Raw genomic sequence first — 526915 nt, 5'->3', positions numbered from 1 at the left:
TGGAGCGCTGCCGTGCTCCCCAGGCCCGCCGGCGTGGCGGGCTGCGTGAGGCGGGCGGGAGGAGAGGGGCGCGCCCGTGCCCTCGGGGTGGCGGTTCGGGGGGCCTTGCCGGGTCTCGGCGGGTCCCGGGTGCCCCCGCACGCCGCGGCAGGGCAGGGGGCTCCGTGCGGGTAGTACCGTGCAAGTGCCCGTTTTGAGCATGCAGAATGGCACCTGGCCGGAGGAGCCGCCTCACATCCCGAGCACCAGCTGGGTCCCAGCCCCTACTTTGGGGGCGTGCATGGGGCTCCCTCACAGGCCTACCTCTGACAGGCAGCGACCTCCTCTTGTACCATCTGGGGCTTCCTCGGAAGTACTTTTCTGTAGGCCCCTAAATTTGAAAAATGAGGTGTTTTATCTTGGCGAGCTATAGGTAGCCTCTGTGCAGACCCCATGCAACTGACGGTAGGTCATCTGAGCATACTTGGGTCTTTCATGACTTTGTCTCTTGGTCAGCTTTAGTCAGTCAGGCCTGTCTGGTTAGTGACATATGTCTGATCCTGTTGTGTGCCAGCTCTTCCGAAATCTCAGGTGGAAACGTGGTAAGCCGTTGGTCAATTTCCACTTTTAATTAATTGGGGATTTGTTGTACCTATGAGGAGTGGTGGCAGGGGCCCGGTAAAAATACAGGGCAGTTGAATTGTTCCAATGATTGAAATTTGTAGGCAGTGCCTGAAAGTGGGAGACACTCTAGAAAGTATTTGAATTTCTTGTGTGCCTGATGAAGCACGTATTACCGATATGATGATTTGTTTGAATTCACTGTCACCAAATTGAAATAGTGAATAATGTTTTTTAGATTAGCTCTTAAAGGTCCACTGTAATCTAGACTAGCTATCATGCTTAGCATCTAATACCCCACTTCTGGTAAACATAAATAATACTACATTTTCGCGGCCTGTCGTGATTTGCCTTCCCCGGTTAGGTCTTCACCTCAGCTATTCAGTCATAGCATTCCTTTTCCAGAATGAAGTCATGCACACTCTTCACACTGGTGCAGTTTTTAGATTTAGATGTTGCTGGATCAAGGGCTAAGTGATAAATGAGAAGTTATTTCCTATATGTGGTTTAAATACCACATATTCAATTAGGTGCATGCATTCATACTGTGTATTGAAGAGTGAATCTTCTATTTTCCATTCAGTTGGATTTCTGTGTAGAAGGTAAGCTAGTTAAAAGCTGATATGGCACATATACAGTATCAGCTTAAGTATGGCAGCCTGGAATGTACCACATAATAATGTGCCCTGCTGAGAATCCAGTTCTGAGCTTCATGCTGTGATGGCAAGATTTCTACAGGTAATCAACAGGTAGTCCAATTCAGGACTCAGATTCTCTCTGCTGTTGTTACAGACAATGCATCTTTCTTTGCATCTTTAGTACAGAGTTCTTAAGCATAGCTTCTCTGATTGCTGTTTCTTTTGAGAGATGCAGTGTTGCATCCCAGGTCCTGTAAAATTCTGGGATCACTGGGGTATGATGCTTACCCTGTTTCACAGCTTGCTGCGTTCAGTGTTTACAATGTGCTGCTCTGAAAGGCTTGTTAGAGAAAGTAAAACAGATGCACATATGTGGCAAGAGTTCAAAGGTAACTCACTCTTTGCTTTGGCTGATATGGGAAATAAATAAAATAATGAATTACCCCACTGCCACATTCTTGCCAGTTTTACCACACTGTGTTCTGAGGTCAGAGCTCTCTAAAAGTCTAATTTTTTTAAAAAAAAAAAAAGCCCGGGATCTTTCTTCTTTAGAATATTTGTTACGTGCAGCCAAGTTTTTCTTTCTCGGCTGCTTCTCCAATTGAACAGGCTGTCTCTTCTAAGAAAGCATTGTTTCCTCTCTCTGCCTGGGTATCTTTTCATCTTGCTGAAACTTGAGGTGGGATGGAGCCTGTGTATTATAATGCTTTGTTATAAAAGTAAAGTAGTTAGGCTAACTGTAGTCCTTTTCTGAAGTCTATGAATCATAGATTGGTTGGGAAATTAATGGTGTTTCTACTCTATCTTCTAGCAGCCTGATTAATTTTTCCACCGTAATTGATTAATTTAACATTTGTTTTCATACTTGAGGAGCTAAGTAGCAGTAGAAGCTTTTGCACTTTTTCTACCATGGAAATGCATTTCGCAATGGTAATAGCTGATGGGTAAACAAGCAACCTGGTAAATAGTTGAGCAAAGCTAATAGAAAGCAAACTCATAACTGAGACTATAGTCATGCAACTTATACAGAAGCTTATTTTTGTGCTCCTAAGTAATATAAACTCTGCAATATAAAATCAGCTGTGTTTTTACATGTCTCACAGTATGAGGCCTGGTCACTCTGAAAAGCTCTTAAGTATATAAAATTGGACAGAGATGGGATTTTAGTTAGCTAAATCTAATATTTTGATTAGCAACTCAAAACATCTGAGAAATGTATGTCTTCAAGCTGAGGAGACACTGAATCATCTGCTTGGAGACAGATGCTGTTATATATGAACTATTGTACTGGGTCACTCTGCTCAAGCTAGGCATTCCTTCTGCTGTGTTTGCGTGTTAAAGAAAAGCTGTGAGCCACGCTCAGTTCTTTCAAGGAACAAATGTAGATTTGTACTCTCGGGACGATGCTGGCCCTCAGAAGTATCAGAAGCATCTGTGGTCCTGACTTGGGGACTGAAAATAGACTTTAATGAATCTCTTTTTTTCTTTTTTTTTTAAACTGGCTAGATACAGGCAGGTAACTCTTTCCAAGTACTTACCTCCGAAGTTTGGGAGAGAGAGGGGGGGTTAAGAACTGTGTTACTGAGTTTATTGCTAGGGATTGGATCATATTGAGGTGCAGAAAGAGAAGAAAAAGTATTTAGGTTTCCTTTTTAGGTTACTTACATTTTTGATGGCATATAGGTAAAACAAGCGGGCACAATGTAAATGGCTTCTGGACTTCTTGAACAGTTGCAGTGTATACGGAGGTATACATAGGTTTTTAATACTGTTCTTAATACAAGATGTTCTGACCCTCTATCTAAATCTTAAGTATGCATTCTACTGTAATAAAGTAAATCAGATTATTGGGTTAGTTTTTGATATTTTCCTCAAAAAGCTTGTAAGGCTTTCTTTACTATTAGTCAGTTTAATTATTGACACTGCTTGGGACATTCTTTACTGTTGGTATTGACACGTAAAATTATTCAGGTAAATCAAAGCCAAACCTAACTGCAAGGAGTTAGAGAAGAATCTCGCCAATGGTAAACTGGCGAATTTCACCCTCTTGAAGTGTTGATGGTCCTCTGCATTGTGGTGCTGAAATAGTCGTACCAGACGTTGTTCTTATTCCTGTTCCCTCCCTTGCTTTTCAATTGTATACCATGACTCAAAGAGCTGTCTTCCCCAGCTGATAAAAGCTTATCACCCTAACCATTGTTTTTATTCCCCTAAATAATATTATGAGATTGTGGTTGGGGTAAGAAAGAAAACTGGTAAAGATAAACTTTTAAAACAAAAGGTGAAGAAGGATGAGGCATTTATGAAGCAAATGCACCCGAAATCCTTTTAAACAGTTCTGTAATGTGAGTAACTTGTACTTATTGTCCTTTCAAGGAAGATCGTCTAATATTGTCTGAATGGGATTCAGTTAACTCACTAAGCAGACGTACGCAAGACACTTAACTGTAAGGAGTAGTCTAGGCTGCAGTGAAAAACAGTAAGTGGAAATGCTGCTTTTGCAAAGTTTCCATTCTTTCTGCTATTTGTCTGTTGGTGCTAGTAAAGAGTTAGGCAGGCTGAAAAGCTGATTAAAAAATAAATGAATAAAACTCAAGCTCATTTTGGGGCTTTTCCCCAGGTGCTCACTTTTTTTATAATACCACCACCCCCCCCCCCAAATTAAGAAGTATCTGGATGTTTATGTCACTGAGAACTTTTGGAACTCTCACAGGTCTGCAAGTTGATCAGTTCTCACTTGAGCGTGTCTGTGTGGTTTTGGTTTTAAGACTAGAACTGAGGACTAGAGTACTGACAGCATTGGAAAGCACACGAGACAGTTCTGCAGCTTTGCCAACTGAACAGAATATTTAGGGACTCAGCAGTCACAGTTCACAAAATGATTTGGGGTTTAGATTAGTAAACTGTACTTAAACAATATTTACTTAACTTTAGCTGCAATTTCACTTCCAAAATCGTCTGCAAAGGTGGAGTCTTCTGTAGAAAAAAGCATAATGACATTATCTGTTAAAATGTGCCTAGATGAAATTCTGAAATGAAGAGTCCTTGCTGATAAATATTGTTTATGTCAGAAAACAGGGTTTCAGCACTGAAAAAAGTATACTCCTCAGTTAGAAAACAACCCTTATTTTTTAAGGAATCTTTTTGGTTTTCTTGCCTGGCTTTCAGACCATCAACTCCAAAAGCAATCTCAAATCCAAAGTGCAGGACATAGATGCCTTATAGGACTAAAGTTAGGCATGCTGGACTGAGAGTCACAGCATCCTGCAATCTGAGTGGATCTGAGATGCTAAATCAAACCAATAGCAAAAACTGGTGAGAGGTGCATTTTGAGGACTCTTCCTCTTTGCCTGCCGTGATACAGAACTGTTATTTAGTGATGTGGAGTATATGACTAGAAACTACATTGGTGTGAAATGGTTATTTAGAGGATGCCTTAATGGATTTAAGCATTTAAGCTCGTTGACTGCAATTTTGACTTCTTAAAATATGTCTAAAAAGCATATATATCACCACTGTATACTAATAGTACTTAGCAATGGATATAGCTCAGGCCAGGATGCCTAAGTGGGTTCCTATTGAGTTGCAAGAGGACAAAATGACCTTTAAGTGTTAGTTGTAGCCTTCCATTTTACCTTTACCAAATACTTGTGCTTCTTGAGGTTGATGGAAAGCAAAGGGATGTTGCTGAGCAGTGCAACATTTATAGGACCTGCAGTACTTTGAGACTGTAATTTTAGATCCTTGCATCCACAATATCTAGTTCTTGCACATTTATTTCATATAATCTAACATACATTTCTTCTTAGACCCATCATTTTGTGTGTCAGTTACTGCTTTGGTAAGGGCAGCCTTTTTTACCTTCCCCATTTTTGTGACCATAACACCGTATCTGTTGGATCAAAGACCAACTACTTATTTCCATTTCAATTCCAAGGACTTCCTGGACTTTGCTTTATTCTTTTGTATCATTTCCTATTCAGGTGATTACTTGTCTTGCATCTTTCCCTAATACTCTCTGTTCCCACACATTATAATTTGAAAGCATCATCATTCTCTTACTTTTCCCTTGCTGCAAAGGAATTGCTGCTGCAATGCCACTCTCCTCTTTCACATCCTTTTCTCAAAAAGAACTTGCTAGTGAGTTAGGTCAACATGACCGTATCGGTTTTGTCCCTTTTTTAAATGTACATTTGCTACAGCTTACTAGATTCTTGCCTGTTAGGGATGAGGCCCATTCTGAATCTTACAGTACAGTCTGAGTACTACCATAGCATAAATAATAATTATGTTATCTAGTAAGTTTCTGCAGTGTTTCTGCAGAAAGAAATGCTTATGTCACCTCTTTGCTAGGTAGCTGGGTTGTGTGCTGGAGTAGTAACAAGAATAGTTGATGGTGATTTTAATTGTCCTTTAAGAAAGCACAGCCATTGGGGGAATACTACTAATACATAATGAAACTTTAAGAAAACTGGTAATCATAATTTTCTACAAGCAGCAGCACAAGCTCCAGACTGCTCCATGTGTTTTTTTTCCAAAAGAAGTGTTAATTTCTAAACAAATCTTGCTATTCTTACATACCTTTAAGTCTTTAATGATCCTATTTACTATTTATTGCGTATTTTACATTTTGATTTCGCATATCTCTTCATTTTACTCTCCGATACACCTTCCAGAGTACAATGCTGCAATGTTTGGAATTATTTAAACTTCAGGGAAAAGATGTTCTTGGAGTCCTCTTATCTTTCCACTTGGTGCCTATTTTTTAAATGGCTGTGAAGTAGCAGACTATTCTGCTGGCACGAAAGGTTTGATAGTGATTCAGAAACAGTAGCAAACTGAAATAGCCCAAAGTGAGAACAGAGTTTTAAGGTCACTGTAAAGCTGCAAAGCTAGGGCAGAAGGAGAAATGTGAGGAATTTCCAATTTGACAACTCCTGTGAAAGGACTAAAAAAAAAAATGGAGGTCGTTTTGGGTCTAATTAAACTGAAATCTTGGTAGGTAGAGGGCATGTTTTCCATAGCCCGGTGACCATGACTCTGTACTGCAAGCATGATCCTTAAAAGGCTGTTTCAGACACAGGGCACACAATATGACCTGATCTTTGTATTCTTGTATGCTAAACCATCATAGCACTGATCCAAAAAGGAACAGCATCTACTTCAGGGCTACCCATGGTCCTGGTGCACCACAGTCCTCTGCCATCTGTGGTGACCTGGAAAGAAACTGTAGGAAGAAGAGGAATAGCAGCACTGTAGCAGGGGAGAGAGAGCTGGTGGGAAATGGTGATGACCTCTGAATTGCCTTCCAGTAAATATCCACTTGGCTGTGAGGAGGACAATTTCATTTAAAACTAGAGATACAGACAGCTGCTTCTATATAGGAGAGCATCTTTTTTCACAAAGAACACCTTTTCGGGTAAATTTCACTTCACTTTTGAGTACAGAGCACCAAGGCAGGAGAATGAGGTGGTACTTAAACAAGAGTAATCAGAAGTGTGGTACAAAATACTTTTATAATTGGACATGATATGTCTCCTGTCATTGCTGCAAAACCCTGCCTGAACACATGCTGTTATCTAATTTGCATTAGAAGAAGCTGAAGGAATATTAAAAGAATTCCTAATATTATTTTTCTGTTTGCAAGGGTGCTCACATGGCTCCATCCTTGGTAAAATGGCCTGAACAACAGCAGCTCTTAAGATAGGCATGTGTGTTTAAGCATCCAAAACTGTCTGAAAGTGCATATGCCTCAGGTGGTCGTATTAGAGGGGATGACCACCATCAGCCAGATTAAACAGTAACAGAGTGAGTTTGGAAACAAGGCTGGTGCCAATTTAGAAAGAAGTATAAGGGACAAGTGAAACTTTGTTAACAGTAGGGAGAACAGTGGGAACAGAGCGCGGTCAAAGCCAGAGGAGTTGGGTTTGACACTGTTGTATGTTCGTCCACTGGCGTCAAAACCTCTGTCTGGGCCAGGCAGAGCGTCCTCCCGATCTGACTCTGCCAGCAGCTTGCATCCAGCTCAGGCAGTGACAATGCAGGGTGCAACATGCAGGGACTCAGAACTGGGCGTGCGTATGTGACCTTGTGTGGTGCTTTCTCCCCAGTGTTTGCATTGGCGAGTTGTAAGGCACAGCACAGGTACACTTTAAGCACCCACATCATTACAGAAGGTATGTGTGAGAGGGGGACTGTGTGTATAACCGTGGGTGGGTGGGTGGGTGCACAACTTCGTGTGCATGGTTAGAACTTTGGGGGACTAGTGAAGAAAGGTAATTTAGAAATTTGTTAGGTGTTTATTAGCATTTTGTCTATTAACAGTTTCTTATCTGTTGTATTGCCAATATTGAATCTGAATGTATAGTTCACTGATTGCCAGTTAATTATGTGCTATTAATAGATCAATAAACCAGTTTGATTGTCATTCAGTTTAAGCTAAGTGGACTGTGCAGTTTTTCCCTGTCACACCATTAGGTTGTAATTGTAGATATTAGGTGAGGTGTAATGTCATTGTGACTTAGAGAAGTTGTCTGCCAGTGGGAGGAGAGACAACTGTTGACAATGAAAACATAATCTCACTATTAATATAGTGGGATAGGACCCTTTTGTGAAGATTTTTGGGCAGAACAGTGACTGGTTCTAGAAATCTGCAGGCTCTGATGATATTAAACTCAAGTGTGACAGCAGGCATGCTGTTAGAACATGCTGAAATTATATTGGTCAGAGATGCTATTCCAGCAGTGACTAACTAAGCTCCTATTACTAGTCCTCACTAGTTCCCTACTGGAAGACACTGGCTTCCTCTGATCTGTCTTCCTAACATAAAATGGCTTCCAAACACTGTTCCCAAAGTTATTCAGGTTTGAACAAACACTGAATTTTGATGCTAAGCCCTGATGTTGAGTAGGGAATGAATAAAGTCTTGAGTAACTTGAGTAACCTCATGACTGACTCTACTTTGTGCAGGAGTTTTGGACAAGATAACTTCCTGAGGTCCCTTCCAACGTGAACTTTCCTATGGTCCTATATCTTGACATGCAGTTTTGCTAGTACAGGGAATATGTGGTGATATTTTGGCTGTCTGTCTATGCCCACAGCAATATTTAAATGCAGTCACACCAGTTCTTAAAGCAATAGCTCTGCTTCTGTAGGTAAAATCCAGCTGCCTTTGGTTGCATAACTACTTAGATGTTTCTGCCTTTCTTATTGATAGGAGGTAAGAGTACTCTAAAGATGACTTTTTCTGCCTGCTTTAGAGGTCCTGAGGCATGGTTTTGCCTATGCACTCTGTTTCATTAGAGGCTAGAGACGATGATGAAGTAACTCAGACATGATTAAAGGCATGAGTTTTTAATCAATTGATGGCCCATGGAAGAGGTGAGGAAGGGAAGAAAGATTAAGTTCCTGATTTTCTTTCCATTTGGTTAGGGTAAGTTTAATCAATGACTTAATAGAATCACAAACACAAGACTGGGAAGGACTGAGTCTGGTCCCTTGCTTTGTGATTGAAGATGGGTTCTTTGTATAGGCCTACATTATGCCTATACAAAGATAACTTCAAAGCCTCACTACTTAGGTGAGTCTTCTAATTTTCAGCTTAAATTTATTCATAGGAAGTTTATACCTATCTGCCCTTGTGTGCTGATGTTATCTTTTAGCTTAAATAGTTTTAACATTGCCCGTATTTGTAGAGAGCAGTCAGGAAATTTATGGTAAATTTTCAATTCAGTTCCAGTTTTGGTTCAGCTGTAGCTGAAAGTATCTTTGACTGTATTTCAGGCCTGTAATGATTTGGCAAGTGGTTTAATAACCCAAAAGCAGTTTGATAAAACCTGAACTACTTTGAGCTTCATGATATCAGAAGATACAACACTTACAATTGGAGAAATTATAGAACCCATGCCTGCAGTATGGATTTTTACAGCTAATTGGTTTGAGCCACTGTCTCTGGGTTGGAATCTGAGTGCCTCCTAGCACTCTGCTTCAATGTTTTTCCTGCTCTCTGAGCTTCCCACAGGGGTTAAGGAATTGGAAAGCATCAGTGTCACTGCTACATTTGGAAAGCAGTACGGCTGCTGTGACAGGGAAGGGTAAACTGCCCTAAGTTCCTCACCACTGCAAGGAATTATTTTTTTTGCACCCAGCAAATTATTTTAAAATTATTTGCTTTTGCACCCAGCAGCCCACGGGTACAGAAGCATGTAAATGCATGTATGTACAGTAATGCAATAAGATGGATGCAGAGAAGACAAGTGGGACTGTCTTGGTGCAGTTAGAGCACTGCTGTCCGCAGCAGCACATGGTTCTCTACCACAGAACAAAATGAATTAAAGATTTGGTCAGTGAAGTTCTGTGAGGAGCTGTTTCTTAGAACTCAACTTAGGCAGGTGCAAAAAATATCTTTCTGCTGATCAGGTATGCACCAGTAACTGCAAAATGGATGCAGACCGATCATCACAAGGTCATGGAGCAGAGTGAGAGTTCATTCTTCACATATGAGTCACTTGGCAAGAGAAAGGGGAGGGAAAGGAAGAGATGTTATGCTGTCTGGAAGATTTTTTGTAGGTAAAACAGCTGAATGCTAGTTTTCACTAAGACCATTCCTTAGAATTGGTAATTGAAAACACAGCCCAGATTTAAAAAAAAAAAATAAAATAATTCCAGCTGCATTTTGAGAAGAAAAAAAGTTTTAACTGCTTTGAAATTCAGGTTTGACTTGAGATCTGTTCTCTAAACACACTCTTTTTTTACCCTGTATCAGTAGGCTAACTAAGCCCATGATTTTAAGGGTATGTTATGTGGTCTTTTGGGAGCATATACAAGATCAATCTGTGTAGACTCCATGCCAGTCAGACATCACCACTGTGGGGTATCTGGTGTGCAGCTGTTTTGTGTCTGTCTCATGAGAGCATTTTGTACTCTTACATTTTTTCCCTAATTCTCAGTATCAAATAATTATCTTCATATGATCCACATTTCCACTGGAGTACACTTCTCACAAAGCCAAGACATTTCATGAAAATATTAATAAGGCTGTTGCTTACATGAATCCATGAGGAGTTCCTCTGTTAGCCCAGTTTGCCATATAGTTCTTGTTTTAGCACAATCTTTATTATTTTTCTTTGAATAGTTCATTATCCACATTACAATTCATTCACATCTTCTCCATCTTATCATTTCTCAAGTGATACTGAAACAAGTGCTTCAACATCACTTAGGTTTATTTAATCAAATATTTGATAAAGTACTGTCCTTTGCTCTGCGTAGTTGGTTATCGTATACAAGAACCAGTGGGTTAGTAAGTCAATTTGTATTTCTGTCCGCGTTTTATTTCAATTGTTTTCAACGTAGATCTTGAATTATATGCGTATAGTAGAGAAGTTCATTTTTGCACACATTTAATGCTAATTTCTGTTTTTTAACTAAGCATATAAGACACAAAGAATCACAAAATAATTTATTTATACAACTTGTTTGGATACCAAAAGAAATAAGCTTATCTGAGTATGGAAGGGATTAATATGAAAAAAATGAGGTATGATGTAAAAACAAGCGGACCGCAGAGAAGGACTGTGTCAACCAAAATTGCCAGACATTTATTTATTTATTCATTTAGCAAAGTTTGGAGAGGGGAAAAAAAAAAAAAAGAAACACTTGTGTGTTGCAAGAGGATTAGGGGAAGTGACTGCTGAAATCAGAGTATAAAAGCTTTGCAAGGTCAGTCCCTGGAGCAGTTAGTGAGTAAAATAGGAGTGAAAATAACACAAAGTAATCAAAAAAGTAGGCTACAGTACTAAATGTGTTTGCTGAGTTTCTGAATCTCTAGGATGTCATTCCTGGGCTATACAGCTCTGCTCTTATGTTGGATGTCTTGTACTGCAGAAAGAGGTAAGCTTTAATGTGAGAAAAAAAAAAAAAAAGCTTTTTTAAAGTGTATGTGAAGATGGTTACTTAAACGACATGTAAATAAATGTTTGCTTTGTGGCCTATTTTAATGACCTTCTGACAACAATAATTAAGATTTCTTCTGGCAGTATTTAGCACCTTTAGTATTTAGTATTCTGTCGTAGGTATTATTTCACCTATTTATTTGGATAACTACTGCTGTTATTAATCTGTTGCACAACTTTTTAAATGGTTGCTATTCCTTTAATCTAGAGCCAGAGAACTCATTTGTTATTAATTATGGTTTTTAATTATACTAACAGCTAAAACCTGTAAACACCTGGTAGATTAAATTAGAAAATATTCAATAAATGTGCATTTCTTTCAGTCTGGAATAATCTGTGCGATAATCTGAGAAAGAGGAATGATTACTAAATTGACTGAAAAGCTTACCAAATATCTGTTGAATGACAAACTGGTTTTAATCCATTAAATGAGATAAATGTGTACAGGTATGCTTTTGTACATGTTTAAAGAGGTAGCTAGTATTCTGAGTATCTTTTCAGAAGCCTCTGATATTTTCTGCTTCTCTGTTCAATTTATTTTTCTTGATGTTGTGTTTGTATTGTTTAATGTATGTTTAGTAATTCTTTTGCTTTCTGTCTGGGTTTCTTTACCTAGGCTGTTGCAAAAAGAGTGCTATGTGTTTTTGAGCTAGTGTGTCTTTGCTCAGTTCAGGTTTTTAATTTTAGGTGAAGATTATGTAGACTTTATTAATCAAAACAATCTGATGGATTTTACTTTGAAAAACTGAAAAATCAGGACATTAATGAAGTGTATTATCTTTTTGATATATACGTATAATAAATACTGCTCCAAAACAACTAGTAAAGTCTAATTTGCTTGCAAAGTAGTCCAGAATAGTCCTGGAATTTGAAAAGAAGGTTTGCCTGAATTTGCACTTCCTTTTCACAATGCTTCCTTTAGATCAGAGAGATTGCAAAGGAATGTGAATGTAGCAATATTTGATTTATCCAGGACAATTATTACCATGGGTCATGCAGGGCTCTTAGTTCAAGCTTCATATCGAAAGTCCATGATGTGAGTTGTTCGAGAGCCGGGTTTTTGCGCAAGGGCTGAAAAATACTTCTAGCTGAATTCGTAGTTTGCGCTTGACTTTATGGAAGTTGCTACCAGCATAATGACTGATGGCAAGAAAGCAGCTTGAGCTATTTCTAACTGAGGTCAAGTCACATATAAATACTAAATGATTAAGTCCAGCTTTCCTGGTCTCTCATTAAGGGATTTGAAGGTATGCATTTAGTGCCTGCTTTCTACTATAAAAATAAAACCCTCCCAATTTTGGTGAGTACACGTGGTGAGTGCATGATGTAATTAATATATTTTTAAAGTACATCCTGTCAGCAGATTTCTTCTTCTCAAGCTACTAATAAACTGCATTAAAAAAAAAAATAATTAGCTGTAGTCAGAAATACATATACATACTGTGACACTTGGTGGTAACACATAGTTTGACATCAGGGCAGGAGTGGTAAAGAACAATCAGAGTTGAAATAAAAAACAGAAAGAAGCATGTCTTAGTAATGATGAAGAGACTATCAGGAGATTATTTTTTGTGCTTTTTTTAATGTAAACAAGGAGGAGTTAAGAGGCCCCATTCTGCACAACAGACAATACAAATATAATACAACTCCGAAGTAAGGGAGGGATAGAGCAGAGAAGCTCTCCCTGTACTAAATAGCCTATTTTTTAAATCATAGAATTCGGAGTGTGCTTTCTCAGCTTGCAAAGTGAAAGCACTAATCTTAACAAGCTCTCATGAAAAAGAGGTAGAATTAGAAAAATTCCTTTTCTCAACATTGCAAAGAAATTTTGGGGGGTAAACTAACCATTTTTAACGCATTTGAAAGACAGAACTAGCTAGGGGAATATTTTTCATTTTGCTTATCCCTGTATTTTGCAAAAACGTTGTTAAAAAGTGAATGTGTCTTAATCTTGCTAAGAAAAGTATGTCCCTACTACCTTTTTTGATAGTAGGGTAGTACCCTCTAGTGGATAGAAGCAATAATTTTTACTCAGATGTAATCATTCATAGGAGGGAGCATACTTATTAAAGTAGTTGGGAAAAAACGTGAATGTGTGGGCATACTCTTCCTTTAGCACTCAGCAGCATCGTCAAAGCTTGTCTCCTCCTTCTGGCTACTAAAGCCAGCCAAAATGAAGTTGTTATATCTCACAATTAGCATTCTTTTCTTTATCTTTTCAAAATGCCATAGTTACACTTAAAATTATACAGGTTTTTTTTTTCTTGTAACAAATCTTTTTCCTGATTTTGAAACAATTTTCTAAAATTATGCCTCTAATTTGGTAGGTATTCCACTGACTGAAATAAAAACAGTGCGTGTTCAAGGGTATGTTTTTGTACCACTAAAGTAAAATTCACTTTGGTCGTGGTTTAACCGCATCCGGCAACTAAGCACCACCCAGCTGCTCGCTTGCTCCCCCCACAATGGGATGGGGGAGAGAATCAGAAGAGTAAAAGTGGGAAAACTTGCGGGTTGAGATAAAGACAGTTTAATAGGTAAAGCCAAAGCTGCGCATGCAAGCAAAGCAAAAGAAGGAATTCATTCACTACTTCCCATTGTCAGGCAGGTGTTCAGCCATCTCCAGGAAAGCATCACATGTAACGGTTACTTGGGAAGACAAACGCCATCACTCCGAACGTCCCCCCTTTCCTTCTTCTTCCCCCAGCTTTATACACTGAGCATGATGTCATATGGTGTGGAATAGCGCTTTGGTCATTGGGGTCAGCTGTCCCAGCTGTGTTCCCTCCCAACTTCTTGTGTATCCCCAGCCTGCTTGCTGGTGGGACAGTGTGAGAAACAGAAAAGGCCTTGACTCTCTGTAAGCACTGCTCAGCAGTAACGAAACCGTCCCTGTGTTATCAACAGTGTTTTCAGCACAAATCCCAAACATAGCCCCATACTAGCTGCTATGAAGAAAATTAACTCTATCCCAGCCAAAACCAGCACAACTTTCCACACTTTGATGTGGAAGAATGAGTATTAAATCTGCTCACTTTGTATTAGAAATCACAGCTACTTAATCTGTGTTTGTGATCTCCAGAGTTTAGTTCAGCAAGCCATAACTCCACATCCCTCACGTGAGGAAAGATCCTAAATATTTTTCCTGTAGTCCCACTTTCAGGCAGCACTTGGACAATCTGTAGGAAACCTTCAGTGAGAGTATTGCTGCTTTCTCAAACCTGTGGCCTTACATCTAAACTGGTGAGAGGACTTTTGTGCCAGCTCTCTACTGAGTCTACTCACCAAGAAATTTCCTTCCCTGATGGACATTTCTTCTCCCATTTATTTTCTATACGGAGTTCTCATTTCTTTTCCAAGGCTTCATTTCTCAGAGGTTGTTTTTTTTATTCTTGATGAATTCTCACCTTTCATATTCAGACGTAAAACAGACTTCATTGCATCTAATTAGCTAGACTGTCCAGATTCTGTTACTCTGGGTAAAGCTTCAACCTTTAAAATAAGTGCATTTCAGTCACCCAAGCACAGAGAATTAGTCACTGAAATTCGGTCAATTATTATAAACAAAAAAAACCCCACATTTCTTAACAAAGATAATTTAGTGTTTCATTAACAGCTTCCCAACCTTAGTTTCTTTCCCCTTTAGTCTGATTTTTTTCATTCTCAAGCTGTCGAGGAACTTCCTAGTAAAATTAATTCAGGCTCATTTCTTGTAATTCATATGGGCTTAGCTGTACATTTCATGGACGCTTGAAGAAGGCCCAGGAAGGAGCTTTTGGGGAAGGACTGTATAATATTGAGCTAATAAGAAATATCAGACAACACCATCCACCCCCTAAATTGAGTCAAAATGCTTTGAAGATAACAAAGGTCAAAGTGAATACCCAGAATTAATTACATCGTGTAATAAGTAACTTGTTATAAGAAGTAATCTCATGGACAGGAGGAAGTAAGTTTTGGAATATCAGGTGATCTCAGCCTGGAGAGGAAGTTTAGGCAATGTAAAGGTGAGGGGAGATTTGACAGAACTTGATCAAATCATAGAATCATCATGGTTGGAAAAGACCCTTAAGATCATCAAGTCCAACTGTTAACCTAGCACTGCCAAGTCCATCTATACCATGTCCTCGAGCACCACATCTATCCGTTCTTTAAATACCTCCAGGGATGGAGACTCAACCACTTCCCCGGGTAGCCTGTTCCAATGCTTGACCACCCTTTCGGTGAAGAAGTTTTTCCTAATGTCTAACCTAAACCTCCCCTGGCGCAGCTTGAGGCCATTTCCTCTCGTCCTATCACTCGTTACTAGGGAGAAGAAACCAACCCCCACCTCGCTACAACCTCCTTTCAGGTAGCTGTAGAGAGCAATAAGGTCTCCCCTCAGCCTCCTCTTCTCCAGACTGAACAACCCCAGTTCCCTCAGCCGCTCCTCCTAAGACTTGTGCTCCAGACCCTTCACCAACTTCGTTGCCCTCTTCTGGACATGCTCCAGCACTTCAATGTCCTTCTTGTAGTGAGGGGCCCAAAACTGAACACAGTACTCGAGGTGCAGCCTCACCAGTGCCGAGTACAGGGGCACTATCGCCTCCCTGGTCCTGCTGGCCACACTATTCTTGATACAGGCCAGGATGCAATGGCACGTGAACTTAATGTCGGTAAGGATGGTGGTGGCTGCAGAAGAAAATAGTTTGAAAGGAAACTCTTACAGAGTGCACAGAGTTCTCTGTAGTAATGGAAGGACAGGCATGGAGGAGCTCCTGCAGATGGAAGGGTAAGAGATGTCTGTGGTTAGAACCAGGGCACTAGTCTCATCTCAGTCTTTGTAACTAAAATCTGTGTCATGAATTATGACTGTCCCATGTGGTTTCTTGGCACTTGCTTGACTATTCTATGTCCTTTTAAATGTCTGTTTGTATTCCTACAAAATGTGGATTCTTGGCAGTTTCTTATTTTGTGATAATTAAGTAGAAAACATATGCTTATTTGATCACAAATGTCCCCAGGGTTTCTTGCTGCATTTTCTGTTGTAAAATTATTATGGCATTTGTAGCATGTGCTTCAGTCACCAATATTTTTATTTACAATTTTTAGCTTGTAAAGAACCTCCTCCTAGGAGGGTTAAAGAAGTGCCTACTGAAATATGGGACAAACCTCCCTATCCACATGGTACTCAAGTAACATACAGATGTCGGCCTGGATATATAAAACTTGGACGAATAGTGTTTGAATGTGCTGATGGAGCATGGCAGCAACAACTCCCAGCAGCAGAATGCAGACGTAAGTATTTATGGAAAATATGTGCAAACATTTCACCTGACAGATCACATTCCTTGCCAGTGATGTCAATGTGAAATTTCCACCTGTAACTTACTTATTTCAGCATCCTTTAAAATATCATTCTAAAAAGTATGTATGCACGAGGAAACATTTTTGGAAGCGCCTTTTCTCCAGATCAAAGGATTATTTTTTTTCTTTACAGGAGAAGATCTAACTCTAGGCCAGTCTTATTAACCTGGTTTAAGTTATTAAGTTATTAGGTTATTAAGTTATTAGGAGCTTGCTTCCAAAATTTTAGAAAAAGTCTAATGCAGATGAAATTTACAGTCTAAGCAGAATGAAGCACTAAACTAGCTTCTGAATGCGAGTCAAGAGACAGTATTGTCTTCTTTTCAATTTATTCAACTAGTTCTATGAAAGAGATAATTTCTTGGAAGTGGGAAATTATTTTTCCCTGCCTTCCCTTTTAATCTGTGAAGGAAAATTCATGATTAGGATGAGAGCTGCTATTTATTATCTCTAGTACACTGTGTTAAGATTTTCGAAGTATCTCACACCCTCATACAGAATTCATTAGTGAAGAAATTGAAGTTTATTATTGTTAGTCAGCAGATACTTCTTTTCTGTAATAAATTAGTTTTAAACACAAATAAATTTTAGACACACGAGCTTTTTTTCTTACATATCTAACATATAAAAGTTTTACTAGTAGAATATAAATGTTTGGTTTGATAATATAAAATTAAGTCCCAGGTGCCATTCAAACAGAGATGAATAAAAATCATGAGTAAAAATGAATTAATAAAGTTGTTACTAGTTCCTTTTACATTTTTTATTTAGTCACCTTCTCAGTTTTTATGTGTATTTGTATAACTACTCAGTGAACACAGGTCTTTCAAATTATACAAAATTTGGTGTTGCTTTTTAGTAACATATTTTAGTAAATACTGGCACCCAGTGGATAGATACTAACACTGGCAAGGTGCAGGTGGAAGGAGAAAAGGGATGGTCTGCCACAGGTTAAGTGATCACATTCCCTTTCCGGGATAGACCACACTAGACAGCAAAATTGATCATGAGGTTGTCCATTTTCTCTGATTCACACTGGAGCAGGTTTAGGGCCTACTCAAACACCTCTTCCTTGGAAAAAACAAGGATATTGATACACTTCAAGAAATGAAATTGCCTAGGTCGACAGGGACCAGGAAAGATTTCTTCTGAGGTTGCCTAATAGTAAAACCTATTAAGCTATGCAGTTTATTTTGCATTCCATATTATAACATCAAAAGTGGATGAATGAGAGAGATGCTGTGTTCATCTTTGCAATTCTTTTGGGAATCCAGGGCAAATAATTAGGGCCAGACCACAAGAAAAGTCCTGTGGAGAACTTTGACCAGAAAGGACTGAGGACCAAAAGACTCCTGTGGCCTTAGATAATCCCTCGTTACTCAGCATGATCCCCATCAGATTGAGGAAATTTCATTTCCAATCATGGATGGATTCTGTAGTGGGAGCTTGGGACCAGCTTAAATCACAAGTTGTATGAAAAGCTACATCCTGCCATTAAATTTGTCATAAAACTTAAGATGAGCTCAGCCTCTTTAAAGGAATAAAACCTGCTATTTTGTTATTTAATTTAAAAAAAAAAAATCAGTAGATCCTTACTCCAATATGTTCTTACTGAAGACGGTTAAAAAAGGGGGGGGGGGTTCATCAAGCTAATACTGAGCATTTTTGAATTTTTGAAAGGCCCATACTTGCTACTAATTACTAGAAAAGTTCTATCTATCTTTCACACTTTCACATTCCTATGTATGTTGTAAATAATTTTTTTCTTCTTCTTTTTTATTTTACCAGATAAGCCCTGTGGACATCCTGGAGATATTGAGTTTGGTTCCTTTGAACTTACCAGTGGAAGTGAATTTGTATTTGGTGCCAGAGTTGAGTACAGATGTAATGATGGGTAATACTTACTTAATTCAATATATGGGAGTTAACATAAGGTGTTAATGTTAAAAGAAGTGTCAGTTATAGATTTGTTGTCTGTAATGCAGCTGCAACTTACTAATATTTAATGCTTGGTTATTATTTAAATTGCTGCAATTACAGTAATACTAAAGATAACTCCCATGTTTGGTGCTATTGGAGTAACTGAACTCATGCACCTGAAGCTGTCATACAAAGCGTCTAAAATAGACTGCAGCTAACTTGAAATCATGGCTGTCTGAGTAGAAAACAAAAACAGTGATCCGTCTGTAAAGCTGCCTCATGACTCCGCCACCCAGCCAGTTCAGATGGAAATGCAGCTTTGTATGCTGGAATCAGTGCTCTCAGTAAACAGTCATGATGCAGTTATGATGTCAGCAAAGTCATTAGGCCATACAACAGAGTCTTCTATTCAGAACCACAACTCATCAGTCCTGCTTAAATAATTTTTGTGCATTATGAAGTAAAATGTATTGTAAAAAAATATTTGAAGGAAGACATTTCTGGTAGATTCACTAACATGTCTTCACTGACTGCTTGGAAGAAATTCTTCTCTCTTCCTCCTCTGTTCATCTTTTCCAATGAAAACTGCAGCAAGCAAATATATAGTATTGTGCTTAGTTAAGTATGCCTATGACTGGATTCTTTCCTCTTGAAATGCAAATCAGCTATAAGCATGGTACAGTGGTTTAGCCATGCTTTTGCAGTCTTTGTATTGCTGGAATCTAGTCTGAGTTCCACAAAAAGAGTTCCAAAATCAATAATCCCTTAAATTTAGATAGTTCTTCACTGGCATTTCAGACTAGCTGTACTTCCCTGGACTACATTTCAGACAAAGCAGAAGCCATGGCATTTTGGCCATGTTACCCTCAAACCTAAGATAATACTAGCTCATCAAAGCATGGGATACATATGGTTTGGATTAAGTCCTATTTTGATGCTGTCCCATGGCTTTCAGTCATACTAGAGCACAGGCAACAGTAGTTTTACTCTGCTTGCTATTGATTGTGTAAATTACCCCTAGGTTATTTGTTATGTAGCCAAAGCTTGCTATGTGTGTAATGAAGAAGCCACCTTACTGATTACTTCCTTCTTTTTGGTTTTTTTCATATTTTTTGCCATATGCAATTAAAAGAAACAAACTAGGGAAGATGCAGGCCAAAAAACTACTTGGTTTTGTCATGTTTTGGTTAGTCTGTGCTAGAACATATGAAACCTACTTTCTTTGCTTCAAAAACAGCAGCACTGCTGTTTCTGTCACATAATGAGACTGTATTTTAGCATTGTTTACTTTTTATTCGGTAAGATACCAGATGCTCAGCCAAAGAAATTACCGTGAGTGTCAGGCAGATGGATGGAGCAATGATGTCCCTCACTGTGAAGGTAAATGGAGTTTGACATTTAATTCCTTATCAAACTGTCTTTTTAGCTGTCTGATACTATCTAGAACTAGTCTGTGATCTCTCTACTAGTATTAATTCACATATGTTTAAAGTCAAGTTATGCAGCAGTGAAACTCTTACAATGACCGCTCAGCCATTTTAGTCCAATAAGCGCTCAAGCTTTTGTTAAAAAGCATTCACAAAACAGAGTCTTTTCACCCCCAGACTGGCTTAAAGCTCTGCCTCACCTAAAGGCCCTGATAGAGTAGATGTCTGCAAAGCATGGTTACAAAAGACAGCTGGGATGAGGCATTTTGGATATATGTGAAAGCATGTGTGTTTTTAGCTAGTTTCCTCCTCCACCCTTGTGAATATCCTAGCCATTAAGATTTTGTTATAAGTTCTTCTCCCTATTAGCATACTGTGGAAGAACTTCAGTGAGTAAGAATGAGAGCAAGAGAGACCCCAGACCTCAAGACTTAATAGACTGGATGGCACAGATGATACTTCCCTGATGTTGGAAACCTTTTCACCAGTTTCAAACCTGTATGATTATGAAAATAAGCTTCCCTTCTTCCCAAAGATATTTTTGACTGGTCTGTTTTAACATGTCTGCAGCATTGAAATTTCTCTTTAAGCTAAGCATCTAATATCAGGAAAGAGTCTTTAAGTAAAGAATCACAAATAAAAGTAGATATCTTTCTCTTGTCTAGAGTTTGTTGTCTGTGTTTTGACATTTCCTTGGTCTCAGATATTACATGTTTAGTTTACTGGATTTTGAGTGTCCTCAATTTTAGGCATAAAGGTCTCTATCTGCACAGTATAGAGCCGTGGTTTCCAACATTTTTTGTCACCTGTCACCAAGATACTGCAATTTTAAAGTCGTCATAAGATTTTTATTTCACGATTGAGAAGTTTTCATTAGGCTGAAATATGATTGCCTATGAAAGAAAGTGTTTGTATAGTGTCCTAATTGTGAGGAACCTAGACGATAGAATGTGAGCTCATAGAAAAGGCAGATGGCTTATAAGACAGAGAATGTTGTCAGAGAGAAGTGGGAGCTATGGCAGGCAAAATGCCAGCCACTTTCGTACATGCTCAGTGATATCTATGTGAACATTCAAGAATGAACTTTGGTAGTCATTTCCCCCTTAATAAGAAATATCTGATAAAATACGTTATTTCTTCCTTTTTCTGCAGTTCCAAAGTTAGGACATACAAGAGGTCTAAATTCATGGCTGATGTTGTGTTTGTTTACTTCAGTAATATAACTGTTCTGATATCCTTAACTAGGAATTTTAGTCAGTAACTGAACGGTTGTAATCAGTCTATAACACAGCACTTTTCCAGATATTTGTCTATAGCAAATTCAGTTTGACATAGCTCTGAAGTAAATTAACCTATTTTTACGAAGTTTAATAGCCCTATGTGTCAGGAGGTTCGTCTAACCCCCCCATAGAATTCACAGGATCACAGGATAATTTAGATTGGGCAAGACCTCGGGAGGTCATCCAGTTCAGTGAGTGCTCTGTCTTTAGCCTTCAAGGGCAGAGAAGAGGATGATGACACTCGGTCTACAAGTTTCCTCCTACATCAGTCTGTCTTTTTGCTTAGGGTTTTGTATTATATCTGTTGCAAATGGTATCTGAATACATGACAAGAGTGTACATTTTTAAAAGTGTAAGGAAATTACAGTGAGTTTTCTGTATTGTAACTTTTTTGTGTGTCAATTTATTTTACAGAATAGACCTCAGAATGGCTGTTTTTTTTCTTTTGTTTTGTTTTGTTTTCCAGTGGCAAAGTGTTTACCTGTACAAGCACCAGAAAATGGAAGATTAATTATGAGTGGTGCATTTGAGCTAGGCCAAGAATATTCCTTTGGCCAGGTTGTAAATTTTGAATGTAATGCGAAATACAAGCTTGTTGGATCTAAAGAAATAATTTGCTCTTCTGATGGAAAATGGAATAGTGATGTGCCTCAGTGCCAAGGTAAAAAGGACACTATTTATTACCTGTAATTAAGAAGCTTTATTGTCACAGACTTCTAAGGACTGGTTACCATATGGGAAACTACAAAGCTTTCACTTTATTCCACAGCAATTAAGCATAGTTTGTCTGTAAACAATCTCCATTGCATATATGCAGAAGAAGTAGGATAAGAAAGAGAAATCAGAGAATATTGGATGCTAATATAGTCATAATGGACCATCTGTTTGTTCCACATTTTCACTACAAGCTGTATGTTTTGCCAGGCTGCAGTCAACTTCTTTGAAACTAGCTTTGGTATATCTACATAAGATTCAATCACTTCAGTGTTGATTTAACCAAAGTAATTACAAACAATTTTGAATCTATGTATGTGAACCAAGTTTAAAAAACAATGATGATTTTAATTCACTCATGTTCTTAGGGTGTATAAAATACAAATAAATCGTGATGGATTTTTCTTTCTTCAGACTAATGTGTTTTGACAAGTTAGAAGGTTAATTCTTGTTTAGTTTTTACAGAACCACAGAATAGGTGAGGTTGGAAGGGATCTCTGAAGGTCCCTCAAAGCAGTCAGCTAGGGCAAGTTGCTCAAGACCGTGTTCAGTCAGCTTTTGAACATCTCCAAGGATGGAGACTCCACAGCCTCTGTGGGTAACCCATTCCAGTGGTTGACCACTCTTAAGTAAAAATGTTTTTTTTTATGTTTAAGGGGTATTTCCTGTATTTCAGTTTGTGCACATTGCTTCTCGTCACTGGGTGCAAATGAGAAGGATCTGGCTCCATCATCTTTACTTCTGCTGCCCCACCACAGTCAGGAATTTATACATGTAGACATTAATAAGATCCTCCCTCCCCCTAAGCCCCCTTTTCTCTAGGGTCTCTAAGCCTCTCTTTATCTGTCAGTTTTTCCAGTTCCTTAATTATCTTCATTTCCCTTCACTGGACCTGCTCCAGTATGTCCATGTCTTTCCTGTATTGGGGAGCTCAGACCTGGACACAGCACTCCAGATGTGGTCTGACCAGTGCTGAGTAGAGAGGAAGGATCACCTCTTTTGACCTGCCAGCAGCACTCTTCCCAAGGGAGCACAGGACACTGTTTTCTTTGTTTGCTGCAAAGGCACATTGCTGGCCACTGTTCAATTTGTCCATTAGGACTGCCATTTTTTTTTCTGCAAAACTACTTTTCAGCCAGTCAACCCTACCCTGCCCCGCCCACAGCTTGTACTTGTGGATGGGGTTATTCCTCCCATTTTGCAAATAGAGATTGTATGGGATTGGATTGTCAGTACATAAGAATGAATCCCAGGAAGTTTGTGGTAACAATCACTGTTAAATATTCAATCCGTCAAGTTTCTTAGATTATTTATATGTTATCTGATCAGGAAGTGTGTGTTTGGAAGAGCAGAGTACATATGTCAGGATGTCAGATACGTGTATGTTTTTTTCACAATTTCAGCACTGCATTTTGCTGCTTTGAAACCCCTACTTATGATAATTTGAACAGCATAAAGTGGGATTAAACACATGCGCTTGTAACATTTGCAGAATATAGTGAATTTTATTAAACAATGACAGTTTCACTGAACTATATTTCATCCTAAATAGAAAGTAAATCCAGCAAAGGAATCCAGGAGAACTCTTTGGTGTCCTGCTCTGTGGCCTGGGAAACAAAGCCTTGAATATTTTCTGGCTTTATGAATGCAGTTTTTGGAAGCTGCAGGATCTCAGTGGTTTTATTGGGTTTGGCAAGGAGCTGGGGATGCTGAGGTTCTTTTAGAGGTAGTGAAGCATTTCAGTGTCAGTTTTCCACACAGTTTAATTCTTTTTTCCTTTTGATGCCACAATTTAACTAATTGTCCACTGGTTATGAGAGAGCTTTAGGTTTGCTGGAAATTACAAGGAAATGAAATTATCTGAAAAATGGAAAATCCTAAATTTCAGCTAGCCTAGTTGCTTATTTTAGAATGTCTCCTGCCTTATATACTGATTCTGATATCCATTAAAATCCAAAGCAAGTTCCTGAAATCTGTCTCATGAACTAATTTGCTATTGATGCTGTGCTACACCACACTTTCTACCTGGCACCCACAATCTGGTCATTGAAGAGTTCTCAAATAAGTTTCAAACAGTTTCCAAATGCAAATGTTTTTGTGAAGTCAAATGAAAAAAACCCTACCTTTTATTCCAATAAGCATTTATTCTCAGCAAATAAAAATGAACAAAAATATATGGATTTTGTCTTTCTCAATTTCAGAGATTACCTGTGATGTGCCAAAAATTCCGCATGGATATGTACGTTTTCCAAAGGGGTCTTACAAGGAATATGAAAAACTACAGTTTGCATGTGATGAAGGATACAGATACGGTGAAAGAGCAGATTCACAATGTACTGAATCAGGATGGAGTCCAACCCCCTTTTGCACTGGTTAGCCTTGCCTAAAATTATTTTGCACATTTGTCGTGTTTGGAAGTAATTTCAGAGATTAGTAATGACAAAAGTTAGTTTATTCATAAAGAAATAAATCTATTCACATCTGACCAATATCCATGAAGATTTGGAAGGATTAAGTGTTAAAGGACCAAACAACTGGATAAGAGTTTTCCATGGAGAGCAGTAGCAAAAACAGTTCAGTCTTTTGTTACTTGAGTGTACTTAAACAGGCTCACGAAGCAACAGTTGCTCCAGTGTACTACATAAATGAGATTGATGCTAAAATACTTCATGCAGCATCAGTAGCTGTTGATAGTTTTTTGGGTTTTTTTATATGATTCTGAATTAGTGGGGAGAACACAGGAAAAAGATTTCTTGGGTTAGAAAAAAATCCTAATTTGGACAAATAGGAAGGATAAAGCTGAATCTCTTTACCTTCTACAATATATGATGAAAATGTTTTATCTAAGGCATGGAAAAATCAGACACTAAAAAGAATATTTATGCAAGTAGGGAAAAAAAAGTATTAATACCTGAAACATTCAAACTACAGAAGGTATCTGAAATTTTTAATGGCATAGGAAAATTAACATTTGAAACCAACTTCTTAGAGAAGTGGTATGGTTTTTGAAGTCCTACTGTCTTCACATCAAGACTTGATACCTTTTTAAGTGTGTTTTACGTGAACATGACTGGTACAAGTCAGTAGCTGTGCTGTATGTTGGAAGACTAGGTAAAGAAATATTTGATACCATATGAATTGCAGCAGTATGAATAAAATTGGAGAAGGCTAATAGTCTTAGCTTGATGACCTACTTATGAATCACAAACAGTTGTCTGAGGGAGAGATACAAGTTAATGCATCTTCGGGTCTTTAGTGTTCAGTAGTTGAGATGCTGTGTCACCATAGCCAAGACTCTTCTACTTGTAATCATAGGACTAACCACTCAGTAAAATACCACTCAGCATCTCACCCTGTATGAACATTTGAGACAATAGAAGTTTGCTTGACCTACTGAACTGACCTCTGCATTTTGTCTGAGTGTCCTGATGAGTCTTACTGTAGTTTGAGCAGACTGAGCACCTGGTTGGTAGTCATTATATCCAATGTTGAAATTTCCAGAATACTGGTTCTGATCAACCAGTTCCAGCCAAAGAGGAACAATTCAAACCTGATCCCTATTTGACTGATGGAACTTCAGTAAGAAATTGTTGTTGTACTGTGCAACCTTTCAGAAATGACTGGAAATTACAAAGGTATCTTTCGAAGTATCTTTCAAATTAAAATTCTGACTTAAGTTAGTAAGTTGCCTTTCAAGAGTTCTTCTGAAATAGTAAGATAGTGTTGTAGGTAGAACAATCTGAAGTTGACATGGCCATTTCAAAAGGAGTTCGAGCAAATGTGAAGTAGTCCAATTTCAGAAGGATAAGTAGTCCATTGATGGCCATAAGTGTCTAACCTGAAAATTACAATGGAATTGTAGTGCTGGATTATACATAAAGCTGAAAATAATAGTACTTTCTACACAGCCATTATGTCAAGAATTGTGTACAACATAGATGTGAAGTTCACTAACCCTAAGAACCATGGACATGAAGTGATGTATAAACAGAGACCAAAGTAACATGGTATGCATGAATCCTGCCACTGTCTGTGACCCTTAGTCTAGGATGAAGACAGCAATTTGTTTCATGTCATCAGAACTGTAATTGCACAACCGCATTATCCATAGTGTTCAAACTTCTCATCAGAAATTGTCTGAGAATCTCTACAAATTACTACATTTACAATGCTGAAACTCCCTCTTGCTTTCTAACTCCCAAATGCCTTCTGAGCAGTTAAATGACAAATCCATAATTTCTGAGACTAGTCCTATTTGACATCAGCCCTCTGGGTCATGGATTTTACTTTAGTTTCATTCAACTACAGCACTTGGAAAAAAAGTTGGCAACAGGGCAACATTATCGGATGTTATGTACCATCCACCTTCTTGGGATCTCTTCGAGAAAGACTCCTTTAGAAATAAAGAGTAGTCAGTAGTAGTCAGTAGTCAGTCTTAGTGCCCACTCTTGTGGCACTCAGTGCCCAGTTCTTGACCTTTCTGCCTCGAGATTAGTAGTGATACTGATTAATATGCATTGTCTATGGTTTAGCAACATACAAGTGCCAAACAAAACATTCTTCCAGACACTGGTATACTGGGCTCTGATACTTGGGGCATATTCAAATAGTGGTTCTGGATCCTACATGACTTACCGCTGAACCTAGATGATTCAGCAATACATGCATACAGCTGATTCGCCCACCTTCACTCCACAACAGGACCAACCTGTAGTTACCTTATAGTCATCCACTCCCAGCCCTGAGTGCGTTGGTGATATTTCCTAAACTGGAAGTCCAATACAAAAAAACGCAATAGACAGGCTCCAGTTTATAAATAATATATTTGCCTGGCTTCTTCAAGCGTAAAGATATCATGAGCTTTTTAGAATAGCATTCTTGTCCTTTCTCAGTTGTTGAAATACTTCCAGTGTCAGTGCAATACCCTAATCTTAATCACACAGCCTTTGAATGATCAGTTCCTAGTTAAGTATAGTTATTTCCCCATTTAGGACCTGCCAGTGAACCTGCCCTCCTTTGGGACAGTGTCCATAAACCAGACCAGGAGAGCTGTGAGCCCAGTATAGGTCATTTTGAGCTCTAGCTGTGGAATGACCTACTGAAAAGATTAGTCAAATTCAGTTTGATCACCTCTAGTTCTTGCTCCAACCATTCTCTTTGCAATTAAGTTTTAATCTTCTAATTAGCATGACATCAGTAACAGAAACATTTTTTTAACAATTTTATGCATTTCTCTTTTTATTTAGAAGCTGTATGCTCTCCTCCAAGAATTTCCAATGGGAACTTTAGACTTCAAAAAGACACCTACACAGTAGGTGATACAATCACAGTACAGTGTAATCCTGGATATCATTTTAAAACATTGACTGGCAAAAGCACAGCTGAATGCACCAAGAATGGCTGGGTGCCTGATCCAGTTTGTGTCCGTAAGTAGCTCTCATGAATGAAGACACACTATGTAGAGTTGTTGGAAATATCTCAGTGAAAAAGAGGTCAAGAGAAAAACTTAAGAAGCGTGAGAAATTAGAGTTGCTTATTCATTGTGTTTCTTTGTGATATAAAGCTTAATTTGATGGTTTAGAAAAATCATCTGTAAAAACAATGGTATAATCTACATTTACATTATGTTTATAAACACAGGTATTATCTATTACTGTATTTGTGAAAATATGTGTTAAAAAGTGCTATAGTCAGCTCTCTGTCAGGAAGGTTTGTGGTCCATCTGAGGAGTAGCATGCCAGTCGAGATAAGAGGACACAGTGAGTGTTGAAGTATCCAAAACAAAACAAAACATAGGTGATGGCTGGAAGGTATCTTTCATCGTAGTTATCACAGCTTTAGATTTTTACTTGCCGTTGTATGTTGGTATATTATCAACAATCACAGTTTTATTCTACCTATTATAACCTGTCAAATAACAAAACAAGATATTCTTGATTGTTTATGAGTTCTTTCTTGGCTTAAACTTCCTATAACAACAATGATAGTTTTGCCCAGTAGGCACAGCATTAACAACTAAATAAATAAATTAGCAATTAATTTCATAATCTAGCACTCTTTGATCTTTGGTCACTGAAAACAAAAGAAAAACTTAGAAAACAGGATGTGAGAGAAACCCTGATGAAATCAGTCTTGTAAATGAACCTTCGGATGATTTGAACTATTCCTGAAACTTTTAGTATCTGGATTAATCTTTTCTCTATGTATGTGTGGGTTCTAAAATTCAGGTATCATTCTGAGACCTCCTCACTCATTATTGGATGGTCTGCCCAGTGGGTGATCTCCCCTGCCCAAGCACGTAGGCTCTGGGTCAGAGCACTTCAGGAGGAACCTACCTGCCATGGCCAAGTAGGACACCCTGAGTAAACTTGAATGAAAGCTTCTGGGAATCTCCTCCTTCTATCTTGACTTGTCCCTGAAAAGGGTCAGTTCTTTTGAGGAACTATGAGAACAAAAGAAAAACACTATTGTTTTAAAATAAAATGAGAAGAGCTAGGAAGACCTTTAGGTGCAGAATCCAAAAAGTTACAAATGAAAATGGTGACAGGAGTCATCTCAATTTTAAGAGTCCACAATTCAGTGTCTGTATCTGAGCTAGCTGTCTGGGCTCCCATCGTGGTCAGTATAGTAAAGTTAGTCAAGACACTCTACAAAAGCAGTGTCATCTCAGTGTAAACACTTGCATTTGGTCTCATGAATCAGCCTTTGGAGTCCACTGAGAATATTGACTGGATTTCTGTTGGTTGCAATGGAAACGGGGGGAACCAGCATAGGTATGGGTAATGACAAAGGCACCAGAAGCAGAGTGCAATTGTTCCTGTACTCCTTAGGATCTGCTATGGTGTGCAGTCCTGATTCTGCCAGTTTCCGAAAACACTCAAATGATGAAGCTGAATCTGAATTAATTGTGTCCTGAGCTTTTTTTTCATGCATGTGTTGATACTGTTGCTGTTAAATTCTATTTCAAGAGAAACCCTGTGACTACCCAGCTATAGAAAATGGCAGGTTAACTGATACACTGGAGTACTACAAGAACTATTACTTTCCAATGATGTTTGGGCAGCAAGTTGATTACTACTGCAAAAATGGTTATTCAACCCCGAATGGAGACTTCTGGGTTCGAATTGTCTGTTCTGAAAGGGGCTGGTCTCCAGAGCCAAAATGCCTCAGTAAGTACATTTCCACTCTATGTTAAATTCTGTTATAATTATCAAAGGTCTGTGCAGCAGAAATTGTGCTGATGGTGTACAAGACAGAACAAAGAAAAGTTAAAGTAGAACTGCTTTAGTTGACCCCTGGAACTGCACCCAAACTGTCATCCTATCTGCAGAGCTCAAACTGCCAGTTGGTAGGTGACACTCTGAAGTAAGGCTGAAATGATGCTTTTGGATTTTGGAGATTCTTCACTCCTGAAACTATCCACAAGATTAAGAAATACGTAGGATATGTTTCTCTTCTCTGGCTTCTGGGTCACATGCATGCATCTACTTTCATCTGCGCACACAGCTGCACATACAAACAGAGAGTTTCTACTCTATGTAAATCTATTCTTCCTTCCATGGCTTGGGCACTTTGTCTAGAGGTTCCTCTATGAGATCCATTGCCTGGTCCCTTTGGATAACATTTGGAGCTGAAAAGGTGGCGCACACTTGCAATAAGCTGAAAGTGAGCATGGCATTAGCAAGAGATCCAGATACACTGACTTAATGATTGAACTATAGAAAACAAATTTTAAGCAGTGAGCTGAGGCCTCCTCTCCTAACATACATCTTCAGTCACAGGAAAGTTTGTACCTACCGGTAGGGCTTGGAAGTGGATTACAAAAGGTTGATCTTTCCCTGTTGCCCTTAGTGGGGTGATGCTCAGTGCAGGAAATGAGTGGAGTCCTGCCTGGAGGAAAGGACCAGTTACTCAAGTAACACAGCTATAGCATTCCTTCAGCTATCTTCATTGTGTCTGGGCTCTTGAGGGCACAGGATGCTGTGGAGCCAGCATACTTAGCTGTCGCTAAAATCTCTAGAGCTGGTTTGAGAGTCTGATACATTTGCACAGAGATGATAAAATCTCCTGGAGGCAAATGCTGAAAATCACTCAGGGCAGACATCGACATTTTAGAGACGTAGCAGACCAAACCAGAACTGGTGCACATGATGCTAGATGCACTGAAGTTAGCCAACCTTGCTTATGAACACTAGGTAAGCGATATTGTTTACGAGACCACTTCTTAGCACTTTATGTAGTGACTTGCACTCCTGTTCCTGTGATTTGTTAATCTTAGGGCAGTGAAACAAAACATGCTTTCATTCAGGTTTGAACACGAATGTCTTTTTGGGGATAGAAGGATACAGAAAGGTGCTAGGAGGCCCGTTTTTAGTTACTGTCCTACTAAGAATTAATTTACCTTAGTTCTTGCTGTATGGATTACTGTGGTTAAATGTACTTACCTTCCTTCTTTAGAAAAATGTCCTATCAGATGGCTGGCAAATGGTCAGTTCTCAAATATGCAGAAGAATGTTTACATGGAAGGTGAAAGAGTTAAATATGTCTGCAACAATGACTATCGTACTGAACATGAAGATGGGGTAGTCACATGCACAAAGGATGACTGGTCACCTCCTCCAAGATGTATCCGTAAAAGTGAGTATGCTTGTATTGTGTTGAGATTTCTAGCTAAAACCAGTAAATCCATCATCATATCACCTGCATTAATCCATCACCACTGCTTAGTGACTTTAAGTCTAGGTGCTCTACAACTGAAACACAATGCTGTGATTCTTTCAACTGGCTCATGCGGCTCTCATGTCCCTGAATGCTGCTGAGGTCAGTTGCTATACAAACGTGCAGAAAAAAGTCCACACGTGGCTCATTCAGATCTCCTAGAATGTAAGCTCTGGAATGGGAGTCATAATCCCTTTGTCTTCAGTGGTGAAATCTTGTTATAACATAGCTGTGCAGTAATGTAATAAATAGTAATCATTCCCCTTGCACAGCCTGTCTGTAATTTCTTGTCTCCTTTCAGCCTCTCGCTGTGCCACCTGATCCCTGTTTCTCTTGCTTCCTTTCCAATTGGCATCATACTGGAAGCGGGGAGGAACAGAAAGGTTATCTCTCCTAACTCTCTTTCCAGCTTTTGTTCCTGACTTGCATCAAGCCTGAAATTGCTAGAATGTCTCACAGGAACTTTAAATACTTTAGATAATGATTTCATATGGACAAAAGAAAGAGTTCACCCTAACTTTTCTTACACTGTAAAAATGTTTTTTTAGGAAACAGTTCCACCCTGACAGAGACACCGACCATACAATGTTTTGGACCACCACCCACTGAGATTTTGACACAGCAATGAGCAATCAAAATAAAATTTTATGATTCTTAGTGTTAGGCATTCATGGGCATTACTGGTATAAACACCAGAAAATTTGATGTGAAATTTAAACTTTTGAAGTTGTTGCATGAAAGCATCATTAACTCTGCACCCAGCGTTCAAATACATCCTCTAGTGTTCCTCAAGGTGTTTTATTTTCATATCTTTATTTACTTGACTCTTTAATGCACAAATATTGCTATTTGTTGTACTGTTAATTTCTTAAAATGAAGCAACTCCTTTGCAGAATAATTTATTAGTAAAGAATTTAGCATACTACAGAAGTTTTCTTTCAGAATACAAGACCATAACATCCAACCAAGATGACCGACTTCCATCCATTTAGACTGGCTTAAACAATGTATTTCAAGTGATGTGAAATCAGTTACAATGTTGGGTCTGTCCCATTAGTGGTTTAGTGTGCAAGAAGGCATCCTTTGGTGCAAATTTGCTTTAGTGCTGCAGTATGTGCACTCTGAACGATTTCTCTTTGGTAGAACTGAGGTGGTACCTGCACACTGTGGTGATCTCTGGCGTGCCCCGCTTGCAATATGGACAGAAGGTCCTCTTTATGCATGCACAGTGCAGTGTACACCCAACATGAATTTCATTTCTAGTGAAGATCAGATGTGGACATACAGTTTTGGAAGCTTACAGGATTGCTGCAAATCAAACCCCTGCCCATCCCTGTTTGTGCTGCACAAATTGGTAACTGTGAACTTTGACTTTTCACTTTCCAGTTGTTCCCCAGGAAGAGAGCTCAATGCAGAAGCAAAAATTCATGTAGTCTTGAAAATGTTCTATTTCCTACTTCTGTTTCATAGAATCCTAGAATCAGAATATCGCAAGTTGGAAGGGACCCCATTTGTCCTCTTTCTTCTGTGTATTATAAGCATGTAGTTTAGTAGTGTTTTACTTGGAAGAAATTCTGTCTCTCTCTTTCAGAAAGATGCCAGAATATCCATTTTGAAAATGGTTATTTCACCTTGGGAAAGAAAACATTTCGTTTACAGGAGAAGGTCACCTATAGTTGTCATACTGGCTTTGTAACTCCAGAAGGAGAAGAAAGAGGAGTGACACAGTGTCAAGAGAATGGCTGGACTCCACCTCCAAAGTGCATCAGTGAGTAGCATAAAGGCTTCAGAGCTCCCTATCATTGTCACTGGCGCAGACATGATGTCCTGTATACTCAGATTTTTGTCATCTAGATTGGTAGAGTTTTCTTACTGGGCAGAGGGAGGCCCAAATAGAGGACTGATCCTCCAGAGATTAACCTTTCTGGGGCTCCAAGAAATAGAGAGAGAAAACATAAAGGAAGTAAGTAAGGTGGGAAAATATCTACTGTCTTCTAGGTGAGCTATCTTTTTGGACCTCTAGCATGAAGTAGATGGTAATCACTGACCTCTCCAGTGATTCTTACCTGATACAAGGTACATATGCCCAAATTTACTCCCAATTCTCCTGCCTTTCACACTTATGAGGGAAGATTTATGAAGAAATGCCTGTGAACCAAGGATTCTGCCAAGAACTTTCTTTAAATATGACCAAACTAGAGAAAAATGGGATTCATTATTTGGAAAGATGTATCACTATGCATAAAAAGCACTATGCATATGTCTGCCCTGGTGTTGAAAAGTATATTTGTGAAAAACACCAGAGTGCTTTTTCCTGAAAGTACCTCCATACTGTTGTTGCCTTTTTCCTCTTAGGAGTTCCTTCCTCACCTGAACAGGGGTGTAGGATAGTAAAAGAAGAGATTTAATCTTCCAGTGTTACGATACTGAGGCTTTACCTGATGTTTTATCTTGTCCTTTTGTTTCAGACTGCCTTCACCTAGGATTTTGCGGCTTTTTTCTGACCCCCTCACAAATGACCATGGGGAACAGGAGTACAAACTGTTTGCTATGACACCAATAATAATAATATGTAGTAGAAGGAAAGGAATTGAATCTAAGGAAGAAATATTTATGCTAGATATTACTTTTGTACAAATATTTCTGAAGATTAATGCAATAGATATTATGTGAATATGTTACATACGATATTCTACATTCATATTTTGGCAATGTAGAATTTTTAATGTTTCAAATGCTGTAGATCAGTAGACGAGCACACGCTAAAACAGCTGCAGAAATGATAGTTTCCAAAGGGCAGTGTTTCTGGATCACAAAATGCACTAACTTTGTTTTATTCTACAGAATCATGTAAAACACCTCATTTGGACATTTTGAATTACCACACAAGTAAAACTATGTTCATGCCTGAAGATACAATTGAATATGCATGTTTGGAGGGATATAAAACTGCAAATAACATGCCAACTGGTACCGCAAGGTGTGGCATAAATGGTGAATGGAGTCCAACGCCCCAGTGTCTTGGTGAATATTGTTGTGTTTGCTGATCAGTGTAACTGTATACATTTTGTGAAGCTTTTTTCTTTAAGGCTTTGTTTTTGTTGTAATCATTAGTATTTCATGTACTTTTTGTAGGCTGTACACTATATGTTAAAATATTTTGTCTTTGTAGCAATAGAATGTGAAATGCTGACATTGCCCAATGGAGATGTTTCTCCCAAGGAGGGTAAATACTGCAATGGAAACGTTGTGAAATTTACCTGTGCCAACAATTACTTGAGAGTGGGACCTGCCTCTTCTCAGTGCTATTACTTTGGGTGGTTTCCATCACCACCAGTGTGTAAAGGTAATTCTTCTTACTTTATTGTAGTAGGAAATATATGAAAATGCCTGGGTCCTGAAGACTTCTGTGACACCTTATATAAGCCAGTCTTGCTCGCAAGAACAATTATCCCATCTTCGTCTCTGAAAGGGCAGGAACTCATCCTCTTCAGATCATTTCATAGTGTTTTGCTATTTTATGTGAAAGATTCTGAATAGTTGAACTTTCAGTGTTGAACTTTCTCTTAGCTTTAGTTATGCCAATTGGAGTTCTGCAATAACTGAAAGTGAGCTGGTAAGTGGCTTGCACAGAATTTCACTCGGGTTATTGACTGTAATGTATGAAAACTTATTTATTATTCAAAAAGGCATAAATAATGTGCAATATGGCAGCCAGGAGTGATTAGTTTGAGTAATGTCCTCTCTTGCTGTATCCTAAATGTCCTAAGTTTTGCCACTGCCTAATGTTGATACCCATCAGATATTGTACCCTATGTTCTTTTTCTGATTACATGCTATTGAAGAAAAAAAAATGGTTTGGAGATGACACAGAGCTGGACCTAGGCAAAAGACATTCAGTGAAGGGTTTTCTCTATGAAATTACTCAACTTCATCTGCTGGGATGAACAAACTCATGCAGAAGGGAAGATATATGCCCCTATTCTTCTCATCCTTTTTAAGACAGAGCACAACTTGGTGGCATCTGAAAAGAGTTTATTTTGCTGGTGCTATGCCCTTTCATGAGGCAGCTTGAGAGGATGAAGAGATCTCATATTTCTCATCTCCCTTCCTTCCCACTCAGTCAATTTCCTTGTTGTCTTCCGTGCTCTCATCCTCCTTTTTGCTCACTCGCTTTTGCATTTAGAAACAAATATATTTCATGTAGTTGGCTCTCTAGCTCAGGAACATTTTAAGCTCCCTTAAGAGGAGTTCCATTCACTCCATCAGAAGTGAATTCCTTTAATATACAGTGTGTATCACTTGCTGGGTGATTTTTATAACATAGGTTATTATTACTTGCAGAATTTTCACTTTTTTTTTTTTAAAGAATACTGAAGTTGTCATCCATGTAACACTTTTTTGTCTCTTAAAACTGGGTTGGTTTTATCAACCAGTTCTTTTATCATAGCAGGAAATTGACAGTGTGTGGAAGTAAGAGAGAAGAGTTAGCCAGGGTCATACATATCTGTTTGTGATCTCCAGCCCAAAACAAATCTAGATATTGAAAGGCATAAACCAATGACTTGTTTAACTTGTTCTACTGATTTTTCTTAGCTTTAAACAACAAATATAATTTATTTTGTGTTGCATTTAACATATAACTGTGCTGAAAGTACTGAGTTCAGAGCATAGATTTGATCTCTTGATTTCAGTAAATGTCAGAGGCTGTGGACCTCCACCTGAGATTACCAATGGAAGTATTGCTGGTGGCTTTGTGGAACAGTATCGTCATGGGGACAGAAAGCTATATGAATGCAACATTGACTTTAAATTGGTTGGATCAAAGGAAATAGAATGTGTTGATGGACAATGGTCATCTCCTCCCTCTTGCATTGGTAATCTATATTTTTTTGGTGTTATGCTCACCCTTCCACCACCCCTTTGGGTCCTAAAGTCAATGGCTCCAGTCTGGTGTGTTTTGGAGGGAAGTTGCAGCACATTATCAGTATCTCAAGTCACTCACTGGGAGGAATAAGATGTTGATGCTGATGATTTCCTCTTCCTCCTTACAGGATCTGCTTGGGGTAATTTTTAGGTTTGCTACCATGCTTTTATGCCTTGCCCTTTTTTCACTGGTGTACAAGTTGTGAATTAGATATGTTAAGTGTGTTTTAAATATGTTAGATACTTGTTCTTTGTTCTTTGTATAACCCCTAAACCCAGTTTTGATCAGCTCCAGGTCTAAGCTGGCCTTTTGTGACCTATTCATAGCCTTGGGGTGCCAGGCTATGCCCTGTCACTTACCATCCCATGCCTCTACTCTGCCACACCCAACCTTTGTCCCCACTTCTCAAGGACCCTGTTATCGTACCAGCCCTGTATTCACCTGCATCATTATATTAGAGTCACAATTGCTCACTCTACAGAGACTAAAAACTTGTTACTACGATGTATATAAAACTATGGTTGTGCCACACAGAGGTATCCAAAAGTAAAATAAATAGCTATAGCCTGGTCACTAGAAAAATTGCTGTTACAGCTAAAACAAGTAAAACCAAGCCTCCAGGCAGGTCAGGACAGGTTCTGACAAAGTAAGCATGATAAGCCTCCATCCTGAGGCCTTGCAAGCTTGGTACAAACTCTGTGGCCTCTTTATAGCAATGGCAATACTGTATGTTACTGGGGCACAGGGCTACAAACACGATGACTATGAATGCATTATGTATGTCGCTGTCTTGCCTAGGCTAGAGTCAGACATGTCCAACAGTTTTTTATAGTCCTGATATTGAAATGGTGAATAGTTCTGCAGTCAAGTCTCCTACCTAAGCAAAAGCACCCACTTTTTGTGCATGTCATTAGGTAATGTACCTCAAACCTGAGAGTATGAATGTCAATGATAGGAGTTAAAAAATACTTGTGCAAAACTACTATTTGTTTGATAAGACAGTGTCTCAGAACTGAAGTAGAATTCAATATTCAAGCTGAAAATATGTAAATACGGAAAATAATTTGGGGCGTTCTTATGGCGCAGGCTCATCTAAGAGCAGAACCAATAAATGGTGGGTCTTTATGGACTGGTTTACTCTGTCCCCATACATATACATTCTGACATGTCTCCCATGAATAGCACTGATGGTTTAAAGAAGTACAGCGTAGAGCTTGCATCTTTTCAATCCTTGATCCGGTGAGAATAGTTTCAGTGCACAGGCTTGAAAGAAGAGTGGTCCAAACATGAGTGCAGGGTTGTTCAAATTCAATTTTTGAGTTTACATGGGTCTTCCCTCTCCCACATTAAGAACAGGCCATATGCCCTTATTCCCCTTACATGCCTTTTTCCTCCTTCAGAAAAACTGCTTACACACTGCACTCATGTGGGCAAGCTGTTACCCTTTGCTGTCACTACCACTGCAACAGTGACAGCCCAAAGCAGGAACTGCTGTTATCACACAGAGGTGACAGCGCTGCAGCCCTCTAAGTGATGCTACAGTGGTTTTCAGTTCTTGTAATAATACTATTTGAAAGTACACATTACAAATGTATAGGTGTATAATCAAATATAATTTTGACTGATCAGAATCAGGGATCCAGGTGAGCTGGATTGATCCCACTCAGGGATCCAGATGAGTTGGATTAATTCAAGGTTTTCTTACAGTTTGGAGTTTATGTGCCAATGAAAAACAGTTTGGGAAAATTAATGTTAGCTGAAACTACTTGTGGAGCATGCTGTGGAGTTACCACAGTGATGGAAGGGAAAAGACAGGAGAGGGATTTCGTAAACCGACTAAAACATATACATACTCCAGCTGTGTTGAAGTTTAGTTGCCACAATTAATGGGAGTGAGTTTGACTCACCAAATGCAAATACAGTTACTTTTATTTAAGTTCTTTCAGCTATTCATATATGACTCCAATATTATTGTGGAATGCTTCTGCTCTTCTCAACAGAATACAAAATGCCGTGTGGATCGCCTTCCTCTATTCCGAACGTTGTTCTTCATCAGGAAGACCAGACCCAGTTTTCGCATGGTGATGAAGTAATTTGTGGATGTCAACAAGGCTCTGACAATTCTAAGGAAATGAAAATAAAATGTCTTAGTGGGGAATGGAAGCCTTTACCTCTTTGTGCCGGTAATCTATTTCCATAATATTTCCATAATATTTCAGATGTGAGTGTAACATAGTTCTATTCAAAATTTCAAGGACTTCAGCAATCAATATGTAGCCAGAGATTCTATAGTTTCATGCATCTCTGCTAAGTTTTTTTTATTTACTCCTCTTTTAAATGTGAACATGTCCTTCATCCTAGAAAGACTCTGCACCTACAACTTTGTAAGCACTCTGAGTAGGTTTGGGGAAGGAAACAGACACTTGCGCAGCAGGTAAAATGAAGTATGGGGGTACATCTTTGATGTATGGTGTCTTTTACCCATTTTCCGGTGTTCCTCCCTGGTAACGACCCTTCAGAAGCCTTGGGACATACCTGCAATAAAGTAGCATGCCTGTTGTGTTAAGTACTTGTAGTTTTATGTCTCTATATACTACTTCGCTTTTTTAAAATCCTACTGGGAATTAAAAATAATATTAATAGCTACAATGTGCTAGACTTATCCCATCCTTATCATTTTTATGTGGATTAGTCCTTTTCATTTCTGATCAGTAGTTTTCTCTTTTTTCTGATCTTCCCATTGAGTTTTGCAGTGCATAAATTGAATGAAAGTAATGTCTTTTAAAAATATAGAAAATAAAGCCTTTTCCTAAGAAAAAGAAAAAAATTACATTGGAGTCAGTAATTTCAGAAAAAAGTGATACTGAACAAGGAGTCTTGTCTGGGGTAAATTACTCCAGCACTTCATTTATCTTTGACAGAATACAGTTTCTGATATATCCAGTTCTTGGTTCCCCCTTTCTTCAGCAGTGATTTTATATTCATCAGTGATTTGAGTACACTGTACCTTTATTTACAATTACGCTGAGGACCGAGTCTGGCACAAAACACAGTCTGCTTAGCTTTCCCAAGCAGCTTGTGTTGACTCTCAGAATCACCAGCCAAGGATACAAGACCTGGTTATGACTTACATACACTTCCACAGGAGATTGATACCTGATACATATTCAGTGTGGAGTAGTACTTCCTTTATGCTCCTGTTTCTACAAGCAAAATAATGTTTCTCTTCTTGCTCATCTTGCTACCTTTTTATAGTTTTAGGGAGGAAAAGAATGCTTAGTTTTTATATTATTTACTGCACTCAGCAGAAGGGATCCTGTCAACATAAAAATAATTGCTTTGTGAGTGGGAACAGTCTCTGCTTTAGACAGCTGAAACAAAAAAATATTTCTGTAATCTAGGAATCTTAGGAGTTACTTCAAACGAGAGTAAATAAAAAACCACTTTCACATGGACATGCGTTAGGAAACTGATGACTTTGTCATTGGTGAATGCGTATGTATGTATTATCTGAGCTGAATCTATTTTTTAGCTCTTTTTGTTGATTTTTTTCAGATCCGTCTCCTCAGTGCGTACCTCCCATGGGTGTTAAGCTTGTGGACAATGATCATCTTTCCAAGCAAAAAAAGGAGACTGGGTTCCATGGAGTTATACATTATACATGTACATCAGCTGACAAAAGTATTAAAAAGGCAACTTGTGTGTCTGGAAAATGGTTACCAGAGATTGAATGTACAAGTAAGTTTTTAGATTGCATACAATTTCTTCTTTTTAGGTAGGAATGATAAATGCTCATTATTAAAGCTTCTTAGCATTGCTGTGTCACTGGTCTGAAATAGAAATGCTTACATGCTTATATATATGCTTACTTGCTTATATGCTAAAGGATAGTCATGAATAATTATGGGAATCATTTGAACAGTTAACTAGGTTTAGATACACACTATTTTAGTGAGGCAGTCTTAATAATCTCTACTCTGACAATTGGAACAGTTGTCACTGTCACTTCTGATGTGTGAAAAGATGCAATGATAAATTTAAGCTTGGTTCTTCAAAAGGGCTTTACTCTGGTGCAAATGAGAGTAGGACATAGCTAAAGCTCCAGACAAATTTCCTTTATTTCCTGTAAACATTCAAAGCCTTTCTATTCCTGATTTTTCTTTTTTCTTCCTTCTATTTTTTCCAATTGCTTCCTACTGAAACACCAAGAAATAAAGCTGTGTTGGCCAACTCAAAAGCACAGACCTAGAAGCGACTGCCCTTATCTAATGCACACCAAAGGCTGGAGGCCTGCAGAACTGCCTTTATGTATAGCAGAGCAGGATATTGCCTGTAGAAGGCATGATTATAAAGCAATAATCACCTCGTTGCCTGCTTTGGTTATGCCAGATTCATGGGAAATGATGCATGGAAGTGGGAGAAGTACACAGAGTGGCAATCACTTGAGGGAGCATTCCCTTTCAAAACCAAGTGTCCCTACCTTCCCAGTTTTCTGGAACCACTAGAAGCAACACACCGAGCTCTTGAGGTCTGCTCCTTCCTTAGATCTACCTCATTCCCTCCCTTTTTCTTTCCTTTGGCAGGAGCAGCCCTTCATTCCTTGAGTGGCAAAACTGAAGTTTCTTTCTTTCTTTCCTTTTGTGATTCTCGTTTAGCTCTGTCATGAGCTCAGTCTGAAGAAAAAAACAACAACAAAACAAAATAAGAACCCCAGAAGCTGGTACGGTTTTCCTAAAGTAGTTCACCATAGAGAGAGGAATGGCGAAAACACATTAGGAGTGTGAGCTGTACGTAAGGGAAAGGAGGGACTACAAGAAGCTCCGCCTTGGATTGGTGTAGGCAACTGTGACTGTCTTTTCTATGAGTTTGAAAGCATATGAGCATCTGAAGGCAGCCCTGGTGCTTCTGAAGCAGAACGAAATGACCATGATATTAATTAAAGCTTGAGATAGCTACTGAGCAATTATCTAATGCCAGTGTTTTCTTGGTTGTTTCTGTTGCAATCTGTGATGAACTGCTACGCTTTATCTTGTGTTCTATTATAACATGAGTATGTGTCCTTAGCTGAGAAGAGTACATGCCCACCTCCACCTCAGGTGCCTGGTGCTCAACAGATAACAGTTGGAAGAAATTACAAGAATGGGAGTAAAATAGCTTTTTCATGTCTGAAGAGTTTCCAGCTCATCGGTGCAAATGAAATAACATGTATAGAAGGGAAATGGCAATCACCACCTCACTGTGTGGGTCAGTAGTGGCATATTTTTTTCTGTTTATTTTATTATGAATTTATGTGTTATGCATTTACAGTAGTCATTAGTGGGAGGATGATACTATTTATGTTAAGATTACCATGAACAGGTAACTGCAGAAAAGCAATAGAACTTAAGTTGCTAAGGAAAGTGCAGTTAAGCAACTGCTGGAAAGTAAGTATTTTTATTTATACAGACTTATGTAAGATGGCATATAAAACTTTCAGGTCATCCACCAGGAGCTGTGTGTTTATTTGTTTGTTAGGTATATTGCAGAATGGAGTCTCAGTTTTGACTAGGGGTCTTTAATAGTATCCTGGTGAAAAAATCAGTATTATTGATTATTTAGTTGCAGTAGTAGCAGTCTTTGGGTTTTTTCATTGTTATTCCTTCTTGATTTTCCTCCTTTTCTTTTTGTGGCTTCTTCCCGTAATAGGAGTGTAGATGATATGGCATAACTCAGGCCATCTATACTAAGAAATGCTGAGCAATCCATAATCCAATTGTTAAAATATTACTGATGCAGGTGATATCTTGTAAGCAGAAGTTCACTAAGTGGTAGAATAAAGTATTTTCAGAAATGACTAGGAAATAGATGAGCACAGGACAAATGAGGTGCCAGCTGGAGACTGATGTGCACAACGTGCCAACCACGTCTGTATTTTTAAGCTGCAAAATTCTGATGCCACATGGTTTCTCTTCTTTTGCATTGCCTGTCAGTCTCCATTTCTGCTGATAAGCGGCAGACATAGAGAAGAATAACCAGAAAATGTTTGAGCTGTTCATCAAACAACTTTTACTGAAATAAAATTCCCAGTCCCAGTTACTGAACAGGAACTTTGACTGTAATTAGATCTTTTGTATTGTGGAATTCATTGCAAACATGTGCTTTTAACTTGATGTGTCAACTAATAAAAACTAATTTACTAATAACTAAAAATACATATAAAATATAATTTAAGTCCACCCACTCAACAGTAGTATAGGAGAAGAAGGCATTGGGACAGCCCTGACTCAGGAGGGCTTCATAGAGATTTAATTCCTTGTATGTATCAGGACGTACTTTACAATACCTTGTAAGTTCTGTTCTCTTTTTCATTTTCAACATGCCATCACAAAACCCCTCAGGATATTGGTACAACTTTATTAATGGTGGAAAAATTTAACAGCTAACATTCCAGAAACTCACTTTCAGTATCCCAAAACAATATAATGTCTCTTCTGTTTCTCTGCCTATGAAATTTTCCCTGTTCTTGATACTGAGCTGTAACTGTGTCTTCTTGGTATGACCTGGAAAATGGTTTTCATTTTTCAAAGGAAAAGAGAGAAACCCCGTGTAGGAGGGAAAGGAGAGAGAAGTTTTGGGTTGTGCATCTTAGATATTTCTTCATCTTCCTTTCAGGCTGTTTAATTTGTGTTTGCAGCATTATATTGGTTTTTCTTTTCAGTTTTAGATGGCATATGTCATTGGAATATTAATTGTCTTGCATTCTTATTTATCTGTGTTTTCTGTATTTTATAGAAAGACCATGTTTGCCACCAAAACCTATAGAATGTGCTGATGTTCCCAGGCTGGAAAATCAAAATTTAAAAATTAAAAAAGAAGGGAAAACAATGTATCTGGCTGGTGCTAGATTGAAGTATGTTTCTCGTTCTGGATACATGTTAGATGGACCATCGGAGATAACTTGTTCTATGGGAAACTGGACTGCAGCTCCTACATGCTTGGGTAATATAAAAAAATACTTTTTTTGAAGTGCATTTAGCAATGAAGTTGAAAGAATTTTAAACTGGAAGTTGACTAGTAAGAGCCAGTAACTCCATATTTTGCTGTGGAATCCTGTCATCCCTCATGGATGTCTTCAGAGCAATCCTAGTTGGATGCAAGGCTGACTTTTTGAATGCAGTTCAGTTTTAAAACATTCCTTTGTATTCTTGCAATCTTTGTTCAGTTCCTGTCTCTGCCAGGTGAGTCCTGGGTGCCGCCTCGTAATCCAAGGATCTGTTTTCTACAGAGTCCACTAGTGACTAGGAGTTGCTTTGGTGCTTCAGTGATGGAAACCACTTTGGTGTAGTAAGGGACAGAAGCCTTTATTAAAATTTTCTGGCCTGGTTAGAAACAGGATCAAAATATTTCAGTGACTGCAGTCCATGCCTATTTAGGGGAGTGACTTATTCAATCTTCTGTATGCTACCTTTTCTATAAAAGCCCCTGTCAGCGCATGACTATGCTGATGCTAGAAAAAGCTCTCTAAAGCATCTGTTTGGTGGAAACTCATTCTATGGGTATCACATTAGCACAAGCATCAGCTTTCTGTATCTTTTCAGAAATGCAATGTGGAAGCATTCCAAAAGTTGCCAATGCTCAGATTGAAGGCAGAAAGAAGGAAACTTATGAGCCTGGTGAAACAATTCGCTACCAGTGTGATGCAGGGTTCCTGACTGTTGGTCTCCCCGAGATTATTTGCAGAGAAGGCAATTGGACAGCACCGCCCTTCTGCGAAGGTATAGGTTCTGCTTCTAAAGTAGTCTATGATCCTTCTTAGTCTTTCATGTTGTTAATTCAAATGATGTCAACTCAGGCATGCAGGTGAGTCAGGCCAATAGAGCCAAGAGGTGACTTGCTTTGAATGGGCTGCCATGACACCGAATTTTGTGGCTCTTGAGAAACAAGCAGCAGGGCAGATCAGCAAAGAAATTGTTTCCCCTGTGGGCTGAAGCTAGTAGCTGAAGCTTAGCTCTCTGCCGAAATCAAGCAGGCAGAGGGTTCTGGAGGAAGGGATGCTGGCTGCAAAGGAGGACATAGCTGCTAGGGTAGTGTATCTTATTTTCACATCACTAAGGATGTCAGTTTCTGAAAGCTGCCTGCAAATAGTAAAGAAATCACTTCACTTTCCAGCCCTTTGGCACACAATGCACCAATCTGCACCTTGGGCTGATCTCTGCAACTCTTTTTCTCTTTTTAGTCACTCTAGGCAAAAATAATAGCGTCTGGTGTAGCGTTGCAGAATAAAGACCATACTGGTCTTCCTTTTCTACCTGTAGAAAATGATCTGCATTACACAAACCGTTTTCGCTCATCAGGCATAATGGTGCTCCGAAATGCAATATTCTGTGATTGTCATATTGCTGCACCACTGTTCTTAAATGCCCCTCTCTTTTCAGATGTTACCTGTGGAGCCGCACCTGAAATTCCCAATGCTTATATTATAAGCACTCAACAGGAGAGGTATCAGCCCGGTGCCAGAGTGCAGTATGAATGTGAAAGCAATTTTCAAATGATGGGTGGAAATCATGTCACTTGTACAAATGGAGAATGGTCACAAGCACCAACTTGCAAAGGTAGGAATCCATGCTTTTATCTTGCCTGTTAGCATGGAGGGGACTGTTTGTTTACCTAAATAGTCTAAGGACTTTACTTCGGCTTTCTTTGTGTACCCCAGCTTTCTACTTGCTATTGCTTCCTTGCACAGCACTTCAATTTAGCTTGATGCTTCTTGAAATACTGGGGGTATTTTCATCAATGGCAAAAACGTCTTGAAGCAGCAGGGCCTAAAATGTGCTGCTCTGACATTCTCCGGTCTGATACTGGTATTTCCCCAGAGTCAGCCATTTCAGCAGCCTTCAGTAGAAGGACATGTAAGGGCTCCTCTGTTCTGTTCCAACCTGTCAGGGAGTATCTGAATGGAAGAAGCAGTAGCGGAGAGAAAGAGCTGTTTTTCTCCAGGGGTCCACTCGGACTCCTAGCAGAGTCAGATCTAAACCACGTAAGATCTGCTAGGGCTATGGAAGTGGGAAGAGCGTTCCTGTGACGAGGAACTGTCAGGAGCTGTGCTCCTGTCCCCCTGCCCAAATCTGTGGCTGCAGGGCAAACAAGCGCTACTTGGCTTTCACAAAGCTCCGTGGAGCTGACTGTGCTTACCTGCCCCTGAGCAGTGCAGGCTGACGAGCTCCTCCAGCACTGCCGGTCCTCCAGAGGTCTGCGATTCAGCAGAGCACCAGCTTGGCTGCTCCCCCTCTGATTTCCAGGTATGCCAGGGCTCCCTGGGGAGGGACACGGGCACGCAGGAAGGCTGCTGTGGCCTCTTGTGCCGTACGGTGTAGCTACAGAAACGCAGGCTTTTTCTAGAAGCTCTCGGTGACCCTGCCATCTCCTGGGAGTCCCAGAAAGTGTTCTGCTGCCACTGTCACACCTCATTGCTTTCTCCAGGGTGAACTCTCAAAGCTGTGACCCACCTGAGGCAGAAAATCTGGACAGAGATTGTAACAAGGTTGATTCCTTTAACTCTCGGTTGTGTAGGGGAAAACCCCAACGACTGCAACCGTGACTGCAGCAGTGTCTCTTTTCAGATGCGACGTGTGAACCTCCTCCAGAAATTGCTGGTGGTAAAGTTCAAGGTGTTAAGAAGTCAAGGTATTTGCCTGGGGAGAGTGCTCACTATCAGTGCTGGCGAGGTTTTGAGATGACTGGGGCTTCCACCGTAGCATGTCAGAACGGGGTCTGGACAGAGCTGCCAAAGTGCAAAGGTAATTTCTCTCTCTCTTCATACAGTCGCCTGTCAGTGAGACTGTCACGAAGCTGACTCGGTGGCGTTTACTTCTGCAAATTTCAGCCTCATGACTGTGCACAAGTGCAACGTATCTGGCACACTCGGGGAAAAAGCCATTTTCCCCAGTGTCTATTCAGACGAGTTTAGCAGCTGAGTGACCCAGGTGGCTTCACTCGAGACGGCCCTGGAAAACCACCCTGAGGCTGAGAGCAGTTGCCGGCCAGGTCTAATTTTGAGCCACCACCCTTGGACTTCTGAGAATGTACTTTCTGTGCCTGCCTGATGAGAAGAGAGTGAGACATTTTGCCATCTACGTTGGAGAACAGAGCCCACAGCTTCCCTGCTAGTTGGCATCCAGATGATAGTGCAGCCGATGCATTGCTATATTGAATGCCGTGGAGTCGAATCAACTGTTAAATCAACTGAGGGTAGAATTTGATGTGTGAGCCAGTCCCTAGGTCCTGTGTTGGTGCCTCCTAGGATTTCATGAGCGCACTGAATAATCTCATTTGTTTTCATTAGACATCATACAGACATTTTCAGGACCTGAACCAGTGCAGCAGCGTTTGACTCAAACACCACCCAGCTGGGAGCTGAAAGGGCTGCAAAAACAGCAGATGAATTCAGACCGGGCTCCATATTGTGGCTCCCGAACACAGTGCCAAGTGCAAAGAGTGTCACTGCTGGTACCAAGGGATCTGGGTCTTCTCTGAAGATTTCCCAGTGCAAGGTCCGTTGGAAGGCCGGACTTGGCAGCAGTGTGGTGCTTGAATAGGTATAAAAATCCGTGAGGCAACAGTGCATCAAGACTGACATGGGTGAGCTCCCAAGCGGCCGTAAGGGGCCCACGGAGCCCAAGGGCTATCCCATGAGTGATTGCAGTGGTGCAGTTCAGTGACAATCCTTATTGTTTGCAATTGGATCCACTTTCCTCGCGGCTCAGGCAGTACAGGGAGGAGGTGGCTGTCAGGCTCTTCTGTGGAAAGACCTGTGCCGAACGCTACGCCATTACGCAGGACAAGAGGGAGTCCTGCAGACAGCTGCAGGCACTTCAGCCGTGGGCAGACGGGGTGAACTGGTACTTGGGAGTCCCAGCACTGGAGAAAGGAGAAACTGTTGCTCTTTTTCACCTGCCAGGTATTTGGTTTTCTCTCTGCTTTCCTCCAGGTCTCTCAGAGCAGTGCCAACGTACTGTCCGGTAGTATTTGTGCTCAGGCCTCCGTTGCAATTAAACTCGCATGGCTTTCCCTCTGATTGGGAATTTTCTTCCAGGGAAAGGTGGCAAATGTGGCCCGCCTCCAGTTATTGAAAATGGGGACCTTCTTTCCTTCCCCATGCAAGAATATCCACAAGGTACAACTCTGGAATACAAATGCCCAAGTCTCTACGTCCTGGAAGGATCTCAGTATATCACCTGTGCTGACGGGCAGTGGACAGCCCCCCCAGTTTGCCTAGGTAGGTTGAAGCACATGCTGAGCGGCCAAAGGCCGTGTGATTGCTCCCGTTGTCTTTTTCTCAGATCCTGAGGGCATCACTTGTGCAGCAGCACTTGTGCTGGGGCTGCGATGCTGGCAGGGCAGAACAACGACGAGTCCTCCTTTTGTCCAGAAGGAGTTTCTCCTTGACCTTAGCCTGTGTAGTCCCCTCTGCTGCCTGCTGTCTCTCGCCACCACAGCGGGTTTGGGAGGAGGGGAGTTTGGCGGAACCCCCCTGTGTGAGGGGATCACCATGACTGTGCAGGGCTCCCGAGCTGGGGACGCTGCTACGGTCAGCAGGCTGTGAGTGGGGAGGATGGGTCTGAGTGGGTGGCAGCGCTGGGGAACTCTGAGGGTGTGTCTGTGGCATGGTCATGAGGAAATGAATTCAGAGAAGTGCTGGGCAGAAGGGAAGGAGGCACCTCAAAAAAGACACAGGGAAGTTCATTGGTGCCTGGTGACTTCCCCCACCTGTGCTTCGATCTTGCCCCGTGTGACTGGCAGAGTGAAAAGGCTTCTCCATAGCTCTGCATGGGGTCTCAGCCATGGTCTTGTTTCTGTTTAGCTTGGATTGTGAACGTCTTTCCTGTCACAAGTAACAGAGGGTCAGAGCAAATAGCTGGAAGCGTTTTGTGATGCAAAGAACTTCTGTAGGCTCTAGGGGGAGCAAAGTTACCTGTGGTGCATCTGTATGAAGTGATAACGCTCTTCTCTTGCCTTTTTCAAGTGGCCTGTACAGCATCTGAAGAAGACATGGACAGAAACAATATTGAGCTGAAATGGCTTGCAAGAAATAAGCTGTATTCCAGATCGGGTGACTTTATTGAATTTCGGTGTAAAAAAGGATATTTGCAGGCCCCAGGATCTTCCCCATTCAGAGCACAGTGTGTGGAGGGGACCTTAGAATATCCATGGTGCAAGCCAGGAAGTAAGTCATCTCCACTCCCGCCACTGCTTAGCCGCTGTGTTGTTGCATTTTTAGTGCTGAAGCCGAGGAGAAAGCCCTTAGCTTTCCTGGGGAAGTGCCTGGGGAGGTAGTAGTCGCGCACCAGGGCGTGGAAGCATCCCGTAAGCTGCAGGCGGCGAGGGGCAGTGCCCCCAAGAAGCCATTGACCGGCCTACCTGAGCTGGAAAGACTGCTGGGGAAAGGGCTCTCGGGGGCTCTCAGCTGGTACTAACAGTTTCAGAGCATCAGTTGTTCAGCGTGAGGTCTACGGGCAAATAATGAAAGCACTTTTTGCAGAGAACTGTACAGTGCATGAGAGGATGATGGAAACGAACAATATTCAACTACAGCCATCAAGACGGTCAAGCACTTCCACCTATCGCTCTGGGGATTTTATCTTCTTTGAATGCAAATGGTTTTACCAAAAAGTTTCACACCGTGAGGCATTTAGAGCAGAGTGCCTGGATGGGATCATTAAGTATCCTACATGTGAACGTAAGTGCGTGGCGCCGAGGACATGGGGGGGGGGGGGCTGTAGGAGGCAGCTTTTCTGAAATTGCCTGTCTGCTGCTCTGAGGAAACAGTGCGGCATGTCAGGCTTGGTCTTCACGCCTTTCCCCCTTTTTCCTCTTTATGCTGCAGGGATTTTTGGCTAAATGGAAATGGGATGAAGGAGCCCAGCTGCGGAAATGACAGATCCCTCAGCAGACCCAATGATTTGAGCTCAATTTTTCCTGGTGTTTCCCGTTTTGTTGTGCTTTGTTTGCAGCTTAGCCAATGTTCGGTCTTGGAATTTGTGCATTTTTTTTCTTTTTATTATTGGATGATTGTGTTTACATTTTATCCACATTCTTTCCATTTTTGTAAATGTATTTACATTTTGTAAATGTGTTTACATTTTATCCATCTGAATGGTTGTGCTTACATTTTATCCATTCTATATTGATCTCACTGTTATTTTTATTAACAATTGTGTCCTGAAATAGGCTGGCTTTGGTGGCATACTGAGACAAGAATTAAAGCCCGCAGGTAATTTGATTATCAGCAAGTAGAGTGTGTTTGGCCTTGTCTGCTCCTAGCTGCTTCTCCGTGCGCTTGCCTGGAAACTCCCCTGAGGTCATGGCAGAGGTGAGTGTCCTGACTGCTTGATCAGGATGAGCGAGTGGAGTCTCCTTTAAATGACTCAAGGAAGTCTCTAGGTCACAGACACAGTTCTTAGGGAGGACTTGAGCCTCCCTGACGTTTGCTGGAAGAGCAAGATGTTGGGCTGCACGTAATTGGGGTTTCTTGATGGAGGTGGGGATGACTTCTTGGTCCAGGTCTTGGATGGGCAAATCTATGCAGCGCACAGCTCCATCTGCACTTCACTGACAAAGAAGAACTGTCTGGGCTTGTGGAAATGAATGGCAGCCCTGGATGTGTGTCATGTCCCACCTGTGGGGAGGGGGGGAGTGACTTAGATTGGCAAATCCCCTTGGTGTGGATTAAGGTGAAATAAACTGAAGGTCCGTACATAAACATCAACCTTAATGGGAGATTTCTATAGAACAAATATTATGTAAACATTGGCCCTGTAACTCTTATATCTACCTAAGCTATGTGCCTTTATGGGAAATCAAGGTAAGCCTTGTGTTACTCGATGACTTTGGGGGAGGGGGGAGAGAGGGGGGAGAGAGATCACCAATCCTGGATCCGGTGTCAGACCTGCCAACGGGGGTTTTCACTGTAGAGAGCCTCCATACACTCGCACGTGCCCTTATTTATTGGCCCCAGTTCCTGGACTTCTGGAACCTTCTTTCATCCCAGTTCCAGGAGTGGTTGAGACACCCATCAAATCAAAAGAATTGTCCAATCAAGAGAAGTGGCCCCTCCTCGTGATTTAACCCTCTCTCAACTCCTGGAACCTGCTTACAGGGTGTCTGGGCTCACAGTACAGGTGTTTGGGGCTTGTCCCTTACACCACCCCATGGCTCAAACACTCCAAAGTAAGTCCTCTTCAACAGTGGTGATCTGAACATATCATATTGAAGACGAGACACAAGAGAATAAGTGGTTGATCAGGCACCTTATTATAGCAAAGCCGATAGCTAGGCCAATTAATATTAACAAAAGCATCACTAGAGCCTCCACTATCCAATCCCACCATCCCACAAGTCCAAAGTTTTTAGGCAGAGTTGAGATCCACGAGACAGTTCCAATCCACCCTCCATTCATTCAGTAATGTTGACTGGAACAGGTCTCCCATCTTGGCCACGATTTCCCACATCCTCCGATGTGCTTCCTCCATCATGGTTGTGGCATTGTGTATGGTAACACAGCATTCTCCAGCTGTACGGTTCAGAACTCCACATACACCTTGTTCTTTGACTGAGAGCATATCCAGAGCTAGGCAGTTCTGTAAGGCCATCTTTGGCACCTGTTGAACCTGCAAATTTAGTTCTCCAAGAGCATGAGAGTCCAATTACTCAAACTCTGTACTTGCCAGGTCAAATTTTCTAATACAAACTGGTGTTTTTGTAGGGGTACACCTGGAGCGAAATAGGCCTCAAATGCAAGGGCCACTTTCATTCCCTAGGTATAGTAATCGGGTGCTAGGATCCCCCCCTTACCCACTTGGGTGCAGTTTGAGATGTCTGACCATCTCATTTCCTCTGGTTATATTCAAGGTTGTTAAAGTCAAATGTTCTGGAGGGGCACACTGACAGAACACTGACGGTACAGTGTAAACCTGCCATTTTTGTGCTCATGCAGGCGTGAATACATTTTCCCATCTCAGCACGCCCAGAAGGTACCCTGAGGGGCTGGATATTTAGCAGTGGAGCGTGTTGATGGGTCATAGGGTTCGGTTATTGCAACTCCCCCTTCCCACACAAAATTCTACTTTGTCTCGTGAGTAAGCATGACTCCACATTTTATCACGGTGGGATAAAATGGGATCTCCAGGTTTAAACCCTGTTACCGGAAAGCCCCAACAAGTGCACATATCCCAAATAAAGGTTCGCAGTTCTGGGATATACCGTTTCTGTGGGGTCCCATATTAGCAATTTACAACTAACCATCCGCGAACAGTTCATTAGGAGGGTATCCTTATGGGGTAGGGGATTTATTTCTCATGCATCAATTATACTATCTGGATTGGACAAAAAATGCTCATCTAAAGTGACACTTGCAAGGGACATCAAGGGTCACAAGAAGATATTCTATGACTACACTAGCACTAAAACAATAAAAAAGAAAAATGTGGCCTGTCACTGAATGGGGTAGGTGATTTAGTGACAGCAGCCCCACATGAAGCTGAAGTACTTGATGCATTCTTTACCTCAATATTCATCAACAAGATGCTGGCTTCATTTTTGTAAGCCACCCTATCCTGTCCTCTGCTCACAGATGAATGTCCAGCATTATGTGTACATCCAGAGGAAGTGGGGGAGCTAAAGGATCTCAGAGACTTGGCCGTGCTCATTGAGAGCTACTGCAGCCATTTTGCTGTGGCACTGCCCTTGATGCAGTGCTGGGGGTGTAACGCTCATAGGGAAAGCACCTGTGAGCCCCATAGTAAGCAAAAAAATTTCCATTCTTTGAAATTTGTTCCCACTTAGTGTTGTTTCTTTCTGTATCTAGTGAGGATACATGTCAAATCAACAGAGGTTAAAAAAAAAAAAGGCTATTTAAGTTATCCCTTCTTAGAATCATAGAATCGTTAAGGTTGGAAAAGATCCTTAAGATCATCGAGTCCAACCGTTAACCTAGCACTGCCAAGTCCATCACTATACCATGTCCTCGAGCACCACGTCTACCCGTCCTTTAAATACCTCCAGGGATGGAGACTCAACCACTTCCCTGGGCAGCCTGTTCCAGTGCTTGACCACCCTTTCAGTGAAGAAGTTTTCCCTAATATCTAACCTAAACTTCTTCTGTGGTAATAGAATTAAGAATTAGATTACCAAATCATAATCCAAGCAATTTCTGTCTCTTGATATATTTACCTTAGTGCATAATAGAATTCCTTCCTTCTTAGGAAAACAGGCAAAATACACTCACTTTTTACTGTATCTTTTAATAAGTGAAGATAGCATGAGTTTTGATAATGGAATGAAATATTAATGGCTTGATTAAAAAGACAGTATGGATTTAATAACATTTATTTATTGTCCATAGTGATTTTTTTTTTAACTCTTCATTATTTGTCTTGTGAAGCAACAAACAGCTTGTGAAGCTCTTTCCCTCTTGGCATGCTTGCTCAGTAACAATAGCAATCAGAGTACAGAGCTGCTCTTCACAGACAATTATATAGCTTTTCCCTTGGTGGTTTGTTGAGGTTTGGGGGCTGCAATAGAAAGGCACTTTATGTTAGAAATATAAGTATCTAGTTCTATTATATTTGTATTTCTGTTTGCATCTTATAGAATACACATCCTCAGCAACCTAACTAGTAGGTCTCTCCATTAGCCAGCATTTTATCTGACTATTATTTTCCTTAATTTCACAGAAATGTAGATATTCATATTTCACTGTTGAAGCGGGTGTATATTCTTTCAAGGAGAAGATAGTAATATTTATTTCCGTTATCAAAAGGAGGTGGCAGTCCCCATTTCCCAGGTGGTGGAAGCACATCTATTTTCAAGAAAATCAGCATCACTCAAATGATCTCAAATTTATACCCAAATAGCAGCTGTAATTTTTTTATGACCAGGATAAATGAGGAAAGGCTTTTGCATTTTTAGAGGTAATATTTCCATCTGGTAATTTGATGAAGGATTTGATCTTTTCTTTATTGTTATTTCGCCGGCTGTCTGACTGGCTCACTGATGCCAGCAAGGAGCTCTTTGCTTTGTGATCACCTTGACTTGGTTATTTTATCCAGGACCAGAGAAGGTAAATTACATGTTTTTCAGCATGTTTCAAGTATGTTTGAAATATACAAGTATATTTCCAGCATCACTGAAATAATTTCATTAACATGTACAGATGGATGCCATATAGCGCTGCAGATGCTATTGTGCTTTATGCTTCGTTGCAGACATGGCACATTTAGATTGATTCACTTGCATTTCATTCACATTGAAAAAAAGAGTGTTTCCTTAGTTCTTTTCTGATCAGAACTGGAATCCCAAATATTTCTTTCCTTTTTCTCCTTTAGTTTTGAGGTAGAAACACTTTGGTATACACATCTAAGACCAGAAAAGAGAAGACTGCAGTTCTTACTTTAAGACTCAGGAGGAAGCATGTCATATTTCTGAGCACGATGATGGACAAACACCTCAAGGCTGTGAACTACTATCTATCCAGAACTCCCTTTAAAAGCAGTGGAACTGTTTGCTAGGGTCACATGCCATATCCACATTTAATATCATTCAGCTTTGAAATATCATTGTGAGTGCAGGAAGATCAGGGAGGTGGCAGTCTGTTTCCAGGATGTTTCCATACAAGGTGTGCTGATAGCTCCAAATCACAAAGTGAGAGCATATTTTCAGATGTGTTTACAAGAAAAGCTGAAAAAGCACAATGTGTTTTAGTGCACTAAATGTTATTAGATACATTAGCGTTTACATAAAATGAAGTTTATTTTTTTCAGTAAATAAAACTGGATTCTTCATAGTCTGTTTATAAAACTGGAAGGTAAATCTGCATTCTGGTGTCTGTGACCAGTTTCCATGCCTACCAGTTTTTCTCTGTGACCTAGTAAGGCTCAGATCTTGCTGACAACCACCTTCTTTTTCCAGAAAAAAGGTACCTTTGCTTTCTAGATCCTGTAATGATGCCCTAGATAACTGCACTACACATTATAACTGAAAGGATACAGGCAGATATTTTGTCCTATGCCTGAAAAAAAAATCTTCCTTGAACTTCACTGAACTACCAATTATCAATTCCAGTTATCAATTCTAATAACATGCTCTTGCAACAAAGAAGGTGAATGGTGTCCTGGGCTGCATTAGAAGTGTTGCCACCAGGTCGAGGAAGATCCTTCCCCTCTACTCAGCACTGATAGGGCCACAACTGGAGTACCGTATTTGGTTCTGGGCTCCCTGGTATAAGAGACATACGGGGCTACTGGAGGGAGTTCAACAAAACACCGTTAAGATGATTAAGAGACAGGAGCATCTCTCAACCGTGGAAAAGCCAAGAGAGCTGGGACTGTTTAGCCTAAAGAAGAGGGCAGCTGAAGGAGGCTGGTTAGCCTAAAGAAGAGAAGCTCAGGGGGCATCTCATCAATGTATATAAATACCCGAAGGGAGGGTGCAGAGAAGACAGAGCCAGGCTTTTTTCAGTGCTGCCCAGTGCCAGGACAAGAGGCAATGGACACAGACTGAAACAGAGGAGATTCCTTCTGAATGTCAGGAAAAACATTTTTACTGTGAGGGTGACTGAGCACTGGCACAGGTTACCCAGGAACGTGGTGGAGTCTCTGTCCTTGGAGATATTCAAAAGCAGTCTGGACATGGTCCTGGACAGCCTGGTCTATATGACCCTGCCTGAGCAGGAGAGCTGATGACCTCCAGAGGTCCGTTCTATGGTTCAGTGAATGCCTGTGCTCAGGGACAGAATGGTACAGCCTATCCCTTGCCTACCCGAATATAATCTTTCTCAGACAAGACACTTTCTCAGAGTGGCTTTCTCAGACAAGCATGGCATTATGATTGTGTAAGCATTACAAGAGTTAGTGAACTAAACCATATTCTGCCTCAGTCTTCTGAACAGCCTAAATAAATTGTTTGCAGTAACTACTCTACGCGAAAGCCAACTACCAAACTATTTGTCTGATCAGTGTTTCCCAATGCCCTTTTTATTGCATTATAAAACAAAATACAGTCTCTAGAGTGAAAACAAATCAAAGGCTGTACATTCATATTTAGGTGATGTGGTACACTTCTTCCCTACTTTACAGGCAATTAGTAGTCGTCTGGTAACAACAAAACATGGGTTCCACCAATAACTAGGTTCATAACTATTCCTGCATTTTCCTCTAACGACAAAGGACGATCCTGGGAACCTTCCACAGGACATTTCTGAAAATGATCAGAAAGCAGGTGTGAATAAGCATAGCCTTTGTTTACACGACTGAGCCATTTGTAGCACTTTGGCTGCTCATATCAGTTAATTGATTGCAAATATGTTAATCAAAGATCCGTGTAATCATGGGTTCATTTGCTGCTGAAACTTATACTGACTGAGATTACCAGCAAGTTTCTGCTGGACTCTCACTTGCTGTCTGCACAACGGTAACAAAGCGCTATTTCTCTTTTCTGTGAGATTATGTTGTGGTTTAACCCCAGCCAGCAACTAAGCACCACCCAGCCGCTCGCTTGCTCCCCTGCGGTGGGATGGGGGAGAGAATGGGTTGAGATAAAGACAGTTTAATAGGTAAAGCAAAAGCTGTGCACGCAAGCAAAGCAAAACAAGGAATTCATTCACTACATCACACCGGCAGGCAGGTGTTCAGCCATCTCCAGGAAAGCAGGGCTCCATCACACCTAACGGTTACTTGGGAAGACAAACGCCATCACTCTGAACGTCTGCCCCCTTCCTTCTTCTTCCTCCAGCTTTATATGCTGGGCATGATGTCACATGGTGTGGAATAGCCCTTTGGCCAGTCTGGGTCAGCTGTCCTGGCTGCGCCCCCTCCCAGCTTCTTGTGCACCGGGCAGAGCATGGGAAGCTGAAACGTCCTTGACTGGTGTAAGCACTACTTAGCAATAACTAAAACATCAGTGTGTTATTGGCATTATTTTCATCCTTAATCCAAAACACAGCACTATGCCAGCTACTAGGAAGAAAATTAACTCTATCCTAGCTGAAACCAGGACATAAAGCAACTCCCTGTCATTTACTAATATCATAAGACCTCTCTTGGGCACAAATATGTTTTATGCATTTTATAGATTAGAAACCAAAGCACAAATCTGAGATATTTTGTCAAGGTCATGCTGTCTGTATCCAAGCCAAGAACTGCATCAGGGTCACCGTAACCAGAACCCTGTCCTCATTGGGTGTTTGGAAAAAAGTAATTGCTTTTGGAAATCAAGTTCTTCCTGAAATCCTGCATCCTGAAACTGATATTTCTCAGTAATCTGAGCAATGCCATAAATTTACCATTTCCCTTAATTCTGCTTTTCATGTAAAAGAATCAACTTCCTTATTCATTTCTTACACATACAAACACAAAATAAATACTGAACTGTGTCACTGAATAAAGTCAAGGACTGAACTTTTAACTCACTTGTGATAGGGCAACTGCTCATCTGAACACTATTCTCTCAGTGAGAAAAATGCATCCTTACTTACCAGAAAGTTTAAGGTCAGAACCAAAGAAAGTAATTCTGTTGTATCATTTAGCTAGAGGCGGGGAAAAAAAAAGGCGGTAATGATGTATTTGACTTTTACGTTTCTTTTTCTATAATGTAGTGTTTCTACCCTAAAAACTTAGCAGGGATATTACATTTTCTGATGTGCTGTCACTGGTATTTTCAAGAACAGTAGCAGCTGCTTCCTGAAATACCTCACAACAAAAAGGAGCTGCAATAAGGTGGCAGTGGGGCCGTGCTCTGCTCTCCCACCAAGACAGCAAGACTCACTTTAAAAGTGTGAGGATTCCCAGCAAGGTCCCTTCAGTGCAGCTATACAGGAGATGCCAAAAGGAGTCTGTGCATTTGTACAACTTGGATTTTTTTTTTTTTTTTTAACTTGGAGTTTGCAGTAAAAGTGATTCAGTTGATCACTGTATTCAATTTACCAGTGTATTATCACTGACACTGTATTCATAATATTGGTTAATCTTGTTCATGCCATACGTTGTCAAGATTTCTTCTCATTCTGTTGCTGACATTACACACAGTTTTCTACACTTGTATTTCCACCAGACCTCCAGCTCTGGTCTCTGGCTATAGCCGGAGGAGGATGTCTCTGCTGACAACATTAGAGGGCAGATGATGCATTTGTAAGGCTGCTAAAAAGAATGCAAAAAATAAATGCACTACAGTAGCTTATTGCTTCACGTCAAAAGTGCTGGCAGTATTTTTCCTATTATATGAATGAGGTTTAGCAACAAGAAGCTTCACCAAAGTTTGGAAAAAAACCAAAACATTTTCTTTTATTTTCAAAATGAATATTTAAATACGCTGGCCACAGTCCAGATGGCTAAAGGGAACGTCTGCTCCTCTGACAAGATGGCAAGGGCAGCAAATGCAATGAATTAGAATTCTAGAATTGTTTAGGTTGGAAAAGACCTTTAAGATCAACAGGTCCAACCATTAACCCAGCACTGCCAAGGCCACCACTAAACCATGTCCCTAAGCACCACATCTACCCATCTTTTAAATACCTTCAGGGATGGGGACTCAACCACTTCCCTGGGCAGCCTGTTCCAGTGCTTAACTACCCTAGACACAGAATTCCTAGACACAGAAACAATCCTGCACTAGAAGGCCTATTTGCTCATTGATTCTGGCTCCGAGAAGACTCAAGTGCCCTCACAGATCAAAGCTGAGCTATGCAGTCTGCCATGTGACAGCCTACACTAACATTATGATCCACTGTCTTCAAACACTGCAGGTTACAGAATAACATGAAAATCGTCAAGGGAAGGTGATGTTATTCATCATGTTTGCCTTCGCTTACTTGGCTTTCCACTTTAGCTATTTGCCATAGGTGGAAAAAGAATACAAAGCAACGTGACACTGCTAAACTCGGTTTAAGTAGACTTCTAAACGCACACACACACGTGCTTTGCATAATTTGTTCCAATACCTGTTGCTTCAAATCTTCATCAGTGTTTTCTATGCATCTTCCAACAGTATTTGCTGACAAAAGAATGTATTTTACTTTGTCACCATATTGTCTTCTGTGTATTATTTCAAGCATTTTTACTGTAGCAGGAAGAACAAGTGTTTCCCCAATGGTATGTGCACTTGGATAAGTGCACTCTGCACTGGGTTAAAAACTGACTGGACAGCCAAGCCCAGAGAGTGGTGGTTAACGGAGTCAAATCCAGTTGGCAGCTGGTCACGAGTGGTGTTCCCCAGGGCTCAGTGTTGGGGCCAGTCCTGTTCAATATCTTCACTGATGATCTGGATGAGGGGATTGAGTGCACCCTCAGTAAGTTTGCAGACGACATCAAGTTGGGTGGAAGTGTTGATCTGCTGGAGGGTAGGAAGGCCCTACAGAGGGACCTGGACAGGCTGGATCATTGGGCCGGGGCCAACTGTATGAGATTCAACAAGGCTCAGTGCCGGGTCCTGCACTTGGGTCACAACAACCCCATGCAACGCTACAGGCTTGGGGAGGAGTGGATGGAGAGCTGCGTGGCAGAAAAAGACCTGGGGGTGCTGGTTGACAGCCACCTGAACATGAGCCAGTAGTGTGCTCAGGTGGCCAAGAAGGCCAATGGCATCCTGGCTTGTATCAGGAATAGTGTGGCCAGCAGGACCAGGGAGGTGATCGTCCCCCTGTACTCAGCACTGGTGAGGCCACACCTCCAGTACCGTGTTCAGTTTGGGGCCCCTCACTACAAGAAGGACATCGAGGTGCTGGAGCATGTCCAAAGAAGGGCAACGAAGTTGGTGAAGGGTCTAGAGCACAAGTCTTAGGAGGAGCAGCTGAGGGAAGTGAGGTTGTTCAGTCTGGAGAAGAGGAGGCTGAGGGGAGACCTTATTGCTCTCTGCAGCTACCTGAAAGGAGGTTGTAAGGAGGTGGGGGTCGGTCTCTTCTCCCAAGTAACAAGCAATAGGATGAGAGGAAACGGCCTCAAGCTGCGCGGGGGGAAGTTTAGGTTAGACATTAGGAAAAACTTCTTCACCGAAAGGGTAGTCAGGCATTGGAAGAGGCTGCCCAGGGAGGTGGTTGAGTCTCCATCCCTGGAGGTATTTAAAAGAAGGGTAAATGTGGTGCTTGAGGATGTGGTTTAGTGATGGACTTGACAGTGCTAGGTTAATGGTTGGACTCAACAGTGCTAGGTTAATGGTTGGACTCGATGATCCTAAGGGTCTTTTCCAACCTTCAGGATTCTATGATTCTGTGTGTCTTTTTGCCTTTCATTATCAAGTGAGAAGCCTCGAAAGAGGCTTCTAAAGATTTATCATTAAGTTTAGTGAAATTTTGTAAAGTACTGGATTGAGTATAACATGACTTAAAGCATCACTGAAAAAACTGTAGAGGTTTGTCTTCATGTTCTGGATGCTTATTTTTTAAATGTCCTGCTAGCATTAGCTAATATCTAAGGCACAATATACTAAGAGCAAGGTTCATTGTTAACAATAGCAGATTTAAATCCATATTTCAAATAGTCTGCTTCACAATTTCAAATGTTTTGATTGACTTCCTGTCAGATGTGATTAGAGACATTGTTTTTAACTCATAATGTGGCTGATGAAGAGCTCTTACTTGGAGTAGAAGTGTCGGCTCCACTATTTTCTTGTTGTTTGCTTGTGTGTTATCTTCTGTCTGCAGTTTCTTTGCAAGGAATCTCTTTAAGCCACCTCTCCATTTTGTGAGGGTTAGTTTGGTTAAAACTAAGTATAATCCACAATTGTACTTAACTGGGCATGCATAAACTGCAATGCATTGCAATATGCTGAAAGCAAATGAGTGAGGGTGCCACTGTGAACAGCTCTGCATTATGGAGCACCTGCTCTGCCTCCCAGGACACATTGGTACCATATGTGACATGGAACCCTCTGACATAAGGACCAAGTGAAATCACCGCTGTCAAATCTGAATATTAAATATCAGTAAAACTTAACATCATCTTTTTTTGGGGGGCCAAAAAAAAAATATAAATAGGAGTTCTAATATTTTCTCCCCGTGCCCTGATGGGTCATCTTCCAAACCCTTTGGGGTGCATGCACCCCACTTTGGAGCCCACTGTTCTAGAGGACCTTCAGCATTGATTTATCTGGTCTTGAGCTGAAGGGCTCACTCTTCTCCAGGTCCCTGTAACAAAAGACCTGTCTGTGTTCAGGAAGTCAGCTCACCTTTGCTCTGTTCACATCTTATTCTAAGAAAATATGTCAAGTTATTTGGTTATAGGGCTGCCAAAACAAAGATTTAGCTGTTCCAAAATCTCCCTTATCATCCAGCAAAAGGAACAACAGAAGCAGTATTTCTTGCTTCATTTTCTTAGAGAGAAATCATCCCTTATTAATAACCCACATGAATATTGAAAGAGGCTCCTTTAACTGTATACAAATACAGCATGATGGTTTAGTTGATTTTCATGACCTCAGTGGAATCAGATGAGATTAAAGAAAAAACCCTCTTAGATGAAGGCACCAAAGGCCAATGAAAAAATCAACCCTGCTGCACAGTGCCAGGTGGGCTGCACACACTCGCTTTCAAAAAAAATCTTAGAAAAGTGAAAAAGAAAAAAACCCCTGCATATCATCTACAAAGTCCAATAGGCAAGAGGCAGCAAAACCACTCCCTCAACCTTCCCCTGCACAGCAAGACATCAATGACACACAAATGTGTTAGCTGTTCCCATACATCAGCTGCAATGTGGTTTCATCAGATCAACTACCAAAAAATCAAGAAGGTCCTGGGAACATCAAGACACCATCACAAACTTCCCTAGAAAATATAAGGATGGAAGGTCCAATTCTAGGGCCTGGACCAAGAAGTCATCCCCACCTCCATCAAGAAACCCCAATTACTTGCAGCCCAACATCTTGCTCTTCCAGCAAACGTCAGGGAGGCTCAAGTCCTCCCTAAGAACTGTGTCTGTGACCTAGAGACTTCCTTGAGTCATTTAAAGGAGACTCCACTCGCTCATCCTGATCAAGCAGTCAGGACACTCACCTCTGCCATGACCCCAGGGGAGTTTCCAGGCAAGCGCACGGAGAAGCAGCTAGGAGCAGACAAGGCCAAACACACTCTACTTGCTGATAATCAAATTACCTGCAGGCTTTAATTCTTGTCTCAGTATGCCACCAAAGCCAGCCTATTTCAGGACACAATTGTTAATAAAAATAACAGTGAGATCAATATAGAATGGATAAAATGTAAGCACAACCATTCAGATGGATAAAAAGTAAAAAAATGTAAATACATTTACAAAAATGGAAAGAATGTGGATAAAATGTAAACACAATCATCCAATAATAAAAAGAAAAAAAATGCACAAATTCCAAGACCGAACATTGGCTAAGCTGCAAACAAAGCACAACAAAACGGGAAACACCAGGAAAAATTGAGCTCAAATCATTGGGTCTGCTGAGGGATCTGTCATTTCCGCAGCTGGGCTCCTTCATCCCATTTCCATTTAGCCAAAAATCCCTGCAGCATAAAGAGGAAAAAGGGGGAAAGGCGTGAAGACCAAGCCTGACATGCCGCACTGTTTCCTCAGAGCAGCAGACAGGCAATTTCAGAAAAGCTGCCTCCTACACCCCCCCCCCCCCCCCCCCATGTCCTCGGCGCCACGCACTTACGTTCACATGTAGGATACTTAATGATCCCATCCAGGCACTCTGCTCTAAATGCCTCACGGTGTGAAACTTTTTGGTAAAACCATTTGCATTCAAAGAAGATAAAATCCCCAGAGCGATAGGTGGAAGTGCTTGACCGTCTTGATGGCTGTAGTTGAATATTGTTCGTTTCCATCATCCTCTCATGCACTGTACAGTTCTCTGCAAAAAGTGCTTTCATTATTTGCCCGTAGACCTCACGCTGAACAACTGATGCTCTGAAACTGTTAGTACCAGCTGAGAGCCCCCGAGAGCCCTTTCCCCAGCAGTCTTTCCAGCTCAGGTAGGCCGGTCAATGGCTTCTTGGGGGCACTGCCCCTCGCCGCCTGCAGCTTACGGGATGCTTCCACGCCCTGGTGCGCGACTACTACCTCCCCAGGCACTTCCCCAGGAAAGCTAAGGGCTTTCTCCTCGGCTTCAGCACTAAAAATGCAACAACACAGCGGCTAAGCAGTGGCGGGAGTGGAGATGACTTACTTCCTGGCTTGCACCATGGATATTCTAAGGTCCCCTCCACACACTGTGCTCTGAATGGGGAAGATCCTGGGGCCTGCAAATATCCTTTTACACCGAAATTCAATAAAGTCACCCGATCTGGAATACAGCTTATTTCTTGCAAGCCATTTCAGCTCAATATTGTTTCTGTCCATGTCTTCTTCAGATGCTGTACAGGCCACTTGAAAAAGGCAAGAGAAGAGCGTTATCACTTCATACAGATGCACCACAGGTAACTTTGCTCCCCCTAGAGCCTACAGAAGTTCTTTGCATCACAAAACGCTTCCAGCTATTTGCTCTGACCCTCTGTTACTTGTGACAGGAAAGACGTTCACAATCCAAGCTAAACAGAAACAAGACCATGGCTGAGACCCCATGCAGAGCTATGGAGAAGCCTTTTCACTCTGCCAGTCACACGGGGCAAGATCGAAGCACAGGTGGGGGAAGTCACCAGGCACCAATGAACTTCCCTGTGTCTTTTTTGAGGTGCCTCCTTCCCTTCTGCCCAGCACTTCTCTGAATTCATTTCCTCATGACCATGCCACAGACACACCCTCAGAGTTCCCCAGCGCTGCCACCCACTCAGACCCATCCTCCCCACTCACAGCCTGCTGACCGTAGCAGCGTCCCCAGCTCGGGAGCCCTGCACAGTCATGGTGATCCCCTCACACAGGGGGGTTCCGCCAAACTCCCCTCCTCCCAAACCCGCTGTGGTGGCGAGAGACAGCAGGCAGCAGAGGGGACTACACAGGCTAAGGTCAAGGAGAAACTCCTTCTGGACAAAAGGAGGACTCGTCGTTGTTCTGCCCTGCCAGCATCGCAGCCCCAGCACAAGTGCTGCTGCACAAGTGATGCCCTCAGGATCTGAGAAAAAGACAACGGGAGCAATCACACGGCCTTTGGCCGCTCAGCATGTGCTTCAACCTACCTAGGCAAACTGGGGGGGCTGTCCACTGCCCGTCAGCACAGGTGATATACTGAGATCCTTCCAGGACGTAGAGACTTGGGCATTTGTATTCCAGAGTTGTACCTTGTGGATATTCTTGCATGGGGAAGGAAAGAAGGTCCCCATTTTCAATAACTGGAGGCGGGCCACATTTGCCACCTTTCCCTGGAAGAAAATTCCCAATCAGAGGGAAAGCCATGCGAGTTTAATTGCAACGGAGGCCTGAGCACAAATACTACTGGACAGTACGTTGGCACTGCTCTGAGAGACCTGGAGGAAAGCAGAGAGAAAACCAAATACCTGGCAGGTGAAAAAGAGCAACAGTTTCTCCTTTCTCCAGTGCTGGGACTCCCAAGTACCAGTTCACCCCGTCTGCCCACGGCTGAAGTGCCTGCAGCTGTCTGCAGGACTCCCTCTTGTCCTGCGTAATGGCGTAGCGTTCGGCACAGGTCTTTCCACAGAAGAGCCTGACAGCCACCTCCTCCCTGTACTGCCTGAGCCGCGAGGAAAGTGGATCCAATTGCAAACAATAAGGATTGTCACTGAACTGCACCACTGCAATCACTCATGGGATAGCCCTTGGGCTCCGTGGGCCCCTTACGGCCGCTTGGGAGCTCACCCATGTCAGTCTTGATGCACTGTTGCCTCACGGATTTTTATACCTATTCAAGCACCACACTGCTGCCAAGTCCGGCCTTCCAACGGACCTTGCACTGGGAAATCTTCAGAGAAGACCCAGATCCCTTGGTACCAGCAGTGACACTCTTTGCACTTGGCACTGTGTTCGGGAGCCACAATATGGAGCCCGGTCTGAATTCATCTGCTGTTTTTGCAGCCCTTTCAGCTCCCAGCTGGGTGGTGTTTGAGTCAAACGCTGCTGCACTGGTTCAGGTCCTGAAAATGTCTGTATGATGTCTAATGAAAACAAATGAGATTATTCAGTGCGCTCATGAAATCCTAGGAGGCACCAACACAGGACCTAGGGACTGGCTCACACATCAAATTCTACCCTCAGTTGATTTAACAGTTGATTCGACTCCACGGCATTCAATATAGCAATGCATCGGCTGCACTATCTGGATGCCAACTAGCAGGGAAGCTGTGGGCTCTGTTCTCCAACGTAGATGGCAAAATGTCTCACTCTCTTCTCATCAGGCAGGCACAGAAAGTACATTCTCAGAAGTCCAAGGGTGGTGGCTCAAAATTAGACCTGGCCGGCAACTGCTCTCAGCCTCAGGGTGGTTTTCCAGGGCCGTCTCGAGTGAAGCCACCTGGGTCACTCAGCTGCTAAACTCGTCTGAATAGACACTGGGGAAAATGGCTTTTTCCCCGAGTGTGCCAGATACGTTGCACTTGTGCACAGTCATGAGGCTGAAATTTGCAGAAGTAAACGCCACCGAGTCAGCTTCGTGACAGTCTCACTGACAGGCGACTGTATGAAGAGAGAGAGAAATTACCTTTGCACTTTGGCAGCTCTGTCCAGACCCCGTTCTGACATGCTACGGTGGAAGCCCCAGTCATCTCAAAACCTCGCCAGCACTGATAGTGAGCACTCTCCCCAGGCAAATACCTTGACTTCTTAACACCTTGAACTTTACCACCAGCAATTTCTGGAGGAGGTTCACACGTCGCATCTGAAAAGAGACACTGCTGCAGTCACGGTTGCAGTCGTTGGGGTTTTCCCCTACACAACCGAGAGTTAAAGGAATCAACCTTGTTACAATCTCTGTCCAGATTTTCTGCCTCAGGTGGGTCACAGCTTTGAGAGTTCACCCTGGAGAAAGCAATGAGGTGTGACAGTGGCAGCAGAACACTTTCTGGGACTCCCAGGAGATGGCAGGGTCACCGAGAGCTTCTAGAAAAAGCCTGCGTTTCTGTAGCTACACCGTACGGCACAAGAGGCCACAGCAGCCTTCCTGCGTGCCCGTGTCCCTCCCCAGGGAGCCCTGGCATACCTGGAAATCAGAGGGGAGCAGCCAAGCTGGTGCTCTGCTGAATCGCAGACCTCTGGAGGACCGGCAGTGCTGGAGGAGCTCGTCAGCCTGCACTGCTCAGGGGCAGGTAAGCACAGTCAGCTCCACGGAGCTTTGTGAAAGCCAAGTAGCGCTTGTTTGCCCTGCAGCCACAGATTTGGGCAGGGGGACAGGAGCACAGCTCCTGACAGTTCCTCGTCACAGGAACGCTCTTCCCACTTCCATAGCCCTAGCAGATCTTACGTGGTTTAGATCTGACTCTGCTAGGAGTCCGAGTGGACCCCTGGAGAAAAACAGCTCTTTCTCTCCGCTACTGCTTCTTCCATTCAGATACTCCCTGACAGGTTGGAACAGAACAGAGGAGCCCTTACATGTCCTTCTACTGAAGGCTGCTGAAATGGCTGACTCTGGGGAAATACCAGTATCAGACCGGAGAATGTCAGAGCAGCACATTTTAGGCCCTGCTGCTTCAAGACGTTTTTGCCATTGATGAAAATACCCCCAGTATTTCAAGAAGCATCAAGCTAAATTGAAGTGCTGTGCAAGGAAGCAATAGCAAGTAGAAAGCTGGGGTACACAAAGAAAGCCGAAGTAAAGTCCTTAGACTATTTAGGTAAACAAACAGTCCCCTCCATGCTAACAGGCAAGATAAAAGCATGGATTCCTACCTTTGCAAGTTGGTGCTTGTGACCATTCTCCATTTGTACAAGTGACATGATTTCCACCCATCATTTGAAAATTGCTTTCACATTCATACTGCACTCTGGCACCGGGCTGATACCTCTCCTGTTGAGTGCTTATAATATAAGCATTGGGAATTTCAGGTGCGGCTCCACAGGTAACATCTGAAAAGAGAGGGGCATTTAAGAACAGTGGTGCAGCAATATGACAATCACAGAATATTGCATTTCGGAGCACCATTATGCCTGATGAGCGAAAACGGTTTGTGTAATGCAGATCATTTTCTACAGGTAGAAAAGGAAGACCAGTATGGTCTTTATTCTGCAACGCTACACCAGACGCTATTATTTTTGCCTAGAGTGACTAAAAAGAGAAAAAGAGTTGCAGAGATCAGCCCAAGGTGCAGATTGGTGCATTGTGTGCCAAAGGGCTGGAAAGTGAAGTGATTTCTTTACTATTTGCAGGCAGCTTTCAGAAACTGACATCCTTAGTGATGTGAAAATAAGATACACTACCCTAGCAGCTATGTCCTCCTTTGCAGCCAGCATCCCTTCCTCCAGAACCCTCTGCCTGCTTGATTTCGGCAGAGAGCTAAGCTTCAGCTACTAGCTTCAGCCCACAGGGGAAACAATTTCTTTGCTGATCTGCCCTGCTGCTTGTTTCTCAAGAGCCACAAAATTCGGTGTCATGGCAGCCCATTCAAAGCAAGTCACCTCTTGGCTCTATTGGCCTGACTCACCTGCATGCCTGAGTTGACATCATTTGAATTAACAACATGAAAGACTAAGAAGGATCATAGACTACTTTAGAAGCAGAACCTATACCTTCGCAGAAGGGCGGTGCTGTCCAATTGCCTTCTCTGCAAATAATCTCGGGGAGACCAACAGTCAGGAACCCTGCATCACACTGGTAGCGAATTGTTTCACCAGGCTCATAAGTTTCCTTCTTTCTGCCTTCAATCTGAGCATTGGCAACTTTTGGAATGCTTCCACATTGCATTTCTGAAAAGATACAGAAAGCTGATGCTTGTGCTAATGTGATACCCATAGAATGAGTTTCCACCAAACAGATGCTTTAGAGAGCTTTTTCTAGCATCAGCATAGTCATGCGCTGACAGGGGCTTTTATAGAAAAGGTAGCATACAGAAGATTGAATAAGTCACTCCCCTAAATAGGCATGGACTGCAGTCACTGAAATATTTTGATCCTGTTTCTAACCAGGCCAGAAAATTTTAATAAAGGCTTCTGTCCCTTACTACACCAAAGTGGTTTCCATCACTGAAGCACCAAAGCAACTCCTAGTCACTAGTGGACTCTGTAGAAAACAGATCCTTGGATTATGAGGCGGCACCCAGGACTCACCTGGCAGAGACAGGAACTGAACAAAGATTGCAAGAATACAAAGGAATGTTTTAAAACTGAACTGCATTCAAAAAGTCAGCCTTGCATCCAACTAGGATTGCTCTGAAGACATCCATGAGGGATGACAGGATTCCACAGCAAAATATGGAGTTACTGGCTCTTACTAGTCAACTTCCAGTTTAAAATTCTTTCAACTTCATTGCTAAATGCACTTCAAAAAAAGTATTTTTTTATATTACCCAAGCATGTAGGAGCTGCAGTCCAGTTTCCCATAGAACAAGTTATCTCCGATGGTCCATCTAACATGTATCCAGAACGAGAAACATACTTCAATCTAGCACCAGCCAGATACATTGTTTTCCCTTCTTTTTTAATTTTTAAATTTTGATTTTCCAGCCTGGGAACATCAGCACATTCTATAGGTTTTGGTGGCAAACATGGTCTTTCTATAAAATACAGAAAACACAGATAAATAAGAATGCAAGACAATTAATATTCCAATGACATATGCCATCTAAAACTGAAAAGAAAAAAAAATATAATGCTGCAAACACAAATTAAACAGCCTGAAAGGAAGATGAAGAAATATCTAAGATGCACAACCCAAAACTTCTCTCTCCTTTCCCTCCTACACGGGGTTTCTCTCTTTTCCTTTGAAAAATGAAAACCATTTTCCAGGTCATACCAAGAAGACACAGTTACAGCTCAGTATCAAGAACAGGGAAAATTTCATAGGCAGAGAAACAGAAGAGACATTATATTGTTTTGGGATACTGAAAGTGAGTTTCTGGAATGTTAGCTGTTAAATTTTTCCACCATTAATAAAGTTGTACCAATATCCTGAGGGGTTTTGTGATGGCATGTTGAAAATGAAAAAGAGAACAGAACTTACAAGGTATTGTAAAGTACGTCCTGATACATACAAGGAATTAAATCTCTATGAAGCCCTCCTGAGTCAGGGCTGTCCCAATGCCTTCTTCTCCTATACTACTGTTGAGTGGGTGGACTTAAATTATATTTTATATGTATTTTTAGTTATTAGTAAATTAGTTTTTATTAGTTGACACATCAAGTTAAAAGCACATGTTTGCAATGAATTCCACAATACAAAAGATCTAATTACAGTCAAAGTTCCTGTTCAGTAACTGGGACTGGGAATTTTATTTCAGTAAAAGTTGTTTGATGAACAGCTCAAACATTTTCTGGTTATTCTTCTCTATGTCTGCCGCTTATCAGCAGAAATGGAGACTGACAGGCAATGCAAAAGAAGAGAAACCATGTGGCATCAGAATTTTGCAGCTTAAAAATACAGACGTGGTTGGCACGTTGTGCACATCAGTCTCCAGCTGGCACCTCATTTGTCCTGTGCTCATCTATTTCCTAGTCATTTCTGAAAATACTTTATTCTACCACTTAGTGAACTTCTGCTTACAAGATATCACCTGCATCAGTAATATTTTAACAATTGGATTATGGATTGCTCAGCATTTCTTAGTATAGATGGCCTGAGTTATGCCATATCATCTACACTCCTATTACGGGAAGAAGCCACAAAAAGAAAAGGAGGAAAATCAAGAAGGAATAACAATGAAAAAACCCAAAGACTGCTACTACTGCAACTAAATAATCAATAATACTGATTTTTTCACCAGGATACTATTAAAGACCCCTAGTCAAAACTGAGACTCCATTCTGCAATATACCTAACAAACAAATAAACACACAGCTCCTGGTGGATGACCTGAAAGTTTTATATGCCATCTTACATAAGTCTGTATAAATAAAAATACTTACTTTCCAGCAGTTGCTTAACTGCACTTTCCTTAGCAACTTAAGTTCTATTGCTTTTCTGCAGTTACCTGTTCATGGTAATCTTAACATAAATAGTATCATCCTCCCACTAATGACTACTGTAAATGCATAACACATAAATTCATAATAAAATAAACAGAAAAAAATATGCCACTACTGACCCACACAGTGAGGTGGTGATTGCCATTTCCCTTCTATACATGTTATTTCATTTGCACCGATGAGCTGGAAACTCTTCAGACATGAAAAAGCTATTTTACTCCCATTCTTGTAATTTCTTCCAACTGTTATCTGTTGAGCACCAGGCACCTGAGGTGGAGGTGGGCATGTACTCTTCTCAGCTAAGGACACATACTCATGTTATAATAGAACACAAGATAAAGCGTAGCAGTTCATCACAGATTGCAACAGAAACAACCAAGAAAACACTGGCATTAGATAATTGCTCAGTAGCTATCTCAAGCTTTAATTAATATCATGGTCATTTCGTTCTGCTTCAGAAGCACCAGGGCTGCCTTCAGATGCTCATATGCTTTCAAACTCATAGAAAAGACAGTCACAGTTGCCTACACCAATCCAAGGCGGAGCTTCTTGTAGTCCCTCCTTTCCCTTACGTACAGCTCACACTCTTAATGTGTTTTCGCCATTCCTCTCTCTATGGTGAACTACTTTAGGAAAACCGTACCAGCTTCTGGGGTTCTTATTTTGTTTTGTTGTTGTTTTTTTCTTCAGACTGAGCTCATGACAGAGCTAAACGAGAATCACAAAAGGAAAGAAAGAAAGAAACTTCAGTTTTGCCACTCAAGGAATGAAGGGCTGCTCCTGCCAAAGGAAAGAAAAAGGGAGGGAATGAGGTAGATCTAAGGAAGGAGCAGACCTCAAGAGCTCGGTGTGTTGCTTCTAGTGGTTCCAGAAAACTGGGAAGGTAGGGACACTTGGTTTTGAAAGGGAATGCTCCCTCAAGTGATTGCCACTCTGTGTACTTCTCCCACTTCCATGCATCATTTCCCATGAATCTGGCATAACCAAAGCAGGCAACGAGGTGATTATTGCTTTATAATCATGCCTTCTACAGGCAATATCCTGCTCTGCTATACATAAAGGCAGTTCTGCAGGCCTCCAGCCTTTGGTGTGCATTAGATAAGGGCAGTCGCTTCTAGGTCTGTGCTTTTGAGTTGGCCAACACAGCTTTATTTCTTGGTGTTTCAGTAGGAAGCAATTGGAAAAAATAGAAGGAAGAAAAAGAAAAATCAGGAATAGAAAGGCTTTGAATGTTTACAGGAAATAAAGGAAATTTGTCTGGAGCTTTAGCTATGTCCTACTCTCATTTGCACCAGAGTAAAGCCCTTTTGAAGAACCAAGCTTAAATTTATCATTGCATCTTTTCACACATCAGAAGTGACAGTGACAACTGTTCCAATTGTCAGAGTAGAGATTATTAAGACTGCCTCACTAAAATAGTGTGTATCTAAACCTAGTTAACTGTTCAAATGATTCCCATAATTATTCATGACTATCCTTTAGCATATAAGCAAGTAAGCATATATATAAGCATGTAAGCATTTCTATTTCAGACCAGTGACACAGCAATGCTAAGAAGCTTTAATAATGAGCATTTATCATTCCTACCTAAAAAGAAGAAATTGTATGCAATCTAAAAACTTACTTGTACATTCAATCTCTGGTAACCATTTTCCAGACACACAAGTTGCCTTTTTAATACTTTTGTCAGCTGATGTACATGTATAATGTATAACTCCATGGAACCCAGTCTCCTTTTTTTGCTTGGAAAGATGATCATTGTCCACAAGCTTAACACCCATGGGAGGTACGCACTGAGGAGACGGATCTGAAAAAATCAACAAAAAGAGCTAAAAAATAGATTCAGCTCAGATAATACATACATACGCATTCACCAATGACAAAGTCATCAGTTTCCTAACGCATGTCCATGTGAAAGTGGTTTTTTATTTACTCTCGTTTGAAGTAACTCCTAAGATTCCTAGATTACAGAAATATTTTTTTGTTTCAGCTGTCTAAAGCAGAGACTGTTCCCACTCACAAAGCAATTATTTTTATGTTGACAGGATCCCTTCTGCTGAGTGCAGTAAATAATATAAAAACTAAGCATTCTTTTCCTCCCTAAAACTATAAAAAGGTAGCAAGATGAGCAAGAAGAGAAACATTATTTTGCTTGTAGAAACAGGAGCATAAAGGAAGTACTACTCCACACTGAATATGTATCAGGTATCAATCTCCTGTGGAAGTGTATGTAAGTCATAACCAGGTCTTGTATCCTTGGCTGATGCTTGTGCTAATGTGATACCCATAGAATGAGTTTCCACCAAACAGATGCTTTAGAGAGCTTTTTCTAGCATCAGCATAGTCATGCGCTGACAGGGGCTTTTATAGAAAAGGTAGCATACAGAAGATTGAATAAGTCACTCCCCTAAATAGGCATGGACTGCAGTCACTGAAATATTTTGATCCTGTTTCTAACCAGGCCAGAAAATTTTAATAAAGGCTTCTGTCCCTTACTACACCAAAGTGGTTTCCATCACTGAAGCACCAAAGCAACTCCTAGTCACTAGTGGACTCTGTAGAAAACAGATCCTTGGATTATGAGGCGGCACCCAGGACTCACCTGGCAGAGACAGGAACTGAACAAAGATTGCAAGAATACGAAGGAATGTTTTAAAACTGAACTGCATTCAAAAAGTCAGCCTTGCATCCAGCTAGGATTGCTTAACAATTGGATTACGGATTCCCCAGCATTTCTTTAGAATAGATAACCTGAGTTATACCATATCATTTACACTCCTAGGACAGGAAGAAGCCACAAAAAGAAAAGGAGGAAAATCAAGAGGGAATAAAAATGAAAAAAAAAAACCCAAATATTTATTCCTGTTGAGTAAATTTACAAACATAATTTACACCCATAATTTGAAAATTGCTTTCACATTCATACTGCACACTGGCAGCAGGCAGATACATCTCCTGTTGAGTTATAGAAGTCAAGGTAAAACGTCTTCATAAAACATCTGTTTTGAAGAAATTTTTTCTGAAACACTTTTCCGAACTCAGGTGGCACCTGTATTCAACTTACCAACTCAGACGTCTTTATCCTAGCGAACCATGAAAGAGTCCTTTCACAAGAAATGGAGAGAAACAGGTAACTGCAGGACTTATTTTTCTACTCGAATACAAAACTCAGTCTACAATGGATCAGATGAACTGTGCATCTGAAATGCAAATTTTTCTTTTGGTTTAAGTAAAAAAGAAGGGAGAGATTCTCCCACATCATGCACCTTTAATTTTGGTGACTTCCCTTCTGCGCTAGATTCACACACACCCTTACCATCAGCAAGTGTATCTGTGGTGGGAAAACCAATTGCCCATTGAATAAACAGTCTCTGATAGTACAGGCAGATGCAGTTCATGTACGTGAACAACTGCAAAATTACACACAAGGAGTATCTGACAGATCAAAATTAGTCAAGTGTGGTGCGTATTTACCAGCGATACATGAAGGAAGCTTGATATGCCCATTAAAACACTTCTTGATAGGAGAGGCTGAGAGTTTAAATCCTGTCATACACATAAATTTCTGCCAACGACCACTTTGAATCAAAAACGTGCGTCTTTGTCCATTGGAGAGAAATACGTTTTGGGCTTCCAGTTGCTGTTTTGTAATGGTACATGGTGCTAGGGGAAACAAGAAAAATTAAAAATGGTGGAGCATGAGTCTTTGGTGGCTTTCAGCATGTGAAGCACCTCCTCAGCAAATAGTGCAAAAACAGCTTGGTTCTCACTCAGCAGTGATTTTTAAAAGTGAAATACAGACAACTTAAACACTTGATCTCTATCACAATTAATTCAGGATGTTCAGTTTTAGGTAGTTTATCAATGATATGGAACAACTTCCAAGCATATTCTTATTCACATGTATAAAAGACAACTTTACAGACTTTGCAAACAGCAGTGATAGTCTCAAGAGGTACTGATTTCAGGAGACCGTCGTCCTTGAAATAATTAATCAATGAAATCACTGGGAGTAAGTCTCATTTTATCCCTGTTGTGTTTCCATTACCTAGGATTAAAAATTAATTTTATAAGCCTCCTAACAAAGAGCTCTAAGGAGGAAACTGAAGACAGCAAAGCAGCTTGCCACAGCAACGCTCCTCCTGCATGTGGGGGACAGTTAGGAAACTACATGAAAGTATGTCTTAACAAATGTAGTCACTGGGGGAAAGAGGCTGACATCATTGTCAGTACCTGTGTATTGTTGCACAAGTTCTTGGAAGTGTAGACAAAATGTTTATCTGCTTGTAACCTTCCAGAAAACTCCAGAATTCTCACAATAAAAAAACATGATTGAGTGGAAATGATTTTGGGACCCTAAAGCCCAAGATCCACAAGTCAAGAAGTATTGAATCCAGGCGTTAATTTTGGTCCATTACAGACTTGGTAATCAAGCAACAAATGTAAACCTAATTCTGAAACTCCTACTTTAAGAATTATTAGAATTGTCTACCAGTACAAAGTCAGCCAGCAACAGAAGTTACACTTACCCAAGCATTGTGGTGGTCCAGGTACCCAGATTTTTTCATGGCATGTTACCCATTCTGATCCTGATAAAGTGTATCCAGGGTTGCACAAATACTGCACTCTGTCACTTTCCTTATATCGTGATTTATGCTCACTAACAATTTCTCCAAAGTCAATGAGAGGTGGGTCTTCACAAGCTGCTCCTGCAGAAGCTGTGCACAGGTTCTTGTTATTTGACTGCACGCTGCCATTTTCTTCTCATCCTGATTTATCCCCACTAGCAATTTCTTCAACACCAATGATGGGTGGGTGTTTACATGCTATTCCAGCAGAAACCATGCACAAGTGCTTGCTAATTGACAGATACGGGACAGTACTGACAGCTGCAAATAATGGCACTACACAGGTGTTAAATAATATTCCAATGAATAGACTGTAATAATAAACATCACTATCCCCTTGCTCTAAGAAATTGTCATCGTCTTTACTATTTTCACAGTCTTTGCATTGAAAAAAAGTTACTAAACTAAAAACAATTTAATTGAAAATATGAATAACATTCTGAATTTCTCAGAGTACGGTTTCTGTTTTCCAGAATTATACTGGAATAAAGTTTTACACATGCAGTCACGATTCTCAATTTTCTTTAATTCTACAAATAAATCCATTTGTCCCAGATTCCGAAAATTAGTTCCGCCATTTTAAAATGAAAGAAGCTGGATCATTTTTTGAAAGTATAAGGTAGATACAAGAAAGCACTTTTAAAGGCAGAAGGAGGAGAAGAATCTTGATATGGTGAATAGATCTAAATGGATCAATCATGAAGTTTAAAACTAGTTATTTTAATAAAGGTGTACATTCAGTGAAGACCTCCTTCAGGCAGAATGTTTTTTTGTATCATACAACTTATTGAAATAACAATTTTTTATTTTTAAAGAGTTGTATAATGGTTTAAAATCAAATCAGTATTCCGCATTTTTAATAGTATGTATTCAGAACAATAGTAGCTAAATTGAAATACAAAGGAATTTAGAGGGATTAATGTATTTTAAGTGAGTTATAGCTTGTAATAAGTTAGGTTCTTTATGAGAGTCATTAAGTTCAGGCACAAGGCAAAGAAGCAAGCTCATACAAGAAAATACAAAGCAAATATTCTCAAATAAATAGTTCTAAATTATAACTCTCATTCCAAACTTCTGAAAGGAGTTCTATTAAAAGTAAATGGTATAGTTTAAGTTTTGGGGGGTTTTTTTCAGTTCATTTTTCTTGATTGTCACCAGCTGTGTCAGTTAAAAGCATAGATTTCCATTACCTTTGCATGTAGTACAGCCCATCCACAGCAGAAACACTATCGTGTGGCTCAACAGTGTCATTTCCAAGCTTTGGAAGTTAATGATGTCCTCTGCAACAGAGTTGCTATTTTCTGTCCTCCAAATTGCATGTACTTGTAGTCACTCCCATGATTCCGGAGGCTGTCCTTGCAATCTCCTCCCATAATTTTCTTGCAACACAGCAGTCAATCTGTACAGATAAATTATGCAATTGTTGCAAAAAGGCTTCAATACTTTTTTCACAAAACTTTTCAGACTGAACTTGACACAGAAGCATTATGACACCCATAACCAAAAACTCACAGTGTGTTTATAACCCAGAATATAGTGCACTCAGCTTTTCAAATTTGAAATTTTTAAAACCACCTTATATGTGGAGCCCATAATTTATTATTAGTCTGCTTAAAATCTTAACAGCCTAATAAAAATACTAACTTACTTTTAGTCCACTTCCAACACTGCTAACATTCATAGTCCAAATTAATGCAAGAAAGCCTCGGTAATGTAAGCTTTTTTTTTTTTTAAATAAAAAGTAATTTACAGAAAAAAACTGTCCTAGTACTAACCACTTTCTCTGGTGTTACAGTCATCCTTCCCCTGCTTCTCTGGTTGATAGCACCAGTCTTTCTCAAGGAGGCTAGCAAGACAGGAGGGGAATGCTACAGTGAACCATTAGTGTACAAAAGTTTTTGTTGGGAAGAGTTCAATGCAAGTAGCAGGGGTCCCTTCCTCCTAAGTACTGAGGTCTCCTTGTGTTTACATGTATGTATTTTCTTAGTACGGCCCACCTTTTTGGATCCCAGTTATTCAGTGTCTCTCTTTGCAAAAGTTGTGTTTACCTGGACAAGCCCAAGTTGCACTTCTGCTGGGGCCGCTGCTTGACCACTGTGGTTTGTTTTTACAGTCTTTGACCTCTGTTCATCCTCACGTCATCCCACATTTTCCTTTCCCACACCACATTTTAGTCTGGAGTCATAGATAGCTCAATAACTGCTTGTTACCAGTATGAATTAGAGCTAAAATAAAACACATTTAAGCAGCCAATGGGGTGATTGCTAAACAACTGCTATCACAGCTAAACAAGCTAAAATCAGCTTAAGACAAGCCCAGAGATCCTGCGTTATCAAGTCAATGCAGAGCTTGTGCTCTTTGATCAGCAATGGCAAAAATTATATTTATTGGGCTACACCAGCAGGACAACTTTGACTGAACCGAGCTCCATTCTCACGTGACAATACTAAGATTATTTTCAAGATCATTTTCTGTGGAGTTTCTTACACAATCTCTTTTTTTAAGACATTCTCATTTTTTCATTTTTTTCTTCCAATGCACTTCCTGCTAGTGAAATATCATGAAATATTTCTTACTGCTAGTGAAACATTGTGAAATATTTTTGTTGCTGTTGTGAAATACAGGATTAACTAATATAGCAATCGACTTTGAGGTGTTTTTTTTCCCTTCAAAAACATGCATGGCATTGTTTTGTTTACTGAATGATAACATCCGTCTGAGGATCAACAGATATTACTATTACTAAATACACTAAACTAATTCATCACCATTGATATACTACTTCATACAGCTGGCAGAACTTCAAAACACCTTGCAGAAAGGCCTTTTTCTAAAAGTCCACAAAGTCTCAATGACAAATGTCCAACATTAACACCTATATTAACCATTTTTTTTTAAGGAACTAAGCACATTCCTTCAAGAAAATCAAGAACATAAACATGTGACTGATATTTCTAGAGGCATGTAGCATTTATTTGTATTTTAGATTCTTACATACTAGTCCAACCTGACCCTAAGCACTAACTGTCGTTTATGAAGTCCTGGCAGGCTTGCAATATAAAACAACGAACCCCACAAACAGTATATAACAAAGCTTTCTGGATTTCACTCTGAGTCCAGTCTTTCTGGCTCACTTCTTCCTCACCTTCTAATCCTCCAGTGCTTCAGAAAGACTGGTCTCTCACTCAGGAATTTTTCCTTTTAGTATAGCACTAAGAACGACAAAGAAGGTGAACTAAAAGAAAATTAATTTCCACCTTATTTACCACCATTCCTGCCCCTTTTTATAGGTCATTAACTTTTGGTTTCATTTGTAACTCAGTTACTGGAAAACACCGAGTTACCGTTTCTAAATAGCAATTAATGATGAGGCAGCTGTTTGCAGTAGGTCAGCTCCAAAATGGTTACATAATTTTTATTACACCACATGGAGATTTATTTATCTCTCTCTTTCTTTTTATAAAAAAGAGAAAAGAAACTGTTCTTTGTATTTGAGATCATGTTTCCTTACATTCACCTGAGAAAATACAGTCACTGTTTAAAAGACCTGATCTCCGCACCAGAGTAGAAAAGGACTATACTCACTGTGTACAATCACTTTGGCTTTGCCATAATATAGGAGGATGCCCAGCAAGCCCAGCCTTCTGCACTAGTGCCACGGGCTGAAGCCTGCCTGAAAGCATTGCTCAGATAAGTGAGAACCTGACTGCTCGTGCCCAGCTCCGACTAGATGACTTTGATATGAGCTGGGTAACAAAGCAGCAGGAGACAAACTTTGCTCTTTCAGATATGCCAACTTCATACATTTTGTTACACACTGGTGGTGGGAGACCAGAGGTAATTTTTTTCCTAGTAGCTGGTATAATGCTGTATTTTGGATTTAGGCTGAGAATAATGTTGATAACACCCTGATCTTTTAGTTGTTGCTATGTAGTGCTTACACCAGTCAAGGACTTTCCAGCTTCCCATGCTCTGCCCAGTGCACAAGGACCTGGGAGGGAGCACGGCCAGCACAGCTGACCCAGACTGGCCACAGGGCTATTCCATACCACGTCGTGCTCAGTATGGGAGGGTTGGCTGGGGGGCAGCGATCACTGCTCGGAGACTGCCTAGGAGTCAGCTGTTGGGTGGTGAGCTGTTCCATGACTTTTTTTTCCTGGGTTTTGTTCCTCTCTCTCTTTTTTGTTGTTTTCCTTTTCACTACAATTTATTATCATTATTATCATTATTTTATATCAATTATTAAACCGTTCTTATCTCAGTCCATGAGTTTTCTTTCTTTTACTCTTCTGATTCTCTCCCCCATCCCACTGGGGCAGGGTGGTGGGGGGGAGGGTGAGTGAGCAGCTGTGTGGTGCTTAGCTGCTGGCTGGGGTTAAACCACAACACAACCTTTAACTGGACTCACATGCAGATAAATTCAAGTAGCTTGGGTCTACATGATTAGAGAAGCCACTAGCAGGTTATGCTGACAATCTAATTCATAGCAAAAACAATAGCTGCTCAGGACAAGGGAAGGGGAACTCCATACACAAGTGTCCAGTCCTGTGTAGAAGACTGAGCCCACTGTGTGTAGGGGCAGCCAGAAGCCAGCACCCAACACATCTACTGATTGGCCCGCGAGGCCCATTCTCCTGGGACCATGGTGTTGGTTTAACATAGATCAGAAGAGCAGGGCCTTTCATTTGTCGGTGTCATAGAACAGAAAATTTGCAGTAGAAATTACTGTCCTCTTGCTCTACCAAACCTGCTGGGTTTTTTATATGCCACTGAGTGGTGCGGTACTGCTCTTGTATCCACTCTACCCAAAGTTCCCCAAGACAACTACCTGCCTCTTCAGATATCAGATCTGTTATTGGAGGCCTGTGATATCTGGAAAGACTTTAAAACCCAGTGACTTCATGTCAGGACTTCAGAAAGTAAATCACCAGTTATTAAAACATAGGAAATTGCTCTTAATTCTACTTCCAACAAATGGTCCGGAGACTTTTAATCTCCCTCCATTTTCCCCAGTTCTGCTCTTTAAAGAGAAGGGTCTTTTTACATTTACCAAATGTTCTTATGCTTCATCCAGAGCTCCTCAAAGGCAACAGGTCTGGGCAACAGGCCCACCAGCTTCACTACATGAAACACTTTAAAGCCAACATAAGTTGTTGAAACTTCATTGGGACACAGGTTCACATTGGTTAAAACATGCCAGTCTGAATCAGCACAAATCAAAACTTTGCCTGTTACAGGAATTTCCCTGTTCTGTGAGCTTATATCCGAACAAGTCAGTTTCCTCAATTATGTGCCATGGAAGCAAGAACTTCACTGGAAAACAGAAATTACAATCTATAAATAAATCTGAATGCCTTTTCAGCTGATGTTTGCAAAAAACACAAAAGTGCAAGGTTGTTATGCAAGAGGAAAGGCCTCTCTGTCATGACAGAACAACAGTTTTATACTGAAAGAGGGTGGATTTAGACTGAATATAAGGAAGAAATTTTTTACAATGAGGGTGTTGAGACACTGGAACAGCTTGCCCAGAGAAGCTGGGCTGCCCCATCCCTGGAAACATTCAAGCTCAGGTTGGACGGGGCTTTCAGCAACCTGGTCTAGTGAAAGGTATCCCTGTCCATGGAAGGGGGGTTGGATGAGATGATCTTTAAAGGTCCCTTCCAACCCAAACCATTCTATGATTGTATGATAGCAAATAAAAGGCTGATCTGGAACAAACTTGCACAGGCCAAACTTGGTGCAGAAACGTTATCATATCATCTACCTGCTCCCAAGCCAGCACTATCATCATGAAATGACAGAGCTGAGATCTATTGCCATTCTGATGCTATTGGGAAGGCTCTGCTACACAAGGAAAGGCACTAACAGAAACGTAATTATTTTTATCATGCTTCACACACCCAAAAAAACCCCATTCTTTTCTAAATGTTTCTTAAGAAGAGACAGCTGGGAGGAGACCTTATTTGTGGTTTTGGCTTCCGAATGGGAGAGCACAGAGAAGATGGAGCCATACTGTTCTTGGAGATGCACAGTGATAGGATGAAAGACAACAGACACAAGTCTGCAGCAAAAGAAGTTCCAGTTAGATATTAGGAAAAAAGATTCCCCATGAGGGTAGACAGACATTGGAACAGGTTGCCCAGAAATGTTAGAAAATACCTCCTTGGAGGTATTAAAAACTCAGCCAGACAGGATCCTGAGCAACCTGATTCTTATTCTGCAATTCTATGCCTAACTATGCAGAAAGCCAGCAAAACTTCAGGACTATTAAAGGGTTAAATTGAGGTCTTTGTTATGTTGATGGTTATTTCAAAAGTTATTCTAGGACAACTGTTTGGTAAGTCTAAGCAAATAATGTCAAAGATAAAAATTCTTTCTCTGCTTCCAGATACACTTCGGAGGTCAGAAACACTCCTGGGCTTGTATGTCACTGAGCCTGATTTGTACTATGTATTCCACAGACACTAAGCACAGCGTTTTGACAGATGCACTTTCAGCATGCCACCCACACTAGCACAACAGCATGCCTGAGCTGCATGCCTGCCTGCAGCAGCTTCTCTGCTGCCACAGCAGTGTCTGTAGCTGATCTATGTCTTCCCGCACTGCCCAGCCATGTTTGCATGAGCATATCCTGGGAAAATTAAGGTAGTGGAAAGGAGTCACTAACAAAGTTTCCTTACCTTCCCAAAAGCAACTTGATCTCTTCCTGTGTCTTCATGAACTTCTGTAAGGATTCTGTGTTCAGTTGGTTTTGTAACATTCACATTGTAAATCTTTCTTTTTCAGGATTTCACACAGTTCTGAGATTTTTCAGATTTTGAAACTCAAGCTGTAGCTCTCATTTTTTTTTCCACTTAATTCTGTTGTGCTAATTAACAGAAACAATATAGCCCCAGATTTCAAATTGCAAGCAACAAGTTTCTTTTCAAATAATTCATTAAAAAAAAAAAAAAATCGAGAAGGGGAAAATGAAAGAAATCCACATTCTCTTTACCAGAGAAAATACCTGGATGCTGTCCTGAATGTGCTGAAAAAACCCAAACCAAAACAAACAAAAAACCAATGAACAAGAGAAATACACTGGCAGAGGCTGGTGTTAGGAAGCAACTGGGAAGATGCTGATGCCACTGCGCCTGGAATGGACACCAACCCAGTGATATGTGGATGCCCCATCTGTTTGTCTCAGGTGTTCCTCCCTGCTAGCCAGAGAACATGCCATTCCTCCCTGCCCTGAATGGGTCTTCCAGACCATGGAAACAGGTTTGATCTCTGTGGTATGGTCAAGACTACAGATTGATCTAAGCTATGGTGATCAAGCGCAGAGCTGCTTGACTGGTATCCCTGGAGAGTATCAATTATATCATGTGCAGACCTTATTATCCTTTTTCTTGTTTATTGATCCTCTTTTCACCATGCTTGTACTTCCCTTTCTCCACCCCAGTCTCCTTCCAAATAAACAACCTGCCCCAAATTACTTTTCCTCCATTTGTTCCAGTTTGGTTACATCTGTATTTAAATTTGGTTTTTCTGATACTGATACCTAAGTAATGTTGAATTTCTATGTATTTTGGCCTCAGCACAGATAGTTTCTGGATGCATAGCAAGCCTAGATGGCAGCTATTAAGGTAACAATGCTCGATACACCAAAACTTATGGTTAAAAACTTATCACCAATCATTTTGTTTTACTGAATTCTTAGATTATTTCTTAATTGAGAAAGCCTCATCAATTGATGTTACAATCGTTGTTCATAATATGACCTACAAATAACACCTATAGTGAACATCTAGTTCAGATCTACATGTCACACCTCAGAAGTTCATTATATTAAGTTGCTAAATTTCATTGTTATTTGTCTTCATTTTTAAATACCGCTTTAGAAAGCAATGACTTAATATTTTGAAAGCATTTTGGAACGCTATTGTAAATAGCATGTAAATGCTATTTTTATCAACCTTTTTTCCCATCAAATGGTTGACTGGGTTTTGATTAAATAAGCAGAATTTGTCTTTCTTGAATGCTTTTATTTCTTTGTTGTTTTATTTATTCAACGTAGCACTCACAAAAGCCTTGGAAAACCATACAGAACAGCACACGTGCAATGGTATCACAGAAAGATGGAGTATAGAGATAAAATACAGAAGAGACCCTTACAGTGACTTTTTTATTAAAACATACCAAAATAGATGCAAGGCAAACGTTGTCTATATTCCTGAATTTTCTTCATATCTTCACACAAGTTCAAAGGCAGAGCCCCAAGAATACCAATGTTTAAGTGTCATAGGAAATCATACAAAGGAGTTGGACTAGATATTTTAATAGTTTAAACGCTCTCAATTAGCAAAGCAAAGATGCTTGCTTGACTTCAAGAATAATAATTAACTACTGAGCAGAATTTGCATATTTTTAGGTTTTAAATGGTTTCATAGATCCATTAAACACTTTTTTTAATACTTGCTTTTTTTTCTTGTCCCTCAAGCCTTGTCCTTTGGAGGATTCTTACCTGTGAAAGGAGACATGGGTGCTGTTAAGATGTACAAAAAAAATAGGCTTCTATTTTCTTTCTGTAAAATTAGAGTTTAACATCATTTAACATCAAGACATCGAAGGCCATGAAATTAAATCTCAATTTAGCTATATTCTGTAGTCACAAAAGCAGTCATGCCATCAAAACCACCAGTATCCTCACAAAGGGCCCTACTTGCTCAGCATCTTCTTGTCATGGCATTTTGCTCAAGTCCTCCAGATTGTGATGCATCCTCAAGGTTATCACTAAGTTACAGAACTCCTTCATCCTAAATTTTCCACATGTATGCCAACATTGCATTCTTCTGCTGCATTCCCAGTCCTCATACCACAAAGTACTCTCACTTCCCTCCCACTTCAGCTCAGATCCAACAATGCCACTGAACACTCATTTCTCAAAGCTGACTGTAGTGATCTTGAAAATATGAGGCCATCGTAATTCAGCTGTTAATACCAGATAAAGAACATGTACATACCTTTCCTATAGACTTTCCTGAAGTCCATACTTATTTTCCTCTTTCAATACATCTTGGATACGTCAGCTGTCCTCTCTTACACTGCACTTGAAATAAAGTTGTACCAGATTCTATTCCAAAATGGTTCTGTTTACAGTAAAATCCAACATAATCCCCATGGTAAAAGTAAACTTGATTCTTATAGAACCCTTGCAGCAGCACATTATTTTTCTCCATTTCATTTTTTGACAAAGTACATGGCTCTAAGGAAGAGAGACTTAATCAGTGTTAATAAATCGATTATTTTTGAAATAGCATCATTTTGACTAGTCTACACTAAAACTGTAGATTATTTCCCATTCTTTTAACATATAACACATGAAATCACTGTATTTTTGGATACTGCAGGCATGTCATATTTAAGAAAAAAAAAAAGCCAGACAACCTTACATTTGCTTCTATTAAAATTTTCATCTTTAACTGAAAAAACTGAAGTTGAGATCTTCAAGTCCTAGTTCACAATATTCATTTTACACGTTTTAAGTATCTGAATTTAGAGAGAGTTAGGGTTGTTCAGCCTGGAGAAGAGAAGGCTCTGGGGAGACCTTATTGCAGCCTTTCAGTACTTAAAGGGGGCTTACAAGAAAGATGGGGACAGACATTTTAGTAGGACCTGTAGTGATAGGACAAGGGGCAATGTTATTAAACTAAGAGAGGGCAGATTCAGACTAGATAGAAGGAAGAGATTTTTTTTTATGATGAGGGTGGTGAAACACTGGCACAGGTTGCCCGGAGAGGTGGTAGATGCCCCATCCCCGGAAACATTCAAGGCCAGGTTGGATGGGGCTCTGAGCAACCTGATGTCATTGAAGATGTCCCTGCTTATTGCAGGAGGGTTGGACTAGATGACCTTTAAAGGTCCCTTCCAAACTATTCTATGATTCTATGAATTATAGAGAGAAATAAGTGCTTATTTATCTTATCACACCTATCTATACAAACAAATCTGCCAAAGCAAATTCTATGAATTAGAGAGGAATAAGTGTTTATCTATCTTATCACACCTACCTATACAAAGTGGTGGTGAAGTCCACTGTCCTTCAGAACAGTAGATTCTCTCAGATCCTTGCAAAAAATGATAGTCAGAGCAACTATACTGAACTGAAGAACCACTGTCATACTGAGTCAGGGGTGGGAGAGTAAGAGCTCCATTCGCAATAGAAGGTGGAGAGTCACATTTTTCTGTAGGAGCTGGCATAACATTAAAACATTTGAGAAACATTGAGCTTAAGAAATTAACAAATCAGCAGCTTTAAATGCCTGTCAACACTAGATATCTATCAACTCTCAGTGTATTCTCTTACTATTTCGTTATGTCTCAGATCTGAATGCAATCTCCTGTTTAATTCTAACCATAAGAAAACCCATCTGTGTGTTTCATTGTTTACAGCTGTCTTTCTATGGAGCTTTCAGTTCCCGGGGCTTGGAGAAGAGCTCCTCCCTCCGTTCTACAGCCTTCGCCATCAAAGGAAGGTGTATTGTTTTTCTATGCTTGGATATATTTAACAATATAGCTCTCTTGTGCAAGGATATCTGTGCATGTCTGTATTGTTGAACCCTAAACATCTATTACTTGCAACAGATTCGAGGCCTGCACTGCCAAAGCAAATTGTTTCTAAATAGGTCGGAGATTGATTAATTAAAAAGGCAATAAAAAAAAAAAAAGTATTGTTTTACCTTGCATAATGCATTTTGGATATTTCAGTCTGCCACGGTTACAGTGTGCCCTCCCAGGAGAAGGAATAGTAGTCTGGAGAAAGTTGTATCCCTGTTTACATTCAAACTCTATGAGATCACCATGTAGGAAAATTAATTCTTCCTGTTTCCATTTCAACTCTATGTTGTTGCTGTTCATATCAGTTACATTAAGAGTGCATGGTTCTAAGAAATAAAAGCATACTTCAATAAAAAGAAACCTGTAGTGATTTCTTAGCTCCCTTTTGTAGGAGTCAAGAAAGAAAAATCTAAATCAGTAGTTCTAAAATATTTTTGAATTTTGCAAGAAAAAGAACTATAGATGCATAAAAAAAAAGAATGTAAATATAAGAAATGGGCTGAACTAACAGAAATAACATGCAAAAAAAAGCCTGACCTGGGAACAGTAAATCACAGAAAACACACAATTCCAACAAAATCTGGTTTCTACAAGTATTTGTAAACATAATGGCAGCCTGGGTTTACCACTGAAGAAAAGAATGTCTTTACTGTAACTTGAAAGGACTTTTTATAATGAAAATAGTCATCCATCAAAATTAACCTGTCAGATTTGGCTGACAGGTTTAATAAGCCCTTTGAAGATAGTAGTAATTAATACACAGTAACTTTAAACTGTTAAACTAAGGAAGTGTTTTGACCATTCCCTTTTCTTTACTTTTTTTCTTTGTTTTGTCACTGTTAAAAGAATTTAGAGATCTTCCAAAAAATCTTTTGGAAGTTTCGTGATCTTCTTTGGGCTTTTTCAGATTATTTAAGGTCAATATTGGTTTGGTTGCTTTCTCACAGGTTTCTTAAATTTAGTGCCAAGATCACATCTGGTAGCCTAGCTTTCCATTAGACAGTTAATCTCATTAACTTTTGAAACCACTGTTCAACTTCAATAAAGCCTGACAGAGGGAAAATTACAAAAATAAATTTCTACAAGTTCCACAAAAATCATTGCCTGATAGAGGCCCTTATTAAGGCTTTGCTGAGGGAAAGGCATGGAGAAATCAGTTATTACACATTCTGATGACAGCACCATAACAACAAATTGGTATGGATATTTTCCTGAAACTAACTACATTATGTGCTCTTTCTGGTCTGATTACATGAGGGTTGAAAAGAAATCTCAGAAAACATGGAAAGGACAATGTGGTTATTTGGATGCTTAGGACACAAATAACACTCATAAGAAATGAGTTTTGATTATTTCACAGGATTTGTTAAATTTGAGAATTCAGATCCAAGAATGCTGATGTGGACCTTCCATCCAGATAAGGTACATTTTATTAATTTAGAAATAAGTAATTAAAACTGAACTGGTTATTTATTTGCATTTTCACAGTAGATTACAAATTTAAAGTGAGTCAACTTAACAAAGAATGCTAGTAAAATAGAATTATTTCATTCCAGGAAGGAAGGAAAGAGAAACAAACAACTCTTGCAGATCATCAGAAGTAGCGTTCCTCCTAGTATTGGTAAATTCCTAACGGGAGTTCTATACGTTGTTTTGAACGGCATACATAAAAGCAACATGGAAAAATTAGAAAGTCTAGAATGAAATGATAGGTATAAAGACACATAACAAAAACAAAGGCTGAAGGTTTAAAAATTAAAGCCCAAGAAGTTATTGTATTCTTTGTTAATCATATCTAAAAGCCATTTTGGCAATGGCTGCAGTAATTCCTTCTAAACATCTATTGAAGGACAGGAAGAAATTCATTGAATGGAGACTATGGGATAAAGAAATTAGAGATTCCTCCTAGGGAACAGGGATAACTATGTTCTAGAACAGCTCACTCAGGAAAACAGAGGAATCTATTTAATTGGGTGTTTGTAAGCACAGGCCAGAGGACACCTAGCAGGAGTGGCCTAGGTATATTTGATTTTTGGTTCATCCTTGTATTTCTGGAATCTTTATTAACTCAAATGAAAGAGAAAAAGTGGTCATGAAAGAATTATCTAGAGGTTCTTTCCAGTTTTACCTTTCTATATTACGTACGACAAAATGTTATTTTTCTTACAAGACTTACCTAAGCAAGTTGGTTGTTCTGTCCAGTTTCCTTGTTCACAGTAAACAGTACTAGGTCCTTCCAAAAAATGGTAACGTTGACAACCATATTCTACTGAGGAACCATTTTTGTAACTTGTCAATAATGGACCAAGTACACCACCATTTTTAATCACAGGTGGAGAGGTACAGTCTTGCTGCATTTCTAATACAAGGTAGGGAGATAGGTAATTAGATCTTTAAAACAATGCTAACACTGGTGAAAGTATCAGACTAATAATAGACTGAGAAAAAAATTTACATACAAATAAAATGTAAACCAATATAATTTCTTTTTCAAATTTTATTTTCAGGAACTCTGCACTTGTCCTGCTGAATTGCAGACAGGCATTCTATTTCCCTCTACGCTCCTCATCTATGTCCGCTCTTGACTCTTGCTAGTTTGTACTCTATATAGATTATTTCGTGTTCTGTGATGAGGTGGTCTTTATTTGTTGCTTGAAATGTTTAGCCCATGTATGGTTCAAAATAAACCTCACTGGAACTATTAATCGAAGTATCAGCCAAATACTCATGAATTTACGCGTTCAGACAATATTAACAGAAGGGGTACAAAATGGCTGAAGGTAAAGGCTAATGTATGAAATAAAATTACAAATACAGCACAGGCTTATAGGTGTTTATAATCACTAGAAACAAGCAACAATGGCCTTTCATTCATTCAGACTACTACATTGACATCTGTAGCATATGCAAACATTTTCAAGAGTAAGGAACTGTACTATAGGAAAAGAGTAGCCATAAAATGCCTATAATACCATTGGAGAGTACTGAAGTCCCTTTTAAATAGAAAAGCAACGTTCACCTACTTATATCTTCATTGTGATATGTTTTGCTTGCCCTTATTGCTGCATCTGCCTCAAGTGATGGTGGTGTCTCAGATTCCCATTTATCCATAGTTCCTATAACCATAGCAGAAACTTAGAACCAGTTTTCTCAGAAATAACTCATTTTCAAATACCAAAACAGACAGACACTGATACATTGTAAAATGTAATAAAACCAATATTCCAGGAGAGAACTACACAACACGGTCAGTTGAATTCACCTAGCTCATGCTTTCTCTTTAATCTGTGAACAATGGATTGTCTGCAAATTATGCAGCACTTTGCCTCGTAAGCATTTTAAGAGAGGAAGACAAACAGTTTTGCAGATATGGAAACTGAGGCTCTCCAGAAAATTAAGGCATCATTTGAAGAATTGTTTCTGTTCAGTTGTCAGTCTTCACAAAAGTACTAACCAATACAAATAGGGGGTGATGTCCATTTTCCTTTTTCACACTGGATTTCCTCAGATCCTCTTATTTGAAAGGTACTTTGACACTGTATACGAACTTTGTCTCCATTATGATATGTTCTTCTAACTGTGATGATGTGGGCATGAGGAGGAAGCGGTGGAGGGGGACATTTATTTTTTATATCTGAAAATAAAAAATGCATATTTTTTTCTCACTAATCAAAACCAGGTGCACAATTAATTTTACTATACAGCTTGCAAGCCTATCACTCAAAAGACATTTGTGGCTGATCCAGAGTAAGTAATTACTTCCATTTTCTTAACAAAATGGGAGACCAGAACAAAAAAGGGATTTTACATTCCACAAATGTAAAATGGAGGTATTATTCTATTGTACTTCTATAAACAAATTTGTAATTTCTCCACATAGACTTAATAAGATGCTCTCTAAAGGACTTCAAGAAATAGAGATTTCCCATACCCTCCATTGATACAATACTTAAAGCAGCTTATGTATTAATTCTAATGCTACAGAAGCAGCAATAATCATAGCCTATTTCCTATCTCCAATTTAAGTTTGCAATTACTATATCCTCAAAATTAGATTTAGGCCATGTTTTCATTCTCCTGAGCACCCCACCTTCTCTGCACTCACTCTAGAAAAATTCCTGCTGTGTCAACAGAATAAATACAGGGCTGGGGTCCTAACACATGCCATTTAACTGAGAGATTCTAATGCATTTTAAACGCTCCCATATCTTCTAGGAAAGAAAGATGAAGTTCACCTTTGTACTCAATCACATAGTCTTCTACAAGACTAGCTATAAAGGAATTACAAAACACTAATTTTACTGAAAATTGTGCTTAACACATCTATATTTTTTAAAGGCTAAATACATTTTTTTTTAATCTCAAGCACCCCCCCCCCCCCAATGATCATTAAATTTGCTCTAGAAAACATACTTCACGGGAAAATTCCTATACAAATATATCAGAAATGAATACTATAGATTTAGCTTAAACCAATAAAAATGATTGATTGTCCATCCTCTGTCATCAACACCTGGCATGCCTTGTCTATAAAGCAGGGAATTTGTTACCATGAGGCAGTGAGATCTCCTAAAACTCAGAAGAAGTCACGAGAAAGAGGACAATATCCAGATAAGACAATGACCCACAACTATCAAGGTATGTTGAACAATATTATAAATTTTCAGCTAGCCTAAATGTTGATTTGTACTGTTTTCTGCTGTGTACAGAATCTCCATTATCCCCCCAATGACTGGGGAAGTAATAGTAACTGCTAAATGTGTGTTTCTGTCCACAGGATGACCTTTCTAGTTAATTCTGTTAAAAACATGTACAGTTTGGTGAGGCTGTAAAACTCTGGAAAGTACCACAATCCCCAAGTTCAGGAGAAACTTATTACAAGTTTTATTTTTAATGCCCCTCAAGAAGCATGTTCCTACCTCACACGGCAGGATTAAACATGCTTGATTAAACCCTCATGTAATCTGAACATGGTTTAACTTGAGCTTCGGGGGCTGAACAACTTCCCTGTAATTGTTGATTCATGCTTCTCCAGGATACGACATCAGCAAGAGACAGTATCTGCTCTATTGTTAAGAGTCCACTGAAAACTAATTCCAATTATCATTGCCTCCCTCCCTGCTACCTTGGCTCCATGCCTTTCAGCTAACACTTGATTTCTATTTAGGCTGTAAACTGGTACAAAAAGCATATTTTTATTTTGTATTCATAAATCATTTCATGAAAGAAGGTGCTATTCTTTCCCTAAGAATTTGACATAGTACATCTATAAAAATAAGGTACCTTCACACACTGGAGGGTCTGGATGCCATCCGAAATAATAACATTGTATTAGATCAAATTCACTGACAGAATAATTTTCCTCACAGAAAAAGTGGACTACATCTCCCTCTTCATAGATTTTCTTCACAGGATAGAAACCTCCATGTGCTATTGCACTCAAAGAGGAGCAAGCCATTTCTAGGAAGAAAACACACAGCAGTGAAAACCAGTTGAGGAAGGTTCCCACCCCCTTGACAGATTATAAAACAATCCTTTTTACAAATCATTGTTCATTTGTAGAATAGATCACATTTCAAATAGATTTTTTTTTTTCCAGCCCATTACATACTAGTGCAGTTTGGAGTAAGGGACCACCCATGCGTTAGACACACTGCTTCTTCTGTAGTGTTTCCTCCTGCAGTACGATATCCCTCATCACATTTGTATAACAGTGTTTCATTCAATTGAAGCTCTTGTTGGGTTGTAAAGTAGCTGCCATGATGTAAATTGGGTACTTGACAAAACTCTTAAATAAATAAAGCATATGCATAATATTAATTGCTCTTTTCATTTCAAATTATTTATCTAAAATTTTCCTTAGAAGCACCTTAAAAGTGGTCATACCCAAGGCAAAATCTTTGCAAATAATGAATAATTAAAAATGCAGCAGTTCACACAAGTTTTCCAGTTGCCATTTCGAAAGAAAGTTTGGATGGCAATGGATTTATTTGAAACAATGCGATTTCATCTACAATGATTCCTTCTACGTATAACTTTATCTAGACAAATTAACAAAACTAGCAGCACTTGAAATCTGACAACTTCTTGCCATGAGGTACAACTGAGAACCTGCTTTGGGAGCACTCAAATGATAACCTGACATAGGCAGTTTGGCCCTACAAGTACAGCAGAATTGCATACATATAAGACAGATTATAAAGGAGAAAAATGCAGCATCCTACCAAATTTTTTAGTACAGGCTGGTTGGGAGGACCATCCTTCTGGCCGACATTGTACTAGATCTTCAGTACCACCACTTGGAGTGTGGTAGCCTGGATTACATTTGTATTGCAGTTTCTCATGCATTTTGAAGTACATTTCTGTACCATAAAAAAAGCCATTTTCCAAAAGAGGCTTGTTACATTTTTCTAAATGAAAGGAGACAGCTTGGTTAGAAAGAATTAATGGAATATTTTTGTTGTCTGAGAAACAAAAGAAGCTATCCTGATCTAATCTTGTTTTCTTGGCCTACTGAAGACACTACACCAATCATCAAACAATACATCAAACAGATGGTAATAACATGGAACACGACAACCAAGGAATCTAGAGCTAGGGATGCTCTAGAGGATATACATCTGAGGGGGAAACTATCTGTCAGTTTTCCCAAAATAAGGAAGCTAGGCAACTGTCTTGGTGTTATTATAAAAACATACGTGGTAAAAGTGTAAATGTACATATTGTAAAAACATTTCATACATAAGTAGTTTGTACACGTAAAAGGATTGATTTCACCTTGTTGTCCTAACTTGTACATTTTATCCATCTTGTTATGCATCTTCTGTTCCTGTATGTTCAAGGAAATCCAGCTAGAAAAGCTTCCTGCTAGAAGCAATAATGAGATTAATAAAGCTAACTCACTGTAGCATTGTGGCACTGGAGACCATCCTTTTGCTGTACAAGTTATTCTTCCATCTTGAGTCCCAGTTTCAGTTGTATAACCAACCATACAAGAATAGGAAAGTTTTTTTCCCTTACGCATAGGGAAATAGTAACTTTTGAAATTATAATAGTACTGGGCAATCTTTCCATTTTCTATGTGTGGCAAATCACAAGGTTTATCTGCAAAAAGATAAATATATTTCTCACTAAAAATCTCAGCCCAGATATGAACATTTTTGCATTAATTTAATATCAGTTGGGTTGATTCAGGCAAGAAAAAATTGCATTCATTCACCGTAAAACAAGGTGAATGAAATTCTGAATACTTACAAGCGTGAAGGATCTTGTAAGACTCACTGAAATGAAGATATATTACAATTGTATCAGCTTTTGTTCTTTAGGTTCACAGGAGTATCAGCTGTAGAATGAAACTTTCTAATGTGAACTGGGCAAAACTGATGCAGGACACATTTATTTGACTCTTTATTTACCCCAGAAGATGTAAGCATAAGCACCCTTTGCTGCATAAACATACTGATGCCTGCTCTAAAATCCAGTGGTAACAGTGTCAAGATTAGCTATGCCATAGCTCCTCATTCAGCAAACATTATCAGAACAGTATGACAAACTGCCAGGAGGCAATATAGGTGTTAAGCTTGCTGAAGAAAGGGGATCTAAGAACAGAGTCAACAGAAAGGAAAGAAGAAATGGAAGTTAAGGAAAGAACAAGCAGAACTGGAATTAAAAAAAACCTCAAACCAGTAATAGGAGAAAATGTTTAAATGTCATATTCAGCATAACTCCTTTAAGTTATTAAAAAACCCAAAAGAAATACGTAGGTTTAGATTTCTTATAAAATTATCCTTTGGGTCTCAAAAAATTCTCTCCTTGGCATTACAAGGCAATTTAACCTGAAGAATCAAGTTTTAAAAACTGAATCACCACCTATGAATCTCATTATAATTGGGCAGAAATTTCCCACAAGTTGGCACTGCTGCATTCATCCTACATATATTAGAACCAAAATAATAAACTATTGCTCCTTCACACAGTGTCACTAGAATTGACTGCATTTACTACAATTTTCTGCAAATTTAGTATTTTCACTAAATAGGAAGTGCCACGATATTTTTTTAATAATTCCCATCCTCACGCAACCACTGTTACCACATCTAAATTAAAAAAAAAAAAAAAAACAAACAAAAAACCAAACACCACAAACCTGAGAGTGATTGAAGATTTTTAAGTAATTAAAAGACAGAAACAGTTGCTACCTACATACCTTTTGTTTGACTTTCCAGAGGATATCAGTGTAATTTCAACTGCTTTGCATAAGGATAAAACTCTAGTGAAGACAGAGGTAGTTGCAACAAATATGTTGGAGTTAAATATACATTAGCAGATAAAAAATGAAATGCAAAAAAAGGGACACTTTTTCAATTAATGGAGGTGTACCCTCATATACAGTCCACAGCTTTGTGAACTTGCAGTTCAAGTGGTACGTAAACTATATAAACCCAGGAATTTTAAGCAATACTGAAAATAGGGATAGGAAATGCAGAACCACCCCAGTCTAGCTTCTGCAGGTTCCATTTAACTCCCACTCTTTTGCTTCGTAGAAAGCCAAAACACTTTAATCACCAAGATACTTCAATATATAAAATGTTTTAATTGTACAAAATTTAACTTGTATAAGTGCCTCAAAACCACACAGTTGAATCACGATCATCAGCCATCTCACAACAAAGTTATATTTAAAAAGCAGCATTTACTCTTGGTAAAGATATAAAAGACTTAAGTTACCTTAGACTGTGTGTTCTAGATTCAATGTACATTTATTAACAATGGAATTCAGCATATTTACCTTCTGCAAAGAGTTTGCCTGAATACATCGTAACTAGGAAGAAAACACAGCTTTTAAATCTCATCTTCATTACTGTCTCCATCAACAGTTTCCACCACTTGTGAAAACTCCCCAAGTATTACTTTTGTAAATAATTAACTGGATTTTCAAAGGTATTCACAATGCCTTAGTGCCCATGGTATTTTGCAACAAGTTATTTCACCAAAACCACTGTTGTCACTTATTTTAGTTCTCCAAATACCCTAACAGTAGACTTGCAGAATTCAACTTCCATTTAGCATACGTTACAGTAGTAAAGAGGACAGAATTTATCATTTTACAGTGAAGCCAGGCAACACGCTTATGGAACAACTTTAACTAATTGAACACTGTTACCCTCGAAACCTCCCGAGTTCCAAGTTTAAAGGGCATTCTGTTATCAGATTATTTACCTTGGCTGTAATGAGAGGAAATAGAAAATTCCCCCCTCCTCCAGCCTATTCCCATATAACCAGTCAGTTGCATTCTATATATTATTCATTCTGGAGGCTCTTACCTTAGGAAGATAGCCACTACTATTATCTATCTGTTGATTTCTGTTGTATACAGCTAGCCCCTTTTGATTTTTTTTTTTAAAACAAAAAAAATTTAAAAAAATAGAACCTCATTTACAGTGCATTATCACCTAACAGACTAATGGCTGTAAGTTGATTTAGCATCGTGTTCCACCCTTGGGAGGCATAGTCTTTAAATTTGGGGGTGGGAGGGTATAATTTTAGTTTTTGTTTTCTTGGCCTTGCTCTAAGAAAACACAATTCCAAGGCACAAGAGAACAGAATTTCAGGGATATGCTGTGATGAACACCATCTCTTCAGTTCGATGAGATGCATGGTTGTATATACTGATCACTTGATAGGAAGAAAGCACTCACAAATCACCTCCTTTAAAATATCAGGTCAGAATTTCTAAATTCACCCTTACAACATCCCATTGTTCTATCATAATCTTGTAGTGTTTAAAAAAATGGGAATTATAAAAATAAAAATTTCCTACAGTCGCACATGATCTCTCAAAACTTTACTAGAAAGTAAACTCCAGCTCCCCAAAAACAGTAGCCAGTTTTGAAATCCACAGACTATGTATGCCTCCCTTCCTACCTGTACCTCTCCAGATCAGACAAGCCAGCACAACTGCCCCACACAAACAACTGTTTTTAACAGCATTCTACAATATTTAATCAGTGAGGAGTACCATGCTAGTTATAAGATTCACAGATGTGTAATAACAATAATAATAATACATTACTGCACTAGTGAAATTTCCAGGGCTTATGATTTTATTGCACAATTGCTTTTGGTAGTAGTACAAAATATGACTTCAAAAGCTGTATACAACAAAAAAGTTACAGAAATGTTAATTGCAATTTGAAAAAAAAACATTTTCAAGGGTAGCTTGACACTTGTTTGTTTTCTTTCAGAATCATTTAGCTATTACATACATGCTGTACAAATTCATTTTCATATACATTATTTACATTTCAGTAGCAGGCAATACCAAGTGTATCCATCACCATCAGAATTGCTTGCAGAGGATCAACAATTTCTTGCATGTTATCTTTCTTCAAAACCCAGTCTGGTTTAATTCTGTGAAAATATTAGTGGCTTGTCATTAAAATATTATATTGCCACAGGAAAGACAGCAGACTAATTTTTAAGCTCTTACCTTGAAACTGTTTTTATTCTTAGAGGAACAAAGGAAGTTCCACTTAAAGTGTTTGTTTTCTGCTTCACAAGTGTTCTCTCTGCATCCATTTTGTGTTTACGAGCTGTAAGTTTATATAGGCTTTGAATGCAAGTAATAGCTCTCGGTATGCTTCGGATTTCCTGAGAAAAGGTGAAAATAGTACACAGTTAATACTACAAGTTCAAAAGCAACTTAACAAATCAAGAAGTCTGTTTTATTCAACAAAAACTTAATGTTTATACTTCAAGCTGAACTTCTCACAAGTACAGTGAAACCATTTCAAAGCCAGCACACCTACAAGTCGTCAGTGGTCCAATGATTTCAGATTTTACTAATTTCTCATTAAAACCAATTTTTACATGTGTCATGTAAATGCCTTCAGTGATCGGTAGAGAGAGACAAATCAGTGTTTATGTCTGTCTTCATAGCAATGAGAGAATAATGCAATCGTCAGAGGTGACTGGATAACTTAAGTACTTATATCTGATGGATAAAAACCTAGTGCATTTATAGCATAGAACCCAGACTACCCTGATAACCTTACTGGGGATTCTAGCAATAGGCATGAACAAAGGAAATCTCTTTCCAAACAGGCTATGTCTCTGTTACAATAGAGTATGTCAGCACAAAGTCATGGACAATTGTATCACCAGTTGTTACTGACAATAAAGATCTTAACTTTACCTGAAAAGCAACAGTAAGCTTTCAGAAATTGAATACAAGTTAGTTAAGTGGCAACTAAACTATATTTAATGCTAAGCAATTGATAGAAAGTCATCAAAACCCTGTGGAAAGTAGGGATTGCAATATCACAATCTTGCAAGGATTGCAGGATCAGAACCTCAATGCCTTATTGAATAGCTCTGGGTGACCAGGACATACAAAGCACAAAATGAGTGTTTCCACCATCTTCGAAATGCATTTTTTTTAATCGGAGTTTAGTCATAATTAATATTACAGCCATAAAAGGTATGGTAGCAAAGGAAAGAAAAAAAAAGTTACAAACAACACCAAAACCTGCAAGAAAAGCATGTTAAATCAAATTATTAAACCCAAAACATTTAAGTCTTACCAAAGATCTTTTCGAGTCCTTTGAAAGGATGGCCAACAAACAACAGGTCTTTGTGAAAATGCTTCCTCCTTTCTCTGAAATTTTGTCCCCAGCTTTCCCTCTGTACATTTGCAGTAGGTCTAGTAACGTATCTATAGAATTTTCTACTTCATAAACTGCTTGAGTAGTTCTTTCATACTGTTACACAAGAAAGAGACAAGAGAGTTAATATAGGCAGATCTTTAAAATACCTTTCAGGTTAGAGGAAAAAGCAAAATCCATATAAAATAAATATGTATATAATGTAAATATATATGTATATAAATATGTAAATAGATTTGTAGGCTGATCTGGCATCCAAGTGATAAAAATCACTTCTGTATGTTACACCATCGTAACAGGTTACAAAAAGCCACCCTTTGGGCTCCCCCCCGCCTTCTTTAGAAACCCGTAAAATCTGATTTTACATTTAAAATAGAAGAATAAATTAGAATAAGTTTAGAGAAATTTAAAAATAAGTTTAGCCTAAATGTTGAATTTTTTTTCCTGAAATAAAGATAGAAGAATTTGAATGTAAATGCCTGTAGGATGGCTATGAGATCAAAAAAATATGTTTAGCAAATATTTTAAATTTCAAAAGTTAAAAAACCTCTAGAACAATCAATCCATAGCCAATAACTACAGTACTGAAGCAGCTTTAAGTATTTATGAAAATAATCCGTTCTGTAAGAAATCAAAAAGTGTAAATGTAGTCTATTCTATGACATGAATTTGGAAAAGTAGCCTGTCTTCTGTAACATATAAATTTCTACCTCAAGAAAAACTTCATAGCTTATCCTAGCTACTACAGTTTTGCATTTCTACACAATTTTACGCATTTGTACACAGTTTCATGGAATACATCTTGCAGTGTATAATCAGTTAAAAGTAAAATTATTACTTTAAGCCCATGAAATGATTTTCTTTTGCCAAAAGGAAAATTAAATCATAATTATTACAAAGTAGATAATTGGTTTCAAAATAACAGTTAAAATTCAGAAGTTTTTTTTATTCAAAACTATTGATTTTGTTGTTTCAAGTTTATCCAGAAATTTTGTGGATAAATAAATACCATAATAAAGCAGCCTACAGCTTACAAATCTGCAAAACAGAATATTAAAGTTACCTTTGAAACATTAAGTAGAACCTGAACTGAATATCTGATCACATCCATGCATGGAACACTCCGGTTGCAACTTCGGATCAGAACAAAAATAGTGGAGATTGCTCTGCTCTTGGCCATATTTTCACAACAGAGCGGGGACAGCCTGGTAGCCACCTCTATGATAATTAAAAAAAAAAAAAAAAAATTCTGAAGGTCAAGCAATTTAATTGCAAACCAGGGTTTTCTCTTATTTTTAAGTAGAAGTGCAAAGAAGTAAGAATCACAATTATTGACTTAAACAAGTATTTTTAAATTAATAGTTTTAATATTCCAGACTAAAAATTAAGCAGACAAAACAATCCACAGAGAACATACCCTGATAGCCAGTATAATTGACTTACGTAAGGCACAGTATTACTGGGACTGCCAGGAAATTAGAGCAATCACACAGGATTTCCTTTCTTTACATAATCATTCTAATATTGTTCTTATATCAATAATTTAATTTTAGTCTGAAAATATCCCACCATTATACTCTCTAACACGTTCACATTTTACAATCATAGAGAAAGATGAACTATCATTATGAACTCTTCTCAGCTGAAGAATTCCATTTTCTATCATCCTGGAAATCTATCAGTTACAATAAAACAAAAATACTGACCAAGATGCTTTAATGCTGTAAGAATATAAGAGATATGTTTGTATTTTAGAAGATATTCAATAGCAATTGCAGTTCTGTTGCACAATTTGTTTTCTTCTCTGCTCTTTTCGTTAGCCTTTTCTAAACTGCGCCTTAAAGCTTTAGTTTTTGCTGTGTCATTACTCTTTCTCCAAGAATATCCTCTCCACAATGCCTACAGAAAAGGAATTTCAAAGAGAAAAAAAGTTGTAAACAAGAGACAATAGAACTTCCATTACCATTCCAAATCAATTTTACACAAGTCTGACAAATTATTTAATTACCTTGGTTATTAATTTTTAAGTAATTACCATGCAGTGTTTAATCTTCCAAATACTGGATTTTCAAGACAAAAGACCAAAACAAATACGCATATACACTCCACACACACTCCCACAATAAGTCATCTCAACCACTATCTTAACCACTATTACTTCATGATCTGTTTGCATTTAGCTTTGATGTCTAAACTGAAGCTGACTTGGCTTGCAATTTAACTGATAAATTCACCAACCAAAGTAAACATCTTTCCTTTCCCCAAAAACCCATGAGAAAAAAAAATTTTTTTTTTTTAAAAATTGTCATTTTCTTACAAGAGGTATTTACCTGAAATTTTATTACTCCAACTGCAAATTTCCTCCTACGTCTGCAGGCAAGGAATCTTCGTACATTTCGCTGGATTACGGCAGCTGCATCATTTCTGTGATTTAGCCAGCCTCGAATCACACGTTGCAATTGAATGATTCTTTGATAATCTCTTAGAAATCTCTTCTGTTGCATTTTTGCTCGGAACCATCTCTGTTTAAAATTAAAGTACCTTTCTATTTATTTACTTAAGACTTTTCCCATCCTAAACAAGCGATAAAAACTGAAGAACTATTTTAACATGAACTTTGACAGATACAGGCACTATAAACATCACTGGTGCTCGTATAACCACCATGACACAGCTCTGATTGGCCTTAGGGTAGCTGAAATGGAAGACTAAAATGAACTCTTAACAAGGAGCAGTTAGGGAAGCATTCCGTATAAAACAGAATAGAATATTTTATTTTCAGTTGGAAGGGACCTACAATGATCATCTAGTCTAACTGCCTGACCAATTCAGGGCTTACCAAAAGATAAAGCATGTTATTAAGCGCATTGTCCAAATGCCTCTGAAACACCGACAGGCTTGGGGCATCAACCACCTCTCTAGGAAGCTTGTTCCAGTGTTTGACCACCCTCTTGGTAAAGAAATGCTTCCTAATGTCCAGTCTAAACCTCCTCTGGTGCAGCTTTGAACTATTCCAATGTGTCCTATCACTGGACACCAGGGAGAAGAGATCAGCACCTCCCTCTCCACTTCCCCTTCTCTGGAAGCTGTAGAGAGCAATGAGGTCGCCCCTCAGCCTCCTTTTCTGCAAACTAGATAAACCCAAAGTCCTTAGCTGCTCCTTGTAAGACATTCCTTCCAGCCCTTTCACCAGCTTTGTTGCCCTCCTCTGGACGCATTCGAGGACCTTCACATCCTTCTTAAATTGTGGGGCCCAGAACTGCACACAGCACTCAAGGTGAGGCCACACCAACACTGAATACAGCAGGATAATCACCTCTTTTGACTGGTTGATTATACAGTGTTTGATGCCCCCCAGAATATAGTTTGCCCTCCAGGCTGCCAGGGCACACTGCTGACTTATATTTGAGCCTGCTGTTGACGAGCACATCCAGATCCCTTTCTGCAGGGCTGTTCTCCAGCCACTCCTCTCCCAATTTATACTTGTGCCTAGCATTACTCCATCCTAGGCATTTTCTTTCTCTTGGCTGGCTTTTAAGGACAACCACAATTCCACTTTTCTCCTTTCCCAGCGTTGTTTCTCCCTCTCTGTATACACAGAAGTGAGACAGGGTACTGTATGCCAAATCTGAGCAAAAAAAGCCTCTTCCACCCATTTGCTCTTGGCTTAAGGGGAAAATATAACTTATGGGGAGAGATAACAGATTTGTATATCTGGAGGAGGAGTAGGGCAAAGTTTGCCGTAACATCCTTGACTACAGAACAGCTATTTCGGGGTTCTTGTTTCAGCCTCTCCATTTGTCTAATGCAGATCTTCCGTTATTGGGACTAAGCTAATGGTCAGTTTGGAGACCTGAAGATAATTTTTACTATTAGTCAGTACTACAATACAGACCTGATTTTTGATCTTGCTTTTAGAGAAGTAAAACACATTTATATAAAAATGCTGCAACTTAGACAGGTTCTGGTACCACTGGCAGGTTAGAGACATCCAACCAAATAAATCACTGTGTCCCAGGGGACTGTGTGTGTAAGGAGATGCTCTTCATTTCATGAGACTTACAGGTTGTCGTGTCTGCTCTTTCCTACTTCTGGTAGGTTGTAAAGAAATAGGCTAAGACAGCACTCAGATTCTTTTAGCAAGCTTGAGGGTCTGAAGGAAACAAACTTTCCCATCCATCCTCAGCTTTCAAGTACTTAAACCTCCAGAGCTTGCTGAGATCCACTCTATTATGCTTAGGCTGGGTATAAGCAGCATTATTTAATAAATCATAGTCTCCATAATTTAGCTTTATTTTTGCATGTGAAGGAACTACAGTGGCTACAGCTAGTTGACAGCTAGTGCTACAACTTAGCTGACAGAAAAGAAATTAGACCATGTTAAACAATATCATTTATCCTCTAATTAGACTAACCTGTATTATAAGGACAGATGAGATCTGTTTTTGTGCAAGTTTTAAGATGAGGTGAATCCTATACGCCCTTTGAATTTTAATTGCAGAGATATGATGATATGCAGCTGCTGTAAAATAAAGTAGTCTCTTCTTTTGTTTCTGTTCTGAAAACTGTAGAAGGAAAACAAAACAAGGAACATCATTAATTTTCATACTCAGAGGTAGCTGATCATCTATGCAAAGTACGCAGCTATATACTATTAGATGCTGAAGAATCGCCTCAGAAGTCATTACCTCAGAACTAAAGCTACCTTTCTTCAGTACTAGGTCTCTAATCTAAACAAAAAATAGAGAGAAGTGATTGTAAGCAGCAACATTAATATATAGCAGAGAACAGTTTCATTGTAAGCGTGTGTGTGCAGAAGTATCAGTGATAGGTAAGCCACAAAGATCTCGGAAGCTAAAAAACACCTGACAATGAAAACCTGTTTTAGTACTAAAGGAGTGCGAGACAAGGGTCAAACCGTGCTCTGATCTATTCTGACCCACCCAATTCTCAAAGCAGTCAACATGAATTTGAGTTCAACAACAAGTGATCAGGTTTTCCTTTTCTTGCCAGACAGAATTAATGCTAAAACAGCTCTAGAGGTACTTTACATCAAAAGTATAGTTTTAATTTGAAGTATACCAACCTTTTTTCTGACTAAATAACCCCGTATAAATGCTTGCAGTTTAATGACAGCTCTTCTAGTTTTGTTGTATTTCATAAATTGAAGCTTGCCTTCCTGCCAAGCCCTCAGATGTTTTTGGATAATTACAGCAGCAGCTTTTTGTTGAACAAGTTTCCTTCTTGCCTTGAAACCTCTGTATGCTTTTTGGATCAAACACGCAGCTTGAAGCTTCTGAAAAAGATTGTAAAGAATGCATTAATAATTAAACTTTTGTTCATTCCTGTCACAATCAATATACATTTATATTTTAGTTCTAGATTTTTTTTTTACTTCATAAGAAAAAAAACCAAAAATAAAATAGGAAATACAAGCAAACTCATGCAGTACTAGTTTATATAAAAATGCACTTTCACAATTTGGAAGGTCTTTTCCCTTACCTAAATGGGGTCAAAATAATCGCAATTTAACTTAACCCTCTGTAAGCAATAAAGCCAGCAGAAAATTTTACATTTTGTCTTGTTATCAGTATAGACAGGGGTAATTCAACAAATGGAACTGTTCAAAAACAAGAGTCAACCTCATTTCTCAAAGCAAAAAGGAAATTTAATATTTTGAAGATTGAACAGTTTTGATTTGAACAATCTTTGTTCTGGCCCCACCTTTTTTCTTTTCCACACTTCTGCATATTGATGACATAAAAAAAAAAAATCACTCAAATACATTGAAAACTTTTAATACGACCATGACAGAGTGCAAATGAAAACATACCTTTCTTAAAAGTCTTCTAGCCCTGTACTGTCTATATGCCAACTGAATCATAACTGCAGCATTCTTAGTTGCCAGAAACTGATGTTGAACCATTCGTGCAGTAAGGGTTGCTCTCCATCTTCTTTGAATGGTAATTGCACAGAATTTCATTTTCAAAAACCTAACATGAAAATGTGGTTTAGACTTTTCTCCAAAAGTTGAGAACGCTTGCATTTTTTAAGTAAGAAAACAATGAAAGTTTACAAAATTACTAAGATAGATATTGTGAGAGCAGAGCTGTTATCAACCAAATTCTGGAACACTAGAACAAGGGGATAGCTAGCAATAATCGGCAGAAAGACTGGTTTAAAATAGAAGATATTTTCTGTTTTCCCACAGTAGGTACTTCCAGAACTTACTGCCAAAGGAGGTTGGGGAGGGAGACAACAGTATAAAAGCCATTAGACAAATTGACATATAACAGGTCTATAAAAGGATAATAAAGAGAATAGGCAAGGATGTAAGTGCTAGCACCCATAATCTAACAAGCATAGATGCTGAGGGAGGACCTTAGAAAGTGGTCAGGTTTATGTACTATCCCCAAACAGCATCTTCTACTGCTACTAGAAGAGGTCATAGTTCTGAATGAGAGGAGCTATCAGGCTGATCTAGTAGAGCATTTATTGTAACACTATCTCACAGCAAAATAAACACAAACTAGTTTAACTATTCCATTATGCATTATAACCAAATAGCTTTTCATCCTATTAGTTTTATGCTGGAATTTTAACAATACCCAGAACATCCTTCCTGTAAAAAAAAAAAAAAGATAAGTGAAAAAAAGACTAAGGCCTACTCTTTCTAGATCCCCAATATGCAAAATTTAAATTTGTGAGGTAGCTTCCAGTCCAGAAAGAATATTTAAACATTAAAAAAAAAAAATCTTGTCCCAAAGAATAATCCCACCTGCATCAACAGGTTTATGTTTGTGCATGTCACATACATGCTGCAGAGTCAGAGCCTGAGAATTGATAGGCATTTGCCAGAGTGCAAAGCAGTACTAAATAATTACATAATAAAAGCTTTAAAAAGTAGAGACATTTATATCAAATTCAGTATTACCGTGTCCGCTGCTGTTTTGTTTTGAAGTGACTCTGAATAACACGTATAGCTTTTACCACAGATGTGTATTCCTTTCGTGCTCTGCAGCCTCGAAGCCAGGCTTGAATTACTTGTGCTGCTCTCATTTTGTTAACCCATTGCCTGGCTTTATATCCTCTATATGATGCCTATTAAATATATAAAAAGAAAAAAAAATTCAAAACCTGATTTTTTTGTTTGTTTGTTTAATGGAATGAACAAAATTAAAAGCAAAAAAGTCATGTTAGCATGAAAGGCTTTTAGGATTCCTATCTCTACAGTATTACAAGTATCTAATTTCTCATGTCTAGGAAATGTTTCCTAAAGCAAGTGAAACACATTCAGGGAAATACCACAAATACCACTCTCTTTAATGCCTGTAAAAATAATTATGTCACGAAGAAACAAATACAAGAAATATTAAAAAAAAAAACACCAACCAACAAAAAACACCTTCTGGGATTACCTGAATTCTAATGGCAGCTCTTTTCATTTGATGGTATCTTTGTTGTTCAATATTTCGCATCTGATGGGCTCTGTAGTATTGCTGTATTAATACAGCAGAAAACTTGCACTGAAGGTATTTCTGTCTCTGAATGAATCCACGGAAAAATGCCTTAAAAGAGAAAGACAATATTGGAATATTTCACCACTTGCATGGTATTGACTGGGAAGATGTTTGCATATTTTTAAGTACAGCTGTACTCACTGGCTTGTTAGAAAAACAACAATGTAAGTAAATATATTTCTGATTTCCTAATTAATTCTTTTTTTCTACCCTTCAGGCAAAGTAATCATACTTACATTGTTCAGGATACAGAAGTTAAACATTCAGAAAATAACTAAGAAGCTGCGACTTCCCCCCTAAAAAAATGGAGGTGAGGAACGCACAACTGTTTTCTTATCTGTTAAGCAGAGCATGTACTCTCCAACAAGATAGTAATAGCAACCTAAGAAATTATCATGAGTCATTATTTATTTCCCTTTCTTCCCTGATTTGGGTGGAAAAAAAATCATTTAATTCCAATAATACCCTGAAGAGAAACCCCTTCCCTTAGGCTAAAATAACTAAGGCCACCACAGGAAGTCACTTAAAGCTTTTCCCAGAAGAAAAGGAAATTTAAAAAGTATACTCCCACTACATACAAATCATAATTAATATAAATAAGAAGGAAATATACCTTCTTCCCTCGTCCACAAGAAAAAAAAGAAAATTGAGAAAGAGTAACTAGTCTTCTAAGCTTCTTTGAACTCACGCTGGATGGATATTTAGCTTGCTACACGGAGATGAAGAACAATTCTCATTACTTCTTGCTGAGGACACTTTTATTGCATCAATGATGGAAGGAAAAAACATCAAACTAAATACTTCCCACTTCTTAGAGTACCTCTGAGAAATCACACAGTTTCACACTAAGTTTCATGTGGCACTCAAGGTACCAACTGAAATGTACAATAAGAAAGCAATTTCTCTCTTTACATTCCTCTTCAAGATGCTAGCTAGACACTCAAATTAGACTAGGGCTATTTAATAAATCTAAAAGAACTAACATGATGGATTTACTCACGCTTTCCTAAATATGAGTCTTAAAGAATGCAGCAGTCATGCCTTTTTTGCCAGTTACTTCACTTTATACCCAATACCAGTGCCCACTCATTTCAACATGTCAAGACAGCTTTTGCTCACGTTCCAATCAAAAAAAACCACTCATTAAGCTACTAATATTTATATAGGCAAAAGCCAGTTAAGACAAAAATATTCTTAAAAGAATCACAGAAACACACACAAGTATCAGGACTCATTTGAAGCAGTAAAATTCTAGGGCATAAACAAGAAGATAAAGGGAATGTTACTTTTTAAGATGAGTACCTCAGCAAGGAAACACAAAAGAGAGCTGAACTGAGACTCATTTCTGTGCACTGTGGTAGTAAGCTTTATACACCTACCATGTAGCATACTTCAGAAATCAATTCTACTTTAACATATAGCTTTAAACTGTTGTTTGCAAGAGCAGTAATCTTAAAAAAACTCACAAAAGAGGAAAAAAAAAAAAACAACCCACACCCAAAACCCACTAGTATACATTCAAAAGTACCTGGATTTTTATTGTGCTTTCCTTAATTTTGTGAAACCTCTTCTTTTCAATGAATCCTCTGACTCTAGCCTGCACAATGATAATGTTCCTCCGGGTTTGTAAGTAAGTCATTCTTTGGTATTTCACAGCCAAGTGGGATCGGTAGCATTGTTGTAAGACAACTGCTGCTTTTTTATAGCTTGCATACTGTGATTTAGTTTTGTGCATTAAGTAATAGGCTTGTAATGTAATAGCTGCTGTTCTAATTTGAATAAATTTTCTACGCTGCACAGCCATCTGAAGAACAGACTGAATCTTTCTTGCAGCTCGCATGCGTCTTGCTATTTTTCTTGCCTTCATACCACGGACAGCAGACTGAATAATTACAACTGCTTGTCTTTGAGCAGAACACTCCGCTTTCTGTAAACGAGCCCTGTGACATGCTCTGTACCACCTCTGAATAGCAACTGCTGAACTCTGAATCAATTTATAGCGAGTCCTTGTTCTTCGGCATCGGAACATAGACTGGATCATTATTGCTGCTGCTTTCTTTTCAAGAAAACGTCTTCTCTCTACACGCATTTGTAAGAATGATTGTATGCACCGTGCAGCAACATTGGTTTTATACAACTGCCTAGCTTTTTTAGCACGAAAAGAGGACTGAAGGCAAATGACAGCCTTTCTTATTTTTGCATAGTTTTCCATATCAGCTTCTTTTGCCATTTTGGCTCTGAACCTTTGCTGTATAACTCTGACAGCCCAGCACAACTGTTTGTAATATCTATGTTGTATGCACATGCGATAACTAGACTGTATTACAATTGCTGAATCATGCATGATTTTCAGCTTCTGTCGTTCCTTCATGCCTCTATATGATGCTTGAATAACAAGAGCAGAATTCTTCATTGTCAGATACTTCTTTCGCTGATTCTTTCCTTTGATGTAGGACCGATAGCAGTTCTGTATAACAACAGCTGCAATTCTCATATTTTGATAGGACCTCCTATTCCTGTGCATTTTGTAGGCTGACTGTATTGTACTAGCAGCTAAATGCATGTGCTGAATACTCTTCCGCACTCTGATACCTCTGTACACAGCCTGTATATGAATAGTGGCTCTGCGAAGAGAAAGATACTCCAAAGTATGCTGTCTTGACAGAATCAAAGCTCGGTATCTTCTCTGAAAGACAAGAGTAGCTGCTTTAAGAGACAGATATCTTTGACGTTCTCTAAAAGCTTTAAAATTTTTCTGTACAACAATAGCAGCACAGTGCATTTCTCGATGTTTTTTTGCTCGCATGTCTCGAAAAGCCTTCTGTATACAAGTTGCTGCTTTCTTTAATGAAGAGTAATGCCGTACTGCAATTTTCTTTAGGTTATTGGCTCTGTATCTCTTCTGTATTAGCTGGGTTGCCCACTGAACTTTTCTGTAATGGCAGTACTGCCTATACATTCGGTAGTTTCTCTGTATTCTAAGTGCTGCCTCATGTCTTTTCTTCAAAAAGCATCTTGTTTTCATTCCTCTATAGGCAGCCTGGAGAACTAAAACAGAATTGTACAGTTTTAAGTATATTTCTCTCACACGCTTCCCTTCCCTGTAAGCACGGTAACGCTGCTGTATGACTACTGAAGCAAGCCTGACAGCTTGATAAGAAATGTAAATTTTACGCATTCTTAAGGTTGCTTGAATAACTGTAGCAGCTTGATGCATCTGCTGCATTTTTTTTCTTACAACAAAGCCTCTATAGACGGACTGTATGATAATAGCAGCTTTAAGTAAAGAGAGATACTTTTGACGTTGAATTTTTGCTAGTTTTGTTGCTCTGTATTTTCTCTGAATTACAACAGCAGCTGTCTTCATGGAAAGAAAATCTTTTCTTATGAGAAAAGTTCTAAATCTCCTTTGAATAAGCTCAGCTGATTCACTCCTAGTTCTTATAAATCTTCTTGTTTTCATACCACGGAACCCGGCCTGGATACGAAGTATAGCACTTTTCATAATCCTATAGTTGTGAACTTGTGCATCTCGCTCCTTACAAGCACGGAACCACTGCTGAATCCGCCTAGTTACCAGCAACAATTTTCTGAAATCCCTCTGTTGTTTGTGCATTCGATAATAAGACTGTATTATTGCTGCTGACTGATGCATAGTTTTTAAGTCTTGTCGGACCTTCATGCCTCTATAGGCAGCCTGAAGGATAACGATAGCCTTCTTTAGCTCCAAGTACTTTTTATGTTGTACTTTGCCTAAACAAAATGCTCTATATTGTCTTTGAATTATAATTGCTGCCATTCTCATTGCCTGATATTTTACGTTCATGCGATGCATCTTAAATGTGGCTTGAATAGAAATAGCTGCTTGATGCATACAGCGAATTTGTTGTCTAACTCTTACACCTCTATAAATTGCCTGCATTTTCACTGTGGCTTTTTTCAAAGACAAATATTTCTGCTTTTGACATTTAGCATGAATAATTGCACGATAATGCCTTTGAACTACTATAGCTGCAGATCTAAGTCTTTCATAGTCCTTTCTGATCAGGTAAGATTTGAAGGCAGCTTGTATAGTTGTAGCAGCGTTGTTTAGTTTGCTCAATTGTTTCCTCACAGTCATCCCACGGTAAGCAGATTGCAAGACTAACACAGCTGCCTTTGTTTTTAGATAAATTGCACATTGTTTTTTTTTCATACAGTAAGCTCTGAAGTATTTCTGAATCACTAGAGTGGCTTGTCTTAGTTTCTTATATCTGAGTCGATTTACATGCATTCTGTAACAGGACTGAATAATTGTTGCAAGATTATGTTTCTTCTGAATTGTTTTTCTCACAGTTTTCCCCCTCCATACTGCCTGAAGACGCACTACAGAGTTACGCAGCTGAACATATTCTTGCCGTTGTTTCTGGCCTATAACTCTGGCTCTGTAATGCCTTTGGACAGTCAGCACAGCATGGTTCATAAGCCTGAATTTTTTCAGGGCCATGAATTTTCTGAAGGCAGACTGTATCTTAGTAGCAGCAACACACTGTCTTTGAATCTGCTTTCGTACCTTCCAGCCACGAAAAGCTGCTTGTAAAGAAAGCACTGCCGCTCTTGCTGTTAAGAAGTTCAGTCTTTGCCTGTTACCAGTCTTACAAGTTCTGTACCACCTCTGAATCACAATGGAGGCCTGAACCATTGCCTTATATTTCATTCTCGCAGCATGAGCTCTAAAAGCAGTCTGAATTTTAATAGCAGCCCTATATTCAAGGTTAAGCTTTTTGCGTGCCTTATAACCCCTGTAGGCTGCCTGTAAGCACACAGCTGCTTTTTTAACTTGTAAGAACTCCCACCTCTGACACAGTTGTTTTTTGTATGCACGATAATGTTTTTGAATGACGACAGCAGCACTACAGATGCTTAAATAACGTTGCCTGTCCCTTCTCATTCTGTAGCGTGCCTGGAGAAATACTGCAGTCTCCCTCCACCTTTGTATTTGTTTCCTGACAAGATAGCCTCGAACTACAGCTTGAATTCTTGTGCAAGCTCCCTTCAGTTTCCTATAATCTTCTTTAAGTTGAAGAGCATATCTATGAGACCGATATCTTCGCTGGACATAAAGTGTTGCCTCCCTTAATGCACAATAATGCTTATGTGCTCGCCTCATCTTTACAAAAGCTTGAATCTTCACTGTTGCATCTTTCAAGTTTTTAAATCTCTTCCGGACAATATAAGCACGGAAACTTGACTGGATTTTTATCACAGATCTCAATATGCGAGCCTCTTTCCTAGCTTCCATTCCTCTGTAGGCAGACTGTAGGACAACAGCAGCCAGACACATCCTCTGGAAAGAAGCAGCTGCTTTTTTAGAAGTGACATGTGCCCTATACCAGGTTTGAATTACAGAAGCAGCATTTTTAATCTCTTTGTATCTTTTTACTTGCTGGTATTTTCTCACATGTGACTGCAATGTAGTAACAGATTTTTTTAATCGTAGAAATCTTAGTTTCTCTTTTTTCATTCTCCACAGTGATTGAACAACACAAACTGCCTTTGTTTGCCTGTACAGTTTACGTGCCTTCATTCCTCTAAAAGCAGATTGGAGAACTATCACTGCTGCACGCTTTTGCGAATAGTCTTCTCTTTCAATTTTTCCTAGTTTATAAGCTCTGTAATACTGCTGAATTGTCACTATTTTTGCCCTGTGTTCCTGGTAAACACGTCTAGCCAGCTGACACCTGTACCAAGCCTGAATCTTGATAACACTTTGCTTAATACGTAGATACCGCTTCAGATCTCTGTGCATCCTATACCAAGACTGAATGACAAGGGCAGCACTCTTCCTTTTAGCCAGTTTTGAAGATTGCCATTTTCGGAAATAAGTCTGAAGCACTAAAGTTGCTTTAATTTTCTGTTGAATTTTGTATTTTCTCCATCTTCTGAATGCAGACTGAACAGTAAGTGCTGAAGACTTCAAGATTTCATATCTTCGCCGATCTTTTTTTGCCAACTTAGAGGCACGCAGATGACTCTGAATTGTAACAGTAGCCCAAACAATTCGTTTATATGCAGCAACAGACTTCACCATCCTTATCCTTGCTTGTACAAAGATAACATAATATCTTAGCTGTAAATATCTTTTCCTAGCCGAGTATCTTCTCCAATAAGCCTGCAGGAAAAAGGAGAAAATTGAGTATTTTCTTCGTGGTATCTAGAGTTAAGCCTAAATTTGAGAACTACTGACCTCAGACTTTTTAAGATTTCTTTATTCCTACTTAATCCCTAGGAAGATAAGCCCAGATATCTATGTAAAAAAAAAAAAAAAAAAAAAGAGCCAAGTGCTTGAATCACTTTAAGCATTTTAAATTCTGGGAAGAAGCTAAATTTGCCTGGCAACAAAAGATTCCCTTTTAAATTATTTGATACATCAGTGATTCTTTAATCTCCATTCCAAGAAAAGTCTTAAGAATGTAATATTTAGCTTTGGGTAACAGTGGGGAAAGTATCTTGAGAAACTGAATTAACTGCCCAACTACAAATTGGTAACTAATGTCTGCCATTTTGAACATGCCCACCACAGGTGTCATAACACTAGGAGAGTATTTTTTTTTTTTAAAGCTTCTTCAGTAATGTTCAGCAGCTGCAAAGAGGCAAGCCAACAAATCTGATCAGTCTTTATGTTGACTGATTTAAGGTGCAGTGTTTTAACATTTATGGTATACCAAAATAGTCACTAACTGTCAATTTGACAGACAAATGACCCTGAGGAGCAAGGCTTTTTTTACAGGTTTCAGAAGGCAACCTTGCTCTGTAATCTCACTTTAGATCATATTACCTGAATGACTGTGGCAGATTTATTTCTGGCTTCCTCTAGTTTTGTCTTTTTCAGATTTAAAAAAATCATCCTGGCTAAGTATCTTCTCCAATGCTTCTGGATGAACACTGCTGCATTCACTTTCTTCAGGATGCATCGACGAGACAAGAAGTTTATTGCAGATTTTTGAATTATCCGAGCAGCTCTGTCTCTTTCCTACACAGGGTGAATTTCCACTGAACAGTTAGGATTGGAATTCTCACTCAAACTTGTGATGTATTAAAATAGCTATCTAAAGAAATCTCAAAAATTAGGCTTGTTGATGAAAAACACCTAAATAAATAGAACATCTACACCTTCTACACCACAGATTCTTAGAATTTTTCAGCTGAACACCGTTCCAACATCGAATAATATGCATCTCGGTTAGACACAGTGGTGGCATTTATCAACCTTAATGGTGTCATAGTTTTAAAACCATCACAAGATCTGGTATAACTACCAGAAAAGCAAGAAACAAAATATCAGAACACATATGACCCAACTCAAAATGCTGGTGAAGCTTAGCTCCTGAACAAAAATATTAAATCCATGCAGAAGTTTAATTAATCTTTTCATCTTGTAGACATTAATAGGAATTGAAAATTAACTACTCTTTTTGTTTTAAGGAAGCAATGCAACAATTTTATATTTGAAATATTGGGAAAAGGGCTTAAGGGGTAACCTGCTCTAGTCAGAACACAAAAGAACAGTAGCCTTTAAACAAATGTAATTATTTCAGAATAGTCTTAAGCAGAAGTGTAGATTACACAAAAAAGAACATATATTTTGATAATTAAAATGGTACTCATTAATTTAAATGCCAATATTACTCTAATAAACCTGTATATTCCAAACAGTGAACTTATATTCTTTATTTAGTATTTCTCAAAGTCAAAACTATGAATATTGCACAGGCAAAGAGTACCCGAGAAAGTTTCAGCTCCCTTTTCAGCCTGTAATTCCTCCAAGCAGACTGAATTAATCGAGCAGCTCGAGTTTCTTTCCGAAGATCTAGAAGCCGCGAACACAGAAATGATACGTAGGTAATAACAACCTATATAAACACAGAACACAGCAAGTTAAGGGCTATATGGAAGAGAAGGACATGTTCACACGAGCACAGAACAGGTTTACATCAACTTTAAAGGCATCTTACCTTCTCATCAGGAATTGTATTTGACATGTCTGAGTGATGAATCATTGCTGGTATTCCACCTAGGTCAGAAACTGCAGCATTGATCAGCTGGAAGTTTTTCCTTTCATTGTCCAAGAGTTCCTTGCATAGGACTGAGACAGTTACAGCTTTGCAAAGAGAAAATGTTTGTCAAATCAAATTGTGCCTAGAAGAAATAGATTTAACATGAATTTCTGTGTATCAAATAACTCACTTTGGTCAAATATTCCTTCCACAACATTTAGAGAAGTATCAGATTCTGAAGAGGATGAGAAGGTAGAGTTTAGTCCCACTGTACGAGTTCTTGAGCATTCTACTGTTTGAGTTGTACGTTGGCACACCGCTTCCAAAGGCACGTAACATGGATGATAATGATGAATCAAATAACATAATACTCTACCATCTGAGAAACACACTGTGAAATTTTCCACCTGTTAAATAAAATACAGTAAGATAAAAGTTCCCTGAATTTTTGTTACCAGATAATTGGTATAAACTGGATATAGAATTTATCTTGTACCTTTGAAAGTGACCAAGTGCAATTTTTTTTTTTTTTTTAACAAAAATTTATGAAACTAGTGCTTCCTTTGAACATTCACTGTACAGTAACATACTGCTGTGAGAACCCAGAAACAAAGATGTGCGAATCACTATACAGTGAATCTCCGAGGGAAACATTTAAGAAACCAAAAAGAAAGCAATCTTTCTACAGAAGGATTCCCAAGAAACTTCTATAGATAAGTTTACACTAGGTATTCAGTGAAGAAATAAGGTCTCAACTTGCATCAGTCTTAAGCACTCTGTCTTGCCCTTCAGAAAAAATAACAGGTGTGACTGTATTCTGACCAGAGACAAGTCTCTGAACAGGGCTTCTCTTCTTGGAAGGAACAAACAACATGTCCTTTCTAAACAAACATCTCTGAGGAAAGGAATTCCCCTTACCCCAAACATTAGTTTAATTCTCACAGTTCCTATAATGGTGAAAATTTTATGCACAAATACTTTTAGGATGAATGCTCATTAAAAAAACCCAACCACTTATTCCAGTAAAAAATGTTAGTCTTATACATAAAAATGCCTTTTAAAAGTATAACTGGAAGGGGAGATCCTTTTGCTCAAATTTGTTTAAAAGGAGAGCTGCGGCTAAATCCACAGACAGTCAGTTATTTCAAATCAGATTTAAACAAAGTCCAGGATATTTAAAACTAATTACCATTGGCTGCTACTACATATTTGCTAGTTTGAAGAATTCTGCTCTATAAAGAATAAGCATTCTTATAACAGCAAAGGATGTATTTACTGAAACGTACACAAAACTATTTACCTTGATATTGTAAAATCCACAAACAGCATTTACCCATGCCATCAGCAGCTTCACATTTTCACTGTAACTGTCAAGTGAGGAGTTACTACTATTATCTTCTTGTACTCTACAAGAGTTTGGAAAAGTCTTGAGAGCACCCAGTTGCGTTTTTCTTTTGTGTGCATTCTTTAAAAACTCAATTTCTTCTTTTAACTGTTCCACATTAAGAAAAACATCCACCTATTAGGAAGGAAAAAAGAAATATTTTATGTCATCAACAGTCTGACATGTCATGCATTATAGCAACTGGATGCAGAGGGTTTAGATACAGCATTTTAAAGAGAAACTACTCTCACTACTTAGCAGTACCTGCCACACTGAATCAGTAGTGGATAACCTGGACTTGCCAGCATAGATAGCAGTGTTCACTACCAACTGCTTCAGATAACCTAAACCCACATTCCCACTGTTCTAGGTAAAATAGTTACTTCATTAGTCAATAGTTCGGGGAAACAGGGAAATTCCCTGAAACAGCCTCTGTAATTTCGCCATACTTTCAGAGGAAACTACTGAATTCAGAGTCTCGCCTGCATTTCTACTGAGTCCATGTACCACTCCTCCTCATTTAAGGGATTCTGAGAGGACCTGAGCTGGTGTGAGAAGATTTAGAGAACAAGTAGCATACCCACAAGGCTTGGATAAAGTCACTGCTCACTGAAATTATTTCTTTAATCAAAGGCAATGCAACTGTGACACATGCATATAGAACTAACTGCAGGAAGGTAACTACTCAATACTCTAACAGTACTTAAGTAAGATAATAGTTACATTTGATTTTTATTACGTTCTTCTGGCTCTCTGATAGTTCTGTGGCTATAGCCTTTGAAATTCTTGCTTTGGTGAAATTCCACCTCAATTTGTATTATTTTACCTTTCATACTTTATGTTCCTTCCAACTGGATTTGTCAGCTGGATCCTTATTTTCAAAAGACTATCCAACTCAATTTAACTCCTGAAACAGTCTTAAGAAAACTATTTTTGCTTCCTCTACCAATATATTCCAGTGGCTTTGAAATGCCATTGCAGTAATGCCTAAGAAAACTTCAATCTTATTTAAAGAATGTTTCTTCAAATTGACTGTCTTAGACAAATGGAAAAAAGTAGAACTATAGCGTCAGAGCTTACTCTAGAATTGTCTATCAGCATAACCTCAAAATGTCCTTTTCTGTTAGTAAGAGCTTACCAGCATTTTGAGACCAACATTATTTTACTTTTAATTATCAATTCTGTTGGCATATAGCATAAACTCAAAAGTTAAGTTTTTTCCAATAACCTTTATGAATGTATATAAAAAAAAGCACAGATAAAACATTATCTAAACTGTATCGTTAGGGAACAGTTAGCAGATTTAGGTAAAGTTTGCATGGCACTTTGAATCTACAAAGCAGATCATTTTACAGTTGAAAACTTGATTAGTAGAGGCTTTCACAGAAAACAAATATTCCTGAAAGACTGGTGTTTTCATTATCACCCATTTGTAACTAGTAGCAAACAAACAAAATAAGTAATTGAATAGTACCTGGAAGGCAAAGACAATTTTCCACAGGAGTGCTAACGTTCGTTCTCTGTGTCTATCCACAATATCCCTGGAGTCAATTGAAGCACCTATCAAATAAAACAAGGAATTAAAGTGTGTACTAGTCCTCGAATGCACTTAGAATAACCCAGATTTCTAGGCCTTACCACTTTCATCTTTCAAGTGAATTCCTCGCTCTTTAAGGACGTTAAGAACAATGTCAACATTATGCATCTTCTGTAGACGACTTATTGCAGGAACTCTCAGTTGCTTTGAAAGATTCCAGTTTTTGGTGAGAAGTTCCATTGTTCGCCTAACAAATGGAATTTCACAGTTTAATACCTTAGCTGAGCTCATATTAAGTATTATATAAAAGAAAACAAATAGTTCAAAATAATTCTGTATCAACGCACACAAGACGAATGCCACATTGTAAGTCCACAGCCAGATTCGTTACAGCAAAATCAAATTCATCAAGTGGAGTTTGAATGTGACTGACAGGTAGTCCTAAGAAACCAAGATGGCGGGAAAGATCACCTTCACCACTCAGGAAGTCCCGTGAAAATGCAAGCAGAAGGTCTTTGCTAGCCTAAAAGAAAAAGAAGAAAGAAAGGAGAAAAAAAAAAAAAAAAAAAAGGGGAAGACAATCTTAACACTGCAATATTCATCAAGCAGAATACAATTTTCATCCCTTGTCCCCCAAATTGCATTCCATATTCCCTTGCCTAATACTTAAAATGATAATTTTTTAAAAAAATTATTTTTAGCCAGTTCACACAGCTTTAATTTTCCTTGTACCTGCCTACCACGTCACTGAAAGCACCACCAAATTCAAGAATACTTTTTTCTCAGTTTGTCTGTATAATACAAACCCAAGCAAATTGATTTTATTTGAACATATTTGTTAATCAAAGCCTTTGTATGACAGATGTTGCATAGTCTTTCTTATCACAGCAAAATAACAGAAAAAAAAAAAAAAAACAGAAAAGACCAAACTGACTTACAGTTTAAGATCAGCTGCAGTATGCTAGAGTGATATTTAAAAACAATGTAGAAGCTTAACTTTAGAGAGGGAAGCCAGATAACACAGGATAACGGAGTCCTTCCTACAGGACCAGCACCTCAAAATTTTCTTGGGAATTCCTTTACATGACCATGAGATGTGTTGAGAATGTTCATGCAAAAGGCTGAACAGCCAAGACTTGTTAAAGAAAAGTACACAATCAGATAAAAAAAAATTTCTATATTGAGTCTTAGGACAGTCTTGGAGGGAGACATCAAATCACAGCTCTCTTACCTTGAACTCTGCATCCTTACAGAAGAGGCAAGGGTCATGGTCAATCATTCTGGACCGTTTGGCACAATCCAGAAAGCAAACTAACAGCAGCAATTTTTTCAGTGTGAATTTTGACAGAGCTTCTTCATGACCTAAAAAGACAGAACCCATTAAGCGATAGTTCAAAAGTTAAGTGCTACAAATAAACTGTTTTTGGAAGTAGTAGTAGTTACCTTCTCGGTAAAGGTGAGGCACAGTGGGATGTCTGTATTCAGCTGCAATGTCAGGGTTCCAAAGCAAGCGATTAAGGATAAATATTGCTAAACCCATAACATCACTATTACTCTCCAAAGCTATCAGTTCTCCATAAACAGTCTAATATGAAAGGAGGGGAAAAAGCAGAACTGTTAAAAATTACCTTAAATACTACGAGGTTTTTTTGAATAACATACATTACTGAAATTCTGAATTAGTAAATGGTAATTAGTCTCTAAAAATCAATCAGTTTTACAAATCACTCACTGAAGGATAAAACCAAAGAAAATTTCAGAAGATCCAGTCTCATATCAAAACATGTATGATCATCTGCATCTGAGGAATCAATCAGGAACTTCCTTAAGACAACTGCATTTTTCTCCAGTTTACTAAAGAGTGAAATTGATAGGAAACTGCTTTTGTGTTATTGGTCAGGGAGTTAAGTTCCACTTTCCTTGATTAAATATTTTCCTTGTTAATAAGGTAAGCACTTTTTTAAAGCAAGTCTGTTGTAATAATTTAAAAGAGATATAAACATGCTACAACTGAACTGAACCTACCTGAATTAGTAAAAGAGAAAATACAAAGAAACCTGAAACATCCCCTACTAAAACAAATTGCTAGATGTCCTTTAAACTTTGATTATAGACCATAAATTCTGCACTTACCTCCAGACCTATACGCAGCCACAAAGGGTTGTAAGATAAAAGCCAGTTAAGGACTTTCTGCCTCTGTCCTGCAAGACAACATCTTGTAATATTACATCCAGCAAACACTGCATATTATAGCAAAAATTTCTGTCAAACGCTTTTAGATTAAATCAACTTAGTGTGTGAATAATCCTTTTTTCACTTACAAGAAAAGAGAGGATGCAAAGTTTTAGTATTCTTACCTACATCTTTCCAGAGGTGTCTGTCTCTACGAACTAGCAAACGTCTAGTTTCAATCTCAACCTCCAGCTTCTTAATAGCTTTAACCATTGTTTCAGATGTAAACAAATGGCAAGCATCACGTCGTAACTTATTCAGCTTACGATGAGCCGTATAAGCTTTTAGAGATGCTTCATCTTTCGTTGGTGCTTTAGGAACACTGGTTTTATGATGGTTCTCTTCTTCCAAGATAAGAGCAGCTGCATTTACTGTTTAAACACACACAAGAAGTATGTATTTACATCTCAAAAGTAGCTTTGCCCACCTCATTTATTTTTTTCCTTTCTAAAGTTCACATTTTGCTATTTTCCTTCTGCTAATCATTTTATCCCTCAGGAAGCTTATCAGCTGTTGTATTAAACATATATTGTCAACTACATGTATATTAGTCAAACATTTAATATAAAAATGTTTATTTCATAAGCAAGCAGTGCTAGGAATTCAGTTTTAAGATCAATTGTACCATCTTCAGTTTTTTTAGATTGAAGCTAAAGATAGAGGAAAAAGTTTTTCAGCAGGTGGGGATTCCCCACTCAATACCCACTGAGGAGTGCTGCAGCCACATGTTAACAGTGTGTATTTCTTGTTACAGAGCACACTCCCCATTCAGGTGTGTGGTGTGCTGTGCTTGGTGTGAGCAAGTGTGCCATCCACACTTCACAAGGGGAAAATATGACTCTGAAAAGGGTTAGATTGTTATAAAATTCTGCTGGGATGGACAGCACTGCCTCCAATGTAAGAACTGCTTTTGGTTTAGCATATTCCATATTGTCTAGCATAACCGCCATTGAAACACATTACCAAATATTTGGTTTATGATTATCACAGTATTAAGTCAAAGGCTGGAAAGGGAAACACAGGTGATACATAAAAATTAAAAACCAAAAATCTACTCCCACCAAAGAGCTTAATATTACACAAACTAAAGTGACAAATTGGGACTGGTGTTAAGCTAGTACTACTTACTATTCATTAATATTAATAAAGTACCTTATATAATGTTTAAGAACATTAAAAGACAAAGTGAAAATTCTTGTACTCTTACCTTGTGAGGTGTTTGTTTTCACACTGAAGTCATCAGGGGTAAGTACAAAATTTAACCACCAGGTGAAACCTCGTTGCTGCTTCTCCTTCCAGCGTTCATCATAAAACATGTTTTTAGCAGCAAAAGGCATTGGGTGCCTAGGGATGACTATTTAAAACAAACAAACAAACAAACAACATAAGTGTCTGCAGTTCTTGAAATGTTTGATAACCAATATACATTTAATTGTGGAAAGGATTAACATTTGACACTCCATTTAGCATTATAGCAGAAAAAAGCAGATTATTAGAATCTTCAGTGACTTGCAGATCAGCCACCATTAAATAAATTTCAGCCACAAAACATGGATTAAGTTATTAAAGCACTAGAACAAAGACAAGATTTCTAGAACCCAGGCCTTTTGCAATGCACATCTTGGGGCAAAACCAAGTTGCGCTGGATTACATCCAGGAAGAACCATTTGAGAGATGCATTTTTCTGATCAGATCAACTTAGTATTATTAGCTCTGCAAAATCAGTCTCTTTTTGGCAAGAAGTTTTCTCTTCCTAAATATTCTGTTGTTGTATTAAAATGTCATCAGATATAGAAAGGGCATTTCACTGATAACCATTGGACAGCTGGGAACATATCTGTAATGTAGCTTTTACACTTACAGGCAAAACTGGAAGAAAGTAACATTTACCTTCAGTTGGCCACGTGTTGCAACCAATTTTCTTATGAGAAGTCAAAATGGAACATGAAAGGTTACATATATTTTTCTACTAGATATTGATTCATTGTAGGTACAATCTTCTATTTCATCTCAACTCTAACCAGTTGGGTCTTACCAATCACTACCAGTACAGCAATTGTGACATTCAGTTCAGCGTATACTGTTTTACTAAATACCAGAAGTCTGCCTACCTGTTTTCAGTGGTTTCACAAACGTCAGGTGAGACTGAGCCAATCCAGGGATAGGTTTACTAATTCTGTTGGTAGTTTTAGATGCTTTCTGAAGTGAAGAACCTGCAAGCATTAACGCACAAATATCAACAACAAATACGTCAGTGAAAGTTAACTTATTAAGGTTCATATCACTTATAAAGCATGGAACTAGAGTAACTCCCCGTGAACCCATACAAAATACCAATAACCTCATGCTGAAGGAAAAAGTTAAGCAAACCAGTTTGACTACAATTAAAAGGGAAAAATAGTTAAGAGTAAACAAGTGCTGTTGTATTTCACAGTTCTTCCATGCACTAAGGAAATGTACTGTTTGCAATTCATTATCATTTGGCTAGAAACACTAAGCTAATTGGTAAAAACATTCATTAGAACATGGGAAAGTGTGTATTATATAAGCACCTGGGGTAAGAGGTATGACTTTTTAGGGCTTGACTCGCCTCTTCCCAGTTAGATTGTATGCTACATTGATACTTATTTCAGAGCAGCCTGACTTGTGTTAGTTTAAGCATCAAGGCACTAGCTAATAAGTATTATCCACCACATAGTGGTAGAAGGACTTAAATAAAACACAAGGAAAAAATGCAGATCTAAGCTTTCTGAACTCTCAACATGTAAAAATACAAACTTTGAGCGTAATCATTTTGTTACATTGACACCAAACGAAGGATTAAAAAAGTATGCTGTTGCAGATGGACTATAGTTGCTTCCTGACACCCCTGACAAGATGGTACTACAGAAACAAAAAAAGATAGAGATCATAAATTACAAGTTGCACTCTCCTGCTCAGCTGAAGTAGCATTTTTCATAAAACATTCACTTCTAGAGAAGTGAAGAAGTCATTCAACTCTCTCATGCACTTCTAATAAATTTTAAATAAATTCTGATAATTTTTAATAAAGTTGGATCTCAAATGGATTAAATTAATGATAGGCCTTTCAAAGTTAACTTTTAGTAGTGAAATATTTTTCTTTGTGAAGTCTAGAGACAACGCCTATGCTATTAAAAGTATAGCAGGCTATATTTCTCAAGAAAAACTGTCAAGAAGAACGTAACTCAAAGCTGTCATCATTTTTGTGTTTTACAACTAGGATTAAGAGACAGCAAAGTCATTCTGGGCTCACAGAATACTTCCTTGTCCAGCCACCTATCCTTACCCTAATGGATGAACAGAAATAACCTGGTAGTTAACACAGCTTTTCCTGCTGCACACTAGCACTGTTAGTGTGTTATGTTTTTATGTAGACTATCTTAAAAAGCCTTAAATCAAAGTGTGTTACTGAAAGCCCCAAATCAAATCTAGATCACAGAACAGATCATTTGAACTGAAGAAAGCAGCATATGTTATTTTGACCTGAAAACCACGATGAATTTTTCCCTGTTAGTTACATTGCAGGGACTCCATGAAGATTCTGCAAATTAAATGTTTCTTTCAGTTACAGACCCTCCTTCTTTTTCTATTCCAGAGCATATTTGGGAATGGAATACTTAGAGAACCCAAAATACATTGAAATACAAGAAGTTGGCTTCTTCTGATCTTCAAGCAAGAAAGTATTGGCAAACTATAAAGGCAGGCAGGTCTACACAAGGCTGACAACAAGCTAATTACAGACGGTAAAAAGCAGGCAGTGTGAACAAGACTTGGGAACTACATATTTGAAAACACATGACAACAGCAACGGAGTCAAATATTCATAATGGTGAGTGTATATATGACAGAAATCTTGTGCAATAAGTTTCTAGAATTACGTAACAAGGGCTCTGCTCCAGAACTGCCAGATAGTCTTCCTGTTACTGTCATTAACAAGCTTTACAAAAGAATAAAGTAAATTTGAAGCCAATTACAGAACCAAAAAACTCTGACCTAGTTTTCCAATTTTTAAAATGCAGGTAATATCTAACAAATTGCAAAGGCCCACATTTTAGAGATATGAAATATTCCTGACTGTTGGTAGACAGTTCAGTTTGCTATACAAATTTCATAATCAAAGGCATCTTTCAGAAAGCGGTAAATGAAGGAAGTACTGCTCACCAGCTTGCTTTCTCCGCCCTACTCTCCCTCGGTTTGCAGGTTTGAAGGCTGATGGTCTCATAGTAGTATGTGTTTCATTGTCCATGCTAAATGTAAGAGTTCTTTTTCTTTCCACTTCCTCCACATACACCGGAGCTGTAATTCTACTATTTTCTGCATATATTTCACTTTTCCTCTTACGACCCAAAGCAGTTGATCCAGTAGGAGATGAATTTACTTTGTCATTGTGATACTTATTTTCAGCTGAAATGGGACCTATACCTGGAAGGCGTTTAGATATTTCTGCTTTTGTATGTACAGGCACCACATCAGCACATTCCATTATTGCTTTACTAAGGCATTTTTTAGATTTTGGCTGGAGGGTTTCCATTCTTTTCTCTTCAGCAGCTTCAGGCTTATTTTTGATGACAGTGGCAGAAAGAACTGGACGCTTTTTTGGTTGGTCTCTCTGAGAAGAATTGTAAGTCTGAAGTTCCTCTGTAGAAGGAAAACTGAAGTGATTTTCTTTGGGCTTGTCATAATGAAGTACCTGTGATTCTACATTATGCATCTCTAAGACTTCATTTAAGTTGCGTTCTATAGGAACATGTGTTTTTGTCTCTGTGTCTCCATTTCTTTTCCATTTTGAGGGTAGGAATTTCTTCACAACATAAGTCTCCGTAGTAGATGATATTAAAGCTGCCTCAAGTTTGGGAGTCTTTGATTGCTTATCTGACAAGCTGTCTTTCACAAATTGATCAGGTGACAGAATTGGAACAGGCTGCTCTATCATATCTATATCCATTTGATAACTGTCATTTACAAAAGAATCTGGACTTAAAATTCTCCTTGTACTTAAAACAGGCACAGATGCTGAGTGTTCTGGAGTGCAAACTGGTGAGAGTGTACAATTAAGAATTACTTCATTGTTTGAAATTGGCAGTTGTGCTAATCCAGTAGAACTGTATGCACTTTCAGATTTTAATTCATTGTGCCCATCAACAAATTTGTTGACATTACAGCTGTCTATTTCAGGCAGTAAGTCCTCATTTACAGTGGCAGCAATATCTGAGAATGTAGTAGATCTTCTCATTGAAAGTGGTGTGCAAACAGTATTACGATGTTCCTCTAACATTGGTTCAATAGGAGATATAAGCAATTTATTTTCCGAGCCAACAAGAGAGTCATTTCCTGGGGATATACTATTTTGCATTGTGTTCTGATTTTCACATGGCTGAAGTGGGCTTCTAATTCTATCCACCTTCTGGGAAACTTGAAAGGTTTTATTAACATTTTTAACTTTCAAATTACTTTTTTTAACTTTGATTGAAACAGACGTTTCTGAAGAGTTTTTCTTTTTTATAGTATCCCAAAGACTCTTCTGAAAAAGAACCATAAATAAAAGTTAGTATGCTGACTTTCTACATACTTTTATGTGTAAAAATGAACATTACTAATGTATTCATTCAAAGTCTAAAAATACTATAAAAAGAACGCCTAGTCCAAAATTCACCAGAAGTTACTTCCCAGGCTCAAAACTAGCTTTTTTTGGTCATGTTTTAGTTTTATTCTCTAAGCTGTAATGCACCAGTATGTACTTTCCAACCCAGCTGAAAAAATTTTGAAGACAATGAGCATTCCCCAAAGACAGCATCTTTTATCAATTTTGATTTCTCCTTCATTGAATTTTCTACTAATAAAAACAATATCTGTGTCAGCTGTGCCAAAGTAATAGAATTAAGACACATAATAAACACATATTTACCTTTTTCTTCAGAGGCTGCTCAGCCACACCCAGGAGCACAGCTTGATGCTTTACAATGCCATTAATAACAAAAGTTACCAGTTCTCGGACTTTTCCTTCTTCTAGTGGTGTCCATGTTACAGAAACAAAGATTCTTTGTCCTGACTATTGGAGAAAAAGAAATATTTAATATCTAGCACTTAGGTACACTTATGCAACATGAAAGACAGAGTAATCAAATCGAATGAGAAACAGTATACAGAAGTAACATATATTCCAACAACATGAAATGATAAACAATTGTTAAATGTTGAAACGTCAAATTTTCCCTTCCGACACGTAAATTTAAGCAACCCCTACCAAAAATGTTGTCTTACTAAAAGGGCATATACCTCTTAATGAAACAATATGGAAAGCAAGCAAGAACACATATAAATATAACACATAGTAGAAAGGACAAGATTTGAATAAAGGTAAGTAAAAGAAATGACATGATTTTTTGCACATATTAACCAAATAAGTCCTCTAAAGTAAATTTTGAGAGAATTATATTTGGATTAACCATCAGAGGTTAATTTTCAGGACTTTAGCTGGACCTAAATACAGGCGTCAAATTTTTTAGTCAAATGACCTGCAAAGATGACATTTGACACACAAGTTCATTGAATAAAAATGAAGGCAATGCAAATAAACAAGAAAGTCGCGGGAGCTACGTATGATCTATGTAAAGATTCTTCATGCACAGTGACCTCTACCGAATCATTTCGGTGCTCTGCTGATATCAATACTAACAGACCAAGGAATGGTTATACCACAGACAAAAATACAAAAGAGAGTGTGAAAATGACCAATCCCATGAGCATTTGAATTCGGAGTTCCACCTCCTTGGGCAGATGCATTTAATGAAAACATACAACCTAATTTCAGTATGTGCTTATACAGTAAAGCTGGTCAACAACAGTTAGTGTTCACTAATTACTAGAGGAAGTTGCTATTCAAATACTTCACAGTGAGAGTCCAGCCTGTTTTTATAAGCACGTTGTTGCAAGAGATCTCCAGATTTTCTTCCTCTCGCACAAAAACTCTGGAGATTCTAGATGACCATAGATACACGTTTGTCTAAACTGTCCTTTTAAAAATCGGCATTGATTGGATTAACCATAGTTTATATTTCTTTGGGAATTGTAAAGATTTCTTCCTAGATTAAGCCTGCTTTGCTCTCTATTGTATTATTAATTAACGTGCAGAAAGTGAATTAGTACCCTCTTCACAACAAGCTCCCTCAGCCTTTTTCCTAAACTAAACAGATGTCCTCCAACTTTTGAGAGGTCACTTTTTAAGCACCTCTTATTCTTCTGCCTCTGTCTTCAAAACCACATTCCCAGAGAACAATTAATTATTCTTTTTTGCACCTTACTGCAAAAAACCCCTCTGCTGAGCCAGGATTTACTGCCTTCGCAGCCTGTGACACAGTCCCCAGGCCCCGAGAGGTCTAATACCGCCATCTAAAGCTCCAGCTCTTCCCCTTTAACGCCAGCCCCGGGACATGAACACAGCGCCCGCAAACACCACCCACAGCGGGGGTGCAGCTTTCGGGGTACCAGCTACCCAAGACCGCAGTGCTACGCGGCCAGGTGACGCGTGACTTCTCCCGGGGGAGGGTTGCGCTGCGAGCCGGTAACACTCCTGGCGCCGGCGGAGGGGCTTCCCCTGCCACCGCAAAGCAAGCGGCTCAGGCGGGGAGCTGCCCGGCCCCCCCTTCGCCCCCAGCCCTTGGAACCACCCAGCACCCTCGCCCGCAGCGCACGGCTGAGGGCCCCCTCGCGTGTCACACGCTCACACGCACCCACCCACCGGTACCTGCACAGAAAAGCGGCGATGCTCAATGCTGAAGCCCCTGGCAGAAGCCGGAAAGCGGTCGACGACCACCTCGGCGTCCTCCGCGTTGGGGTTGTCGATGCCCAGGAGGCGCGTGCGGGAGGCGCCGACGCGCAGGCTGCCGAAGCTGAGGAAGGGCGGCCGGGAGAAGTGGCTCAGAACCAGCACGGCGGGGGCTTCCTCCGTGTCCTCCTCACCCCCCCGCGCGGCCCAGCGCCGCCGCCTAGGGCTAGCGGCGGAGCTCAGCTCCCACACCGCCGCTCCAGGGAGGAAACCCGCGGCCATGCCCGGGGCAGAAGCCCGGAGCGGGACCAGCTCCAGACCTCCACACAGCCAGCGCTCCGTCACCGCACCAACCGCCGCGCCTCCCTCCGCCCGTTCAAAACCGGCGCCCCCGCCAATCCCCGCGCGGGCCCGCCCCGCCCCCTCGCTTCTCCGCCAATTAGCGCTGGGCGTTTTATTTAAACGGCCCGACCTCGCCGCGGCTGGAGAGAGGCGCCACCGCCCGGCCGGGGCCCCGGGGCCCCGGCGCCCCGGCCCCGGCCCTCGCCCTCTCCGTCCACCGTGCGTGAGGCTTCCAAGTGTCCGGCGCGGAGCTGGTAACGGGAGGTGGCCTTAGGCTTAGCATTGGATAGCTTGAGTGATGCTTCAAAATTAAAAAACAAAACAATGGATTTAGCAAACCTTCATGCTAAAAAGCTACCCATATTAAAACAAACAAAGAGAAAAAAAAATCAAGTGAAGCCAAGTATTTTTCTAAATAAATTTAATTTACAAAATATTTTAAAATAAAATGTAGAATGAGTTGCACACAAATTTGATGAAAATGTTTGCCTCATCTGTTTATCTTTCATGAGCTTTAAAACCGAAAGACATACAGAATAGTGTGTTTCCACGCTGTTTAAAAAAAGAAAAAGGGGCAGAAGTTGAAACTCAGCACAAGCACCCCTGCAAGAAATCCTGTGAAGCAAGCAATGTTAAGACAAAAGAACTTTACTTTTCCATAACAAACAAAATTACACATAGGACTGAGTACTTCTACATTTACAGTACACTTCCTAACTTTTCCTTACAGCAAAGAATTTCCCCTAAAAAGACAACTTTACTTAAAGACTTCCAGCTAAAATATCAACCTATACAGATCACATTTAAAACACATTATCTCATATACCGGTGACAAAATATTGAGTTTATTTCACCTTATTCTTTCATATAAAAGGACCAACATTTAAATATGATCAAAATGGTTAGGGGAGATTCAAAAAATTTTGCCATCGTCACCTTTAATCCATCATAGCCTTTTAAACCAAAACATTTCTTATGAACCATGAAAAAGATTCTTACGGGCTTAAGCAAAGTGACTGCCCTGCATTGTATTCTGCCCGTGTCATTCTTCAACCCATACCATGACACAACCAAACCACTGTGAGACGATACTGTAAAAAACGATCACATGTGACAGCAGTCACAAGGACCTACAGATAAATGCACTCTATTCCCCTTAAGCTTCAGTCATACGGAGAACCTGCAATCTGGATCAGTTATGCATGTATGCTCAATAGAGAAAAGTGTCACATCCATCTTATTGTTCTCAGGGAAAAAAAAAAACCTATTCATCTGCAACAGCCTTCTCAGAATTCATTCATAACTCTACATTCATGAACTTCTACACAGAAATTATTTTAAATTTAAAAACTTGAGGGTCATTTATTCCTTAGCAGGCCATACCACATTTCATGTTCGATCAAGCACGTTACGAGGCGATTTCTTTGAAGCATTATTCAGAGTTCTGGATGCTGCGTTTGTTACTAGGGAAATAAGCTTAGCTCTTTGATGATACGAAGTAAATCTTTTGTCATTGTGTTCTGGCATGACCCATCTTTAAAAATAACTACCTGAATTATAATCCAGACTAAAGTAGCACTATATTTTTAAGGAAACCACAGCCTTACAGAAGATAAATCATCACCATTACAATTACTGATGTTCAGCATAAAGAGAACCCATGAGAGCCATACCTCTACAGGAAAAGTGTCAGTGCTCAAAGAGGAAATTCCAATATAAATAAATAAACTGAAGATAACATCCACTTAAAGAATAAAAGGCAGTAACCCAGTCAGCAACAAGAAATTTGTTCAGCAAAAAAATACAGAATTAAGTGTTTAAACAGAATGAGTGCAGTAAGTTCTCAGAACCACGTAGCAGTTTAGAGTACCAACACGGACTCCACTCTTCTCCCCAAAGGTCAGCATGTGGAAAAGACCAACTTTTTGCAATGTGCCACTGATCATTCTTCAGAGATATTTTTAAGACAGACCTGCTTCCTCCTTCTTTGGCAACAAACGGTCAACTGAGTCAATGACTGCGAGAGAGAACATAGCCTTTATTGCAAAAGCGCCCTCCAGATCAACAGGACATGCACTCTTGGATGAGTACATACACATATTTAAATGGAGGTACCAGACACCTAAGGAGTTTCGACCCACGCAGCTGTGAGGTGCAGGTCTCTGCCCTTCAACTCCAGTCCTCTTGAGAGGAACTGTACCCCATCAAGCAGAGATCAGCTACTTCCACCTACCAAATGAAGTACCAGTCCATGAAAATTTACTTTGCTCATATATGAATTTTAAATAGATGTAAAGCTGTAAGAATTATAGCTCATGATATTAAAAAAATAAAAACTATGTATCTAGCACATAAGCTTTCCTATTTTCTTTCACTGTCAACTGGCAATGATCCAGCCTGACCAGCAGGTAAAAACACTAACTAGTAGGGTTATCTGCAAACAAAAGAACGCCAAAGAACTAGTAGGTCATTTTCTCCAGGAATGACTATTAATTCTGGTCACCCAAACAGCAAAGAGAGCGCTCGTTTCTCTGAAAAACGAGTCCTTTTGTAGTCTGTTTCTTGTTGGGCACCCAAAAACATGAAGCCCTTTGGAAGATATTGACCTCAATGTTTTCTGAATAATCAACTGAACTAGAGAAAAAACCATTATTCAGAATATATATAAAAGGCACAATCATGAAAGAATTTTTAAAAGGACATTATCAAGTAAATATGCTCCAAATTCCATTTTAGTATTTTACCAGAGTGCCTTCCGAACAGACTGGATTTTAAAAGAAAAAATTAATTATCAACTATTTTTAAGCCACTGTTTTCTCAAAATCCTACAATACTTTTTTCTACTGTAGGACAGAAAAGAAAAGAAATAACTGAGTGAGGCTTTTTAGTCTGAGAACTGCACTGACACTGCTGATGTCGGGTTAATTTTAACAGTACAAATGCTGAAAATCATGTTTCACGTCCACGTGCGGTGATATGAATATGATACATACATGTCGACTTGAAACCTACACATAAACCAGTAGTTTTCAAGCCATGGGAGTGTAAAGATGACAGAAACAGTTTTATTTTGAAAGGAGATGAAGGTGGAGTTAGAAAGCAGGAAGGGTAGTACTTGATAGTGTCCTTTCAGAAGGTGGCATTCAATGGCCTCGTTATTGCTGCATATTTGCTAATATTCAGCTTCTTGCCAGATGTATTTACAGCATGTCAGTCTGAACATTCCCAGAGCACAGCTCTAAATTTTACTTTAGAGATACAAACATAGAACAGTTAAACATACGTAGTCCTGTTTTAGAAACCGAACTTTTAAAGTTTAGGACTTCTATTGTGCTTCTTTGGCTAAGTCCTTTTTAAATATCGATAACACTTAGAATTCTATAACTCTGCCACTATTTAACAGCTAACAGAAATCTTTGGTGTGTTTAGGTTAAGAATCCATTAGGGTACAAGCTTCAAAATATTAACATTCAGGCAGCTCTGGCCCCTCTCCTGCAAACTGCTCAACTCTGAAGTAGACGGGGATTAACGGAATCTAACACCCAAGTATTTGAATAGGATTTGAAATGATCTGTGCCACTTAGACTTTATAGAACTGCAATGATAAAAGAGCTTTTCACCACAGATCACTTGTGCTCAGGTCATCGGATAAATTTAACAGTTACAATAATACAAATACATCCAGTTTCCCATTTTAAAGTTTCTTTAAGATAATAATTTAAGAATAGGGAAAACTGGGGAAAATTTTGCCTTAATATGTAATTCTTGTGAGGAATAATAAAGATTATAAAATTACTTCAGATACTTTCTTTGGCATAATATTCACCAAACAAATGCAGAATAATTATTTTTAAAGTAGGCTTAAAATAGAAAGCTTGATGAGGTTAAATTATACTAGATTTCATGGTGAATTACACTAGACTTGTAGTTCAAGATGGCTCTTTTGGAAAAAACCCTTGTCTAGTAAACAAAAAGCTAAAGATAATTAGACATAAAATACTCTCAAGAGTTTGACTTTGTTTTATAAACACAGTACAATAAAGTGAGAAACAAAACAATTTCATTAGCAACTCAAAAGAGATTTATAATTACTCATTATTTCTTTCTTTTAAATAGAAGTTGAGTAATGTTCTGGAAATAATAGCCTTGAAATTTCTTCTCTGTCACAGAAAACCTGAAAATGGGCATGCTAATGTGGGACTCTGGTATAATTTATGCTCTAACAAGGATAAACCATACCAATCCTTTATGACTGTTCATAGATCAAAATGACCTTGCAAATACTCCCTTTTCTTTCAAAGTTAGAGTGTGGGGCACACTTTAGAAGACAAACAAGATTGAAAAAGCAAGAAAAAAATGCATATTAAAATTATATAGGAGTAACTGTAGAAAATTAGACAATACCATTGTCTAGATGTTTCCACATAATTCAATATTAGAGATCAAGGAAGAATTAAGAGGCCAAATTTAGGCAGCCTAATTATACTGAGAGGGTGCATCAAACACCCTGTTTAGTGTCTTCATGAAATATCTGAACCACTTTTCAGAAGAATCTAGGTCCTGTGTCCACTGGCTACGCTCCAGAGTCCAGCAGACTTTAAAACCCTCCTAAAATGCCTGATGGTTCAAGTAAAATTATATTTTAATTTCTATGTGAAACATAATTCAAAGCTCGTGTTTTATATCCCTGCCTGCCCTTACAACTCTTAATGAATTTGATATAGTCCTTATTCTTCCAGAAGGCTTTCTATTACACTTAAAACATTAATTCAAAGCGAGATGCAGAAAGGCAAACAATTTTTTTTTAAATTAATAGCCAGATATGTAATTATATTTTTCAGCCACTATCCTTAAAAGATATTTCAGAGCATAATTTTTAAAAGACCATCTATAAGATTTTTAAAAACTCTTAAAATCACAAGAAACACTCTTTCAGTATGCATCAAAATGTGCCTAAATGTTCAAATATTATGTAAACAAACCTGTTTTTCCAAAACTATGCAGAAGACTCATGAGTCCAAATAAAATACAAAATATAAATCTTAATTGCCATATCAGCCTTCTGTAGGCTAATGGCTTAGTAAATTAGGTGGAATGTTATGGTCTGATTATGAATGTTCATTGTTTGAAATATTCTGTACAGTAGGAGCTGTATCTAGCCCCAGTAAAGTTCCAAGATATGACTGGTCTCTAGGATCCAACATGTGCTCAGGCCTTACAGGATGAACAATATTTGCAGGTTGTGGAGTAAGAGTATATTTCTCTAGAAATGATAGATCTGTTGCTCGTTGATAATCTGTCTGCTCAGGTTGTGGAGGAAGAATACCATGTGACTGAGTAGTATGCTGTACTAGATCAGCTTGCGGATCAGACATCTGAACTGGTACCAGAGTCACAGGCACACATACTTCTGTAGATACATTCTGTAGCAAAGTTTTGGCTTCTGATTGATATGCTTTGGACTGTTCCACATACTGTTTAGCCTCAGTCTGGTAAACTTTGTCATCAGAGGTGTACTGCACTGGTAAGGAGACTAGCTTTTCCTCTGAAGAAGATGTCAATGCCTCTTCTGCAGCCTTTGATCCATGAACATGATCAATATGATACTTCAGCTTGTCTTTTCGTTTAAATGTGGCATTGCAGTGTTGGCAATTAAAAGGTCGAGCATCTGAATGAATAACCATGTGTTTTGTTAATGTCTTCTTAATTCTAAAAGACTGATTACATATTTGACATTTATAGGGTTTCTCGCCTGTAAAGACAGAGAAGAATTAATTATTCTGAGTAACACCACATCACACATAAATATGGCAATACATACATGGATTATGGCATAGAGACCTAGTACAAAACAATTTTATTGAAAACAAAGAGCATATGTTTAGCATCCGTTTTGGAATCAAGGCAGCCATTAGAAGTTTGTTCAAAAGTTGTATTAGCATACCCTTCTCCTTACATACAATTCTCTCAATACTTGGGATTTGTTAGGTACACACAAAGACAATCAGAATATAAACCAAACAAAAAAGAACAGTCTTTAAACTGTTATGATACTGGTATTAAATGAGCTCAATTTGTATTTCTATACATTTCAAAAGGACAATGATTTCCCTAAACATAAGGCACGAAAGCCAAAGTCAGACACATAAGGACATAAACCTTTCCAAAGGGATTTCAAATCCTTGTTTAGTTTACCACTTGAAATGTAGTATTCTCTGGACCACAAAAATGATTAGAAGGTCTGGGTAAATTTGGCAAGAACATACACCAGTAAACTAAAGGAAGAGGTATAGAGAGAATACCACAAACCTGTGTTGAGGATTATCAATATTTCAACTGATACATTCAGAAGGTAGTATTCAGGAATGACTAACACATGAGAAAGAATAAAAAGTCTTGCTGCTTCCTGCTACTCTTGCCCTGAATGCTCAACAACCATAATGAATTAAATAATTCCATCAATGTTGATGCATAAAAATACATTCCTACATGTTTTGTGGTTTTGTTGCAGTTCATTTTATTTTACCTGAATGTGTCCTAAAATGCATTTCCAAACTTGATTTCCCTTTAAAAACTTTCTTACAGACTTCACACTGGTGAAATGTTGCTTTGTATCTTTAAAGAAGAAAAGACATTTCATGTTAGATAATTTTTTTAAACCAACTAACAATAAAGCTATGTGCACAGTCCTTTCTGAAATCTTTAACTGCAAAACAGCTGAATATCAAATTTTCCAAATATCCTCACTCATGCCCATATTTCCTGGCACCTGCACACCAATAAGGTCAATTAAGATTCTTTTCGATATTCAAGCTTATTCTCTGCTGAGATTGGCACTTAGTATTCAAAGAGCAAAAGCTACTAAAACTTCTTTTCTGACCTCAAAAATATCCTTAAGTAACAGTTTTTGTCCTACATCTACAAGAGGCTTTCGTTTCAGCAGAATTACGCCATAAATAGTACTAGGAATGGTTTAGGCTACCAGCTACCGAGAAAAAACAGAGAATAACCAGATAATGTACTGTACTTTCAACATAGACACGTCTATAATAGTTTCTACACAATGCTAATGAGTACAAGCAGTTAAAACGTATCATTTGAAAAAACAACTAGGTCTCTGTTTATTTGAAAATCTCTGAAAGGCTTATTTTTGGAGCTCAAGAATTTAAAAACCCTATTGCATTTTCAATTTATAGACATAATTCAAGTTTCAAAGTTTTTACCTACTTTCAGAGCCACTAATCTGCTACCAGCTTCTAAAATATCTAAGTGTGGCATAGCTCTCACAGCGCTTAAATGATGTCTAATAATTCAGTCTTAACTAGTCTGCAATGACAGTATTACAGGAAACCATCAATTTAGAAAAACATTGAGACAGCTAATCGACAGATTAAAATTTGATCCTTTTTATGTTTTTATTTTATTTACTCACTTATGCTACAAAGAAAACATCTTGCTTAAATTGTGAAGGCAATTTTCTGACATCCACTTCAAACCATTATAATATCTCTATAAAGACTAAGGTAACGGGCACAACAAACACACAGACTACTACAATTCTGCACGAATATGCAAGTCCCAACAAAATCTGTTACAGCACAGAAGTATTTACGCAGTTATAAAAACCCCACACTTACTTCTGCCAAACTTTTTCTCCTAGATGAACACTTTTATAATGAACAGTAAGGTGATCTCTACGGCCAAAACATTTTCCACATTCCTCACACTGATGTGCTTTTTCACCTACAAGGGCAAAATTCAATAAATTTTGGTTAAATCTTCTGCAACTTATTAAATGTCTAAGAGCTGTAATTGTAAGACATACAGTAGACCCATGTTCACAAAGTCTGCCAATCGAGCTCTTCCATACCTTAATCAGAGAAGGATTCTCTGAGTAAGAAGAAAATTCAGAAGTGAGTGAGTTCTCTGAGTAAGAACAAAACTCAGGAAGTAAGTTGGTTCTATCAGAGTAAGGCTTTTTACCACTTGTTACATACGACTATTACTGACCATTTGTAATTTCTACAAAGAAATTCATGTTCATGAGTTAAGAGACACTTCCCCAAACACCCACTGCATGAGAGGTACAAATGAATGACTAGGAATCTACTCTCTTCATTATAACCCGAAATGTGATATCTTCAATAATTCAGGGGCTTTAAAAGAGAAGCTTGTTTAAACTTACCAATTATTTCCAACTACTCATTTTTAGAACCTAAAATTACATCACAGTATTTATCTTTTTAATTATCCTGATTTACATAGTTACCTTTTTCTTTTATGCTGCTGCTTAAAAGTATCTTGATTCTTTTTAGTCATCTTGAGATCTTCCACAAAGTGGCAGAATATTTCTTCTCATGTAAGTAGAAGGAGTGTGGACAGTCAAAGAATGTAACTTTCTAGAGGGGGGAAAAGCAAATAGAGTAGAAAAGAGGATTTTTTTTTTTTTACTTGAGTTTTCAAAGATTTCTTTATTTTATAGCAGACACTATGATTTCAAACACAAAAAAAGAAGCTGTCCTTCAAAATAAAGGCTCAGGAAGTTTAGACTCTGATCACTTTCATATTTTCATGCTGCCTAGAACGTATTTTGCCTCCTAGAAGGCCACATTCTTTTTGGATCCTGTTCTGAAAAAGGAAAAGTCCCTAGTGAATCTTTGCTCTTCCTATACATTTGATAAACTTTCTGCTCCCACTGCAAAAGAAAGATTTTATTTCTTCCTCCTGATCATCCCCATCTGGCTGTTCTCAGGGTTTACTCCCACCACCTTCCTTCCTTCCTTCTTTCCTTCCCTCCTGCCCATAACAGAGACTTCAGAAACACCTCTTTGATGTTTTTACATTAAAGTGATCAGTGTACAAACTTTGTCAGAGACTGTGACAGCTTCTTCTGTGTTGTGGTAATAATGTTTCACACAATTGCTATTAAAAAAAAGAAATCTGAACTCATGAAAAAATCCTCCTTTTTCACTTTTGCTTTTTTTTACTATTATTTTTAAAGCAATTCACTGTTACATGTTTTTGACTGTCCCTCGGTTTTCTATGTTAACATGGAGGAAACACTTGGCTTTTACACCTTGAAAACATGTAAGATTAACCCTACTTTAGTGGACCTTTAAAAATAGTCAGAGGAACTTTTATCAGGCCTAAAACATTGCATGTACTGAAAAAAAAATCCATCATTAATTTTTTATTTGGTCTTATTTCAACATAGTAATTTCAAAGCCAATTTTCAAAGAAAATGCCTACCTGAGTGTATTTTTTTGTGTTTTGTCAGATGGTCGTGCCTAATGAATGTCTTCCCACATTCTTCACATTCGTATCTCTTGTCATCGTGGTGGACTCTTAGATGAAGCCTGTGTATTTATAGTCATAAATATAACCATAAAATGCAATTTTGTTAACATAATCTGTACTACTAATTCAATGCAAAATACCAGAAAAGAGCGTCTTTAATGCTTCACACAAATATCAGGAAGTAACTTTCAGCTGAGGTTATGCTTAAACTGCTTTTAGAAAGCAAGAGAGGACAGAGCTAAATTCTCATATCTGACGTTAATTTAGCAGTATATTTTAGTCCTCTGCTTATTTTCTCTTTGAATAACAAAGATGCAAAAGCTTTAGATGTGAAAGAAAGCCAACTTTGATGCAAGATTTGCATGGGATTCTGTCTGTGTTTAAACCACTAACGTCTTATATTAAAAATTAACTGACTTCTCACAGGTTAGTAATATATTTTCAATATTTAAGCATGCTTAAAGCATTTACTAATACTCTCAGACTTGGAATAAATCAAAACCTATACATTACAAAGAATTATGTTGATAGCATGAATGCATTTATATCACCAAATAAGCGAGACAGTTTAGCAGGTTATTTAATAAAAATCCATACCTGTAAGAGCTTCCATGACGAAAACTCTGCCCACAAATACTGCAAAGATGAGGCTTCTCTCCACTGTGAATTCTCAGATGTTCTTTCAAAGTTGTTCTGTTTAAAAAAAGGCAGTAAAATTTGATTTTAAGCAATGTCACTGCCACTTTAAAGTGAAACAGACTATCAATTTCTCAATTTCTTTAACTCTGATGGATCACAATATATCCAAATAACTGCATCAATTTATTCAGATACGCATACATATACATACATTCAAAGGCAACCTATCTACTATTTATTGAACCAGCTGGGTCTAGAAACGATATAAGCAAAGAAATAAAACATTGTCGCAACATACATTTGGACAACATACATTAAAGAAAACATCAAGTTTGACACTATTTTCTATGTAATAATTTCCTTGTTACTATATGTATAAAGACAGAGCTTTAAAGTCAGACTTGAAGGAAATCTAGATCATGGATGTTAATTTAACTTAACTCAGCACAGAGCATATGTAAATACATATATATTTATACACACATACATACGTATACATATGCAAGTCTACCTATACTATTGCCCTTCCAATGTTAAAAAAAAAAGTGCATGCAGGTGAAAATTCCTCTGAAGCAAAGGAATCAGACAATAAAATTTACTGTATACACAGCTGGTAAGTGTGTGAACAAAACAAAAGAGAAAATTCTTTGATCTCCTTCCAGTACTTATTATAATTATTATTTTTCAAAGTTATTTTTTATGCTTTACACAAAAATTTTATCTTTTCTAATGAGAGCAACAACATTTAAATATTCAACTGCCTTATATAACATAAATGAAACTTGCAGTGTGTAAACATATTGACTTTTAAACAAATTCTTCTTGCAGTTCAAAGTGAGCTTTACAGAGTTAAAAGACTATCTGTGCTTTATAGCTTGTTTGTTTACTATTTCATTATTGCACTAGTGCATTTTCTTTTAACACATGCATACCCTATCGACCAAACTACTAGAAAATACACACCACCACCAAAACCCATTAGGGACAAATCTTCCTCTTACAATACTTCCAGGGGTCTTTGCCAGTCATTGGAAAAAAAAACTTAAACATCAGGAAAACATACTGCAGCACACAAACTCAGATCTTTTCATATTCCCCAAATAGGACATAATTAGAATCTTAGTCACAGTTACTTAGATGAAGCTGTATTCTGTCAAAATAAAAAAAAATTATAAGGCTTACTGTTTCAGAACCCAAATATAAATCACCATTTGGAAAACTTAAAAGATCTCCTTTATAGAGCAGTGCAAGGCACCTGCACTGAAGCCATGTTAACAACCATTTAAAATTCACATTTTTTTCCCCTCATATGTGTAGGACAGAAATTGGAGGGAAGGAAGAATCTTATTTCTACAACTTTTCTATGCTTTTTTTCTATATACTAGAATTTATGAGCCTACTTTTAGAGCTTCCACTTTTCAAAGGCTAAATTAACATTTTTTTCCTCCATTTAGAGATGCAGCAGAAAAGGTTGTATACTATTATTCTATCTTCCATGAAACCATGTTTGTAGAAGACCAATTTCTTCTTAGTCATTCTCACCAGTGTTCCTCATCTTCCCGTCCTCATCAGTATATTTACCAAAATACCTATGGCAGAAAACTCTTTCCCCAACAAACGCAAGATGTTCTTGCACAACGCCGGAACCTTAAGTGAAGTGAATTAGAGGTAAGACTTTCTTAATATAGTTCCACCTCCTAACTAATTACCTACAGTTGTAACCCTTAATTTTAGAGGTCATCAGAAAAATCCCATGCTACCTGTGTCTCTTACACTACCTTTTAATACACTAGCCCTCTGAAACGGTTTCATTTATGTTAAAAACTCAAAGCTAAAACATTCAGAATCAAACAAAGCATGCTAAATAGTTCTCTGTTCTGCTGAAGTTCAAGTAGTCACGCAACTCCTTACCGTTCCCTAACAGATTTTCCACAGATGAAACATGTCCATTTTCTCTTTCCTCCATGAGTACATTCTATATGGCGTTTCAGATTTCCTGTATCATTAAATTGGCGGCCACAAATATCACAAGGAAAAGGCCCTATAAGGAAACGGATGCACACAGTATTATTAACTGTCAGTTAAACCAAACAAGATGCACAGACTGGTTACTTGTGAAAACCCTCATCAATTTACAAAGCAAACATTTTGCCTAACATATGATTAATGTTTAGTACAGTCAGCATACTTTAATTAGACTTTGTGCACCTTCTGCTTGGATATTTCTAATACTCGGTGTTTTAGCAAGTTTCATGATTGCAAAGCAAAAATTTAGAATTAATAGTCAAAAGTAATTAAGCCCACTTAGACTGTTTGAAAAACCAAATTCCCATTGTATCACCAATCTAGTTCCTACATGGCAGAAATAATTAGTAGTAATAAAAAAGTCTTTGGAATACTTCATGAGGAAAGAAAAAGGTCTTTGCAAAACTTCAGGAAGAATCTGACTCCATAGTTGAGAACCAATTTCATACAAAAAAGTTTTAAAACAAGGTTAACCTTAATTCTTTTTCCCCTCCCCCTGATTTTTAATTTATTTATTTGGGTACAATACAACGCCTCAAAAAGACAGCTGAACAGAAAGGTAAAAAAAACACCACCAAAAAAAAAAAAACAACAAAAAACCTCCCCCACAAAACTGTAAAAGAGAGAACTGGAAAAGGAGGTGGAGTGGAAAGCAGACTGATCAGGACATACAATGGCGGAGGAAGGTTTTACTTTAAATCTATTGTTTACATGTCGGAAGGAGGTTTCTATACCGAGATGGAATTTTTCTTGATGTTTCAGTCTTGCAAATCGGGATTTAAAGTGCTCTTCACAGTAGGTACACTTAAAGGGTTTATCCTGAGAGTGAAGGATCATATGCTCTTCTAAATGAGGTCTTCGAGTGAAAGATTTCTTACAAATCTAAAATGATAATACATTTTGTCAAAGATACATCATTTATAACCAATTTTTTTCCTATTCATAAACTCCAACAGTTTAGTTCATCTGCTCTCTACAGCAATATAAGATTAAACATGTATTCTTCAAAAGCATACTCTATCCCAACTTATAAAGTCTTGCAGTCAACATCAAAAAAATCTGTGTTCTACATAAGCCCTAATGGATTGCACTATATAAATTAGAATGCCGACCCATGGCAGCCTAAATCAAACTACTGGCAACTCCTGCATACAGTTACATGTTCCACCCCCGCTTCTTTCTACTGACTCCAGCCCTTAACAGACTCTTTTCCTAGGGTGTTTCAACACAGTAACTCAGCAGAAAATAACACAATGGAAAAAAAGCAAATAGGTTTGGTTTGGTTTTGGATGTTGAAATAGCTCTGTCGGACTGTGGTTAAAGCTGTGGTAGTATAAGCTACTGTAGAACTAGAGTCATAACTGTTCCTTTATTTCCTCTGGGAAATTCTCTGACAGCATGTATTAAAGAGAAAATGCCAATACCAACAAAGAAATATAACTCAAAATATATTTTAGAGATACAGAACTTCTGCAGTGTTAAAATTAAGTGAGCTTTTTAGTACTGTTTTCAGATTAATCAAAACCTAAATGTACAAGAATTATTAGTAGTCATTAAAGTAAGCATGCAGTGCAATTACAGAATTGAAGCCACAGCTCAAATTTAGGCATTTAAACTAGGTATTACAATTTAACATCAGGGTCCTATGCTTTAAAATAAATCAACACGGTGCTCACTCATTTCACTGCGAAACTGTTGCCACTGTTTATAATGGCTGAATTTAGTACTAACTAACTCCCATACATTAAATTGTGCAAACAGTTTCTCAGAGCACACCTCAAAAACACTCTTTCAGTCTCAGAAAATCAGAAGCGACAGCTTTATTTGTTTAAAAACTCATTAATGTTAAATATAAGTGTAAGAAAATCCCATACCTATAAAAAAATATAACAGCCTTCTTGCTTTTCTTTACTATTAATACTCTACTGTTTCTGTGAATTTGCTCATATTCCTCATGGATTAAGGTACGGTCATCAAATCCTGGTGTTCACACATGGACTACAGCATAAACCAACAACCTGAAGAAATCCTGCAACTTACATCTGTGGCACCTCAGCCCTCAGAACATACTAAACAACCTGACAACAAAGTCACAGCTCCGAAGGGTTCTGCTCGTTCTCCAACTGCTATAAAAGCTAAAATTCTACCCCTGCTTTCAATTCGAGTCCATTTTCAATGCACATGAGCAGTACAAGATCAGCCACTCACTTTTTAAATATTTCTACTTGACATAAACTTACAATTTTCAAGCAAAAAAAAGAAAAAAACAACAAACCACAAAATGGAGTTTACCAAATCATTCACCTGATAAGAGTACTTTACGAGAAATTAATATCAACAATGTTGCATGACTGATTCCCACTATTAAAATGTTTCTTATCTAGTAACAAACAGAATCTGTAATATGCTCACACAATATAACTTCATCTGGAAGATAACGCCCTTTGGTCAACCACATAATACCTCCAACCATGGTACCATCACCAGCAGAATGAACACTACAAATTCCTACAGCTGGTATCTCCCAACCTCTTACTATATGGTTATAAGTGAAAGCTCACAAACAAAGCAATATTAGTAATTATGTCATAGCACCTAATATTACAGACATACAGGGGCATATAGCAGTTTGCATAAACAAAACAGCTGGCCTGTGGGGAAAAAAAAAAGTAAACTGATTCCCTGAAAAAAAACAAACAAACAACAAAACCCAACATTTCAACCCTTAAAACATTATTTGGCTGCAGACAGATAGAGAATGTAAGTTCTACAAACTCCTTTTTACAGTAGATATAGTTTCACACCTATACATCTCCTGGGGAAAATCAAGGAAAGGACTCTATGACTTTACAATTAGAGATAAAATTAGTACAAATTCACAACTCTGTTGATATGCATATACAGCTAAATGGGAAAGTGTTTCATATTTAACATATATTTTCCTCACTATTGAGAAAGCCTTCCAAAAACATATACTTTATGGTCAGTGTTTCATGTGCATGGGAAAGCAAATACTCTACTCTGTTTTTAAAGTATTCATAACACTGTGCTGGTTTTGGCTGAAGAAAGTTAACTTTCTTCATAGCAGCTAGTATGGGGCTACGTTTTGCATTTGTGCTGAAAACAGTGTTGATAATACAGGGATGTTTTTGTTATTGCTGAGCAGTGCTTACACACAGTCAAGGCCTTTTCTGCTTCCCACCCCACCAGTGAGCAGGCTGAGGGTGCACAAGAAGCTGGGAGGAGACACAGCTGGGACAGCTGACCCCAGCTGACCAAAGGGTTATTCCACACCATATGACATCATGCTCAGCATGTAAAGCTGGGGGAAGAAGAAGGAAAGAGGGGACGTTTGGAGTGATGGCATTTGTCTTCCCAAGTAACCGTTATGCACAGGATGGAGCCCTGCTTTCCTAGAGACAGCTGAACACCTGCCTGCCAATGGGAAGGAGTGAATTAATCCCTTCTTTTGCTTTGCTTGTGTGTGCGGCTTTTGCTTTACCTATTTAAACTGTCTTTATCTCAACCCATGAGTTTTCTCTACTTTTACTCTTCCAATTCCCTACCCCATCCCACCAGGGGCGACTGAGCAAGCGGATATGTGGTGCTTAGCTGCTGGCTGGGGTTAAAACACAACAGTCCTTTTCGTGCCCAACGTGGGGCTCGAAGGGTTCGAGATAATGGCAGATTTGATTGGAATGTGCTAGACTGAATTTAGAGCTGTTATTGCTTTTCAGCTAGTAATCATCAGACTTCTGTGCTTGCTATGGGGCTTGCTTGCCTTAGTGTATATTAGAGTCTAGTGCCCGTTAGTACCTGCTTTTTACTTTTGCTGCTTGCTGTACTGCTTATCGTCTTACTCTGCTGTGCCTGGGAACATTTTGATAACAGCAATGGCCATGCGCCTGGGCTGGCAGATGGCCAGGGCATCGCTGCTGTTTCTGTGCTGCTGTACTGGACAGGCTGGAACTCCAGTGTGAACTCGAGTCGAAGGGATTGTGACCTGTGGATGAGTCCGCGCAGGAGCAGAACACCCTGAAGCATCTGTGGCCGTGCATAAGTCCACACCAGAGCAGGTATATCTCAAAGCGTTCGTGGCCATGGTTATGTCTGTGCCACAGCAGGTAGACCTCTGAAGGGATTATGGCCCAAGGGTAAGTCCACGCTGCAGAAGGTATGCCTCAAAGCATCTGTGGCTGTGGATAAGTCCATGCTGCAGCAGGTACACCTTGAAGCATCAGTAGCTGTGCATGAGGTCATGCTGGAGTACTTCAAAGTGTGTGGCCATGTATAAGTGCATGACAGAGCCGGTACACCCCCGGGGGGATTGCAGCCATGGGTAAGGCCATGTTGGAGCAGGTTTACTTCTGAAGGGACTGTGGCTGGGGGTAAGGCCATGCTGGAGCGGGTATATATCTGAAGGCATTGTGGCCCACGGAGAGGGCCACGCTGGAACAGGCGCACCTCAAAGCGACTGTGGCTGTGGGTAAGTCTATGCTGCAGTAGGTATACCCCTGGAGAGACTGTGGCTCATAGTTAAGGCTCCACTTGGAGCAGCTAAACGCCTAAGGGACTGCAGTCTGTAGATAAATCCAAGCTGGAGCAGGGGGAAGGGGAAGAGTTCATTGCAGTGTTAAACCCGATGATCTGGTCCAAAGGGACCAGGGTTAGAGACTGTAATGGAAATACCTTTAAATTGTTGTAACCCAGGATCTGAGTTGCATGTTATGGGAATTACTATAGCAGGAACCCCTTGCTGCTAGCCAGGCTAGGACCAAGGGGAGGAGTTCATTGCAATGTTAAACCCTATAACCTGTCCCAAAGGGACCAGAGGTGGAGATTGTAATGGATACACCTTTAAATTGTTGTAACCTGGGATTTGAGTTGCATGTTATAGGAACTACTACAGCAGGAACCACCTGAACCAATGGAGGAGAAACCTTACAAGAAGCAGTGCAAGTGCAGCAGTGACCCAACCTCAGCTGGCTTTGGTACGCAGTAATTCCACACAACACACAACTGCTCCTGTCCTAAGTGATCACCGTAACAGATGGAGCCCTAGGTAATGAACTAAATGAACTCAATGGGCATTTTGTGGACATTTTACAGGGCTGGTCCATAGACTGGGGGAATGATATCTGTGTATTATATCAAAGGAATGGGAAGGGGGGTGGGGGGTGGTTAATGACAATGTAGTAGATAGTATGAGACCTGAGCATGATGTAAACAGTATGGAATAAGGGGTGGAGAATGTGCTGGTTTTGGCTGGGACAGAGTTAACTTTCTTCATAGCAGCTAGTATGGGGCTACGTTTTGCATTTGTGCTGAAAACAGTGTTGATAATACAGGGATGTTTTTGTTATTGCTGAGCAGTGCTTACACACAGTCAAGGCCTTTTCTGCTTCCCACCCCACCAGTGAGCAGGCTGGGAGTGCACAAGGAGTTGGGAGGGGACACAGCTGGGACAGCTGACCCCAGCTGACCAGAGGGCTATTCCACACCATATGACATCATGCTCAGCATGTAAAGCTGGGGGAAGAAGAAGGAAGGGGGGGACATTTGGAGTGATGGCGTTTTGTCTTCCCAAGTAACTGTTATGCACATGATGGAGCCCTGCTTTCCTGGAGACAGCTGAACACCTGCCTGCCAATGGGAAGGAGTGAATTAATCCCTTCTTTTGCTTTGCTTGTGTGTGCAGCTTTTGCTTTACCTATTAAACTGTCTTTATCTCAACCCATGAGTTTTCTCTACTTTTACTCTACCGATTCACTCCCCCATCCCACCAGGGGTGAGTGAACAGTGAGCTGTGTGGTGCTTAGTTGCCAGCTGGGGTTAAACCACAACAAACACTCAAGTCTAATCATCTGCAAATTGATGTATTTTAACAATGGTAATAACTGATCACACTAAAAAACAATGCCTTCGGCTATTTTAGAATTCAGTTTGGTATTAACTACCCAGTCACAAGCTGTACATACAGATAAAATTCAGTCTTTAAATCAGCACACAAAGAGGAAATTTATACCATCACTTACAAAACTTACTGAGATTTCACAGAAACACATACCATATTTTCACTTAAGTATTCAAGTCACAAAACAGTATCTATATGAAAAAAACAAAAGTACTGAAGTATTACTTACATCACATTTCCAACCTTCACTTTTTGTCTTCTTGATAGAAAGGAATTCTTGTACATTCTCTGGATGAAACCTAGGAGGAAGACAGAAGCTGAAAGTAGCTATAACTTTCTAAGATGAAGATCACCCAAATACTAAATATCCATTTCTAAACTTTATGTGTCATGAAATTTCATCACCAAATCACCAGAACAAAATACTGATAATTTACAATTCTAAAGGCACAAGTAACTGGAAAGCAGTGTTGACTATAGACTCCTGTAGAATCTCATATGACAACTGGTAAGACAGAGGACAGTTTCAATTATAATGCTTTATGGATATTTACAAAGACAGATAAAAAAGCAATATGTAAATAATACCTTATAATTAGACCTGTCATGAAGAAATTATTCACCTAAAAGAATCTGCATGGAAATGGTTTGTCCATCTATTATCATCAACAGTATAGCATCAACATCTAAAATCAAAGAAGGTTTTTTACTCTTCCTCCAAATTAAAAACAACACAGGTAATTATTAAGACTTTTGTGTTCTGACTGACCATGCTAGCTAATCTGAGTATTCTAAAATTTATAGTAAAAACCTATGGTAGAACTCCCACAGAACTGCTATTGCTATTTAGTCAGTCCCTATGCACTCCTTATGGTAGGTTAGTTGACACTGCCAATCCCCATGTCCTTTGAAAAGATACTTATTTGAAAAAACAGTTATAGAAATAATGCAGAACATGCGGTGTGCATACGTATTTTCACTTTTGAACTGAAAAAAAACAATTTTTCAGAAATGTGAGACAAATTTTCTCATACTTGCCTCTTCACATGCTTTGCTAAGGTCTTTTTGCTTGCATGCAGCTTATTGCAGTAGGGACATTTGTGTTCCTTTTTATGAAAGTCAGTATCATTAGTGTGTTTCTTTCTGTGCACTGTCAGGTTGGACTTCGTTGAATAGCGCTGATGACATATATCACACTCAAAAGGCTTCTCACCCGTATGTACACGTGTATGGCTCTCATATTTGCCTATACAACAACAACAACAATCTGTTAGTATAAACTGTAACAGGTATCACCTACAATATATACATTTGGGGTTTGTTTTATAATCTCTCTCAAATGTGGTCAAGATCTAAGTACCTTCCACACACATCTAAAGATTTCTACTGGTTTACACCACTGAAAACTGCACGGTGATCACATATGCATTTGATCCAATGTTCCTCCACACACTTCCACCTTAACTATTTTTAAGATAAAGAGTAAAAATAAAAGGGCACTGTATTACTGTTAAATCTGCACAAGGGTTACAAGTCCCTCTTGTTCAACCCTACAGCGTACTGTTCTTAAGTACTGAAAGTTATACTACTACTCTTTCATTACACCGATTGTGAAGTACCTTTTCAGAACAGGGAACAGCCTTGCAACAAACTAGTATTTTTAAAGTACTTTCAAATAACAAAACACTGAATGAATGATACAGACCCTTGCAAATTATCTATATTTGGGACCCAAGATATTACCATAACCAAAAACACTACTCTTTGTTTCTTCCACACTGGTTGTATTCTCTCTTCTGTTTGCCAGTTTTTTCTGAGGATAAAATTCAGTCCTACATTGAGGATCTACCTACCTAAAGTCAATAGCAGGCTCTCTACTTTGTACTAGCTTATGAAGAAATACTTTATGTATCACTTGTTTTAATGCTATTTCTCATGTATTTTTTGAACACAAAACTACAATTCTAAGTCATGAAACTACAAAGAGAAAAGGGCTTCCAATGTGTGCAAACCCAAAATGTACCATTACAACACTAAATACTCACAAGCTGTATATTTCTGCACAGTAGACTTTTAATATTAATAACAAAGCTCTCAAATTCAGAAAATTTCCTATGTTGCTTTTAATTTTAAGATATGGCATTACCAGCACAGTTAAATCCCACAGTTTTAATGTTAAATAGCTTCTGTGATATAATATGTGACCTTGGAAAATTCATTTCACCTCAGCAAGCTAAGCACACTGCGAGTAGGAATTAACACACACGCCAGCCCCACCCCATTTTCATAAACTCCTAAAATTTCAAACTGATGAAAGACACAATGTGTCTATGATAAGAACACCAAAAAATGCCTAACACTATGAAGAACTATATCTTTCCTAATTCCCATGATTGAAAGGAAGTCAATACCTTACATGACCATAATTCAACATTTATTCCAGCTGAAAGAACATCAAAATTCTGGAGTACAGTAGTACTTTATTTTTAATGTGGGAAAGGAGGACAGGAAAGCTGGAATTTTTACTCTTCTCATATCCCGAGTGACTATACACCTAGATTTGACTGTAACATAAACAATCCTAACAGACTAGATTAAGCTGACCAAGTATTACTTGGTGTTAACTACAGACCAGAAAAATCAAGCTAGAAGTCAGAGTGCCTAGGTCCCAAGCATCTACACATCACGTAGAACAGAAGAATTTCAGGCTGTTTGACAATGGTGTTGATTTACTTCAGCAATAATGACAGCTTTGTTACTTAAAATTAATTTGGCAGAAAATATGGCACAAGTTTCAAGCAATTTATCGTTTAATATCTTGGTGTATTTCCCTCCTTTTTCAATGCTGCTTTTACATACCATGCTAACAACCAGAATTCAGAGCAGTGAAAGAGAAATACATTTAGCATTTGCAGATTTTTCAAATAATGCACTCGGTTCATTTACTGAAACTGCTTAGCACCACAGACATCACAACTTAATACATTCAGAAAAATTAGCAGCATGCTGGATCAGTGAGATGATCCAGAAATTCTGATCTTCACTCTCTAGGACAGAGAAAAAGCTCAGTTTATTTCCCATACAAATAGCACCACCATATGGTAAAAAGGAAAGAGATCAACCTAACTTGCTCTTACCTATTCGATCAAATTTTTTGTCACACTTGGGACACTGCAGTAGTTTTTTGCTACTGCCTTGAATGATCACCGGAGCTAAGCCTTCAGGAATATTTCCCACTGAATCAACTGCCTCGGAACCCTCTTCAGTATCATTCTGTTCTTTTTCACTTTGGTCTTCAGACTCTGAATCTTCACCTGACATTTCCTCTTCCTGTCCCTCTTCATCAGCATTGCATTCACTTTCACTGTCTTCAAATTCGCTTCTATCAGATGTTTCCTTGTCAGAACTGACTTTTTCCAAATTGCTGTCGGATGCATCACCGCTTTCATTGTCGCTGTTATCAAATTTAGCTGGACATTTACGGTTTCTTGTAGAACGTCTAGTGGAAAAGTCGGCCTTCTCAACCATTTTTAACCCATGTTTTCTTTCCAAGGAAAGGGATCTGTGGGCTTTAGCCAAATGATTTTCTAAGGACTTCTTGTAACAGAAACTTCGACCACAAAAAGTGCACTGATGACTATTTAATAGTTTACCTGTCAGTTCGTTGAGTGTTTCTGCAGGTGTAGGTGCATCAGTTACCACATCAGTCTGTACATTAGAAACACTTTCATTATTTAGTAACTTCACTGCATCTATGATATCTAAAAATTTTGCTGCTTCCAGCACTAATGGAATTTCATTTTTATATACAAAAAACTCAGAGGTGTAGAGAAACTCAAGCAAATGCTGAAAGACAGAATGAGTTACATGATCTAGCGTGACAACATCGGTGCTTGGATTTTTGCTCAAACAGGCATGAAAATAACTACTCCCAACAGCCACTACAACTTTGTGAGCACTAAATTCTTTTCCTTCCACAATTATGAGTAAATCACAAAATGATGGATGTTTCTGTCTATCGTCATTTAAGTATTTAAGTAGATTTTTGTTATACTGCAATGAGCTTAGGAGCTTTCTTTGTTCTGATGATGGTGAAAGTTCTTGGGAAGATTCAAGCTGATCTGCAGGAGCTACTTCTGCAGACTTTGAGACAATTTCTTGTGCACAGTCTACTACAAGAATCTGTTCTGCAGTATCTTTCTCATGGCCAAGATGAACCTTTTCGCTTAGATTTGCGGCGAGCCGTCTCCTTTTCTTCATTGCAAAAGTGCAACGTTAAAATCAGGAGCTTCATAGGTGATTGGCAAAAAATTCTCGTGAAGACTTGGCTCCCCTCCAGACCTTGGGAAAATACGTAACAGTAATTTCATAATCTGCAGAAGAATTACGATAAAAAATTACTCTTAGCACTTAACCGTAACTTCCTTTTTTATTGATGCTTTGTGTATTTCACTCTTAGTTCTTCCTGCCCTGCGTACATTAAGCTTTTATTAAATTACTGAAGTCTCATCCCTTCCCATTCCAGACCACAGCATAACACTACTCGGAGCAAGTGCACCGACACCGCCTATTATTAGACCTAAAGAGACGGCTGAGGCTGGTTTTGCTCGTCTCCTAGACGCATATAGCCTGTGAAATACTCCGGGAGGGGCGTACGCTGTTGTTATTATTATTCCACCGAAGCACATTCGCTTTCCGTTTAACCCCAACACGGCAAGCCAACCCTTCTGTTTTTCCCGCCGGGCGCCCGTCCCCTCGGCCAGCCTGAAGACCCGCCCAGCGCCTGCCAGGGCGGCGGGGCTGCCCGGGCCGCCCGGCGCGGCCCTCTCCCCGCGCCCGCCACCGCCAAGTGTCAGGTCCGCGGCCGGGCTCCCGCCTCCCTCGGCCCGGCCCGCGGACGGTGCCTTTGTCCCTGCACCAGCAGGTCCGCCGCGGAGCCGAGGGCCGGCCCGAGGGGGGCCCTGCGGCATCGAGCTCGGGGGCAGAGAGGGCGCCCCGGATCCGCCCCCCCGCCCCGTGCCGAGCGGCACATAAAATGGCCGCCCCCACCGCCCACCCCCCCCCACTGGCCCGGCGCGGCGGCCTCACGCACCTGCGCGGCGCCGGGCGCTCGCCGGGGCCCGCTCGGCCGCTAAACGCCGCTGCACCCCGCGCCCGCAACCGCTTCCGCCGCTTCCGGGTCCCGGCGCCGCGCGCAGCCTCGCTCCCTGCGCCGGCGGCGGGGGGGGGGGGGGCGGGCCGGACGGCGCTGAGCATGCGCCAGCGCGCCGGCGCAGCGGCGCCCCCTGTCGGCGGGGCGGGCCGGGGTCTCACCGCGGGGGGCGAGCGGGCCGCCCCGCCCCGCCCCGGCCCGGCCCCTCGGCACGGCCCTGGCCCCCTCCCGCCCCTCGGCTGTCGGGTCGCTGCCGGCGGGGGCCTGCGGGGTGGCGCCGGGAAATCGCCGTGAGCGGGAACCGTAGCGCGGCTGCGAGGGGGGAGCCGCTCGTGTCCGTGGGGGGCGTTTCTGAGCGCCCGTGTAGAGGTTCGGGGCGGCAGCGAGACGAGCCGGTCCGGCGGGGCCGCCGCCAGCGGCGGGACGCGCCGAGGGCCCCGCGCCGCTGCGAAACGGCTGCGCGAGCGTGCGCGGCTGAATCCGCCCCGGTGCTTAAAAATACCGAGTAAAAGCAAGGAATCCTGTGCTTACACAGCAGTCCATTACAAATTTCCAAGCTGCCGACAGTTTTCCTCAATAATATTATTTTGCGTTTGCCTTTTACTTGAGTATTTTGAAGGACTTCACGTACGGCCTTGGGACATTTCCAATTTTCGTGCTTCCCGGATGGCAAAAAGACCGCAGGCCCCGGGGTGCCCCACGGCTCGGGCGAGTATCCGCTTGGGGGTGCAGTTCATCAGCGTACCACAAGACGCTCGTCTTTCTGTTAATTACATTTTTAGCTTTCCGAAGATAACTAATTGCTAGTGACAACGTGACATTGAAAACGAGTTTGTTTTTCTGGGAGCCTTAAAGAAGAACTGTTACGTTAATGCAGGATTAAACTTTATTCCACGGCATGTGTTCTGTGCGTATGATTTGTAAATTGATGCTGGTGGCCACTTAGCATAATAAACACTGCGTGACTTCCAGGTGTTGCATTTTTCAATAATACTGAAAATTCTCAAAACATTCATTACCTCCTGATTGTTGCTATACCGCCTGTACTCACAGCTCTCTTATGCATTTTAATTGAAGTCTACAATTATTTAGCTTAATTTTTTTCACTGTAGTAGTACATTAAAATCAAATTATATTTTAATATTCAATTATTTCAAATAATATTTTAAATAGTATCAGTTCTTTCATTCAGTTAGTACTTCTGAGGTGAAACGATAGCATCAATAAGTGATAATAGAGCAATCAACATTACTATGTTTTTCTTGCGCTGAAGGCAAAAATCTACTTACCTTTGGGGATCTGCTCTTTTAGGATGTTGCTTGTGCTTGCCCAACTTTCATTTTTACATATTCATAGTTAAGCTGCACATAAACTGTAAAAATAAGTCTCTCTATTTTGATTTTGCATGGAAAAAAGAAGTTTTGAGCACAACACAGTAAGTTTTAAGATGAGCTTTACATTTCGCTCTAATCTGAATAGCAAGTTGATAAAAACATCATTTAGGCAGGTATCTGGCTTCTTGGGTCTCACTGCTTCCACAGCAAATATCTTCAGGTTGGAAGTATAAAGCTACGTGCTTTATGAGTTTTCGTGAGTGAAATATGTAAGGAAAACGCAACCTTGATAAGGACTGTTTTGCCAGCGAGCGTAACCAAGCTAGGAGACTGTTCTGTGGAACAGGCCTGAGACTTGCTTAGTTGTCACTGTACTGTAATGGGATTCAGGTATTTTTCAGCCTGTAACTACTAGATTGCCATGGACCAGAATTTTCCATACCTGTTTCCTGGCATGGAAAAATTCACGCAGGTATTCAACATACCTAATTTTTTTTCTGAGATTTTATTTTTCTGCATATACCTGGGAGACGCTTCAAATGTAGAAAGTTGAATTGCTAGTAGAAGCTATTTATTCCCATTTAAAAACAAACGTAGTGCTTGTCCTTAGATGTAAATAAGTGAAGAATTACGGCCAAACAAAAATATTCTGGGCACAATTACTTTCATCGGCAGAACTCAAAGTTGGCATCCAGTCTCCCCACAAAGAAAGTAGAAGCTGCACCTCTGCATTACAGCATGGACTTTGTCCCAGTCATAATTTTTTTCCCATTGCACTTTAAGAAGTAAATTCAATGTCTTTGACCATGCCATTTATTTCTTCTGTGTTGTTGGGTTTGGGCTTTTTTTTTTCTAGATAACTGCCTGATTTTTTTATTTATTTGTTGCTGATATTATTTACTCTGCGTTGAGTACTGTATGGGTTCTTGGCAGTCTACAAAGCATCTACATCTAGCCTAATTGCCAGAGTCCACAAGTTCAGCAGGCATTTTGACTTAGCACAAGCCTAGGTAACACTTTTTCTCTTTTGCTGTTTTATGTTACATGAAGGATTTAGTTCAAAGAAAAATTATACAATGCTAAGTGATCCATTACCATGGCTGGCATTGCTACAATAATTACTCTCTGGAAACAAAATGTCCTTGAACTCTCAGATCATTATAGTTCTTTCAGCTTTAGTGCTTTTACAGTTAAAGTGGTACAGGCAAAATTTAACTATATTAATCCTTTTTGTTCCAGTGCTTATTCATGCTAAATTTTCTTGCCAGTTAATAGAATATCTGTCACATAAAAAAAAGAGGGCTTTTACATTAATTAGAGTCAGCATCAATCAAAGAAGCACTTGCTCACCTATGTGAGACTTTACATAATTTGCAAATGCAGCTGTTTAGATTTGTCCAAGAAAACAATGTATTTGTCAAGTAAATATTCTCAAAATGTTGGAAATTAAGAAGTAGCTTTGTGCAAGAGGGTTTGGTGTTGGAGAAGGTGGTTTCATCTTGAAATACTTATTTTCCAGCTCAAAATCTTCACTTCTGAGATACAGTAAAACTAGAAATGACAGATATTTGCATCAAATAATACAACTTAAACAATAAACTGATAGGGAATCAACTCTGATGTTAAGCACTTAGCTGCCAAACAAACAGAAATAAAATTACATAAAAACAGCAAAGACCTGGCTGAGTAATTCCAGTTTATTACCAATATATTATTTAACAGCTGTTCACTGTGAGTACCCAGTTTTAAATCTAGTAGCATAAACATTCACATCCCCTTCTAAACAGCCACCTTCACTTTGGCCACAACATATATCTAAGGTAAATGTCTGTTTCTCTAGGAATTTTAGAGCTAATTTGCCATGGGTTCACAGTGTATGACACTGCTGAAACACAACCCACACTGTCATTCATACATTTTGTATCCCAGATGTGTCAGTGATGGGTGGGTCCTAGGGAGGAACCCACAAAGCCTATACTTCCTCTAGTCCGAGATTTTTCTGTATTTTATTGCCAGTCACCACATACACACAAATGTTTTAAATTAGACTGTGAAGTGAAAGGGTTATAAGATTGTCTAGAGACTCCAACAAGTTTTCTAGCCAACAGTGCTGAATAAAGTCCATTGCTGGAACCATTGCCAAGAAATTCTTTCAAACAGGCCATGAAAAGACCACCCCAGTCTCTCAATTCAGGTCTCTCTGGGGCACTAATCAACTGGAGGCTTGTCGTACTATTATGGATGCTTGGCATGTGAATCCTGTTGATCAGGCTTCTCCTCTTGTCTCCTCTCTCAAGTGCAGCAAGTGAAATGTGTAGAGAAGGAGGTCAGATCCACTCTTACTGCATCAGCCTCCCTCACTCCATCCAAGAAGCTTAACGCAGGGAAGGGTGGGCACCGTACCTCTGCTTGGGCTGTGTTCTCTTGAGTGTGCTATCGGCGGGTGTGGGTAGAATAACAACGATCTTGGCCATTGCCGTCTCTTTCTGGGGGTTTAATGCAGCGTGGAAGTTGCAGAGCGCTGTATGGCTACAGACCTCACAAAGCAGATTTCCTCCTGGAACGCTGTTCCAGTGCAGCCCCGAGGTGAAATTAGCAGGGGCCAGGAATAAGAAACTCACTGCTGTCACAATAATACAGAAGTTTTGTTAAGTCTGAACTCAGCACTAGGCTCGCTCTACAGGTAGATTCATAGATGTGCTGCGTTCCCTTTGCACTTTGAAAAATATAGTAGCTGGAGAAGTCCTTGGGTAGAGAGAAATTGCCCATGTACATTCCTGCCAGTGCTTGTTGCGCTGTCATCCATACCTGCTCCACCTGATCCGCTAGTGCTTGGCAGCTCAGGGGAAAGGAGGGAGAGTGACAGGAAAGCTGAATGAAAGAAAATAACAGTGGAAGAAATACCTGGTCTTCCCTTCTGCTGATGTAAATCTCAAGCAGCGTTACAAAAATCACTGTAAATTAAAACCGTACCCCCTGCCTGAAGCTGTGCAAAGAAGAAATGAGGACTTACATCAATTTTCTGTTGTTTTGGACCATGCTTTCAACAGAACAAATTAAACATTTTGCAATAATACACTGCTAGCATCAAAGAGGTATTTTCCTGTAAGCAAGGCAAGAACTGGGGAGAAACATAATCTCTGTTATTAGTTCAGATGGTATATGTGACCATCTGAACTAAAACCGGACCAGCTTTGGGCACATGACCTCAAGAAGGCTTCACATGCCTAAAATTATCTTTATTTTTCCAGCCATATCAGCTTTATTAATAAAAGGTATTGCCTCTCCCAATAAACCTTGCCTTGTTTATAGCCTTAGACCATCATGACTGCAACAATATTATCAAATTTCCAGTAAAACAAGCAAAAACAGACTTTCCTGTACAGAAATAATCTTGGCTCTCAAAAATCCTCGTATTATGAAAATGTATGGGGTAAACAGCTTGAAAAGGTTTCTCTGTGTCTTACACTGCTGCATTTCCATTGCACTGCATGACAAGAGACATGTAAAAGCTGCCGGAGCGCCCTGTGTGCTGAGGCCCTATTACGATACAACAAGCATTTCCATAATGAAGGGTAGCAGAGAGCTGATGTCACTGTCACTTTTTTCAGTCAACCAGAAACCAATTATCCCTGGCTGACAGGCCCAATTAAATCATGGGGTAGAGGGAAATGCCAGCTATCCTCCCCTAGGGTTAGGTAATTGGGGTTTTATTATGGTCAGACCTGGTGCTGTTTGTTGGGCCACAGGATACAAGTAAGAGACATTCTGGTCTCTCTCCCTCCATACTTTCCATAAGCATTCATGGTTTTGTACCCGTATGAAAAGTAGTTGCATTTTGCATAAAAATTCTAATCTTTTAATATATATTCTCTGTCACAGTAGGAACCTGAAGGTCATTCTATCTCTTCAAGTTTATAGAAAATATGACGTTAGGAGTTCTGACATAAAAGGCCTCAGGTGAAGGCTTTGTACTGATTTATACTTAAGATCCCAGGTCTTTTATCTAGTGCTATTGCAAGGATATAGAAAGTTTTCAACTCTTATTACTTTGAAACTTGAGAGCATGTTTGTCGTAGTATTAGACTGATGTACTGAGAGGTTAACTAGTTTACTGTATGGATTGTTTGGAGCTGAAGAAATGAAGCACTGAGTGTGCCACGGTCCATTCTTGTTCAGGTTAGCACTGAGTCATGGCCCTCCAAGGTCTTAAGGAATGCATTGCTTGTGATGACACAAGGAAGAAGTACTGAACTAGCTAGATCATTTCAAATTACCAAGTTTAAAAGCTTCTTTAATATTATAAGCAGTCCAGCTATGTTAACACAAAGTTCCATATGAGCTAAATGCCATGCATCTGTTATCCAGCCTAGCTTGTTTAGGGTATGGCGCAATGCAACCAGATTATTTATGCCTGGACATAAACACCTTCTTGAATTACGTATGAAACAGAACTGTGTTGCTGGAGAGAGCCATCTCTTGGATCTTTCCACAATGCAGCTCTGTCAGATGCCTCTCTGTCCCATTGACCCGCAATTCCTTTGCCAAGTCAGAAAAGACCTCTGCTATACTTACAGCACCTCTGTTCACGCTGTCAGAGCCAAATGATGGCTGCTTGAGCTGGATGTGACAGACACTCGCATTTGAGCCATAGAGTCGCGCACTTGCAGAATGCTTACATTGCCCAGTAAAAAGTAGAATTTGGTGCACAGGTTAAGATACAGTGTATATGCATATAGAAACATTTGTGTACCATGTGCTCAGTAATTTTTATTTAAGAGAAGAAAAACATTCGCTGCTGAAGACATTTTCAGAAATAAAGTATAACGCATAGAAGTTTCTGAATGGGGTAAAAAATTAGAAGGCCAACAATGGTATTTTGTTGGAAGGTTAGTGCATGAAGCTGACAAATTACCAGCAGCTTTTAAACCTTTGTGTCCTCGAATAATATCCACTATGCAATTATAAGGACAGCTAGAAGCAGTCAGATAGGCCTACCAGCTCAGTGTTTATCAAGGCTTTCCAGAGCTCTTTTCCTTCCCTTTGTGACAAACCTTCACATGGTTACAGTTGTCAGGCAATCAAAATTCATCTCTCTGCTAGAGAGGCAAGATGCTTCAAGGTGTAGGAGGAGCTTAAAATGCTATTCTGTACTCTTCTTAATCACTATCCATATAATTTGTAGATGCTATTTGTTTTGAATTATAAAGTTAAAGGTATACATAATCTACGACACATTTTTTCCCCAAAGACACCCGATTGTAAAAACTGAAGGGTGTTTTAGGGTTATATGAGCATTTTTATCTGTCATTGTTCATTTGCCTGAACTCAATTTACATATTCTATGATGTTTACTTACAGTTCAGTTTACTTACAGTTCAGGATGAAAGGCTGCAGTTACGAAGCTTACATTTTGTATAACTGCTCACTGTAAGAAAGAAACACTCCATAATGAAAGCATTGTATCTCTTTCTGAAGCATCACTATAGTGTAAGTGAGAATTTCAGGACCATCTTTTATTTTAGGTGACATTCATTATCTGATTTCTTAATTATATTTGAATAGTAATTACAGCATTTTCCCAAGAAAATATAATTAGATTTTGATATCAAGAGGCAGATTACAAGTAAATTAATTATGTTTTGAGGCCACTATTAAAAACCTGGAGCAAGACAAACTTGCTTCCAGTCAGAAAAGCAGGAGTTAGAACATGCACTGTGCAAGCACACAGCACAGAAGAAAAATGTTTAACTAAAAAAACCCCAGAAATACAGAATTAATTCTGCTTTGCTAGTGATCCAATATGCATAAATAGCCAGCAAAGAATCTTGTACAAGAAATCTCTACAGGAAAGTTATTTAAAAAAAATCATACTAACCAAAATAAAAAGCATAACAACACCTAAATGAGTACTGAGCTAGTAAAATGTCAATATAAATGCCATCCCAGGATAACATCTTCTTGTGGTCATTCCAAAATGTAACACTACGAAATAGTCCTGTAACAGTCACCTTGTAACAATGACCTTCCCAAATTAAAAAATGAACAAAACCAATTTGCTGCCTGGGGTGTCACTGGAGCTAAACCCATTTCAATAGATTTCAGTACAACGTTATGATCAGTTGTACGTCTCTCGGTGTGGCTAGTTGTTATTCCAAGATTAATGTTATTTCATTTTAGAAAGAAGCATGCTTTTCCAGTAAAAATAGCTGAAGGGAAGAACCAGTGCTTAAATTAATTTTCCTTTATTAGGAAAAATTGATAGAGCACTGTAACACTTCTAAACAAAAGGCTAGTGGCTTTCTTTCTGGAGGAGTTATGCTCGCTCATATCCTTTTTTGTAGTTGAATTTTGTGCCACACGTCTGTTTGCTAACAGTAGAGCAGCTTCGCCAGTCTCAGCCACAATAACCATGTGTGCTCTAAGAACTATTGGGTTCGGTGGTGAAAGGGCTGACAGTTGCTTGGGTGCCTTCACATACTAAAGATCTACTATTGCTTTTCCTCTTATGAGCGTTTTTTGAATTCTGCTTACACTAGTGCATTTTATTTGAATTAAGATAGGGAGAAGAGACTTCAGAGTAAATCTGGGAGTGAGAATGCTTTCCTCTCCTCTGAAAATATTTTCCTTTTGCCAAACCAAACCACAGATTGAAATCTTTACTATTTGTTTATTACCTTGAAAATATTTGATATAAGAAGTAGCTTGGATTAGTTGAAAGGTTTGGTTGGAGGAAGCTTAATTTAGGTTTCAAACTTTTGAAAACACTTTAAAATTATTTTACTTGTCCAAAGGAAAAAAAAAAAAAAAGCAAGAAGGTGATACCTTTTGAAATTGTCAAAACATTTTTTTCCAGCAATTTTTAAATAAAAGAGATAAAAAAAAATGCACAACAAAACAAAAAAACACAAAACCCCACCCTCTTCCTTCTAAAAGGCTCCAAAAATTCCTTGCCAGCTGCACTTCAAAGACTGAGTGGTTAAAAGAGACCACCATCTAACTTTGTATTCCTGCTCAGTTTTTGGAAAACAGCTCTCACATTTACAGTGGCATACAGTCCAAAGCAATTGAACTTACTTTTGCTCATGATAAATGTGAGTGGATAAATTTGTCTCCTATTATTGCTGGAGAACGTGTCAGATTTGCATCAAATTTGGCCAGATACAAAAATTTTTCTTCCTGTCTTGAGTTACAAGTACAACACTATTTTCAGAATCGGTGTGGCTTCTGACACATAGAAGGATATGGTCCTAAAGAAATGCCAAATTGTTAGAGTCATACTAAGTGACCACAACCAGTGCAGTCTACTACACTAGTTATTTCCATAGCTTCTAATGCAATGAATAGCGAATACAGTAAGTTCTGCATGTCCAGGCTTCAGAATCAATTGGCTGATTGCGATTACCATGTCAAAATGAAATTTGGTGTAATTATTTATTTTGGGATTATTGGTTTCCCACCTTATTTAAAAAGAGTATTATATAAAGACATGTTATATTGATCTACTTCATTCAATTAATACTGAAGTCTGACTTTGCTGCTGCAGGAGTGGAGGGGTTCAAGGTTAACATGGCTCATGTTTGATCCATTCTTCAGTAGTCAGATGCTGCCAGAGACTGTTTAATTCACTCTGATTAATCTTATTTAAGAAAAGAGTGAGCTGTGTGAGCTGTGTCTTTAGACTACAGTTCATTTCTACCATTTAGCAACATTCAGGACTACATTTTCAAAAGAGCTCAGCATTTGCTATTCTTCAGGCATGTGAGCTGTTCCCATAGGTTAGCTGAGGACCTGACGCAAAAGTACTTCAAAAGTCCTATGGGGATATAGAGTTTCTCCTTGCTCTGCCACACCAGTGGTTAACATCCTTAATTCTGAGTGCAGCTGAAAGCTAAGAGGAAATCTTACCCTGCTGGCACAAGGAGTTCCTGCAAGATGTACAGGTGTTGAGATGGTGGCTGCTGTGAGGACTTCTTGTTTGGTACTGCGAGGACTTCTTGTTTGCTACTGTGAACACACCTTTTCCCATAGGTGCTTCTATACGGGAAAAAACAGCTTGCTTATAGTCAAGGTATTGAAGATGCAGTTTCTGATAGCAAAATGCTGTTTCTCTGATAGTGGTAACTACCTTAGAAGTGCTGGCTTAGAAATTCTTGTACCCCAGAAACTCAGGGGCTCAGATTTAGAAGTCTGAGTCCCACAAAACTATGTTTGGTGAATGTCAGTGCTAAATTCCAATTCTGGGTGCTAAGACAAGACTTCTCAGCAGCTGCCCATGCACAACAATCATGTTCACTCAGGCTTTCACTGTATTGGAAGAAGTTACTATAAAAATGCCTTATTTTACTTAAAAAACAAAAAAGTCAAAAAGTCTTGATACCCAGTTAAATAGAAAGCACTGTGTGAAATTCATCCTATGCAAAGACCTCAGTGTGCCTGCACACAAAATTTAAGATGCAGTTCAGCAACTGAATTCAGCAACAAACCACCTGGTGATTTAAGGGGCCCTCTGGATACTAACAGAATATAAATCAATTACAGCATTATCGTCCACACTTTTCCCCTCTCACATCCAACATGATGCTTAGAAATCAAGCTGTGCCATCTCCATCTAGGGGACGTTTTTCTTTCACTGGCATGGGAACATGGTGACATCATGTCAACATGTATGTTATCTTCACTGAGGTCAGTATCACCACCAGTGATTAAAATAGGTGTGAAATATTCTGAATCAACACAAGTTTGGAAGCCAGAATATTTCATTTTACCTTGTGAACAATATAATTCAAACTGACAATCTTTCAGGATTTAGTTTGGTACAAAACTGTGGCCTTTAAGAAATGCATTGGCATTAAGATGAATGCTGTCTTAACCAATACTTAGCAGGAACTTGATATCCCTTTGGGGCACTTACTGTTACCTATTGTTCCCATAACATTATCTAATACTTTAGCACAGAGGCCAAGATTTTCAGGAGAAATTTAGTACTTGCCAGGATCCACACTGAGACACTTCAGAGAGGCCTGCAGGGAATTTTTGCTTTGCACTTTCTGGAAGTCACATCCTTCAACTGGAAACCTACAAATCAAAGAGCTCCAATTTGTCAGATGCTTTTCAAAACCTTGTCACAGTCAATACAATGACTGAATAAAGAAAAGGAAAAAAAATTATAAGGGATATTAGACATCAGGAAAAATTAAGAAGCTTCTCTATTTGCCCATTATAAATATTACTTGTTGATAAGTACTGTGTTTTGCAATTCCATTACAAATTGCAGTACCTCAGAATGATTTATCACTGAAAACAAATGTCGCTTGCCTCACCTGCAAGCACAGTGAGGCAGAACTGGCGAAAAAATTCGTTTCCTGGCCCCCAGCCCAGTGCTCGGCCTGTGAAACCAGCTAGGTTGTCAGCTTTCTCAACACAGGGTATTTCCGAAGACCAGAATTCGAATAACAGTTCTAGAACCATCTTATCCTTCCCAGCCTCTCCATACGACTGTAATTGTCCTGCCCTGTCCCTGGAACAATCACAGTATTTACCGAAAGTACAATGTTTACATATATAGTGTGTGTTAAAATCAAGCAACCTTGGTTACTAATCCTGCCTTCCTGATTCTTGCTCTTTCTCCTCCTCTACACAGTTGCCTGCTGGAGTTGTGTCTAAATTCCTTCTGAAATCACTTAGTAGTGATCAGGTGAAAGGATGCAACATACTAGCTTAAATCTCTTCCAAATACCTTTGAAACTGTTGCTTGCCTATACAAGTACCTCCTCTGAAACAGATGGGGTTTTCAATTTAGTTCCAATGCTTACAGTTTTAGGACTTTCTGGTTTGGTGTATGAATTATCCCATTCTGAAGGAAAGAAAAAAGAGAATTAGAACAGGATTTGTAAGTCTGTTAACATGTCTGTTCTGCTGTAGTGGAAAGCATAGCGATAAAAAGTACATTTACAACCCGTTCAGCACTTAATATATCAGTGCTTTTGTAAAAACACAGTATATTTGCCTCATTTTGCCAAGCACTGCTGTAACCTTGACATTCACAGGAAGATTATAGGTACAGACAGAAACTTCCTGATTAGATGGTTCATTAGCAGCAAGGTACAGAATACTAATAGCAAATTTTCATCTGCATTGACAAGGCCTGACCTAGCATTCATCTGACAGTGGAATTGCTTCCCTGGTGATATCAACCACACACAATACGGTAAAAACATGTTATTTCACAAAAATTCATCAAAGATGAGGATAAGTGAATCGCATGCTATTGAGTTCTGCAGGTCCCAGGGGAATCCTGTTTTGCCTAAGTGTAAAATACTCAGGAGAGACTTCATATGAAAAACCAAACAGCTTAAACTCCTTGACAGAAATGAAATAATTTGAACAGTGTGTACCTTAACTAGTACCTGACCATGAGGAAGTACAAGGTGCTAGCAAACACTGCTTGAAATTCAGGTGGTTGCAAATACAGTTGGAAGCAGAGGCTGGGTTATCACTCACACCATTTCTATCATGTCCAAAATTAGATATATCTGAGTGAATCAACTTGACATTTCTGTAATCGCTGGTTAAATTTTAGGTTAGCAGGTAGAAAACCCTCATTACTTAGCAAGAAAATGGCTACATGGAGAAGCAGTAAAGTAGTCATAATTTCAAAGATTGTATTACGTTTAAGGAAGCAATAGGCTTGGCAGATCTTGCAAAATATTTTTACATTTTCATATACAGCCCTTCAGTTTCATAAAACCATTTATAATCTGCAAATTGGCAGAACTGGAAGCTCATGCTCTACCTGGTCTTCTGGAAGAAAATGTTCTGCTTTGAAGTGCTACTCAGGCTAAGGAAGGAATAAAAAAAGCAAAGCAAGAATTCAAGGGGAAAAAATATTTGAACACCCTAATAACAAAGAAAAAGAAGCTCCAAAGTAATATTTGCAGACTAACATAAGTAGTTAAATATAATCATAAAACATTTACTTGTGGAAAAGCATGGACCAAGGGAATTTCCAATTGTCTCTTGTAGGCACTTTGCAAGTGTTGTGAGAAATCAATGCACATAGTTGTTCTTGTTGCAAGGTGCCTAATTAAAATACAAATAGATCTATAGCAGTCTTGTTAAGGAGGTAAACAACTTCCTGTTACAATACAACACTCTATCCACAGCACTGTTTAGCCAGCCTACATTCACATTGGTTTGTCTGTTGTCTGTTGGTTTGTCCATTCATATTTACCCAAAGAGCTACAAGCTAAAAAACATATGCTATCTATGAGCTGTTTCATAAAGAGGGTACAGACACCATAAACAGGAAGATGATCTGGTCAGGTCCATTGTTTCAGCAAACTCCATCGTCTTGAGTTTTCAATAAATACTTAAGAATGTATTTTAATGCCCAAAACATAATGTCAGACCTGAGTGACTTCATGCTCTTGTGCTCCATAGTTTTTCATAAAATGAAATTCTCCCAGTGGTGAACAATGGCACACATCTATGATGAAATTCAGCAAGAACTTAAGAGCAGATATAAACAAGGAGCACTGCTGAATGCTAGCAACAAAAGCCAAAGACCCTAGGAAAAAACAAGCACTGTTTTATAAAGCGGAAGCTATTCTGCATTAGGTATACAAAACCGCAGACTGAGCTAATATAGGCTGGAGCTTTTGCAGAAAATCTAATGCTATATTCAGAGAATCACAGGATCGTATGGGTGGGAAGGGACCTCCAGAGGTCTCTAGTCCAATCACCTGCTCAAAGCAGGTCCAGTTTGAGCAGGTTGCCCAGGACCTTGTCCAGCTGAATTTTGCATATCCAAAACCTCTTTAGGCAATATTATCTTTAGCTCAGTCACTCTTCCACTCTTGCATGAAATCACCCACCTGCTCCTGACTAATTACCAGTATTTTATTTGCTAGTGAACAAAAAGGATTTAATAAAAGCTTCAGGTTAGTCAGCAACAAGCACGTCGTAAACTCACATCTTCCACTCTTAAGGGAATTTTACACTTTAGATGAATTATTTAATTATCCTAATTTCCGTTCATTTTATAGTTTAGATTAAAACTACCGTAATATTTTACAGACTGGAAAAGAAAGACCAGTTACTTAAGAAAATCACCTATAATTGAATTTGACCTAGAAGGCACAGGGTGGCATCAATAAAAATTGCACTTTAAATTGGAGCAACATCGAACAATCAGAAAACAACATGCCAAGCAGTGAGAGGCAGAAGATACACAATTAATTAGTACTGCTGTCATCTGAAAGTTGAAAACCATGCATATATCAGGCAACAAAAGATGTTAGATAATGAAGTTTGTTGGCCAGAGCTGCAGTAAAATATTTTAGAAGACGTGACACTGACTAGTATAGTCTGATACCACACCACAGCCTAATTATTGCAAAGAAGCAATCAGAACAGAAAAGGGCAGCACTTAAGTGAAAGAAAATGGCAACACAAACCCTTTTTCCCCTGAGAAAATGGCATAGCCTCTGACTTATATGACTACAGAATCTCATCAAAGCTAAGCTGTACTGAGAAATTATGGAAATTACATTTAGATGTTATGTTTCACTGTGTACAAATGAAGTTCATGAAGGACCAGCACTGCAAAAATTTGAACACTCTCCTGTAGGCAACTGCAAGGAACTAGGGCAGTGATAAGTTAATTTAGTTTGCTCCCCATTAAATTCTGGGATATGAATAGCTCATGGAGAAGAAACTTTTGAAATAGGTGTTGCGAAATGCAGAGCTAAGTTTCAAACAGGGTGAAAAAGCAGCTTTTTTGGCTATCCTGAAAGCAATTACATTTTAATAACTTTTCAAAAGACCTAGGATTTGTTCATACACTTGCTATATGGCTTGTAATAACCACAGAGTTACTTGGCAGATTATTTAATTCAAATGTCAACACATGCATTTACACACTATAGGTATGTTCTCGGATCAGTGGCATATCTTCATGTCTGAGGACTGATAAGTTTGCTTAGAGCACAGATTTTTTGTATATACTTGTGTAACTTTCAGAAAAATCTAGAATCAATCCTGGATTGATTCTATGTTTTTCTATGATTGATTCTAACTTTCAGAAAAATATCCAGGTTTGATAGATGTGACTACTTCCTTGCAGTGCTTACCATATATTCCTCAGAGTTGAAAACTTCATCTTTTCTTATCAAGAATTTTGGCTCTATTTCTGAATAGCCAAAGGATTTATTTTTTTAAATTGACTGGTATATTGAATCTGTAGGTCTTCAGACCAAATATATTCTAGCAATTGTTGGAAGTATGCCTTCTTCCTTAAACTTCTAGATTAGTACACAGTGTTTCCTTAGTAAAGATGAAATTAATTTAATCAGCAGTTATAACCACTGTAAGACAACATATCAAATTCCTGTTAATGGAGACTAATTCCACAAAAACAATTTAAAAATTGTTCAAAATTATAATGGAAAATGTTGTTCTTCTAAGTAAGTTATATAGTAACAAACTTAAATAATAATGCACTTAAAGCAGGCAATCAGCACTGACCTCCACTGCATAATTTAGCCCAACAGAAGAATTTCCAGACGGCAGAATAGTATTTTCATGTTGTAATGCTTACATATTTTACTAGATAATTTCAAACAGAAACTAAATAGACAGATGGCAAGGAGAAGAAAACATCCAAACAACTATAAATGTACATATAAAACAAAGCTGATTACTAAAAGAGCTGAAAAATACAATTAGCCATTTAATTATATTTAACTTTATAGTTATCTAACTACTTTCCGCTAGGAACCCAGTTCATCATCCTATTCATAACTTACGACATTTGACCAGGAAATCCAGGCTGGGTTGCCATCGGAGAGACCAGGGGTCTTTGAAGCCCCCTGAAGAATGGCGCGTGGAGCGAGGGGGCTCAGAGGAGCTGGAGGCTCCTGGGTCAGGGCTCAGGCTGTGGGAGGGTGGAGGCCTCCCGAGAAACAGAGGCGATAGAGCTGCCGGTGCCAGGAGAAGCAAAAGAGGGTCTGAAAAGATGTGCCACAAGGTTAGCAGTGGGCGAGTGCAGTTGCACACCAATGAAGTGGGAAAGAAGGAAGGGCCTTGCAGCAGGAGAAATTTTAAATTATTCAGTGCACTGAGCTGAAAGAGTGGGTGTGAAAGTACCTACCCATTATAAACAACTTCCTTAAATTCATGTTGGCATCAACAGTCTGCTCCCTACTCACCTGAGGCCTTAAGCATATGCTTAGTTCAGTTAAGTGTACATGTCAAGTTAAATGCATTATCAAAGGCTTCCTAAACTGGGGACCAAGATTCTACTGAATCAGGAAGGACAAAATACAGTACCAAATTTATTAATTATTAGCTGTTTTACAGTAGTATAACATAGCAATGGCCAAGCAGATTTTTCAGGGTTGGTCCTGGGCTTTGGAACACCTGGTCTCTGCACTGCAGCAAGGAGAGCAAGTGGGAAGCGCTGAGGGCCAAGGGCCAGAAAGGCTGGTAGAAGTGAAGATGGTGGAAAGGGGAGATTCACTGCCAAAAAGGCAGCTTATCTCTTTCTTGGCCTCAGAGCCTGAAAGATACTACAGCAATCATTGTTATGGTATAGTTTACCCATAGTAAACATACATACTTAACAATGCATGGGTTTGTAAGGTGCCAAAAGGCCAAAGTTTGTACTGGGATGGTAGTATCTGAACATGGCTGCTGGGCCTGTCACTGCCTTCCTTCCCTTCCCCTCCTGCTAGACCAGGCCAAGGCTTTAATATCTGTGAACACAGACGTAATCAACAGATGAGGCATTGGACACAGAGACAACTTTGGGCAGAAACAGGGTGTTGCCTGTGCCATGCAGCAGTGAAGAGCCACAGTGCTGCACTGCTGTGGCAGCTGGGGAAGGCTCCTTTGAGTACAGGCAGACTCACTGCACTTGCACCAGCCACAGTTGTCTAACACCAACTCCGGCTTGGAAGAAATGGATTCCATCCCCTGTCCCCATCCTCTTCTCTTATCAATCTTGCTATGTCATCTCCTGAATCTGTAAGTGACAGGTTCCTCTATGAGCAGTTCAAAATTACAACACAATCCGATGAAGCTCAAAGGACCTGTGCCAGCTCCCAATTATTATGCTCCTTTTAGTGATAGCAAAAGTAAATAAATCCAGTGTAAATAAAAACCCAAAAGATTGTGGAAGAGAACCTGCTAATATCAAACTACAAAATAAGAGTGAGAATGGGGATGCTTCATGTTTTTACTTCATGTGCTAATGAGGTAAGATACAGAAGAAAAAATACAGAAAACGAAGTGTTTATTAGCTGACTTGCATTTTTATGCAAGAAAGCACAAAGTGTTTATACTATGAATCAGAAGGAATGTGATGTAATGGAGGTTTATTAGAAGATAATGAGTGATATATTTTGAAAGATTAAAAGAGCGCTGTGCCTTATCTGCTGTGCGGTGTCAGCCAGGCACAGCACACCGTTCACAACACAGTTCTGCAGCAGAAAGCTGGGGAAAGACTCCAGTCCAGCTCGCAGACAAATCTGCACCAGGTTTGAAAAATCACTCGGACCTGCCAAAGTAAAACCTTAACAAGCACAACTGCCTTTTGAATCAAAGTCTGTAGGTTTGCAGTGAACAGGCTGATGAGGGGCACAGGCAAAGATGGGTTGTAGGGGACTGTATGCCTTGGGTATTACCTTAGTTTCAGAGATGAGGAGCAAGCAGTGAGGATCAGCACCAGCCCTTTGGACAACAGACAACAAGGCGGAGGATGTCCTATCAAGATGAATATGGCTCATTCAAGAATTAACTCTCTACTCATCTTCTACCTCAGTTTTTTGCTGCTCATCCATTTAAAAAGTAAGATTTGCTCTTTTTCTTATTGTTCTGACATGTCCTCTGGGTAGATGGCTAGACGTGCACTTCTAGGAGGAAGCTTGTGTTGTCAGAAGGCTTTAAAAATTTGATGCAGATGCCAAAAAGATTTGGTCCATGAAACTAAGTTGTATGAACTCATTGCATGATAGCTTTCCTGATCATCATGCTTAAACTTTTTTTTTAATGAAGAATGAAAGCATTTTTAATACATTGCTTCACATATTGAAAGTACAGCAATAAAATGTTCTGTTAAAACTGTACCTATAAAGTCTGCACTTTGATACCATTCATCTAGTAAATTTAAACATATCTGATTAAAATTTAGACTAATTTATCCTTTGCTACAGCTTTCATGTTGTGTATTTTAGTAGCACCCATTGCCTTTTTATATAAGCTTTTCTAATTACAACCTCTAGACAAAGCAGTTGTTTAATAACTGTGATATATTTGGTGTTCTAAATATCTCCGTTATGAGGGAGTATAAAAGTCCAACTATTTTTATAGAGAAAATATTCTCAGCAAACTTCCACATAAACAGAAGTATACAAGATATTGGAAGTCACAATGGGTTTCCTTGATAATTTTATCAGATGGTTGGGAGTAAATACAAGCCAAGGAGGCTAAATGGCCTCAGCTGGTGAGGCTGATATATGTTTATGAAAAGCAGTAGCTCTTGAACATGTTTAAAATGAAGACAGGCAGGATGTGTGTCTGTCTGAGGAGGCTGTTTGATTTGCGTCTGTTGAATGTGAATCGCAATAAGACAAAGCTTTGAGCAGCTGCCATTAAACAAGAAGACTTGGCATTAGCGTACAGTGTTGTGTAATCTGGGTCACCTTCTGTTGCTGCATCACTCAAATTGTTACTTGGACAGTTTACAGCCCAACATAAATTAAAGGCTGAAAAGCAAACAGATGCAGTTGGATCAACCAGCACTGAAAAAAACTCAAACACTTTAAGATATAGGACAAAATACAGAATGTCATAGAAACATTGTTTTATCCTCATAGTTTTCTTCCTTGGGGATGTAATGATGTGAATCAGGGAAGCCAAAATGTTCTTTCTAAATTAACTCATAACAGGACATACCCTGAAAAAAGAGAATGGATCTTGCACTTTTAAAAAGCAGTTTTTAAAGTCTGTGTACTGTAGGATGAACAACCAGAAAATCTGAGACAGAGTCTGCTATCTAATTAAGAGAGAGTAACAGGAATGGTGTTAGTTACGAAAATTTCATTTTTATATGAGGCAGGCAAATTAGAACAAAATATAAAAGCTTTGGGAAAGGGAATAAAATCTTAAGTGCTTATACAATTAAAAGGGTCACATTAAAAAAAACATGCACAAAGAAAGCATTGCTAAAATGTAAACAAGAAAAAAGCCCCACAAGAGTCAGTTAAAAAAGAAGATAAACACAAGTTTTGGCTTTGACCTTGCATGAGCTTTGCTCAATGCAGGATGCCAAAGGAGGGGAAAGTAGTTGTACATCATTTTGTGCCTTTTCCTTAGCACAGTTGCCTGGGAAGACATTTCAGATGTGGCATGAATTTTCTCTGGGTTATGGCTATATGGCCAGTCTCAAGCAAGAGGCTTTTCAGTCTTGGAGGAGTCTCCTTCTCAGGTAGCTTTGTGGCTGTTGCAAACTGATGTGATACAAATTGATATACCAGGATGGAGCAGCTGCAGTGGCAGCCAGAATCAGGCTCAGGACCATATCTGTATCTATTGATGCAGTGTATTTAATGATCTTGATAGGTATTTTCTCTCAAGAAAGTTTGTACGCCATTTGAAACTGCTAACAATTTCTGTTAATAAAAACATAACTGTGAACAGATAAAACAGAAGTAGAAGCAGAAGAATTGACTGCAATTACTTCCTTACCTAAAAATTAAAGCTGTGAAAGACCAAGATAGAAAAGCTGAGGGTCAAACAGAACAGAAATAACTTCTGATATTTTTAAAAGTTTTATCAGCCATTATATTTTTAAAACCAGCTTACTGGACTTGTCTTCGCCCAAAGGATTCTAGTCTTAGGTCTTGCTTAAAGTCTTCCTTACAATTATTTGTTCTAAACAACTTGGGAAATAAACAGTATTTAGAAGCCAAACCTTCCTAAAAATATACCCGCATATAACTTTTTTCAGCTTATTCATTTTCCTGAGGTGAACAGTGCTGATAAAAAAAGAACAGGTATAGTTCCATCCCTGCAAAGTTACATTTCCAAAACGATTGTGGGCTTAGTGCTCTCTTGGCACAGAAAAAAGGAGCCTGTTGGAGAGCCCTTGATGCCTCTTTGTTTATACACTGGCCTGCCTTGGGGCAAGAGCATCCATCAGGTTGCTCTGATGTTTGCTGCTGTCATATCCCTGAGGCGAAGGGATGCTGCTGGTGAAGGTGTGGTGGCTACACCCACCCAGGGGCAGGATTCCTCTTCTGGCAGGCAACGTTTACCCTAGTTCACCTTCTGTCTTCTTGACATCACTACAGAGATCATCACCACAACTATGCTACAACACAGCAAGCCTGTGGAAAGATGTGGGCAAATTGTTAGAACCTAGCCCCAAACTCATGTGTTACACATCTTTTGGGGCTCTGCAAAACACATTCCACAGGCTGTTTCCTTCCCACACTGGCTTACCAATGGAGCTATGAATCAGTTAAAAGAAAACTGTACCTTCTTTTCTTAATTATCCTGTACCTATTTCTCTGTTGGAAATTTCTGTTTTGCTGACACTGGTAGATTTTATTTTATTGGGGCAAAATTAAATCAGATCAAATATACTAGTTATCTTTCCATTGCCAGTCATTACTTTATATACCAAAGAATTTCTCCAACCCATAGGTGCTTAAGTCTTATAGATGTAATAATAACTTGTATGTAGTCGTATATATCTTTTTTATAATTACCCGCATTTTTTTTTAATACTGTCTCCAAAACACAAAACATGAAGATGTCAGACTACACAGAACCAATTATTTTTTTCTAGGGACTCTCTATAAACAGAGAGGGTTTGAGGCTTTTTCTAAAATTGCAGTCATATGAGACCATGCCAGTGAAGTAGTCTTCCCCATTCCCTTAATGTGAAGATAGTGGTACAGATTTGCAAATTCATTTATGCCCTGTGCCCATGGTTATGAGTATTGTCTGAAAGCCCTCAATACAAGTTGGTTTTATATAGTGTTTTTTGAACATAATTTGTTTCCACAAATTATACCAAATGAACTACTTACATAAGATTAATCTGGGGGACATCCAGAGATGGTCAGCTCTGTATGAGGAGGGACCATGAATCATTACGTACAATAGTTGACAGGAAGCATGTCCCAAATCCAGAACATTGATAACTAATTGCTGCCATATTATTGCTTAACAGGAATTGCCAGTGTGTAATTCTGGGCAGCGAGTTGCTTAAGAAACAGAGGAAGAGAAATTATGAGAAATACAGGTATATTTAGGCATTGGTTTTGGAAGTGATTCTGTCTAGGGTTAAGTGCAAGTTCAGAATCTTATCTTAATCGAACATTCAACAACTCTTTTTTTTTCATTTTTTTAAACAAGCTTTACAATGGATTATTGATCACTAATGCAGAATTATCTTCTTTTCCATTTGGCAAAAATACAGTAAAAATATTTTAATTTCAAAAGTATTTTTCTCCATTTTAATGACTTCATGCTATGACCTTTCAGCAGAGCTGAAAAAATTATTATTTACTTCATAATAATTCCCCCAAGTGTTCATAAATTAAGAATGGAATTTAATTTGGGATTGCTGTTAATGTAAGCAAAACATCTGAGCTTTACTTGCACCCCTTTTCTACCCCTCTGAGATGTTGGCACTATGCAAGTTTTCCCCATGGACAAGATCTTTTAATTTCCTGCAACTATTCCCATTACTCACGGAACTTCTAATTACTGCTTAATTACTGTGTTAGGAATAAAGCTCTACTTATAAAGACATTTGTGGTTTTGCTCATACTGCTTATCACTCATGCACACACAGATGATGCAAGTAGCTTTCCAGCAAAGTATTGTTAGGATGCACATTTGATGAGTTCATAGCAGATTCGGTACTTCAGCCGATCCTCATTAGCCTGTTGTGGAGCACGGTGCGTGTCAGAGCTGCATCAGCAACGTCTGAGCACAAGCACCAGGAGCCCTACAGCTTTCCCTCTGTCCTAGCTGTCATATGTTGCATCTATATCTTATAAAAAATGAAATATCTTTCAGATGTTTGCCATCATGAGTTTAAAGCAACAGCTTCTTGACCCAATTATAAGGGTGATGGTTTGGTTTTTTTTTTTCCTTTTCATTTATATATTTTATTATAGATAACATCTCCATCTCTGGAATCAAACAAAATCCTAAATGTAAAGTAGCAACCCTATAATTTTTAAACAAGGACATAACTTCTGATAGATGGATCCATTTGCATAAAAGTGACATTAAAAACATCCCAACCACACCTGTATTTGAGCCTTTCAATTCAAATTCTTACAAGGCATCCTTAAGGTGCTACACCTACCATTCCAATAACAGAGCAAGACTACCACGTTACAGACTACCTCTGTGCTGTGTGCTTTGTAAAATGGGAGCTGTCAACACTGAGAACCTCTGGATGTTAAACATTTCCCCGCATCCTAAAACACTGAATGAATAAGGAATAGAAAGGGAATTCTGGAGCAGGAACACTGATCAAACTCTATGAGCGGGTGTTTTTTGTGACTAATGACCTATTAGGAAAGAGTCTGATGGGAAAGAAGGAAGGTTGGGCAAAAGGGCATTTATCACTCATGCTCAACTAGCTGCACAGACCTCGCACATGGTCTTGAAACACTGATATGTTGTGCAGCATCAGTGATAATGTACTGGAGAAACCAATGCTGGAATGTTAAAGCCTGTCATACAAGCAGAGGATGTTTTCATATATACATAACCTTTCAAAGGTACCTCCACCCAAAGTCTACAACTATATCTAGCTATCCACAAATGGTCTTTTTTCCCCCCCGCCGCGTTACTTTTGATGAACCTAGAACACACAGGGAGTCCTGTCCCAGTGCAACTCTCTACACCTTTTCCTCTTTGCAGGAGGAGACTCAGGAAAAAAATAGCACTGTTTAGAGAATGCTCAAAATCTTGATGGCCAGATTGAGTACTTCCTTACTGAAAAGCTATATGGAAAGGCAAATATTTTGCTGTTAGGTGTTGACAGGAAAATGACATGTAAGACACGGGAGAGTAATCAATCCACTATTCAGTACTGGCTATATCCAGCTTTGAGTGCTGTTGTGAGCAAGAAAGAGGCAATTAGGAAAATGCTGAAAAGGGACAGCAGAAATAGGAAGACATTTAGAAAGATGTGCACTATGAGAAAGGGTCACAGCAAGAGAAGCCTGAGGGAGCACATGATTACAGTCTTACCTACACAAAAGAGAATGGCAATCAAGGAAGACGATGAGATTGGTTGCTCCCTGTGACCTTTGGAAGGGCAGGCTCTGCAAAATAACAGATTCCACATGCAGCAGGGAAGATTTGAGTGAACTTTCCCAATTGAAGGATAATTAAATCTCTATATCAGAACTTTTTAATGAATGGGTTAGATAAATATCTGCCAGAGATTGTCTAAACTGCTGTTTCACAGCTGGTGTTACACAGATGAAGGGCAGTCAGCCCCACCTTGGGGGTGATTTGTGAGGATCTCAGGTGATGGAGCCCCAGAGAAGCACAGGTCCTTACTTGTCCCAAGGGCTGTGGTGGCACTAAGGCTCCAGGGCAGCTCAAGCACAGCTGCTGGACTGGGCAAGCAGATGGCTCCCTGCCCTCCTGCACCACAACTGGGGATTATCTGCTATTCAAAACAAAGGCAGCCCTGTACCCAATGCCGTTTGTTGCAATAACGACAAAATTGTTGCCTAAATTTCAGTTAGAAAATAGTTTACTCTCATTCTTTGAGGCAGCAAGTACCCACTCTTAATTTTTTGGTACCCTAGGCTTTAAATAAGCACTTCAGCTATTGAAGGCACTCATTACGATGGGGATAGATAGTCCCCCCCATGCTAGAAACCATGTAGTTTGATTTCCAAATTTTGGAGTCAAATCGCTTATTTTTTTTTATTGCAATTTGAGTATACTTAATATATTGGCAGTACGATGCAAGGAAATATCATTAATAAATGGATTAATCGTATAATCTTCATAGTCAAAAAACTTGAAAGGAATGGAAAGCATGGATTGCCTGCTGAACCTAAATTTTACATCCAGCTTCTCACTCCATATAAAAAGGCGATGCAAGACTGGAACTCTACTGCACCAAAGCAAATAAAGAGAGTTTCCCAGGAATTTCCTGATAAGTGTTTTTTCTGGACATGCTACAACAACTAATGATTAACAGTGTTCTAGGAGACTTCATCTAAGGCAAGTTTACCATTTTATTTTTATGACAATAAAAATCACTTATTTATAAAACACTAAGATAAAAAAAAAAGTATATATATATATCCTGCCAAATACCAAGCAATAAAAGGATATACGTTAGTCCATTTTCCTTAACTCCTGATACGCAGTGCATTCCCTCTAATAAATAAGAGAAACAGAAGTCTAAGTGCCTTTGATCCTGCCTACAGGGGTTTGCAGCCAAAGACCTCTCAAGGATACTTCTACTTTTTGTGTCTTTATAATTCACATCTCAGCATTAATAAAATCATTTAGACAATGCCTCAGTCTCTAGGCAACCTTGATTATTCCCTTTGCTCTTTGTGGTGGCCCAAAAAGGAAAAAAGGTCCTGGTATCTACATTTTCTAAGGGAAGCCTTTAAACCTAATTGACTCATCTAGAGTCACAGGCAGCAGGCAGCAAGTAGACAGATGATGCATATTATTTTCTAGATTGATATTACAGATTAATTTGTTGGTTTTAGAGACTGACATATTTCATCAGTTTTCACTGCACTTTTCTGTTTTCTCAGCCATTCACAGTGTCCCAATGTATGAAAGCCCTCTCGCACCAGCAAATAGCAAGAAACCCCCTAACCCAGATAAACCTTTTTCCAATGAGATACTTGTGTTTACTTTATATTGATTATATTTCATTCACCCATAAAATGGGTCAACAGAAAATTGCTTCCGTCTTTTGACAAATACTCCAATTGACAATGCTTCTCCACGGGCAGCCTGACACGCGGTGACACACACACCACGCAGCTGCCACTGGAGCTCTAAAGGACTCCTCCAGGCTGAGCAAAACACGCTCCTCTCCAGGCATCAACAAACCAAGGCTGCAGTTGCTGCTGCAACTTCGGGGTTAGGGCAGCTTCTGCTTGCCTGAAATCTTATCAGCGGGGACAGAAATCAAAATATTTCTAGGGCTAAATATTTCTGTGGGTAGAAAAGGGGCATGGGCTGCTAACCCGCTGCACACAGTGTCCCTGCTCCAGCAACTAAGGATCAGGACACCTGCCTGGTGCATCCTTCTGTGCTGGGAAGTGCTGTGCTTGAATAGTTGTGGCCTGGGTGGATGCCTGGGGGACAAACTCCTTGCTTCTTTTTACTGCTCTTGCTTGCCTGCCCAAGGCTGAGCATACTGGAATTCTGCTCTCTTAACCTTTCCTTGAATAATGAGACAGACAAAGCATTTTTAATTGCATTAATCAGAGTCTGCAGACAGGATGCATTCCTTCAAAGTGCCCTCTATCACAATGATGGAGATCAAAATTGTGGATAAACAAACTAACCTGCACAGCCCAACCTAAGGACTCAGCCATGGACACAATGGCCTGACATTTCCTTTGCTGACAGTTTCTGAGAGGTACCACTATGTTCCTGTACTGTGGGACTACCAAAGGCTGACTGCCCTCTGAAGTAGTTAAGCTCAGGGCTGCTCTAATTCACATTCAGACTGCCAGGGGAGCTATAGGAGTAGATGAAAGGCAGCATACATTGGTCACACTCTTCCCTTGACAGTCCATGTTCTTCCTTGTTGGGGTTTCTAAGAGGGATGGTACAGAGCACTTCATTAGCTCTTTGTTCGACAAGAAGGGCCCTAACTCTGAATTTGACTATGACACATTTCTTCCTTTCTTTGAATGTGAGCTAGAGGACTTTGAAAACAACGTAATTTGACAGGAAGCCAAAGCAAGGACTTAAAAAGATAGACGGTCATCAGTCTGCAAGGATCCAAGCAACTGCAATTTAAGTAACCTGCGCTGACAGATTACTCACAGCAGGGAATCCAAAACTCTCACTGTAATAATGTAGCCTTGAAAAAACATCTGTATACAGCAGTAGCTTCAGATGTGTTTTGCTAAGCTTTGTGGCAATTTGTAGGTAAGTACTTAAAAAGCAGCTGTGGTACTGCTCCTGCTATGGCTAACCATCCGTGAATCTGAAGATAGTCAAGTGTCCACACAGCTGAAAGAGGCGATCAGGCTCTGTTATCAGCAAAAAGTCTGCAGTATAACTCACCAACCTCCTGACAGCTGAAAAGAAGCCCCTGAGAGTATGTCTGAACTAATATGCATCGCCTTGCTGCTGCTTAGACATCAGCCACCTCTGGTGTAGAAACGGTGTAGTTGTGTCAGCACCGTGCTGAATCCAAGCTTGTGCTGAGAGGCAGAGCATGTTAGATCAGGCACTGTGCCATGCTAATACAGCTAAATGGCACCTGGATCAGAGCTGGCTCAAGGCATGCAAAAAGGAGTTCTGTCTGCACCCATCTACCTATACCTGGTTATTTATACAGGCATCTTTCCGGAGTCTCTCTCAAATGCAAGCAGGCACTGCTAAATATACCACAGCAATCTGCTGTTGATCCCATTTTGGTGGGGTGGAAGAGTAAACTGGAGCTGAGAATTATATACAGAGTTCTGGAAATGTTAATTATGGGCCACACGAGATGCAATTCAATTGCAATGGCCAAGACCCGGCCACATGCTGTATAGTTCATCTTTGAGTCTGCTGACTCCAAGAGCTGCAAGAAGGGCAAAAACACTGCTGAGGGCTGACACAGTGTAAAGAAACTCTAACTGTACTTGCTCTTCTCCAGCAGCCCCTTACCTTCCTTTGATAGCCTCGTGGATAAGGTACAGAGAGAGAAGGCACCAATCTTGTAAGATAAGCAAACAGAGGCTTCATAACAAAAGAAATACACAATGACAGTAAGAGAAGAAGCCAGAGAATGACACTGGTATATCAAAGATTACATCAGAGCTGTTGAATGGGGTGAAAATGTGTAAGGCCCCTGTAGGCTCCTCCTGTTCAATCTAAAAAGCAGAAGTTAAAAGAATGTTGAAAGTAAAGCTCCACTTTGATTCCTATCTTAAAATGTAGCAAAATATGAAAAATGTGTTTGTGGGAGTGATAATCCGAGCCTCTTTGATCACTATCTGTGTATGTATTTGGAGCAGCATATATCATGACAGCAGAAAGCAAATAAGTGCCTCTACAATGCAGCTGCACAAAGAAAGTATCTGGCCAACATTTTGTAGGAACCACCAATTCAGACTTTCTAGCTAAACCCATCCCTTCTCTCACGTTAAACACAGCTGACATTTCGTAATTCTTTATTCACTACTAATGATACTGAACATTTTGCAAGCCTCAGTCCATGTAAAAACACCCTTTGCTTGATATAACAAGAACTATCTGTTCTGTTCTCTCTTGAGTATGTCTTAAATGTCTGATCCAATTTAGTCTAACATCTACCCATTTTGGAGCTAATGGAAAAGTGTAAGAAGAGTAAAGCGACTAAAAACAATTGCTATTTTCACATTCAAAAGGCTGTTTCCAAAGAACATTGAATTTCCTGAAGAACAAGTAGACAATTCAGAACTTCCACCACTGTCCGTGGTAGTGAAGTGACAAGACTGAGAGGTGTGTGGAGCAAAACTTTCATGGGATTAAACAGGAGAAGGAAGGATTGGCACTGAACACCTTTGAAGAATCTGGATAAAAATTTTTCCAGCAAACAGACTGACCTAATGATCTGATAAGTGATGGAAAGAAGTAAGAAAAGAAGAAGATTCAGTTCTGTGCACACAGCAGAACAAAACCAGATCTACTTCTACTACATCACTTCTACTATAGCCTAAAAGACATAAACACTCCTTCAGATACTGCGTTTTGTTTGAGGAAGTGCCCATAGATCAAATGAGCATAGATTCATGGGCACTTTCTGTTCGCACAGATCTCTGTAAGCATTCTCACCGCCCAGTGATATTCCACAAGTAGCATTCAGCAGAGTTGATTTCAGCTTTATTCATTCTGGTTTAACTTTGTAAGTCCACTCATTGCAGTGAAGATGCTGCTGTGCTATGTCCAGTCAGGACCAGTGTGGCTTTGCTTTACCTAAGAAGTCTGTGATATTGTAATCAAGAGTGGTTTCTTTTCAAGTATATGGAGAATGATGCCTTTTGAGATACTGGAGATGCATCAGAAATAAGACTACATTCTTTAATCTTAATTAAAGAATTTGACTGGCTGGCAATAATGACCTCTGGTCATTATATCCCAGCTCTTAAATTAAACTTTGAGGGAACTGCATTCTTCATTACTGCTAAAAGCAAATGGAGACTGTTATTACACTTCACAGGGATTTTTGTGTAACATAAGCAGCAATCAGAAATGTGTTTGCATCCTGAATTGCATAATTTCTTTTTTGGGCTAGCATAGAAATATGTTGTTCTAGAGGAAACCCAGACAACAACTTGCCAATGCTATTTAAATGTCAGTTTCAGACATGCTGTGTCAACTTTTCTACAGACAGGGGAACCCCTTCCTTACTTTTATTAACATAACTGCAAACATCCAGAGAGCCGAGAGACTGATTTGCCTGTCTTCGTTTAACCCTGCACATCTTTCATACCATGGTTCTGAATCAGCCTGAATAATTCTGGGTCTTCATGGGTGACTGCTTCTTTTCTGCAATCACTGATGAGCACCAGCACTTCCATTAACCACAGGCATGTGGTTATGCATGTTACAGTAAACTTGGCTTCCCAAAAATAAGGAATTTTTATGAAATCATTATGGAAACTTCTGAGAAGTAGACATATCATAGGTAATAGGTGCTGAGCTTTCTGCTCTAGTGATGCAGTTTTGAGCAAGAGGGTTGGACTAGATGATCTCCAGAAGTCCCTTCCAACCCCACCTATTCCACGTGAACCATTATGTGAACCATTTTCAGTTTAGCTGAGCCCATTACTACACAGTGCTGGTAAAGCAGTCATTTCAGGGAGTATATCAGAAGTGCTGTCCAACCAATTCTGGAACATTTATTACCATTCAGTAATAAAAAGATCATTAGAGTTTGTGGGAAGCTAGTTAGTGACGGGAAAAATTGGAAAGTGGAAAGTATGAGGAAAAAGACTGCAAAGTATATTTCAGACTCCGTTTGAAAAAAAAAAAAAAAAAGGACAGAAAAATCAGTTACTAGCTTCATTTAAAAAAAAAAAATAATCTAAAATCTCCACTGTGTTACCACTCTAGTGCAGACTTGGTGACTACCTCTTCAGGACTCCCTGCAGAGCAGTAGGAATGTGAACATGGTCTTGAATAAGACCCCATGCTCAGAAACATATCCTGACATCAAAGCTGAAAACAGTCTCGACATAGGGCAAACTCCTATGTGCAGAACAGAGCTTGAATGTTATAATGAATGTTCAGCTGCCACAGGAACATCTGCAAAACTTGTCACTTGCCTTAAAAAAATTCTAGTGTTTTTAAAATCTTGACCTAGATGAGAGGTCAAGTGATTCAGCCTTTCATACCACAGTCATGCCCTATTCCAGCTATTACATGCCTCATTTCTTTTAGTCTTCTCTAATTAGTTCTGCTTCTCAAGTGAAGTCTTGGAATCTAACATTTTTCTGTGCTAATAGTGAAGGCTTTGCTTTCATGTTCAAGGTCAGTCCAGCATTTCACCTTGTAAAACTCATTTGTCCTCCTAGCACTTACACCTATATATTGAGTTTAAGTTTAAACATCAGCTTAGACTCTCAAAGACTTTTACTGACTTTAAAGTTATTGTTAAAGGTGTGATCATGCCCAAAGCCAGCAGAGTCATGCAAGCATGGAGGAACAGACTTCTTTTGGACTTCTTTCTCTTCCTTACAAACGTGCAGAGAAATTTTTTTCCATAAAAATACTTTCAGCTTTTTCCTCATAAGGTGCGTTGCATGTTTTACAAAACATAAGCAGATTGAACCTCATAGCCTGCAAGTAGGCAGCATCTCAATTTTACAGGTGAGAATGCTGAGCTGGAGAAGAGTGAGGTGAATACCTTGCTTGCAGTGAGAGAGCTGTGAATACAATCCAAATGATCTCCCTGGTCAAACCACTAAATTCAGATCTTGTGTTGCTCACTTCATATGTTATACACACATATAAATATGTATATATTGGGGGGAGGGGACACACACACTTTTCCAGATTTTTGTTGAGCCCGAGAGATCCATAATATGGCAAGTATTTTTTTTTTTTTTTAAGATAAAACAATTAAGTGTTTATTCATTCTTACAAATGTAGGCAGTCCTTGTATCTGTGATTTCCATTGCTAACTGTAAGGATTTCCATTTTATATCACTCCTTTTATTTGATAACTCTTAGCCTTCTTTTGTGAAGGGATCAATATACTCTTTGTAGTCACTAACTTGCCAACCTATAGACTTTCCTTTGCGAAGATTGGTGAGATTCAGTGATTACTAGAGGCACATGATGGCTGAGGTGTGAACAGTAATGGGAGGAGGCATCTGAGCCCCAGGCAAGAAGCACACTCTTCTCCAGCTGATGCTCAATTCAAAATGGCAGACTATTTTCAGGTTAACAAAATTTAACTGGGCATGGGGGAAAAGTCAGCACTCAGCAACGTATAACTTAGACTACAATCAGTTTAAACAGCTTAGAGCATTGCTGCTGCAGCTATGGATAAAATTTGCAGCTCATCTAGAAAAGTCACCAAGGTTTGATGCTTTTAGATTTAATGCTGTCATGAATTGCAAATAGACATAATACAGGAATAGGATAATGGTAGAATAGCAAGCATTTCTGTGGTTATTTTCAGTTATTTCATAGGCAACAATTAAGAAAATCTGTTAACTATACTTTCTTAAAATAAAATAAATTATAATAAATATGTAAATGCAATATACAGAAAATCCTTAGCCTTTTCATTTTTCAACAGTTAACACCTAATTCTTATATCTGAAAATACTACCCCTGAAGTATTTTGAGGAGTTTATGGTACATTATTCCCTGGAAACTATTTAGGAATTTATTTTTCTTAAAACTCTTCAGTGGGATTTATAAAGTCATTTAGAAGTCACTAACAGCGGCGTTTTTATTTTTCCAGAATTGCGATAATATTGACTACTGTCCATCTAAACCCTCTTATAGCTGATTATCCTGATGTTCAGAAACAGGGCAGAAATAGTAAGAAAGCCCTTCATTCTCCCCATCTCTAAGGCTGAGGAGGAAAGCACAGCACACATGCACAAAGAGCAAATTCACAGACTCACAGCAAGACCAGTGCTTAATTTTAAATCCTGAAAACTGCTCTAAAGGTGAGCAGCACCTCACTCTGCATGACCCTTCAGTAGAGCAGTAGTACTGCCATACAGAGCGTTGGTGCCAGAATTTAGCCCCATATGAGCCCCATCTGTCCCTTATTTACCCTTGTGAGAATGTGTCTCCTTTCTAAGGATATTTCAGAAAAAAATACACTGAGAAGCTGAATTAAGTATGCACCTTAATTCTGCACCGACATGGAAGCAGGATACTCAGCACCTTGCAGTGCTGAACTCTGAATGAGATTAGATCGTGCTCTAGACTGTTGCCACAATCATGGTGTGCCACAAGCAGAGGTTGTAGCTCATGACACCCAAGAAAGTGTCCTGGAATTACGTCAAGTGGGAAAACCCCTCACCTTCCTGTAGGTGGGCAACGGAATATCTTTCCATGCTGGCGTATACTGTTTAGAAAGAGAAAAAGATATTTTTGAATCCCTGTTCTTTGACTTTCTCAAAAGTGTGCTTGTTACAAATTAATATGCCAGAAGCTTAAATCAGAATGGTGTCCTGTTGATAGGGTATTAGGGACTGGAACATGGTCTAGAAGACGGGACAAGAGTTAGGGAGGAAAGGCATCCTTGCAAATTGCTTTTTTAAGTCCTTCTTTAACTCCAAGTTGTCACCCAGATATGTTCATAGTGCAGTAATTTAAATATCTCCACTTTATTCTCTTTCTCTTGCTCAGTGCATGATGACAATGGTTTTATCGTTGAAATATTTTCTCTACGGAGCACTCTGAGTACTGACAGCTCTTTTCTCTTTCCCTCCTTCATACTGTCACCCTTCTATATTTGCCTTGACACTGTCTTCACATTGTCTTGACATTGTTCTGACAGTTATGAAAACTCAATCACTGCAGCAAACAGCCATGACAATGTGGAGAAGAAAAAGGAAAAGTGTTATGAAAATTGTTAAGGAACTGTGAAGAATTACAGACTACTGAAAACAAGATCTTGCTTTTTCAAAACCATATTCCTAGTGAGTTTTTAATAAAAACTGCTTTATAAAAACTTCAGCTAAGGCTGGCAAAAGCCGTCTGAACAAAATCGGTTGGCAGTTATGGATTCTGTAACTGAAATTCCAATGTTCCTAAGTGACAACCCTCTTAATACTGTGAGTTCAGGTCCTTCACGAGAGCTAATTCAGCTCACCTCCTGGGGAGCAGAGCACGCTGGATTACTGTGAAATGCTGACTCCAGGAACTCTGCAGCTACACTTTCTCCTAAGCATGCCATTCAAACTGGGATCCCTTTTGGGGGCAGCCAGGAAAGAAAGGTGGCAGAGGAGAAAGAATATCACAACAGGTTAGCTGGCACATTACTTCCTTTTGCTAATAATAAAATAGAGTTTTGTTTTGTTAGTTCACAACTTAGAAGGGAGTAGCCTAGAAAGAGGGCATCACGCCCCTAGCAATCAATCTAACAAGTGCCAAGTATTGTGGTAACAGGCAAAAAACCCAGCATGAGTGGGTAAGTTTAGTAACTGTTAGGTGTCCTCTGGTTAAATTAAACTTCCAAGCAACTTCTTAACTGTTTTGGGATAGTAGGGACAGACTGAAGTGCTTAAAGACCATGCGTGTACTTGACAAGTTAAGCTTTGTGATTCAAAAATTTGACAAAATTACTGCTGATTTGAGTAGGAATTCTGATCATCAGGAACTCTGTGGGGGGGTTGGGTAGTTTCTTTTGTTTAGGGTTGTTTGGTTTGGGTTGGGGTTTTTTTTCCCCCAGAAAAGAAAACCCTGCACATATACAGTTTTGATACTAATCCAAATTCTTGGTACTTACAATAATACCTAGGTAATAGACAAATTACTTTAAAAAACTACTTTGTATTATGTTTGCATGCATACAACCCATATCTTACCTGAAAAATGTAATGAAAGCTTATCCATCACAGAGCAGAACAGAGCTCATGAGCAGGGCAGGCTACATTGCTCTGTAGGTGATGTGTAGTGTTCCCTGCAGATCAGACAAGCACTAGTTCTCCAGAAGGAGCACAGCTGTCCCTCTCCTGCTCCATTACTGCAGCTTGCTTTCTTCTCCCTAAGTTAATCAGGGAAGGAAAACAGTCTGAAGCTTGTTCCTTTTGCTGCAGAGCCCCAGGCCTTTCTCAGAGACCCTAGGGACAGCAGGGCTGGTGGCTGGGCACTGAACCTCTCCTCACAGAGCACAGGCTCTTCACCAACATCTCCCAAACTGCAGGGCTAGCCTGACAAATGATATGGCATAGAGCTATAAGAAACCTTAGCCATCCCCCTTCCACTCCCATTAGCTCCCTAAGAAGCTGAGGAGGGGCAAGGGGCTGGAGGTGCTAATTTGTAATCTGCTGACAGACCTGCACTGGGCGGCTGGCTCTGCATATCCACCCTGACAGGAATCTGACCCATATTGCTGGGGAACTAAACATTCTGCTTTCTCAGGTGTAATCCATGAATGCAATACATGGAAAATACAGGCATTTCTGCATGTATCTCTAGCATGTATATTTAAGATTGCAGGGTGAAGAAAATGTTAGTAAAAGCTTCTTGCAACATCAGAACTTACAGAAATAAACCTCTCAGTCAACGAATGTAATTTGTTGATGACAAGAATGAATCAACATATCTAATAATAAACACATGATGCTAAGAATAAACTGAGCATGCACATATACAAATTGATGCTCATCTGGTTAATTTTGTGGCTAATTTCATATGTTCAATCATGATGACTAAAGCACAGGTAAGACAAAAACAGAACAGAGGCAAAATTATCAGAAAGAATATGCTTCCATTTATCCAGAGAAAATGAAGCTTTAACTGCATCTGCCTGAGATCACTTGATGAAGCATAGTTAAGAAAAATGGCACAAAGGAGAGGGCTCCACTTTGTAAGTGCAACCACTTTTGAACTATAGATTATAATCCATAATCTAAATGGTGATACTCCAACTGCCCTGGCAAACTGAATGAGAAGCATTTTGGCTCTTCCTTCCTACACTGTTATGCCTACAAGCTCCCTTGATTATTAATGGAATATTTGTTACAGTAGGCTACCACGGTCAAATCAATACCAAAGTGTCTTGAAAAGACACCACAGCTGAACCTCTAATTAAGTAAGATATTTTGTTCCTATTAAATGAGACACTGTTTGAGGAGTACAGTAACAGTGCCTTGTTCTGTTCAAGGCTATCTATAATTAATAATCCCAACGATCAAAGGAAATGTGATCCTAAGAGAAAATTGCTTTTGAGATCCCCAGGTATTAAGTACTGAGAATTACTCCTCAATGTGTTCTGCAGTCTCTCAGCACTGTATATTGTATGATGCCGTTTGGGATAAAACAAGCCCCATCATAGAGCTCTCTGCAAAAAAGTGTTTCCAGTGAGACAGTCACTAGATATTTATCACATGTTCAATATTGCCATCAAATCTTACTTAATTTTTTCCTGGCCAGACCTTTACTATAACACAGATCTCATTTATTTATATAGCATAATTTAATATAAAGCAGGGTCAGAATACTGCCCTATAACGTACTCTGTACTGGTGAGTCTGGACTGGTATCATTGTGAGGAAGGTCCCTTTCCCCCAAAATCGGGTATTCTTTCTGTGTTTTCATCATTGTATGGCACCAAAGTTTCGTCAGATAGAGAAAACTTCTCAATGTCAAGCTGTGGAGGCCTTAGTTCTCTCCGCCTGCTTGCTAATCTTATCTTCCACTCCCCAGCCACTGCACCACCAACATCCCAAGCTCTTCCTGTGTCTGAAGAGCAGAATTTTGTGACACAAAACTCCACTGTCACTGCAGGGATCGCTAAAGCTTATATCCAGGGGAATAGCAGGGCAGAGCATTTTTATTGTCCTCCAGATCATTTTGTGGAGTGTGAACATTTCAACACAGCTCTGGAGGCATCTGTGTTACCTGTCAAGCTGGTGCCAGGAGTGACCTTTTGTCCTGGGGCTACAATTACTGCAGGCTTATTTACCAGCCACACAAAGTTACTGTATCTTCCCATTGCTGCACTGTAAATCCAAGTCTGCTTTGGATCAGGCCTCAGAGGAAAAAAAGAAGAATGCATGGAAAAAATGTAAGGCAGAAAAGTGAGAGCTAGGAAAGGAAGGAGAGACAAGGAATCAGATCTACCTTTTACATAAATTAAATAAACAGAGGAAATCAAGGAGAATATTAACAGGGAAATAAAATAATTAAAAAAAAAAAACTCCAAGAAATGACATTACTATACTGATTGCCACTGGATAGTGTTTATTTGTTCATAGTTTTGAATTTTTTATCATTTTACTGGCAAAAATCTTACTGCTCTAATTTTGATGACAGCTTACTGGATACCTCTTCATTTATAGCAGATATTTAATGCCCTAGTGGCAGGTGTTTTTATTATAAAACACACCACTACATTAGGCTTTTAGAAACAATTTGCCTTTTAGTGATATTCCTCTAATAGGAGAAGCTTATTACTTAGCGTGTTCCCCAAGGAAGGCTCCTGGGCATACCCTGATGCTGGTGAATATTCTGGTTTCGCTTCACTTCTACAATGAAGCATCTTACAAAGGTTTCAGAGAAATGCATCCCTAATTATAGAGTGGGTTTTCAATACCTACTCCTGCTCTTCCTTTGGGTCAGTCACTCTTCCTCAAAGGACACATACACACTGGAGACTGGGATTGGTGCTGCGAGACCAAGAGATTCCCTGTGAGATCTCTGACTCTACATGGCTCATGCTAGTACAGCTGGTGTAATTCCCCTGAGCTATAGGATGCTTGCACAATGCTTTGAGCATGGAAAGTTCTTTGAAAGCACTAACACTTCAGTGTAACACTTAAAAAAAAAAAAATCATGTCCTTCTTCCCCATGTCTGGCACACGTAGGTTTGCAGCTTGAGATTTGCTTATCTTAAGCTAAGAAAACCAGTTCAATTTGAAAGGCACAGCCAGGGAGCAGAAAGTGTGGGCTGCTCTGCAAGGGAAGGGAAGCTGGGAGCTGAGGATGACAGCAGAGCAGTCAGGGCAGTGGCTGTACCTTGAAGAGATCAGTCCTACTGAGCAAGGCAGGCAGAGCAGGTGATGGCAGCCAGGGTAAGCCACAGTCCAGTGATTGCCAGACAAGTCTATAGTGATGCTGCAGTCAGTAAGTCAGGATCAGCGTCAGTTCTGGGGCACAGTAGCCAGGGTCAAGCTGTGGTCCAGCGATCACAAGGCAGGTCCATAGTGAGGTCAAGTCAGGAGGTCAAGCCTGGGTCAGGGTCCAGGACTGGATCAATGGAGTACATGGCCAGGCAGATACCAAGGGTATCTTAAAAGTAGACCTTAAAAGTAGCTTCAAAGCAAAGGAGGGGCTGGTCCCTGCTGAGGCTTCCTAAAGCCATGGAGCTGTGCTATCAGTGTTGGCCCTGAGCCCTGGCAGCCAAATCCCCAGGAGAAGGGAAATGCTCTGGGCCTGACAGGCAACAAGTTTCAATAAAATTCTGTACTGGACTTGTGGGCAACCACAAAAAAACAAAGATGAGCTTATGATCCATCACCTCAAGTGAACTTTGGGATAAAAGGCCAGTCTGACATCCTGCTTTTCTGTGAGGAAAGGCTCCTGATACTTTGAGTTAGAACAGAAATATTAGTGTCGTAGAGACATAAGCTGCCTTAGAAACAACTTTGGCTATGGCTATACTGCTAAATGATCTGGCACTTCTGGGGATGACGTATCACATTACCCAACTAGTCTTTGTTAAAGTTTTCAAAAATCAGGCATAAAAAGGAGTTTGTGAATAAATTATAGCTCAAAGGTTTTCTTCTGTTATTGTTATGTAGGAGACGAGGAAGGAAAATTGTCACCTCAGTAGAGCATCTGGACTAGTGTGACACATACAGCCTTGAACCCTCTGAGAAAGTCATCAAGTGACTCAGTCAGCCAGACAAGTGCTATGACATAAAAATATGCCAGGGCTGATGAGAGCAGGAGGTCTACCAGCCCTGTCTGGCCTCGCACTGTCATGAGCTCAGTGTACTTTGCTGTGAACACCACTACACAGACTAGTCATCGTGTGCTGCTGCAAAGTGAAAGGCAGCCAAATGAGTTGCATAAATAACCACGTGATAGAGCCAGCTCCTTACCTAAACAGGATGGTAAATGTCAAGCTGAGGACTTGCTTTGTAAATACGAGTAGAGTAAGAATTCTGGTTTTCCTAGCAACCTCCAAAAATTCATTAATATCTCTCATAGAAATAGTTTCTGTTGTCCCGCAAACTCAGTTTAATCCAAGTTCTCATATGACAGAGAAGACAATGTGACTTGCAGCTGCCATTCTCTTGGCTTTTATTTAACTTTCATTCTTTCATTTGATTACACTGCATTGCTGTCAGGTGCAATCAAGTTCTGGGGTGTCATCAAGTGAGAGCTTGGCCAGTCCCCTCTAGGACTGTACTATGGACAAAAAGAGGGTGGTGGCTCTTAGGGAAAGGTGGAGCTGGTGGAACAACATCTCTGCACATTACATAATGTGTTGGGGGGTGGACATAGAGTTTTGCCATTAATCAGCAAACAGTTCTTGAAATCAGGGGAGAGGAAACTGTGGTGGTCTGTGGGCTGAGACTAGTAATTTCATATCATGTAGCTTAGAGACTTACTAGGATCTGCTTCTGATCTTACTCTGGAAATACAAATATTGTAAAACCATGAAACAAATTCATTCTTCCTCTGTTACAAGTCAGTAGACTTTTTAGGATGTTTGTGTCAGAGCCATGACCATGGTGGAGCTTCACTGTTACATGAAACTAGTGTTCAAAAGACTACCCCTCTGCAAAAGTCCACATTATAACATCCTTCTATTGGGCCTGTGACTGATTTTTATCTGTATGAGGTCAGTGAGGGCAACTTGTGCAGATCATGATCACATCATTGTTCTTCACCAATCTCAATGTTATGATCTTGGCCCTGTTGGCAGCTGCTCTCAGCACAGGGGTTCAGCAGGAGAGCAGATGGAAACTCTGGTTGCTCCAGTTCCCTCTGTTAGACTCTAGCCTGGCCCAAAATACAGGAGCTGTGACTTTTCCCAAGCAGTCTCTAAATCCCAACTGGTAATTATCTCGTGCAGAGCTAATTGTAGGTGATTTCTATTGAAAAGAATTTAGTAAATAACAGAAAGGGCTGGAATGTGAACTTCTCTACAAAGTTCACACTGGAAAAGAATGACCTTGCTTTCTCTGTACTTACTGTGCATTGTAGCCACACTGAAGCTATCTCCTGATTTCTGTGGCATTTAAGTCACAGTGCACTGTATTTCCAGCAACATAATGCTGAACTGCCACAGGAGTGATTACTTCTTTAAAGTCTGGGGAGACAGGAGAAGCAGCAGCATCATTTTGATATGAGAGTGCTGTTACATAGTATGAAACTGGAATTGTGTGAGAAAAGGACTGTGCATTCAGCAAGCCTGGAGCGACAGCATGCACTCCGGTGCATGGATATTAGTGTGATGCTAGTCTAAAGTTGAAGCTGATCTTGCTGTTCTGCTGCATTTTGTTGGCTTCAGCAACATTTAGTTCTCAGCTGTGTTACTGAGAATCTACTGGAGGCAATCTCAACATCTACACACATTGGTACACAGCTTTGCACCTAGAAACTTTAAAATATTCATTTCCTTACAGACTTCAAAGCAGAGCATAGTAACCCAGCTAGGGAAAGGAATAGATCTATAAAAACCCTCGTGTGTTTTGACATGGTTTTTGCCCCTGTTCCAGTATGTTAAAAAACATCATTTTCTTAATGTGCATTTTGTTGCTAGAGGTTTGGCTGTGCAGAAGGGATATGGTGCATCTGATATAATATTCCTTGATGGAATCTTCTGGTCATGCAAATGCTATAAAAACAAGTGCTTGTGGAGACTGTGTTGAAACAGGAGTCAACAAAACCCGGCTGTGAACATATGCCTGTGTGATACACCTGACAATAACATTTTCCCTATGATTTACTAGTGTAGTACATTTGGTCAGTAAGCACATACTTGAAGCCAAAATTTCAGTGTGACTTACAGAGGGAAAATCTAATTTTCTGAAGTCTGTGACGAGCAAAGTGGAGGTGAAAATATCCCTCACCAGAAGATAAATTCTTGGCCCATGTTACAGGTTGGTATGATGCATTTCTAACAATCAGGGCTTTAAGTCTACCCAATTTTGACTCACAGAAAGAAATTACACCTGTGTCAGTGTTACAGACATTTGAGGCTGTATTTTAAAATCACAGCATCTTTATGCACTACTGTACATCGGAATCACTGCTGTATGCTGTTTCCTTATTAAGAAAACGAAAGAGGCAATAAAATGGAGGGTAGAACCACAGATAAGGGAGACTGAAGAGGATGCCTTCTAATGGCTTTCAAAAGCAAACAACACACGGACACAGAATTTAGACCTGAAGTCAATTTTGTACGCAATTTTTAGCCCCTCTACTCCAAGCTCAGTATATCAATGATTTAGCAGCAAATGGCAGCATTTCCAACTGCTTTTTCTTTCCCATGTTGGTAGTTGAGCACAGTGGTAGCACGGCTGCTTGCATGTTCTGACCTAAATGAAATCTCAGTGGTGCAAGCCAGTGGTAGCTGGTCTGTGCAAGGGACAGCATCCCCCAGCTCACCTGAGCCCCCAGGTCCTTGCTGAAGCTGAATTCAGCAGGAGCCAGGAGCTCAACGGGAGTCGGGAGCCTCTGTCTTACACAAAGTGCCACAAACTCTTTCCAGACTCCAGAGAAGCTGTGAGACCTTGTGTCTCTCAAAGCAAGATTTGGCCTCTTCAAGAGGCAGCAGCTCCTTTGCTCCCTATTTTCTACTGTTTGGAATTCAGACAGAACCAGGAGCAACTGGATTTCACCCAAACTCACAAACTGACAGTTTTATGCTGTGTTACTCCCTCTGTGTTCCTGAAAATCCCCCCATTGATGCAAAGAAGTGAGGCCATGCTTTTGTCTTTCTGCAGCCCTTTTTGGCTTTGGCACCATTTCCCTAGTTATTTTGGCATGTGTCTGCTTCCAAGGTGTACATTTTAGCCTTCCTCCTTAGCACAGCTGTGCATATAGGTGGTATCTTTCCAACTGCAAGCATTGCTTTAATTTTTCCACTTTCCCAGCACCACTTGCACCCCTCACTGGGTTCATATATCAGGTTTCAAAACACCGGATTATACTTCCATTATTACCTAAATAAAATTGTTTCAGATTTTGAGCACAATAAATTGTGCGCAAAAAATGTTCATTGCCTCTGAAGAGCTGATAGAAAGGCAAGCTTGAAGCTGGCCCCCTAGTTCCCACCACTGTGTATCATCGTGGTTGTTGCTCACCTGCCTATTTATCTCCTATGTCCCTGTGTGGAGGAATCCTGTTCTGTATTATTAAGAATAAATTCAGTTGTGTGAATTCAACTAAAAAGAAATGTCATCACTTCTAAAGGGAGAAGAAACACTTCATTACACTCATGTCTTTACTCTTCTGCAGAGTTAGAAGATAAGAATGTGGAGACATATCATGAAACTATTAAAGAGGAAAGTTACATTCAGATAGAGTGTGTACAGTAGCGGGGATTGCACAGCAGAAATCAGTTCAGTTTCTACATCAGTGTCTGCATCATTTTCTGTAATGGATATCAGCTGCCTTCTGGGCCTGATCAGCTACTGTCCTGCATCTTATACAAATAAAAATGTCTGTGCATAGTAAAAGCACGACAATCACTATGCACTATCAACTTAATCTGCAGTGCTGAAGTGCTAAACGTAAAGGTAAAGAAGTAGTGGATGAACTCTTTTATTCACTTTAGAAACCAGCCTGTTTGCATTGCTAGTAGCACCATGCCTCGATGGCCAATTGAACCAAAAATCCTCCAAATTCTATCTAAAGCAGCTGTGTGTCTGCGCACGCCAAGCGAGTGCCTTTGAACTAGCACACCTCACCGCAGCGTGATGAAACGGTCACTGCATGGCTGCTTTGTAGGAAAACCTGTCAAATTGTTGCTGTGTTTAGTGTCACCAGTCGGCGCAGCTGTAAGGACTGCTGCTGCTGAAGTGCTCATAGGGTAAGGAACTCTGGGACAGCACAAAGGTAAAAAGACAGCAAAGGAAAATGACAGCCAACAATAACGGCCTTCCTTCTTGGGGAGCCGCACCAAATTAGTGTGAGCTTGCACAAATGTTCGGAGAATAGTGAAATGGAGACATTGATTTAATAACCAGTTCTCTAATTTGAATCACAGATAGCTTTAATCTTAAAGTGTTTCCTAAACAACATTTTAAAATTTTAATGCTATTCAGTTGTTACTCTTATGCTAATATACAATACTTCTGCTTCAGAAAATAAGTAGTTGATTTACTTTCCTTGTTTTTGCTGATGCAAATGTACTTGAAAACAAAATGGGCTTTTTTGATAGAAATGGAATATTTGTGTAACCGCCTATTTTCTTTTCTGCCTGTGTGCAGTGGTGGTTACTATGGTAATAAATGTGATTCAAGATTTAAAGCCTGAAAGTGGTTTCTATAACAACATGCTAGGATGTTTCGGACACACAATTGAAGTTAAAGATTCAGGATTAACCCTTTATGACCATAATATTTGTGGACACAACGAGTGCTTGCTTTGGCAAAAGTTTGTTCATGCCTTCCCAAGGTACACTTTTTCATTGACCAGATTGAATAATAATTCCAGCTGTGGATAGAGCAGGTCAGGTCCTGGGGCTAGTGCTTCTGTCCCAGGTGAAGCTTGCAAAGGAGAAATGGCACCACAGTAACTACAAGCTGCTCATTACATTAAATAATTAAGATAGTAGACAAATGTTTTGGGAGATGGGCAGGGAAGGGGTAAACTACCATTAGTGCAACGTTTAGGAAGTTTGAGACTTTAGTCTGGCAATCACAACTGTGTGGAAAAACTGAAATTATCTATTCACAGAGAATCTCAATGGAAAAGGTATTTTGAGGGCTAAGATAGTCCCTTACCTGGCTTTGTTTTCTCCAGAATGGCATGGTTTCATGTCCTTTTCTTCCCCATCTGTCAAATGCTGGTCCACGAACGGCATCTCTGCCTTTCAGTCCACAGTGAAGGTATCTGATCCCAATCTCTGTCACTTTTGATTATGCATCTGTGCTCATCTCTTCCCTAGTTCTTCAGGATACATCAAGATTGAATATATATGCACACCCACAACTTTCTAAGGCTGTCTTTGCAAGGAAGTTATTGTCATAGTGATGAACTGTATTTTCTGTGTCATGGTGCACTGCAGATAAACTGATATATGCCTGGTTATACCAAAGCCAAGCACTCTTCAATACAGCACTAAATGCCTCGGGCAATATTTTAATATTTCCAGTTAAATGCTAATTATTTCAAGATCTCACTAAAGTCACAGAGCTTGATATTTTAGTAACACAGATTCGCACACTTGTTTTAAAATCCCAGAGGCGAGTTTTAAACAAGGAATGAACACAAGCATGGAAGGTTCTTGCTTCTAACTCCAGACACTGGGCTATCTAAACCCTTGCTACCGTCATGTTATCCCATGACTTCTTTAGTGAGCTTATTTGATCATAATGTAAGCCTTCAGCTGTGAACAAATGTTATATGCCATTGTTGAGTCAACAGAAGACAGACTGAAGTAATAGCACTAAGAGAAGCAATGGTTCCTTCTGTTATCTCAATGAAATTTTATCTTTCTAGTGCCTGACCACAACCAAGATGTCAATTATATAAGCTATTTTAGCAAATTAAAACCAACAAAAGCCCCCACCCAACATACATTTTCTGGGTTGTTGTTGGTTTTTTGTTTGTTTTTTTGTTTTGTTTTGTTTTGTTTTAAAAAAAGAGAACACTTTTTTTGGCTGTTGTAATTTGATCATTTTTTTCTTAGGAGTATTTTTCAAGTTTCATTTCTCAATTCATAGACCAGCATATTGGTTTTTTGCTATCCATTTCTTTCCAAAATGTATGAGTTAATAAAAAGTCAGATTTTGCTGTGAACTGCTTTATCTGTATTAGCTGGTGTAGCTTCCTAGTTTTAATTCAAACATGTGAAGTAATAACTCTTTGTTAAAAATAAAAAAAAGCAAAAAATGAAAGAAGTCCTCAAAGCACAGTAAACTCATCAGTGTTGATGACTATATGGGTATTGAGAAGTTCTCTATCTTCTCATAGATATTTTTTTTTTTTCCTAGCAAATGGACTGGCTCTGTTAAGAAGGTCAGAAAATCTCTGCAGCATATGTAAAAGACCCTGAAGCTGTTAGTGTTGAGAGCTTCTGTGAAGCTTAGAGTCCTTCTTCAGGGGAAGAAGGCACATTTGAAAAATAGCATTGCAAATTACAAGGAGCCTCCAGGCATGATGAGATGATTAGCAAAGTGAAGGCATGACCACAGTCAAGTGAGCTCCAGTTTATAACAATGCGATTAGCAGTGATTGAACTTTGATTTTAAATTCTGCTGCTGATCATGATATTTCACCAACTTGTAGGGAGAGTCGTGACCAGAAAGAACAAGTCTTTGCTGAAAAACATTCCTGCCACAAGCAACCCAACACAGTTTGCTAGGTTTTGTTTGCGGACTTTGCATGACTAAGATTGCTAATCAGATTCTCAGAATGGGGGATCATAAATTTAATTTATTTTTTTATTTTATCAACTTAAGATAGCAGAGTATTTTGTAAAGCACACATTAACTTTCTAGCTCTCTGATTCAAAACAAAAAAATCCAACCAAATTGTCAGGAAAGATATAAGGATGAGCTCTTCAAAATTACCTGCTTTACTGAGGAACACTAGTTTCCTTATCAGGAGCCAGAAGATCTGTGCCAAATTGCTTTGGCCCTTTCAAAACTCTTGCCCTGTTTATGTTAACTTTCCAACTAATTTAATTTTTCCCTCCTATGCTCATTGTAATGCACTTCCAACACCCAAATTGTTTTGTATCTCTTCAGTGGTTTCTGATCAGTAAGAAGTCTTTACCAGACCAAAATCATGCATTTTTAGTGCTGATTAGTTATATAAGCTCGATCATTCATACACTAACAACAACACTTCAATGACTTTAAGTAAGCTTATCCAAGAGGAAAAAAAATGGCTCTCTCTCAGCATTTCTTATGTTTAATAATTTGTGCCAACTCTTTTAAAAGATGCAGGTATTGACATGTTTCTGGTAGTACTGATGATTTGCCAGTAGATGGCAAGCTTTACTGCAAAGAATTTTACTGCCAAACACCTCATGTGCATCAAAAGGATTTAACTACGGGGTAAAATGCTTGGCACTAATTCCTCTTGTAACTAGATTAATGTACCAATGTTTATAAAGAGACTGATAATTACCTCAAGTGTCAGTCAGTGTAAGTCCAAAGTGATTGGCATTGTGCTTCTATTTTTCTAATGTTACATACAAGTTTTAAGACTCTCTGTCAGAACAAGTCACTGCTGAAGTGACCTTAATTGCTTAAGAATGAAAACAACTCCTCTGTGTATCTCAGCTAGAACATGAGGCCTTTTCAGGTTATCCCTCTGCAACCTTACCAAAAATCAAGCCCCCCAAAACACTGAAACATTTCCGCCCTCTTTCTGCAAATGTAATAGAGAATATTCTTCAACCGTGAGCCCAAACTGAGCCAGCCTTTGTATCAGACACCACCATACCCTGCCACATCACATCGCAGAGCATGGGGAAGTTCAGCTTCCACATGCTGTGATCTTCTTTCTCTCTCGTTTCCACATAGCTCTCAGTAGCTCAATGGGTTCCCAAATCCATCCTTCCACATCACTCCAGAGCAGCAGAGAAACTGAGTTTCCATGGGGCAAGAAGGGAGGTAGTGTAAATAACTTGTCTCAAATAGGTGGAAAATGGTGCTTTAACTAGCAGTCCAGGATCCAAGCATTTTCTGAAGCACTCAGCTCATTTAGGGACATGACTTTTCTCAAAAAAATCATGGGAATGTCCTGGTGAACTGCATACCATTTGATAACCACACTATGATAATTGCATAGCGTTTGATGATCATCTTTTTAAGATGCAGCTTTGCTGCTGGGGCAAAACTATTTGTATAGCACCCTAACAAAAAGTCTTGGTCCTAGCCTTTAAATCACAAGTAAGCTAAAACTCAACAGTGATTACATCTCTGCTAAGACCTTCAGAACTCTTGTGTTCCTCAAGAACTATACAAATAATAAAAAACATGGCACAGCGCATCAGAATGAAGGTAAAACTCCAAAAACTTTATTGCTTCGCTGTAAACTTGTAGTACAAACCAGACAAAAGCATCCTCTAGGGAGTATTGGATTTATTGGATTATCCGTTGGCAATTTCTGCATAAGAAATTTGTTTTATAAAAGCCAAAGGAGTTGAAATTAAGATACTAGTTAAAAAAAAATCCAGGAAAGGTTTTCTGTTTCATGTTTTTCCTATTGTGGTGTCACCTTGAAGACAAATTGGTTGCCTTCACTAGGGGCTGTGCTTTCAGGGCTTTCTTTCGTCTTCTCTCATATTCCATCCACTGTTACCGCCTCAGATTGCTATGAAGCTTTTTAACCAGTGCTCAAAGCTAGTATGTTCCTATCAAAACTGCAGCCTGGCAAATGCTTCAGTTTCTCTCACACACAGTCAATACAACAAATTGAGTTGTTGCATGCAAATTATCTCTGGAAAAGCAGTAATAATTAACTAAATTGCTTCTCATGTCACAGTGGTCCTACTTGAGAAGCACTTGAATAACTGACCTCACCTCTTGTAATTTACACAGTACAATAGTTAGATAACGTTCTAAGTTAATCATAGTTAATTTCTTCAAATTTGCAACACTTCTTCAAACATGCACTTTTAATGAATTTTAAGTAGGTAGACAGACTGAAAGGAAAGCTCTTTAAAGTTGTGCAAACCCGAGAAAAATGTGGGATGCAAAAGTTCCTAAGGAACAGAGTTTTGCTCATTTTAACTGTAATTAATAGATTGCAGTAAGCTCTTTATTATCCAGGCTAAAGAAAAGAAACTAAATACACAGGTAATACACAAAATAATATAAACTAGGACATCAGAACATACATTAAGGTGTGTTGAGGAGGGGAAAGTCCGTGATACTGCTGACTGTGGAGCAAGTCAGTACACCATGGCCGATGTCTTGAATTTTGCAGTCAGCAAGAGCTGTGAGCTGGGGGAAGTACAACTGACACCGCATTAGGATGAAATATCTGCTCCCAGTGCAAAACTGAATGTTACCAGGTTTGGGGATGGTCATTTTAAAGGCAGGCTAAATCAGAAGTACTATTTTTTGTCCTGGTTTCCTTCAAAAAGCAGGAAGTAAGGCTCCAGTTCTCCTGTTAATCAATGTTTAGCTTGCTTTCTTAATCAGGTCTATCTTAGCTGGTATAAATAATCTTTACCAAGAAAAGACTGTACCTTTTCTAGATATTTCTCCTCTACATCTCTGGTATATATGAGCATGACAACAGCTAAAAATAGTTCAAATAAAAATATTTCTCAGGTTTTACTTATACATGCGAAACCTCAAAAGAGACAATCAAGAAGCTATTTCTATGTAATCCTTAAGACCACTGTTAGTTTATTTTAAATATGATGTCACTGTTACTATTGATGTTAGTACATAAATCTCTATCCCGCTTGTTCAAACAAGTATTGATTAGGTATTTGACTCAGTAAATGTACCTATTTATGAGCATCAAGTTCATTCAGATTGGTGCTTTTTATTTGCAGAGGCACTGCTGCTCCTGTGTATACCTCAAATCAGAAGGCACAACAATGAAGCACAGATAACTTTTCCAACCTTCCCATTTATTACCATAGTGTCATACCTACCTAAGCTGTCTTTCCTGAGCTGGTAAAGCCTTCTGAGGCTTTCTTCCTACAGTTGCCCTTCCTGGTAAAAAACAGATTAAATTATGTTATGTATTAAAATACGCATTATGAAAATGCACCCTCATCAGTCAGTTTGTATTCTCTGACAATCTATCAGTGGTTGTTTGTTATCCTCAGGTGACCAACCCTAGCCTCATGCTTTCCCAGCCAGTCAGGGATCCGTCCCAGGACTTTATCAGCTTTGGTCTAGCCCCAGTTATTGATAAGCATCTCTACATACTGCTTCTCTTTTAGTGCCCCATCTTCTTCTTTATTGTGTCCACCCTCCTGAATCTCAGTTCGAAGAACCAGGAAGAAATTAGAGACTGGTAGTAGATGGGTCTGAATTTCTCCAAGAAGTTCAGCTCATCCACAACACCCTGTTTGCACAAACATACACTGTTCTACCATTCATTTTCAAGTAGCTGCTGCAGAAGATGCATACCCTTCGTATTTCCAGACAAGACTCCAGAATAAAAGTATAAACTGAAAGAAGAAATAGGATGTTTACAGGATTCTTATATGGATTGTTTAATGCAACTTTCATTCTCCAGCCCGCTAATCTTTCCCTTCTGAATCACTACCTTCTCTCCGAAAGGAACATTCAGCTTTATTTCATAGATTCTTGGCCAAGATATGACTGCTTTTTTCCCCTCTTGTGATACAAATAATTTTTTTCTCTAGCAATATCCAAAATATCTGTTTACAGTTTTACCCCCCTATTTTGAGGAATGTCACATTGTATTCAATGTTCACTATGCAGTAGAGGATTTCTTATAAGATGGTGAAAATCAGTTGCAAAAGAAAAAATTGTACTGGATAGAACTCTTCTTATTATACTCCAGATCAAATTTTCCAATTTGATCAGTAGGAATTAAAATACTATACATGCATTTGGCTTTTTAGGTCAGTATTTGTATGGTCCCTGTCTTCTAGGTGGTTTATGTCAGTAAATAACTACTTGCCTTTCTTCTCTCCATTAATCATTGTCTATGAGGTTTGATCTGCCGTTGCTTCATTTTACTAGTACAGTATTTGGAGGCAACTCCGGGATTTCTTCCACTAGCCTCTTCTCAGCGTTCAAAAGCTTGACCTTTGGACCAAGATAGAGATCTAGAGCAAACAACCCATTTGCAGTCACCGCTTTGGGTCTTACCATCTCCACAGCCTTGAGTCAGTTTATATGTGAGTAACAAAATTCCCAAACACTGCAAGATGTGTGCTGATGATTAACACTGTTTCCACTGACCTATACCAAAACAATGGCAAGTCATGACAGAAGCAACATGATATTATGAGATATTAATTTATTGATCAATAGAACCCCATTGCACTCTTCACCTGTGTCTGTGCTGCATGTGGGAGACCTGATTATAGCACACATAAAAGTACACAAACTTCAGTCTAGGTCATTTGATATTGTTGGCAGTGAAGCTGTGATTGCAGAGGATTCAGCCCAGGTCAACACACCTACCTCAGGCACTCAGTATTTGGCACCTTGCTGCTATTGCTCAGTATGCCTAACACCAAATCTAAGGCAGCAGGTATATACCTACGTATGTATGCTATGCTTATCTGAATATAGCCATTTATTTTGTTATGGAGACAATCACAATTTTAAAAATTATACAGTTTCATGGCAAAATTCTTGTTTTCTTTTACCAGAAAGAACATCCTTCACCACTTTCACTGCTTTAACTCTATCAGTGTTTCTCAGTCGTGGGTTATGAACAATGCTGGTAACAGCTTGCTCCTCCTTGACTGGGAGGTGAGAAGTAGCTATTGTTATTGTCATCCAGTCTTTACAGCAGCAAGGCAACTCCACGTGGGAGCTTGGTTCCTGGAGGGTAAGGAACATGTTTACACTGAGTTCACCATGTCCTTTCAGCCTCAGAGGTTGGAAGGCTCTCAGGGGGCTATTTTGAATCTCAGGTGTCTGGGACATTCTTTGTGGTGGAAATGCTGTACAGTTGTCAAATTACTATTTATAATCAGAAAGTCAAAATCAAAGTGCATGATGGTTTGAACCACTTACCTGAGCTATAACTGTATTTGAGTCATTTAGCTTTGTTGAAATCTAATACAAAAAACTTCCACCACAAAAGAATACAAAGTGGTATTGAACTGAAAAATGTGGTTCAACTCCTTTTTCTAGTAAAAAAAAAACCCAAATTGTCTTAAATATACTTAAATGCATTCCATATTGTTGGATATCTGTTGACAACCACCAATATTATTGCAACTGTACTCTTAATATAGTGCTAAGCAATACTGGCACTCCAGGACAAGGTTGTTGGAAGAGGTGAGAACAGGAAATTACAACCTACTCATATTTTCGGAATTGTTTTCATTTTACATTTATTAGTCTACCGATATGTGTCACACAGTAACCAGCTCTGTTTTCTTCTCAACAAGCCAACAATTGGAGGTGTTGGTTTTGAAACACAGTTGTGTCAAGAGTTGCACTTCTTTCACTGTTGTTTACTCCCAGTGCTGTGGAAGTCCTCAGGATTTTTTGTGTTTCCTTTCTAGAGTCACTTTGCATGAGGAATGATTCCACGTGCCTGCCAAACTCGTGCCAAAAGAACTCTACATGCATTGCTGGTCATAAAGACGATACTTGCCGTTGTGCAGATGTATCAGTGGACAGTGTGGAGGAACTCTGCAATAAAACCTCTGATCCTTGCTCCTCAAACCCTTGTCTTCAAAATGCTACCTGTTTACGTTCTGCTGGAAACCTCAGCTTTGCTTGCGAGTGCCCTGCTGGGTATAACGGACCTACCTGTGAAATAGCCATCAGCGTATGTGACACAAACCCTTGTGAGCATGGAGGCACCTGCCAAAATGGCCTGGCTGGGCCTACCTGCCTTTGTAGCGCAGGATACACAGGTACACTCTGTGAAATGGATTTTGATGAATGCATTTCTGAACCGTGCCACAATGGAGCAGTGTGCAGGGATGGGGTTGATGAATACTCCTGCTACTGTGTCCCAGGCTACCAAGGCAAGCACTGTGACCTGGAAGTGAATGAATGTGTGTCAGATCCATGCCTGAATGGGGCAACGTGTCTCAACCAGATAGGACAGTATGACTGCATCTGTCCATTTGGGTACGCAGGTAAGCACTATTAAAACAACTTTTTCTTTGCGTCATGGAGAACCATCATAATTCATGTTCCAAGTTCAACTGCCCCACCCACACACTTATTTAATCATATCTGTATTACCATCTTGCCTTCAGATTCAGCACCAGTAGCTGTTGGTGCATTATGGGTTACCTTATCACTGTGAACTACTGATATTGAATAGATAAGGATTAAAGAAATCTCACATTTACCAAAAACTACAGAGCAGCTTCGTGAACATCAAGCTATGTCACAGGGCTAGGTTAACTTTCCTTTTAAAAGAAACATTCTCAAAATGCTTGTCCTCAGAGTGCTACACAGAGTTTTTGGTCTTCAGAGAAAACCCATGTTTGACAGGGTTAAAAATTAGATCTAATTAGACTTGCTTGATTTGCTAATCACGACAAACTGTACTCTTAAACCTAGACATTTCACGTTAACTTCCTCACTTCTGCTCTTCCCAGAAACAGAGGACTAATTTGCAACTAGAGCATTATGTAAGTTAAATAGAAAGAAAAGTATTATCAGGTTCCCAAACTGCCCATTTCTTGATAATCCCATTTTGTGTGGCTTCATTTTTAAGGTACGGGTGTCATTTTTCTTGCTTACTTCCTCTACTGCAGAGCATATAATCCTTGCGGGAGACAGCTCCCTTCAAATTTCAAAGCTGTATTGAGGGGTAGGACTGCAAGAGGTAGCACACTGAATCATTAAAAGGAGAAAAGGGGAGGCATTTTAGTGATAGATTGCCAGTCAGGTAAGCAAAGAAAAAAAAAGAAACATACAGCAAAGGCTGGTGGGGGGGGTGGGGGTGGAGGGCGGGAATAGCCATTGCTTCAAGTGATTCAAATGAATAAGAAACAAGAGATGTGGCTTACAGCTCCATCTCCAAATCCCCATGCAGAAGGGCAAGTCAGAGGTAAAAAGCAGCTTTCCTGTGTGTGACACAGCACTCATTGGAAGCCAGCCCTTGGTTAATATCCCTCATGAGCACAGAGAATGTTATTTGAAGGAAGCTTGTTACCTTCCCACCACCCTGCTGCTGCCAGCGGGTGTCTGAGCCCAGGCCAGCCGAGGAGAAAACTACACAACCAGAGGAAAGCTGAAGAGCAGAAGGAAGGAAAAAACCTATTAACAACCAGCATGGTTACTCTGCAATGATCAGACTCAACCCAGACCTCCTGTTGTATTCAGGAAACTGTATTTGTTTAACTGGCACTGTTAGCGGGGTCCAAGCCTGGATCTATAGCCCGGGAACTCTGTTTAAAAGAGGCAGAATATACACCTTAGAGACAAAGAGAGAGAAAACATAATAGTAAAGCCCAAACAAAAAGAAATGAAGATTTAGGTCAACACAAACCGCTGGAGGAAACTTGCTCTGCTGGAGTCACTCTGCTTTCATCACAAAATTCTGCTGTTTCCCAGGCTGATGCTCTCTGCTCTCACCAAAAGTCAAGCGATGTCACTGAGTGCTCCACACAAGCAGAGTTAAGAAATGAGGAGAGAGCCAAGGAAGGAGAAGAGGGCTAAAATACAAAGCAGAAGAAGCTGCAGTGTTTTGACATGCAGCTCTGAAGCTGCTTCCAGCAGCAAAACAACTAATTATAATAATTCTGTAAAGGAGTATCGGACTGTTCCTTCAGCAGTAAAACACCAGCTTTTAAAGGCTACTTAACAAAATGATTTATAAGAAGCATTCTTTTTTGTTGTTTTCTGCACCTTGCTGTTAGTTGTGCTAAATGCACAAGCCAGAGGGATTACTGGATTAAAGCCCTGAGGTGTCCCCACTGGTAATAAAAACCCCTCATTTACTCTGTCAGGGGATCTTGCCAACCATTATTATCCTGGCCTGACACCATGAATTACTGTGGGAAGTCATCCAGCCTCATCTCATTTCCCTAAGATGTTAAAAAGGTTATAGGTCTTGATATGTAGGTAGAGAATGTACAGTAAATCTACAGCAGTAATGTTAACCAAATGCTTGAGTTACTGGCTGCGGTTGCTACTTGTTTCATGGACTATGACTGCTATTTTGTATGATTAGTATGCTGCAGCACTTCTTAAAATAGCTGAGAAATGTCACACATAATTCTTACACAAATGGAAGAGGTTAGAACGCACCAAGAGCCAAAGAGTGGAAAATTTAGCATGAAATCCGCAGTTTCTATGATAATGCTCTGCCTGTGTGAAATTAATTACAAGACATGTGTCACACAGCTGTTAAATAACAAAGCTCAATTGGTTTGTTGAAGTTTTGCTGGCTACTTAATCAAATGCGTTTTTTCCTCCATTGCACTAATTGCACTTGCTTTTAATTCACCCCAACAGAGCATGGTGTAAGAGCCTGTTATTACCCACAGCTAGGTACGTTAATTACCTTGCTGGACACAGCTGAAGCCAGTCCTCCATTGCCAGTGAACATTTTAGTGTGAACTATCAGGGGTGCATGGCAGTTCCAAAACCCAGTCTTAGCCCAAGACAAGAGCAGGAGAAAGCGTTTCAGTGACAGGCACAATAGGTACAATGGGCTAGATTCATTCTTGGTGCAACGCCTTTTACTATGGTCTGACCATAGTTGGGATGAACTCTGTACAATATGAAGAAATTATTCGTGATGGATCTTTAAGTTCTCATGCAGTATTCTTAGCAATAGTATGTACACCATGCAAATATTTAGAGTAGGTGTGTCGTAAGTCTTAGGCACTTAAGGGCAAGCAGAGGCACAGCAGCCTCTGCCATAGGATGAAGTACCTCAAGTACAGATCTCACTTCCCAACAAGCTCATGGTAATATCGTTGTGGATAGATAGCAAATGGCATTGTCCATCCAACAGCAATTGCCAAAGTGGAAGGTCTGTTTCCTTCCCCAGCTTTCAAGTGTCAAACCAGCACGCCCCGCCTCACACCCTAGCCAGCCTGAGCAGAGGATTTGGCCCAGGTTATCAGCTTGCTGCTGAGACTCCTAACTGCAAGACTGTGATGTGAGAGGATCCCAGCAGCGCTGGCCACATTTCAAAGGGTTTTCAAAATAAAGATTAGCAGAGGGCACATACATCCAAAGAGTGCTTGTCACAGTTCATAACTTCCCAGCGCTGAAACTCTCGATTGGATTTAGCCCCACTGTTCTCCTCCAATTGCTTCTGGTTAAGGCAGTGTTACAGGACCTGTAACATCTTATGTCTGTGCATGCACACAGGTAACTAGTGGTTTGTATAGACCTGTGTGCAAGAAAGGACAAACCTTGCTCCAAGAAACTGAACTCTTCCCTCTATCTAGTTTTTGATGAACTCTCTTCCTGCCCTTTCAAAGCTGGTGCCTCCAAAGTAGCTGTCTGACTCTCCATCCAGATGATGGCATGTAAGATTACTATATACAGATTGAGGAATTTTGAGACAGTCTTCTGTACCTGCTGTGCCTGAGCACAGCACCACGGCGCAGGAGAACAGAAGGGGTGACCTGGATACCAATTTCCAGATGTACCAAGAACATGCACGTCCACCTGGAACTACACTGAGCCTGCAAAGCTCTAGCATCTTTGACCGGAAGGTGACTTTACAATATATCTGTAGGCAGGCAAGTCCGAAAATATTGGCTGTACCTCTTTCATCCTCACCTGCATTTACTTTTTATTGACTGGGGCTGTACAAAGAAGTGCACAGTAGGACTCGTTTAAAAAGCAAGTGGTATAAGAAATAATCTTAGTTCTTCAAAGAAACCGCAAAAGTCATAAATATCACTTATATCCACCTGCCCAGTCTTTCAATTCAAACCACTTGTGCGGTTCGGTATCTGCTGGAACACTCTGCCTGCTCTAGGATGGGACGCCTTTGCTCTTGATGCTGTAGCCCCATGCAATAACCATGGCAGGGCTTGTTGGTGCTTTTTTTTGTTACTTTCTGGCATATGATATTTGGCATACAGCATATTCATGACAGAATGTTAGACCGAGGTGCAAATGCAGATCTAATCTTTTCATCTCTTTTCTTCACATATAAGAAAGCCTGACGGGAGATTCAGTAGAGGCTAGGAAGAAATTCCTCCCGTTTGCATGGCATATCGCATTGGCTGGATGCATTATACAGAGAGAAGTTTTCTTCTGAGGCAACGTTGCCGAAGGCAGGTTACTGGGCTTGATAGATTAAAGACATGAACCAAAACAACAACGCTATGTTCTCATGTTAATCGTCAGGCTGTTCTCATGCCTGTAGTTTTAAATTTGGCTGAACTGAGGATCAGTTGAACAGGGCTTGTTTTGTCACATGATTTTTAGTGTTCGCAGTAAGCTGTTAACAAGCTCTGGCAGATTTACGGTCACTAGACATACTTCTGCAAACACACTGTTTACAATTACAGTGAATTCACAGGGCAATGACCACAGAGGGATTGCTCACTATATCTGGATGTAACGTACATTACCATAAAGTCATAAGAGAGCATTCCTGTGTTAGGGTCTCGCGACAGGTTCCCGCTGAAAGTAGTGGCTAGCTGAATCAGTGAACCTCAAACTGGAGGCATGGGACTGGTGACTTCACCCATCCAGGGTTCCATATGTGGTCTCAAGGAACTATAACAATATATTCTCTAAAATTACAGCAATAGTATTTCATAACTGCTAGAAAGATGAACTTGCACTTTTATGTTTAAATACAATGAAAAATAGCTATGCGCTAACATCCTCAGATTTTGTTTTGATATTTTAAGATATTTCCAGGTATTTATGTACAATATGGATTTTAATCTTTTTTTTAAAGATTCTACATTCAAAAGGGTCAAAATAAATTAGTAATCAGTAATAAATTAGAAGCAGTGCTAAATATTAGCAATCTCAGTGTTTTGAGAAAAATATTGTTAAAATGTACAAATTTCACAGCAGGACAGAGCTGGCAAAAACAGCATAAAGAAAGAAGTAGAGGTGAGCTCCTAAATAAATTGCTAAAACAATACCCATCATCAAAAAGTGTCTGTTCCCATCTTTTGAAAGCCTGCCCCATCATCTTGTACTGAAAACTTCACCTCTCAATAAAAAATAGAACCCATTCTCAGGGCTGCAAATTCTCTTTCAAGTAGGAAATTCCCCTGAAAACTATTGCAATGCTACTGCTACTTTGGTAAGCCAAATAAAAGACAGAGAAGTCCACTTAAAAGCAGCAGCTTCATTATAATTTGCGATTTTACATCTGTTTTGTGGCTGATACTGTAGCTGCTAAAACAAAGTGACTTGGCAGGTGAAAATTATTTTTAAAAAAATATCATATTTTATTACTCAAAATACTAAATAAGTGCATAAGCATACAAAACCTTGAAATAATCAAAGCAGGAGCTGCAAGGCATTAATTATGAAATTTTCTTAGCATCTCCTGGACTGTGCTAAAGATAAGAAAAAGGAGTGTATATTTAACCTGCCAGCTATCATAAATCGCTGTAAACTAATATTAGTACTTACTTAGTTCCATCAATTATCTCTGAAGAGCAGCTCCAGGATTCTGACCTGTTGCAAACATGGCATCATAGACCAGTTTATTTACACATTGCTAAATCTTAAAAAAAAAATTGAGCAACGAAACATAGCTAAACAGACAGCTTTCCAATGAATTCAATTAACTGTGCAGCATTAAATGGACTCTTCTGAGGTCATTAAGTTACTAGTCACTTCTGTATTATATAAATATGATAGTAGCATGGTTTGAATAATCTGAAAATTAGTTCATTCTGTTCCCATGTTCAAGCTAACATAAAAAGCTGTTATTCTACCTATTCTTGTGAATAACAGCTGGTTTATTCTTTTGTAAATTCTCCCAAGCCTTGAAAAAACTAGCCTTGCAATGAACATTGAGGAGGAAATACCTTTTAAAAATAGGAAATTACTTTAAAAAAGAAAAAGATAAGGTGAATATTGTACTTTTAAGTTTGGGGTTTGCTTGTTTTCTTTGCTTTTGAAGGTACAAACTGTGAGCTGGAAATAGATGAGTGCTCATCACAGCCATGCCTGAACGGTGCGACCTGCCGGGATTCCCTGGGGAGCTTTGCCTGCTCCTGCACGCCAGGCTTCCTTGGAGACCTCTGCGAAACCAACATCGATGAGTGCGTCAGCCAGCCGTGCCTCAATGGGGGACTGTGCTCAGACGATGCCAATGGGTACGTCTTCTACAGCTGGGTAATGCTAATGTGAGGTGCTATTAGCTCCTTTGTTTGCAGACGGGAATGCTACGAGAGCCTGCAATGCTAGGTACCTGATTTAATTTCAAATTGTGGATTTCACTCCTTGATCCTGCACTGATTTCACTTTAAATTTGAAAAGAATTAAAGAATGCAAGTCTGGTGTCAGAGCCTGCAGGACAACAAAACATTTATGGCAAAGACTGATCCAGTGGTATGTCTTTCATATTTGTGCTTTTACTTTAAATATTTACAACATGGTGTTTGTCTGGCCCTGAGGACTGTCATTTACAGATGAATTCTGTTTCTAATGCTCATCAAACTTTAGTTTCCAAGAGAGATGTGAGAGAGTATAAAATTGAATTTGCCAACAGCAGCTGCCCACACTGACAGACAGAAGCACTAGAAAAGAGAGGCAGAGGAAAATTGTAATAATAGTAACCATAGTAATAGATACCATTAGGAAATGTGCCAGGAACTTTAAAGGCATATAAAGAAAAAAAAAATAGAATATAGAAAAATAAGTTTCTCCACCTGATATTAATAGTCCTACACAGAGGTCCAAGCGCAGCCCAGGCAGCCAGAGCTCTGGCATTCATTCACCAATACTGGCTTTTCATACTCAGCGTGAGATTCCCAAAACTGAAAATGTATATGTATAAGTTCAAGTCTACGTTACAGAAAAAAAAAAAAAGTTCATGAGTGTATTCATGCAGGTGTTCCCCTTGCCAGTATAAGATTTGTCCTCTACTGTGTGTTTTCCACTTTTTATAAAGCAGTTTTGAAGATTTCAGTGCTGCAAACATCAACCCCAAAATAATGTCAGCAAAAGGCATGCTTTCCTTGAATGAGAGGGGGAAGAGATCATGTTCTGGAAATGAGCTTTTGTACAGTGTGATGACATGGCACCGACCTTGTGGAGCTCCTTTTCAGCAGCACTGAATGACTCTGAACAGGACAAAGCAATTTACTATTTTCCAGTGTAGCCAAAGCTGACAGCAGGGAGAGGGAGGTCATCGTGCACCCAACTAGTTCACAGCAGACCCACTTAACAACCTGCAAGCCTTTTGAGGTTACATGCATGAGGTGAGCAACCGGGATGCTCATCCAGACTTAATCCTACTCATTTTTCTCCTAGCTTTTAAAGCTGACGTACATGTAAGAGTAATTTTAATTGGCTTGTAATGCTGCAGGTTATCTGGAGAACTATCGGAGCTTTTTCCACATTTGTTACATGATGAAAAGGGTTGGACAACAAAGCAATTCAAAACAGAAGGGTGCCTAGCAATTTCATTCCTTTTGTGTATTTTTCAGGTTAAATGAAGAACTGTAGTCTTTAAACAGTAGTTTTCCTTTTCTGACTAATGCTACAATACAGCTGAGGCTTTTGTGTGTGCCACCAGCTCTCACAGAAATGTGCGAGGTGACAGATTTAACATTTAAAGCTGTAAATACAAACACTAAAACAAATTCTCTCCCAAATTTCAGACTGATTCTTCCAGTGAGGTTTCATGAATGCAACAAAATAAAACTTGTTCTCTTAAAAAAGCAGTTTCACATTGTTGCACATTTCTTACTTAAATTCAACAATTTATGGCGGTGCCTTAGTTGGACCTACAAAACCTGGTGTGCGTAGGCACAGAGGATACCTCTGCATGCTCCAAGACTTTTTTCCATAGGAAATATTCCCAGGACCTTCAGTGCTCTTTTGATTGCATAGGAAAGAATATCTGCACATATTGCTTTCTGCATATTGTGAGAACATCAAACAAGAACCCCCAAAAATATGTTAGGTAGAGTACCTAAGAGTATCACTCTTAGTTGAAAGAGTCATCTGCTTGCTCAGTCACAGCCTGCCCACAAGCAGGGTACCTTCCAGAACCCCTGAAGGTTGACAGCAACATCAAACACTTAAAAATACCTGAGAAAAAAGGCACACAAGTGGGGCTTCACATTAAGCAGCAAGTTGTGAATATTCCTCACTCCTCCTTCATTCTGGACCAAAAGGAAAAAGGAGAGTGGACTAAGGCAGAAAAAATCTTTCACCACAAAGCTGAACAGCAACAAACTGAAGGCACATGGAGGAAATGTGTGAAAAATACAGCAAAAGAAAGAGACTTCTGTTTTGAGAACATACCTCAGAAGGAAAATTATTTTTCCGATTTACATCTTCCTCATTACTTTTTATATCCTAAATTCAAATGCCACCTGGTCTAAGTCACCTCTGATTTTGATTTAAGAATAATCCATACACTAGTAATAAACTGGCCTGCCAGAAGTTTCTGCTTATGTACACTTAAATAGTGTAGTAAAAAGTTTACGCTTTTTGGTTTGTTAGACTGCAGGAGCCAGTTGTTCTCTGATGCTCCCTTAAGCTCAACAATTTCGCTTTCCCTCCATATACTTACTCCAAGTCTAAGGCTTAGATATTAAGCACAGAAATTATGAAATACCTATACTTATGTCTTGTTCAGCAAGATTCCCCATGATTTCAGTTGTACAATAACCAGTGTATCATTTTAATGTAAAATAAAACAATATAAATTTTTGTTTCTGATAATTATTATTAGACAAAGATCATCCAAGCATGCACATTTAACATATTTATCTTGCAAAGGCCTGTCTTTTCTTATGATGTGTACAAGTTGACCTTGTACCTTATGACCTAAGCATAGGAGTTATGTATTTTATAATAATAATTAGCTCACCTGAAAAAAAACACAAACAAAAAACCCCAAATGTTACTGATTACCTGCACATTGTTCATTATATATACTAGTTTGTTTGCTTCTAAACCCATAATAGCAATATTTTTATCAAAATGAAGCTTGTATTACTGTTATTATTGGAACTGTGCAAGCAATTGACATTTTTATACTAACCTAACAACAAAAAATATTGTTTTTCACCAAAGAGAAAATATCACTTTGTCGAGGAACAGAAATTGCCTTATTTTTTGGCCAATTCAATTTCTACCAGTCCAAGAGAAAGGGATACTAACACACTGCCTCTCTCCTTTTCATTTTCTGAATAATGTTAAACCTACAAAAATTGCATTGGAAATGACAGAAGCTTTTTTCCCCCCTAAATTAAAAAAAGAAGAAAAAGAAAATCAATAATTCTTAGAAGAAATGATCTGTCAAAACCAATTTGAATTCACAAGCAGGTTTTTTCCCCAGCAAAACCCACATATTTCAGGAAAAACCTCATTGTTGGTTCCCAATGGCTGCGGTTTCTCCAGAGCACCAGATGGTGGTCTTGAGCCTGGACTCAACTGTGGAAGCTGCTAGCCAAGGCTACACAAGAAGTCTGTATAGGTTTGGGAACAAAGCCCAGATCTCCTGACTTCCAGCTAAAGTGAACATTGCATTCCGTGTTGCAGGTACAGCTGCAACTGTACCAGTACTGGATATATGGGCGTACACTGTGAGACCCTGTCTCCCTTATGTTGGTCGCAACCGTGTTACAATAACGGCACTTGTGAGGACAACGCTGACAATTACACGTGCCACTGTTGGCCAGGTAAGGTCTACGTTCTCCTGTAAACACTCTCTTTCCTTGTGTAGTAGGTATGTCCTCATTTTTTTGCTGATACAATAAAAGGTTTAAGCTATATAACTTAAAAGTACTCTGTGAGCTTGTGTTTAGATGGGCTTCACTCCTCATCATGAGTCAGATGGATATCCATGAGCCCTATGGATAAGTTGCTCTTTTCCAGCTAAGAATTTCCCTGAACAGCAGAAGTTGCCAAAACCAAAAGTGCCAGTATTATGGAGTAAAGACAGGAGATAAGTCAAAGTTGGGATCCATCTTCCAGTTGCTTAATCCTTCAACCCATGGAATACATAAATTAATCACTGCTGCAGCTGACCCTATTTTACTCTTCACTAACATGACCTTTAAATAAGTCTAAAAACTTACTTTTCAATGCAAAATATTGTCTGTTTATAAATACAAATTAGACTAGGTGTTACATTGGAAAACTGGCCTCCTTCATATCACCAATGCCAGTTCTTCTATCTAGCAGCATGCAATGAAACACACTGGGCTGTGTTCTGCTCTACCAGCAACGCTTATATATCCAGCCATTTACAATAAGGCTCCCAGAACCCCAGTGGGGACACAGTGTTCTTCGAGAGACTTTGTGAATCTTTCAGCACATGGCCTAACTACAAGAAGTGTCTCTAGAAAGTTTAACATCTGTGTCCTTACTGAGGACACAAGAGCACAGCGCACTGCGAGGAGTACATGCCACAGGGTTGTTGGACCACACAGTTCTTGGTGCATTAGAAATGGAAAGATTAGACAGAGTCCTTAGTGTTTTCCAGAAATCAGGGAGTTTTGTGGCACTTCAAACTCCAGGTAAAGCACTTTATGAGCACCAAATAATTTATATTCCCTGCCCTCCTCTGTCGTAGGGAGGTGATGCAAAAGGAAAACTTCACACAACCTGAGAGCGTACCTACACCACAATGCAGCACCTTGTTATCCACGCAGATCTCCACCTTACTTCCTCAAAAATACCATAAGTACCACAAAGCTCAGCTAGCTAACACAGAATAGCCATAGCAATATCCTGCTTCTGGGCCATGACAGAGAGCTGCAAGGAAACGTTCACACCTTCAAGAAGCAGAGGAAATATTTTAGCACATGACAGAGTCTGAAACCAAGTGCATCTAATATTCACAATAATATTTTCAGGCCTGGAATGAATGGATAGCATATCGATTAAACACCTTCTCCGCATGGCTCTCCGCAGGCTATGCGGGTTCCCGCTGCGAGGAGGACATCGGGGAGTGCAGCAGCAGCCCCTGCCTCTCCGGAGGTGACTGCGTGGAGCGATCCTGGGCCGGCCGCTACGGCAGTGTCCCAGGCCTGCCACCGGCCTTCAGCTACGACAAGGCCGAGGGCTATATCTGTAGCTGTAAGCCAGGCTTTACCGGTAAGATTCCTTTGGTGAAAGCTTAGGAAATGATGTACTGCAGTATCCTGTTGTTTAGGCCTAGCTGTAAATAAATCTTTAACGTGTTAGGTGTTTTAAGGTGCCATAGTGCAAAGGGTCCCTCTGCTGGTCACCATACACCTTTTCAGTAGAGATTTGTATGGAATAAAGGGAGTTGGTCGCGCAAGTTGTGAACGTAGCAATAGAGCAGCAGGCTCCGGGTACGGCCCCTAAGGCAGCCCAGGCAGCAGGAGAGAGAAGTGGTCTCTTCCACGATCTTGTCTGCAAAGCTTCTCCATTCATAACTGCATTTGCTTGAATTATGCCATAAACTTCAGTCAGTGGGTGTTTTATCATGAGTTCGAAATTCACTGTGCACAGGTATTATATTACATGTACGAAAACAATCAGTAATAAATAAGAGAGTGTTTTCATAAAACAACCATAAAACAAAACTCTCAAGCTTTCAGTGTTTCTGTCCGCATCTAATTCTACACAGCAACACTGGGGACTGGCAGGAACACTTCATCTGAGCACAAGACAACATTTTGTATAAATTCAGCAGTGTAGCATGTTGGTGATATTCTACAGCTTAAATGAAAAATAATTTCAAGTTGTGTGCGTAGCCATGTTCTTAAGGGAAAAAAACCTATCGAAATTACAGATACCCATAATCCTAAGAAAGAAGTTGTATTGAGACTTGCATTTAACACAGCCTACGCTATTTAGCACAGCCACAAACAAGTTGGGTTTGGATTGTACACTTTTGGGTTTACCGTATTTTTCTGTCAACTCCATTCCCTTTTTCCTTCTGAAGGAAAAAATACTTAATAGCTAGATTAATTTAACCAGTCTTCAATTTCTCATTCCATTCATCTCCTGAGCAGCTTACAAACTTTCCTCTGTCTCCCAGTGGGTTGCATGACTGACATCTCCAACATAGCAGATACAAAAGTACATGGAGAGCACAGCTTTCACTCTGAATTCCCAATTTATTTTTCTTCAAAGTGGCATTGAGACTTACTTGCTTTTGTTCCATCCCTTCCCCTTAACTGTCCTTCCCTATCCTGTCACTAAGTGTTGCTGTTGTACTTTTGTTCTGCCTAAGAGAGTATAATATGAGGCTTCTACTAAGGCTTGCGATATCCCCCAGGCTGTCCTAAGCACCCTTACCTCTTCACGTGCCACTCCTTTCTCTTCACTTCCTTCTAGTGACGTCCAGCTCTCAAGGTTTTTTTTTCCTCCCCTCTTGCCCTGATTTAAAAACTCCTGTGCTCTGTCAGACAAACCAGAAGGTGTTTCCTTGTTTAATCATCATCCTTTATCCTCCCACTTCCATATCAATTGCCTTCACCTGGCTTGTTTGCCCAGTTTGGTTCATGATTCTGCTGGTTTCATTCACACGGAGAACTCTTACTCCCCCAGGAGTCAGTGGACCCACGTACAGGCAGATTCTACTCAGTCTGAAAACAGTGTCAGAATCTATTTAAATTAATTAATCTAAATAATTTTTTCAATAGGTAAGCTCCTAAATCACAATATAGGACTCTCCAAAGCAAGACTAAGAGAATTCTTGGAGACCCTAAAATTTCTGCTGACTTCATATGCAAATTACATTACATTTTTTAAAACCTCATGTAAGTTTAGTTATCCTCATACCTGTTGGATACTATATATAACTTTCATTAGAAAAAAAACCAAAGTAGTTATTCTTACCAAACAGTGTGCCCAGGCAGCTGGCGGCAGGAAGAACATAACCTTTAACAGGGATGGCTGTAAAAGCTGCATGTGAAATGTCATTCAGTAACACGCTGCAAAATAATGGCAAAACAAGGTTAATCTTGCTACTCTTGTCAGCTCCTTCCCTGCCTTTGTTTTTCAGCAGGGCCTAAATTTTAAACTCTTTTCTTGCTGGCCTGTGTGAGATACAATGCAGTCAAGCAATTTACATATTAATAGAGAAAAACGCAGGATTGCTCTAACTGGCACTTAGCATCCTAGGCTCCCAAGCTTTGATCCAACAGCCCTTAGGTACAAAGCAGCCAACCTCCCCAGTCCTCCCAGTAGCAGTGCACATTTCTCTCAGGCCCTCCTCCTTCCCCCAGGTAATCTGGAAGTAGAAAGTGCTCAAAATGAGCCTAAGCCTCTTTGTGTGTCAGAAGCGTTGACACAAAAAGCCCATAAGGTGGAGTGGAAACATTCACTTCTGATGGTGATAAGTAATTTCTCTAATTATAGTCAAATTCATAATAAATAAACCACATGTTTTAATGGGAATTAAGGAAGATTTAGAATTAGAGTTGATAGCAGTAGTATGATTCAATGTAGCAGAAGAATCCCTGATCAGCATCACTCAGTATATGGGTGCTTATCTAATGTATATGAACTAACAGTCAACTGGAAAAAAGGTCAGATTTCTTCATCTGGGTATCGGTACATCTCACTGACAGCTGAAGTCCTACATTTCTGCAGCTGTAGGTCAGGAGTTCTTCCAGCCTTAACACCTGAATAGTTGTATGTGCTTTAGATATAAAACTTCAGATTCCTATTGAAACAGGGCAAAGATTTTCATTAATAAATTACATTCGATATTTTATTATACCTCTTTCCTCAGTAAAGCACTTGCAGAACATTATAATCATACTTCACTGTCTGCAGTAATATGAAGAAATAATAATCCACATACCCTGCATTGTGAGGGCCTGATCCAAAAGCCCTTGAAATCAATGGAAAGAATTTGAGGACAGTTGCAAATTTTGTAACAAGCATAAAATGACATCTTTGAACTCACTGGTTAAGATTGCAAACAAATTACTGTAATTCAACTGAAAAACTGAGAATATCTACCTTTTGGACTACAGTTTTTAGCCCCAAGGGCAGGAGATAATGGAGCCTAAACTCATGCCTATGTCAGGATAGAATATCTCCCCACCCAGCCGGGAGAAAGGAACAAGTATTATCTGGCAGTATCTTGTTAGAGATGGTGATTGTTCAGGTGACTTGAAAAATAGTCGGTAGTCCTACTAAAAGTCTTGGAAGGAAAAAATCTGCAAACAACATTATTTACACAATTTGATTCTTAAAAATGAAAAATAAAAATCCAAGTCTGGAGACTTTATCCCAGCTGGGAACTCTTTGAGGCCATTGGATGTATGCCTTATCCTAGATCCAAGACAGAAAATTCCTGCACAGGTTCTACAAAGGGTTAAAATTTCTCCAGCTCCCTTTTAAATCAAAGGGTTCAGGGATACTCAGATTTCAAGAGATCTCAATAGTTCTGCAGTAGCAAGGCCTAGATTTTTTATATTACCTTGGTGTGCTGGGTCCCTAGCACAACAGTACTTTCAATAGATTGGGCTTTCTTTTAAAGGGCTTGTGATTTGTTACTGCTAGCAAAAGGGAATAGTTACCCTAGAACTGTGTCCTTTCATATCGTGGATTTATTGTATTGCTCTAGCACTGCACATTTCTTAAAAAGACTGTTACTTAAAAAGTTAAACTTTTCACTTTCCTCATGAAAACATGTGGGAAAGGAGGAAGGCAAAGCTATGGATTTGGTAGTGACTCATTTCACCAGGTTGTAATAAACTTAACACCATGTCAAAATTAAAGAGCCTCTGAACTTGCAAGGTCTATCAAGTGACACATTCCAGTGTTGAACTGAGCCTGAGGAGGGGGTGAGTGTTTGCGAGGCTCCCCATGCCTTGAAAGCAGTGCTGCCCATGGTCCCCAGATGGATGGGACAGTGCTGCTAGCAAGGTTGAAGACCATCCGTTTTGCTTCAGCAGAATGAGTGTAAGAGGAGCAGAGCCCACTAATCCGTTTGTAGGCAGGGTGCCTGATGCCTGCTGATGTGCAGATGAGCGCTGGCTGCTGGGGACCTTACCAATTCTGGTGTCTTGTTATCAGCTATGTGCCAGTTGTGCCAGCAGCGCTGCTGCTTGCTTTGGCATCACAAATTCCTAAGTGGTTTTTGGCCCTTTTGTTTATATTTGTCTTGTTTTCTGTTTTTCCCTTTTAAGTCTCCTTGGCCCTTTTCCCAGTCTGTTGGACTGCTGCAAGAGAAAATGATATGATCAGACTGGTGTCGTATGCATATTGAATTCCTGGCATATGCATGGGGGAAAGAAACTGTCTCCTGGAGCCAGAAGATGAGGCAGATAAATGGCCAGTATGGGAGAGTACTGAAACTAACTAAAGAAAACCTCAACCCAGATACTGAACTCTGAACATCATGGGACCAGTGCTTAAAAACTGAATCATTTGGACTCTCACTCTGCACTTAAACCAGGGTGAAAGAAACACAGAAGCACACAGGGCATCAGCCTTCCATTTCCGTGCACATCTTTAGGTGCTGCTATAGGCAGACCAGCCAGCAGACGATAGGGTAGACTATGTCTCAGACAGATGTACTCCTCTCCCCTGGCCTGTCACAGTATTATACAGACATAAATATTATTTATGAGTAATGGGTAGGATAGTAGGCACATTATCACTAACTTGGGAAGCTTAAAATACATACCTATATTTTTGGTTTCTTTATTTTTTAAATCCCCTTCTTAGCCATTAGTACAATGAAGCTGCCATCTTTCTTAGATATATAAAGCAATGTGAGTCTGACAAAAATGAAATCAAGCAGATGAATAGCAGAGTTCTCATCTTGTCCCCAAACTCCAAATTTTACTTTTTTCTTTATTTCCTCATCTGTCCTTCAGCTGTTCACACCACAGTAGTCAATCATTCGTCCATTACACCAGGTTAATTCACTTTATTTCATGGCCCATCATCACAGTTTAAAAGGTTATTTTCTCTTGATTCTGATACCTTAGAAAAAGACGAGACTGTTCCAGGAAAGAATGAGGATAAAAAAGGAAGATATACAGAGAGAAAAGACGATTTTTAAATTAAGAATGTGTCAAGGGCACCTCTCATCTTTTTAGTGGGACTCGGGCTTCTCCCGCAAGCAAGGCAAGAACTCAAGTTCAAAATTAACAGGTCTGGAGGTAATTATTATTCCCATACAAGCAAAGGTTCGAGAAGGAAAATGCTGCTACTATCAAGCACCCATTCAAGGTTAGCTGGTTTAAGGAGAAATTCCAAATATAAGTACTACAAATGTGAAATGCTGAAAAACAGAATTAGGGTTTGATGCATTTATAGGCTTCTTACCACTCTGGAACTGCAGAGAGGCTGTAACAGGGATGCAAACTTACATCTTTTCCACCTAAATTCAATTTACAATCAGTACAGGATCCCTTTTACACTGTTAGACTGCTGTGAAAGGTTCCCTTACAAAATCGACTTTGTGGTGCTGGGCAGTTGTGCAGCAAAACATGAAAAAGTATTGCTATTTTCTGAGCATGGGAACAAGTTACTGCTTTCCTAGAGGTATTTCTACTGCCCTATCTCCATTCCAGACTCTGTGATATCCATATATTTCTGCGTTCAAAAGCACAGGGGGAAAGGAGGAGGAGGACCTTCTCTCACTGTTCCCAGCCAGTCCCTAGCAGCTCCAGCATTACAAGACCAGTGCAGGCAAGGGCTGTACCAACACAGAATGCCCTCAGGGCCTGGCAGGCATTTGCTGCCTGTAAAAACCCTACACAAAAAAGACAATTAGCACTTTAAAGTACTTTTTCCATCTCTACTAAAGCCTCTGATCTTGAAAGAACATTTGGACAGGCTTTTAATGATTCTGTCCTCTAATACTATTTAACATTTCTTCAATCCATAGCATCCTGGTAAGGAGTTGTTCACATTGTCACCAGAATTGATTCCTTCTCAGTTTTTCGCTCCTCCTCTACTTTTGTCACAGAGTTTTTCCTTCTCCTCTTTTTTCTTAATTTTTGGAACTGGTCAGGATATTCTTTTTGAATGACGGAGTGTGTCCTTCAGCCCTGGGCTGTGGACTACTCCAAGAAAAGAGGCAGACAGCTTTGCAAATGGTTTCAGACTCCAAGAATGCAGCATGCTCACTAGTTTCTTGCCTGTCTATTTATTCACTATTGATCAAACTGCTTTCTTTGCAATAAGCACTAATCACTTCTCACATGCTTAGCTCCCAGACCAAATTCATTGATAGATTAATCTAATTAGTCTTTCTCTGGATAGTCCCCCGGAAGGAAAGTTGAGGTTGAACTCACAATTCAGACAGTCTGTACTGTAATGGCCATATGAAGGGAACATACCTCAGAACATTGATCGCAGCACTGAAATTAGGCTATATCTGGAGGAATTTATGAATTTGCCATTCTTTTATCAGTTTCCATTACAGAACTCATGGGACATTTCTATTTCATTTCTACTGCAAGTAGTGCTCCTTTTCAACAACTGTAAGAAATACCATTTAGTGCAAGAAAGTGTAATTTTTACATTCTTCAGCCATATAAATTACCACAGCAGCTAACACTGACTTGTGTTATTCATGACAGCTCTTTCCTTAACAGCTTATATCTTGAGATACTTTGTGAAATCCTAATAGCATTTTTTTTCAAAAATTAATCTTCTTATGACTCAACTAGCCCCCCTGCATGGCAGTGGACTGCGAGAGCAATTGTTTAAATGCACCAACTCTAGTTGTAATGGTTACCTAGTGTTTATCACTGGTTAAAGAATTCCAGTTTAGTGGGAGACAGTTCAGAAAACAGCAGCATGCGTCTCTAAGTGATATTGATACCACTGATAATCTTTCTTTATTTACCGCAATATTTTGCAGCTTGGATTTTGCCTCACTAAAATCTGAATGTTTCATTAATACAAGCAAATTCAGTCATATACCATTACTGTGAAGTACATAAGCATTATCCCCACTTCAGAAAAAAAGATTAAGTTCCAGTATGATCATAAGGTATAACATTACCTTAAGAACAGTGGAGTCTCACAACAACCCATGGAGGATACATTTGTACATCATTATCAGATCCAGTTACCATATTTAATGTGCTCCAAGTAGAGTCTGAAATAGTTTCAGATCCTAGGTACAAAATATGAACCTGGCATGGGCGCTAACTATGCAGAGGACCTTCCCCTCTTAATGAAATAAAATTCAGCTTTATTGAAAATTTCGGCTTGTCCCTATTATTCCTATTGTACAAGGGAACCTTGTGACAGAGGAGTATTTTTACATGATCTGTGTTAAAATTTTGTAAAAGCTGAACCATGATAATTAAGAAAGGACCCCTCGAATTTTTCATGACAACGCTTTACATAATTAACCCCCAGTCCTGACAATTTGTTTGCAACTCTGAGAATGATGTTTAGGGCTCTGATATACCTATGTATATTTTTTCATGAGAAATATATATCACATGAGAAATATCTTTCCTCTTCTTGTTGCAAGTTGCACTGGAAATGCAAAGAGATTGCAGCCATCACTTCTGCATTATTCAGCACCAAAAGAATGCACAAATGTCAAGATGTTTTAGGGGTTTTTTTTGAGTTAGAAATATATGAAGTTAAACCACTAGGAAACATCTACCAATATTATTTTCAGAACATGTATAGAGTTTTATGCTTTAAAATTTCACAACCGACCCATCATTACTATGATCTATCTTCTCCAGTTACACTGGTATGTTAAGCTGTACAATGTAGCCCGACGTGATGGACAGAGCCTGCAAGCAGTGGATATTTTGAATCTGGCACATCTCTCTGTGTTAAACAGTGTTGCGCGTAAACACTTTTTAGCATGAAAAGCTTTTTTCCTTGACAGGAAGGAGGAGGGGATGAATGGATTTTCATCCATAAGCTCCCAGATTTTGCAACACAGAGACAGGTAACGTCCTTAGATTTAAGGAATCTCAAAGTCCAGTACTTGACAGAAAGTGCTTTAAAAAAAAAAAAGACAATTGTATATTATTTGGCAGCAGGAATAATGCTTTTCAAGCACCTATTATTTTCCTGACACTCATTCCTGGTGGGTCATTCCATCGTATGATTGACTACTTGTTAAAACTAGCCTGAATATCCAGTAAGAATTTTTCTTCTGAGGCTTTCTTCAGGCTCTGCCTACTTATCTTTTTGATTTCTTTCTTAATATTCTAAATAAACCTTTCCTAGCGTTTTTAATTGGCATACCTCAGATATTTAGTCTCCTGCACTCCAGTTTTGCCACCTCTTGGCTGAGCTTATGAACCTGATCAGTTCCATCTTTTTCTATTGAATAATCTCTCTGGCCTTTTCATTTCTTGCTCGCTTTTCCCCAGCCCAGCAACACGTTATGCAGCCTGGAACCAAACGTAGGCCTCACTTTGCCCTACTCTTCCTGTTGTTGAAAAACCAGTAATCTTCATTTCCCTGATATAGACGGAAACTGCTGTGTATCTCCTGATATACATCCTAATGCTAGTTCTATGTGTCTAGCACACCCTGGCATTACAGTTGATCCTGTTTCCTAAAGAGACTTATTTCTTGCATATGCACATACATCCAATGTCAAAGACAACCACTAATGAAAGTAGAGTTTAATGTGGGGTCTAAGTGATAACCATGCACAAACCTTGATGAAATCAAAGGTATTGCACACACTAAAATGACAGCAGAACTTTGCTCATCTTCTTAAGAATTTGATTGTCCATCTCAGGAGCTACTTAACAGTACATGCTTTTTAGCATTGTATTGTATAAGCCTACATCATTTTGGTTGAATTACAGTCAAATTGCAAAGTGAAGCAGATGCACAACTTTTCCAGAAACAGAAATGAATTTTCTTCAAATCTACACATCATACAGTTATCACTAATCTGGAGAAAGTGCTTAACAAGCAGACAGTAAAGAGAAGACTTGTGCTATGGGACTAATATGTTTGTTTTCCTCAATACATTCTAATTTATGGAATATTTAAGGTCAAATGTCAAGCGATAAACAAAATGACTCAATTTAACAGGTCAATGTTTTACTCCACAGATTATTTCAAAAACAACCTTAATAATCTCACAATTGTGAACCCCATTAAAATCCAGTTTATTGGAAATGCAGTAAATTATACAACCAAACATTTAAAAGGCATTACTTCTCTTTTCCCCCCATAACAGAGGAACTCAGGAGTGACATTGGAGAAGCTGGAGGAGTTCAGTCAGAAATAGCACATGGGCAGGTAGTTCTGAACCATATGCATGTATGTATAGATGCGTGTACACACACACATATATGTGCTAATACACACACATATATATAGATATCTGTGCAAACATATACATAATAGGTGCTTCAGGGTACTCTATTGCTCTGCTTATATAAAGCCTTTCTGTGGTCACTAATTAAAAAGGTCCACAACTTTCATCTTTTCTATTTTGAAGTGCACAGTTTTCTGGCTGGGTTGTTTTGTGGTAAGAATGAAGATTTGTCTTTGTTCCTTTCTGCAAGATTTGCAGCATGCCATGTGTATACTTGTTAATAAGCAGTTTATGTTGGTCTTCATTACTAATTAATTATTTTAATTGCATGGCTTCTGACAGTGGGAAATATGTAATGTTTGCATGCTAAACCTGTATATATTTGTTATGCAAGGAGTATTGACCTGGCTGCTCACGGCTTGGATAAGTGCACTCTGCACTGGGTTAAAAACTGGCTGGATGGCCAAGCCCAGAGGGTTGTGGTTAATGGAGTCAAATCCAGTTGGCAGCTGGTCACGAGTGGTGTTCCCCAGGGCTCAGTGTTGGGGCTGGGCCTGTTCAATATCTTCATTGATGATCTGGATGAGGGGATTGAGTGCACCCTCAGTAAGTTTGCAGACGACACCAAGTTGGGTGGAAATGTTGATCTGCTGGAGGGTAGGAAGGCCCTACAGAGGGACCTGGACAGGCTGGATCGATGGGCCGGGGCCAACTGTATGAGATTCAACAAGGCTCAGTGCCAGGTCCTGCACTTGGGTCACAACAACCCCATGCAATGCTCCAGGCTTGGGGAGGAGTGGCTGGAGAGCTGCGTGGCAGAAAGGGACCTGGGGGTGTTGGCTGACAGCCACCTGAACATGAGCCAGTAGTGTGCTCAGGTGGCCAAGAAGGCCAATGGCATCTTGGCTTGTATCAGGAATAGTGTGGCCAGCAGGACCAGGGAGGTGATCGTCCCCCTGTACTCAGCACTGGTGAGGCCGCACCTCTAGTACCGTGTTCAGTTTTGGGCCCCTCACTACAAGGACATCGAGGTGCTGGAGCATGTCCAAAGAAGGGCAATGAAGTTGGTGAAGGGTCTAGAGCACAAGTCTGATGAGGAGCAGCTGAGGGAAGTGGGGTTGTTTAGTCTGGAGAAGAGGAGGCTGAGGGGAGACTTTATTGCTCTCTGCAACTACCTGAAGGGAGGTTGTAAGGAGGTGGGGGTCGGTCTCTTCTCCCTAGTAACAAGCGATAGGACAAGAGGAAACAGCCTCAAGCTGTTCCAGGGGAAGTTTAGGTTGGATATTAGGAAAAACTTCTTCACCGAAAGGGTAGTCAGGCATTGGAAGAGGCTGCCCAGGGAGGTGGTTGAGTCTCCATCCCTGGAGGTATTTAAAAGAAGGGTAGACATGGTGCTTGAGGACATAGTTTAGTGGTGGACTTGGCAGTGATAGGTTAACGGTTGGACTCGATGATCTTAAGGATCTTTTCCAACCTTAAGGATTCTATGATTCTATATTCAGGTAAAAAGTCAAGATGCATGAGTAAATTTATTTGAAATTAAAGTATGCAGGCTGCTGTTATCTTGCTATGGCATTAAATATAAATGGTATAATTCCATTCATTACATCGTTCTTGTAGAGGTTACAGTTTTTATATAGCTTAGCTGCCCTGTTTTTACGCTCACAGATTTTTACACACCTTTGTAATTCCATTTCTCATCCGCAAATAACCCACAGCAGTGGGATAGCATTCTCGTTCACCCTCGGTAAAGGGATTTAATTGGTAAACTGCTATTTGTATTACCCCCCAAAAAAGTATAAGCTGCCCTAATATGTGAAAATATGCAATTTGTTTGAACTAACATCAGCATTTTAGTACCAGCAGAGCTCTGAGAAAACTAAGAGCCCTTTGAGGACTAAGGTCTCTGTACTCCTTCTGTACCTATTAGCCAGTAGAGGGAGCATGAACTACTATGTATGTGTAGCATCTGCTACACATTAGCGAAATCTAGTTTTAGCTGATATTTCAACGCAGTCATTAGAACCTGATCTGGAAGATGTTGTTTTTCAAAGACTTTGTGATGAACGCTGTTTGCTAGGCCAAATTCTTAACATGAGTTTTTAGCTTTTGCACTACACAGTTTGATTAGCAGAATCTTGCACATGAAGTTCAGGGATATTAGTCTTTGGCCAGTCATGCAAAGTCCACTTGGAGCTGTTAGAGCTATGGAAAAAACAAGCACTATGGCTTTAAGTAAAGAAGAGTAATTTGATGACCCAGATCAGGGCTATTCCTAGTTAAAATCTGTTAGTGCTTTGGAGGCTTGGCTTTCACACAAGAAGCATAGCATAATTTTCCATCACAAAGTATTGTGTTTTGCCAGTTATGCCAGTGGTCAGGCTGATGGAGCTATTGGGGTGAAAGGAGGCAGAGGAATTCCTGTCCTGCTAAAGGCTAAGCACCCACAATGAATTTTGCACACTCACTTGACAAAAAATATGTGTTTGACCCAAGCACTGTGCAAAATATTCGTGTTTTCCTCTTGATCCTTAAAATACCAGTGAAGGACTATTTCAGACCTTTACATAAGGTTCCCATAATGCCAGTGGCATAAATGACATCAGTTTTTAAAGCATAAAAGGCACCTCATCTAGGCTCAGAAACGTCAGTAGTAATTACAAACTTTGTTTTCAAGTATAATCAATTCTTTATTTATGGTGTGAAATGTTTTTTACCCTTTTGAACTTTCGCTATTCTAAGCCAAGCAATATTGTTGGCATGTTCCTTTAAAAATAATTGCTTCTGGACTGAGAAATTGAATGTCAAGTTCCAACTTGATGTAAATTAAATGGGTTACATTAATAGTCTGGCCTGTGGTAGAAGTGAGTGTTTTGATTCTGGGTTTGACTTCAGGACATGACCTCTTGATCACACAGGTCAGCACAGATGGGAAATATTGAAGAGGTACCCTAGGTTGACGTCGGGAAGAAAGTGTCTTGTACTGATGTATCACAAACTGTCTGATCCATTAAACAGAAGCAATGTCAGACTCCACAGAGAATAAAGCTTAGTTGTCATAGGTCATTATGCTCTTCAGGAAAAAAAAAAAAAAAAAAGAGTTGGAAGGAAAATCACAATGATGGAAATCCTGAGGGCTGTCATGTACACATAATCTTCTAAACCTTCCTGAATTAACACTGCCAAGCCTATATACAGGGGGAATGGAGTAGAGAACCAAATATTCTTAACTTTTACAGTACAAGTATGTCTCGGATTTCTCACCTGTACCGGTTTTAAAGGATTATTTAACAACATAGAGCATTTTAAATTTAAAACCAGGATATCTATACAGCTAAGCCTCACACTTATGTGACCAGGTCTTAAGAAGAATTGCATGCATGAGAGCAGTCATATTCGCAAGATCAGGCAATATATAGTTCTTCAAGGGGAAGGAACAGGTGAATTGGGAAGAAGTTTAAATGTGTTTTTTTCTTTGAAATGCTATTGAAATTTTCTTTCATTTCAACTTCTGAGCAACCCCATCTCTCTCAGCCTGTCATGACAGATTTTCCAATCCCTTAATCATCTTTCCAATCCCTTAATCATCTTCATGGCCCTTTGCTGGACCTGCGCCAGTACTTCCACTTTTTTCTTGTAGCTGGGGAGCCCAGACCTGGACTTGATGTGGTCTCACCAGTGCTGAGTAGAGGTGAAGAGTCACCTCCCTTGACCTGCTGGCAACATGCTTCCTAATACAGCCCAGGAGGCTGTTGGCCCTCTTTGCTGCAAGGTCACACTGCTGGTTCATGTCCAACTTGTGCACCAGCATGGCAAAGCTGCTTTCCAGCCAGTCATCCCCCAGCATGTACTGGTGGATGGGGTTATTTGTCCCCAGGTGCAGGGCTTTGCAAATCCCTTTGCAGAACTTCATGGAGGTCCTGAAGACTGCCCATTTCTCCAGCCTGTTGAGGTCCCTCTGAAAGGCAGCACAACTCTCTGGGGTATAAACAACTCTTCTCAATTTTGTATACACATATGTATACATATATACAATTCCAATTTTAATCCACCATCAAAAAAAACCCAAACAACTGATCACTTTAATGCTTTTGTTCAATTGGACTCAGGGGTTTCATACTTTGCTGGCAATTAATTACCACTGATGAGTCCCAGGTCTAAGGTCTTCTCAAGGACATAAAAAGTATGTTTGTACCCTGAGTAATAAAAATAAGCTTGTAAAATGAGCACCAAAATTAACTTTATGTGATATACTACATAAAAGCTCTTACATGAATTGTTCCCTGTAGCATCTAGCTCTTAATCATTCAGTGTTTGCTAATAGGAGGAACAAGTGATAAAGCCTAGTATTTTTATGTCTGCTCATTTACACTGAAATAAACTCTGAGGTGACTACAGTAAGGCACAACCTGCTTCTGTTTAGGTACTCTGACTGGGTTTTTTTTCAGGTATCAGGAGAATTTCAAAGAAGTTAAGCTCACCTTTTACTGATCACCTGGGTGCTGACCCCTTTTAAAAAAAATGTTTGAATTAAGTTAGAAAATGACTTCTGCTGATTGAATAGGAAGATATGGATTAAGGAAAGCACGCTCCTTCCCTAGCTGACAATGAACTTTACACTTTCAATAAACAGTCTCAGACAGAAGAAAAGCAGCCTAGTATAGTCAGCTAATTTGTACTGATAATTAACTGCTGGAAATAGATTTGGTGGATCTGATTCAGATTGCTCTCCCACCGCTGTAATTCTTTGAGTCTGGCTGTGTTAACAACTATTACACAGAATCACTATTACAGAGAATCATAATGATCAATATAGTTATGGCTGTAGTCACTGTCCTAGGGGCACTATTTTTTCATAAGAAAGAGGGTTCAGAATCTGTTATTAGTCTTGTTTGTGAGACCAGAACATCACGTTCAATCATTACCTATAGTAACAAATAAAGAAAACTATTTAAATGCTGTACTGCAAATATGTCTGCACAGCTACAGAAGTTAACTGTAGCATATAAAGACATATAAAAATCAGACTTAATTTAGGTAAATCGCATATGCATACTATGGCCCAGGAAATCCCACAATAAAACAGCCAGAAGTCCATGGCAAGCACACACAATCCCGTCTGAAGTCCATGCTATCCCATTGCCATTGGGATTGTTATGTGACCTAGCGAAAGTGCAGCTAGTTTCAGTCTCACGCTTCCCCACTTCAAGATCTGTTAAGCATATGAAACCTTGGATAAACAAAGCCATCACTTGGATGAGTTTTCACAGTGCAAAAGAACATGGGAAGGAACAAGAGAAATGAACACCACTGCTGAAGTCAAAAGAGGTATAATCTTCTGTCATTCCCATTGATACGGATTTTGATTGAAAGGTCACAATCCAAAGTCTAAGGTCTTCTGCATCTACATCTGCTTTATAGCAAGTCACAGCTATTTACACAGGAAAGAAGACATACATCAGGTAGAGTAATTGCCTTATAAAAAATTGTAGAAGTGGATAGTTCAGGGTAAGAGACTTGTTTTTCTGTATTTAAAGTGATAATAAATTATGTATAAATATATACTGTAGGAATAGAGAAGTGTAATTATACACAGCTTAAATAGAGATCATATTCATGCTATTTATACAGCTGTGCTATGCACAGCTCAAAATACACTCAGCATAAACATGTTATGTATGTTCACGCACTCATATTTTTCTATTCTCAGGTCTCCGTTCTCAGTTAAGCTCTATAGGCCCTATTAAAACTATGATTTTCTAGCCTACTAGCTTTTTCAGTTTTATTTCAATATGGACTGACAATGAAGTTATGTAAATATAGTCACTTTTGTACGCTGTGGTGATTCACATTGGTTTTAACAAAAAGAGAAAATCTTGCAAATGACTGAATATTTTCAAAGCACCGTTTGCAGGGCAGAAGCCGTTTCACACTAGACAGCACAGTGGCTGTGCTTGCCTACCTCAGTTAAAACAAATAGGAAGCAGCGAACAAGAGACAAGGTAGAAAATCCCTTTTAGGGGAGACTAGACACAGTATACATTTCTCAATGGATGTGTTCATCAACAGCAAGCACTCTTTTAAAGCCCTTAAGTGTTTGTAGGACTGCAAATTAATTTGTTTTCCAATTCCAAAGTGAATCATATGCTCCAAACAGATTTTCAAGTCAATGAAACATGACCTTGTATGATCTAATTAAACAACTCAAAGGTATTGGTTGTTTTAAGATCCCTCTGGATATACTTCAGTTCAAATGCACACACATCATCCGTATGTACAAGCTCATAAATCTACAAAAAATGCAAATCAGATCATTAATGCTTTGAATTTGACAGTCTTACCACAATTTTCTAAAAGGTAAAACACAAAAAAATCCTGAATTATGTATACTCTTTTTACAACTTAAAGAACGCACAAAAAACATACCGGAAGCAGAACACCAAATATCTTTCTTTGGCTTCCAAATATCTGGTCCATATTCAGGTATAAACTAATCAAATTCTTGGAAACCTACTATTCCAATTTCTTCTCTGAGTGATGTCCTGACCCTTTGAATGGAGCATTGGACAAGATAACCTTCAAAGGTCCCTTTCAATCTCAATTTTTCTGTGATTCTATCTTTTTGTGAATTGACTTCTCTGCTCATGACTGCACATGACTATCTTTATTTTATTACAAAAAAATCTGTAACTGTTTTTTTCTAAATTTTTTTCAGTCTTTCGGTTTTGGCGTTGCTTCTGTGGTTTCCTTTCTCCACTCTCAGTTTTAGCTCAGACCTCTGTGTAGACCTTATTTCTGATCTGCAGTCTTTCTAAGCATCCCTCACATTTCCTATGTAGGTTAATGGTCATACACATACACACTCGCTCCTCTTACTACCCATAAATGCCTGTGTGTCCAACAAGAACGCTGTCTCAAATGCCAACATAAGTATCTTGGGGGCACCATTGATTCCTGTATTTTCTTTCCCTTTATATTGAATTCCCATTCACATTTTTCTCTACTTTTTCATCAGTTTAATCTCCAAAATCTTACCCACTATTTTGTCTTTTTTCTTAATGGTATCCTTCATAAATCACCTTTCTCCACTTTGACCTGTCACACTCTGTAATTGTGCTCTCCCTCCTCTCATCGACCCTTCCTAGCTCATATCAACAATATGGGCATAGCTACATACACCTTAGTGCAGCCAGAAAACCCACTCAAGAAGGATGCTGCCTGGGAGAATGGGGCTGCCACCGTTTGATTTTCTTTCTTACCTCCATCAGTCAAATGCAACAGCAGCTGCCTTTTTTACCTATATATAAAGCTGACTCTAGAATTGGGGAAATGAAAGGAAAATGAGTGCCATACAGGGACATATTTCTTCACCAAGTTTTTCTTTACCCCAGATTCAGACCCTAATCCTACAATTGGATCCACATGGCTGGCTGTGTTAATCAAAATATGGGATGAAGGTGTAGGCTACAAGCAACAGTTTTGCCATGCTGCCCTTCTAGGACATGGCCCCTTGCCATTCGCAGGCTATATGTGTCTGACCTCTGGCTGCGCCGCTCACACAACTTTGCCTAAGGAGCACTCACAGTCTGCAGAGCAGGCTCATGAAAAAGGCTGGCTGATCTACCCGGAAGCTGAAGCCAATGCTTAGCTCAGTCGGCTGTTTCCAATATTTATAAACTAAAATAAACACACCAGATCTCACTAAACAACTAATCACCTACAGCATGTACATGATTTTCTTTTTTTTTTTTTTTTCAAATGAAAACTATTTTAGGTGTGACAAAACACGTGAAACAAGTGCAAAAACATTTCCAAGTACTTTTGCTCTCAGAAAACGTTTAATGATTGAAGAGATTAAGGGACTGGGGGTTTTCACGACTTTAAAAAAATCCATTTTTACTGAAAATTCAAACTAGTCCATGAAGCTTCAGGCCAGCACCATTTAAAAAGATTGAGTTGCAGCATGCCATTCTTAATGTAGCACATTATGAATTCCATATCCCTCAGCTAGAGTGACATGTTTAATGATTAAGCCAAGTCACTCAACTCTATTTCTATTTTTAATTTTTTTTCCTAGCCAGTATTAACTTTATATGTACATTTCAAATGGAAAGAGGGAAAATAGCAGAATAGTGGATTTGTCTGCAATAAAGGAATAACTAGCAAGGTCTTACGACTTTACAAAATTAGAGTTCTGTGTGAAAGGTATCATGTGCAAATTAGCCCAATGGTAGCAAATGCTTATTATCCTACTATTTTAAAGTACCCAGTTTTCCATGTGCTCCAGCTCTGCCCTTTACTCTGTCCTTCATTTTACACGAGCTTTTCCTGCTAAGACAGCAACAAAAATTGCCATACTAGATCAGATCACCGGTCACATTAAGTTCAATATCCAATATAAGCCAGTTCCTTACTGAAGAAAAATAGGAGAAGAAAAAAAAATCCATTTAAATACCCCTCACTTGCTCTACACTGATGTACATAACAGTAAAACCTCCTTCCTGACCTCCACGACAACTGATTTATGCCCAGAAGCATGAGTTTTAATTACGATGACATAGAGATGGTCAATTTATTTCCTTGCGCTTACTCACTCATGAATGTGCATTTCCTCCTTCCAGCAAAGAGTAATTATCTCTTTGCAATTATCAGCACAGATGTGGCAAAGTTAGAATTTTCATGATTGTCTGCTAAGGCGTGGAGCCCCAAAGAATATATGCTCTGCCAGATTTTTCCGCTGGCCTCAGGATTAATGAGTCCCTTGAAAAAAGTTGTTTCTGCCTGCGGTAGGATTTTGTAACAGACATTTCCAAAACTGTAAAATATAGGTGGAGGAAGCGTTATTGCAAACTCTTTGTCTTCATCTTCCATAAAGCATATTCTAAAGGGTATGCTACAATTTGTTTTTCTCCAAGGTTTACTGCTACTTGCATTTTATACCTATATGTGTATAGATACATATATGTGCATGTATAGTTTGACACATCTACATGTCTACAGCTGGGAATTATTTTATTCAAGGAAACCATAGAAACATGGAAAAATAGAATTGGAAGGGACAGACATGCAGGTCTCATTTGGGCTATCTATGTGTCTAAGATACAGCTGACTTTTGTCACACTGCACTTTTGTCTCTAACCTGTTTTTAAGGATCCAAAACAGACCTCATGGCTCCCAGTGGATATCTTATGCCAAGGCTTTGTTGCCTTGTTATCATTAGAAATATTTTCCTAAAGTGTGACCCGGATCTTCCTTGGTACAGGTCAAACCCATGACTTCTTCACTTGTTTACTACGGTCTCAGGGAACAGTGTGCTCTCTTTTTTGTACTGAAAGACTGTTACCTTGTCCCATTTCCTCTGCTTGTCTTTCAACTGAACAGTCCTACTTTTTTAGTCTCTCCTTACAAGCCATATTTTCTACACCTGTGATTATTCTCATTGCTCTCCAATGAATTCTTCCCAATTGATCCAAGTCTTCCTTGTAGTGCAGAACTAAAAGTGGACTCAGTATTCCTGATAAGGCATGACCAAGGCTTTGTAAACTGGAACTATTGTTCCATCCGATTCCTGGTTATTCTGGCCTGAGACTATAGAAACTGAATGAGTCCTTCCAGAATTGAATCCAATATTTTTCAGACCATTTCTCCGATTTCTTATGTTCACCTATAAAGGTAATTTTGTCTTTAACACAATCAAAAGTTTCACTTAACCCTGCTTTATCAGACAACTTAATAAGCAAACTTTCTATACTATCATTCACATCTTTTATGAAAGCAGCAACCAGAGCAAACCCGGGACAATCCCAAACCATACTCAATAGAGCCTCCCAGTTTGACAGGGAACCTCTGACAATTACTTTCTGGGCAGGATTACCCACTTTATGGCAGTTTCACATAGATTTTTCTCCTTGGTTTGTATATGAAAATGTTATTACAGACAACATCAAACCCTTACTGTAATTAGAGTAACTACCACCTTCTGTAATGCACTTGTTCTTGACAGGTTTGTTCAAAACACCCGCTAGTGGTTCTGACATGGCTTCAGGCAGTCTGCTAAATATCCTGGTATGAAGTTCCACTGTCTCAGAGTGTCATCAACTCCATGTTTTCACTGAGCTGTAATAGTGTATGCCTATCCCAAATTATTGACAATGTGTATGTTCATAATCTTACCCCAGAACATTTATCAGGGTCATATTGCAAAAGGACTGACAATTACCAAGACCCTCTAACTTTATCTTGTTATTTGCAAAATAAAAATGCATATTAAACTTCAAGCTGTAGCACGAGACATCTGATAAGCGCTACTAAAAAAGTACATGCATACTAACTTATCGGCATGAACTTTATTTAACTTAAAGCTTCCTTACTTACCTTTCAAAGAATCTGGAAGACATTCTTACCCCATAGTATTTGAATTTATTATAGGAAAAATCACCCAATGCCTGTATCAGAGGCTGGAAGGAGAAGCAGCTATCTGAGAATTGCCATAAAAGCAATTGTGAACTGTAGATTAAATGCATCCAAAATTGCATTCTGCATACAAGTCTTTTAGTGAACCTAGAAACAAATTTGACACAAGGTCAGGAATTTCCTAATTAATAAATAAATGAGTTGAGGGAGAAGAAGGAACTGAAAAACACGTTTGCCAAGAATCAACATTTTGGGGAGGACAGGCTGAGAGAGACTTCAGGATCCATTGTCAGAGTTTTAAAATGGGAATCTGCCAAAACAAAGATCTGAATCCACAGTTTGCCATATGCTCGTTGGATGGTATAAATACCAACCCAGGAAAAGACTCTCTTGCTTTATAATTATTTCACTAATTACACAAAGAGATATTGCTCTAGCAATATTTTAAGCAATTAATCATGTGAATAAATTATAATGAAAAGGAAAAAAAAATCTGCTGCTTAAATCATCACAGAAATAAGTAGTTCAATCTCCTGAACTCTATTTTCCTCTCATTAAATTAGGTCCAAATCAAAATGTCTTGTTCAAGAGCTGAAGAAAGAAAATGTTTTAGTAAATTATTTTTTCCTGTCTTTAGCACGCTCAAAAAACTACAGACATAAGTCTCCCATAAGTAGTACAACGAGAGCCAACGAAACAAAAATACTTTATAAAATAAAGAAACGAGATACAATTTCAGGTCTTTTCTTTCTGCTTATTGAGATGTACAGTTTCTCTGAATGACAGTGACTGTGAAAGAGTTGATCTGGGCTAACAAACCTCTTGAAAATGAAAGAAAATATGGTCTTAAAAACCATCACCTTGTAAAACAAGAAGTGACAAATCAATTTTGAACAGATCCTAAAAACATGCCTTTCTGTGAAACATAATCAAAGTTTAGTGTGAGCACACTTGGACAGAACATGCTGAAAAAAGAATTGAAGTAGAATACATATCTATTGCGTAAGCAGTTTAATGAGTCTTACTTTAAGCCTTTTTGATCTGGCTTGGGCAAAATACTCCACCAGACTACATCAGCAGGTACAGAAGGGGAGCAAGCTAATCCTGGAAAGGAAGCCTTTATACTAAGAACTGTTTTGAATTTTACAGAAACTTACTTTGTGGACTGCTTAAGTGCTAAATGATCTTTTTTCTTCAGAAAAAGATGGTTGCAACTAGGATACAGGTTTACACCATTTTAATGACAATGTTTACAGGTAAATATTTTCTTTTTGTGAAATTATATATGCACTTAGACTGTACTGAACATGTAGTATCTATCCAGACTGCTTGCTTGTACTTGCTTGATATTTATATAGTGTCAAGGAACTGGAAAGGCAGAAGGCTGTAAATAGATTTCTAACCAAAGGTGTGTATCTGAAGTGTAACTTGGATAATACTTTTATAATTCTTTAATCAAAATGAAAAGTAGTGGTGTTCAGCAGAATTATGCTTGAATAATTGCTTTTGTCATCCTGCTTCTGCAGGAAACCTTTGCTGCTAAATTTGAAACAGATATAGTTGAATTAAGAGGTTAACAGTTAGAAAATAGCTGCCCTATAGTAATAACATGTAAGTGAAAAAAGGAGACAGGTATGAGTGGTGTTATCAAACTGAGGCAAAGGAGCTGTCTCATCTCTGTTTTGAATAAAACTTCACAGGAGGAAAAAGTAATCATTATCTATAAAAATATTCACATTATCTGGAATTTTAGGTAGGTGTGTGATATATTTAGAAGAGAAAATGCTGAATGATTTTACTTTACTTTTTACTTTAAAAACACAAATATGTTTAGCTGTGCTAATGCATGTAACCACTGAAAAGAAAATAATAGTTCCCCTTGCACTTGTTTTTGGTATGACTTTCATCTTTTGAGAATATTTTTTTTTTTTACATGCTGAACTTCTCCAACCTGAGCTATTTGAACTGCTTATACAGTTCTATAAATATTGACTAATCCTTTTATCTAGTGTGCTTTTATCTTGAGTGACAATGGTCTTTGCTTGTATAGAAATTGGCAGATAACAAGCAATAACAACACCGCTTGTAAGAACAGCTGATTTTTTTATTCTTGATATGAAAAAATGGCTTATTATTTGTCTTTTGGTGTGACCTATATTTATGGTTGTGCTAATCTTATTCTGCAATAGTAGGCATATAGATGTAAGTGTATACATGTGTGTATATATATATACACACAACCCTGCAAAATAGTTATTTTGCAACATATTATTTCTGTCATTACTTTAAAAATAAGCATTGTATTCAGACACTGAAATACTTATGAAATCACACGTATTTAAGTGGCTCTATGATAGTCACTTTGCATTTAGTAACTGATATCATTCATTTTCTATAGGCAAGGAATACACTAACAATAATCTGTATACCTCCTCATAAAACTCATTTTATTTCTTTGTTAGACATTGATGCTTTTGTTATCAAATGTGTTATCTAACTTTAAAGGTAGAAACACATGATTTCCAAAGAAGTTTAGCATTCTCATGAAACCATTTCATTAATTTTACGTCTAATTTGATGAAGTAGAGAACAACGCAGACACTAAACATTACTGTAAAGTTGGGTTCAGTTTATGCACCTGTTTCATCCTTTCCAGAGACAAGTCACTATTGCAAGGTATGACTCAGACCACAAGCTACAAGGCAAAGGTGATGCCTCGCAGGTGCTGTGGGATAATAAACTAATATACACAGAGTCATCATGCATTACTGAAAATGCAGGAACTAAGTATCTAGATTTTTTCCATGAAAGGTTTTATAGAGGCTCCCAGTCTATAAATCCTTAAGCACACTCTGACCACTCTGAAGCCCTGTGACAAGGCTAAGTACATCCCTGATCCTACTGCTTCTAGGCTGTACTAATTTTTACCTCTGACACAAAAACCCCAGAGAGACCTGCATTTCTACAGCCGTCACATTAAGACTGAGTTGTATACAAGACCTGTGTACGCATTGTTCTCGATGTCAAAGCAGGGAAAGGAGCAATACCATGCAGGAGATGTACTAAAACATTGACCAAAACAGGAAACAGCTCACGGTAACTTCACTTTTCATATACTAGAAGAGCAAAAGCAGGACAAGTCGCTAACAGAGAAATTGCCACAAACTGGGCAGAGCAGACATCGTTCTGGCCCCCAGTCAGTAACAATTTGGGAAGTGCACTTCACTTTGAGAAAGTCAGTCCCAATGGGTCACGTTTCTGCCAGATGCCACTACACATTAAGGTATACATAGACATCTCACGTTGGAATAAATATGAGCCTGGCTGGAAAACAGAGAGAGACTGCTGCTGTAAAACCCCACTGCCAGATCAGGGAGATAGCACTAGCTGTGTTTGATAATCTGAAGCTTCAAGTGAAAACTATATGCTGTAATTGAAGACTGATGAGTGAGGAGGATCGCTGCGGAGAGGGCCTTTTATATACATGCTATGACCACTTCATTCTGGCTAATCTTTCAAACAAATCTCAACCAATTCTCAGTTCCCTTCTGGCTCTCCTGTAACTTACCGCTCTCTGAGATGGGTCTAGTTACAATTGTGATTGAATAAAGTGGACAGGCAAGGAATTAGCCTGAGTAACTACATTTATCTACTGCTGTTTGAAGGAATTCATTGTGGCTGTGTGCTGCTCTGTAATTTTCCATGAAAAATCGCTGTGTTTTGCTGTAAAAATAAAGCTCAATGGGAATTTGTATGTAAAGCTAGGTGTGGTGCTTGGTACCTAGCTGCAACTCTGTGAGTCTCAGCATACCTCATTATCTAATTTACAGGCAGCAGTTTTGTTGTGGGGACAGGCATAATTATGTCTATTAACTACTTTATGCTGATGATACTAGTTTGAAAACTAGCTGCAAAGTATTTCTTATTTTTCTCTAGAATAACTATGAAGGGAAGTGGAAATACTAGGATCTGCACTTAGCATGAGTTTTCAAAAGAAGTATTTGGATATTTTGACTGCTTCCAAGGGAGATAAGAAACAGATTTTCCCTGATCCATACATACATATCGGTCACTTGATTGCTCAAGGGAGACGTTACTATAATTACTGCTTTATAGATGAATGCCAGTGCAGAGGGATAAACAGATTAGTTTTACAAGAGGAACAGATTTGTTTTCCTTTGTGAAGTCTGATCCAGTAGACATACGTAGGTCACATCTATCAAATTACAGCGAAGCTGAGATGAGGAGATCTCCTTTTACCCAATATACCAGAAGCCAAGCATCATATGGAAGAAGAGGAAATATGAGTCTGTATTGCCCATCTTCTACGGAAGTGCTCTCACCACCAAGCTCTGAGACGTCTGAGAAAATACTTCTTTCATCTTTTCTTGCTTTATATTTTGTATATATGAGAGGTAAAGAAAGTTCCACTGTAGATACACAGTACCAGGAATATTCTGCTGGGACATACAGGTTCAAACCCCTCCAACAGCTTCTCTCAGATACTCACGTCCCAAGTGAACTCTCCTCACAGTATGAGACCATGGCTGATGGACCAGAAGTCACTGCTGCCTTGGTTTTGGAAGAATTGAGATCCGTTGTTCATTTTTGAATAACTGCAATATGCACCTAACCCTGAAATGGGGCAACTGCCCGCTCGTTGTGGGTGGGCTGAATCCCACTGCATCTTGCCCAGACCGCTGATAGGATACACGTTTAAGCTCTTCTTTAGATTTCTTATTGTCACACTGTGCAGCTCCCTGCTCACTCTGTGAATTTCATTCTTCAGATAGTCAGCTCGCTGTACATACATTTTGCAGGGATGTTCACCTACTTGCCAGTCTGTCCCACTATATCATATAGTACTTACTTATAAGTCCTGTGGCTCTCACTTGAAGATTGTTGCTCCAAGATGTTTCATATGGGACCAGGAATACTAGCCTGTAATTCTTCTACTGTTTGAATGAATGTGAAAGAGAAGGAAAGACCAGCAGACTGTACTCCAGCTCATCAACATACTGTATTATGAATATGAATTAAGCAACAACGCTTGGCTTTTTATATGTGATAAATAATTCAGTTCCTCTCAAAGCATTCTCGATTTCTACCACAGAATAGGTGGGAAACAATTACTTGATCACATCTTTTGGAGGTGATGTTTATCTCAATTTCATCACACTATCTATATCAAAACTGTCAATTTGTTTGGTTCTTTTCTCCAAAATGTGATTATTGCTAAGGTGTTTATATAATACTTTGCACAAGACAATCATGTCATGTGAATTGTATTTTTATATTTAGCATATTTTAGGCTTGTGAGTCAATCATGTATTTATCAAGACATTTCCCTCTAATTAAAGATAATTTAATAAAACACATGTTAGTAAAAATGTCATTTTGGGCTCCAGTTATCCAATCCAGAATGTCTAATTCTTTGTTTATTCTTCAGGTACTCACTGTGATGAAGACATCAACGAATGTTACACAAACCCTTGCCAAAATGGTGGAATCTGTGAGAATTTTCCTGGGAATTACACTTGCCATTGCCCACCTGCAGACAAAGAAGGAATTTATTACGGTGGCTGGAACTGTACAGAAGTTCTCCATGGCTGTACTGATCAGCAATGCCAAAACAACGGAATATGTATCCCACATTTAAAAAATGGCCAACATGGATTCAGCTGTATATGTTCACCTGGGTATACTGGAATACACTGTGAAACCATAACCACGTTTTCTTTTCAAGGAAACAGTTTCCTTTTGTTGAAGAATCCCCTGACCTCTAAAAAGGAATTCTTCTATAATATAAACCTGAGGTTTCAAACTGTGCAACCTGCAGCTTTTCTGTTTTACCGAGGGGAGAAAAATACATTTGCGAAGCTGGAGTTACTGAATGGCTACTTACACTTATCTGTGCAAGTCAATAACCAGCCACAGGCTCTTTTGCATATTTCACATAATGTCAGTGATGGAGAATGGCATTCAGTGGAGGTAACCTTGGCAAGAGCTGTTACTCTTAATTTGCTTGACAGCTCTTGTGTAGAATCGTGTCTCAATAAAACGTCTGCTATGATAGATAACGATCACGTGATGCTTGCATTTCAGAGCACGTTTTTGGGCGGCTTACCAGTGGGGAACATTAGCGGCAACTCTCTACTTAACATCTATAATATACATTCTGCACCTTCATTTGTAGGCTGTCTTCAGGACATTGAAATAGACTTGAATGTTATTACTCCAGAGAATGTATCACCTGAATCATCTTTAAATGTCAGGACAGGATGTCCTAAAAAGGACTGGTGTGAAACCCACCCTTGTCAGAACAGGGGACGCTGTACCAACCTGTGGCTGAGCTACCACTGCGATTGCTACCGGCCATACACAGGGCCCAGCTGCACAACAGGTAAGGGAATGCTGTTGGGATTCATATTTTAAACAGTTGCTGAAAACATGATTATAAACAATCCTGTTTACCTGGTGATGAAACAGCATGACCCTTAGGATCTCTGGAGCTTAATGTCAACTGGTAAGAAAGTGCAAGAGGTTAGTAGTAGCACGCCTTCATTATTTTCTAGTTACTTTCCCCAGAAGGCTGCTTTTCAGCCTGACAAAAAAAGTCAGGCTAAGCTGGTGGATTCCACTCACCCAGTTTTAAAATTTTCTTAGTGCTCTTAGCACGCCATAAACTCTGGAAAACTGTAGTTCACTGGAGGTTATGCACCCGAAGTAAAATTTAGAAAGTAACCAAGTCACTTGGAGTTTAAATCTTACTTTCAAAGCATTCTTTGAAAATTTTATCCTCAAGCTCTCTAGGCTTTTATAAAGAAACTCATTTAAGGCAATGAAAGGCAAGCAAAAGTACTGCAAGTTAAAAAAAGACAGATTCCAATTTTAAAAAATGAACAAGATTATACTATTAACTTAATCTGATTAGCCCAAGGAGAAGACAGGGCTTCAGAGGCTGGAAACAGAGCCTATTCATCTCTCAGCTGGTCCCAAGGCAGCTCTGGACAATTGCTGACGAAGGCGGCCATTACCAGAGAGCTGCTTGGTGACCAGAGGGAAACGTGTCCGTGTCTCAGTGAACAAAAGGGCACATCTCAGCAAACAGCCCCTTTGGCAGTGACAAGCAGGGATACAAAAGCTGCAGATGCCCGTAGCACTTTCCCTGCTACAAATGACCTTTCCAAGAGCAGGCTGAGGCAAAGTGGAAGGACAACAGGAGGTCCCTGCCCAGCTCCCTGCTATAGTGCGTCTGGCGTATGAAACCCTCTGGAGCTGTAAATATAGCACCCCTCAGGAACATTTTGGAGTGGACTCTGCAATCTTTCCTCAGCAAAAGTTTTAGGGATTTCAAACAAACGGTTTTGTTTAAGAAAATTATACAGGACTCAGTCTTCCACGCGGCGCCCTTGCCCCTGCTTCCCTCTCTGCCCCCTTACTAAGCATCCACACATGGTCAATCATAGCAATGTTTAGGGAGGAAGAAATACATACATACATACACGTATACATACATACATATATTTATGTACATATATTTGCCAAGTGGACTGGAAAAAATGAAGTGCAACAGCACAGCCATGGTCAGATTGGAATGGACAGATCCTAAACTGGTGTAAACTGGCGTGGCTGCACTGCCGCCAGTGAAGCTACATTGATTTACATCAGCTGAACGACTGACCCCAGGGGTTTATTGAATGCATTGCTGCAGAAAGCTGCAGCTTGAAATACATTTCAAAATGTTTAAATACAATTTCATTTTGTATGCTATGCTTGATAGTTATCAATACTTTTCAATAGTTTTTCTTTTTGGTTTTATTGCAAAATGACAAAGTCTGAGAGGTAATTGTAACAGACTTCTTTGAAGTCTAGCTGTAATTTATCCAATGATTTGGAGAGCAACTTTGGAGTATAGGACGACATCTGGTAAATATGCTTGCCTCCTTATATGAAGCAAAATTAAAACCAGTCAGGGCCAGGAGAGGCTTATACTGGCATTAGAACTGTTGAGAATGATTAGAAAGCATGCATTATTTTTTTTTCCTGCTGACCACAATATTCCTTGCAAATCATGGCACTATGCCATTTTGATACATAGGTTCTAGATATACGCCATATTTAAAAGACTGTGGCAGGCTTCTTAAAAGGCAGAGTGGGGGAAACTTGCGGTAAAGGATAACATAAGAAATGCTAGTGTCTTTTTGAAGAAAAGTTGCTGCCAAGTATTTAATTGACAAGAGGCAATATTTTCTCTACATATACAAAATAACAAACAGATGTTGACTCATTTTGATCAACATCCAGATGTTGTGACCCAAGAGGTTAATATTGACCAAGGCGATGCTAGCCATCTCATCAAACAGAAGATCGGATTGATGGTATATATATATGTATATTTATAAATAGAGAGAAATGTAACAAAGTAATTGTAAACATGAAATACCTTCTTGAAGATTAATGCTTCCTTCTAATACTGCAAATGTGTAATCCTCATTCCAGCAGAAATTTTCTTATCCTCATGAAAAAATGTCTCAGTCTCTAGTACCACCTTACAGAGAAGATATAACCTAAAGAGATTTAATGCCTCAAAACACCCATTTCAACAAATATTTATTTCTGCATACCAGAGTTTTAACAAGCAGATGTAGATATATGGGTAATCTTATTCATAGAACTAAAATATTTCAAATTTAATTTATTTATGAAATTGTCTGTTTAGGAACAAGTAAGAGATTTATTCCTGTTGCTAAATAATACTACCGTGCCACAAAGTAGTGCAGTGTGGGTATTAAGGCTCTGCTGGGGCTTCACAGTCAGTCTCCTATTTTCATTGGGTTTTTTAATGTAGTCATAAAAAGCGTAGTGCTGCAGGCGGAAACTTGGCCTACGAGGTCTCGCTCTAGGAGTTTTACTGCATGAAAGAGGACTGACTCTTTAGCTATGTGAGCATTTAAAAAAAGCTTGGTTTATTCTTTCTATGAATTTAATATATTAAAAACAGCTCTTGAAAGTGTTTAGGCAGGAAGTCTATAATATTGAGGACAAGATCACGAAACTTAAAGTATAAAAATAGAAACACTTTGTTGTACTTTAACGAGATGATTCATCAGAATAAAATACGGTTTGGGCTACATATTTTGTATCGTTACAAGTCTGAAAATCATTACTGAAAATAAAGAGTAAGGGAGAGAGACAGATGGTTTTGGTTTAATCGTTTTAATTGATAAGCACAAAAAAAAAAAAAAAAAAAAGGCTTATTCGATCCTGGATCATTTTTCCCCCACAACACCACAGCATTATGGGCACTCACAGGACTGAGCAGGATTCATAACTGGATACAAGTTGATGTATATGAGCACAACCGGATACAAGTTGATGTATATGAGCACATGTTGAGCCCCAGCAACAGAAGGTCTGTCAGAGAACTGGGGAGCCCATGCAGCACCCAATAGGTGTCCTGTTTGGAGGTTTTACACAAGAGGGGTTTGCTGAGCAGCATTCATCTATTTCTATGATTGGAACCAGTGCAAAAAATATCACAAAGTTCCAGAATTACATTAGCTTCCATGGTCATCAGAGGATCAAAGCAGTTAGGTTCTTTTCAAAATGATCTTTCTGAGGACAAATCCAGGAAACTGTAGAAATCTGTCCTTGTTTAACCATTTGAAAACACAGCATTACACAGAGCACGATAAAGGGGAAAAATATGCCCAATAATATAACATCTGGTCCTGTACCGGGGCTTAATGCTACAGCCATGGAAGCCAACAGGAATTTTGAACTAGAAGCTATTTACAGCTGGATCAAGTCTTCATTCATCCATAAATACCAGCACATCTTACTACCATACGTAAATATTTCCAGAAGCAGCTATTTGATCATTGCATTGCCTCCCTTGTCATTTAGCCCTAACTATTTTATTTTTCTCCCTTCTTCTCTTTTACCATATCTCTAACCTCAAGAGTACATTCCAGGTCGGTTTGGATCTGAGGACTCATCAGGATATGCTGCTTTTTCTGTTGATGCCACTCACAATGAAAATTTGAACATATCAATGTTTGTCCGAACACGCAAATATTCTGGCTTGTTACTGGCTTTGAGAAACAGTACTTACCTCTACCTAAGAGTCTACTTGGAAGGTGGGAAACTCACAATGTTAGCCCTAAATTCCATGAAGTTATTAGGGAAACACTCCATGAACGATGGAAACTTTTACTTAATAACATTAAAAATAGAACCAAATAAGATGGAATTGTTCCAGTCCTCTCAATACCTAGGCTTTATTTCTACTCCAGTACTAACCATCCAAAGTAAGGATATTCTTTACATTGGAGGCCTACCAGATAACAAAGAAACTGATAGAAATGGCAAGTATTTCAAAGGCTGCATCCAAGATGTAAGAGTGAATAATCAGCCACTGGAATTCTTCCCCATCACCAATCCACTGAATTCTCTTATCAACCGAACTCTGATCAATGTTACTCAAGGCTGCACTGGTGACAACCTCTGCAAGGTAAGAATGACATTTTTCAGAGCATTTTCACATGTTTATAATGGGGAATTTCTTTTAATTTTTTTGTATGTTCCCATACATTATTTGATAATAATGACATTTTAGGAAAATATGTAAATATGCCAGAATGAGCAGATTTTGTTGAATTATGCTACGTATGATGAATATCAGCAGCAAAATGTATTTGCATAGGGAAGAATTAAAATATTTTAAGGTTGAAATACTGTTTTTCACCAATTATTGAACACACTGTGCTGTCATAGTATTTGTCTTTATCACTTTCTCTCTGAAATAAACAGAATTCTCCTTTTTGCCAAACAGTCCCCCATCCTTAGAGTTGGGAGTCCACCAGCTTTTATTCATACTTACGTTGTCTCTTCTGTTTCCCCATAGTCCAACCCTTGCCACAACGGTGGTGTGTGCTATTCAATCTGGGACGACTTCACTTGCACATGCCCCCCTAACACGGCAGGGAAGGCATGTGAGGAAGTTAAGTGGTGTGAGCTTGGGCCCTGTCCTAATGAAGCACAATGCCAGCTGGTGCATCAAGGATTTGAATGTAGGTACATTTCAGGTATTCCTATCATCTTTGGGGATTAGAAACAATAGAAATTTTCATCAGTATTTCCTTAAAACTCAATATTCACTGCCTTTAAAGTTCATTCAAATATTATTTCTGTATTAAAATAATAATTATGTCAATTGTAAGTAACATTAACAGGGTCTGCCCTACCAAATGCAGAAAATTGCAACCAGACCCCCTGACGCAGACACTGATATTTACAGACCTTTGCTTTTGACTTATTCAACATAACTTGTGGAGGTTGTACAATAGATCAGTACATTCCCAGAGTGTGAGTGTACCCCTCATACTTCCACTGCGAAGAGATAACAGGATACCCAGTGCTGCATTAACCTTAGGATGTTCTCCATCCTCCTGAAAAGACAAGCTACATGACATACATTGCATCATTTGATTTTCTTAAATGTTAGATATCTTGGAAGAAAGTCACCTTAATATCAACAGTATAGTTATTCAACTAGCATCTGCATAAGAAACACTTGCATGCCAAGCAGTCTATTTGAAAATTGATGACCGTTAGCTGTCTTAAGAACGTTAGCCACCCTGCATATCTTTTTCCTTCTCCACTTTCCTTCTCCTTCCCACCCTGGAGTGGAATTTAAAAAGCAAGTAAGGATTTTGAAGCAATATTTTTTCTTTTTGCTATCAAAGAAAGCCCTAACAATGCTGTGAAGGAAGATAAATATACACGCAGTCTGATGGAAGCTCTTAGAATGGCTGACTCTTAGGAATGAGAAGGTTGGTCAACAAAAGATTTCTATCATAGACAATTTGCTGACAGACCAATATGATGCTATTTTTGTTGAGATTGTTAGCATCAGCATTGCAGCACTTGTTAAAATTTATAACTGAAATTAAAATAATTGCACCTTCTCTAATAGACGTCTTCAATGATAACATCATTCTCTCATAACAATAACAATATATTCTCTCATAAACTTTACTATTGCATATTATGGTAGAATATAAACACACAGAGACAGAGAAGTGAAAAGTATCTGAACTGTTTCCTTTTGCTAAACTCAAGGTCATTTACACTGTTAGATCACCTTTAGATTTCTGTGCTGGTTTATGTGGCAATAGTAAGGAGTTTCCCTAATAGATATTCCTGCACTACAGAGCTGTAGTTTTAACTAGTTGTTTTCTTAGCTACAGCATAGGCTTCTTGTTGTTCAATACAGGGTAATGAAAAAAAGGAGTTTACTGGCCAGTGAGTTCTCTGCCAGCCTAGTGTCTTATGCTCTGGATACCATTTTAAGCTAAGGCAGAAAAAGAGATCTTTTCCAGGGGCTGTGGCTATAGTTCCACCTAGGTGGCTACAATTAGTAAGCCCTTTAGGAAAATGTGCACTTGAAAAAAGGAGAAAAAGCCAATACAGGAAGCTGATGTGGGGAACATCGGGTAACAGCAAAACCGTATGCCCAGTGTCACAGCTGAGAGTAAAAGCACATCCAGATGGCTTGCTGTGCTCAGGACTTAATAAGAGTTCTACAGGAGTATTTTAGCTGTATGAGCTTAAAAAACTCAGCTTTGTGAGACATTTAAAAAATCAGAAATAATTTTTAAAAGCTCTGACTTTCATTTTTAGTATGGTTTCCTCTGAGGAAACTTTTCCTATGAGAAAGATACCACATTTGATGTGCCAGGCAATGCAGTTACACCTCTGCTGCCTTAGTATCAGGATATACAGTCAATAATTTTGTACTGGGACTCCCAGGGGTTCTTTTCATTAATATTTACTGAGCCCAGAGATAGTTTAGGAACTCACCTTATCTCAGTGCTAGGATGTTGCAAAGCTAAATTTGTCTGAAGTACAGACAGAAGACATTCCTTCCTGTCCCTCCTCCCTGTCTATAATCCTCATAAATCTCAGAATGTGCAAATTTACAGCCCAGTGAGTTAGTGCATTTTAGTAGAAACCATGCTAATGAAAGATCAAATCAAAAAGGTTAAATACCTTTGTGAAGATGTCCATACAACTGCCCCAATGTTGCGCATCAATTTTCACTCACACCAGTGCAAACTGAGTACGCTGCTGCCCTCCCAGTCCCACCAGCACAGGCTCGGTGCCATCAGTAGGGCTGTGGCAGTGTGTACACAGCAGGAAAAGCTGGCTTGAAACATGACAGGCACAACTCTTCTTACATTGATTTTGAAGGGGCTTTTTGCCAACTAACCTCAATTAAATTTGTTCTTTTTGCATCAGTGAGAGTAAATTGGGATCCAATCAAATACTTTCTAAAACCTCTTTAGTGCTTTACCTAAGAAAAGAGGAATTGAGAACAAAAGTTCACCCCATCCAGATCTGTCATGGGGAATAACTAGCTGCTGATACTTAGGAAATGAAGATAAATGACAAATATATATGTTCTTTTGAAACACTCTCTCAGCCTCAGGTTTGAGTTGTATCCAGTTATGATCACCTCCTTCTCTGTCTAAAGAGGAAGAAGAGAGATAACACTAACATGGAATTGTATCTTTAGAATGATAAGTTGAGATGATGCAAAGCAACACACTTTTGATGTCAATATAGCTGGTACTGGCACTGTCCTGTAATTTCTATAGCCATAAGGGGCAGGCAAGGATAACTGAAACACTGGTGGAATTTGATTGTTTTTCAGCAAACCCAAAAGGACTTACATAACAGGGAGCAGGGGGCACTGAAGAGATATTGTTCCACATGTATTGGTTCAAAGTTGGTGTGGTTTCTCAATTTTTATCATCTTTGCACAGGTCTTGCTAATGCAGTGTTTAGTGGTCGGAGCAGTGCAATATTTTACAGAAGCAACGGAAAAATCAGCAGAGACCTCACCAATATCGTATTTGGCTTTCGAACTAGGGACACTGACGTGATATTGCTGTATGCAGAGAAGGAGCCAGAGTTCGTTACCATCAGCATTCACAACTCCAAATTACTCTTTCAATTGCAAAGCGGCAACAGCTTTTATAAGCTGACCCTTGCTAGTTCACTGCCTGTGAGTGATGGGAAATGGCATCAAGTGATGGTCTCTATGGTAGAGCCTCTGTCCCAGTTCTCTAGATGGCACATTGATATAGATAACAAGAAAGACACTGCAACTAGCACAACTGCCACAGGAAGCCTCAACTTTTTAAGAGAAGAGACAGACATCTATGTGGCTGACAAGGCTTTTGACAGTCTGGATGGCCTGCGAGGATGTATGAGCACCATAGAAATCAGTGGCATTTATCTCTCATACTTTGAAAATGCTGACATCCCTACTAAAAAACCTCAAGAGGAGCAATTTCTCAAAATATCTGCAAACCCTGCTCTTACTGGCTGTTTGCAGGTAGATGTCTGCAGTTCAGATCCCTGTATGCATGAGGGGATATGTGAAGACTTCTATACTTCCTACCATTGCATATGTCCCGAAGGATGGACTGGCACCCATTGTGAAGTCAACATCAATGAATGCTCTTCAAACCCCTGCATTCATGGAAACTGCACTGACGGGATCACCTCTTATGAGTGCAGTTGTGAACCTGGTTACACAGGGGTAAATTGTGAAGAGGACATAGACAACTGCCGTGGCCACCAGTGTGCAAATGGGGCCACTTGCATTGATGGGATTAACGGATATTCTTGCGTGTGTGCTGGTAACTTCACCGGAAAATTTTGCAGGTACTGTAAACAAGGCAGATCTGTATGATGTTGTCAGGTCTCTTCTGAAGGGTTATTACATCACTGATGTCTCCATTTTAAACACAGCTGTTATGCAGCTATATATATATTAATCATGGCTGCAGAATTAATGTATAAAGAGTCTGTACAGAAAGCTGTACAGATCAATTAGATGTGGACCGAGGCAGTGGAAAGCTGGCAGCTCAGGCAGAGACTGAGGAGACAAAGAGACAGGGAACAAGACATAGCTCTGCTGCCCAGCTCTGCTGCCGGCCTGGGTTGTACAAGCTCTCTGATGACAGGATTACAAGTCTGCCAGAGCTTGGAGATAGATGTGTTACATCTTTTTTAGAAAAAAAGATTTTAAGGGTTTTGAATCTCTAAAACTGTACTTTATTAGAGTAATAGATCTCTAGAACTATAAGTAGAGAAATTCAGAGTTGGTGGGTAAGAGAAAATAACATTAGAAGGGCTTGTAAAGAAGTTTTTCTCTCCACCCCCAGCATCATTGCTGGGTGGGTCTTTTCCCCCAAGCTTGCTCTCTCAGCCCAGCAGTCCTGGTGGCTGCAGACACCACACAGCCCACTCTTTCCGTCACTTCTGAGACTCCTCACATGCTTGTTTCCTATTCTTTTCAGACACTTCTCTGTAAAGGCTGCAGGCTCTTCCCTGGCCTCTCTCTCCTTTAATTGGCCTTCTCTGCACACCATAATCTTCTCCCTTCTGAGCATATTGCTCTCAGAGAAGGCAAAATCCTTCTCCTTCCTCCAGAGGACCCCAACAAACCTGGTCTGCTGCAGCCCGAAGGATGCAAACAGACACTTGTCTTCATGCTGCCCAACCACAGTCTTTTAGGCTATAATTACAGAGTTGTCAACTTTTGTTGACTTTTTTTGAGTAGTGAAGACATCCTGAGATTTGGAGATGCCTTATATTGGCCCAATATGGTTTATCTTGTATGCTAAGTCTCTCTTTTGATCTCTTCTACTAAGCTATCCAGGTACCACATACAGCCATAACAGTGAAGTAGGCAGTGTTGTCCTTTTTTTTTTTTTTTTTTTTGCTAAGAAATGAATCATTAACTTGCCAGTAAATACTTGGCAAAGGAAAACCAAATTCAGCAAATTAAAAAAAGTTAAGCAAAACATGTTTTGTGAGCCTTAAACCTCAGTTCCTGCTGCTTTTCCTTTGGATGACACAGTAACAGCATTGCTCCCCCAGTTCAGCTGCTGCCTACCACTAACCATGAGAACTGTGAGAACCCCGAGTACCCCAGGCACCAGGTGTGTCATTGCACACAGATGTGGGGGTTTCTTTCCAAAGAGGAAATCAAGGAGGCACTAAGTATGTGCAGCCCCTGAAACCATGTGTTCATTTACAGGTAAAATGTAATGCCTTCCCATTGGTATTGAATAGTATTTGCCAGCAGGAGCACTGGTCCCCTCTGTTTGCTGACTAACAGTACTAGATTCTGCATTCAAATAACAAATATGCAAGGTAGATTTATAAAGCAGTGGACTAGAGTCAAATAAAAAGCTGAGAGAGCACGAGACATCCAGAAACAAGGAAAGTGCAACTAACAACTGCCATTGCCTTCTTATTTATCTAGATACAGAAGATTACCATATACAGTTTGTGGCAATGAAGAGAGAAACCTCACATGTTTCAACTATGGCAACTGCACCAATCTCAGTGGCGAGTTGACATGTGTGTGCCTGCCAGGATTTGCTGGAGAACGGTGAGATGCTTCACCCAGCAGATCTTTGTGGAGCAATTCTTCCAAAAGCTGTTCCAGAAGGGTTCAGAGGGTAGCGGCCACAGGGGTTTTGCCCTCCTACAGAAATATAGACCAAGCAGTTGTTTAAGTTCAGCAGTTCCTTGCTTGAGTGACTCCGAGGGTCTGAAAGTATAGCAGTTTTACTTAGACAAAACTCAAAAATTAATGCAGCAATGTTCAATCCAACATAGCACCATTAACTCCAGTGCAAGATATTTCTTAGGCAGCATTGTATACACTTCTACAATTTTTGGATGCCATGCCAATTTTATATATGACAAGCTAGAATGTCTTTCTGTAGGTGGGGACACATAAACACACATATCCTGCTCATATATAAAAATCAGCTACAATACACTGACACATGAATATACAAAGCTGTTTCACTTTCACACGTGTGTTGTGAATACACAATCTATTTTTCCACAAGGATGGTATGAGATGAAATACCTGGTGGTACTGCAGCTTGTTACTTTCTTACTGAATGCTGAAGTATAAAAACAGAATTATTATTTTAAAAAGAAGTTAAGGAATATTTTTTACATGTTATAGTTTAGTCTGAACCAGAGGAGCCTTCCTCACAGTGAAATTTGTATCTTGTAGCATATTGTCACAATTCACACTTACCATTTGATAATTTTCTACAAACAGCTCTGGAGCAGGGCGTTCTGACAGCCTGAGGGCATTAGGTGCCATAGAAAAGTAGGAAGACATCATCCCAGTCATAATATAGTCTGAACAGGTAAGGGCACCTTTTTGGATAGTGAGAAAGGAAATACCATACGTGCTCTTGGTGAAATTAGCATTACATCAGAGAATAATATCCAAAAGTTCAACAGGACCAAGCTATGCTAGCTCTGCAAAGACAAAGAAGTTTTAACGAAAGGTTTTCATTCTCTCAGAAAGTTATTAACTGACTGATTTTGTGAAAACAGTGCAGTAAGCTATAAAAGATAGATGAAATGAAAATTTACACCCACTCAATGCACAGTGTAGTTGGCAGACGTGTCTGCATTGTACTGTTTAACTCAGCCAGCAGGTCTGTGTGCCACCTCACAATATTAAAAAAATCAAATCAAATAAAATATAAAAAAGTAAAAGCATATTCTCAGGCAGTTCCTTGGTGTGTATATTTCTTGGTACTTCAAGGTAGAAGGAAAGCACTTTTTCCTTCTTCCTTCCTCTGCCAGGCAACTTGTTAACTACAGCCTTGGGAATGCACCCTCCTTACATCCATCCCACTGGCTGGCAATAATCTCTATTTTATGGTTCCCGTGATTCTCATATTGAACGGCAGCCTTGTACCAAGCGTATTGCACTTTAACAGACTATCACAGCAAGGCATTCTTCTCCAATATCTAAAACTGCCTATTTGTCCTCTTTTTCTCCAGGCTGCCAAACCATAAACCAGTAGTAGTTCCATGCTTGCAGATCTTGGTATACCAAATGAGAAACTCCACTGCTTCTTTTCATAGAGAATCATAGAATCATAGAATACCAGGTTGGAAGGGACCTCAAGGATCATCTGGTCCAACCTTTCTAGGCAAGAACAAATTCAATTACATCAGTTAATAAGAAAATTAAAACCCAAACCCTTCATATATTTATCTATTAGATTGATAAAGCAGACATTTTCCTTTAAGACAATATTTCATCCCCCAGAATGCCATTGATGCACAGTATAGAGAAAATAGTATCTTTCTGTGTCAATTAATTGACTTGGGATCACAAAAAAAACCGCCAAGAATGAACTTAATAGGTGGAAAGGTAAATGTGAAAAGATTATTTTTCATAAAAGGAGACCTAGCTGTCTCTTAAACACAAATTTATCATTGAGTTCAGGCTGGGATTTTTGAAATTACGTAAAGAAGTTAGGGTTTTAAGTTTTCCTGAAATTCAGTTGCATTCAGGTGCCTAATTCCCTGGAAGATTTGGTTGGGGTTTCTTTTATTTGCATAGGTAAGTTCATACCTATACGATTTTTATACATTGGGTTAATACTTTAATTTAACTTTTTGAAGTATATGAATATAACTTACCATTGAAGGAAACTGTTGAAACTTTTTTACAGATTAATAAAATCAGCCAGAAGTGTTTAATATAAAGAACAGCTCTTCTCTAACGTAACACTAGAAATATATTGCATGGTTATCAACATGATGGAACAAAGCAATTCCTTACAATGCAGAAGGAGTTTCTCACTTTCTTCTTCAAGAATAAATCTGCTTTTTTATCTGGAAAAATTAGCATTTACCATTAGCATTATTTGAAAAAAAGGGGGCAGGGAATTAAGGGGAAGCTTTGTCAAAGCAACAAATCACCAAATCATTACTAGTTTTCAGACAACCTCACACATTCTTCATTAATGTTCAATTGGTTACTTTGAGAAATTACGAGAACTCAAATGTCCTTTATCATCAGAATTAACTAAAAAAATTTAATGATACATATTTAAGCTTGTAAAGCCCTGTTCTGCACCATTCTTACCATTCTCAGGGCCCATGTCCTCAGAGAGACCATATAGGAGATTCTGCTGAGCATCTACTGGCATTTCGAATTGAGAAAAAAAAGCAGGTGAGCATTCCCAGGGCGCACTCAGCTGGGAAAAACACACATTTGTTTGACTTGCATCTAGACTACCAAGAAGGAAAATGTGCCCTCAGCTCCCCATAACAATGAAAATGGATAAGCAAGCTGTCGGCAGGACTTCTGCCAGATCTAGCTGTAAAATCATACACAAACTTTCATTTTACATTGCTAAGAACCGTTAACTCTGGTTTACAGAGAAGAAATTTCCGGCTTAACTATCTGTGTTTGAAAATAATACAGGAAGTCCAGGATTTGAGTGTAGCTAATCAGGTAGTTAATAAAATCATAAACACGTGTGGAAATATGCCACAGATTGCAAATAGAGCATCCTCCTCTCCCTTCCCCCAAAAGCTTCAGAATTAAAAATGTGCCCATTTGGTGCATTTTATGTGTGATTTCAGATGCTCACTATTTGCAGTCTTTCCTCTAGATGTGAAAAGGACATTGATGAGTGCAGCTCTGACCCGTGTCTGAACGGGGGCCTCTGCCAGAACCTACTCAACAAGTTCCACTGCCTCTGCGACGTGAACTATGCTGGAGACCGCTGTGAGATAGATGTAAGCGACCTCTCCTTTTTTGTCTCTTTACTGTTGTGGCAGAATCTCTTTCAGCTTCTCTCCTATCTTATTCTACGAATGGATGATGATCCAGCAGTTGAGTGGGGTGAACAGGAAGACTATTAAACAGTCTTTAAACTTTTGTATTTTAATGCAGCAGAAGATGCCTTGACCAAACAGCTTAGCAAAGCAATATGAACATCAGAGTTTTAAAAATTGTTTCATATTTCTTTGAACCATTTTCTATGAATCGCTTTGGATCTGTTTTAATTCTTTCACTTAATTTTAGAACAAATGCTAGCAGATCTTAAAAAGTGTGTCATCCTACCTCCACCAGAGCATTTCACCACATACATGCTGCCAGTGGGCAACAGTGGGACACACCAACAGGCAGTACATATTAATGAGAACTATGAGGTATGCTGGTGGTGGCATTCAGACCCTATGACAATAGTGGCAAAGATCCACTGCCTTCAATATGGCTAATTTTACCATTAAATCTTACAGATGGTCACTGTCTTTGCATCACATGCCACATTCATTGCTATTTCTTTGGCAGTTTGGTCTCACACCTGTGAAATCATGTATGATATTTTTGGATAATTAGATAATTGTTTGGATTAGCAACTGGCAACATACTGAGCACACTCTCACATCCATTTGAATTAGTGGCAGTCCTGCACTGGTATCACTAATCCTGACCCTCTGCTCCGGTAGCCTGTACATCTCCAGTATCATATACTAATATAAAATACAGCTGTCTTAATCTTCATCGATTTTTCAAGAAAGGCCCAGTAAGTACCTCAGACTTTAAAGTCATAGATTTGTTGTTTATTCAAAGATTTCTACAACTTTAGATCTACGTTATCCATCAATAGGTATGAGTGTCATTAGACAAAAATATGTTGAGGTTTTTTTTCCTTCTTAGGAAGCAATCGAGGTAGTTCAGTTGATTCGTTGTCCATGGATTCTTTAAAGAATGAAAATAAGGGCCCTAAAAATTATCCATACTAGGAAGTTTAGCAAAAAATGTAATAGCAAATTATCTGTGCAGTTACCTTTGAGAGTGTAGACACAACTGAAGTACATCGTTAAGTACAAAACAGTAGTGAAAAGTAAGGTTTTGTTTTTCTGAACAATTCTTTAAGGCAAAAACCATGTATGAACAGTGCAACCATTTGTTTGGGCATTCATGATCATATTATATTTGTATAGGGTCTGTACTCCTCTTAGTCATTTAAATAGTGTCCTTGAGCGATGATTCAAAAGACTAAGCATGTATAAAGTGTTTTATTATTAAGTGATATGGCATGTAGCAGAGTTACAGGAAAGACTAACTAACATTATACAATGAAGTTTTATGACTCCAGAGAGAACAGCTGATCTTTTGCAGGTGTCCTTGAGCCCAATGATATTACAGTTTTCCCACTTCAAACCTGACCTTGTCTCTTCAGTCCTACCCAACTTGCTATGGATTGGACCTGGAGTGCTCATGAAGAGCAAATCCCACCTTTAATTCTACAGTTTCATTAAGACACCTTAAAATGTGTGTATAAGTTAGATGTTAAGGTTCCCGTTTTGCCATGGCGGGATATAGCAGAAGTCACTGTCTGGTAATCAAGCCTCTATTTTTTGTTTCTCACCTTTCATAAATGCTCCAAAGTCTGTAATTTTTCTGAATACCATTCAGCACATAATTGCAGCAACACTGGTCTAATTAAAAAGTCTACTCCTATTTTCAGAGGGAAAAAAAACCCCAAACACATTTTGTGCACATTTATGGAAAATACCATGATTCATCCCTGCAATATGTCATGTATGCCTGTCTCAAGCACCTGTCTTAATATGAAAACTTAAGCACAATATATTTAGTTATAATAATTGTATTACACAAGTATAATTTCTTTGCTCTGTTTATTATACCAGAAAAGTAATTGAGGTGATTTTCTTGTTAATCTCTTATTTAAAAAAAGAAAAAAAAAATCAGCTAAAAGTTCCTTTCCTCTTTGTAAGCAAACAATAAACACAAGACAGGAATGCATGTTCCAGCACTTCAGGTGAAATTAATGTAGCAGTGTCAGAAACAAAACTGTATATTCTATCAGATGTAGGGCTTAGCTATCTTACTTACTGGGAATCACATGTAATATCGTGAATTATATAACATGGGCAAAGACAACAAACCAAAACCAAACTGCTTTTTTTTTTTTTTTTTCAATGAAAATACAGTTTTGGAAAATTGGATTTTTACTCCAGATAAAGTAATGTGATCAAACTTACAATGTCAGAGGAAAAGTTTGGGTTTTTTTTTTTAAATGAAATCAATATTTCTGTGTGAAATGTCTGCATTTTGGTTTAAAATATCAAAGTAAGAAAAAACAAAATGAAAACATTCACCTTGTTTTGAGTTAAAACGTCCATTTTCCTTCGTACGGAGAAATTTAAAATAATAAACAAAGTATTATGTTGGAAATTTTATTCCAAACTGTAGTTTTCATTTAATCATAGCTAAAAATGTTGCTTGGTTCAGTATTATTCAAATGAAAAATTAAAAACTTAAACACAAATAACATGAAATTAAAACTATCATATCATTTCAGAATGCTAACTAAAAGCAAAGAAGTAGGAAAGTTTTGAAAATTCACATGAAAAAACTGATGCTACTAACCAAAGCAGTTCAAACCAAGGATTCTTTTAAAAATCAAAATTAAGAAAATCACAATAAAGTTTTGGGTTTTTTTTCTCACTGGGTTTAGTTCAGCTCCCATATAACTAAATTGAGCTATGTACTTTATAGAATATACGCTACAGGATACACTACAATAAGCAAAAATTTCATCCTGGTATTAATGTTGAAGAAAGCTGGAAAGCAATACGTGTAATAACGACATGTCTGACATACTATAGCTATAGACATAATCTGAAAAACAAGGCATACATGCATATAGAGATTCCAAAACTCTTTCGCTTCAATACTAGAAACTTGATATAAGAGTGTACATACAATATTAAATACAGGTTTTATATGGGTTTACAGGAATATGCAAGTTATTAATCTAGAATATATTAGCAGAGCATCAGTTCAGTCTTTCTTTTTCTGAGTACACACCTGTAATTGAATTCTTTCCTTCCTCTAATGCCTTGTCATCATGAAAAGTCCCGACTTCAGAAATGCTGCTCCTTTCCTCTTTGTATTTCTGTATTCTCAACTCCATTGTGCACATGTACATAACTTTCCTACCTTTATACACAAAATAAACCTTCTGCCTTTGTCTCTTTATGTCTACTCCTCATTTTCTGCTAATGACTCTATTCATTTGCTTTAAGTGTGCCATATTTTCTGAATGTTTGCACTTTACATGTACACCACAGAAAAACTAAGGCTGTATCTTCCCTGGGTCTTCTCCAGGAGCACTGACAGTGCAGAGCCAGGTGCTTCCCAGTGAAGTGGTTCAGCTGCTTGAACCACTTCAGCTGCAATACTGTGTTACCCATCAAGGGTGATTACCTTTGCTGGGTAGCTCTTGGTACCTTACAGAGCACAACTAAAAAACAAGCCCCCAGACCAATGATTCAGAGAGGAAGGGATTTATCCACATGGCTTAAAGTGACTGTTATTAGTTAGCTCATCCTTACATACTGTCAATACTTACAAAACTGTTGAGTGTTACGAGGTCTCTGTCAAAATTTTGATGGGTCATTCCTTTCCAGTGAGGTATCGTAGCCCATAGGCTGGACCTGTCCCAAGCATAGGTCTTCCGACACACCCAGTGGAGAACAGACTTGATATTTCTAGTTTAAAAGGTTAAAAAATAAAGAAATAAATGCCAGATTAATTAAAATAACTTTCTTGAATATACATGGGTTTTTAAAAGAAATGCAGGTGTAGGACATTTAAAGGGAAGCAGCTATAGGAGCAAACGTGAAGAAACAGCTGGATGAATAACGACACTAAGCAGTAATTTTTTTTGTAAATACATCCAATTGCTAAGACTTTTTAGAATTTGAGGGGTTGAAAATGCCATTATTCAAGTTTAATATTAAGATAGAACAGCAAGATCTTCATACACCTCCAGTGTTGCAATTTTATTGCAAATCTTTTGAGATTTGATTTTTTTTATTTATAGCACAAACTCACAGATAAGTTCATGCTTTTGTGAGAATCTCAGTATTCATTTAAAAAAAAAAAAAAGTAAAAAAAAGAGATCGTGCGATTTTGAGTGTTGAGAAGAGCTTGGAAAACCATCATCTCAATATGCTCAAAATTAGAGGAGGGGTACCAGACATGCAAACAAAAGAAAGCAAACAAACAAGACCATGATTTTTGGAGGCATGGCTTGTGATGCTGAATACTGATATTATCTGTAATGGATCCCCCTATATTTTGATACTAATATTCAGGTTGTTTTTCAGATGCCAGTGACTGTCATTCAGAAATATGGGTAATGAGAAGTACCAGTGTTTGGGCTCGAGGAAGAAGTAAGATTTCTGAAAAGAAGGGAAAGACAGTAGTGATGGAGGTACTGGAAGGAAGAGCAAAGGGATTTGCATCAGCTGTGGGATGAATGAAAGGGTATTCTTTAATGTGTTTGGCAAACACAAGAGGTACTTCAATGGGGAAGTATACACAGGGAATGACAGAGTGTCTTTATTGACAATAGCTCCTACTTCTGACCCTTAAAAAAACAGGCTCTGACTGATCCGCCTCTGCAGGTGCTCTAATACAATTCAGACTCTGCCAGCAGTATCCTATCACAATTTTAACTACAAACAGCCCATGTGTTCGTGAATTGGAAAATATCCTTGGTGATGTATGCTTACTTGAATTCTCTTGCTCCCAGAACATTTAATTTTTAAGAAACTAGATCCAATACTCAATTTACTCAGTGCTTGTGACTACAGTATGTTGGTGAAACTAAAAATAGCAAAAAATCTGCTTCAAACTCACAGTGATGAAAGCAGGTTTCATTCTTTCATTGCAAATATTTTTCCTGGCCTGACACCCAAAAGTTCAGCACTTTACTTGTATCTATTAACTTTTAGCACTTGAGCTTACATTTTATATCTTGAGTCAGTGATTCTCTCTAAAAATATGGAAACTTTTGTTTACAATGAAAAATTCTTCAAAATTTCTACTTCAAGAACTACAAACCCTGGTTATAAGACCTATAGCCTAAAAAAAAAGCCACAAAAACCTCCAGCAAGTCTTCTTTCTGTGTTACTTAGATTACTATTATCTGAAATAGATCTCCAGAGGGTAAAAAAAATTGCAGAGTTTGGTTGTTCATTTTACTTTGTGTTTCAAGAGTGCCCTGAGGCCCCATTAGACTCAAGAGCACATCCTGCTAGTGCTCTGTTCTGCTTGTGCTAGCAAAAGGCAGACGCGTCCCTGCACCGACTGGCTAACAGCTCAGTCTGTACTTTGAAATTGTTTCTTGAACCTTTGGGACAGCACTTGCTCACAAAGCATACTCTCTCCTATTGTACACGTGAATATATGTGAAACTTGAAGGAGGTAGTGGATTTCATGTCCCAGAATTAAAGTTCTGCTTAAGGTAGCTACTGCTGTGTGCTCTGATGTGCGCCATTGGTGCTTTCATATCCTCTTCCAGCTGATACCATTCCATCCTCCTGGGCGCAAGGACAAGCATCATGCGCTGGGGGTTACGATTCACATTTAATGTCATTAAAAATACACTGATAAGCATGTAAGATATGTTCAATATTGAATCTAAATTCAATAAAACTCTCTCAGGCTTCCATAGCACAGACACGCAGAATTTTGATTGAATCTGCTCTACAGTGATTAGCTAATGTATTCATTAACTGCAAGGGTTAGTAATACGAACGTAGCAAATGATACTTAATTACAATAATTAATGCCTGGTGATTCATGAATAATGCATTCCATTGCTATTTACATATTCATACTTATGAGGCTATTAATGGATAATTACCATTTGACTAAAAGATGTGGACATCAGGAATGTAACAACTACACCATTTTCCCTCAATCTCACTGTGGCCTTACCTGTTTGTTTTGGTCTTGTATACCTCTATTTTGCTATTATACACAGAGTTATAAAAAATATTTTATTTTCAAGACCTATAGAGCAATATAATGGCAAATACAGTCATGCACATTAGTTTTCACACTGCATCAGTTCTGAGCCAGTATTCTCACCATTTTATGTCTTGAGTTTGCAAAATAGTTTAAAAGAATTTTAGCATATTGTTTGACAAGAAAAAAAACAATGTTTCACCTCCTCTTTCCAGCAGAAAACTTCTCAATATTAGGAGACTGAGTGCAAGAGCAGTATTAATGTTCTACTTCTTCAAATGCAAAAAAAAAAAAAGAAAAAAGAAAAAAGAAAAAACCAGAAAGAAATCCCAAGGAAGAAATTTACACACTTGTAAGGGAAAGTATTTGGTGAAAGAACTTTGTTCTCTTTGTGATCACTATAGATTTGTTCTTGTCCTGAATTTACGCTCTTTCCTACTGCAGATGGTTAGGACATTTCCATACTTCAGAGGTTGTTCATTAGTGAAACTAGGATAGCAATATTGTCAACACCTTCAGTCTGAAATAACGATTCTGCCCTAGATGGCTCATGTTTATGCTCCAACACACAGATTTCAGCCTCCATGAAAGAAGATAAGTTGCTAGACCTCGCAAGCCTGAAGAAGGTTTTAAGAGCCATAGAAAGCCAAAAATACAGCACAGAATCTTTAAAAAATATTATTAATATTAAAATATAATTATTTTAAGGCAAAGTAATAATTTTTCTCGAGCTTGAATGCTCAATGTTGGCAACACTAAGACAATAATATTCAGCCTCAGGAGTGTGGTAAAATGAAGTAAAGCTGGGTAAGTCAACTGAAGCTGAGAAGTGTTACCACCCTGATTTTCAGACAAGCCACTCACCTACCGCTCCTCCACAGCACCAGCTGAGGAGCTGTGGGTGCCCCGGGTCACTGAAAAGCTTATCCCAGCTATCATAACCTGCAGAGAGTGAACAGAGGGTCTCACCGTACATGGAGGTCAACTCCAGGTTCCCCTCCTGTCGTGTGGCTGAACAACCCATGACTCCAGGCAGCAAAATTGGGTCAAGCCATTGGGGACCATCAGACTGATGTCTTAGTAAGTGAGCACATTTGTGTCTACTGTGACTTTTGTCTTTTCCAGTGCTCTTGCAGCCTGTTGAGAAAGACTAATATGTACAGTAAAATATTTTCAGAATTAAACCATTTTTCTGAAATTCCCTGTCTTGTGTAGCTAACTCTGCTGCATTTGAGGTCCTTGCCTCAAAATAATATAACCTCATGAAATCAGAGCTATTTAAAACCACTCATTTATGTGCTCTAAAATCATACTGAAGCCAGTGGCTTGAGGATCAAAGGAAAGAGGACTGAACCCCTGTTCAAAACTGATGCCCTCAGCCTCCAGCAACCATGGTCAGCGTGGTCAGCCCACAACACATTCCTGCTGGCTTTCTTTCCCAAGTGGGGAGCAGGCCGTGGGCTAGGAAAACTATCAATGAGCAGAAGCTGACTCTCACCTATCAGCTTTGCTGATGCTCCTAAGATCTAGACAGGGAGCAGGCTGCGGGAAGGAAATAGACAGTCTGGTCTATATAACCTACATTCTGTAAGTCTGCTGCTGGAAACATAAAGGGTATTCCCTGGTACTTCTGATTTATCCTCTGTAGCACCTTATTTTGAGAAAACCCTCATCATGTCAACTGTTTGGAGAAAAGGACTGTACAGCACAGGTAAACTTATTACAGTCTGATGATAGGTTATTGAAATAATATTATTTCATCAACTGAAGTAAGTTTTTACTATTTTTATTAGCCTAGCAGAGTTAGCGTAACTGAGCTGGAATTTATTTGTTTTCACGTCATTTGCATGTTTGTAGATCACCCATCACGGCAGAATCATTACCGTTGACGGTAGGAGCCAGAGCGAGCCCAGCTTTATTCTTGTGCCAGGTCAAATGTGGGGTAAGAAGAAACATCTTTAGATTTGTAAAATAAGCAGCTCTGCTCTGGAAGTCATTGGAAATGTCACAATGCCATTTTTACAGTTGTTTTTCATAGCAGAACAGCCCCTTAATAGCCTTTGCTATTTTCTATTAGTCTGTATTCAAAACACAGGATTTAACTAAAACTTCTAAAAGGATATTGCAAGAAACACATTTAATATGTGTCATAACATAAGGTACAAAAACATTAGGATGCAAAGACAATAAGGTTATCTCATGTGTCTTAGCTGGGAAAGACAAGAAAGCTCCTCACAAGGCCAGCATTGCTGCACGCATCAGTGAAAAGTAGTTGAATATTTAATGTGCATGGTAAATATAAGCAGAAAAGGGAGCCCAGATGACATATGACAGCATAACACTCTGCAGTATAGGAATCAGTTCAAGTACAGTATTCACATAACACATTTAGTATTCAGACTAACACTGTACACCATCCTTTATGTTGCAATGGCATTGTTTTCCTTTTTCTCACCTTCTGATGTTTTCCCTGTAGACTCACATTCATATCACATGGGCATTTACTTCAGTCATTGCTCACTTTATAACACATTCATCCACTCCATGCCTGCATTGTTCAGATACTAAATTTTACATATTTTTTCTCATATGGTACATGAGACTTAATGTTCTTTTCTCTTTTATCTGTTTTTTCTATCTTCAAATAATGCAGCAGGCTTAGCACTGAGGGAAGGTATTCTAAAAGTTGCTTTAGAACAATTAACTCATAAATATAAAAATAATACTCTACTTTTACTTTTCTTTTTTTTTTTTTTTTTCATTTGTAAGGCCAGGAACAAATACTTCTGTCTTCCAGTTGTCTCTGTAGATAAAAAGTGTAACAACTCTGATCTCATCCTGAGGACTATCCACACACAAACATACATTTTGGTAATTCTGATATTTCTGGCTATTGTTATGATCTAATGCTGAAACTTTGCATGTTTCCATTTACTTTGCTTCTTAAAATACAACTGATGATGAGAAAATTATTTTGCTGCAAGTATTGAAAAGCCTTTTGTTTGTATTTTTTTCTGTCTTTTTTCCACTGAAAATGGAAATGAAGCTATGTTCACTGGTAAATTTTTGAAACTTTATGTTTAAAAAAAATATGGATATTTATCTAGAAAACAGCAAAACAGCAGTAATACCCCAACAGCAGGCATTAGTCACCTATGCGCTTCCACTTTTGCACAGTAAGATACTTTTTATTTACTGGGCAACTTGACTGAATACTGACTGAAACCAGACATAAATCTTTTTTAAATCCATAAATTTCAAATAACTTAATTGACCAGAAGTTTCTAAACAAAACTCCAACCTCACTTTCAAGTTGACAAATATAGTTTGGTCTTTCACCTGAGTGCTTACGAAAAGAAAAAGAAACTGGGCAGAAGTTAAGGAGTCTATGATGGAAAAGATAACTTGTACAGATGATGTCAGTAATCTCTTGGGATTCAATGTTTGTACTCTTCACTAGAATTTACAGAACTGAAACATGGGTGTGAAGCTGTACATGGAATTTATTGACGGATCAGGACCAACGTGGCTTCAGAGGAAGCTCGTTCACCACCATTACAATTAGAAAGACCAAGGTTACCTGCACCTTAGATATGTTTATATATATAAAGGATGCCAGATAAAGGGTAAATATGGAGATTTCCCAGGTACTACCAATTAAGCACTTCAGCAAACCTACCCACATTTATTCAGGTGCCTGCATGGCAGCCATGGTCCTCAATTCCAACCACTACTTTATTTAGACAGTGATAGTGCCACAGCTCCTGTGCTATGGAGATACTAGCTTAGGATAACAAATGCGTCTTGTAGGCTAGTGTTAATGTCTTGGAAACTAATCATATGCTTAAGATTACTGTCAAAGGTCCATGAAACTATGTTGTTTCCAGACAAAACAAGGCTTCCTACATATGTCTTGGTGAACTCTGCCTGTCGAGTACACTCTCGTGCAGAGTATTTTTCAGTTCTTGTTATGAAACTCCATTCCTAATAACGTCCGAAAAATTTTTGCACACTTTACTAGGCCTATAGAATATTTTTCCACTAAAAATGAATAGAAAATTCCTATTCTTGAGGATCTGAAAAATATTTTGGTTTCAAATGATCAGGAACACTTAGCTGTTTTGATACATAGAGCCACTTAAATGAGAGGCAGAACTTGTTGCACAAATATCTGAGCTTTGTAACAAAGTAACTGTGCAGCAAATACAACAGTCTTATTCAAACAATATTTGGTAGAAAAGATTATTCACTTTTCAAGAAGAATAAGAGCACTCAAATAAAAAGGTATGATACTGCTGTAATTCAGTAGAAAGGACAGGAGAATCAGCAGCTTTACAAACCTTTGTAATTATTTAACGTGAGCAGATTTTGCACCGATGCAAACAACGTGGGTTGTTGGTGGACCTGTGAAATGCTAGGGTAGGAATTCTGGAGATTCTCAAAGCACATAAATAGTTTGGAGTCTAATTTATACATTGCTGAAATAAACAGAAAGATTTCTTTTTATGCCAGTGGGTACTGGACTAGGATCTTGACTGCTGGACTTAAACTTGCTAAGCCAGAGGCTCTTCAGAGCATAACTCACAGAAACCAGGTCGGAGCCTAAGGGAGGACGGCGCTGCCTGGTGCAGTACTGCTAACGCTCACACGCTGCTTATCCCCCAAGGGACAGGACTCTCTTTTACCTCTTGTCCAAGAAGTTGTTTGGTCCTCTTATCTGGGCTGACTTGAATCTTTCAGTGAAATGGCAGTGTAGGTATACGTCTCCTCCACAGAGTTCATATAGTGGTGTAATTGTTATCTTTTTTTATCCCAAAACCTACCGTTTTGTGAACTTATGCAGCATATTGCACACGAAAGTCACACAAGACACTGTGCTGTGTCTCATGAAAAACTTCATTTGGTGCTTTCTTATTTCATTGTTTCTTTTAATCAAACACAAAACTCATTCAGGCCAAAGAAAATGCTTGGTTTCTCTACATATGAAAATGTAACACGTCCTTCGTGCTAGACCTAAACCCACTAGTAAAAGCTGGTGTCTTGTGCCACTTTCTGCAGATTTGGAAGTTATTACCCCCATACAAACTTTTCCCCATCCTTTCAGTACGTGACAGTGGCAGGGAACCTCAGGGGTTGCTGAGGATCTCTCTGGAGAAGTCAGTGCAGAGATGAGTCCCAAAGAAAACCTCAGTGTTGTCAGTGTTGCCTAACATTCCTCTAAGCCACTAAAAACATGGTGTTGGAGGAGATCCTGGAGGCACAAAGTGATACTGAGGGAAATGAAATTACTACAAAGAAAATTGTAAGTAAAATGGATTTGTAAAAACCATACAGATGGGGACAGTACTGAACACCTGGACTCTATCTTAGCCCAGTAAGAATGACTTCATTATTTTAAGTGAATGCCTGTGGCACATCTGTAAGGTACAGAAGTGTTATTATCTTGTCCTTTACTAGGAACTGAACAGAGAGAGAGACTGAAAACCTACCCCAGGATATTTTAACCATGACACTACAAAAAAATAAATAAAGCATTATATAAATATATAAATAAAGCATAAATAAACCTGCTGCTGTCTTTGAAACTGTGAAGTTCTCTAGATGGAGTTTGCATGGAAGCGATATTTCCCTTCAACACTCAGGTCCCCCTCTGCCCTCAAGAAGCACTTGGGTCTCATGAACAGGCTGATCAAAGGGTAACTGGTCTGGAACCAGAACCCCGAAATGACATCTTTCACCTCGAGAAAGTTTTGAGTCAAAAATTCCTAGCTTGTGATCACTTTTTTCATCCTCTCCCAAAACCACTGATGAAAGAGGAAGCCGACATATTTTCCCAGAAGAAAATGCTAATGTATGACGCTTCAGCCAAAATTATATGTAACACCTATTTTCATGGTTACCTTACCAATCTTGAAATAAGCATGAGATTGGAAATATTTCAAGGAAGCATGTAAGTATTAATCAATCAATCAGAAGAGTTACTCAGACCCCTAAAGAAACATCTTGGAAATCACTGATTAAATTATTTGTTGAATTAAATAGCTTATTTGTGGTATAAAAAGTAAAGACAACAAATAAGCAAAGCTTCAGTTCTGTGGGACTTCAGAATGGGATTATGGCAGGGGCTTAACTATCTATCTCCCAGACCTTGCCAGTTCTCATTCTCAATGGGAGTGTTAGAGCCTGGGCAGGGCTGCACTGCCCTGATATGACTAGTAGGGACTGACCGCAGGTATTTGCGCAGGCAGTGTTTAGGCAGCATGAAGAGATTAAATTCCATTACCATTTCCACCTTGGGTTGCCTAATTAATCATAAGCTAATCGTGTCTCTATTTCATGCTTCAGTTTCCCTCTCTGACAAGAGGATATTGGCCTGCTTTAAAGGGGATCTCCAAACTGAAAGCTACTATTTAAGAAATGAGGCATCAAGGATGGAGCTGAGAAGGAAGAACCACTTAGGCTGCCTGTTCAACAGAGGACAACTCTGGTATCTGAGAAAGGCAGAATCAAAAGGGGGGTTGTATCGGAAACAGTTTACACCTGCAGATAAAGGTGGATTTTTACCTGACTCCACACACTGTAGAAAATGCTACTTTCAGCCTGTATTGAGAAGCCCCCAGATCTAAATTAATCATCTGGCTAGAAACAGGGTTGAGTTGCACTCATAAGCAATACACCTTGCCTTGGAGCACCAGAGATAAATTCAGTGAGCTGAGCCAGCAGATTTTTTTCCTCTCTCTGAGAAGTATGATCTTCAAGAAAATTTTCTGAAAGTGTAGGAAATCTTCTTAAGAGAAATACATTGACAAGACTGCTATTACTTCCTAACACGTTAGAGTAAATCTCTGTAATCTGAAGTACAATGTATTTTCTGTTAGTTATCTTTAGGTGGCAGTAAGGTAAAAGCACGAGGTAGAAAGTTAAGAGAAATCTCTAATGTCTTTTTAGAGCCTTTTTTCTCATGTACTGTGCTGGCTATAACATAGAAAGAGACTTCATAAACCACTTGTATCTTCAGCAGATATCCAAACAGATGTTATTAGAGTTGGCTTCATCCAGATCACATTCAGATGCCAACCTGTTGAATAACAGCAGTATTAATACAATGATGAGATACTATATTAGGTATGCAGTACTTGATCCAAGAAGCCCTGAGGAGAGAGTTAAAGTTCACAGGTAGAGACAGACTCATATGTTCCTATCAACAAGATGTAAGTGCACTAAAAAGAAAAAAAAAAAGCCACAAGAAACAATAAGTTCACTGACAAATCAAACATCTGGATCAAGATTAAAACAGGGTTTCAAGGAGTAGTTATTGACACAGAGGTTTATAGATATGTTTTTCCATTTATGCTTTTCATGTACTCATCTCTTCCAAAGTCTTTCCTGAAGCTATAATGTAATGATGTTTATTGTCTCTAATCAACTTTCTACTAGAAAAAAAAGCCAGTAGGATAAAAACCTACTCAAATTTTTTATCAAGGAATATAATTAGCTAAGTAATGTGACAGTGTCATGTAGCGTGCTAAGGCAAGTATTATGTAGCCAATAAAGGTCTCTTATAGCATGAATATTTACAGTTGGAAGCACGAGATGGCTGCAATCGAAGTGCTGCACCCAACAAAGGCTAGCTGTTGACTTGATACCTTGTTGTCTGACAGTGTGAAACAGTCAAATAGCTACTTACTTCATCACCACTTGACAGCATAATATTAATGCTAGGTAGCAACACATGGCTGTTTTGCGGGAGCTTAGCACCAAATAGGAAGAAGAATTTCATGGAACAGTTTTGAGAATGTAGGCTTAGCTTATTAGCAGAGAAGTAGTGATGGAAAGTATCTGGCGTTTACGAAATAAAACAGGAATCATAACTCTGTCTCTGCTATACCGTACACCATTGACCCGCTTATTACACCCCATTGGACAGAGCAGTTTCTGATTCCCCCAGGAATTGGGAAGAGGCAAGACCGACAGTTTCAGTCTACATTGCATCAATTCTTATGGAGAACCGGGACCCGGGGGAGTTAGATGACCCTGCCTCACGTCGTCACAGTCAGGGACCAGAGCCCACAGAGGGTGGCTGCATCTGTATGTGATGCGAGTCTTCGATGGGTACTTAGTGCTGTTCACAAAGGTCTGATTACAGAAACAAAAGAACATCTACCACTCGCATCACTAATTAAAGAAGAGATCTCTAAACTCAACTGTTGTGTGCTGGAAAGTGGAGTTTTGAGCAAGCAGTTCTGTGCCCACAATTCAGATTGTGCAACTCTATTAAACTAAACTGAAATTGTTAATCCACAGGCAAATCATGCCTGGTGAAAACAGTGCACATGGAAACACATTAGTGAGGAAAAACAGCATGCAGGTATTCACTTAAATGGGCTTGGTGCTTTCAGATTGTGAATACGTCAGAAAAATTCCTCATAATTTTTCCTAATACAGAAAAGATTGGAATCTAGATTCAGAGAGAGAAGGAGAGAGCACATATATGTGCAAAATTCAGAAAATCAGAAGTTTGCATTACAAATGGGCTCGTTTCACCCTTGGCATAGCTGTTGCTAGCCTATGTTATCGTTTCCTGCCTTGACCTCTTATCCAAATGCTGTCATTCCCATCAGCCCCATCTTGAATATTATAACATCATCCTTCACATGCTGGTCTGCTCAACACCTATGCAATCAATGAAGAAAGCAGTTTTGAAATTCATTCTGCTTTCTCATAATTCTATTTCTTTCTGTCTACTGAACCTTTCTTCACCTCTTTTCCTCAGGAACTGTCCTGCCCTCATCTTCAGCGCTGTAGCATCTTTTTCTCTTCTTCTCCTGCTTTTGGGTTCAACCTACTGACCCCCTGCCACCCACTTCACTGTCCCATGACAACAGAAGCAAAGTTCTTCAAAAGGCCACCACTGTGTGTTCTTCCAAATCCCTCTTCCAGAGTCATTTCTACTGTGGCAAGTATAGGGATGCGGTAAACTCAACCCTACTATGTGGAGGGCAATGGCAGAAAGTCACTGTTTTCAGTGACCGTGTTTTGATTTTAAATATCATCCATTCCTTCCCGCAAGGTCCTTGCCTGATAAGGCTTTTATCCACCACGAAGATTTATTCATATAGAGTCTGCTGTCTCTAAGCTGTAATGCAGTTATTCCCTATGGAGAAACACCACCTGATACACTGCGCTGCTACCCATATACAAAAATAATTCTATATGATACCCCAAAGCATTTCTCAAACTGGAAAGGGATGTTACACCCCAGAGACTGACACCTTTACTAAAACATTTGTCTAGTCTGCGATTTAGCAGCTATGGAAAAAACTCCTCGGCATGGTTTGCCTGGATTTGCACCAGCTATAGATATTCCCTCTTATCCTTTCAGATTGCAGCAGATGGTGAAGTTCCTACACCAGAGGCTGTCAATAGAATTTTAAAAGGCATCTCATAACAACACATTGGAGCTGCACATTTAATCTGTGCTGCACCACCAACATGATCTTAAAAAGAGCTGGAGCACGCTTACAAAATTAGCACTGGAAGTTGCTGCAGAAATGCTATCAAGGAGTCTTCTCAAAGCCTGCAGCTTAATGAGAGCTTACCTCCCAAACTGCCAGCCAAATCCCTTCTCTGTGTATAAGCACCACTCTGCTGTCTGAGCGAAAAGGCATTTAATACTCTGTCCTGTGAGATACTGATCCAGCAAAATATCTGATGGAGATTTTAAGGGGCTACTTATGTACTTCTGGCTTTGCTGGGTCCATGGCTGAGCTCATGTAAAGTACAGTGGCCAAAACCAGAAATATTAATTCTTCTGCCTAAGACAGACCATCCCGGACTTACTAAATACTACTGTTTTCATGGCTGGACCTCTTTGATTAAACAATTAATATAAGTCAGACATCAATACTACAAGTAGTCAGAGAAATTATATTTACCATATGTAGCCTGTTCTTTAGAGATTAATTCCTAACAGTGAGCTTCTGAGTCTGAAAAGCTACATCCAAAAAGCTAATATTGTAACTAGAAGGCTACCTGAGCTGAACATTACTGCAAGTACTAGCATTGAGGAGGGGGAAAATTATTTTGATTTAAACACAGCAAGTCCTTCCAAGTGATCCAGGAACGGTCCTGCAGCCTAATGTGGGGAGTAGAAGGTCTGTGCATGCTGATCTGACTGGAAGATAAAGACCAATGTGAGTAAACACCCTTGTTTAACTGGGCTGCCTTACAATTCAGTTGCAACACTTTAGAGAGCTCCATCTCCAATTTCTTGCTCCACTATAATTAGAACAAACTTCCTCATTAACTTCTGTAGTGCCACAACAGTGCAAGTTCACGTGTCAGGAGGGAGGCTGTCAGCATTTCTTAATGAGGCACTTTCCTTTGCAAGCCCAGCTAAATCCTAGACTTCAGTTATCTCCGTCTTCTTCATTGTCTCACAGTACACCAGAGATGTAATTCTTCCTTGATAAAAAAGATCGTATTTTTCTGATCTATAACTGATCAATCCAGATGATCAATTTATCATTGTAGCTGCTAACACTAATTCTCTGTACATTTGCGCTTTCATTTCAAGAAGAATTGTCAGACAAGTAAAAGTTGACATTTTCCAGGAAGGAATTCATTCAAACTGTCACATTTCAACTAAGACAAACTATTCAAACTACATTTTATAGACAAACGTATACTAGATAGAGGTGGTAGTGAGTGTAATTTCTTCAGGGGCATTTAAGAAAATATTCAGACAATAATATCCATCAGAAAATAGAGAAATAAAAAAAAAAGCTTACTTACAAACATTCTTCTTCAAGGTGAGCTGCCTATATATATTATACTGTGGCTCTTCTGCACGCATCAGAAGTAGTCACCTAAGTTTTGTCCTCAGCAACATCCATAGAGATACATATAGGACTTGGGGTCTCATTCAGGCCCTCCAGCAATGGGCTTGTATTTTCCTGCAGATATCAGGAAAATAACTCGGAGGCTAATGGCAGAAACAGCAATGGCAATGATGAAAATTCAAGACTGTCTACAATTCTGTATGTAGTCTACATAGCTTTTCAGAGGACTAGAGAGATAGATGAGGGATGACAACATAGCCTCCTCCCAGTGGACATGCTATCAGAGGGAGAAGTTCCCAAGATGTGGAGAGAAAAGCAGTTGTGCTTACCTGGGAATGTTACCTGGCATGCAGAATGCAAAGCTACCTGTGACCAGTACTAGAGCCGATGCGTGGCAACTACAGGCCAGCCTGAACTGGAGCTACGGGCTGGCTGATTGCAGGGGCAAGCAGTCACATCTTTAGGCCACAGAGATCTTCATCAGAGATTCAAGGCTCCAAGTCTGAATCTGGTCCTTCTACAAACAGGTCTTGTTCTTATTTGTTAAGGAAGCAAAACTAGAGAGAAACCCTGCAGCAGTCTGTCTAGGTCAGTTTTTTCTCTTGCTTTCTGCTTTTCAGTTTCAGAGAATTCAAATACTTTTTTTTGCCAGATAATCCTGAAGCTGGTTAGGCACCAGGTTTAAAGTACAGCAAATATAGCGCCTTTCAGGAACAGCTTCCTTCACACACAGAGACAAGAAGAAGGGCTGTTCAATGTGACTGCCACAGAAAAGGCACTTTTGAAGCCCACAAGATAAACTGAAGATGAAGAAAAGGAGCTGGTGGCCTCACTAGTGACAAACAGTGGAAAATCAGCTAAGGTGCGCCACAGACACTAAGAGCTGCCTCCCTTGTTGCCACAGATACCAAAGCAGAAAGGAATAAATTACTCAAGTACCTGAATGACAACTGTGTATAGGCACACTCAACACAGATGAGTGCCCACATGGACAACAGCATGAAGAAGGAAACCAGGATAAAGCATAAAGAGGATCAGGTAGTTAAAGGAAATAGATGATGTGTACATAATTTTAAAAATTGTTTGCCATTTCCAGTGGCCTGTGCAGTGTTTGGCTCAACTGGACATGAATCTGCTCTCTTTAAATGAGTCCAAAATGGATTATTGGTTCAACTCAGCAGCCCAACGACTAGGTCAACACAGCTCTTGAGGCCCTCTGGCTGGTGTTTGGCACATACAGAGCAGCTGATGGGAGGGAGAACAACAGCTACTTGCTTGTGAAGGTGGAAATAAAAAATCATGGAAAAGGGACTTCATACACCCCCTCATTAAAGGTACTTATGTTGGAACAAAGTCAATCCATAGATTTATGGCCACTTTACTGTTGTTGAAAATAAACTGTAGTCCCACAAGCTGCGGTTATCAATGCATCTCATTATAATAGATTTGTGTATGACTAACTGGATTTCTTCTTGAACTACCAGGATTCTTATTTGAATTCAGCCTTTAACAGAAAGATTTTCTGATAAGATGGTTGTAAATCCTCAATGAAATAAACTCAGTGTATCTATGGGCTTTTTAATCAAGTTAATGGCTTTTCTTCAGCTCTTCAGCATTATCCCTATATGCCCCCAAACCTTTCAAAGTAATTCTGACATGGATTAGGACCACTCAAGCCAATCGTCCCTCATTACTATAGCAAATGGTTTTGATTTGGGGGCAGTAAATCTGTGTGACATGGATCAGATGTTCTTACTGCGAATGAAGTGATAACCTCATGAGTGGTGTCAGGACTCAGGATCCGGAGACTTCGTCGGCGAAAGCTCCAGCGCACACGAGCAGCTGCAGAATTCCCAGAAAGCCCCGCATGTGGCAGAGAAGGAAATTCTCCAGGGTTTGGCAATCCCTGTGTTTTAAATCTTGTGTTGATGTCTCTGTCTTGCGAAGCATCCAATATCATCAGGCACATTTCTATGCAAGTGCTGAAATGAAGGCTGATTAATTCTTAATGCCCAGCAACAGAGACATGCTTCTGCTTTCAGAGCACGTTATGCCTTTCACATCCCAAAGACACATACCCTTGGCCCAAGCCACACTTTCCCACGGAAAGCTCATGTCCAGGTAGCAGCATCCCAAGGAAGCTCGTATTACTTTTCTCACACCTACAGTGATTGCTCCTCTGGCACCACAGCTCGCTCTTCTCTCCCCATGATCTGGCTCAGCCCTTGGTGTCTGCGGCCATAATTCTCATCTCTCGTATTGACATAAAGCAGGATTAGATCAGCTAAGTCATGCTGATGTAAAACACACAAGAGGAAGAGGCCCTGTGTATTTTGCTGGCTCTGTTGTGCTATTCCACTTGCCTTTGACATTTGGCACACATGGAAACGTTCATATACAGCAAATCCCTAATGTTCCCCTCTTATAAAAAAACCATTTGGAAGATGACTTGTTTAAAGATAAGCATACATACACTGGATTGACAAATGCTACTGAGCTTTGACTTGTAAACTGGGCCCTCCTTATCCAAACTGTTCACCTACAAAGCAAATCAAGAAACCAAGGCTGAACAATCAATCTATTTCAATAACCAAATGAAAAGCAAAACCCAGCCCTACAATGAATTTTCACTCTATCCAATGATTTATTTTATCTAATCTAAACATCTTAAATATTTTTATTTAATAATTTAAAAAACCTAAAAATTAATCAGCTTTGAAATGAAACCAGCAGTGAAAAGCCAAAAGACCTTGTTTTAAAAAGAGACAAAAAAAAGGTTTTTTCTGCATTTCCTCCTGTCTTTGCAGATGAAGCTGTTCACTACATGAAAACTAAATTCAAGACTATTTTCTTTTTCTTCCTTTTTTTTTTAAATTTTGCCAAAATAAATTTGTCTTGCTCCAGCTGACATCCGAAGATATATACATAGAATATGCTACATAAAATATTTTAGCGAGAAGCAGACTGGCCTTCTAATGTTAGCAGACTTCATTTTGTTGGTATTACCATGGCACATGACATCATCTTGCCATCAGCATCCATTACCATTAAGGGTACAGCTTTTATCGACAGCTATGGTGCGTTGGGGGCAGGGGAACTCTCACAACTGTTTTGTCACTGACTACCTTTTAAATGGGCTCATAAGATAATTTGGGTTGGAAGAGCCCTCAGGAGGTCTCCCAGTTCAATCTCCTGCTTAAAGTGCAATGAGAATCTCTAAGGTATTGCCCAGCCAGTAAATTAACCCACCTTCAATTACCCTACATATATTTAGTTATTCATAAGCAGTGCTGAAGTTATGTTCAGAAATAGCTGTGATCACCATGTGGTATTTATTAGCAAGAATTATTTCTGAAAGGCTATCACGGTGTATGGGGACCTTATAGGCTTCCCTGACAACAAAGGTCTTTAGCAAAAAAATTCAGTAACTTGTTTCTCTTCATAAATTTCCAACTGTCCTGTGGCTTTTTTTGTTTGTGCTGTTTGCCTCACATTGTCCTTTCCAGTGCTTTCCCCTTCTGCTTTTGAAGCTGTAGGCCACAGAACACTTCTTGCATGGGACTCTGCCACGGCTTTGTGATAAACACACCAAAAAATTGTATATTCATAGCAAGTGGCCTTCTCCCAAGTGGTCAATTCAATCACCAGATCTTAACAAGCTAACATGGGGAAGTGAATAGCAGCCAGTGTGATATGAAGCTGAAAAGTGATGTTGCAGTGTGGTGGTCTAATCAAGGGGACATCAGTTGTGCACTGCTCACCATCCAGTGCCTTAGGACTCCCACAGACTCGCAGCCACGGGTGATCCGCTAAGCGACCGTGAGCACCAAGATAAGCAGCTACATGCATGAGCAGTCAGTCCCACAGCAGTCAGAGGGGCTCTGCTGTTTGAAACATCGGCAAGGTTCATAGCCTAGATCCATCTATGGTGGAAGCAACAGGCAAGAACTTACCACAGAAGAGCCTGAAGCAGTGATATGGGACCTTGATGTTCAAACTGCTTTTTTAAAGTCCACTCCCTACCATTATGCAAAATACACAGTAGGGTCAGTAACAGAAAACCTCTTTTTTCCGCTATCTTAGCAGGACTATGTTTCTAAAAATGTTGCTCAGTCCTTTTTCTTTTCAGGCTCACCAGTTACAATTATTTCAGTCTATCATCATCACCAAATACTGTGTAAACAGGCTCTGAGATGATGGGGGACAGAACTTTCCAGATTTTTGTTTTCCAGATCAGCCAGTTAATTTTCCAAGTTAATTTAACTCTTCAGCCATTAATTACTAAAGAAGCAGTTGATTTTGATGGGACCAGACTGCAGAGCCTTCTGGCAACTCTTGTTATCAGTTCAGTGCTACTGCTAAGGGGGATACCTATACTGTAAACTTGGGCAGTGATCTGTGGGCTGATAAACCAGGGGACAGCACTTGAACATTAGATTTTGTTTTGGATCAACAGAATCCACCCAGAAAGATGACATACAGGTCATTTTTTTCATATTTAGAAATTAGAAGCAACATGAACACAGAAATAAAGCTTATGTATCTGATCATGGTAAAAAAACCCCAGCTCTCTAGATTTTAATCAGTGGGGTAACTTTTTTTGCATACTGGCTCAAGAGGAAGTGTTCTGTCCAACACAGATACAGGCAATACAGGCAATTTTCAGTGGATTTTTCAAGTTCAACTCACTGGTTGACCAAACCAAATCCAATGAATGAATAATAGTTATTAAACAGAAACAAAGATTGGAGCAAAATGTGTAGTGGATTGCTATGGTGTGCTATGGGTAAGGTTTCTGTAATAAGTAACTATTGCAGAACAAAAAAAAAGCCCTGTTATGGTGATTTTAACTTGAAAGTAAGGTTTAGGTATGTGACTGTATTTTAACAAGTTACAGAGTTTTTTTCTCCCCGTCTCCTTTGCACAAAATTTTTCTTCAAGAAATAAAATTAATTTAAAGGATATAAATGAAAATGTCTCCATAGATACAGACATATTTACAACAGGAATGGAAACAATATGGACTGGAGAATAGGAGAATAAGTTAGCAGTTTCACATACCAGAGACCAGGCAACACCATCCATTTGCCTATGGTAGTGAATTGCTTTCACAAATGTCCTGTTCAACCCTAGGATCAGAGTTAACTTAGACTGTCTTGGTCCTCAGTTTCCCAGAGCATACAATGCAAACAAAAGATAGCTTCTGAGAATAAAAATTCCATTAAAAATTTGAAGCCTCTCTGAGACAAGAGGAACAAGGGTCATATAATCTAAGGCAGTACAGAGAAACACCAAGATCTCAAATATATCCACAACACCCTGTAAAGATGAAATGACCTTCCCAATCCAATACAATTTGATAGACCAACATGTTTCATGCCACCTTGTTTTAGGGTTGGAGTCATGTGGTCTGTCACCTGTACTAGATTATTTCTATTGGAAAAAATGTTTTTAAAATCACAGGAACCATATATTTAGCCATCAAGGACAGAGGAAAATATCCTACATGGTCATGCATCCCCCACAGAGAATCTCTGAGCCAAACTTGCTTTCATTATTATAGTAGGACCTTTTACATCAGCGTGGAGGTGGAGAGAGAAAAAAAAGAGGAAGGATTGTTTTAACATTTTCCCTCTGGCATTGTCGTTCTTCTGCAAAGGATCTGAGCAGCATGAGTCCAAGCAATGTACACACAGCAATAGCATCCTCTTACAGTACATCCATTGCTGAATGCAAAATCGCCATCGTTCTCAGGACTGTAATTGCACTTCCTTAGAAATGACGAGTAAGCAGGTCACTAAAATATTCTGTAACATGCAGTATCTAACTGGGAAATGGGCTTTGACCTGCTGTTTTCTGTTTCTAAATATTTTGGGATTTGAAAGTTCAGCCTCGAGCATACATTCATCTATAGCAGTTGAGCTGTCACTCGTCATACAAATCAAAAGATGATGGATGGCAGAATCTGCCCAGAAGTTCAGATCCTGTTAGGGTCATTCTGTCCGTAGCGACCACTTTTCCACACTAACCACATCACTTCATTGGCTTACCTCACCATAAGCATTTTTTACACATAAAAGCACATACATAGATGTGTATAAAACGTTTATCTACCAACTATGAAATTTCTCTGGTCTAAAGCTTTTCAACTGGCAGATTTGTTTATGCGCACTGTGCCTTCTGACATTATCACATTTCCTACTGCCACGTGAAAACAGAAAAAAAAATCAGAGCATCCTTACTTTCATCCTGTACTGTACTGGTTGTGTTTCTGTAGATGAAGCTACAAAGCCTATATGTAGAACTGGATGAATATTTTAGAACATATTTGTGAACATATACTGATTAATTTCTCACTGAATAGATTTTTCAGTTGCACTCCTGTGCAGCCTCTATACACTTATTTCATGCAAACATGCTGGTAGAGAAGTTTACTGGCAGGAATGTCTGTAGAAACAGTACATTTTACAAAAATATTTACAGTAAGCAAATTTTCTACATGTAAGTACAAGTACTCACATAAACTTGACTCCTCCAGCAAGAGAAACAGAAATGTGACTATATATATCCAGTCAAAATAACTCCTGTTTAACTTGCAGTAGCAAAGACTAGCAACAATGTGTTCACAACCAAACTACGTATAATGAATTATTATTAAAGTGATTAAACAAATAGTTGCTGAATTACTACCACAGTCCGCAGACATATTAACTCACAGGTTCTTTTCAAGCAGAAAGGAAGCTGTCAAATGAAATAATTCATTATGTGAAATTCATCCAGCTCTGCCTTGTATATTAAATGTCCTGCACTGTGTGTGTAATTTTCTGAAGAGTCCAATGAACAAAATCTGGAGGGGCTAATGTACTTCTCTACCAATAAACGGAGCTTCAGCAGTAGCTCGTCTATGCAAAGCCCTATCCATAGCATGATTTTCATTTTCCTTCCATGGTAGCTCAAGCGTGTCTCAGTGTTCTCTTGACGTAAATTATATTGCGATTATTTCAATCCTTCCAGTTGACAACTGACTTGATCTCGAACATATTCGCTTCCATTGGCTCAGTAACGCTGGCCTTGTTATTGATCCTCTTCTTGGCAGTCGTGGTTTCAGTCATCGCTGCCAATAAACGGGCGACTCAAGGGACCTACAGCCCCAGCCGGCAGGAGAAGGAGGGATCTCGGGTAGAGATGTGGAACATGGTGCAGCCACCGCCGATGGAAAGACTGATTTAGAAGAAAGTGCTGCTCCATTCTGGAAGATGGCTGAAAAGGAACAGTGTACATAGGTTTGATATGTTATTTTTCATTCTGATTCCAGGAATATTCACTATAAAGATTACAATGACTTTGGGCTTTCAATATTTTTTCTTTTAAGTTCAATAACATTAAAATTCTCTTAGTAGTTAAGTGAACCAATGCCATTTATCATTGTTTTGGACCAACCCATCCAAGGACAACTTTTATTTGCACTGGAAACTCCAGCCTTGGTAATCAGCAGTACAGACAGTAATGGCTCCTGGGATACATGGAAGTGCCTGTCTTGGATGCAACACGACTAACAGTTTCTTATTTGTGTTTTCCTTTGACTGCCTAGCAATCACTGCTGCAGAAGATGATGCAGACAAATCAAATAAGCCTGTACAATAAATACATTATAATTCTGTTATCAAAGGGTTCAGTACTAGAGCTGTTTCTTAGCATATCTACTTTCATCTGTTAATCAGGGATTAAAGGAAAGCTGTGCGAAAACTCTCCAAAATAAATGCTTCAAGTTTAATTGGTTTTCTTCCCTCCAGTTCTCTCATTTTACCTGCTGCCTTTCCACCTTCTACTGAAAAGAATTTCAGTTTTCACAAAAGCACATATTTCTCTGAGTATAAAAGACTATGATGTCCTAAAATATTCCGTGGGCACAATCTGATCTCTTAGGACACATTGAATCTAAACACCCTAAAAAAATTCTGTGCATCCACACTACTGCCATTTTCTTATTATAATATTACCTGATGGTCCATTTTAGAAAACTGTTGCTTCTCACATTGCAAACATACATTGGCTGCCAAAAAGCATGCCCAAAAACGTTTCCCAAAGCTCATTGAAAATACCAGGAAAGAGGCAGAAGTGGCCTACAGGTAAAGCACTGGCTTGGAAATAATTACGACAGACTTGGTGCTTCTCCTGGAGCTCAGACTTCTCATATGATCATGGGCAAATAAATTTTTATGCCTCAATTTTCCTCTTTTAAAACAGGAATAATCCCATTTAACTACCTTGTAAACCTCAGCAGCAAAAGGGTCGCAACTGTTTGTTGAAAAAGAAACAAACACATAAAATGTAATGGAATAATAGGAGAAGTTCGGAAGAAATCTCATAATGAAACAGACATTTGAAAATCTTCAAGAGATTTAATGATCATGATGTGGCAAAAATACACCCAGGTCAAGGCCAGTTTTGAACTGTAAAGGCAAATTTTAGCAGTAACTCATCCAGTTGCTTTTCACATGTAGTCAAGAAATTAAAGCATAAGCATTGCTTCCACACAAACTGAACCCACAGTAAAGAGGCAATGGAGTGGAAAGTCCATGATGGCATTTCTTTCTTCCTGCAGTTCAGCTTATACGTTCCTGCAATTGCAAAACATCCCAGATATACACATCAAACCCCAGATGGCTGTTCCAGGAGTTGCATAATAGAGCACGCACACACGGTATCCAAGAGTTTAACTCATCTTTTTAATTAATGATCAATTCATAATTCATTTTGAATGAACCCCTTAAAGGATTACTGAATATGAATGTCACTCACATTTATTTTTCTATTAGAAGATTAGCAGTAACTACGATAGTAAGCACATTCTGGATTTTTTGCAGTCCTCACAGATATCTTTCAAAACAAGGCACTACAGAAAATGTGAGCGGATGGTAGGATTCAAGCTGAGTTGAAAGAGTAGAATGTAGTCACAGTGAAAATGCACAACAGATTTTATTCTAGCTCAATTTACAGCTTTACTGCTGAAGCTTATTATTTGGAATGCAATTTCCATTGTACAGATGCAATTTAAATCCAGAGAGTTCAAATGGCAACTAAGGAAAGACCGGAAAAATAAGTTACCAGAAATGTGACGGCAGATAAGAGATAGCAGAGATTCAGGGAAGATCTTTTCAAATCATGGCATTATGTAATAACAGAGGTAATAGTTTTCAATTCAAACTCTTGGTTTAGCCCAGTATTTGCCCTATGAGACACTGCTAAGGCATAATAAAAAAATACTAAAAAGGTTGTTAGGCATGATCATTTTTAGAAAGATAAATAAATATCTGAAAAAAGAAGAAACTGAGTAAAGAGTGTACAGTTTGAGGTAGATACCGCTCAGCAAATGAGACAGCAAAGAACAGCGTGTGAGGATGAGAGACCGCAAGAGAAGCAGGAGCGATTTGGGCAGGTTCTTACACATATTGCTTTAGCCTCACCCAAAAAAAGCTGCAAGAGACACAAAGACAAAGCCGTTTTCTAGACAAAGATGGCACAGACGCAGGAACCTGTGGGAACAAGAGGGCAAGCAGTAAGCGGACAAGAAGAGCTGTAAGGCTGCAGGCTGGGAGGGGCTTGTGGGCAGAGCTCTGAAAACCGGGGGGAATCTAGAAGCGCCAAGTGGGCACAAGTAGCAGAAGCAGCGTTGGCATAGTAAAGCAGGTACAAGGAAGATGCTTCCACACACCTGCTTTGCGTTTTTGGATTTCTGGTCAATTATAATGGTTGTATGAGCTAAAAGGAGAAATAAAATTGATTGAAATCTCAGTGAATAGCAGAGATGGAGAAAGAAAAAGAGAGATTAAGTCAATTCAGAAGGATGGTTATAATAAAGATCTAGCTTTGAAGTTTGCCCTTCTTTGAGCAGGAGGTTGGACTAGATGGCCTCAGCAGGTCCCTTCCAAACTAAATTATTATATGATTCAAAGAAAAAGGACAAAAGAGAGAAAGCAGCTGAAGATGGAGGCAGTTTGCATGGAGAACTAACTTGAAGGAAAGCGTTATTGTTCACAGTGAAAGACAGAGCCAGAATAAGGAAGTAGCTGGAAAGTAATTCTGCTCTTCTCAGAGGTCTGACTTTCTGGATGAAATTTTGGAGACAGTAGAAAAGCAATCTGTACAGAGGTAATAAAATATTTGAGAAAGTGTTGCCACACAGAGGATCTATAGGGCTAAGCAAGATACCCAGGAACATGTACAGAGGAAGAACAAGCAGAGAAGATGAAAGCCCGAAGAGTTTTCATACAGAGCAAAGAGAGCTCTGGAGGAATATGCTACTACAGAATTAAAAAGACACCCAGAAAAGCACAAGAAAGGGAAAATCTCACAGTGAAATATGAGTGTGATTTGTAGAAGGTAAGTCAAGGAGACAGAGGGCAGGGCAAAACCCTTTAAACTAAGATTAGAGTAAGTCGTATGTGATTGGCATCAGTCTCAGCGGAAAGGAAACAATAAAAATAAGAGTGGTGAAAATTCACGCAAAAGCGAGAGAAGAAAAGGAAATGAAAGTGGATGGCGCTTGAGGAAGGTGGAGGCAAAAGCTGGATTGCAGCAAGGGTGAAGCTGGGCTTTCACAGCAGTGAGGCCATAGGAAAAGGAGGGAGGATGATGGTGAGTCAGGAATAAGAATTCCCTCCTGAAGCAGATCTGTGTAAAATAATTTAGAGGGAGCATGTTTTATTGCAAATGGGGATTAAAATGTGAAATATTCAAAACTCTATTTACGATCTTATAAGAAACAAACAAGAAAAGGGCCCAAAGGCACAAATGTCAGTTCTAAATACGCTTTCTGAAAAGCTGAATTAACAAAGCAACATCCAAAGAAGGCAGTGAGGCAGCTACTGCAGCTGGAAAAGCGCAATGGCAGCCTGCAGAAGCACAAAAAGTCCCAAAGCCGTCACTATATTAACATGCTATAGTGACCGTGCAACGCGTGGTTAGGAAGACTGACCCTTCCAGGCCATATCTCAGCCAGGGAACAACAGTTAAAACAAAAGAGAAAACATTATAGAGTGTCTAATACCATCTTTGCCGAAATTTAAACCACAGATTAGGACTGATATAGCAGATGTCAAGCTATTTACTGCTTCTCAGCCCAGGGGTATAATAAAATGTGTATAGAAGCACAGACATTCAGGGAGGAGCAATAATATCTAAGAGTTGTGGAGAGCATTTGTGCTGCTATAAGGAAAAAAATAGTGAGATTGGCTTCTGGTTTCCCAAAAAGCACTGATAACCTCCGTTAATATGGACGTATCTCCACACAGTAGACTTAAAATATTTCAAAATGACATTGTTTAATCTATCTCACTATTTGACTCAAAAGCTGAAAGTAAAATAATTTATTCATGATCACTTGCAACCTATCCATTAAAGAAACAAATGCACCATATACTCCCAAACCTTACAGATTTAAACTTTCTCTTCATGTCTAACAGTCTTCTACAAAGAAAGAGAAGGTGCTAAGTTGGAACACATGATCTGCTCTGCACCAAATCCCTCTGAAGATACTCAGAAGCAGGGGCAGGATGAAGCAACTTAGTCCCCTTTCACAGTCCATTCCCTTTTCCCTTGGGAAGAGGGCAACATCCAGCCTGTGAAACAGTGACGAGTCACTTCAGAGTCCCAGGAATATTTACACTAGGCAGAATACAAATATTGCAGCGGGAATTTGGCCAGCTCAAAATGATCATAGTGTATCACTGCATTATGTGCCTTCTCCATCTTATGTAAAATTAACTGTTCCTTCTCTGTATGTACATAACGTGTTTATAGCTTAGATGGTGTATTCATATTACTATTTTGCTGTGTACAGGATCAAAATGACCAATAAATAAGGATTATATCAAGCCACATGCGAGCTGTATTTTTTTTCTTTATGGGATTATTTCATCATGCATTTACAAAGGAAATCATCCCCAGGCCAGAACTATATTTGCAGTTTAAAAAGTCAAATTTGCCTTTTGGAATCAAGCGATTGAGAAACATTTTCCATACTTGGAAATGAGATGAACATGCTTTGTGCTATGGTCGGGGCTGCCAGCCTCAGCGTTGCAATCTGCACCATCCTCTGACAACATTCATGCCAACTGATTGCACTGTGCTCATCAAAGGGAGGTGTTTGGTGCCCGGTCCCAAGGTGGCACGAATCAATACAGCTTCACTGGAGCTAATTTATACAAGCTGGCTAATTTATACAAGCTGAGAATCCCGTGCTCTGTTTTTTAAACTTGCGGACAAGTGCAGGCAGAAAAACAGCAGAGCAGTAAGAATTTTCCTCACTTAATCTAAGTCCCATTTTCACAAGAGGCTTTATGCTCACCTCAACAGTTTCTCTGTTACTTTTCAATAAAGACCAATAACCTCAGAAACCAAGAGTCCTATTGTCCCAAAGGCATCAGCTAGTTGTAACTGAGGGCTTCCCCTCGGGGGAATTCAGCTCTACTGATGCTTGCAGTTGCACTGCGAGCTCCCCTCCAACCCAGCTTGCCACGGCTGCATTCCCCAGGACACCTCCAGGTAAGGCAGATATAAGACAAATGAAACACTGTTCCTGCACTTTCACATGCCTTCTTTGAGCAATGCCCAACCCTGCCCCAATGGCCATTTAGCAGCTGAGTCTCTGAGTCCAAGTGTGTCCAAGGGACTTCTGGGGAAGTCTATTTCACTGCTTAAATCAGTAGTACCTCTTAAGCCTGACCCTAAGGAACATCTCAAAAACCATGAAGCTCATGCTTTGCCATTATTTTGGTAACCAGATGCTGTAAGACCTTGCTCTCCCAAGTAATTAACACCGATGATCATGATCTGACCTTGTGGGTTTTAAATAGAAAACATGGCTTTTCTGTGTTCTCTAGAAGATGAACACCACCACCACCACCAAGGATTTGTTTCACTATGCCACAAAAAAGCTTAAGAATTCTTATTTGTTTCAACAACAAAATATGATTAACTTCCCTGTTCAGTACAACAGAGTGATCCAAAATCTTGATAGTATATGACTTACAGCTATGATGCCACGCTAGCTTTCCAGCCGTGACAGGCCACTCTCAGCAGAGGGCTCTCAGATGGGGAATCCTCTCCCTTCTGAGGTCTCCAAAACTTGTGCCTCCTGGCCCTTGGAGAAGCAAGAAAGCATCTGGCCCGTACAGCTTTCTGGTCAATAAGGAGGTAAGCTACAATTTATTGTCATTGTCTGTGTCTGAAGTCTGGCTAGTGATTATTGTTCAAACAGATGCTAACTGATAATAAACGTCATCTAAATTATGGTATTAAATAAAGAACATAGTTGATACACTTTTAAAAATGGCCATAATAAATAAAAGCCTGCAGCAGAAAGCTTGTCTCCAGATAAGAGACAGCTAAGTCTTTTCCCAGCCAAAAATTTCTGAACTGTGTTTTATTTAACACAAGCCCCGAGTCTCCTGCAAGTCTTCCTGCAGGACAAACCTTACACGTGTAATGTCACATAACGTCAGGAATCACAGATCAGAGGATTTTGGCCAAGTTCCTTTTCCTGCGCTATTCAGTCGCCTCTCAGCTAAAGAAAACTGACACTTCTGAAAACAATTCAGAAAAAGAGCATCAGATTAGACGTTGTAAGTCAATAAAGTTGAACAGTGAGTAGCTGACAACACTAAAATTTTGCCTATTGCAAAAACGTCACAGTTGAATGAATGGATGGGGCTTTCGTGCCCCACTGAAGCATGGAGAGGCTTCAAACTACTGGCATGTGTCAAGATGCTGCAAAACCTAACATTAGTAAGAGATACATCTGGTGTGTATTTATTGGGAGCAGAGTAAGGTCTTGTTTAAATTGCACACATGAATTTGATGTGGGGAGCAGGCAATACCCTATGCTTCACAGTAAAACCATGTTTTAACCTAAACTCCTCCATCTATAATGCATGCCATGAGGTGTGAAGATCTCTTGCACATTGAAAAGCCAGAGTATAAATTATGAATCAAGGCACAGGTGGAGTCCTGAAGGCCAAACAGAGTTCTCAGTTCAGTGGTGATTTTTCCAGGTTTAGGTTCCTTCAAATGATATTTGTGGAATAAAAATGTATTGGAGATTTTATATTGTAACCAATTTGAGCAAATTTGTTATATTTTAACTTGGTTTCACAAAAGTTGCTTTTAATTTCTGCTTTTATCAGGCTGCAATTTTTCTTTCCCCAAAATAATTTAGCAAAGCAATTACATTTACCAGCAATTCATCTAACATTGTCAAACACCAGCAAGACTGACAGGTCCAAATCATGACTTGAAATCATCTTTTTGATCAGAGAAAAACAACACAGCCCTTCATCTGGTTTCATGCTCTTCATGGCGCTGTTTAAAACATGACATTTTTCTCAGCTTAATATTGTGTATGACCTTTCCGATTTCACCTGTAGTTTCAGCAAAAGCGCAATTTTCATTGGCATGTATTGTAATAACTAGCGATGACAAAAATGTGTGTTTCCAATTTAAACCCACTTAGTTTCATTTGGTACCCGCGCTAAACTTTACTTGGCAGTAGAAATTCAGAAACAGTGACAGCAACGTAGGCACTGGAGGAGTGAGAGAAACCGAAAGGGCAGGCTCGGCACGCCAATCTTAATTCTATGTGACCGTTGGGGCTGCGAGCCTTTTTCACCTGTACGAACCGCTATTTGCGCCACAGCATGTTTGCAATGTGCAAGCAGTCACAGCGTAGAGCAGCCTCAGGTTAAATAGCTGCTTTCTGTCTCACAAAATAAATAGCCTAATGTCTTCCATGCAGCTAGTACAAGGTATTAACAGAATTTCAGGTGTTACCCCTAAGTAATTTCACAATCTGTAGGCAGATTAGAAAAGCGTAAGTCTGCAGGGAAGATGTGTGGGGTGTTCCACATATTTTTGCTCCAAGTGTAAAACAGCTTAAACAATTAAATGCAGCTTTAGTTGTTTCTAATCACCTCCTCAGCAAGCAGGCACATGATGCCCAAATGACGAGCTGTGTGCGGCCAGTGGTGACAGGGCACCCTGCCTGTACCGCAAACCAGTTCGAGACCAGACAGGAGCCCAGGTGTTATTTCGGAGTAAAAAGCACAAGGCTCTCCTTTCAGGCTGCCTACAGCACTACTGTTTGAACGCTGTTTCAAGCCTTGGATGCAATGACCAAGGAAGATCCACAGGAGTCACCTCGACTCTGACCCCAATGACAAAGCAGGAAAAAAGCAAACCAGAAGAGCATGCAGGTGCACTGCTTTTCTTCCTCAGTTTCTGGCAGCGCACCCTCATGCGTGCGTGACCCCAGCTGTTCCAGAGATTAAAACGTTTCCTTTGGGCACATAATTATGTCAAGTGTGGATAGTTAAAGTAAATAAGCAGGTTGACACTTTCCTTCTTAAATGCAGAAGGCTTCAATGTCCAGTTGAACTAGCCCCGTGCCTAAGTATTTTCTTTCAGAGGGATCTGGCCCAGGATCACAGACAACTACATTAAGCCTGACACCAGGGAGGGGGAGGCTCTATCAGGTTTCTGCATGAGAAATGAGCCCGACAGAGAAGATGCAGATTTGCCTTTCGGGGGTGGCTCAGTGCTGGCACAAGTGATTAAACCAGCCCAAGAAAAGATCATTTCAGTTCAAAACTGTGGGTAACAGTGACTGCCAGGCAGAAGAATATGTGGCTGGGCTCAAGACCTGCATGGACTAGATTAGGCTGTGTTTGTCACTCAGTCCTGGGATATATTTTTCTTGTGTAGCCTGCCCGAGATGTAGAAGTCATTTGTCAAATTTTCTGACATTGGGAGAAAAATAAGGGGAAAAAACCCAATTACACAGGTACTGGTCTGTTGACATTTAAAATGAGACAATGATGAGCATAAAAAAAAAGGTTAAGAAAAATCCTGGGCCAGCAACCCAAAGGACCAAAGACAAATCACAACATAGGATGCAACTAATTAGGCTGAAATGCCAACAATGTTCAGTATATCGTTCAAAGTATCCACCGTGTCAGACTGCTACCGTGACCCCCAGTTCAAATATGCCAAGGGGAAATGTAGAAAAGGACTGAATCAGATAAGTTAAATACAAATATTTTAAAATGACATTTTAATTTCTACCTCACCATTTTAACATTTTCAAAATCGTTAAATAAGCATGTCGCCTATTCTCAGAGCAGGCCAAATGTCAGGTGTTTGTATGTATTATTCAACTGAACATTTTAAGTACATAATCCTTCTCATTGCTAAACAGGTGGTATTAGATTAACAGGTTATTTTCTTAAAAGGAACAGTGAATAGAAAACTGCTGATACTATGAAATGTTATATTATTGAATGTGCAGCGAGTGCTAGTATGGAACTGAACAAAGGTTTGCAGGGAGGACGGGGGAAGCAGGTAGCCACAACTCTCTGCTGTACCTGTGACTTCTAAAGCACATTTCAGGGCACTGGGACCCAGAGTCTCAGAAGTCATCTACCACAATTTAAATTAAGCCACCAATGGTAAATCACTCTAAAAAACTGAGCTCCAGCAGTTTTAAGATGAGTATGTCAAGGCTAAAACCTGAAAGTCAAACATGGTTTTTAATATTTGGCCTTTGAACAGACTAGGCTGAGTACGTCTTTACTATGTCTCATCCATGATACTGAGTATTTTGCAGAACTTAAAAATCAAAACCAGATAACAGACCTAAAAGGAAAAGGTTTGCAACCAAGTTTGATAGATTCTTTGTAGCCCATGTTGTACCTTTCTTTTTTTGCTGTATGTTGGGTTTTATTGCTGTTTTGTTCCCCATGTTTCAGTGACAACGATTTGAGGGAAGAAGTAGACCTGAAAAAAGAAAATTATTGCTGCAGTATGCGTCAGAAACCCAGCCCTTCAACTTTCAGGAGAAATGTGAAACAGGTAGCCACAGAAAGGAAATGCTATATGGCCCACAGCATATTCCAAATGTGCTTCCCAAACTTTGCTTTTAGAACTAGCACTTGTTTACGTTTCATACAGAATTTCTAACAGGATTGACAACCTCTGGGGTTTTAAAGCTTAAGAAGCTGCTAGCATTTTTTCTGACTGATGAAAATCTGCAGACTGACTCTACTTTGCTTTATCAGAATACCAGCAAACCCACAACATCACTTCAGGCATTGCTTAGTTTTTTTGTTGCTGTTATCATTGCTTGTCACATCAAATAAAAATCTAAATCCACGAATTTGATAAAGTTACTTTTCCTTTTGTCAACATGAGGTTAACACACAGTGAGTTCTGGAAAGAAAATGAAATGCTTTGTCCATCATTCAGGTATGGCTGCAGCTGCACTGTGCAAACGTATCTTGCAAAAACAATATTCTCAGCTGCTTTTGAAGCACAACCAACCAAGAAGGTACTAATCAATAGGAGCGTTTGTGACTTCTACACAAGTCCCCCACAAGGCACTGCTTTAAGTTAGATTTTTCCCTCAAATGCCACAACTCTTAAGAACATGCCAGCTTTCATACTCAGGGTGCTACCACGTGACTGGTCCAAAGCCCTCCGAAAGAATTCATTTTTCACAGACACGTGGTATAGTTGTATCGACAGGAATGGAGTCCTGCTGTAGTACCTGTGTAAAATCTGCCAACTTAGACTAACTTGTCTTATTACCTCCTCTTTTTCGATTCTTTCCCATGCCTAGGTTGTAAGAACTTACTGAGCTGAAACATCCATAGAAAGCAAGCTGCAACCACACTCTCAGTGCCCTGAGATAACAAACTAAGGAAAGCAGGCAAACTTAACCTGAAAGACTTGATCTTCATACTTGCTCACTCCTTCTGCAAAAAATTAAAGGCTTTTACATTTTTACAGTGCCCTCCGTTGGCTCATTATCTGGACCTATGAGAAGACGTTCATTGTCACAGCCGTCTGTTTTAAGAGCTGAATAAATATGTGCGCACGTCTACTGGCAAAATGAAGAAATGACTGCGAGATGCGCTATGCTTAATCTAGCAGTGAAGATCCCTGTGCTACCAGTCTCCACAGCTTGTATCACTCTGCTAGCTACAGCAAGCTAGGTCAAGTCTAACAGCAAGTGTTAAAATCACACCCTCATTGTTTTGCATGAACATAATTTGTAATTTTTTATCAGTTGCGGACTGAGTAGATCAATATCGAAACCAGTCTCTATGGTTTGTCCGCACAAGATATCAAAATGCTTTTAATTTAGAAGAGTGAATCACAGATCAGATTATACTGCCTAGCCATTTCATGTAAAGTCCTAACTGAATTATAGTTATACACTCGCATAAAATGACTCAGCAAAGCAACTATATTAAAAAGCTAAGTCATATCTGATAACATATTCACGATGCGTTACTGTTTTTAGGTGTTATTTATGGTGCCCAAGTTACGAATAAACCGTATCTTTGTCTTCCTGCCTGATCCCCACCGAAGCCAAGAGGTGCCTTCTGCATCCGCCTCTCCCCGCCAGCCGCGGGAAGCGGGGAACGAAGGCAGGGCACCGGACGGAGCCGCGCAGCCCAGCAGTGCCACTGGGTGCAGGAGAGGCTGGAGTCGGGGCGCGAGGGGGGCGAGGAAGGAAGAGCGGGTGGTGTCAAGACCAGGCTTGATTGCGGGGGGTTGGAAAGGTGAGGTCCCAGCGACTCTCAGCAGCACACAGTCTGACCTTGTCACATCCCATTACAGGTACTGCAGGAGGCTGGGCATCCCTCTTCCCTTGCTAGCAGTATCCTCAAGACCTCTCTGATACTTATAATACTTGGCTTAACAAGACAAAAATACTCTGTGCTATCATAATTATTATTTTTTTTTAATATCCAATGTTAAAGGTTCAAACCATTGCACCAATTAGTTATTACTGCATTTTCCCCTTAATATCTCAATTTCTTAATCTATAAAATGAGATAATATACCTACTTTTTTGGTAAGAACTTGAAGATCTACAGACCAAAAAAGCTGTTTAACAAATAGGCATGATTAGCTAAGATTTTTAAAAGAAGCAAAATACCATTGGAATTACAAAGGACATCAGCATTTAACTACTGTATAAACAGTAATTAATAAGAAAACACATTTGGCTTTCTCTATATTTGAGAAACTTCCAATATAATACAGTATCATTGTATTATTTTAACCTATATGCCCGATAAGCATGAAAATGCTATTCACATCAACCCATCAAACAAGAACCTGCACCACCCAAGGAATTTTGATATTGTTAAGTTTTATTTTATAGTACAGTGTTGGGCACTTCATGGTAAAGTGGAGTTCACCAAAAACTTCTACTGACGCCACAAACTTGGAAGAAAAAACCAAACCAAAACACAACACACATCACAGCTTGTTTACTACATCTACACAGTGCACTACTGACAGTAGTCTAAGGTCTGAATTACAGTTCTTGAGATGACTTTGAACAGTAGTCCAGAGGGTGCAAAAGCATGGAGTAAATTCTTCGATTTGGTTCTAGTTTTATTAAAGGTCAGTAACTAACTAAATTTTTAAAACTGTTAGGACAATGCTGGTTGTTTCTCTTAAAAATCTCTGAAATTATTAAAACGATCAATAAAACCTCAAAACGTCCTGTACTTCATGCCTTTCCTGTAAGTAGGAAAGGCTCACAACAAGGACATTATCAGGAACTGTTTTCAAAGGTCACTAAAAAAACATTCTGAAAAGAAATTAGAAGCATTGGGATACATAACATTATTTTGTTCCATGTTGAGGCATTTCTCATCGTATCTGACGCAGATCTAAAAATAACAAACACAAATTGTCAGCTGGCTAAACATGTAAGCATTTTAAATTTCTCTTCCTCCTCACAAATCATGAAGTAACAGATGTGATGTGCTTGTGCGTAAGCTGCACCAAGATTAGCTGTTCCACAGTGCTTTATTGCCTCATTCAAGTATATTAATTTAAAGAAGTTCTCAAGGGAAAACCAAAGGTTAAAACAAAATGTACATCAATATACAAAGAAATTAATTTACAAAAAATTAAAAGGATACTGGCAACATTAGTAGATACTTTAAGTAATGACTTAAGGTAATTAGGGATGTCACAAACTGAATTCTTAACACATATGGTCATCACCATGAACTCTCACCTCATTGGTGGTACTGAAAAGGAAAGCTTAACTCCTCGTCTTTTTATCAATGATAAACAAATGATCAAATGATAAACTAAACATCATAAATTCTAATATTTAACCTTACTTCAATTTAACTGGGTTATAGTTTTAAGAATTACCTAGAACTACTGGTATGCGAAGACTGGCTTAGGCCTTATTATTTCCATAGAATGTGACATCCATAATCATTCCCAGTCATTGGAAATATACATTTGCCTCATTAGAATATATTCTTCATGTTTTTATCATACAACCATATTTCAAAGCTACATGTAATTTTACACATTTTTGAAAAATACCATTTCAAGGATCTGCTTGAAAAGCAGATGTGCACTACTAAATTACTTTGAAACAAGGAGAAATATTGCACAAAATTCACTGAAGATTTGAAAGTCAACACATTTCCCCCCCCCCCAACCAAGTAGCTCCCTTATTTTTTACAGAAACAGGACGTCAATTCACACAGAATCATAACAAACATCAACGTACTTGAACTCAACTTATTTTTCAAATGCTAATACTGTTACTGGACTCTAAATACAAATGTTGTTAGTATTGACCTAAGTAATAGTACAAATTAATTTGAGTACCCTTTACTACAGTAAACCTTGGAGTAACTTCCAACTGTGTTACCTGCTTCATATTCCAATCCAGCAGAAAATGGCAATGGCCCTGCCAACTACACAGATGGTGGATGGCCCTCTAGACTAAGGTGGCTGTGGCCTCATCAGTGGGCTCTACTTAGAAGTTGTTTAGCAGCTTCCAGGAAAGACCTGTCAAGTACTTTCAATTGGCCACTGATTAAAACTGTAAAACAGACATTACAAAGCAAATCAAGGAAGATTTTGCACAGAAAAACATACCATCCCTTTTCCATTCCTTTATTTTCAACCACCCTGAAGATCATGAATTCTAGACCAGCTGTGGTCCATGCCCTCGGGGTGAAGTTGAGGTCATTTTCTATTCAGCACAGATTCTGTTAACAGGTAAACAACACTTGGCAAAGATACACATCTAACAGCAGCAAAGAAGTTACTGAAGACAAGTCACATCATCATTCATACTGGTTTTGCTGGTGCATTTATTTCTACATTCATTCTCCAAAGACTTACCGCAATATCATGGGAACAGCCAGCCTTCACCATCCTGAGCTTTACAATAGGGAAGCCGCTTGCCTCAGACATAATTTTATCAGCCACATTTGTTTAGCCTTAAATTTCAGGCTGCTGGGAACACGCTGGCTGGAGTCTCACAGCACCTGGACTAGAGCCTGGCACCAAGAGAGAAGATGCCAACTCCCTTGGAAATAAAGACCACCCTTGACCTCTGCCTGCGGAGTCAGGGAGGTCAGTGGTTATGGGGCTCCTTTCTGCAGGACAGGGTACTACAGTCAGCATTACACAGGGGGTGCATTTGCAAAAGGGCCTCATGCTGGCACTTTGATTATTGCATGAAATGTTTCTTCAATTAATTACATGCATAGAGAAAAGATTTTAGATGCTCCTAGCAATTCCATTAGACGACCAATGAAAGATTGTTCTGTAGGACTGAATATGATTGACTGTAGGTGGAGAAATAGAAGCTGTTTTAAAAACCTGGCTTAACTGTTCTTTTGCCTAGACTTTACATCGTTTACAAGAACACAAGGTTGTAACTAGCTCATTCTAAAACCTGAAAAGACATCTAAAACAGATTTTTGAGATCTAAACCACTCCTCTAATAGATTGGGTGGGATTTTTCAAAAGCACCCAGCATGTGTCTAAAACGCTGGCTGAAGTCTGTTTTACAGTGCCTGAGAGGAGACTTCAGCCAGTGCTGAGGATTTCTGATGACCCCACCCAAACAGCAGCAGTAGCACTGAAATGCTACATGACAATGAATGATTCAGTCAACAAGTTCTACGACAACTTCTACAACTACATTTTTCCTTCAGAACAAGTCTATTTTTCAGAGCTACACGACGCCCAAATACGTGGGATGGAACAGCAAACCACTGCCTTCTCTACACAGACTGCCCTCTGCATGCTTAGAGGGTGGGTAGGGCTCACCTTTGCAGCCGCAGTGCTGTCCTTCCCCGAATATCTGCACTGTTTTTCACATGTTGCACCTCCACACACACGGATGGGAAGGCTTTGACTGGGACAACATATTACCCATTCTGCAAATCCCACAGGGGATTAATTCCATAGGCAATATTACTTTTGCCTACATGGCTGGGTTGGAATCGCTACAACTGAGCTAGAACATCAAACAATATCCTGCAATCTGGATTCCCTCAAAGTTATCATCCCTCCTGAGGACTCCCAGGCTCTGCTTCACTACCCCGTTGGAACAACCCAGGAATCCCTTTCTCTTTCTACTGCCCTTACTTTTTTCCTCCCAAACCAGACGAGCAATACGGCTCATTTCAGGCAGACATCTATGCAAAATGCACTCGAAGATATTAAATTCAAGTCCTAGTTTGACTGGCTACATCAGAAATTTGTTCCTAAGTGTAAGTAACAGATTACAACGCTTAATCAAATAACCTGATATCTCCCTTAAACAGGAGAAATGGGAAGATCCTGAAGAAAAGAGATACCTCTGAAGAAGACCACAGGAGCTCTGACTAAGCAGAATTCAGTTATCAGCAGTAGCTGGTGATGAATGTTGGTGATTTTCGAAGACATTAGAAGGATTTTCACAAATAAAAAGCATACAAGTATAAAACTTGTAAAAAGTACTGGACCTGGACAATTTATCTTAATATAGAACCCACTGTGGTAATAAAAATACTGTATATGTAGCCAATAAACAGTTTTATATTATCACAAGGACAGAAAACAAGTGTTGAACCAGAAATATCAGTTTGGACTCTTATCTATTTGGTAATTGGTAATTCTGTTTAAATAAGGCACAAATATTAGCCTTTTTAAAAGATCACTGGTAGCAAGTGGAAAAGATTCTGTAACATTACAGAGTTAAAAAATGTACCTTCAGTTAACTCAACATGGATATAAGACCGACTTACTTTTGAACATATACAAGGTTCAAAACCCAAAAAGACACGCTATTTAATGACTGTAAACACACTATGGGCTTTATAAATAGTAAGGGAAGAATGCAGCATAAGCACAGTAGCTAGCATTTTGATGGCAACTGAAATAAAAATAGTTCTAAGTTGAATTTTAACTTCCATCTTTTAGCTTAGCTCTTTACTTCTTTTCAGCCTGCGTTTTCACTCAGTGAAGCAGTGAATTATTACCACAATGCAACGATTTTGAAAGATTCCACTATCAGACTTAAGATTTTATGATCCTTATAATAACTATAAGAATATTAGGAGCCTCACATGGCTTCCGTATTTTTCCCACAAAGGTGAGAATGGGACAATCTATGTGATAATAGGAATTCAGTGCCTAACTCTCATGTAAAGGGAGTAAGATTTATTCCATTAGAGAGGCATTTCTGAAAACCATTTTCTGGCAGCATTCCTGAACTTACGTGTTTGATGGTTTTGAAAGTAATGATAGCCATAATTTCCAAGTTTTTTCCTATTTTTCCCCTTAAGACATTAATACTTTTTATTATCTTTAATACATGAAGAAAATAAAACATCATCTTAGATGGAACTGTGGACAGAAACACCATGTCAGATGCAGAGGAAAAGGAAAGGTGAATCTTGAAATTCTCATCAACAAAATGCAAGGACATGAATGAGAACAAGTGAGAAGCGCTACCAAAACACTGACCTTTGTCTTGCCTGTCTTCTCTTAGACACACTTAGCAGCACTACTTTTGGGTAATGTTTAGTACCAGCAAAGGAGAAGAATGCCCTCTACCAAGTCATTAATACCACCTCTGAACAAGTATGCATGAGGTTGCTCTGCAGTTTTCTCATCTGAACAGCACCTGAGCCACCTGGTCTAACCCACCTGGAAAGGTTACAGCTAAGATTTAAAATAATTTTTATGATAATTTTGATTTTAATAGCACAAAATATTTTGCCAAATAACATTTTTATGTTATTAAAAAAAAATCCACTTCCAGCTTACATACCATGTTGATACACAAGAGGAAACCAACGGATAGATAAATACTTTGGAGTACAGACCCCTGGACATACCACCTCTAACTCTGGAATACTGAGATTCTGCAGCAATGCAGATTGCAGATGCCCTCAGGAATGGTCATGCTCTAATCAGACACAGATATTTCTATAAGATTTGCATTTTTACAACCTTTTACCTTCATTGCACTGATTAATAAAAATAATTTTGGAGGCTCATCCTCAATGACGAGTACTGGCCCTACCCTTCTCATTCTGGAACAAGCTTAAACTTTTGCATTAACAAAACCAAGGTCTCACTCTACTGCATCTCTTTGGTAAAGCATCAAACACTGCCTCTGTAATGATATGGATCCATTTCCTTAGGTCAGCTGCCTTGTAATAAAGCAGCCAAAAAACAGAAGGAAAGCTAGAAGGAAAATTCATTCATAAATCTCAATGTGGCAACTGATATTAAACTTTGCCACAAATTACTACTAAGATATTAAAGCACAATCTGATCCAAATACTCACGTCACGAACATGGTCACTCAGGCCTATACTGAGACTAAGACTGACCATTCATGTCAAAGCGGAAAAGTAAGAAAAAAAGGTTTCTGACATGAGTTTAGAAGAGCAGGAGAGCATTCTTCTCAGGCACAGTTCATTTTATACCCGCATGTTACTTCTGCCAACTGCATCACAAGTTGATAATTCCAATCTGCTGAAACTTACTTCATGTCTTCCCTGTCCTGAGCTATTGTGGAGGACAATGTATGTATGGCAAGGTGGACAGGCGGAAAAAGAAAAGGGGAGGAAAATTAAAAAATAAAAAAAAAAAAGGAATGAGCTGCTCCATATAGCAGCAAGAATTTTCAGACTTTAAATATCCAAATATTCCTCAGGAACACTGCCAGAAGGAGGATAAATGCTTGTTCCAAATACAATACACATCAAGTCTATCTATTCTCCTTCACTGAATTTAAAAAGAGATTTTTGGTTGTTCAGCTTGGCTAAACTGAGAGTTGGATATATGCAGTCTTAAGCTGAATCTGTAATTTTAGTTCTCTAGTGTTACAAGTAATTTTCAGTCATGCTCTTTAATAATTTAACTAAATATGACGTCTAAGTAACAGTAATTCAATCTACCTTCAAAAAGGTAGCTACTAAAAATGGAAAGAAAATAGTTCAGAAGAGGCACAAATTAGTTTTCAAACACTATTAAACTGTAGAAAACAAAAAATAATAGAAATCTTCAATTCCACTTACACGTTCCTTTCTGAAAATTTTTAGGTGAAATAGTCTACCTAGGGAAACCGGATAAAATGTCTTTAAAGTGTCTTAGTTGTAAACAGAAGTTAATAAATGTCACATCATAATTCAGCACTTCATTTACTTTACAGAAGAGAGAAAAGCATGCGCTACCTTTTCGAAGTCTGGAAGACAGGGCCACAGTTTTAGTTTGGAGTAAGTTCCAAGTTATATTCACAAGAAATTCCTTAATCTAAAAAAAGTTCCCTTTCCCCCCCTTTGCTGAAGCAAATTCTTGCCATGGAAAATCATTATTGCTGTTTTGTAGATTTGCATTCATCTTCTAAGATAGTTAAACCTCTTCTCAAAAGATTAAGGCAATTATTATTCATTATAAATATTAACATTTGTACATTTCAGACAAATTAGATTGCTTGGTTCATTTCATGCCTAATAGGATTAATATAGTACCTTCAAAACCTGGTTACCTGTTAGGTAATACCTTTCCTGCTGCTTAGAGGAAGCAAATGCTAGGAAGCACCATACACCTGCTGCATTTTTAACACAGAGACAAACTAGTACCTGATTTAAGAGTGCATTCATATATTTAGTTCCATTTTGTGGACCTAACTACAGCCAACAAATGAACTTGGTAAACATAGAAGCAGATGCCCCAATGGCAGAAAATGCATACTCAACTGAAGAGATTTATTTTTATAATCGAAGATCTCTTATTCCTTTTTCATCTTTTGGTTATCATGTTATATGGAGTTATATGCAGTCCTGAGTAGTCTCCCTTTAACTTCTGATGGGAGTCAAGTTTCTCTTCTCATAGTTTTCTTACGTTTTATTTCCACTGCTACTGCTGGATAAGCTATCCTTTGAAATATTTAAACCATAGTGAAAAGCAGAACTCAGTTTACATAATGACACCACTTCTTGAAGAAGCCCACCCTCTTCTGGAGTTTCATTTCTTTCCTTCCCATCTTTCTCCCAGGGGACTAGAATGGATGGATGTTGAGCTAGACTTGCTGGGAGCTGATCTTCTGAGGTATTGCTTAGTGTTTCATTCCGCTTTGCATACTTAGAGGAAGAATAGCCTGCTTTGAAACTTCCTAGAGAAGCAAACTGGGCACTTGATCGTACTGGAGATGGGGATGTCATACTAGTGGTGTCCATCTTGTCAGTAATAAAGATTTTGTCACTACTTTCTTCTTCCAGCCTTGAGAGAGATTCTCTATGGCCACCAGAAGAAACTTGCTTCCTTGGTGATGGAGGGAGCTGCTTCCCATGGATGACACTGTCATCCTGACCGAGGTTCCACTCTGCTTGATCATTAGCACTGCTGCAGAGCAGGGTAAGGTTGCTCTCACTAGGTGCATTTGACTTGTCCTGAAAGAAAGAACATGTGTTTATAGTTAATGTCACAAGAAACGTCTCTACACTGGCACTTTTGAAACAAAAATACTGTAATGGATTTTGTGTGTTCCTAAATCATGGGTCCCTTTTGGGGTTCACTGTTACAAAACAACAATCCCAGAAACAATGTAAGATCAAGTGTTTTCCTTCCTCGTCAGAACACTGTCTCTTATCCTAAGGATCACCTTTTGTACAGAGGAAGGATTTCTGTCTCCCCTGTCCATTCAGTCTTTGCACAAGCAGTTTTGACAGTGAACAAAGACACGCTTTGCTGGTTTGTACCCCTAATATGAGAAGGAGCTGGACTAAAACTAAAAACAGATGGCATTTCCTCTTTGCTTCAGTGATTAATTATACCAACTTTCAATATTAAACTTCTTTGGCCAAACAAAAATGGGCATTTTATTAATGTGACCCCTGTGTGACACTCATAATATAAAATTTTACAAGCTTTCTAAACATTTGCATCAGAATTTGCTGTTCCAGTAATGAACCTTCTACTATAGGATCCCTTTCAGCAAAAGTAAATGTTGGACAGCTGATATGAGCTGGAATTCAAAAACACTAGCATTTTTTTGGCTAACATCACAGCAGTGACTTGGTGAGGGTTTTAAAGTTGTAGGCAAGCAGTTTGTTTACACTACAAGTCCTGTGCAACCCTACCTAAAAAAGGATCAAGAAGCCTTTTTAGAAAGCTCTGGAGTACTATTCTAGCAGTGTTTCAGGTGCAATTACCACATCAATCCCATGACTTATGATGGAAACATCACCATATCACTGTGACTTGTTTAAGGATGCAAGGTGAAAATGGAAATAAATACCATCTAAACTGCATAAAAAAAAAAAAAAGACTAAAACCAGCTCTGGGAATACCAGATTGAACAGCTAAATATAATATTAAGCTATTAAATTAAGTAAATTATTACACTATTCACAGCTGTATATGTGGTTACTGTTATACAGGAAAAATACTGTTCAAAGATGACTTGGTAAACTGGACAAAGGTGTAGCCAATCTCTTGGCTGGTGAAAAACCATTATGCAGTGGCCAGCACAGGTATACTGTTATGTAGCCCTAGGAGGACACACTACCAATTCTAAGGACTATGCTGCAGTGTCTGAGCTGCATGTTGTTGATTCCACAAGTGCAGGATTCTACTATACAGGGATTGGAGTTGTTTTTCAAATGAGAGCAGAAGACTAACCGCAGTCTTGTAATCAATGTCATCCATTGACCTGAAGAAATCCAGGCTCTTTGCTCCTGAGAGCTTTCCTTGATCTGAACTGTGTGTGCTCAGCGTGTCCAAAATCTCCCCAAGCAAGTCCATTTCTCCTTGAGGTGGAGGAGTTATTCCAGTTTCACCAGAATCATCACTATCATAAAAGCAAGCAGAAGCTTCTTCACTGTCTTCTGATGATAACCTGAAAACAAAAACTCTTCCATTAGCTAGGAACATAAAAGCCTTTTTATTATAGCCACTTCTGAAAGCAAGTAGGAGAACGCATTCCAAGATTTTTGAAAGGGGACATAAACCTGGAACTTCTTTCTACTCAAGAATTTTCATAAACATAGATGTATGATATCTATGGAGACGCAGTTACTGCTAGCTGGTTTTCCTGTCTCCTGGCTTCTCCCCAACCACAATTACTGTTATTTCAAGTCACCCTTAAGACAGCTTCCCAAATCTTCCCTCCAAATTTTACAGTTATTCCAAAATTGGTTCCTCTTTTCCCTTGTGTACACCTTATACTTAGGTCAGTGTTGCTACACCTCTCCAGCTGACCTAGCCACCTACTTTGTTCTAGTGGCAAGACTCTCATATTGCAACTCTTCTTCTGTCGTATGACCTGATTTACTGAAGTACTGCCTATTCTGCAAGGAAAACTGGTGCTTTTGTCTCTTCTCTCTTTCGTTCTTTGCGATACCCTTACCTCTGACCCCCATACTACTGCAGTCTTTCCTTATCTCTGTCTCTCCATAATACTACTACAAAGGGTACTTCCATGGTTCACTGTTTTGATGGTATCCTTTGAACACTTCAGTAGCTACCTCTTCCCTACTGCATCATGGCTTAAGCTGCTGGACTTTGCTTTCAAGGTCCTTCATGGTTTATATCCATATGTTCATTATCAAAAACCATCTCCTGAATTCAATCAGAGAATGCCTCAAAGCAGCTTAAGCCTCAACTTATGATTTTCTTTTAATTCACACATAGGAAGACCTTGATATAAAACTCACAGGGCAGTATTTCTCTTTCAGACCCTTCAGAAAACTTTCCATTGTCATGACCACAACACAAGACTTAAAGAATAGATTAGCTGAGGTTACTACCCACCACGTTGATAAATATTATTTCGCTGCTTCTTTGTGTATGTAGCCTATCTTTTTATCTTGAGCCTGTGAAGACTGAGGATTATGTCAAGCTCTTCTAGGCACTATAAATAATGAAAAGATATAATAGCCTGTCCTTCTTTTTAAAAGCATATTTAATCCTAAATTACTTGACATCATCTAGACCAAGAACCAAGCTAGCAGCCTGAACAGGAGAAAAATGCGTCACTTGAACTCAACTTTGCTGAATGACACTAGTTACCCTTTCTCCCATACATACACACACATCCAAACAGGCTTCTTACTTGCTTGTTCTCTCCATTTCATCATCATCGTCTTCATCCAAGGCAAAATACTGGTTACTGAAATGCTGGTTGAAGCGAGTCTGGAGGATAGAAAATTAACATTATAATTTCTGTTTATTTTTTCTATTTTGGCACTACTTATTTGGAGACTAGCTGCCACTTCACTCGTTAAGAGTTCCTGAACACTTGATGAGGAAAACCACATATCAATCAAGTCTTCTAAAGGTTGTTATGAGAGGATGTGAAGTCCTCAAGCATCACCAATTAAAAAGCAAGAGAAAAATTTTTCTTCATGGCCTATGGAGTGCCTTATTATTTAGGCAAAGCCTTGATTAGCAGAAGACTGGCTATTGGAGGAAAAGCATCACTCAAGTCTACTACCTACCCTTTCTTGCATGTACATCACAAAAAGCACTGTGGTTTACTACCTTCTGATAGAAATATTTGCCAAATTTTGGTTGACGTAGTCTACTGAGCATGAAGAAAAATGGATTTTTGAAGCAGCAAATACAAAAGAAGCCAGGAGTTTCTTTACATAGCTATATTATGTTAGGGTGTTAAACAGAATTGCAGAGTAAGTAGTATGCCAGCTCAAAAACTATGTACTAAGAATGCCTTTGTGCAGAATAATTTACTGTAAATTACAGTTAACTCAAAGTTAGCGTATACTCAGAGCATCCCATGAGGAGCTTGTGTAGAGTAGCTGGTGTGCTGTAAATTCACACACTACCATACTGAGTACTCACTAACCTGTTATATCACATTATGATTTAGCAAACAGAACCAGGCTAAAGATTTCTACAATACTTGGGAAAATAGTCTCTATCTTCATAGAATCACAGAATGGTTTGGGTTTGAAGGGACCTTAATGATCATGTAGTTCTAATCCCCCTGCCATGGGCAGGAACACCTTCCACTAGACCAGGTTGCTCAAAGCCCCATCCAACCTGGCCTTGAACACTTCCAGGGATAGGGCAGCCACAACTTCTCTGGGCAACCTGTTCCAGTGCCTCACCACCCTCATCGTAAAGAACTTCCTCCTTATATCTAATCCATATCTACCCTCTTTCAGTTTAAAGCCATTACCCCTTGTCCTATCACTACATGCCCTTGTAAAAAGTCCCTCTCCAGCTTTCTTGTAGGCCCCCTTCAGGTACTGGAAGGCTGCAATAAGGTCTCCCCAGAGCCTTCTCTTCTCCAGGCTGAACAACCCCAACTCTCTCAGCCTGTCTTCATAGGAAAGGTGCTCCAGCCCTCTGATCATCTTTGTGGCCCTCCTCTGGACCCTCTCCAACAGGTCCATGTCCTTCTTATGTTGGGGGCCCCAGAGCTGAATGCAGCACTCCAGGTGGAGTCTCACAAGAGCAGAGTAGAGCGGGAGAATCACCTCCCTCGACCTGCTGGTCACACTTCCTTAGATGCAGCCCAGGATATGGCTGGATTTCTGGGCTGCAAGCACACATTGCTGGGTCTGTCTTGAGCTTCCCATCAATCAACACTCCCAAGTCCTTCTCCTCAGGGCTGCTCTCAATCCATTCTCTGCCCAGCCTGGATTTAAGCTTGGGATTGCCCCAACCCATGTGCAGGACCTTGCACTTAGCCTTGTTGAACTTCATGAGGTTTGCACGGGCCCACCTCTCCAGCTTGTCAAGGTCCCTCTGGATTGTATCACTTCCCTCCAGCATGTCAACCGTACCACACAGCTTGGTATCATCAGCAAACTTGCTGAGGGTGCACTCAATCCCACTGTCCATGTTGCCAAAAAAGATGTTAAACGCGCCAGTCTCAATACCAACCCCTGAGGAACGCCACTCGTCACTGGTCTCCACTTGGACTTCGAGCCCTTGACTGCAACTCTTTGAGTGCGACCATCCAGCCAATTTCTTATCCACCAAGTGGTCCATCTGTCAAATCCATGTCTCTCCAATTTACAGACAAGGATGTGTGCAGGACAGTGTCAAATGCTTTGCACAAGTCCAGGTACATTTAAGTCATGAATTTTAGTCACTTATGCTTCACAAATTACTGTCTTAAGGTCTGTGCATCTCTCATACTTGTTTTGCATCAAAACCCTGCAAAAATTAACTATGCAGGCAATCAATCCACTGAAGAGATTCTGAACCTTGGAAAACTGGCCATAATTTAAAGACATATAAATAGAATTTGTGCAAAGGGAAAACGGTGTTAGCTAACTTTAAAGAAAATCATACGCAAGTAAAAATGAGTGCTACTGCCCACATCTCATCATGCAGTTCACTGAATGCCCGAATCTACAAGCCCCTGATGGGGAAGAAATATGGCCTTAATTTCAGACTACAAGGAGCTTGGAAATCTTGTACTGTGAGGATTTCAGTACGTCACCTATTACAGATGTTGTCCGTGTTCAACATGTACCAGCACACTCTCTGTAACTTTTTCCCCCCGTTATTGTCAGGAACGTCTCAAAGTTCACTCTTTATAGACTGACACATTTGTTCTTGTTCAACAAGAGAGGATTTAATTAAAGCAGCAAGTTTTGATAACAGTTTCCATAGTTCTTCGTCCACAAAGAGGAAACATGTGGTTCTTAATGTGTTAAACCAAGTAACAGTTGATAGAAAATGACAGAATTATTAGAGTATTAAAAACTATGAAAGAACCCAAACTAAGCTTCATACCGAGCAAAAGTTATAGAATGGAATGCAGAGAAACAAACTATTGATATTTCTAAGTCTTTCCCAGTTTTGAGAGTTCTTTGTGTCATTCCCATCAGTGTTGTAATCAGTCACATCCCTGCTTCTAACTAAAGGGAGGTTAACCACTCTGTCTTAATTGATGTTGTTAATTGGTTATCGTACTGATTACTGCCACAACTGCAGTCACTGTTTTCAGTTTAAAAGTTGCTGCTTTATCTTCACTGGGACAATTAAAATACTTTGTTTCTATAACATTGGTAATTCGCTACTTCCCCAAGAAAATTCTGACATGACATTCATTGTAATTAAAGCTCTAATCCTGGAACTGACTCTTAGAGGGCAAACCCCTGCCTCTGTCTCACTTTCTTGGAATTTCCATCAGAATTAGGTGCTGCCATCACATTTACTTCTACTAACGTAAAGACAAGATTTTGCAGGAAAGAAGGTTCTTCAAAAATGTTGAGAGATTTCAGAAAACAAACCCAAAACCAACACTTGATCATCTGTAGATCGATTAACCCTGTGAAGGGAATAAAATTCCACAAGATAACAGTCACTGATTTATCAAAATAATAAATAATGTTTCAAAGAGCATAGACTGCAAGTTTCAAAAAACTAAAAAAAAAAACAAACAAAAAACACCACAAAAAAAAGAAAAAGAAAAAAGAGATTGTGTCTTTGAGAAACAGGAACTGAATAAAATTAATTAGAATCAGCAAACACCACAGGCATAGCAGTGGCCCCTCAGAGCATCTACAAACAGTATTATGCAAGTGTGTTAGCGAAAGCAAGAACAACATCATAGAAAGGAATATAACAGAGCATCTGTTGCTAAACCTAAAAAAAAAAACAACCAAAAAACAAACAAACAAAAAAACCCCCACAAAACAAAAACTTCTAGTTCCTGATAGTCAGACTCTCTATTTGGAAAAACATTTTTGCTACCAATTAAAATGTTTAGGGGTACAAAATTATACAGGAAAACTTTCAAGAACTAAACAAAATAAAATGGGATTTACATACAAAGAAAAAAAGCAAAAGGGGAAGGAAAGGAAAATATCTGGCTGTAAATAACAACATTCTCCAGCATTTACAGCTCTGTGAGCTAGCCACAGAGACAACAAGCAACACATGTTTTTGAATAGGTGACTTTCCTCTAGGAACTGTAATAAAAACAACTGCAAGGGAGGGGTATGTCCAGACTACTTTGCAAAGAAGGAAAAAGAAAGAAAGAAACTCTTAATAAATTCCAAAAGGAGAACCATAAATCTTTTTCAATGCTCCACTAGGCAAAGTGACATAGTACGTGCACCTGCAAAAGCTGTCAAAGTCATTTAAGAAGTCCTTCCATTACTGACGTACCCTGCTGTTTGCAGTTATTTAAGCTTTTAATTTCTGTCTTTTCTGCATTTTGAAGTGTGTAACCTTTTTATACCTTTTTATGAAAAAAGGACAGACTTCTGTTTCCTTCCTGATCAGCATTCTAATAACAACCAGACCATTTAAATTTATTACCGCAAGAAATGATATGGTAACACTCCCTTCTTGCTACACCAGAACTTTATAAAGTCTTAATAGACTGCTGTCATGTTTTTTTCTATAAAATAAAGCAACAAACTTCTTTAAAGTACTCAATTGTTTTGCTTCTTCCAACTAGTTCTGCTTACATAATAAATCTATTATTTAACCTATCTACTTTATATCAAAACACAAACAGGGATTTAACTTTTGCTATTTCAAATTTTTCTCATCTTCAGACACACTGCACCACAAGAACTCATCTCTCATCTTGCTCAGAACATAAGAGAGCTCAACATACTTAAACACAACAAGTTCACGCTCTCCACAACCCGCTGTTGAACCATCAAGCCTGTGTGTAAAATACAGCACAGGAACAACTGCAGCTGGCGTGAAGATATATATCCTTTTTGTATACATCGCATACATCCTCTTTGCTTTCAGCCCCACTTCAAAATCTCATTCTGCAAGTGGTCTGCTACCTATACAGTTGTGGTAAATGCTGATCACTGAAACCAGAAAAAGAAGGCGCTGACAGTATAAATACGGGTAGAACCAAAGAAAGTCAGAACAGGTCCTTAAACTGCTCTCTTCTGCTTGCTGGTAGCCTAACAAAATAGACTGCTTTGGCATAAAAATGTAGGCAAAATACATGAATGCTAAAGGATTTAAATGTAAGATGGTTACGTTCTTGATTGGGCATAAAAGTCAATCTTTGAAATGTCAGCTTTTTATTTAATGCTAGACCTTTCAGAAGCACAGCTTTCTGGAATGAATGCTTATTGATCGATACTAAGGCAGGAAGTTTAACAAGGCTGCTGCTATTAATTGTCCTCGAAGTGAGAAACAAATAATCTTTTGATAAATGGCAGCACACATATTATTTTACATTTACCGGCTACTCAATACATCAACACGTACAAAGTTTCAAGAAAACAAAAATATCTAGTATGGTTTAAATCTATGAAGTACTGTTTCGTTCTTCTTAAAAATTTAAAGATTATTCACTCACTACAAGAAAGCAAAATAAATAAAAGTTCACTATTATTTATGATTCAGTATTTTATTTTACCTATCCTCCTCTACAACCCAATCACAGACGTAATTATGGCTTCACCTCCAGTAGGGAAACAAAAGATCTCTCAATCAAACTTTCTAGTTAAGCACGACCCATTGCCTTCCTTTCTGGTTAAAGACTGTGACCTAAAGCAATGGATAATGAAATCACAGGAAAGTACTTCACATTACAATCCACAAGAGCTGAGACTGATGGGGGAAGAGGGAAAGAAGAGACATAAAAAAAAGAAGTACAGTTTCCAAACTTTCTCTTCTTCAATGCCCTTCTTTTTCTCGGACATGGTACAAACAACCACAAGCTTAAAGTAGTGCTAGGGATACCAATTAGCTACATGGACACCAGAGAAGGATAGATGCAAACAATAATTCTAGATTAATTTCTAGAAACGATCCCTTCAAAAAAATTACTTGTGTGCTTTTACTCACAGAAAGTAACACAAAGTAATGATGCTTCACAAAAATAATGCTCTGATATCAGAAAAGTTGTCCTGGATATAAATTAAATAGATATTATCTAAGACGTCATATTTGCTTTTTAATTTTTTTAGATTATTATTATTATTATAACACAGGACTCATGGATAATTTAAAAGCTATTAAATAAAAAAAACCCCTTCATCCTTCCTGGGATAGAAACCTTCTCTGCTTTAACGGATTTGGACATATAAATGATGCATTTGAAAGAACATGAAGTGATTCGAAACATCCACAGTTCTATACCATGAGACAAAAGGTGTCATCAATTCTGAGATCCTGTTAATTAAAATCATAGGGAAACAGAGATGATACACAAAAAAAGTAGGTTCCCAATGACAGAAGGAAGTCCTTTTCTGTGACAGTAAAGAGCCTGCAAGAGCAGGAAATCCCCAAAAATCTGTTTAGAGACATAGATAACCAGAAATGTGTAGATAAGAGGACGAGCACAGTACTTTGAGATGACAAGTAAGCTGTAATGCAACAGAGATCTCCACTGACTTCTGTAAAGTTAAAGGAACCATTAATATCCGTACTGAGGTAGGACTTATTCTAAGTAAGGATGATAAATTTGTCGAGATACTTAGTCATGGATAGCACATTATAATTATTTATGTTCTGAATTACTGTGGTGAAAGATTAACAAATTCTAAGCTTCCTACCTTTCGTGTATACTATACTCCTGAACACAGATAATATTTGAGAATTTTTTAACACCGCTTTCGATTTTTAAGGATTAATCATGCTTCTGCAAATATTTTTCAGAAATAGTTATGTTTTTCTCCAAAACAGCAAATAAACTTCCATTTTCTCTGAAGAATTGCAGACCATTTTTCCCTCAGGAAGCCTGCACCACCCTCCTGGTCCCTCCGAATCAGACCAAGACCCCACGCTGCCCACAGTGAGGTATCACCTCCAAATAGCCAGATCTTGCTCACTCTTCTCAACGGCACAGAGGCTATTCTTAGCAAAAACGGCCATTTTCAGCTGACACACTGTGGCACCATGCCATACATCTAGCTGCAAAGAGTGCACCATCCGAAGGCAGCCTGGCTTCACTTTAAATGGCAACAAGCAAGGAGCGTTAGTCTTTTAAAATAGGACACAGAGATTTTCAGTGCTATTAGCAATAACTAAAGCGAGCACCTCTTTTATAAACAAGTATTCTTTATGGATTATTTTTTGTGGATGATTTTAAGAATCAGATTCACCAGGCAGAATTTCCAGGTACAAAAAATAACAGAGAAAAATAACACTTATTTTCCCTTTTTGATGGTTATTAATGGCCTGTGTTTACTCAATGATTAGAGGGAAGGGAAATGACAGAATGGAGGGTTGAGGGGGTCACGGTGGAGAGAGGAGTAAGAAGATAAGGGGGAACACGTGTCAGAAGAGAAAAACTAATCAGTGTCCATATGCACAAAGGCATGTGAATATCCATCTACACAAAGGCAGAAAAGACAGCACGTTTTTGAGGTAACAGGAAAGTCAAGAGACCTGGAAGTAACTTGGGTACACAGCGTGTGACTTTAGTGAATCAAAACAGCTATAAACCCAGTTTATCTGGCTGGCACGTGATACCTATTTGCCACAATTCCCAAGCAGATAAAACAGAGATTACTGATTAAATCAATCTTTCAGTTCAAACGTGCATCATATCCTTACATCAGCAGAACTATCACATGGTAAAATCACTGCTGGAAGCGCTGTTTGCAGATCACGTGTGACTTTTTTCAAAGGAAAACTTACCAAAAACCCTAAACACGTTAAGTCAATAATACAAGTGACTGAAATTAAAATGTACGATGTGGATGTGATCCTAAACACAAATATCATAATACCTCCAGACTTCAAGATTTAATGGGAAACACCTAATGACACAGAACTTCAGACAGATAAAACCTGAGCAGCACTGAACTCTGTCCATCAAACCTACGGAGAGTGGAAGAGCCTATTTGAGGAAAGCTCTGTATGAAGCATGAAAACAGAGACTACTCACATTTGCAAGAAAAAAAGATTGTGCCTTAGAAACAGAAATATTGACTCCAATCACATTTCTGTCTAAGGCTCCCAACCAGAAGAAGTAGTTAGCAAGGAGGAGTTCCTCCTTGTTTGATGCCAGTAGGAGTCTTCTGCTCAACAAAGGTGGTCTTTCTCTACAAGGTGCTCAGAAACATGGATGGCACTCAGATTTTGATTCCCTTCACTAATTTCAGATGCTTTAGGGCGTAAATTAGAAAATAAACACCAGGAGAGAGGCATCATCAGGATGTAATCTAGATTCTAGGTGGGCTGAATTGCCCTTTGGCAAGCCTCTCTCTCCACTTTCTGTGGAAAGGGCCCAGGGTAGCACTGCTACTAACTTCAGCATCTCAGTAGTGTCTAAAATTAGACGGGTTGAATCTGGGCTTTCACATTCAGAGACGCCGAGATCCCTGCAGGAAAGGCTTTTCCTGTTTCTTCTACTTCTTCCTTTTGCCCTCAGCCAAACTTTATTCTTTAACTGAACTTCTTCATTTTTTTCACTCTTACGTACAGGAACAGAGAAACGTTGGGGAACATACAGTACTAGAGCTTAAGTTTTAGACATAAAGTTGTCCTCTCCAAACTTCCAGGCCAGAAGGCAAAAGTAACATGGAAGTTGGGACACAGGTCCCAACTGTTGGCTGACAGTTCTTCTGGCTCCCTGCTTGGGCTAGGTGGAGCCAAAATGTGACCCATGGAAGACAGAAGATACACAGCAAATGAAAGCAGAAGATAGCACTGTTACATTAAGATGGCAAATTCTCCTGATGAAAAATCTAACCCAGTTATTTCGATTAACTATTAAGGACAGAAAGTTTCATCCAGTTTTGAAGGTACTTTGTGAAACAGCATTTTTCTTCCAGACCCTTCAGAAAAAAGAAACCTTGGTAGACATACAAGCATGGTTTGTTCGTTTGTGGAAGAAAGACCTGAGAAAGGCTGCCTCTCTATTTGCTAAAAAACTAAAATAGGTGACAATAATAGCCAGAAAAAGCATCTGCAAACTTTCTGCTTGCCTAAATTTCTCTCTCAGTAGGATAAATCAGAGGGAGATGTGCTGATGACTTTGCCCTGAAAAGTGTTCCACGAAATGCCCACAGGGTAACAAAAAATTCCAGAGTGATTTCCTATCCATTACCCTATCTTTCCACTCTTTTTTTTTTTTTTTTTAAATTAGAGTCATGGTAATTAGTGGAGAGATTTCTCAAGTGATGTTTACTGCAAAACTCAAAGAAGGACAGGCAGCCACAAGGCTTACACTGGTTTATGGGTGCAGAACGAAGAGCAGAACTCTGCTGAGGAGATTTTGCCACAGTCCTTCACTTAAAATCATGGTGAGAAGAGACTGGGGCAGAGAAGAGGAAAGAGCTCACACTAATAAAAATACTGAAATTTAAAAAAAAAAAGCTTGACAAACTTATATTGCTTCTTTTTTCTTCAGATGTGTTCACCGACTAAATTAAAATCAGTCACTGTAACTGTTTAGAGGCATTATCTATTATCTTCTTGTTGGGGGAGGTTTGAGCAATCTTGTAATTATACTTCTACTTGGTAGTGTATATTCCTGAAAATAAAATTATGCACAACACATGAAAGCATCTAAATGCTTAAGTTGCACAAAACCCAGATAATCTTTCAGCTAAAAAAAATAAAGGAAGTACCGCTTGATTTCTAAGAGGTCTTCTGTTGTAAAAAGCAGGTTTATACAAGGCAAAGATACACGTGTGCCTGTACTACTTCGGAAAGGTATCAGGGCCACGAGAGGGCACTCTCGTAATCTACAATTTGAATTTTTGCTGCCTGGCTTTTTCATTTTTAATTAAAAGGAAATCTGACTGTTTTGCAGAATGAAGAGATCTTACTTGACACATCAAGACAAAAGATTTTTCTCCAAATTAAAGGAAGGTAATGATATCTACGAATATTTTCAAATTACACCACATTAGCTAAAGAAACAGAATTTACTGATCAACCAAAGCTTACTTCAAAACTGTATTTTACAGAAACAAAACGTGATTTACATTAAAAACTACCTCTTACTGTTTATGGCATCTGTCAATTTGTAATATTTTAGTCAATGAAAGTAGAAGATACCTCTGGCTATATAACCAGTATTATCTGTGGGTGCTAGGCATAGATGTGATCTCAGGCACATCATCTGAATCCAAATACAGGTAAGGGCCCTTAATCAGAGCTTTTATGTTTCTGAAATTATCGTGGGGCTGTCTGTGGGATTTTTTTTTCTTTTTTCTTAAAGGGGTTCAGTCACCTTATACAGAATATATATATTCAGTACTGCATTATCACAAGCATTTCCTCTCCTCTTTTATGTTCCCAGAAAAAAAAACAACTTCAGAATAGCCCACTCACCACCTTTTTCAGGTTAGGAGGGTAATCAGTTACTGGAAGCCCTTTGTAGCTAATGATTATGTCATTTATTTTACTGGCCATTATAGGGGTATTGATAAATGGGGCACTCCTGAAGGTAAGGTTATTCTGAACACATCTTCTTGCCTGACACTTGCTGTCTTTGTTGAACAGAAGCCAAGTATACCTACTGCAAGCTGAATTACATATTGCCTAGTTAGTAGGATATACTGCAATAGAACTGTAAGAACTACATTTGCGATACGCTTTTAAAAAAGAATAAAAAATGTTAATTCTCTTCTGTTCAAGAATACCAAGAAAAAAAGTTCAGTCTAACTTGGATTTTATTACCTTATGCAAAAGTGTTTTTAAAACCTTCTTAGACACTGTATTTAGATCCTGCAAAGTCATGGGGAGCAGTTCACTTGGTTTCTTCGACAGACAAACATTTAGAGTAGTGCTGACACACAGGGATTCCTGGTAGATCCACACTTAGAATCCAAATGCCCAAGTTTCCATTACAGCTGCAAGGTAGCGCATGCCTAAAGGTACAGGTATTACATACATTTCCTTAGAGACAAGGAGGCATTGCTAACTTACTAATTATAGAGTGAACTGGTAGTTCTCATTTGGTATTCTGCAAATCTTCAAGAATGTTTTATTAGCCACTAAATACATGAGGACTATTGACATCCAGAAATACTCCATTTTTAATAAGCTACCCTATCACCTGATATAACAGTAAAATTACAAAGATTATATTCATGAAATCAAACAGATCTTCCTGGCATTCTATCCAGGCTCATAATAAACACGCTCTCTTTTTACTTATGTATTAATTTGGAACAATTTTATAGAGCTCTCACTGCATTTAGGCCACTGTCTACCCAGAAATCTGCATTACCTGGGAGCATGTAATGAAACAGCATTAAAATAGATTATGCAAAAACTGAATGCACAGTAGTCTAATACATGCACTGCCGTACCCTCCTCATCAATAGTTAAAGGAACCCAGCAGTATCATTGGCAAGATCCTGCAAACAGACTTGAAGCAATCTCATGCTTGCATTAATTTTTATTTCAAAAATTTTAGCTGGTAATTTCTTATATTTTCTACATACCTAATTAATGTAGGAGATAAAACATACCAGAGACATATTATTAGATCTAGGCATGAAACAGTTAACAGCAGTGCACATGCCAAGGTTTTAATAAGGCTTAACAATAAAAAGCTTCAATCCTCCACTTTCACTAGATTTTGTTGTTGTGGTTTTCCCTTGCTTAGGGCAATCCATCTGTTAATGTTGACTTGCAATATAGTTAAGCTCGCACACATATAAAAAGCCTAGAACAGCTAACCTAAGCAAGAGTAAGTTCAAATGAATATTATAGAGATAGAACAATTCATCTTAGGCAAAGATTAATTGTGTGTGCGCGCATGCGTGTGCACACAGGCACATATGACTGCCCTCCTGTTATTTTTGGGTTTTTTTAGGAAAGACTTTGAAAATGCAAATTATAGGAGGGCAAGCTGATCACTACAGTTTGCAATAATACATTTAATTATTTATCCTCTGATTAGGTTTTGACAGCTATTTTACATGGTATAATTTGTTTTGATTTACTGTTAATTTTTTTAAAGTCTATTGCCAATCTGGCAAAAAAAGATACAATAAAACCACTATGACAGCGGTGATAAAGCTTAGTCAATATTCATTGTTAAAAATGGCTCTGCACTGTGACCAGTGCTGGTATTCTCCCTGGGCCAAACTGGCCTTGTTTTCAATAAAACCAGAGAAGTATCCTTTCCCTTGAGCCCTGTTAGGCTGAGGCTGCAGTTGGAACTGTCATCTTCACACAAAAGCAAAGGGGCTGGGTTTTACAAACGCAAAGCCTAATTGGGAGATCTTCATGGCTGTACCCTTGACATTTATTAAAGCCTCATCAACAAAACAGGAAATAACCGTACTAATTAGCAGACCCACATACAAACTACTATTTGCGGGGGTAAAAGCAGATTCACTTCCTATTGTAAAGGAAACGTCCTCCCAGACCCCAAAATCCTGTTATGAACCAATTATTAAAATGATCTTTTACAGTGAAGCAAACTTTCATATCATACATAATGTTTCGAAGTAAATATGTTTTACAGCATCTCAGGTAACTATTAGTTAGTATTTATGATTAACTGTTTCCAAGATGTGGAGAATGAAAAGCTCAAGGTATGCGTCTAACATGACATAAAATATAACACCAAATTCTCTGTATTTACAAGTTTTAAAATGTTTCCGTATGGAAGAGATACTAATAAGTGCAGAGGTGCCTCTCGTTTGGAAGCAAGATGACCATTAAAAGCAATCTCCCTCTTTTGTTTGTTGTTTGTTTAGGTTTTGGGGGGATACTCAAATACACTGACATTGCAACTTAATCAATATCTGATCCTTACTTTAAATATATATCAAAGTGTATGAAATGCATGGTAGCACTATCCTTATACTGCTATAGACACCCATGGGCACCATTTTAGAAATCTGGGTGGAAACGTTCATTTGCAGGATAAAGAGTTACAGAAAAAAAGGATTAAACCTGACAACAATAGCAATCTGTGAAATTCACTTCTTTTAAGCGGTAGCTTCAGTACTAGATCAAACAGTCTCTCTCATACACATGCACTTGTGAATACAAATATATTTTTTTATTTGGACATAAAGTTTAAAATCACCACTTATTCATAAAGAACTTGCACTTATGTTATCTTATTCAAATACTTACCAAGAAAAAAAAAAACAACAACAAAAAAACCCAACAACAACAAAAAAACACCACAAAAAACCCGCAAGAGTAGCAACAGTAGACTATTATTTTTTAGAAATATTTTGGTTTAGTTTGCTTTTGGAGAGGAGGAAAAAGTGGGAATAGCATGAGTGAGAGGTGAGGGAAACTGTGTGAGAGTGGAGTTCTTGAGCGATCACCATTTGCTCCTTCCTGCCCACTGGGCTCACATACATTTGGGACAAGAGCTGGGGAGAAGACATCGGACCTTCAGTTTGCAGCAGGGCAAAACTGCGGGGCTACCAGTTACAAGCTTCGCTAGTAAACAAACCCTAGATAAGTACATGTACATGTATGTGTATATGCATGTGTATATGTATACATGTAAACAAAACTATTGACGGACATGCACTCCTCCTGTCTTGTTTTCAAAACTAAAAGATGAGTGGTAGAAACAGCAACAATGATATTAAAGGATTTAGCAGTATACAGCTGCACGAACACAAAAACATACAGAAGTTAAATTGTTCTGTCCAAACGCAGGCCTTCAAAAGAAATGTTTAATTGTACCAAGGTAAATTATATCCTTTGTATCCCTAGACTACTGTATCTAACAGTAGGCAGCACTACCATATCAGTAAATTACTGCAGATTTCTTTAATAAAAGCAGCCTATAAAAATTCACTGAACTACAAGGGTACATTTATGTTACGTATTTACACAGATACATACAACTGTAGATTCACCTAAACTAATCTGTGAATGTTGGCTTATAATGCATTAAAAGCTTTTTAATACCCCACATTATCAAATTATTGGGGGGGTGCTATATATTAAAATGACTGTTATCTATTACAAACAAATATTTTAAGAACCACTCATGTTATTAACATTAGAGCACTATACTCATACATTTAGAATTGTATATCCTCTCTTCTGATACTCAGTGAAGAAAATCTACTGTACACAAATTCCTGAAAGAATGCAGGCACCACAGCTGCCTGTATGTAAAAATATACTGAGGGCAAATAGTTTAAAACTTTATCACTCGCTTTAAGAGACCATGAAAACATGTACAAAGTAAAACCTGCCTAAATAATTAAAGCAGAAAGTCTTTGTATTATTTATAACCCTACTAAAAATAATGACTTAATACTAATGTACAATTTCAACATCATTTAACAATAATCTGCATCAGTTCTATGTTAAATTTCACAAACTTCGTATTTATTACAGATAAAAGCTAATTCAAAAATCAAATTGATTAAATAGGCAATTCAGATTTTTATCATTGCAATATCTGAAGTAAAAAAACAAATGTTGTTAGATCAGCTGGACTGAATTTCTATACTTCATTCTCATGAGGAAGATATATGCATTAAAAATCCATATATAAACATTTATTACATGTATTAAAAACATGCAATAACAATATAATGTAAAAATATATACCCACACATTAAAATATGTACAAATGCAGGTATTTATTCGCAGAAAAGTGTTAAAAAACTATTTTATTGGTATCTTTGAAACAAAACTCTCAAAATGAATCCAAAGACATTACAACACTTGCCAAAGTTGAGAAACTACACCTGTTACTTCAAATCAAGACTAGAAAGGATTAGAGAACAAAAGAATAAGAGATTGGCACCGTATTAACTAGCTGACTTATTAATAAAATAATAAATCATAACTATCTGAGCAAGGTTAAAGGCCATATGACTGCCGAATCAATTTATTAGAAATACAAAACTGATGTGCCCCACTAGAAACTAAAAAAGATAGCTTAACACAGATCTGTGGATAGAGCAGAATATATTTTCTAAGAAGCCTTTATCATAAACAGTATTTAAGAATTAAATCTCAGATCCATACTTATAAATCTCCTGTTTTTTCCCTCTCAACAGGGATGAAATACGAATAACATTTTTCCTCCATTCAAGCAGTATAGCAGTATTTCCATAAACATAGCCTTTTAATCACACTATCCAAACACAGACGGTAAAATAATCTTAAACAGATTAATTGATGCGTTACTATAAGTGACAAAAAATTTTCCTCATATGTATGTGAATAAGAACAGAAGTTTCAGGTGTCTTACCTGGGCCAGTCTTCGTTTTTCTGAGTTTGCTCTTTTCTCATAATGCAATGTGTAGACAGGAGCAGCCTGTACTGCACCAGCACTGCAAGTTCCATACTCTTCCTCACTCTCCTACAACAAAACAGATTTAAATTCCTTTATTTATAATCATTATCTGCAAATGTACCCTCCATATTATGCATGCAGAATGCATTCAAAATTATCTTGCCACAATCTATTACTGTCATGAAAATACCATCTGTAGTAAAAATAAAATTTAGCTTTTCAGGAAGCTGAATTATCAACACTGTCATTTAAAAGATGAATTGTTCAAACGTCTAGGAAACATTTTTGAAAGTTTTCTTAAAATAGCATAAAATATATCTAAAAAACGGTTCCTTCTCCCTACAGAAAAATTTTAAGTGGAAACAAAATTTTCAATGGGAAAAGCAGCTGCAAAATGCCAAAAAAATCTTTTCTGATTTTCTGCAATGTTGCTTTTGCAAAACGAAACTATTCCTTCATTTTTAAACATTGCCATTTTCCACATATGAAGCCAAAACAGACAACCACACCTTCTGAAATACATCACACTGCAAGACTCCCCCATCTCAAATTCTCAGCTTGAAGCAAAGGCTTCGATTGTGATATCAAAGCAATCAACTTTATGAAAACATACATCCTGTTAATGTATCTTTGAAGACCTCTGTTGTTCTATGATAAAATATGCAAACAATAAAGAGATTATTCAGTGGATGCACAGAATGACAGATAGTTGCCAGAGGGCTCGTTATGAAAAATGTATTGTTGAACAAAGGGCTAAGCATATTTCAAAAGTCATTAAAAAAACAAATCTCATGTGATTTGTAAAGTATAAGCTTCAAAATTATACAGGAAGCAAGGTAAGAAAGTAAAAAGTGTACTACATACCTTATGTTTTAACTTACTCTTCACTTCTTTTATTCCTTGCCTTGCCTGATTTTTTGCCTAGAAAAATAAAAGGACTTAAGTAGCTCTGCAAGACACTGGCTGTAGTCACAGAACATGCTTTATGATGCCATACTTATTTACCTTTTTTTTTAAACACCTGGTGATATAAGAAGGATATATTATCACAAATTTCATACATGCATTGTCAGTATATTTTAGATATTCATGCTTTGTCCGTATATGTAAGGATTTTTTTCAGTACATGCATGCCAATGCTGTTAAAACATACATACTAAAAAATTCTCCAATATTACTAAGGACAGGCTAAAAATGTTCATATACATCACTCCTTTATTTGAAATGGTCCTTTAAATTTGAAAGGGTATTCTAGCAGTAAGGCATGTTGGAAAAATGTTAAGATTTTCAAGATGACTGCTACAGTGTTCCAGTCTGGCAACTTGCAGGGCAACATCAATCTTAAGAGAAATGAAGTGATTTCATATGCAGATGGAGATTTTGCCCAGTGTTGCTGAACAGCATAGTGCTGCTATTTAGGGGAGAATTCTGTATGTATTAAAATAGGCAGCCAAGGATCACTGTTGCATAGAAAACAGAGCCAAGAATGTTCTTCAATAGAGAAATATGTTATCAATACAGAATACTATGTACTTATGCTAAAAAAATATTGAGAGAGAGAGAGAGAGAGAAGGATGGGAAGTAGGGAAAAAGAAAAGATGGGGGGGAAGGAGGGGAGGACCAAAAACCTTAAACATAATAGAAGAAAGAGTATTTTTCTTATATGAATACAGGAAAAAAACACGAAAGGTTTCAAGGTTTTCTTGAAAATAGGACTTTTAAAAACATATTTAAGGGCATAAATATGTGGAAAACACCTATTCTTCTACAGTTTTCTATACATGGAAATTCAGAAAAAGAAAACCATTTTCTTGAATCAAGAGGTCAGAGAGTCTTTTTGATCCTTAAATCATACATCTATAAGCTCAATAACAGCACAATGGGGTGCCATGTAGCAGATGCTAACCTGAGAGCCACTTTAAACTTTCCAGATCATGCTCACAGCATTTGGATGAATTTTGGAGTGCTTTGTTCTAACTCTGAGGGATGGTACCAAGCACATTACTCAAGGCTACCAATCAGTTACCTAGCAATTAAGAAACGCATATTTCATTTCTCTAGTAGTAGGCTCTACAATGGGACACAGCATAAGAAATTAAATGGGGTATAAATACGAATCCCTTATACACACAGATCCTCACAAAATTTACCAGTGTTTCCTGAACAGAAGTTCGCTTTGAGTAACCTTTATTATCAAGGACATAATTATCAAAATTGAAGGCTGGGAGAAGATCATGTAATCACAGTCTAAGCTAGTGCAAACTGAATAAGAAAAATTTGCAGATAACCGGTTAATGAACCATTTATTAAATTATAAATGAGTTCATGATTATGAAGTATATTTATTTACCTGTTTCTCTCCACAACTGCTGTGTTTTTCAGCTGACGTAAAATTAAAAATTCTGTTTGAAAACTTTACTTAAAATACACTAGCTTAGACTGATGTACTGATTTATTCAGGACTACTTATTATGCATCCAACTAGTGAAACATTTGGAAAAGCAAAAAGGAAGCCAGAAGTCTTTTCCCATATATTAAAAACACAACCTTAAAATACTTCCCACTTCATTTTACACTATTGCTGTTTTTTCATACTGCATGATACCATATAATTTCACATGATTTATTGGTTAGGCAGTCTTTTAAAACAAGATCTTTTAAGTTCAAAAGTATAAGCATTACATCCAGTTAAACATGAGTATTCTAGTATCATCTTTAAGAGAGCAGATGACAAAAAGACTTGCTGCACACATTACTGATGCTTTACCACATCTTTTCAACAGTGCAGCACTTAATGCCAAAGTGAAACTGCATCTGTGTAAGCCATGACTCCATTTGTCCAGCACAAACTGTATCTGTTCTGAATAGAGAAGTTCTCTACATCATGTTAACACGATATACTATGTAACGATATACTATAATGCCATATTTATATTACATATAAATGTAACATTTACAAAATGTTTTACACTCATGTTAACTTTGCAATCCCTGTGTTGTGTTACGGGACCTTAGTGTAAATGAGAATTTCTGTGTTCAGAATCCATATTTTAATCATGTTGTCACCAGGTTAGGAAGAGTTTACAGCTGTGTATCAAACATCTAAATGATATTCAAATAAGCTTCTCATATGTATTATGATTGAAACAAAACCAGCACACTGATGCTTTGAAAAATGTCTGTTGTTACCTTAAAGGTATCTGGAAGACTGAATCAACTCTAAATCTAGTGCTATATGAGAAAACAAATGAAGCTTAAAAACATTCTACAGGCTGAAGTGTTTTTCTGCAATACATTTATAAAATGCTCAGGTTTTTAAATACTCAGGAAGAATGAGAGGTTGTAGGAAGTTGCAGTATTATTACGTATTATTTATTTGAAAGAGATGGTCTTACAAATTTATAAGCTGTTTTCACAGCCGGAGTGGCTTTGGTCATTGCTGTGTTGATCAGTGCACTGCCTTTCTGAAATACACAAAAAATGTATTTTAGTAACATTTATACAAGTCAAACCTTCAGACAACAGCAAGGGAAAACAAACAGTGTGCTGTAAAGAAATAACAATCTTCCTTTTAAATCGGCAAGAATAACCACAGCTGTGTTTCCTCCCCAACCTGCTGTCTGCAGCTACACAAGGGTTACAGTACATCATTATCATAGCTGACACATTTATCAATGCATTCTAACAGAATGATGTATTTTCATTCTTCAGTCATTGTTACCATTTCAAAATCAATTCAGAAGTTATGGCTATTTTTCATGTGTTCCTATCATATTTATTATGCAACTTAAAAATACTTTGACCTGACAGAAAGAACTATCTCATTTAATCACACAAGAATTCTCTTTATCTAAAATAATACATTTTACTAATCCTGCAGAATAGCAAGGTTATACCAAGGGTCTTCTGCTAGCCAAACTGCACAAATCCATATTAATGAAATTGCTATTTACTAGAAGTGATAAACTTCGTATCAAATTGTACTGTCACACCTAATTCACAGTTATGCAATGTAACATGATACAGAAAGCAGTGAAAACCCTGACTATACAGACAGAAAAACCTTGGGCATTTTGGCATTCATTTTGGGACTTTTTTTTTTTTTCCAAATCTTCAAGAAAAAAACCACAAAATTATTGCATATACCATAGACATGTTATTTGTTATAGAATGTACTTATATTTTCCTTGCAAATGAATGAACTTTTACCATTACGTATATGTAAGGAAAAGGACAAAGATTTAAAGAACAGGATGGCCAGTATAATTACTTAACCAAGTTTATACCTTCACTGTATGCATCCACTGTTGGTAAGATCTTGAATTTCCTGAAATAGAAATGTAAAATGTAACACAATCAAACACACGTTCAACATTTTAAATGTTACAACCCTCCTTACGATCTGCATAAAAAATTCCCTTAGAGGATTATTCATTAATTTCATTCTTCCTAGATAGACGAGGAATGTAAAGATAAGAATATGTGTACACTATAAAAAAAACCTAGGTATCTCTTATTTCACATTTTCCATTTTCTTTGTAAAGGCATATCTTTTCACCACACAGTGTTTTTAATTCCAATTGAGGTAGAAAGAGAAATTAAAACTACGATAAAGTAACATACAGCTAAAAAGTCTAGAAAGAAAAACACCAACTCGAAGGAAAGAATAATATATAATGAACTGCATTCAAGCATAATCCCACTGGGCAAACTTTCAAGTACAAAAATGGCATGGACTGCAGATGGTACCATCCCAAGGAAAAAGAATGAGAGAAAAGTCTAAGGATTATGGCACAACTATACACTCCTGTGCAGGAAAAATCCTTTTAAATTATTAACTGTGTCTACTTTCTTTCACAAAGAAAAACCTCTAAAAGGCAAGTGGGAGCTACTGGCTTCTGTAGGACTACCGAGGACTATTGTGCCACTAAGCTAGCCCTGAAGGACAGGGTTAAATTCTACCGAGCACTTGACGAAGAAATGAAAACTATTTCCCAAAGGTGCTTCAGCTGAACACCAAAGATTGGGTCCCTGATCTCTGAGAAAGTTTCAGAGTACATCAGTCACTTGAATACTCTGGTACTTTGAGCTGTTACTAACCCCAGACAAGACACTCACATTGACAAGAATGCTGAAGCTTCAAACAGAGAGTTTATCCATTTTGAAAGGACCATACTGATATATCCTTGACATTACAGACTTTCAACAGGAGTTCTCAGGACTCTTAAGCTTTGCAATGATCAATTGACTAACACCTGGGTGGAATTATTGCATTGGCTAGTGGAAAGCCAAAACATTCTCCGAGAACATGGCTGAGAACTAACTGGATCATTGTAAAAGGTATTCCCGAGTTTCTCAATGAGGTGAAAAAACTGAGCTGTTTATACTCATATCAGGCATTTTCACCCATTCCACTAAATTCTTTACAAGCAGTTTTGAGACAGCCAGACTCTCAGGAATGATGGCACAAGCGAAAGCAATGCTTGCTTAGAAAGGAGAGAACCTGATGATCATTATGATCCTTTCTCCAGTAGGAACATCAAAGAGCAACCTAAAGCAGAAATGACTCATTTTTTACTTCTTTGATCTTGCTCCCTGGAACTATCAGAGAAGGTAGCATGCAAATAACATGTAATACGGTGAAATTTAACCACTGGTAGTGTGTTAAGGACATTTCAATGAACCATAAGTACTTTCTCTAACATGACATTTCTTAACTTCAAATTCTTATCAAAAATATTCATATTTCATCTGGCTTGTGATGTCCTTAACAGTGACTCTTTCCACATCTGAGCTTTCTCTGTCAGCCTATGACTTAAGCAATTACTAGGGACAGTAAATGAGATCACAGAAAATCACCAAGAAGTTTCACTGTCTTCTAGTTGTTTAGAGAAACTTCAGGGAAGCCAAAAAAGAAACAGATAAATACTCATCTACAGAAAAGACCATGTTAACACTGCATACCCTCAACTAGAGTTGAACCTCCTGAAACTCTAGCAAGGAAATGCTGAATCCTTAAAACAAGTTATTATTAAAAGTGATGTTCAAAGGTTTTCACTTTTTCAGTTTTCCTTATACTACTACCATTGATATTAGACCAACTGAAAAAAAAATGACTGCTGTAGTAAAATTCATGCAATTACAATTACTTTAATGGATATGTTCTACAAGAAATCCAAGCGCTAAGCCAATCAACTATCGCTATATTCTTCTATTGAAAGTTACGCAAAACTCTTGAGAACTAATACTTCCACAGAACAATACACGTCACAGAAAATAAAATTTTAAGTATAAAGTGCAAACTGTAATGAAGATGGGTGACAAACTTCTTTTCACATATAGTCACAGGGAAATAAGTTTTGACCATTTTATTGTAAAAAAATTATAAAAAATAATGAAAACTAAGTTTTATTCTCCAATTTCCAGTTTAATTTTCTGGTTTAGTTACGCTCGTGTATGTGGAAAAATGCAAATTAAAAAAGAGATTACTTAAAGAAACACTTTCCATTTGATTCAGTAATTTTAAAACTATACTCTCTATAGCTAAGAATATGTTCACCTGTCCTTCTAGCAGCTTGTAGCTTACACTAACTTTCCGTGACTTTTCTAAAGGCTGGGTTTCACCTGTTTTTTTAAAACCTTGGGCTTCCTGATAAAGTTGATGGGAGTTAACTCTGCAAAGAGATCATAGTTCTGCCCCATTAGCGTCACAAAATGTCACCTTCAATTGCATACATATTGTTAGCCCTGCGCTTCATAACGATAATGAGACAGCAGTTATGTAAATACTGAATATGTGCCCTAAGCAATTTGTCCACAACCTGGCAATAACCAGCTTGTCTGACTTGAAAAGTAAGCACACAGTGCAATCTAACCGAGAACTGCTAGCAAAGCCAAGCTTTCCCTCCTGACCAGAGCCAGGTGAGACGTGGTTCACAGGCAGCCAGCACAGCCAAGAAACAAGCTTTATCTAACTTCTATTGCAGTTTTATTGCAGCCTCCTGACCCCCTAACTGCAGTGAGTGAATGAACTACGAATACTGACACCACCTATCTGAATAATGGATGCTCAATGCCTAAAATCTGTTTACAGAGCAGCATAAGTTACCCTAAAAAGGTAGAAAAGACGTAAATCTCTGTATAACTAACCACACTTTAATCAAGGAAAAAGAAAAAAAAATTATGTGCTAGATCATAGCACAAGACACAGAGGGCAGGAGAAGGCAGTGAAAATCTTGAACAAAAGGATTTATGTACTCTGAGTATAAAAAAGGTATTTTACAGAAGGTGAAGATAGCTCTGCACCACTCGATCATTTCTCCGTGGGGGCCAAACCCTTTACTCTGTAAATATGCCCATTTAAAGGTAGTCTTTGCAAAGGGAGACCATTTAAAGCTGCCATATGCAACTCAGTGCATTTGCTCAAATCACATAACCTCCATTTACTGAGAAAGCTTCTACACTACTTTAAAGACCATAAAACGGTATTTGTGCTGTGATGCATATTTTGATCCAATATTTTGATAGCAAATATGATACCTCAAATAACAATACAGCTGTAATAAATGCCTCACAGGAAAGCAATCAATAATCCTGTAATATTCAGCAATGGATTCAGCACACACCCTTCTATATGGGTTAACTTTGTAAGCTAGTTAACATGAAAAGTGTTATAACAATTGTCAGTGAACATAACTGAGGGAAACAACACAAGGAATAACATTTTTATTTATGAAGAAGGTAAAATTTCAATATTCCTTCTGAGATTATACGCAAATGTTAATTTTTTCCCCTCTTTTTGAGAGTAACACATTTGCTGGAGAAAGAAAATTTCTCTAAACGTTCAGGAAATCACTCTGATTTCTGCACTGCAGAAATAATTAGATGTGAAAAAATTTAGAAGTGTTTATGGAAAACATAACTATCTAGAAAAAGTTCGGCAGCACAAATTACAAAATTATTTTTAAAATACAGTTTACATATATCACATTATGTAAACATGCAGTTAAAAAGTAAATAATATAGTGATATTTCATCACATATTGAAATCTAAGTATTATTTTACTGGATTAAAACAACGTATCTTCTTTTCATATACATAACTAGATACATAATAGTATGCGTCCCAGCAGTGATTTGTTAAAGGCTAAAACTTTTCCAAGAATGAATGGATACAATGAAGCAGTAATAAGATTAACGACTTCTAAAATTTACAGGACATCCTGAGAACATCATCATGTTGAACAGCTCCCAAAGAAGCATCATCAGTGAGTACACACAAATTAATTCTGTACCTCCACAAAAACCTCCTGCTGTGATTTCTTCCTCAAAAACATCAGAGAATCCTCTTCCTGCATTTAATTTTGATAGCCGACCATCAATAAACTGAAAAAAAAAAAAAAAAAGTCACACTGTTGGCCCTTCTATTGCTATACAGTGTTACAGTTTTCAGTGCGTACATTATAATGGAATATGGATGTTCAAGACAACATATGGCTTACCGATAATATAATGCTTTTAGATGGATTTTGCAAGAGCAGTTGCAACTATGAGCAGCAGAAATATCAGAGTATTTTATATACATCAAGTAAATTATATGTATTATGCAAAATTTACAAATGGATTTGTAAAATTTTATAGTCAATGAAATTACACATCAGTTTGTTCAGAAATATTTTAAATGGCTTTCAAGCTTTTCTTGCTTTTTTAATGGCATGAAAATATATTAATTTATTTCCTTACAAATGGTAACTTTGGATTTGTAATCATAATCAAATAAAGATCACTGAGACACTCTTTGATGTTCTGTTTTGAAATGATAAGTTTACTTCACATCATCAAGAAAAGAACAAAACCAAACCTCCCTATGGTATTCCTTTCTGGGTATGCATCAATGGTCCAAAGCAGAAGTTGTACACAGAAAGTACCTTTAGAACAACTGGAAACATTTCACTACACCCAGTTCAAAGAAATTATAGACTACGATGTCTACTTGAGGTCCATTAAAAGTGTATGTGTTTTACATGAAAAATGACCCTACAAGGACAGTATGTGGAAGGGAAATTGTAGCAAAACCATCCACACAGAAATAGCAGAGGAAGACTGTGACTTGGTTTCAGAAATGGTGGTAGCAGGAGATTGGATTTGACCAGCAGCATGCAAACGGGCTCGAGAGATGTTTCATTTAAGTGTATGCAAATGTGATGCATGAAGCCCCAATACAAAGTGAGGTACCATGACAAAGTAGACCCATAAAGCCCCCTCCACCTGACAGAGCACAGTTCAGGGTTGACACCACCGTATTTTTTAGTTCCAACACATCTGTTTGCCCTTTCCTTTTTTTAACCACTAACACTTACTTAGTTGCATCTACAGATGCATATTGCAACAGTTGTCCTTATGCAGAGGTTACAGGTGCATAAGCACGTGGATTTGCATCCACATATAAATGTACATAGAAAGACTGAAATGATCCAAACATGCCAGAAAAAGTCAAAGTAAGATAATTAATGATTAAACCTTTCAGAAAGAATGAATACATTCTTTTCAAGAACTACCCGGCTTCAAAGAGGTACAACGAGCACATTCTTAAAGGTTTAAAATTCTTTCAAGAAGTAACCCCTCCCTTTTTGTTTTGAAAAGGCTAACTCAGGTCTGAGAGATAAAGTGAGAAAGCACTTTTCCAATTATACATGGTTCATCTTCTAACAAAACTTATGAGCTATTTACTAGTACTAAACAGTACATAGGAACTAACCAAAATTAATTATTTGGCTATATCATATTTTACCACAGATTATCCAAACAATGCCACTGACAATCTGATGCTTGTCAATGAACAGACTAGTGACATGAAACAAATGACTTCTCAGAGTACAAAAAATCTGGCAGCAAGAATAAGGCAAGCATGAAGATAACCATTTCTTTCACTTTCTTGTCTAAATTCCTTCTTATTTTTTCATTTTACTCCAAGTTGGCTTTTTTCCAAATAGGTTGGTTCATGGTCAGACCACATCCAGATCACTGGATTATTTCACAGTTTAAAAAAAAAAAAAAAGAAGGAGATAAGAGCATCCTTAGCTACTGCGGGGGCGGGGGGGGGGGGGGGGGGGGGGCAGAACAAAAAAAAACAACCCCTCTCCTCCTATCCCCAGCCTTTGAACTGTAAGACATTATCTCTTTTGGGAAAGTTATGAATTCTTTCCATACTATAAACTAACAGAAGATTTATGGACATACTCATCATTTGGTAAAATTCTATCAACAGAAGGCTGAGACTGACCGAATTTTAGTTTTTAGAGGATCACTCCAACTGAGTATTTAATGTAAACAGTGACAAACAGAACTGTTAGCAAAAAGATATTGGAGACATTACTTAAATGAAATTATAAGTGGTAGTAGTAGTTATTACTTTTGAGTAATTTACTGTAAATGGTTTCACTTAAATTGCTACATGAAAAGAACGGGGAATCACACATACACTTTATGGTTTTCTCCTCCCCTTTTTCAAACCCACCCTCTCAAAAAATCTGGGCCTGCTATTTCAAGAAATGCATTCAATTTGAGATCCAGAGAGCCCTTGGTTGACTACTGCTTTCAATGAAAAACTAGTAATTCCAGTGCTGCTCATGGATTGTAAGCTGAATAAAGACAGAACTATCATAATCCTTAAGTAATTTTGAATTCTAAAAACAAAATATAGACCATACCCACTTCAGAAGATCTTGTTACACAGGTGGTAAAGGGTGGGGATGATGTTCGTGAGCTAAGCCCAATCATTTATTTAGGCAGGAGTAAAAATTCCAAGTCAATTCACCCATTGTTAAAAACAAAAAGTTGGTAGAAGCAAAAAAAACATCACAAATGTGATTTCCACATATTAACAGCTCAAAAGCTTGCAAGAAGAGAGCTCAACTCATAAAGCTTGTAAATGAAATTTGAAATTACTAGTAATTTTCAAAGACTTATGATTCTTCAAGTCCTAATCCTGCATTCATTATTTATTTTTCTAGTTAGCACTTTCCACCATTTTAGGAACAAATTCCAATAAATGTTGCAGATTATATTACTTATACAATTACATTATTTAATGAGATAGTCTAGCATTAGGGTTCATGCTAGTTCTAAGAATGAATTAATATTTTCCCTGGACACTCATCAGAACTATTTGACATGTAAGATGCAACTATTAATCGCTTATGTTTGCAGCTTGAAATAAAGATTAGCTACCTTCCATGTTACCCTAATTAAAGGGGAGCCTTTCTAAGGCTCAGAAAAAGCTAACCAATGGATAGCTACATAATAATACAAATACCAAAGATGTGGAAAAAATAGTGAGGAAAGAAGTAACATATACAGTCTAAGAGAACAAGCATTTAATCTGAAGAAAAAGTGTCATATACAGAATATTTAATCAGGAAATAAGAATATTTAGTATATAAATAACAGTTATTTTCTTTTTAAGAAAAATATTTTTTATATTATTAAATATCCTAATAGTTTAACAATAACAATTTTTTAAAATTGTTTTTAAAAGGGTTTTTAAAATTAAATCTATTCAGGGCAGAACACAGCTTTAAAAAACTAAAACCAGCAAATTGCAGCAAACTGAACTTCACGCATCCCTATAGTTGTGATCCATATCAGGGTATTTACCATAAATTACTTCTACAAATTCCTGGAAAATGTATGTTTTGCATAAACAGTTTCGTGTATTCTGTTTCAGAGCAATATAAACAGTCCTTCCGACTTCTAAAAAACGTGAAGTCATCAACCTGATTTAAAAGACATCTCCATAATTTATAAGTCCAAGAGAATGGCTTGAGGCTAAAAGATAATCTAGGCATGGTCCCCATCAAAAATATCCTGTCTCGATTTTCAGTAAAGACTACGATGCTGAATAAGGGAACAAAAATACCAAGTGTTAATGAAACATTAACATTTATGTGTTATTATACATCATAATACCTAAGGAACAAAACTCAAATCAAAAAACCCCTAGATTCACCTCTATTACACAATTCTAAGGAAACCAGCAAGTACAAAATTTTTATGAGTCTATCGAGGTAAAGGAAACACAGCTGAAGTGAAGAATAACAGTACCATTACTTAAAAAACAAAGGTTGTGATAAGTGCTGGTCTATCAGTTTGCCCTTAACAATTTGATGAGGCTTACAAATAGATTTTTGGGGGAAAAACAGTAAATGACTAAATGGAAAGATATAACATATGAGTTACCAAAACACTGGTTCTCACAGATTCTTTGACAATTAATTTTCTAGATAAAGGACATGCAATTTATCTATACCACAGAAAAAACTCTTGCATGTGCCTCAAAATACTAGCTTAGATGAAATGAAAGCAGAGTACCTGAACAGTACACCTGAACTTTAGGTTGGATGAGGACTGGTCCAAAAAGGAGATAACAGCTTGTAATGAAAGGAAAAGTGTCAGGCTGGAAGTGTCACCAGTCATGGTATTTAAGGGTAAGCACTGGAACTGATCCTATTTACAGGTTAATTAATGATTTTGGTACAAAAGACTGGCATGTGCTAATACATTTCGGGATATCATTACTAGAAAGCACATCAAAATGCGATACAAAGTAAAATCAGATGATGTTAAAGATGAAAATAATCTGAATGGGCATAACACAAAGAATTAATTCCATAATTTATTCCAACAGTGATTTCCTGGTACTTTGGTGAAAAGACACTACAACTTCCAGAATTAAGAGAGTGGTTAAATTAGAGGAATTAACATGTTTTAATGTAGGAGAGAGGGGGAGAAGATTAAATACCTACAAAGAAAAAAGTACAGAGGAAGGGTTTTATAAAATGGCACAAATAAAGCTTACTTGTCAGTTATGGCAAAAAGGGTGCATTTAAAGTACCTATTTTCTGCTTGGTCTAGGTTTAAAGCTGCTTCTAAGAACTATTTTCTGCTTGAAAGATTCTCCAGAACAGAATAAAATACAGTTTAGTCTTTTTGAACACAAACAACTTTGAAAACAGCTCATTTGTCATTGGGAAAAACTGGAGAAGATGCAGCTGGGCTGAGGATTAGCTGAAAAAGTAGGAGTAACCTTCACAACAGAAACTAGAGGAATAAAAAAAACCTACTACTACTACTGCTACTAAACCACACACATCATCAAAATTGTTACTATTTCCTAATCCTCTAAAATATATTATTTCCTTTCGTTGAAATAAAATTAAAACAAGCTATAAACAAACTGTAAACTGTTTCTGTTTAATTGAATACATATTAAAATGTAATGGGTAAGTACAGAGCCACACTGACAAGCCCATTCATTTCAGTGGAGTTAACCTTTTTCTTACAGCTGAAGATCTTGCTTTAGTCATAGCAGCGTGACAACAATTTAGAAACATTGCTTGTAGGCAGCTTTCTATGAAGAAAGTTTCATGCTAGCTTATCGTACTGAGATATGCAAAATGTAAACAACACTGTTCGCTCTGTTACTTCTTTCCATTTCAATCATATGTGCTGGATACTTCAAAAGGTTTCAGATTTCTTCTTTATTATTTTATATTTTTATTTACATTTTGTTATTGTATAAAACAAAATACAGTAAAATTAACAGAGCCCAATTCTATGATCAGCATGTCTTTAACTTTTATACAATTAGGAGAAACATATTTTCACAGGACTTCTACAAACTATCATCCTTGCGTAAATCTTTACTTTAGACACTAGCCTCTGATTAACACCAAATGTTTTTTGAAAATCAGAAGATTTTGCATATAATGAATTTCCCTTATCTATCATGGTAGTATATCTTCAAAGAAGTCCACCAGATTATTTAAACATGAACTCCCATGCTTCAATCATTCCAGATATTTGCAGGCAAATATATACATCTATGAGTCTTCTCATTTCATTCAGATTTTCCTTGATTTTCCTAAAAATCTAGTAACAAGTTTCTTAACACGCTTTTGATGCAATGGGATCATGTGATGAAAAGGGGGGAAAAAGGAATTACAGAATAAAATCAAAGAAAAAAATTCATTTCAAAGACTGTAATAAAACTGTTACTGAGCTGTGCTGGACATTCAACAATTTGTTCTCTATTAGTTCAAATCCTATATTAACAGATCAGCTAGAATATTCTTCAGGCCACCCCTGTGGCTTGGGTTTATAACATTCGCTGTGTGCATAATTCAAAAAGCCTAGCAATGAAAACTGCAATTACAGTATGAATCCAGTTTTTAAATAAAACACCATTGAAGTCCAATTTAGGTAAGTGCTATGTTGTTTAGGTTCTCTGGTCATGAGCCAAGAGAGCTGAAAATGAAGTTCAACCATCAAGCTGGGAGATCCATGATTTTTCTTGTTTAGATGAGTTGCTGACTGGCTCTGAAGAGATGCTGCATTGGTTCTGCACCCTGGGGTTATTTTTTGTTGAGTTCACCCTCCCCCTTTTTAACTATAACTGAAGATTTAAAAATACAACAAAACTAGGATGGCTGTCCGTACAAAAAATACTTGTACTTGTATTTTATCCCAGAGTTTCATAAGCTGACAGAACGGAAAATGTATTTAAATATGGATATGTTTTAAAAGAAAATCATTAAAAATGGGTCATTTACCCTCTCATACCTGTTTAAACAGTTGAAGATTAACAGCAGTTTCCAGGAACTGCTTAGTAGTACTGGAACGATGTTTCACAAAACTATTCTCACAGAAAGTTATAGGTTCTCCCTAAAAAATTTAAACAGAAAAATTTAGATCGTAACTAGAGTATACAAATATGGTTCTTTATTTAAAATTTTCCTTTACAAATTTATTTACTTCTTAATAGTCAATACATACAAATATTCCCTTTAAAGCAGTCTTGATAAACATGCACCCAATTAAACAGACAACAATAAAAAAGCCCAGAAACTTCACACAGTATTTAAATAGTTCTCAAAATACATGTTGCAATTGAACCTCTGGTTTATGAAGTCAGTCTACAAAATACGCATTGCAAGAAAAAACATAAGTGGTTTATAGTTGGTTCATGTTACCTTTATAGCACTGTTCATTAAAAATTCCAAGTGGTTCAAATTTTGAGGAAGAGTAGGTCCATTGCTTCAAATAATTTAACATGCATTATTGCTCAGGATTACTCTTATTTCCTGGCATGCTAAAACAGCAACAGTAGTAAATCAAACCATGTTTTTGGACTGAATTAGAGTATCTGCACCAATTTATTTTTATATTTATTCTACCAAAACATGAGAAGATTGATAAATATACTGCTGATTTAACAGATTACTGAAATACAAATCTATTTTATTTTTACACAAAACAAAAGGTACAAGCTTTTTGGAACATTGTTATGGAGAAAGTCTGAACAGATGAGATTAACATTTAATACAATAAAATGTATTTCCTCAACATGGGAAAAGCACATAGCCTATACTTACCAAAAACCCTGCACCAAAACACTTTGATGATGAAAGAAGAAAAAGTATTCATTGAAATGTAGTGTTTGTTGAAAAAATTATTACTGAAAACAGCACTCATTTAAAAATAAAAGATGCTAATAAGATTATTTATAAACAATTAAGTTGAATCCTATGTTACTCCCTAATTTCATTTAAAATTTGCTATCTCTTGTGTGCACAGACCACTGGACATTTCTGATGAGCATTCTCTCCAATTCTGTTATTCTTGTCAATACTTTGTGATAAATACTTGAAGCTGTCTGACTTAACTGGATAGGTACATTACAAAGCTTGTGTAGTGATCAAGGTACATCACCTGATTGCATCATAAAGCCAAAGGGCCTCTCACCCAAGTTTCCAAAACCAAAATAATGACCAGGTTAGAAACAACGACCAAAGGTCTCAAAGACAGAAAATTTGGAATCCAACAAAATCCCACACCTAAATCTACCATAGAATATTTTACTACCCAAAAGCTACATATACAGTGCAGTCCCACAACAGAATAAAAGACCTCTCAGCCATTCAAAAGAAAAAAGATCAAAGACAACTGCTATATTGATCTTCACAACAGCTCCAACTGTTAGCCACTTTAAAGACAAATTTATTCATGCCCATGATCACCACAGCTTTCTGCTCCTACCCCTGTTTAACTACAGATGCTACTTCAAGCATTTTCCTGTCATTCTGGCTGACTGTGCAGTTATCTGTTTCCAGAATATCACAAACTGTTTTCTGCATGTGACCTAGGTGAGTTTGGCGGAGTGGCTCTAAATGATTTTCAACTGCTCTTTAGACCTTGCACTGTTTTTAAATGGTTCAAGTATAATCCAAGTAAATGTTGCAGTAAAAACACTGTGATGTATTTTTAAAATCCTATTCTTATACTATCAAAAGCTTCCCTCTTTTTAAGTCTCTCTTTTAAGAGGTCCAATCCTATGTAGCAGAGTACTTAAGTTCATGTTTCACTTGTTAAGTTTTACATCCTTACTTCTTTATGGAACCTCTGATTTTGGAAAAGAAATCTCACTGGAAGAGCTAGAAGCTATACATTTACCTAACATAATCCTTCCCCTTTCACAGGCTAGCTGAAATGCTGTGATACGCAAACCCATCTCAGTACAATACGTAGCACTGTCTCAATCAAGTCTCCACGAGAAGCACCCAAGTTACTCCACCTACTACTTATCCCAAGATAACTGGTGAACACTGTACACATGCAGGACATGCTGGATCTGCCAAATAGCTTGAAATGTTTGTGGTGCTTTAAATAGCACTGCCTTCCTGACCCACTTTGCATTAGCTATTCTTGAGCTCCTAAAGACTCTTGTCTTAAGAAGATGACCCCAAGCTACTTAGCAAATTCAAAGTGCATCAAAACAAATGAAATAGTCTCCAGTGAGATATGGTGGTATAAGACACAGTGTTCCTGAGGGCAGACGCTCTTCTCAGTTCTGTCATTCTTCCAAAAAATTTCAAGGCAGCAAATTATAACAACTCCTTATTTATATATATATATATATTGTTGTTGTTGTTGTTACACAAAGAAATGATTTCTGGAAATACAGAGGCTTTGTGGGACTGCAGAACTGACTAGATGATGGCTCATGACATACTATGAAACATTAAATTTAGGACCAAAGACAGAAAACAGTATTTTCAAAATATACCATTTAGAAAAATAAAAACTAAGCTATGCCTCCACTGCCACTTTCCCAATTGTCTTCGGAAAGATGAAAGAGAAAAAGGAGAGGTTATCTCCCGGCAGAAGAGAAAACAGGCATGCTTGCTCTCCCTTTCACATCAGCCTGGGAAGAGAGAGCAGTCAGATAGTTTTACTTGATGGCACTTCTCCTGCCCGAGCCACGTAGCAGAACACCAGGAAATGGTCGTTCAACACACATTTTTAGTGCATGGCTGTAATATTTTCCCAAATACTTTCCTTTAATCGCCGGATGCTTCAGATATTTAGTAAGCACTCATGCCCTGGTGCATCTGCTCCCTTATCAGTACAGTTCAGAGACAGAATAACCAAAGCTACTCCTGAGCTGAAAATTAATTTAGATCTATAAAGAGTTCACATCCAAAAGTCATCTATGTTATTTGAACCTACTGATAGCACGGTTGCTTTAAAAATTTGAGTAGGTTTAAAGCTGCTACCTGTTCAGCACATGAAAACGAGAAAATCTGTTGAAACCTGTAGAAATTCCACACTGGAGTTTTCTGAGGATATCTGCTGTAACTTTACTGAAATTGCATTAAATAATACAATACTCCTAGCTCTTCTATTTGTTTAAGGTTCTGAACAACAAAATTGTTTTCCAAATAAAACTTTTACAAATCTTCAAGATTATTACTGTAAACACGAAGCCTTTTGAAGTGCTATTTAAAAAATAAATTATTGAATCAATATAAACAAAAATAGCTCTAGAAGTTTTCATACATAAAGCTTATAACATTCTCATTTCTGCAAATACAACCGGGTACCTTTAGAAACTGAGTTTTGGAGGAATGTTCCACTGATATTTAACTACTAGACCATCAAATGGCCCCTGTCGTATTGATCTACAATGTACTTTCAAAACAAGTTCGATCAAAACCCAGTGGGGACTCTATACTGAAAAGCAGACAGCTAATACTCAGACCAAACAATCTATGCCCAAACAAGATATCTGTCCTTTCAACAACAGTTGCTATAGAATTTCCTTCCCCTTTCATAGCTTGCCACACACAGCAGGAATTTCTTACTCTAAGCTACATTTTAAGCAAGCTGTTTATACAGACCTCAATGCAACGTGAAAACAGTGAACTAAAACAGCATGATCATTTTAAAAGGAAAAATAATCTAAGTTAGAAGGTAAGTTTGTGCTTTCTAAATCTAGTGCTATTTAATTTGAACAAGAAGTACAAACATTTAAATTCCTTATTTCAGAAAACATTCACATCTCCTCTCTAGCATGAGATGACTCATACCAACTATTTGTACTATTGCTATAATTAATACCATTTCATATGGTAGCTCTTGCTTATTACGTGAAGACTATAAGGTAGGTAGGTATGGGCATAGCTTCTTTGGTTTTGCATAATTTATTTAAAAATAAAACAAACAACAAAATTTTAAACACGATTTTGGTTTTGATATTAAAATTCCTCTGTTTAAAATACAGGAAGTACAAAGCTGAAATTTCAGCTGTTGTCATGACAGTCAGAGATAAAGGCCGGGGGATAACTGAGTATGACCTATGATTCTACTCAGGAAGGTGTGATTTAAAATTACAAACAAATTTCTGCAAAATTTGCAAATTTCTTGCAATCTACCCAAAGAAAGATTCACATATGATGATATGTCTTATAGTCACAATTAAAACCTGCAACAACTCCTATTAATACAATATCTATATTCAATAAAGGACTACTACGATCCTTAAGACAAATTAAACAATATGGTTTTCAACATATAATTAAAATTCTTATGGAAGTCACAATAAATAGTCATAATGGATATTACCCAGGGTGGTTCTGGATTTAAACACAAACAATATTCCGGCGTTTCATTACTCTTTCTCTGTTTCTGTACTCTGCTATACTTTTTATGCCTAACTCTTGGAGGAAAGGTAAACAAGTCAATGCCCATTTCAAGAGATACCTGTCCTCAAAAGGTTTCATTTTGAAACTCAATTATAAGCAACCATTACTTATGCATTCTCAAGTAATTCAGGTGCATTCTGAATCTTAAAATATCTATTTTTTTTCCTAATTTAACATTTAATTGTATTATTTTGCTTTATTGTATATTGAATACAATACCTGCAACTGTTGGAGAGTCAATGTCACTACTTAAAATAGTGTCAATATTGGCCCAAAGCACTCCAGTTAGCATTCAATTAAAGTGAGGTCTGACAGGTTGTGCTATCTTCAAGCTGGAAGTTATCTCAGCACCCTGGCGTGCTGATGAGACCATGAACTCCTACTGCTGAGCATTCCACAGCAAGCCATTACCCTTTGCTCTTCATTTCTTAATTTCTGATGAGTGATGCTACAACCATCATAACTTAAAGTTATCCTGGGTTTCTTTCTTTTGTTGTAACATCAAGAGCTTTGAGGACCTTCTCCCCCAAAGAGGCAATTTTTTTCAATAACTTAATCTTTTGTTAGCTAATTCTTGAAGGAAAGCCCATTTTTCAAAGGTAGAAAATAAGTTATTGTTGTTTTAAAAAATCACACCTATATATCCTCCTCATGTTTGCTGCCCAAGAGCAAACAGCTTTTCTGCTTTGCTTATATTCCTGACGATGTTAAAATTACTCTCTATTATGGTAAATATTTTTATACTCATTATTCTTCCACTCCTTCCTCATTCTCTTACCTACCTTTCCCTCTTTAGACATAGATTGTCAGTGGGAATATTGCCTGTTTAAGAATTCTTTACATCATATAGTGTTTTATTAACTGACCATACTGTATATGAGCAATAGAAAAAATTTAGTAGTCTTTGCTTTCATCTGCAAGGTTTGCACAAGTACATGTGTAAGGCCCGTTTTCCCTTGCCACCACAGAGTTGTTGAAATGTTTGACTGGCGTGGCTCTTGTCTGATATAAGGAAGGATGCTTAAAAATGACATATGAAGAATGTGTAAAGTAAAATAGCTAGAAAAAACACAATGTTGCACATACACTGATTGACAAAATGACACAAACTGCACAATTGCAATCTTTGTATCTAACTCCCACCGATGCACATAATTCTGAAACATGGAACGTGCAATCTTATCCCACAATAAATTCCCAAATGCTGGACTACCTAAAGAAAATAGGAGCAACAAAAGGTTCAAGGCTAAGTTCTGACCACCCAAAGTAAACATAATTTGGATTTGTATATGCATTTACATGGTACAAGTAACACTTATGTCACAACACTCTGATCATTGCAATGCCTCAGCAGGATTAGACTCTTGTGATCCAAACTGTTTGTGATCACTGACGTTGCAGATCACACAATGGCTCATACCACAGCTGCTAGCTGGCTGAGTACAACCATGCACTGACCGCTTGCCCTTCTATATGCCAGGACTCCTTATAGCAAAACAGTTTGAACAGCCTCATTGCCACGGCTGTAGGTCTGCACTGCTGGAGACACACCACACCCCCCCCTCAAAGTCTGTGCACATTACCCTATCAAAATAGGTGGCAGTCCTTTATGTGAATGGGACCACATACAAAAACATTCTAATTCACTATTCCACTGATGACAATTTTGTTCTGGATTATTTTTCAGTCATTTATCAAATGACAGTGAAGTAAATAAAGATGAAAATCTGTTTTATTTTCTTTTTCCCTTCCCTATCAAAATTTTGGAACAGTGATAAGATAGTAAAAGAGGTTGTATAAAGAATTTTTTCAATCGTCCCCATCTACCATGCATTAACTGGATTCCTTCCGGATTAAACTAAAGCAGAAAATGAGCTCCAGCTAGTCATGGATATTCAGTATTCAACACCAGACTCAAGTAAGAACCACAATAAAGCTAGAAATGCACACTGTGTGGATGTCAGGTCCTTAGCACCAACTGTACTGTTTTGCTCTACAGATCCGCTCCTATTATGCAATATTTGCTAATGTACAGTGTAGCGTATTACAAAAATACTCTTGGCAGTTATATCAATTTGACTGAGTTCTTTAATTCAGTATCCAGACTAAATCAGAAAAAACAACTATTTCCACTTTTCTTGGAAACTTTTACAGGATTGAGATTTTTATTACCATTTATTACACAAAAAAATACGATCACCTTTATCTCTTACATGTCATATTTCCTGTCTGCATTAGAGTAGTCAAATTTTCCATATGGTCTTTTGGAGTCCCATGAACTCCTTCCAAGACCCCTGAAGCTTCGCATTTTCCTTTTCACCAATCATTTTTTTTTTCAATAATTGCTAGACGTTTGTTCAAGACATATTGCTGTACCGAGGAGAATCTGTCCTATGCTGAAAACAAACAGTTGCACAGAATGAGTGTTCAGCATGATGAACAGCGTTTGGAGTGAAGAGAAGTGTTGGATGAGTACAGACACTATCAAAGCTGTTCTTTACTCAAAGTGAATATTAATGACAGTTGTTCCATGTTTCAAGTTGAAATCATACAGAACACACCGTTGTAAGTAAAATAGTTCACTTAAACATATTTTTCAACTTACAAGCAATCGATAACTATCCAAACACGTTATTTTATTTTTCATCAGAATGTTTGTGATCCTAAAAATGGTACCCCAAAACCTCTCAGTTATTGATTCTGAAGCTTATTTATTGCAAAAGTATTTCAAATCTATATAGAAAATATTCTGATTTAAATACAGCCCCAGAAATTTTCAACATGAATACTACTTGAGCTCCTGAAAGAATGTAAATGAAGTCCATAGCTCTGGTTTAGATTTCCTTATTTGATCTAGCACCAAAAAAAAAAAAAAAAAAAAGGTAGTATTTTCTTTAAAATAGCAATTCACAAGTTTTGAGACTCCTGACAAATGGTCCTAATACAGTCAAAATTTCTTCACCGAAAGGGGTGTCAAGCATTGGAACAGGCTGCCCAGGGAAGTGGTTGAGTCCCCATGCCTGGAGGTTTTTAAAAGGTGGGTAGCTGTGGTGCTTAGGGACATGGTTTAGTGGTGGACTTGGCAGCGCTAGGTTAATGGTCGGACTTGATGATCTTAAAGGTCTCGTCCAACCTAAACAATTCTATGATTCTATAAATGTGACTTGATCTTTTGAACTTCCCAATTCACAATGCATTAAACTGAGTTCAAAAGGCTCATGTAAAATGAGCTCAACAATCATGGCACAACTCCTATTAGTTTCTACTAATCCAGAGCAAATTCAGCTTCTAATAAATTTTTCTATCACAATAAAAATTCTGTAAAATACTAAAACTAGTTAAAACAATGTGAACACAGCTCAAAATAAGTTACAATTTATTTTTTTTTTTTAAATATGCTTTGTCTTTGGACAAGTTGATGCCAGTCCAAGATATGCTGGTATTTGCCAGCAGACTTCTGCCTGTTAAGACATTATGAAATAACATATCTTTAAAAAAAAAAACAAAAAACAAAAAACCACCCACCATCAGGCCACAATGGTTTCATAAATATCCTCTCTTATATGCAATCAGTGGAGCCAAAAAAAAAAAAAAAAAGGCAAAAGAAAATAATGCAGAAAGAAAAACTGCAAAGGTCACTTTGACAAATGTTTGCCAGTTGAAATGATGCATGGTGCACTACTTCCAATACACTGCAAATGTAGATAACTCAGATATGCCAACGGATAAACTGAAATAAAATGGAAATCAGTTAAAAGGAGAGCTCATTTCAACCAAGATGCTAATCAGAATGCTAAAGAACTTCCACATTCAGTTCAACAAATTTACCAAAACAAAGGACTGACTGAAGCCTATTTCTGGTCAGAAGAGAAGTAAGGACGTCAACTAGACTGACATCCTTCTGTTTGCATATATCGACTGTAGATTAAGACACTTTTTGGCTTAATAACCATTACTGCAAGCTGCCATGAGTTGACACAGACCAGTGTCCTCACCTTTAGACTAAGGGACAAATTAGATAAGCAGTGAAGCAATGTCAGGTAATGCCACTATGGAATAAACAACAACTATCTGCTTTATTGGAATTATTTGTTTTAATCAAACTAACACTGTGTTGAACTCTAGCAATTTTGAAAATAGGTACAGTCATTTCAATATAGCATGCAAACTGGCTTTCCATATCATAAGAAAACTATAATGACCGCTAAACACAAATACTTGAACTAAACCCTTAAACATCATTTCTGCATGGGTTACTTTTCATCTCAATAACAATTGTTGTCAGTGGCACAGACAGCATGTACAACACTTATGGCAAAAAAGACTACCTGTAAGAGAATCACTTGGGTAGAAAAAAGACCCTGCCACACTGTATTTTAATGTTTCCTCTAGGAAAAGGCCTCATCTGGAATTAGTAATGACCCTATCCATTTCCATGAAGGAATACCACATAGCTCCTTACCCGACAGAATATACTGCCCTCCTCGCCTCCAAACAAACATTCACTCACGCACCCACACACCCACCAGATTTACAAACTTGATACCTCAAGCAAGGATGATTTTCTCCTATCAAATCTCAATAAACAACGGAATTAGTCAGACCACCAAACATCATATCCTCAGAATCTGATTCAGCCTATGTCATCTCAATGCATTTTATCAAATGGAACTACTATCAGTAGTTTCCAAATATCATAGGAAAAGAATCTGCACTGACAGATGAAATTAATCTCTAACTTGTTTCTGATTAATGATTTTATGTTTAATAGGCTCAATATGTGCCACCCTCAGAAGCCAGAAAGGATGAAAGCCCATAACACATTAATCTACTGAGTACCAGCAAAACATCAGAAATAAAAATTCTCCAGTTCTGATGGGATGAAATGGATTTTCATTTCTCCTAACTTCTCAGTGAAATCAAGATAAGTGTATAATATAAGAGATGCATGTTTGACTCATGTCTGGCTTCTGCTACCAAATAAAAAGCTTCTGGCCTCAAACACAGGAAAGTCTCTGGACCAGTACAGTGAAAAATGATGGGGGTCAATGATGGGCACAGCCTCTTCAGTTCTTCACCACATTAAAACAGGTGAGCTGTGTGTAAGTAGCTTCATTAACACAATCTGATTTTATACTAGATAAATTATGAAAGGGATACAAATAAGAAAATAACTGACTTTAGATGAGTATTTATTTTTCAGTACAACTCACTGTCAGGAGCTGGTCATGACTTCTAAATTGCCAACGTATCCTTAGCATAGAGTAAGATTTAAAACATTTTCTTTGGGATGAAACTGGGATAAAACATATCATATTTTCCTTACAAAGAATGAGACTGGGCTCTTATAAATTAAAGAAAAAAAGAAGTAAAGAAGAAGCCTTACTGGTTTGTATCTTAGTGCATCTCTGTAGGATCCAAACAGTGCTGCCTGTGCCCGAAGAAAGGCCTTGGCTACTCCATCACCCGTAGCTGTAGACTGCTTTTTCAGTTTATTTTTCAAGGCCGAGACCTGCATGACAGAGTGGAACAGTTAAATTAACACCTCAGAAATTGGTACAGCGAGGTATGAACCCAATCAGCAGGCAAACCATGGTGTCTACAGGTCAGCCAAAAATTCATCCTCCTCCTTGATAGCTTATCTTTTTAACTGCAAAGAGCACCTGCTGGTCTGTTAATTGAAATGAAAGCAGGGGACGATGGTAGAGTGCTAATGCAAATTGGTTTATGCTCTCTTTTTTTCCCAAGGCCTCTTGACATAAATAAGCTTAATTATTTTACAGTAAACTGCATGTGAGCCACTTTTCTGCAGATTTTTTTTCTCTCAATCATAACATGTACCTACTTGTTTTGAATGAAGACAGTTGGATATTTTTTATTTATGCTATGAAGGCTTATTTTAAGGACTCTTAATGGTCACTTACTACTCAGTTTTAGGGATTTTTATTTTTTTTTTAAGTCAAATTACTATCTTACATCATTTCTCATGCACCATGGAAGTAGCTGCTACCACTGTCAAATAGTTGAGAAAAGTTTGTGTAAATTCAGTGATACATGGTCTCTAGAATTGTCCTAGAAGATAAAACATACGAAAGGGAAAAAAAATAATATTTATGAGACACCTGTAGTTTTTAAAAAGAAAAAAAAAAAAAGACCATTCTTATTTTAGTGCTTGACTTTTTTGTTTGAAGGAGGTCTTTTCTTACTTGGCAAACAGCAATCACTGATTATATAGAATTGGAAAAAAAAATTAGAAATACAAATTTAGATGACCCTTATTTGGAGATACTTTGGAGAAAAATCTTATAGTTATGGAATTATTACAGTATTCTTTAAAGATATGTAGAATTACACCCAGTTATATTCTATAGTCTCCAATTTTTCAACATGAGGGACATCTAGGGAAGTAAGTCAACTTCAATTATGTTGAATACACGTTTCTACATCCCTTTGTATTGCAATATACCCAATAAAGCAATATTTAATTCACTAAAACCTATACAAAGTCACATTTAAAGTTACTCTTTAAACAGAACATTATAAACACAAACTATCACCAAAACAGCTTTCATTCTTACAGAAATATATGCAAGAATGAGTATCTTTGTTTCTTTATGCAGGTAGTCCTGACTGCTCTTGTAGATGATGATTGTAATTGAAGTGTCAACCTAATTAACAACTAAACTTTGAATAATGCTAATGAGAACTGAACATGGCATCAGAGAAAAGACCAGCTCTACAGGTGATAAACCTTCACAGTAGTGACATTTTCCAGTGTAAAGTCACAGTTACTGTGATCTGATCAAAGAGAGAGACCCCCATTGGGTCCAATTATAACCATAGTTTTGAAAAAAAAAATTATTGAGTTATGATGTTCATAATCTATGCAGAAAGGCCTTTACAGTATAGGTCTTTTCCCCATAGCTGTGATCTTTTCAATTTATATCCAAGCTCCATAGATCTAGATAAAAGTTTAGAGCCTGATTCGTTTAGCCCATGGAAAGCATACACCAAGGCTCATTTACGTTTTTTCCTCAAAAGAAAAAAAAAAAGTACAAGTCTGAGTACAAAAACCAGTTAAGCAGTTCAAGGTTGAAAAAATAAATGCATGTTTTGGTTTCTTTTTGTTCTGTACTGTATGATTATTTTTAAGTTATTAAAAATAAGGTTTATTTAATTCCAGGGGAAATAAATGTATATATCCTTTGTATAAGGGAAATGCGCCCATCAACATTAGCTCTGTTTCACTGAAACAAAAGCAGTAACGTGAGGTCAAAAAAAGAATTGTCAACCTTAAAATGTTGCCTCTGTCATGACAGACAAAGCATCTTCTAAATATAAGGGAGGGAAAAGGTAGAAAATTCTCTGCATTCTTTTAAATCTCCATTCTTCTAAATTACACCTTGCAAGTTTGGGGAAATAATGGCAGACAATAAGACAGGGTCAGAGAAGAAAGGGGTAAAGATGATGTAGTGCAGAGGAATTATAGGACAAAGTGGGGGATGTGAAGGAAAATGGTATTTTCTGATTTTCTCAGTTCTGGCAGGCCCTGTGTACCCTAACATGAATTGATACACAGGATGTTTTAGGCAAAAACATGTTAAAAAGAACAATAGAAAGCAAAAAATCTCCCACTTCACTGCAGTATTGGTACTTTATTAGTTCAACAATATTACAAGCATCCCAATGGGCTGGCAGTTTGAAGGCGGGTTCTCCAGCACAAAAATATGTAAGTCAGGCACAGTTTTTGTGCTGCCATCCTGGAGGGAGTTCTAGCCTCAAAAAGGCTATGCTGGAGTTCAAAGAAAGTTCCTCCAACTTTTGCTTCTCTCAGGAGGCTATGCTAAAAGGCAGGAAGAGCTCTATTAGATTATTCTGCAGATATACTAGGAGCACAGTGCTCTTAAGAAAAAGCCTGCAGAGAGAATGTGGGCCAGAACCCTGATTTCCCAGTCGTCACAACCAGAGTCCTGGCTGAAGCACTCTTGAAGCACCCTTGAGACCTGCCTAGGTTTCCTTCAAGCTGAGGTCAGCAAACGTGCACGCAGAGGGACAGTGCTTTCTCAGGGCTTATCCCACCACTGAGTGGTGGCAAAGCCAGGCTGCGCATCTGGATAGGTTGCTGGCAAATTCTCCCAGTTCCGCAGTTAAATCAAAGATAGAGCGTTAAAGTAGTTATTACAGTCAATACAGTAGGTACAGATAAGAGACCACGTGCTTTGAACTACTTAGGACTTGGTGCAAAGCAGGATTGTGATTGCTTAGATCCATGAACCTAAAACCAAGGAAGTGAGACACCCCTTTGGGTGACATCATTAATAGCTCTTAAAATTTCAAAGAAAATACACAGTTCGGGCACCAAGCCAAAAAAATACCAAGCAGCATCTTTATCAAAATCTTTTCCTCATATATGCTTTAATCCATCTATCTATCTATGACTAAGAATACCAAACTTTTTTTCTCCCCTTCTTTGCATGTCTTAAGCAGAAATAGTCTTTTACAAAGTTTAAAAATAAAGATGTGCAAACAAACCACAGGGGTCAGAATACTGTTAAAATTTATTTCTGGAAGACGTTAGCGATCCATTTCAGAAATGGTATTATTAATTACACTAGAAAGCAAACTCGTTTTATCTTCTCCTAGCAATGGCTTCTCATAGGAAGGTGACTTCATTGGGCTGCTAACACTACCAATGAAGAGCAATCAGAGTTTCAGGAAGACTTAAATCAATAAAATAGTTTTTCAAAGATTTAGAAAGTCATAAGATTGCAATGTGATTATTCTTTCGTATGTAAGTAAGTATATCTAAAATGTAGAAACATATTGTGTTGGTCATTAAAAAAAAAGAGCATTATTTTTTAAAAGTCACCCTATGTCCTTTCCTAAATTATTTCCTAAAATTCCTAAAATATAACTATCTGATCAGAAACAAAGCATCACTAATATCTCTTCAATATTCATGTGAGTAGAAGAATAGAACTGCATATAAAGTTAAAAAATAAACTAATAAAATGATGTAACTATTAATCAAAGCCTTTGCTGCTGCAAAAACTTAAGCACGCATATGAATTAAAGCATATATAGAAGTACTCAAAACGTTTGTCACCTAAGAAATGCAGAACCATGCACTGGGGTTCCCAGTGACTACCACATGCCTGAAAAAAAGATATTCAGGTATTTCTCTGGCATCAGTGATAGTTGTTGTGCTTTAAACTGTTTTTTGGTGTTCCCCATCAGATCGTGTCACTATAAAAGTAAGCTCACTCTCAACAGTGAGAAAGTGAGAGAAGATGGCAGAGAAGAGAAACAAAACAAAAGCCTTACAACAAAATGGAATCTGATATGATTTAAATCAATATTGTTAATGAAAGGGCATCTACATATTTGATATTATCTACACACACAGGATTTAGGCATCTCAGATAGCCCCCCAGCATTCAATCACAAATGCTCATTTAGATGAAAACAACTACTTAAATGCAAATGTTTTCAAAACTAGTTGTACTTTTCAATCTCACATTCTAGTTTCTAAAACTATATCGAGGTTCAGTAGTATCTCAGCTCTAAGAATTTATTCAAAATAAACAGATGCCTCATAACACTGCAAACACTGTTGACTGCTCCGAGTTTCTAAAATGTATTAGTAATATTTTTGGTTATTTTCTGATGGGAAAACATAATAAATTATTATATTTAAATTTTTACAAAAAATCTTTTTAGTTGCACTGTTACACATTGACCATAACTTCTTTATAATACTATTAATCATTGTATTTTCAGAAATAATTTGCACTCCTAGTAATTGTTTCATAAAGTAACTGTTTAATTTTCTACAAGAATTACAGCCTACTTCTCAAATGCTACTTTTAGAACAGTAATGTTCATATGCCCAATTTACGGTGTTAAAATCCTGTGGCTTTAGGAATCTCAGAACTAAAACTCTAAAAACCCATTTAGATTCTGTATTGCATCATAGTGTGCAGGCACCACACGCTACAAAGCCTACGCATCTTTCAACAGCTCTGTAGATTTTACGGTTAACCATACTTAATGACCACAGAAGATGCTAAAAACCTATAAAGCCTATTGTTTTCTGAATTCTGAATTTCTGATTATATTTATAAAAGTTCTGCTTAGTCTATGGAGAAGTCAGTAAGACTTGGTTGCTAAACATGATGCCCTCAATTCTCCAAGCGTTTTTTGAAAGTGTTCAAATTTGAGCACAGGAGTAATCTTTTTGTCAGAGTTAACTGCAAGCACGTATTGCAGGATCAGGCCCAAAGTTTATAAATTTGTGTCCACAGTCTCCACTAATTTATATACATCACATGTTCTTTGTCTAACATCTTACATTATTCAAGTGGTGATCTAAGTGTTATTGTATTAGGAAATTTACTCCCACAGAAGTAGCTACTTAGTTTCTTTTTTTTTTTTTAATTATAAAATAATAGACAAATTCACAGTGAAATGATGAAATTTAAAAACAAGTGTTCTTGCCAGAAGAGAGGAAAAAGAGGGTTTTTCCCCCCTCTAAGAAAACAAAGGATTCCTGAAAGTCTTGCACTGATTTATTTTTCCAATTTTAAATACCTTAGGAGTAGCGGAACTGCTACTGGCATGGTAGTATTTCTAACAGTCAATAAATCTAAAATATTATGTGTGAATATTGGAATGAAGCCATTAAGAAGATTACAGCATGCAACGCAGCAGAGGGTCCACATGAAAAAAGGACTGGTAATTCAGGACAACTGTGACCACTGACCTTTGCACAGTCAAGACCACTGGTCAGTCTGACAGAATAATAGAGTTCACATGCATAGAAAGTCATCTAGCCTGTAACTATAATTTAAATGCTTGAGTGAATGATTTAAAAATGCCTTTAAATCTCAGTTAATTTATTATACAGTTTATTAGACAATGCCATATAATAATGTTTTTTCAATCTTAAATTTATCATGAAAAAATCACAATCAGAACATTTTAATAGACGTATTACTTATACATGGGTAAACTATTAAATACCTATGGTGTGAGGACATCATCAGGCTTATTGATCAAGAAAATAATTACTCAATTTCCTTCAGACACCAGAAACAGTTTTAGAAAACTCTTTGAATTTCTTTTGTTAGGCTGTTAACCAACCTGGAATCAATTTTTGAAAGGGATAGTAAGACTAGAGCTTCTTTTACATTTTCAGTTCTTCATTCTATTTTAACACCCTTCAGAGGTACTCATTATATTTTTTTTTTATCAGAAGTTTTACTACCTTTGTACGTATGCTTATGAGGTTTATTTATATAGGTTAAAATGCTTCACATACGTAAGTATCTTTGAAATTTGCTTTAATGTTTAAGTCTAACTTACCATTTTGACTCTATGCTCTTATCTTATACCTTTTAACCAAGATGTTAGCAGTTGCAGTGCCCCTCACGAATGCAAAAGACGGACAAGCATTTTGTCATTTTACGAGCCAAACACGGATGTTGTCTCTGCCTTTTGTTTCCAGGTTTTCCAACTATAATTATATATGTTTTCCATTAAATTGTTTAATTAAAGTGCTTTACAGATTGAAGTAGAGGAAGAGATGGGAATATTCAAATTAAAAGCTTCATTATAAAATCCCCATATTCTGCAAGTATATTTTGCATAGAACATAGTTGTTCTGTTTTTTTCTATATTAGATATGGAATTAAATATTTTAAGTCTACTGTATAGTCTGTACACTTGGATAACCTTCATTAACATTAATAATAGTAACATGTATATATCCTGGGGGAGAATATACTTCTAGAAGTAGGAAGATCTGTATTCCTTTTTTCTTCATGCTAGCCTGCTCATTTAGAGATCATTTTGATATGCATCTGTAAAATAAATGAGAAATCCCTCTCATTGCACAAATATCCATTTTCACTGTTCGAAGGATCTCCAGCTACAACTCCAGTATCTTATGGAAGATGATGCCTAATTCTCAGTTCTGCATCTAGCTATTATTTGACAAGAGGTATGCACCCCCATGACATTACCACCTCAACCTTATTTACTGAATGCAAGGTCAGTTAAAATTACTGACACACCAGTACTTTTTTACTTAACTTGTTATACTCTTGAATGATAGAGCACAGTCAAAATTACTGTACATACATGTATGTGTGTGTGTGTATACTTTTTCATACACTAACGTAAAATCACAAAACATCAGAATAATTTTTATATAGCCTTTTACGTTTCTGAACTATAGTTGATACTGCGTCAAAAGAAAGACTGACCAGGTGATCTATAAAAAGTCTAGGTTTTAACATCACTAAAATCAAAGGGAACTGACATTAATATAATCATCAAGAGTTTGATTTCTATTGTACCAAATACATACAAATTACCAACAAAAACAAATGACATAGTACATCGCTACAGCGCCTTACTTTGATTAAGACAGTTTGTTTTTGTGATTTACGATTTCAGAAAATATAACTCTCTGATTTCACATTTCGATATAAAATTCTTTGTGCTGACAACCATTTGTGATAGCTTGAGCATCTATAACTAAATAATCAAAACAGTAGTTTCACAATGATATTCTTTTAGAGCTCTATTGGGAAAAACAAGTGAATTTTGCGACTATTTAAAATGATATACAGAATATGTTCCCCTATAGGCAATAAGAAAAAAAAAAGGGGGGGGGGGGCACCCTCTGCAAGATCAAAGTCCAGAAAGAACTGGCACTTAATTTATCATCCTTTACAGACAAAAGACAGTTTTCGTCATTTCAAAAGGATCAGATGTCTTTTATGACAAACTGGGTTTGCAGTTTAATTTACAAATAGAATTCTAAGTAAGCAGTCTTTGCTCTGCCAAAGCAAATGACAAACAGTATAGGTTTTCATTCACACAGCCCTCAGCAGGATAGAAGAGATTAAAATAAAACTGAAATAATTTAGAGAAAACAAATAAATGTTTCAGAAAGTTGAAGAAGATCAAAGCCTGAATTTTCTGACCCCAACTGTACAAGCATTTCTTATTATATTGACCAGTGCCATCAGATCATTAATTAAAAGGAAAACGCTGGCAGGTGGCAGAGAAGCAGAAGCCGATAATTGGCCCCCTTCTTCTTTTTGCCTTCAAAAACTCTCTCGTTCTTTTGCAAGACATGCCACTAGGCAGACAGAAATGCCTACTTTGTAATATAATGATTAAGATGACATGAAGAGACTCTTGCGTTTAAAGCAGCTATGCCTAATGAATGCAGCTAGCTTTATAATTATGATCCTACTTTTACAATAAGGAATATGATGTTCCATTCAACATCTCCTCAACTGTCAAAAAGGTAAAAATCTCAAATATAGGGGTCTACACTCGGTGCTTTTCAGCCCCTTATTCCTTTCATAGCAGTTAGCAAAACCAGGCAAAAATAACTACTAGTAATTCAAGCATCTATATAAGAGAGAAGAAATGAAATATCTGTAAGACTCACCACTTCACCAGGTAGGTTGTTCAGGTCATTAAAAGGGGTTTCTAGAGTGTTTGTGTCAACATTTAACAAAACCACATCCTCCAGTGATCTGTTTTTTACTCTCTGTTAAGAGGGAAAAAAAATAGTGGAAAAGCATTTTACTATGGCATCCTCCTGAAGTACATTTTTATTATAATGTGCTAGATTACAAACGATGATTTTACAAAGGACAATAATGGCAAAGACAACATTTTGAGCTTTAGATGTAGGATTTGTGAATTAGACACAGGATTCAGATTAGCTTTTAAAAACATTTCCTCTTCATCGAACAATAAGGTTATATTAATAATCTCTGAAATACACACATATTCAAGAAATGAATTCTTGAAAACAAAGATTTACACAAAACAGTTAAATATATTGGAACTATACATATCTTTTAACAATGTTTTTTTCTCTCATATTTCTGAAAGATAGGATGTTCATCATATAATCACATGAAAAACAGAGAAAAATAAGTAATTATTTGCAGATTTCTGTAAGTCCCAGGCATGTGATGTCTACTAGTATTATAGAAGAATGGATGAAACGATCTTTCATTAATGGAACTTGACTAGCAGCTAAGAATTAAACAATTTATTCCTTTCAGGAAAAAACAATAGAATTCTTTTCTATATGGTCCTACAATAATACATAATAGTGCAGTCCAGGAAAAAATTCCAGAAGGAACTGAGTGACTTCTTTTTCAGACCAAGCCTTTCTGTTCCATTATGTTCTGATGGAATAAGGAAAAAGATCCTAGTCAAGATATTATGATCTATGTATGCAGATCATAAGAACTTCATTTGAGAGAACAGAAGGCTATGCCTAGAGTTAAGAAGTGTACATGATAGAAGGCTCTTTTTTGGCAACACAAAAGTGCTAGTGACTCATACTGGGGGATAACACACCTCATCAGCTTAGCACATGTGAATTGACCCTTAGAAACTGCTTTAGCAGAAGTGTAAATCAACTAAAGTTCCCAAATCAATTATCTACTCTGCATGATAATCAGACTACACACGTAGGCTTAATGGTGTCATCGAATAGTTATGGAAAGAGGCAAAGCTATTTATGACCCAGCTATTACTTACTGCTTCGGTGAGTTCTATTTGTTTTGTTGTATGTTGTATGTTTAAATCTGAAAAGGCTACCTCCTGTTTCTTGGCAAAAAATATTCATTTCTACATTAATAGTTATGAATGTTATGGGATGAATGTTAGACTCAGATTTTCAGAGGAACAGGAATGTAAATTATCTGGGAAATCAGAATGATGCTGAATTTTGATTGATGGCAGCTCCAAAATAAATTTTAACTGTTCTTATTGTTGGGAAAATCTGTTGCTGAACCACTAAAAAAGGCACAAAAAAAGCTATCATTGAGCTATTAAATAGACACAGAAACAAATCATGATGTAGAGCTTACAAGTCTCCATAAAACACTTCAAAAGTAAGATTTCAAAGAGGGACATTTTTCACTTTGTAAAGCATCTGAAGCTTAAATTTTGTAATTCTGTATGCTACAACACAGGGATTCTTTCTGAAGCATTTCCATTCAAATTACCATTTATGGCACACACACCTCACGCTTACCAGTATGCAGAAGTGTATAGTAAACTTACCTCTATTAAGCTTAAGTGGACACCAATTAGATAAGGCATCGGTGCACTGAAGAAAAAAAGTGGAAAACATCAAATTATTGTTTTAAGTACCAACTACTACAACATTTGTGGAGCAAAAAAAATCTAAAATCTTGGTACATACAGTCCCTAGTTAACATTCACTGTTTAAGCCTATATTAAATTTACACAGTTGCTACTGAAATTTTTACTAGGAAAGGGGAATTTATTCTATTTTTTTACTCTGCAGTAAAGACAACCTCGAAATAAAGGACACTTTCTGACTATGGAAGTACGAGCGGGAAGACATGAAGGCTTGCTAACCTGCTTGCCGTACCTAGTTTCAACAACCAACCATACCGTATGGCAGAGCTAACCTAGCAGATGTTCCAAAAGTGGTGTGTCTCTAGAACTGGAATGGCTTTAAAACACCATTCTGGAGAATATGGTACCAGTTAACATCACCACACTGCAATGCAAACATCATTAACATCAGTTTTGGTTGTGGATGTGCTTCTGAAACCCTTCCTCGGTCGGCATGTGGAAGCTGTATCATATCCTATTTAACTGAAGATAGTAAATTTCTCATTTCCAATTTGAATAAGACAAGGAACTATATTCTCAAAATAAAACAAATATCCACACAAAGCCTCTGGAGTGAGACCTCCTGCAGCACGCAAGCAAGAAACTGAATTAGTCAGGCTAAATTATCACGGTTTCCTATAATCTTCTGTTTCTTTCTCTAGTGAATGTGTTCTGCCAACATCTGACAAAGAATATACTCAGTATGCAGCACTGAAGGGAAAAAACATCCAATGATCATCACACTTTTGGGTACTGCAAGATTACTAAAACTATTCACTCCAGAGAAGCGAGCAATAGATAGGCTGGTTTAAGCAACTCAGTGGGAAACAAAATACTAAGGGAGCAGAGAGAAAAAAACGAAATAAAAATAATCTCTGAAAAATAAATGGAAGGTAAGATGACTCATACAAAGTTACACCGATAGCTGACATACAATAATTTCTCCCATTGCATTAATTCGATCACGGATCTGAGCCACTGGCACCAACTGATGGGCAATTGACTTGAGGCCCGAGGAGAGGCTTCACTGCATCAGTTCACATGGCCACATCAATTTGGTCCCAACTCTGGGACCAAAAGTAGCAATTCTCACCTGCCTGTGACTGCAGCCAGTTTTAGCAAAATCTGTACACACTGTGGATTAGCCAATTGCTCTCATTAACAATGTCCCACAGGAGAGGATCAATGCAAAAAAAAACAAACCACCAAACCAAAAACCAAAAAACTACCACGCCAAACAAAAAAACACCCAAAACCCAGACTGGCTGAGGCCAAAATAAGCTTTTATCATGTTTATACTATCAAAATAAAGGTTTGCTGAGACTGAAAACTGTCATGGCTTAAGGTTTCTAGGCAATGGGGCTTCCAAAAGGGGAAATGGAGACCCCCATGTCCCCACACATCTTTTTCTTAGCCCAATACTGAAAAATTTTAGTACCTCCTGATGACTTCATCCAGGCTAAGGCCTCATGCCTTTGTGGACTAAACACAAGTTGCATGGTTATATGATTATAAATGGGTGCCCCTCCAGAGCAGACATGCATTTATATTCAGTGAGGAATCAGACAGCTTTAAAACACTCTGTAATTTTAAGAGCGCTTTATACTACGTAACATATTTAACCAAGCCAATGAGAATGACCAGTGACTGACACGTAACTGAGGATTCTTCTTCTGAATATGCAGCAAAATAGATCCTCAGGTTCATCGCATCAGAGTTCTCTTAGTGTTACAAATAACATGAACTGGAGAAGCTATGCTGAAAACAAGCGCTATATCATGTATGCATTTTATGCACACTTGTTTTCTTGTACACCGACACTGTTCTAGCAGCTGCACCAGGCCTGTACTAACTTAAAACAGCTGATGATTTGCTCCATTAATAAATCTGTCATTAAAAAGAGTAGCGTGTAGCTCTTTTCTATGGAACAAAGCAACAGCTACATCATTTCAATTTTGAGAAGTTAACAGAATAAAGGTACAAAGCTAATTAGATAAACACATCTTGAAAATGCATGAAATAAAAATTTCAGGCATGGAAAGTCAATTTGATCATATTCAGCAAAGAATGAATTTTATTACTGCTGGATTCTGAAGCCTTAACAGCAGAGGTTTGTAATATGTACACAAAATTGCTTACTGTGATACTACTGGGAGCTGCCATATAGTTTTTCTCTTGCTTATGCACGTTATTACCAAAAATGTTACTAATCTACAGCATCATTGCCTAAAATAATTACTATGTTATGCAAAACATGCAAGTTAATTGGAAAATAATTGCCCCATTCTCAGGAAAACAGGCATGCCTATATCCCAATTCAGAAGAGACCAAATCTCATAAAAAGACACGTTGCAATTGTAACTTGAATTTTCTAATTGCATTATATTCTTAGCAGACCATCAGTAGAACAGATGCTTTATCATCCACAGACAAAACTGTCATACATTCTTTTAGCAGTGACTTAGTTTGCGAAGAAATTACACAGAAATTTGATGAAATTAAATTTCTCCTTTACAAAAATTAATTTTATTCAAATATAATTACTGTATCAATGCTCAAACTTAATTTTTGTAAAAGCTTTCCTGAAAGCCAGCCACCTACTGGGCTGAGTGCAACAATATGTTTTTGCTTACTTAAATGTAGAAAAGAAATAAAGGCTTAAAAAATACTCAGAAAATTCCATTTTTAGCAACTCTCCTGGGTTTTCTTAGTCTAGAGCTAAAATGAAAATTACTTTCACTGCCTAATATTTTGCTGTCTTCTAGAAAAAGAAATTTATCATCTCTTCTTTTTTGGATAGTTGTTCCAATTCTCACATTGGAGTTCTCATAATGGAAATCGAGGCCAAGATAAGCTACATGGGGGAAAAAAACTTCCTGAAGTAAATAAATATGCAGTACATTCACAGACTGGACCTTGCAAGTACTCATAACCTGGCCAGTCCACACTGATGCTCAGTACTGGTGGGTTTGGACTACTTTAAGAACATCCGTTACATTATGTCTAAAACCAGTCTGTATATCAGGTTGCCTGATAGAACTTAAGAGGCTTTTTGATTAAAAAGACAAGGGGAAGAATTTAAATATTTTTTTAATATAGATCTGTTTTACTCAAAGACACATTTTGCTTTTTTCTTGCCCACAAAATGTACAAGCTGAGCAGTTTATGTAATTTATCAAATTCTAACCCCCACAGAATCATATCATTTATCTTTACGAAACTTTGAATATATATATAATCCAACTCACTAAAAAAAATTGCGGATTTCTCTCAAAATACATTGGATAATTAATATGCAATGAAAAGTTGCAGGATCAGGGCCTATATTTAAACCAGTTGATTTAAATGCATTTTATCTTTGTTTAGAAATGGCCTTACTCCCTTGGAACGAACAAAATTATCAAACTGATAATCCGCTAATTCATTTATTTGAATACCATTTCAGAACAACACTAAGAAAATGAGAGTTCATGGGAGACAGCGCAACAAAGTCCAAGTGAAGCAACAACAACGTAGTTTCTAGGAATAAAAATGCATGTTAAGCTAAAGGGAAAAAAGGCAATTTTATAAAAGAACTTTGTTCTACCAAAGCGAAAAATATAAAACAGAATTAGACAATTATTTTATTACTTTTAAATTGACATGACCCTCTTGGACTGCAGACTAGGTCTGCCCTAGTATAAACTTTGACCTTATGAATTCATCAAGGTTTTCTAACTTGATATATCATATACCTATGAGAAAAATATTTATTCACTCTTAATATGCCAAAACATGAGGCAAGCTAAGTATTTTATGTGGGTTTATTACACTATTCCAACCTGTCTCACAAAAGAACCATTCAAACCAGACATGAGCAGATAGAGAAATGTAAATGAACAAAAATCTGAGTTAAAAGGTCTGAATTACAGTTACTGTGGTAAATTCATCAGTTGTGCATTTCCTTTTGTGAACTTCAAGCTTCCATTTGAACATCTCTAAAAAAGGGAAACTTTTTTTTTCCCCACTCTATTGTACTACTGTGAAAAAGAAAAAGGGATATAAATGAGTTTTACAAGTTTAAGAAACTCCATGCTTCTTCTTAATGAGTAAAAAAAAATCTCAGGTCATGCCATAATGACCTAGAATCTCACTACTATCATCATCACAAGAAGCTGTGTACAGCATCTAACATTATTATTTCTGGAAACATTATCTGTGCTTAGGAGAGGGAATAAAAAAATCTTCTAGTATTCAGGATGCACTCTGCAGGGTACAGCTTGAATAAAGGTGTTGATCTACCTTCTGAGAGCAGCATTTATGGATGATACTGAAGAAATTACAAAGCTTCTGGCAGTAAGCTCAAGTAATACAAAACCTAAACAAATACATCCAAGCTCTACCCCCATCTTGGTGTATTTTATCAAAGCTAGGAGGAAAAACAATTAGGACAGAGTTTCTTCAAAAGAAAACTATCATTAAAGATGAAAGGCTTAGCTATAGTTGAAAGTAAGGGGAGGAGTGGGAGAAGCTGGGTTGTTTAGTTTGGAGAAGAGGAGGCTGAGGGGAGACCTTCTTGCTCTCTGCAACTACCTGAAAGGAGGTTGTAAGGAGGTGGGGGTCGGTCTCTTCTCCCTAGTAACAAGCGATAGGATGAGAGGAAATGGCCTCAAGTTGTGCCAGGGGAAGTTTAGGTTGGATATTAGGAAAAACTTCTTCCCTGAAAGGGTAGTCAGGCCCTGGAAGAGGCTGCCCAGGGAAGTGGTTGAGCCTCCATTCCTGGAGGTATTTAAAAGACAGGCAGACGTGGTGCTTGAGGACATGGTTTAGTGGTGGACTTGGCAGTGCTAGGCTAACGTTTGGACTCGATGATCTTAAGGGTCTTTTCCAACCTTAACGATTCTATGATTCTATGATTTCTTTTTAAAAACAATAAATAATATACATATGAAGTATAGAAACTATCACAGAAAAAGATATACCATGGGCAAATATTGTAAACTTGAGGAAAAACTATCAGAGACTTAAGGAAACAATGAGAATTTCTTTGAAAACAAGAAGTTCAATAGACTGGGTGGAGTTCAATGGAACATCAATATTTACAGGTACCAGAAGAAAAACAAAACATAAAATCCAGCAGACATACAAGAATAATTTATTTCTGTGAAGAAAAACATTAGTAACAGAAACATAGACTTATGTTGGTAGGCATCTGACTTGGACTCAGTTTTTATATATAATAACAATTCCTGATCTCTAAAATGGCTTTAAATGGTTCATTTCTCCACCACAGATCCAGTGTTTAGTTAAAGCGAAAGTCTCCAGGGATGGATACTCCTGTTTTAGGTGCTTTAATGGAAACTCCTATTTGGTATCTCTGGCACTACTACGAATAAAAGAAAGTAGATCTCTTCTTAGCCTGGAATCTTAAAACACAGGCATGTGGAAACTTCATCCCTTGAAGGATCAGAAGTGACTCAAAAGTGATTCTTTCTTGTTCAACTTTAAAATCTGCCAAAACCATGAAGCCTGTCATGTGAAGAGAAACACATCGGGAGAAGCAGAATTCTTATAATGAAAATTTTGGAAGTATCAAAAGGAGATTTTCAGCTTTCAGGAAGGTGTTGGATAGGATCCTGAACCTGGCTGAGTCTAAAATACAAATATTAAATTATCGGATAGACCTAGGGGAAACATTGATGCCTACTAACATTTGATTCCGGAAAAACTGATCGGGTTGGTTTTTTTTTGTGTGCTTCTATCACTATCTTTTATCTCAAGCTAAGATAAATGCCAAATAAAAGAAAACCATAACACAGCCACATTTAAATTACTGAATGCATTCTCTAACAATAAAACAGGAACAGCTATTACAAACATGATTCTAAATGTTGCATTGATAGTAATCAGCACTGTAATTCAAGGTACCAATTCAAACACCACATAAAGGCATGCTGAAATGTCTCCATTCAAGTCATCACTTAAGCACTGGCTTAAATGCTTTCATAAATTGGATCTTGTATATTTAGTCACATAAGTAGTTAGTGTTTTCATCAGTTACTTAGAATTACAAGACAGGTAAGAATCTCAGCAATGGGGATAACAAGTTAGCTGTCTTACCAGCAGTAGTCCAGAAGATGTGGAGGAAGCACTGGGATGTAAATGTGTTGCCAATACATTGGATATAACAATGCAGCTGATGCATGAACACAAGCAGTTAACTAAAAATAAAAATACACACAGAGAATCGGCAAAAAAAAATGAATAAAAAGAAAATACAAAATCTTAAATTAATTTTTAGACATGTAAGAGTCTTAACCTCAACAAACCACCTTTTATAGCATTTTTAATTACTTTTAATTGCTTAAATGCATCTATGAAGAACTCTGATATACATACAGAAGTACAACATTTGCAAGAAGTCAGACTAACAAGTCAATTAAAAGTTAGCCCTGCTCAGCTATTTCCTTGAAAAAAAGAAAATAAACATGCACTATTTGAGGTTTATCAAATGTGGGTACTGCCATGAACACACGGAACTTGAGTGCAGCCCAGCTGCACTCAGCTCTGCTGAGCGGGGAAGACTCAGGGGAGTTTTATGGTCCACATTTCTGCTATTTGGAACAACTGGAATTGATCTGAAACTGCATGAAGCCGCAGAAGAGCATTAAACTCAGGAGCAGGATTAATTTCTGTTTGTGCCACTATTTTGATTTCCAAACTACCTTTAAAAAAATCTGAAGTGAATATTCCCTGTGACAGCAAAGCAACTTTATTACAGTTTTCAAAAACTCCCTTCCCAAAGCAGAGACTGGCAAGTCTGGCACTAGCATCACCAGAAAATTAAAAACTTCTTGACCAAGAAAGGTGGTGTTACAATCCGCTTACCATTCAAAACCTGTTCTTCTAAAACAAGCAAACAAACAAAAAACCACCACAAAAAAAGCCACTCACCTCAAAAAAAAAACAAAAACAAAAAACCCCACAACTATGGAATTGGTTAGAAACGTGGTCTAGCTCACTCCTCAAGTGAACAAAATAATCTGCAATACCTAAAGAACTCAAATTTGATCTATCAAATACCGCTTTGCTGTCAGGGAGTCATGCAAATTTATCTATTTTATTACGCAGCCACAGAGTTACCACAGAATGAGAAAACATCAAGACTGTGTTCAAAATGAGGTAGCCTATATCCAGCAAATAAAACACTAAAAACCTCATAAAATAAAGAAAAAAAAAAAGAAAAAAAAAAAAAAAAAAGGGAATGCCCCAGGTAGAAGACACCAAGCTTAAGGAAAAAGACATGACTGTCCTAGTGTTTTATATCACAACAAAATTACTATCTGAGGTTAACTTGATAATAGCGCTGTTTATTAGACATGTACTTTTACAGTAACGAAACAAAGAGCTAAAAATAAAATGTAAATCCTGTCCATACAGCAAGTGCTAAAACATTACGGATTTTACAGGAAAAAAAACCCTCTTTGTGGAACAGATCAGCAGTTAAAGCTTTCACACACTGGCTGTCTTGGACATTTAGACTTGTAAATAAAAATTATACTGCGATTTTGTACATGTATTTTTACACTAAAAATGAAAAAAAATAATTATAAGACCATCGCAGCAGAAATCACGGACAGCTACAATTTGTGCAGCATAGTTTGCTCAGCACTCAGATTAATACAACACGATTAAATATGGAAAAGAAGAGGGTCTGAAAGCTCCTGAGGGATATCATTAGGGCAAATTGCCAAAGAATGAAACATGAGCCAGTCAGGAGAGTCTGGAAGCTGCAGTAGTACCAAGGGACATGAATGTTCGACAGTTGGAGCTGCAGTAATGTGTGAACTGCAGGTTAAGGTATCAGGAGACTCTGTTCACTGACACACAGAATGTCACTATTGACCAGCGAACCGCCCAAGCCTGACAGCTACACTACAGAAAGCCAAGTATATCATAATTCTGTATTTAAACTCTTCATTTCAGATTAACACCGCGTTTCTTAGCTTTACATCAAACCTCTGCAATTACTCTCATTTTAGACTTATAATAATGGCTACTTCAATAACTACTGTGTTGTTACTAAGAATTAATTGATTTTGGGGAAGAAATAAATGAGTATCTTATCCCTATTCTATACAGTGGGATTTATGAGTTGTATTTCCATACTATCTCTCTCTGTAGTTTAACTAACACTACTGATAGCGCAGTCAAGCCAAGTATCATGTTTTTTGCTCTTTTACTCAAAATGGATATGGAATTACTAATTAGTAGGTCCACATACTATTGTACACAGCATATAAATTTCAAACTGCAACTACCTATATAAAAATTAGCATTTCATATATTTCAATCACAGACTAAAATAAAGCTGAGCATAGAGTTATACAGGATATCCCCCAATGTATACAGCCTCCTCCTCCTCTTAATAGGCATTCTTAAATTATGAATTAAGGTGACTATACTATTTGCATGAAGAAATATTTTCCTATCTTACACATATGTCTGTGTTGTATTTTAGTTCTCACTTTAACAGAGGAAGTGGATAATTCCTTAAAACATTTGAGGGTTTATTAACTCTCTTGTTTTACAATCTATATTTTGGTGTGGCACTCAGACTGGCATCTATTTAACATTTGTAATTAAAAAGATCTACTACATTTTAGCATTTCTAGCAGGAAAGGTAAAGATTTGATTACTTACACATCAAGGTTTTGCTGTACTGTTCCTTGCTTTTCTATTCAATGACATCTTAGTGTAACATCTTATTTAAACATTTCCATCTATGCTGCTGCAGTAGGTTTCCAAACATTTTAGTATGGCATGAATATGTTTTATAGTTTCCTGTTGTATTCAGCCTGTAATGCAAGCAGCTATGGGGTTCTGCTGCTCTTCAAACTGTGTGACATTTTAATACTGTGCCAACTCTGCCTTTAAGCAAATACTGATAAGATAATTATGGATTTCATATTAAAAATTGCACATTTTCTCGCAAATTCTCTTTTTGCCTTTTTTACTGTTTCAGCGGTGACTGCATTTGTCAAATGCATTAGCTATTTAAATAACTTACCTCTTTAACTGACATATTCACTCTTCTAAATAGAATGGGGACTACTGCAAATCTTGGAATAATGCCTCATGTCTTAAGTAACCAGACAGTTCAAGATATCCGAAAAGCATTCGGGGACCAGGTAGAGCCCGACTCCTTACATCTGAACACAGAGGTCTATACAGGCGACACTGGATTTGGAGGGGTGTCTGATAGCACCTGCGCTTGGGAGAGGAGCCAGGCAGAGCCCCGGCAGGCACCCTGCCAAATGCTGAAGGAGGAGACGGTAAGGCAGTGAGTGCAGCACAAGCTCCTAGGTGCAGAAATGAGCATCTGTTGCTTGACCAATTGGTGAGATCTTTTGCAGAAAACAATTCTCTACGCTATTTAGGGAAAAAGGCATTCATATGGAACCTGTCTGCTGATTGCTATCTATTCCAAAAGAAATTATCAAGATCCACCTTTTAAAAGAGATTTGTAAGAAGAGAAATGTCATAGATCAGAAAAATCTCTTTTTCAAGACAGGTAGTAGTTATCCTAAATTATCTTGAAGTCATCTTCAAGGCTGTGTACAACCTTACCTATTTTGCCAGCAACAACTGGAGATTACATCAACTGTGAACTGTGACCCCCTTTACAGATAAGGTTGTATATATAAGGTGAAAGCATCTGTCCAATAAAATTTGCTATATATTTATGTATACACACAAACATATCATTGCTCAACTTTACAGTTTGCTAGAAAATCTTAAATTATAGCAAAACAGTGCTGCAGAACCTAGTTATTGCAAATCTGATAGTTTATTACATGTTTTGAGGCAACAAATAATATTGAAACATCCTCCTACAGTCCACTGTACTGGAAAAGACCTACCAGAGTTGTGTTTCTATCCCCAATAAAATGGGCAGGCAGTTTTTAAGTAAAGTTTTTGTCTGTTGAAACTCATTTGTCAATATTGAACAGAACTTTTAATATTTCTGCTTCCAACAATTTGGTTTTTAGACTGTTTTTCTCCATTTCAAAGAATGTCTTTTAGTTTAAACAAGTTTTATTCCAAAAATAAATCTAATTATGGTTTTAAAATTGGTTTAAATAATGTGGTTTTAAATTACATAAACAATATGAGTCAACTGACTTGAACTACTTAAAAAACAACTTTTAACAAAAAATTTCAATGTTCAACCCTCTAATAAATAGACAAATGTAATTTTAAATCCCTAGTATTTTCATTGGACATGAAAAGAAGTTTCCTGTCCCATTCTATCAGTAATGAATTTACTAACATTACTGAGTACAACTGAAGGTTTCAGTCTGTTTCTGATCTCTTCTGATAAGACACTGCAGCCAGCATCACCATATAAGCTTTCATCACCCTACAAGGAAAGGTGTGTGGTGTTTTCTCCAGTTTTGTAGTGATTCTGGTACAATAATTTTATCTCTGTCTCCTGAAAAAATAAAAAAAAGCTAGAACTATGTGCCTGGTGATAATACAGTCTCTCCAAATAGTGGGAGGCCACATTACAAAGTTTGTTAGCAAAATTCAGTATTGGGTGACAGTAAATTGATTACTACCAAATCCCTGCAAGACTGAAATAATGCACAAATTCTAGAGAATGATGAGTTACTTTCCACCTTATGGCACTAACCAGCCACTTGGGAAGACTGTTGTTCAAAATCTACACACTGCTGAACAGGATCAGTCAGGAAAAGTTTTAGCTCAAGATTTGATCAGAGCAGGTTTCCCTGCTCCTGGGAACATGAAGAGTGCAGCTCCTCCCCATCCCTCACGTGGACGCAGTAATTCTGATGTGTGTATCTGCTACCCCAATGCTCACTTCTATCAATGAACCTTTCTACTCTGGATTTCAAAGGGACTGGCCCCTTTTTCTTTTCTTTCTTTTTTTTCCTTTTCTAATTTTAGTTTTTGCTAAAACACTGACATGTCTAGAGCCATACTACTTCGGCTGAAAGATCTTCTGCAGACTCACACATTATGCTTATTTGATACCTATTATTCATGTAATTTCAATGAGTAACATGAAAATAATTATTTGGTATCCTGTACAAAACTTGTCTGGCAGTTACTTTCTATCTATATAAATTATTTTCTTCAAAGCCTTTTCTATAACCAAAGGTAAAAAGAGAGGCAGAGCATAGGTGGCAAGATTTGCACGCACCGCAACGCACAAACTAGAAAGACAGACACTGATTAGCAGAATCTTGTCAGAAAGCCAAAAACAGCAACAGAAGTTAGACAAAACACTAAAGTAAAATTAACCTGTGATACCATACAACCTTTCAAAATCTACTGTAAGCAACTAAAGAACTACTGTGACAAAACCATTTCTTGAAAAACCCTCAAACACTGTCAATCTCTGTCAACACCATGTCCAGAAATGGGTACTGGTGTGCTCTCTCCCTCCTCCCTCACAGTCCCATTGGGCCAAAGAACTGCTTCCCTCCCACTGCCTTGACCACACATATGTTGAAAGATGCCAAAGATTCCATTTAGTTCTCTCATCTATTTATTAATACCTATAGCAATAAATTGTAGGGGATGGGTCACTGTTTTACCACAATTCCAGCAGCTACCATCAACCTAGACCAACTTATTGCTGTTATCCCAATACTCCCAATTTACAAGAATTACTGAGAAACCACTGTCTGCTTCCTGAAAGGGGAGCAGTTGTACAGGTGAAAGGAAGCCTCTCCTCTACATTATTACAACTCCTAAGACTACCAGCTTTGTTAAAGGGGCATCCATATCTAAATCTTGTTTGATCAGGAATGAGATCAGGCCCCAAACCCATAACAGATACTTAACGGTTGCTAAGACCTACCTTCCCATCCATTTCCTGAGTGGGTGGGGGAAGACTTCTTGGGGAGTAAAAGTGGGGAGCCCTTGCTTTCGCCAGTTTACAACAGAGCGTAAATCCCTTCCCAGCTCTAAAGAATAAACAGTTGGACTAAATCATAAGCTTAGTCCATTCTGCTGGCATTGGTGAGAAGTCAGAAGTCACTGATGAAAAATAATTGAGCAATGAAAGAGAACAGAATATACTGTCCAAGCCACAATATCCAAAGTCACTTCTTCTGCATTTCTTTAATTTAGCTCCTGGCTAATCGTTTCCAATCTGCCATCCCCATAATCTTTAAGAAGAAAAAGAGGGAGGACCTTAAATGAGCCATAATGCATTTTTCTCCTGTTGGCAAGATGAGACCCCCCAGTTCTCCTCTCTCAGAGAAGGGAGAGAGGAGAAGGGAAATGTATTTCCAGTCCACAGATGAAAATTTTAACTTCTTCCATTGTGAAAATTAAATGTGAAAAAGAAAACACTAATATAAAAAACTTATTGTCTCCTGGGTTTGTTTTGGGGTTTTTTTTGTTTGTTTGTTTGTTTAGTATTATTCACTTCCTTTTATCATTCTTTCTAGGGGAAGGAAAGGGAAGAGAAGAGTGTTATTCATGAATTTGACAGCACTTCATATACAATCAATTTCATTCTTTTCTTGCAATTCTTGATTCACAAAGCAGCATTATGGCATCATTCTTGTGCATTAGTTTGGAAGGGAAAAGAAAAGACTGCAGACACAGTTTGTTCCTTGCCTATGGCTCCAGGAGTGACATGTTTCCCAATAACGGAAGCTGAGCAGAAAATAAAATTGAAGTGGTAGTAGACAGGTGAGCGCTCAACAAGGAATACCACTGGCATACTGTGCCTATACTAAGGACCTACACGCACTTCTACAGATAATCAGAGGTATCTATATAACAAAGTAGGTGTGGGTGGCATAGAAAAAGCCACGTAACTTGATTTAGTTAATTTCTTCATCCCACAAAGGTTTTTAGTATTTTTCATCGGTTGAAAATTAAACTTCTGGAAGTTAGTTGTCAGCTTTTATCCCTAACATGTTACAGATTAGGTTAACTAACAGGTCTCTTTTGATATTCATTTATCCTATAATAAACTAATTATGCTGCTTTATATCATCTGTTCAATAATTCCAGTTTCCTCATATTTCTCCATTTAATCTCTGTACATTCTTGATAATTTGTTTATTCTCTTTTTGACATTCATGTATTTCCTAACTTCTTTCTCTCTTCCTCTCAGAAAAACACAGAACTCCACAAACATATACATCTTTTTGTCCCTTTTCCTGACTATCTCCTGACTCCCCCTTTCCTCCCTCCTTTATTTTATGACCTGTCTCTGTGGAGGAAGAGCTACCCTCCCACAAAACAAGGGAGTTCTGCAAATGTTTCTCGCTTCTGAAAGAATAGTTTCCAGGAAAATAATTTTTATTAACATTTCCTCCCCCAGAGTAACTCCATGGTATGTTCTTCTGCCATACACTAATTAAGAAGCAGCAGGGAACAGCTTCCTTGTGAATAGCTGACAGACAACTTATTTACTGTGAGCAAGAGTAGAGATAACCACTGACGATGTTGCAGTTCATCTCATCATTGGTGAATTTTGAAAAAAAAAAAAAAAAAAAAAAAAAAAAAAAGAGTGAGTGATAAAGCAGCAGTGACCATGAAAAAGCAGAAATCTTGCCATAATGGCACACCAGAACAGAGAGCTGGTATTACACTCACACACCCTTCAGTAACTCATCTTCACATCTTATGCTTCACACAACCACCAATGGCTTCAGTGGTACTTTTTTTAGGGGGTGAGACAGTTCTGGTCAACAGAATAGAGACTCTTTTGCTTTCAGTTCTCATAGAGCCCAACCACAAAGGGCTTGGTACTTAAAGGCTTCTCTTCAATTGCATATGCCCACAGTAGCACCTGCACTGGCTCTACACAGCATTTTGTTCTGGCAGTTTTTACTGAATTGCCAAAGATTATATGAGTTGGGAAAAGAAACAACTTTTGCTCCAGATTATCTTAATCTTGGATTTGTTCTTTTTCCTGAAAGTGCTAATAAGTGAAAAATTTAATTTTGAAATGAATTTGTAGATCTGTCTTTCTATCTACATGCTTTTCTTTTACAGTGTGTTTTTTTTGGTTTTTTGTTTGTTTGGGGTTTGGGATTTTTTTTTTTTTAATAAAACCCAGTGATACAGTTCTTCATGTTTTACATAGATGGCAGGTAATAGCTATCTGCAACTTTCTATTGTTCCCCCCCCCACCATTAAAAGAAAAAGAATTTTAATCATTTGCTGACCACGCATTTCTATTTCTTTTCACAAAGTCTTTCACAATTTTTTCTCCTAATATTATGCTGTGGCAGTGGGAAAACTATTCTAAACTTCAAGACTGGAGAGCTTTCCAGGTCTGGCTGTATATCCTAACCATATTCTGATTCCATATTGACATCCCGCAGCTTCACTGCTAGAATTACACTCCCTACGGGTGTCCCAATGGGACCTTAACTGCACCCACAACACGCACCTCTGCCCAGTTTATCTTAGACTGCTTACACCTGAACTATAAAAAAAAAAAAAAAAAAAAAAAAATTAAACACCACTCCTCATCTACTCCCAGACCAAATGATCTAATTGACCTAATATTCCAAAATGAATTCTAATTATGCTTCTGGGAGCTCAGTGAGTATCAGCAGAATATCTGTTCTGCCTTGAAAGTTAATGATAAATTCCCATCCATTTCTTGTTTTCCAAGAACTAAATTTAGCCCTTGCATATTTCCACCCACTATGTACTGCATCACAGGAATCTGAGATACGAATTAAATTTTACATCTATAATTTTTTTTAATTATTGGACCAGTATTATTTACAATGGGTCTGCCATACACTTCATAAATACATTTTTAGATAAAATTGTGACTGCACTACAGTGCACAATTAAAATAAATTAGATGCTATAGTTCGTTTAATCAGAACTGGGAGCATCACCCTAGCAGAAGGCAATGTGAGGATGTCGCTAGGCTGTATGACAGCTCCCAATGCCACTATTTTCTCCAACATGGAAGGCCTGTATGGAGCCAATTGTTCCACTGTCTTGGATCCTTAGTTTGCACCAGAGAAGTAGCTCCATAAATAGCCAGCTTTGAACTCAGAAACATAAATACACAAAAGAGGAGTTTTCTGTCTTTCCAGGCTCCACACTAACGTGCACTGTGCTCCAAAACCACATCCCAGCGATCTGGCCTAGTCACAAAGCGCTGCTTAGCAGTTTTTTTAACCATATCCATGAATCTCCAACATGTAAAACGCAGAGAGATTTAAGTGACATGAGAGAAACGGACAACCACCACAGTTGTCTTCTGATTCAGTTGACAATATTACTGCCCTGGGACATATGGATTTTCACATAAACTCGAGAATCTTGAATTTAGGGTCAGATGCAGGAGGAGCAAAATGATTCACAAAGACAACATGTTTAGAGTAAGGGGTGTTTCACTTTCTCCAGTGGCTGGTACTACATTCTCCAAGGAGCCTCCATGTCTTCGTAGTGCCTGAGCGACCATGGATAGGGTCACCATGCCTGAACAAGGCCAACGAGGCAAGGAACATGAAGCCACCATTCAGTCCAACTCCCTATGGTGACTGAGGGCAACTGCAGAAAACTCTTTTTGCATACAAGCAACAGTAAAAGTGATTCCACAAATGTATGTTTGTGTGTAAATTTATATGCACTGCTCCTTCACCACAAAAAAAAAAAAAACAAAACCCACAAACCTGTATCTTTTATTAATATATATGTTTGTTTTTATAGGAATCACCAAAGAAACCTACAGCCAGCGCAAAGCAGAACTTTGTAACCACCATGCTCTCAGACACATCAGACTTGTATTACCTGAAACAAATACTGGTCAAAATGGAGATAACATTTAGACATTTGCTTTAAAGTGTGGCATCCTTTCCACCTGCCAGTGTAGGCCGCAGAAGATACACTCTAGTTAGCATATTACTGACAGGATGATGAGAAAGCTCCTGTCAGACATGGGCCAGCCGGGTGTTTGAGACAAAATGCACAGCCCCAGCTGACTAGTTAGGGAAAGACTGGTGAGGTACAATTACAGAGGCATATGACAAGCTTTCATGCTTGAGTGACTTGAGAACCGATGACATGGCTTTAAACAGCAATCCTTCCTACCTCCGGTCACAAAACAGCAATAAGTCAACTGATGCACTGTTGTAAAATCATGATTTATTCCTTTGCTTTGAATACATGAGAGTGTGGTATGATGTTCTGGTAGACTACCACAGCAGGTGCACTTGGGGCCGAAACATCTAGGGCCTGCCTCCAGCATGCATAAAATCAATGCTGTAGTTCAGCCTTCCTGGAAAAGCCATTCCCAGCACTTTAATAATTTATAAAAAGACTGAATTAAAAAATTATTTGTACTGAAATTCGTACAGCTCCATGCAACTAATAAGAATACATGCAGATGCAGTGACGTGTGAGAAAACAGTGCTGTGCAAGAACATACAGCATGACATTTAGGAAACGTCTTCCTTTTCAGCTAAAGTGAAACAATTAACAGCCACCTCTGCGAACAGATCATTTCCTTTGTTTCATTCATCCTTTCGTTTAATCCAAAGCTATATAATTTGTTTCTCTTTTGTAGTTTACTGTTCAAAAGCCAGAAATGGTAATTTTTGCTACAAACAGATCTTACAGAGCATAATCCTCAGGCTAGCTGAATCCATCTCACTCTAACACTAAGCCTGAAGCAAGCTGTGAGGTTGGTGAAAATCATGTTATTAAAGTGGCTGGAAAGTCAAACTAATAAAAGAATCAACAGTTAGGGCAAATAATGACCGAGAAGCTACGACAGAAAGGAGTGGTGGGAAGTTTCCACTTATGTCTTGGTAGTAATAGGTAGGGCAAGTAGACAAGGATCCCCACAAAGGATTTTTTAAAGGGGGTAAAAACACAGAATATCAATTTAAAGAAAGATGCAAAGAATACATAACAATTGCAAAAAAATCAGAAAACGCATATAAAACAAAGCCTGCTTGGCTGAAATAAAATATAAACTGACAATTGAAACACACCCTCAGAATAAAATGGTACTTATGTTTTTCTTTTTCTTTCTTTTTTTTTTTTTAATTAAAAAACTCTACTCCGCAACAGCTTAAAATAGGCAACCTTCTTTTCTCTTTCTCTTTTTTTTCCTCCAAAGTAAACCTTCTTTTTAAATATAGCAGCATTTCCCCCCCTTTTTCCATAACAGGACTGATCCTTTACTTGAGTATAATGAAAGCATGAAATTTATAGGGCAGAGATGCTAAACAAAGAATTCCTGTACGTAAGTAAGTGTAGTTTTCCATTCCTGGCCCCCCACAAGAAGGGTTGAGGAGAAAGTGAGCAAGGCCTTGAATTATGCCTTTTTTTATCTGTCACTGCCCTAAGATAGTGAACCGAAACAGAGCTGATAATTCAAAGGTGACATCACAACCCAGTCTTCATGAACTGACATAAACACTTGATATTCAGTTAACCCCAAAGATAAGGCACAACTCCCTTAACAGAAAGCTGTACTTGATAGCACTATTTTTGAACAAATAATCTTTTCAAGTATCAAGCTGTAATTTAGGAATATTAAAACACAACCTTTGCAACACAAAGTACCAGTCTGCTGCGTTTTCTACACAATAGTGAAACAGCACAAAGCTAGCAAATGCTAATGTCCAAATAACTCCATTTGCTTATTTGTATTATATTAAGCAATCCAACATTTTAAAGAAGAAATATCACAAAAACACATTTAATCATTCTTAGCAATTCAATTAAATTCTTACAGGAGATACTGAGAAGTGTTCAATTTACTTTTTAGACTATATTGCTCTGTAAAGAAGCAAGCCTCACAGCAGTCCTGTTCTGTTTATGAAAGAGATTAGCAGGTAGCAGTTCTCACTGAAGTTCTTGATAAACCAGGTCTATTTTTCTGTTTTATCAGAACGCACTAGTGCAAGTGGAAATTAACCCAGTCCTACATCAGAAGTGGATCCAGCATGATGTGGCAGTAATTTCATTTAGCTAGTATTAAGTAATGCTAGTAGACAGAAAAAATAACTAGAAAAAAGTGAAATTGATGTGCTGTCTCTTTTTGGACTTGACCTGCAATCTACTATTTACATTCACATCTTGGGGACATTCTTCAGGACATCTAAATGCCACTACAAATGTCTGCTATTGCTACCTATCCTTGCCCCAGAGAGCGATATAAATTATTTTCAAGTAAGGACACCATCAAGATGACTATTACTTCATGAAAAGGTTTGGAATAAATAGCTGAATTTTGAACAAAGTTAAAGTTTCTCACAACCAGCATATAATATCTGTTGTTCTGTAATGACTTCCAAAAAACTTGGAATCTGAACATAAAAATAAGGTGGTCTAGATCAGCAGTGTGATTCTGATACCTCCTCTTCTCTTGTCATATCATAGCAACAGAGATCGGCTGAGATGTTCAGCCTAACAAAAACAAGCCTTAAGAGGATCCAAATGTAGGCTGAAAGTACGATTCCAAATTGTGTTAAGCGGACAGGCACGTGCCCACCTGCAGAATGAATCTTCCACAGGCACAGAGCTGCCATCATGATTCCTGTCTCCTCTCTACTGGAGCAGTAAAATAGGTTTGACTGGGGCATCATTGGAGCTGAGGGTTTTTTATGGTGTATTTTTTCCCTTTTTTTTTTTTTTTTTTTTTTTTTTTTAACGTGCCAAGTTGGGTCCCAGACTGGCAAACTAGAGAAAAAAAAAAAAAATTATTCCACAGTTTTGCTACATCATGTGAACTTCTACTAAGCAGACAGGTTCTTTGAAAGGGCCTTCCCTTCAGATTCTCTTTGCCCATTTGGGTGGTCTTATTACTATGTTGCAATGCCCAGTTCTTCCCCTAGCCATTTCAGCAAGTGGAAGAAAAAAGTGTGATAGCATATGGAAATTTCCCAAGGTGAAGTAAAATATTTGGTGGTAAAAAAATATATCATTGACTAGTAACTTGAAGATTGCTTATATTCATTCATTATTTATTTTTCTGGTTTTCAGTTGTTCAAATGGCCTCCGCTTATATGAGCCCATGTTTCCTTTACTCTCCAGTCACCATGGACTAACTTAGCTCCATATTCTGCAAACCACTGGTAAAGTGCTGTCTTTGTGCATTCCCCTAACTGCAATGGTGACTGCAGATTCAGGGACCCAATACTGTGGTGTTAAAAAAAAAAAAAAAAAAAAAAGGCAGTTAAACCTGTCAGCCTTTTATGACAATTCTGAATCTTCTCCATCTTCAATTTACTTTTGACTCAAAAGAATTTAAAGGGGTTTTATCCACTACTTATAATCAAAAAATTCTTATTCCTTACATGCACCTGTATGTATCAGAAATCAGCACCTGCAAGTCTTCGAAAATACTAATTTCTAGTACTATATCCAACCTTGCACCTAAGTGTTGAAAATAACTGTTCATTTATTTGGTAGTACAATTAGCAGTGTTCAGGAACAAAAAGTTGATTTTCCACCACAGAAAGCATATTAAACAAAATGTTTTATGCAGTACTGTTGAAAAAAAATAAAGGTATTTTCAATGATTGTGCTTAACAGGCTAAAGATTCTGCATAACAAATATACTCTATGATGAAAGTTGGTTATAAAGTGACCGTCTTGTACTAATGCAAAATTAATCTTGGGAATATTTTCAAAATACATGATATTTTAAAAACTTAAGATTCTGTGAAGAATAAAACAAAATAACATCTGAACATTTAGGTATACTTTCAAAATGAAACACAACATTCTTTTATTAAGCAGTCTCAGCAGGCATAAGAAGGAAAAAAAACCCAAACATTTTAATGTGGGCAGTAGCCCAAAACCTTTAATAAAAAAAAAAAAAAAATGCTATTTTGAGTTGTACATTATTATCAGTCTGAAGAGCTGCTCCAAATCAGAGCTATTACAGTATGCACTCCCAAACTACTCTAACAAAGATGAATCTACCTATTACCAGGTTAGGATAGCAGCTATTATTATAGACCCTTGATTTCTTTCAAGTAGCTCCAATGGAATAAGCCACAAGTGAATAATAAAGATCTTATAATAGCCCTTAAGAATTCTTTTTAGGTTAGAAGGCACAGAAACGAACTCAGGAGAGTTAAAGAACTCTCATCTCCTGATAAGAAAAATAATTAACCTGACTTAATGTATCTGAGTAGGTCTTATATAAATCAGACTTTTGTACTTCAAGAGCCAGACTAAAACCATGTATCAGAAAAGTATGTAGATATTGTCTTATAAGTACACATGGAACATATCTAAAACCACAAAGGTCTGCAGGTCATTTTGTGAAATGTTCAATATATTCTACTTAAAAGGAGATGTGTGAAGTACTTACAGTGCTTAGTTTGCTAGAGGTAATAATGATTCGTCTCTCATGCAACATACTGGCATAAAGTTGCAGCATGTTGTTCACATCCACAGCAACAAAATATTCAGTGAGGTTTCTCTGTTTAAATAAATAAGATGTTAACAATATAGCAACAGTAGTAGCTAAGTGGAGCATTTTATATATTACTTACAAAAATTTGTGTCCAATTAGTAGGTGGGAAAAAAAAAACCCAACCCAAAACTATGAAAGAAATCCCTTTGCATTAAAATTTGTATGCTTTAAGAATAATTGACTGGGTTTTAAAGCCAATGAAAAATTAACTGTGGTGTAAGTTATTAATATTTTGCTCATTTGATTATGCTTGTGAATTTAGATTTGCCCTTTTTTTCCAGATTTGAAAAAAAACATTAAATTTGGTATTATATCAATAGCACCATATGCTATTAAGGTAACCATTACTTCCAACCGAGGAACAGATCTTCCACCACTGCAATAACTGTTCTGTCATAGCTACAATAACAAAACTGTGCTATTTTGCCGGGCTCTCCCAACACATTTTATTCTACTTCAAGTACAGCAAAACAGCTTGCTGAAAAACACCAAGCTTTTGCTTGAGCTGCATGTGCCAGGACATCAAACGTCCACCAGCACTGGTAGAAGGTACTGGGTCCTTCCCGCAGCCACCCTTTTCACCCCAAAAAGAACCCCACTGCCATCCCCACTGGGGGGTTTAATGAAAAGCAAAGTCACCAGCACCTCTTATTTATAGTTCAGACAACACAAAAGTGGGGGAAAAAGAGAAAGGGGGGTGGGGTGGAGGAAGGAGGATGTCTGTGTTCCAGCTGAAATTAATAGTATTTCTGCATGGCACAGTGCCAGAGACATACAAGCTCTAAATAAGCTACAACAGCTACCAGCAAAAATGCCTAGGAAAACAGCAATTTTTTGCAAACTTTAGAGAATATGTATGAAAATATACTAATACACCCCACAATATACAAAACACTTAATTTCACACATTCATTATTGTATCTGCAACTAGAACTCTTACCCATCTCTTCTCAGGAACAACATATTACTGAACATTAATATAGGAGGTCTATCAACTACATGCCCCAACTCAAGGACAGAAATATGAACAGTGGAACTCTTAGTCTATACTGGACGTGGCCAACACATGGCAGCAAGGTAATGCACCCCTGAAATAACAAGTGGTAAAGGCTTCACAGCGGGGTGACCCCCCTGACTGCCGGCAGCTCCCCCACGGGGGCCAGGACACAGTGGCCAGCTGTGGCCTCCCCGGCTTACAGCCCTCCGCAGTCAGGGAACGCGGTGTGGGGCAGAGCTGCTGTTCACCAGCTGCTGGTTTATCTCCTTACAGACTCTACTATATGAAAAGCTAACTTCAGTTAAAGCCCAGATGATGATCAGAAGACTGACCTCCTTTTTGGATATATTGCGATATTAAATAAAAAAAGATATTGACAAACAAAAATCCAATGGACGATGCAGTTCCATGTAAATTCAGAAATGCATTATTAATTTGAAGACACGGAGTATAGAGTTATTCTTGGTCCATGCCGCATAAAATTTTGGAAGAGAGAAAAACAAGAGCTTTAAGGCTACAAACACTCAATTTAGAAAGAAACTCTGGTCTTTCAAGTGCTTCCTTTAACTAGTTGTCAGAGGCTGATGCCCCACGACAATTCGAGTCCAATTTACCTCGGACACCCTCTAACACTGTAGTTGACAATGGTATGCTGATTCTGTGTTGCAAAAGCTGTGGTAAAAAGAGTTTGCAATCTTGTACAGACCAATATATCTTTAGGAGACAGTCACAGCTATTCCTACATTACATCTGAAAAGTTACTGCCCCTGAAATATGTGAATCTTGCAACAAAAAATAAGAAAATTCATTTTATTGCTAGTTTACTGTAATTACCTCACCTCTTCACTCCCTTCATGTTCTAACCCTCCATTAGTACCATACTATTTTGATTCATACTGGAAGGATGAGACTTTTTTAAATGAAGTAAAAAATAATTATAAAAAGGCACCTTGAAAATTACTTTTCCCTTCTCCCACAGAATCAGAAAAATAAATCCACAGTCGCACCATCTCAAGACCCTCCATCAGCCAGAGGCCCAGAGTGAAGCTTCCCACATTTTCTTCAAGTTGAACACATAACGCGCCTTCTAACCTCCAAAGCTGTGTTTTATTAGAACCCCAAATAATAAGCTAGAACAAGAGAATTCTTTAAAATAGAGGAATTCGACCCGTAGGGTGAAACAGATGAAAATAAACATTGAAAAGCTATGCCCTGTCCTGCCCGAAGAGCCCTTGCAACAAGGGTCCTCTCTTTTACTCCTCTATCCAGCAACTTTCCGTGGTTTTCTGGGTTGCAACAAGGGCCGCGACATCTCCTCTGTGTCCCTGGCACAGACTCCTTTCCACCACCACAGACGTACCCGCAGGCCTCCTCTCCGCTACAAGCACCCCACCGTTCCTCGCCAGCCTAAGCTTCCCGGCTCCGTTGCCTTCCCTCGCCCGTCCCACCCCGCGGCCCAGGAGCCGCTGCCCGCCCGGGATGGTGAGGGGCACAGCCTCCCCTCTCACCCGCAGCGCGGAGCCGGGGCTGCAGCGCAGAGCCGGGGAGCGGGCGATCCGGACGCCCTCCCCACCGCACCTCACCGATGCGCCACCGCAGAGGCTGTGAGCACGCTTCTGTCACACTTTCTGAACAAACACCACAACATCTACCAAGAACGAGTTCTGTGGTACTGCGTGATTTTCTACTGTGGTGAACCCCCCAGCAGCTTAACTTTCAGAAGGAAGTTATTATTTGAAAGTGTAAAAATGCACATCTATACATCCATATTCAATTCCAGATTTAAATGCAAGAGTAGAAAGCAGCAAGTTTTGAAGCTTTTTTGTTAGATGTTATCCAGCTAAACACATCATAGAGAATGTGATCTGAGATTTCACATTTGCAATCTACCCACAGCACCATCAAGGATTTAGCATCTACAGAATGCAAGTCTTCATAAGAACAAAAAAACCCAATAATAATAATAACCACCACCATTCCTGGCACATGGTTACCATCCAAATGTAGGCAGGTATGGCATGTTTTCAGAAAGCCTGAAACAATGCCTTCTTACACAAAAAACAACTGCATATCTTGATAGCTGAATTTGCAGCTTAGCAAAGCAGTGTTTAAAGGGCAGGTATTCAAATAACACGAGGTGCAGAAGTAGAATATATTTTACATAAATAATCCCAACAAATGCAAACAAGCCAAGTAATTATGAACAAAGGGTGGATATAGCAGTGATCAAAAATGACCTGTTAATGCCTTAAAATAGGTGAATGATGAATGCAACTGTAACTACTAGCTAAAGGTTGTAATAATAGACATCAATCATATTCTAAAAACAGTCCTAGAAAAAAAAACATCTCCTATTGATAAAAGCAGAGTTCAGCCCTACCCACAGAATGAGGTTGATACTTCTCCTAAATATTTAAAAAAAAAAAGAAACTGTATACTTACGCTTTCAGGGATTGTTGGCAATCCAGTTATATCAGGAGTAATGAAATACGAGTGCTAATGAATGGGGAAAAATAATTAATAATTTATGCACACAGAAACCAAAAATTCTTTTGGAAAAAATCCAGCATTTAGGATTTCCAACCCCATCTTTGTTTAAGCAAATAGCCATTTTTCCAATAGCATTCTTACCACTACTAGACAAAGAATTAAGCAGATCACAACACAAAATGACAAGCTCTGGTTCAGCACAGCACACAAACCAAGGGAACAAAACACTGGGCTGCAGTTTTGAAATAACACTGAAATTAAGCCAGCTTTAAATGTTTTCACGAGCCTGAGAGCAGCATTGATTAACTTAGGCATTAATTTAAAAATTGCAACCAAAAAAAAATGTTAAAGGACAAAATGTAAATTTAGAATGGAAAAGAAAAAATAATTCACATGAGAGAATTAATTAGAATAGAAATATTATTACTTGATATACATTCTCTTCTCTTTCCAAACATATTTGAATCAAAAATGTGTGAACAGAAATGCAAGATCTGACAGCTTGAGATTCCACAATCATTTATGAAATACATTAGCAATTTTATGCATCTTAGTTTGAGGCCATCTAGGATGTAAGTATAAAATGGATTAAACTAAAAACAGATGTAATTTAAATTATTCTCATTAATCCAGTGCTTTTACTAGTTACCAGACATGGATTTAGCTCAGTAACTTTTAAGGCATTTTTGCATATTAGTCTAAATCTTGAAGGACAAAAAACCTTAAGTGCATACTAAGTAAATGTGATAATTATTGACTTTCTAGCTTTTATTTGTTTTTAATAGAATTTTGACATTTTTCGTAGACTTTCTTTGTTTTTATAGTCTATTTTAAAATTATAATTAACAACACAAAGACACAGTTTGTTTTCAAGTCAAACTTGAAAAAGATATACCAAAACATAAAGGAAGTCTATAAGATATTAAATGTGTCTTGTGTTCAAGCAAAAAAAAATTTATTAATACTATTAACTCTGTGTAGGAGACTTATTAAACCAGCTTGATACATTTAATAGAAAATTTTCCCCACAAATTAGGTCATTTGGCAATAGTTAAAAATTTAAGAAGAAAAATTGGCTTAAAAAAGGCATCTCATAAACATCATAGCACTCGCACAATAAATATCCCAGGTTATTGTTTTGCATCAACAGACAAAAAAAGCTAAGATTTTTTTTCTCTAGTCAAGAACAGGAAAATATTCAAATTAATGGAATGCCTACATTCTTCAGAAGTATAGTGAGAATAGAAAATTATTTCCTATATGTAATAAGGTCACAGAATATTTATCAAAAGATTTCTGAGTAATGAAGTTAATAACTTAGAGAAGTAATTATTTATAATTAACAAAGTAATAATATTTCACTCATTAAACAGAAAAGGAAGTCAGAACTATGAGAAGCAAAGACCCATTACTGCAGTCATTAAGAGTCATAAAGCATCAAAAATAATGTGGTATGGAGTCCTTGCACATCTTTGTGAACTCCCTTAGGAAGATGTACAACCTTCGAAGAGATACTAAATGAATAGTTGCTGTCCTGCAGAAAGTTTTCTCTAAAAAGGACACTAGAAAATGCCAGTTTTGTTCATCTATTTAAGGGTTTGATTTTGGTTGCGGTTTTTATGAAAGGATTATGACACACGCTCACATAGCTCTGAAGTTAGATTGATTTAAACAGAATAGTTACATTAATATTAGACTGCTCTTTTAGGCTAAAGACAGCAGCAGAATTTCCCAAAGGACAGGTATAAGTAAGCCTGAAACCAAAAGAGATATGCTATAGCAAGTAATTATTTCTTTAATTACAATAGGCTTTAGATAGTGCCTTTTAAACTCACCGATACAAGACAAGGCTGTTTTTTCAAAACTTGCTCACTTGCAAAAATCATCTCTTGGTTCTTATGCAAGATGAGAGAAAGATTGAACAATTGACTTTTTAGTTTTCCAACAGAAAGGCCAAAGCTGACTCTAATGCTTGTAATATTCCATGTTTAAAATATTGGCTGAAAATCTGTTTTATTCTCTGTATTCCTACCCCATGTGAATTCAGACCTAAGTTAGCTAGCTTTTCCAACAAAAAGAAACAAAAAAAAAAAAAGAAAAATCACTTTTGTTGGCCCTCTATGGGTAAAATAAAAGTGACTCAAATTATATTTAAGCTCGGGTTTCACAGGACAAATGATTACCCCTCATAAATTTCAGCTGCAGAATATTTTTTACTGGGACCAACAGGTGAAAGTAAAACTTGGTCCCTAACTGGATCAAGGCATTTTGGTGTCCTCCTGACCAAGGACTACTGGGAAACACCATGTATCCAGATACTGGCCATAATTTATGCATGATTATATACATGCAATCCTAAGTACCATTGTGGTCTGCCATCAAAATCCCGCTCTAACATCTATGAGTAAATGGGAGGAGGGATCTTTTTAATTCTGCATCATGAAATTTGAACTAGACTCATCCTGGCACAACAAAAAGGCACTCATGATGTCATTTCTACAATTATTTTTCAGACTGTAACTTCTTTTTAAGTCTATTACTACTGACAGTCTAACTTATTCACAATATACAAGGAGCAAGAAAGGAACATCAATATAAAAGACTAGGCACACAAAGTTAGAGTTGCAAGTGGTCAGAAACATTTCACTGCTCCTTGCAGCACTGAGAATTACAAAAACAGATATGCCTGTAGATCCAACAAGGATTCCGATCCAGGCTAAGCTATTCCTTGCTGTTCTGCCCGGTCTGAACCCACAACATTTGCTCGACTGTGCAGATTAGATAATCATTGTTCCGCTAAAAAAATTACAAAACTCTTTGATGTAACAAGCTACTGGGAACAAGAGACAATTGAGAAAAAAAAAATTCAGAAGTCAGAGAAGGTACCGCATCCAGCTCTGGAGTCCTCAGCACAGGAAGGACGTGGACCTGTTGGAGAGGGTCCAGAGGAGGGCCACAAAAACGATCAGAGGACTGGAGCACCTCTCTTATGAGGAGAGGCTGAAAGAGCTGGGGTTGTTCAGCCTGGAGAAGAAAAGGCTGCAGGGAGACCTTATTGCAGCCTTTCAATACTTAAAGGGAGACTACAAGAAAGATGAGGACAGACTTTTTAGCAGGACCTATAGTGATAGGACAAGGGGTAATGGTTTTAAACTAAAGAGGGTAGATTCAGACTAGATATAAGGAAGAGATTTTTTACGATGAGGCTAGTGAAACACTGGAACGGGTTGCCCAGAGAGGTGGTAGATGCCCCATCCCCGGAAACATTCAGGGCCAGGTTGGATGGCGCTCTGAGCAACCTGATCTCATTGAAGATGTCCTTGCCAGTTGCAGGGGGAATGGACTAGGTGACCTTTAAAGGTCCCTTCCATCCCAAAGCATTCTATGATTCTATAATATTGAAATAAAACCAGCAAGCATCAACTTCCTTGCAAGCAATTTGTCATCCCAGTGTTGCCAGCTGTATTCACCACAACATCCATTTCCAGGTTCATCACAACATTCATTTTGAGGTAAGCAAGTTCTGTGCAAGATGACCTGCAATGCTGACTGCAACAGGCAGTAACACTTTGCTAGAAATGGAAGGAAAAATATCTTTAAAACTTCTCTATGTCCCTCTGAAACATAGTATCATTTTTAAAGGACTTTATAAAGCATTTTAGGGTTGCCAAACTAGAATTGGTTATAATACTGCAATTAATGACAGCAAAATATTATTTGATATACAGAAGTATTCTTGGCAAAGGTACTATGAACTGAAAAATGACTTGAAAATACTACACTGACAACAGAAAGACAAAACTTAGCAACAGAAACAATTCTGACTGCAGCCTCAAAAACCAGCACATTGTTCCAGTGAAAAACAACACACAAGACTGGAAAGACTTCCAAATACAGTGGATTAGCACTGTTCAAGAGGGAAAAATACTAGGCCTCTTTAGCCTATTGAAAAAAGCATAACAAGGAATCTGAAATACAACAAATTAAAATGAAATAAAGGTAGCATTATGTTAAGCAGCAAGGGCGAGTAACTACTGGAACAGAAGTGGTAGACTCCATTTCTGTATGCCTTCATAATAGAGCCAGATGCTTTTCTAGAGCCTGTGCTTACTTTACTCGAAATATTGGGCTCAATTAAAAGTAACAGGAAATGACACAAATAAGGTCAAGATAAATAATCTAATGATCTTTCAGTATGTGCGTAAGAGAAGCCTTTACAAAATCACCTCTTTCTGTGCCCTGCAGACTGTGCTAGTTCAATCAAGAAACAGTTATTTGCACACAGTTACTTATGCATGCAGTAATTTTACAGATGCCGTGAACATCAACAATGTCTCAGAGACAGCAGAGGCTCTGTATTGCCTTTACATTTCATGCAGGCTCTACAAATGTATTTAAACATGTGTCCATATGCCATTTCTGTTAAAAACTGCAGGAACTGTGACAGGCTCACTTTTTGATGTTTCTGCAGCAACACCACCTTGCCATACTATCAATGTCCAGTCCCACATCATGAGAAGTCAGAGCACAAAAGCAAGGTAGGCGTGGACACGTTCTTTTACCCAGATGTACTGAAAGTTTCATGTAACACAGTACACGTCTCCTACCATCTTTCCTACAGCATTTTTGCATGATCAAGCAAAACTAGGAAGAAGGGAAAGGAAGATGGGAAAGAAGCCAGCTTACACAGGTTTTTGTCCAATCCTGCAAGCCTACCTACTCAGACATAAGAGGCAATATAACAGAGTTAGTGTCTCCCAATTCACAGCAGGAGAAACCAAAATTATCTACATGAAACAGCTGGAAGCACAAAAAAGTAGTCCTAGCACTGCCAGATCCCACTGCAGTTTACTTTCTTATCCATACAGCAAAATTCAAATTTCTGCTTCTTTATGACTATGACTTCAAGAGAACAACATGAGACAGAGACAAACTCTATTCTGCACAGATAGGGGGGAAGGTTGTCCAAGCCAGTTAATGATGGGAAGCAACATAAGTTTACTCTTTGCAAAGGACTGTTTGGGGGGTTTTTTTGGCTCAACCTTACCTACTATTTCATAGTCAGTAATAGGAATAAGAGTTAAACAGAGAATACTTACCACACTTAAATTGACTAAAGCGTTCGCCTTTGGCACAGGATGGCTATACAATGATTTTAACAAATCATTTGAGTCATTTTCCTATAGGGAATATTTTTAAAAGGTAGTTAATTATTGTATAAAAACTGACTAATTACCATTTACTACACTTCGAACTATATATTGACAAAGATATATATATATTTAATGAGAAAGACAATTGCAATTTGCAGAGAAGTATTTATATATTAAGTATAACATTTGGGCCAACTTTGTGTCTCAGAAAATGATTGTATCTGCAAGTTAAATCAATCTCTCATATTTCCCCATATACTCCTTAAATGAATCACATTATTTGCAACTAAAAATAGTATTAACACATCTAGCTGGTCTGTGCATCTTGGACATGATCTTCCTAAAACTGATAGCCGTGACATTTGTCTGTTCAAAGTTTTACTAAATATGCAGCTACACAGTTCTATTGTATACTTTAAAAATGATTCATCAGAGCACATAAAACAGTTAATAAGGTTTACTAAAAAGTACACGCAGCTAGCGGGTTTATCTAGGATCCCCCATCCTGATCTCCAAGAGAGACATTTACTTGGGAAGAGATGCGGCTGGAGTTTTTGTTTGGTTTAGGGGTTTCATTCAGTTTAGCGTTTTTGTTCATGGAGATTAAATTCTTTTTGTTAGCAAAGTAAAACCAAAAATATCAGTGACAAGCCAGGGACAGATTTTAAATATATTGTTTGAGTTTGCAGGAAGCTTCTGCCTCTCCCTGCAAGAATGATGATGTTACTGGATCTTATTCTAGTAAACAAGACTTTGGGTCTAGCTCTTCATCAGACAAACAGTGCCTGGGCCAGGAGGAAGCAGTATCCTCTAACAGCCTCCTCAGCAACAGATATAGGCAATATAACAAAATATTTCCATACACTGCTAAAACTTTCTGATCCATCGGAACCGTTTTCTCAGCATATAGGACAACAAACTTAAAACCCAGTAACTTAAATTGGTTGCAGTAATAGCTGCAATGCCAGAACCAGTGATCAAGAAACAAAGGAGAAAACAATCCCTACCCCTTCTGTCAAATACAGCCTTAATAACAATTTTCACTATTACAGTGAAATCGGGGCCTAAACCAAAGTCTCATTATACCATTTATAAGACTTAAATGTATTCCACTTTATTTAAACACAGCTAACACCAAACTTTCCTCCTGCATTTTCTTTTTACATAAAATATCATCATTCTCTACAGTCCATTTACTATAATGCACAATAATTGCTTATTCTATAGTTCATATATTCTTGAAATGTCAGCTTTTCCAGTCTACAGCATATGGCTGACTATTGATGCTTCTTTTTTTTTTTTTTAATTACAATCTAGTACACTAATATCGTTAAAGCAGAAAGGTATAGCTTTAATGTTCTCAGTAAAGACAGATGCCAGTATTTCCTCTCCTGCGTAATCCTGGAATACGTCTAATTGCTCATGAATATTCAAAGTAAACTATCATGATTCTTCACCAAAAGCTGCAAGTAATTTTGTCTTGCTAGTTGAGATGACAGAATTATGAGAGGTAGTTTTTAGTTAATATGAAGGGTGAAACAGTACATCATATTTTATGCAGTTCTGAAAAAAAGTGTTTGTAACTGATAATCAGATAGTTCCAGAGATCTACAGTTTACAATCAATACATCATACAGATCTCCAGTGATGTGACACTTTGCTCACACTTCACCCAGGACTTGTTTATGCTAAGACTGACACTTTATAAAGGTATATTCTCAGCAGCTTTTTAAGATTAATGTGGGATTCAAGTGACAGTGGCAGCTGTATGTTCAGATTCTTTGAATTTTAATATGATGAATGTAAAAACTTGATTCTAAATTCTACTAAAATTTTAAACTTTTAAACAGTATAGAATGACTTTACAGCACTTCAAATGGTGACTATTATTTCAAGGAAAATATTTATACACAAAGAAATAAAATATCGAAAATTACCTGTTCTTTAGCCAAATAATCTGCCAGTGTATTTAGGAGCTTGTAGTATACCTCAAACCATGGTAAGTAACTAAAACAGGAGGGGAAAAAGCATTTTAATAAAATAAAATATCAATGTATTTTTTCCAGTGCTTATAAAATACTACTATGGTTAATCTGACTTGCACATTACATATAAATAAAATGCATATAAAACTTTTCCCCACAAATTTAATGGTACATCACTGTGAGATACTAGCAAAACTACATTTCTTTATGCTGGACACCTGCTTGAAGTTCCATTAAGCATAGATTAGCTCATAATACTCTCACTTCTCATTATTTTAAAGGCACCAAAAATCATTTTAAATCTTGCCAAATCACATTCCCATTATCTTTAATTGTTATGATTGTCAGTAGTTATGTTATTTGCAATTTTGAAATTTGACATCCTGTTGTATCTGGTGGGCTGCCAGAACTGCTGCTTCCCCAGAAAATGAAAAACAAGTTTACCTGGGCAGACCAGGTACCCCATATTTGACAAGTGGTACAATGCTATGCAATAGTATAGATGTCATGTAAGAATATTTGTTTCCCTATAGAGTAATTTCTATAGATAGAATTAACTTCTAAAAATAAGTGAGCATTCACCAATATTGTAAACACACAGCACATTAATACATGAATACTTAATCGACTTTCAACACAAATCTTCATCCCATATGCGTGCAATACTCTCAGTGAGTTAAACAGCACTCAAGATAAATAAGACGTAACTGAAGAGCATGAGAAAAGAAACTCAAACACAGTGGCATTGGTTCCATTTTTTTTGTCATCTATTTACAGAACAGTTACCTTTAACAGTGACATCATCAGTGGCCTCATGCTATAGAACTTTCCATAATCACTATTTAAGCCTATGATACCGATGTAATAAGTCTGATAAACTACATAGTACCAGTATAAATTACTCCTTATTTACAAATTACACACCTTCTCATGCCTGTTAGAATTTTATCACAAAGAAGATTTACTAAAATGGTAATAGTACAGTTAATATTAGTTGTTTGAGATTAGATGGGGGGCTGGGAAAGAAATAAGGCCTGAAATATTTTTACTACATTTCATACCTACATGTAACAATACTACACACTTTGTTATTCAGTGCAGTGTAAATCCACGGACATACTTCCAATGCATTTCTTAAAAGCTTTAGTGTGTGCTGTGGACAGACCTTAAAATTTCAAATTTATATGTTTCAGGAAATATATAACTGCAACTGAAAAAGCCCAGTATGCAGAACCTGAATGTTTTCCCTGATAGGAAAAGGAAACCTGTTAGGGGAAACCCTGGCTGGCAGAGAAGCCAAGTTTACTTTTGTGCAGCAAGTCCAGTGAAGGGTTATGTTTTCTTTGTAACACCTCTGTTCTTAGTAGGCAGCTGGCAAGGCTTTAAAAACAGATCCCTTAGGGCAAAGAAAAGAACAGCAGAAATCTGAACATAGTTATGCATTTTGTAGCAATCCTACTTTGCTGTCCTTATAAATGCTTAACTGCTGGTTCTTAAAAAAAAAAAAAAAACCAAAACAAAAACAAAACCACGAAAAACCATCATGAGTTTACACATGCCAAGCCAAAGTGACACAGAGGCAATGATTTCTTTTAGAGCCACTGTATTAATGTCTTTATCACACTTTACCATATACTGTGCTGGCTATTAATCAAAACTACATCAACCTCTTAATGCTCACAGACATTTTTAATGCTTGGTATTGTTGACAGTAGTTAAGGTGTGACATTATTGCATTTGCTTTTCAATATATTCCTATATAATCATAAAATTTACTTCATTGCACCTGTGTAAGGCCACTCACTGCTTACAGGCACGAACGCTGCATGCCCTTGTAAAACACCCATCATACCAGCACCTAAAACATCTGATCTTTGAGTTTTCTTCCACCTAGGACTCCTGTTCTATTATCTTCTGAAATCATGTTAACCTGGTTTTACATGTCACTGAAACGCAGCGCAGATAGGCAAACAAAATTGTTCACTACAGCATTCAGAGTACCTGCAAATGTCAGAGCTATTGAACAGTTTTACCAGCCTAGAATTACAGCAGGGACTGGAACACTCTTCTAGCATTTTGTCCAAGTCAAGGCAGAAGGTACATATAAATCACAAAGTGTTTTTATAACACTGGACACACAAGTGGGTTAGATTACCTAAAAGCTTTCCAGTCTTTTGCTATCACTTCTGCATTAGCAGTGTTCATCACCCCAGATATTTTGCTGTAGAATACTCTAAAATCTTATCTGATCACTCATTTTTCATAATGAACATTTATGAACAGCATTCTAAAAAAAATAAATGCTCCTACTTCAATAAAATATTAACCATATTTCTTTCTTGTATCTATGTTCTCAACTCCCGTCTTATGGCGAATAGAAAAATTAAATGCCGTTTTTAAGCCTATGCATAAAAAGGTCAAATTCATTATTTGAAATTAATGAACCCTAGCAGAAAGCCAAGGGAGATTTTTCTTTCATACAGCAAGGCATGCTGACCAGAGTACTCGTACAAGAATTTCTTCCCTTAGCAAAATCAGGTTGATGATACACTTCCATGTCTTCATGTAACAAAACCACAAAGAAAAACATTGTAAAAACAGACTACTTGAACATAGTTTAAAAATGCCAGTTCCCTTTCTGAGCTGAAAGATTGGAAAAAGAATTGCTTTAAGCCTTATAACCACAGACACGGGGTTAATGTAATTTCAATATGCCTCTTAAACGTGAAAAATTAAGGAAATCAAAACAAGTATTCCATTACATTATATGGCATGAAACCAAAGGCCACCAAGACCTGTCCTCTGTTTCTTTTCCACATAATCTTCTGTTCTGCAAAAGCACGGTTTAATTGCAATAGTTTTTGGTCAATATTTTTAATTATACTGTTCTTACTGCAATAAAATATTACAAAGATCTATTGGAAAGCAGAAAAGTTCCCTTTATATTTTTCTTTTATGTATTTGCTAATTGCTATTAATTCAGTATAATAAAGAATTGTTACATTTGTTGTTTTCATAAAGAGTGCATTTGTGCATGTGCATACACAATGCATCTCTGCATGCAGAAGGAAACATAAACACAGGTTGTGTTTGTTCATAATAGAGGGCGATATCAGGTGGTATTTTAGATTCTCAATTCAAAAAGCAAGTATAAGCTCTCTTTATTTTGTAACATCCTCACGGCTGTCAAACAACATTTTTGTCCTCTTATATCACAGGCTGATTTTGGAAGCACATGTGTTAATAATCCTATTAATTTATTTGGACTACTCTAGTAAATAGATTTATTCATAGATGAACATTCCCATGATATAGGCTTCACATCTTTATCCAGTACATCGTATTGGATAAAGCACTGTATATGGCACTTGTGTGTGTGTGTGATAGCTAAAAACCAGAAGCATTGCAGGTAAAAGAATCTTCTCAGCTTGCACCGTTGGCAAATCTTGCAAAATCATTTAATCTTGTTTAGCACAGAAGAACTAGTCTATGTACAGAAAAGTCATCCAGCACACAAATGTCTATCAACATCTGTTAGGCTGGGTAACAATTTTTTTCAAGTCAGTACAGAAATGCACTGTCTGCAAAAAATAGTTTTGAAATGGCTGCAGTTAATAGAGGAGACCTGCAATATATTACTCCTAACTCAAAACTGTCACACTAATATGTATGTACCTTAACAACAGATAAAAATCAAAATTAAGTCCATTACTCGAAAGACCTTACCATCATACTTGTATTCATAAAATTATTTATGAGCAGTGCATTTCATAATTAATTAGCTGTCTTACAAAAACGTCAAAAGGTTATCAATGAAACCCCTTCATAGTAGATAAAGCGGAGGAACAACAGTGGTTTAGTTTTCAATTTTACTGTATTTAGAAGCCTGAATTTCAAGTAAAAATAATTTAGGTTCTTAAACTATGAAACCATTATTGGTTTCTTTTTTATTTTTCCTTAATTGTACACATTGTCTCTGCATTCCTCATGTTACAATCAATACCTGTTTGAGAAATAAATATACAAGACGAACATACAACAACCTCCAACAACATAGAACAATTTCTCTAAAGCTACCACAAAACATTTCTCCCATAATAACGAAAAACATCAAAATATACGCAATATTGTTTTAATAGATATGTATTCCCTGATTGAGAATACAGTGGTCTTTATTTAAAAGTACAGCCACTGCCTGTCACGAAAACAAGAGCCCAAGATATTTCATGGTTAATTAAAAACGTACTTAGCATTTTCTTTTAATCCAAATGAGCCACAAGGCAGGAGCTCAGACTTTTATTCAAAGTCACGCATAACCCTTGTTGCCGTAACTAGACTGGTGCTTCTACTATAGCTCTGATAAAACTTTTACATTCATGAGTCAAAGGTTAAATAAAGGAGAGGAAATGTTTTCTGTCAAATAGTCAGGTAACCACTAACAGTCCTGAACTATCAGCAGGAATCTAACTTCTAGTAATCAAATAAAACTAAGGAAACTGCCTTTCCGTACCTAAATGTCTAATGTCTAGGGGCTACTTTTCTGTCTGGAAAATTGACACAAAATGTGTAAAATTGAAACATTCTGCTTCTAAGGGATTTGCCTAAAGGAAGAGCGAGAAAGCTTCAAGCATGGTCTGAACTGAAGAACTACAAAGGCTTACCACATAAACCTGTCTTCCTTATTAGAGCATTTCATTTGGAAATGTAGGTGACAATTTTACAGTCGTAAAATTAATGAAATCTAAGACTAAGTATTTTAATGATGCATTTTGCGTTCCTCTGGATACATAAGGTCAACCTCAGAGTCCATCAACAGTTTCAAGACTTTTAACAAAACAAATTTCAGTCAAATTATTTGCACTAAATATTTTTACTACTAAAACCATTCAGGTAATTCAAAAACAATTTCATGTAAACGCAGAAAGTATTATTGCTACTGCAAACAGCAATGGTATTTAGAAACAATACCCAGAAGAATTAAGTCTCCTTCTATTATTCAAAAGTGAACATTGAAGCTTCTACTGTGCCACTTCAAATCTCAACTGGCAAAATTATTATTTAAATTAAAACATAAAAAGTAAAAGTAGAAGAAAAGATCTAGCATAGTATATGAGCACAACAAGGTATATTACAATATTCCTATTGTGGTACCCCTTGTTCTTATGGGGTTGCATTAGCTCAACGGTTTGTGGAGAGGGAGGAGGTGACACAGCAGGACTCACACCGAGAGCTTCTCAAAGCAGCTGTGCAGTTTAAAGAAAAAAACAAAACAAAACTTGCAAAGGAATCACACAAAACTTCCAGAGAATGATCCAAGATTTTTTTTTCTCATCTTACTATGGTTTTGCATTTACTTGCACTTTGAATTTGGCAACTGCAGTCAAGCTCTGCATGATCATTTCAGACAATACTGTATCACAATTAAGTTCTTCAAACAAAAATGCCTGAGATAGCTACCTTTGGGGATTTTTATTTCACTGTATAAACAGACAGAGAACTTGAACAAAACATTCTGATTTGGGAGAAAATTCTGTTTACACATTTCCTATACATGCATATATAAAACATAAAAAAAAAACCCCACACATAAAACTTTTAGAAGAATTTTATATGTACAAGTATATTTTCTGTTTCAAACTACCCAGTTTAAAGCAGGACCATGTGGCTGCAAATTCAGAGATGATTTCCTTTAATTAGTGTTCCAGATGAAGAATGAATTATAGAGAGAAGTCCCATGAACTACAAGACTTGAATCTTAGAAGCAGCTTTAGGTCATTGGTGTAAAACCTGAAGACAAGCAGCCTTTTCTTCAGTTTTTGGTTAAGAATCCTGTTCAGCAGTTCAAATCCTATCTCTTCAGCTGCCCTGACATAGGTTAACACATGGTCTGGTATCATCCACAAAAGATGTTCACAAGAGAAAAGTTGTGTCCTGTTCCCCACTCATCAGCCTACCCAAATTTCTATAGAATTTCCTTCTCATCACTTTGACTGGCTTGTTCCTGCTCTTCTTTTCAGAGATTCTTACTTAGATTTTAGTTCTTTACGACCATTTCATTTAGTTAACTTTTCTATATTTGACTCTCGCTAGTTGTCTTTGTTAAAGCCCCAGTCAGCAATCTTAATATATTCCTCTTGTTTGAGGCGATATCCATGTATGTGCATATGTAGATGTATAGTTAGACATGGATGGTATTTATGTACGCCTGCATTTGTGTGTTTATATACAAGTCTATGACTGTTTTGTACATCTCTGTGATGGACAAGTAGTTTGAATTGCTCATATATCAGAGTCATTATCTGTATATACACACAGTGAATATAAATTTATGCTATTTTGCTATATGGAAGAGAGAGAGTGTGAATATGCATGCATATATATATATATATAAAGAAAGCATTCATTTGTTAAGACTTCTTTGATTTTGGTTAATGTAAGATCAACAAGCATATACAAAGGAAAGCCAGATAAAATGTCAAAAGAAATCTGCTAGTGAGTCTTCTTTCACTTGGTCACTTCTAATGAATCTTGGATTCAGAGCAGAAACCAGACTGGATACTAAAATGCATCGGATGGAAATACTGATGCATTCTTTCTGTCTGAGTTGAACACAACGAACACACAAGTTGGAGAGAAATGGACTACCAAGCTAGAAGTACAATGCCAGGAAGCTAGTGCTGTTACACATTCAGCTATGTGTTGTAAATTTGAAATTGTCACAATAATAGCAATAAAGGCAATGCTTTGATTAAGATTTGGTGAAAAATTATAGCTTGCCACTTTTCATTTTCCTAGTTATTTCTACCAAGTAACAGACCGTTGACTAATCTTTAGCTGATGTATGTCTGTGGGGAAATGTTAAAAGAAATACCCAAGTTTACACCAGCTGAGAATTTGCGTCCTTTGCTTTGCAGCACTACATACAGTATTTACATGTGCGTACTTGAGTGCGCATAAATGATTAAACATTTGTTATTATAGCATTAGAAGCCAGCCAGACAACATTAGCAGTACATGCAAAAAATTTTGTTTCTAGCTTGATGAGGGAAGAAAAGGTTAGCCCAGAGAAAAGAGCTAAAAGTACACACATACATTCTCTCTGTGCCTTACAAGTATATCCACAAAAGGTACCACAGAGAAAAGGGTTAAGTTAAAGAGTTATTGTCAGGATCACAGAAAGTCAATTAATTTCCAGAATAAAATCTTTTCCTTTTGCTGTTTTCATTATAGGGTAGTAATTATTATTTTTTGCAATATTTATAGCAAATACTTATTTTTAAATTACCTGCCAAAAAATGTCCAGTGTACTGGCTCTCCACATGAGTTTAGAATCTGATTAAAAGTTCACAGAAGTCTTGATGTGATATTTCCAGTAATTTTAAGCACTACTCTACAAGTTTCTATATTGTCTTGGGTTTTTTTCCCCTCCGCGTGTTCTTTTACTGATATTCTTTTACAAGTCGATGTAGGGTTTGTCTCCCTAACTCATGTGGTCTATCCTAATGACACCTTCCATGACTGCCCGACTTCCATGTTGTACAAATATCTGATATTCTGCTTTTCTCCATAAGCTTCCTAGCTTACTCTCCAAAATTCTCCAAGTTGCCCCTCTGCTGCCAATGGGTTTGGCTCTTTGGCAACACATGGCTCCTCTTTCCCCTTGTGTTTGGGGATTCTCACTTTTAATGCAATTATACTTCAATCTTGTTCTTCTCATGTGCTGCTGAACTGGATGTTCCCATTTCCTCTATGGACATTACAGGCTGCTAGGCTCTTAACTAAAGTGGCAAATTTGCCTTTTAATTAAAGCACTCTGCCTTTTAATTAATTTCATTCAAGGGGTTTTAGGACAGCTAAACAATCGGGTTTTTTCATTACCAAAACAATTATCTTACAGGAGAAGAAAGAAAAAGCAGAGGGAGAAACAAAGTATTTCACTGGGGTCAATTTCTCCATCATCAATATCTCTTCTGCAATAAGGTGGCATACTCTTTATTGAGAATTATCTGGCCCTGGCGTTTCTTATATTAGATATAGTCTGGCCAAAGAACATGGAAGAAACCCCAAAAAATCATATTTCCAAGGAGAGGAATACAGAATAGTTCACTTTATTGTTAAATTGACTGGATACTTGTCAAAGATCTCATTAGAAAGTAAAAATATCCACACAATATTCAAAGCCTCTAAAGCTGCAGTGTATTGTTCTCTGCTTTTAAGCAGAGATTTCACGTTATTTAAATGGAATTATTTAGCCTCACACAAGAATACCATCACATGGGGCTTGGGACCACTTTTCATGTGAAATCAATGGTGACGCTGTTGTAGAGAAATGATAGCCTGATAGAGAAGTACAACATATTATCAGAGGATGTGCAAAAGATAATTTTTTCTTGTATTTTTCTTATATGCGCTCCTTGACTCAATTTTTCTTATGCCAACTTACCTTAGAATACAAAGGCAGACCTTGCCTCCTGACGTCAAACGGCAAAATCCAAACCTTTGCTTACTTTCAATGTCGGTGAGCACGAAGGTAAAATGCTGTCCTACTTGGTTTTGGGACACCCTGAAAAATTAGAGACAGAGCATAAAACCACTAAACTTCATAAAAGACAAGCACTTAAGTCATTGGTTTCAAGCATTTTCATACTCAAGCCTCACTATCCTTCTCTCTCTCCTCACCCTCCAGGCTGCCTCCTGCACCCCACTCCCTCCCCTCAGCACAGAAGAGCCCAGGTCCTTCCTTCAGCCGTGTCTCCAGCTGCCGCCCCAGCCCCGCGCTCCGCCTGACGTGCTCCATGGGATCTGGCCCCCAGTCCAAACAGACAGGGCATTTCATAAGTTTTTTTCGTACATAACGCCTAAGCCAAGCCAGTACAAGCCTGCCACAGCTTGTTGCCTTTGAGCACACCTCAAGAGTGGAAAATGGTGACCAAAGCAAAGGTTTAAAATTCTACAAATAATTTATCAACTGTGATAATACAGGCCTGGCGTAAGACAGCCATTAGAAAACTAGCTTGTTCCCCCCGCACCTTCAGAATAGCTTTGTTGGTTAAACCCATAGCCTTCCCACACACCCACACACATCATCTTCCCCTTTTTGCGCTACACATTGCGCAACAAACAACTTTTCGCTAAGTTGCCCTTTTCCAGTGCAAAGTTGTTCGGCTCTGGAAATGCAAAAGCCAGAAAATAATCAAGAACAAACAGCATGAGAGCTAAAATAATAAGTAATAATATCTTCAAGACTGTATCAAAACCTACTTGATATAGAATACATTTACAGAAAATTTCACTGCCTGATGGTCCAGCTCCTCTCATCCCCAAACTCTGCTCAGCGAGCGTTCCCTCAGCAGTGCAGGCTCATCTGTTTTGTTCTCAGTTTCTGCCTCCCCTCCAGTGTCACCTCTGACTCTTCGTACTCATCTCTAGGTCCCAGTCCCAACCTCCACTCCTGACCCCCTACTTTCTGCTTGGCAGCATGAACCTTTTCCCAATTTCTTTTTAAGAAGAAATGGCATTTTCACTGCCATGACATGACTCTTATCTCCTTTACGCTCTCAAGCCAGGCACCTTTCTCTCTTGTGCAATTTGTCAGCTTCAAAAAGAGGATCACTGAGAGCATGGGATGGACCTGCTTTTCAATGTGGCCAAACTTCAGTGATCTTCATAGAAATTGCAAAATATATTCAATGTAAGCATTTTAGAACTGTATCTGAAGTTCACTCACAGAAATACATATTGCACTTTTCCAAAATCTCCCAAAGAGAATCAGCTTTAGGTAGACTCGGCATTTTCAGCCAGGAGAGATAATGTGTGGCATAGAATGAATCATAGAATGGTTTGGGTTGGAAGGGACCTTCCAAATGAAAACAAAGCTGTTATGGGGAGTGCATGGAGATTTGAAAATGTAAAACGTAGCAGTTCTGCCTGTAATTCTATTGTCTTCTGTTCTGTTCCCATTCTTACACGATCTTCTACAGCAGAATACCTAAGCACCTGCTAGTAAGCACTATGATTAACATGTGTCGTGTGTGGTTCATTCTCAGATGCCAAGCTGAAAATGAATTCCCGCAGAAGCTGAGAACCATCACAGATCTCACAGATCTGACAGTCTCACAAGAGCACAAAATATTTTTTTTAATTTATCCCCTGCAATATGGGTTGGGTTTTTCTGTTGTGATTTTTTTAAAATCTCCACCAAAATAAAATATAACAATTTTCCCCTAGGAAAGAACATAGAAGGTGATCAAAGGGCGAGAGAAGTTACACAGGACACATGCACATTCCACTGCTTAACACATGCATGACAAAAGCTTAAAAGATTAGTTAAGTGATACCACTACCCAGACTGTACAGTCTCCCACTCATTTCAGTTTGGTCTAGTCCCTTGTGAACATCCAGTGACTAGGCTAAAACAAAATCCTGTGCTGAGCATATATGACATTACAAGATACCTCTAGTCCAATATAATCACTGGAAACCCATGAAAATTAATGGAATTTTTTATTTAGGTAACTAAACTCAAATCATTAAGACAAGCATTTTTCTCACTTGTCTTCAACAGACTGGAACAACCTAGTGTGCTCTTTAAATGCAGCAAACGCTCAATGGCTTTCACTCAGTCCTTCATTTTTCCAGTTCTGCGTAGCTAGCATGCTGCCTGTATGTTATGCCTGATAAAACAGAGAGCCATCAATAACAATGTGTTATTACTCCCCTGCCAATGATGCAATTTTCTATTTCACATCTTTACATTTCTCTCTTTATTCCTGAGAACAGATCGCCACTGAAACCTGCAGCATGGTTTCAGTATCCCTGCGCACACTGTGGCTTACAGAGTAATGCAGCAGTAGCTGGTCGGTCGGTAGCACTGGTAACGTCGGTCGGTAGCACTGGTAACGCACCGTGCACAGCAACCTTGGCTGCCTCCTGCTCCCACCCCCTCTCTGCTCTGCTGTGTCCCACCATCAGGCTCGGAGCTTTCTGCAGCCATGACTGGCTTTTTCTTACACCGCCAAACACCTGGCATGGTTAGGCTGAGGTCTCTATCCATCTATCTTAACCCAAAGAGGTCATTAATAATTCACAAAAAGCAATTGTTAATAGATGCCCATCTATGCAGGCGTTGCTTTTAATGTACTGTGTACATGTATGTCAGGCAAATGACTACTCCATCACTGCTTTAAAACAATTCCTTAGCCCTAGAAAAACCTCTTATCAGTAAGGATCTCTTGCTTTCAGTTATTTGCCTCCTCCCTTCCCAAAACCTGAAGATGACATGGGAAAATAATCGGTTTTGCAATTAAAGCATACATAAAAATGTCACTAAGCAAGACCACTTTAAAAATGAGATTTAACTTCTGGTATTGTCTATCAAAAATAGCCCAGCCAAGTTATGACAGTTCAGCAGGAGGCAATTCCAATGCTATCTCACCACCTCCAACTCAATGTCTTCCCTTTGCTTCTTTAAGAGAGATAACTCTATGGTTTCGACAGTCAGTGTAAAAATGGCCCAGCTTGAAAACTGCTCCCCACAGAGTTTAGAAGGAGATGCAAACAGCATGTTGTAGGTTTTCGAACTGAGAAAAACTCCAAGGCTAAAACTGAATCTCCACAAAGAACCCAAAAGTTTGCATTTGGTCCCATTTGCTTCAAAGCAACAGCTAACAGAAACCAGTGACAATCTATCTGGACTACTTTTTCTGATCAGAGTTTAAAATACTGAATTAATTCTGGGTTTCTAATTTGAAAACTCCACTTAAGATCTGGAGGCAGCAAGGATGCCTGTTTGTTTTTTTTTCTACTCTTCAGCAGAATTAAAACTGACTATATGTAAACCTTACAGAAACAAACAAATGATGAGTGGGGATTTCTGCATATCAGTAGATAACCACAATGTATAAACCAGACATAAAACATTCAAAAAGTGCTAGCACTGCAGTTTTCACATATATATTGCATGTACCATCATGTGGACCAATGTTGGCTATGTGACTTGGGGCTCGTGCCTCTCTGTTTCACTGCAGCACACTCAGGTTGTTCGGAAGTCAAGTCTCACTTTCAATGATGCCTCTCGAGTTTTCCTTAACGTGAATATCAACACAGGTAAAACGCAATTATTACGTACAAGAATTCCCTACACAAAACGTTATCTAGACTTTCTATCAGAGCGCAGGATCCACTGGCCGAGCTTCAAAAACTTTCTGCAAAATGCTGTCTGGTTGGCTATTTGAAGAGAGCATGATCTACTCACTTGTGCAGGGAGAGTAGGCACAAATCATTCCCAACCATTGCTGACCTTCTCCTCACTCATTCCTCTGCCTTGCTTTTGACTTACTTTCAACTCCTGCCCTGCATGCTTACATTTAATCTTAGTTTAACAATAATAAATCACTAATAGCAAAGAATGTGTGTAAATACTTATCAACCCTGCAGCCTACAATGGGCTCTTTCAAGGTTATTACAGTTCACTATAGGAATAAAAGTAGTTTTTAAAATTTTCTAAGTACATATCCACACAATGCAGAAAAGGCTCTTTGGTAAGCATGGAGTAGGTAAAGAGTCATTTTAATGATTTTTTGTTTACACTACAGCTATTGTTCAGGCCTCATTTTAAGGGCGCCTTGAGAGAGCTGATTAAGGCAGGAATTAAATCTCTTCTTCGAACAAAAAACAGCATGTCTAATCACTAAATTTATCCCTTGTTCTCAATAAGAATTGCTCTTCCAAATTAATCTGTTTAGGACACACAAGATGTTTGAAATTAGTTTTTCTTCAAGTTTTAGGAATTTTTGAAGGGTTTTGAATTTCAGAGAGATTTTTCAGAGAATTAATTTTTTCAGTGAGTTTCAAAAAATGAAAGACTTTATGCATGGGAATACAGATTTTGATGACTTATTTTTAAAAGAAAACAGTAACTAGTATCATTAATTATAAGGTGTCACGTACACATACTTGACCAATGTAACTAAAGTATACGGTTCTGATTAAGGCTTTGGCGGCAGCTACCTAAACCTGAAAATTTCAAATGTATTTCATCTCCCAATCTGATGCTGAGAAGCAAACCCCACCAGTCATTCACCCTAATTCTTTCCAGATTAGAGAATAGATTAGAAACCGTCTCACGCAGGAATTTGAAAAACAGATGTTAAGGTAGTGGTACAAGCTGATGGAGAGACTGGGTAACTCTAGGTCGGGCCGTCTCCTTCAACTGATTGCTACCCCCAAATCTAAGCTTCAGGGACTATTTTCTCCACTTCCAAGCACACTCCATGATCCATGACTCCACAGCTCAGGCTCCCTGTATGGAGGGCTCCTCTGCTCCAACTGAGTTATCCGACTTGAGCTCTGCTTCCCAGAAACCCCAACCCCTTACACATCAGAAAGAAAAAGAACGAGAAGAAAACTGCAGAAGATATGAAAATGTACAAAGTCACTCCCAAATAAGGAAATTCCCACAAATAAAAAGCATAGTTAACTTATAATTGGGGTTGTGTTTTTGAAACAACAGAAGCATTAAAAAAAAACCCACAACTAGTTAGTAAAGAGTCTCGCTGGATGTATTTAAGTCGCAACACACCCCAGCTCTGTCCAGGGGTCCTGGCCACAGTACCTCACCCAGGGTCTATCAGAGCACGCTGTGGTTCCCTCAGTATGCCCAGGTTTCCTCAGACAGGTCCACATCTGCACAGACATGGAAACCAAACAACCCACTTTCAAAACCAATAGTTACACTCTTCCACGGCGCACAGTTCATGCTGCAACCTGTCCTTACAAAGACTTCTCTCTTACACATACATATGCACATACCATAACACAATGAGATAAAGGATGGGAAGAACTCAACTGTATAAAACTACTGCTACATTCTCAAGTTCACAACCCATCTTGCAAACTGACTGGAATGACTGAAATGTACAGGAGATGCTATAGTTTATCTTCACCTGTACGGCTTGAAATACGTTCTCAATTATTTACTTTTCGTTCTCAACTATTTACTTTGAAGGCAAAAATTTTTGTGTAAGATAGCTTATAATTGCCTTTCACAAGATCTGCAAATCCAATGATCTCTCCAGCCATTGTTTTTCACTTGTCTTGATCATGGCTGTGTTTCTGCATGCAGACTTTTATCAGAAATACCAACAGAAATAGCACTAGCCAGGAACAGGAGAGTGAAAGTGATGTCACTCCTGCCATCATTACTCATTGACTCTAATAGATTATGAGTTAAATAATACGCACAGTAATTCCTATATTTGAGTAATATTCTACTGCTAACAAGAAATCTTCTACAGCATCGGCAGTAGAGCCACTTCTTACACTCCAAAATACAATGCTTCCCTGCGATCAGGTGAGCGCAGCAGGGGAAGTCAGTGAGGTACATATCATTGTCTCCATGCTGATCCTACAGGCAGTTTCCAAAGTATCTTAGCTAAAAAGCCACGTGTGCTACACATTCAGCAGAAGAAATGCATCCTGAAAGGGAAAAGACAGAGGAATGGAAGGAGAGAGGGAAAGTATTTATGGTGGAGACAAATGAGAGAGATTCAAAGCACAGATAAAATTGAGGGGTCAAGCATCATTGTAGCACAACTTCGGACTGAATTTGAAATGGGGCCAAAAGGAACAAGAGGAGAAGTTGCGTGCTCACTAGTCATCACCCAGCTAAATAACTGATGGATGTAGAGATCGAGGTGTGGGCTGTCTGCAAAGTTATACCCAAGTTTTGGGTTGAGAGTGAAATACAGAAGACCGCTGGAGAAAGAAAAGTGAAGAAAACCATGCAGAATTTGCATAACAGATTCAAGGAACAAAAGAGAGAACAAGGTGCTTCTTCTGATGTATTATTATTAGTTTAGCAAACATTAAAAGGAAATTAAAACCCCTACATTCTCAAATGTTAAATCCTCCTATTACGTATGAAAAGAAACAAAGAAAGGAATTCTGCAGCAGAGAAAAGGGAACTTATTCATAAATATCTACAAGCAAAGTGTTAGAATGTTATACAATTGTGCCATTTATTAAGTCTAAAATCATTTATTCACAAAAAAGACGTAGGTTCTTGGAGCAAATGCTCAAGAACTTCTATGATGCAATTTGTTTCTTAACCCCTTCAAAATAAAATGTAAGCCATAACCAGCAGTAATGAAATTATGTGCTTGCTTTCAATAAAAAAATTATATATATAAAACTCAAAGTTTAAATCATGGTCAAAACATTACATCATTGTGCCTATTTTGGCTTGACTTTCAGTTTAAATCTAATGGGAGTTACCTATAGATTTTTAATCACCATTCACAGTATAAACTTTTGATAATTAGAATGATTAGAGTACAGCTATTTATAGCATCTGCATAAAAGATTAAGTAAGTACGTCTGGTGAGATGATGTAAGATGCGTCATAGTAAGAACCAAATCTGGATCTCCGTCTACATTCACTATAGCATAGTGAATAAAACAAAAATCAAATACATGTTCTCATTTCATTAACTTTTCAATTCATTCACTAATTAATACAGGTGAGGTGGAGGAAAACCGGTGACGATGATTTTAGCACTGTGCTTTAACAGTGCTTTAACTTTCCTATTTCCATAATTTGAAGAATATAGACTTCCTACTTTAATGAGTTTTATTTACCTAGTTAACAGAAAATACACTCCATTCCCTCCAACTCTGCTGTACAGTAGGAAACTATGGAACAGAGTCACATTTTTTAATTCTAGGTACCTTGATCAGCAGCATCAATGGAAGTTATCACTTTTGGACTGGTAATTTCTAGCTCTTACTAGGATCAGATATTGCTTGAAGTGTTTTATATAGGTATAGTACGCATGACACAGGTTGAGAAACTATGCTCTCTAAAGTACAGTTCGCTCAATCAATGAAACAGATACTTTTCATTTCACTTCAATCAAAGCTTTCTGTACAGAAACTGTCACTGAAACTGCCTGTAAAATATTTGGGGGTATTAGTTGTATGGTCTATCATGATCCTCTATACAAGAAAAAAAAAACCCTATATATTTATATATATTCACCAGACAAGTGAAAAGCACATTTACGGCTAGACAAAAGCTAATATGCTTGTCACATCTTAAATGTCCATTGGAAAAAAGCCATATGAAAAAGGAGCTACAGCAGTGTTTTTGTCAATACTTTTCTTTATCAGTCTAAATTTCAAAACAAAAAATAAAACTGAGAAAGCAGAAGACAGCTGAAGTTTTCTTTGAAAAAGTGGTAATATATGTCTACACTATAGAAAATGCCTGAACTGAGTAGTAACATACACCACACAGCCAGTAAGTTGTTCACACACATAGCTTGCCAGTAAACAGTCGCCTGCTTTCTTGAATGAGCTTCCAGTATTTCTGTCCTTTCCACCACAATAGCTCTGCCCCTCCTCCTTGTCCGTGCTCTTTTATACTCTCATGATGTCTCATTGCCTTTCGTTCTCCCATAAATCCCCTAAAACTCATACAAGAAGCTGCGAGTGCGGTGGCTGATTTTAAAGACACCACGGTACTGCCGGAGCAGTCAGCAGGCCAGACCGAACACGTCAGTTTTGTTCCCTCATCAGTCTATCTCAGCTTCCTAGAACCTCTCCTTCCTCTGTCCAACTGCCAATTGTTATGAAAATTGTAGAAATTTTGCACCACTGCTTTACAGTTGAGTATGAGGCCAAGAGTCAAAAAGCATCTCTGGGAGGGGTGCACAGGAGTGCCTGTATTAACAGACGAACAACAAACATCCCATAACTTTTTCTTTTCTTTTTTTCCTTGCTTTTTTTCCCCCCTTCGGATACTCAGTTAAAATACATACCTAGCTATGCTATAAATTCATGTATTCCCACAGTTTATTGATTAAGCTTATCCATCTCATACAAGCAATTAAGCGTCTTCTGAATGGGTCAACAGAAATAGTTAATGCAAGACGAGTTATTTGGAAATAATTATTTGCTGCCACTGATTATCTTCTTGCCACTGGATGGCAGCAACAGAACCTCACCTTTTTCCGTTATCCTCAAATTTTATTTCCATTATTCATCTTCATTACCAATTTTAAATAGAATTCTGTACATATTATAAGCACATTAAAGACTTTAATGCTTTAAAGCCAACACTGACAACCGTATTAGTTAAGTCATTAAAACAGCTTAAAGGACAGTGAGCTTAACCGGTCCAAAACCCAAACAGCTTAATTAAATTCAACTATGAAAGACTAAATGAACCTAGTTTACTTCAGGGAAGTTGTGTTTATGAAGATCTTTATTTTGCCAGTGTGTTTTTCTGCAAAGCCTCTCTTCTTTCCTCTATACACACACCACCTTTTACTCCACAGATAGTAGCTTTTTGCGTCTGATAGATGCTTCTCTTCTTTGAGTCTTCATCTACAACTGATGCCAATGTTGTTCTGAAACCGGCTCAGCCTGCACACTACCTGGGTGCATCTTTCATTAATTATGCAAATCAAGCTTCTAATTCAATCTTTGCTGATTTGGACAATAAGAGTTTTCCAAACTGAGTGAGTACCAATTGATTAAATTAATTATCGTTAGTCATTTTGACAAGCCTAAATAAATATTTTAATTAATAAAAATGTTTTATGTGAACAATTTAAATGACTGGTGGCATTACATGGAAGACACACTATAACTGATACCAGAAAGATAAGAGCTAATTAATTATAAATAATGGTCCTGATTCTTCTCTGAGAAAAATCAATTGCATATTCAGTTACTTCCATGCAATTAAAGTCTTAATTTCTTTGAACTCAAACAACATGTTTTCAGTACTGCTCGGTGTGTTTTTATATCCTGGTGCACCATAACATTTTTTATGATGCTTGCTGTTTGAAGGAAACTATGTTATATCCTTATATTAACACAGATGGTGTTTAAAATTATAATGGACAAAACTGGGAGCCGGAACGTAGCTCTATCTTGAAAAAGATATCCCCAAAATTCTGTAAAGGTTGCATTTTGCTGTGATAATTTCCTACTAGTGATTTCATACTTACTTGAACACAAAGGATGTGTTCTTCTTATCTGCAGGTGCAAGTTTAGGGAGTACAATATGTTTTCCTTTTCTTTAAATCTTTTCTTGCAATTATGCTAAATATCATTTTCTATGAAATATTTTTAAATAAATGATAACTGTAACACATACCTTTCAATGTCAAAAGGAAAGCAGAACTTTGGAACGCTGTTCAGCACTTCCTGTAAATACAAGTAAAAGAAATAGAGTTAAGATTTTGAAAAGGCGTTTATCTGTATTTGCTAGCAACTATCCTACAGCTTGCTTTAAAAAAAAAAAAAATACTCGTAAAAAATAATAAATTCAAGGAATATATGATTGCAAAAAATACAGCACACGTTCCTGGACTGAAATAATTGATTATTAAAAAGGAATTAAGTTTGTGCTTTGGCAGATTGCAAAGACAATGCCATAGAAGCCCCAGGAGGGAAAGGCCTGGCCTGAAGGGTATTAACACCCTTCACATTCCCGCTGGGATTCCCTTCAACAAGGCCATATGGATTTTACAAGAAGCACCACACCATATGGGTAAGCCACGTCTGCTGCTACTTGTACCACAGACTAGCCACAGGGACTTCTGACAGATCCTGGCTCAAAAATACAAATGTTGTTTCAATTAAAATGCAGGCAGAGAAAAGGGAATGAAGTTGGCAGCAGAATGAATTACAGAGAGGTATAACAACTCTATACATGTTCCATAGTCAAATGCTGAAAATGATGGAAATCGTCTGCTGGTCCAAAGGAGAAATTTATGTGATTAACCCTTTGGGTTTCACAACCAAGCCTCACTATTAATAAAGGGAAAGGGGCGGGGGGGAAATCCACCGGATCTACATTCATACCATGATATGAAAGGATAATGTCACTCTTTCTTGCAGAATTTTATTTAAGAAGCTGTTTAGTGGCAAATAAAATGTGTTAATTAAAATATAAAAATGCTCTCAAACTAGTCAACATTTTTCTTTTTAAGAAAAAAAAAAAAAAGTTAATTACCAGATCAGTTAGCAGCAAATATTAAACAATGACCTTATAAGATCCCAGAAAAACAGGTTTTATTTCCTTGCTCCCAATTGGGAAAACAAACCCTCTGTGAAATGCTTCAGCTAAGAAGAGACAATCAACGTCGACGCAGTTGGTCAGCAAAGCTACAGAATTCCCTTTCTGTAGCAGACCAACAGCGACAGATAGACTGTTGTATACACGAGTTATCCCACAAGGTGTGTGTTTTCAGAAAAATGCATGTTGATCGCAAATTTCCAGAGCTGCACATGGCGGTTTAAGAACTTGATTTAAGATGTTAGCACTCTCCAGCCTGAACTCTCTGTTTACTGCATGTTGAACAGTCAACTCCCATTAGGGGAAATTATGTATTTAAATTCCTGCACACCACAATGACTATTTAGTTCAAACATTTGCCTGGCTCAGTGGATAGTGTAAAACATGAAGAACCCATGCAAGTTAATCAGCAAGGGACAAATAGTTCAGGAAAAAGATGCCTCTGAATACAACATGTATATGTTAATTGCAACATTTTAAAGGTATATGATGTGGCCCAGTAAATCATCATACAGTACAAAATGGAAAAGTCAATTTTTCTAGCATTTCTAAGTCACACAAGAGAGTTCAAGAAATCTTTGGAACTTTTACTTTTTCAGCACAGATAAAGGAGGATATGAAAGCCACACATTGTGTTTTGAGCAAGGTTATTAACTCAGTTATGAACAACAGCAGTACATATAATATTCTCCAAAAGAAACTGCTGAAGCACCCTCCTGACTGCTGCGAGTGGCCACTGTGGAAGCGTGATGAGCAAAACACAAACAGAGCAGGTAAACATTTTAATTTCTGTAGGCAAGAAACAAGCATACGTGATGCTGCTGGTAGTAATAATAAACTCTAACAGAAGAAAGCAAGCAGAAAGGCTAATCAAAACTTTTAACTCAGAAATTTCCTAAACATTTCCAAATAGTCTCTTACTTCAGGCTCATGAAGCTTGCTTTTCCCATTCCAAAGAAATAGTATTTTATATTCTATTTAAAATCTCTTCCAAATCTGCAGTTATTCTCACTCTATAGGAGGATCCTTATTACCGAGGATTTTAATTGCTGCCTGGTGAGCTTAGCACTGACTCAGAATTGGGTATGGAAATGTAGTCATTTATGTTCCCCATTGTATTCTCTCAGAATAAATTATCACACAAGAAAAAGAAAACAAAAACAAAAAAACCAAAAGGTATTAGCTCAATATTTTGACTAAACAACCTGAAAATTATGGGTATGTTTTGCAGCGTTTTCCAGGCTGAGCTGCAGGACTGCGTTTCCCCCAGCTCTGCTGCGTCCCTCCCCCAGCCAGCACACGTGCACACAACTTCTGCAGAGCAGCCTCAGCTCGCTTCCCAACTGGCAGGAGCATCCCTCAGGGGACAAGTCTTTAAACCTCCGCACTCTTTAAAATTCAGCCAGCCAGCAGGTCTATAGACTGGTGTATAAACAGTATAGACAAAAAAAAAAAAAAAATCCTCTCCCAGCTTATGTCAGTGACAAAGCAGCTCAGCAGTTGACTGCTTCTCCCCTGACAGCGTAAGCCAGGTTTACACGGATCAATAGATGGAAGTCCTACCTAGCTTCCAGGGCTCAGTTTTCTCCCTTAATTACAGGTGCTATTCAGATTTTTAAAATGGAAGAAAACAAGATGCCCCAAGATGCTCCTAGACAAATTTAAAATGCAAATGACATTATACACACATTCACATACACAGTCACTATTCGTGTACAATTACAGTTGATACTTTCAGTAACCTCTCTATTGAATAAAATTTAAGCTCTGCCTCCTAATGGGTCATCATTTTCAAGGATCCATAACTCAGCCAGGACTTCCTCTTCAGTCAACATACACATTCTCAGAAAAAGAATGACGTATTTATTGTCTTTTATTTTCATAGCTTCATAAAAGTATGTGTTTATTTCTGAAGACAAAAGGTTGTACAAGTCTTTCAGAAAGCAAAATATCCTTGATTCACGTGCCCCATGATTATTTCCTCCTCTGGTACTCACAGTATTAGTGCGTTCAGAAATGGTCACTGTGTCATAAAGGAAAGAAATTGTATACATGGGGAAAAGGATAACAGTGTTAAAAAAAAAAAAAAAAAAAACACACAAGTAAAAGATTATCTATTTGCTTTCAAACACTGAATAAACACCTACAGTTGCACACACAATTGAGTTTAATTGCTATGTTAAAGGATAACTATCTCATTCCTTATACAAGCTCCAAAAGAAAGAAGAAAATCATAAAATTAATATCACGTGAACTACAGCATGCTGCTTCCCTTGCAAAAAGCTTAAACAAAAGTGGAAATGGTATTAAAGAAAATATTTCCTTTATGCCTACAGTACAGCAGCAGAAACTTGCACTCTCACAGGCTCATGGTCCAGTGGTTTTATTAATTCACTTTCATCAATTGCACTACACAACTCCAGCCTGGCCTGGTCATGCTCCCTGGCTCTACATTGAGATGATATTACAGAAGCCTAAAAAGTAAGAGTTATTTAGCGTTCATTGCTTATTCGGATACCTATACAGCTAATTCTGTGTATCAGTATTTTATAAAGCAATGTAAAAGGTGGTAGAGATGCTTCTGAACTCATACATGCCAGTTTTCTGGAGAAAAGCTCCTGATAATTCACAGTCTTGCCCTTAAGTGAAATTACTGGTTAGTCATTTTGGTTAGATTCAAGATATACACCATATTCCTTACTAACTAGAAAAGATAGGATTATTTTTTCTTTTTTTAATAATATCACAGTCAATTGATACAAGTGTATGAAACCTTCATGGCTGTTCAGTATACATTGTAGAGCACAGCGATTTGGAAGGGTACTTATTTCTTTTTCCACTTGAACAAGACACAATGGGATCTCACTACAGCTGGAAGAAGGTACAGGAGCTGCTTCTATGGGAAAATTGCACCAGATTTTATATATATTACAGAATCAGCTTATTAATGTATCTCTACAAAAGTGTGAGTGGGTTTTTTCACTTTAACTTACGCATTTCAACCAGTTACCTTTTCCTATGTAGATGAGGCCTGATGACTTGATGAATTGACAGAAATTAAGTTCATCACTTGATATTATACTACTGAAATAAGTATTGAAGCTTAACCTGATTAATTTCTGAGGTTAGAAGATGTGGGAACTATTCACCCCAGCATTTTTGTTCATATTATAACATATTCTGCAGTTTGCATTTAAGTGGGGAGGGAAAAGAACTTGATTTTTCCAAGGATTGAAAAACTTTCCCGATTGGAATGATTTAAGGTATCCAGAATGCTGAAACACTTCATAAATAGCAGTTTAGACACTGTTTTTTAAAAGAGACTCCTGTTACCTTCCAACTATTTCTGCATTTATCTACAGCATATGACTGTTCCTCAAGCAAGCAGGTGGGTTGTCCCCCAGGTCCATTCTACACATGGAAAAAGCATCTCTGGAGAAGAAAGGGAACAGCCTTACACTGAGACACAGTCACACTGTGCCCATTCCAAAGACACATCAGGATACCCAGGGAAGAAATGGCTTAAATAAAATAGATAGTAACCAAGATAATTTGAATTATTTAATTACATAATCCAGACCAGGTTACCAAAATCATTCCTATAAACTAGCACTCAAATAACTATCTATCTATCCTCATCTCTTTATTCTGTCTTGAGGAAGAAATCAGCCAAAGAAATATCAATTATAGAAGCACAAATAAATGGTCATCCACTTAGTTACAAAATGCTTTCGCACTCTTCCCCCCCACCCTTACTTCTTCAACTGTTTTCTTTCTTAGTAACACTATTTTTCTAGCTTTTGTCTTTCTCTTACTTCTCTACCTTATTTTTGTGAATTCCTTTTCCCCGCCCTGTTTTCACTGAAAGGGAAATTCTCCTTTTTGTCTGTCTTATCTTTGTCATATCTACTTTATTAAACAGTCTCCTTTTTTTCCCCTTGTTGACAAAAGCTACTTGTTATTCTATTCTAGTATTTCATCTAATTGTCCTTCAAAATTCTTATTTTCTTCCTCCTAGAACTTCCTCTCCATACTAACCTCTCTTTAAATGTCTTCTCTTGAAACACCTGACCACAGGTCTCTCTTTTGGTTCTTCTTACCGGTTTTCCCTCTTCAAATCCCCATCTCCAACTCCAAAGTCCTCTCTTCACTCTTAACCCAACTTGCTCTCTGATCTTTCCTCAAAGGGGACTCTATTTCACCATTCCTTACTATAGTTTTCAGTCACCTTGTGCCAGCCCAAACATACAAACAAGAGACCTAGTTGAGATTTAAGACTGTCATGACAGGTATTTCTGACTCAAACCAGTGACTTCAGTTGGAATATTTAAATGCTTAAAAGTTAAGCACAGATTTAGGTTTATTCTTAAATCAAAGCCAGGCTGCTTAGCATCTTGCGGTGTTGAGCCCTTCATCATCATGGTTCAACGAAGGTGAAATTCTAACGCTGCTACATAAAACAGCCGATGAAAAGGCAAGCTCTGTCCTCGCCACCAACTTTTCCTTTTCCTTCCTCTGAAGTCACGCACACCCACAGCAGGGACCCATGCGAAGACAGCATCAGTAGTTATATTTCAAAGACTTAGCTCTTACCTCTGCTAAAAATCTCATCAGAAGATTGTAGCTACAATAAAGAAAGGCACAAATGGTTTGAATTATAAAAATTTTAATCTTAGATTACATTCACAGAAATCCAAATGCCTAAAGTACGGAAGTCATTTTCAGGCCTCCATAAGTACTTTTAACCTCTACATGCCTCTCTCCAAAGTGCATCATTCAGTGATTATCTAGTAGTTCTGTAGGGTTAAAAAAAAAAAAAAAATTATCAGCTGCTTTCTGAACACTTAAAGCAAAGAAGAATACAGACATTAAATGCAAATGGTTTAGGGTGAAGATGAAAAGCTGTTTCAAGAAAGAAAGAAAGAAAGAAAGAAAGAAAAATGCACCTTAAGGTTACAGAACTTCATTGCTGCAAGAATGAACAACTAAATTAGATGGCTTTTTTTTCTTCAACTTTTTTTTTTAAACCTTTTTTTTAAAAGTCAGCAATCTCCAGTTTTAAATATTTTAGCTATCATTTCCATATTTGTTAAATAAAGCATACATATAATTTAGAATTTTCAGGAGTTCAAGGCTCTTGTGAAGAAGAGACTGGAAAGCAGAAGTGTACAACTACATGATTCTAACAAGCTCTGTGCAACACAAGCAACACCTTTCTCCAACCTTTATGAATCATTTGAAACAAAAAAGTTTTCCAGACTTAGCAACGAGTCCCACTTTGTACACTGGAAAGAAACACAATCAGTAGTTAACTTTCTGCATTTTTGCCTTCGGATATTTCAAATTTTCCTCTAGGTCTAAAGGCAAATTATGAAGAATTCTCTGAAATTGTTTCAGAGAAATATTAATATTTAATAGCAATTACTAATTGGCTTGCTAGTCATATTTATGGGGTAGTCCCACGGAAGTCACGTGCACATAGCACCATTTCATTTGCAGAGTAACACCACAGGATGAATGCAGTCATGACGTAAAATGATGGGGGTAACACAGCTGCGTGACACAGGAGTTTCAGTGCTGTGTGGGTGGCAAAACACAGACCCGCAGATGTGCCCTCTAAGCTCTACCTGTTGCAATACTTCTATTCCCAGAAGATAAAGAAGAAAAATTGTGCAATGGCAGCTTGCTCAAAACAGATCTGTTCTTTTCATCTCACAGTTTTCAGAACAAGTTGTGGATGGTGCTGTGTTTTCTGACACCTAATCCTACCCAGATACAGCTGACATGTAAGGGTTCATACATCCCTGACAAATATATAAAGGGGAAGGTGATTCTGGACCATGTAGCAGAATGGATTGTATGAGACATGGACCATGTAACTAAGAGATTCATGAAAGATTAAAACTCCACCAAGCTGAGCTATGTGTACATTCTTACAATCATAGATCGTTTTGACCCACAGAACACAAATTCTACTCCATTGCTGAGAACAATTTTTGATCCTCATTTAGTTGGCTCACACAGAAACTACAACTGAAGAGGTCCTAAAATCTATGACTGACATTCAAAGAATCAGGTTGTTCATAATGCTTAAACACCAAGCCTTTTAGAAGACGACTTGCTCTCTAACAAGTGTCATGTTTTCATCTTTCTAAAGCTTATTCAGAGAAATATTTGTTGTCTAAAATGAGTGAAGAGCTGAATACCTTCAAATGAGGAGGAGATCGCTTACAGAATTCCAATCAGAGTTAATTTCTCTTGTTCCTGTTCCCTGTCTCTTCTCCACTTGGCCACCTCTCAGTTACGTGCCCAAGGGGAGGACGGAAGGAAGAAAAGGTTGGTCCACCTACTTGCTCCTGCCAGACAGACAGCTGAAGATTTTTGGTAGCTTAGTCTAGCTGCTCTGTGCTCTACAGAGCAATAAGGGCACAGTTAAATCATTAAAACAGACAAGGTAGCAGGACAGAAAGACTCTAAACAAGGTAACAAGAAGATCTTGAGATCTTAGAGAAGGAAAATCACGTAAACAAGTAGCTAGCATAGAGGTGGCAGCAGAGACCTGAAGGTCAGCTGTATCTGCTACTGAACTTAGAGATGATTGTTGCAACATCACTTAGAACTAACAGTACATTAAATACAGACAAAAATAAATAGAAAGAAAATTAACAACTGGAACAGTGACATGATGTCGTGGTTTAACCCCAGCCAGCAACTAAGCACCACACAGCCGCTCGCTCACTCCTCCCCGGTGGGATGGGGGAAAGAATCGGAAGAGTTAAAGTGAGAAAATTCATGGGTTGAGATAAAGACAGTTTAATAGGTACAGCAAAAGCCGCGCGCACAAGCAAAGCAAAGCAAGGAATTCATTCACTACTTCCCATTGGCAGGCAGGTGTTCAGCCACCTCCAGGAAAGCAGGGCTCCATCACGTGTAACGGTTACTTGGGAAGACAAACGCCATCACTCTGAACGTCCCCCCCTTCCTTCTTCTTCCCCCAGCTTATATACTGAGCATGATGTCATATGGTATGGCATAACCCTTTGGCCAGTCTGGGTCAGCTGTCCTAGCTATGCTCCCTCCCAGCTTCTTATGCACCTGGCAGAGCACGAGAAGCTGAAAAGTCCTTGACTGGTGTAAACTCTGCTCAGCCAGAACCAAAACATCAGTGTGTTAGCAACATTATTCTCATCCTAAATCCAAAACACAGCACTCTACCAGCTACTAAGAAGAAAACTTACTCTATCCCAGCTGAAACCAGGACACATGACCAGGATGCAGTACACTTCAACTGGAGGCACATTACAGGACGCTCTGGCCCTGTACAGCGGACTAAGACTGGCATCCCAGGCAGCATGCCTAAGAGTTTACTGCTTTTAGAGCATCTTTCAAAGGCACCTTACAAGGAGCAAAGAACAAATGTTTTAATTAATCCTAAGTATTTTAAAAGGCATTGTTAATCTCACTATCCTGCAAGACTGAAGAATAAGGCTTCCTAAACAACCACAGAGTAAGTTTAAATATTCAGAGATTTTTACTAAGTTATAAAATTTTGGAGTCTCTATATGTCTGATTGTTGCTGAATCTCATCATGTAACCAGTTAAAAATAAAGCTTATTTCAGCCACAGTTGTGTCCAGCGTAGCATACAGGGACTCAAAGTTCACTTTAAAATAACAAGCTCAGTTACAAATAGCAGAATAGTTAAAACAATATGAAGTTCAGCACAGGTTAATTTACCAGCTTAAAAAACCCCTCAACTTTCCTGGAACTCACAATAAAAACAAAAAAATTGACAATGCTCTTCTTCCCAAAGGAAGTTCCCATTCAAATAAGTGTAGACTGAAACATAACCATCTACCCCTAATTACTGGCAAGGCAAACAAAAACAAGAGAAATAATACTTTGCCATACAGCTCTAGCAAGCATATAATATTTGTATCCCATGCACCAATAAATAGTTTCCCCTTACTTCCCTGACTCATGTCAGGGAGACCATTATTCCCCAGGCAATATCAGAAAGCTGGGAAAAACAGGAAATATGTTTTTCTGTCTCCACTCTTGAGATTACTATGTGGGCAATATTTAACTTTTAAGGTAGTAGAGTATTTATTACCTTTAAGAAGGTTCATTACAGTTTGTACAAAAAAAGACACCAGAGTATGACACAATTTTCTATCATCATGCAGTAGGGAAAAAGTGACTTTTTATTAATATCCACTTTCAATGACAGTATCTCTAACATTATCTGGAAACTCAACAGAGAAATTGTCCTGTTAGTTTTTTCATTCCACCTTGGAATATTCTGATAGCTCAGGACAGAAATGAGCCTATTTGCAACATACCCAACTCCACCTATTCAATATACTGCTTTAAAGTGAAGTTTGCACTCTCAGAAATGTCTGCAAAACAGTATCAAGGAATATCACGAGTAGAGCAGAGTTGACACTCAGGTCAAAAGGCTCCTGTTTGCAAGATTTTCTTCACGATCATCAAGGGAAGAAATTTTTAAAAGGAAAATTAACTATAAAAATATACTACAAAAAATAAATAGCTACATTTCCATAAAAATAAAATATACCGAAAAAAGTCATAAAATTTCAAGCATGACAAACTATTCTTGATGACACTTGATACATTTCAGATTCATTTCAACTCCAAGCATACGTTGTTCCAAATATATTCCAAATATTTTTTCCTCCATAAATTCTAGTATTTCACCAGAGACTTCAAACTATGCGTAGTACTAATTATAAAATAAACAAACCAAAAAAAGCAACTGCACTTTTGATGGAAGTAGCCAAGGCAGAAGACCCACAACATGCAGCAACCAGCAAACCAGAATGAAAGGTCAGAGGCAAGAAAAGGAGAAAATTGTTTTTGAGGCAGAAGGGAGAAACCAGCTAAATGGATTTACTTCATAAATGAGATAATGGTTTCTAGCCACACATGGCACCACATTGTCTTTTTAATACAGGTAATCAGAGGTTGCCAGACTTTTGGACGTACAACCAGCAAACATTTTTGACAACTGCTGAAGTACTTTCAAGTCTCCTTTTAGTGTCATCAGTAAAAAGTCTGGATCTTTCCATAAAACATGTTTTTGCAGGCTGACAGGTAAAAAACAAACAAACAAAAAACTCCACCTTGTTTGAAATACCACTTTACCCTTCCTGACCCCCTCAGTTTTATAACCATTATGCTTTCACCCAGGCATATTTCAGAAACAGAAGCAAGCAAGCAAACATTATGGCTACAACAGTCAAACTGGAAACAGCAGCCTGAGCACAACATACAAAATTGCTCCTTTTTCTGTACTAAATCCTAAGTATAAATAAAAAGTACTGTATTAGTTACCTAAAAGATAAGTCCTGAAACAGAGAGTGTCTGTAAACAGAAGTCATTCCTTGCCTAGGAAGCTTCTATTGAACAGTTGGTCTGCCCAGTAAATACTCAGTACTGATGTACCCAGAAAGGTCAACATCAGATCTGCAGATTGCTTATATGCAAGAATGGGCCTGCTCAGGCTGGGGAGTGAAACTGTGTCTTGTAATGCCAGGTGATGCTCTTCCAGAATTGGAACCTTCCACTGATTTTTTTCATAAAATGACCGTACATCATATGCCATGATGAAATCCTGATTTTGCTGGCAACTGAGAAACTTAAAAGTAGTTAATATATGAAGTATCACATAGGTTAATGAACAACTTGGGTGCCACACCAAGAGAAAATATCTGTAGTAGAGAATGACTTATGCAGATAAATAAGGTGATACAGTCCAAAAGTTAAACCCTTAACTGGGCTCATCCACCTCTAAATGTGCAGTCCTATGGGGAAGTGTGCCAGCTCTCATGGCTGTGTCAGTAGTAGGGGAAGTCAGGGAACCACATTACATTGTAAAGGGTAGTGAAACCAATTACATGTATGGGCTGAGTTTCTTGAGCTAGAGGAATCTATAGCCAAGAGAAAAGGAACTGAGAAAGGAAATCAGCTTCTAAGGAACCTGCTAGGATCATCATTTCATAATTAGAATAATTTGTGATATTTTTATAAAGGAAACAGTTATTCCTTGTTTTACAGGCAGCATAGGTCAAATTCTAAGCCTTACCATAACATAGCTCAACAAGACTCACGTGTAGTAACAGTAATTGTAGTAATTTAGTAATACTAAATTCAGATATTACCAACAGTGTTGAAAAATGGAGATGAAACAACTCCAAGACCAAAGAGGGACAGGGAAGAAGCAAACAAGCATAATTTCAAAGCTATAACATATCTCTTGCATTACCAGATGCAGACAGATGACTATCGCAAAAAATAAAACACAGTGGACATACAATTATATGTATTTTTTCCCAAGGAGATACACAATGTACATTTGCTTCACCTATGGCTGAGCTTGTCCAGACCTTCTGGCTCCCTGCTACGGTATCATTGCTGGAGATTACTCTGCAACAATTTCAGGTTGGCGTTTCTGCGTGCGAGCATCCGTCAGCCACTTCAGCATAAAGTCAATCAGCTTAGCTTAGACCTCTGACATAGCATAAGCCAACTTCCAACAGCCAAGAGAAGAGGGAGGCAGCTTCCACCAGCAAGCCAGGCAGCACAAGCAGCTACAGCCAGCAAGATTTTCAGCTGCTTCAGTTTGATGAAGAACGGAACTGCCCATGCTCAGAGAAGACACTCACAAATCTAACCCAAGTATTCACTGCGCTTACAGAAAATTAATAAAAAACCTGTTCCTACAGCAGGATTTCTCTATAAATTGAAAAAGGTCTTCCCTCTTCCTGACTTTAGTCTAAAATTCAAGAACTGATGTACTGAGTCTGCACTGGCCCAGTATATTTTCTCTAATAGGGGCCATTAGTACCTAGTGAAGGACAAAGGACAGAGATAAGCATGCACTGTGCCCTCAGAGACAGGTTATTTCTCAGATGTGGATCATTTGTTACTGATTGTACTTTTATTAATGAGTGCAGACAGAAGCTGACTCACACAAAAACCAGAAACTCGACACCTCTGCTTAGGGAAGAAGCAAATAGAGTCTACCAGCCAAATAGTTCCCAATGCCTTGAAAACTTATACAGAAGTCATGAGTACCAGAAATAATTATATTCTGATGGGTTAATGTATTTCCCTTCCTGACCACCTGCCTGGAGCTACTTCACCTTCACTTATTCCTCATCCAAGATCCCAAAATGTGTAGTCTGGATGCCTCTAGCTGCAGCCCACTAACCACCCTTGCCTTGCTCTTGCTGCTGGCAAAGTCCTCTGCCGCTCCAGTGCCTGATCTCAGTCCCATCAAGTCTCACTCTTTGGCACCAGAGTGCCCTGGTTCCTTGATTTCATCATACTTGGATTATGACATTTGATCCCAGACCATTGCCTAACATAAGTAACATGTAAAAGTTAGTTATTTTATGTAACAAAATATAAACAAATTATTTGAAGTGACACTTCAAATACCTGTAGCAGTAACAGTGAACCAATGTGCCTCAAATGCTCTCCCAGTTCTGCAGAAAACTATCATCAAGAAAGGCAGAGCAAGAGCCAAGAACCAAACACAAGGTTCAGGAATATTACATCCAGTACCAAACACAAGAAGAGGCTGAGCCAGTTAGGATATTCCTCAAAGAGCAGCAGTAAGCTTGAGACACAAGAGCAATGCTGAAAGTAAAACAGAGGCAACATATTGAAGACTAAAGTGGATGGAGGGTACTAAGCAAGTAGATGAGAAAGTATAAGGTAGCACGGAATAACGAATTAGGTGACATTAGACTGGAATATTCTGAGGGCAGTTGAGGTCAATCAACAACAACATCACACATGACAATTTGGCAGTCTTTCTGGAAGACGTTCCAAATGACTGTCATCACTGTTTCAGCCATCAGTTAATTTTTTCTTCTTTGGTTTGGCACATCGCTGAAGGCTGTAGGAATAAGCCAAATCACTAACAGTTATTTTCGATACGCTGATACAGAGTATCTGAAGGACAGTCAAATATTAGTACTGTACTTATTTGAGCAAACAGAGAAAAGAACATTTCTACAAAACGTAGTCCCCCAATATCACAGCTGTATGATAAAAAAAATGGCTAACATATGCATACAGTCTATTAAAACTCACATAATTTATTTGACTCAAAATGAAAACATATCTAACAAGTAATTCCATTCATCTGGCCCTTTTTCACCCAGCCTTAAGATATACAAATGCATGCCTTTTCACCAGAACACAGCAGCTGGGAATGAAAAGGAAAGCATTCAAATGATCATTTTCACATCATATTCCTTCGTCTTTTCACCAGCTTCTCCCCAGTCTTTCTTTGAGTCCCATTCTGTTACAAGAGAGCTGCTTTTTAGATCAATTCATATTTCCATAATCCACACTGCTGTTTCTCCCTCTCCTCCCCAGGGTGGACTAACCCCTGCATCCAGAACTATGGCTTACAACTGTCATTAAGACCCATAACAATAACAAGATAACAAAAGAGCTGGTAGAGATGAGGCTAGCCAGTACCATATGCTGATCAAGTTCAACATTTCTAACTTAAAAGCTCTATAAAACAAAACTGCCACAATCCTGAAAACCAGCATACTTGATGTTGCCACCTGTCCTCAAAATTTCAAGAAAGTTCCAAGTTTCAAGTATTGGGCTTTTATGATTTTAAAAATAAAAGTTTCAAAATAAAGATTTATTCTGTCTCTGTTGGGATAAATTTAAAAAAAAAAAGAATTCATCTTGGAATATTTACATCTCGAATGATGCAAGGGTCTCGGTGATACCGAGTGCTCCCAGCATGTCTAGGTGGGTAGTTATTTCACAGAATATTTATCAGGACCAGACAGGTCTTTTCAGTTCACACAGTGCAGTTAACAACTATAAATACACCTCTGAGTGTTTTTCTGCCGACCGTCTATCAGCTGTGATTTGCATAGACAGAAAGCATTTCTGCCTTACACACACAGTATTCTTCAATAAAACCAATATGTATTTCAAACACAAAGTTTCAGAAAATCACAGGAAACAATCTTAACCTGATAAAGCTTACTTGCAATGCACAAAGCTGCCATCATCTCAGCTGGGTTAGTTCTTTTCCCCAAAGTTACACAGGGATTCAAGTTCCAAAATATCCTTAAACTAAACAATAAGGTGTAACATTTAGACAAAAATACTTTGGAAAATTAGTAATCTCATTAGCTTGATTCCTCCTTTCTCATACCAAAGTATCCAAATACTAATCAAACTTATTAATACACAAGCAACAAAATCCCAAAACCCTTTTTAAGATTTACTGATAAAAACAAAAACACCAAAGCAAGCACCTAGCTACTTAGCATAAACATTTGAAACATGTATTTAATGCCTCATCAGAATAAAAGAACAAAGCCATCAAATGCAGAAAGCCGGTGAGATGTATCCCCTAACAGCATGCCTGCAGCCTTGAAAAGAGTGTAAACAGTCTCGTACCTCCTGGGTTCCTGCTGCTCTCTTAGGAGAGCACAGAGGAACACAAAATCGTCACAACTGGCTTCCACACATTATTTTGACCCAGACAACAGACTTTAGCATGCTTCTTGACATTTTTTTTTTTTAATAAAACTTGTGCTATTATTTAAATCATAAAAAAAAAGAATATCATCTCTTTCATATTGACCTCATTTATAAATTGCTGCAACGACCCATGCAATTAAATATTCCATCTTTCGAGAAACTGAGCACTTTGACTCCAATTAGACATTCATTTAAGCCAGGCTTAACTTTTGATAGTTAATACATACGTTGAAAGTAAAGGGTGCGATTAGTGCTTTGCTGAGAGAAGGCTAACGTATTGTACGTTCATAGCATTTATCACTTAAACAACTTATGTTTACACACATGCATGCGTATCTATATATTTTTATATATACCAATATTTTCACATGAATCTGATAGATTTACATGTATAATATCAGCCTTTAGTAGTTGGGTCACTACAGGATAGGGAGTAAGGTTTATTGCTCACCATTCAGTGGTGACTTTTGCATAATGTGATACATTAAAAATAAAACCCAGATGTTACAATATAAAACATGAGATAATAACACAAAGCCGTTACAGTAGCTTCACAGAAAACAGTAGAGATTCCTCACATGGGATGCCATATCCCTTACTGGTCACTCATCTGCAGGGTTTGGGAAAAGCCTGACATGAAAAGGCAGATTTAGTCTGCTTGCCTTAGAAAGCAGAGAACGAGAGAAGATAGGATGAAATCTGCAACACAGCTAACAATCTAATGCTGAGTCTCAAATCTTTCTTAACCCACATCTTCAGTCAACAATCTGTTGCCATATTTCACATTACTAAAGAGGCTTCTGGTAAGACCGTCTCCTGCCATATTAGCTATTTGTACTATCTTTCTGGTGAGATGTTTTTCACCAGCAGAGAAGTGGCAGACCAAAGAAAGAAATTAGTATGTGATTAGAAGGGAGAAGAATAAGAACTATTCAATGGATCAGTTTTCCTATACACCATATACTCTGGGACCTATTGCAGATGGAAATCACCTTGAGCCAATAAGCAGTCAGATTAAAAAGCAACTGAATTCTTACACAGCTAAAAGTAATATCCAAAATAGTTGTAATTACTAACTTTGTAAGAAATGTTAGACTTCACATGCTTCAAAGGTTAAGACAACACAGAAAGCAGCCCTGCCTCTGGCAGAGCCACTAACACCTGCTGGTGCTATCGGCACTGTGCTCTCGTCCTTCCTTGTGCCAACACTACTCCTTTTCCCAGGAATGTTTCAACCCAATAAAGTTACTGGGAGCTTAAGTGTTTTTATTTCCAGAACAGCTACGACTAGAGGCATACTGGAGGCATCTGAACACATCTGACATCAATAGGGCTTTGCCACTGACTCCACTGCCATGAGGGGACAGCCAGCGTCAGCAGATCTCAGTTCTGCTGGGTGACATTAATTTCTGCAGAGATACACATTTTCTTTCTCAACAGGTATGAAGTATTTCATTCTGGAAGCAAAGGTGGTGTTTTTATTTGGGTTGCTTCTCTAAAGCACTTAAAAAATATTTTAAAAAATTAGTAATTTTTTTTTCAGTTATCATAGCATTATTATTTCCTCTGTATAGACTTCCATTAGAAAATTAGCTGGCAAGGCTGAAATTAAACTTCAGTCTAACCAGTCTGAATAAACAAAATAGGAATTTCATGATTAAAAACACATGCATCTTTTATCATAAAAATTTCATTGAGCACAAGGGGAGTTTTGAACATACTACAAGGCAGAGCCTGTAGGCATATACATTCAAAATATATTTTACATAAAAAAAAAAATGTTCCATTAAATGGCTACAACCTATTCCTCATCCAAATGTGAGCTTGTGAGGATAACCATAGAAGAGCTATATATGCTCAAATCAGGAATCTTCACATTTTTTCCACATTACTGAGATTATTCAGAACTTTGTAAACATTGCGAAACTCACGTTTATAGCATTAATGCCAGTACAACAGTAAACGGTAACTCTGTGATGTCTCAAACAGATTAGCTCTTTTGGCTCTTGGGGTACTTTTAAATAAAGATTTTCTTTGAAATGGTAACCTGGTTCTTTGTACTTAGAATTCTACCTGGCATGAGTTCATTGTTTAATTGATAGTTTTGAGAGTCACTAAAACATTAATTACTCCCACCATCAAAAAAAACAAAACAAAACAAGAAAAAAACCAACTTTCTGAAATATTCCTGGCAAAGAGAAGTATTTTTCATTTCCTGCCTTGCAGCATTTTTTTTTTCTTTCCCAATTCTCTGTTTTTCCCTTTTCCTTCTTATTCTGGCATCTGAAGAATTACCAGAGAGAAAATAAGTGGTTTCCCTGCAGTCTTGGCAGATAAGGAAACCAACAATGAATCTTGCGAATTCTTTTGTGGTACCAAAACTACACCTTAATATTTCCTTTACTTAATGGACTGCATGCGAGTGATTATGACAAATCACTAATCTTTTCTTTTTGCTAATCATCTGTAGTTTCTATATCCCATCCACACCAGATGGGATGTTTTGCAAAACAAGATTTTGGAGAGTCGACATTTAAGAAAAAAAAAGGAGACCAAAAGAAGAATACTGGCCAGCATAAAAGAAAATGGCAGGCCACAAGAATAAAAGAGAGGATTAGGGATGAGTAAGTATTGGAAAGTTCACGCATACTGAGAGGACGAATGTGAGAAAGAGGAGGAATATATCAAAATGGCTTAGACAAGTTTTCTTTGCATTATGAAAGCAACAAAAAGGTGACATGATAAACTGTAGAAAAATTCAGGAAGAGAGGAAAATATTTTGCCCACTGTTATCACATCACTGTGCAAACAGACAGCCCTTAGATTTTAGGAAAGATGATTCTTTGGGATACATCCAAAAACTAACTCACACATTTTACATTTAAAATAGAAACGACTGGAAAATAGGATGGAGAATATTCTTTTTTTTTTTTTTTTCTTTTCTCTTTTTTTTTTTTTAATATTCTCCCCACAAACCTTCATTGAAATTAGCCTTGATAGTTCTAGTGAGATCTCATCATTTAAAAAAATTAAATCTGGTAGGTATTCAAGGTCTCCAACCCAAACCTACCGAGTTCAACATGCACACACACATGCGCACAGAAGGCTTCTGCTGCTTTCACTTGATGCTTTGGCTCAGGGGTTTGTTATAGAAGCTGCTATATATTCTGTTCAAATTCAGTGGTTCTAATAGGAAAAGCTCCCTTGCAAGGACGAGGATTAAAACATACTGTTTTCCAGGAACACAAGCAATTTACCTGAAACGCTAGATTCCCTACACTGCTGAGACACAATGTGCAGGTGCAGGTTTTTCAGAGCCCAAAGGCAGAGAGCTGCCTGAGGACTCCGGTTTTTATAGATTAGGTATGTCTATTGCATCTTTGTATGATTCCCCTCCAGTCTTTAGTGAGCTTCATCTTCTAATCATTTTTCTACACCAGCTGTTCTTTGAATAACCTTCGACTTACTGAATAAGCTCCCATTTTTCTTCATACATAATTTTTTTTTTTTAAGGTCAAGTCTTTCTTAGGGAAAAGAAAAAGAACAAAACAAACTAGAAAAAAAGAATTCAAATGACAATGAAGATAATCATTCTGCAGCCAGGAAAATTATCAAAACTTGCTGGATATCTAGCTAAGAACCTATAACGGCACACTTTGCTCATGTACCATTTATCACTATCTTATAAGCTGCACATGTTTCTGATGCTATTCCCTAACCAGACATCCTACCTTCTATGTTTGTATATTTATTCCTTTCATCATGAATCCGCTTATAGCTATCTTTAGAGAATCTTGTATTATTGATTTCAAAAAAAAAAAAATCAACAATTTATCAAGATCTACTGTACAAAAGTATTTCGAGATCATTCATTGTGGTGATATTACCAATGAAGAATATGTTTGACTCAGTATCAGTGTAAAAAAAGCAAAGAGAGACATTGAGTTAGAGATATTTCTTCTATTTAGTTTTTTCATGTATTTTTATTTATGAAAATAAAAATATTTCCATGGAAGAAACTCATCTAAAAGTTGCTGAACTAATCAAATGTATTAGTTCCATTAAAATTTAATATTAATAACTTTAATAAAATAGTCCAGGAGAAAAGAAAAACCACAACACACTGATTAATAGCTTTGTTATCACTACAAACAGTGAAATAATCCATCAGTCCTGTATGTATAAACTTTCCTTTGAGGATTAATTACAGATAGAAACTAGGATTTTAATGCTTTCAAAATCAGTAAGTTCAGATCATTGTCACTTTTAAGGGTCTGAGCATTATTTTTTTTTCCAAGCAAATAACTAGGGTATCTCTAAAATATTATTAAATAAATACATAACATTTTGCATTGTAAAGGATTAAAGGAACAGGACGCACAGGTTCTGACATTAAAAGGACATACACGTGTAGCTCTTCAACTTTTTTGTTCTGGTGGTTTTTGCTAACACAATTTATAACTTCAATGTTTGGCAAAGTTTTGTTGATAAATTTTCCACATTTTCAATCCTACAACAGATAAAATGCCAACACTTCCAACAGAAACAGCTTATAAAACACTTCATATCAAAAATAAGGTGATACAGAGAATTAGTATGATATACAGTGCTCTACAACTGCTATTGCATATGCCTGTCACAAAGGCATTCTAATCACCAAGCCACCAGTTGGGTGAAGACTTCTTCCCCGCTATCATTAGCATCTGCCTCTCCACAGCTGAATAGGAGAGCTTTTTTATTATTATTCTAACATAAAAAAAAGTTCAATCTCATGTTTCCAACCTGGTCTCCAAAGTCCTCCGGGAACTTCCACAGTACCACTGGATCTGTAAATAATTGACAGACAGCATTAATCAGAGGCAAAGGAACAGAGTATTACAGTCAGAGTACATGAATATTAAAGAGAGGGTCAGCTTAGCGTCAAGCTTTGAGGCAAGTGCAAAAATGTATCTAAAAACTAAGGAAGATAATGGATTATTAAAAAGGCTTATTTCATATTTATGAAACTATATGTTTGTTGTTTTACACACAGTAGCAGGTTATAATGTACTGAACTATTTTCATATTCAACTCTTTTTAACTTTTGAGTACTTCATTTTTTAAGCACATGTTCAATTTTCACATTTGAATTTAATTAAGAAATACTGATATAAAACTGCTTTCCATCCAAGGAAAAAAATATGTAAAATGATAAGAAGGGGAAAACAAAGATCTCCATGCGGTATAGAAAAATGTAATTTGTGATTTTAAAGATAGTACCAATGTAATCAGCACTCTCAAGGATGAGTTTAGAAGAGCTAGCACATTTGAATATTCTCTGTTCAGAGCCATTTAAAATCAGCATTTCAATAATATCTTAAAGTTTTCATTAACCTATTATAAACTTAATTATCAAAATAATCAGTGTTATTTAGGCCATATATTAGTCTACAATTAACATTATTTTGAAGGCATCTAACACAATGACCTGAACCATAACCTTTCAACAAAAACCGAATTATGCTCTTCATCCCCCCCAAAGCTTTTAATCTCCTGTGATACAAAACCTTCCCGAGGTGCTACTGTTAAACTGTATCACAGGCACCCATGAAGCTTCACAGCACTTCTATACAACAGATTAGCAGCAGCATTTGTCCGTGTGCTGAAAGTGAAATTACCCATCTTCCTGCAAGGGAGACCCAGGTCGGTGCCAAAGCCTGGACTAGAGGGAGAGCTCACCAATTTCTGCTTGTGTCCTAGCCAATGTCAGGCAGATCCTCCTGCCGCTGACCGCACGGCCGACAACACCTCTGGGTGCCAGAAGGCCATAAAACGAACAGAGAAACCCACGGGTAAGTGCCAGGGGACACTGCCTGATGAGAAGTGCAACCTCTTGGCTACCTCTGGAGCTGCTGGGATTCCTGTCTTCTGAGGAGCCAAGATCTGGGAAACGTATTCAGATTTCCACTTCAGTCTCTAACGCTAGCACTGTCTGATAAACCAGAAACCTCCTTCTTATTGCTACATTTTACATCAGAATCGGAGGGTTCTCCACTTTTGGCAAAGTACAGAGTTTTCTACTCTTCTTCATCCTCCCACATATGTTCGCTGCTTCAAATTGAAGCTTTAATAGAAGGGAAACGCCATTGATGGTATTTTCATTCCCAGCTGCTGATTTCAAATCCTGCTATTCAACATGCAGCTGCCGTGCCCGCGTTTGCCGCTGGCCCGCTCACAAGAAGCTGGAGACTGAAGCCAGTATTCCTCCTTCACCCCGGGCCAGATGTTAAACCAACAGTGGAACATACATTTTGAATGTGTTGCAAAATTCAATTTGTCAATCAACACAACCTAATTCAGACCTAATTTTCAACTAATTTAAATCTAATTGAGATTTTAGACAAAAACGTGGCTATTTGACTCTGCTTATTGGACAAGCATATCTTTGCTCCTAAGAACATCTTGGGAGGGTTCTGCAGCTATTATCTATGAAAACATATGTATTTTGCACAAGGAATCTTCCTGCATCTAATATAGGGAGCAAGAACTTTTGGAGGCAGACGTGAAACGAGATAAGATGCTATGTTTATAAAAATATGAGAGTCAATAAATACAGTTCCTTAAAACAGAGATCTTTTCTCCCATTTATTTTGCATGTATTTAAATCACAAACACATCTGTGTAATGACCAGATACAAGAGGAGTTTGAGTATCTCAGTGCCTATACTGTAAGGGTTCTCTTATTTTTATTCTAATTTAGTACAATGAAAAAGAAAGTAATTATATATCAACAGTTATCACTGACAAATTCAAGGAGCAGCAAGCACGGTAACAGATATCAAATACTCAAGTAATTAATACATGACTTGCTAAAAACCACTGGAAATTGTGCAGAGTCCAAAAAATACCTTAAAAGAGCTTGCAAATCTAAGGCCATATCTCCACAAACATTTCAAGCACAAATTTCTCTGCAAATGAGCAATCCCACTGCACTCCCAGTACCAGATACTTGTTTGTTATCCTGTACCATCATCCCTCTTGCTGATGCAGACTTTTCCACAGCTACACACTGAACCAGATGAGGGAACTGGCCAAGATCAAACCAACCATTTGGAATTTTTCAGGTCAGCGTCAACTAGATCAGTTCCCCAAAACCCTTGGTTTTGTGCCAGAAAAAAAAAGGAAGAGAAACCAGGGAATGGGGAGCTGTGCTGAGAAGAAAGCAGGACCGTTTCACCCGGCAGCAATCTGGCCTTAAGCATTTGCTAGACCTCACGAAATGCAAGCTGGTTACTAAGCTGCGTCTAGTTCCGTTTCTTATCACCTAGTTCTTGTTCAGAACTTCCCAAGTCTTGTCGTACCATTTATAGTTGCTTCTATTGCAAAACACAAGAGTTATTGTCTGCAAATAGGTGCGCGGACCGTTCTGCAGTAAGGCAGGCTGACGGAGCATCGCCAGGGAGGAGTGGACTTGGCAAGCTCACCTCTTCCTAGCAATGAAACCGCACAGAGTATTTCGGCAGATGTGAAGTACAGTTACATGAGAAACATTTAGTATATTGAATGCTTTAGCAACACAGTAACAAAATCACAGGGTTTTTTTGATACTTTGTAAAACGTTTAATGTATGAACTTCTAAATGGGAAAGAAATGTAATTTCTTTCTTTTGCTCTTCTTAGTGGGAGTATAACCGCCAGGCTTCAAAAAAGAAAGCAGATCACAACAGCAAAACCACCAAGCACAATTTTAAAAGGTCACAATCAGGAGCAAAGTATAATCTCAGAATTAAGCAAAACTTGGCTCTAGGTAACTTGGGGTTTGGGGTCACAAAATGGGTAATATCTTCACACCTCAGTGACGTGCCAATGGAGCTGAATTACATTTCACAGGAGCGCCTTTTACCTACTGGCAACAAGACCAGCAGCTCCAATAACTTCTTTTGGTGCCCTGATATACTACCAGATATAAAACCTGCAACTCTAATTTAGTGTCCTGCTCAGTTTGCCATCTTTACTTCACGTTATTAGGGCTCTCTCGTACTACTTTGGTCTCATTTGAAATAATAAAAACAACTCTGAAGTAAATTCCAGTTCACTGAACTACAGGTATAACAACATATATTTTGAAAGGATATTTATATCATGAGAGGATAATTAAATTCATGTGATCTAAACAGGCAGAATAATACTCTTAATACTCCTTCGTGAAAACAAAAAAGAGCCAACATTTTAAAAAATATTCCTAACTCAATTCAAGAAAAACATTCAGTGCTACATTCAGGAAAAATTATACACCTCCAAGACTTGTCCAACTGCTTTGAGCTGGGTTTTGCACTTGTTATTACTGGCTTTTAACCGGTTATTTTAGTAGGTACTTGCCATACATTTATTAAGTAAGAAGATCTGATGCGACTTGTGTTTCAAAAATAAAGGTTACTATATTCTTTCTATGCCTTCACTCTCTGAAACCAAACCCTAAGACCTATAAAAAGCCTTGCGATTTTATCATAATTATCTGAGTCAGGGGTTGGGCTTTTTTCAAAAGATTATGTTTGTTTCTGCTTTTGGAGCTAGGCTCAGGCAGCATCTGACACATCTTTCTCACAAGTGCTACAAAGGAAGAAACAAAAGAGTACTGATTTAGAAATAAAAAGAGAAAGTATAATCCGATTCTGCAACTTTATGCACTTTATCTTCAGATTCACAAAGACTGAATTTTCTTTTCCCCGAGGATTACTTTCCAGATACCCCATCTGATCTGGCAATGTTAGGTCAATTTTATGCTGATTTTATGGGTGAAAGGATGAGAATCACTCAAAAATAGCTGTTGCTATAGCCGGCTGAGGAACTACTGAGTTTCTCCTTGTTTTCTTTTTTTAACAGACTTTCTGGGACAAACACTTTGCGCCAAGTCTAAGTAACTGTAGTAGTAAGAGGGAATTGTTAAGTGCACACATAAAACGGTTTGTGCGTTGCATGTGTAAGTAGATATATATATATATATATATATGCACATACAAGCATCACTTCTTCCTATCCCTATAGCACCCAGGACAGACATTTCTTACAAAAGTACATCTTAGCATGTACCAGCAACGTCTGAAAATTCCTTTGCTAAATATCCTACAGCATTGTAAAGTACGTCTCCCAGGTGCGAATTTCACACCACTGTGAGGCTGCTGCTCACGCACACATTGCTAGACATAACTTGTGACATTTGACTTATTTGACTACTTTTGCATAATTTGCGATCATGTAACTCTGTTTATACATATTTTAAAAGAAAGCTTTTTATAATAAGATTCAGAAAGAACCAGTTAAGCCCCTGAGGACCACGATTAGAAGCAGGTGCAACTCTTGGTACAATTCAGAAAAGAGACAAGCACGGAAAGGTTTGTTGAGAGACCAAAATTTAGAGTACAGCACACTTGATACAAAGAGAAAAGTGAGTCACGTGCAATGCTTAAAAACAAAAGTATTCAAAATGATGCAATCTAGAACTGCTCCACAAGAAAAATGCGGGCAAGTATGATACACACTAAGAGAAGAGGAAAACATATGCATATCTTCAACTCCTCCCCAAAGATCTATTCCCATAGAGGTAACTTCATAAAGCACATCATCTGTATTTTTAGGAAAACCAATTCTAACACATTTCAACTTCTGTAACAAATCTAAGAAACTATAAAAGTACTATTTCTCATGATAGAGTAGATTAGAGAAGTAGTGCATTCAGAAAGACAAAAAAATAAAGCTTTCTGAGTGGTAACTTTCCCAAAAATTCAGTAGTTAAATATACTCTAAAAATACTCTTCACAATCATTAAGCTTGCAGATTATAAACATCACCCAAAAATACAACAGGATAAGCTAATTAGCAGACATTCAATTTGGTAATGGAACAGAAATTACAAACACATGCTGAGAAACATCATCTCAGGTAATTCTCTTGATAGCAAGAGAGAATGATTTCAGACAGAAAAACACAGCTAAGGTAAAATGAAATGGATTAATTAAGTAGTCCAATATTCCGCCTGGAGAGGAAGAATCTTCATCATTGGGTTTTACGGAGCAGGATAGACAAAAAGACTGCCAAGCAGAGTTGGTCACGTCTTGGAACAGAGGAATGGACTATATGACTGCTCAGTATCACTCCAGCTACATTTGCTCTGATGCTATAAAGATATTCCTTGGAAAAAAGCTGTCAGTGCAGAGGGGAAAGAAGAGACTGGGGCCAGGAGTTATGGGGGTGGGCAAGAAACACAGTGAGGAAAAGGAAGGCAGCAAAGGAAAGCTTATTGCAGACAGTTCTTCTTTCTTGTCTGGAAGAAAAAGAAGTTCCAGATTGTTTTTCTTACATGAACACAAGAATGCAATTAATAAAGCTGAAATGCTATATCATTATCTCAGGGAACAGCTTTATAAACACACGCTTAAGCAATAAGCGGAATTGATTTTCTTAGAATAAGTAGTTTTCAGCAATAAAAAATTAGTTCTCTAAACCAAGTTTATAATACTGCTACTGTTCAAAGGCAAAAATCTGCTACATACTTAAAATAATTTGACAGAAACCTGCAACAATAATTATAATGATGCTTTTGTATCAATATAGTATTTTATTACTACAACAGTGATTCAGAAACAAAATAAGACATGAACCATAATGTGCAACCCAAGCGTTTTCACAGATGAAATCATCTGATGAAAAAACCAGCATTCACATAAAAAGATTACTTCCTGCAAAAAAAGACTTCTGTATATCATATTAAAATCTGCTTGTTAACAGTTTCATACATGAAGTGCCAGAGGTGCAGTGGGAACAGAAGGCACTGCTGTCAGGAAGATCTGAGTGTGACAGTGGTCTTCAGCTCCCAGGTTTGGGGGATCAAAGTGGAGCATCCGCCAGCAGCTGGAGGAAGAGCAAGATACCGCGGAAAAGGGGGGAAGAAGGAGTTACAGTATTTTCCAAGCACCAGTAATCAAAAGAAAGAACAAGGACAAAATACATTGAAGCAACTTCATAAAAAAAAAAAAAAAAGTGAAACTAAGGAACACTCACTAACTTCTCTGGCACTTAAAACCTGTCAGATTAAAGACAATATGCAAATGAAGGTGCCACTGTAGAAAATACTTGAAAGTATACTTTTATGCAAATCATGTAGTCCACATACTTTTTTGCTCATCAAAGGAACACTGAAAGAAACTTCTACAGGACCCTTAAGTCTGTTCTTACTCTAACTATTCCACAGAAAGCTTATTGCAGAATGCAACCACGCTCTTAGTCTTTTCATACAAGCAAAAGAGAACTTATTTACAAAATTGTACCAAACCGTAACAATCCAGCACCTTCATCATCTTTACTCACACTTTACCCACTCATGTGCCTTCCTAAATTGCCACCACAGTTTCAAACAGTTGCTACTTCAGCAAATAGCAAGCGAACACAAGGCAAAAAAACACTGCACCGAAACAGGTGCGTTCCCCTGGAAAGCCAACTACTTCCAGTCAAAGACCAGTAATATTGAGTGCTTGACCACTGACAATTTTAAGAGCTAAATACTGACACTATACAATCATGCCAGTTACAGAAAAGCGTTAACGAGTTTCAGGAGCTACGTTTGCCAGCTTGTCCTGCTATATATTAATACATTGAGATCTTTCTGGGTCTCTAGGTGCTTACACGGGAACTTCAGCAGCACATTTGAGCAAGGTGCTGGACCTGGACTTGCCTTTCAAAATAAGCCACAGCGTGGCCAGAACACAGGACCCAGGTGTCTCCTATCCCCGTTCCCTTCGCCACACCAGTGGCCTCTGCCTTGTCCAACTGATTATAAAGCTTATACCCCATTTTGAAAAACTATTTTGGCAGTGAAGGTACCTGACTCTCACTGGCATTGAAGGAGATATTTGGAATGTGTGACTTTTGACATTTTTCCTTTTAATTTTTCTCATACAAAGTAAAGTGTGAACTAAATGACAACAGTGTCAAACAACACACTAAATACCGCCCTTTAAGAAAGGGAAAACGGAAAATAACATTTTACTAGCCTGCCTCAGTTATAGTCACAGTAGCTGTCGCCTGTAAGTCTTCGTGGTTGCACATTTGCAAATCAGAAATGTGATTTTTATACCAGTGCCTTTTCAGTCAGGTTCAGAAACATAATTACAAAGACTGAGTCCTCACAGGTAAGATGAAAACGTCTTCCTCCCGCAAGGAAGCTGTTCCCAAGGAAACTGCTTTTAACTGTAGCTGAACATAAGCTGGGCAGGCTTTCAAGTAAACTGAAAACTGTATCATAGTTTAAAATAATTTCTGTAGGACTTATGCTTGAAAAATGCCCCAAATTACAAGTAACCCAAATTACTCATGGGCTTATCAAGTGGCTTAGAATTTAATTGACTCTTTTCACAGACACGTAACTTACTAAGTGGTTTCAAGATACCAGTGCTCACACCACGTTTGTGGAATTTCAGAATTTTGTTTCTAATACACAGGAAAGCAAAGAAACAATCCACAGCTGTAAGAGTCACTTGGTCTTTAAACAAAAACCACACACACCACATTCTTCTCTACTCCACACAAACACAGCTCGCATTTGAAGTCAGCGTGTCCAACTCAGTCGCTACTCGCAGCATTACGTCACGGCAACTCCACAGCTTTTACATGCAGTTAGTACCACCCCATCAAAGTATTAACAGCTCATGATCTGTACCGCAGTGTGTGAATCTGAGATATGTACATCGCACTGCAAAGCCATGCAATATATTTACTGATTGCAAAGTTTACCATAGAATTATTTTCAAGAACTTCTACTTTTAACTTCTGTGATAGTGGTTCCTCAAAGTATTTGGAAAATCAAGGATGTGAAAACAGTGTGCAAATACTGAACTCCGACTCATCATGTGCAAGGTTCAGCCTAGTGCATTGTAGAGATATGGGGCTTTGTCTGATGGCAACTACAGATTTTGGACCTGACAGTTGCTCTGATCTTTCCAATTTCCCTGTCTGTAGCACACTCAAACTATGCAATAAGCACTTTTTCCCTTTTATGAGCAAGTAGGTGGCTAAAACTTCTAGCCACAACTTGCCACCTCCTTCAGAGCTGCAGGTCAATCCCTTTTTGCCCAAGAATTTGTTACCACTGAAGGACAGAGCAATAAGTCATTTCAGCTAACTAGGGACAGAAAGAAAGGGTCCTTTTGGCTGCAATGCTATTAGCCATGCTTCAGGATAAAACCTTAATCAGGGTGAGAGTTCATTGCACAGATAGTGCACAGATAAAATGAATATGTTCAGCCTTCATTTGGTCTCTTCGCAAGATAAGCAGGAGTTTCTTTTACCTGGTAAGTCTTTAGAATGAGCTTGTAAAGTATGACGACAACTGTATGCCTTTTGGAGCCATAGTGTTATTTTTAATTTTCCTATTTTTAACTTGTAATCATGAGTGAATTACAGCTTATGAAAACGAGGATCTAAGAACTCGGGTAACAAGAGAACAAGCAAGTGAGCACCATATATGCCTTAAGTCCTTGCTAATGTTTGAGAAAGGTTTACAAAACAGAATACTTCTGTTTTGCTGTCACTAGGTCTCTTGTTCAAAGAAGCTTCAACCAGACAGGCTGTGCAGTGATCTAATGAAATGAACAATAATGAGTGAAAGAGAATGAATATTATTGTACGTTACAAAAATATAGTTCCAAATTCTCTATCTTTATCCTGCTCTCATTCTCCCATTACAATTAACGTTGTCTATATGAAATTCAAACCTTTCACATTTTGCTTACTGGCTGTGGTAGGAAAGGATAGAAGTAGAGCAGCACTGAGAACCGGGACCTGGCCTGGCTGTTTCCTACTCCTCAGAACATCTACAGCACCACAGCTGAAACACGTCTGACTATGAAAGCTTTGACTATATCAGATAACATTTCATAATTTTATATACATACCAATCTGCTACAAATTAAATTATAACAATCATAAACATTCTCAGTTACACAAAGCTCTAAAACCATAACAATCACGTTGATTAGCCATAGCCTACGTATATAGTTTGCTATATGTGTAAACAGTTCACAGATCTAAAATAATTAAAATATCTTATACACATATATATTTTCTAGCCTATTCTGATTCAGTGTTCATTTTTATCTTGGTTGTTCATGATACATTAAACCAGAATAAAGATGAAGGAGCACTGATCAATAAGCACAAATCTTTTTTTGCCTTTGCTTTCCATCTTATACCAAATCCATTTTAATACCACTGGGGGGCAAAAATAAACTCATCAGTCACCTGATGGAGTAATTCAAAACTTAACCAAACAGGGCTAATGGGTGAGAATTGAATTGAAAACACCTTGACAAAGAAAGCAATTTCTTTTCTTCGCACTCCTCAGAAGCTGTGGGTGATCACTGTAATCGAACCGTCAACAGCGAGGGGCCATCTGTCCCAAGGGCCCTCCATGTGAGCAAGAATCAACAAAAAATTTTAGAGGCTGGCCCACATACATTCAGCCCCAATTTGTCTATGGCAGGCAGCATGCAGCTGAAAATCAATGTTTTGACATTTTTCACATACCAATCCTTGAAAGTCAACACTAAACTTTTGATAAGAACAAAACACAAGAGTAGGTTAGGAGGTTGCTTACAGAAAGATCAGTGTTACTCCAACAGCTAATAAACCTCTAATCAGCTGAGATTCTCACTCTATCACGAAGCACTCGTGTTTCAGAATTCAATAGCCATGGTCAGGACAAAAAGAGTACATAAAACAACCTTTACACTAGCATTGATGTTACGAGTCCCCCGTAGTATTAGTCTGCACAGCTACTGAAGATATTCTAGTCATTCACCAAACCACTTACACAGAATACCCAAACCTTGGGTTTTTTTCCATAGAAAACAAAGAAAACATTAAGAAAGGGTCTCCCAGAAGTTTCCGAGCCAGTGACCGCACACAATGCACGCTGAGAGCAAGGGGCTCAGGCTGACCCAGCAGAGGCACTGTGGCTTTGGCACCTGATGTCCTGGGGCAGAGACCCCTCTGATCCCCGCCAAGGACCTCCCAGGACAGGAGCACAGGCTCCATGGCATATCCCTCCCAGGGATGCTCCCAAACCAGGCACTTTTCCCTCGTCAAGCCTTTCAAAGGGGAACAACAGAGACAGCAGAAGGTTAATCCAATTTATTTCTTTGGTGTTTTCCTACTGGAAAATATATTGATCTTTTAGTAAAACAAACTCTGTCATAGCTGCACCTCTCTGCACCTTTCTCTCTACCCTGCTTCAAAGCTCTGAAGAGTCACAAAGTAGTTACAGAGGGCAGCAAGAAAAAAAATTACATCCTTTCTTCTTCAGCTTCATTTATATTTGTCCCTCTTTGCTTCAGCAGAGCTAGAACGTGGGCCCAGCCAGAAGCGCAACACGCCAGGAATTAGAAAACACACGCTCTGATTTTCAGTCCTGGCAGTTACCGGCTGCATAACCTCGCATTTGGAAACCTGGAATGACTTATGAGATCTTGGAAAAATTAATTCTTTTTCATTCAGAAGAATATTTACATGCATAAAAAAAAAAAAAAAAAAAAAGGACATTTCCATGCAAGCCCAGGGTTAGTTATTTTACTCAGGTCAAAATTCCCAACTATTTGTCAAAGCAGGATCGGTAAAACAGGGGATGTAAACGGCATCCCAATATACGTAAAGGGGCTGTAACCAGAATGGTACTGTGTCTTGCTGCCCTGGAGGCAAGAGATCTGGGTTCCAGTCTCTATGCGTTACTAACCCCAAAGCACATTCAATAACCAGGAAACTCTCCAAGACATTTCCTGGTATCACATACTTCAGTGATAAAACAGAAGAGTTACGTTTCTGTACTGATTTCTAAAGTACTATTTTTTCAGAACAGGAAAGTAGGAGGGTGATGTAGAGGCATGATTTCAATTTACACCCCATTACAAAGTAACTGTGATGTGGTTAGAGTGCAAAACTATTTTATCTTATGAAACCTCAATGCCTAATGCCTCTTCATCCAGTGGAATCTCAAATAAATCGTGCACAAAATAGTGAAAATTAATTTAATAGTGTGATAATAGCAGACAATATATTTCACCCCAATAGAAAAAGCTAAAGTTCAAAACAACACGCTGCACTCGCACGTCCCACGTGTGGTCAGAACTCAACACATCCTTTGTAAATTGAGCCTTTCCAGAAGGCAAGGTCAGAAGCCTTCTTCTCCCATTTCAGCAGTCTGCACTGAAACTAGCTGTCCTAAAAGTACAAGAATGTATGTCAGAAGCAGTTACATCAATGAAGGCACCCTGCAAGGTACACAGCTACGCTGCTGGGTGGGAGCCCGACCCAGGCCTGGCTGCCTCGCTGATCAGAAAGCCAGGGCACACCAGTCAGGCTGCAGCTGGTGGGTTATCTGGTCACAGAGGCAAAGAAGTGGCCCGGAGAGTGGTTACTGCCACTCAGAGTAGAAAGAAGAGAAGAAACAGATCTGCATGCACTCAGAGGAGCAACAGGGTGTTTGGGGATGGGCAGATAAGGACTACAGGAAGGAAGACAGTATTACAGAAAGATGGGCCATCAATATGTTTGAACTGAGTATTTCTGCCTCTTAAGTAATGAAGGTCTTAATTTTACTTTCCAAAGAGCATTACAGCAGAAAGAAGTGCAATGAGAACAGGGAAACCATGAGTAATGCATGTGTATGCACCAGATACAGAGCAGTCAAAAATATTAGCAAGGGAAAAAATATTATTATTATTATTGATGTGAAAGAACAAGGAATGACTTATTAACAAATCAACAACAGCATAAATTAAGGTTATGTCTCATCTAAAACCATCAATTTACCAAATAAATCTGATGCTAATATTTCAGAATGCACATATAAACCTGCACAACAGTAACAGCCATCAACACGCAGAATGCACAAGAAGCTGAAATATATGACACTGCATGTAATATTACATATTATATTACATTAATCTGTAAGAAATTTTTCATAAAAAGGTCTACTCTCAACCACCGCCCTTCTCATTGCACAATTTCCCTGTGTTCAGTAGTTGCATGAAAGGATCAGATGTTGCTATTATGTCCTCCACATGTTGGAGGGGCTGTATGATTCTAGTAGCCATTTTGTATCTCCAGCTTCTTCCGTGACGTAGATCATTACACAAACCTCAGGTTACGTACAAGGCCCACATCACTAACCACTTCTGGTCATTTCACACCTGTGCGCTGTCCTCCCATATGTTCGCCGTCCCCACCAGTAGGGCAGCGCTGCTGCCATGGCTGCACCCTCGCCACAGGAAGCCTTGAAAGCATGATTGGTATGGTTTGGTAACAGTTTGATAACTACCTGGAGCTTTCCCCTTTGTTCTTCATTTGGTTTCTGAAAACAAAAGGGAATTCACCTCTAGGAGAAATAGTTGAGCTCTATTATGTCTCCGAAACCTAGACCAGAAAGGGTGAATAGTTGAAATCAATGCTAAAGGCTAATAATTTCTGATCTAAACACAAATTTAAGTCATGACCAGATGTGCCCCAAGAAAACACCATTGTCTCATTGGTCATTTATCAGGAAAACAAAAAAGCTACAAATACTAAGAATTAATCACAGGTGCCAAGTAGTCTTCATAAGGCATAAAAATGAATTTTCAGAGGAAGTATTAAGGTGTTTTCAGACAAGCAAATTCTTGTGCTAAGATACACTACGCTGCAGACGAAACAAATCATTAACCACATGCATGCACTTCTCATCCAGAACAGTTCAATATGCAGCTAGATAAAAGAGAAGTTGCTTTGCTTTAAGATAACTAATTCCATTTTTTTATTAATGAAGTCTAACCATAATCACCCATGCTGACAATTTCATAATCAATGGGATACGATGTATTTGTAAATTATGCCTATATAAAGTAAGGTATCTCCTTATAGCACCTTTTTAATTAATTGTTTTGATAATTAGTATGAAAACATACAAGGTACGAAAACACTGCTGCACCTTTCAAGTAGAAAGACATACTCTCTCTCAAGCAAGCCTCAGATTACTCTCTTATCTTGAGCCTTCCATCACTCTGATAAACAAAATCAGCACACTTGCCAGAGCAGGGAAAATCGACTTATTTCTGAAAACTGAAAAGACTAAAAATAGACTTGAAAAACCATGGATGTGCAAATATCACATCTTAATTTTAACAAGTTATCTCAGGTGACTTATTATTGCTAAAACTCTTCATTCCTGTCAAGGTGACTAACCTGCTCTAGACAAAAAAGGAGGCCTGTGAGCTGGGTGTCTTGTCCACATATGTTGAAAAGCACACTCAGGGCAGAACTGGAGCCTAAAGCCCCATCCACCTGCACAGGATTTCTTTTCAGGGTAGGTAAATTCCACAGAATAACATTCTGCTTAAAACTGTAAAGCATACCTCCTTTCTTCAGGGAAAAGGGACAGTTAAGATTCTAGAAATAAAATCCTATTCTAGCTCAAGTCTATGCTCATTTACCATTTGCTTTCCCACAACCAATATACCACCTTAAGATATGCATGACTGACTTCGAAACTTTATTTTTGAGACATAGAGTAATTTTTATTACGAAGTTTTCTACCACTGTAGCAATTAGTCAGAAAAAAAGAACTTAGCAAAGAGATACAAACTACGTACAGCAGTAGTTTTAACCCATTTTCTTCCTGAAATATGGACATGTTGCATGACGTACTATTCCAGAACATGACGACATCACCGGTCATCTTCTACAAGGTATAGAAGAGGCTTAGATTGTTTTTAAAGATTCCAGAAGAAATAATTACAGGGGGGAAACTGTATCTCTTGTTTTCCAAATTCAAATACAAGATACTAGAAGGTCACCTACTCTAAAATGCATAAACCTTTTAACTTCTGATGCTTCCCCAACGGCAAAAATGTCAGTCCTTTTGGTTGAAAACACCATTTTATCCCATCAAATTTGAAAAGCCTAAAGGGTCACAATTCATATTAAACGCTGCCCACTGAAAAAGTTACAAAACTAACCCATTAATAGCAGGGCAAAGAGAGTATAATGGGTTATTCATTTTACTTTCACTTAATAGCTATAGGAATCACCTGCATAGGTATGTCCAGCAACAGCCACAATCCTAAGTCTTTCATTTAAAATTTAAACAACTCTGCAGATTTGACAAGCTCTACACTAAAACACTGTATTTTAAAATCAGTAAACCCAAAAGGGTTTCTAAGGATCGTAAAGGGAATGAAGAGACTTCCCTCTCATTTGAAGATATGTCAGACCACGGAAGTACACTTAGTAATACCTTTCTGAGGAATTTACCCCTATATAATTAAAAACAAGAAAGACAGATGTACACATGAAATTGAGAAATGAAGGATTAAGCTCAGCCAAGGGTCAGAGGAAGCATGACGTCTGAGGTTGTGCTATATCCAAGCGCAAATAAAATCAAGCATGTACCAAATTATATGTCCCCAAGTGCTGAGAAGTCCTGCCACTGGCTGGCTGAGGAATGCTGGTGGTTACTGATCACTTCTCTTAATGCAAGGGGCCTAAAGCTGTCCAGGTCATAAGCAAATGTTTGAAGATGTGACATGTGAAGAGGGTCAACAACAAAGCCTAGCTTTAATCCCTTTGTGTGAAGCAGGAAGAGGAATTTACCTCATATATAAAACACATCTATGGCCAGTGAAGTATAAAACTTCCAGAGGTGCACAAGCAAGGCATTATGTCTTCTTTGCTTTTTTGCATGCTGGGAGTGACCGGGAGGGAGGAGAGTAATGGTTCTCGTGGGCTGGATGTAGTGAAGCACAAGGAACGGTTGTATGCCAGGCAGGGAGCTTTAACGCACCAAATATATTAATCACTGTTGGTATCTTCTGCCAGCCTGGGTCAAGAGTAGCGTAAACAATTAGTCCAAACGGGTGGACCTGAGAATATGGGAGGCTTAACTATTAGTTAACATAACTTCCATCATTTCTAATTGGATTGCGACTAAATTCCCAGCACTGATAATACCAAAATGAGATCAGAGGGGAAAGCCTCCATACTCCCTTTGCACAAAGATTGGAAACAGCTCTCCCCTGCTGCTGTACAATAGCACTGACCACCCAAAGACCCGCGGCATTAACTAGAGACCCATCTCACTGCCTGTTGAACGTGTGTGAGAGGTTATTACTGCGATGCTTCTTTACGAACTTCAAAAAAAACAATCCAGAAACAGTGGAAACAGTTAAAAGGCTGTTAATTTATGTTAGGATGTTAATTTATGCAAAGGAAAATTAAAATTAAAAAAACCCCAAATTTAAAAAAGGATCTGATCCGGGCTGGGAAGGAGAGCAGAGTAACTGTACTTTTAAGGGTAGCTGAAAGATTCAATTTTCATTTCCTTTATCAAGCATTTGAGAAGAGAGCTATGCAAGCTCCAAACTCTGTCGCAACGTGCAGCTAAGACAGCACACATCTTCAGACTCACTTGCGTCCCATCAGAACTCCTGTAACCATTCCTGACACTCATTTGCTTGACCCATTTTTGATAAACAAAGGATGGAGTACTTGAAGTATTTTTCCCCCTTGTTCATCCCATTCTTCGGTAGTCTCTTATTTTATGGTCAGAGGTTAAACTGCTGACCTCTCACCTTCAAGGCAAGTTTTTCCCCCCTTCCATAAAAGGTTTTTCACAGTGTGCAGCATTCGGATTAGCCCCTATCCCCTTGAACAAAAGCTATGCCTTTGTACTACTGGTTTGGGCATGGAGTCTGTACATCAGAGGAAGCTGCTCCTACTTACCATTCACAATAACGATATTGTGAGGCCCCTCTCAGGCCTCGTCTCTCAGTGTCTAGACTTTCACCCAACCAGCCAGCAAAAAGAAAATCCTGTAAAGCACTCAACTGAAAATTAACTATGGTATCCTGTTGTGAACCTGATGAAGACGTTATTCGAACATACGGTAAAACTTTCCATTGTTTAACATAAAGATAAGAGAAAAACTTTTAAAGCCCTAAGCTTTAAATAGTCATAGGGATCAATTCACTCACGGGTCAGTAAATGCATTTTATTAGCAAGCAGCCATTGCTTATGTGTGTCTTTAAAATAATACACAGATTATTAAATTATACTCAAGCACCTAGCATTCTAGATATCTACAGAGCCTAACTTTATATTCACTAAGGATACACTAAAGCAAAGCTCAAGACACAGGAAAAGAAGTGTATCTTCCAGAATTAACTGAAAGTATAGCATCCGTATTGCCCACTGTCCCAGTCATCTTCAGCAACTGAAATAACAGAAGGATGGCAACAGAAGTATTTTATGCTTCGCTGTATGGAACAAGACGTGTAAGTGCTCAGCATCACTTGTCATCAAAAAAGGAGAACCCTGGGCAAGAAAGAGTATCTATAAAGTTAGAGTGAAGAAAAACCATGGGATTTTCCAGGGGCGGGAGGGGGAAAAACAACCCCACACTGCAATGACTTGTATTTTGTTTCTTTGTAACACTTGCATTTCTGTAGCATAAATAATACACAGTGGCACGAAAGTTTACTGAAGTGGACTAACATTAATAAAAATATATTCTTTCATCTTGAGAAAAAAAAAATCCACAAGCAGGCCACAAAAAAAACCCTAGATCTGAGCAATATTTTAATGTTTGAATAAGCATATGACACATTGTGAATCACTGAAAAGAATTCACTATTGCAAACAAATAGATGTTTGCATCTTTGTGGAGTTCTTATGGCCTCTCTTGAGTGTGTATTTTGGAAAGAGTTCCCGGGGCTTTGCTAGGAGAATAAGCCACAGCTGAGGAAATGAATCTCTCTCACCAATTTCGCCAATCTGCTTTGAAAAAGAGATCCAGAGTGTCTCAAAATAAGAGGCAAACAGATTGCTGTTTGGCATAGGTTGCTTGACTGGGGGAATGTGAGGGTGTTTGCTTGTTTTTTGGGCTTTTGTTTGTTTTTTAAAGTGTGTTTTGTGATGAAACAAGAAAGTGTGCAATCATCCTTGTCACAACAGGAAAAACAAAGAAAAACCAAACCCCACATCTATCCCTCACCAGCTACCCCACAGGGCCTGGTCACAGCAGCAGTATGTGGAAAGCAACAGGACTTGACAGCCTTGAAACAAACACTACCATAACTGCAATGCCCCAGGACGGGAATAAAAGCAACCTCAATTCTCTCAACAGGTAGAATAGGTTGGATTTGTGAAGGAGGGAGAAAACAGGAGATAACCTTCTCTATCTTCATGAAGTATCAGACATCAGGCACATGCCACCATCTCCCTCTGCCACACAGGACAGTCATGCTTAGGAAGCCTGAGTATTTTAATGTTCCTTGTAATGCTCTTCTAAAAAAAAAGTTCCACACAGGATAGTTACTGTCATGCCTAGAGAGTGCTAGGTGTTAATATCTTCAGCTATAAAAATATTTAAATCAACCTCTGATATGTTTCAGCTCTGATCTTTCCTATGACTGACCATTGGACCACTTACCAAGCAGACGTGTATTGCCCACTACAGTCGCTGGCAGCAGCGCCTGCTGCACTACAGCAACAGCACAAACACCCTCGGGCTTGTACTGAACTACTTTTACTTGAAGTTATCATACATAAACCCTACCATATTATCACTAATCTCCAGAAGTGATACAAAGAAATAGTAATAAAAAGGCATTTAGTATAATTAAATTGGAAAGGAAAATGGTTGCCTTCTACACCACGGATCAGATATGCCTTCTGCTCCATGTCCACTGCACTCTGCCTTCTTTGCAGACAACGTCCTCTCAGTGCAAGATAGCAATGGATGCTCAACTTGATATATCATCATTCAATTTACTTTTAAATAGGTTGGCCAAATCAGTAACTACTGACTTAAGGGCATTAAATTCAAAACTATAGAATAACCATTTTCTCTGAAGCCGAGTAGCGCTACACAGGAACCTCAGCTTCCCAAAACAACACAGCTGCCACAGAAGAACAACGACAGAGGATCTAATACTATAATCCTGCTCATGGTACCAAAGAACTTGCTTGTTTATAGATATTCACTGTGAGTGTGATTCCACAAGATGCACATTTTCACAGATATGTAGGCCGGTCACAGAGGATATATGCAAACTGATTTTAGATAGACAAAACATCTGAGAAGGAACAAATCCAGAGCATTAACCCAAGAGTATGATAATAGAAACAGATTTATTTTCTTACAATTCATTACTATTTTTAGTTCTAAACCAGGTTACTGAGAGAAAAAAAAAAAATACTAACACGGGAGATTTAAAAATCAGAACACTTTGAAATTCTCCCTGTGGCTAGAAGTAAAAAATCCAAGATTATTCTTCTTATACTGAAAATAAATTTTGGGCCATTTTTATGTTCTCTTCTCTGACCCCACGTTTAGCACCATAGCATCATACCAAACAGGAAAAAAATACTGTGAAAAACTGCACTACATGAGATCAGATGACCTACTGCTTTGAAGCTTTAGAAACAGACATAGAACTCAAAAAGTTTTTGTTTGGGTGTGGTGATGTTTGTTTTTACAACTCTATATATTTATAATCTTGTTGCTGTAACAATGAACAGTAGATTCTCCACCACGGGTAAAAGTGATGAAACATTTGCTTCCAAGCATGGGGGGGGGGGGGTGGGAATTGTGAATCATTTGCTCTGCTGCTATAGAAATCCATAACACGATGACACCTTGGATATTTCACATAATTATGACCACCCTCTCCCCAAAAACCAAAAAAGATTGAGAGAAGAATACAAAGGGATATATCATAGGTATGGAAAAGCACCTACTCATGGTCAGGCTCAACAAATTACACTCTTCAGGTTAGAGAGCCAGCTGTGGGGGGATAAAAGATCACCCATGATGCAAGTGAAGGTGAAAAGGAAATATTTACTTCCTATTTCTTGTAATACAAAGCCTATAATCCAAATGAATCAACAGTAGCAGGTTTAAAACCAACAGAAGGAAACACTGCTTACAAACTCTGTACCGCAGCCACAGACAGGACTGCCCCAGGATGCTGCAGAGGCCAGGGGTGTAAAGGGGGCTCAAAAACAAGTGTGCTTGCACAAGACAGGTCTGCTGTGAGCCACGAGAAAAAATGACAGCTTTAACCAACTTCCAAACCTAAGCAGCTGACCATGGGTATGCACACCATGAAAGGAAGCTGGCATAGACCAAGGTGGGCTCGGGCAGTGACACAAGGCACACAGCGCCCACTCCTGCCACCACCCGCTGCCACACATGGGTGGGGGAATGAACTCCTGCAAAGCCTGCTCACAGTTTTTCTTCTCTGTCTAGAGGCTAGAATCTGTATCTTGACACATCTTCCATTTTTCTTTCAGTTAGAAATACAAGAATGGAGTCACACCAGGAACGCAACCGCAAGGAGCAGGTGCCGGGGGTCAGCCCTCCAAACACTTTCAGTCAGGCCCATCCCCTTTCATCTGTGCTGAGGAGGGACAGAGCAGTTTTCATACAGGCAAAAGGGGGTCCTGACACTTTTGGAGACCGCTAGAAATGGGTAACAGTTTAGTTTTGCATCCACACAGGAAAGAAGTTGCATCCAGTGCAGGAAAGGATTCGTACTTTAGACTGGGGGTTCAGGCGTTTTGTTCCAAGCAGGCAGCCCTCTTTTCAAAGACTGCACGCTGAGGTCCTTGCAGCAACATCAGACCCATTTTAAGCTGCCAGATCTGGAAAGTAGAGTTTAGCATATCTCAGAAGAAATTTTCTGGATCATTCAGCTAGATTCAGGTCATGCTGGCCAGTATCACTAAATCACTGAATTGCAACACCTGCTGTGGCTAACTTCAGCTGGTTTTATTAGCCAGTGTCTTAACAGTTATGCAAAAGGAGACACATGCCGTCACACAGAGATCATATATGCATTAAACAAGGAACGCACAGATAACTCATCTGCGATGAAAAAACCCCAGAATCTTTACTTGCCCCAAGGATAAGAAGCAACATCTTCCTTTTGCACAGAACTGCTGAAAGATAAATTTTCAAACAGAGAAGTCTAATTCAAGAATACATTTCTGTTGTTCAAATTACAGAGCATCTCCTTAACAAAAAGCCTCAGTCACAACTTCCTCCCACATACACTTACACCCAAAATTAAAACTAAAAATGAGAAGACAGCAAAACAAGGAACCAACTGCACTAAGAGGAGACTTTATTAAGCTACTGAGCAAAATACTGAAATCTCATTTCTGATATGCTAAGGAAACTTTCTTTTATAGACCGTTATAAACCAAGCACACAAAACATGCATTTAAGAACCAGCCTGCAGAGATGACTTGGTTGACCTACTTTGTCCTCTTCATCTATATGCTATTGTTTACCATCTTGTTCTTTCTTATACTTAGAGATAAAATTACTTAAATGGTTTTTCATTCCTGACCTACAAGCATATTATCAAATTAACAGCTCAACAATTATGCAATATGCACCATCCTAGAAGCACCACATGTAAGAAAGTAAACTACACACAAATGTACACCTAAACCCCTTCTTAACACTGACAGATGCACAAAGAATTCCTCATCTACCATCGCTTTTGGGCTCTTTAATCATTTTAATCTCAATTAGTCAGTTACTAAAACGGCTTCAAAAATGGGAGTTATAGTTCTGCACGTACAAAGGGATAAGTTTTCATGGCGTGGTACAATGCATGAGTCATTTCAAGTACCACAAAGCCCTGCAGCTAAATTTAAAAAGAAAAAGGTTACTGAATATAATCCCCCAGTAATATTTGAAAACTACTTAAGAAAGTTCTGATCACAACCGTTCATTTTTTCCCCAAAAAAAGGTTCTAATAAAGGGTAAGTGAATACATCACTTATTTGTTTTGCTTTTGGAATTAAACTCTACAGCAGCTTTAAAAAAAAATGCACTTTAGTGTTTGTTATTTCTTTGTTAAATATACAGGAACGTTTTGATAACGAAAAGAAAGCATAGCAGATTCATCCATTTTTATAGTTCTTTAAAATATTGAATCTATTTTTAAATCCTGTGTTTTACATGGAAACCAATACTGATCCAGTATTACCAGAAGCAATTATCAGATGCTCTGAAATGCTACAAACACATTACGAATGCAGCAAAAGTTTCAGCCTGAACTAACAAGACCTCATAGTCTACATCACTACTCCCTGCGCATTAACCTAGCTTTTACTGAATAAAAAGAAAGAATCAAATAAACTCTGTTATCTTAAATATAACACATCTGTGTGGTACCTTGAACTCTTTGGGAGCAGAGTTCAGCAATATTCTCCCCTCTAAAAACAAGGACATGAAGAGCGATGCTACACACCAGTGCAATCCTAACCTGCTCCCTCTCTCAAGTCAGTCATTGCTCATTGGATTTTCTTCCTACGTTTCCTAGCTGCTCTCCATATACTACAGGGAGCCATTCACCCGTTAACAGTCACAGAAACCTACTAGCTTTGCTTGGCCAGCTTTCTAACACAGGACAAGGTTAGAGGAGCAAAGCAACACTGGGACTGTAGCACGAGGTGACAAGAGTCCTTGCAGCTTCCCCTGCCGCAAAGAGGATCAAAAGAAAGAGGTGCCAAACCACACCTCTTTCTTGGCAAGGCATCCAAGCCCCTAATGGTAAAAACAGAAAGCGGAGTGGGCACCATTCTCGCAACGCCTATTCCTTGAAGAGTGACATGGCAGTAAGTAACTAAGGATATGTTTGATGAGCTACAGGTAAATTGGCATGTAGTTTTTACCTATTAATTTACTCATTTCCCTGGATTATGAGTATCTTGAAACAACACCTTGTAGATGTGTTGTTGCATCAGGCAACATTAACAATGTTTTAATGAAGCTTTTGGTAAATTTCCTACTTGAATAAAGCCTAGAACAATTTTCTTTTTGAAGTTAGAGGTCAGCAGGAAGTTATAACTTTCACATAGACGTGCAGCTGAAGCGCTGCTGTGGGGCAAAGGTAATAACGATACATAGTCTTGTTTAATCTTTTCAATAGTAGATATTACAGCACTTCAAAGAGGTCACAGTCACAGTCCCCTCATATTTCATGATACGATAGCTTATAAAGAGGCTTTTTTTGGCTTCTTTTTTTAAAGGTTGTCTACTGCCTAAATACGTTTAAAAGGTTATGCAGTAAATTTTCTCCACTGTCTTACCCCACTCATTATTTGAGGTGAACGTGTTGCTTAACCATAGACTTCACCCTCACTGGCTCCTGCTTGAAGGGGAGCTCATAAGAGGTACTTTAACTACTGCCAAATACATTGCTAATTAAGTTTTTAGTCACCAATGAACAAAACCAAACAAACAAACTTAGGCCATTTTCTGATATTGTAAAAATGATATTTCAAAAAAATAGCTACTGCAGGGACATGAAAAGCTAACCCTTAGGAAAATTACGTACTTTCTCTATAATGTACTTATATCTTGATTTCCAGCAGTGAGAACCAGCGTACATATGCCATTTTCTCCATGGCAGTTTCAGGAGTGCTCATCCCCTCACTATTACTTCAGTTACACCAACACAATTTCGGTGCAGCCAAGCAGTATCTAAGACAGCTTTTGCTTTCTCCTAGCTGCCCATGGAAAGACAGGCTATAGAACAGAAGACAGTAACGCTTACCACTAGCACCAAGAAATGCACTGCGCTCAGTATTAGTCATTCATTTCAAACTTGAAGCATCTATTTCCTGGAAAATGCTATTCAAAGACCTGGGGGTTTTTGCAGAACTTGCCTAATGGATGTTTATTAGCAGTAAAGCTCATTGATGTGGCCCACAGTAATGCATCACTTGGGCTTTCAGCGATGTGATCCTGGCTTTCTTCACTCCCCTTTGGGGGTGACTGGTGCTTGCACTTCCTACTAACATAGAGTATGCGTTTTACCTTTGTGCAACCATTTATTTCTCCAGTTTGGTTGAAACACAACATCAGCAAAGTCCAAAACGAACCTAGGATTATGTCTGGCCCTTACAATGTGGGGTTTTTTTCATCCTTTTCCCTGAGTACTGCTAAGTCAGATGAAAACATAAACCTCATGCATGCAAAGGAGGAAGCATGGACAATAACAGGACACTCAAAAGAAAAAAAAAAAAAAAAAAAAGAAAAAAACCAACAGAGCTAGCTCTGTAAACATATTCCAGAGCTGAAAGATTTTGTATCCTATGAATAACTACTGAGCCATCTAGCCACAAGTTAGGAAGATATTTCATCTGTTGTTTATAAAATCATTTTCTTTGTTGACTTACTGCCATTCAAGGTTGGTACTCTGTATGACCCTGTGGTTTGTACCACCGTATCTTTGGTGTATGTGATCAGCTTTCTGGGCACAGGAATTTCTAGAGGGGAGGTCTGCAGTTCATCATACACAAAGCAGATTTTATCCACACACCTGTGCATTCTATCAATGCCCATAACTTCTAACACAGCTACGTATGAAAAAGCATTCTTGTTTCACTGCTCACATATTTTATTTGAAGATAATTAAAAATTATACTATAATGTCTGAGAATTTCAAATTCGAGGAGCCAGCGTATCTCAACAAACCACCATTTTTCATCACTGCTATATAGTAAACATTCTCTTAAGAAGCACCTAATGAAGTTGAAAACATTGATTTCAAATTCATCATTCCCAGCCATTGGTGTTCAAAGTAGATCTGAGAATAAAATCTGGCTCTCTGCCTAACCCTGCATACTTGCAATACTCACATCATTCCAGTATGTCTAGTTGATACACTGTAGAGTTAAACAAAATCCTCGAGAAATGTTGGCAAAAAAAATATGACTATAATGGGGTAATTAAACTTTAGAACTATTGATTTATATTTCAAATTTGGTTTCTTTGGTTGCTAAGATGTATTATTTTCTTGTAACAGATCAGTATTGCTCTGTCACAGGAATATTAATTTAGGATAACACACAGCATACGCCATCATTTCTTTTTGTTTTACATATATGACATGACTTCTAACATTCCCATGAAACAGATTAATTGAATATATACTGCTGGGACTTAAATAGAAAAAATTGAGCTTCTGGAACATCAATCCATAGAAAGCCACTTTCTCACTTTCTGTAACACTTAACTGTTTCAACATTTATCTCAGATTAGGCAATTTGTATCTGTTTCATGATTTGCATTGTGTTCTGACCCACAAGGACAAAGCTAACATAGTAACTGCTATGCTAAGTAATAGATACTGTTCTACATATCCAAAGCAACATTAACTAAATACAGGTCTAAAAAAAACCAAAAAAACAAAACAAAACAAAAACCAAAATCCCTTTGGTCTCATTGCATACAAAGCACTTTGAAACATCACTTTGTTGTAACTATTGTTTATGCTGTTCTGGCACTTTCTGTCCTAGCAAGGCTTTTTGTCTTGCTCACTGAAAGATGAATATTTCAAGATGTGCTGACAATTAAAACATACTGGTCATGCTGAGATGAATAATTCCTAGTGTTAAAATACACAGGAGCAGAACACCAGCAGCAGAAGTACCCTAGTAGCATACGTCAGTATCAAGTCTCCCTGTTTATATTAAGATATAGGGAGGAGTATACACCATGAGACACAAAGCAAACAACACACTTTTACCAGCTTATAAAATCCCATTATGTTTTTAAGACACAATGTGAGCAATTCTGATTTGGCTCCATACACAGCCCAGTTATGTTCCCAGCAGGAATCCAGAAGAACTGCATATACCAAGTCTTTACACATATTGACTCTAAATCCATGTTACAATACAACCATAATGAGCACCTCTGCCACTGGCCTAAGCTGAATTCATTTCAGACTCTCTTCTATTAAAGTCATTAATGATGATGTTAACTGGTGAGTGCACAGATCATTCTGCAATCCCAGGCCACAACTTACTGAAGTGATTGCATACACAGCCAAATTTTTATCCTGAATACTTCTGTCTCCCTTTAGATGGACTGTTGAGCATTTTAAAACTTGGACAGCCTATGAAGTACAGCCACTGTTCACCAGAAAGCCAAAATTTCTACTGGGTACTCCTTTTGCAGAGGACATCTTATAACAAGGTATCATACAGATGGGTTCTGTGAGAACAAATGCTGTTACCAAGAAGTTTTCTGGGAAATGCAGAGAAAATAAGCGTTTCAGAGCTGAGACACTTTCAGTCCCATGTTAGGAGAGTCAGGCAAGCCTACAGATTGAACTGAAGTAATTTAGGCCTGGAAGCAAAGTACTTTTTCCTCTTTCCAGAGCTTCAAAGCATTCTGCAGTTTCAGATCTTTCTCATCTATTCAAAAAGCACAAAGCAGATCATATACGAGCAGACCAAGTTCACGTTCTCCAGCCACTAACAGAGCAAGTGCTCAGGTTTTGCCTGTCCTTGTGCAATTACCTGCTTCGAGAGCTCTGCTGTCCACAGCCAACACTGATTCACCAACCTTTCTATTTCCAACCTTCACCCTATTTTACTTCCACTGAAAGTTCTGGTAGTTTAATTTATTTTTGTTATTGTTTGATCTGGTCTATCCTTGCCTTCATTATTTTCCCCAACAGTAGGAGCTGAAAGGATTTCTGGTTTATTCACTGTTGAAAACATAATGCAAATTTCGTCCGAGGACTGCGAGGCCTGACAAGTATTCTCAACGACAAAGCGGTTTGCTAGATCTGTTAGCATCCAGCAACGTCACACAAAATTGTTTATTTAAGAAGAAGATAGTCACCATCACTAGTTGCCAGAGAATTTAAGGAAAGCTTTAATTTATTATGGCTTTTATTGCCAATGAAAAATGTTTTCAGCCAGGCACTATAGAAGTGGTTATCTCAAGCACTTTTTTTTTTTGTCGTGCAGTTTCATAGCATTGATTTCTAACATCACAATCAGAATGCAAAAGAATACATTTCAAATTATTCTGTGCAAAATACAGCATATTATATCAAGACTGAGAAAGAGAATTCTCTTTTTCAATTACTTAATTACACATGCTAGTTTGATCTGACTTTTTTTCCCCTGGCTGACACTAATATAAGCATTTTTAGACTAGACCTTGCAAGATGCTATGGGGCTCTGACCCCAAGTAAAGGCAGATGTAAACATGTACTTACATTGCATGGGACGTGCCCATTCCCAGCAACTAAAATGGGTTTACTCAGATGCACCAATTAACAATGCCTGATTGAAACTGCAACTGAATGCTCAGAACCTCACCTAACTCAGTTTCCAGTGTCAGAAAGCTTTACCTGTGCTGGCACACAATCACTGTCATCACAGCTACCTGTGACATGACAGGAAAAGTTCATTAGTTTCAGCTAAAGAAGTAAGCGATTCATCTGCCAGTAGGGAACTAAAGTCCTTTTTTATCTGGCAATATTCTTAGCAGGGAGAAGATACCTAGAACATGAATACCAGCAAAACTCTTTCCTGGACACAAAGTTTTTCAGAATTTCCCATGTTGTGTCATGACACCGTTAACTACTTTCAGTTCTATGAATTACTGCGTGATACCAATCTAGCACAATTGTGCTCTTTAGACAGAATTTTGTTTACACAAAATGAAAATTTAATCTATCATCTCCAAATGTGCAATGCCTTAAAATGACCATGGGTGACAGGGATCTCACTGAGTATTTGTTTTTTTCCTTAAGAGCTAAGTTTTACTACGCAAACAGAAAACTGGAAGGCACCAGCAAAGTTGTTGAACACATTTCCTCAAAAAAAGGACAGGAGTTTAACATAACTCCAACACAATTCCAACACTGAGAGTACCCTAGAAGCCCAAAAGCCATCAGGAAGATGGCAGGCGAGAGTAAGGGCATCCCTAGTTTTTTTCAGTTTCCTGAACTGGCAACACATTTATTTCAACAAACCCAAAAAACCTGAAATTAATGCTCAGAGATGAAACAACAGCCTGTGCTACATGGCACGGCATGAAAATCCCACCAGTTCCTCCTTATCTGACCTACGTGAGAAACATTTCCTGTCAGCTCCAGAAGCAGCCCCACCAGCTGAACAGCGAGCGCGCCCACAGAGCAAGCCTGCCAGGTGCCGCCAGAAGCAGGAAGGATGCTTAGCTCACATGCTGCTTTTAGCGCTGCTAGGTATTTGAAGTAAAACACAAACAAACAGCAAACACACACAGCTTAGGAGCCAAATGACCTCCAAAGGATAGGAAGAGGATGCATGAATGATCAGCTCTTGCTAGCAAGACTCAGTTATGGTAACTGTTTCCTTCTTGTCACTCTAAAGGTTTCACTCCATTATTTCAAACTCATTACAGACCTCCAGGTAAGTTTACAAGTGTCACATAATCCTTGTCTTTTACCTCTGTGCTGCTACTTTTTCTTATTTTGCATTTAAACAGACCATAAGCACATTCACTGTAACACAAAACACTCTTTTACATTTGCTTCTTTATGTTGCATCTTAACCTGAGGATATAAAAATTATCATCGTTCTTCCACAATGCAACTCCATTCTGGAAACAGCTGCCTTAAAATGTTAAGCTTTCGTTTGCAGCTTCTGAGGGAAATGATGCTGTGCCTTATAACCATTATCAGCATGGTTTCCCTGTGTCAAGTGCAACTCTCACAACACAGTTAAGTTCAATTCAACATTTAGCATCCAGCATTTAAAGACAAAGGCAGCAGCTTTTTGCATTTAGCTTGCCCTGTAACAGAGCAAAAGAACTGCCTCCTCCCAAAAGTAAACATTTGACTCAGTCTACACAATGACACCGTAGCTTTGCAATATTTAGATATGCTCTAAAACAGGTCCAACTGGTACAACAAATAAAACCCTCGATGTGAACAGCAACTAAAAAGTCAGATGAACAAAAATTTCTTGTTCTCTATTAGAAGGTAAGCAGAAGTATTAATCATTCTTTGTGTCACTCTTTCCCATTCCGAGTTTAAGGAAAAATGCAATGGTAAACCAGCTATGGCAAAATACCTTGGTTATGACGATTATGCCTCTATAATGATTAAAACTTGGCATTAACTAAGCAAGTTTATAAAATATCTCCTAAAGTAAACACAGAAACCCTAACTAATATGCTATTTTCAGACACAAGTTTGTAATTTTAGCTAGGTTTTAATCTACAACTGAATACCCAGTCAAATGCATAAAGAAACCAGATCCAGATTCAAACTCTAGGAAACATAATCTAAGGGCGTTCTTCAAGCCTTATTTCTAATTAAGGATTTAATACTTGGACAGTACCTTCCAAAGGAGGATTAAGAATTTTGCAGAGGAAGACAGTACGACTGTAAACTGCAGCCTTGGCTTTCCCAGCTCAGGAAGTGCAGATACCACACCCAAAATCTTGTTCAGGCCTTTTTTCCTCACACCACTTCTGCTTTTTCTCTTCTCTTTTCCATATAAAGTTCAGTATTAAGTTTTAATCTTTTCTCCTAAACCAGAATCACAAAATATAAGAAGTCTTTGTCCACCCAAATTATTCAGTTCTACACACAGAGCTACAGTTCCAAGACACCTGGAAAAATGTCAAAGGCAAATATAAGAAATCAATGTTTTCAGCATTTTAGTACTTTATCTGTCAGTCACATAGAATCTTCCATCCTAAGCATGTGCCTGTAAATATCATGTTTTCACCTGGATACGGTTGGACTTGATGACCTTAAACGTCTTTTCCAGCCTAAACAATCCTATGATTCTACGATCCTGGAGTTATCGCACGTCAGCCTACCACAAAAAACATGGATTCTTAACACATTAGCTGCAAAGCGGTGCTATGCTCAAATTGCTCTTACTACAAAATTATTTTAAGGAATAACAGTAGCACTTTACTGGCAAAACTTATTTTGGCTTCAGGGGTTTTTAAGACCTTCATGAACAGTTAGTTAACTCTTCCCTTTGTAGCCCTAATCATGTTTTATTTTATTTACAAAGCAAATAAGAAGTATCTATCCCAACAGTTACATGATGAGCACATGCATCTACGTGTATCTGCATCCCCAGATAATATCACCAGTGGCAGAGGAAAAAGAATCAAAAAGCCTGTTTCTGTGAACCAGACAGGAAACCCTACACTTCAGCCTTGAAGAGTCAGTGCTAGAGAGAGAAGTGTCTTATGGCTTTGCAAAAAGCATTTAAAACCTTGAAAGTTTAACCCGTTTTCAAAGCTTTTAAAAGCAGATTTTAAATCCTCCACATATGAAAGACAAGCCATTGAACTATATATGAAGAGAACCAGCAGCATAACATATGTCCTCAAAGAACGATAAACCCCTGTGTAAGATGGACTGTTCGGCGTGTGGGAGGGCAGAAGCATGCTGACATTAGCTTAGAAAAATATGCAAACTCTTAACACGTCTGAACGCAAGCAATTTAAAAGCCCGCAAACTATCCCCCAGGCAGCCATCTCAAACAGTTAAGTACTAAAATGAAACTAAGTTAAATTTGAAAAAAAGCACAGGAACGTCAACTTTCATACTGATTGACTATATTACATGATACAGGTTGCTGTTTTCGGCTTATATTTAGTTATATTAATACTAGTACGTTTATTCTACTGAATTTTATACAAAATTCTTCTTATAACAAGTTAATATTTGTGTTAGTTAACTTATCAAGTTTTTCCCTTTTAATTTCACTTCCCAAAACCTGATCGCACTGCTGAAAGTGGCATATGGCACTACATGAAAAAATGACACAGTCAGGCAAATGCCTGCAGGGGAATAATTCATCTCTACCAGCATTGATACCACAGCGCCTGCCCCCACATTACTACAGCTGGAATCTCTGGAGTGGAGCAGAGCCTGCCGCTCCTCCCAGGACTGTCCTCTGGCTGCTGGGGAGTAGGGTCGTCCCTCCCCACCGAGGTCTCTTCTCCCCGGTGAAGAATGCAAGGGAGATAGGAGAAAGGGCTTCCTTGACCTATTTCTCCATCAGCTCTCACCCTTCCCCCTCCTACACACACATATCTGCACCCACCTCCAAATTACACATGCATCCAAGAATCTCTGTAGGTTGGTGAAAAAAAAAAAAAAATCTGTAGGAAATGAGGCACTGAAAAGCAGCAACATTTTCCTCCACATTTTTGCATTTGTGAAGAGAAGCCGAAAGCTGGAGTGACTACCCTCCATTTTTCAGTCTCTGGAGAATGAAAGGAAAAGGTAAAAAGCATCAAAAAGCCAATCTTTATCTTAGATGCAAAATCATAGTTGCCTTAATTGTTTTTGTTGTTCATAATTCTCCAACATCCACTCTTTGCTAGTGACAGTCCAAACACAGAGAAGACATTGTTCATACCCTGAGGAGCTTTCCAATTAAATGAAAGACATTTGAATATAATGAAAACACTCGTTTAGATACAACTGGAGGGTTTGAAGTTATACGAAAGATTATAATTTATGAAGGACTTACAGGTATGCTTGGTGCTCATGCACAAGAGAGCTTTAGCCAAACTCCAGCTTATATTCCTTGCTTTTGTCAAAAAGGATGAAAGCGATGCACAATCTCAGACACTACCTGCTTTTGCCCTCAAAACATTACATAATCCTCAACAAAGGACTGTGAAATATTCTGCTCCTAATCAATTGATAATCCTGTAGATTAAATGTCCTCTTCCAAGCTTTTTAGGTACCACCACTTGAAAATTTCAACAGGAAAAACAAGAAGCCATTACAGGAAAGTAGCACTAACCTAAATAACAACGTATCGATTAATGAGTTGGGGGCGGGGAGGGGGGTGTTAAGCTTAATGAAACTTCAGACGAGTATGAAAAGAAAGCTTTATTTTTTATATACAAAAACTGCATCTAAGACTATAATCAGATAGCCCATGTTCTGAAATGGCATTGTACAAACTGAAAAAACATCTTTAACTTTTTATTGGTGTAAAATAAGTTCCAATATGGTAACACAATATTTGAGACTAAAAATATACAAATAAATACGAGACTAAAAATATACAAATAAATACGAGATTTGTAAGAAAGCTTATCTAGTTCACAGCAATATATAGTCATATAATATTCATAGCCACCTGAAGAACACAGCGTGCTTTAAAAAGTTAAGAGAAACCTAACTTTCTGTAGGCCAGTACTTATTTAGTATCCTTCCAGTTAAAACCAACAGTGAAAAGGGTTGCAGCATACAAACATTATATCAAAAGTTTTAATTGCTCTGAAAAAAATCCTGCAGACTTCTTCATGTATTACATACGATAGAATTATCTTTTTAATCAGGTTCAAGTGGTGTTCTGCAAAAAAAAAAAAAAAAAAAAAAAAAAAAAAAAAGTACGGCAGAGGAAAAGAGTTATCTGATCAGCACGTTACACCCACAGGCTGAGTCTGTGGTTAATAAACAGCTCTCTACAGTGAAGAAAAAAAAAAAAAGAAAAAATAGTGCTTGCTCTGACCACAATCCTGAAAGCAGCTTTGGAAGGCTCTTAATCAAAACCCTACCAAAGCTAGACAGGTTACCCATGGACAGAACTACCAGCTACATTAAACTTTTTTTCAGAATTGGGACCTTCCCAGAACTACATATCTTATTAGTACCTTACAGATCACAATCAAACCTCATACAAAAAATTTTGCATTTCTGGCCTAATTCCTGGACTCAATTCATACAGTTTTTAACTCTACCAATACACAATTAAACTGGTTTTCATGGCTTTTCCTTGAAAATTTAATGAAAAGAAGACCCTTTAAAGAAAAATAATTTAGAGATCATGCATCACTAAGATTTATTACCATTCTGGCACAGGCAAGATAAACTACAGGAGTTATTCATGCAATTCGACACAACCGATTAAACACCTTCTCTGAAAATCACGTATCTAGCCCTAGAGCTATAGAAGGCTTCCTAGCACTTAAAGAGGAAATAGAGACAAAGCAATCAGATTTCAAGCCTTGTTCAAACAATTATTCTTTGCTTGAACAGAAAATGAACTGCTATTTCAAAGGGGTTTTCAAGTAAAACTTGAACAGCCAGGACTAAAGCAGTCCTAGACCCAAACCGCGACATTCAGTGGTTCAATTTTTGGGTCTACCTGCACACTCCACGGAGCCTTCTTGTTGCTTTTCGTATGTGCTATAATCAAAGAAAATAAAGGTGTAGCAAACAGCACTCTCTTAACCACACAAACTGAAACCAATCTGAGTTGTCTTCTTCTTGGGAAACTGTGGACAGAAATGCTGAAGACCTTATGTTCACAGAAGTTGTTGCACGTTGCCTTTCTACTGCTAGCTGCTATATTTGCATCGCCTTTTGTATCTGGCCTCTGCAATCCAGTTTTAATAAAATCAATATAGGACATACAGTTTATAGAATGAGTTAAATTACCAACTTTATCTTTGAACATTTAACCAAAATGTAAAGTTCAGACGTGTGTTTGTGCACATACTGTATATGCTTGTGTATGCATAGATACATAGATAAATATACACTCTTCACAAAGATTACACTGGCATTATTATTTTGGACATGTCCTGTGGAAGAGTTCAGAAACATCAGCTTTCCAGAAATTGTTTACTTTTCCTGATAGAAGGACCTGCATAGAAGAAAAAAAAAAAAAAAAAGCTGCAGACTGCTTTGGTTAGCCAATTTCTAGGCTCGAGCATATCTTACAGCGCAAAGTGCAGCATAACTTTCAAGAGACAAGAGAGTGCCAGGAGAAGAGTAAAGTTGCTGTAGGTGCAGCTGTCGTACAATCTTGAACCAATAGCCTCTTGTAAGACTATGCACTCAGGACAACTGTAACACTGCATTACTCCCGATACCTAGAAAGGGTGATTCAGCCCGAAGCACAAAAAACTTGCATCTTTTTACCCTAAAGCTAAAGAGCAATGGTCGTCCTTAAAATAACACAACAGTTTCGATAATATTAGTGTCTGTTATCAAGTTGTCCTCTGGGTCTGTAAACGAAAATGTAATACAGAAGGCCAGCTGATGATGTTCAAATGGGCACATGTTTTTCCTATTTCTTTTGTTTGCTTGTTCATTAAGGAGTGACACAGGAAAGAATTACGAAAATCTGCAACTGCCTGGGAGGCAACGTAAGACCTTTTGCTATAAGGTGCTACTGACACTGCAATGCAAATGCACAATTAACAAATATTGGGCTGTTAGAATAGCTTAGCACTCATCTCACAGTCACCTAACAAACCCTGGTGAACAGAAGTCAATTCATCTCAAAGGTTTGCGAGAATTGGGTTATGAATTTTCCCAAGAAAAAGTTGTCACACTAACTAGTTACTATGTTTCAACACATGGTGTTAATTGATGCTTATCATCTTGACCATGCTGCAAAGGACTGGAAGTTATGACATGGGCTACAATCTGATTTTGGTCCTAAAGGTTTTCTCTTTGGAATATATGCCTCAACTGTCTAATTAAATACAGCTGAAACGCAACTTGCAAGGTAAAGTCTTAGGTGTAGTATAATATCAAAAGCATCATTTACTCTGAAAATACAGTAAGCAATACATTCTAAATTGTTGAGGGAACCATATCCTGCTTTGTGCTAAGAGCAGGCATTAAGCCCCTCTAATAAACAGAAGATTTTTTTTTTTTTACATAACCCGAGTGAAGAATAAACAAAGCTTGTCAGCAATAGCAAAAAAATGTTACAATTCATGCTATTAGTTCAATGAAGTGCTCAATTAGAAGAATATTCACATAAGTACCCTTTTTTCTCTCCTGTCCCAAAAACGAGAAAAGGGTTAGATCGCTATTCTAGCAATGCTATTGTGCACTCCTGTAGTTTAAAACAGCGAGAGAGAGAACATCCCAAAAGGATAATCTATTCAGTCAAGAACACAGTATTAAGAAATAAATATTCAAGTATGCACGCTACTCTTAAATCACAAAAAACAGGTATTCAATGGGAAAACAAAATTTTGATCCAGCTATAAGAAACGATATGCTAGCACAACTGAGCCTGTATCCAATTCAGGAGCTACCTACCATACATGAAGTGATAAATTTATATTAACCTACATGAAACCTCTTAGGTGTTTATATTGAGTAGAAAACAATGTTGGAAATAATAAGTGGAATGATTTAAGAACAAATTTCATAATACATATAAACCTTGCTGCATTTCATGTATGTATGATCCTTTATAGCTGGAAGAGCCCTAGGACATTGTCAGATCTGAAAAATTAACATTCCTTGAGAGATATACTATAATTAAGAAGTTATCTAAAAATACTTTTTCGAAAGCATAACAATTTTAACAGCAAAATTTTTCATCATGTCACACTTGCAGGCATATAGCATCCTCGTAAAAACATCACCTTATTAACAACTACACATGCAGCAGGGCTATCTCAATTTATATTTGTTAAAACAGTTACACGCTGGCACAGGGAAATTAAAACGCAGGAGAATGCACACTACAGCAAAGCTTGAAAAGAAAAAGCTTAAAGATACATGGGTCACATTAAGGTCTGCCTCTCTCCTAAGTCGGCTTCTCCTGCTGCTCACTCATGCAGGGAGATCATAATTTTGTGGCTGTGGTATTTCCACAGCAACACTGGTGACAGTGATGTCGCAAATTCAGCCCTGACATAGCTTCAGGATCAAGTACAAGGAGCAGATGGGATGCGAGGGAGAAAGCCCCTATTTAAACACAAATCTCTTTCATAAGAAAGAAAGAGGCATGAGCAAAGAAACAGGTGAATGGATCACGTTTTCAAGTATGATATATTCAAAAGATTATCCTAGCATGAAAATCTATTTAAAGGCAAGACCTACAATACAGGGTAACTGTCAAATTTGTTAGGCCTTATAATAAACCAACCTTGAAAGCTCCCTGTTTAGCATGACAAGCCTTGTGCTCCATTTCTAAAGTGGCGGTGAAGACAATACACTTTTGTCCCTTGTGAATTTCCTTTAAATAACTTTAACATTCAGATATATTAATTTGATACATCACTGTGCTCATAATACCATATGTAAATATGATGTCAAGCCCTCACTGGAGTGAGTTTGTTATCTGAATTAGATATAATAAGAAAGAAATTAAATCAAATCCCAGATGGGCCACCAAGTACAGCAGGATGGTAACTGGAATATTCAGCCAGCACAATGTGATGCTAAAAGGGGACCGGACTTTTGCACTGGTCTGCGGACTCATGCAAGGATCAATACAACCTCCAGGCCAGCTGAAACACCCCTAAACCCCTTGCCAGTCACATGCCGCAGCCTCCAACGCTACCAGTATCAGACCTCCTTTCTGCCTTTGGCCACCCCATGGACAAACGGCAACTGAGCCCACACGGGGTAGAAGGGAATGACAGCAAAAAGTGGAATAGAAGAGGATGCACCCACAACACAGTCACAAATACAGTCTCCACATTAACTCAGGTCACAGTTCAAGGAGATACACAGATTTCTTAAAGACGCTACTCTCCACAGAGGACAATTGATGAACTGCACAAAACGCCCACCGAGGGAGGCAGGGGAAGTGACGATGACCAGAATTCATGTATAGGCAGTCATTCACAGAGCTGCAGGTAATGAGAAGTGGTTTCTCATGGCAGCAGAGGCAGAAAGATCCAAAACAAAAACCAGAAGTCAAAAGGGAGATAAAAGGAATTAAAAGGATATAGATCCATGTTCTGATCACAGAAGAAAAAACCCCACATTTTTCAAGATTTCAGGATGAAGACCTGAAAGGATTATCAACAGCCCAGCTCTCAGGAGGGAAAGGAAGAAAGGGAATAAAAACTGCAGGTTGAAGCGATGTGAACAGGCCCCCAGGAGGGGATGTCAGGTGGAGGCAGAGACTAAATGCACAATGCAAGGAGGAACAGATCATAAGTCAAGTAGCTAAGCAGGGTTCACAGACATCATCTATGAAATTACTAAGGTAAAAACTGCAAAAGGGAGAGAACAGAAGGTAAAATGTGCCATGATACAAACCACAACAACGATCAGAGACTTAGGAGAGCCCATCTGATTCCCCAAACCATGACTGTACCAACAGCAAACCAAAAAAGCAGCCAATAAACTGAAGGACGCTGGCTGGTCACAAAAAAAATGAAAATACCCAAGGACTGCACCAGGACCAAGGTGTCATTCCACAAATTAATGAACAATCTTATGAAGAGGAGGAAAAAAGAAAAGAGAAAAAAAAAAAGCAGAAGAACTTGAGATATCAATAATGGATAACATGTAATACAACAGGTACAGAAAAGCCTGCTGGGATTGCCATGAAAAGATGTAAAGAACTACAATTGTTTAGCTTCAACAAAAATGGTTTTTGTAAACATTTTAGGCATGTACCCATGACACCACTAACAGAAATGTTGAAATTTAAAAAAAGGAACATGTTGAAATTAAAAAAAGTGTTGAAATTAAAAAAAAAAGGAATAGTTTGGGGCTATAAACTTCCACAGGCTTCTAACTTGTTAGAGTAGTAAACTCTGGAAACAGCATCCATTAGCACAGTAGGATAAGAAATATACTCAATTTTAAGATGTAGTTTATTGGTTTTTAGTTATGATTAAGACACAGCTGTGGCAGACTAACATGACTACAACACAACCCCAACAAGACTTTTTCTCTCCCAGAGTTTTTATAAGGCTAACAACCTCAGATGCGAACACGAACTGAATTCCCCCAATGGACCTTCTAGAGGTCACTTTAATTTCAGCACTGGAATTCCCATCTTCTTTTTACCCAAGAGGAAAAAAGCCTCTCTCAGATAACTCTTGCAGTACTACATCTCTTTTACCATGTGTTTATAAAGACGTGAAACTGATGGCTAATACAAGCTCAAGTCAGCACTCATTGCTGTTTGTATCATGTATCAAAGCAAAGCAGCTGCCAAACATGAGCCAGAAAGAAAGTCTCTTTCTGTTGTTCAGGAAAGAACTTACTTTCTCCCTATCACACTGATCAAAATTAACATTCCACTGACAGACAGAAGTCAATTGTTCTGCTAAAATGAAGTCTTACACAAAACATTTTAAGACTTAAGAACTGTAGAAGATGCATTTCAAGTCCAAGCTTTGCAAGTATTTCTCTCAGAACAAAAATATTTTTACAATAGCCAAAATGAAAATACAACAATAAAAATCCACGACAACTATGAATTAACACATTAACAGATTTTAAAAGGCAATAAAACAACCCTAGTCGCTTTCTAATGCAATCCCAATCCAACAGCAAATCAAAACATAAGATGACACTAGATCAGGATACAAACTATTTTTTTTTCCACCTCTCATTTCTATAAAGAAATATCAATAGGCACAGTATATTACCTTCGTTTTCAGATGCTTGGCATTTTACTTTCAGTACCAAATCAAAGGTACGTTCTGGATTTTCCCTAGAAGAAGCAAACACAATTGATTAATCGTATATATGTTTCAGACAGTGTTTCTATCATGTTGTATCTTTTCCATTCTATTTGTACAGAATAAAATTAAAATAAATTAAAATTTCATTAAAATAAAATTAGAAATCAGATTAGTTCTAAGGAAGAGCCAAAAAGTCACACTTCCCTGTACAGCCTTAAAAAAAAAAATAAGGAAGATAAACAGGCTAAACTGTGTGATTTATTTAAGTGATACTGTCACTGCCTTACACATCAAATAGCTTTTAAGTCACTCCACTGTACCACGCCTAACAGAAAAAAAGTGCTAGTAATATCTTTATCAATCAATCTGAAACATATTAACGGAGTCATGGGCAACCTTTTCTAAAGCTACATTTAATTTCTACTTAATAGGAATAGCCCATCATTAGACTTCTATTTTAATTCCACAAATTTAGCCACTACCCTTTAAACGCATATGATTATCACCATAAGGCTGAGAATCACTTAGCTTCCTCTTTCACAAGATATTGATTGTCGACTTTGACTTTAAAGGCTGAATCTCAGGCACGATTCGGTGAGTGAGAAAACAACGCAATAACTAGAGACAGACGCAATCCTCAGCTAGCCAGGAAGATGGGAAGATGGAGCCTCCATATCTGCAGCAGCCATCATGGTCAGCTCTGTGATGGTCAACGCCTCTTTCACCTCCCCAGTAAACACACACCTGATAATAATGAACCACATATGCTAATAGCAGTTAACACTCAACCTAATCCCAAACTAAATATTTATTAAAACAGGTCTAAATGCCATTACTATACCACTCACCTCTCTGCCTACCAAGCACGCTACTATTTATATTAAAAACAAGTGGTATAACTACACCCGTAACAATTATTTATTTAACCACATAAAAGGCTCACACTTGAACTCGCTTCTTGGGTAATGCTCCTGCTGAAGTCAGCTAGAGTTTTAGGCAAATAAAAAAATCGAGGACTTGGTTCCAGGGTTCTAGAATGCTTCAAATAAAGTATGCAGCAAATCAACACACTGTTGTTTCTTTAAAGAAAGTTTTGAATGAAATCCAAAGGCTGAGCTGGGGAAAATTTCAGTTGTGACAAATTAATTGATTCAGTAGATGCTTTCACTGACCTCAGCACCATCATCAACTGAGATATGCAATTATAGTCTGTTTCAGGTTATGGAGACATAACCTGCCCATATCACAATCTTTCATTGCATCGTATTTTAAAGCATCTAGTTGGGAAAATCCCATATCTACTGATCCTATGTGTAGGAGATCAAATTCTGCTCCGAGTTACAACAGCCTAAATCCAGGATATTGGAGATTTACTCTGGTATTAAAGTCCATCCATTGCTCCTCTGGCTGACGAGCGGGTTCAGAATGAAACTGATAAAGCTTGGCTTCGTTGAGCCACCTAGAAGAGTGAACCACAAAAATCCTTCCTTTAAAAGAACTGACACCTCCCCATGACATTACTCTAGATCAGGCACTGGGTTTATACTCTCAGGACATCTCCCCCTTCCATTTCTTTCTAAAACCCAGACCACACAACGCTGGGTTTTTAATGTGAACTGGTTAAAGTGTTACAAACACCAACTCCTAGCTGAATCACCCTCATGAAGAAAGCTCTTTGAAGTAACACTGCATGCCGTCTTTCACTATACCACTCTAAATCTGCTTTTGCAGAAGAACACTTCCAAGTTTACTCTTCACATCCCACTATGCTTAGAAGTGTCAAAAATGTGTCAAACTAGTCTGAGAATTGTCAGACTGTCTCTCATTTCCTTTACAGCTATTCGGTAGCAGCCTGCTTATTCATCATATATTTACACAGAGATTTTTGTCAATTCCTGAAACGCGTGTTTAACATCTTGTTGGTTTCCAATGTCAGCGAGACTGGGCGGCCGCTCCTGATGGGTAAGGCTGAACAGCAGTGCTTCCAAACACCTAAAAAATCTCTTTTGCACCTGCCATGCCATAATGGCAAAGAGAAGGTTTGTAATTACTGGAGAGATTAACGTCCCAAACCTTAGCCCACCAGCTGCTGGAGGCAGGGTGACTGCGGGAAGCGGCACTGCCCAGGCCTGAGGGAGCTCTGGCTACCGAGGCAGGGAGATGGGCCCGCGGGCTGCGGCCGCGCCCCCGCCACGCCGGGTGGGCGCCTCAGGAGCGAGCTGCCACCATTTTACCACCCCCTGTCAGCGGCCGCAGGCCGACAGAGCGCGGGCACCGCTCCGCCCGCCCCCGCGCCCTGCCGGGCGCCGCTGCCCGGCACCGCCGCCTCTGACCCGGCGCGGCCCGGCGAGGTCGGCGGTTGCAGGGGGGCCGCCGGCGGGCCGGGAGCGGCGAGGGGCGGGAGAGCGGCCGGCGGCGCTGCGGCCGCCTCCTCCCCCGGCTCCGGCTCCGGGCCGGGGCGGGGGGCGCCGCCCCGCCGCTGTGCGCGCCCCGCGGGTCCTGTCTCGCCCGGGCCCGGCGCGCAGCGCCCGCTCCCGGCCCCGCTGCCTCCCGCCCGCCCCGCTGTCACTCAGCGGCCGCGGCGCGCCCGGCCCCTCGCGCGCTCCCGCCGGGTGGGCTCCCGCGCCTCCCCTCCCTCTTCCCTCCCTCCCTGCCCGCCGCCTGGCGGGCCCGGCAGGCCGGGGCGGCTGCGAGGCCTACTCGCCGCCTGCCCGCCGCGGAGCTCAGCTCGGCCCGCCGCTCCTGACAGCCCCGCCGCCGCCCCTCGCCGGCCGCCCCCCCACACTCACTTGAACCTGCTGTCCATGGTCACATCGCGGGCCCCCGGCGGCTGCTCCGGCGCCCCCCAGGGAGAAGCGCCCCGCCCGGCAGGGGCGAGGGGGCAGCGCCGGCCCCTCTGCCTTCGGCGGCGGGGGCGGCTCAGCGCTGCGGCGGCGGGCGGCGGCCCATGGCTGCTCCGCTCCCCCGGCTCGGGCCGCGACTGCAGCGGAGCGGCGGCACCGCCTCCTCCCCCCGTCTCTCAGTTCCTGTTGCAGTCGCTCCGGCACCTTCTGGGAACCAGGAAGCTCCGCGGCGGCCCGGGGAGCCGCCGGGGCCGGTGTCACCTGAGCCCGGCGGGGGGGGCCGGGGGGCCTGCCGCCGTCGGGGGCGGCCTGCAGCCCCTGCCCTCCGCGGCAGGTGCGCTGGGCCCGGGGAGGGGAGCCCCGCTGCGCCGGGCCGGGCCCGGGACGGCTGCAGCCCCTTTCCGGGTGCCGGCCTGGGCCCGGGCCCGGGCGGAGGCCCCTCGTAGGTGGGGTGGGGTAGGGCAGAGCCGGCAGCGGTCATGTTTTACCTCGCCGACACCTTCACCCGCTGCAAAATAAGCTCTTCATCCGAGTCCGGCGAGTGCGTTAACTTCTACACCTTCACATCCCTTCTGCACTCTTTATGCACAGCAGGGAAATGGGGCTTTTCATACTAAAGGTCATAAATGTTGTTTTAACCTGCAGTAATCTGTTTAGCTTTTATTTTTATCGAATGCTAAACAAACAACCTCCCCAACTGCTTAAGAGGTGGTGCAGTAGGGAAGGGCGCTGGAGTAAACGCACCGTCCTGTAAACACACGTAAAAAGCTTTATACCCTCGAGTGCTTCCAGTGAGTTGGGAAAGGAAGAAAAAATAACACCGTCCTTGAGAGGCTTCCAAGTCTCATTCATCTGAGAGGCACTGAGCAGCCAAATTCCCACCTACACCAAGTTTCCCTCACCAGCATAGTATCATTGCAATGAAAAAACGCATAAAATAGATTCTGCGGTACTGGGCCAAAGAAAAAATGTCATTCTTTTCACTCTTCCTCCAGAAATTAATCATCATATCAACAGTTAAAAAGAAGAAAAAAATTCAAGCCAATTATATATTAAACACATAAAACAGCATTAGTGTGTTACTGAGGTTGAATAATCAAATATTCAAAAGTCAGGAAATTACAAATACTAACTTTTCCAAAGCAATATCGTTTTGGCTTCATTACACATCCTACACACCTCACAGGATACTGATTAAATAGTAATAAAACGCATAGATGTGCAGCGAAAATGACTGAATGCTGCGGCAGAAACCTTAGCTTTGGGATTTTCCTGGTTTTCAAGTACTTACTTTCCCAGCTTTCATTTTGCAGTAATTCTTGGCTGTGTTTTAACAGCCAGTATTTGCAACTCCCACTGAAGTAAATGAAATCGTTTGGGGCTTTGTATCCTTCACACATAACCACACACTTCATATAGCACAGGGGTTTTTTAGACAAAAAAAAACCAAATGTGTGTTTTTGCATTCTGTGAGAGGCCCTTGAAGCAGGCAGCTTTAACTCATCTGCTGTTAAATTTAACTTCTCTGATAGGACCAGTCTGGACTAAAGGGTCAGGAGAGAGGGGGAGTGATGCCCGTCCCTGCTCCAGCCACGGTGGTGGGAAGAGCAAGGCAGGGACCCTCCTGCAGCCGCCCAGAGCTGCTCAGCTGCAGTACCCGAGGCAGGCTGGCCGCATCCTGCACGCAGGGATGTGGCAGAGCTGAAAGGGCTTCAGCAGCAGCAGCAGCAAGTAAAGCTGGGTACACGAGAAAGCACGCGTGGGGAGGGAGACAATCACAAGCTTGTCTATACATCTGTCCTTCTGCCTCCTTTCCGCCCTCCATCTCTCCCCCCATATGTACTGTAAAGCACAAAGAATTAGAAACTTATTGCTGAAAAAAATGGCCAATAATTTAGCAAGAATGAATTTGGACTGGATGATTATCCAAATATTGAGATGTTTTGTTTGTGGAAAAATTCTATTTGAAGTGTACCAGAAAGTGAAAAAAAATGCTGTGTTTCAGGATTTCAGTAAATCTGTATTTTGGATTATACTGAATGTTTTATAAGCCTACTGTGAGTTTGCTTCTCTCTTCTCTTAAGCTGCTGATGCTTGCCACTTTTACAGACAGAAGAGTAGTCTGGCGGCCTGTCAGGCTGATCTACGGTGCGATTCCAGCCAGTCTCTTGGACTGGTGTCTGTCTTGGCAGATATGACCATCAGGTCCCTTGGAATTTATTTTATCGTAATTGGAGAAAAAATAGGTAGGGTTTCTTTCCCAAAGTAAATACGTGCCTTGTCACTAGAATAAATTGACTGGATGCAGTGACTAAACCTTGCCTGCCTGGGAGAGCAGGAAGAGTGGAGAAAGTTCACGTTTAAAATAGAAGGCATACGAGAGAAAACCCTGTTGAGATGAGGTTTACATCTCTCAGAGCTGTTATTTCAGGCTCTGTGAAAACTTAAGCAGACATCTATGCCCAGGTTACACTTAGTTCATGTTTTCAAGACTGTTTTGCAACCATAACAGCTTTTAATGAAAGACGATGTTTTAGGAAAGGTGCTGGTGTTCAAAACCACCTCTTGCTGCTGCCTTGTTTTCAGCCCTTCCCTGGGAAAGGGTTGAGGCAGAAGGAGAAACTGAAAGAAAAACCTAATAGATATCCAGAGAATGGATACTTTAGTATATTGTGAAGCCAGAAATGTCTAGTTTGTTTTTCTTTATGCTTTCCACATCAGGACCGTGAAGCAAATGATGTTTGGGCTTTTCAGAGTCAACTGTTCTACCAGGTAATCCAGAAGACAGGAAGCCTTTTTCTTTATGCTTTGCATAACACAAAAATGGCTGAACTCTGCCTAAATTCTCTCTAAAAGGTTAGCGTAGGGACTGCTATAAGGGGATTTGCAGGAGGTGGGGGCGATGAACATTTATTTCATAGATATAAGCAACTGAAAAGCAGGTAATCTAAAGATGAAGATTCCTACTCGATTGTAGTTTTCCAGCAATGAATGCTCATTAGTCATCTTTGTAGCACTGTAAAAATGTAAAGGAGCCTTAAAACTGATATAGATATTTACAGACACTATTGAGCTCTTACGTGCTGGCAGTAAAAGAGGTCTCAATGTAAACTGAATTGGACCTACAAGTCTCAGTTTTCCCCCAAATTGATTAATGCTTTGAAATAAGGGGTTAAATGAAAAATGCCTAGAAGTTTACTTCATTTGAATCAGATAAGAGGATGGAAGTGCCATCAGGGCAGCTCCATCTCAAGGATCAACGTAAAAAAACATGTAGCATACTTTTTAGTTTACAACCAAATTCAATATGGAAACAACAGGAGATGCAGTTGAAAATCACCAAACAAAATCCAAAAACAAGCATCCACATCCTTTCTACTATGGAGCAATCTGCCATTCCCTGCCAAATCAAAACCATGTGGGTTTGGGTCTATAAAAGTGATGCAGAGCAGGGTTAGGATCTCGAAAAGGGATATGAGAAACAGACAAGAAATGGCCACACATCATGTCACTTGGAAATGGTGGAGCAAGGGAGAGAAGTTCCGTGAGAATCCAATTACTTTTTTAAAGTTGAAACCATTACGTACACACATTTAGTGGTTTTCTTTTGGCAGGGAGAAGGTAAAAGGGACAGAGAGAAGGGAAAAGCTCAAAGCCTCTGAAGACAAGAAGTATTCTGTTAAGCATTTAGCATGGGGGAATTTGAATCCTCCCAATGCAAACTGCAAGCACGCATGCTTTGTGCGAGGAGATTCACAGGGAGCACAGGAAACAGAAGTTGCCTTACAAACCAAGGCAACCCTATGCAATAACAGGGGGTTTAGGATTCGCTGACTGAATCCAACCCCGTACAGGTCTAAATCTCCTGCCCCAACTAACTCCAGCAAGGCTTTTTTTTTTCTTTGCTGCCTGATTCTGAGGTAGAAGAGAGCTCTCATCATCTCCGTAAGCTGGAGTGCACGCATTGTGAATTAAGGGATCTTAAGTATTACAGAAGTCCTCCTCGGCCACGTACCTTTCATTTAATAGTAAAACATACTACTAATAAAAGTACTCTTCCTCTTAAATGCTGCTGAAAGCCATAAAGGGATTTCCTTCAGAACATTGTTAGCAGAGCTTGCTGAAAAAGATGTTCTCCCCTGGGAACACTAATGGGTTTGTCAAAAACGGCAAAATCAAAAAAGATGCAATTCCCATTGTATGGTTATAGCAAAATATTTATTGGAACGTGTTCATATAATCAGCAATTTATACCTTGTACCAAGAATTACTTCTTCATTTGCCACTGAATCTGTTTGTACCGGGATCACTTTTACTCCTCATTCCTTTAAATAAGTTACAGTTGTTTGATGTTATCTCAGCAGCTATCAGTACCTCTCCTAACAACATAATCGCCTTGTCAGACCTCACAGATTTGGAAAGCAGCATCTCTTAGAATGAAATATTGACCTCACTGAGAGTTTACTGTTCATTTTAATGGGATTGGAGGTTATTTTTTTATCAACTTGTTTGAATCTTACACATACTCATGCCAAATTGTAAATGAGTGACAATCTAATCCCCCTATGCGAAGTTCTCCAAACTCCCAAATTCAGAAACATCAATTTCCCCATTAAACTTCTTAGCCATAATACTGTCATGAGGCAATACTTAAAAGAGAAAATACTTTACTTTTAAGAAACACCAGATACCTACATTAGGTCGTTTCATAATTCAGCTTCTTTAAAGATAGTCATTGATTTAAAATGGGTCTCTTTCAAAAAACCTGTGAAGTTTATTAACTAAAATACACGTCTACAAATATTCTACATATTTATTGACTCCTTGCATGATCCGTCCAAACGTCTTTTTTCATCTTTCAATGTTACTCATTCAAAAAAACAAGGTAAAAATCTGGCGTGATTGTGATGATGATTTAAGGAAAACGTGAGCAAGGGTGACACCTTGAAAAGGTATAGACGTGGCTGGGCAGGACTTTTGCGCGAACTTTATGCTATGCTATCATTAAAGTTCGGGGATGCAGCAGTCCAGTAGCTGTCATTATCCCTTCAGCCATGCTATGTGCAAAGGCTAATCTGCCCGAACACGCATGCACAGGTAAACACACTCATTAACTAATCAGTGAACTCCCAGGGACAGATCACTGCTTGGACAGGAATGAGGATTCCCAGGCTTCCTAATCAATGTGTCCTACCAAGAAGACTGAGAAAGCAGGTCTTCTTAATCAGGTCAACTTTAATTGCAAGTCTAACAAAGGAGCTGGGGGAACTTTTATGAATATAAGTTCAGACTACAGAGTTTTAAGAGCTAAGACACTAAAAAGTTTAAATGTTTATGATATGGCTATGTTAGCTCAGCATTTGGTTTACTGGTAGTATTCGCAAATCCTCACACTCTGATCTGTAATACCTTTTGTTAGTTAGATTTGCACCGTAACCTACAGAAGATGTGCAGTATGTATCTAGTAAATGTTTACAAGCCTTCGTAAGGTTTGACCAGCTATTTGCTCTACCTATGCAGTCCTAATGTCTTATCAGTGGTTTGGATGTAAATTAATTTAGAAATTAAAGATAAATAATGTTTCCATGCATACTAACCTCAATTCACAGACAATTTAGAAAATTATTTGGGTGGATTTCTAATTTATTCAGACATGACAGCTGGCAGAATCTATCAGTAGAATAAACGACCTTTCAGCTCTGCTGCCCAAATCCAGCCTTCAGCCTGCGAATACCAAGTGCTTTCCGGTGGATGTTGATTATTCATAGGAGTGTTTGAAAACAAGCGGTGGTCTTTGCCCAGTTTCAGTTTAGATTCGAGTCAGACACCTTGCAACCAGCCTCCCTGTTAGGAACTTCAAAGAAATGAAAGACTGAAGAAAGAAACTGTTCTCTTCTTTGCATAAAAAAATTCCTCCAAGAAAGGTTTGAGACACATTGATGGCAACACTAAGGAAAAATACCCAGTTCTTCCCTGCAGTTACTGATTATTGTGGAGATTTTTTCAGCCTAGCACATAGTTTTCTTAAGGATTAATTTTTTAGCGAAGCAGCGGGGTCAGGCAGCATCTTTCAATATGCATGTATTCGGTAGAAGGAAATCACTCATTCAAGTCATTTGCAAGTAAATGTTTCTTACCAGATTGAACACTTTCTGTTGAATAAATTCAGTTCTTCTGTTTAGGCAAGGATATACTCCTCACGCTTCTCAAATGTATATTTTAAATGCTGCAGGTTGTAGGCTACCTGTTGAATCTGGTACTCATTAAAACTACCATGGAGCAAGATTTTTTGCCATATTTGAAAGTTATTTTTTAAAAAGTTCTATTCAAAGCAGTAAGAAACTGATTTTTAATATCAGCCATAAAAATTTCATACTGTTGTAATCTTCTGAATGTGGACTTCTTGTGGTGAGGCCAAATGTACATAAAATTAGGAACTGAACTTTATTAAAATGAGGATGTGTTAAAAGTCTATAAGCTGTTTTGGAAAGTGTCTGCTGTGTCTACCAAAAATATTCCAAACAGTAAATCAAGCAATACTAAATATTAAAAAAACAGTTTCCAGCTGTTTTTTGGCCATGGATTAAGGCTCTCTGTATGCACTAACATCATTATGAAAGAATATATACTGACAGATGTTTTGTATGGAAATTAGTTATTAAAAAAACCAGTTTCTCAACTCTACAAACAGTATTTAATTTACAAATAGCCAATAGAGATGGCGTATTTTTATATTTACTTGCATAAAAAGATTAAAAAGCACTGTACAGTTTCCCCTATCAGAATATCCTGCAGAATATCCCTAAGCCACATTCTAATATTGTGGCCGACATAATGGGGAACCCACAGTGCCAGCCTCTTTGGCCAGAGATTTGTCTTCATATTTTGTTGTAGGTGCTTTGCATCGGATAAGTCAGTAATGCCAACCTTTCTTCTTAGGAAAAGACAAATTTCCTCTTATATAAAATTAATTGATTAATATTTTTTCTATAAAGGAAAAATTATATCCCTGTGCAATGTATGAATCCTAACGTAGATATATAGCAAGCTTTTTGAGGAAAACTTCCTACACTTCTGTTGCTATAACGGTTTGTTCTGCAGTTGGATCACAGGTAGATCACTGAAATATCAAACACATCTTCTGCAAGTTTTTTCATTCACAGGTGTTAGGACAATTGACCCAGTTATCTTTGTGCTAAATAGCTACAAACAGTTCAGACAGATGGTTTTTAGATCCCTATATGTATTTGCCATTGTTGACTCACCACTGGATCGGATACTGAAGGCACTTGATTGAGAGATTCTAAGCACAACAGATGGGAGTGTAATCTCCAGTAATTAACTAATACAGTAAACTGCCATAATTGTAGGTGTGCTTACTGAAGAAATTACTGAGTTTAATATCTGGCTAGAATGAGATCGGAAGAAGAAAGTGACAGCTCAAGAAAAGCAAGGCCAATAGACTCTCGTTGAGACGGTACAGCCCTACTATAGCCATGCAGTATACAGCTGATGACTGTAATTACTGGAGCTAGTCCAGCTGCCTGCCCTAACTACTGGAGCTGTAGATCCAGTGTAAGCGCAGAAGAATGGTAGGATACCATACTGCTTGGCATTTGAGAGAATGTGCTTGAGAGAGCTCAGAAAGATGGCAACAGGTATCCTGTGCAGCCACCTCACCATTTTATTTCAGGGCTTCACTCCTCACTGGTGTAAAAGGGAACATAGGGTATTCGGCAGTTTTCAAATGTTGCTGCAAGTCAGCCACAGGATCAGGCTATTTTGTTCTCAGAGTCACAGGCAAACACAAAAATTACATCATAGTGATATTACTTATTTTACACAGAATTCTCCATCTGTTGCTTTTCTCAATAGTTCCATTAGAAAGTCATTTTGCTTCATACTCTGTTATATTATTAACAGATGTTGGAACAGAATAATGCGTACGTGTTCCTGAGAATTAAAAGTGTTGCTAAGTGCAAACCTCCATGTGCTGTCCTAGGACTTGCATTCTGACACTGCACCGAAGTACCTCACTGCCACGTGAAACCACACAGGTGGGAAGGGACCTCCAGAAGTCATCTCATCCAGCTGCCTGCTCAGAGCAGGTCATGGTAAAGCAGGCTGCTCAGGGCCTCACGCAGGTTGGTTCTGAGTATCTCCAAGGGTGGAGGATACTGCAGCCTCCCTGGGCAACCTGCTCGCTCCAGCGTTTGACTACCCTCACAGCAAAAAATAAATTAGTATATCAAGTCAGAATTTCTCATGTTCCAGCTCATCTTTACTGCCTCTTGTCCTTCCACTGCGCAACTCTGTGAAGAGCCTGGCTCTGTCTTCTCTGCACCCTCCCCTTGGTAGCGGCATACAACAGGGGGGGTCCCCCTGAAGCCACGTCTCCTGAGCTGAACAAGCACAGTTCTCTCAGCCTCTCCTTCATCACGAGCTCCAGCCACCCAGCATCTCGGCAGCCCTCCACTGGACTTGCTTCAGTATGTCAGTGTCTTTCTTGCGAAGGGGAGCCCAAAACTGGAGAGAGGAAACAGACAGAGGGACTAATGACTCCCCTTCAGCAGCTGGCTGTCCTTTTGCTAATAGAGCCTGGAGTGCGGTCAGCTTTTTTTTTTGCTGCTAGGGCATGGTGCTGACTCACATTCAGCTCCTTGTCCACCGGGTCCCCCAGGTTTTGTTCTGCAACACTGCCTTTTGGGCAGTGAATCCCCAGCCTGTATTTCATCAGGGCCTTGAGTGATCTCCCCCTTCCAGGATTTCAGTTGGTTCATGAGTTTAGTTGGCTGAGTTCAAGGTTAGCCTTTTTGCTGATCGGAGCTGTTTGTTGGGAAGAAAGCTAGAGGCAGCCTCAGCACGGGCCTGCCTGCCTGTCCTTCCCTTGGGAGCTGCTTTCAAGCTGAGACTCTTGCGCTTGGCCTCTGCCTGAGCCATGCTGCAGCTGTGCTGCAGCTGTGTCAGTGCCCAGTCTCGTACCTCCCTGATCCTGGCACTGATTCTGACCTGTTGGCTTCGTTTCCTGGCTTGACCTGGAACCTGCCTCATCACAAAAGACTTGCTGGCTGGTCACTGGACTGAGGCTGACACTGGTCACTGTTTCCAGGCATATGCACAAGAAGCCCTTCTTGTTGCCCTTCACATCCTTTGCTAATTTCAACTCAGCTGAACTTTGGATTTTGCAATTCCTTCTCTGCATGCTCAAGCAGTGTCTCTCTATTCCTCCTGGGCAGCTGTCACTGCTTCCTCCTTCAGTGTGCTTCCTTTCTGCATCTGTGCTCAGTCAGGAGCGCCCTCTTCATCCATGTTGATCTTCTGCTATGTTTGCTTTACTTTCTGCATATTGCAATAGACTGCTCTTATGCTCTAAGGAGGTTGTCTCTGAAGATTTACCTGCTCTCCTGGGCCCCTTTTCCCTCCAGGTGTGTGTCTTCCATGAGAACTTGCAAAGTCTCACAGCCATTGCAGCCAAGGCTGCCCTTGACCTTCACCTTTTCATCCAGTTCTTCCTTGTTTGTGAGTAACAGGTCCAGCAGAGCATCTCCCCTAATCGGTTCATTGATCACCTGCTTCAAGAAAATGTCTTCAATACACTCCAGAAACCTGGGTTGGCTCTGCATGGCCCTGTTACCATTCCAGCAGATATCAGGGTGTTTGAAGATCTCTATGAATGCCAGGGCCTGTGATAAAGATGCTGTCAAATACAACAGAACTAAACAATAATTCAACTTTGTGCATACAATATGTTTAGACCCCAAATATCCCTGCAAACACATCATGCGATACCGAAGAAAAACCTCAGTGTGCACAATATAGCATGAGCAGGAAACACAGCTAGAGCTATGGTGCAACTGCAGTCGACAGGACAACGTAGATTGACACGATGAGACTGAGCCTCCAAGACAAGAGCTCAAGACGTCAAGCAAGAGAGCATCATTCTAAGTCCTGAATTTGGGGTTGACCCTGAAGAAGTAGGGATCACTACATCCTCATTGCTACCACTTCTTGAAGCAGTTAATCTCTGAATGCTTCTATCCAAATATTGGCACTAGCAACACATGAGATCTGATGAACTATGTTGAAATATAATCATCTTGAAATCCTCATTTCCAAAGATCAACTTTATTTCTGTTGCAATCTCCTGAAAAAAAAACAAAGAAAAAATATCATTCAAGGACCTTTTACACATTAGCATGTAATTGCACTATATCAAATAGTCCAAAGGCATGTTCTTTCTGCTCTGTTATCTCCTAAGTTTCTTTGATGCCAGCTGTTAAACATGGTATTTTGTTTCCAGGCTTCTATGGCAAAGCATTACTGATGTGCATTTCAAAAAGCGTTGTGAAAGCTGTTATCATTCAGCTCTTCACAGTTTGCTCATCTCATGTGGTATTGATTATTAACATTCAATTTCTATATGTTAATCAGGGCTGGGCCTGTTCCACAGAGTACAAACCAGTGGATCTGAAATTTGCCAAGTGAAAATATTTTGGAGAGCTTAATAAATATTCCTGGTACCAGTATTTATGCTTAACATAAGCATATCCATTACTGACAGAATCAATTGCAATCATTTGTTCCACTTTTCCTACTAAATTACAAAATATTTTGCACAACATTTTTTTCCTCAAATAATGTACAGTAAGCTTGGCAAGTGGGAAGACACAGGGAATAGTTTTACAAAACAATATGTCATTTTTCTTTTTCACAGAACATATGTCAGCCACTAGCAGACTCAGGAGATCTAATCCATATGAGAGTTCCTCAAACGTGTTACAAAATAAAGGCAGAATCTTGCAAAAGAAATGTCTTTCTTCAATTTATAAGCTTGGCATGACAATTAGGCCTAATCCATCATTCAATAGTTAATTAAAAAAAAAAAAAAAAAAAAAAAGAATTCCTATATCTGTTTTCCACAGTGAAACTACAGGGTATTTCCAGGCACTAGTTAAGTGAATAAAACCTGTTTTAAACTGTAGGACCTCTTTAATAATCTCCTAGTTTAGCCTGGAGACATGGTATACTGCGATTCTGATGTCATGCAACTTATTTTCAATTTTGTAATCTACAGAGTGTATTAAAACTATGTACAGTACAAAGATTGATTGTGCTATCAATCTACTCGCATCATAGAAGTTGTTTTCATAACAGACGCGGTAAGAGGTGCTTGAAACAGTCTAACTGTAGTGCCCACGAACTTATACAAATGCTTGCAATTCCCTCTGCTGTTTTTGTTATGTTACCAGTGTTATCAGTGAAAAATTTAAATTTCTCATCATGTGGTCATCAACTTGTAACAACAGTAACCCAGAGAAATAATTTGCAGAACTAATAGCATGTTGTGCTTTATTGTAAGATGATTTCTGGCCTGCTAAGGAAGTCAACCAGTATTTTCAACAAATCTGGGCCTTATCCACAGAGTGAGTCTGCTTTGATCACATGGTTATACAGCAGGGGAACACAGTGATCCATTGCCAGTAATGTAAAGTTATTTATCTAACCTATTTTCTTTCCAGCCCATTCAGAAACAGAGCAACCTCTCTGCACTTCTCAAACCAAATATTTGCAGGCTTTCACTCCCTGCAACAGAAGAATCGGTGGAAACTACCTTTAATGCACACAAGAAGTCAGCATCCCTCCGGTCCATCTGCTGTGTACCACTACACATGAAATACGTGTAACTCAAAATAACCACTAAAGGATGGCAGTGCAGGGTTCTGCTACTATAGCTACTCTTTTGCTAAATTCATCCTGCAGTTAACATAACCACCCATACTAAAACCAAGTGAATTAACTGGGGACAAGCAAGGGTATTCAGGCAATTCCCTCTCTTATTTCCTAGTGACTGTGTTCACAGTTAAGCATCTAAGAGAAAGCATTTGCAGAACCAGGACATGAAAACATCTGCCAACAGAGAATCTTTTTCTTGATACCATAAAACCAAAATCTACAATCTCCTCACAGCTTTGGAAGAAGCTATATTGAAAATATGTCCTGCAGCTGGACTGCAAAGCAAATAGGATCCTAAACAACTGGGACAAGCACTGGTTGACCTGTGACCTGTAAGGGAATTGTCTCTGTGCTGCTTTGCTTCCTTTGCTGTTCACTTGCTGTCTTCTTCGTCTAATAGGGGGGATTTACCTCTGCAGAAACATCATGGAGCTAACAGGCGCTTGGGAAAAAGACAAAGGGTAAGTACTAATGGTGGAACATTTCTCAAAGCTGTCTGATAAAAAAGTTGCACTTTCTTTTTTCCGTATGTAACAGCATGCTTCTATATGACAAGGACCAGCAATAGTATATACACAGAAGTAGAAAAATATCTTCAATGCATTACGATTAATTTACCTTAAAAAATGGTTCTCTCTGTCCTTAGCATTTCCTTAGATTTTACTGCCTATTCATTTGTATCTATGAAATACTTACAATTTGTAAATGTTCTTTCTGTCTATAATGTTGATAAATTACCCTGAGAATGTTAATTAGGATTTTATCTTTCAAAGACCATTTTCTTGATGTTCTCTGCAATCATTTTTTTGGGTAAAATGTTTATATTACTAAACCTTTTGTGCAATCTTCATGTTCAAAGAAGGAATCTTGATCTGACTACATGCAGCTCAACCTTGTCTGTTCTGGTATTTTCCCAAATATTGTCAAAATCATTTTCCTTGGCTTGTTTTTGTCTTCCACATTCCTATGTTGGCAAATTCTTTCTTTCTGCAGGTACTTCCAGCACTCTATGCAGTTCTGCTGCCACTTATTTATCAGCTCCATCTTCTGTGCTCCTGCCATCAACTCTGTCCATGTTGGACCGAGGCACGGATGCTAGATAAACCCTTGAGCACTGGGATAAAGTTGTGATCTCCCATTTCAAAAAAAAAAAAAAAATCTTTCATTCAGTCTTTCAAAAATCTCTCATTCCCTAACTTGTATATAAACTCAAATTTGAGAATAATTGATCTTGAAATGTCTGGCTGAATATACAGCCTGCTGAAACAAGAGGAGGAGAGCTCCCTCCATCCACTCCCATAGTTTGTGTGAATCCATGTGGATCCAGCAGGAGACTGACTCAGTGTGTCAAGGGTAGGGGACTGAAGGAGACCTGTACATCCGCCCAAACAGAAACACAGGGTCCTCTGCTGTGTCTGAGGGCATTTTCCGGGAAGAGAGAGGAGTGTGACGATGCTAAACCAAACAAGAGAGGAGAAGACAAAGGTCTCTTTGTCAAGTTTCCAAGACACAGTTGCCTTCATCCTTTCTTGGTGTGCAGAATGCTTCCCCTGGCCTCCTAATGAAGCTGCCAAACACCCGCCCTCTTAATATTTCATGCATCATTTCACTGCATAGACCTTTCTGTCCTCGGCATTTGTCCCATATCAGTTTTTATCGGCTGTATCCTTACAGTCCTGGGGAGTGAGAAACTTCACTCATGAGGCTGCTGTTACAGAAAGCAGTGCTGCCTTTCCCAGTGAATCCAGGAAGGTTTTACACTGCAACTTCAGACTGTAAGAATGAATCTATGATCTTTTTCATGGGTGAAGCTGTCTGATAAGATTCTGTCAGCAGGGAATCGCAGCCCAAGTTCACATTGGGGATCATTATTGGTTTGTTTTCCAAGTGTTAGTATTAAAAAACAAACAAACAAAAAAAAAACCCACCAACAAACTAAGAAGTCAACTGATAAGTTTGGCGACCCCCAAATCACCTGTTTGTAACAGAATTATATAGAGTAATCCAAACCAAAAAGTTATACACAGTTATACCGTTTCCATCTACTGCACCTTCAGGTCCAGAAGGGAGCTCCTTTGCGCAGCAACAGGAAGCTCATTTTGTGCTCGTTCAGATGCACTTTGTTACCAAATGAGTCACTGTAGTCTTCATCTCTCTCCCAACGCGAGTTTATATTTGGTTTTTTTCATAGTTTTCACTTTGCATACATCAATATTTTTTACATCCATTTGTAAAGTTCAATGTTATGTTGGTAATATGTTTCCATTTTTCAGAACAGCCTCATGTTTTTTAAAATCCACTTAAATCCAAAGTAACAGACTGTGCTTAAAGGCAGGGAAGAGACATGTTGAAGGAGACAGATTATGCCCCAGATCATTAACATCAGTCCATCTTCACAAAAGTCAGGTAATTTGTGCCAGCTGATCTTTTGGCTTTGCCTTTTAAGCTTCCAATAAGAAATTATGAAAACAATACTGAGAGCAATCTAGAGAGTTATAAAAAAGCTTTGGAATTATTATTTCAGGATTTAATTTCTGCATTTTTGTATAAAACCCAAATGTTTACTAATCGGGTCAAGGCATGTGTCTATTCGGGAGCCATCGCAGTATTGTTGAAGATTTTGGCAAAATTCTCAGACCTACTCTCGTTTATAGCACTTATTGCCAGAATGCTCTGTCATTTTCCAAGAAATGTGTATTTCTTGGACTCGTTGTCCCAGCTGGTTTATTGATTTCATGGTTCTCCTTTCCAAATCGCTGTTCCAGCTCATTGATGATTCTATCCAGTGCTGGTTACACAAAATGTTGTTGAAAGTCATCTTTACTTTGAAAAGCCATGTGTTGACCAGTATTTTTAGTTGACAGATATACTTCGCCAAAATGACAGTCTCCAAATTTTCTACTTCTGTGTTTTTTCCGCAGAAGGCAATGAACTGTTTGCTGCAATAAACTCTTCTGTTTTGCCCATACTCATGGCCACAATCCATGCTCTAAATCACTGTCTACATTATTTTAACATAAATCCGCTTTCAAATACCCTTCTAATTCAATGTCATGCCGTAAATCAAATACACACTATTATAACTGCCTTGAGACTCTACTGGAGCTCTTCAAATATATTCTTTAAAAGCACTGACTTTATGGCAAGCTTCAGGGTAAATTTACAGCATGACACACAAAGACTTAGTCACAGGATAAAATTCTGCATGCAGAGAAGCTTAATAGCTTGGTCTTCTCAAACACACAGGTGGTTTGCTTTAGAAATATATATAGTCCCACTGAAGTTCATGGAATTATGTGTATGCTTAAGGTTAAGTATATGCATAAGTGTTTTCAGGAATATTTCCAGTATGCCCATTTATCTAAATAGCTACACATTTAAAATCTTACCTTTAGCAACTGGCTTAAAATTTTCTCTTCCAAAGTGCTTCATCTGCTTTTTGGGGTGGCTGACAGATTCTTGTGGTTGGCAACTTGCTAAAAAGAATCCACTAGTTTAGATCATCAACAGATTGGCTCCAACTAGTCACACTTATTAAAACTATTTCTAAGAAGTGGACCTGAGTGATAACAGTCAGACGCGAATAGTCCACAGGGGCAAGTTTAGGGCCATCTCAGTTTGCTCTTACAGGTTAGGACGAGGAGGTATGCTACAGATTTGCAGAGCTCTATTAAGCAAAATGGAACATAGGCGAAGGCTGCACCACTGCCTTTCTTCCCCTCCCCGAGAAAAAAAAAAAAAAACAGCAAAATATAAAACCTCAATGTGATCTCCATCTCTTGCTCTGGCTCCCCCACTAACAGAGATGGCTACTTTTGCCAGGCAGCCTCAAAGTGCTTCTTTCTCCACTTTGTATGTATGCCTGAGGCTTTAAACCCTTTCTACCCAGCTAATTAGAAAGGATATCGAGCTGACAGCGACAATGATGAAGACCAGGAACAGCATGAATAATCGTCCTCATGGTTTGATATAAACTAATATATCAGATATTTTCCAAGAGATTTCTACCACTCCACAGCAGCTCCACTTTCAACCTGCAGCTGGTCTGTGGGTACACGATCACGTGAACAAACCAGGACTAGCCCTGAGCAACTGTAATGAGGAACAAACGGTCTACATTTCAAACCCCAACTTTCTGATCATCTTGTCAGGAATAATAGGCTCTGTAAGAGACAGGACCTATTGAAAATGCTAAAAAAGTTAAATTGGCTAATATTTGTACAGCAGTTTTGCTGTACAATAATCCAAGAGAAAAATGTCTCAATGTATTTGCCTTCCAAAGGAGTCCCAAAGGAGGAGTCCAGATTGCAATTCACGTCTAGATTGTCTGATTTATGAAGCTCCTCATCTGCTGAATTCAGCAGCCTATAGAAACTAATCCCAACATGCTACCTTTATGAGAAAGCTAAATATTATTCTCTATTTCCTGGGCAGAGAACTAAAAACTGGAAGATTAAACAATCCACTGCATAGCACAGAGCACGATGTTGGCAATCACAGACCATGTCAATGCCATTTCTGCCCTGGTATTTCAGATCAGTGTCAAACACTATCATGAATGATTGCTTATTTTGTCTGAAAAACAGCTTCTTCCAATTCAACAGAACTTAGGTAACAAACCATCCTTCTGCAGTCTCTTAATTGTTTAACGGGCTTTTCCACAAGGTCAATATTATAAAATAGTTAATTATCACAGATAGATTTATTCATTTTAAGGCCACCTCGGATCACACTACAAGATTAATAGCGCTAGCTGGAGGCCTGATCTAACTACTTCAGTTGCATAGATAACTTCTTGCATGTGCGTAAGCACTTTGCACTCAGTGAGACAATGCATTCGTCTTACCCACATGAGTGTATAACTCCTGGAATCATGGCACTCAGGCTTAACTACTCAGTAGATATTGAACATCCAAGTTTATATGGAAAGTTTCTGTGTAGCTTAAAATGGATGCCTGCCCTTACTGTCATTTGTATAATACAAAAAACTTGAACAGAAGAAGAGATAAACTTGCTAAGGTGTGACTGAGCACAGATATTCTACAGATACTCAAAACTAAGGGAACATGTCATCCTCATCCCAATCTAGGTACCTACAGCTATTGTTTAAGAAAGAAAAGGTGTTTAAGAAAAATATTACAGGGAGGTAGAATTATTTATCAATGATGTAATAAACTATAATGAAATAAGCAAGGACAGCATAGTTAAAAATAGAAAGTGTTGTTTAAAATATGGAAGAAGCATGAGAAGAGAGGTTCTAGAGAGGCCACCCCGATAACCTACTATTGAAACCGACTCTTTTATTGGAAAGCTGAACACTAACAGGAATTCTATAATGAGCAATTTTAATTTTGCTTATATGAACCAGTGTTTTCTACTAATGATTTGACAAAGTTATTCCTGAACATGGCAGCTGACAGACTTCTTTATGAAATAGTTATTGAACCAACAAACAAGGCTATTTTCAACTTTTAGAAATTATGTTACAGGAGAGTTGCACATGCAAAATAAATTTGAATTAAGTAATCAGAACTTGATTCCAGTTTAGTTAAATGGAAAAAGAAACAAATGTTCATCTGTAACTATGATTTTTATTTCAAAAGGGGAAACTTTAAGGAAGGGAAACTGAGTGAAGTAAACTTTCCATTTTGGGAGTAAGCACAGAAGCTGATACAAACTTGTAAGGCCAACATAGAAGTGGGTAAAAAAAGAATCTCGCACCAGGTGAGATATTTCTAGTAGAAAGAAGCAAGTGGCTTATCTAGTTTAGGAAAACAAAGATGGGGAGGGCAGTTGATCACAGTTTCCCAACTATCCTTGAAGTTGCTACCACCAAAAGTTATTAGCCTAAGTTATAGTACCAACAACACAAGGAACTGGTCTAAAAAATACTCTTCATGGAGGTTTAAAGGGGAAATAAGGTTTGTTTTCAGAGAAGTTTTGAAACAGCCTACTAATAGGGGCAGAGCAAGCAAAAACCTAACTAGTTTTACAGTAAATTATGAAAGGATAATGACAGTGTAGCTGCTCGGGTCAGGGCAGAAAACAGCGACGGAAAAGGTCATTCCAGACCTACAGCCCATGCTCCTATGCTCCTATCTTTAGCCTAGTGCTTTGCCCTATTCTAAATACCCTAATAAGTAAATGCAATTTCTGGTGCTTTATCGAGTTGTACAATACATCTTCAGGGAAAACAATAACCAAGCTCTTCTGCATGTTTTTCCCAGAGCCAGGGACTGGAGCCATGGCATTTGGATGAAAAAATCTTTATTCTTGCCCAGTTTTCTTCTGTGGAGCCAAAGTGTCTGATTCCGCTGGCATCCAGTTTCAGTTCTGATTTTAGTCCAGTGAACCTGGTAACTCTGGACTGTGATCTTTTACACCACAGAATTTCTCATCCTCTTTGTAGCCAAGTTTATCATCATCACTTCTCACAATAAAGTAACACTGCTGACTGTTTCAAATTGTTTCTCACTGTACTTTCTGGCCTTTCTATCGTGAAGTTCACAGAACCGACATGAAAACTGTTTTTCTCCTTTAATCCTTTCTTTCCCTGATTGTACAAAATTACTCTAAAGAATCACGTCATCTGTTTCAGTCATCTTCGTTTTTGGCAAGTAATGTTTCAATATCCATTTCCTGATCCTATTCCTAAACAATCATAAATAGAAAAATGTGAATATAAATATGCCAGTATGAAGTCAATGCCAAATGACTCTTATGTCCCCAATGTCCTATATAATACCAACATAATCAACATTTCAAATCCTGTAAAAGGTTTTTGCATTTGCATTGTCACCGCGGGCTCCATGAAGCTAAGACTAGAGTGCCTTCAGTTCCACGGCACGCCAGACGATCCAGCTGAAAGAGTGCAGCTTTAGATTTTAGGCTCAAAAAACTAGAAATAGTGACCACGTTTTCTAGATGGCACCAAGCTGCAACATAGGCAAATAAATACAAACCTCCTGTGGATAAGCATGTCTTATCCCATGGTCTAACAGGAAAACAAAGGACAGGCTCTCCTTTGGCTTTGGGAAAAGCAGCGTTGGTTTAGCGAGAGCACCAGGGTTTATTAATGACTAAGACAGAGATGCAGATTTCTGCATCACTTGATAACTACATGCTCTTAATCTTTCTCTAAGTCTTGGTCTACTTTCTCTTTTAAAGTGTCCCTGGCTGAGAGAGCACTTGCTTTTGTTATTGGCCAGGGAAAGCAGATTTCAGCATTTGCTTTCATATCAGTTAAACGGAAAAAAAAAAAAAAAAGATACCAAGCTGCATATGCTAGGCAGGTGCTTCTCCAGGCCACCAGAAAACAAATTAAAAATTTGCACCAGCAAATTGCTGTTAATTCATATGCACACAAGTTATCAACAGCCTAATGGTTTCATGGACACCTCTAATTTTTATGGTGAAAGATCTTAATCACATTCAGCAGGTTTTTCCACTGCTTTTAAAGACACCCAGATTTCATCTTTTGTTCTCAAGGATTTTTATTACACCAACAAATACATCACAGTCCAGCATCCTTGTATACTGCTTCGGTGAGGGGTCCCCATCTTATTTTGGAAAAAGGATGATTTTGATGAGTCTTGGCATATTCGCCATTGCCCATTCACCTTGTGCTGGCACCCAGATCCTCATCAGCCAACACCCTCCCAAGGGACAGGGAAATTACACATTATACAAAAAAAGATGTGGACAGGCTGGAGGGGGTCCAGAGAAGGGCCACCAAGCTGATCAAGGGTCTGGGAAGCCTGCCGTGTGAGGGTAGGCTGAGAGAGCTGGGTTTGTTCAGCCTTGAGAAAAGGAGGCTTAGAGCTGATCTCATCACCCTGTACCAGTACTTAAAGGGGAGCTACAAAGAAGATGGAGACTCCCTTTTTACAAGGAGCCACATGGTGAGGACAAGGGCTAACGGGCACAAGTTACTCCCAGGGAGATTCCGATTGGACACGAGAGGTAAATTTTTCACAATGAGCACAGTCAATCATTGGAATAATCTCCCCAGGGAAGTGGTTGACTCTGCTACGCTGAACACATTTAAGACTCAGCTGGACACGGTGCTGGGCCACCTTGTCTAGATTGTGCTAGAAAGGTTGGACCAGATGATCCTCGAGGTCCCTTCCAACCTGGTATTCTATGATTCTATGATGATTCTATGATTCCTAGCAGTAAATGAACATGGTCATCTGGAAGAAGCTTCAAAAAGTTTCCTGAGTTAGCTTTCTGCCAATTCAGTGGTCTGAACCAGCCCCACAGATGGCGAGGCAGTTTCCAGAGCTGGCAGAGGAGGAGCAGGATCACCTCTGGCCAGGAGCCACTCCAGCGACTCCACCTCTGAGGTGAGGGAGAGTTTTCCAGAGGAGTTAGAAGGGACTGTAACTTAGCTACTGAGAACTGCAGGCTCGAGAGCAATGGCACAGTAGATGGAGATTTCTTTATAAAACATTTAAATTATAATTTGTCTGATGCAGCTGTTGAACTTCTGTTTAAAGAGCACCTTATTTTGTGTTCTACTGAAACAGTCTTTTAGAGATTAAGAGTCCATTTGGTGTGGTCACTTTGAGGAAAAGCTACAGCCATTCTTATTTCAATGCTCTCAGACCTTTGCTTTTACCACACAGACGCTGAATTACAGTTTCCCAGGCAGGCTGTGCGAGCACATGGAAAGCATCTGCCTGCAAGCAAGCAGGCATGAACCAAGGAGAGGGATCTGATACTGGCACAAACATCCCCTTTCAGGCCTATACTGGGTCACTTCAGTCCCCCCCAGGCCAGGGATGGCTTTCTGGAAGTAACAGCCCCTTGGATCAATGAAAAGGGCCATTTGTTCCCAATACCACAGTGCTGCAGCCATGCAGTGCTGGTGCTTGGGGGAGGCACTGAGCAGATGCTCTGGATCGCTACTTGGTGGCCTGAGCTCTGGGCATTGCTCGCTGCAGCTGCTGCTACGCTGTTCTGTACGTAATCAATACACTTAAAATCTGTGCTTGCATCTGCCCAGCACACTAACTCTGAAACAGGGTGAGAATTGAAGTGAACAAAGCAGCAGCAAAGTCAGAAGGGAAGGTGGCCCCATTTCCTCCATCACAGAACCCAGCTCCAAGTGTGAGTTTTCCCCAGTCACCTGAGCCGCTTCTCTTCAGAGTAAGCCAGAGGCAACCCTCATGGCCAGGGCCACCACCACCGCCAAGGCTTCAAGCTCCCAGCACTTTCAGAAGCAACACAGCTCCAGCAGTTGCTCTCAAACATCTACCTTTCGGGGAGAAAAATTTCTCATCCCCTCACTAATATCACCGTTACACAATGCCATCTTACAGCGCAGCACCAGAATCTTGTTTCTGGCCTTGGAGGTATGTTCACTTGCTTCGGCATCACTTTACATATACTAAAAACCAAAACATGTGCTAATGCAACAAGCCGCCCACAGCTTTGCTGTTCTGCATATGCACAATTACTTGTGCTGAATCTCCAAATTAGTCTCCTGAGTCTAGATTAACTCACAAGAAAGGAAGAGTGCTTGTCACAGCTACCAGGGTGGATACAGTGCTCTTCCAGCATGGACCCATGCCAGGTTCAGTTCAATCCCCAGCTGCAGAGCAATCCATGCTTTCCAAATGAAGGAGGACAAGTTTAGCGGATAACATAGCAAAGCAGAAAATAACTCTATTTCATGAGAGGTTTTGAAGTTTCTCCATTTATTTTTGTTCCACTGCAGAAATGTCGCAGTCAGTTTCCTGCATCCCAGATGACTGACTGAACTGCTCAGGATCACAGAGCTACCCCGAGGGCAGTTTCTGGATTGTCACCAGGTACCAGAAAACTGTCATGTCAGGCTGTGTGTGACTTCGGATCTTTGGGCCTTGAATGCAAGCATTAGACTAACCTCCCACTTCTCTTTTACTGAGGCTGTCAATAAAGGGTGTTCAATACCACTTAGCTTGCATTATAAATATAACTGGCCCTATAAAGTGTTTTTTATTTGACAGTAACGTAAGTGGAGATTTTTCCAAAATACTGCCACTGAATTGCTGATCTTAGTAGGGATTTCTGCATAAATTCTTAATTCAGAAGAGTTTTGGTAAGTTCATTCAATTTTCTTATCAGGTGCTGAGCACACCAACAGGCTGTGCAGCCATTTACCACCACCACCAAGGGCTTGGCTGCTCCTGCCAAAGCTGCCCGTGGTATAGTGTAGCTGTTCAATCTGGGATCAGACTTGTGTGGAAAAGCATTGTAAGCAACCCCATTCCTTCACTTGGGAATTTTTTTTTTTTAGAGTAAAACTTTTCTACTAAAACTCTTTATCATGAGAGTGTCTAACTATAAAAATAAAGTTCAGTTTCCAAAATTCTAGTAGTCTATCAAATATTAAAATTGTGTTTGAAGAGTTCCTGCAACTGTTACTTTTTAATGGTACAATATTTAATAAAAATGCTTCAAGGTTGTTGCTGTGGAGTACCTAGATCACCTGCAGCTATAGGAATGAGCACCCTGTAATGTATAATGAATGCTGAGGCTCTCCTTAGTTTTGCCTTAAAATGTTGGGTTTTGTTTTGGGGTTCCTTGTTTGAGTAACATTTGATGTAGTTTTAAAGGGGCTAACAGTAGTCCATGGAGAATTCTAGTGCTGGTGGTTTACATTTTTATATAGTAAGTACTAAACTTTTTTGGATAGTTGATCTTCAACTCATTCAAGATCAGTTTTAGCAGAAAAATCCCCATTGTTTATAACTTTATAGCTAGGACCACTGGTAGGCAGGATAATGGGGAGGTAGCCTGATCTGCCCCTCCCCTGGGACACAGGAGAAATTGAAGTGTTCCCTGTCCACTCCTAGCTTAGATGAGATGCTAACAAAAAGCAGGGAACCCTATACACTGTCAGGTCTCTATTTCAAAGGAAGCAGAGCACTTATATTTTTATGAATAGTGCTGAGAGCCAAAGGTATTGGATAAACATACATCATTTCTGTGCAGTTTTATGAATCATTCTGTAGCATGTATTAATCCCAGATGGTATGGTAACATCACCTTTTAAATGAATACTGGTGTCAACCTTATTTACTTCTCCTGGCCAAAACAACCACAGCCCTATAATATCCACCTAGAAGGCATAGCTTCCTGATCTCTCTCATCTCTTGAGGGACAGCCTTCTACCTTACAATTTAAAGCTAGTTTAAACGCTTCAAAAAGTGTAAGAGCTCATCATTTCCAGGCCTGCTGAACAGATTTTGTCAAGCTTTTAGATATCTGACAATACTAGGTTATTTTCATTGTACAGATGGAGAATGAAAACAGACAGGCACACAGCACTTTGTTTTTTCAAGGCACTTGGCTGCCTACAAATACAGGTAATTGCTCAGCACTTCTAGAAAGTGCCTCAGAAACAGAGGTGTGGGTACTTTTGAAAGCACTCATTTCCTTGATCATCATCTTTGTGGGAAGATCACCTAGGCTACAGGTTTTTTACAGCAGCAAAACTTACCCTACCTTTGATCATTCCTGGGATGAGTCTTCAGTTCAGCTCCAGCTGCAACTCTTGAATTCTACTAGTCAAAATATTCCAAATCTTGAAACATTCAATAATTTCAAATAATTAATACAATCCTTAAAGTTGAGTGTTTACCGAAGAAAGTAAACATCTACAGAGGTCCTCAAAAAATGAAGTGGAGTTTAGCTTCTTGATTCATTTTTTCCAACAGTGGCAACACTTCTGTAAGCACTTTAGTCGGGATTCAAGAAACCTGATACATCCAACCACAGCACCATTACCTCAGACTAAAGCAAACCAGAGACAGTTAGTTCTGGATGACTAACTGCTCTATGAAATCCCAGAGATCAATGACAGAATGGCTTGTGAGAGTCAATGGGATGAGGACTGAGAGACAGGCTGTAAATAAGCATTAACTCCCAAGGTACAGGATCCTATTCACTAGTACTTTCTTTAGACATACAGGATCTACCAGCCAACATCTTTAAAAGAAGTTTTAAATTCAGTAGATAAAATAGGGGTTCATCCCATGAATGATCCCATTGGCAGTTTCTCTACATTGCATGTAATGACAAAGTTCAAGTTAGCATTTTTAGAGCATCATTTTTAAATTATCACACCCTAAATTTTGGGAGCTGTTTGCTGAACGCTAGGCATCTTTACAGTGCGCTATACTGAGGAACCTGACAACTCTTTACAAAAACTGACCAGCCTTCACAAAGCTCCAACTCCTGGCATGCAGATAATTTTCAGAGACAAAGGTGTTTTTTGTTTTTTTTTTAAATTACTTGCCAAAGGCCATGCAATTCATCACTAGTCTAGGTTAGTGGCATGGTTTAGTTACCTGCTCAAGCCACAAGACCCCATTGCTGAAATAAAGGGCAAAAAGGGCACAAGAAAGCTATCTGAAATCTCCATTTTCTTGTCCATGTCTGAGAAAAGTATACTAAAATTGTTGGATCAGAATAATGTACATTTTTGCTGAGATAATACAAAAAACTTACCTTTTTTTCCATTAGCTAGCAATGTATTCTAGTAAATACATTTTTCATTCATGCACATTTCAGACAATTATTCCATTAAGAAATAAGAAAATATATTTTTGACATGTCTTTTGCCATTTGAAATGATCCTGTTCTTATGAGATTCAAGTAACTGTCCCTTAAAGCATGCCAGGGGCATGTGAATGATAATGCAAACAGAAGCAAGGTCTGAAAAGACTCACATACAAAAAACTCTTGAATTTTTAAACTTTTAAAAGCATGAGCTTATAACTGCAAATGTATGTAACTATTTGGTACCAAACCATCTGAAATGAAGAAAAAGCATCAAAACCATCTTTCCAATTAAGAGTTATTCCTCACTTTTTAGAAAAACTATTTAAAGTATATAATAATAAATCATAAAATCACATTTTTCTCATACTGAATGAGATCCACATGTGTATTCAGGGGTCATATACAGGATCCACAATCCCCAAACTCAAACCCTATTCCAGGTCCCACCTTGTCTTCTATAGAGAGCTCTTCCAGATTTGTAAAGCAAATCACAGTCCATTACCATTTTTCAAGACTTCCACTCACCCACAAGTGACTGGGGGGGAGGGGGAGGAATCAAGCCAGACAAAGGGCAAGAAGAGTCCATAGCATAGTGTAAAAAGTAACAATACAGCAGCAAGCAAGGTAAGAAGAGCTATTTACAGACAAGCTGCACTTAATCAGCTGAAAACATTTAATATATACAAATGCTTTCCAGCTGCCTAAAACCCAGTAATTCCTGCTAACTGGTTGCAAGCATAATCCTCACAAGGAGCATTTATAAGCTATTTCTTCAGCACAGAATTATTTTAACATTCTTATAGTTCATACCCCGTTTACAACCTAGTTTCTGGTCAGTGTAGGTACTACAAAAGATTTTTTTCCCTTTCCTCTGAGTTGCAGAAAAAGGAGACTGGAGCTGCTGTGCATGAGCTCTGGATACGTTTCAGTTTGGGATATTTCTTTGACAGTAAAAGACAAGATGATAGCACAGACAATCCACAGTACTCCAATGAATTAACATCAGATGACTTTGCACAGTGGCTGTGACAAGCAATAATTTGAATCCAAACCATGTAGAAGGCCTAATTCTGCTCAGGCATAAATTGGAGCAACTCCACTGAAGCAAATCCAATTTACTGCAGAGGTAGCACAGGAGGCATACACTGCAGTTCTGGGCATCGCCGGTCCCAGCAAAGGATCCTGTGAAGGTATGGCAATGCATATAGACACACAGACTCTTTTCTGTAGAAAACCTGGAGTCATGTGAAAAAATTCACCAACATCTTTATCACAGGAATAGTACCACCCACAGTGACAAATACCAAGCCCAGCTCACTCCTCCACAGCAGCAACTTCTCTCTGCAAGGACTGCAAGTTACATCTGTAACCAAAAATTGTCCTGACACCTCTCAGAGCTCCTGGTTTACGATCATTTCTCCAGCATAGCAAAAAAGCTGCAACACTTCTCCTCAAGATCCTCCATGCTGCTGCTGCAGATGGACATCCCCATGCGAGTCCTGCATCACAACACCCCACTGCTCCATTTCCCACCTCTTGCCCAGCCTTCCTTTTCCTAAGCCACTGCATAGCCAGGACTGATGGCAGGTTTTTCTCTATTCTTTCTTGGTCCATGTTTACAGCCTCCTGGGACTCAGAGGTGGAGTCCAGGTGCATCAGCACCTCCGTAAGCACACGAGGCAGAAAGGTCTTGCGCTCACAGTCTAACAACCTGAGCAGCCAAGGTGGGGGGAATTTGCATATGGACCACAATCCCCAACAGCACTGCCTCTGTCCTCAATTTCTTTGCCATCCTTGCTCACTCTCTCTGGACATGAGTGGCTGAAGATGTGTGCATTAACTTACAAATGCAACAGGATATGTTTACATTTTGGCAAAAACTTGAAAGCAGTTGTATTGTCACCTACATCTGCTGTGACTACAAAAAAGTAATTGCATGTATAATTTGCATATGCAAATTATTCCCCAGATTTCATTAATCTGTTCCTAAAAATGCTGCCAAGGAAGTGGGAGGTCCATTTAAGGATAGATTCAAGAGGATAAATTAATTGTTATTTAATAGAGCAATTCTTCCATGTTTATTTAACAGTCTTCCCCTGGCCACTGGTGCACCATTATCAGATTAAATAACATCTAATCAGGCTATCAGATTATTGTATTTTTGTATGAACCAACAAATGCTTAATGGGTTTTATTTTAGAAGCAAAAAGATTCATATTACAGAAGATTAATGCTATGAAAAAATATCTATATTAATATCTCTCAGCAATAAGGGATATGAATTAATGGATAGATGACCCAGTTACAAGAATGTGATGGTTTTAAAAAATTCAATACAATGTATTTTTAAACCTCACACTGTTAAGTCTTTGAATAGACTTCAATAAAGAAGCCTTCTGTTATGTAAAAATGTTGTACATCCTGGCACAGAAACACGAATTTGATTTTAATTGAAAGAAATCTTGACACCCTCTCACCTAGGAAGCAGGCTTATCTTTCATAATGAAGCTAGCATTCAGAGTCTTGATGGGCAATATCCTCTGCTGCCTGCCTGAGTTTTAATCCAGCAGTAAGCAAAGGCACTCTGGTTATGGCCAAAAAGGTAAACTGCTTATGACCACCACAGCCAATCTTCCTTCAGTCTCTGGGCCATGCTGCTGAGCAGCCAGTGCTGTCACCAAAAGGAAAAGCTTAACAGGAATAAAAGGTGTCAGCACTCACCACCGCCTTGGCAGAGCGCTCTGATCACTTCAATGACAGCATCTTACAAAGAAAAGTCTTGGGGAAAAGAACATCATCTGCCTCCAAGTCCTCACCCGATCTACAACTCTATATGCAGCATCTCTAGTTTCTGTATTGCACATCTAAGGAGTTCTATACTCTGAATTGAGCATAAATTTTGTCTTTAGTTCATTCTGAGAACAAGAAAAATGCCCAAATTACATATCCTCTAATGAAAAGTATTTTCTTTTCTCTTATTCCACAAGTTCTTCTGCTTGCTCACCCAATTATTCCCCACTTCTCTATCCAGCTCCTACCACTCAGCTTCAAAGAAGCTAGTCATCACTTATTTTCTTCATTCCATCGCCAGCCACTCCAACACCATCCAATAAAACTGTGTTGAATAACTCTTCAGAGCAAGATGGTTCAGACTAAAGGCACTCAGCTCAAGGTTGGACCTCGCAATATTATAGCAATAATGCCTCCATAAATGAAGTTGAGGCCATGTTGACTTCATAATTTTTTAATGCTATGTCTCATTCCAGGATGAAGAATTTTTGGGGAAGCTTGAAAGTAGACTGAGAAAAGAAAAATTGAAGGGTTTTTTTAATAGTTCCCTGTTGTTTGTCTTATGCCATCACAGTAAGTTAGTAGCTCAGAGGCTTGTAAATACTGTCCTACCACATCCCTTTGGTTATTACTCAGCCAAGCCTTTCTAAAATATTTAAGTAATCATTCTCTATCTCTATTAAAACAACAGATGGAATTCCCAACATTCAATTTTATGTTGGGATTCTGCAGCAATTTATTAACAGCTTGAACTCTGTTCTCTTGAGGGTTTAACCTGACAGTTGAACCCAATTATATTACAGTCCTTTGTTCATCAAGGGACATATATAATATGATATTAAATATGAAACAACTCATGCCTGAATAATATAGTCTTTGTGATACAAATTGATGAAGTATGGAAGCCCAAATTTCAAGCACACAAACTGTTCTTGGTTCTGTTCTTATATCACAAAAATTCAGGACTAACTCCACTGCTGTCAGCTGACTCACTAATGTAAAACTAGCATAAATTAGAGCTGAATCATGGTTTGTCTTTCTCTTGTATTATTGTCAAGCCATTCTAAAGTCCTAGTCACGCAGCTCACAAGCTGGGTTATGACTCCCAGAAAAGAGTATAGATTTAAATCGGTATAAGCCTCCTCCATCTCATATCAGTCCCATCAACACAACCTAGGGGAACCCTTCCACACACACAGTACCCAGGCTATAATTTCATGCGCTCAAACAGTGTTTCAACATAGCATGGAAACCTCCCACACAGAGAAATCTTATACTTTGCTGTGGCAGTTTTATTTGCCATTGTATTTTAAAATCACTCCTTATGAGCTAACTTTGACAGGTTAACATACTGCTTTTTCCATTATGAATCCTCCCTTCCTACCCTATTTTTTCCTCCTTGCCTCACGATGCAAGCCTCCAATGTTCATTACTGTGCTTCTCCCACAAATTGCTCCTAGTCCTATGCTTCATGGATGGCGTGCCATTCCTGAGCTCATCCATCAGGCTCAGGTGCTCCTGCAACGTACCTGTGTTCCACACGCACTTCCACTGCCAAGCTACAGATACATAAAAAAAAAATTAACAGGTTAGACCAACGACCGCCTAATAACCTAGCAACATTATATGCAGAAGATGTCACCTGCTAAATAGCTGTTGCTTCTTTTGAGGTAATTTACATTTTTATTCTAAGGCTCAAGTGTCCAGCTGAAAAATTGCTGTTGAACAGTTCCTTAGTAACGCAGAGGACCAAGTGCATTCGGTTTTACGTTAAGCTATAATTACAGTAGCAAAGGAATGTATTTTAAAACATCCGGCGCACTTAAATTAGCAGGCTGTCAGTATACTTTGCACACAATAGGAGGGACAAGATGGGTGGAATTGCATCTCCCTGAATGGCAGATCTTGAAAACCCACACCTAAAGTAGGACAGAATCAGTCTATAGTCCACGGAGGAAAAACAAGCACTTCAAAAGCATAAATAACTTTGTTGCAAGAGAGATGTTTTAGAGAGATTAATTGTACTTGAGAAGAATACCATAACTTGACTATAAACAGAGTAACTGGCAGCTCAGGTACATGTGCCTACAGTGGAGGTGTCTAAATATGGAACAAGTAATTCCACACATCATACTCGAGGGGAACAAGCTTGAATATAACCAGTTGCTCTGATGCTTTAAAACACCCCTTGCCCTGACCACAAAGTCCTGCTTAAAATCATATTAATTAATACACTCCTTACAAATTAAGTCTAGAGGTGGCTATCAAGACCAGATATTTTGCTTTGCCAGATATCAGTTTACGAGAAGAACTGTATTTTTACTGGCAATTCAGATAAAATGCAGTTTAAAGGCTGCAATGCTGTTTCTAGCCCATGAAGTAGTTTTGCTGCCAGATCTAAAAACTTTAAAACCAAGACTGGATTTTGAAATTATTTCATCAGAGAGCAATAACACTTTCTTTATGGTTCAGTTTATCATCTGTAATTGCCAGTGTTAATCTACACAGAAGTATTCTAAATCCCAGGCCTAAAGAAATGCCAACCTACTCCTCCAAGTTTTTGTTTCCTGGAGCCAAGTACAACTGAGGCACACAGCTGAGTTTCTGAAGGAATTCTAGGAAGTTTTTAATCATTACCTTTCATACGGAGGGGTCCCCATTTCTTTTAACCTTTTATAAGCTAAGTTTGTGGTTTGTATCCTTTAGATTCTTAAAGCTTGTCATATTTTTCAAGTACCTTTCTGGTATGAATATAAAATCCAGTCAAAAAGCTCAATGACCGACTCATTCCAAGCCTCAGTGCAGGAGGACTTAACTGCATTGTGCCAAGTGCCTCCATGTACCCAGCAGTTCCCTTTGCCTGGAAAGAGAAGGGATTGCTTAGGAAGGTTAGTCCCTTCTAGCCGAATCACTGGCATACACAACAAACAAGCAAACCAATACTGAGGATATTCTGTTTCTCCTGTCTTCGTTCACCTCTAACACTCGTATATGTTGTAAGACAATCAACCTTTTTTCCCCTTCTACAAAGCATAAGCCCAACAGTGCTTTTTTCCTCAGAAAAGATATTTCACCTCTGAAAATCAGTCAGGCTTTTTTTTTCCTTGCAACTCCTCATGCAAGTTCAAAAAAGTTGAACTGAGACTAAGACTACTACTTTAATTATTCTATAATTAAATGTGCTTTTGGTGCTTAAGCAATCATGCTTTACTGCAGACACAGCTGCAGTTCCAAGCACATGCAAAGATCTTTGTAGGGTACATATCAATTGCCCATGTGTTAAAGTAATAACAGTTTAAGATTATTAAGAGAAGCATTGGAAGCCCTGCCTCAAGGTCGGGGTGTGTAGTCCTCAGTCAATCCCTTTGTGAATGCATCGCTGTGGCACATTACGGTACAGAAGCAATGGCATGAAGTCTTCAAACAATGACCTTGCCATCTTGTTGCACTAAAGCCGGTCAAGCCCCTGCCCTCTCTGGCTCCCAGCAGGCTGGGTGACACTGCTGTAGCCTCTCCTTTCCATCTCTGTGGAAGTCTGATGCTCCTCGTTCACCCACACAGACCCCATCCCACCAAATAACAAGGCTGCACTCCATACTGGAGGTGACATGCAGTTTACACAGGAACAAGTGAACTAGTTAAGAGCTTCCAGCTCAAAATGCTCACACATTTCAAGACTTCAGGGAACTGATTTTAGAAATACTCTGTTTAGCCTTTGCCTCATTCACTGCATAGCAGGAGCCAAAATCTCCTAAAATGTGAAGCCTGTCTCATCTCTGCCATACCTGTCTGTGGGGAGTGCTAGAGCCCTCATGGGACAGGGCATCACCAAGCTCAGGTCCTGAACTGCATACACATCAGATTTTTTTTTTATACTGGAATTATTTTCTCTTGTCATTATGAGCAGTGTAGTACAGTAACACATTCCACCGCATAAATGAGAATGATTTTTTTTTTAATCATAAATATCATTAGTTAGCAACACACGAACCAGCCATCAAATAATCCATCGTTCTACAAATATGGACCAGTCACAGTATCAAGGAACACAATGAAACAGTTCATTGACTAACCTGTTAAGTCACAGTTAATATTTATGACCATAATTACGATGCAGAGTAAAATATATTCACTCTTTACAAAAAGGACACAAACACTTGCATAATCCAAGATTTGTATGAGTTCAGATTCTCACATATTTAACCATGTGCAGAGTCAGGATTATTAAGAGTTCAGCTTTGGTATGCTGTCTATTGGACTATCATCAACAAACATGAAGTAATTTTGGATATTGTTTTTTAAATGCTCCAGGGATATTTTAAAAGCACATTCTCTATATAGCAATAAAAATAAAAGACATACCTCACCATTTATGAGCAATCTTGCATTATCAAAACGTTAACCACACAACAGTGATTAGCTACTGAACAGTAATCTGTAGATGAAAAGTCAAGTGGATCTTCAAAATTTAATTCTTCAGTAACTTTTTTTGTTATGTAAAAGTGACACTATCACATAGCTGAAGTGACAGAATCCAGAAGACAGGGAAAGACACATCCAAAGTTCACACATGAAATCTCTTAACCCCAAACCAGAACCCTGACATTGTCCTTCCCCACACGAGGCTACATTCAAACACATTAAAGGCAATGAGGGTGATGCCTTTGAAGAGTTGAAATTGGGCCCTATAAGGGGAATTTTACAGAATTCACACTGGGTAGCAGGTGCTTTGTTTTTAATTGACTGGGAAAACAGATATAAACAGCTATTATCTTCTTAACCCTTACCAGTTTTTTCACTGCAGCATAAGAAATAAAGTGACATTCTTAATTGATTTTGTTGCTTTTTTTTTTAATAATAAAAGCAAAAAGGAGAAAGGCCACGAATTAGTTATAAATGCAATACTGCTCCTTGGTAACCAATCAAACCAGATCTTAAACCTTTCCCTAGAGTCTAAGGTCTCTGTTAAACAGCTACCAACAGGCACAGGCAGTTGGAAAGATAGGAAAAAGGTCAGAGACAGACTTTGTGCTTCTTGGGAAAAACATTCATTTTGCAGTTAAAGATTTCTTTCCTATTTTGTTGTTATACAATACTATTGCTATACAAAACTATTGGGTTTTTTTTCATATCCACAGCAAGAGAGCTCATGATACATACTACCCTGGAGCACTACCCCAAGAAAAAAAAAAGCATCTGTATCAAACTGGCAGCACTCATGAAATCCATACTCTACTGGCAAATATTGATCCCTCTGAGCAAGAACTAAGTGAATTTCACTGATCCAGTCAGGCAGGTGGCTTATCATCCTGTAGGCAACGAGGAAAGGGAGAAAAGCTCTCTAGAGACAAGGATCCAGAACATAGACTGAATAAGTTAGAAAGAACACTTGACTATGCAGGCTAAGAGGTTTTTTTATTATTGAATTTTTTTTTTAAACCGTTCTGTAAAGCTCTTGCCAGACATGGGTAGAATTCAGGGAAGAGGCAAATTTCAGATCCTAGACCTCACAAATTTCCTACAAGAACAAATGGGAAAGCATTAACCAGCACTACTACAGAAAGAGTAAAAGGAATCTGTTGACAATGAACAGAACTCTTCACACCAACAGCGGCTCTAGATCCCTGAAGAGCAGAGTGAAACAAACCTCCAAAGTTCTCCTTCCAGTTTGAGTAAATTTAAAAACAAACAATAAGAGCTGTACTTTTCTTTAGTAGACTGTTCCCAGGTGCAAGGAATAAAAAATCTTGATTAGGTAATGTTTATAGTAATCAATTTAGATCATATGAAGATGACTGTTTACAGTGCTCTGCTAAGTCATGACAAACAAGCACTGAACAAAAACTGTGTTCAACAGCCTGCAGTACACATACAAGCGTTCGCCTGGTGTTTGGCATAGGGCTGAGTAAAGAGAACTACAAGAAAGGCTCCGTGCTTATTTTCCTAGTTTCTAAGGCATCAAGAGTGACATCCCCCTCTAAGAAGAGATGGGAAGGGGGACAGGGACAACACCACAATAATTTCATCGTCACTATATCATCATCAAATGTCTGATAATGATCTCAAGGCAACCATTCTTAATTACTCATTGTTTTAAAGCACAGAAATATTAGAGGAACAATTACTCAAGAGTAGATGCAGCCCTAAATGGGGGCCGGCAGCTGTATCCCCATGCTGCGACAGGAATGGCGTGCCGTACCTCCTTGGTGTGAGGCACAGCCCCCTCAGGCCTCAGTACAGCTTTGTGCCAATCACAGTCAGCAGCAGCTCGTACATAAGAATTGGCCTGCTTCAAACATCATACAAGCTATTTTTTTTCCTTCCTAGTGCCAGCAGAGATTAAGAGCTTGAATAAGAACATCAGAGTTACAGTAAGGAGAAGGCAATCTTGTAAGGGAGCTAAACCCCATTAAAAGAGAGCTAACTCCCTGCAATCAATTAGGGTACTCACATGTTCAAAGCAGAAAGTTGTCTACAGCGTTGAAGAAACATGCACAAACTGTGCTACTCCATCAAAACCTGCCGCTGGAGGCAGCGGCTGAGAAAATTTTTAGGTTTTTGCTGAGATTAAAGTACCAACCATAATGACTTTTGTCTGGGTTTACCAGCTTCTTTTGTGTAAATCACCCAGCAGCCATGACGCAGTTATAGGTTGTCATTTTACCTGCTGCAGTAGAAGTCAGCTCTCGGTTCAATTGGTTATGAAAATAAAATATAGTTATACAATACTTTACTCCCAAATCCTTCCCTCCTGAAAGCAAGCCAACAATACACATACTCTACTCCTCCAAATAAAAAAAAAAAAATCCATCACAAATAAGGAAGGCCAGTGATCACTAACATCCTTAATAGAGGAAATCTTGATGTAGTTCCTTTACCTTTAGGATAGTATTGTTTCCAGTGTTTTCATACTGAAAAAAAATTCCATCAGGTGTATTCAACAGATAATCTGCTTTCAAGCTCAGGAGCAAACATAGACCCACTTTCTGGCAATACCTGGTAGGGCACTGCAAGGGGTCAGCAGCTCCCTGGGGAGTGAGGGGCCTCTCCTGGGTGCAGCAGGGCAGGGTCTCGCAGCCAGAACCCACCTCACCACCCCAGCCAGGGAGCAGGGTGGGCTGGAGACTGTGGCCAGACAGGGCCTTGATGATGGAGCAAGTCCAAGTTCAAGCCAGGACATCAGCCAATCAGTGCTTGGATCAGCAAGACCCACAGCCAGGCAGGGGAACATCAGTGATGCTTTGAAGACCACCACACCCACACAAAACTGAGACAGAGACTACCAGTCCCCAGGCTGAGCTTAAATAGAGCCCTGGGCCCCATGGGCAGGGTGTGGATGGGGGCCCAGGTGAGGCTGCTCAGGGCATTAAGGCTTGTTGGTGCCCTCAGGGACTGGACAATTACTTCTACTCCTTCCAGCTGTCAAACATATTTTATATTACCTTGTTCAGGTTCAGAAGAAAGATGCATATATGTCCCATATATGCACACACAGAATAAAACCCTCTTGGCACTTTCTCCAGCACCTTCCTATTGTTGAAATTAGCTAATCCATCTGCATTTTCTCCTGTAGGAAAGTCTGCACCATTTTGGTCAGTAAATGCCTTCATCCAAATAATTGGGCACTTCTGCCATACAGTAATGTGAGGTGGTTTTTATCATTGGTTTGGGATAAAAACCAACATGGTAGAAATCTCCTTTGTTACTGGAGCTTCCACCAGTACCATGACCCCTTGAACTGTGCTACTGATAAAAATATATTTCTCAGTGTCCATAGGGCGCAATAGAAGAAAGGTAATAAAACGTTCAGTCCAGAGGCATGATAGGATACTCCCTCCTCCTTCTCACAGGAATTAAAGGGATCCGTGGACAAGCATGTATACAATTTCCATGGGCACCAGCAGGATGGCTTCAACCAACATATTCTAGATTACGTGGATTATGTCTCTGATATATGCACCACTAAATGGTCTTTCCAGCTTCCCAGAAATCAGTCCTGACAGAATCCCCTTACATCACAAATACAAGTGTATTGTTCTTTATGTGCCCGTGTATTTACAGGAATACTGTTTTGTGCTGACTGCTACTTCAGGTCACAGATAAAAAGAACAAAAAAGTTCAATGCTAGCTTGAAGTAGACTGAATTAGCTTATTTTTATCTTAATTTTTATTAGTTTAAATTATTAGCTTAATTTCTTTTGCTCTAGGAAAGATTGTGAAACCTACGAAGTGCTGTATCTTTTCCTTACTGGAGCTAAAACTATGCGATAACTGCAAGTCTTCTACAAGTGCTCCCAAATATTTAATTTGTGTTTTCATTTACAATCCTTAAAAAAATAGTCTTAGAAGATTATGATCTTTTTTTTTCTGTGAGAGAACATAATCTTCATCCAGCTTTCAGAGGAAAGAGACACTCTTCCCAAGTGGAGCCCTTTACATTCCTGTGTTCCTTATACAAACAAAATTGCCAAGTCCTTGCAATGCTAATGCTGGTCCTTGCAATGGACTCCCTCTGTATGTGCTAGAGAAAAAGCACTGAATCATAGGGGAAAACACAGGCTAAAGCAAATCAGCCCTTTCATGTTAAATGCCACCGTATACAGCATTTCAATTAGTTGATATTGAGACTATAATTTTGTATGTTGGTGATTGCACATGCAATACATAAGAGCAAATTACTGCAATCACCAACTGTTGAACAAGTGCTTCTGATTCATTAGCTACTCTTTGATCTAAAAATCATATATTTATATTAACAGTTAAGTGCCATAAATGTACATTAATTTAAATGACAAGGGAGATAAGCTTACATAACACAAGAAAAAATAAGGAAAGGGAAAAGGCGCAGCAGTGACTAATCATGTATTTAACGGCAGTCTCCCCATTACGCTCTTTCCTTTTCTTGCTCGCTTGCTATAAAAATCACAGTGGTTGTTACTGCTAAGAAGAATTTGACACTACAACAATTCCTCAGACCTCTGAGATCTCCCAGATACTGATGAGCATTTCAGACTTCTCCCCTTTCCCGGTTTCCTTGACCTCAGAATGCGCTGTAGGCACTGGGAAGTCTATCTTTTGTGAAGAGACGTGCAGAAGATTTACATCTATATAGTTAGATGACCTGAGATGATATTCAAGTCCCGATTCTCATTTTTGCTAAGATTGCCTTACATCATGATAAAGTAAAGTTGCATTAGCAGACATCAGGTTTTCATAATTGCGTAACTGCCTCGTTTTTCTCTGGCTAAGAGTGCAGTGGTGATGTGAGGAACACCAAGAGAGGAACCAGAGTCAGATAGTAGCAGAGATAATAAATTTGAAACAAAGCTAAGGTATACATCAGCTGTATGCTCATTAATTTGTCATTACTGTGCTCGGATGTCCCAATGGCACTATGCCATGTAGTAGTACACGTACCAACACAGCTTCTTTACCAAAAGTAGATACGTCCCATTTAGAATTATAATGTGCTTTTTAATATATCAGCATATAGGAAGTAGGAGGTTATTTTCCTTTCTGGATTTAAAAATACATGTCATTGCTAAGCTCACAGCTGACTGTATTATCTAGCGTAGACAGCTGAGAATGTGAGAAGGTTCACTAAAAAACATTTCACAAAAATTTCTTATTCTCTTCAAAGAAAGATTAGTCCATACCAAAAAGCAGAGTCTATTAAAAGATGCTCAATAAGATGCATTGCATATTCTCCAAACGTCTGTCACAGATGGCTTTCTGTCTGTAACTATGATTTGAAAAAATACTGATTTATGTTGCACGGAACACAGGAAAAAATACAGAAAGAAATTAGTTACAGCCACTAGAAAGGAACAGGCTCTACTAAGTAAATTGCAAAGCTGTAGGAAGAGCTCCTATTACTCAGGGTTGAAACTCTCCTAACATCCAGAGAAGAGGGCTGAATGATGTGCAACATGTCAGCATGTCCTTATTTAGGGACTGCTGCGTTGGAAGGGCTGCCAAACAAGGGGAAAGCAATTGGACCACAAGAAAAGTAGGTAAAAATGTTTAGTGCTATGGCTCACAAGTCACATGTACGGAAAGCCCATAAACAAGCACTAATCACAGCATAACACTGCACACAGAGTGACTGCATAACCTGTACCATCAGCACTGAGAAATAACGGCACCCTGGGCTGCCAGTTCAAAGAATTTACTAAATCTTTCCCAGGACTACTTACTGCTCTTACAAATGCCAGTTTTCTGGGTTGTGTAAGGAGTTACCAAGTGGCAAAGCAAGATGTATTTCCATGACATGCCCTAATAGAGACTATGCAGAGGACACTCTTCTTGACAGGAGACGCTCATTCCCACTGCTCCCAAAATGTGCTGTAAAGGTAGCACGTTCTACAACGGATCTGATTTTTGAAGATTTAATTCCACACAGTCTCCTGAAAAATTCCCATCATCTCAGAGGACTCGGTGGACTGCAACAGAAAGTTTACTGTCTGATAGTCTCCAGCCATACAATGGCTAATACGACCTTTCATATGGGCCCCTTTTCAGTGCCCTAAACAATATCTCATCGTGTGCAGCCACACAAACCTCATGGAAGATATTGCCATGTAAGCATAAATTTCAGCAACATCTTTCCACTGAAATAAAGAATTCAGATTCTTATCGTGACACTCCACCTTGAATTCAATCACTGAACCTGATTTAAAATCCGTGTTACTGAAGCGCTGTCCTCCATGTGATTTTTACGAAGGAGCAGCTAAAGCCTGTGATAGGACATTCTGCCTTCACATATTCGGGGCCTCCTGTCCATAACGAGCAAAGTCAGCACTGCTCAGTTGAAGCCTGCTCTGTATCTCAAGAACTTAGTTACCAGTTGTTCTCTGAAAATAAGCAATTTGCTCACACCTGCAGACATTTCTGGCCAAATGGACCAGTACAGGCCTTACCTGCCAATCCTTCTTTACTCTCTCAAAAAGTAGAGGTTTGGTGGTTTGGAATAAGTGAATAAAACTGGCTCCTCATTTTTATAAAAAATGTTTTTTTCATTAAAAATGAGAATTTGTCAAACTGCTACTGAAGTTGAATCTTACGAGGATTACAGAACTGGGTCCGACATCTGCAAAAACGAGTCTAGTTTTATTGCATTCAGTTAACTGAAATATATAACTCACCCACCTATAAAATAGGCTACTCAGCTGGGAAACCAGCATATCTTCAGCTTTGGACATTTTAGTATATACAGATTTTCTTAAATCATTATTTGTTGTTATGGTCAGAACTGCTAAACTGCATAATCCACCAACTCAATCTGTAAGGACAAAATAAGTAGTTGTCATTCAACACTCTGTCTGCACTCCCTGTACCAGATGCCTTCTCAATCTTCTCTTCATCATCCAAACTCAGCTGCAATACCTATCCTGAATACCACTTTTTTTCAAATAAATTCCAATAGTATAGTATATAAGGTATAGATTTTAAGTTAGCTGAGGGCCCGTGTCTCTATGGCTGTTAAGAACTAGACGTGTGCGCGGAAGTTAGGTGCAGGATTTCCAAAGGACTCCTGTGGGGCTGCAGCATTGGTGAGCCAAGTTACTTCTTCCATTGCGGTACACCAGGATTTACGTCACTGAGGTCACTGGGTACTTACTTAAAGGTAAAATCAGTGATAGCAGAAGGGAACCTGCACAGTCATTTATAAACGAAGATGTAAACGTCACGTGAACTAAGATTGTATCATTGTTTTAGCTGCGGGTTTCCTTGATTATTTTTCTAGCGGTCAGTGATAAGGAAATAATTTTATGGAATGTGACCTCCTATGGAAGGAGTATTTACATGAATTATGAACTAGACTGATGATGCATACATCAAATAAAGACAGTCCTAGGAAAGAAAATAAGCTTCCAGATTAGGCACAATGTTTGCACATGTTTTTGGATCCTGCAAAGCACCACACAGAACATTACATGAATTTATAAATAAAATGAAATGTTTGAAACCAATTTCATTAAGCTACTCAATCCTAAAGAGAATTATTTAGAACTATTCACTGCTGCTGAACAATATGCTTTTCATAAATTCATAGGTGGAGCCAGTGTCTCGCTATCTGTAAAGCTGCCCTACATCTCCCTTGTTTTACAGCTCCTTAAAACTGTGCCACTTGTAATAAATTAAGTTCATATTTTCCAGGTTCCTCTTTGCTTTAGGGTAAATATTTTGAAAAATTTTATCAAGAGAAGATATAGCCTTATTAAAAAATATTTTGTTGTGTTCACGTTAGTAGTTCCAATAACTTTAGGCAACGCTTGGCCCTCTTGTTCTGAAACAGCAACGTATTTGTCAGGGACATAGTGTCCTAGGAGCTCTGTGTGTTGGGAATGCAACTTTTGCCAAATAAGTGAAAATGTATCCTAATTTAGCCAAGTCATAAACTGTAACAAACCATGCCTTGCACGTACCCATATAACCTGCTATACCTGCTGAATACACGCAGCTAAACTCTCTGACAACTGCATTTCAGCAGGAATGCTCAGATTCAGGGTAAAGCATGAGTTTATCTGCAGTTTTTCTTCTGGACCGTGCTGGGGTCTTCCCAAACGGTCTGGGTCTGGAACCGGTGACAAAAAGCCTTTTCTCTGGTGCTGTCTGCAGTCCCTGCTGGCCTTAGAGCTTGTGGGAGAGGAAAGTGCCTGATTTACACACAGAACCAGCAAGGGTTGGACTTCAGTGGGAGAGAACAGAGGGACGACTTCAACTGAGGCAACGAATCGACACTCAGCATGGAGGAGGAATAAAGGGACATCTGATGAGCAGCTGTGTTCCCTGAGAACCATCATGTTTGGGAAGGCAAAAAAAAAAAAAAGGAGTAAAGAGGTGATCACTACCCCTGAACAGGCAACAGGAGAGGAACCAGAAAGGGAACTGGGTCACCTTGAGGCCCACAACTTGAGAAAAAGAACAAAATCCATGTGGGCAACTAGAAAAGACTGGGCAAAATGTTTGGGGGCATGGCCCCAAGTGAAACAGCCCAGCACCAAGGCTTCAGTTCTACCAAGGCACCTGAGCCTCTCAGTTCATGCTCTGGGCTTTTGGAGATACCTGGCTGTGGTGAAACTGATCCAGCGGGGTCAAGACCAAGAAGCCCAGGGCAGGGAAACCAGAAATGCTTCCTCACAGGCATTATGGTTGGGAATGGGACTGAGGCTGAAGGCTTGAGAAGGAGGTCTGAAAGGTAAGAGTATGTCTCCTGAGGAACACCATGTGCAACCTGAGATTGTGCTGAAAGCCATCACTGGACTCGCAGAAGAAACAGGTTAAGGAGGTAGGTATAGGGAAAGAGAAACTACGTAACTGTACAACTTAGTAGTGGTATCAAAATATATAGGCACAAAGACACAAATTACGGTTGCACTGGCGCTTATTTCTGCATACCCCGACTAGGGAGTCCTTGCTAGCGGTGGCTGCAGCAGATGCGCGGCGTTCAGCATCCCAGGAGAGCACAGCTACGTTAGACGCCCTCACCCCAAAAAGCACCCAGATACCTCAACACGGACACCGGCGCCTCACGGAGAAGCCACAGGCGGGCCGGGGCTGAGGCTCCCTTACTTTCGCCCGGGGCCGCTGCTTCCCCCCGGAGCAGCAACCGGGCCGGCGCGGCCGGGAAGAGCCGCCGGGAGCCCCCCGCAGCCGGCACGGCTGGGAGGAGGGGCGGCGGGAGCTGCAGGGTTTGGGGGGGCTTTGGCGCATCCCCTAGCAGAGGAGAGGAGCGGGGGCTCCTCGGCGCGATGGGGGTGTCCCTCAGCCCAGCCCGGGGCGGCGGGGGAGAGGAGGGGGCTGCAAAGAGCCCCTCGGCCTTAGCGTTTGGAAATAAGATGAGGAAGAAGAGCGGGTCACCGGGAGAGCCGGGGCCGCCCGGCGAACTTTGCCCGGGGCCGCTTCCCCGAGCCCCGGCTCGCTGCAGCCCGCTGACCTCCTTGACGAAACGTATCATTCGCAATTACGGGTTTGATGTAATAGGTGAGCGCATGGTTTGCATTACGGAAGAAATGACCTGATAATCGCCCGGCAGCGGCGTGCAGATGTGCTAAGTGACTCCGGTCCCGGTGCCGCTGCCCGCGCCCCCGCAGCGGCCCGGCCCGGCTCCAGGCATCCCCCCGGGTGCCCTGCGGGGCTGGGCTCCAGCCCTGCTTTGCCGAGCGCTGGCCGCGCTGCAGGCACGTCCTTGGCGCGGGAAGGGTGACCCCGTCCCCGGCAGCTGGCTGCTGCCCCGCCGGAGCAGAGGGGGAGAGCAGGCGGGTACCGAAGCCAGCTCCTGCTCCCCGGCGCCTCTGCTGCCCCCCTGCTGGAAGCAGTGGCTCGGTGGCCCCGGGCTTGCAATTGCGGGGCACCTTGTGGCGTCGGGGGCTGAAGGGATAAAGGTTGCTTTTGATCAAGGAGCTCTGAAAAGCAATAAAATACGTCAAATGCTTTCTGGTAACTGCGCGAAATGTTTTACAAGTAAAATTCGAGGAGCTGAAATTTGGAAAGGGGAGAGGAAACAGTGAAAAAAAGGGAAAACCTCCAAAGTGAAAGGAGAGCAAATGTGCCACGATCTCCCGCGAAGCCGCCGCCGCCGTGGCCAGCCCGCTCCCCCCGCCGCCGGCCGCCGCCGGCCGCTCGCACCCTCCCGGCCCGGGCGGGGAGCGCGGCCGCCGGCGGGGCTGGCGGGGCTGGCGGGGCCACCGGCCCGCCACCGGCCCGCCACCGGCCCGCCGCGCCGAAGCGCCGGCTGCCTTAGGCTCCGCGCCCCGTGTCCGTCAGGGAACGGGTGGGCAAGAGCCAAGCTGTGGCTGCGCTGAAAGGATCGCTGTAGGTGCGCCGCGCTCACTTCTGTAACTTGTCCCCCTCTATTTATTTGCTAAGTCTTTCTGAGTAACAGGCTATAATTTCTTTATAAAGGCATTTAATCGTGAATCACCAAGCCAGCCTGTTTCATTTAAGCAGTTATAAGAGGATAATATCAAACTCGCTTGCAATATGAAACCTCAAAGAGCTGAAGACTCCTCAGAGCTGAGGCTGTTTGGTTTTGCTTTAGGGCTGGCCAGCAGACCTCTGTGGATCCAGTTACTGGTTATTTAGTGCTCTCCGAAGCTGCCCGCTTGCAGAGAGGTAAATGCTGTGGCTCTGCATGCAGACATGTGAGTATGAAGCCTTGCCTTTCGGCATCAGCTTGTACGTTGTCTCCGTGACTTTGTAAAATCATTTATGCTGGGGTAGTAGGAGTTGGCAACCCATCTTATGTGTTTTACCGTGACTTGAAACGAGTCAAGGACGTTTTAAGTCCAGGGGAGGTCATTGACGGGTTTTCTTAAAGTGAAAATAAAATATTGCAGCATTTCCCATTAGCTTTATCTCTTGGAAATAGCATGAAGAGCACTGCACAGGAGTTATTTAATTGACTGTCGTTTTGTAGAAGTTCTGTTCCTTTGGCAAGTCCTTCACGTCTAGGAAGAGAACCGGCATGCCAGAAAGTCTGTTTCCAGCAAGCTTTCCTTTTTAAAAAAAAAAAAACAAAAAAAAACAAACCAAAAAAACAACAAGATGATAGGACCAAGATGGGTTTTGCCTCCAAGGTAGTTCAGGTTTTCAGCACTGTGTTTAAAACTTTCGGAATTATGTTTTTCAGTGGGATAGAGAGGTGACAAAAGATGTGGGTTTCGGTGGAAGAGTGGGTGATTTTCATGAAGCATCAGGGTCTGGAACTCCAGCTAATGAGAAATAACAGTTTATATTTTGTACATCCAAGAAACAGGCCTCCCGTGGGAGCAAGCAGCGAAAGTTTTGTTGCTTTCGGCGGAGGCAAGATCAAGGCCGCACAAACCCACTGGCCAAGCTTGTGTTACTCCTCCAGTCGCTGCCTGAATCTTCACCTGGGTACCGCACCAAGTGGGGTATACTTGGGTATACCCACGGTGTATTTAACTTAAAGATCACCCTGGAAAGCGGTGGAAAGAGTGGGTGAAAGCATGTGATAGACAGCTCGAATATGCACGGCTTGGTTCTGGGTCCGGTTTTAGCTTTTCCTTTTTAAAGTTTGTGTTGCTGTCTGAGTGGCGGCAGAGACTTGCTTTTTTGATGAAATCCCCTTTGGTACTTCTCTAAGGGGACTTGTCAGGAGGCAAGGCTTTGGGGAGATAAAGTTTCAAATGATCAGGACTTATTTACAGGCGACACCGAGAGACTGGGGTCCTCTCGTCCTCCCTTAAGCTCCTGGTGCTGCGCTGTACCCTTAGATGAGCTATTTTCGGAGCTCCGGTATGCAGAGCATTTTTGCAGTTACACACAAAATAAAGAAGTTTAAGAACAAAAGATTGCTCTGGACAGTCAAACTGGAATGAGTTGGAAGGATACATTTAGGAAGTGGTTTCTTGGACACTAATTAGGACCATTTGCTTGGGGTTGCCATTATTTTCCTTTTAGTCTGGAGGGCACAATAGATCAAATGATTTATATATCATTAACAATTCTTGTTAACCGTAAGCAGGGTTGGGCTTTTCCATACTGATTACCGAGTAATGCAATAACGACTTGTTTTATTTCTTGTGCAGTGTCCATATGAGAAAGTTAACGGGAAAGACCAGTCCGAACAGAAGGGCTTCAACTCAGTTTTTTAATGTATGAGTATTAACCTCTTTCATTCTGCGAGAGCGAAGCCCATCCGCTCTTTGTGGCTTCCACTGCCGGAATCCTGGCATTTGCTGTACCTGATCCTGGCTCCCGGTGAACGCAGTTTAATTGTAATAAAACACAAACTGAACCATATGTGCACGTGTGTTTTAGACGCCCCAGTATTGATCCCCCTTTCCCTTTCTTTTGCGCTACAAGTAACGGGTTACAATCCCATAATACAATTAATTTCACTTTAAAAGAAACTAAGAAAGCGAGCATACGCAATCATTGGAACCCCACGCTTTTATTTAACGTGACTTTTGTTTGCGCCGCGATGTCCAAGAATCGCTGATGATTGCGGTACGCCCAGGAGTTTCGGCTGTTTGGAGGGAGGGAGGGGCGGGACGGCCTTGTGTTGCGCTGTGTGGTGTGGTGTGGTGTGTGCTGTGCGGTGCTGTGTGCTGTGGTGCTGTGGGCACCGCCGAAGCCGGGCGTCGCTCCTCACCGGCAGAGGCGGGTGCCCGGGGCGGCGGCAGCGCTCCCGCCGCGCACCCGGGGAAATCCGCCCTCCGGGATGAGCCCAGCCCCTTCGGCTGCTCCGGGGGATGCTCCGACGCCTCCGTACAATGAGCTGGGGGATGCCCGAGCACCGGCGCGGCACCCGGCCCCGGCCCCGGAGCCCTCCCGAGGGGAGGCAGGAGAAGCCGCCGCCGGGCCGGGCCGGGCCGGGCCGGGCGGTTCCGCCGCGGGTCTCCTGCCCCCCCCCGGGCCCGGGAGGCTATCCTGCCGCCGTGGGCAGGGCCCGGGGAGGCTCCCTAACACCCTCATTACCCTGGCACTGAGATGGGGGGTGGGAGAAAGGCTCAGCAGAATCGCTTGGGTTCCTGAATAATTTAAATTCTTTGTATTTGATTGAACATCGGTCTGTTTGGTGTCCAAGTTTGTAAGAGCCTTTGAAGGACAAAAGAATTCTGTTTGCAAACATAATATGAAGTGTAAAGCACACTAGGGATATTCATGAGCACCCAGGAGGTACTGAGCACTCCGGTACGTTAGCGGCAACCTTGCCAAGAGCTCCGTCATCTTTGTTTCATTAACACGAAAGTCCTCCTGTATTTCCCGCTAAAGTTATTGCTATCCGGACTATTGCATTTATTGTCTCGCACGACTTCTCCCGCAGATCTTCATTACGACTGAACGGCGCTCAGATAATCCGTCCTCTCGTAGCGTCGCTGAGCCGCTGCGCCCGGCCCATCCGCAGCGAAGCCCGAGCCCAGCGAGCATCGCTGCAGGCGGTGGCCTTGGGGACACCCCGACGCCACGCTGCAGCTCCCAGGTGGACCTTGGATGGGAGGGCTGTGGGGTTACCCGCGGGGGCTGTAACAAAGGGAAGGGCATTTGTGTGCTTTCATAGGAAGCGGCCAGTTTCATTTAGACTGGGAACTATCGTCAGTCGCTTGGTGTCCCATTTTGATCCTTCCTCAGCTTTGGTTGAACGAAATGTCTTGAAACCTATTCCAAAAAGATGCTTGTACAGGCTTCCAGATGCCAAGATTTAGATCATTTGAACGTCAGCGCAGCCTTCTGGTAACACAAAACATCCAAATGGATTTCGTTTGTGTATTAACGTCCATCAGATGGGAGAGTAGCACAGTGTAGAGCTAAAGTCTGTTTTCGTCGTTTTAGCAACTGGGTCCACATGAACGTCTCGTCTGGCAAGTCAATAGGTTGAAGCTACGTTGAACAGACCGAGCCCAAATATCCGAAATGACTCGGAATAGCTGTGCTAACAAACAGCGGTTTAACGCGTGAGGCTATTACTGCTGTTTATATTGCTTCGCGTGTGCATGCAAATAGATGGGGAAGGGGGGTCATTGCGGGGAGAGACAGCTATAAACGCATCCCGGGAGCTGTGCACCCCAAAGCCGGGGGCTGAGCCCGGCCCCACGGCGAGGCACGGCCAGTGGGTGCCGCGTCGGTGCGCGGGAACCCGGCGCCGGTCACCGGCTGTCGCCGAACGGCCACCAGCCCCCGCTTCCCCGCCGGCGCGGCGGGGTCCTCCTCTCCCGGCTGCACTCCGAGGCGGGGAACGTGCCGTGCAAGGTCCGGTTACCTTGCCGCCGCGGCAGGAATAATGAAATAAAGCATAACATTAGTTAGGCGCGACGCAGCAGGTGGCTTATTATAAGCCTTGCATATTCCTCTGCCTCTTGCTCCCATCAGAGCGCCGGTAATTGGGAGAAAAAAATGGTTTAGGCGCTGTAGAGAGCAAGAGGAGGAGCGGGAAGAGCCCGCGGCTGCGGCTGCCGCCGGCTGCGCCGTCCAGCCGGGCCGGGCCGGGCCGGGCCGGGGTCGGGGTCGGGGCCGGGGCCGGCCCAGGCTGGGCTTCTCCCAACGCCCAGGGCCCCGGCAAGGCCCCGGCACCCTCCCTCAAAGTCGCAGCAGTAACAACCTTGCTGATTATGGTAATAATAATACTTATTATTGTACCTCGGCGCAGATGGCGGTTGCTATCTCAGGGAGATTAAGAAGAGAGCAAGTCCCATGAAGGCACCTCTCTCCCTGCGTGGTCAGCCGCTTCCCAGCGCAGACACAGACCGACGGGTCCAGCTAATCCTGCCCGAGGGCTGCTCCCGCTTTTGCCCGCGATGGCTTTAACCTTCCTGATCGCGAGCGGACTTAATGAAAACCTTACTTTAAAAGTTCTCGCCATCCAGACCATGGGAGCAAGACGGGGTTGCGTGGCCCCAGAGCCGGCAAAGCGAACTCTGCGTGCTCGGAGCAGTCGGTCGCCTGCCCCCAACCCCCTCCTCCTGCGGGGAGATACCTCGCCTTTTAAGTTCTCCGCCAGCAGAATTACTCCCCCCACCCCGCCCGACACCTCCCTGGCTGGTTTCTCCAGGTGAGCTGCTATTAGGTGGGATGTGTTTTTTGCCGCACGTCCACGTTCACCGTGACCGCGGCGCCGCAGCTCTGCGCCCTCCGCGGCGCCCCGGGCTCCCCACGCCCTGCCCGCGGGAGGGCGGGCGCTGCCGCCGCGGGGTCCCCCCCCGCCGGCCAGGACGAAGCCCCGGTGCTGTTACCCGGCTGCTGCCGAGCTCCCCCGCCGCCGGCAGCGGCTTGCTGGCAGCTCCGGCGGCCGGCAGAGCCGAGGCAGAGCGGGACCCGGCCGCCCTGCCCCGGGGCGCCGGGCCGGACCCCCGCCCGCGGGTGCGCACCGCGGCGGGGAGCAGAGCCCTGCCTCCTCCGCACGCCGCCGGCTCTCCGCTCCCTGACCAACCGCAAGGAAGGTCATTAGCATCCCTTGCTTGCTTTCTTTTTTTTGTTGTTTTTTTTTAATAGATTACCAAGCTGGCCACGCAGACCTAAGGGTCACACGGCTCAGGGGAGAAGGACTGCAACTGTCACAGGAGTTAAGAGAAACAGGCAAACAAAGCCGAAGCGAGAAGTCACCTCGCGTTCCCGCTCCCGAAGCGGCTCCCCGGCCACAGGGCCCTTGCAGTAAGCCCCTCCGGCGAGAGCCGCTCCGCGGCCGCCGGCAGAGGCGCGGCCGCAGCCCCTCCGGAGCCCGGCCGCAGCGGGCTCCCGCCTGGCCGCCGGCTCCGCGCCTCCCCCCGGGGTGGGAGGCTCCGAGTGCGAGGAACGACTCCCGACCCTCTATTTTTCTATTGTTTTGAGCCGGTGGATCAATTGTCATCAGTACTGTCACCTAAGAAGCAATGATTCCGATTCATCTTGGCATCTGATTTTATTCTAATGGGTTAAATTGGGTTCACTTTTACAATTATCCCAGGTTTGACTGCGTAGTATTGCATGACAACTCACAGTTTCATCGGGTTTGGCAAAGCGAGGTTGCTCCATGAATCCGTATATCATATCACATCAGATCAGGCTGAAGTTTGCTGTTTAGTGACTCCATTTGAGAGGCTTTTTATGAAAGTGGGAAGGGTTGATGCAGTCCATGGCTGGTTCAGTGCGATTTGAAAAAAAAAAAAAAATGTGGAGAGATGGCAACAACACGGGGTTTGCTGCTCAGCTGTGAATAAGCACAGAACGAAAAAAACGGCATGATGGGGAAACGCTCAGCTCGCTACAATATTTTTAGCAGCCTCTCAGTCCTCGCCTTTTTTTAATTTCCTAATATGTTCTTTGCTTTATTAGTTTTATTTACAACCAGCTCCCCATTAACACCTCACCTGATTACTGAGGAGCTGAGACAGCTAATCAAGAAAATCCAGCAAACCAGCCAAAATTGAGAGGTGGGATTTATTTTTGCTTTCATTCATTCTTCTTCTTTATTTATTTATTTTCTTTTGGAAAATATTTCGAAACAAACAAAAAATAGAAGGCAGGTATAAGTGTACGTTGGGGAGAGGTCAGAGGTTAGAAATTCACGTCAATTCTATATTAGAGGCTGGGGGGGGGGGGGAGGGAGAGAGGGGGGAAAAAAATCTTTCCACCAAGCAGCTTGTTTATTTTAATTAACATAGGGATCCTCTGCTAGGAACAAGGAACAACCTCCATCTACTGGCTAGATCATTGCGTCTCTTCTCCATCCAAAACCCATCACTCATTAAGGAGGGTACAATTTTGGAAGAAGCTTCTAAGGTCTCAAGGTAAGCTCCTACATGAGTCTTTCCTAGCAATGCAGCTATTTAGACCTCACGGATGGCATTTGCGGGGTGTTTTTTTGGCGTAGTGGGGTTTTTTTGAACAACACAGAATGGTCGTTTCCCCAGGTGTATTCGCAGACAACATTTGGTGCATCTGTGTTTTAATTTAGAAAAATAGCAGCCTGGGAAGACTAAGCCATTCGGTTCAGTAAAAAAAAAAAAAAAAAAAAAAAAACCAACAAAAAAACCCAAAAAAACCCTGTGTTTTTTTCTTCCTTTTTTTTAATATTCTCTCTCTCTCTCTTTTTTTTTTTTTAATGGAATGGCTCCTTTCACCTGCCTGTGAATCTAGGTTGTAAAGGAGTCCTTTCCAAAAGCAGCAAAACATGATAATTTCCAACGGCTTAATTACAACCGGAGTGCAGATACGATTACGGTTAATGTCAGACAACTAAGAAGCTAACAATGCTGAGGTCCTTGGCGGTGAACAGTTTCGTGTTAGACAATAATCTGCCTCTCCTGCTTTCTTCTGGCTGTGTGATCACTTGTTTGTGGTCAGTCGCGGCGCTGGGCTATGGAGACGTGTGGCTGGGATTACTATGCAAGCACCTAATTGCTTATTATTTGAATATCATCTCCTTAAGCAAATGAATACGTGGCTTAATTTAGACGTTTCCCGATGACCGGGAGGCGGGAGCACGCTGGAGGTGTGGGGGTTAGGATTCGATGATGGTCAGGGCTGAAGCCTCCCCGCGCCGCCGGGCTGGGGCAGGGGGGCCGGTGGCGTCCGAGCCCGGGCTGCCGGGCACCGGCCTCCTCCCTTCCAAAGCTGGGCCACGGTACGCCCGGGAGGACTCCAGGCGGGAAAAAGATGGTGACGGTAAAATGTGTTGTTTCTCACGCCAGAGCGGAATTTTAAACCATGTCGGGCTTTTTAAAAAAAATGCAAGCCACTTAAGTGCTGAACACGACATCAGCTACACTTGGTGCCACCGCCGAGAGATGTAAATCTATTCAGATTTTCCTCCTTTGTGTCTAGATGGCTTGTACGAGCCGCGGACTTCACAAAGGGATGAGGTTGATCGTTAATAGCACCGTACTCCACCGCAAGCTCGCAGAGCAGAAAATAGCGTTAGGATTTAAAAATAGACCTGGCTTTAACCGCCCGACTCGCAGGCAACAGGATCGTAATCCTGTTGCTGTTATCACTAGGCGCTTTATATTTCTGGAAATGATTATACTGGACGTGTCTTGAAAAGTTCAGGTACCTGACGGAGCCGGTGTGAAGTTTTGCTGCCCTGGTGCGGCGGGAGGCGGCTGCCCCGGCGCCTGCAGCCCGGAGCAAGCCGCGGCCTGCTCTAGGACAGCCTAAACCCAAACCACTTCTGCTTAAAGGACGCCCCCTCCTCTCCACCCACCCCACCCCCTCCCCCGCCTCAATACCCTCCCCTTTCTTCTAATTATTGTTGGTCAATTATTAATTTGCATGTAGACCTTGTCCTAAACCCTCAGAACTAAACACAAGATCGTTCACGCTGTAATAGGCTTTAGACTGGAGCCCGTGGCCGGGGAGAACGAGGGCTCTATAGCAAAGCGGATCCCAGCGACCGCATGCTGAAATCTGTCCAGGGCAGATGCTAATTACCAGGGTGGAAACGGCTTCAGCGAGCGCCCGGGAAGCGGCGGGCCGGGGCCGCCGCCGGGCCGGGGCCGCCGCCGGGAGCGCTGCCGCCCGCGTCGGGCCGCGGCGAGGAGCGGGCAAAGGTTTTTACCTGTGGAAATCTCAACAGCGGTGCGTTCCCCCTCAGCCTCATTAGCTCGGGGAGTCCGGGTGTAGCCGCACAGAAAGGAAAAACCCGAGAGAGCCTGTCGTGTCCCTAAAATATTCTGAATACTGCACATCAGATATCCTTCCCAAAACGCTGCGGCGAAAGGAGATAAAAGCACCCTGCAATGAGAAACTGCCTTCGGAGGCGAAGTGCTAATGCGGACGGATTCATAAGGGATAAACCGGTCGATTTGGAATGTAGATTCCCTGTCGTGTTCTGCGTGAGCTGTTCCCTCCCCTCCCCGAGCCAACCACCCAAACTGTACCCGGGCCCTCGTGCTGCAACGGCAACCTCTCGCTAGCAGCCTGCCTCAGGGCAGCCGAGCTTCCACCCGCAGCGAGGAATGAGATCTCGGGAACACTGAAACAGATTTACCTTGATCTCCTACAGGCCTTTTGGAAACGGAGAAGTCACGTTTGATGCTAGCAACAAACTTTTAGTGTCCCTTTAGGTAAGCAGTGGTCTGCCAACGTTAGGATGTTAGTCAGAAAACGCCTTGGAAAGCCCTGGCCTTCTTTACTGGAGCAGCAGTAGCTACCAGCGTATCCTTAACCGTACCTGATGGAGCAGAAAGAAAGGACCCTCTAATTAATTAAGTGTGCCCAACCGGAGGAGGTTTAGTCATTTCTGAGTTTTGTTATGAGTCTGCCCAATTAGTCCTAACGGCGCCGTCGAGCTAAGGTAGACAGGGACGGGAATTTGGCAATACTTTTGGTGCCTCTGGCTCGGACCGACGCTGTGCCACTGCACCTGCGGGTAGCGTTTCGGTGACCCCAAGGCAGCCGATGTCAGACGAGGCGAGAGAAGGGAGAGGTGCCCGCACCCGGAGGGCCCGGGGCGGGGGCACAGCCCGCTCGGGGGGCGCAGCCTCCCCGCAGCAGCCGCCCGGGAGGGAGCCGGGCCCGGGGCCTCCCCCCAAACCCCTCCTCTCCCCGCTCCCAGCGGGCACGATGAGTTTGGCCGTCCTCGGCCCGGCAGGGACAGGCTGCCGCCGGCGGCGGCCCTTCCGAGGGGTGGGCAGGGGCGGCCCGGGCCGCGGGGGGGTTCGGCGGGTGCCCGTGCCCGGCACCCGCCGGGGTGTCTTTGGCAACACGGGCGCCACGGGAGACGCAGACCATTTCCAGAGGGCAGGCGCAACGCAAAACTGAGGCAGGGTGAGTTACCCCTGACAAAATACCTGGACGGGAATAAAGGGACATTTCGTTCAAAGGAAAAACACATAAACAAACAACAAACCCCCACCAAAACAAAACCAAACCCTGAACGTGCCGGTAGAGGGGAAAGATTATATGGAAATATATAGAAATAAACTCGTCTCTCTAGGTGAGATTGCTCACCTCTGCCGGCAGCACCCGTTGCCGTCACCCACGCCAGGCAGGCGCACGCCCGTGGCAACTGGTGGGCGCAGGGTGTGCGGGGAGCGAACCCTCCCGCGGAGGGGTCACCCGCTCTGGCAGAGGGGTCACCCCCTCCCGGGGCGCGGCCGCTCCCCCGAGCCCCCGCGCCGCCCCCTCCCTCCCCGCCTCCCTCCCAGGCGGCCCCGCGGCACTCGGCAAAGCCGCCGTCCCCGCCGCGCGTCCCGCCGGCTCGCCCGGGCCGCGCTGCCCGGCGTGGGCTGCCGGCCCGGCTCCCGCTCCCCCGGCGGGATTTGGGGGTGAGAGGGAAGGAACTTCGCCCGTCCCCCGGAGCAGCCGGGGCACCGCGGAGGGAGGGCGGGAAGGAGGGGGATCCCGCGCAAACAGCTCCCGTATCCCGGATTGAATCACCTTGTTTATTTTTTCCTGATGGCTTGTTGTGCTAATTGACTTGTTTTCTCCAAGGAAAGCCTATCTCTCCGCCCGCCCCCCCGATTTTTTTTCTTCTTTTTTTCCCCCTTTTTTCTTTTCTTTTTTTTTTTTTCCTCCCCAAACCGGGAGCGCTCTGCAGGAGACTGCGGCTTGTGGAGGGATCTACCCGTTCTAAGGGAGATTCCCTTACCCCTTTGAGTCTCGTCGGTTTTATAGCTATTACTCTCTTATTAAAACACACACACACATACAACACATTGATTTCCATCCAAAAGGGCTAATTACATTACTTACAGTAAATAGCAGCCCTGCTGTCCAGGGTCTAGTGTGCCAACAGAGAAAAAAAAAAATCCCGGCTTATTTCACTTGATTGCCTTCATCTTTGTGTGAAATTTTGTTTTATGAGCTGTATTCTGGCACTCGGAGGAAGGCAGCAACATTCAATCTGCAAATAACATTAATTTTAGCTATTTAGGGGGAAAGAGAAGGGAGGAAACTGGCTGCCTGAATCTTGGGTTACATGGAAGAGGTGACTGGAGGAGCCCCTGAGGATGTCTCTGGGATGCTTTGGAAAGGAAGTGGGGGCTGGGGTACTTCTTTCACTAGTCGCGCTCGGGTTTGGTGTGGAGCGTCCCCCGGGGAAGCGGGAGCGGAGAACTGCCGCCAGGAAGATCCTTCAGTAGGGATCGAGGTGTCAGGAAACAGCCGGCAGCTGTTCCAGGGGAAGGCAAGGAAGAGTGGTGTGAAAAGTAAGTAGGAAAAAGGGAAAAGGAGGGGAGGGGGAGCAGAGGGAGGGAGGTTAGCCGGCAAGGAATGCATCGCCCAGTCCCCCGCACACAACGATCGCTCGCAGCCCGCAGCCGCGGAGCGGGCGAGGGGAGGGAGCCCCGGAGGGCGGCTCCGCTCCGCTCCGCGCCCGCCCCGCGGCGGCCGGGGCTGCCCGGCAGGCTGCCCGCGGCGGCTGCCGGAGGTCCTGCTGCCGGCACGGGCCGGCGTCCCGCGGGGCTGCTGCTCCCGGCGGCGGCAGGGCGGGTGGAGCCCCGCTCGGCGCTCGATCCGCCCGGGACCTGGGCGGGCGACGCCGTGCCCTCCTGCCTCCGAAGCCCCCGCCCGCCGTCCCGCCCGACCACCCCCTCCGCCGCCGCCGGGCCCGGGGCGCGGGGCGCGGTCTGGCCGCTCCGTCCCGCCTCGGCTGCCCCAGAAGGGCGCTTCTCCCCCCTCTCCCCTGCCCCCGGCGGAGCCAGGCGCGGCGGTGCCAGCCCGAGGGGCCGCGGAACGGAGCTTCCCCCGGCGCGGAGCGGCGCGGCCCCGGGGGGGAGCGGGGCCCCCGGGCCACCTTGCCCCTCGCCGGGCGCCGTCGCCGCCAACTCCCGGGACTCCGTGTTTGGGGGAGGTAATAAAGCCCACCCCACCCACAGCCCCGACTGCAATGTTTGTCACTGCTTGCCCATCACTGGGGGTTGAGAGGAGTATGACAGGTCTTTGTTGTCTGAATAAAAATCAGTGGCAGCGCAAGGGAGAGAACTCCTCCTACTAAATTATCAAAAATGGGCTGGCTTTAGTCTCTTAACAAATTGGACAGAGCTCCGGAAAGCAGCAGTCCCAAATCCAACCTACAGGCACTGGGAACTTTAAAGCAACCAGGGACTGCTGAAAATAGCACTTCTTTTTGCTTTCTTTGTATTCAAAACTATATCCTTTCCCGACCGATTCTACTGCCCCCGGTCCAAGTCTCGCCAGTCAGGAGCCCCAGCTCTCCAGAGCAGTAACAGACCCTTTAGCTCGCTTTTATTATTTTATTTTTAAAATTAATTATTATTATTACATTTTCTCCCCCTTGTTTGTTTTCCGCACATCTTCAGGAAGCCCTCGGTCCTTGTGCAAAGAGAAGCTCCTATTGCAACCTCCCTCCCTGCGCTGTGCGCCTCGGTGTAAACATTTTGGATGATCTAAAGACTCTGGGGTCTGTATATGGAAATAGTGGGGTGCAGAGCAGAAGAAAATACTTGTCCTTTCCGTCCCCCAGCCATGCTTTTCCACGGGATCTCCGGAGGCCATATCCAAGGAATCATGGAGGAGATGGAGAGGCGATCCAAGACCGAGTCCCGCCTGGCCAAAGGGGGACAGATGAACGGCCGAGAAACGGTAAGAAAGGAGCCGGCACTCTTGGACAGGGAACCCCTGCAAGCACGGGCCCGCGCCGGGACAGACCCTGGCTTCGGGGAGGAGAAAGGCGCTGCTTCCCCCTGCCCCTTCCCTGCCACCCCTTGCTTGCAGAGACCCTCCCGGGGCTCCCCGTGAAGCCGCCCGTAATGCCGGGGGCTGTGCTGGCCGGGCTCCCTTACACCTTTGCCTGATCAATGTCGTCGCGTGTGCTCTCTGGAGCAACGGGGGGAAATATTTTAAATCGCAGCAGGGACGGGGTTTCAGTCCTTACAGCGAAGCAGCCTTTTGCCCCGGCTCGGCTCGCTGCGGCCGCTCTGCCCCGTCCGAGCAGGGCTGCAGCGGGAGTTTCGGAGGTGTACTTTATTTGCTTTGCCCTCCCGGCACCTCCTAAATTAAACCGCAAACCGCGACCGCTTACTTTTCGTAACCATTTTTGGTCTGAAGTGTGGGATTGACACAAAGAGGCACCGCTCGCTCTGAATGCTGTGCCCGCCGACTGCTTTGCTTAGCAGTAACATCTCCTCTTTTATTAGTCAAAGGACCAAAGTCTTCATAAATGCACTAACGGACGGCGGAGAACGCGGGTGCCACGCTGTGTTTTGTGCAAAGCCAGATTCCCCCTTTCTCCAACTTGTAGGGCTTCCGCCGGTGGCACGCAAGGCTCCGCGCACAAAGTAACGGCCTGGAAAGCTGCTTTAGGGCTTTGAGCCGCAGGGTCCTTCCCCTTTCTCTTAAATAAACTCCCGCTTTGTTATATGAGGATTTGCAATGTAAATTCAACTCGCCTTTTCAATTGCTGCAAAAAAAAAAAAGGGGGGGGGGGGAGAAGAACACAACTTTAGATTGGAAAATGAATGCGGAGTTGCCACTTTAAAACAGTTGCGACTTTAGAACCAGATGTTCAGGATTCCCCCCCCCCCCCCCCCCCCCCCGTTACTTTATCGGCAAACGCTGCCCCAAGTTTCACGGCAGAGCTTTTGTCTCCGCCGTCCCTCCGTCTGCCTTTGTCCCGAGCGACACTCCTCGTGGGGAGCAGACTAACGGGAACTTGCCAAGTTTGCCGATGAAAAGGTGCTAGTTTTAGCTGAAACCAGCCTGTGCCACCTTTCCCTCCCCGTCCCTGGCCGGGGTGGCGAGCGTTCGCTGGTCTCTACACCACTCACCTGTCTCCTTTCTCTTACTTCTGTTTTGAATGGCCTGGTTTTCTTTAGAGACGGGGTTTTGGCTGGTTTAAGCACGGGGGAAAATTTACCGGAAGCGCGGGGCAAGCCTGCACCCTCTGCCATGAACTTTTGGTGCAGCAAACCGGCATTTTCCTGCCTGCAAACGCCGTCCCGGTGGAGCGCTCCGAGACTGAACCGCCAAAGTAACGGGGAAGCCACAGACTTCAACTTGGGGACCTCAGAAAACAATGGGCTCCGCTTTTCTTACCGAGGCCTGATCAGTTGCCTTCACATATTGAAATGACATTAGATCGTTAGGAGCGGTTTAATGGGATAAACACGAAAGCTGAATCGCGGTTAATACTTTCCTAGCGGGGATGGTCCCGGTTCCCCCTCAAACTTCCCGCCGGGAGCAGAGCCTGGTCCCGGGGAGCAGCCTCTGTACAAGCCCCGGGCCCCGCGCAGGACGCCGTCCCCAGCCCGGGCTGCCTGCCTGTCTTTCTCTCCCTGTCTCATCCCCTTGTGGTGTGGTTGTTTTGCAGAACATGCCCCCAATGAGCCCCGAGAAGCCTGCTTTGTGTGCTGGTTGTGGAGGGAAGATCTCAGACAGATATTACCTGCTGGCTGTTGACAAACAATGGCACCTCAGGTGTCTTAAGTGCTGTGAATGTAAACTGGCTTTGGAGTCAGAACTCACCTGCTTTGCCAAGGACGGCAGTATTTACTGCAAGGAGGATTACTACAGGTACAGCAATCAGTCCCCGTGGGTTCAAAAGCACATCCCCTCACAAGGCATTACGAACCGAAACGCTCTTTTCTCCACACGGGCTTTCAAAGGTAGCTTTTCTCAGTCAGCGATTCCTTAATCCTGAAACGTGTCCCCTCCGAAAAGTCTCGCACGTTTGAAAACTGAACGGATGGGCAGGGGACACGCCGATTGAGCATGTGTGGCGGTGCACAAACAGGCGAAGGAGAAGACCTCGGGTCTCCCGCTGCTCTGCCGTTTCCCTCCGTAGATACCAGCGTAAGACCCAACGAAAGTTTCCCCCTGCCCGCAGCTTGCCGGTTTTTCAGCGGGCCGGGGAGCGGCCCCGGGGCTGGCGCGGCGGGAGGGGCGGCGAGCAGCGGCGGAGCCCGCCGCCCTCTGCCCAGCCCCGGGGCTGCCCCGCCGGGGCTGCCAGGCGGCCGGGCCCCGGGAGCGGGCACTCCTTACCCGTGCGTTTCGGCTCTCCCGGGGTTCAGCTCCCCGCGGCCCTTCTCGTCTTTACACGAGTGCCGGGAGCGCGGGGACGGCTTGGCCCGGCCCGGGGAGCCCGGCCCGGCTTCCTTCATGCGCAGGGGCAGCGGCAGGGCTGGTGCGAAAGTCCCAAGCGAACAGGTCAGCCGGGCAGAAAGTGCAGGGCGTTTGCCCTGGGGACCCCAGTGCTGGCCCCCGGCGGCGCTCCCGACGAGCCGGAGCCCCGCCAGCAGGCGGGCCGGGGCCGCAGCCGGCAGCAAGGGCCGTCCTGGGGCCGGGGAGGGCGCGACCCGGCGGGGCCGGGCTCCCTGCCGACCTCCCGCGGCCGGGAGGGAAGGTGGGCGGCCCTGGGGCAAGGTCTGCCTTTTCCTTTCTAGTTGATGCCCACTTTTCTGTTTCCTTCAGAAGGTTCTCCGTGCAGAGATGTGCCCGCTGCCACCTTGGGATCTCAGCCTCTGAAATGGTCATGAGAGCCAGGGAGTCGGTTTATCACCTGAGCTGCTTCACTTGCACCACCTGCAACAAGACTCTGACCACAGGCGATCACTTTGGCATGAAGGACAACCTGGTTTACTGCAGGGCTCACTTCGAGTCCCTTTTGCAAGGAGAATACCCCCCTCAGCTGAGCTACACCGAGCTGGCTGCCAAGAGTGGAGGGCTGGCCCTGCCTTACTTCAACGGCACTGGCACCGTCCAGAAGGGGAGGCCCAGGAAAAGGAAGAGCCCTGCCTTGGGAGTGGACATCGTCAACTACAACTCAGGTGGGAAACGCACGCCGAGCCTCCCTCCCGCTCCTCCGAGAAGAGGGTTCTCGGGCTTCCCCTCAGCTAGGCAGTGCGCGAGTAACTCGGCCAGGCCAAGTCTTGCTTAACCATTGGAAAATCAAACAAACAGCCCTCTGAGGGTTGGAGCGTTTGCAGGAAAGCTAACAGCAGTCCTCCTCAAAGCCTGTCTTTGCCTATTAATGTCAAATACCCAAACTTAGCCACTTCCCAGGGTAAAGACAAAAAAAAGGAAAAGGAAAAAAACCCTCCCAACCCCAAAACCACGGCGTTCTTTCTCTATAGGAACCTCACAGATACTGTTATCATTATCTATTAGCAAAAAGCACTTCACCAGTTAGACCTCAAATTAGAAGTAACCGAGCGGATCAGTAAAAAAAATAGAATAAAAGTTATAGTATATGGCTGCCACAACACCACTGCAGTATGCACATAACCTGATATAGATATTCAATTTATAGTAATTAATTCTGCAGGCTAAATAATCCTGTTTTACTGGCACATAAACGATCAAACTGTACAAGAGGCCAACGAATAAATGTTGTTCCCTGTAACTAAGCCCTAACAAACGTAATTAAGGAGAATGGTTTCTGCTCTCTCAACGGTAGGAAAGGAACAAGTGTTGCCCCGTATTAAATTTCTTCCCCAACTCCAGTCACTGAAGTAGCCAAACCGTGCCTAAACACACAGTGTTAGGGGCCAGAGGTAAAGGAGTTTCAGGTATGAGCAAGCACTTTAAGCGGCGTTTCATTAGACGGAAGACGAACGCAGTAAGGGTAAATCCGAGTTAACAAGCTACCCGCTCCAGAAATGATTTTAGCGAAACTTAAGCTCCCCATGGACGGTAACGAGGAAAGAAGGGTGTGGGCAGCAAGAGAGGTGCGAGGTGTTTCCCTGTGAAGCGGGGAGCCCTTCGGCCGGGGTAGGGAGCGGGGGGCTCCGGTCCGGGCAGCGGCGGGGCGCTGGGAGCCGCTGGCCGAGCCGGGAGAGGGGTGAGGGCCTCCCCTTCCGACAAAGGCAGGCCGATAAAAGCGCACCGCTCTCGGCCCCGAGCTCTCTCCCCTCCACCCAAGTTCAACCCGCCGCCATTGAGATTCGCAAGCAATCCCCCCCCGCCACCCCCTCCATCCCTCCCCCGGCACCTCCTCCGGGGCTGCCTCTGAAACCGGCTCTAGCTGGGAACCGGGTAGCTGTGCGAGGCTATTTCATCTCCTCTGATGCGTAGACCTTGGAGCCAGGGTAATCACTGCGCTAATTGTTCCTTGTTAATTGAAGATGACATTGGAATCCCTGGCTACGGAGCGGTTTCCAATCAATCCTGAAAGCTGCTCGGGAAAAGGGAACCTGTAGCGCAGGCGGGATTCGCCCCGTGCCGGCTGCCACGGGTGGGCTCGCCCTGCGCCCACCCCGCGCTCTCTGCTAGCTCTGACCCGCGCGCCATCGCCCAAATGCCCCGCACCCCTCAACGGAAATATTCCTAGGGAAAAGTTATCGTTAGAACCAGGAGCAGAAACTAGGGAAAGACGAAAAGTTGTGGATGTGCTAAAACACCCCTTAAACTTCAGGTCAGGGCTCCAGAGAGACATGATTTGCGAACGCCATCACAGCTTTTGTGGGCTCGTCTTAAAACTCTCTTTCTTTGCAACAACGGGGCATATAAGGTGTACCACTGACTCCGAACGAGATTAAAAAGCACTACCCCTTACGGAAATACAGCTCACTTCGCTGAGATCTCACAGAATCCTCCGGGCAACGGAGGGGGAGGCGGGGGGAAAGCCGCTCTCATCTGATGCTTTGGACTCGGTCTAGCTGGCTGAGAAATTTGACCTGTTAGGGCCGTGATTTTTTTTCAAAAAGTATTATCTAGCAGTGTCGCGGGCTGACACATGGTCTCGAGAAAATACAGTTTGCAGCCAAACTGTGCATCCGGTGCGAGCGGCTCCAGCCCATTGACCCGCTGCGCTCCAGACCCAGGGGGAGGAAAACGAATCTCTGGCAGTTACGAAACGAGTTGCAGGAGAAGAAATCGGTTCTCGAAAGAAAAAAAAAAAAATCTCCAAATAATTGGCAGCCGCTTTCCTACACGCATTTTTCGTTCCCTGCCCTGTGATTCAGTAACTGCTCTTGCACGTAATCATTTACAAAGGGCAACCAGTCCACAGAAAATTAAATGTTGGATACGCGACTGCCGCCTTCAGAGGCAGAAGCGGGAGGCGGGCAGGATCTGGAGCAGGACCCCATCACCCACCCCGCAGCCCGCAGGCGGGCGCTTTCCCCCGGCCGTTCGCCGCGCTGCCCTCTTGCACGGCGGACAGCCCCGCCGCAACCTGCCCGGCGCGGCCCGGCGCGGCGGCTCGGGCTTGCGAGCCGGCGGGGGAGCGCGGAGCCGGCGGGGGAGCGCGGAGCCGGCGGGGGAGCGCGGAGCCGAGGTGCGCGGAGCCGGCGGGGGAGCGCGGAGCCGGCGGGGGAGCGCGGAGCCGAGGTGCGCGGAGCCGGCGGGGGAGCGCGGAGCCGGCGGGGGAGCGCGGCGCGCAGCGGCGCGGTTCTCCCCTCCCTCCCCTCCCGGCCCGGGCTCCCCGGGGCCGGGGTCTCGGGCAGGAGAGCCGAGGGGCAGAGGCGCAGCCCTGACCCGCAGATCCCCCGCCTGCGCTGAAGCACGCCCGAGCCGGGAGGCAGCGCTCCGCCTCTCAGCGGACAACTTCTCAGTCGTAGCAAAAGTTGACTCTTGTCGCGCCCTGTGCGGTGAGAGCCACGAATTTAACTTCCCCAGTAAACCAAGGCGGTATCCTGCCGAAACAGTCATGCCCTGGGGTGTCCTTACCGATGTGGCAAGCCGCTACGGAAAACGAATCCGACCTTTAAAAACGAAACTCTGATTAAGCTAACTACTTCGCCAAGCTGAGCATAAACATATGTGTATTCACAAGCGATCGGGCAGTACCTGGCTCAGATTTGTGCGCACATTTTGTTTGAGGGGAGCTGAGCACAGGGCCAGAATGGAAAATCAGATTCTGCTGCCGGATCTACAACAGCTTTTCTATTCGGTATTTTGTTTAGTAGTTTAATTTCTGTTTCTCAGCTCCTCGGTTGTAAAGTGGAAACACAACAATAAATAACTCAAAATGTTATGAGGTAAAAGCCATTCATACTTGCGAGCTGTCTGGAATTAATGTGAAAAATGGAAGAAACTGTTCAAAAGTACTTAAAACATTCAAGGCTTTCTCTACATTACCTCCTATATCATAGAATTAATATGTATTTTGAGGGAAACTGTGTTGACTTACAGCCCACAGGATATAGAAATGAGATGGTGAAGAAGATTTCCCTAGGAAAATATTTTACACAGCTGTTGCTCAAAGAGCTGTTTACTTTATTTCATTATATGTATGTGTGTGTGCGTGTGTGAAAAAGTATGAAGACTTCACTTGAAGAGTTCTTGGCAATAAAAAGCAAACTGTTCTAGCTCTTTCCAAAGCAAAATTAAACAACCCCCCGATCCCGCTGCAAAGAAATGAGCAATAATGTCTTGCCCGATCTTTTGCTTCCCTGTAGTTCTCCAGGCAATAGTGTAAAACTCTGCTCTAAGATGTGGCCAAACCACGGAACGCTGTTTCACCCATGTAAAATAGAGAGTGAGCTAATCATTGTATAAACTAGGATCGTCTGAGGATGCTTGGAGCCCTCTTCCCATTTTCTCTGGAAAATAAAAGCCAAAATAAAGTAGATCGCAGACAAAAAAGTAGATCACAGAAACAAAGACAGTAAGCAGGACAGAGGAGCCCGAGGAAGTTCGCGCTGCTGCTGTAAACCTGAGCGACCCAAGGAAAACAACACAAACAAACAGCTTGCAACTGTCTGAAGTAAAACCTGAGGACTGAATTCTGCTCCTCTGATTTATGTCAGCTCATAAGTTATGGCCCACGTAGTTTGACTGAAGGCAGTGTGATTGCTTGTGAAAACAAGTAGTAAATACAATCCAAATCTGGTCTGAAACTTTTTTTAAGGCAACTTTCAACTCCTGGTATTTTCAGAAGTGTCAGCTTACTTTGTTTGAAAGTGCAGATATACTTCTTCCCAAGGCTAGAAGCAAATCTAGCTATAATTAAATATTCACCTGATTTTCTGTCAAAGTGTTGTCTTACCAGCATCTGTTCATGTTGACTTGTCTTATTCAAAAGAGAAAACACCTTCAAGAAGCTTTTTATATTCTCCTGGTTTCAAGTTGCTTTGCCTCTGTTTATAGCACTGTCAACATCAGTCTCTCTGTAGTGTGTGCTTTCCCTCTTTCTCCTTCTCTCTCTCTTTTTAGAAATAGGGATCAACTAGGCCTAGAAAATAATCTAGTAACTATTGGAAAGCAGTTCAAAAATTCAAATGAGCAACTAATGAATCTTGGTCTGGTTTACAGACATTCTGAAACATTTTTAATTAGCTGTTCTTTAATTAATACTCCCTGCTATGATGACACCATTAATTTTCTCCTGTGTGACTGAGCTATCTTTATAAAATGTGATCCTATAATTTGGTAACCCAATTTTTTTAAGCTGAAAAGAAAAATGTAGATGTCTGTCTTACTTTTTTTGCCAATACTGTCTTTCCTTTCCCCAATGAAGTAATGATGCCACAGTCCCTGAACAGCTGCAAGTCTTGTGTACAATTCACACCCATAGAAGTGTAATCTGAAACAAATTCATCTTTCATAGACACTTTGAAAATCCTGAATCAGGGAAAGCAGGGAAACTCTTTTATAAAAAAGTTTTTCGCCACTAGTTGGTTGCTTATAGAAACATCCTAAATCAGTACCAACTAAGAGCTACTGCTGACTGACTGACTGAATCAAGCCTTGATGCAACTGCTTTCTAGACATGTTTTACAGATGAAGGTCTTTGAGCAGTTCATATAAACTCCCAGGCAGAGTCCAAAAGCATTTATTTTATCAGCAAAAACCTCCAGATTTTATGCTTCCTTGATGAACTGTCATAACAAACTTTCCTGCTGTACGTCTCTTTTTATAGGTGCTTGTGATTTGGGGGAAAAGCTCAGGAACATTCAAAATGCTCGTTTGACCTTTATTCTTCTCTCAAGCTAAGAGTGTTTCAATGAGTGAGATTTCAAAATCTGAATGAGATTTCAAATGACTCTTTGAATGCCCAAAGCAAAACCATCACCACAGGGAAAAGACTTGTTTGAAAACAAATGCCAAAGGAGAGAGAACTTGTTAAGTCTGCCCTTAGTAGGTACAGGCCCAGGGGACATAGCATGTTTTAAGAATAGGAAAAGGTCATCTTCTGGATCTTTTTTGTCTCATTTGATTACCACATCTGTACTTATCCTTGCACCATCTTAGCCCTTCCTTCCTTGCTTGCTTGCTTACTTCCTTCCAAACTCAAGATTTTTGCCTTGATTCATTCATCCTACTGGATGCATGGCCACTAACTCCTTGTTTCATTTTGTTTACTGCACAGGTTGTAACGAGAATGAGGCAGATCACCTGGACAGAGACCAGCAGCCTTATCCCCCATCCCAGAAGACAAAGCGCATGCGCACCTCCTTCAAACACCACCAGCTTCGTACCATGAAGTCCTACTTTGCTATCAACCACAACCCAGATGCCAAGGACCTCAAGCAGCTTGCCCAGAAAACAGGCCTGACCAAGAGAGTTCTGCAGGTAAGAAGCCACATCACAGGCTTGACAGAATTTTCCCCTACCCCTGCCAGTCACTCGCATTTCCCTTATGTGTAACGATAGCGATATATAGAGAAATACTTTTGCTAGGTGTGTCCCTAGCGGGTGTGCAGAGGGGTATGGTATTACATGGCAGGAGTGCCGAATGTATGCCCTACCGCCCCAAGGCAGCCAAATACTAAAATGTGATTTGTAGTTAGTTGCATCCTCAACATGAGGAAACTGTCTTCAGAGTCTACCAACCCAGTAGATATCCTGGGATCTGTAGTCTCTCTGTGGTGACCTTATTAAGGTAGAGGTAGCAAAACTACTCATTTTATACACACTGGGTGAAGCCTTTGGGCTCCCCTGAAGTAGTTAATGTGGCCCCTCAGTGAGCAGATCCCCCGATATGCAGGAAGCAAGCTTTGACCAATATGATCCTCCAGGACCAGCCGACTCCCTCTCTCGATGCCTGTTAGACAACTGTTATCGTTAAGGGCCTACACAGTAAAAAGTCCTTCCCTGTGAAGGACAGCTTAGCAAATTACATCATTAAAAACAAACCCTATATGGTGTGTGCTAGCTCAGTGACGTTAAAGCGAGGTATTATATGCAGAGTGCCAACGAAGGGCAGCGATCGAGATAGAAGGAGAATATATTAGCGGCAATTCTTTGTCCGTGTTACATGTCACCTAAAACATTTTCAGTGAATCTGACAGAACAGAAAGACTAGGTGACCCATATCAACAATCTGTATGACAGGGGTGGTGTAATTACCCCTCCTTCCTCTTCAGTCCTTTAAAATGATCAAGACAAACTTTCCGCCTTGGTAAAAATCTGCTCATTCACTCTTCACCTCAATCTTTATCATGTGTCTTGACCTGAAACCTACCCAACCCAAGAATACACTACATGGCCACCAACAAAGTTGCTTTCCTTGGGTGAGTGAGTGAGCAGATTTTTCTTATGACTGCTCTATGAGGTCTGCACACTGGGGGCTGCGACGTTCCCGTGAGCGCCCATAGCGCTGGGCCTTGTATGCAGGGTCCCGCCTGTGAAAGAGTCAGTACCACCAGTAGCAAATGAAGCTGTAGAGTGACTTAGTCGATTTGCCACACAAAAACAAACATCAAAAAATGACTTAAAAGCAAGAACAAAGACAAAAATAAGCAAAACAAAACAAGCATCGGTAAAGAAATCAATTGGGATTGGTTTGCAGGTTTGGTTTCAAAACGCAAGAGCCAAATTCAGAAGGAACCTTTTGCGGCAGGAGAATGGGGGTGTCGATAAAGCTGATGGCACCTCACTTCCGGCACCGCCCTCAGCAGACAGCGGCGCACTCACTCCACCCGGCACTGCGACCACTTTAACAGACCTGACCAATCCCACTATCACTGTAGTGACATCAGTGACCTCTAACTTGGACAGCCACGAATCCGGGAGCCCCTCACAAACTACCTTAACGAACCTTTTCTAACATTTCAGTTTTTTTTTTTTTTTAATTCTTACTCTTCTTCTTTATTATTATTATTATAATTATTATTTTTATTATTTTCAAGCTTTTTTTTTTTTAAATAACAAACCCACAAAATATTTGGGAAAATAAACAGCTTGATGTGTAGCATCTGCAGCCACTTGGCAAATGAGTTTGAAGTAATATGTTGCTATAATAAATGAACATTTATGGTTGTTAAATTGTACTCAAATTTTTTAAATTCATCAAATAACTGAAGAGAAGTTTATGAATCATTCTAATAAGTGCCTCTTAAAATTGTATGTTACTTATTTCCAGAACCTTGACAAAAATGATTCCTACCACAAAAAAAAAAAAGAAGATTCTTTTCCCTCCTTGATAACCAGATAAAAATCAGTTTAATTATAACCAAAAGAATGCTGCTTCAGGATTGTATGTTCACGTACAGCATTTAAGAACCCCAAATTTCATTTTATTTTTATAATGCATCTAAAAGTTTTGTATGATTTATTTTTTAAATGTTGACAAATAAATACAAAACAAATTAAACTAATAATTGAAACAGTCAGACTGCAAGTGCCAGTGCTTTTTTCTAATGCATTAGTCACAAGCCTGACCCTCCCTGAGCACTGGGGAGTCTCACTGGGGTAGCTAAACGCTCCTCTGCCAGTTCTTCACCCAGCTGGGATGTCCTTGGCCACCACTGAAAGCTGTGCCTGGATGGAAGGCTTGGAGAGAGAGACCCAGTGATGAGAGTGCATGCGGGTGAGGGTGGCAGGGTCAGGCTGTTGGTCTCCAAATTTGTGTTCTGTACATTAAGGAGGCAAGATCCGGAAAACGTCCTCCAGAATGAGCTCACTCCTGTAGGGATATTATTAAAGTAATAACAGCAGAATAACAACTCAAGTGAGGAGTCCTACTGATCTGAAATATCACATAGGGAGGGTTTTTCATTTTTGTCTGTCAAGCAGCTCTGATTTGGAATTAAAAAAAAATAAGTGCTGTTCACTACACGGCCTCGATGCCGTTCCATTAAAGCAAGCAGGAGGTTGCCCAGCTACTTTAGCAAGCACAAAAATAATTTCCAAGAAGACGTATGCATGTGTACTGTTAAAATGAGTTTTGATAAATCATAATTTTTTCAGGGAAATGGAAATAAGCAAAATATAATTTATTAAGGTGTTTAAGGAAAATATCTCAGTACAATTTATTCATTACTATTTTGAATTTACTTTAGATGTTTCCTGAGATTGTACCAGACACTTTGTTTAACACATGAACTTAAAACCTTTAGTTCATTAATATCTCTAACACATACTTTAACTTTTTAAACTTTGTATAAAAGAAAAAATGTTAGCAAAAATTCTTATAAAAATGGGAATTGGCAGTGAATAATTTTAAAGCAGATAAACTCAAAAGCCTTGTGGATGCTGATCTGAATACATTTCTTAGTTTACAATAGTGATCTTTCTTTTTTTAATTTTATTTAAGCTAAAAGTCTGAATGGTCTGGGCAGTGGTGAATGTTCATTTGTATCCTTTTATTGTAGTTGAACACCAATTAGATTGTGGAGAGTCTCAGAAACAAAACCGAACAAAAACCAGTCAAGATCTATGTCTTGCTTTTAGTGGATTGTTAAGAATAACTTTGCACATATACCCCACTTTTTAGACACCATCAAATCTCTTTTTTGATGGTCAAAGTGGCTATTTAATATATTTTAAAGGTGTCCTTTTTGGCTGTATAAATGTGTGGTTACATATTGACAGTTCACTGCCCACATTAAAGTGCATTATTGTAATTTTTGCTCAGGGTTTTTAGAAAATTAGCACAGAAAAGTAGCTTATTTTTAAAAAAAGATGATGGAAGAGATGTTAACACTGTAATAGAAGAAAGGTGTGTTTGCCATTATATATTTAGCAAGTATGGTTATCATCTTCTACGGATATTAAATCTTGACTTTTCCTATTTCTATTACCTTATGGGCATTTACCACTAACCAGACCAAACGACCTTGGTAAGGCTGAGATCTTTATTAATACACTTTTACAGGTAAAAATATTGATACTTATAAATTTTGTTCTTTGACAGAACAATATATGGTACTAGAGATCTACTTTATTAAGTAGACTAATTAAAACTCAGTTCTACTATGTGCCTTATGATATACCTTGGGAGTAAGTTTGTGAAAAATCAGGATATATGTGTTGTTTGTTAAATTAACTGTTTTAAGCCCTTTTGACACCTCACTAGTTTTGTACTGTTTTACCTCTTATTTCTGAAACTCTTTTTATGGTGTATCCTGTTAGAGGGGACAAACATGTCATAGAAAGCAGTTGTGCACTCTTTCAGATATAGTTGATAAATCCAATAATCTTATATATTGAGCTTCGTGTTTATAGTACAGTAAGTGGTCTAGCAAAATTGTCCATGTTTCTTTGTTTATTGATAAATGCATTGTATAGAAACTATTTCCCCTAAATATTTATGGACCAAACAATTGTGATATATCCTATTAAATTTGTGTGAATAAACCATTTCGAATCTAAGGAGTTTTATTTCCCATCAGTTTTGTTTTGGTTTTTTTTTTTTTTTAATTTGAAGTCTACATGTACCAGTGTGTCTCTTTGCTTTTAGGGTGAACAACTGGTATTAAACACGGAAACACGGCCTTTTAAATATTTTAAAATATGGTTCCTTCTTAGGTTTTCAATTTCTTCATATTCAATGTATATGCTACTGCTGGTGCAATTTAGATTTTAGCCTTTTAACCCCCTTTTTTGAACATGCAAAGTAATGCCCCACTGATTTGATATTGAAACCCTGTCTTAGATCTCTAAAAAAGCCAGAAAACTAGCAGCTAAAGTAATTGCATGACAAATATAACCTAAATAATATGATGAAATGAATCAAGATTTAATGCTAGGTATATTGAACACAAAATAGAATTGCAGACCCTGAAAAGCCAGGTTGCTCTGTAGTTTAATAAATTGTCACTATGATTTCTTTCAGGGAGAACAAATCATGGGGCATTACAGCCAAACATCCCGACGTTTGAAAATTCCCTAAAGTATTAAAAGAAGGGGAAAAGTTTGATCGGAAATCCACTGCAGTGAAGACAAAGACAATATTAGGTTATGATAATCATACATTTAAAAATCTATTGAGCCAAAAAATAAAAATAAAAGACTTGATGTCATTTCCTGAATGTTAACAAAACATATGTTATTTTATGGTGTCTAATTAACAGAACCGAAGGCTTCAACAAATTGTGTGGTATTAAAAACAAATTTAGAGAAACTGTATAAAACCAGAGCAACCTGGCAGCAATCTACCCAGCCCATATTCGAAGAAAACTTTTCTTTAAAAAAAAATCACATTTGTCAAGCACAAGTACTTGTAAAATAAAATCTGAGTGCATTCATTCCACTTGCTTGCTAATGTGTACTAGTCATATCTGTTAAATGGATTTTTGTAAATTCAAAGAGAACTTTTCACTCATTCGAGATCTTAGGAATCAAAACCCAGTAACTTTAGTACTATTGTTTCTGAATTCTTTTATTTTTAAATGCGACAAATCTGCATGCACTTTTCCATCTGTCACATATAGTGTACATTTCTGTATGATGAATTTCTCTTTGATGTTTCTTGTATAATAGCTTTCATTAATAAACATTTTATTTGATGCAAACATAGTTAACTTTATGTAAACACATAGCTAATTGTTCCAACTAATTTAAACTTTTCTTTTGAAAAGAAGCAGTACAGTGCAGTTCCAATATGTTATATATATCTAAAATCACAAAGAATGAGGTAGCAATACTGTTGCACAGTGTAAAATTATTTCCTTTGGTGTTAACTTTTTAATTTTTTAACTCCTTGTATAAAACTGACATGTTTCAAAAAAAAATTCCCATCAACATCAACAATAAAACAATCCCCAAATTCTTCATCAATCTAAGAAAACATAAGCAGTACAGTATGTAAAATCCTCAATGACTTTTAGAGTACAAGAATATAATTTGTGGATCCCTGAGCTGTTTACATGGTCACTATGCAATGAGCAAGTATGTTACAAAAAGTTGGTCAAAAGATTGGACAAAAAGATTTGGACAAAAAGATTTCCAGTCCAAATCACAGATGATTTTTACAAGCCAACAAGCAAATGTAACAATAACCAATGCTTAGTAATGAGGTTTTGTAACTGTTAAGCAACTATTTGCAGAAAGATTTTTTAAAATATATTCCTATTTAGCTGTATAGCCAAAGCATATGTTAAACAAATTAACATATAAAAGACTTGCCAGAAAATCTTTCATTAAGATGACATTTTTATTATATACTAATGAACCCTGTGTAAACAATGTAACTTTTATGAATGATGGACATTAAATATTTCACTTACGTGTATCCTCAGCATTTTGCATGTTTTCTTAAACTTTTCCAGTTTTGGAATTCTAAAAAGAAAACCATACAACTATTAACAACATAATACAAAGTTACATACAGATTACTGCAGCGATCTCTGGAAACCGGTAACCAAGAGTGTTCTAGTGGCAATAAAAGTATCATTTATTGGTGGCAATTATGGGAAGCATTGTTTAAACAACAGTTTTATAGTATGTTGTAAAGTTCTATTGAAAAAGGTTAGCATGGTGGACTTAATTCAAATCAGCTTGATCAGAAATTTAAGTATATTGTGAAATTCTTAAACTGAGCCTTATGCGTACTTATCACTGCAGAAAGTAAGTAAATGTAGCAAAGCAATTATTTGTGTCACAGCCATAATGCGGTTTCCCCCTGTTGTCCATAGGAAAATATTACAAACATTAATTATTCAAATCAGTAAAGAACTTGGTGGTGTTTAGGGCCAAGAAAAAAACCTATGTACTAGAATTTTTCTTTTGTAGATCACCACATTCTTTAATAAGTTGGATTCCTTCTCCCCATGATTTAATACTTACAGACATATTTCTAGTCTAAATTATTGTCCATGTGCTCCTTTTTTACCTGATTTAAATCAGAAAAATAAATTAATTAAATGTTCCTGTTGAAATACTAGCTCCACAGAAGTCAAGGGCAAAATCATCATTGATTAAAGTAAAACCAGGACAATTTTATTTCTCCATGTCTGATTAGAAACATTAAGGTTTGATTTTTCTTAACAACACTATTCTTTGTTTGGACATAGTCCTGCACATAGTGCTCTGATTTACCTGACTAGTTGCATTAGCCAATCCAAATTTTTTGAAAGATAAAGATCTGCCTCCTGCATTAAGACAGTAAACATGTTGAAAGGGCAGCATTATATGAGAAAGAAAAGAAAGGAATAATTTCAGACAAAATTTGAGAGAACGCAAGACAAATTTAGGTTTTCAGGATTGTTGCAAGTCAGAAAGGTGTTTGGGGTCTTTCTAGTGGATACATGTCCACGTCTAGACACAGCATTTCTTTGCACTCCTGTTCTTGAAAAAGAAGCCAAATTGTGCAGTTCTAGAACATCTTACTCAGAATTAGTCACCACAGAAATGGCTCGCAGGACCAGGTCAAATGACAGAAGGTTGACACCGCAGCCCGCTGAAATTGGTGAATATTCTTTCTCCGATTCTGTGGGCTTTGAGCCAGGAGCTGAATGAACATGGAGATTAAATTACTCTCTTGTCTCTAAAGAAAGCATAACCTTCAGAATAAGACAGAATATATAGGACAGCCAGGCCGCTCTGTGCTTTGGACTTCATTCTTCAGAGCTGCTAATCCAAGCACCTGGCACATGCATTAAATTGACTTCAAAATATTTCTTCCTCCTTCACCCAAATACAGGGTACACATTATACTACTGGAATTTCCAGAAGCTACTATAGTGTCAGAGACTTTATTCAGTTATTCTGCAATGCTGAACAATTCTTCTGCACTTCTCACTTGACACAGACTTATCTCGACACATACCTATATACATATCCTTGTCTTGCCTTCAGATAACCAGTACTTTCATATTTATTTAAGTCATTCAAACCTATAGGAAGCAACTCTCCATGCTTACACGTTCTAGCAAAGGCAGTTGTCATAATTTTTGTTCTGATACTCCTCTACCGTAAAACATTTTTCTGGAGTAGTTTTCATGTTAGGAAATTGTACTTTTGTATGTTTTTTTCTTTTCATAGATCTGGACCAAAAAAATGTAGTGCTTGAAATATCTAAGTGTACAGATTATTTTGCCAGCTTTTCTTGTAATATCTAGAAAAACAAATCTACTGCAATCATTGAATTCATGGCTTGCATGTTACTGTAAGAGTATTCTCTTGTACAAATTGATTTTATCATAACAAATTATATCAAATACATTCAATTCTAATTTTAACTAATTTGATTAATATTAGAAATGACAGCTTTTTAGCTGCACTCATTTCTGTCTCAAGTGAGCTGCACTCATTTCTGTTTCTGGAAATGGGATTGCGAGCAAGCATCCTTTGAAATTTCTGGTATTTGCTACTGCTAGGAGCAGAGGGCTAGATTGAAGGTCTGATCTAGCTTGACAAAAATCAGTGTTATTTTCCAGTTTGTCCTCTTTTCAAATTGGACTTCAACAGAGGATAAAAATACTGTCAATAATTATATTACTGCTAGAAACTCAGATATGCTTCTCTTTTGCACTTCAGTTACACACTTCAATATAGACTTCTGAGTCTGAACAGATGCACAGTGTTTTGAATCTGTGAGACTGCTGCATAGAGCAAATAAATAATAATGGAAAGAACAAGCTAAGAAATGGTTATCAGACTGCAAATATATGCAGCCACTGGGAGAGATGTGGTAGTTTTCTATTTAGCATCCTATGGATCCTTATTTCACCATTTTCATTGAGGAATTTGGACTTACCTGAGAGTAAACGATCAAGTAGGTTGCTGTTGCCACATGCATCTTGATCCCACAACGGAGAGGCAATAGAGAACCATCTGCAACAAGAATTTTTCAGGAATAATTATATAGCAAAATAACAAAATATTGGCCAATACCCTAAAATCAGTAAAATAAAGTGCAACATCAAGAAAGCTGACCACACTGATTACTGTTATATCTTAAGACATAAACATATACAGGCTCATGATTTCTCTTTAATTCATAGAGGATAATTAACTTTACCAAACAAATACATATCCCATCATAACAAAGAGCCATGCATGTAGTGTCGGTAGGGGCAGTAAGATAAGTTTAGACAGTAACCAGCTTGGCAGCTTAGAGGTGAATATTTTTCATCTGCAAAGATATTTGCATAATTACTGCTTGGGCTGTAGCCACAAGTGTTAGACAATACCTCTCATTTTCCTTTCCGGCTGTCCAGAAGAGTATTTTTTGACTTTGTAAGAAAAAGTGGGCTACAGAAAAGAAAGTTAAATGGACACTGTAAAGTGCATAAATGGGATTGTGTGCCTTTTATGTGCCTGCTTGCACATTTGATATAAAATGCTGCTGCATTGAAGCCCTGAATATCAGTCTTAAAGAAGCGACTGCTGTCTTTCTGCTTTTTTACTTGAAGATGTCTTGCTTCTTGTATACAAGGTTACACAGACAAGCTGTAACTACATTAGCTGAAGTAATATCTTACCCCATTTTGTCAAAACTTTTCTTAATAATCAAACCCTTGGACAGATATGTTTTTTGTGAATCTGGCTGGAGCAAATTAAGAAGTTAGAGCTGCTGCTGTTCATTACAAGCTGTTAGAAATAGTCTATCTGCCCAGGAGTGCTTTCCACATACAGCAATGCTAGAATTGTCCCCAGTAAATCCATTTCTTCTGCTATTTAACCTGTAACAGAGCTCTAACATGATACTAAATACATAATAATCACTGGTTCAAAACACTAATCTTAAACCACTGCTGTTGTTGTGGATGGACCCAAATCGAGAAACTCTCCAAATCAAAATTTACCACTAATACAGTAGCATTAAAAGACTATATGACTTGGAATACTCAGATCTTTTATAAATAACATCCAGATCCTGAGATCTTTTTGCCCATTGTCTTATAACAGCAACAGATTAAAACTGGAGAACTCAAAAGTATGGCTGTGTCCTTGAAGCTATTCAAACTGTCTAAATACAACATATTTCCAGAATGGACTGTTGAATTCTGGTGAAATCTGGAGATTTTTGATTAAATTTCCTTGATTTCCTCATTTGGATCTGTCTGAAACAGAAAAATAGTGTTTTAATGGGCTATTAGACTTTCTCATCTTCAGCAAAACTGAAAAATGAAGTAATGTGTAACATCAGTGAAAAAAACAATTTTACAGAACTAGGATTGAGTTCAGAACAGGTCTAAAAATGCCCAGAGGTTTTTTTTTTGTTTTGTTTATTTGTTTGTTTTTAGAAGAGAAAAGTAACAGGGAAACCCATTTTTTGGAAACCTGCTCTCCAGTAATTAGTTTCCAAAGGCCTCTCCCTTCAGACTCTGAAGAATTTTGCCACTAAATTAAATAACATTTCATTACGAAAACATCTTATTTCAAGCCAGCTGAATCCTCCAGTTTCTTTTACTACTTATTTTCGGTATCTCTGAACATTTGTGTTTCCTCTGTATCATTTTTGTCCATGTAAAGCCAATCCGTGCTGGATCGCACAGGCAGTCTTATCAGCACAGCGTGCATTTGTTTATGAGATCCTTCACCAGGTATAAATCCTAGAGCTGAACATACCTTACTCCTGACTGATTTCCTCAAGCAACTTTTATTCCTTTTATTAATTCTCAGGCCTACATGGTCTACATGGCACCAGTCAACAGGCCTCTTGGGCCAAGGGCACTAACGGGCTCTGACCAGCCCCACCTGGGCCCCCACTGCCCACGGCCTGGGGCACCATTTAAGCTCGGCCCTGAGGTCCCCTTCCTCCCTGAGCTGTGCTGTACCTTAGCCTGCCTCCGGGCCTGCCTCCAGCAGGGTTGCTGTGCGGTCCAGCTCCATCGCTCCATCCTCAGGTTGCCCATGGACCCTTGGACAAGGTGGGCTTTTGGTAAGAAAAGGAATACTCTATGATTTGGTCAATCTTTTTCCTTCATGGCTCCATTTTACGGCTTGGGTTCCTCCATCCCTCCACCTAGCACAGAGTTAAGGATGTCTGTTAAAGTTGCTTAGAAAATAAAAGCTGAAACAAGATCCTGGCCTCAGAGGTCCCAGTCGCTCTTTGTGCTGCTTGTGGCACTCTCAGCTCTCCCTGGCATGGTGCTGGGTCAGTCACATGCAGGCTGGGCCTGTACCCTATGGGACTCATCTGCGTTGGCCATGCAAGAGGTGGTGGCTTCCGCAGGGCCTGTGGGCACTTTCCCTCCCATACACATGCCACCCTCTGACAGCCTGAGGCTGTTTTTTGGGAGGGGAAGGTGTAGGCCTGGGAGCCTCAGGTAGAGGAAGGGATGAAACCCCTACCCTGGCACTTGGGGCAAATGTGCTCTGCCTTCAGAGCTGCTAGGTGAAAAGAAAAATACTTACATTTATGTGTACTGAGCCTGACTTGTGATGGTGTGCCCCAGGAATTCTGTAAGGCTGCTAGCCTCGCACTGTCCTATGCAACACACCGTAATGCTAATGGGCAGCAGAATCCTGATAAGAAAAACTAATTTAAGGCCTTCTTTCTACTCCCAACTTGCACCCATATGTTATGATCCTGGTTGTGGAACTATTTATGCGTGTCTTTAACTTCCTTATCCTGTGTGATACCACTGAAATGTATTTAAATGGAATTATTTGCAGTACTGAACTTAACTGGAGCCATAAACCAATAAAATCAGAGTTTAGTGTATAATTTATACCAACTCTGTTTCCTTCTAAAAGACTTTAAAGATTTTCAGGTATGTTAGTAGAGTACTTTTGAAATATCCCTATAGCTGCAAATTTGCCTTGTGTATTGTCAGTTTCTTATATTGGCTTAGGAATTAGCATTAGAATGAATGGAAGCAGTTGGATTAATGGTCAAGAGTACAAATGGTCAAAGGATGAAACTATAATTTGAATATTTTGCAAATATGTCACTGCCATTTATGAAATATGTTCTGCACATATGTTATTATTTTGCTGACTGGCATGGAATGAAAAGGCCTACTTTTGGTATTTCAGGTTGCAACAGATGTTATTTCTTCTGTGCTTCCAAATGATGATACTTAATATACTTTAAAGTAGCTATATGAGAGACACGGATAGTCATAAAGCATGCCCAGATTTTGGGTTTTACTGCCAATGTATAAATACAAAGCACCAGGGTTTTTAGTTTGTGTCTGAGCCATGAAGAGGATAAGCAAGAACCAGCCTGGGCAGCTTTTTAGAAAGCTGTGGAAAAAAGTTGTTTCAAACTCAAGGCAATATTTCTAGGTTTTTTTGATCCTGGCTTCCTTGCTCACAAGTGAAAGCGATTTCATGCTACTTCCCTTTAGGTAAAAACATTCAGGCAACTCAAAGCCTGAAGACGAAAGGAGAGCAGAGTCCAAGTGTTTTCGCAATCATGCTAACAGCATTTAAAACCCAGTTCCACCCTCTGCACGCAGTTCCACATGGTCACCTCAGTAGGATAATAGTTTGCCCAGAGCATGAATCCCCTTGTGTGGTGACTGTCAATTGACTCCGACTGTAAAATGCAGCGAGAGCAAACGCAGTGGTGGGAACACATGCCAGTATCCGCATCGCTGCTCCCCTGCTCGGTGCTGATGCTGACATGTGTCAGAACGGAGGCTGCCGTTTCCTCTCTGGCTGATGGGGGAGTATGTCCTAGGGTGGTTCTTCACCTGTAGT

At 39.3% G+C, this 526915-nt stretch overlaps 8 protein-coding genes and 1 long non-coding RNA gene across 19 annotated transcripts; 3 read left to right on the top strand and 6 right to left on the bottom strand.

The window, feature by feature from the left end:
- Positions 1–10968: 10968 nt before the first annotated feature.
- Positions 10969–48791, top strand: CFH (complement factor H). Its single transcript, XM_087733776.1, has 24 exons — positions 10969–11129; positions 16283–16468; positions 18326–18431; positions 19761–19837; positions 21631–21825; positions 24080–24250; positions 27125–27304; positions 28847–29047; positions 30336–30515; positions 32188–32364; positions 33441–33620; positions 33769–33942; positions 35291–35473; positions 37524–37706; positions 39079–39261; positions 40588–40767; positions 42295–42501; positions 43101–43277; positions 43938–44114; positions 45123–45299; positions 46595–46777; positions 47525–47725; positions 48041–48238; positions 48386–48791. The coding sequence occupies exons 1-24, from the start codon at positions 11069–11071 to the stop codon at positions 48397–48399; spliced, it is 3951 nt and encodes a 1316-aa protein (XP_087589902.1). The 5' UTR covers positions 10969–11068; the 3' UTR covers positions 48400–48791.
- Positions 48792–60615: 11824 nt separating this feature from the next.
- On the bottom strand, positions 60616–74486 carry LOC148052170 (complement factor H-like). Its single transcript, XM_087731606.1, is given in 14 exon segments — positions 60616–61012; positions 61165–61362; positions 61678–61763; positions 61765–61876; positions 62624–62806; positions 64099–64275; positions 65283–65459; positions 66120–66296; positions 66896–67102; positions 68630–68809; positions 70135–70317; positions 71985–72173; positions 73040–73228; positions 74329–74486. Coding segments are annotated over 14 exon segments (2133 nt in total). The 5' UTR covers positions 74390–74486; the 3' UTR covers positions 60616–60998.
- A 6795-nt stretch (positions 74487–81281) lies between these two features.
- Positions 81282–93984, bottom strand: F13B (coagulation factor XIII B chain). The gene is made up of 13 exons (XM_087731607.1): positions 93957–93984; positions 92523–92633; positions 90638–90838; positions 89959–90144; positions 89346–89522; positions 89018–89194; positions 87189–87368; positions 86758–86850; positions 85911–86093; positions 83857–84060; positions 83188–83370; positions 82141–82382; positions 81282–81641 (listed from the first exon to the last, which is right to left on the bottom strand). The coding sequence occupies exons 1-12, from the start codon at positions 93982–93984 to the stop codon at positions 82171–82173; spliced, it is 1935 nt and encodes a 644-aa protein (XP_087587733.1). The 3' UTR covers positions 81282–81641; positions 82141–82170.
- Positions 92626–124224, bottom strand: ASPM (assembly factor for spindle microtubules). Of its 2 annotated transcripts, none has more exons than XM_087731604.1 (29): positions 123872–124224; positions 122033–122176; positions 120289–121648; positions 118218–118319; positions 117314–117460; positions 116232–116477; positions 116008–116075; positions 115318–115459; positions 115106–115236; positions 114222–114397; positions 113976–114121; positions 113812–113897; positions 112254–112472; positions 111144–111360; positions 110912–111057; positions 110681–110809; positions 109735–109929; positions 104446–109068; positions 102816–102965; positions 102332–102498; positions 101231–101390; positions 100484–100693; positions 99813–99962; positions 97728–97919; positions 97104–97296; positions 96461–96615; positions 95317–95493; positions 94224–94384; positions 92626–94144 (listed from the first exon to the last, which is right to left on the bottom strand). In XM_087731604.1, the coding sequence occupies exons 1-29, from the start codon at positions 124172–124174 to the stop codon at positions 94039–94041; spliced, it is 10401 nt and encodes a 3466-aa protein (XP_087587730.1). In that variant the 5' UTR covers positions 124175–124224; the 3' UTR covers positions 92626–94038. The 2 variants fall into 2 exon arrangements, with proteins under 2 accessions (XP_087587730.1, XP_087587731.1); XM_087731605.1 differs by having other exon boundaries at positions 123878–124224.
- A 4015-nt stretch (positions 124225–128239) lies between these two features.
- Positions 128240–147317, bottom strand: ZBTB41 (zinc finger and BTB domain containing 41). 2 transcript variants are annotated; one of them, XM_087731806.1, is made up of 11 exons: positions 147202–147317; positions 145247–146450; positions 143148–143355; positions 142339–142408; positions 136930–137077; positions 136082–136211; positions 134129–134224; positions 133484–133590; positions 131872–131977; positions 130761–130849; positions 128240–129986 (listed from the first exon to the last, which is right to left on the bottom strand). In XM_087731806.1, the coding sequence occupies exons 2-11, from the start codon at positions 146367–146369 to the stop codon at positions 129343–129345; spliced, it is 2721 nt and encodes a 906-aa protein (XP_087587932.1). In that variant the 5' UTR covers positions 146370–146450; positions 147202–147317; the 3' UTR covers positions 128240–129342. The 2 variants fall into 2 exon arrangements, with proteins under 2 accessions (XP_087587932.1, XP_087587931.1); XM_087731805.1 differs by having other exon boundaries at positions 145247–146482; positions 147202–147307.
- Positions 147318–150246: 2929 nt separating this feature from the next.
- Positions 150247–189173, bottom strand: LOC148052168 (uncharacterized). 2 transcript variants are annotated; one of them, XR_015699138.1, is made up of 7 exons: positions 188987–189173; positions 179885–180063; positions 158335–158451; positions 157588–157673; positions 156504–156632; positions 153971–154023; positions 150247–151466 (listed from the first exon to the last, which is right to left on the bottom strand). It is a non-coding gene; the product is annotated as an uncharacterized LOC148052168 (long non-coding RNA). The 2 variants fall into 2 exon arrangements; XR_015699139.1 differs by lacking the exon at positions 158335–158451.
- On the top strand, positions 164258–276010 carry CRB1 (crumbs cell polarity complex component 1). Its single transcript, XM_009474427.2, has 12 exons — positions 164258–164444; positions 196399–196983; positions 202929–203124; positions 206528–206667; positions 207905–208087; positions 233062–234015; positions 237578–238128; positions 238522–238687; positions 241445–242351; positions 243961–244089; positions 247148–247274; positions 271191–276010. Exons 1-12 carry the CDS (start codon positions 164369–164371, stop codon positions 271404–271406), a joined length of 4230 nt encoding a protein of 1409 aa, XP_009472702.2. The 5' UTR covers positions 164258–164368; the 3' UTR covers positions 271407–276010.
- Positions 276011–283372: 7362 nt separating this feature from the next.
- DENND1B (DENN domain containing 1B) lies at positions 283373–451889 on the bottom strand. 4 transcript variants are annotated; one of them, XM_087733244.1, is made up of 23 exons: positions 451676–451889; positions 448851–448915; positions 411402–411445; positions 392146–392195; positions 382426–382545; positions 373935–374004; positions 371944–372024; positions 368680–368739; positions 366797–366850; positions 363253–363363; positions 349014–349114; positions 342834–342879; positions 341194–341295; positions 333112–333237; positions 323305–323406; positions 316980–317070; positions 312972–313012; positions 312081–312149; positions 309550–309606; positions 308641–308751; positions 293632–293711; positions 292200–292416; positions 283373–290968 (listed from the first exon to the last, which is right to left on the bottom strand). In XM_087733244.1, exons 1-23 carry the CDS (start codon positions 451690–451692, stop codon positions 290417–290419), a joined length of 2367 nt encoding a protein of 788 aa, XP_087589370.1. In that variant the 5' UTR covers positions 451693–451889; the 3' UTR covers positions 283373–290416. The 4 variants fall into 4 exon arrangements, with proteins under 4 accessions (XP_087589370.1, XP_087589373.1, XP_087589371.1 ...); XM_087733247.1 differs by lacking the exon at positions 363253–363363; XM_087733245.1 differs by lacking the exon at positions 368680–368739.
- A 47662-nt stretch (positions 451890–499551) lies between these two features.
- Positions 499552–520550, top strand: LHX9 (LIM homeobox 9). 5 transcript variants are annotated; one of them, XM_087733744.1, is made up of 7 exons: positions 499552–499680; positions 499912–500037; positions 505677–505795; positions 507522–507724; positions 508622–508977; positions 514464–514666; positions 515886–519143. In XM_087733744.1, exons 3-7 carry the CDS (start codon positions 505679–505681, stop codon positions 516141–516143), a joined length of 1137 nt encoding a protein of 378 aa, XP_087589870.1. In that variant the 5' UTR covers positions 499552–499680; positions 499912–500037; positions 505677–505678; the 3' UTR covers positions 516144–519143. The 5 variants fall into 5 exon arrangements, with proteins under 5 accessions (XP_087589870.1, XP_087589868.1, XP_009472694.2 ...); XM_087733742.1 differs by lacking the exons at positions 499552–499680; positions 499912–500037 and adding an exon at positions 504171–504399; XM_009474419.2 differs by lacking the exons at positions 499552–499680; positions 499912–500037 and adding an exon at positions 505011–505043.
- Positions 520551–526915: the final 6365 nt, after the last annotated feature.

Source organism: Nipponia nippon, unplaced genomic scaffold (assembly GCF_047370975.1).
Source record: "Nipponia nippon isolate SJK-2023a ecotype South Korea unplaced genomic scaffold, ASM4737097v1 scaffold_5, whole genome shotgun sequence".
Classification (NCBI taxonomy): Eukaryota; Metazoa; Chordata; class Aves; order Pelecaniformes; family Threskiornithidae; genus Nipponia; species Nipponia nippon.
The sequence above is the reverse complement of the archived record's forward strand: the minus strand, read 5'-3'. Positions and strand labels throughout refer to the sequence as shown.

What these genes read in the sequence shown, in the direction of transcription:
- CFH (XM_087733776.1), top strand. Translation starts at nt 11,069, where the DNA reads ATGTCATTCCTGGGCTATACAGCTCTGCTCTTATGTTGGATGTCTTGT. An exon ending in GTCTTGTACTGCAGAAAGAG is followed by an intron (nt 11,130 to 16,282) that starts GTAAGCTTTAAT and finishes TACAATTTTTAG; the next exon opens with CTTGTAAAGAACCTCCTCCT. An exon ending in TGATGTCCCTCACTGTGAAG is followed by an intron (nt 19,838 to 21,630) that starts GTAAATGGAGTT and finishes TTTGTTTTCCAG; the next exon opens with TGGCAAAGTGTTTACCTGTA.
- F13B (XM_087731607.1), bottom strand. Translation starts at nt 93,984, where the DNA reads ATGATTCTGAAAGAAAACAAACAAGTGT. An exon ending in ATATCACAATGAAGATATAA is followed by an intron (nt 86,094 to 86,757) that starts GTAGGTGAACGT and finishes ACCTTGTATTAG; the next exon opens with AAATGCAGCAAGACTGTACC. An exon ending in TCCAAAATGCATTATGCAAG is followed by an intron (nt 83,371 to 83,856) that starts GTAAAACAATAC and finishes ATGTTATGCCAG; the next exon opens with CTCCTACAGAAAAATGTGAC.
- ASPM (XM_087731604.1), bottom strand. Translation starts at nt 124,174, where the DNA reads ATGGCCGCGGGTTTCCTCCCTGGAGCGGCGGTGTGGGAGCTGAGCTCC. An exon ending in ACACCTCTGGAAAGATGTAG is followed by an intron (nt 116,076 to 116,231) that starts GTAAGAATACTA and finishes GTTGTCTTGCAG; the next exon opens with GACAGAGGCAGAAAGTCCTT. An exon ending in TACAGCATTAAAGCATCTTG is followed by an intron (nt 96,616 to 97,103) that starts GTCAGTATTTTT and finishes TAATTATCATAG; the next exon opens with AGGTGGCTACCAGGCTGTCC.
- ZBTB41 (XM_087731806.1), bottom strand. Translation starts at nt 146,369, where the DNA reads ATGAAGAAAAGGAGACGGCTCGCCGCAAATCTAAGCGAAAAGGTTCAT. An exon ending in CAAAAAATTTGATCGAATAG is followed by an intron (nt 143,356 to 145,246) that starts GTAAGAGCAAGT and finishes GTTGTTGTATAG; the next exon opens with GCAAATATGAGAGCCATACA. An exon ending in TCAAGAAAAATTCCATCTCG is followed by an intron (nt 136,212 to 136,929) that starts GTATAGAAACCT and finishes GTTTCCTTATAG; the next exon opens with GGCCTTTTCCTTGTGATATT.
- CRB1 (XM_009474427.2), top strand. Translation starts at nt 164,369, where the DNA reads ATGAATATGGCTCATTCAAGAATTAACTCTCTACTCATCTTCTACCTC. An exon ending in GCTGCTCATCCATTTAAAAA is followed by an intron (nt 164,445 to 196,398) that starts GTAAGATTTGCT and finishes TTTCCTTTCTAG; the next exon opens with AGTCACTTTGCATGAGGAAT. An exon ending in GAGACCGCTGTGAGATAGAT is followed by an intron (nt 247,275 to 271,190) that starts GTAAGCGACCTC and finishes CAATCCTTCCAG; the next exon opens with TTGACAACTGACTTGATCTC.
- DENND1B (XM_087733244.1), bottom strand. An exon ending in TTTCCTTTTGACATTGAAAG is followed by an intron (nt 382,546 to 392,145) that starts GTATGTGTTACA and finishes CTAATTTTTCAG; the next exon opens with GGTGTCCCAAAACCAAGTAG. An exon ending in GAAATGGAGAGAACAAGCAA is followed by an intron (nt 292,417 to 293,631) that starts GTAAGAAGCCTG and finishes TTTTGTTTTCAG; the next exon opens with GTTATCATCAGAAGACAGTG.
- LHX9 (XM_087733742.1), top strand. Translation starts at nt 504,171, where the DNA reads ATGGAAGAGGTGACTGGAGGAGCCCCTGAGGATGTCTCTGGGATGCTT. An exon ending in TGCAAGGAGGATTACTACAG is followed by an intron (nt 507,725 to 508,621) that starts GTACAGCAATCA and finishes TGTTTCCTTCAG; the next exon opens with AAGGTTCTCCGTGCAGAGAT. An exon ending in CATCGTCAACTACAACTCAG is followed by an intron (nt 508,978 to 514,463) that starts GTGGGAAACGCA and finishes TTTACTGCACAG; the next exon opens with GTTGTAACGAGAATGAGGCA.